Below are 458,875 nucleotides of genomic sequence, written 5' to 3' on the forward strand. Positions count from 1 at the left end.
GTTGAGGTAGAGTGAGTGTGAGCGTGTGTGGTTGTTTGTCTCGTTTGTCTCTGTGTGGCCCTGTGATGGACTGATGACCTGTCCAGGGTGTACCCCGCCTCTCGCCCAGTGAATGCTGGGATAGGTTTCAAACCACCGCAACCCTGAGTTTGAGTTTGTCTTTCAAAGAAACAAAAAATAAAGATAACTAAATACAAAAATACACAGGGCAGTCACTACTGACCTGTCTCAGTATCACAGTGGGAGGCCTAGACTAACTTCCCCTGCGGAGAACTGGTTTCTCCATGTGTCAAGTCTGCCTGACAGACACATAAGCAAAACATGTTCTGCTGCAGTGTCTGAATCAGTCCTGAGATCGCACCAGGTTTCAGGCTTGTATGACAGTGTATCTAGAACAAAACCTCACCTAATACCCAAAACAAGAATGAAGAATTGATGTCACTGGTGCTCCATGGTTTATTATTTGGATAGCACCTTACAGTCCTCACTGGAATCACAGTGTCCCTACAGAAATATTTGTTATTTAATGCTTTACCATGTTTGCAGTATTTTGATTTATTTTTGTATGGAGTAAACCTGCTTGTGCTTTTTGGACGAGGAAGAGTCTACCAGATCTATACTGACAATGTTGTGCTGTAAAATAAAAACTATTTTGTAATAATTTAAAACCAATATTTGATTTTAAAGTGGCACAAATACCACATAATGTCACACGGTGAGGTCAATTTGGGGTTTTTGTCTTATCTCCATGTTTTGTCATTTCCTGTTTTATTTTGAAAAGTAACTCTCCTCTTGTTTCAGGTCACTTGCCCTTCCTCATGTGTCACCTGTTGGAGTGTCTTCCCTGATTCCTGATTGTGTCCACCTGTTTCCCATTACCCTCATGTGTCTTAAGGGCGGATTATACTTCTGCGTCTATCGCCTTGACGTGTTGCTTTGCTCTGGTCGCGAACCACTTTTCATGTTATGGTTCTGCAACCTCGGTCTGGAATTTCTCGGGACGCACAGCAGTTTCCCCTCGCGAGAATTTCGGTCGGCGGTGACGAGAACTCTCGGCGGCTTCGGCGGAAGTGTTTATCTTTCAAAAAAAAAAAGTGTATGCAAGATATGGATCTGGAGTTGCTCGACATCGAAGAAGAACAGCTTCTTTTATTGGAGTTGGCGAAAATGCAAAGGAGGAAGCCACACAGACAACCGGAAAGGCACACCGAGGACCAATCACAGCCGCTTTTGTCTGCGCACTTCCGTTGGTGGTCTGCGTGCGTCCGACGTGTAGTCAGGATTTTTTGAGGTGCACGACAACGCGCGCAGAGCCTCTGCGTGGGGGAGTGGTCAAGATTTTGACGCTCGCAGAGGCTCTGCGTCCGAGCGTCAGAGGCTTTGCGTCTGAAGCATAAATCAGGCTTTAGGCTACGTTCAGACAGCACACTGAAGTGACTCAAATCCGATTTTTTTGGCCCTATGCGACCTGTATCTGATCTTTTCATGACAGTCTGAACAGCACAGATCGGATTTTTTCAAATCCGATCCAGGCCACTTGGATATGTGGTCCTAATTCCGATACGTATCTGATCTTTTGCCATGCGACTGCAGTCTGAACGGCCAGGGCGCATTTATCCGACCTACGCGTCTGAAAAGCCGCTCACATCACAGTACCACCACTCCTGGCTACGGCGACGCACCCAAACGTGTCTTTGGATAGACGATGCCACTGCCCCACAAAAGGCCAGGGCCAAAAGCCTAGCTCTTTTTCTTTTTAACATCCTCTTTAAAATTATGCCGTGATTAATGTGCTGGCTCCGGCTGGACAACAACTTTAAAATCGCTTTTAGGTGGCCAAGTCCTGCACCCAGCCACAGCAGAAAGTCTCGTAAGATTCTAAAGATTTGTGACTTTTAAACTCCTGCATCGTGTAGTAACTTACACCAAAGACAAGATAATTTACTATGTCCATATATGTGCACGGAGGTAAGTGGTCCAGGTCTCTGTGCCATTCTGCTGCAGGGAGCTCGTAAGGATCAATATTTTGGATGCTCGAGAGCTTCTCCAAATACCGCTGCTTTGCGGTTGTAATAAGCTTGTCCCTGTAAGGTCCCTTTTCTTTCTGCATTGCTTTGCTTTCTTTCTTTTTTTTTTTTTTTTTATTGTATTCGTCTCTGTCCTGCCAAAATGATAAATGCGGGAAATTTAAAGATATCTGGAATATATTGGCGCGCCTCCGTTAAAGGGGAACTCCGGTATTTTCTAGCCTAGAAATCTAGACGCCCCTAGCGGCCGCAAATGGAATTTGCTCCGGGGCTAGTCTAGTCACTTGTGGTCGTTTTGCGAGGTTCCAAATCAAAACTTAATCGAGCCAATCAAATCGTGAGGAGCGGGGTCGGAGGTCGGGCTACCTAGTGACGACAGAGGTGCTACGTTTCAGTGAGTAGTTCCAGAGAGAGGTTAAAAAAAAAAAGTTCCAGAGAGGTAAATAATGGCAGCGCCCGGCGAACAGGCTTTCCCCAGTCGATTGCGAGCATGATGTACCGAAGACGGCGGGCCGATCTTCGTCTCAGAGCTGACAAAACTCTCCGGTAAGGCATTTGAACGGTCAAATTACGTTAACGGGACGAGAGCAGTCAAAACGGCAAAACCGGAAGTGCGTTACTCCGTGCGGCTAGCTATAGTAGCGCTGAATTCGTGGGAACAAAATTGTAAACAGCCGGTATTTTGTAAGATTTTCAACACCTTAGGGGTCTAAACGACTACTTTCTCGCCTGAAAATGTTTCAAATGTTGCTAAAGTTTATAGAGTTTATAGCTTAAGAGAAATCAGCTTTTCAGGCCATAGACTACAAACCATTCCGTCGCGTTGACTACGTAAAACTTCTTCATCGCTCTGATTGGTTGTTGCGCCATCCTATTGCGTGGCGTTGAACTTGACAGACAGCCGTTTATCCCGCCCACACTGCTATCCAGCTTCACTAGACCCCTGTACAGCTTTTTGCTGTGTTCCCCTTTAAGTTCTGATGGCGTTGCCCCCGGCAACCAATAGCGTCTCCTGCCAACATGGCCGACCGGCTCACGTGACTCCTCATTCTCAATATGCATTCCTACTCTTACCATCCATGTTTACTTCCGCAAACACTGGGCACACTCATGACGTATGACGTCATCGTACGCTCTTCTGCGCATCAGTGTTAATTTCGTCAAACAGGACGATGACGAAAATATTTCGTTAACGCCCCTTTTTCCCGTGACGATGACGCACAAAATTGCTTCCAGAAAATAAAAATATGACGAGAATAAAAAATGATTTTCGTTAATGAGACTAAGACAAGACGAAATTTACAAGCCATGGACGAATGGGCATTAAAAAATGTAAATGTTTATAATTCATTTGTAATTTGTAATTGTTAATATAAGTGTTTCTTGATGTAGAAAAGGCTCCAAAGTTGAGATTTGTTACGTTTATAGATGTATTGTGTTGGTTAGTTCAAAGCGGAGCGGCCCCCTGCTGGTCATGTAGCGTAACTGTAGGTGCTCGGTTAGAACAGGTGTTTGCTCTGATGAGTCGACAGAGGGAATATCGAGCTGTTGATTAATGTCCCGGCAAGTGGTGTGTGCGTAAATGAAACGTGAGTATGGCTGTATGTATTGTTTATGTAATGTATTCAGGTTGCTGCAGCCGTACCTTCTGTTGCTTTGATGTGTAACTCGCCATGTGTATGCTAGTTGTAGCATTTAGCTCACCTGCCTCTGATTGAGTGTACGTCACGTCACGTGTTATGTCTGTCGTTACCGCTCCGACTCATTAGTGTGATGTTTACAGTGAGTGTTACGTAATGTTACCATGTGATGTTGTTTATGTGTTTAATAATAATAAGTCAGGTGAAGTATGTTTAGGACTGTGATAGTGGGAATTAGAGGCAAATGGAGATGTAGTAATTTCAGTACTCCTTTTTATTTATTAGAGAGAAAGAGCTTATTCTTTATTAATTTTGGGTATTTGTTATTGTTCTTTTGATAGGAAACCACACACATGACCTTATTGCCTGCAACAAAAGGGAAATAAATCACCTGAACCATCATTAACCTGCCTCTTCCTTTGGACCCTCTGGAAGTCTGATTGGCCTTAAGTTGGTGTTCTGGCCGGCACCCGGGTGTGAACTTTGTGTTAACCCCTGAACTAACGCCTGATATAATTTAGCCCAGTGTATTCACTACACTTGAACTTCATAGAAGATTACGCGCCGTTGCCCTGTTTGTCCCTGCACGGCGCCTGTCTCACAGTGCCTCGCGCGGCTCAATCAGTGGTAGTTCAGTGAGTCAAGTTCAGTTGAGTTTAGGCCCTTCCCATGTCAAGTAACGTAGCCAGTAGCTAGCTATAACTTAACCGTAGCTAGTTCAACTTTGCAGTCCAGTCATGGCGTCGGGCTCGGATACCGGTATACGGTTTGTTGGAGCTGGGTGAAAACAACGCCTGGATGTATGGAGCCATTTTGTTTCCAACGCGAAGGACAACAAAACCACCTGCATGACGGTGCGTTCACACCAGACGCGGTCGGGCGACGCGATTACATACAAAGTCAATGCAAAGACGCGATTAGACGCGGATTCGAGCCGGCGGCGCGATGAGGCGCGGTGGGGCGGCGCGGTGAGGCGCGGTGAGGCGGTGCGGTGATGCGGTGGCCGCCGCGCGAGTGAAAATATGCGATTCGCGCGAGTTCAAAAAATCCAACTTTGGCGAAATATTCGCGCCAGACAGCCTATCAGCGTTGAGATTCTGGACGACAGTGACGTGGAGACAGATGGACAGGCAGGTCATCTCTTTACTTTGTAATTAATGTACTTTGCACATGGTCCCTGACAAAATAAAATAAAAAAATTAAATCACCGCCTTCTCCAGGAGTTCCGTCTGGATGACGGCCGCCTCCAGCGGCACCCCAGGCCCACCAGGACCCAGCCCGACGACCCGCTCGGGAGGACCGGCGCCGCGATCTCTCGGCAGGACGCCGGCTGCAGGCGCTCCGCAGCTGGGCCGCGGCTCCGTTTCAGCTGCGGGGCGCCTGTGGCATGGTGTCCTGCCGAGAGATCGCGGCGCCGGTCCTCCCGAGCGGGTCGTCGGGCTGGGTCCTGGTGGGCCTGGGGTGCCGCTGGAGGCGGCCGTCATCCAGACGGAACTCATGGAGGACCGGCGCCGCGATCTCTCGGCCCAGCTGCGGAGCGCCTGCAGCCGGCGTCCCGCCGAGAGATCACGGCACCGATCCTCCCGTGGCGGCCGCTTCAAGCGGTGTTTCGGGCTCGCCGGGACCCAGTTTGGTGGCCTACTCAGGAGGATCGGTGCCGTGATCTCTCGGCGGGACGCCGGCTGCAGGCGCCGGTCCTCCCAAGCAGGTCGTCGGGCTGGGTCCTGGTGGGCCTGGGGTGCCGCTGGAGGCGGCCGTCATCCAGACGCAACTCCTGGAGAAGGCGATGAAATTATCCGAGCTGAATGCACCACCGGATGATGTCACTGACCCAGACACGACGGCGTGTGCGTTTCAGACGAATCTCGGACTGCCACAGCAGGTACAAGGACGCGATCAGCCATGGATAGCCTCTTGAGCTATTCACTCGTTTTTTACTCGCGCGAAAGAGGCGTTTGAGGCGATAGAATTTAATTTACACCTGCGGCAACGATCGCGCGATGAAGGCGGTGCGAATATTCGCATCGCGTTTGGTGTGAACGCACCGTGATAATGATTGATCATGCCGCTGTGTGTGGAGAAGTTCTATTATGTACAGTGTTGACTAAAATGACTAAAATTTGACTAAGACTAAAATTGATTTTCGACATTGTGACTAAGACTAAGACTAAATTGGGAAGGCAATGACTAAATATGACTGAGACTAAAATTGATTTTCGACATTGTGACTAAGACTAAGACTAAATGAAAAAAAGCTGACGAAATTAACACTGCTGCGCATGCGGGATAGTATGGGGCGGTAAGCCGTTCACACAGCAGGCCACATACAGGTCGCATTTAATTGCAATGTGAACGACGTCACCTCACAAAAAAATCCGATTTCACAAAAAAATCGGAATTGAGCATCAAGGCCTGCAGTCTGAACGTAGCCTTATAGTCTGCGTCTCCCTTTGTCTTGTGCCTGAGTGTTTTGTCTTTTCGTTCACCAAAGCCTGCCATAGCCACAGATATTCTTGCCTTGTTCGTGCGTTTTCCTAGCCTCGATTTCAAGCCTCCTTGCGAGTGATTTTTTTGTTCATACAGTTTGATAATCTAGTCAAAAACATAGCCTTTTGATAGCCTCATATAGGAGTGATTTTTTGTTATAGATTACATTTCTCGATTTTGTAGCGCCTCCGGTTTTGTAGGAGTGCATTTATCCATCCATCCATCCATCATCTTCCGCTGGTCCGAGGATCGGGTCGCGGGGGCAGCAGCTTGAGCAAAGAGACCCAGACGTCCCTGTCCCCGGCCACTTCCTCCAGCTCTTCTGGGGGGACCCCGAGGCGTTCCCAGGCCAGCCGAGAGACATAGTCTCTCCAACGTGTCCTGGGTCTTCCCCGGGGCCTCCTCCCAGTGGGACGGGCCCGGAACACCTCACCGGGGAGGCGTCCAGGAGGCATTCTCACTAGATGCCCGAGCCACCTCATCTGACTCCTCTCGATGCGGAGGAGCAGCGGTTCTACTCCGAGCCCCTCCCGGATGACCGAGCTTCTCACCCTATCTCTAAGGGAGAGCCCAGACACCCTGCGGAGGAAACTCATTTCGGCCGCTTGTATTCGCGATCTCGTTCTTTCGGTCACTACCCACAGCTCGTGACCATAGGTGAGGGTAGGAACATAGATTGACCGGTAAATCGAGAGCTTCGCCTTCTGGCTCAGCTCCTTCTTCACCACGACGGGCCGGTGCAGAGCCCGCATCACTGCAGATGCCGCACCGATCCGTCTGTCAATCTCCTGCTCCATTCGTCCCTCACTCGTGAACAAGACCCCGAGATACTTGAACTCCTCCACTTGGGGAAGGATCTCATTCCCGACCCGGAGAGGGCATTCCACCCTTTTCCGGCCGAGGACCATGGTCTCGGATTTGGAGGTGCTGATTCTCATCCCAGCCGCTTCACACTCGGCTGCGAACCGCTCCAGTGAGAGCTGAAGGTCACGGCCTGAGGACGCCAACAGAACCAAATCGTCTGCAAAAAGCAGAGACCCGATTCTGAGGTCGCCAAACCGGACCCCCTCAACGCCCTGGCTGCGCCTAGAAATTCTGTCCATAAAAATTATGAACAGAATCGGTGACAAAGGGCAGCCCTGACGGAGTCCAACCCTCACAGGAAACATGTCCGACTTACTGCCGGCAATGCGGACCAAACTCTGACACCGGTCATACAGGGACCGAACAGCCTGTATCAAAGAGTCCGGCACTCCATACTCCCGGAGCACCCCCCACAAGAGTCCCCGAGGGACACGGTCGAACGCCTTCTCCAAGTCCACAAAACACATGTAGACCGGTTGGGCGAACTCCCATGCACCCTCCAGGATCCTGCGGAGGGTATAGAGCTGGTCCACTGTTCCACGGCCAGGACGAAAACCACACTGCACCTCCTGAATCTGAGATTCGACTATCCGTCGGATCCTCCTCTCCAGTACCCCCGAATAGACCTTACCAGGGAGGCTGAGGAGTGTGATCCCCCTATAGTTGGAACACACCCTCCGGTCCCCCTTTTTAAAGAGGAGGACCACCACCCCAATCTGCCAGTCCAGAGGGACTGCCCCCGATGTCCACGCGATGCTGCAGAGGCGTGTCAACCAAGACAGCCCCACAACATCCAGAGCCTTGAGGAACTCAGGACGGACCTCATCCACCCCTGGGGCCTTGCCACCGAGGAGTTTTTTGACCACCTCGGCGACCTCAGCCCCAGAGATGGGAGGTCCCACGTCCGAGCTCCCCAACTCTGCTTCCTCATCGGAAGGCGTGTCGGTAGGATTGAGGAGGCCCTCGAAGTATTCCCCCCACCGACTCACGACGTCCCTAGTAGAAGTCAGCAGAGCCCCGCCCTCACCATACACGGTGTTGACGGTGCACCGATTCCCCCCCCCTGAGCCGCCGGATGGCGGACCAGAATCTCCTCGAGGCCGTCCAGAAGTCGTTCTCCATGGCCTCCCCGAACTCCTCCCAAGCCCGAGTTTTTGCCTCAGCAACCGCCGAGGCTGCGTTCCGCTTGGCCTGTCGGTACCCATCAGCTGCTTCCAGAGTCCCACTGGCCAAAAAGGCCCGATAGGACTCCTTCTTCAGCTTGACGGCTTCCCTCACCACTGGTGTCCACCAGCGGGTTCGGGGATTGCCGCCACGACAGGCACCGACCACCTTACGGCCACAGCTCCGGTCGGCCGCCTCAACAATGGAGGCACGGAACATGGCCCATTCGGGCTCAATGTCCCCCACCTCCCTCGGGACATGGTTGAAGCTCTGCCGGAGGTGGGAGTTGAAACTTCTCCTTACAGGGGATTCCGCCAGCCGTTCCCAACAGACCCTCACAATACGTTTGGGCCTGCCAGGTCTGACCGGCTTCCTCCCCCACCAGCGGAGCCAACTCACCACCAGGTGGTGATCAGTTGACAGCTCCGCCCCTCTCTTCACCCGAGTGTCCAGGACATGCGGCCGCAAGTCCGACGATACGACCACAAAGTCGATCATCGAGCTGCAGCCTAGGGTGTCCTGGTGCCAAGTGCACATATGGACACCCTTATGCCTGAACATGGTGTTCGTTATTGACAGTCCGTGACGAGCACAGAAGTCCAACAACAAAACACCACTCTGATTCAGATCGGGGGGGCCGTTCCTCCCAATCACGCCCCTCCAGGTCTCACTGTCATTGCCCACGTGAGCATTGAAGGCTCCCAGCAGGACGAGGGAGTCTCCCGGAGGAGCACTCTCCAGTGCCTCCTCCAGGGACTCCAAAAATTTCATTCAATAAATGATTTTTTTGTTCATACAGTTTGATAATCTAGTCAAAAACATAGCCTTTTGATAGCCTCATATAGAGTGATTTTTTGTTAGATTACATTTCTCGATTTTGTAGCGCCTCCGGTTTTGTAGGAGTGCATTTAGTTTAGCATTATTAAGTTTTATATATATTAGTGGTGGGCATAGATAAATTTTTTTAATCTAGATTAATCTCACTGAAATCTTGAAATTAATCTAGATTAATCTAGATTAAAATGGCTCATTCAGGGGTCCGGCAATCCGCGGGGTTCGCGGAAACAGACGTGTAAACTTTGGTTCCTATCCAAACAAAAGTCATTTAATCCTGAGACTGTTGCAATTGCCGTGTGGAGTGCTTCAATACAATAGTGTAGTAACCCCACGCATACCTTTCTCACTGCAATTAAGTTTTATTTCGGATTTATTTCGGATTTTATTTCGAATTTAGTTTCTTTTTCACAGCTGCCTCTGCTATTCCTGCTCTTCTCAGGTGTACCTAATGTAGTTTTACATCATTTGTAACGTGATGTATATCTTGAATAACAAATTGTAAATAACAACACGTTTATTCGTGTCCCTGCCCTCACTTTCCTCATGTTTTTTTCTCGCGGGGGTGCTGCACAGCCCTTTAAGAATTTAACATTCTAAATGTGACGTCACAAGCTACCAAAGCAAATTCTCAAGCGAAGCTTCTCCAGCGAGGTCGCTCTTGGTGTACACGCAGCAGGCAGACCAGCTTATTCACATGCATGGCTCCAGCAGTTTCTCTAGCTTCGCCAACTTCTCATATTCAGCACTTGTTGGGAGAGCCAAATGGTGCTGCTGTTGCGTTGTGTGCAGTCCGTCTCTGTTGCGCCACACGCGCTTGATCATCTCGAGGGTGGAATTCCACCGTGTTGGAACATCTTGCACGAGCGGCTCCTGAACTTGCCCATGGGAGGTTTGCTGGACTTTCAGCTCGTCTGCGTTGGCCGGACTGTGTTTGATATGGCCCACCATTTGTCGACACTTGGCAAGTGCAGCATCAAAACCCCTTCTCGCAGTGACATTACAATCGCTCTCTGTACAACATGTGCAACACACGGCAGATGCTCGAAGGGCAGTATCCTCCCTGCGGCCACCATATTAGGAGCGCTGTCTGTTCCAACAGAGCAGATTTTGTCAATTATCGCAGCAAGTTAACGCCGATAACGGCCCACCACTAATATATATATGTGTGTGTGTGTGTGTGTGTGTATATATATATATATATATATATATATATATATATATATATATATATGTGTGTGTGACCTGATCCAGCAAAATGAGTCACAGTTACCCAAATGTCAAAATTGAGATTTTGGTATCAAAAGAAAGGAATGGAAATAAGCTTTAAAATGATACCATAGTCAAAGTCATACGTTGGATCGTTTTCAAAATATGGCCATTTGATTTATGATCTTCCACCCTTTTTTTTACGATTGAAAACCTGAGAAAATCGCGTTTAAAGTTTTTAGCCCGTTTTTTTGTTGATAGCTTTCAAAATCCTGTGAATTTAAGGGGATAAACTCTTTATCTTAAAGCTTAATTTTACCAAAGGCATTTGTACACATATAAAATGGTATTAAACCAGACTGAAGCCCAAATGATTAGAAAATATTTATTTTTGTTCCCACACACACTGCTCCACAGCTCGACATAGCCCTCGTCACCTCATTAATATCAGTCACAGGTTGCTCAATGACTTCATCGTCATCTTCCACATGAGTGGCGAATTCTTGCTCCTTTTCCATATCCGAGTCTTCGACATCGCTGTCATTTTCTTCTTCAGAAGATATCACGTCAGTAAAAAAATCCGTAACTAGCGCTAGCAAGTCTTGCTGTCCGGCAGCAGAGCTAAAATTGGACGCCACGAGAGTTTAAAGCTTTCGCGACTCTACTTTCTTTAGCGAATGACATTTTAAAACAAAAACACAGATCAACACACTACACTATACTACAGTACTACACGATACTAATATTGTAATAAGACAATGACTTTTTTGACAATGACGAATATTGAGAGATTTTCTACGATTAGTTTAGGCTACACCAACACAGATAGCTAGTTTGACAGGAGTGATGGCTGGACCAATCGCCTGCACCAGTCACTCGAAACGTGACTTCCCGCCTATTGTGGGCCTTTGTGTCACTGTGTGTGTACATTTTTAAGCATTTTGATTGGTTTTATGAAGTGAGCAGAGATAGAGACGTTTCAGAGGTAAAGGGAAATCCTCAGAGGTATTAGGAACGGTAGACGTTAACGGGAGAGGAGTCGATGAATTTGTTCAACCTGTTCAATTTTAACGCATTTAATACAACTTGCAAGTCAACTTGAATTGTCATTTACATGCCTTTCCTCAATTATATGGACTATACAACTTTGGGAGATTGTTTTTTAATGTCTATTCTTTGAAATTAGCTAAAAAAAAAAATTTTTTTTAATCCATTGTTTTTTCACGTTATCTGCCCGTACCTCAAAATAGAACGTTGCGACTTCCGACTCATTTCGCCAGAGCGGGTCACATATATATATATACATATATATAAGTGTATTTTCATAGCTCTTTATTTTATCACGTCGCATTGGTGGTTGAAACATCCTAAATAAACCCTGCCTTATTTGGATTTTCTGCATCCTCCTTACCAGCCGCGTTCTGACACATAAATGTTGAATCATTTTGGTCATAAATACATTTGTTCTACCACCAGCGATAACAGTTTTGCAATTTCATTTAATCCAATTAAAGCTTTCTTATTAAAGGGGAACTCCGGGGCATTTGAAGCGCAATCCCATTGCTAGAGGTTGTCAAGTCCTGACAGTAGGACACAGACAGGTGCAAATCGGCGCTCCCTGTGCGGCGATTGCGCTGTTTGCGCAGCCGGTCATGCTAACCAAATACGTGGTGGCCAAGGGGCAAGTGCTAAACCTTCCATGTAAAACAACAACTTGCACACTGCAGAAACAACAATACATGCCCAGTAATATTGTTGTAATGTTTTAAATACTTGAACGCAGTTTTTCTAGAGAAGATAATTGTTTTGTATATGGGAGTATCGTCCATTGACTCTTTTGGGCTTTCACATGCGCAAGCATACCGACAACCGGTAAGTGACATGCTGTTTATAAAGTTGTTTTGTAACGTCCCCATGCCAGTAATGTGAGAACCATGCATATGGTTTTGATGGTAAGGCTTGTGACTTTATTGTCGGATGGTTTATAAAGTGGTGTGACGTTTCTGCAGTGTGCAAGTTGTTGTTTTACGTGGAAGGTTTAGCACTTGCCCCTTGGCCACCACGTATTTGGCTAGCATGACCGGCTGCGCAAACAGCGCAATCGCCGCACAGGGAGCGCCAATTTGCACCAGTCTGTGTCCTACTGTCAGTATTTGACAACCTCTAGCAATGAGATTGTGCTTCAAATGCCCCGGAGTTCCCCTTTAAAGCTAAATCATGTGTGACTGTATTAAAGTCATCATTTTAACGCATGCTTACTAATATTTTCCATTGATAATACCATACACATTTACATGTAGCCTACTATTATACATTAATAATCAGAGTGCATACTGTGACACTTAACTGCCAAGTTGATTGACTTTTAAACTCCTTCTTCTACCATTTATAATTACTATTTTTTTGTAGGCTGCTGTTGCACAATTTTCTTTTCCCCTAAAGGGATCATTAAAGTTTGCATCTCAGTGTGTGATAATGTGCTCCTCTTTTAAATGAATTGTGTGTTCATATATCTGTGTGTACATATCTTGCCACAAAGCAATATCAATTCACACACTAAAGATTGTATCACTCCAACCAGGGCAGCAATGGACAGTACCTTGCAGTTCCTATGAATGAGACTGTAAGCCTGCCTTTTAATGAAGAGGCAGATGTAAAAAAAATAGATTTATATATTAATGCATGTATACCAGATTCTAAACTGATAAGCTGCCTCTGACTTGAGGAAAGCTGTGGTACCTCCTGGCTGGCAGTCACAGAACAGTCTACAGTGCTCAACAGTGGGGTAATTGTGCCCTTTCTATGGCCTTTGATGCATTTGAAGCTCCTGCTTGTTCCTTGTGCTGTCTTGTAGATTGTCAGTACAGTTTATTGTTGTGATTTTGGAATGATGTAAAATAGGACATGTAAAACCCAACTAAGAAAAACATTGGGACACTGTGTAAAATGCAAATGAATGACGATAGTTTGCAAATTCTCATAGACCAATATTGTATTCATAATAAAACATGTATGCCAGGTTCATTGGTGACTCTTAATTGACCCGAGGTGTGAACATGAGCGTGAATGTTTTTTTGTCTCGCGCATCTCTGAATGTTACCTGAGTTAGGCCTGTTAATATATTCTTAAAAAGAGAGAGAAATGAGTTATGTTCATGTATTCTTAAAGGGACATTATGTAATTTCTTCCACCATCTAGTGGTGCAATTTTATTTTGCAAAGTCGAATGAATTTGCTCTCTAGCGCCTCGCGTTTTCAAATGTGCGTTGCAACTTCTTGAACTACGGCAGGCGGTATGTGTCGAGATTCAAGAAGCTATAGCTTTATACTCAAGATCCATACAAGCAAAAAGACATCAAGACACACGGTACAAAGGATTACATAACACACATACAATAACACTATAAATACAGATGACAGTTAACATGTCAGATAACATAAGTTGACATAGCCTTTGGTGTGCAAACAATGCAATTAGTCATATTCCGGGAGTTACCGGAAGTGACGTCGACGCAGCGGTAGCGTTAGCAGCAGTGTGTAGTTGCTATCTGGAAAGTGTTCTTTTAAATAAACTCCCGATAAACTTTCAAACTTTCTAATGCCTCGTTTTGTGAGTTAAGAGCCTATGTGTACTACGGCAGAAGTTTGGTAACAATCAATGCATCATTAGTGGGATAATTTACGAGATAAAATCTATTTACCATTAGCGCGAGTAATAAGCCATTCAGCGGACGTGACGTCAAATTGTCGTCATTTCCGCTTGCAGGCCTGGTGTTGGGGAAAACGCAAATCGAAGTGCTTTATGTCCCTCTCAGTACTTCGTCGTTTTTCATAGAGCGGAAGGACATGGCAGCCTCCATAGAGCTTGCCCGCTCTATGTAGATACAGACAAGTTATTCTTCACTCAGGAGGATAAGTGAGATTGTTGACAGAGATAATTTTACACCAATGAGGACTAATTTATGAATGAATATGTTGATTTGAGCTAATAAATTACTTAATTTATTACATAGCGTCCCTTTAAAAAAAAAGAGAAATGTTACTTGTTTAAGTTAGATAACAAAGGAAGATTATTTTGATTTAGTATTTATACTATTTTGGTTAATTATTTATATTTCAAGAAAATGTTTTTTATTCTTATGTTGAATTCAACTGAGGTTAAAAAAAAGAGAGAGAAAGCCTGAGAATTTTATGTTCAAGTTAAGGATATTAAATAAAATGATTTTCATGTAATAACCACTGTGTTGCTCTACTTTTGGAGAATCATCGCACGCGTTGTATGTGTGAGGGGGTACTCGTGGTGTGACAAGAAGGCTCAGGGGGTACTCAGGCCAAAAAAGGTTGGGAAACACTGTGCTAGACTATGCTAATGCAGTACAGTCACAGGCTCTTGTCCTTTTTCTAGACTTCTACAAGGCCTTTGACACTATTAAGTTATTTGGTTTCGGTGATTATTTTATTTACATTATTGAGATGCTTTATAAATACATAAATAGTTCTGTAGTAATTAACCAAAATACAACTAATAGATGTGGGATTTTCAACAAATGTTGAATTTCTTAGTTTTTCTGGTGACAGAACTGCTTGCATGATGTGTGGTCCATGATCATGGGTTAAAGGGTATAAATATTTTTGACAGAGAAATAGAAATTGCACAACTGACATGTGAGGCTGTTTTGTTTTTCCAAGACAAAGAGCAACTGTCTTGCGTTATTTAACTTCTCCAGAGGTCCGTTTCACAAAGCTGGTTTAGTGAAAACTCTGAGTTTATTAACCCTGAAATGAGGGAAACTGAGTTTTCCGTTTCACAAAGGGAGGTAACTCAAACCAGAGAAAGAGGGGTAATTTAAGCTCTCGGTTAGTTACCGTAGTAACCGACCCAATGAACCTAACCTGGTCGGGACCAGGTTTTACTCAATGAACCTCGAGTTTCTGTCACGACCTGAGACACAGTCCAGATCGACCCAGTTGCACGACTCAGAAGACGAGGTAATCCAACAAAAGGTATTTATTTTCCAAAAACAAAAGACGCTAATACGATAATAATTCAAACTAGACTTAAAACATGATCATTCCTGAAGACTGGAAGGTCACTCACGCTTGACATACACTTAACTTGGACTGAACAAGACAAACTGACAACAAGACAAGGGAGACAAAGGCTGTGTTCGAAACCGCATACTTCTCCTACTACTCCCACTACTCCTACTAACTTTAACTTTTTTTAAGTTCCCAGATGCATACTAGATTCGCCGAAATGTTAGGTATGCATCATAAGGTTACTACTCATACTCAAACTACCCAGGATGCAACGTAACATGACGTCGCAAGTATGTAGTATGTAGTAGGCGGTTTCGAACACAGCCAAAGACTATTTGAACATGAGGTAGGGGGACACAGGTGGAACCAATCAGGGGCGGGGTTGACAATCACAATGAGGGAAAGCACACAAAGGGAGGAAGTCAGGATCTGAAACGAGAGGGGAAAGGTGAGTACAAAATAAAACAGGAAGTGCATGACAGGACTGGACACGAGTGATTTGACTAAACTAAAACATACAGGACCCACACATGAAACTAAACAAGACATGACATAACATAAACATGATTAACAAATTTGACGAGACATAACAGTTTCTTTCTGTCTTCGCCCTCTTTCAGCCACACACGCCATTTGATTTCCTCATTCATTCAGTCAGCAGAGCGAGTTCTTCTACTTCTAGAACCAACATGTCCTTTTGACAATGATCCCGTGGATGAAGGTGCAGCATTATTATGCAGAGAATTAAATATTCCTTGGGAGATGGTTATCAGACAATATTTGTTTTAGCATTTCCAGACAATTATCTTTTTGAGCGGCACCATCAGAATTTTGTTGGGACAAAAGAAAAAAAGACAAATACATATTTGTATGAATAGGCTTAAAAAAGACATATATAGGCCTATAATATTTTATAAAGGCACTTGTGTCTTGGGGGTGGACTCCCTCCAGGGATTCCCTCAGCCACTGCATCTGCCTTCTTTCTGTTGGCTCAGTAGAAGTCTGTGTTAGTGTAAATAGGCTTAATTATTTAACAGAACATGATATAGATGAGAAGACATAGTTTATGTGTGTGAAAACAGCATTATGTTGGGAATAAAATAACTGCACAGTCAAATAGCCACTTAATATTTATTTTACAGTGTAAAACATGATCAAAATGAGGTACCTCCATGCCGAGGTCTTACCTGTTTGAACAATGGGCCTCATGCAAGAACATTTTCGTATTTTTATTCTAAATTTCTCTCACTTTTTTCGTAAGAAGGTCTCGTACGAACACGCCACGTCAGATTCAACAAGCGCTCTTAACATCGGAAAAAGTGTGTAAACGATCTGCGTAAATGATGAATCCCACCTGTGCGTATCTAAGTTCACGTGCACGAGGATAGTAGATTTGCATACTCCACGCCCTAAATTATACCATATAAGGGTACACTTCCTCTCTCCTGTGCCAGGAAGTGTTGAGTCATGAGCAGGGCTCTCAAGTCTCACGCAATGAGCGTGAGACACACGCATTTCAACAAGTTCACACGCTCACACGCCACACATGCCATTTTTCACGCTGAGAAATGATCAACTTCGTCGCACAGAAATTCTAATGGCCGATACTATAAACGAGTTGATGGCAGGTGCGCTCGTACAGCTCAGAACTATAGCTCTGGTACAGCTGTCTTGATTTAGCAACCCATCGGAAAATCACAAAATAGAATTTCTCAGCCAATCAGAAAACAGAATTTCTTGTTGCCGGGTGAGGACTGAAATAGCTTTAAGCTGCAAGCACGCGTCCCATGAATGCACAGCGGACATAGCCTATTATGCTCTGAATGCGTGCAGAAGTTGTAGACGAGCTGGAGGTGGAAGAGAACCGTCAGGATCTTCAGCAGGTCATATCTTCATTTATTTTAATCTTTTGTTAGTTACTATAGTTTTCCTAGTCCTTGTAAAAGACCAATACCTGCCGATTAAAGTGTTCGTTGGAGTAGTAGACCTAAATATTCAGCACACACCCTTTGACATGAGCAACTTAATGAAAAATGAAAAATATGTAGGAGTGTAATTAGGCTTCCGTGGTTAATTCTTTTTCTTTTCAAAGGTGACTGGTATGAGCAGGTTCCCAAGGCTATCTACAATTGCCAAACTGGTATTAGTTCTGCCGCACTGAAATGCTGATGCAGAGAGGGTTTTTTCCATGGTGGGGCTCAATAAAACCAAGACCAGGAACACTTTGGCTCTGAATGGAACTCTGTCATCCATCATGACTGTGAAAATGGCTGACATTGAGCCACAGTGCTTTAAATGGGAGCCCCCAATATCAGTCATCAAGCATCAAAATCTGCCACAAACACTTACAACAACACTCATAAAAAAATTTTGTTTGTTAAGACTTTGCATACCTAAAACTATTTATTTTAAAATATAGCAGAATTTAGTGTAAAAGTGAAGATTTGTGATTTTGGTATAAATAAAACAATTGTTCTTTAGCTAGTTTATGGCGATGGAATACTGCAAGGGACCCCCCCCCCCCCCCCCCAAAAAAAAAACGAAAGAACCCCACCCCCCCCACTCGCACACGGCCCAGCCCCTGCCCCGCCCGAATCTCACTCCAAGCAAACTTGAAAACTTGAGAGCCCTGGTCATGAGAATGGCATCAAGGCGCAAAAAGAGCAACTTTAGGGGCTCTGAGACTGAAGTTCTGCTTTCAGAGATCCAGAAAGGAAAATCTCATTTTAGCAGTGTCAGCAGTGGAATTACAGGACCTGCTAAACCGAAGAAATGGGAAGCAATTAGGAGTGCTGTTAATACCATGTCACCTGTAGTTCATAATGTCACCGAAATAAAAAAAGAAATGGTTTGATATAAAAATGACTTAAAAAAAAACGTCTCGCCATGGGCAGGCGATCGATGACTGTAACTAAAGCCGTGCGATCAGTTGTTGCCTCATCATGATGGCTCTTTGATGGGGTGGTCCATGAGGGGGGTCTTCTGGCACCACACCTTCTGGTCTGCCTGGGCTGGTTCAGGTGGAGACCCTCGTTCATGGCAATATTGCGCCATGAACGAGATATCGAGACACACCCACCTGGCCTTCAGCTGAGTGCGCTCCACAACAGCACGGGTGCTTTGATGCGTATTTGTGTCTCGTGCTCCAATTATGATTGGCAGTCGAGCCACGGCATGAAAGCCCCTCTTAGTTTGTACTTATTGGACAGCGGTGTATGGGAATCTGATGTACCATGGGTGATAAACTGATGAGAGCTTTGATGACCAAGGGGAGCACACGACTCACAGAGGACTGGGACACCCGCGATCTGTCTCCAATCTCCCTCTGAAAGGTTCCAGTGGCCAAAAATCCAAGGGTGGAGAGGACCTGGATGTGTGGTGGAATTGGGTTTGATCGGCGTGTTTTTCTCTGGAGTCGTGGCTCTAGCAAGCTGAATATTTGTAGCATTGGGAATCTAAATCGCGATTTCAGCCGATCAGAATAAACAGAAACAGAATAATGTCAGCATAATTATGGGGTATAATGTATATTTATTTATGTTTTCTTCAAAGTAATTAAATATACAATCCATTAGTCAAGCAAACTTGATTTGAATAACAGCGGACTATTTTACGAAACTCGTACGACAGGTCTGGATCACTCGTAAATTCTGTTCGTACCTGAAAGAAAACGTAAAATACGAAAAGATTGGTGAATGCGCAAATTCTCTTAAATCACTCGTGCGGACGATTTAAGAACAAATCTGTGCGTACGAACAGTTCTTGCATGAGGCCCAATGTTTTCATATTTCATCTTAAACTGCTGCCAAGTGCGCTTCTTGCCCTATTGCACCTAAATTAAATAAATGCCATTCAAGCAGTTTTCCCCTGTTATATTATTATGATTGTAAAGGCCTACATTTAAACTTTACACCTACTGCTGCAGAACGGTTTGCTGACAACTTGCCACTGCTAAATCCTGTAGAAGCAAATAACGCCTAATACTTTATTGTCACTTTCACGGTGGACAATAAGATATCAGAGAAAAGTGTCATAATCTGTAGTAACTAATTACAATGGCAAAAATGTAACGTGCCACAGCCTATATTAAAGACCAGAGGGCATTGCAGAGCTGCCAGTTAAGATTGGTTTTTAGTGCAGTTTAGGTGGCTCTGTCACCCAGCAGTCTCCTCTCAAGCAGTATGTTACGCCGCATAGTTCTCTTTTGCGGCCTGGGGTTATTTTGGGGGGGGGTATGCGTTTGTTTTTTGTCAATCTGCCAGCTGTTGTGTTTGTATATGTCAGTCTAAGTTCTCAACGATGCCTTTACTTAGATGCAGGATAGCGGTGCAGTGAGGTCAGGAAAGGGTCCTATCACTTTTGTGTCTTGGAACTGTAGAGGTCTTGGGGGAGCACTGAAACGAGGGAAGGTATTCTCACATCTTAAATCCATATCAGCAGACATTACTTTTCTGCAAGAGACCCACATTCCGCCAACTGAACAAGGGCGACTGCGGTCTCAGTGTATATCCCATGTATATCAGTCGTCTTTTTCGACAAATGCAAGGGGTGTTGCTATTCTTGTTAGAAAAACGGTTCCATTCATTTTTAAGTCTATGTCTACTGATCCATCTGGGCGATTCGTCCTCGTTACAGGTACAATTAATTCAATTCCATTAGCCCTCTTAAACATATATGCCCCTAATGTTGATTGCCCTGAATTTTTCTGCAAAATGTTTGACCTGTTAGCTAACCATAGCTCTCACAATATTATCATTGGTGGCGACTTCAACTGCTATTTAGATCCACAGGTTGACAGATCATCTTCTAAACCAGCCCCAAATTTAAAATCTGTACCAACACTTAATAGCCTGATGAAGACACTTGACTTAGTAGAGATATGGAGAGTGCAACAAACCTCTGACAGAAAATATTCTTTTTTTTCCCCAGTGCATGGAAGCTTCTCTAGAATAGATTATTTTTTAGTTGATGCTAGATTAATATCAAAACTAGACAATTCCACATATCATAGTATCTTGGTCTCAGACCATGCTCTCCTCTCAATGAACATAAACTTGTGTGCACGCCACTACAGCTGGAAACTCAACCCCACCTTACTCACAGATACATACTTCCGTGAATATGTATCTTTGAAGATTGCAGATTACCTGCAAAACAATGACTCAGGGGAGGTCTCAGACTCAATATTATGGGAAACTTTTAAGGTTGTTTTAAGAGGGGAAATCATATCTTACCAATCTTCCTGCAAAACTGCTAGGCTATATCGACTTTCAAATATCGAGTCAGAATTACCAGTATTAGAGGAATCCTATAGAAACTCAAATTCAGAGGACACCCTCAATGCTATCTTGAAACTAAAATATGAATATAGCCAAATTCTTGGTAGGCTGGTGAAGAATTATATCTGCAGACTGAAACAAAGACACTTTGAGCTGGGTGAGAAAGCACATAAACTGCTAGCTACACAGTTAAAAGGAGTGCAAGCAGATAGGGCAATACACAAAATCTACTCAGCTAATGGCGATCTGTTAACCGACCCCAAAGACATAAACAAAAGATTTTTTAAATTTTATAACAACTTATATAGACCAAAATCTACAGCCTCTGATGCAGAGATATTAAACTTTCTCATTGCGTTGGAAAACCATCCCTTGATGATGATGCTAGACGAACCTTAGATGCATGTTTCACATTAGATGAAATAAAAACTGCTATACGCTCCTTTTCCAGTGGAAAAGCGTGTAGCCATGATGGATATGGCATTGAATTTTACAACACGTATATTGACACCATTGCACCTCTTCTATTGCGCATGATAAACTGCTCTTTGGAGAATGGAGTGTTTCCCCGCACTCTCTATTATGCACACATCTGTTTGCTACTGAAAAAGGATAGGGATGAGACAGAAGTGACATCCTACCGCCCTTTAAGCTTGCTAAATTCTGACCAAAAGATTATAGCCAAAGTGTTAACTAATCATTTGAACAAGTATATTGGCACCCTGATCCACCCTGATCAAACAGGATTCATTCCCAATAGATTCGCTTTTTCTAACACTCGTCGACTGTTGAATGTAATGTATTCTACTGGATTGTCCCATGCTGCTGTTGTCTCTCTAGACGCGCAACAGGCTTTTGATACAATCGAAATAAGATATATGTTTGCCGTCCTGGAAAAGTTTGGCTTTGGTGAAAAATTTATGACATTGCTAAGAATGCTATATGCATGCCCTAGGTCCTCAGTTTTGACTAACCTTGACAGGTCTCCTCAGTTCTTGTTAGGGCGTGGTACAAGACAGGGATGCTGCCTGTCCCCCATGCTTTTTGCCTTAGCACTTGAGCCCCTGGTGATAGCAATTAGAGCTTGCCCTCAAATTAGTGGAATAACATGCGGGAACACTGATTGTACCATTGGTCTGTATGCTGACCATGTGATTTTGGCTTTGTCAGATGCAAAGGCGTCCCTGCGCCCCCTCCTTGATTTGATAAAACAATTTGGGCAATTTTCTGGGTTTACTATCAACTGGGACAAAAATTTGCTCATGCCCCTGTCGGACGAGCTAGACTCCACTTTTCTCAATGCCCATCCATTCAAGCTTGCAACAGATCACTTTAAATATTTAGGTATTAACATCACCAGAAATCCCAAACTTCTCTTCAAACATAACTACATGGAATTTATTGTTAAACTCAGAGGTATGATTGAAAAATGGAAACTTACCCTCTATCATCAATAGGACGTGTTAATGTTATCAAAATGATTGTGCTACCCAAATTTATCTATCTTTTCCAAAATGTGCCCATCTTCCTTACATCGTCTTTCTTTAAGAAACTAGACAGCATCATCATGCCCTTCATATGGGATAACAAGCCAGCACGCATAGCTAAGGCACATCTTCAAAAACCCACTGCAGAAGGTGGTCTGGGTCTCCCTGTAATGTGCCACTATTACCGGGCCTGTAATGCCAGAACATGGGTTTTTTGGTATCATGCAGCAACTGCTGGCGAACATGAGTCTAACCTCCTTCCTAGTTGGTCTTTCATGGAGTCTCATAAAGCAATACTATTAACAGGGGCATCCTTATCTGCAGCTCTATTCTCTGAGTCTAGCCTGCTATCCAAACTAAAATCTGACTTTATTTTATCAAATTCATTCAGAATTTTGAAACAAATAAAAAATGTGCTTAAGCTCCCAGATCTGTCCTGCTACGCCCCCTTGCGGCGCAATCCTACCTTCAAACCAGGTATGATAGATCCAACATTCACTTCTTGGGCAATAAAGGGTCTGTCTGAGGTGAGAGATTTCTATATAAACAATTGCTTTGCATCTTTTACTCAACTCCAAGAGAAATACCAAATCCCTACAGCTCACTTCTTTCGCTATCTACAAGCCAGAAGTTTGGTAGGGCAATCTTTACCTCTCAGAGTTACCGGAACAACACATTTTTTATAACCTCATGGTTAGAAGCCCTATAACCAAAGGTTTATTTTCTCAGTTTGTTTCTGTTTTCCCAGTGAGCATATCCTCCCTACACATTAGAGATGCCTGGGTTGAGGACACAGGCGAGGATATTTCAGATGAGCAATGGACAATGGCACTGGAAAGGACTAAAACATGTTCAATCAATGCTAGACTTCAACTTATTCAATATAAAGTCATTCATCGCTTACATTACTCAAAAACTAAACTCAATAAGATATTTCCATCTGTATCAGCTCTATGTGATAAGTGCAAATCAAGTGATGGGACATTGGCGCATCTGTTTTGGGGCTGTCCCAAGCTTAGCTCCTTCTGGGGTGACATTTTTTATTTGCATGGTGACATCTATAATACACCACTTCAACCAGATGGTATATTTGCTATACTGCACTGCTCTACCCATTTCATAACTCTCCCAAGGGCACTACAAAAGGCTCTCATGTTTGGTATGGTTATAGCAAAAAGAGTAATCCTTAGGGAATGGAAATCTAGCTCTCCACCATGTTTTAAACAATGGCTGAATGATATGGTGTCTTGTTTATATCTTGAAAAACTGCGATACACACTGTCTGACAATGGTGCTAAGTTTTCTGAGATTTGGGGCCCCTTCATTGAGCACATTAACAGAGACAAAGAAACAGTGACCAACTAGTCACACCTGGATACTTGATGATGTACCTTCTTATGTGTCTGTTCCCTCATCTTTTGGTTTTATTATTTTTTTGATGTGGGACGAAACTGGGACATCCAGACCGGGACCTCTGACCTCACTCATCGGACTGGCATATCACAATGTTTATTTTATCTTCTATGGACTGGCAGTAACGTTTTGTTTTGTTTTTTGTTTTTCTGTGTGTGTGTGTTAGTGTTGCCTTGTCTATATGTTTGCTGTGTTTAAATTTTGAAAAATGTGAAAATGCTTTAAAAAAACATAAAACGCTTATTTGGAACAAGATTAAGATCAGATTTATTCTCATGTACAGGGAAATACATGAAATTCCTCCTCTACATTTAACCCATCCAGGTTGGCACCTCTTGAACACGCACATGCACATGCACAGGGTCACACACTCATGTAGACAGATGCCATACACTAGAGAGGTGGGCAGCCATTCATAGCACCCAGGGAGCATAGGGGTACGGTGCCTTGCTCAAGGGGAGTGCCACCCCTCCAGCTGTCAGTTCACCAATCTTTGAGTGGCGAGAGTGGATATCGAGCCGCCAAACTTCCAGTTATTGGACAACCCACTCTGGGTCAGTAAAATAACTCTTCTTTTTCTCTAGATTGTTTAATAATTCATCATAAGTATAAATAAGTCATTTATAATGTAATTTCTTCACAATGCTGACATATGAATGGCAACATGGCATTCCATCCCTTTTAGGGAATTTAACTAACTTACTAAAGCTTCAACTTAAAGGGATACTCCACCCCCAAGGCCAAATTAAGTGTATCCCCGCATTCCCGAGACATAAATAAGTGTGTGGGAGCATTTTCCTGGCGACCCAGGCATTGTCCGAATCTCACAGCACTGACCACTGCTTGGTTGCGCGTAATACATACATGCTAGCGTCGCCAGCGTTGCCAATCGAAATATTTCGCCCAACGTGAATTAACTTACTTGATTTACCTTCTAATTACTGTGTGAGTGGTGTACTTTCACGTCGAGTGCAAATGACTGTGTAAATCAACACGGAAGGCTTGGTTTGCTCATGTCGGTTTGGGAACTAGTTTCCGGTGCGGAAAAAATACTCCCCGCCTCGTCATTGGGAATCCCCACCCCCGACTTCCTCAAACAAACCAGCGTGAAGCAGCCAGGGTGGTTGGGGGGGGATTCCCAATGACGTAGCGGGGAGTGTGCTTCGGTTGTGTTTTCCGCACCGGAAACTAGTTTCCAAACCGACATGAGCAAACCAAGCCTTCCGTGTTGATTTACACAGTCATTTGCACTCGATGTGAAAGTACACCACTCACACAGTAATTAGAAGGTAAATCAAGTAAATGAATTCACGTTGGGCGAAATATTTCGATTGGCGACGCTAGCATGTATGTATTACGCGCAACCAAGCAGTGGTCAGTGCTGTGAGATTCGGACAATGCCTGGGTCGCCAGGAAAATGCTCCCACACACTTATTTATGTCTCGGGAATGTGGGGATACACTTAATTTGGCCTGGGGGTGGCGTATCCCTTTAACAAAAGTGATCTTTATTTTGGTATGGACCATGTAACTGTCAGGTTCTGGAGGCTTGGTTTAGGGCTGGGCGATATATCGATATTTAAGATATATCGATAGATTTTTAAATAAGATATGGAATTAGACCATATCGCATATATCGATATAGTTCAAATTTACGCTGTAATACTTGCTTCAGGCAAGCCGTTGATCAGAGCTCTCTGCACTGCTTCCCTCGCTCCGGCTCCGCCCCTCCTCTCTCATGCACAGAGGGGGGAGGGGGAGGAACACTCCGGCACTCTTAAACAAACATGGAGAAGGCAACAACACCTGCGGAGCGTACAAAGGTGAGCCCCTTGGTTGGTAAAAGAAAAAGCAGTGGCTCAATCATTTGGAGATGGTTCGGATACAAATTGTCAGACGAGCAACAAAACCAAGCTATTTGTAGGGAGTGCCATAAGCACATTGCAGCCAGTGGTGGAAGCACTACGAATCTTTTTTTATCACTGAAAAACGTGGCACAAAGTGCAATACAAAGAGTGTGTGAAACTGCGTGCTGCAGCAGCCACAAGCCGTCCCCAACCTGACAAAGCTCCAGCCCCAAAACAAAGCTCACTGCAAGCTTCATTTTCCCGCTGTGTGCCGTATGAGAAGAAAAGCGACAAGTGTCCTTTCACATTGCCAAAGACATGGTCCCTGTTGCAACAGTGGAACAGGTCGGGTTCAAAGAGCTAATTAAAAAGCTGGGCCCGAGATACGAGCTTCCCAGTCGCAACTATTTTGCACGAGAAGCACTGCTGCAAATGTATAGTAAAGTAAAAAAGAACGTTGCGGGCTGGCTCGCTAACGTCACCCATTTTGCGTTGACCAGCGACATGTGGTCAAGCAGAACCTGTGCGAACCTTATATGAGCGTGACAGTTCACTTCATGCAAGACTGGGAGATGAAAACAGCTTGGCAACTGGTTGAGACTGTTCAGATGAGCTATTAAATTAACAAAAATAAACAGGTAATCTCAAGCTGATGTTTAAAAACGTTTTTCTTAAACTGAGCACTTTATTTTGTTATCTCTTTATATATAAATGCTGCCCTCAGAAAAAGATTTACCTATTTTATTTTATAGGCTAATTTTATTTAAGATATTTTTTTTATTTAAATGTGCACCTTACGGAGCTTTGTTATACAGTGTTTACATTTTACAGTGAGTTTTCAATAAAACTACTCGTATTTGGCTTTGACTTTGACTGAGCATTTCATTTCACAGCTCTCACTTTGCGGAAAAAAATATCGGGATATATATCGTATATCGATATTCAACCCAAATATATCGAGATATGACTTTTGGTCCATATCGCCCAGCCCTAGCTTGGTTGGGTTTGGCTGCTGCTTACAGTTCTGTTCCAGGAGGTGGCGTCTGACTTCAGGAGCCGCCAGCAACAGGTGTAACCTGTTATCCAGTCATCAGGAGAAGCTTAAAGGAACCACCTTGTCTGCAGTTCCTCGTCGGAGTGTTCACACGTATGGTACGTTCGTAACCACCCCGACCAAGTTGATTCTCGATCTTGCTCATGTATCTTGTCCTGTTTTTGACATCAGGTGTTTCCGGAACTTCTCGCTTTTTGGATCAAGCCAAGGAACTCAGCTGAGAGTATTACCCTCGTCCAGGAAACTTTCTGCCAACCCTCTGGAAAGCTTACCCTGACCAAACGCTGTTCACCCTGCAACGCAGCCCATCCCCGGATTCTCCAAGAACCTCACTAACTCCTCCCTGGCGGATTTCGTTCACTCACCAGTAAGCAGTTATCCTCTTCACCTTCTAGTATCCTTAAACAACTCTCAGCTATTCCCTCCTCTTGTACAGTGCTCATCCAGTTCCAGGATCTTCAGTTGCTGACCATCCATTCTTACTTGCAATAAACATTATTATTTATATTGGTCTTGTGTGTGTGTTCTGCATTTGGGCTGAGCCATGACAGTAACACAAACTACTTTTGAATGGGATTGATGTATAAGACAAAAAGTGTGACAATAAACATATTCACCAGATCATTCAATTCAGAAGAAAAATTACTTCTTAAATCTTAAAGTATATATGACAGTCACACACTTTCTTATGATAAAAAAAAAAAACAACTGAGGCAGGGATGCTGATGGTCTCTATCAGTGAAGCCACTGAAATAAAAAAATCCCTATATAGATCAGTGAGCAATGCTGACCAACATGTCATTGGGGTCATCAGGTGGGAACCTCCTTTCATCAGTGTTTCGTCTAGTTGGGCCCACGACACCTCCAGGAGGCTAGACAATGACCACTGAGGTCCCAGAGTCACCCCCCCAATGCCAGCCAACACTGCTCCTCACACCACAACAACCATCTTTTTGTCCACAGCCACAAGCTACCTCAGCCTCTCACCCAGCCAACTACACACCAGAAACAGCGGGGTGGGGATGCAAACCCTGGTTCGGGTAGGGGGTACTGAAAATATAGAGGGTGCCAGAGGTGGAGACAGGACAAGACACACTAGCAGATTCAGCAGACAAACTCATCTAAACAGTCCTACGATCACTAAAAATGCCAGCAAAAACAAAGCCATACAACTCACTCCAAGCCAACTCACCCAACTGCATCCTATATCCTGCATCATGTATAACCTGATGCCATAAATCCCCAAGCACAATACTTTACATAGCGAGGTTGTGATGAGTCCATATGGATGATGGAGTCACTCAGGGCTGTTTAGTGTATGGATGTGAAAGCAGCTTCTCACAAGTCTTCGGGGAGGTATTCAGAGATCCAAACAAACTGTTTTCCATCTGTACAACTAAAGCCTGGAGGAGCAATTATTTCATGTAGGTATTGATTATTTCCTTAACACAGAGATGAGATAATTTATTACCTAAACCAAGGGTAATTGTTTGTGGTAATCAAAGGAGCAGGAAAATAAGTTCTTATCAAAGCAGATCATCAAGGTTCCAGCTAGATGTAATGCTTTAAAACCTGATTTGAATGATTCCAGCTGTCTGAAAGGAGTTTAGATGTTACAACTAAAATCTTTTGATGTTCATTGATGAACAGTTACCTAAAGACTAAAATTGATGGGTTGTAATGAATAACTAATAGAGGCTGTTCATAGAATCATGGTTTTAACATTTTAGGAACATGTTTTGCATCACTTCGGGTAAAAATGAATCATCACCTCTTAGCAAGAGCAAAGAGAGCATCGCCAACAGAATTCAGTGTGTGTTACTTAAAACCAAATTAAAAGGCTGTGAAGCCATTGAAATGATCATAACTTGATCACTGAGTCATAATGCATTTTGCTGAGCTTTTAGTCTCATGTGCAGTGCATCTGCTGTCTGCTTTTGTACTAAACTGAACAGGAGTGAAGGTAGCATACAGTGTTTTCATTTGTATTTGAGTAATGCATTTGTTCATTGAATAAAAAAAAAGTTATTTGTTTTGAATCACAGTACGCAGACTCATTCATTCACATAAACTTTGTTGTTAAATGTGGGACCAGTACAGTATATCTGACTAAGATATTAAATGATTAAACAGATGAAATGCTTGCCTGGCTTTCGATGACAATGGAACAGCATCTCTGTGTGAGGCAGTTGGAGATTAGTTTGGACTGCTGATTGAAAGGCTAAAGACAGAGTACAATATACACAATATTCACTCAAACAATGCCTCTCATTGACTTGGGCTGATGTAAACATCATCTGATTTCCAGAGCCTGGCAGTGATCTCATGAAACACTGCCTTTATGGTTGTTTGCTTTGTCGTCTTTCCAGCCCTCAGTTGTGTTTTCTTTTACCTGCAAAACATTACTCCTTATGAGGACCAAAGCCTGGTCCTATTGAGGCATAATTTCTGGGGTCCTGGTCAATGTTAATTTCGTCAACTTTTTTAAATTTAGTCTTAGTCTTAGTCACAATGTCGAAAATCAATTTTAGTCTTAGTCAAATTTTAGTCAAATTTGCTCGCCGACTTTATTGTTGACCACAACCTAGACATTATATGCCTCACTGAGACCTGGCAACAAGCACATGACTTCTCCCATCTGAACGCCGCTGTCCCTGCTGGGTTTTTTTTTATTACTAAAGCCTGTGCTACTGGAAGGGGGGGTTTTGCTATAAAACTCACAGGCCCCAAACCCGCTATCATTGTGACTATCTACAGACCACCAAAACCCTCTGCTGCCTTCTTCACTGAATTCTCATCACTATTAACATCTGTATGTGCAATGTCCCCCACTGTTATCCTGTTATCATCCTCGGCGATTTCAATATCCACATTGACAACTCATCTAGTATCTTTGTTTAAGACTTCACATCACTCCTGGACTGTCTTGGTATCACACAACATCTCAACCTCCCAACCCATAACAAAGGTCATATACTGGACTTAATCTGCTGTACTGACATCACCCCCACCAACCTTAACTCATTGGCTGCCATTGACGTCTATAGACGTCAATTTAAATACAACCGTTGGCTGCCAAACACGTCTATAGACGTCAATTGCGTTTTAAAACGGAGCGGGCTGGGGAACAATCTAGCGGAGTTTGTCACTAAATCTTAGGCTTGTAAACACTAAACAGAGAATATACTGGCAAAATTACCACTTTGGATGGGAGATGAGTAAAGATCACATAGATTGTAGAAGAAGACTGAAGCGGCTTTGAAGCCAATGAGACTAATCAAAATGTTTGTAAACTATAATTGCCAAGATCGGAGAAGGAGAAAATGTCGCCGGCGAGACAAAACAAAAAATTTAGGCAGCCAACGCTCGAACAGAGCCTTCTGTGCAGCAGAAGTAGTGTACCACTACTATCCACCAACGAGATACCCGGGCCAAGCGGAGAGAGTCGTCGGCGTGCGCGTATTTCACCACAGCGGAGCGCACCACCAAACAGTTCTGATGACTCAGACAATGCTATGCTATCAAAATACCTTCTCAATGTTGTTTTTGCTGTTTTATGGAAGGAAACCACTTTTCAGATGTTTGAGGTGTCGCTAAAGCAAAAAATGTTAGCATCAAAGTCACTGTTCTGGTTGACAGGTTTCTTTGCACAAAACAGCTGTTTTTGGTGAAACCAACCTATGTTCTACTGTCTATTACTAAAGGACTGAAAATGGTAGAAACAAACTTTTTTTCCTGATGAAAGAAGAGAGTCTACTCTTTCTTTTGGTAATTTCGGTGTGTACATAGTCATAAGACACACTTTTCTGTGGGTCTTGGAAAATCAGTCAAAATACTGTAAAACACTTGGCAGTATGGGTCTCTGCACTGAAAATGGCTGGCAGCCAATGAGTTAATGTCACCGATTTCCCCATTTCCGACCACAAAGCTGTACTTTTTGACATTCACACCCAACTACACAAAGCCAAAGAACAACGGAGCATCTTCTTCAGAAACATCAAACACATCAACACCACAGATCTCTCCACCCTGATCAGCTCCTACCCCAGCCCTCACCCAGCATCCTCATCGGCTGACCTGGTGACTCACTATAACAACTGCCTCTCCTTTTCTCTCACCACCCTGCCCCCCCTGAAAAAACACTCAGTCTCATTTACCCACACTGCTCCCTGGTTCACCCCTGAGCTTCACCAGCTCAAAGCCACCGGCCGTCGAATGGACCGACTCTACAAAAAGACTGGACTCACTGCACACAGCCAAATGTACTCAGACCACCTCCATCACTACAAGGATGCCCTCACCACTGCCAAATCACAAACAACAGAGTCCTCTTCTCAACTGTCAGCCGCTTGCTCCTACTTCCTAACACCCTCCCTCCTGACATCTCCACCGATCAGTGTACTGCCTTGTTGGACTTCTTCAACTCCAAAATCAACACTATTCACCAACAACTGGCCTCATCCTGCACCTCCCCAAACGATCCACCCTGGATGTTCACCACTGGACAACTTTTCATCAGCTCCCTCTCTGACTTCACCCCAGCATCAGAACACACCATCTCGGAACACATCAATAAAGCCAAAACCACCACCTGTCAGCTTGATCCTCTTCCCACCTCGCTTGTCAAAGCCTGTCTGCCGACCATTTCTCCCATGATCACCAACATAATTAACTCCTCCCTCCCCACTGGTACTGTACCCCCCACTCTCAAACTGGCTGCCATCGCCAACCATCCTGAAAAAAAACGGTGCTGACCCAGCTGTCCTTAACCACTACCGGCCCATCTCCAACCTCCCCTTCATCTCCAAGACACTTGAAAGGGTGGTTGTAGCACAACTACAGTCCCACCTCGACACAAACAACCTTCACGAACCCTTCCAATCCGGCTTCCGTCCAAAACACAGCACTGAAACAGCCCTGGTCAAAATCACCAACGACCTCCTCCGTGCAGCTGACTCCGGACTACTCACCATTCTCATCCTCCTCGACCTCAGTGCAGCGTTCGACACCATCTCCCACCCTCTGCTCCTGGACCGCCTAGCTGGCATTGGGATCACTGGTGCTGCACTCTCCTGGTTTACATCATACCTCACTGACCGCCAACAATTCGTGCAACTAAGGAACCACAAGTCTGGGTGTTCCGGTGTTTCACTGGGTGTCCCCCAGATGTCAGCCTTGGGTCCACTTCTGTTCATCATCTACCTTCTCCCCCTGGGCACACTCCTCAGTCACCATGGAGTCCATTTTTACTGTTACGCTGATGACACACAGGTCTACATCTCCTCCAAACCCACCGCCGCCATCCCTCCCACCTCCATCATCCGATGCCTTGAAGACATCCGGAGCTGGATGAGCAGGAACTTCCTAAAACTAAACAGCAATAAAACCGAGGCCCTGCTCATCGGCTCCAAACCATCCTCACCAAATCACATCACAACCCAGTTCCACCCATCATCATCGACGGATTTCCTGTTCCCTTTTCACCTCAAGTCAAGAGCCTCGGCGTTATTCTGGACAGCACCCTTTCATTTGCACCCCACATTCAAAATATCACCCGGACTGCATTCTTCCACCTCTGCAACATCTCCAGACTCCGCCCATCACTGACCCAATCCAGCACTGAAATCCTGGTTCATTCATTTGTCACAACCCGCATTGACTATTGCAATGCCCTGCTTACTGGACTCCCCACCAAACTCATTAACAGAAATCATTCAGAATTTAGCCGCCCGGTACCAAATCTTCAGACCACATCACCTGTTCTCATTCAACTTCACTGGCTCCCAGTACAATACCGCATTCACTACAAAAATCTTCTCCTCACCTACAAAGCTCTCCACAACCTAGCCCCCACCTACTTCAGCGACCTCCTTCACCAACACACTCCCTCCCGAACCCTCCGCTCAACCTCTGCTGGACTCCTAACCATCCCCACATCACGCCTCAGCACCATGGGTCACCGAGCCTTCAGCTGCTCAGCACCCAGGCTCTGGAACTCCCTCCTCCCTCCATCACATCATTCAAATCTCAACTTAAAACTCACCTATTCATAACTGGACGCTGTGCACTTCTCTGTTTTATGTTGTCTCATATTTTTATGCTTTTATTATTTTCTATGCTCTTATTTCTAATATAAGATGACCTTGGGTGACCAGAAAGGCGCCTCCAAATAAAATGTATTATTATTATTATTATTATTATTATTTTGAGCCAAATTTGAGTGTTGACTTTTTAGGTCAATGCTTCGTCTTGTTTTTCTTTCCGCAAATTTGGCGCCATCTTAACAAGCACCAATTAAGACTGGAAATTGACTTTTTCTTATTTTAGACTCACCTAACGTCTTATTTTTAGCATTTATATTTATTTTATGTTGTTATGTTAGGCCGACTTAGGTTGGTATGAAGAACTGTTTATATTACAGTAAAAGGGAATTTGAAGATTTGAAGAATGTGCTAGATCCAATATGGCGAGACACCCAAGGGACCTTGTGTGAACTGTGTGTGAGCCAGGAGCGATACGCCCTCTGTTGGATGTTGCCTTGTTTACATCTGATCTGGTAGGATTTATCCACATTTTCCAACAAAAAAAACAGTGGATTCAGGATAAGAACAGGACTGCTAATTCTGTTGACTCAACAGAAAAAGACTTTTATTCTGTGGTTAACGGATTGTTCATTGAATTTGAAAAGAACTTGAAATAAGAGAATAGTTGAACTTAAACAACAAAAAACAAAAAGAGGAAGGCATTCTGAGATGGTGACCTTATAGAGGTGAACCTACTTAAAAGGGAGATTAAGAATGAAATAAAAAGGGCAAAATTATATTACAAGGAGAAGCTGGAAAGAGAACTTGAACAACAGATTGGGCCCTGTTTGGAACGGTTTAAAAACAATTGTTGGTTCAGAGATCAAGTGCAACAAAAAGGTGGCTCTTCCTGGTTTTAATTCTGATAACCTATTGGCACATGAGTTAACAAGTTTTACCTCAGGTTTGACTGCCTTGATTTTAGCAATGAGATTTTAAATCTGAAAAACAAGCTTTTCTGTTCTGGTCATACTCCTTTTGATGTTGTCTCTGTGGCCAAATCTTTTAAATATTCTAAAGTTGGAAAAAGCCCGGGTCCTGATAATATAAGTGGTCAACTGCTCTCTCCCTGTGTGGAACAGTTAGCTCCCATTTTTTATCATATCTTTCAGCTGTCATTTAACCAACAGAAGGTGCCAAGGTGCTGGAAGCAGTCCATAGTGATTCCCCGTGGCTAAGACCAGCCACCCTAAGTCAGACCAGCCACTGACTTCCCTTGTCATGAAATCTTTTGAAAAATTGATAAAAGAAAGATCTTCTTATTAAGACTGAACACCTACTGGACCCTTTACAGTTTGCCTACAGGGCCGGTCGTGGGGTTTAGGATGCTACTGCCACCTTATTAAACTGGGTTTTTAAACATCTTGAAAGTAACAAAAACCATGCTAAGCTGCTATATTTGCGGATTTTTAATCTGCTTTCAACACAATCCAGCCCCACATTCTGATCAATAAGCTTCTTAACATTTTTCATTTAATACCGTGGGCTGGATTCTTGACTTTTTAACATCCAGAACACAGAGAGTGAGGGTGAATGGATGCATGTCGGGAGAGATGACATTATCCACTGGGTCTCCCCAAGGCTTTATACAAAAACTATGTATAAATACATACATATGTTTTTTTTAAAGTTTTTTATTATTATTATATTATTATTAATTTATTTCTGGGAATGCTCATCTTTTTGTGTCTTTGATCGTAACATTGCAACACCTGCTTATACCCCATCCCCCTCCTTTTTTTTTATTCTCTCATGAGATGTGTGCTCATTACCATATTGGTGTTTGTATATGTTAATATGTGTCTAATAAAAAATGTTGATCACAAAAAAAATGGAGCTTCAGCACCACAGGAGACTCACAACTAAGATTGACATATACAGACATTATCCCACCCTTCCGTCTGTTTTCCATGCCCACTTCATCCTATTCAGGGTGGCATGGAAAAAAAACAATATTTGCAGCTTTACACAGGAATTTTAAATGGATATCCTCTTTGTTTGTTTTTTTTAAGTCGGGTTTTGTGAAGTACTTGTAGTCTGTGTTTTACCTGCAACAGATGTCTATAGTAAGAACAGTCAATGTTCTCTCAGTTTAGAGAAAACAAAATTAATTTCAATCGGCATGCAGAGCTTTAAAGCTACTCCGAACAGGTCCTCAATTAAAAGTGAATTTTTCATGATTTAACAACTGAAACGTTAGAAGTTTCATAGCAGCTTGACCAAACATTATTATTGTGAATTTTCATTTTGCATTACTTTTTCATCAGGCACAAATTTACTTTATCAGGATATTTTCTCTGTTCATGTGGCAATGTAGAACATCTTTTGAGAACATGTTTTCGAGTTCATTAAACTCTGGGAACTAGAAGTTAAAAATACACAATCTAGCATTTAACCAAAATAAAATTTCCTCTTATCATGGCCTCATTCTGAGTTGTCTTTTAGCTTAGCTGCCAATCAGGATTTCTTGACACTGATTACTTGTAAGTCCTTGAAATAATCCCTGTGCACTAATGAACAAAAAAAACCATCCCTTTAAAAATGAAAAAAGAATATAAATCCTTTGTGAAAGTACACTAATATTACTGGCATGAGTGTGTGATGGCGCCAGTTTGTTTGGCGATTCGTCTTCCTCGGGCGCTCTGTTTGACGTTTGCTGCAGCCCTGATCATCGCCTTTTTTTCGGATGTGTCTGCTCTACTCCATTACGACCATCAAGCCTTGCTTTACATCCGCGACCAAATTCTCCGTGAGGCTTCAACAGCAAGATCCGAACCAGGAAATTGGATTACACCACCCCCTCCAGTACTGGCAGGTATCCCAGCTTACCTGCGTCGTTCGCCCGCAAGCCCGACCACGGAAGAAGCGCCCCAGGAGACTTGGTAGGAGAGGAGGCCTGCTGGTGAAACTCAAGATCCATCTACTCCCAGGCCGAACTGCTGCCCGGCGTCTAGAGCGATGGCTCCGTCCTGTCTCGCCTGCTACTCCTGTTGAAGCCTTCCCTGACTGTGATGCTGGTATATTGCCTCGTCCGCTGTTGTTCCCTGCCCCGCAAGCCGTCCCGACAGCGCTGTCTGGACCACATCGTCCTCAAATCCCCACTCGCTGGCATTCCATGCGTAGGTGCAGCCGTGGCGCAGATCTCTCTAGCCTTCGCCCGCTGAAGCGCACTGGACCGTCGGCTAGCGGCGAGCTAACCCTCCAGATGGCCCTGTTAAACGTACGGTCCCTGGCGAACAAAACTTTCATGCTCAACGACTTTTTTATCTCTCGGGAACTGGACTTTCTGTTTCTGTGTGAGACCTGGGACTCTACCGGCGAAAACTTGCCGTTCTCTGAACTCTGTCCACCGGACTGCAACTTCTTCAATTCCCCCCGCACTACTGGACGAGGCGGAGGTGTGGCCTCTGTTTACAAACGGCCTTTTCACTGTCGGCAGATTCCTCACGCTGGCTTTGCTAGCTTTGAGCTGCAGCTGTTTGAAATAATTTTATCTTTCCCCATTTTGTGTGCAGTTGTATATCGCCCTCCTAAATTCAACAAAGACTTCATCCATGACTTTGCGGACTTTCTGTCTGGGCTTATGGTAAAATATGATCACATAACAATATGTGGTGATTTTAATGTTCATGTTTGTTGTGAGTCGCATCCTCTGTCCCGGGACTTTAGGAACCTCCTCGACTCTTTTAGTCTTAACCAAGCTGTCACCGGTCCAACACATGAAAAGGGTCACACTCTGGATCTTGTGCTATCCTATGGTGTTTCTGTCAACATAAGCGAAATCTGTGCAATGTCTTTCTCTGATCATTCCCCAATTCTGTTCACTGTGTCAGTCCCACATTCAGGTATTTCCCCTAGTAGTTCCAAACGGGTCTCGCGCATGCTAAACGCGTCCTCGGCTGGGCAATTTTCAGCCGCCTTTAATGACTCCCCCTTGTGTAGCCCGTCATTGGGCCTTAGAGCTGACCTTACTGCTGATGAGCTCCTCTCCATGTTCTCATCAGCCTGCACTGGCATTCTGGATTCCATCGCCCCTCTCAAGCCTAAACGCACAGAAGCACAGCCTACACCTTGGCTCAACGATGAAACACGTGACCTTAGACGCGCGTGTAGACAGGCTGAGCGCAAATGGAAAAAGGACCGCCTCCACGTGTCCCTCCAAATCCTCCGTAGCTGCTTGGCGGATTACCACCAATGCGTCAAAACCGCCAAATCCCAGTACTTCTCCACCCTGGTTTCCAACAGCAGTCACAAACCCCAGGTTCTTTTCAATACTTTAAATTCTCTCATTAATCCCCGTAATGCTTCCCCTGTTGTGCCCTCACCCGCCCTCTGTGATAGTTTTCAAAAATTCTTCATTGACAAGATTGCAGCACTGAGGCCTTCTGACACCTCTACCTCCCCATCAACCCCCCCCCCCACCCTCCGCCAGCTGTCCTCGAGCAGTTCGAGCCCTCTTCACTGTCCTCCCTCTCCGCTGCAGTCAGACAACTGAAGCCCTCCAACTGCCCCTCTGACTGTCTACCGCCCCACCTTTTCAAGGATGCCTCCGTTTTTGTCACAGTTGCCCCCTTCCTTCTACTGTTCCTCAACGTCATCCTGTCCTCTGGTTGCGTCCCAGCTGCCTTCAAACATGCCGTGGTGCAGCCATTACTAAAGAAGCCAAATCTCGACCCCTCTATTCTGCCAAATTTCAGGCCTATCTCAAAACTGCCTTTCCTGTCCAAAGTCCTCGAGCGTGTAGTTTATGTCCAGTTGCAAGCCTTCCTAACCACAAACTCCATCTTCGAGAAATTCCAGTCTGGTTTCAGAACAGCCCACAGCACAGAGACTGCTCTCCTGAGAGTGCTAAATGACCTGCTCCTACTGCTGACGCAGGTTGCCCTGTGATACTTGTGCTGCTAGACCTTACAGCCGCCTTTGACACGGTGGATCACAGGATCTTGCTGTCTCGGCTTGAGCACCGTATAGGCATCAAAGGTACAGCCCTGAAACTCTTCCAGTCGTACCTGGCCGACAGGACCTTTTCTGTCCAGCTCGGAGACTTTGTCTCTTCTGTTGCCCCCCTAACCTGCGGGGTCCCTCAAGGCTCCATACTAGGTCCCATCCTGTTTCTGCTATACATCCTACCCTTAGGGGAAATCCTGATCAGACATAACATCTCCTTCCACTGCTTTGCTGATGACGTTCAGCTATATCTCCCCCTAAAGGCTGATGGGCAGGCCGCGATCCATTCTTTAGTTGACTGTCTGGCAGACATTAAGTCATGGATGAGTGCCAACTTCCTCAACCTAAACGAGCAGAGGACTGAGATTATTGTCTTTGGCAATCCTCCCCCGGCTTTCTCCACCAATGCCCTGGGCCCTCTCGCCTCGAACATCAGGCCTTCTGTCAGAAATCTGGGCGTTATTTTCGACAGTGCCTTCAAATTCAATAAACAGGTTAGTGCAGTGGTTAGGAAAAGCTTTTTCCATCTAAGAACCATAGCAAAGATCAAAGCATACCTGCCCCAGAGTGCTCTTGAGAGAACTATCCATGCCTTCATCTCTTCCCAACTGGACTACTGCAATGCCCTTTACACTGGCATCGACAAATCCCAAATCCACCGTCTGCAGCTGGTTCAAAACTCTGCTGCCCAGTGGCGGTTGGTCAATAGAGGGCGCTAGAGCGCCGCCCCTCCCGTGAATCAACCATAACAAATATGAAATTAATTATACATTTGTACATTGCGTTTTTACTCGTGCAGTGGTGTGATAGACTCTGCTGTAGGCTACATGCCACTGCCAGCAACCATTAAATGCTTTCGACTTTAATCTAGGCTTGCTATTTGCTATTGGATATAAAGCCCTCCTCCAGGTGGTCGCCGGTAACACTGGAGTCTATGAGAGCTAGCAAACTTTTTTACCGCGAACAAGCAGAGGCAGCTTTTCATTGGCGCAAGAAAATTTGATTCTAGTTCGCAGCTCTGTGCGCCCAGACCAATGGCAGAGTTTTCCATATTTTTAATCTTAACGTGATTGGACAATTCATCGAATCAATCACGTCCATCAAGCAAGCATCCGAGGAAGCACCGGGCTCTCGGGGAAGAAGACCACAGACAGTAGGATTGCTGCAGAGGTGAGTCTCTGTTGTAGAAATTAGTTGTTGTCCATTTTTCAGTGCAGTCAAGTCAAGTCAGCTTAATTTATATAGCACATTTAAAAACATCAGAATTGATCCAGTCTTCTATATTAGTCCTCAAAACATTAGACACACCTACCTTTTAATGTGGTCTTTGTTTTTCCTGAATATTTGTACATTTTGCAATAGAATAGGAAATTCAGAACCATCATCCCTCCCTACCATTATGTTGTGGTTATGGTATAACATGTGATCTATTCTAATTACAGTAGCCTATATTTCTTTATCTATTCTGTCCCAAAACTCTTTATTTAATGTCAACAATATCCAAAGTATCTCTCTAATTGTATTAATACTTGAACAATGGTCTAGTTTAGGTGGTTTTTAGAATTTGTGTGTTGTGTTCTGATTGTGAGGTGCTATTTGACCCGTCACGCGCAACTGCGCCCCCCCAACAAATTGAATCACCAGCCGCCACTGCTGCTGCCCGTCTCCTCACCCGCACTAAAAAACGTGAACACATCACCCCGGTCCTTGCATCACTCCACTGGCTCCCTATTCACTTCCGTATCAATTTCAAACTGCTACTCATAGTCCACAAATCCCTCCATGGCTTGGCCCCCTCATATCTGTCCGACCTCCTCCACCGTCACATCCGGCTGAACGAAGTGCTCTAGTGGACTAGAGCACTTCGTTCAGCCGACCAACTGCTTCTGGAAGTGCCTAGGTCCAGGCTAAAATCAAAAGGAGACAGAGCCTTTGCCATAGTGGCCCCCACTCTCTGGAACCGTCTCCCCCTCCACATCCGCGCAGCCGATTCGGTAGATAGTTTTAAATCCCTGATAAAAACCCACCTTTTTAAACTGGCCTTTAGTTAGGGTCCTCCCTTGTTTTAAAACACTTGTATAAAGTGTCCCCTGGTTGCCTTATTAAATGTTTTTTCTTTTCCTTTTTCATATTTTAAATCTCCACCAGTCACTGTTCTCTAGCTCTTTTTATCTATTATTTGATATTTTCTTTTGTTTCTTTTTCTTTTCCTCCATGCATTTTTTAGCTCTTTTTTTGACTGTAAAGCACTTTGGTGCGGCTCTGCCACTTGTAAATGTGCTATAAAAATAAACATTTACTTTACTTTACTTTACTTTACATTACTAAGTACTAAGTGTATCTAATACAAATTTGTTTGTACAGACAAATCCTGTCTATAATAAATATGTCCCTTTCTCCTTCATTTTGGAATTTATACTGGCACGCATACTCACAAGACTTCCTGACGCTACACCGGGCAGCCTTCTATTCAAATATTACAGGCTTTGAAAAGGATTATATTATATAACCATAAAGATCTAAGCTTAAAGCTATGGTAGGTAATCCTAGAGAGCTAGCAAGAGAGCTAGCAAGATTCGAAAGTGTCCCCTCCTCTAAGCTCCACCCCCCCCTCCCCATTCCGTCAGTGCTTCATCCAAAGCCGGTAGAACCGCATGCGCACATGGAGCAGGGAGCCGGCAGAGGGGGGCGTAGGCAGAAAGCAGAGGCATCTGATTGGTTTTTTGTAGGCGACCAATCCGAGATCAGCGTCCCGCTGATCTCGGATTGGTCAGCTTTTTCTCAGTCCTGCAGCTGCCACAGAGGTCTGATTATTTTCGTCCCTTTTTCTAAATACATCTTGTATAGATTTCTCTCAGGATAGATGGACCATTTCACCCAGTATTACAAAATGTGTTTCTGAACAGGATTACCTACCATGTCTTTAACCTGGAAAAAGTCCCTAACAATATAAATGGTATTCCAGTTATTTTTGTATGCTCTCTCAGGTTAATCTCTTTACATACTCATGTTGCCTCCTGGAATCTCAGACTTGGATTCATCATTAAAAAGTGAAAATGAACCTGTTGCCCATCCATCCTGCTCCAGTTGCTCTTGCTTGTTTTCTGACTTTATTAAATGATCATGTTTTGAACTTTCATCTTTGACAAACTTGTTTAGAGTACTGCTTCTGACTTTTTGAGCTGTGCAACATGACAACATGCAACATCTACAGCTCCGTTTTAATACCATGTTATTACCTCTTTCATTCAGTGACCTTACCCAGATAGCAAACGGACTCCGGACCGGATCCGTTCCGGATTTAGGGTAGGCTCAGGAACGCATCCGCAAAACGGACCCGGATTGGAGTCCACTTGCACACCAGAACGGATCCGGAACAGATCCAGATCACGGATACGGGTCGGATCCGCCCCGAACCCTATCCGGATCCACACATTAAAGCTGCAGTCTGCAACTCTTTTTCAAGCATAATGCCTGGAACTGTCCGGGGATTCTGAAAGTAGTACATTAAATACCCCAATACAAAAAAAATGAGTTCTCTAGGTCCCCTATATGTCCCGCTAGGTCCCTCCATAGCCAGCAGGTTTGTTTACAAAATTGCAGACCGGACCGGTAAAAGGTAACCAATCAGGTTACGAGCTGGGCTCTGCTGCCTGTCAATCACCGATTGTGCACGCGCGATACAAGGTAGGCTCGTCCCCACGCTTATTTATCTGGACTATTGAACTTCATTACGGGCTAGTCTACTTACTGTGTCTTCCATGATCGCAAATGACAGGTGAGTTGATGAATGAGGAGTCGTGTACGCGAATCTGGCGTGCACGTAGACGTGCACGAGTTCTCATGTGTTTTGATGGGACGGGACAGGAAGTTGAATAACTTTTTATTTTTCAGTTAAAAAATAAGCATTTCTTGCATTTTGCGACTACGGAGGTCACCGTTTTCAACTTCAAGCGTTCTGATAGATCATGTAAACTCTTAAAATGCCAAAAATTAGGACTTTACGTATGACAACAACAAATCCTGCAGACTGCAGCTTTAAGTGCCACATCCGGCCCGGAGCCGTTTTGGATCCGTTCATAGAACACATCATCCGTTTCTGATACTTATAACGGAGGTGGACTCATTTGGTCCAGAACCTTTATTTATTATGAATTTATTAACAAAAGTAGATACAGATAAAAACTTGCTTACCAACTAGAAATGACTCCATAAAAACCCCACCAGTTTAGCCTTATACACCTGAAAATGATTTTTTGTGAAGCTGCAAAAGACCTAAAATTGGGTTATTATTACGAGTAAATTTACAGTTTTGAGGCTGCACAGTGGTGCAGTTGGTAGCACTGTTGCAGGTGTTAGAATCCAGCCAGGGGTCTTTCTGTATGTGGTTTGCATGTTCTCCCAGTACTGTACATGCATGGGTTCTCTCTGGGTACTTCATCCCATCTGCTATCCATTGTGCTGTACTGCTCTCCCTGCCTCCCTCATCCTCCATACCAGGACAGTAACCTCCACCAACCTCCCTGGAGATATATGGGACATTAGAGTATGATCCTTGTGATCATATGATTGGTTGGATACAAACAATTAGAGTACACATTGTTTTGGGGCGGGGCGTGTCGCTGCCCAACTCCGAATGCAGCTGAAGCCGAGGTTTGAAAAGAGCGCATACAATGTGCGGATCCGCCTAGAGTCCGCAACGGGTCCGCTGAACACTGTGGGGAGGCGGGGCGAGCGGTTGATCAGGACGGCGGACCTGCCCAGCTTAAGGGCGGATCTGCCCCGGAGTCCACTGCTATCTGGGTACTTTTGCAACTACATATAGTCTATATACTCAGACTCAGACTCAGCTGAGTCGCTGCCCATCTTTCGCCGCAGGCTGAAAACCCACCTCTTCAGGAAACACTACCCTGATCCGCCCTCTTAGGACATCACCTGCTCCGTCCTAGTTCCTTACGCACTTATTGTTTCCTAAATTGTCTTTGTTTTCTAAATTGTCTTCCCATGTGTCTAGGTACCTGACTTATCGCACTTACTCTAGCACTAGTTTGGTTTTGGAAGGAAATGCACTTATGATTTCTTGTGACCTGAAGTTCTTTTGCCTACCGATGTTGAACGCACTTATTGTAAGTCGCTTTGGTTAAAAGCGTCTGCAAAATGACCGTAATGTAATGTAATGTAATGTATATACTCACACACACACATATATATATTGTGTTATGTTTCGTAAAACTTAACAGGAAAAAAATGATCTCCTAACTGTGCAGCCTTTTTAGACCACATTTTTTCAAAGGTCCTTCTGTAATTTGGCCCCACTCATTTCACAGAACTTATTTAAGATTAAAGATGCTATATCTTTCTCAGACTGTTAATTTTCTTAATCATTAGTCAATGTTTCTGCCCAACAGATAAGACAAAAGTGTGACCGTCTTGACAATTTTTTTCAGCATTCCTTATCTTCTTTCCTTTGCATGTTTGAGTGGCACATCAAATGAGATGGAGTAAGAGCAGGTATTCCTTTAGCAGCAAAAATAAATAAATAAATAGTACTGCTAAAAGATTTCATTAGAATTAACAGGGTTACTTGATAGTCCAGAAAAAAAGCCGTTGCTATCAAACGACAGCACATACATTTGGTTTATCATCATTTGTGAAAATGGTATGACTTACCATGGAGACGGCGCCGCGGATGGCTGCCTCGGTACTTCGCTCTCTCGTGTTTTTTACGTTTTTGTGCATTTGTCGTGTTTTCTGTGCTCCTTCTCTGGTCACTTACTCCAGAGAAGAACTCCTAAACATTGGGATAACCACCAGCAAAGTTTTTTCTTCGGTTCTCATCGATCCGGAAAACTTAACAGAACTACTCATTGGAGGAGCAGCAGCTCTTTGTGGTCTCCGCTGGAGACGCCGGACACATCGGGGGAAGCGAGCCGGCGCACTTGTCAGATTGCGGCAGCGGGGGTTTCGCACTGCGCTCCCGTCTATTCACCTGGCCAACGTCCGCTCTCTGGCGAACAAGGTGGACGAACTGCAGCTCCTCAATACAACCAACACGGACTTCAACAGATCTGCTGCCTTGTGCTTCACCGAAACCTGGCTCGGTGAGCACATCCCGGACACTGCTCTCTACCTGCCTGGATTTCACCTGCACCGAGCGGACCGGATAACGGAGCTTACGGGGAAAACGAGGGGAGGCGGAATCTGCTTTTACATTAACGAAGGTTGGTGTACTGATGTCACGGTCCTAAACAAATCATGCAGTCCTCAACTAGAAACACTCTTCATCAACTGTAAACCGTTCTATTCGCCGCGGGAGTTTTCCTCGTTTGTTCTGGTCGGAGTCTACATCCCTCCTCAGGCCTGTGTTACTGAGGCGTTACAACACCTGGCCGACCAGATTAATAACGTGGAGAAAAAACACCCGGACTCTCTGCTCATTGTTTTGGGGGACTTTAACAGAGCAAACCTCAGCCACGAACTGCCAAAATATAAACAGCATATTAAGTGTCCCACCAGGGACACAAACACTCTGGACCACTGTTACACTGTTTTTAAGAACTCATATAACTCTGTCCCCCGTGCAGCCCTGGGACTCTCTGACCACTGCATGGTTCATCTTATCCCGACCTACAGGCAGAAGCTGAAATCTGCTAAGCCTGTGGTCAAGACGGTGAGGAGATGGACCAACAACGCCAAAGTGGAATTACAAGCCTGCTTTGACTGCACTGATTGGAGTGTTTTTGAGACTGCAGCCTCAGACCTGCATGAACTGACTGATACCGTGACACCTTCAGTTGATCCAAAATGCTGCAGCCAGAGTTTTGACGAGAACTAACAGCAGAGATCATATTTCTCCAGTTTTAGCTTCTCTTCATTGGCTCCCTGTTAAATTCAGAATAGAATTTAAGATTCTTCTCCTCACATATAAAGCTCTTAATGACCGAGCTCCATCATATCTTAAAGATCTCATTGTAAGATATTTTCCTAACAGAGCACTTCGTTCCCAAACTGCAGGTTTACTTGAGGTTCCCAGAGTTTCTAAAAGTAGAATGGGAGGCAGAGCCTTCAGTTATCAGGCCCCTCAATTGTGGAATAAGCTGCCAGTAAATGTCCGGGAAGCAGACACCCTTTCCACTTTTAAGACCAGGCTTAAAACTTTCCTTTTTGATAAAGCTTATAGTTAGGGATGGCTCAGGTGATCCTGAAACATCCCATAGTTAAGCTGCTATAGGCCTAGACTGCTGGGGGGCCTCATCTGACACACCTTTCCTCACTTTACTCTCTTTATGTATATGTGATATTATTGTGGTCATTAACTCGTGTTTCCCTGTTCCAACAGATATCCTTTGAATGGTGTTACAGTGCCGCCGTCGCGGTGGCCCCCTGCCCCCCTCCCCCCCCCTTTTTCTGTCTTCTCAAACCCCAGCTGGTCGAGGCGGATGGCCACCCTTCCTGAGTCTGGTTCTGCCAGAGGTTTCTTCCTGTTAAAAGGGAGTCGTTTCTCTCCACAGTCGCCTCAGGCACGCCGCTCAGGCCGGGAGATTGGACCGAAAAACAAAAAGTTTTCAGTGCAATCTGTTGGTTTTCTTAGCTAGGAAATTGTTTTTGAATTGGCTCTATATGAACGAATTGGATTATTTTATGAATTATGATTATTATTAATTAATTGAATTCCAATTGGCTTGAATTGGACTTACTATCTAAGTGCCTTGAGATGACATTTGTTGTATTTGGCGCTATATAAATAAAAATGAATTGAAAATGAATCTTACATCAGCTTTTGTGAGGACATGTGTGTGCCCACCAAAACCTTCCGCACATACAGCAACAACAAACCCTGGTTCACTGCAAAACTCAGGCAACTTCGTCAGGCCAAGGAGGAGGCCTACAGAAGTGGGGACAGAGTCCTGTACAACCAGGCCAGAAACACGCTGACAATGGAGGTGAAAGCAGCCAAGAGGAGCTACGCTGAAAAGATTAAAAACAGCCTTTCAGCCAACGATCCAGCGTCAGTGTGGAGAGGCCTGACCAACTGGCCCCCATCTTCACCCGGATCTTCAACAGATCCCTGGAGCTGTGCGAAGTCCCCTCATGCTTCAAACTCTCCACAATAATCCCGGTCCCCAAGAAACCCACCATCACAGGACTGAACGACTACCTCTGCAACAAACTCACCCAGCTCACTGTGCCCTCCTCCACCTGTCAGTGGATTACAAACTTCCTGACTGACAGGAAGCAGCAGGTGAGGCTGAGGAGCATCACATCCAGCACCCGGACCATCAGCACAGGTGCCCCCCAGGGGTGTGTACTCTCCCCACTGCTCTTCTCCCTTTACACCAACGACTGCACCTCAAGAGACCCGTCTGTTAAACTCCTGAAGTTTGCAGATGACACAACAGTCATCGGCCTCATCCGGGACGGTGATGAGTCTGCATACAGACGGGAGGTTGAACGGCTGGTCTGCTGGTGTGGTCAGAACAATCTGGAGCTGAACACGCTAAAAACAGTGGAGATGACAGTGGACTTTAGGAGAAGCCCCCCCACTCTGCCACCCATCACCATCACCAACAACGCAGTGTCTGCTGTGGAATCCTTCAGGTTTCTGGGCCCCACAATCTCTCAGGACCTGAAGTGGGAGACCAACACAGTCACTACCATCAAAAAGGCCCAGCAGAGGTTATACTTCCTGCGGCAGCTCAGGAAGCTCAACCTACCTAAGGAGCTGCTGATCCAGTTTTACACCGCCATTGTTCAGTCTGTTCTCTGTTCATCCATCACCGTTTGGTTCGGATCAACCACCAAACAGGAAAAAAACAGACTGCAACGGACAATAAGGTCTGCAGAGAAGATTATTGGTGTCAGCCTGCCCTCCATCCAGGATCTGTACCTGTCCAGAGTCAGGAAATGGGCAGGTTACATCTCTGCAGACCCATCACACCCTGGACACAAACTGTTTAAACTCCTCCCTTCTGCAAGGCGCTACAGAACTCTGTACGCCAAAACAACAAGACACAGGAACAGTTTCTTCCCTCAGGCTGTCTCTGTGTTAAACACTAAAACCGGACTTCAGTGTTTCATCCTTGCACCATGCACCAATTTGCACTTCTGATTTAATCTTGTTCTATGTCTATTTTTTTGTCTATTTTTTTGTAATTGTTGCACTAAAGAGAGTGAGGTGTAACCGGAGTCAAATTCCTCGTGTGTGTCCACATACCTGGCAATAAAAAGCGATTCTGATTCTGATTCTGATTCTGATTCTTAACCCACCCTCAAGAGTTTAGCATTTTTACCTTGCTCTATGTTGTGCTTGGTGACCACTGCTCATCATAGGAGAATAGCCCTCTGACAGTGTGTCTGCTGATTGAAGTCTTGAGCTCTGGCCATGATTTGGTGCCAAGAAAGCTCTTGTTAGCCTCGAACAACAGTCTCTCTTCTGTAACTTTCTCCTGGTTCTAATGACTTGTTCCCTATTGTAACGTAACTTAGCGGGCAATATTCTGCTCAAATTATACAGAAAACACATTTTCATCCTCCCTGACTCCCCTCCTATCCCTCTGCCTCAGTAATTTTCCACCCTACCTGCCAGCCACTCCTCCCTAATCAGCCCAACTACACTCACCTGCAGCTCCTTCCCTATCAGCCCTCCGTATAAGCCTCTCCAGCACTTTCACCCTTGCCAGATTGTTCTACTGCATCCATGCAAGACTTTCCAGTGTTCATTGCCTGTCTGATCTCTTGTTGCTAACCCTACCTGCCTCCAACCTGCCCTCCTGACCTGCCCTCTTCACCTGCCCTCCTCACCTGCCTCCCGGTGAACTTACCTGCCTTCTGTCTGCTTCTAAATTCAGACAAAATTGAAGTTGTTATTTTTGGACCTGAGTGCTCTAGGGAGAAATTGTCTAGCTTTATAGTTACTCTAGGCAAGGCAAGGCAATTTTATTTATAGAGCACAATTCATACACAGGGCAATTCAAAGTGCTTTACAGCTACATAAAATCACAAGAAGGCAATAAAATCATTAAAAAGAAATAAAAAATAAAATAAAGAAATTAAAAACCCATTAAAATAATCATTAATTAATTAAAAAGCAAAGAGTGCAGATAAAATACTTTCAGGTGTCATATGCACAGCTAAATAAAACTGTTTTCAGCCTGGATTTAAACATTGTCAGAGTTGAGGCCTGTCTCACATCTTCTGGAAGACTGTTCCAGATTTTAGGAGCATAAAACTGAAACGCAGCCTCACCTTGTTTAGTCCTGACTCTGGGCACCAGCAGGAGACCCCTCCCTGAGGCAGGAGACCCCTCCCTGAGGTTCTCAGAGCCAGAGTTGGTTCATATGGCTCTAACATGTCAGAGATGTACTTTGGCGCTTGACCATGAAGAGACTTGTACACAAGCAGAGCCATTTTAAAGTCTATTCTCTGAGCGACAGGAAGCCAGTGCAGAGACCTGAGCACTGGACTAATATGGTCGTATTTCCTGGTTCTGGTCAGGACTCGAGCAGCAGCGTTCTGGATGTACTGCAGCTGTCTTACAGCCCGTTTAGAGAGCCCAGTGAGCAGGCCGTTACAGTAGTCTAACCTGCTGGAGACAAACGCATAGATCAGTCTCTCTAAGTCTGCTTTAGACACTATTCCTTTGATTCTGGCAATGTTTTTTAGATGGTAAAAAGCTACTGATGTTACAGATTTAATGTGGCTGTTAAAGTTCAGGTCTGAGTCCAATATTACCCCGAGATTTCTAACTTGATAGTTAGGTTTTAGAGAGAGAGTCTCAAGGTGACTGATAACACTTTCTCTTTGTTTCTGTGGGCCACAGACAATGATTTCAGTTTTGTCTGAGTTTAGCTGGAGAAAATTGTTTTGCATCCACACACTGATCTGTTCGATGCAGTGACACAATGTATCTACAGGCCCGTGTTCTCCTGCTGTCAGTGACACGTAGATCTGAGTGTCATCTGCATAATTGTGGTAGGACACATTATAGCTGCGTATTAGCTGGCCTAGTGGAAGCATGTACAGATTGAACAATACGGGTCCCAGGATTGATCCCTGGGGAACCCCACAGGTCATAGCCATTTGGTCTGAGACACAGTTACCAATTTCAACAAAATATTTCCTGTCCTCCAGATAGGACTTGAACCAGTCTAAAGCACGACCAGAGATTCCCACCCAGTCTTCTAACCTCTGTAATAAGATCACATGGTCAACTGTGTCAAAGGCAGCACTCAGGTCCAGCAGAACTAAGACTGTGACTCTACTTGCATCTGTGTTCAGGCGGATGTCATTTGTCACCTTGATCAGAGCTGTCTCAGTGCTGTGGTGGGGCCTAAAGCCTGATTGGAAAGTATCAAAAGCATTGTTAGACAGGAGAAAGTCACTAAGCTGTTGGTATACAACTTTTTCTAGGACTTTGTCTAAGAATGGCAGGTTTGATATAGGCCGGTAGTTGTTCAGTACTGTGGCATCAAGATTGCTCTTCTTTAGAAGAGGCTTAATGACAGCAGTTTTTAAGGCCTTTGGAAATGTTCCAGCCTGGAGTGAGATGTTGACTAGATGAGCGAGTTGTGGTAACAAACTGCTCAGCACAGACTTTAGGAATCTAGTGGGCAACTCATCAAGGCAGCACGTTGATGAACTCAGACTGCAGATAGTCTCTTCGACTGTTTTGTCAGTAACAGGAGTGAAATGTGTCAGCTCTAGGTGTCTAGCTGGCTGCAGAGTAGTTATTTGTGTTGTGGAAATTATTGCATTTTTAATGCCTTGAACTTTTTCATTAAAGAATGTTGCAAACTCATTACACTTGGATGTAGAAATGAGTTCTAAAGGCAGTGAAACTGGAGGGTTTGTTAATCTGTTTACTGTAGCAAACAGGACACGAGAGTTGTTACTGCAGTTTTTGATGATTTCAGAACTCTAGATGGTATTTTCTTGGCTTCTAGTTCTACAGTGAGGAACCTTGGAGTTATTTTTGACCAGAATTTATCATTTGACTCGCATATAAAACAGGTTTCTAGGACTGCCTTCTTTCACCTTCGTAATACAGTGGAAACCGCTTATAGTGGTCACGGATATAGTAATCAACCGCTTATATAGATCAAAAGGCTTGGGACAGAATCATTTCTATACAAATGCTGTTTAAATAATTTGTTTATAGTAATCAAGAAATCCGCTTATAATGTTCATTTTTGGCCATTTTATGAATGTAAACATGTGCAAAAATAATTTTAAAACTACGTGTAGCTATTTTATTTTTTACTCCCTTGATTCTTTTCTGGATGTCTGCTTCTGCCCTATGCTTCTGCCTCGCTAGCTAACGTAACGAGTTGACACCGGGCAGCAAGCGCGCGAATCATGGCTGGAAAAAGGAAGTCATTTTCTCTCAATGAAAAACGTAGTCTCCTCGAGGCGTATGACAAATTACCAAAAACGAGCCAACGAGATGCTGCGGCGAAGCTTGGCATTCCTCAGGTGCTTTTTCCGGGCGCCATCGTTTTCTTTCTCCGTCGTTACCATTCATGACTGTCTCTCGTTGCTTAATTAGACTACACAAGGTAGCCTGAGGAATGCCAAGCTTCGCCGCAGCATCTCGGCTTGCTGCCCGGTGTCAACTCGTTACGTTAGCTAGCGAGGCAGAAGCAGACGTCCAGAAAGGAATCAAGGGAGTAAAAAATAAAATGGCAAAGAAAAAATAAAATAATACAAATTTGGTTTTAGTAATCAACCACTTATAGTGTTGAAATTGGCTCTGGACCAACGTGATCACTATAAGCGGTTTCCACTGTATTGTTAAAATCAGGAATATCTTGTCTCAGAGTGATGCAGAAAAACTGCTCCATGCAATTGTTATTTCAAGATTGGACTACTGTAATTCTTTATTATTGGGCTGTCCCACATATTCTCTGAAAAGCCTTCAGCTGATCCAAAATGCTGCAGCCAGAGTTCTGATGAGAACTAACAGCAGAGATCATATTTCTCCAGTTTTAGCTTCTCTTCATTGGCTCCCTGTTAAATTCAGAATAGAATTTAAGATTCTTCTCCTTACATATAAAGCTCTTAATGACCGAGCTCCATCATATCTTAAAGATCTCATTATAAGATATTTTCCTAACAGAGCACTTCGTTCCCAAACTGCAGGTTTACTTGAGGTTCCCAGAGTTTCTAAAAGTAGAATGGGAGGCAGAGCCTTCAGTTATCAGGCCCCTCTCTTGTGGAATAAGCTGCCAGTAAATGTCCGGGAAGCAGACACCCTTTCCACTTTTAAGACCAGGCTTAAAACTTTCCTTTTTGATAAAGCTTATAGTTAGGGATGGCTCAGGTGATCCTGAAACATCCCATAGTTAAGCTGCTATAGGCCTAGACTGCTGGGGGGCCTCATCTGTCACACCTTTACTCTCTTTTTCCCTCGTTTAATTTCTCAAATGATATTATGTACATGTTGAATTGGCTCTATATGAATGAATTGTATTATTTTATAAATAATTATTACTTAATTGAATTCCAATTAGCTTGAATTGGACTTTATTATTTAAGTGCCTTGAGATGACATTTGTTGTATTTGGCGCTATATAAATAAAAATGAATTGCATTGAATTGAATTCTATCCCCGACCACGTGCTCTGTCTCAGTGTTTGTATATTTTCCTGGCTTCGACTCGTCGGCACCTCTGCACCATCTTCTGGCTCTGGACACCTCGCCTCGACTACCTCATAAGGTCCTTCCCTTTACTCTGGGCTGCTAAAGAACTTAACTGTAACGGTCCAAGGGCTCATGTTCCCCCCCTTGGCCCCGCGGCCGGGTTTGGCTTAAACCATTCCTCTAGCCTGAGACCCAGAGACTGTGTGTGCAGCCAGGCCCGGCCCTAACCAATTTGGCACCCTAGGCAAGATTTTAGGTGGCGCCCCCTTGTATCGCATTACATTTCACTGCTAGTGTACATATGCTCACAACACACTGAATAGCTTTGTCTTGAACATTCTTTTATTTAAATAAAGCAATTGCACATTCAAAATATTCCAAGTATTAGATTTAAATATTCCCAAAATAAAAAGTGTAAACAAATTACATTAACTTAAGAATACAGTATAAATAAGACACTGTGCAAAATAAGATACGAACGAAACTAGTAGGCAAAAAAAATAACAAGGATTTAATTTTTTTTTTTTAAATGATCTTACAAAGACCTCTAGTGGTGTTTTTGGTACTACTGCCTTAACTTGAATGACTACTAAATAATGACTAAACTACACCACAACCTCCTCAATCTCACACAACCTTCTACAGGTTCACTCTCCTGGTTTTCCTTGCAGCAAAGTCATCCACAACATCATCATATGACAACTGCTTTGAGACCACATGGTTTATGCTTATGATGGCAAGTCCAGTGAGACGTTCTTGCATCATAGTAGATCTCAGGTACGTTTTAATCAGTTTGAGCTTAGAGAAGCTTCTTTCTGCTGCAGCCACTGTAACAGGAAGAGTGGCAGAGATTCTCAAAGCAACCCACATGTTGGGGTAAATTTCTGCCAGCTTCTTCTCATGCAGGAAGGTCAAAAGTTCCATGTTTGTCATATTCTTTGATGGCAATGGTGGAAAATTCTGCATTTCCTTTGCAAGTTCTATGCCATCAATGTCTGGCTGGCTGTCATGGGTCAGAGCAGTACTTGGGGTTTGACACTTCTGTAGCAGGTCCTCTTCTTCTAAGTTGGGGAAATCGAGGAGCACACCAAACATGTTATTTACCTCTCCAAGATTCTGAAATCTCTCATCAAGTGAAGAGATGGCAGTATCCACAACCACATTAAAAAAATGTGGTTTCCAGTTTTCGTAGTGCATCTTGTATGGGCTCATCTGGAGACTCATAGGCGAAGTGCCTTTTTGTGGTTCTCAAATGCTTTTGTTTGAGTTCAGCCTCCATGTTCATCTCTTCACACATCTCCTTTGCAGTTGTTTGTGCATCAGAAAATCCAGTGTTTCTGTAACTGGTGAAGGAATCTCTGGTTTTCTTCAGCAAGTCAACAGCCACATCAAGCTGCATGGAGGGTGACTGCATCAGTTTACTGACATGCTGGATCCTGCTGAGAATGTCATACCATATGGCTGTACAAATGCAAAAACGATAGGATCCAATCTCCTCAGCCAAAGACTGGGCTTCAACTCTCACCACAGGGTCTGCAGTGTTTTCCCTCACCTCCAAGAGAGCCTCTCTGACTTCCCCAGCCTGATACCTTACTGCCTCAACGCTTTTTATCCTGTTTTCCCATCGCGTCTCAGCCCATGATTTCAGAGTGATTTTGACATGTTTCAAGAGGACATCCCATCTATGGGTGGAGGCAGAGAAGAGCTTGTATAACTTTGTCAAATGCCCAAAGTAGCTAAGGGCATCTGGTGAACTTTTTGCAGCATCAGCTACTACTAGATTTAAAGTATGGGCACCACATGGGACAAAAAAAGCTCTTGAGTTCAGCTGAAGCAACTTTGCCTGAACACCTTTATTTTTTCCTTTCATATTGGCGCCGTTGTCATAAGACTGGCCTCTGCAGTCCTGAAATGGGATATTAAGTTCCTCTAGCCTTTTTAGGATTAGAGATGGCAAATTCTCTCCTGTTGACTGCTCTGCCACAAGAAAGCAACAATAAATGCTCTTTTACTTGAGGAATGTCTTCTTGTGACACTATCCTGACTATGACAGAGAGCTGTTCCTTATGACTCAAATCAGGGGTGCAGTCTAAAATGATGGAGAAATATTTGGACATCTTGATTTCTGTCACAATGTGTTCCAATATTTTAGAACTGATGGTGTCTATCAGTTCATTTTGGATTGTTTTACCAAGATAATGTACGTGACTGCCAGCTCCACTTTCCACCCTTCTGACATGCTGCTTCATCACTGGTTCAAATTTGGCCATAAGTTCCACCTCCTTCAGAAAATGTCCATTGTCTGTTTTATTTAATGTGTTTGTGGAACCCCTAAAAGCCAAGTTTCTTTCAGCTAAGGACTGACTTATTGCCACCAATCTATGTAGAACGTCACGCCACCTTCTTCTCTCAGCCTCAGCAAGTGCCATCTCTTGTTTATCTATTGTGAGCCCTTTTGCAAAACGAACCTCCAAGTCCTTCCATGTTGCCATGTGAGCATTATGCTCCTGGCTATCCTCATGGACCTTGAGCAAGTGACTTGCATTTTTCCAGTTCTTTAGTCCTTCCTTATTCAGTTTGTACTCTCTTTTAGAAAAAGGTTTGCAGCAGAAGCAGTGCAAGCTGTCATCTTTTTTAGAGTACATAAGCCAGCTTCTTCTGACTTTTTCTCCATTGACTAAGAGTCTGTTAAAAAAGTCATGTTGACACCTTCGTCCGTCCGTTACTTTAGAGAATGTGAAGCTGCTTTCTATTTGAAATGGACCACTGTGAACCAACTCTGTTCGTACCTTATCAGTTAGAGGAGATGGCCAGTTAGCCGGGTCTACTGGAGCAACAGAAGGTCCGCTTGATGCTGCTGCATCACTGCTGGGTTGCGCAGCTGAGGTGGAGGCGACAGGAGGAGCGTTTGATGCTGCTGCATCACTGCTGGGTTGCGCAGCTGAGGTGGAGGCGACAGGAGGAGCGTTTGATGCTGCTGCATCACTGCTGGGTTGCGCAGCTGAGGTGGAGGCGACAGGAGGATTTGCCAGGGTAGAGGTGAGAAACCTCAACAGCGCATCTGAAGAGAGAACAGGAGTATGTGACACCAGTCTAATAATAAACACATGATTTCAAGAATAAAATGAAATGATATTAATGAAAAACCTAGAGATAAGCATTATGTAGACTATACTGTATAATATACAATGTACTTTTTCTGATATGCAAATTATATTAGTAATTCATATTAGTAATCATTTCAATTTTATTGTCATTACAATGAAATGCTAATAGGCAGAATACAAAGAATCAGTAAACTGCAGTTTAATATAATGAACTGTAACACAACAAACAGCTTGCCTAGCTGAGCTAGGCTTACAACTATGGAAAATGAATAGCATTTTGATTGACAAGCTAGGAAAACGTGAGATGTCAATGCAATTAACCATGTCAGTGCATGACATTATAACACCAGTTGAATAGATCTAATATTTACACATTTGCCCGAGGAAGGTAAGATGGGGGTAGTTACATTACTATTTTCCATAACAAGTTAAGCCCTTCCATAACATTAACTGACCTTAAAACTAACAGATAGCGCTGGCTATTTGTTCATTAGCAAACCATGTTATGCTAACGATTAATGACGTTATCAATCATCGTTCTGCAACAGCAAAATAATATCATTGACATCATCTTTACTGTAACATTACCTTTGTCGCGTTTTTCCTCCTCTTCTTTTCTTTTTTTCCTCCCCTGGGCACCAGACATTTTATTTGGATGTTTCGACATGTTGACGTGTTCACAGTCTAGTTGCGTTTGACCCATCAAAAAACACAACCACGTAACAGGTAGGCGCCTAAAGTCTGAATAGTCGGGAGGGGTGAAATATAGGCGCCCACCTAGTATTATTACTACTATTACTTAGTAGGCTTTGCTATGCAGTTAAATTAATGTGGGCTTATTCTTTTCTTATTGAGACATAATTGTAATGACGAGACATACACACAGAGTATCAGTTAGAACCTTTACTCGTAACTGCGGATTTTTTTTCCCCTCCATTTGTTTCGCCCCCTGGAAGTGCGGCGCCCTTAGCATTTGCCTATACCACCTATGCCACGGGCCGGCCTTGTGTGCAGCCATGATTACAGCTGGATAAAGGTTACAAGCTCCTCTGATTGGATTAGTAATCTAAATACTGTTTTAATGGCAGGATAGAACTCTCTTTACAAAAATGGTGAACATGATCAATGCCCTTGTGTGTTATCAGTCAACTTGAGACTCTCTCTCTAAAACCTAATGATCAGGTTAGAAATCTCGGGGTAATATTGGACTCAGACCTGAACTTTAACAGCCACATTAAATCAGTAACATCAGCAGGTTTTTACCATCTAAAAAACATTGCCAGAATCAAAGGAATAGTGTCTAAACCAGACTTAGAGAGACTGATGCTGCGTGTACACCAAGGGTGACCTACGCTGCCTGGTAGCGGAGGTAGCTGGAGAAGCTTCGCTTGAGAATTCGCTTTGGTAGCTTTGTTTGCTCGTGACGTCACATTTAGAAAGTTCAATTTTTAAAGGCCCCGCGGCTGTGCAGCACCCCCGTGAAAAAGAACAAAGGAGGAAAGAGAGGGCAGGGACACGAATAAACGTGTTGAATGAATAAATCGTTTCATCAAAAACAAAAATAGCGCACAAACAAACTCACCACTCCACTCTCCAACCACCTCACTAACTCTCAACCATGCGTCGTGTCTTTTGTTATTATCCCGATATGCATATGTTGTGGGGTTGTACAATATCTGGTGGGTGGACACCGCGGCGATTAATTTTTCAGTAGCCATGTTTAAAGGATGTAGGAACTAGGAACCAAAGTTTACACGTCTGTTTCCGCGAACCCCGCGGATTGTCGGACCCCTACAATCTGTGGATTATCATTGGTTTTCGCCGAACCGCGTCATAGCTCATTACCATAATATTAGCTTGAGTTTAATCGCTGGAATCCGCTCTGGTCGCTCAGTTCGCTCACCCTCCATAGAGAAATAATGATTTCCGGCGCTCAGTTAGCGTAGGTCGCTCTTGCTGTATACAAGGCATAATCCATGCGTTTGTCTCCAGCAGGTTAGACTGCTGTAACGGCCTGCTCACTGGGCTCTAAACGGGCTATAAGACAGCTGCAGTACATCCAGAATGCTGCTGCTCGAGTCCTGACCAGAACCAGGAAATACGACCATATTAGTCCAGTGCTCAGGTAGGGTTAAAGGTAGGGTAGGAGATCCTGGATTTTGAGTCCAGCGAAGCTGCATTTTGAAAATACACAGGTCAAAAGCAGTGGCGGCTCCTGACATTTTTTTTAGGTAGAGCAATTTCCAGTCTGTGAAAGCTGCATCAGAGTGTGCTGTGCGAAGCTGAACCGATTGCATTGATGCAAACCTGTTATGTTCCCACACAGGAAATAAAATGTCCAATCGTCCAGAAACTCCTTGTCTTCCTTAAATAAACACAACGCAGAGTCGAGGGGTTATTTGGTCTGCCAAATAACCAAAGTGACTCTGCAATTTCCCCCCGTTATGTCCATAAGTACCATAAAAGTCCATAGGACTGAGGTATATTTGTCTAGGTAGCATAATTTATTGTAATAATTTTTAATAATTTTTTGTTATTTTTCGCATTATTTGCCAATCAGTTAATATTACACCTTAACCATTATTTATTTATTTTCCTCATATTGTTCCAGGATTCTATGAAATAAGTAAACACATAAGCTCTTAATGATAAGATTCATTCAATTTTCATTCTAAAGAATGTAATTAAAATGACAGCATATAAATCCAAGTCAAGTGTTTATTGAAGTTTTGGAAAATATGACTTAGAAAACCATAACCAGTTGTCAAACATGGTTAAGTGCAGCTTACTTATGTGAGATTTCTCTCTTTTTTTAAATATAATACTGCACCATTAACAATGAATGTGTCATTATACATTCTGCTATTATTGTCAACATTATATAAAAGATTTAAATCATTACAAGTCAATGACTGAGCACAAAAGGTTAAGTTATTTAGCTACATCAAATACTACCTGGAAAAATAGCAGGGTTGGTGGAGCCCTGGGTTTCATCTTTGCCTCGCAAGGCGAGCTCGAAAATCCCGCAAAATTCTTCCAAACTTCCTTCTCTGCATTAGTACGACGACTAAACGGTCCTTCTTTCAGAAACACTACCGTATTGTTGCACTCGACACTCGCCATCTTCTTCATAGAATGTTTTTTTTTTTTTTTCTTTATTGAAAACCACAATGTTACAACAACAAGTAGAAAGTTCATGGTCCCGCGCAACAGACATATGACGAAAGCACGTTGTGCGTCGTTTGTGCGAGCACATAAACCCTCATAGAAAATGCATTGGGAGCAGGATTTTTGAAAAAAACTGAGGTACCATTCATGTCAATGGGAGCTTCCTGGTGCAAATTCGACCCTGACAGAAATCGCACAAAATGGGCATAGCAACACCAGGCGCGACCTTAATCTGATTGGACAATGACATATACAACCAGTTTGCCTGCAGTAGATCAGTCCCGCCTTAGCAACTAGATTAAAAAAAAAAAAAAAACCTACGTGTTTGGTAGTGCGTCGCACAAATTGCCCCATGGAGGAGCCGCCACTGGTCAAAAGTCCCAACCCTTTTCTTCACTTTCCCCCCCGAAGCCACGCCTCTAGAGTACATGAACGCGCAATCCTTGTTCCCGAGCACGAAGGTGCACGAGCGCTGTTCTGACAGCAAGCATCGATTGGTTTGGCTAACTTTTGCTAAGTTTTTCTCATGGCAAATTCACAGGTAAGAAAATACCTATCAACATCAATATGAACCGTTTAATAATGCTAGGTGCTAGCCAAGCTGGCTCTAGTTTAGCTTCCTGCCAAGCTTCTGGGCGCGTAATTTGTTCACGAAGAAGGGTACGCGCACAGGGGGAAGGAGGGGGAGGGAGGAGCAGATTGCAGTTTGATAGACGCATCAGAATCCAATCATCGTTAACAGTCCGTTCAGTATGATTGGATAGTGTTTTTCCTGGATTGTTCGTTCAAGACGAGGCCACTAAAACTTTTCATTTTTGTGTCAAAACTTTTAATTGATTGGTTGCAATGGGGGTGTGAAGAGTATTTCAAGCAATATGTAAAAAAAATGCTCCAGAAAAAAAAACCCTACCCCACCTTTAAGAGAGAAACCATTTGTTTTAACAGTGTTTAAGTATCATTTGGGTTATTTATTAGGTTATTTTATTTATTTAAACTGATCATCTTCATTTGAATTCAAGAGTGGTCTTGTAGCCTGCAGCCTTAGCTATATTAGGCTACATAATGTTCTGATAAAGTATAATTTCATGTTAAAACATATACATAGTTTTACTAATCATTTCCCATTATACACATCACACACTGTTCTTGAAAAAATCTAGATTATAATGCCTATAATCTTAATCTATCTGGCCAATTCCTCTTTTAGCCAAAAGTTTTGTTTTATTGTCTTGGACCCCCCACCAATTTCCTAAGTTTGCTCCCTCATTTTGAAATATTACATAATGCCCATGGACCAGATGATGTGTGTTGGAAAAAATATATTGCCTACATCGGCAGTTACTCGTACAGCCAGACCAATCCCCACAATGCCGTGTCTGCACCAAGTGATCCAACTGCATTGCCTTATCATTCTGGTGTAGGGGATGCTAAGCTGCTAAACTGCTAAACAGTGTCAAAGAAGACTTGTTGTGTTGGAACTACTGGATGTCTAGAGATGTCCCTGTTAGATGAGTTGTTTTAAATATTTTCTTTGTTGCTCTAAAAAACCTTCTGCAAGAAACACCGAGCAGGCCTACATTCATGGACCATCCTAGTCTTGATGAAAACTTACCATTCTCAAGTTGTTGTGTTTCTAATTTCGATGCTGTGTTTTCCTGCTTTAAATGGCAGCTTTATATCCACAGGGAGCACCCAATGAGTCAGAATACCTCATACCTTATACGTCCCTCCAGGATAAGGATTTCTCAACACATTCTCCTTTCCAACTCATCATATACTGATGTCTGTTCAAGAACCCTTCATCTAGCCATTTATGCCTTTGTACTGACACAAAATACTGCTTCTTGACCCTTTGCAATTTGAAGATAGTTGTGTTTGGCCATAATGCTTATTTACATTGTTAAAATTGGCTTTGTTCTTAGACATTATGAATGAAATAGTCTCTGTACTTTTCCATGATGACCTAAAGTGATCCAGGAATGGGGAGACAAAACAATTAGCCTGGGAAAGCAAGTGCAGATTCACACACACACATTGTTTGGCTGATCCAGAGAACATGACGAAGCATGTTGAACCTACTCATGTCCAATCATACTCGGTCGAGTGTGAGTCCAACCTATGAGGCTATAAATGCAAATGAAATCGAGGCTCAATCTGACGGATTTCTGACGGACACTTTATTTAACTTGAGATTCCTCAGGCTTGTTCTTGAGCTTCCATTGAAAGAATCGATCTAACAACATTATTAGTTGTGCAACCAAATACTTGGACTCAGGAATGCCCAGCTTGGAAACTTTAAATGTCCAACATAAATCATCTGCACAGTGTGACACAGTCAGCAAATTTAAATTCAATGTGGTCTTTAGTTTTTATGAGCATCTGAGCATTTGATATTATCACATATTCTTACTCCTTCTCAGTGCTTAATTTGTAAATCATAAGGTGCCGGAACGCAAAGTACATATGACAGCTCACGGATGACGAGACGCGTACAGGTCCCGGAACGTATACAGAAAAGGTGCTGAAAACAACAAGAAAATGTCCACTTGAAACGCTGTGGGACTTACAAGCCTCAATTTCAAATAATATCCATGGTATAAATGTTATGACGATAATTTATAATTATTTTAGGCTAGTACGCGAAACATAGGCAAATGCCCACATCACCATAGGTGGGACTTCAGTATACAGCGAGCAATTAATTTCTCAACAGGTCTAACGTGTAAAAAAAATATTCATTATTCAAAGATTGGCACGGCGGCCTATTAACTCTTTCGGTGCCATTGACGTCTATAGACGTCAATTTAAAAAAAAACGTTCACTGCCAAAGACGTCTATAGACGTCAATTGCGTTTTTTAACAGAGCGGGCTGGGGGACAATCTAGCGGAGTTCGTCACTAAATCTTAGGCTTGTAAACACTAAACAGAGAATATACTGGCAAAATTACCCGCTAGGTGGCAGCAGTGCCACTATGCACAAAAAAAAAGAGCTCGTTTTCTAAATTTTTTGGGTCAAACAGCTGTTTTTGGTGAAACCAACCTATGTTCTACTGTCTATTACTAAAAGACTGAAACTGGTAGAAACAAACTTTTTTTTCCTGATCAAAGAAGAGAGTCTACTCTTTCTTTTGGTAATTTCGGTGTGTACATAGTCATAAGACACACTTTTCTGTGGGTCTTGGAAAATCAGTCAAAATACTGAAAAACACTTGGCAGTATGGGTGGCTCTGAACTGAAAATGGCTGGCAGCCAATGAGTTAATAGACAGTATGTTTGCTCACCATATTTAGTTGTTTAAAATACCCCACATCACGAGCATGTCCGGATTGTCCTCTACCTCTTGTTTTCTGATTTTACTGCGTGTGTCTGTGGCAGTTCTGTGTCCTTTGGCCACCCAGGACCTCACGTACGGGACTGGATTGAATTTAACCAGGGGGGGTCCAACAAGATTTAAGAAGAGTAAAGATGACATGGTGGATGTGAGCAAAGAGCTACGGTTGGGAGTGCAAATCAAGTTCATTAGTAAGTCTGCTTCACTTTGAGCTGAGCTTCTGTCCAAACAGTTGTGCATCCCATCCCTGACCTGTCGCTGGACGTCCCACACTCCTCTACGCTCAATGCACTCTCCTCTCCTTCTGAATCTTCCTGCTGTAAGCCAACTGATGTCGCAGTTCCGCTCGCCTCTTGCTCCGGCTGTTGTACCGGGCTAGCTGATGCCAGGGTACCCACCCGTTGCTGTTGGTGGTCCACCTGGCTGACGGTTGCTGGCTCCTGCTCCGGCTGGTGGTGAACCTGACCCGCTGCTGCCACGGTACCAGCCTCCTGCCCGGGCTTGGCTAGCTGTCGGTGAACCCGGCTAGCTGTTGCGGCGCTAACCTCCTCCTGCAGTTGGTTTTGACCATTAACATGACCGCTGCAGCTGCCCTCGTCGCTGCTTGTGGAGGCTTTTCTGAATCGTTTTGAAGTGTCATGCAACTCTTCCTTCTTTTTGAAAAAGACAGTAAATTTAACTGTCTTTTTGACATGTTTCCATTGAAATGGTTATCGTTTCTTCCTCTCTGCGACGTGCTCCTCGATGTGGCGAATTTAAAAAGGGAAAGCACTTTGTTCGTTGGCCCAGCTTTTCAGTGCGTCAACACAGATCTCCGACTCTTTCAAATCTTAATCTTAATAAACAACATGAAATTCTTGGGATTTGTTCTGTAAATTTATATCTGCATATTTTATTTCATTTTAACCATTTTAACCATTTTTTTTTTTTTTTTTTTTTTTTTTTTTGTGAGAGGTACCGGATCTGCCCAAATAGGTGCCGGAACACAGGGTGGCCAAAATGAAGAGGTGCCGGATCCTGTTCCGGCAGGATTAACCACTGTTCCTTCTGAAGCTGAACCTAAGTGTATGGAATTTCTTGTTCAAAGTTTTAATGTCAGTCCATGACCTTGTGGTGATTCGATGATTCTATTCTTAATTTCTATGATGGTAAATCTTATAAGATGTAATCAACTAGAGGAGGAACGAGACAAGTGTCATGGTCCCTTTGTCCTCTCAGGTGCTGACCCTTCTTCTACCTTGTTTATCTTACCCGCTCCATCTTTCCTCCCTCTGTCGTGTATGTGTGTGAGAGTGAATGTGAGCACCAACTCTGCTTATCCCTTCCAGAAGCAGGCTTGGCTGCCCCAGTTCCTTCGGCACACCTGACAATCATCACTCATCCTCAGCACTATTTCACCTGGACTCTCCTCCCACTCATCACCTGATTGTTAAACTACTCAGTACGGTGGCGTGATCAAGGCCTCCTTAGTCATAGTAACTTGCTTTTTGACTAATCTATCCCATGTTCTTACGTGCCCTTGTCAGGTTCAAACACCTAAAACAATACAAAAAGAAGAGAGAGAGAGACATCAAGGTTTTTTACTCATGAGGAGAGCAGGAGAGAGATTAAGATCCGATTGATTGGTCATGCATACATACGAAATTTGTCCTCCGCTTTTAACCCATCCAGGTTGGCACCTGTTGACATGCACATGCACTCAGAGACAGATGCCAACCTGGAGCGGTGGGCAGCCATGAAGCCCCTCCAGCTATCAGTTCCACCAATCTTTTTTGAGTGGCGAGAGTGGGAATCGAACTCCCAACCTTCCGGTTATTGGACAACCAACTCTAACCACTGAGCACCGGCCGCCCTTGAAGCTCCAGTTTATAACTCCCAAACCCGCTCTGAAACATCTCTTCACGCCTCCTCAATTTTATGCAAAATTGGGTGTGTCCTGCTTACGAAAAGGTCTCAACTGAAAAGGAAGGGGGATTCAGTTTCGAGCCGGACCAGACCACATTCCAAAACAGTGGAATTTACAACCTTCACACAGATAAGCTTTACACAGATAAGCGAGGCACAACTTCAACTCAAAACACTTAATCAATATAAGAAAACAGAGTATATATGGGATAACTATCATAAAATGTATTTACAACTCAACAGCCCTCTTCTCTTTTGCCACAGACCCAATTCCGGTGTGCCTGCATGCGAGCTCTCGGAGATATCCTGTTGTGCTCGGCCTTCAAGTAACTCTCAGTAACTACGACCTTGTGAATTCACGGATTCACACTCACCTGAACCCAAGATTGAAGATACCCTCACTACTTCCCCGGCCTAAACCCCCCAAAGACTTCAAGTAAAATGAAATACATTTATAACCGATTCCTTTGTTTAATTCTATTATTTAGATCAAATATACTGAATTCAAAATTTTAAAAATAACACATAATCCAGTCCTTAAAAATGTCCTTTAGCTCTCAGTTGGATGCTGAAGCAGGTGGATTAAAGGGTTTAACTTCCACTTGTGGGGATTTAAAAAGTAAATGATGATGGACTGTCCTTTAAACTCACTCTGTTTTACCAAGCTAAGCAGAACACACTGTGCCAAAAGTATTATATAACCCACAATGAAACCCTGCTCAAGGTCTTCATGGAGTTTGTGGCCTTGTGAATTCATGAATGATGATGGAGCAGCACAATAGAATGCTAATGAGTATTGAGAGACTGGAGCTTAATTAGTTTACTCTGCTTTCTGTTCAATGAGAGTATTGAATCTTTCCCCTCCTTCTCACTGAATTTATTGCTGCATGTTGAGATACGCAAAAAGCCACATTTTACATTCATGACAACGTTTCTATGTATGGTCAGGCTCCACAGGGAAGATCTTGGTATCATTAAGCCAGGAAGTGAGAAAATAGGCCCCAGAATGCAGATGTTTTTTCCACAGACAAGGAGGGGATATGTGTCCTCCTGTTAACCTTTGACTTTTGTAGTTGGCTATTTATGTCTGTTCATAAGAATTATGAAATAACATAACTGTTAGGTTTCAGATGAAGTGTCTTTTTTTTCTTTGCTGTAACCCCCTAAATGGCAGAAAAAAGAAAGTTGTGATCTTTTTTCTTGTATATAAATTTTTGGATAATAGAGTATTATGTTTGTAAGAAAATTTTAACTTTTTTCTTCACCTCTAAGAAGACTGTAGGTCTTCTTACTAATAGTGGCATCACTATTGAAGGAGGGTCATTGATTTGACACCAACATTTTTCTTTATAACTGCATTTTTTCTGCTTCAAAAATCATTTTTATGTACAAAATGTTACCATATATGATGAGTTAAACTCCTTTGTATGTATTTAATTTAACTTTTCAAAAACTATAAGTTATCAATAATTTTTTACATAATCATTTTTTTAAATCGTTAGCCAGAAAAAGTCAGACCTCACAATCGCTTGGCGCTATTTTTGCCTCCCTTCATATCAATGCGTTCAGCCACCTAGCGATAGCCGCATCTGTTACGGTGTTTCCTACTCGGAAGCAGGGGACTGCTCGGTCTGCACTTCGGTCTGCACGCTCTACACAGCAGGCAGTGATACGAAGGGAGAGAAAATAGCGCCAAGTGATGTGAGGTCTGACTTTTTCTGGATGAACGATTTTGTGATGCAAATGTATTACTCTTTTTGAACGCATATTGTTTTGAGAAGCAAAACGCTTTATTTTCGGGACCCTAGCAAACTAGCCGGACTACCTTCGTCAACGCCAAAACGAGGCTGGAACTCTGCTCACAGGAAGCAGCGGGGGGGTAAGTCAATGTTCATGCACGATATTGCTAATATGGGATGTCATACAGTTTCATGTCAAAAGAGGCGAACTATCCCTTTAAGAATTGGTAATTTGATGCAATATGTGCCTTATATGGCTATCTAAAATAAAGCACCTTCAATAGAAACATTGGTGACAGCCCACCACATCCACATCCAAAACTCAAGTTTCAGAAACCGATATTAAGCTTCAAACTAGAAACAACAGGCACCGGGCATCAAACTTGCCTGCACGCACGCACAGACAGACAGACACACACACACACACACACACACACACACACACAATCGTCCACTTGGTTTTGATGTCCACTTCGCTCCTGCACCTTGTGTTTAGAATGCAAAAGTCCCTTCTTTAGATCGCTGTCCACTCGAGAGAGACCCAGCTAATACTTCATGACAAGACAGTTATGGTAGTCCAACTTCTATGCTGCTAACCAGTCCAGCAACATGGAGATACTGTAAAATTGTCAGCAAGACAAGCCGTCAAATGGAGAACCCATTACCAAGTCCTGAAGTTAGGAATAGGAATAAGAACAACTACAACAGCCCTGCCATTGATTACCAGGCAGTTACCACAAGCTAAACAGGTTTACACATCGTGAAAAGTGTGCCTTGTATTACTCTTTAGGTTAGCCAGACTAGCCACAGACTAGCTTATGACAGTAGGCTACACACTGATTTAGAAAAGTGAGTGACAATACAGACAGACCCTACGTGAAGGAGATGAGATGAAATATAAAAAAAAATAGTGCCACGGCAGACACAATGATTAGTGGAAATCCTTCGGCCCCTACCTTGTCTTGTTCGTAGCGTCTGTGCAACACATCTTGTTAATATCCATATTTGTGTAGTTGCTATCCCGTTGTGAACGTATTTCTTGGCGATTGCAGAGACAAATCTGTTCAATTTGTCCCTCTTTTTCTCCGCTCCCCCCTTTTGTCGTTTAATACCTCCTCCTGGTCCTCGATTCATTTTTTTAAATTGTTGTAAGTAATCCATCCGCGACATCTACCGTCCCCGTTTATCTCTTACTTTGACCAACAAGCTACAGAATGTTGAATCTTCTACGTTCTATTTTTTTTTGGCGGGAGCCGGTACGGCAGTGCTTTACTCCAGTTGTCTCAAACACATACAAAATATAGATATTCATCCATTTCTTTTATTTTAAACTGTTTTTCATCGTACGAAGATATATTCAGATAAAATAAAATAATGTAATGTAAATGAACCATAATAAAACACATCATCAAGGTCCCACCGTCAGTGTGTAATTTATAGCAATTTCAGTGGTATAAATAGTGAAAAGGTGCCATTGAAAGGTCAGTAAGAAGGAACTTTTCAGGATGACGAGGGAGCGTGATGACCGACCGTGACTGCGGGCCCGCGATGGGTATTGTCGGGGCCGTGGCCCTTCGGGCATGTGCCCGAATGCCAGACCGCTCAGTCCGTGCCTGGCCGTACTGCCCATGAGCCATGACTTTATAGAACTCCATATAAATAGTACCATGTTGGAGAATTCAGAAGAGCTCCTAAAAGAAAAAAGAATAAATATAAGTTAGTTCAATTTTGCACTGTGATTTTGGTTCAGAATTTCAAAAATATGAAAGTGGACGGCATTATTTTTAATCTGTGAGCTGAGCTTTGAACTAGAGCTCTGTGAAGTTCAAATTCTGTGAAGTGTGAATTTGCACAAGGCTGTAAACGGCTTTTTATGCAGTGAGAGAACAGAAACTGTGCAGCTGCTGTTCTCCTGTGTGTTTGAGGGTTTCTCTACTGTGATCAATTGCAGCTCATTGCTGGATCAATATGGCTGCCTTAAAATCTAGTCAGTACTACAGATAAATAGTAGTGATACTACCAACAATGGAAAAAGAAAAAGTGAGCCATATCATACCGAACCCCACCTTACCATGTAATGGAAAAGGTGTGTGTGTGTGTGTGTGTGTGTGTGTGTGTGTGTGTGTGAGAGCTTGGATTAACTTGTATTAAAGGGATGAGTATCACTGCGTGCTGTGTAAACTGTGCAGACAGAAGTGCAGAGCGAGCAGTCCCCTGCTTCCGAGCAGCAAACACCGTAACAGGTGCGGCTATCGGCAGGCGGCAGCAGGCAGTGATACGAAGGGAGAGAAAATAGGGCCAAGCGATGTGAGGTCTGACGTTTTCTGGATGAACGATTTTGTGATGCAAATGTATTACTCTGTTGAACACATATTATTTTGAGAAGCAAAACGCTTTATTTTTGTGGTCCCAGCCAACTAGCCGGACTACCTTCATCAACACCAAAACGAGGCTGGAACTCTGCTCACAGGACGCAGCAGGGGGTAAGAAGATGTTCATAAATGATGTTGCTGATATGGGATGTCATACAGTTTCATGTCAAAAGAGGCGAACTATCCCTTTAAATTCTGACTGTCTTCAAACCTGATTCTGATAAGACAATAACAATCTGATTACAAAGTAAAGTAAAATTGTGCAATTCAAGGGTAGATGGTCCTGTTACTTTTATCTGGGCATCTCAAACACCCTCCTGAGAGGTTGTTGTTGAAGGTGAGTGTAACCCAGGTGGTTTTGATTATCTTAGTTGTCCCAATGCATATATTTCCAGTGGTGCAGTATTTATTGGACCATAATTGTTTTCTGCTTCTTGAGTTGTAGAAATTAATTTCTTCTTTTTTTTTCTTCTGTGATTCCAGTGTAGTTACACTGCTGAACTTGACCAATGGTCTTTCCCCGTTATTTGCTCTTTGTCTTCTGATGAGCAGGTGAGCAACATCTACTTTGCAGGATAGAGACCTGAAACTGCTGGCAAGAGCAGCCTGTTATGCATTTCCATTCGAAATTGATTGTATTACTTTGATTTGTGGTGATGCACAACTCATCAGAAGTCAAATGATCAGTATGTGTGTGTGTGCAGGGTGAAGCGGCCAGTGGGAGGTCAGGCTGGAGCGGGAAGTCTCTGCAGGAGCACAAGCAGAAAAGCTGAAAGCTAACTTCAGCTTTCCTTTGTGCTGCAACTGCATGTGGCCACCTTAACTGATAATCACAGCTTAAAAGCTTTAAACCCTAAACTATAGCATAACACAGAAGATGAGCATCCTACAATTGGAATTCGACGGATAGAAATTCAATCTCTGACAGGGCTCTCAAGTTTTCAAGTTTGCTTGGAGTGAGATTCGGGCGGGGCAGGGGCTGGGCCGTGTGCGGGGGGGGGGTGTTTCTTTCGTTTTTTTTGGGGGGTGGGGGGGGCTGGTCCCTTGCAGTATTCCATCGCCATAAACTAGCTAAAGAACAATTGTTTTATTTATACCAAAATCACAAATCTTCACTTTTACACTAAATTCTGCTATATTTTAAAATAAATTGTTTTAGGTATGCAAAGTCTTAACAAACAAAATTTTTTTATGAGTGTTGTTGTAAGTGTTTGTGGCAGATTTTGATGCTTGATGACTGATATTGGGGGCTCCCATTTAAAGCACTGTGGCTCAATGTCAGCCATTTTCACAGTCATGATGGATGACAGAGTTCCATTCAGAAACAAAGTGTTCCTGGTCTTGGTTTTATTGAGCCCCACCATGGAAAAAACCCTCTCTGCATCAGCATTTCAGTGTGGCAGAACTAATACCAGTTTGGCAATTGTAGATAGCCTTGGGAACCTGCTCATACCAGTCACCTTTGAAAAGAATTAACCACGGAAGCCTAATTACACTCCTACATATTTTTCATTTTTCATTAAGTTGCTCATGTCAAAGGGTGTGTGCTGAATATTTAGGTCTACTACTCCAACGAACACTTTAATCGGCAGGTATTGGTCTTTTACAAGGACTAGGAAAACTATAGTAACTAACAAAAGATTAAAATAAATGAAGATATGACCTGCTGATGATCCTGACGGTTCTCTTCCACCTCCAGCTCGTCTACAACTTCTGCACGCATTCAGAGCATAATAGGCTATGTCCGCTGTGCATTCATGGGACGCGTGCTTGCAGCTGAAAGCTATTTCAGACCTCACCCGGCAACAAGAAATTCTGTTTTCTGATTGGCTGAGAAATTCTATTTTGTGATTTTCCGATGGGTTGCTAAATCAAGACAGCTGTACCAGAGCTATAGTTCTGAGCTGTACGAGCGCACAGTAACCTGCCATTGACTCGTTTATAGAATAGGCCATTAGAATTTCTGTGCGACGAAGTTGATCATTTCTCAGCGTGAAAAATGGCATGTGTGGCGTGTGAGCGTGTGAACTTGTTGAAATGCGTGTCTCACGCTCATTGCGTGAGACTTGAGAGCCCTGATCTCTGATGTGATCACACTTTCAAAGGGGCCCTGCTGTTTTAGCCATTAGCTGTTTGCACATTGTGCCAAGCTTCAGTTTTACACCATTAAACAACATCACATTGATTGCTCGTGCAGACTGAGATTCTGTTCTATGTTGAGGCTCCAGTAATGAGTTAAATGAGACCCTGTGTGCCTGTGTGTTTGTGTTTTGGTGTTTCTTTCAGCTGCAGATGTAATGGCAAATCAGAACAACTCACATTTCTGCTCTCCCCTGCTGGCTCTCTATTGAGAGGCCACCTTTATCAGGTTACACAAACACTAATGGTGGTTTCCTATTGTGTGTCTGAGACTACTAATTGCTCCTCACCAGCAGATAATATCTGATTTTAATTTAATCTTTGTCGGCAGAGAGAGTAAGAACCACCTTCCATAAAGCAGCCATTATCAAGGTCTCGTCTCCAGATTAACAAAAAGAACAGTTCTTTGGTCCACGTAGGATGATTTAATTTAACTGGCTTGCCCACTTAAATGACTGGGTTTAATCATCTTAGAAACTGCACACAAGTGCACTAGTTGGTCCTTTACCTGGTAGTTCTAGAGCCATGAAGTCCTTTTGGGAGAAAGTCAGGGTGGATAGAAAGTTGAGACCACTGAAAAACTTTCAACTTATTTTCAAATCAAATCAAATCAAATTTATTTATATAGCACATTTCATGTACAACACAATTCAAAGTGCTTTACATAAAATAAAAGCATTGCAGCAGGGACTGGAAGAAGCATTAAAATACATAAAAGAATATAAAGAGAAACAAATAAAATAATTTAAATGAATTTAAAAACAAGCAACAGCCCAGATAAGTTAAAAGATAGCGTGGAGATTTCATGCATAGACACATGAGAACAGTTTTAAACAAATGGCCTTTGTAACAAAGGCCTTAACTGCATGTTTTGAATTCTAACCATTACTGTAACCAAGGGCCACAATTTAACCAAATGTTAGTTCACATTGAATCATTTTTAAGGATTTCTTGAGTTAATAAATATGGGTATTAACCAGCATGTAGTAAGTTTCCACTGGAAACCCTACCAGAACAAGCTGTAGAGGATGGATGGATGGATATTATTCATATACAGTACCATAGAAAAGCCTTGAGCCACTTCTCATTTCTTCAGACAATGACAGAAAAAAGGAAATGGGTGCAGTGATTTGTTGAAATGTGTAAAAATAGATGGAAACACTATGAAAGGCAAAAAACTGAGTTTGCACCATTCTCACAAGCTTGAAAGTCAGCATTTGGTATGAACCTTTTTTTTCCTCAATGCCGCCTGAACTCTCTTGGACAAGCTTTATTGACATTTTCGTAAGTAGTCTTCATGAATAGTTCTTCCTGAAAGACATTCCAAATTTCATTTTTGTTTGTTGGCATCCTTTTGTTCCCTTCTTTGTGAAGATGATCCCACACTGCTACTTTGTTGATGTCTGGGCTCTGGGGAGGATTCATCCCTCTATAAAACCTATTTTCTCTGATTTTCAGTCCATTTCTTGTGTCATTTGGTACACCCTCAGCCCTGTTCCTTGAGAACAGCGTATTCACAGCCACACTTCCATGGAGACCATTTCTGATGAGGCATCAGTGAAATGTAGATGGTCCAACAGAAGGTCCAGATGCATCTCTCAGATCCTGTGTCAGTTCATCTCTGGTTACGTTTCGACATCTGTTTCACATACTGTTCATCTGCTGTATATTTTTATATATATATATATATATATATATATATATATTCCTGCCTCTTCTTCTTTTATCCTCCACTTGTCCAGTTTCCTACATTTTTAAGGTCACAAGATGCTCAGATATGCCAGGTTTTTGGCTAATAGCACTTTGGAAATCATCCTTGTTGGTGTGAAAATACTATGTCTGTCAAACTGTCTTTTCTTTGATGCAACTAAATAGTTAGGAATGAATTATATTCATTTGGAACAATCTGCCTGCACAAATGTGCCAAAAGATATAATTTAGAATTGTTTTTTTGCTAGGTTGTCTATGTGTAGACACAACATTGATTCATTCCATGAGTTGGGTGCCTTTTTTATGCTTGAAATATCTTTAGATCAGTATCAAATAGCCTGGAAATATTCAGGTGCAAGGACTGGACTGAAAATGATTGCAATTGCAGCCAATGTCCAAAGAAATGCCTGGAGAACTATTCATTTAGAACATCTTATACACCAAACCGGCAATCAGCTGTTGGCCACATCTGAAGCCTTGGTGTCTGTCTTCTATCTTCGGTGTGTAATGCACTCCGTACTGTCAACAGGTTTTATTTTGAGGCAGCAGCAGCGACCGAAAGCAAAGGATTTTCTGAACATGTTGCACTCAAGCTACGTCATTTTTTGTGTATAAATAGAGCCCTACAAGATCAGAAGAAAGCTTGGTTCCTTTGAAGAAGAAGAAGAACTGAGTGGTTGCTCAAGACTTACCCAGTGCTGTAGAATCGATCAGCCGTTTTTTTTTTTTTCTTCTTTTGTTTTCCAACAATAAACCTGTAGAGTGTGCTCCCTACTTTAAGTGGAACTTGGCGTCAACCTTAAGTCCAAGCACAATGCTTTGACATTTGAGTTGGGATTAGTATGACAAGATGACAGACAAGAGCCTTCCTCCACACATCATTTGTCACAATGTCTTCACCATCATGAAGCTTTTTATCGTTATATGTTATATGTTATATGTATTATCGTTGATGTATCATTCAACACAAACCCTACAGGCAACAAAGAAGCACTTTGAAAGGAACAGTGGTTTAGCTGCGGCAAAATGTATTCAACAAGCTGCAGCAGCGGACATCTCCGTATGGTAATGCTTCCGTGCTGTTCCAGCCCCGAGGCAGTTATTCAAACATATTAAGGTAGTCTGTTGTTTTAGATCCTAAATCAGAAACCTTGTGATTTTTTTTATTAGAAAGAGTCTCATAGCATCAGTTAACTGCATGAGCCTTTCAATGAGCAAATACTGGAAGAATATGTTACATAAGATTATCGCAAGTAAAAAGTTTAACTACAATTCTGTACTGACGACAGCAAGAGTAAAAATGATATATATATATAACGTAAACCCTCTCTGTTAGTACACCAGCTCCTCATCCCTTTTTTCCTCTCTGTATTCCTATTCTTCTTTCCCAGGCTGCCTGAATATGTAAATCAGCATCAATAGAAGAGTTCTGCTCAAAATCGTGCAGCTTATCTAATTCTGTGCTCCTCCAGAGCAGCCTGACAAGGTGTTAAAATCTTGTCAGTGAGATTAATTAGACCCTTTTTCCGCACTTAAGGCTCTCTCAGAGTTTAAGTAGTGCTGTATGAGACTAATTCATTGCTCTTCTCAAAGTTTAATGGGAATTCTACATCTGAACTGATATTGGGAGCTGCAGGCATGCTTCATGGATCTCTGTATTGAAGAGCAAAATACGACAATTGGTGTCACAGATAGCTGCTGATACATTTTATTGCTATACTGCACAGTTTTGCTCATATGTGAGAAGTAGCAAATGGATTATTCCCTTTAAACCTGATGTATTATCATGTTAAATCATACTTTTGACAAGAGACAAAGTGTAGTAGCCAGTTCCTTAGAAATACTTATTCAGTTTCATCTGTAGGTCCTATATAAACGTAATTTAAAGCTTCAAACTCTCATACCCATATACCAACAGCCAGTTGTAAATGTGCAACATCAAATCGACAGCCATCAAATAAATTTTAAATTTTAAAAGCTTAAATTTTTTTAAATATTTACAATGATTGTATATTAGACAAAAAAACAACCACGATACTACTACTACTCCCAATAATAATAATAATAATGATAGATGACTAAATAAATGAATTTGAGAAGAACATGTCAGCAGTCCCTGTTAAAAAGCCTTCTGGCTGTGGGGACAAAGGACCTCCTGAAGCTCTCAGTCCTGCAGCCTCTCACTGCAGCTGCTCCTCTGTCCTGATGCTGTGGAGAGGATGTTTATTATTCTCCAAAACAAAGGGTTAAAGCGATGTATGTGATTCAGTGATGCAAGGTAAATAAGTGCTTTCGCTGAATCACAACAGAACAAGATGAACTTAACTTCAACGTAAAGTTTTAACAAAAAAACCAATGACATGCTGTGGATGTCAGATGTCAACCCAGTCACCAGGAGAATACGTTGCTATGGTACATTTTCAAGAAACGCCTCCAAGTTTTGAGTCAACATCGGCTTTATGGGGCGGCAAACAAGCATTTATTTTTGGCACGAGGGGTGACAGCAGGTCTAAAATATCCTGTTGTCATATTAAAGACCTGAGTTTGACTGCCACTGGAAACTTTTCTTGTCCTCTTCTTTTACCTTGGATATCACTCACAGGTACGTCCTGTCAGTGGCATTTTATATAATTCTTCAATACTTCAATAATGGCAGTGAGATTTCTTTGTTTTATCTTTTATTCTTTAACCTGTATTTTTCAATTGATTAAAAGGAAGAGATTTAAGAATGACGATTAATTGTGAGGTGTATAAGGGATGGTCGCCTTCAAACAGCCTATCTGTAGATGTTAAAGGAAGAACTCTGCTGACAGAGACTGAGTCGAACCAGAGGTGTGACCAGAATGGCATGTGTGGGTGGGCAGTTAGCTCATCTGGGGGGGCAGAAAACAATACCTGAAAAAAATCGGTGGAAAACCACTACTACAACTTCAAGCATAATAATAATAATAATTCAATTCGGTAATGAAAATATGGTCCCACTAGCATAAATCATGACCGTCAATTTTGTTAACAGTGTGGAATTTTTTTATGAAGTTTTTTTTTTCTTTTTTGTTCAAACGAACCAACTGGAAAGCAGTTTTGACGATTGTTCTGCCCCTTACCCCCTTTGCCATGTTGCAAATATGTCCTATTTTGGAGAGGTTTTTTAGAGCAGGACTTTAGGATGCATTAGCTTTTGTTTAACATGCTCCACATTCTCCATTGAGGGTTTAAATTCAAGTAGATACTCGGGGCAAGACATCCAGCCAACTCCAGCTTTTTATTACCTTCATTAAGTCTACATTTCAGATCATTATATACAACAAAAACATCCAAAAATGTGAAATTCGCCTTTTTTTTTCAGCAGCAAGGGGTTAAGGTTATGGAGGGGGGGAAACACGATAACAAAAAAATAAATAAAGCTATAAACTTTGCAGATATATGCTTTTTTAAAATCACCACCTGTATTTATTCTATCAATACAAGACACAAACAGAGATAATAAATCGTGGCCTTTTTTCTGGCCAGTTTTCTTTGGATGGACAGGGCATTTCTCAGGGGGGCAGGACTTGTTCCTGGGGGGGCAGTGCCCAGTGACCCTGTCCATGAAGCACGTATGCTCCAAATGTTTATGTGTGTCCTATTGTTCCTCTCCTATCTGGAGCCACTGACCCTCTGTTAAGTTAAGTCAGATGAGTCAAATGAATCAGACACTACAACTAAAAAGACAATCACCAGTTTTCAGGATTAGGAGCCCGGTGGAGATCAAACAATATCTTTTTCAGGGGGTTTCAAGAAAGCGTTCTCTCACTTTTCAAAGTGTGCCCTCGCTTTATTAAATCGTGCGCTCGTCTAAATAAAGCGTGCGCGCGTATACATAAACCGTGCGCTCGTCTTACTAAAACCGTGCGCTCACTGCCCCTCAGTCGTGCCCACATTATATACCTTGTGAGCACAAATGAATGGATTTAATGTTTTGAAAATGATAGCATCTCACCTTTTTAATCTATTTGGAAGTTGCTTGGAATGGAACAGTAAGTGCATTGTGCTATGGCGAATGTATGCTTAAGCAAGTATTATGGGACGAACAGTGTCCCTTAATGTAATGTATAATTCAAGTGCTTGGTCTGGACTGTTTGTCAACTGTAACCCTCGTTCTTGCATTATGCCTGTGCAAAAATTATATAGGTCTATAGGTAAACGTGCGCGCGTTGTATTTCAACGAGAGCACGTTTTGGTTAAATGAGAGCGCACTTTGCAAAGTGAAGACACGTTTCAGTAAATTGTGCTCACGAGGAATATAACGTGAGTACGACTGTATTACAGCGAGTACACGACATTAGTAATTCGAGCGCACGATTTAGGTAAACGTGCGCTTGCTATATTTTAAGGAGAGCACGGTTTGGTTAAATGAGAGCGCGCTTTTTAAAACGGGTGCACGCTTTCTCGGCACCCCAATATATTTCACCTTAAGGGGCTCCGTACAGGATTACACTTTCTTTTTTTTTTTTTTTTTACCACAAACCAACTGTCAGTTGGACCAACAGTTTTCTTGTTTTCTCAGTTTTCTTTTACATGATAAAGGTTTATTAAAGCTGCAGTCGGCAGGTTTTCAAAATTGCGAGTCTAAAGTCGGAAAATTCGAACTGATACAACTTTCAGGTCTCTCCCCCAACCTCTAACAAGCTCCGAATCGCCCCCCAAACCCCTCCCCCTCTGTGGACGAGGTTGTGCACGTGAGTTCACACCAGTGTGAGCGCACACAAGCTGGGGCAGACTCACGCTCAGCAGCGTGTGCACAAGCTGTGATTGACAGGTAGGATTCCTTCACCCTAACTTGATTGGTTAAAAACAGCCGGGAGCGCTCAGTTTTTGCAAGCATGATTACAGGCTTCAGAGGGAGCTACAGATTTTGTTATTTTTCCTAAACAGCCTATTTAATATTCTACTTCCAGAATCCCATGACAGTTCAAGCTAATATGACTAAAAAAAGTTGCCGACCACGGCTTTAATGCTATTATATAAATGTGAAGTAATTACTTCTGAATTAATTATATTGAAAGGGAAAAAAAACAGGGAACTTTTTTCTGGTGTTTAAATGTTTTTATAATTCACGGGTCAAAAATGACCCAAAAGACAATCTTTGTACCCTAGTGGTGTACAGCCCACATGGAAACATGAACAAAAATAAAGTATGACTTTTTCTAATGATGGGGTCCCTTTAGGAAAAGTCATAACATTTCAAGTTGGAAAAAGATAGTTTAAGGTATTTTTTCTACAGCTAAACATGGTAGTGGCTCACTTTTGACCTGCAAGACAACAGGAGGGTTAAAAAGTGTGTTTTTGGTTATCCGTTTGAAAGCACAGCTACGACTGTGTCTGATGGTGTCCAGCAATGTCAGGACGTGAATGCATTTTGACTATCACAACTACAATTAGGTTTCTGTCAACATTTGAAGCCTCAAAAATGCACTCTTCTATCATCTGCAGCAGAGTAGCCTAATGCAGTGCCCGATGCAACACTAATCCAGGTCACAAGGCCAAGCATCGCAATACAGGAAAATATTGTTCCCTGAGGCCATCAGAAAAGGTTTATAGGTGCGATATGAGGAATGAACGTTTTCAGGCAGGCGGGGTTCTTGAGAGCAGACTGGGCTCACACCTTCATCCATGCACACTTTGCACCACAGCTGTGGGCTTATCTCTCCTCCACTGATGCCAGGTCAGGGACGGGGCTGATTTATCACACACAGGGAAGGGTGTATACTTCCTCTGCTCTGAGAGATATCTAGCATACCTATGTTGACAGAGATGATGGAGCGAAGCAGCAATAGTTTCAAGGTGGTGCTTGTTTTTTAAGCATTGATAGTCCTCATTATGATGAGAATTCTTGAGAGCTGGATGGAGCTCAGTCACTGCCTTTCCTTAAATCAGATACCTGAAGCTTGTGGCTCAGCATCACATAATCGGTCTCCTGTTAGATGCATCCCCACCTCCTTTCTATTTTCCTACTGATAGTTTGTTTTGCACTTAACATCTGGCTGTAACCCTCACAACTATTTCAGTGTCCTTGATGAAAGAGACTCTCGATTTAATTAATTCTCAATATTATGCTACAAACAGATGTTTGTAAAGTGTGTTTGACTCACTTTTAGATGTTGCATTATTTTTTCATCTCATCATTTGAGTCTCAAAGCAGCAGAACATATGTTTGCTTTGAAAAACATGTCAAGTTCATCACTGGGATTGGCATCAGTGCGTTTTGTTCAGGATAACATTCATTAGGATTTAATCAGAAATTAAGTAATATTTCTCAGACTTTTTTTTATTCTATTTAAACTTTGATCCAGTACACCCCAGTCCTGTAATCTCCAGAAATACTCAGATGACTCTGCATTTCATGGGTGTATCAGTGATGGACAAGAGGCTGAATACAGAGAACTGGTCGAACCCCTTTGTGGCATGGAGAGGAAACAATCACCTAACCTTGAATATAAAGCAGAAGATTGCGTATTTTTGGAGGACCAGAAATAAGCCAAACATTATCTACATCCTGGGAGAAGAGGTGTAGTTGGTGGAATGGTAAATGGACTGTACTTGTAGAGCGCTTTTCTAGTCTAGCTGACCACTCAAAGCGCTTCTAACTACATGCCATTCATCCATTCACACACACTCGTACAGCACGTCTACGTCTATACACACTATGTGCTTTCTAATCATTCACACACCGATGGATGCATCGGCAGGCAATGTGGGGTTCAGTGTCTTGCCCAAGGACACTTGGACATGTAGCTCCAACCACCGAGCTTCCGATTGGTGGGCGACTCTTCCTCCTGAGCTACAGCCGCCCCTGAAGATCACAGATACCTGGGAGTTTACCTGGACAACAGACCAGACGAGAAATGTAGCACCCTCTTCATTCCTGCTCACAGTAATAACACCACACAATGTCTTTTTTACATTATTAATGACTGTTATTGAAAATTTTCTCTTGGATGTATTCATATACATTTGTTTCCATATAGTAGCTGAAAAAAGGCATTTCCAACGGACCTGAATTCTATGCAGACAAACTGTATGCTCCACATGAGATCTGAAGGCCAAATATTTGTTGTTGAACTGTTGCTGACTTATTTGTCTCTGACTCAGAAGCCAACCAATGCTTGGAGGTAAAATTATTAATTTATTAGTTAACTTGATGAATGACAAAAAAATTGACAAAATGACAATCTATTTAAGAAATTTGCCATAAATTCTTGTTGGTTATATCTTATTGGTTTTATATGATACAATGTATCTAGGGCATTTAATCATAAGAGCAAATGCAGTTTAAATATTGTATGAAAATTATAACTGGTTTCAGCTTTATACCATATACATCATAATACGTTAAACAGAATTACATTCATTACAAAAAATTTGCTTTGTAAAACAGTAAATCTTACTTGGCAATTTTAGTGGCAGCTTTAAATATCACCCATCCATTTTGTAAACCCACTCAATCCAATCCCAGCTGTCATTGGGCAAGAGGCAGGGCCACATGGACACTAATGAGGCTAACAACCATACATTCTCACACTCATTCCTAGGGACAATTTAGAGTCACAAATGAACCTCACATGCCTGTTTTTGGGTGGTGGGACGATGCTGGAGAATCCACGCATGCACAGAGAGAACATGCAAACTCAGAAAAGCCGAAGCTGGGATTTGAACCAGGAGCCCTCTTGCTTGAGGTGACTGTGCTAGCCACCACATCACTGTGCAGCCCAGCTTGAGATACCAAAAAAGCTAAAAGAATAATTGTTATAACTGAGGAATTTTGAACCATTCCTTGAAAACATTCCAATTCCATAATAGTTTTTTCGTTTAACAATTCTCCTCAAGTCACATCACAGCATCTGAAAAGGGTTTAGGTCAGGAGTCCAACTTCCAATAACCTCCACTTCCACTCTCCCTTCCTTAACCACAACACATGACTCCCAGCAGCTTTTGGAGAGCCCATTAGTACAGATTAATTTACCTTTTCCTGCCAAACTGTCAGTGGATTGTCAGTATGTTGAAAATAGCTATGAATAGTAGAGCTGATAGTGTGTTATTTGGCTAGGGATGTTTAATAATGTGACTTAGATAACTTCAGCTTATCAGGGCAGACAATGAGGAGTTGCTGATATCATACTTGGCAAAGAAAAGATAAATGTACTGTTTATGACCGACTGATAGCTCTTGGTCTTAAGTACCCAGGCATGCTGTTGAAATTCAAAACATTCTGCAAAGATAAGAAAGCATTTTACTCTCCACTCCAATACACCATCGTATATCTGAAGACAATGGATAGCTGTCGAAAAAAACAATATAACTTTGCATATTTTGCTACCATGGATTTTTTTTTTATGCTGAGTACAGCAGTTGCATGGGTATGTGATGCATACGCTTGCCACAATGTCCCAAAAGAAATGGTGTATAAAATGCAACTGAGCAAAGGATGTGGGAAGAAAAAAAAATCAGCTGTAGAATTCTCCAGCCTGTTTCAGCGAAATATGTAGTGGCTCATCTCTCATGAGATGCTGCTTACCCCAGTCAGTCAAAGTTCAACAAACAGTTCAGAGCAGCAACTGTGAAACCTTACTCAGTCTTCAGTTTACCCAACCTTCAATCTCAGACACCTGGTGGATAAAACAGAGGAGAGTCAGAAGGATGAGAAGTGATGGACTGTGCCAACCAGCTATAAATTCAAATGTGTCCATATATGGTTCCGCATGGAAGTGAGCATCTGTGACAGTAACAGCAATACTACGCTGGACTCCTTCTTTTAATCATGAAGAACTTTTTATGTTTTTGCAACAAAAAAACTATGAAGTGTACAAAAGTGTTGTCTTGGACAGCCTCAGAGCAAATCACCCATCTGTCATTCTGGAACAATTGGATAGAAAAAAGCCTTTCTGCATTAAGCTAGCATCAAAGAACTGTCAAACTGCTGACAAAGACAGACTGATCAAACACTTTACATCAGCGTTGCATTGTCCTTCGTTAGTTGCATTGGAATGTGGCACAGAAAGCGCACCTGACAGCTCAGTCCCATCATGCACGGCAGGGTCCAAAACTCTGGCACATCAGAAAAGTCTTTTAACTTTAGACGTGCTGAGAAATGATCTGTAAGTTTAAAGATTTGGAAACGTCCACATCCTTGAAGATTCCAGACTAAAACTATGTTTAGGCACAAAGGCAGATATGTGTACACATTCTTTTTGCTATTCTTGTCAAGCATACATTTGGTTCTCTTTTATCATATCAAATCAAATCAAATTTATTTGTATAGCACATTTCATGTACAAACAATTCAAAGTGCTTTACATAAAATAAAAGCATTGCAGCAGGGAGTGGAAGAAGCATTAAAAATACATAAAAGAATATAAAGAGAAACAAATAAAACAATTTAAATTAATTTAAAAACAAGCAACAGTCTAAATAAATTAAATGATATCGTGCAGATTTCATGCATGAGAACAGAAATGTTTTTAACCTGGATTTAAAAATGTCTCCATTTGGTGAAAGTTTAATCTCCACTGGCAGTTTGTTCCACTTGTTTGCAGCATAACAGCTAAATGCTGCTTCTCCATGTTTAGTCTGGACTCTGGACTGGACCAGCTGACCTGAGTCCTTGGATCTAAGAGCTCTGCTGGCTTTATATTCTCTGAACATATCACAGATGTATTTTGGGCCTAAACCGTTCTGGGATTTGTAAACCATCAGCAGGCTTTTAAAATCTATTCTGTGACTGACTGGAAGCCAGAGTAAAGATTTTAAAACTGGTGTGATGTGTTCAGATCTCTTAGTCCGGGTTAAAACTCCAGCAGCAGCGTTCTGGATGAGCTGCAGATGTTTAATGCTCTTTTTGGGAAGTCCAGTTAAAAGAGCATTACAGTGATGGAGTCTACTGGAGATGAATGCATGGATGAGTTTCTCCTGGTCTTTTTGGGAGAGGAAACCTTTAATTCTGCTGATGTTTCTGAGATGGTAAAAAGCTGCCTTCACATGCTGTGAAATTATACACGCCTGTGCAAAAGTGAGTTTCTCTCCCATAATTAGCCATGAATCGATGCAAATACTGTCTTTAATTAAGCATTTCCATAATAGAACACTGTTTGCACCACACATTAGACATGGCAATGAAAACAACAGCAGAGAAGAACTTTACTGAATATGAAACCGAGACACTCTTTGGTGAACTGGAGAAAATGAGATGGCTTTTATTAGGTAGTTCAGTAATGTAACATGAAAAGAAACTAATGGAGACTCAAATTCAGAACAAAGAACACAGGCAGGGAAAAAAAATCAAATATTGGTCTGACTACAAAATGCTTCACCACGATGCTCCAACAATGCATCCTTTATATCTGATCATTACACAGAAGCAATGTACCACGCAAATAGTTAACAAAAGATCAATGATAACGTTTTTTTAAAATCTAAAACTTAATCAATCATTGACAATACAGCTTGTGAATGTGAAAAAAATATTCATAAGGAATTCAAGCTGTCTGTGAAAGTTTTACATTATGTCTTACCTTCCTTTTCAGTCCAACCTCATGATATCAGCTTTGACTTGTTCTGATTAAATGTGTGCAGTTCTATGAAGTATCCGAGAGGTATATTCTTTCTTTATAAATAAGTTGGTTTTTTTGTGCATACACGTTAACTTTACACTGCACCCAAAGGAAGAACTGATATGTAAAATGAAGGGAAAAATATTTCCCACTCTGCACCGTTTTCAGGTCAGCAGCCAAACTGATTTCAGTTTAGTGACACTAACCAAGTAGTCTGCATAAAAGGTCAGATTCCCTTGAGTTGTAGCTTTTTCTTTAATCAGAATTCATATGACAAGCAGGTGGATTTGATCTGCTTCTTGGAGGCTTGTTGGGGTAAATCAATTTGCAGCCATTATTCATCTGTAATGAATATGGCAGTGCCTCAAGGGAACTGCAGAACATTGTTCACCAAGTGACTTTGTGTTGAAAGGAAACATTGGAAGCGAGTGAAAATGTGTCATTGGACAAACACTTATTCTGAGAAAGGAAGGGCGTACGACTAGACTGGAGGATTCTCATTGCAGGGCACTGTAAAATATCTCGTAGAAAGTGGAATAACTGCATCCGAAGTGCGATCTGGCAAACCAGAAAGGAAGGGGGGGTTTAACAAGCTTTTTTAACTGGGAGACAGAAAAAAGTTGTGTTAAAAGAGTCCTGTCTCTAAACTATTTCTTAGGAAAGTTAGTTGGATTCAGATTATGTCTTGAAATTTGTACTATTTTTTTTCTGCCATAAATTCCTGCCGATGACACCTGAGCTGCTTCTAAATCAGTTTCTGTCTCTTTTCCTTATATTGCTTTAAACTGTACTCTCATGAGCTTATACTTTCCCCATATATGGCACCAAAAAAGGGACATAATTAACAATTGACGACTAAAACCAATGGAAGCAAACAGGATTTATGGTCTTGCTGAAGCAGCGATGGTAACTGAAAGATTAGTGGTGGGAAATGGGGTTAACTCTTGTGTGTCCCACCCAGCAACAAGCTGCGTTGGCTAATGGCTTGGCTCAGCTGGTCACAAGCACTCCAAGTCCAGCAACGAGCACATCAAGGTTAACAATCCATTGAATGGAAAGCTAGCCAGTGTTTGCTTCTCTGTGGTCCAACCATCTGTCCCTAACATAGAGTATGCACATTTTCAGATTCGTTGTATTGTGCCACAGTGGTTGTTGAGGATAGAATGCATTTTTGCCTTCGAGCTAACTTAAAGGAGCATAAAGATTAAAAGAATGTTCAAGGAGCATTCTGTGTCCACTTAACTTCCAGTTATTTATAGTTTTGTATTAGTTTGAAAAATGTGCTCATGAGTCGCACATTCATGCAGATTTGACCTATAATTACATTCAAAGAATATGTGACACATGTTTGTGAAAGCAACTAAATGTGAAGTGTAAAAATGGCATCTCAGGAGGTCACAGTGGTATTACTATAAAGAAGAAGAAGAACGTGATTATACAGTGATGACATGTATAGTCGCATGTCGTCCTACAATCGCTGGTTGTCTAGATGGTGTCCAGCAAACAACGTGGGCTACATAGATAATTGGCAATCTTTCTGGAGAAAACCTGGTCTGATGAGGAGAGACGGCATCCATCCCACTTTGGAAGGAGCAGCTCTCATTTCTAGAAATATGGAAGAATTTATTTGCCACCCTAAAACATGACAACCCAGGGCTCAGAGCAGGATGCAGAGTTGTAGTCTTACACACTTCTCTGCAGCTTCCCACCTGCTGCTACCCACCCAATCAATTAACACAAAAGGAGCAAATCCTCTTGTGCAAAAAGAAATTATTAAAACAAAAACTTTAACTGAACAAAAACATCAAACTATTAAATGTGGTTTGCTGAATATCAGATCTCTCCTTTCGAAGTCTCTGTTAGTGAATGAGTTGATTTGTGATTATCATATTGATATATTTTGTCTTACAGAAACCTGGCTGCAGCAGGAGGATCATGTTAGCATTAATGAAGCAACTCCCTCTGACTGTTTAAATGTTCACGTTCCTGGAACCACAGGCAGAGGAGGAGGAGTGGCAGCTATTTTCAGATCAGGGTTACTCATCAGTCCCAGACCCAAGATTAGTTTGAGCTCTTTTGAATCTCTGATTGACACGCAAAGTGGAAATCACAGAAACCTCTTGTGTTTGTTGTTGTGTATCGTCCACCTGGCCCTTATTCTGAGTTCCTGTCTGAATTCTCAGAGTTTTTATCCCAGTTAGTGCTGAGTACAGATAAAGTCATTGTAGCGGGTGACTTTAATATTCATGTAGATGTTGAAAATGACAGTGTAGCGTTATCTGGGCGTTATTAATTAATATTTACCTCGAAAATGATCAGGGCACCACCTCTTTTATTTTAATTTGTTACGTTACAGTCCAAAGAGGAAGACTGTTTAAAATCTTGCAATCCTAGTATGTTATATTAATACTCAGTCTCATTCTGAGTCGTGCGTCCTGTTTGGAGTGGTAATCGGCTTAGTAACTGTCTGTGACGCTCTTAAATGGGTTAATACAAACATTTATTCAACATTGCACAGGTATATAGGTGTATAAACAATTGATAAAGAGACAGAAATTAGAATTATTGGGGACACTCAAAGGGGATAATAGGGAAGAAAGGAGCAGGCCACTAACAGGGTTACCTATCAAAAATGTGACTAAATCTGGTTCGTAACACGGATATTGTGCCAACGGTCTTCTGCCCGCGGAGGTCTGCTCATTCGTCGCTTTCAGAGAAAGTTTTCACTTTATCCACGGTTTCAAAAGATCTCAAACCAGCACCTTACTTTGTCGTAGCAGCGTAAGGGATTCCGTGGTTCTTTCCTTCTGATGAGTTGGTGTCGAAGCGGTGTTCCCGTGGTAACCAGCGGGATGACGTAGAATCGACTCCTTTATCCTTGGTCCTTGGATGAAGAGTGGCGGCTTGGCTGGGCTGTATGAGTTGGCACACACTCGCGTGTGTTGGACCAGACTTTTATATAAAAGAAAAGGGGAAGTCTAAAAAAATTGGGAATTAATAGTTACGGAGAAAAAGACAAGAGCTGAGATAAGAGGGCTGAGAGCAAGAGAAGAGATAAGAGCAAGCCAAGAGAACGATTTCCTGCGCGCCTCTCTTTTAAGCTGGAGATCACATGTCAGCTTTCGTCCAATCAGAGTTCAGCTGGCTTTTGACCCAAGGGAAAAAGGGGGGTTGACCACGCTGAATTCATGAGACAAAAAGGGGGGATTTCTGCTCCTTTCTTATACCGTATTTAACCCATATGACAGTGATTTTAGACAATATAATGTTCTTAACAGACAATAAGGTGTCTATCAGAGGATGCTGTAACCAGATTTAAAGAATTAATTCCATCATCCTTTTCTTCACTGCCATGTGCAGATATGACAGAGGACGACTTCCTAAACTTTACTCCTGCAACACTTGACTCTCTTGTTGACAGCACTATAGTTTCAATGCGTACAGCACTGGACAATGTTGCCCCTCTGAAAAGGAAGGTAATCAGTCAGAAGAGGTTGGCTCCTTGGTATAATTCACAGCTGCGTGCTTTAAAGCAGACTGCAAGAAAGCTGGAGAGACAGTGGCGTTCCTCTAATTTAGAAGAGTCTCAGTTAGTCTGGAAAGATAGTTTAATAACATATAAGAAAGCCCTTCGTAAAGCTAGAACTGCTTATTATTCATCATTGATAGAAGAGAATAAGAATAATCCCAGGTTTCTTTTCAGCACTGTAGCCAGTCTGACTAAGAGTCCGAGCTCTGCTGAGCCAGTTATTCCTTTAACTCTCAGCAGTGATGATTTCATGAGCTTCTTTATCAATAAAATTTTTCTATTAGAGAGAAGATTGATGGAGTCCTTCCCACTATTATCAGTGATGTATCATCAAGTACAGCAGCTTTAGAAGTATCTTTAGAACCTGATTTGTATTTAGACGGCTTCTGCCCAGTTGATCTCTCTGAACTAACAACAGCAATAGTCTCTTCTAAACCATCAACTTGTGTTTTAGACCCAATCCCAACCAGACTGTTCAAGGAGGTTTTCCCATTAATTGACACTTCCATATTGGATTTGATCAATCTGTCTTTGTTGACAGGATATGTACCTCAGACTTTTAAGGTTGCTGTAATTAAACCTTTACTTAGAAAAACCTACTCTTGATTCAGAGATGCTGGCTCATTATAGACCTATATCCAATCTCCCTTTTATGTCTAAAGTTCTTGAAAAAATAGTTGCAGCTCAGCTTTGTGATCACTTACACAGAAATAATCTGTTTGAAGAGTTTCAGTCAGGATTCAGAGTGCATCATAGCACAGAAACTGCACTGCTGAAAGTTACCAATGATCTCCTCTTAGCCTCTGATAGCGGACTTGTGTCTGTGCTTGTCCTGTTGGATCTCAGTGCTGCATTTGATACGGTCGATCACAGTATCTTATTACACAGACTTGAACATGTTATTGGGATTAAAGGAACTGCATTAGGCTGGTTTAAGTCATATTTATCTGATAGATTTCAGTTTGTTCTTGTAAATGAAGAATCTTCCTCACACACCAGAGTAAGTCATGGAGTTCCTCAGGGTTCTGTCCTTGGACCAATTCTTTTCACTTTATACATGCTTCCATTAGGTAACATTATTAGACAGCATGGCATACATTTCCATTGCTATGCTGATGATACTCAGTTGTACTTATCTATAAAACCAGATGAACCCAATAGGTTGGTCAGACTACAAGCATGTCTTAAAGACATAAAGACCTGGATGACTCAGAACTGTCTGCTTCTAAATTCAGACAAAACTGAAGTCGTTATCTTTGGACCTGAGCGTTTCAGGGAGAAATTGTCTAGCTATATAGTTACTCTAGATGGTATTTCCTTGGCTTCTAGTTCTACAGTGAGGAACCTTGGAGTTATTTTTGACCAGAACTTATCATTTGACTCGCATATAAAACAGGTTTCTAGGACTGCCTTCTTTCATCTGCGTAATATTGTTAAAATCAGGAACATCTTGTCTCAGAGTGATGCAGAAAAACTAATTCATGCATTTGTTACTTCAAGATTGGACTACTGTAATTCTTCATTATTGGGCTGTCCCACATATTCTCTGAAAAGCCTTCAGTTGATCCAAAATGCTGCAGCCAGAGTTCTGATGAGAACTAACAGGAGAGATCATATTTCTCCAGTTTTAGCTTCTCTTCATTGGCTCCCTGTTAAATTAAGAATAGAATTTAAGATTCTTCTCCTCACATATAAAGCTCTTAATGACCGAGCTCCATCATATCTTAAAGATCTCATTATAAGATATTTTCCTAACAGAGCACTTCGTTCCCAAACTGCAGGTTTACTTGAGGTTCCCAGAGTTTCTAAAAGTAGAATGGGAGGCAGAGCCTTCAGTTATCAGGCCCCTCTCTTGTGGAATAAGTTGCCAGTAAATGTCCGGGAAGCAGACACCCTTTCCACTTTTAAGACCAGGCTTAAAACTTTCCTTTTTGATAAAGCTTATAGTTAGGGATGGCTCAGGTGATCCTGAAACATCCCATAGTTAAGCTGCTATAGGCTTAGACTGCTGGGGGGCCTCATCTGTCACACCTTTCCTCACTTTACTCTCTTTATGTATATGTGATATTATTGTGGTCATTAACTCGTGTTTCCCTCTTCCAACAGATATCCTTTGAATGGTGTTACAGTGCCGCCGCCGCGGCAGCCCCCTCCCCCCCTTTCTGTCTTCTCAAACCCCAGCTGGTCGAGGCGGATGGCGACCCTTCCTGGTTCTTGTTCTGCCAGAGGTTTCTTCCTGTTAAAAGGGAGTCGTTCCTTTCCACAGTCGCCTCAGGCACGCTCAGGACGGGAGATTGGACCGAAAAAAAAAAAAAAAAGTTTCAGTGCAATCTGTTGGTTTCCTTAGTTAGGAAATTGTTTTTGAATTGGCTCTATATGAACAAATTGGATTATTTTTATGAATAATTATGATTAATTGAATTAATTGAATTCCAATTGGCTTGAATTGGACTTTATTATCTAAGTGCCTTGAGATGACATTTGTTGTATTTGGCGCTATATAAATAAAAATGAATTTAATTTAATTGAATTGATTGTTTTTTGATGCTAACATAAAGTAATGTTGCATCTAAACCCACCCAGAAAAGAATTTGTACTTTTTTAATGTTGTGTTAATGACACAAGATAACTCAGAATAAAAACTAAGTTGTCATATGTTGGTCTGGCCCTGAGATACTGCTATTACTTTTCTGAAAACTGTACGTTTGGGTAACATAACAAGATGACTGTGATGCAAAAGTCGTGGTTGAATGCATCGTTGTTCTAAACAAGCATGCACACCACAACACACCACTGACAGGAAAAGTGAGTAACGCTGCTCATCCTGTTACAGTGCAGCGCTCTGATGGGAAATTCTTGCTTTAACATGGATGGGTCTTTGATGCTTGCCATCACTGCTGCCCAGCTGGGGCCCTTAAAAAACTGCTTAGGAGGTGCTCAGAGAGCACAAAAAGAGTGAGGTGTTCACCCAGCCTCCGAACTTGTCGGATACCAAGCGGATGACTTGTGTTGACGTCCGGGAGAAGCAAATCTACTTCACAAAGACTCCACCCCACAACCCAGAGTTTCTAATGTCCCAGTACCAGACACTCCAGGACATCCTCAAATGTTTTTATGTCCACACCCTGAAATGATATTGAACAAAGTGAATGAATGAAATACATTATTTATCCCAAAGGGAAATTAGATTATATCATGGGGAGGACTTCAGTATTAGGAGAGCGGTCATATTGTTAAGACAATAGGTGTAATATACTATTAGACCTGGTACTATACTGAATATAGTGCACTCTCAAGCACAGCATTAGAAATATTTGTTCACCTCTTTATTCATGCCAGTATCTAGTAGGACTGTGTCATAAATGTAATCCTTGTATCCAGGAGATTCAGTTTATGGCCACATCAAACATCCGAATAGAAGAAAGGTGATCTCAGTGACGCCAACATGATTCATTCTGCTTGACGAGCTGGTCTGAGTAGATCTGAAGCACCTGATTTATGGTGATTTTCTTTACAACCCTCTCCAGTTTACTCAGGGTATGTGGAAAAACAACAAACACCAAAAACAGCCAGACGGCAGGTCGGAGAAAAACGTTTCTAATGCTGAATAAAAGTTTGAACTACCAGTGGATGGACTACAACGGCAGAGCAACAGTTTCTATCCTGTCAGCCAAAACCAAAAACACCGTGCTGGAGTGAGTAAGTTCAGTCCAGGTTGCTGCTGATCTAATGATGTGCGGAATGTTTTCTTGGCACATTTTAAGCCAATTAATAGGAATCTGTCATGGTCTGAAGGCTACAGCCTGCCGGAGTGTTGTTGCTGATCATGTGAATCCCTTTATGGTCACAGTGCACCATTTTCTAATGGATATTTTCAACAGGATAATGAGCTGTGTTACAAACCAAATATCATCTCGGTCAGGTTTAGAAGCATGGGTTCAGTAAATGCTACTGCCTTAAACGGTCATCAGATCACTTTTTGATGGTGGTAGACAGAATCCTCAAATAATAGAGAGATAACAGTGTCAACATGGAGCAGAATTTAAAAGAATGTTTCTAAACCTTGGTGATGTCGAGACTCAAAGTTGTGGTATTAGTAATTGTTCCTACATGATAAATCAGGATTTAATTATTAATTAATTTAATTGGATTTTGTTTTCTTCACATATTATGAAAATCTAATACAAATTACAGATTGGGAGAGCTCTTTATTTATTTTTTCCTTCTTCTTTTGCTGTTTCATGCCTTTTGATATAAGTGAAGGTCTTTTTTATTGCATGAATAGGACTTGTTTTCTGATTGCTTTGTTATTTTTCTGTGAATGTATTTCTGGACTGCTGGGATAGGCTCCAGCCCCCCCACGTCCCGACCGACGGATTCAGGGGCCTTTCTGTGTGGAGTTTGCATGTTCTCCCTGTGTATGCGTGGGTTCTCTCCAGGTACTCCGGCTTCCTCCCACTGTCCATAAACAGCATGTTAGGTTCATTGGTGTCTCTAAAAAAAGTCCTTAGGAGTGAGTGTGTGAGTGTGTGTGGTTGTTTGTCTCTGTGTGGCCCTGTGATGGACTGGCGGCCTGTCCTCTCGCCCGATGACCGCTGGTATAGGCTCCAGCCCCCCGCGACCCGACTGACGGATTCAGCGGGTATAGAAAATGGATGGATGGATGGATGTATTTCTGATTACTGTTAGATGTATACTACAGTATCTTTTAGGATTTGGTGTTTGTGTTTTGTGTGAGAGTGAGTGTTCCGGCTGCAGAGAGGATCTTTGCTGGAGAGTTGGCCAATTCTGGGTCCTTGCACACCTGGGGCCAATCTGACATCAAGTTGGCTGGTGCTTGTAAGGAGAAGAAGGATTAACCCTGATGGTACTTCCAGCCTGAACGTGAATGAAGTATTCAAATAAGAATCTGCCTTCTTGTGAACTTTTTCATGTGGATCCTGTCTTTGCCTCCCGATTTGATCCTCCTGGAAAGGCCTAACTTGTGTACAGCCGTCTTCAATCTCCTTCACCTACCTGCTCGCTCTCCAGCGCGACGCCTCCTGCAGAACCTATCCTCCCGGATCTCGCTCTCACCCTTACTGGATCACCAAGGGAACTTTTTGCAGACCCTCTGCATCAATTCTTTACCCGGTCCATGCTTCCCCCCTTCAACAATCAATGTAAGCGTGTTCATCAGTTATTCGCTAAGATCCAACTACACACCTCTAATCAGTCTGCTTCCCCACTCAGACTAAGCAGAAGGCTGGTTGTTACTTCACCACCGTGAACTGTCCCCTTTGTCCCGTTTTCCGGATCCCTGTTTGTCACTGTAAATCATTTAAATCTACTGGTTCTCCAAGTGATTCTGCATGTGGGTCAGAAAACTTCAAGGCAACATGACAGTATCATTTTGATTTAACCCACAGTCCAGGGTCCAATGGCTTCTTTTTTGTGCTTAGGAAGCTTCCTAAATCAATTAAATGTATCTCGGCAGCAGCTTTTCGAATTCTTAAAGTAAAAGAAAAGGAGCTTCAGTGCTTACTTTTTAAAGAAACACGAGACCATCCTTTACAAAAGAGAGGACATAACTCCTTACCACCACAACTTTCACACAGATGCTCAACTATTTTCATCCAGTTATATTAACAAGGATTTGTGTGGATAGATATGAGGACAGGAGAGTGAGCAACCTACAGCAACAATATCTTTAACTTTGGCCCATTTCTTCATTTCTTAAGATGACAAACCTTGAAAAACAAGTCGTCATTTTTATATCTCATCTTACCACTATAGTATTGCATCAGTATAACCGTGTAGTAAGATCACATTAGATGTAGAATATTTATTGAGTATTTGTAGTTTCAGTGCTGCAGACCCACATCGACAGTCAGTGTAAGTTCAGTCAACTTCTCAATGCAGCGTAGTTATATTTTCCTTTAGAATATGTCCTACCATCTCTCCTTAACTCCATGTTTTCCAATAAGGTCAAGGAGAGTAGTGTATGAAAATTTTTTTTTATTCCAGAGGTGATTGGAGATGTCCTCTAACTGGGGACCCAGCACCTGTACACCACAGCCACCTTTGTAATGAGGCAGAGAAACTGGAAGAGGAGAAACTGTGCCTTAAGTAAGACGAACAGAAGGGTGTGACAGCTAGGAGAAGAAGCTCTGATACAGAAATCGATCTTGAGAATTGCATTGGTGCATTTAGCATCTGACGTGCTCTACTTTCTTGCATGTAAATGAAGAGCAGGTAACTCTTTCATTTTGCTTCCATCATAATTTCTAAGACTTTGCTGAAACGTGTCTGCAGTATCACTTGCAAAATGGTCATTTTGTATACTGAATTGCCCTACGGGGATCAGAAAAGTACTTCTTATCTTATTAACTCGGAGGCCTTTTGAGTCTCTCCCAAATCTTTCTCAAAGACTGTAAGGTCCGTGTTGTTTTTCAGAGACGGTGGATGAAACAGCTTTTGCGGTGGAAATGAAATCCTAACATGTCACTTAAGGTTAGAAAATAAATGTGAGGGTGTAAAAACTTATCTCAATCAACCCTCGGGGACATAGAACGGCCTCGTCTCACTGACAACTACTTTGTTGTTGCAGGGAATGAGGGAAACTGTCCCCTGAGGTTTTCTAAAAAGGCCATCCTCATGTCTTAAGCCATGAAGAAGAAAAGGATCTCACAGCAGTCGACTGAATCACAAGCTGTGAGAAAGGAAGAATAACAAAGTCCCATGTGTGTTTTCCAGTTGGCCACCCATCCCAGGTCTGGCTTTATCGCTCTCTGTGGAGGAGTGTCAAGTGTCAAGCTTCAGCACTTCCGTCTGTGACTCTTTCATCATGTGGACATATGGGATCGAACATTATAGCTGCTGCTGTCACTGTTACTGTAGCAACCTTTCATGTGATGGCTTTTGTAAGATGAAGCAGATGATATGACGCGAGCGGAGTCCAAGAAAATCCTCTCCAGATCTGCAGGAAACTGCACACAGCAGGAAAACTGGACGGGATTCTTTTCTTTGACCATTCAGCTCTGTTAAATGATGGAACTATTTCATCATCAAAAGGCAAAAAAGCACCCTGAGTGTCTAAATATAACTTCTGATAAAGAAAGAAAAAAATTGCTCTCTCTGTTCCCTTTGATGCTTTGAAAATTTCTTCAAGCAAAGGCTCACAGAATCTTTTCTGTAAATTATTCACATTATAATTCTCCAATTTTTCTTTGTAGCAGTGTAATGAATCAAAAAAGCTCTGGCAGGTGATGGCAGTGGGGACATAGCCTGCTGTAGTTTATTCATTATTATTGTCAATTTTTCTGTGGGTTGATGAAATACCCAAAAATCACTTACTCGTCAGACACTAAGATGGAAAAATCCCTCCCAGTCAGCTAACATCTAAACTTTTGTTCTGAACCCAGAAAACCACTAGAGGGCAATCACTCTGTAAGGAAACCATTGAGCAGCTTCAGAATGAGTGTCAGGGATAATGACAGGCCCACATGCAGTCTGCCTTTCTGTGGACCAACACATAGCTGTGCAGCAAAAAGAAGCTCCCAAATCACCAAGCATCAGCCTGTACATGAGGAGCAGAATGTGTCCTGTGCCGGAATAAAATGAGAAACTACTGAAATGTAATCTTTTTGTGTACAAGCTGTTTACTTTAACCGACTTTTCTCCAAGCGAGTTGCATTGTACTCCAGCTGCATTCATTTGTTGTTTGAATGTCGCTATGATTTCAGTCAATGGATAAAGATATTTGAAAGAATTTAAAGGTCCAGTGTGTAGGATTAAGAAGCAGTGATGCAACAGCGAGGCTGCAGACTCCAAGCAACAGAGGCCCCCTCATCTTACCATCATTTCCAAGAATGCAGGAAGACCTACAGTGATTTTCTTCCTTTCAGCTGATTTTACTTCAATGGAAACCTAATTATTATGATGATTGTATTCCATTTCTACCAAAAGAGCCAACTAAATCATATAGATGGACCTTTAAAGCAACCTTTTATTAGCAGGTTGGTTCATACTTACAGTGAGGTGATAATGTTCCCAGTGGAATGTAATGTACCCAACTTTCATCAGACTTACAGGTGATGTAAATGTATGACATCGCTCTTTCAGTCATTTAGCACATTACATACTGGCAATGGTTTGAACCGTGTACATTTGAAATGATTAATTTTGGGAATAAAGATGGAGATGTGATATCATGTACTTTAAAGCTGCAACAAACATGAGCTGTTGGTAGGTGTTTTTAGTTGAACACCCAGTCCATAAAATGCCACGTCGTGTGGTGAATCTGAGAACCTCAGAGTTCCTCTTGAAGATGTTAATGTCATATCTAAATGATGATGGTGATGTGTCTTCTTCAAGAGCACCAGCTGCTTTCATGAAGAGCAGAGCAGGCGTACCACACCCTGAGGGCTGTTCTGCGTTCTTAAAAGGTAATGCTGGGCTCGCTAAGTGGTGCTGGCCATGCAACAGCATCCAGGAAAGCAATTACCAACCAAAGGTCAGGTGGGTTTGCACCAAGAGATGCTTAAGAGAAATGTAAAGCCAGCTGCTGCGAATGCATGTGATCAGCTGTAGGGTGAGAAGCCTCAGGAAAGAGGGGGAGCTTTACATGTAAGTAATATCATGCTTTTTTAAGCTTTTTTTTTTTTGGTCGCTCAATCACAGCATCAACACAGCTTAATTCAGTGAGCCCCAGCTTTCCCCATTCATACCCTGTTCCAAGATCATAGTTATCATCATCAAATAGATTCTATTGGGCTACTAATTCTCTCTACTTGTACATATAGCTTCTTAAATATTCTTAAAGGAAATCTAGACATGCTGATGTGATGGCTATAGCCCTCTTTTATCAAAAATGAATGTAGATATGGGTAACTGGGTAAAAAGGTTGGGCTTTCCCTTATTCCTGTTTATTGTGTAGTGTTTTTACTTATGGTAAAGGAACATTGCATTAGTAATGTACAAATTTTACTTCATTAGTGAAACTTCTGCAGAATGCCTTCAAAGGTTCACTGTTTAAGAGACATTGGATCTAAGTGAATAAGTGCTATATAATCATAACAGACGTCATCATGAAAAGAGTGCTTTTGTTTTGGTTGTCTCTGAGCAAGTCATTCATATCTACAGACACTGAGGCTCCTCTCACTTGGAGTCCATGTCAAAGAATAACCTCTGTGGCTATAGACTGGGTGCTTCAGGTTTCTTGCAGTCACCAAAGTTTCTCTTTAGCCTCTTTCACATATCTGTTGTGTTTTCTAGGCGTAAAAAAGATGTTGTCAGCTGTGTATGACAGCAAGGCTGGTTAGAGTGGAACATTCTGCGATGCCGGCTTGATGTGCGTAAGCACACACAAGGCGGGACCATTTCACTGTCACTACTTCCCTTGCCGGCTCAGTGGCCTATCTGCAATGACATGACATGATGCGTTATGCAGCTATAAGCCCAGACTTCTGGAGGACCTCACATGATGGACCTGTTCTCACTCTGCACGCTCAACTCTCCCTGTATATACAACATTATTTTCGCCATTAACTTGTGTTCCTCTCTCTCAGCAGGTATCCCTGGCCTGGTGTAATGGTGTTTGTTGTCCCCTCTTTCCCGTCCTCTCAACCCTCAGCAGGTCAAGGCAGACGGCCGCCCTTCCTGAGATTCTGCCAGAGGTTTCTTCCTGTTAATAAAAAGGAGTTTTTTTTTACTCAGGAATTGGGACTGAATCAACGAGAAGGGACGATGCAGTCTGATCCATTCCAAAGCAACGCAACTATTTGTTTTCTTAACTGGCTCTATGTGAATTGGACCACTTCGGAATTTAATGATTAATAATTTGACTGGACTAGGATTGTATTATAATGAATTGGCTTGAATTGGACTGTATCTTTGAAGAACCCGGGGTCCGTTTCACAAAGCAGGTTCAACAAACTCTGAGTCTATTCCTGAACTCTGAGGCCGATTTTACACGACAACGCTCCCGGGTGAAACCGACAAAATATTTTATCAGATGTGCCTTTCGTTTAGACGGCGACAGCGTTTTTGGGGCTTAAAAACGCAAAAAAAATGAACCCACCGTCCAGAGTGGAAATCTTAAAGACGCTCCACCGTCGCGTTCCCGTCTAAAGGGTTGAAAATGCAAATGTGTGCTCTGAGCTGCTCACGCTGGGTATCCTCGCATACGCGTTGATGTCATAACCATGTGCAGTACAGCCAAACAATAACAAACATGTCGGATTATTTCCATCAGTCAGACATTCAAGTTGTCTTAGCTGCTTTTATAGCTATTCGCTTCTTCGCCATGTTTTGGTTTTCGACTGTGGGCTATTTCCTATTTCGCGCTACTACGGAGAGAAGTAGAAGGAAGTTTCAACGTATGCGCGCGCTCTTGGTGTTGTTGTATGGCAGTGCTTCACAGTACCACCTAGCCACCTGGCATGCATACTACATCAAATTTCACACACTTTTGCGTCACCGTGTGCATGCAGAGTTCCACCCGAAGACGCTCGTCTTTGGGTGGAAGACGCGAAATAAAAAGTGGGAACGCAACGCCACTTTTGCGGATTGTGTTCAGAGCGTTGTCGTGTAAAGCTAGCCTGAGTTGATCTACTCTGAGATAGAAAACTGAGTTTTCGGTTCCAGAAACGCTGATATGAGTGAGTTTAGTCAACTCTGAGTAGTTTTACCTTGAGTTTTGCTCGTGCAGCACAACTTTAAAAAGCCAGCATTAATGGAGCCCCGATTCGACGAGTCACCATGGCAACGGGGCTATGTTTTTCATCAACGAAATCTTAATAAGCTCATACGGCGAGTTTCAACACGTTTTTAGAAAGAAGTGCAACACCGCTGCAGCAGCAAACGCGTAAGTTTAAATGTAGTCCTTTGCAATCACAATAATATTACAGGGAAACTGCTTGAATGGTAGCCCATTCATTTATTTCATTTAGGTGCAATCCCGCGGGGGAGAAGCGCACTTGGCACCAGTTTAAGATGAAATATAAAAACATTGGGCCTCATGCAAGAACATTTTCGTATTTTTATTCTAAATTTCTCTCACTTTTTTCGTACGAACACGCAACGTCAGATTCAACGAACGCTCTTAACTTCGGAAAAAGTGTGTAAACGACCTGCGTAAATGATGAATGCCACCCGTGCGTATTTAAATGCACGTGCACGAGGATAGTAGATTTGTATACTCTACGCCCAAAATGATACCATATTAGGAGCTGTGCTTCCTCGCTCCTGTGCCAGGAAAAGTTGAGCGTTGAGTCATGAGAATGGCATCAAGGCGCAAAAAGAACAACTTTAGGGGCTCTGAGATTGAAAGTGATGGTTCGGAGTAGATTCACCCTAGGGTCATTTGAACTGTGACATCCAGCCAAGTAGCCCACCCGAACTTTTTCCGATATTGGCTGAACATCAGCCGAGTTACTGAGTTATCCCGAATAGCTTAGTACAAGCGCTAATGGACCCTGGCAGTATCTCCAAAATTACCACACTAAAATCACATGCCATGACACCAAACTTCTACAGTAGTACAAATATGGTCTGTACTCACAAAACGATGCATTTGGAAGTTTGAAAATAGTCCAGGAGTTTATTATTATCAACACAAGCCTGATAGCTTCTCTGCTGCTAAAGCTGCGTCGACGTCACTTCAGGGAGCTGGGAGCTTCAAAGTAAGATGAGGGTTGATCTACTACTGTAGACAACAAAGCAAGGCTGCTCAATTTCTCCATTGATAAAATAAATTCACAACTCTACAACATAAAAATTCATAAAAATTCATGTAGAATATAGCATATACTTTGTTGTCTACAGTAGTAGATCAACCGTATCACAGTGTAATAAATTCCGGTTTATTACACTGGAATTTTTAAGTTCTGGGAGAGTTTTCTTTTCCACAAGGTTCAGCACTGAAGCAAATCACATTAAAAACATAATCAGAAAAAAATGGAATTTATTACATTGTGATACTTCTCTGACAAATGTTTTTCAAGAGCCTCCTATTTTCAGCTTTAAAAGGGCTCCTACACTAAATGACAAACTTGTCCATAGCTATTTACCACTAAAAACACTTGGCTGTCAAAGAGACCTCAAGGTAGCTTCAAATGTGGTCATTGCAATCACTGCCCTACTATAGTTCAAGGTAAAACTTTCGAAGATACACATAGTCAAAGAACATATGAGATACAGCATTTTATTAATTGTAAAACAACATTTGTGATTTATAAACTGGAATGTCCCCTCTGTAATGTTTTTTACATCGGCAGAACCAAACGCAGGTTACAAGATAGAGTCTCAGAACACAAGTATGCAATTAGAACAAAAAATGAGAACTATCCAATGGCTCGTCATTTCAAAGACCAGCACAATAGTAACACTGCTATTTTTAAAGCTATTGATCATATACCACAAACAATGGGCCTCATGCAAGAACATTTTCGTATTTTTATTCTAAATTTCTCTCACTTTTTTTGTACGAAGGTCTCGTACGAACACGCCACGTCAGATTCAACAAACGCTCTTAACTTCGGAAAAAGTGTGTAAACGACCTGCGTAAATGATGAATGCCACCCGTGCGTATTTAAGTGCACGTGCACGAGGATAGTAGATTTGCATACTCCACGCACAAAATTACACCATAAAAGGCTGTGCTTCCTCTCTCCTGTGCCAGGAAGTGTTGAGTGTTGAGTCATGAGAATGGCATCAAGGCGCAAAAAGAACAACTTTAGGGGCTCCGAGACTGAATTCTGCATTCAGAGATCCAAAAAGGAAAATCTGTCATTTTTAGCAGTGTCAGTAGTGGAATTACGGGACCTGCTAAAGCAAAGAAATGGGAAGCAGTTAGGAGTGCTGTTAATTCAATGTTACCTGTAGTTAGTAATGTCACCGAAAAAAAAAAAAAAAAAAAAAAGAAATAGTTTAATATGAAAATGGCTTAAAAAAAAAAAACGTCTCGCCATGGGCAGGAACTCGATAACTGCAACTAAAGCTGTGCAATCAGTTGTTGCTTCATCATGATGGCACTTTGATGTGGCGGTTAATGAGGGGGGTCTTCTGGCACCCAGGGGCGTAACTCCCATTAGGCAAACCTAGGCATTTGCCTAGGAACCCAACCAAATCTGTCTTTCATAGGGGCCCCCAAATCTGACCGTCCCAGCCAAAGTAAATACACAAAAAAACTAATGTTAATTTGTTATTTATGTAAAGTAAAAAAACACATTTCTATTAAAAAAAAAAACAGAAATATCAGTATATCACCGAACTAATGCCTAAATAATAATTGTCCAAGCACACATGCCCCCATCCATTGTGCATTGGACTAGTCCAGAATATGATGACGTAGCAATGTGCGACATAACGTGACTTCAAATCAAAGCAGAGGGAACTGTATGCGACTCGGTGAAAAATGAAGCGGAGTTATGATAGTGGTTATGCTAAAAGAAAGAAACGGACAGAGAACAAAAGAATTGCAGATGCACTGCCAAAATTAACATCATTTTTTACACCTGCTGCAGCCACAGCATCCGCTGTTGCTGCTCCTGAACTTGCGACATGCTCAGGCTCCGCTGTTGAGGAAAATGTTGAAGTGGAGGAGGAAGGAGAACTGGGTGCCGAAGGAGAAGAGGTGGCTATGGAAGCTGAAGCAGAGGTGACTCTGGATGATGCAGATGAAGACGAAGATGATTTGAGTGCTAGCCCATTTACCAGCAGCAGCAGTGGAGACAGTTTAATAATAGGCAACGACCCTGCACATTGGCCAGAAAAGTTGACAGACTCCGAGCGCTGTTCAATTGTACAGAAAGGACCAGTGCAATTACGAGGAGATTTCCCCCAGAACAAACAGGGCAGACGCTTTACAAGCACGCATTACTATTTGAATATGAAGAATGGCGAAAAAATCCAGAGGTCCTGGCTTGTGTACAGCAAGACGAAAGACCGCGCCGTTTGTTTCTGTTGTCGGCTGTTTGGCGACTGCAACAAGCAGCGGTTCAGCTCCGATGGCACAAACGACTGGAAAAATTTATCAGCCTTCCTAAAAGAGCACGAGAAGTCTACCGATCACCTCGCGAATATGGCTGCTTGGCGAACACTTAATCAACGGCTCCAAACAGGTAAAGCCATAGATAACGTGAATCAAGAGCTGTTTGTAAACGAAGTAAACAAATGGAGAGAGATCCTGAAACGTCTGATAGTCATTATTACACATATGGCCGAGCGCAACTTAGCTTTTCGAGGCCATTCAGAGAAGCTATATGAGCACGGCAATGGCAATTTCTTAGGCCAAGTTCAACTGATGGCTCAGTTTGACCCTGTAATGAGGGACCACGTGAAGAGGGTATCTGAGAAACCATTCTCTGAGAGGTACTTCAGCCCACTGATTCAAAATGAATTAATTTGCTTGGTCGGAAGCTGTGTGACAAAAGCAATAGTGGAGAGGGTGAAAAAGTCCAAATACTTCAGTGTCATCATGGACTGCACCCCGGATGTCAGTCATGATGAGCAGCTGTCCGTGGTGCTGAGGATTGTTGACTGCAAGCCTGGGGAAGGAGTGTCTATTCATGAGCACTTTGTTGGCTTTCTCGTGTCAGAGGACACAACTGGGAAAGGCCTATTCAAGTTGTTTTTGGAACACCTGCAGACACTGGATTTGGATCTTGTCGATTGTCGTGGGCAATCCTATGACAACGGCAGTAACATGCAGGGGAAGAAACAGGGGGTCCAGAGCAGAATACTGGAGCTTAACAGCAAAGCACTCTGTGTCCCATGTGCCAGCCACACATTGAACCTGGTGGTTGGTGATGCTGCCAAGTCCTCTGTGACAGCTTTAAGTTTTTTTGGACTATTACAGCGACTGTATGTTCTTTTCAGTGCTTCAGTTCACCGCTGGACAATCCTTCAAAAACATGTGACAGATTTTACCATTAAACCACTCAGTGCAACAAGATGGGAGGCTAGGGTGGAGTCCGTGAAACCCGTCCGATACCAGCTGCCTGAAATTTTGGATGCCCTGACCGCTCTGAGGGAGTATGCTGAGGAGAAGCAGGACTCCGAATGTGCCTCCAATGCCAACAGCATTCACAAAGAGATGAAGAAATGGCCTTTTCTGGTGAGTACAGTCGTCTGGTACAATGTCCTATTTCACATAAACAAAGTCAGCAAGCTATTGCAGAGCCCCAAAGTGTCAGTGGAAGTCATGAGGAGAGAGGTCCTTGCAGTGATAGCATTTCTGAAAGATTATCGAGAGGACGGATTCAACTCTGCTAAAACAGATGCCAGGGAGATAGCAGAGAAGATTGATTTGGAGATGGCCTGGCCAGAGATGCGCCAGAGAAAGGAAAAAAGGCAGTTTGAGTATGAGGGGAGAGAGGAGACAGTGTGTTGCACAGGAGCCCTCTTAGAGGACAAAGACCAAATTGAAATTGTTTTAACTGAGTCTTGCGGTAAATCTCTGTACAAAGCCTGTGTACTTGTTTTTAATATGCAAAAGCTCAATGTCAGAGTCGACACCCCGTTGCGTGATGTTCTGATGTTGGATGACAATGTAAAACCTGAATGGAGGGCACTCTATAAGCCACCGCTAAGGAAACAATTAGGCGACTTGCAGTGGAGGTTCTCCATGGCATCATAGCAACCAATGCTTTTGTCTCCATTATAAACCCGGGAATCAGTCAAGACTGCCCTTTCTGCTTCCATAGGGAAACTTTTTTTTCATTTCTTTGCGCATTGCCCAAGGTTATCTCCTCTGTTCAGTCTTTTGGCAACCATGTTTCTTTCTTGCGGTGAAGTTTTTTCGTTCTTTGGGTACAGGTATGTGCAGAAAAACAGGTCAAAATGCCAGTTAATTAATTGTCTTATCTTGGGCCAGGCAAAAATGGCCATATATATTAGCCGAAGAAACAAGATCGCTACAAACTTGAACTGTAACACCATAAGTGTGTTCTCAAAGTTAGTAAAGTCCAGAATTCTTATTGATTTTCTTTTCTATAAGTACATGAAAGACCTTGATGCATTTGTTGACAAATGGTGTTGTGGCGATGTTCTCTGCTCTGTTCATGAAGAGGAAATAACATTTAGTTCTACTTTGTTGTGAGATGTATGGACACAGTTTTTTGTTTCTTTGTTATTTATTATTTTATTTCGTTTTTTGTACCTTGGTATACTCAGTTGCTGACGTTCCTCTCTTGATCTGAAACAATTGTAAAATAAAGCGGTTTCAAAATTCAAATTTCTCTCTCTCTCTCTCTCTCTCTCTCTCTCTCTCTCCTGTTACTCACTCACCTACCCACTCACACACACTGAACCACTGCTTTGCCTGTCTCTCACTCACACACACAGCCACTGTTATTCCTGTCCACACACAACATTTTTTCATTGGTCCTTTCATTGGTAAATGTAAATGGTGGTTTTACTCATGTTCATTTTGTATTTTAGTTTGTATCTCTGGCAGTGAAAACATTATTTGATTTTCTCATGTAACTTACTTGTGTCATGGACATTCTAATCTCTCTCTCGCTCTCTCTCTCTTGTGCTGTCTCTCTCGTTTGATCTGAATAATAAACATATAATTTTGGCAAATGCTGGAGAAATCTGAAACTGATTTTACTGTGGAGAGTTGATACCATTGTTAGTGGCAGTGCAGTATTGGTTTATTGCGATTATTTAATCTCAATTTAAAGTAAGGGTATTGGGATGGTAATTTGTTTTATGTGTGTATTTAAAAAAGGGCCCCATGTCTATATTTTGCCTAGGGCCCCAAAATGGCTAGATACGCCCCTGCTGGCACCACACCTTCTGGTCTGCCTGGGCTGGTTCAGGTAGTGGGAGACCCTCGTTCATGGCAATATTGTGCAGATCTGGCATGCCTTCTCTGGGCTATAGAGCAGTTTCCCGCTGTATCGAGACACACCCACTTGACCTTCAGCTCAGTGCGCTCCACGACAGAGGCACGGGTGCTTTGATGCGTGTATGTGTGCAGTCTATTGCTCCAATTATGATTGGCAGTCCAGCCACGGCATGAAAGTCCCTCTTAATCTGTACTTGTTGCACAGCGGTGTATGGGAATCTGATGTACCATGGGTGATAAACTGATGAGAGCTTTGATGACCAAGGGGAGCGCACGACTCACAGAGGACTGGGACACCCCCGATCTGTCTCCAATCTCCCTCTGAAAGGTTCTTGTGGCCAAAATCCAAGGGTGGTGAGGACCTGGACGTGTGGTGGAATTGGGTTTGATCAGCGTGTTTCTCTCTGGAGTTGTGGCTCTAGCAAGCTGCATATTTGGAGCAGCACAGTCCTTGGCGGTCTTAATCGCGATGTCAGCCATTCGTCTGTCTCCGCAAGGATATCTACATGCTCTCTTCCAAGAGCCTGACGCGCTAAAGCATCCAAAAGTAACAAGTCAGAATATGATCTACTTACCTCACAATCTATATAATATCTACTATTAAAAAATAGAAGTAACATGTATGAACATGGCGATAAGGCCAGCGAGATACTGTCAAGACAATTAAAAGGTACCAGAGCTAAACAAGTTATTAAAGGTATCAAGTTGGGGCACGGCGAGATCATCACAGATCAGCAGGGGATAAATGAAGTCTTTAAACAGTACTATGAAGAATTATATAGTTCTACTAATCCCAACAGCGCCGATCTTATAAATACTTTTTTTAGGGACTTGCCTATTCCAACTTTGTCTTTTGATCAAGCTTCCGCCTTGGACACACCAATAACACAACAAGAGGTAGAGATGGCAGTTAAATCGCAACAAGCTCGAAAATCTCCTGGGTCTGATGGTTTGCCGAGTGAATTCTATGCTGCATTCTCCACATAGCTTTGTCCTGTACTGACGAAGGTGTATTTGGACTCCATTAGGAGGGGATCTCTCCCGACCACCATGAACCAGGCATGTATAACGCTATTACCAAAAAAAGGCAAAGACCTCATGGATTGTACTTCCTACCGACCAATATCCTTGTTAAATTGTGATTATAAGATATTAGCTAAGCTACTGGCCCGGCGATTGGAAAATATCTTGCCGGACATAATTTATCCAGACCAAACGGGATTTGTTAAGGATAGACGCTCATCTTTTAATATAAGGCGTTTATTTATTTAACATTATATATACAACAAGTCAGGGAGGCTCGGAGTGTGTCCTCTCTATGGATGCGGAGAAGGCCTTTGATAGGTTAGAGTGGCACTACCTTTTTGAGACATTGGAAAGATTTGGCTTTGGTGGTGCGTTTATCTCTTGGATTAAACTTTTATACACCGACCCTTCAGCCAGGGTCCTAACAAATGATTTATATTCCGAATCCTTTAGGCTAAATCGGGGGACCCGTCAGGGCTGCCCTCTTAGCCCGATTCTCTTTGTGCTAGAAATTGAGTCCCTGGCCATAGCCATAAGATCTAGTGACTCCTTTTGCGGTATCACTAGGAACGGCAGGGAACATAAACTAGCCTTGTATGCCGACGATCTCCTGCTGTTTGTCTCCAAAGCAGAGATAACCATCCCTTTTATTCTGGATCTTCTGACTCGGTTTGGGGAAATTTCGGGGTATAAATTAAATCTGCATAAAAGTGAGCTTCTGCCGATAAATTTGGATAATATTACTCTAGCCAACATTAAGGTGCCATTTAAGATTGCTATGCACGGTCTTTCATACCTGGGGTTTTCTGTAACCAAGGATTTTTTAGACCTAAAAAAAACTAACTTTGATAAGTTACTATCAGAAACCCAACATGATTTGGTTAAATGGTCTCCCCTCCCACTTTCTATGCTTGGGAGAGTTAATGTGATAAAAATGTCTGTGCTTCCTAAATATTTATACATGTTCCAATGTCTCCCAATTTTTCTTCCAAACGCCTACTTTAAAAAACTCGACTGAGCTATACTAACATATATTTGGAATGGGAAAAAGCCACGACAGCGGAAAGATTATCTTCAAAAACCCAAACAAGAAGGCGGAATGGCCCTTCCAAATCATAGATATTATTACTGGGCAACCAATTTGTGGTATCTTTCTTTCTGGACAGACTATTGGTCTGATAAGAGAAATCCTGTTTGGGTTGGAATGGAGAAGGGGTCTTGTGATGCTTTTTCTTTAGCATCAGTAATTGGAGCACCATCATTCTCAATTACGGAACGAACATTTACCAACCCTGTAGTTAGTAATTCCATTAAAATCTATTTGCAGTTCTGAAAAAAATTTGGCCTTCAGGACATAAACCTTTCCAATCCAATAGCCTCAAATGCCTTTTTCCTCCCGTCAATACAAGATGTCACTTTTAATACCTGGTCTAAGAAAGGTCTGAGGTGTTTTAAAGACCTTTATATTGAAAATAAATTTGCCTCTTTTGCACAGTTGTCTTCCAAATTCAACCTCCCCTCATCTGACTTTTTTAGATACCTACAGGTAAGACATTATGTTTCAGGTTTCATCCCCGGGTTCCCAGACCAACCAGCTGATAGTATAATTGACGAATTAATATCGTTGAATCCAACTAAAAAGGGAACGATTTCAATAATCATGAGGAAGATCCTTGGTTTACATACACCTCTGGCCTCTCCGGTTAAGGCAGCTTGGGAGCAAGATTTGCAAGTCACAATCAATGAGGCAACCTGGGCTGAAGTTCTTAAGAAAATTCACTCGTCCTCCATGTGTGCCAGACACTCCCTTATCCAATTTAAGGTTGTCCATCGGATGCACCTCCATAAATCTAAATTGGCCAAGATGTATCCAGAAGTAGATTCAACTTGTGATAGATGTGAATCTGAAGAAGCAAATTTGATTCACATGTTTTGGAGGTGTCCTAAAATACGAGAATTTTGGGGTGGAGTTTGTAGAACGCTTTCCAGTGTTCTGGCAGTAAAATTTACTTTAAATCCAATTATGATGCTTTTTGGAGTTGTTCCTGGGGGGCTAGGATTGCCGGTGGGGGGACACACGCCGTCTGATTCTTCTGGCGTGGAGGGATGCTGCCCCTCCCACAGTGCAGCATTGGATCAGGGATGTATTATCCACTTTGAAACTGGAGAAAATCAGATGTGTAATGAGAGGCTCTGAAAAGAAATTCTACCAGACTTGGAACACCTTTATTCTGTTTTTCAATCAACCCTCAACAAAGGTTCAGGAATAGTCAAATTTTAATAACAAGGTTGATCTGGTATAGTTAGTAATATATACTATTTATATTTTCTGTACAGTATTTGATTTGCATGACAGTGAGGACTGGTTTTGTTCATTTTAAGGGGTGTTTTTTTTTTTTGTTGTTTATGTTTTTTTTTAAATTATTTATTTATTTTTCTTCCTTTTTCTTTTTTCTTTGTTGTTGTTCATGGTTCTTGTTAATTCCTATTTCATATTTCTTGATTTGATGGAGAACTGTGAGTTTGTACTTCTGTAAAGAAAATGTTCAATAAATATATATTAAATACAAAAGTAATAAGTCAGCCGCTGGTTACGCTTCCCATTGACCTTGTTATATACAGATTCAAATTAACCATCGATTAGTGCATAATTTAGGTTAAACAGAATAATGTCAGCATCATTATGGGGTATAATGTATATATTTATTTATGTTTGCTTCAAAGTAATTAAATATACAATCAATTAGTCAAGCAAACTTGATTAGAATAACAGCGGACTATTTTACGAAACTCCTACGACAGGTCTGGATCACTCGTAAATTCTGTTCGTACCCGAAAGAAAACGTAAAATACGAAAAGATTGGTGAATGCGCAAATTCTCTTAAATCACTTGTACGGACGATTTAAGAACAAATCTGTGCGTACGAACGGTTCTTGCATGAGGCCCAATGAGAGGAGGCGATAGATTGAAACAATTAAACCAGCGAGAGAGCTACTGGATCTTCAAATTAAAAGCTACTTTATATCCGGGTTTAAATGATGATTTGGAATATTGTCATTTTCTGTAAGCACAAATGTTTATTTTTATATGTGCATTACATGTCTGTTTTTTGATGTTATCTAATACTTTGTTATATTTGTAGAGACTGCAGAATGAGGCCCCCCTGCTGACCACCATTGATATCTCTGTTTGTTTTTCTGTTTTTTGTGGGTTACCTTTGTTAATAAGTGGTTTGCCATTGGCTAATTGATCCCATCCACACACCTGAGAACACTCATGGAACGGATGTCTTTTAATTCAGTTTTGCCACACAAGAAAATGTTCACTTCCTGACGAAGGCTTCATGCCGAAACGCGTCGAAGTGTTTTAATCATATTTGCCCATAAAATAAAGGCATTTTAACTACAAAGAAGATGAGTGCCTTGGTATTCTACAACTTTTGGAATTAACACAGACTTCTACTGAGCCAACAGAAAGAAGGCAGATGCCCGTAAAACGGGTGGTGGCCCAGCACCGCCACCTCTGACGGAGGCAGAGGAGCTGGCCCTAAGCCAGAATATTGGAGGGCCAGTGGCTGAGGGAGTCCCCGGAGGGAGTCCACCCCCAAGACACAAGTGCCTTTATAAAATATAATAGGCCTATATATATATATATATATTTTTAAGCCTATTCATGCAAATATTTATTTGTCTTTTATGTCTTTTTTTCTTTTGTCCCAACAAAATTCTGAGGGTGCCGCTCAGAGATAATTGTCTGTAAATGCTAAATCACCACAGAAGCAAACTCGATAAAAATGGGCGGAGCAAGCACACATCCGGGAATGTGGAGCGTACTTGTCTGGATGCGTACTTTGAATTGGAACAGTACTTGGTCCTTCAGTGATGACGTTTCAGAAGTACATGAGTACGCAAGTACAGACAAGTACGCATATTGAGAAACGGCCATGGTCCCGACCAGGTTAGGTTCAGAGAGTCTGTTACTACGGTAACTGACCGTGAGCTTAAGTAACCTCTCTTTGTGAAACAGGCTAGAGTTACCCCTCTTTCTCGGGGTTGAGTTACCTCCCTTTGTGGAACGGAAAACTCAGTTTCCCTCATTTCAGGGTTAATAAACTCAGAGTTTTCACTAAACCTGCTTTGTGAAACGGACCTCTGGAGATGACGTTTGTTGTGATTTGGTTCTCTATAGATTAAACTGAATGGAATCGTATTGAACAAAGAAGCATCTGTCCCACCTTGACTAGAAATATGTGGAAGACCCTTTTGACACCTGGAAGGAAACGTTGAGATAAACTGAGAGGGGAGGGTTCAATTCATTGACTTTGCTGCATGATGTCACTAAACCCTACGGTCAAGGTTGCTGCTCCAAGAAATACACAACGGAGCAGGGTGCTTTATGTAGTTCAGCTTTTAGAGAGGTGTTACAGCAATTCAGAAAGCATAACATGAATGCCCAACAGCAGCTGGGAATTGACAGTAAATGACTGGACAGAAAAGAAATAGCACTGATACGGTAACAATTACATTTTTTGACACATGAAGTGTACATATGAAATGTACTTTGTATTTATGTTTCAGTGTAGAACTTTGTTGCTCCTGTTCTGGCCTACATGACAGCGTTGATTGTTTGAGGTATGGACTTCATTAATAAATGATATTCTTTACCAATCAGGTTCAACCTCTCTTGTACGACAGTTGACAGTTCAGCTTTGAAGGTTTGAGCTTTGTCATGGACCATCTTTTTCAATTTCCACCATAAATTAGAACTCTGATTTCCATCCAGACTGTTTGCCAGCCTCATCATTGAGTTGATGTCTATCCAGGAAAAAAGTTTGAAAGTAATTTGCTCCGATGCAAGATGCATTACCATCCTGAAAAAGGACCTCGGGATCACCAAACCTCATTTTTATTGATGGAAGGAGAAAAGTCTCCAACGTTTCCTTGTCCACCTGTGTGGCAGTCATTAGAGGTAATGACTGCCATCTCCCCTGGTTCTTTACATAACATCAACCACATATCATCAGGGAATGTGGAAGTTTGTTCCTTTTATTCAGGCTGCCATCTTTCTACGTTTCAATGGACCCGCACCAAAGTTCATGCTCCAGCATCATCTCCCTGTTCGATGCAGATGGGTGATCACTGAATATCACTTTCATACAATCATCCACGGTCCCTGACAGCTTCTCTTTAGCCCAGTGTAACCTTGTTTTCTTCTGTTTAGGTGTTAGAAATGATTTACCATTGGCTTTTCCAGATGGGAATTCCATTTCCTACACCCGGTTTCTTACAGTTTCTATACACATTGACTCCAGTTTCTGCTTACTTGTCTTTGTCTTGTCATTTATTTTGCTGTTCATTTCCCATTTTCAGTTCTATTTGAATTTTTTGACATCTTCCTTGGTCCACCAGCTAGTTTCCCTTTTACAACCGGCCCATTTTGTTTGTACTTGCTCTAAATTTTAGATCCTGCTTGCTGGGGACAACTGACATCTTTTGCCACAGGACTAATTGAATTGCCTTCTTGAGGAAGATTTATGATCCTTCGCATTGTTTCCAGTGACAGATCTGTTATTGTTGCCATGTTTCTTGCCAATCAGCCGGGTGCAGCTCAGCTCTGCATGTATTCACTATAATTGCAGTCTTATTTGCATATTTAGATCTGTGTGGGGATTTCTTTTAGAAATGCAAATTACAAGGCGATTCCATAATTATTTCATCTACTTGGTATATATATATATATATATATATATATATATATATATATATATATATATATATATATATATATATACTCTCATATATGATGGGGAATCCTAAAGTTGGGAGTTGTGCTTGTGTGGATGAGCTTCGTTAATACGCTTAAATATGCGCACCCTGTAACTCTGGGTTCACTTTGATCTTGTTGCATGGAGGTGGGCTGTGGAAGCAGGACTGGTTCTTATGTGAACTATCATGCAGCCATGCACGAATGACCACATGAGCATACACCTAGAATTCGGCACCCTGCAGAAAGTGCGACTACCTGTTGAGTTGGTACACCTGCAAGCTGCCATCCAATGTGTGCGTCACGCACAACCACACAAACAGGCCTAGAAATAGAATTCGTGAGAAATTATGGGGATAGACTGTGTTGGCAGTATGCAGTCGTTGTCATATCTGTTTATTTTATCTTTGATGTAAACACAACACTTCGGATATGCAAATAGTTCCCGTTACACACGATTTCAATATCAATAAAACACATTTTGCCAATATTTTAGAAACCCCCCAACATTTCCCAAATCATGTTTTCGGGGGATCTCGTGTCAGTTTCAGGGGGTCTCGGATCCCCCGAGTCCCCCCGTAGTTCGAATCCTGTGTGCGTGTTCCCTCCAGCTTCAGAGTGAGGCGGCTGAGTGTTCCGTGGCGCTAAGCCGCCGGCTCTGAAAGGGTTAAACGGCTCTCCCATGCACCGCGCGGCGGGCTCGGGGTTAGTTGGCTGTTGCGGCGCAGAGCGGATGGACGCGGCAGCAGCGACGTGCAGCGGCGCACCAGAACGGACCAACTTCCCAGCAGAACCGACACCGCCACACAGCACCCCGGTCATGTCAAAGCTCAGGGGGGTCTCTGGATTGGACCGCGCTCAGTCTTACTACTCCTGAGCGCGAGTGTGCGGGAGGAGGGGAGGGGAGGGGAGGGCAGCGCCGCCGCTGCTGTGGATTTCGCCTTCATGGACGAACAACGGGGCTTTTACGAGATGGAGAACCCGACGGAGAACCCCAGCAAGGCGGCGGAGTATCTGACAGAGCTAAATAAAATAATCGAGACCCAGCAGGGGCTCCTGGAGAAACAGAGGGTCCGGATTGAGGAGCTGGAGCTTCAGGTGACAGATCTGTGCAGGGAAAACGCCTGTCTGAAAGATCAGCAGCAGCGGCACCTGGCCACCTGCAGGCTCCAGCAGGGGAACCACAGCCCGCTGGGAGCCATCAAGGAGAACGTCATGCAAGAGAAGTAAGTTCCGCGTCGGACGGGTTTGACTGAGCTGGGTGCTGACAAAGTTCCATTCCATCCTTTGTGTCAGTAGATTGTTCCGTGGCAGCAGAGCCCAGGCTGTGTGGCGTTTCAAAGCTGCCCGCTTCTTTGCCACTTGGTCATGGGTCAGCTCTTAAACTGTCTGTGTGATTTGCACACTGAGGGATTATTTATTTCAAAGCTCATACACAGGCTATGAAAGCTTTACACGCGTATTGCGTAATGGATCCCGCTAGGCGCAGCGCACAGCGGGCACTACGGACTATGTAACACACACAAATGTTACTTGTAGAGTGAAAACTACATCAGAGTGAAACAGTGGTAAAAGTCTGTATCAGTGATTGTAATTTTGTTCCTTTAAGCCAGGAGGAAAATCACAATTTGTCTTGTTGTCACAAAACCAAGTTTACGCACATTTTGTCTTCGGACTTCCACGGAGAGTCTCCACTAACCTGTGTGCAACCTCAACTTGTTTGTGGAAGGTTTTGAATTTAAAACGACGTAGTTGTGCCGAGATTAGAAATGTTTCGGAACACTGAAACCGCTAAAGTAAAAATCAAATCAAATCAAATTTATTTGTATAGCACATTTCATGTACAAAACAATTCAAAGTGCTTTACATAAAATAAAAGCATTGCAGCAGGGAGTGGAAGAAGCATTAAAATAGCTATATAAAATAATATAAATCGAAACAAATAAAATAATTTAAATTAATTTAAAAACAAGCAACAGTCCAGATAAGTTCAAAGATATCGTGCAGATTTCATGCATAGACACATGAGAACAGAAATGTTTTTAACCTGGATTTAAAAATGTCTCCATTTGGTGAAAGTTTAATCTCCACTGGCAGTTTGTTCCACTTGTTTGCAGCATAATAGCTAAATGCTGCTTCTCCATGTTTAGTCTGGACTCTGGACTGGACCAGCTGACCTGAGTCCTTGGATCTAAGAGCTCTGCTGGGTTTATATTCTCTGAACATATCACAGATGTATTTTGGCCCTAAACCGTTCTGGGATTTGTAAACCATCAGCAGGCTTTTAAAATCTATTCTGTGATTAGCACATTAGCACAAAAGCACATTAATTTATTTATTTATTTGAATTATTGTTATTATTATTTAAGTGGGCTGGTACTTGGTCTAAAGCGGATCTACGTGTTATAGCATCTTGCTACCACTTGGGGACAGTCTCATAAATATGTGGAACATCTCTGCTTTGGGCTGCTCTTGGTTGTGTTAGCACCAGGGGCGTATCTAGCCATTTTGGGGCCCTAGGCAAAATATAGACATGGGGCCCTCATTTTTTAAATACACACATAAAACAAATTACCATCACAATACCCTTACTTTAAATTGAGATTAAATAATCGCAATAAACCAATACTGCACTACCACTAACAATGGTATCAACTCTCCACAGTAAAATCAGTTTCAGATTTCTCCAGCATTTGCCAAAATTATATGTTTATTATTCAGATCAAATGAGAGAGACAGCACGAGAGAGAGAGAGCGAGAGAGAGATTAGAATGTCCATGACACAAGTAAGTTACATGAGAAAATCAAATAATGTTTTCACTGCCAGAGATACAAACTAAAATACAAAATGAACATGAGTAAAACCACCATTTACATTTACCAATGAAAGGACCAATGAAAAAAATGTTGTGTGTGGACAGGAATAACAGTGGCTGTGTGTGTGAGTGAGAGACAGGCAAAGCAGTGGTTCAGTGTGTGTGAGTGGGTAGGTGAGTGAGTAACAGGAGAGAGAGAGAGAGAGGGAGAGAGAGAGAGAGAGAGAGAGAGAGAATTTGAATTTTGAAACCGCTTTATTTTACAATTGTTTCAGATCAAGAGAGGAACGTCAGCAACTGAGTATACCAAGGTACAAAAAACGAAATAAAATAATAAATAACAAAGAAACAAAAAACTGTGTCCATACATCTCACAACAAAGTAGAACTAAATGTTATTTCCTCTTCATGAACAGAGCAGAGAACATCGCCACAACACCATTTGTCAACAAATGCATCAAGGTCTTTCATGTACTTATAGAAAAGAAAATCAATAAGAATTCTGGACTTTACTAACTTTGAGAACACACTTATGGTGTTACAGTTCAAGTTTGTAGCGATCTTGTTTCTTCGGCTAATATATATGGCCATTTTTGCCTGGCCCAAGATAAGACAATTAATTAACTGGCATTTTGACCTGTTTTTCTGCACATACCTGTACCCAAAGAACGAAAAAACTTCACCGCAAGAAAGAAACATGGTTGCCAAAAGACTGAACAGAGGAGATAACCTTGGGCAATGCGCAAAGAAATGAAAAAAAAGTTTCCCTATGGAAGCAGAAAGGGCAGTCTTGACTGATTCCCGGGTTTATAATGGAGACAAAAGCATTGGTTGCTATGATGCCATGGAGAACCCTCCACTGCAAGTCGCCTAATTGTTTCCTTAGCGGTGGCTTATAGAGTGCCCTCCATTCAGGTTTTACATTGTCATCCAACATCAGAACATCACGCAACGGGGTGTCGACTCTGACATTGAGCTTTTGCATATTAAAAACAAGTACACAGGCTTTGTACAGAGATTTACCGCAAGACTCAGTTAAAACAATTTCAATTTGGTCTTTGTCCTCTAAGAGGGCTCCTGTGCAACACACTGTCTCCTCTCTCCCCTCATACTCAAACTGCCTTTTTTCCTTTCTCTGGCGCATCTCTGGCCAGGCCATCTCCAAATCAATCTTCTCTGCCATCTCCCTGGCATCTGTTTTAGCAGAGTTGAATCCGTCCTCTCGATAATCTTTCAGAAATGCTATCACTGCAAGGACCTCTCTCCTCATGACTTCCACTGACACTTTGGGGCTCTGCAATAACTTGCTGACTTTGTTTATGTGAAATAGGACATTGTACCAGACGACTGTACTCACCAGAAAAGGCCATTTCTTCATCTCTTTGTGAATGCTGTTGGCATTGGAGGCACATTCGGAGTCCTGCTTCTCCTCAGCATACTCCCTCAGAGCGGTCAGGGCATCCAAAATTTCAGGCAGCTGGTATCGGACGGGTTTCACGGACTCCACCCTAGCCTCCCATCTTGTTGCACTGAGTGGTTTAATGGTAAAATCTGTCACATGTTTTTGAAGGATTGTCCAGCGGTGAACTGAAGCACTGAAAAGAACATACAGTCGCTGTAATAGTCCAAAAAAACTTAAAGCTGTCACAGAGGACTTGGCAGCATCACCAACCACCAGGTTCAATGTGTGGCTGGCACATGGGACACAGAGTGCTTTGCTGGTAAGCGCCAGGATTCTGCTCTGGACCCCCTGTTTCTTCCCCTGCATGTTACTGCCGTTGTCATAGGATTGCCCACGACAATCGACAAGATCCAAATCCAGTGTCTGCAGGTGTTCCAAAAACAACTTGAATAGGCCTTTCCCAGTTGTGTCCTCTGACACGAGAAAGCCAACAAAGTGCTCATGAATAGACACTCCTTCCCCAGGCTTGCAGTCAACAATCCTCAGCACCACGGACAGCTGCTCATCATGACTGACATCCGGGGTGCAGTCCATGATGACACTGAAGTATTTGGACTTTTTCACCCTCTCCACTATTGCTTTTGTCACAGCTTCCGACCAAGCAAATTAATTCATTTTGAATCAGTGGGCTGAAGTACCTCTCAGAGAATGGTTTCTCAGATACCCTCTTCACGTGGTCCCTCATTACAGGGTCAAACTGAGCCATCAGTTGAACTTGGCCTAAGAAATTGCCATTGCCGTGCTCATATAGCTTCTCTGAATGGCCTCGAAAAGCTAAGTTGCGCTCGGCCATATGTGTAATAATGACTATCAGACGTTTCAGGATCTCTCTCCATTTGTTTACTTCGTTTACAAACAGCTCTTGATTCACGTTATCTATGGCTTTACCTGTTTGGAGCCGTTGATTAAGTGTTCGCCAAGCAGCCATATTCGCGAGGTGATCGGTAGACTTCTCGTGCTCTTTTAGGAAGGCTGATAAATTTTTCCAGTCGTTTGTGCCATCGGAGCTGAACCGCTGCTTGTTGCAGTCGCCAAACAGCCGACAACAGAAACAAACGGCGCGGTCTTTCGTCTTGCTGTACACAAGCCAGGACCTCTGGATTTTTTCGCCATTCTTCATATTCAAATAGTAATGCGTGCTTGTAAAGCGTCTGCCCTGTTTGTTCTGGGGGAAATCTCCTCGTAATTGCACTGGTCCTTTCTGTACAATTGAACAGCGCTCGGAGTCTGTCAACTTTTCTGGCCAATGTGCAGGGTCGTCGCCTATTATTAAACTGTCTCCACTGCTGCTGCTGGTAAATGGGCTAGCACTCAAATCATCTTCGTCTTCATCTGCATCATCCAGAGTCACCTCTGCTTCAGCTTCCATAGCCACCTCTTCTCCTTCGGCACCCAGTTCTCCTTCCTCCTCCACTTCAACATTTTCCTCAACAGCGGAGCCTGAGCATGTCGCAAGTTCAGGAGCAGCTACAGCGGATGCTGTGGCTGCAGCAGCAGGTGTAAAAAATGATGTTAATTTTGGCAGTGCATCTGCAATTCTTTTGTTCTCTGTCCGTTTCTTTCTTTTAGCATAACCACTATCATAACTCCGCTTCATTTTTCACCGAGTCGCATACAGTTCCCTCTGCTTTGATTTGAAGTCACGTTATGTCGCACATTGCTACTTCATAATATTCTGGACTAGTCCAATGCACAATAGATGGGGGCATGTGTGCTTGGACAATTATTATTTAGGCATTAGTTCGGTGTTATACTGATATTTCTGTTTTTTTTTTTTAATAGAAATGTGTTTTTTTACTTTACATAAGTAACAAATTAACATTAGTTTTTTTGTGTATTTACTTTGGCTGGGACGGTCAGATTTGGGGGCCCCTATGAAAGACAGATTTGGTTGGGTCCCTAGGCAAATGCCTAGGTTTGCCTAATGGGAGTTACGCCCCTGGTTAGCACTGCTGTTGTTCCTTTCAAATGTAGAAAGAGTCAAAGTGGAAAAATATCTGCTTTCCTGGAGTGAAACTACGTGTCACGATAGGTTGTGCAGAGCAGCTGTTGCTGTGCTTTTTACCTGCTTCCTTCCTGTTTGTGGTGTTTGATGCTTGCTTCCCTGTGCTCTGTGCGTGCTGATGCCTCCCAGCTCCTGCTGACTCAAGCCAACAACCAGGCAGCATTGGATCAATGCATAGCATCATTTCCGTAAGCTATGTGTTGTGTTAAGATGTTTTAAATGGTGAAAAATGTGTTCTTCTCATAGCACCCATCTGAGTAGCTCTTAGCTTGACTCATATGTCAGGATTGGGTTTAGATTCTCCATGCTGAGAGTTCTAATCACTGTATCTAAGACACTGGCTACTTAGAAGTACTTAACATTAAATAAAAAATAAAAGGATACTTTTTTGTAATCACTTTTAGGCTATATTTTGTCCATATGATTCAAGATTCAATTTTACATAATATATTTTTATATTCCATAATATATGGGCATGATTTGCCAAAAGACCAAAGTTTGCAATGCAAACCTTCTATAAGAATGTGATGTTTTAAACCAAGCTTGGATGTTGAAGTCACTATGACTTCACACAGGTTAATCAGTCGGTCTTTAGAAACCTCCCTTAAGGTGGGGTCTGTGATGTTTTCTGGAGCATTTTTTTATCATATTATCTGAAAACCTCCTCACGACCCCATTGCACCCACTAAAATAGAATGTTTGGAAAAAATAAAAAATATTTTAGTCCATTGTAGAGGGTGTAGCAAGAGGAAATGTCTGACCAATAGAAGTAATGATGAGAGTTACTTCTATTGGATTCTGACATGCCAATCAACCGTCAGCCCCCCTCCCCCCCCCCCTGCGCGTTCACAGACTCGTGATTCGTTCATGTGTGTTGAAGGCGTGGTTTCGAGGGGTGGGCTGAAGGGAGAGGCAAGGTTGTGTATTTTCAAAATATAGCTTGCAGGAACCGTTTTTCCAAGATTTCATACCCCACCTTTAAGAGCCACAAATAACACGACTTGGCAATTTCAACATGGCTACTCCTCCTCATGACAAAAAGGTCGTTAAATGTGTCAAATCTGTGGTGTTTTGGCTTTAACAATGAAAATATCCAATCTCATAAATCGAACATTAAAAAAAAAAGAAGAAAAGAATCATAAATGTGTATAGCTGTGAAACCATCCTGCTTTGCAAAATATGCCTGCTCCGATACTAGTACAGATATCACGGAATAAATGACAAAGCTACATTTTTGACATTTGACAAATTTCCATCATCATCTGTTTACCCGTGCAATGCTTGTGCTATCAGCATTTCCTTCACTCCCTCCATCCTCCTGTCTTCATGGCTGCCTCTGTGAAGATGAAACTGCAGTATTTCTCGTGGCACATGATTGGCTCAAACTGTCTAACAGGTAGTTTGGTAATCGCAGCACAAGTTCAGACGCTGCAGCTGCGACTGAAACGTCTTTCATCACAAAATAGCAGTGGTGGAATGTAACTGAGTATTTTTACTTTGTTACTGTACTTAAGTAAATTTTTCCGTATTTGTACTTTACTTAAGTAAAAATAAAAATGCATACTTTCGACTTTTACTCCATTACATTTTGCAGCTATTATCTATACTTTCTACTCCACTACATTTCTACAATATGTGTTGTTACTCGTTACATTTTATAAATGCAGTTTCGCCATAACGTTGCCTACACAAAAATATGTTTAAACCAATCAGGTGGCTCTGTCAGCTTCAATGTTGCTTATAGTTTTTACTAACATTGACTTCTGTAGAGGCTTAAGTATTACCAGTAGCTATACCTGCATTCTTCATCAAAATGGTCTAGACATTGAAAGACAACCAATAGCGCGAGTACTTTTACTTTTAATACTTAAAGTAAATTTAAAAGTCAGTACTTATGACTTTTACTTAAGTAGGATTTTTGATGCAGTACTTCTACTTTTACTTAAATATATATTTTGCTGGGTATTTATACTTTTACTTCCTCCACCACTGCAAAATAGCATTTGTATCTGGAAAGCTTGATTTCCAAAAATAACCTAGCTCTATTTATTTGTGTTGAGTGCAACACTCTCAGGCTCTTTTAGCCTGTGACATTATCATATTTGCCTGCTCATCATTTGTATGGAGCTATAAATAGTTTTCCAAGCCGGGTGGAGCACGTCTCTGGGGATTCTCCGTCCATGTGTAGTCGTGCTCCTCAGCACCTGAGTGGGAAAGATTTGCGTTTGAGTTTGAGTCCTCCTAAAGTGTGGTTACAAACACAAACTTTATGCATACATATTTTTCATCTTTTTAGTTTACTATGCTTAATTTGCACAGACACAGCTGAGAAGGAGGCCTGTCCCTTGTGGTCTGTCAACAGTTGGGCCACGTCAGCTGTTCTTTTTGTGCTGACCACAGTCAGCAAACAGCCCTAGCTTTGACTGGAGGGCTTGACGAGGAAAGCTGTGTTTCTCCCAAGCCTTCGAACGCACAAAAACACACGTACACAAACTTAGAGTAAAGTTAGTCTGTTACTTCACAAGACAGTCCACCCTGTTAGTCCAGGCTGGGAAGTGAGAGAAGGCTGCTCGGGTATCTGATGGCGTGTTTCCACAATGCAGTCCGGTACGGGTCGGTTCGGAACGGTTCGCTTATTTCAGTGTTTCCACCACCACCAAAGCGTACCGGTCCCATGGAACCTGTTACCATGTCTGTTATGCCTTGTGTACACCAAGAGCGACCTACGCTAACTGAGCGCCGGAAATCATTATTTCTCTATGGAGGGTGAGCGAACTGAGCGACCAGAGCGGATTCCAGCGATTAAACTCAAGCTAATATTATGGTAATGAGCTATGACGCGGTTTGGTGAAAACCAATGACAATCCACAGATTGTAGGGGTCCGACAATCCCCGGGGTTCGCGGAAACAGACGTGTAAACTTTGGTTCCTAGTTCCTACATCCTTTAAACATGGCTACTGAAAAATGAATCGCCGCGGTGTCCGCCCACCAGATATTGTACAACCCCACGCATACCTTTCTCACTGCAATTAAGTTTTATTTCGGATTTATTTCGGATTTTATTTCGAATTTATTTTATTTTTCACAGCTGCCTCTGCTATTATAGAAATGGAGAAATCTTAAGTTAAACAAAGTATATATTAGTGCTCGCAGGTAAAGGATTCAGAGTGACAGAGCTCTCTCAGGAAATCCGTCAGACCAAGCCCTGATATCCGGAAACATTTCATATTTATGTTCACCTTTATCTCACAGAGGTTGGACTTACACTTATAAGTATATAATATATAATTGCCCAGTTGTTAGTGACATGAGCAGGCCATCCACCGTCCTCGTCATGTTCTTTGGATGAGATAAACAACGTGTGTGTGTTGTTTTAGGCGCGTATCTACTGTCCCAGACCTATCTGACCTAATAGAGACGCTTTATCTGACTCAGTTATTTTATCCCGCTACGTCATCTTAAAGTCTTGGACCATTCAAGGACATACATTACGTAGTATGTGCAGAGTGGACAAGTCCTACAAAACAGGAACATAGATTGTTTCGTGAACTACAGATTATGAGTACATAATGTCTAAAAACAAAGCCAATTATAGCACACGGTTTTAGGGCTGCTTTTCTTTTTTGTAACATGTGTCTGATGTTGCCAAAGTTCACAAAGTTCAGGCAGCTCATATCAAGGTGAAATGCTTGCACGTACTGTATGTTAGGAGATATGTTACTGGGACCAGTGTAGAGAAAAAGATGCCTTTGGCTGTTGGATTTTTCAGAAGTACAGTGAACCCTCGTTTTTTGCGGGGGTTACGTTCCAAAAAGAACCCGTGATAGGCGAAATCCGTGAAGTAGTAACCTTTATTTTTTTTACAATTATTATACAATGAAATACTCCATAATACATTGAAACCAAAGAACAAAACCTTTTTACAGGCCCAAGCATTTGTTTAACAAATAAAAGTACTGTATAAACGTTTTTTTACAAATAATTACTGTACTGTAAAATAATCATTTTAATCATCAATACGAACTGAAGGCTTCAAGTTGCGGAGATCAGCACCGCCCCACCGCGACCTGAGTCATTGGATTAGAACGGGAGAAAATGAAAAATGATTGTGAAAAGAAATACAAAGTACAGTTGGACAAATAGTGACTCACATGTATTTCACTGCTCTTCTGACTGAGCCGCTGCATCCTGACTCCGCTCTGTAGCGTTTTTTTCTTCTAAAGCCCGCGGTGCAGGTGTGTTTTTTCGAGAGAAGAACATAGATCGGTAGTTGTTGTCGCTCTTTTTACTTCAGGGCAAAAAGATTTTTATATACCGACATGGCACCATCGATTATGTTTGGGAACTGTAATGAACGTGCACGTGTACATATTAAACCGCAACGTTATTGACACACAGGTAGAGAAGAAGCGGAGAGACTGTTTAGTCAATCAGAATGCAGAACACAATGCACGATGCAAATCCGTGAAGCAGCGAGACCGTGAAAGGTGAACCGCGTTATAGCGAGGGTTCACTGTACTGAACTACAGACTGACATCTGTACAGTTTAAAAGCATCATATCATGTATTTTGGCTATGGTTTTCAAAGCTGTTAGTTGTGCTCAGGGCAAAAGAAAGTTTGCTGCTGGGCTCAGCAGACCATACCCACATCCCACTATGGGCTGTGCAGCTACTTTGTTGACTTCAAGTTCAGATTTGTGAGCCAATCCCTTTAAAAGATAAAAATCCGTAAACATGTTTGTCCACTTCTGCCACTTCATCGTCTGTTACCCAAGCTCATTTGTTCCAAAAGTATGTGCATGATGTCTATCTTTAGTCGTAAAGATTGCTAAAGAAGGACATTAAAATAAATAAGTCTCCTTATTTGAACTACCTGTGATCAAACTGTTCCCATCAATTCTTTGGAAACTGTGAAAAAGAGGCACACAGAACCTGTGTCAGGCTTAAAATCTGCATGACTGGAAGACACGGATATATTCAGTGTAACTTTCAAACCTGACAGTGTTAACAACACATCTTACTTAGGATAATATTAAGAGACTCCTAGCTGCAGCTGGAGTTTCTGTTCTCTCCTGAAGTAATCTTCATTTTAAAGCTGTGTGAGATAACTTTGAATCAGACATGAACCTGTTTGAAATGAATAAACTAGGCTGTGTAGTGTTGGCAGAGGGTAGGATCACTGGCAATGTTGCTTGTAGTTTTGTAGTAATTCAGAAAAAGAATTACCAGAAAAAACCCAAAGGATGAAAACGCAACAACTGCGGTGGACTTGGAAATGCATTGGAAACGCAGACAGCTCTTTTTTTTTGGAAATTACTTCTGTCTCTAGGAATATCTGGGATCTTATATCATTTTGAGGAAGATTCTGGTCATTCATGAGAGTTTATTGTTTGACGGCTCAGGCTATAAACAGCTGGTGTGTTACGTCTTTTTAACCTTTGTCAAATCAGAAAAGATTCACAAAAATACTTTCTCTTTCCCTTGATATGTCTACTTCAGAACAGGCAAAATCACATTAATTAGGTCTGTAAATTGTTTTGCACGTTATTGGAATTTTTACGTCTTTTGTCAATTACACCTCCTCATGCAAATCAAAACCTGCAATGGAAACCTTGCTGGTGACTCATACAGTCCATCCGCCTTGCCAAGAAAGTTGATCGATTACAGCTTTTTTTTCACTCTGAAAGAGTCATATGCTGCTGTTGTCAGAAGCTTCGTAAATTTAAACCAAATTCTGAAAAATATTTTCCTAAATCTAACCAAGCAGTTCCTAAATCAATTAGGATTAGTTTTTTAGGCTTAAACCTCAACAAGGCCTATTTGCCGCATTAAACTAACCAAACAGCAAGGAACACCTCAAGTAACCAGTGGTTGAAAAAGAAACAGAAAAAAAAAATCATTGTGACAAACTGGTCTGGAACTTAGGACTCTTAATAAGTGCTGTGGCTTCCTTCCACCTGCCCTTCAGCTCACTTATGAGGAACCTGTCGTTGAAGTAAAAAGTCTACTCTAGAATGTTGTTGTTGTTGTTGAGTATTTGTGTACCATCTAATGCTGTTGAGGCAGGCTTTCCTGAAAATGTTTCAAATGTTGCTAAAGTTATATATTTACAGAGTTTATAGCCCGAGCCGAAATCAGCTTTTCAGGTCGGCTGATTTCGGCTCGGGCAGGAGCGAAGTGCACTGTGTGTAAACGCTCTGCATACTGTCTGATCGATGAGTATGCCGTTTGCAAGTATGTAGTATGTAGTAGGCGGTTTCGAACACAGCCCATGTTACTATCAGTGTTGCAGTTTTGTACTTAGTATAACAAAGATCACCTTCACTGTTTGCCCTTTTCGTCTGATTTATATTAACGGTTGCCTCTTTAGCTGCCATGCCTGTTAAGGTTGGCATTTCTAATTTGTCATAGGGATGTCACGATACCAGACATTTAGTGGTCGACACCAATACCAGTGAAATTCCACGATTCTCGATACCCAGTTTGATACTGCGGTAAAAAACAAAACAATAAATTCCATGTACTTCAACTTACTATTTATCAAAAACATTTCAACATTACAAAAAACAACAGTGGCACTGGCATGTAGGCTTCAAGTAATGAATAAAAACAATAAACTATTAACATTACAGAACATTAAAGAAAAAAGAACAGTGGCATGTAGCTTGGTGCCCATCGCGCATGTGCACTGTAGCTGTAGCTTACACAGGTGATCTGCGCATCTTTTGAACACAACTTTAGTCTTTGCAATGTAAGCAGATGCATTATTTGATCCATTTAAAAACCCGATAACTCGCGTTGTCACAGAGAAACGAGGAATACTTTCGGAAAGGGTCATTTCTGCTGTTTATTTTGATATACTGGTTATTGTGTAGTGACGGGGACTTGCAAAGACATAATAACTTTGTTCTGTTTGTTTTTGTTGTCTTCCTAACAGGATTATTTCGGTATGTACAGATACTCTTTGCAAAGCTCTGTTTCCGCTCTTTCTTGTGATATGTGTTTCATATCTATGCGACGGGGAGTTCGTTCAGAGCAGAACAATGGGTGTGAAGTTTAAGATTAAGATGTCTGCAAAGTGAACGTTAACATGACTTGAAAGTCACTCACCTTTAATTCTGTGAATAAGTCTGGATGTCTGTCTTTGAGCTGCTTCGCTAAATTGGAAGCGTAGCTCCTTTCGTCTGAAAAGCTCTTTGGCACCGTTTGCATATTGTTTTTAGCAAATCTATTATTAATCCCTGATCATCCGCCTCAAAGTACTTCCAGACACGACTCTTACTATTTTCCTTTTCCACGAGTCGAGGCGGAGCTGTCGCTGCAGCTGCCATCTTCCGTGTTCCTTTGGCATTTAACGGCAGAACACTTGTAGGTGTATATAGTGCACACGTTACGTCCGGAGGAATTTCATCCCCGGTACCAACGGTACTGTAGAAAAACGAGTATGTTTTTAGAATTGTGGCATCGACTTGGTACCGAAGTATCGGTTCTTGTGACATGCCTAATTTGTCCTCATCGTTGCGCTTCCAGACAAGTCCAACCTCTACTCTAATCTTTCAGCTTCTGAATAAAGGCCCCTAATCATACTTCTTGTGCTTCCAGATTGTATGTCGTTGTCTTTGGGAAAGATATTAAACCCCATATCTGCCCTTGATGTGTCATTGTTTGTGTCACAAAAATAGGGCTGTATTTGTAAGATAAAACCTGCTGTATAAAAGTGCAAGGGCGTCAGTTTGGTTTTAGAAGTGGTGGGGACAAAAAACGTAATGGATTCTATGCCCCCCACGGACCATCCACCATCCAACACATTAAAAAGTAACGCATTCTAGATCTATTCCAGCGTCATGTTTAATAAGTTGCCCTTTTTTTGATGAACACATACAGAGTTTATAAATAATATCCTTTAATTTCATGTTTCCATATCATTATGATCTGATTCGAAATGATGTATTTATGTATTCATGAATTAATTACAAAAGATTTAAAAAGTTAATTTTAACACCTGTCCGCCATAGCCCTTTTCATCTCGCGTACCCCCTAGAAGCAGCTTGCGTACCACCGGAGGTACGCGTACCACAGTTTGGGAATCCCTGCTCTACAGTGTATTGTCAGGTGTTGAAAATCCTATTCGAACAATAAAAGTTGAAAACCACAGATTGTGTTTTGGCTTGTTTTGCAAAACGGCGTTGGAAACAGCAGGGTATTGGCTCGGGATATGTAATCCTAATACACATAGGACAAAGAACAGTGTTGGCAATTTAACACTTCTCTTGACATCAACAAAGTTTACCAGACAAACAATGCCAGACTGTAAAGGGGGTATGAAATGAAACGAGGTACTGAGCATCAGCCTTTTGAAGACGAGCCAGGGCTGCTGGTAGCTTATGTTATGCTGCATTAAAAAACAGAAGAAAAAAAAAACAAGCGCCCAGAGAATTGCATCTGTCAAATCCTGACCACCAGTAAACACTCGCGAAGGACCAATGTAGACTTCACTCGTTACATCATAAGCAAATGGCCCGCAAATAAAATCCCCTACAGTTTAGGATAATCACACAGGTTATGCGAGAACATATTTATGTTAGGATAGGCCTACCAGGCTCCAAGTCTAACGTCACATATCTCAATCACACAAAACAACTATAAGGGTCCACATTGGTATAGCAATCCCACCGTGTGTAGCTGGTACTAGCTGACCACCAGCCAGAATCAGACCACAATCGTAGCTTAGGACCATGGGTAACCTTTGGCCAGGTCATCACGAGCAAACAAAACCAGCAGTAAAATTACGTAAACCAATTTCTTACCTTATGTGGCAGACAGTCCACAATCCACATGCAGGCTAGATGATGTATCCATATCGTTATCCAGTGTCACAAGCATGCTTTTTACAGGAAGCAAAAGCACCGGCTATTTTCTGAATAAAAATGTCAATTTTGTCTGTCTGTCTTGAAAATGATTTAAGCCACTTCCCCATTATAACGCTGTGTACAGACAGCACACGTTTACTCCCCCCCCCCCCCCCCCCCCCCCCCTTACGATGACATCAAATATTTCACAAATTATATAAACAAAAAAAGGCTTAAGTCGCAAAGCTATTTAACTGGATCCATAATGTCCAAGAGAAAAGCTGGAACGGATATCAGATCCTTTTTCAGGAAGCACAAATGTGCTGTAAGTGCAGAGAAACCTACAAATTACCTTGTTTTACGATGTTTGATATTTACTCCGTTAACTGCTAGTTCTCATCTATTGCTAACGTTAACGGTTAGCTAGCAGTAACACTGCAGTTAGCTACATACATACCGGCTTTAGCTTTGGCTACTACAAATTTCTGTCTTCCACTTTTAGTGGTCGAGTGGAATACCTTTTGTACAGTAGTAGCGATGGTTTCTAGTGTTCCATATACATCTCAAGTTAATTCCATGATATTGCGTTAGCCTTTGCTAGTACTAGAAGTCATAAAAGCTAGGCTAGGAAAGCTAGCCTTCCAAGTTAACGTTCTCTCAAGTCACAATGTTCAATCATGCGCCACCATTGGAATGCACCGAAAGTGGTGGAGGAAGTACTGAAGTGTAGTACTTAAGTAAAAGTATAAATACCCAGCAAAATATATACTTAAGTAAAAGTAGAAGTACTGCATCAAAAATCCTACTTAAATAAAAGTCATAAGTACTGACTTTTAAATTTACTTTAAGTATTAAAAGTACTCGCGCTATTGGTTGTCTTTCAATGTCTAGACCATTTTGATGAAGAATGCAGGTATAGCTACTGGTAATACTTAAGCCTCTACAGAAGTCAATGTTAGTAAAAACTATAAGCAACATTGAAGCTGACAGAGCCACCTGATTGGTTTAAACATATTTTTGTGTAGGCAACGTTATGGCGAAACTGCATTTATAAAATGTAACGAGTAACAACACATATTGTAGAAATGTAGTGGAGTAGAAAGTATAGATAATAGCTGCAAAATGTAATGGAGTAAAAGTCGAAAGTATGCATTTTTATTTTTACTTAAAGGGGAACTCCGGGGCATTTGAAGCGCAATCCCATTGCTAGAGGTTGTCAAATACTGATAGTAGGACACAGACAGGTGCAAATCGGCGCACCCTGTGCGAGGCTAATAAGTGGTGGCTAAGGGGCAAGTGCTAACCCTTCCACGTAAAACAACAACTTGCACACTGCAGAAACGTCACACCACTTTATAAACCATCCGACAATAAAGTCACAAGCCTTACCATCAAAACCATATGCATGGTTCTCACATTACTGGCATGGGGACGTTACAAAACAACTTTATAAACAGCATGTAACTCACCGGCTGGTTGTACGCTCGCGCATGTGAAAGCCCAAAAGAGTCAATGGACGATAATCCCATATACAAAACAATTATCTTCTCTAGAAAAACTGCATTCAAGTATTTAAAACATTACAACAATATTACTGGGCATGTATTGTTGTAATGTTTTAAATACTTGAACTGAATCGTCCATCGACTCTTTTGGGCTTTCACATGCGCGAGCATACAAACAACCGGTAAGTGACATGCTGTTTATAAAGTTGTTTTGTAAACGTCCCCATGCCAGTAATGTGAGAACCATGCATATGGTTTTGATGGTAAGGCTTGTGACTTTATTGTCGGATGGTTTATAAAGTGGTGTGACGTTTCTGCAGTGTGCAAGTTGTTGTTTTACGTGGAAGGGTTAGCACTTGCCCCTTAGCCACCACGTATTAGCCTCGCATGACAGGCTGCGCAAACAGCGCAATCTCCGCACAGGGAGCGCCGATTTGCACCAGTCTGTGTCCTACTGTCAGTATTTGACAACCTCTAGCAATGGGATTGCGCTTCAAATGCCCCGGAGTTCCCCTTTAAGTAAAGTACAAATACGGAAAAATTTACTTAAGTACAGTAACGAAGTAAAAATACTCAGTTACATTCCACCACTGTGCACCGACTCCGCTGTCATTTTACAATGTCATGTTTCTACAGTGGCTCAGAGTCGGCAAATCAAACGACTAGATACCAAATTGCGTTTTTCACATGTTCGTGCGCGCCTATCGCATGATTTAGACTCAACGATTTCGGTTGAGTATGTGGGGATTTTTTTTCGGTCGCAATTGGACATCAGAGCACATTTTTGAAAGTGGTGGGGACAAAATTCAAATCATAAATAGTGGTGGGGACATGTCCCCACCATCCCCCCCGTAATCTACGCCTATGTAAAAGTGTACGTGAATGGGTCATTGTAGCTTGCAGTCTAAAGGACTTCGAGTGGTTGAGTAGACTAGAAAATAGTTATAATCGTACTAATGATGTAGTGTTACTCGTATCACACTTTTCTTAGCGATGTTTAAAATGTTTCATAAGAAGAGATGGGGAAAGGTAAGTCAGATGCACGTGTTTGAGACTACAATAATAAAATGTGAGATTAATATACCACCCATCGCCAAAGGTTTTTCGAAAGAAGAAGGTTTTCTGAAACAATTTGAAAGAGGTCAAATCGTTCTGTAAGATGGGGGCCCTGATAAAAAAAGGTCCCAACCTCCCTTTGCCACAAACTGTGATCTGTGGATCTAAACAGTCATGAGGCAACATACTTTCAATAAGTTTGAGATGCATTTTGAAAGAAGGCCATGCAGGCTTTAAAGCTGAGCAGTAAGATTTAAAAGTCAATATGCTCTCTAAGAGGGAGCCGGTGCAGGGAGGTGAACAGAGGGCTGATGTGTTAATGCCTCTTTGTCCCGGTAATGAGTGGAGCTGCAGTGTTTTGAATCACCTGGAGATAACAGAGGGAGCCCTGACTGATACAGAGTAAAGTGATTACAGTAGTCAAGGTAAGAATAAACAAAAGGCTGCAGAAGCTATTTTTCAAAGTCAGCAGTTGAAAGAAAATACCTGATTTCCTAGATTGTCTTAAGCTGGAAAAAAATGACTGAAAGCATGGTGAAACTTAAGTGTTTCTCTTTTTTTCATTTGCAGTAGATTCAGGCTGTGGGTGCTGATGGCATGTTGGAAATATGAGATGCACCAAAGATCCCATCAGTTTGCTTTTTGTAAGCCATTGTTCTCTTCAGGAGGGACATTTTGGACATGTGCAGACTCACAACATTGTTCAGTTCATTTATTTATCTTAGACTAAAGCTCAGCTGACTAAGCAATATTATTTACCAAAAATGTAATAAACTACTGATTACTTGTGATAGAAACATCCCGAAGCTTGTTGTTTAATATGTATGTGTGTGTATACGATGTATACACCAACCAATCAGCCTCAACATTAAAACCACTTACAGGTCCTGCTAGGAGAACCTACATGGGACCAGAGTTCGCGTTAACCGACAATTGTCCGTCATTGACGGATTTTTTTCAGCTATGACGGAAAAATTTGAAGGCCGTCCGTCATTTTGACGGATTTGACCATTACCATTACCAATAATAAAAAAAATAACAATAAAACACACAATTGAAATCATAGGCAAGTTATGACATTTTTCTTACTCTACATAAGTTTCATTGCCGTCACCAACTTTCAATCTGAGCCGCAGCTTTGGTGTTCAGTGGGCCGATACATTGTAGCCAGCTGCACGGGGTGTTCTGATAGCCGCCTGTCTGTAACTTTGACAGATGATGAATCATAAAAGTAGCCTACCGGTAACCTCACACCCGACCTGGTGGTGGCGAGCTCGTGCATATTAATTAGCAATTTATTAGCGATTGATTAGCTGTCATCACGTTCAGAGGCTCTTGCCGGCTTCTTATCGTTTCATTGGGAGACATGTTTCCCGACTTCAGAGCTTTGGATGAAGTGGCGCTGGTCGTTCCAGTCTCCAGCGTCGCAGCTGAGCGTGGGTTCAGCCTTCAGAATAAAATTAAAACCTCAATGAGAAGTCGTCTGTCGGAGGCAAGGACGCAAAATTTAATGACAATCGCCTCGGCAGCAGTCTCAATTGATGCGTTCGATTACACACAAGCGAGCTCCCTATTCAAATCAATGCGGGCCGGAAGGAAGGTTTGAGCTACAACAGGTCAATTGCAGATTACCACTGCAACCATTCTAAGTGGACTGTTCATATTTCACTTCAATTGTTCTAAGTGGACTGTTCGTATTTTCACTACAATTTTCGTCGTTCGACTACGTTATAAAATAACATGTTCATATGCCCAACAGCCGCAATGTTTTTAGCAGCGAAAAAAACAAGTTCACAAGTGACCGAACGTTAATCTCTGAAGAAATGCATAAATAAAAAAAATATTAGATAATACACACTAGTTCTGTGAATTATTTTTTAAATGAAAATAAGTCAATAAAACACGAGTTATTATAAGCATTAGGATATAGCCTGTATATTAGCCTACCATTTAAAAGCCTGTATATTACCATTTAAAATAAAATGACGGATAATAATGGACAATGACGGAATTTTTACGACCCTGTCCGTCAAAATGACGGACAGTGAAAAAGTCTAGCGCAACCACTGCATGGGACTCACATGGATTTCACTTTGACACCTTCCTACAAGTACAACGAGCAGCTTTCCCCAGAGGAACAGCACTGAGCCTCACAAAAGCCGCATTCGGACTGTAGGAACCTTTGGCAGTTCCTATAACCTTTTAATTCACGGGGCCGTTTTCTCCCGCATTCGCACATACAGGAACTCGGGACCATGGCCCTCAGTTCCTATAACCATTTTAGCTCCTTCTCCTCAGCTGGGTCTGTTCTGGGTTCTATAGGAACACATCTGACAGAGGTGTTTGGAAGTTGGTAGCTCCGCCCCTTGGCGCGGTAGCTCCGCCCCTTGTCATGCTCTCAGGCTGAAATGTTTCCTCATACGACACGGACACAACCTTGGCGTGTTTAATAAGTTAAACTTACACGTGGTCTCCTTTGTCTGCGGCGCTCTGCTCTCCTTCCTTCATGAAACCAAGAAGTATGGCCTGCGCTCCATCCTTCATCTCCTGACTCTCTCTGTGAGCTCTTCCAGCCTCCATGTTAGACGCCCGATGTGATCGTCCATGATTAATATCACCATCATGCAGACCATGAACACGGTGGCCTCCCCGCTCTCCATGTTAGCTTCTTGGTGGTGTTTTTTCTTCTCTCCTTACTTTTACCGGGTTTTGTTTTGTTTTGTTGTTGAATGTGGCGCTAAAGTAAAGGCTCTAGCATGGTTGCCGCGTCTGCTAGCGCGAGCGGTGTTGATGATGTCACGATTTCGTGCCCGCAATATATAGTGGCGCAAATCGATTTGCCAGTATTTGCAATCTTCTCCGTCACAGAGGTGGCGCTGCAACGTAAAGGTTACCGCTAACTACTCGAAAGTGGAGAAGAAAACAATGAAGAGCAGGAATACTGTCATTAATGATACTGCTGCAGTATTCGGATCATTTTAATTTTTTAATTCAGTTAAAAGAGGTGAAGGTCTGAAGCCCCCGGCATCACCACTTGGAGTCTCTGCCCTCTTCTTTGCCTTCACGTATCTGTCCCGTAGCTTCTTCCACACATTCTTACAGAACTCTCCCTCTTTCCCCAAAGTTCTGCCCATCTCTGTGCACCAGTTTTGGGAGTTTACGTGCTCCCTGTGCTGTTTCACTGCAGTTTCGTACAGGTGCTGTACAAACGCACCTCCTGACTGAGCCTGGTCTCACAACGGTCCATCCGGTTCGTTGTTCTCGGCGCAGCCAAGTTACAAAAATCGACTGGTGCACGACACCGCGCTGCACCATTTTTTCAAGGCAAGCGCCAGGCCTGAAACATCATTTTGACGTCACGGGCAGCCAGCGCCGTGACAGACGTGTCAACTGTAACTCCAGCTTAACACGTCGCTGTCGCAGATGGCTGCGCCGCATCAGTCCCGACTCATGTGGGAATGCAGACTGAAACAGTTCCGCTGGGGAAGGACAATTATCAGAACAAAATTCAAGGAGGACCGTTCTTAGAACGGCTCTGTCCGAAAGCGGCTAAAAACAGCTTAGGAAGGGCTGAAAAACATGTCAAAGAGCCTGAGGTGTTCCCCTGACCTCTAAACTCTCCAGATACCAACCTGGTGGGATCTGATAGCATCCATGGGAAGCAAGCCCAAAACACAGACCCTCCCCACAACCCACAGGGCCCGATAGCTCCTTCACTAAGGTCCTGGTACGAGACACTCCAGGAATCCTAGATGAGCAGAACACGTTCTATATTAGGCAGCTGGTCATAATGTTATGGCTGATCAGTGTATTTATACATGTATGTATGAATATATATATGTACACACAGTAAATACTTTATTCAGCATCTTCCCTAGGTGTCCTCAAGTCTTAATCAAGATAAAGCCAAGCAGCTTTTCATTGCACTTCTTTTATAGTCGGAAGAAAAGTCTCGATGTCCTTCACGAATTACAAGAACTTGTTTTTATAGCCAAGGCCACAGCGGTTTCCATGAGTGTGTGCTATACTGCAGGACAGAACAGTTTGTTGGTTTAAACTGTGCAGCGAATCAGGAGTCAAAAGTGAACACTGCCAGAAGACATGTGAAAATGAGTCGGTAAAATGACAGTTTTGACTTTATGAGCAAGCACATATGCCACAGTTGCTGTGGGCGACTGTAGAAATATGCCCTGGATATTATGCATTTAAATCCAAAGGAGAAATACATTTTACGCAGAGAACAGACTACACTTTAAACCCAGAGGGTAGTCTTGACAGACTTCCATTCAAATGTAGAAGATGAGAAGAATAAATAAACTTTTAAAAGAAATAACGCTTTGCAATGAAATATTCATGAAGGTTACTTGTGAGGTAAAAGAGATCTGCTGATTTGTATGATTCTGTTATTATTTGTCCTCAGTATGTAACATAGTCTGTGCTAGAAGTTGGTTGTTGTCCCTTTTTGTTTTTAAATTGTAATTGGTTAAACTTCCATGAGGATTGATAAAAAACTGCACATAAGAAGAGGGAGAATCTGCTGATGTATCACACTTTCAATGTATGACCTCACCCAAAGTCAGGAAGTAAACTCTGATATTGAAAACAAACTACAGCACACACTCCATGACTCCATTACATGCTTTCCCGAGGTGATACTTCCAATTGGTCTCCTGGTATGAGATCAATCTAACAGATTGAAAAGTTAATTAACCTCCAAATTACCAGCAAGTTATTTTTCTACTCAGGTCACGTTATTGTTGGTGTGCATGCCAATCTGATACGATTTCCAATTAAAATCCTATTTTCTGAGGTGATGACAAAACTAAACTGCTTTAAGTCTGTTCTACTTTCATGTTGGTGAGCTTCTTTTTTCTTTCTTTCATAACTATCTGCCTGTGTTGTGAATGAAGACATTTTTGCACTTAAAATCTGCCTCACAATTGTAACTTGCATCCTGCAGCTTGAGCACCGTTTGTCATAAGTAGTGATTAATAGATGACAGACTTAGGCATTTTTTTCTTCAGAAAGAATAGCATTGTGCAGACAGATTTGAATTCAGTTAATCTTCACATAAGGTTCTGCGTAGTGATAGCCGGGCTATTTTAAGGCCCAAATTAAGGCCCGGGCAACATTCAAACAATAACAGAAGCTGCCATTTAGTCTTATAGTGTTTATTGACTCATTGCTAAAAGGTCCATTTAAAATTCCTTTTGTAGCTGGAGTTAGATTGAATGTTTTTGTTTTTATTGGTTTGTCAGATCTCACTTTGTCTTACTTTATTTTACAAGTAGACTTATTTTTTTGTTTGTCATTGATTCATAGAAGCAATTACTGTAATGTAGTCTAATGGCAGAATATGTTAAAAGTCAGAAATCCTAAAATGAACTGAATCTCTACATACCCAGGTTTTTCATTCTGTGGAACTGTCACGCATGCCCAAAGTAACAGCATAACAATAAAGTTTTTCAAGGCCCATGAGTTATTAACACATGAGTTATTAACATGAGTTATTAACACATGAGTTATTAACACCATGAGTTATTAACACATGAGTTATTAACATGAGTTATTAACACGAGTTATTAACACATGAGTTATTAACATGAGTTATTAACACCATGAGTTATTAACACATGAGTTATTAACACCATGAGTTATTAATGCCATGAGTTATTAACACATGAGTTATTAACACCATGAGTTATTAACACATGAGTTATTAACACATGAGTTATTAACGCCATGAGTTATTAACACATGAGTTAAAACACCATGTGTTAATAACTTATGTGTTATTATGTGTAAAAAGTTTTCAGTGTAATCTGTTGGTTTTCTTAGCTAGGAAATTGTTTTTGAATTGGCTCTATATGAACGAATTGGATTATTTTATGAATTATGATTATTATTAATTAATTGAATTCCAATTGGCTTGAATTGGACTTACTATCTAAGTGCCTTGAGATGACATTTGTTGTATTTGGCGCTATATAAATAAAAATGAATTGAATTGAATTGAATATATATATATATATATATATATATATATATATATATATATATATCCTAATTGCCATCTTACATTTAAGGCATAAGAGTGATCTCCAAATATATGCATTCTATATACGTGTAATAGATGTGTAATATTTTATTGGGAATTTTTAAATATTGTTTTCTGAGGAATGGACAATGAGATGTCTACATTCCTTTCCAACTTCTCTGGATGTGTTTTCTAAAATAAGATATTTCTGCTTCTTCTGCTCTGATTTGATCTCTTTCCCTCATCCTGAGTCACATAATATCAGCGGAGTACAGTACTTAACTGGGCCTTAATCCTTAATAGGCTGATGGAAAAGTGGTACCCTTGGGCCAAAACTACAAGCAATACGCTTTTATAAACTTTGTGAAACATGCTCTGAAAAAGTTTTTAGTTGTCTGGAATGTGTCACCGGCATCCGATGTGAGAGAGTTTATTGCGCACTAAGAAATCAAATACAACATTAAACCTGAGCATAGACCAGGATTTAAGTGCTTCGTTGTAGCCTGCATTGTTTTATTTTATACCTCTTAGAATTTATTCTACACATATGTTCAAAGAAAATAACCAAATTCCGTTTGCTGGTCTCAATCACTTTTTAAAAAAAAGAAGGTGATAAAACTGCGTGTTTTTGATCTCACTGATGCCTCTTGGAAATTGTGAGGAAGTAATTAGGGAAAAGGTGGTAATGTGAATGCAGCTGAGCTGTCCCCGATCACCATGTAAATAAGCTGGGACTACTTCTTTGAAATATTGCATTTGATTCCTCTGAGAGTTCCCGTGTCAAGTCGTTCTTATCAATAATCTCGTGGCAGGCACATGGTTCACTGGAGCAGAACAGAACAAATTAGATTATTTTCTTCTTGAAGCTTTGCCAAGAAATGGCTGATGTATGAGGAGCAAGTTTGAAGGTATCGTGACCATTCACTGCAGAGAGACTGTGCAGTTTACTACACAGCAGGCAGGTCTCGTACGAATCAGGCCCAACAAACAACCTGAAAGAATTTGTTTTACAAACATGTAGAATGAATTCTTTCTACACGTGTCATGTTATTTCTGAAGCTGTAGAAATTTGCTGTCAGCTTTATTCACTTTCTGCCTTTGACAGCACCAAAGATTCTACATGGTAATGCAGACAGCTTAACTGCTATTATCTTGTTGTGACAATATATTCACATTATTTTTCATTACATGCTCGGCTTTTCTGTACCACACTCTGCTGTGATGGAAATGAAATTAAATCCACACTGCCTCCATCTCTCCAGTCTTCTGTGGGTCCATATTTCTGTTCACTTTTTATATCCTTTTTCAAAATGGAGTTGTACAAAGTGGAGCTGTTGCTAATGGGTACTGTAATAGATAAAACTAGAGAATTACATCCATCAGTCACAAATGACTCATTCTTCTATAGAACATTGCATCAGAAAGAATATACATAGCCCTGAAATGTCTTCATTTTTTGAGAAAACTCAATTAATAATTGGCTATGGTATATATTTGGTTTAAATCCCCAAAATTGGACTTAAAAGACTTTTTTACCATGATTGAATGCAGCACTATTTACTTGTTTCCTTAGGTATTGCTCGTGGATACATTGTACAGAACAGTATTGATATTCAAAATACACCTGATAAAAAATACGTTTTTATCAGGTGTGCAAATGGAGGCAATCTATCACCGAGCTGAATTTCTCTGCCAGCTGCATAACCCCTTCCCTCTACTGACCCGACCTCTGCTCATCCATTATCACGGTGAATCTAAAGGGTCACAATGTAATGTCCTGCAGGTGTGATTTTCACCAAGCGGTTGGGGAGGAAGACGTGTACCAATTCAGATGTAGGACGGGCCTACGTTGTGTTGAGGGTGTCAGCCAACCACTGCAGAGGACACCATCTGGAGGATCAGATAAAGATATATGATGAAAAAACAAATGGGAAGGTACTTAGAGAAAGACATCTTTGGACACAAGACTGCATTGAGACCAGTTTACATTATCAGATCAGTGCCTTTTTAAAAAATGATGATACACTCTTCCTCTGGCACCAGCCCTGTCTTTCCTACTTTATATGCCAACATGTAGGTTAATAACTGAAGCTTTAATATATAGCCATATTTAAGAAAAACACATATGCACAGACACAAATAAATAAGTGAATCTCTGATCCTCGCCATTAGAAGCTTCTCGCAGCCACCTGAAGTTGGACATGTCCTCCTGTCTCACCAGTAACGAGCAGGTTCCGTGTTTTTTCCTGGCTGTAGTCGATGGACAGCTACTGCACCAGTCTCTATCTGGAAAAATGAATAGTATGCCCATTTTTATTGATCCTGTTTGCTTTTTGGGCACTCTGGGATCACTTTGACCCTTAAATGGAGCTGGTGCAGCTGTTCTGTCAGGGAGCCACAATGATTACAGAATTGCTTTGTTTTTGTCAATCCTGATTGCCAGTTTGGTATAAACCTCAACAATACTACAGTCTCGCATGAATGGGAGCTACTGCATATCACACAATCCTTCTCATAAAGTTGCATCAATAAATGACAAGCTTGCATTCTAACACATAAGGTTTTTATTAGCGGCAGTCTCTTTTCTTTATTGTGTCCACTATGTCTGACCTCCGGCCAATCATAGTTCATTCATAGAAATGCTTTTATAGAGTCAGAGTGGATTACAGAGCCTATATGTGATGTAGGCATTACAACTTGATTTTGTGACACTTAAGTCTTTTTATAGAAGGTTCCTATGCAAGCCATCACAGAGGTGGCTATGCAACCAGGGGACAGAAAGCAGTTTGGCATTTGATTTGTTTGGCAGTCAAGCTGTAGCCAGTTAATTCTACCAACTGGCAAAAAAGATGTACAGAAATTGCTCAGTATTCTGAAGAAATTACAGCCCTTACAGCGCTACAGGCCAGTTAAAGTCAGACAGGGGCCCCATGGGTCCCAAAAGCAGCAAAGTCTGTGCAGCACCCTTTGTGTCTCAAAAAGCAAAACTGATCCACTCTCATGAGACTTTTTCATTTTTTCAACTACACAGAGAACATAACTATCTGCATCTAAGGTTTGCATGCATAGTTCCCTCTGTATGAGGTCAAATGGGTGGCCTTGGCACAGTGGTTAGAGTGGGTCATAACCAGTGGGTCATTGCTTGTAAATTTACTGATACATTTGGTGGTATCAAAATGAACAATGTTGTCACCATCCCACTCTAAGCTGGTTTACACTCTTGTTGTCTTGTACATTACGTTTACCGTAGCTATAACTTTGCTTAAATGTGGCGGGTTCTAAGGTTGCGTTGTTGCTGATTTTTTTTTTTTCTTCCCTCATTGAGCTAAGTGACAGTAATGTTATAAATGTTTGGTCATTATAAAAACTATTAAACTAACTTTAACATTTCCTCCAAAACTTGGGCCTTCTTTCTCTTTCACTGGAAATCTAAAAAGTTCTTAACGTTACTGGAGGTAGTTACCTTACCCTAACCCCAACCAACAAAGCTGAATAACTGAAGCCTTATCCTTAAGATGGATCTCTAACAGCTTGAACTCGTGGCCTGGCTGGTCAAGCTTAAAATAATCTAACCCTCATCACTAGATCAACGATTGGCGTATCCTCCAAATTAAGCAATCCGAAACAATCCGAAAAGATTGTTTCTATAGAGAAAAGTTGATGCTTTTTTATTTGTTGTCAATTTAAGACTGGGCTGTTGGGCTGTTGGAAATGAACTTTCAAATACTTCTGTTCTCACTTCCACCTGAAGTGGTGTTTTGTCTACTGTTTGAATATATCTCAAGTGGCACCTATTACCTTATATAAATTACATAGTCATTGTTGGTGTGGCCATGTGGTTGCTATTTCCTTCACCTTGCAGGGACTTGTAGTTACTTTAAGCTGTCCCACTTTTTTCCAAACACATTTGTTTTGCCAAGTGAAGCTTTATGAATATAAAGCTTTATGAATATAAAGCTTCACTTGTTTATTTTTATTACAATACTTTACACGTAATAGTCCTGAACCTGACAGGGGGACAGGGAAAGAGGGAGAGCAAAGAAAAAAGAGAGAGAAATAGAAAGAAATGATCGTAGAAAACAGTGAAAAACAAGACAAAACCAGTCAAGTAGCTGCTACATCTGTAGAAACCAAACAGAAAATCCTACGGCCTCTATGGGTAATCCAGGCGGAGAACCATCTGAGGTCCGTTTCACGTAGCAGGTTTAGTGAAAACTCTGAGTAGGTTAACCCAGAAATGAGGGAAACCCTGAGTTTTCCGTTTCACAAAGGGAGGTAACTCAACCCCGAGAAAGAGGGGTAACTCTAGCCTGTTTCACAAAGAGAGGTAACTTAACCTCTCGGTCAGTTACCGTAGTAACAGACTCTCTGAACCTAACCTGGTCGGGACCAGGTTTTATTCAAGAAACCTCGAGTTTCTTTCTGTCTCCGCCCTCTTTCAGCCACACACGCCATTTGATTTCCTCATTCATTCAGTCAGCAGAGCGAGTTCTTCTACTTCTAGAAGCCCATTAGGCACAGTAGGAGGCGACTTTTTTCACGAACATGTCCTTTTGACAACGATCCCGTGGATGAAGGTGCAGCATTATTGCGCAGAGAAATAAATATTCGTCGGAGATGGTTATCAGACCGCGCATAGATTTTTGCATTTACAGACAATTATCTTTTTGAGCGGCACCATCAGAATGTGTTGGGACAAAAGAAAAAAAAAGACATAAAAGACAAATAAATATTTGTATGAATAGGCTTAAAAAAGACATATATAGGCCTATTATATTTTATAAAGGCACTCGTGTCTTGGGGGTGGATTCCCTCCGGGGATTCCCTCAGCCACTGGCCTCCCGTTAGAGGTGGCGGTGCTGGCCACCACCCGTTTTACGGGCATCTGCCTTCTTTCTGTTGGCTCTGTAGAAGTCTGTGTTAGTTTAAATAGGCTTAATTATTTAACAGAACATGATATAGATGATGACTCTAAATTGTCCTTCGGAGTGACTGTGAGTGTGTATGGTTGTTTGTCTCGTTTGTCTCTATGTGGCCCTGTGATGGACTGGCGGCCTGTCCACGGTGTACCCCGCCTCTTGCCCATTGACCGCTGGGATAGGCTCCAGCCCCCCCGCGACCCGACTGACGGATTCAGCGGTATAGATAATGGATGGATGGATGATATAGATGAGAAGACATAGTTTATGTGTGTGAAAACAGCATTATGTTGGGAATAAAATAACTGCACAGTCAAATAGCCACTTAATATTTACTTTACAGTGTAAAACATGATCAAAATGAGGTACCTCCATGCTGAGATCTCACCTGTTTGAACAATGTTTTTATATTTCATCTTAAACTGCTGCCAAGTGAGCTTCTCCCCTGCGGGATTGCACCTAAATGAAATAAATGAATGGGCTACCATTCAAGCAGTTTCCCTGTAATATTATTGTGATTGCAAAGGACTACATTTAAACTTACACTTTTGCTGCTGCAACGGTGTTGCACTTATTTCTAAAAACGTATTGAAACTCGCCGTATGAGCGCATTAAGATTTCCAATTCGAGGTTGGTGAAAAACGTAGCCCCTCCTCTTCCCCGTTGCCAAGGTGACTCGTCGAATCGGGGCTCCATTGATGCTGGCTTTTTAAAGTTGTGGTGCACGCGCTAAACTCAAGGTGAACCTACTCAGAGTTGATTAACCTCACTCAAAACAGCGTTTCTGGAACCGAAAACTCAGAGTTTTCTATCTCAGAGTAGATCAACTCAGAGATCAGGAATAGACTCAGAGTTGGTTGAACCTGCTACGTGAAACGGACCCCAGGAGCACCTACAAGTAGACAAACAGAGAGAGAAAAAAACAACAACAACAATACCAGCAGCAAGTGCATATAACATAACTGTGGATACAGATGGTTTGAAACCACAGGACGACACAGCAACTGTACAGCAAGCGATCAGAAGCAGGCAGAGTTTCAAATATTTTACAGTTCATGCTTGAGGCTGAAACTATCCATGAGACCACAGAGACATGATGGATGTAATGACAGCAGAGAGAGGTGAGTTCCATTTCACTTCACATCATCCAGGAGACAAAAAACTTGAGGCGAGGATTTCAGAAGTCAGATTCTGTGGTCTTTCTAATGTGCTGTCACAGGTTGAAGATGTGTTATTGGTCGATTGAAATGACTCCCTTTAGTCTCTGGGCATCAAACAAAAAATAAATAGTTTCAGATAGAGGACAGTTATGGATCCTGTGTGGTCTGCTCTGGGCACCTTTGCTTCAAACTTACAGAGCTGACAGCCTCTGTTACTTTTTTCTTTTGGCTATTTTTTGTTGTGGTTCTGTTTGTGATCCCAGAGCTTAAAACACAGAATTAAACACATTTGTGCAACTTTGATTCTCTAATAAGGGTCTCAATTTTGTATTCAGTGAAATGTTTCGCCCCTGTGGTTGTCACTGCCAGGTCTTACTGTGGACTAAACCTTGCTTTTTTAACACAAATTATTGATAAAAGGATATTTTAAATGCTACAATTTCAGTCAGTAGTCTACACAGAGTTTTGTGTTTCTTCAGAAATGGTTTCCACTTCTGCTAGATGAGAGGTCATTCTATCATATGAGCTAATATGAGCTATATACTGTGAAGGCTAACACTGAAGTATATTCATATCGTTCATGTGTTCACAGTAAATTACAGCGAATTAAAAGAAATAAAATAACTCAAGATTTACCTGAATTGCTTTACATTTATGACAATGAGCAGTATAGATGATTTACAGTAGGTTTTCTGGGAAATTAGTGATATATAATTGTAAAAGTTATAGTATTTAAATAGGTAAAGTAAATTAAAGTATTATCACTACTTGTATGTTCACAGTGACTTAATGCAAATTTTGAAAAATACAGTAACTTATGTTTGCTGACTCAAAGTTTAACTCCTATGATAGTGCTAGCTTTAACTAGCTATAAAGACAATTCATTTTACTGGTATTGTGTTATTTAACTATAAAGAACTATAAAGCTGTTGAAAAGCTTTTTTGTGAAATAGAATTCCAAAGTTAGTAAACCACTAAGAAACTCTTCTTTATACATTATAGTGCTTTATACAATCCAAATCCAAAGCCCGTCTTTAGTACATGAAAATATGAAAAGAGGCATAAATTGGATTGGTTTTCACCCATCCTTATACATTTTATGTACAGTAGAGGGATGAAATAACACTATAATGTTATGATTTTGAAAAGCAATTACCAACTCAACTCAACTCAACTTTATTTATTGAGCCCTTTAAAAACAGCCGTGGCTGAAACAAAGTACTCTACATGAATAACAACACGAAGTATAAGGCATAAAACATAAGAACAATGTAAAAACAATAAAAACAATAAAACAATAACAGAAACAAGGCAACAAGCTCACCATTTGTTTAAAATCTTGGTGACGCAGGGTGTCTGGTCACCTCAAAGCCCAAGTTGCACACGCCTTTTCTTCTTCTTCTTTCGGCCTCTCCTGTTATCAGGGGTCGCCACAGCGAGTCGATCTTGCATCATTGACTTGGCACATGTTTTACGCCGGATGCCCTTCCTGACGCAACCCTCACCATTTATTCGGGCTTGGGACCGGCACCAGAAATACACTGGCTCGTGCTCTCCAGTGGCAGTGCGCACACACTCACACCTGGGGAAAATTTTGCGTCACACTTTTTCTCCTCTACAATCATTTGAAAAAAAAAAAAAAAAAAGACAAAACTTTGAATTACAAGGACCTCTTTTAAAAGAAATAATTATGGTACATAATGCCTTTAAAGCCTATAACCCTGCCTGTCATTACATGATAATGATTATTATGAATCTCATGAAATCCAGGTTTAAAAGGCTGTAGATGATACTGTACAGAACTGGTGCTTGGACATTTAAACGGTTGTAAATAACATTCTCAACGATGTATTATTATTATGATCAAATATTGTATGCTCGATGGAACTGGGAGAGTAGGCTGCTTTGTGAATCCTCTGTGTACAGTGCCCTTATTATAACCTACATCGTCTGGTCTTTGCAGAAGGTGCAATTTGTGATAATTGTTGCTCACATTCCCATTAACCTGAGATAAATGGATAGATTAGCCTGGATGTGTTCAAAGATGCATGTTGTCACTTTTGTCTTTGCCACAGGGCAGTTTTGATGGTAACCTTGTCGCAAATGTGTCTGTGACATCCTCAGTAGAGTTGGTCACGGCCCTGCAATGTTGCAGAATTGCTCTGTAAACCCCACCCCCCCACACACCTGCTGTCTGCCAGGCTCATAGAAAGTCAGTAGACAAAAGCCCTCTGGGTCTGTGACTTGGTTGGTGTGGAACAGGAGATGCAGAGATGACTGCAGGCGGAAGAAGGCTCAGGTACCAGTCAGTGGGGTCACATGGCACTGAAAGAATCGGATTATTGGCTATATAACAATAAGACTGAGTTATTAAGTTCATGTAGACACCTTAGTTTGACTAAAAATTGGATCGGATCGGATTCAGACCTCGAGATAACTGGGTTGAAAGTCACTCTAAACCTGCTTGTAGACGCTGAAGCACGTGGTGAATCAGACTTTGCGTTCTGCGCATGCTCCAGATGTTTTCCCGGGGTCGTGAACCGGAAGTCAAAGGAGACGATATTCCTGTTGTTGTCGCCGTCAGAAAGAAACAAACAACGCGATGGAGAATGCTCCGTTGGGCATCGCGTTTGTGCAACAAGCAGCTCATCACAGACCAAATGTAGAGGGACGTAGCTTCATCTGGCTCTGCGTTCTCCATCTTTCTCCAATGCCTGAGTTTGTTGTTGTTGTTGGTGGTGAAGAGGTCAACAGGAAGTGGCTCTATTAGCAACAGTTGGAATGGGTACAGCGCCACCTATTGTATCGGAGTATAACACGCTTTGTGCCTCTGATCCCATTCATTCAGCCCCATATATCCAAGGAGAATTACCCTTGCTCAACTCATTCTTATTGTAATTTAGCCAATAATCCGGTCCTTTCAGTGCCATGTGACCCTGCTCAGTTACCAGTATGTTCCATTTTCTGCTTCATTGATAGAGCTGGAGGTCACATTTATGTCTGGAAGTTTCAAAGTAAATGTTGATCAAAATAATATTTGCAAAATATCACCAGAGAAAATGTGATATATTCTATCCATCCATCCATCCATTATCTATACCGCTGAATCCGTCGATCGGGTCGCGGGCGGGCTGGAGCCTATCCCAGCAGTCAATGGGCGAGAGGCGGGGTACACCCTGGACAGGCCGCCAGTCCATCGCAGGGCCACATAGAGACAAACGAGACAAACAACCATGCACGCTCACACTCGTGATATATTCTACTACCTCATAAAATACTATCTTTAATTGAGTGTCCACGAACCTCTGCTGCCTGGACATCATTATTGGAACTGAAACATGTTGGACTGCTGTTGAAAAGAAATGTTCAAAGTCGGCATCAAGTAATGGTCATCCTGAGTATTGGGTGTAAGCTCCTAGGGACAGAAAATTAATGAAATCCTGATATATGGCTTTAGGTTTCAGTGTATAACTTAAAAGTGTTTCACCACTTCTCTGTGTAACTACATTATATTTCAAAGGTAAAACAATGTGGACACAATTTTAATTTCAATTCGATTCAATTTCATACCTCATATGTTTACATTGAATATTTTATTAACATCTTTGTTTATTTATATTTCTTTTTCTTTTTGCAGAGATTGTGAAATCTAAAGTAATCACAGACATACTGACATTTATTGTGTGGTCTCTGAAGCATTGTACACCAAAAATGTGAATGTTGATAACCTGTTGATAACCTCAGAATAGGTTCAGAATAACCTGGTTGTACTAATGTGCTTTGCCTGTAGATTGAAAAGAAAACAACAATGTTGGTTTGGTTTTTTGTTCTTTTGCATTTTTAAATGGACACTTTTTTTTGTAAATGGTGCTGTGTGGATGTGTATTTTTTTACTTTTTATTTTTTTGAGTAACAGAGCATGGAAAAACATACCCATTTGTTTTAACTTAGCCTCAGTCTGTTTATGTCAACTCCATTTTGGAGTTGGTCTTTTGTTCCTAATGAACAACTTTAGACTTTTTATTTCTCCTCAATATGTCACGGTGGAGTTTTAAGACGGTGGGAGGAAGTCTGTGAACACGGAGAGAATGCCAACTCCACATAGTAATAAGGCCCCAGCTGAGAGAAAAAACCTTCTTGCTGTGAGGTGGAATTTTTCTCAAGAGCAAATACTGAGAGGAACACCATAGATGGCGGTAGGGTTTCCTTTCACCTCTCACACATGAACGGAAGAGTGTGTCTTTACATGTTGTACGCCGTTTTCCACACCCAGAATTTCACACTATTTAGCAAAACGGGGTCTAAAAATTAAAGTTTACGGCCTTTCTGATTTGGGCTTCGTATTCTTTAACACTGATGAGACAAACTTACCAGAGAATCCCTGCCTTTCTCTGGCTGTCTCCATCTCCTTGAGACGAGTTCTTTGTGTTGCTTTTTTACTAATTACACCATAATTAAAGCTTTTCATCAGCACTTCACTCCTTTCGAATGAAAACTTTATCAAAGTACCTTTGATAGTACTGGGGACATTCTACGAGTCTACAAAAAAGATCTGTGACTTTGTTTCTTTTTCCTGTCATTTCAACTGATGAGTCTGGCTAACAAATGTGCAGCAATGTTGAAAAAGTGAGATGTCGTGAAAACCCTCTTTACTGTGTGTAAGGAAACACAAATGCTCAATACATTCTTCATATTCCACCTTCATAGTTTACAATAATTTATTGGTTGAGACAACACATCGAAATTCTTTTTCGGATGTTACTCGTCAGCTTTGTCCTAAAGATCTTAAAGGGACACTGTGTAATTTCTTCCCCCATCTAGTGGTGCAATTTTATTTTGCAAAGTCGAATGAATTTGCTCTCTAGCGCCTCGCGTTTTCAAATGTGCGTTGCAACTTCTTGAACTACGGCAGGCGGTATGTGTCAAGATTCAAGAAGCTATAGCTTCAGACTCAAGGTCCACACAAACAAAAAGACATCAATACACACAGTACAAAGGATTACATAACACACATACAATAACACTATAAATACAAATGACAGATAACATGTCAGATAACATAAGTTGATATAGCCTTTGGTGTGCAAACAATGCAATTAGTCATATTCCGGGAGTTACCAGAAGTGACGTCGACGCAGCGGTAGCGTTAGCAGCAGTGTGTAGTTGCTATCTGGAAAGTGTTCTTTTAAATAAACTCTCGGTAAACTTACAAACTTTCTAATGCCTCGTTTTGTGAGTTAAGAGCCTATGTGTACTACGGCAGAAGTTTGGTAACAATCAATGCATTATTAGTGGGATCATTTACGAGATAAAATCTATTTACCATTAGCGCCAGTAATAAGCCATTCGGCGGACGTGACGTCAAAATGACGTAATTTCCGCTTGCAGGCCTGGTGTTGGGGAAAACGCGAATCGCGAAGTGCTTTATGTCCCTCTCGGCATGTCGTCGTTTTTCATAGAGCGGAAGGACATGGCAGCCTCCATAGAGCTTGCCGGCTCTATGTAGATACAGACAAGTTATTCTTCACTCAGGAGGATAATTGAGATTTTTGACAGAGATAATTTTACACCAATGAGGACTAATTTATCAATGAATATGTTGATTTGAGCAAATAAATGACTTAATTTATTACATAGTGTCCCTTTAAAGGAAACTTCTAGGACTTTTCAGCCAGTGCCTGTTGGGACATTTGTATTCAGTATGGATCAGACTGCTAAGTTTTTTGTTTTTATGCCTGTCAGTATTTTACTTGGCTAAGATTTAAATTTTCCTGAAAGAATAAACTAATTATGAGACAACTAGAGACAAGTTCAATTAGGCAAAGGTCTAATGTTATTATTCTAAATAGGGTGAACTTTAAACCATAAGGATCAGGGTAAGCAATGCATTTTCATGGCTAGTGTTTATCTGCTGAGCCTAATTTACATATCCCTGTATGACTGTGTACTCGAAATGTGTGTGTCATCCGATTGTTGTATTTGTCCTGGATATAAGTACATTATGAGTCATTGTTAGGCCTCACAGTGAAGTATGAGGAGGACATACTAATAGGACACACTCCTCTGCAAACTAATGAGGTAGAAACGTGCCCTGTTGTTGCCCTGAATGAAGGAAAGACATCCATACTACTAAAACATGCAGAGAGCTGGATGAACATTTCAAGCTCTATCTTATTCTATCATTTCAAGACTATCTTATTGATTAAAAATCTCTGGGCTGATGTTTTCCGTTTAAGACTCGTAACAACTGCTCTCACCATAGAATTATAAGATCAAGTAGTGTCTATTTTTTAACAAAGTTGCGCAGTTGGGGAAGGCATTTATAGGTTTTCCAAAAATTCTTCAGTCAAATGCTAAATAACAACTTTCAGTAGAATGCTTGTTTTCATCCTCTAAAGAGTTATAATTGGAATCGTCTGAAGCAGCCAGTGACAAAGACTTCATTTGATCAAACATCTGCAGCTTCAACTGCACCTATTTGCTCACTTCCGTGGTCCTGTATGTGCCAGCTGCACCCTTACCTCCCAAACATCAAGAGTGCAAAGCTCTTTTTCAGCGCCTTTGTAGGTGAAGAGGTCCTGAATGTGTTCTTAAGATAATGAATGCCATGCACTGGCAATGAGCTCTGAACAGTTTTCTGTGGCAGATGAGTCTGATTGTTTTATTCATAGGCTGCCAGATCGATGTGACTCATCTCCTCTTTGCTGTTCAACTGCTTCACTTCAAATTAAATCTCACTCATGAAAAGCTGTGGTTAACATCTTTACCTATAATAGGCACCACTTACATTATAATGACCCATAGTTACATGGAGTTGATGTAAATCCCAAGCAGAAACTTTTCATCTTTTGAGGGAAAACATTAACAGAAGCACACCCAGTGTAGATACATGTGGGAAAATTGTTGAGCTAATTGGATTTTTTTACATTTCTCAGTTATTATTGTAAACCCCATACCCAGAGTTATTATGTAACTCTGAAATTACTTGTATTTAATAACAGAGTTTGACCATATCATACTAGGTCCTGATGGGCCTAAAACATCCTAACATCCTCATGAAGCTGCCAAAAGTTCCTTTAAAGGACATCAAAAAATATAATGGAAAATATATTGTGATGAGACTTCCTCTGAAATATAACTCTGTGGGTAAAACAACCGGCAATTACATTTGAAGAACATGTGACCTCCAGTGGTTGGGAGAGCACCTTCTTGTAAAATGGCACCCATGAGAGTGACAGGCCATTACTAACCATAACTGTGTTCTAACCCTTGTCATGTGTTGACGTGAACACACGTCCCACAGTTGAAAACTAATTAATCGATTGAAAGTGCTGAACATACAGTCATAATGCCACCCAACCCCCCTCTTGATTGCAGGCTAGTTTAAGTGTCAGAGTTGGTTAGCTTGTAAATCTACAATAAACTAGTAAACAAGCTAGGCCTCAATCTCTAGCTCCCAGAGTAAAACAATTTCATGAGGACATGCATCACTGTAGAACTTTTCTATTTGGCAAATATCTTAGCCTGTCAACAACAACAACAACAAGGCTGGTTCTGTTCTGGGGACGACTGTGGAACCTCTGGAGACAATAATGCAAAGAAGGATTTTGCATAAAATCAAGAGAATTATGGACAACCCTGAACATCCTCTCCATGAGACTGTTATCGGAAAACAGAGTCTCTTCAGTCAAAGGCTTCTTCAGTTTGGATGCAAAACGGACCGCTACAGGAAATCATTCCTGCCCACAGCCATCAGCATCTATAATAACTCCTTGATTTAATTGAGTTACATCAACATTTAATTTCCCTCTGGGATAAATAAAGTATTTTTGAATTTTGAATTGAATTGAATTGAATTGAATTGAATTTGAATTTTGAATTGAATTGAACTGAGGTTGCAAAAAAAATGGGCTTAGTTTATGAGAATGTTGAGTGAGTTCTTGCTGAAATCATGATCTAAAATGCATACAAATGTATATACATTTATTATAGTTTATTGTAGTGCTGTGCGATATTACGATATATGTCGTAGTGCGATGTAAAAATGTGTACCGTACAATATAGCCCTCTATTGTTTATATCGTTTTTAAAAAAAAATTTAAATGACACGTTTTATGAACAATAATTGAAGGCTAAATGTAACTGCAGCAACGCTACTACTTTGCGGTAGCATTTTTACATCACCCGCAAAGACTCATTTACGGCAGTGCTAGGGGAGCATGCATGAATACAAACAACAACATGGCAGATGCAGAGAGTTTGGCAGGGAGTACGATGGAAAACACAATGGAAACAGAACCTGGAGAGGAATTAGTCCTGAAAAGAGGGAACCGGAATTCCATAGTGTGGTTTTGGTTTGAATTTAAAAAGTCAGACGCCAACCAGACAACGGTTATTTGCTAAACATGCCGTCAACAGGTCGTTACTAGCGACTCGAACACATCTAATCTGTTCTATCACTTCAAGACACGACATGAAGAACAGTACAGAGACAGCGTGAAGATGCGACAAACTACCTCACAACCACAAACGAAGAAAAAAAAATACACCAAACAAGCCTGAACGAATCGTTGACCAAAGGCATCCCCTATGACGAGCAGTCCCGCAGACATTGACATTCAAAAATTCAGAAATTGCCATTCATTTCACATATATAAAATTTTAAGAAAAAATACTATATTGGGATATATATTGTAATCGGGATATAAAATGTTGTCCATATCGCAGAGCACTAGTTTATGGGTGCAGTGGATAGGATTTGGTCAAAGCTAATCCACACAGATGAAACAGCCTCTTAATGTGTCTGTTTTTAGGAGCTATTTGGTATGCTTCAAGATGTTAGCTAAAGTAAATTGTTGAGCTGCAATTACATGTTACACACAATCATTGAGTAGAACATATTGTTGTGATAAGTGCTAATAACAATGGCTAATAATGAGCTAGTTTGTTTCACATTGTATCACTCAGCTGGTCTGAGAGCGGCACTGCATTTTTGAATTAGCTTGCAAGTTGACAGACTGATGTGCCACATGGGTTAAAATTTTATGTAGTGTGTTATTCAACATAATAGTTATTCAGAAAGATTGAGGGCCATTCAAATGACAGTTTATTGCAGGAAACAACATGGAGAGACAACCGTGAAAAATGGGAGCTTTCATGGGTCTAAGTGTTATAATCACTTTACTGTCTGGCATTACAGTGTGTTTATGCTGGGGATGTTTGAATGCATATCTAATGAGATTGACCAGAACAATTACCCCAACAAAGTCTAATCTGTTATGTTTAATTTTTCTTGGAAAATTATTAGAAAATTATATATATCTTTGCATTTTTGTAGAATATCCCCACTTGCAGTAACTCTTTGTGCAAGGAAGCTTTACAAATAAGAACCCAGAACTCACCATGCTACCACTACGCACAGGACCTCGGATGGTTTTGTCTGGAGGTGGTTTGTGGAGAGACAAAGAAATGTTAGTGTTTCCCCAAGTCTTACGAATACAGTGCAGCTCACATTGCCTTAAGTCCAGTTTGTGTGTAACCTGTATTTTGGACAGGGAAGATCTTTTTTACCGTGTCTCTCAAAATTGGATATTTGAGTTTGATGATATCTGGGAGTGTTTACTCCCTTCATTTTGTTTGATCTGGAGAAGATGATGTTTTTCTTTGTCAAACGGCAAAAATATCTCAACGGAAAGCAAACACAGAAAGCTGATGGGTAAAATGCATCAAAATATAACAACTCAGTTTCCATGTGTTTGTTTGAATCCATTTTCATTGGTTTCTACAGTTTCTATACAAAGTATAAATGAAAGAGTCTTCTGTACATATTAACACTGTGTTAACAAAAAACCACACTGTGTGACTGAATTCTCATTTGTTTCAAGTCATCTCAGGTTACCACTTCAGCTGATTAACTAGCTGACAGGGATGTACCAGTTACAGCCTTGTTAAGCCAAAGTAAAAGAAGCCAGAAAATCAAAGCTCGTCTTTAGGTGATCGCACCATTGGTCTGAGCTGACACTGTTTAAACTGTTTAAAACCTGGCCTCCTTACTTCTCGACATTCCCCATACTGAATGTCTTTGCAATTGTGCAATTACTCGTTGATGAATGAGTTTAATTTGGACGTAAGAGATCAGAGTGATAAAGATCTCCATAGGTGATTTGTTCACTGTGCTATCGAGAGAGATCTAATGACCTGGAATTGCAGAATTATCAGCTCTGTGTTGCTTGTTGACTATATATTTTTCATCCAAAAATTAGCACAGCAGTTAGAGGGTTGTCCAGGGTGTACCCTGCCCTGCGCTCAGTGATAGCTGAAATAGGTTCCATCCACCCCAGAATCCTGAATATGTTGAAGCAGGTATGGAAGATGAATGAATGAATAAGCACAAATTAAGCACAAAAAGCACAAAAGACACAGGTGTGTCTTGTGGTGATGATGGTATAAAAACGTCATTGCTATCAATCATTTGAATATGAATGATGTCACCTCCCTTGTTAATCAGCTCATCCCGTGCAGATAATATTGTAACCTTAGTGCACAGTGCATCGCTGTCAGATTGGCAGAGGAGGGTTTGCAAAGGTCATGCAAAAGTCTGCGTTTGACCCTTACTCAAGATGAAGTACGACATTTCACTCCATGACATATAACACTGACAATACAATCTATATTCATTTATAGACTCATTTGTTTTGATAATTCATTTCAAGCTGTCACAGATACCCCACCGCTGCTGTTGCTGTGAAAGTGCTATAATTGGCCAGTCAGGTGCACAGAACACAACTTAGACTAACCAGTCAAAATGAGTCACCGGCAGTCAGATGCTCAAATAGAAAATCCGGCACAAAGAGAGAACTAGAAAACGAAAAGAGCAGAAAGCCTTGCTCTATTTCTTGCCTTAAAAAAACCACATGGCAGCCATGACAAGGGGTGTTGATCTGTATGACAAGGTAAAAGAGCAAAGCAAAGCAGGAAATTCAATTCTTTTATACTGAGCGTATATATGTAATCCTGTTTCAAATGCCTTTCTGTGTGGGGTTTGCATGTTCCCTTGTGTATGTGTGGCTTCTCTCTGGGTACTCCGGCTTCCTCCGACCATCCAAAAAAATGCATGTTAGGTTCATAGGTGACTCTGAATTGTCCCTAGGAGTGAGTGTGAGCGTGCATGGTTGTGTCTCATTCGTCTCCGTGTGGCCCTGCGATGGACTGCGGACCTGTCCAGGGTGTACCCCCCCTCTTGCCCGATGAACGCTGGGATAGGCTCCGGCCTATTATTACATAGTCACAATGATAAAAACATACATTAAATTTGGATCGTTTAATTTGATGCATTTTGCAGCTTATACAAGAGTAGAGGAACAGACTTAAAAATAATTACCACACTAAAATGAAAGCCAATCCCTGTAATTAATTGCAGTAACGATAATAATTGTGAGTTTGAAAACACATAAGATAAAATAGATTTCCTTTAGGTTAATTTCATAATCCCAGCAATTATTAGAAGAATGACAATAATACATCACAAAATGTTTCTTGAAGGTTGGTGTAATAGCAGTTCTTTGATTTCCTTTAATGACTGTGCTTGTGTCACTGAGCAGACACTGCATGGCCAGACTGCGGAAGGATATCCGTGTGCTACAGAGGAAATGAAAGAACACTGAGGCCCTTCCTATGATCCCCTGTCATGTCCTGACGTCAGCGTGAAGAGGTTGATTATTCAACTCCGGCCTATGTGGTGACGTCTGGTCACAGATGTTCAGCCTGGGCTGTTATAGCTGCTGTGTTTTCTGGTGTCTTTAATCCCACAGGTTGCCTTGCAACACCACAGGCGGCTGCATCGGCCAGTCTGAACTGCAATGAACTTATAAGTACAGGCCACTGCTCTAATTTTGTCTCTCGTTGTCAGAGGGAGAGGATTATGGCAGCATCTACAGATACCATTACGTCATGCTTTATCGTTGGTGTTATGCCAAACCCAGCTCAAACACGTTATTTTACAATTACATATTACATTTTCTGCTTGCTTACAATGGGCCTTTTTCCTCATGCTGAATGAAAATTGCTTACTCACATTGCCTACTCTTGTCAGACTACAGTGCATCCAAAATTAAAACTTTGAATCATATTTTTACTGTATGTGATGTGAAAATTGTCACTCATGGGGATGACCTCAAAAGACGCTTCTCATCAGATTGCATTGAGGGAATTTTAGCCCTTTGTTTTGGTTTCACAACTTCATGGTTTTTGTTTCCTCTTGTAAAACCTTACGAGCCTCAGTTATCTCATTTGGGCAAGCAGCTCTTTTCAATAGTCCTAATTCAGGTGGTAGCTAGCTGGTCAACCTGTAAGGCATTAGCTGAAGAGTTAGACATCTCTTAGGAGTTAAAGGTGTGGGAGATCAGGGCCTTGACACTGCTCGAACCAGGTGTTGTTTAAGGTCAGAATGAACTCTGTCTACATGTGAGGGACCGAGCCGGTCAAACATGAGGACACAGAAATGATTTGCAAGAAAGAATGGGTTTATTTCCAAAAAATAACAAAACTTTAAACAATAGTTTACAGGGCCCTTAAAAGAGGTCAAATAAGGAAACTAAATTCAAAGACAGAAATCCAGATTTTAACATAACCTTAAGCTAACAGTTCAAAAACAAACAAAAGTGACCTGACACACAAGAAACAAAGGGGACTTAAATGTTGGCTGATCAGACCATGACACACTGAGGAAGAGGGAAGGGAAACTTCAACACAAATTTAACTAACGAAAGTAAATAAACACAGTTAGCTCAAGAATAAACTTAAATGCCTAATAACTAAACCAAGTCAACAAATAAACAAATCACCAAAGCAAAAAGAACTAATGGCAAAAATTAAAATGAAGACTCCATAGTCTTCCCCTCTAGTTGGTATCACCCAATCAATCTGGGATTGGAGTGGAGTGCTTCGTTTCAGCCCAGTCCAAGCAACTGTGTGGCTGCAGGTGTGGCCATCACACTACACAATGACGAAGATGCAGTAGCAGTCTCAGACAGCAGGTGCAGAATAGAGATTGGGTTTGGGCTAGGGATGCAAATTATCGATTAATTCTTTAATCATTAGTTGACTGATCTTATCGATCGACTTACGATTAATTGATAAGCAGCGTTTTTCACCTGAATTTCAGTGTTTCAATAGGGCCTTTAAAAATATCAGCTAGTTAAAACACTGAATTCAAAAAGTATACATTATATTATGATAATTATATTGTATTATATTATATTACATATTCCTCAAGTAATTATGCATTAGGAAAAGAAAGCAGACATGTTTTTTATGGTATAACAAAATTCATTCTTTAATAAAAAATGTTTTTAAAAAAAGAAATAAATTAAGGACTGGCTCAGTTCGTGCATTTGAAACATTAGACATTTAAAACAAAAAAACAATAAAAGGAATTAAATAGAGAGCCAAACAGAATATTATTGAGCCTATAGATTATGAAGAAACTGCATCTAGGCTATTAATTAAGGCTATTTTAGCTGTCAGTTCTCGTCGTTGTAGTGGCACGTCACGGTAATGTAGCTTTCTGTTGTTAGAGCCGTCCAACAGTCTTTTGTCAGAGCTACAGCAGTAGCAGTAGCTAGCATTGTTTTAAGCTCACTCTACCTTTTTTCGTAGCGAGCCTCGAGGCGGGAGGTTATTGATGGCCTCGAAGGGATATTGTAGCCTGGCTCTAGGATCGCAATGAGATCCTGAAATCCTGCACCGTCAACTGTGTTGATTGGCATCAAATCTCTCTCGATCATGCTGCATATGCTCTCTGTAATGCCCTCCGCCCTTCTCTCATCACACGCTCGCCTTCCCAGTGTAGCTTTGATTGTAGGTTGACCAGGTGCACGGGTGCCATGCAGGACAGCTCCGTGCATGGTGTTCAAATGATAACTGAGTGAGCTAGTTGAACTGTTGTATTTCAATACCGCATGACACAGCGAACATTTGACTTCTTTGCCTGCATTAATAATGTTGAAATGGTCCCACACAGCACTTCTTTTCGCCCGCTTCATTTCACATCTCGCGAGGGATCACTGTTCACCTCTCGTTCTCACGCTCTGTTCAAGTTACTACAGACAGTAGCGCCCTCTAGTGATTAATCGTGATTAATAAATTTTGTTCGAGCAACCTCTTGATCGACAATTAATCTAAAATCGATTAACCATTTGCATCCCTAGTTTGGGCCACATAAGCCGCTTTCGGACAGACCGTTCTAAGAAAGTAGTTATCAGAACTACCCTCCTCGAATTTCGTTCTGATAACTATCCTTCCCCAGCGGAACTGTTTCAGTCTGCATTCGCATATGAGTCGGGACCTGATAGGGACTGATGCAGCCGTCTGCTTCAGTGACGTGTTAGCCGTTAGCCATTTAGCGCTACATTCAAACACAAAACAAAACGGTAAAAGTAAGGAGAGTAGAAAAAACACCACCAAGAAGCTAATATGGAGAGCGGGGAGGCCACCGTGTTTATGGTCTGCATGATGGTGATATTAATCATGGACGATCACATGGGGCGTCTAACATGGAGGCTGGAAGAGCACACAGAGAGAGTCAGGAGACGATACTTTTTCATTTCATGAAGGAAGAAAGGAGAGCAGAGCGCTGCAGACAAAGGAGACCAGTGTAAGTTTAACTTATTAAACACCCGCCGGTTTTGTCCGTGTCTATGAGGAAACATTTCAGCCGTGATAGCATGACATGGGGCGTAGCTACCGACCACCACACACCTACGTCAGATTCGTTCTATAAGAACTATGAAAAGACCCGACCTCGGAGAAGGAGCTAAATAGTTATAGGAACTAAGGGAGAAAGCCCCGAGTTCCTGTATTTCCGAACATGGGAGAAAACGGCCCCGCGGATTAAAAGGTTATCAGAACTGCCAAAGGTTCCTACAGTCCGAAAGCGGCTATACACACAGAATGATATCAAAAGGTATAAGAGGTTTTCACAAACTGTGGTCATCGGGAATTTCTGTGCATGCTGAAATGTACATGTCTCTCTGACGGTCTGTTCAATAAATTCCCCATAAGAGGCTGACCACGACGAGTCCGACTCCTTTTTTTCACAACAAAGGCAAAACAAGAGGTAACAGGGATAATGATGAATGTTGGACCTACACACAACGTGATCGAAACTGGTCTCTAATGAATGCATACAATTCTTAGCCCCTGTGATTTTTGCCAAAATGTCCCCATTTCTAACTTCACATGGTTATGATTCCTTTGTCGAAAAAAGAAGAAAACCTTAAGCGATGTGTTTGAATTGTGACCAACAGTCCAGGCGTACCTAAATTCTTCTCGGCTTGCCTGTCAGGTGTGTGGTGGGAAATGCAAAATAAACGTGGAACTAAAAATCTTCAACCAACTGTTCAATTATTGAAACAACATCCAGCTGGTTGATGCAAACACAATAACGTTTATGACCTGTGTCTTGGGGCTGATTTCTAACCGTACACCCTCTTAAAACTGTTGTAGGGGAAGAAGGAGTTTGAATCTTAGAATTCAGTCCATCTCAAGGAAAAACACTCCTGCTGCTCCTCTTACATCTGCTCTGCTCTCGATGAGTAAGAAGCAGCAGCAGACAGCTCACACATTCGGATCTGTTGATTTCTTTCACTTCTAAGGCAAAAAAAACACAGATACTGAGAAAGATCTAATGTCTGAGGCAATTTTTTTGTTTAAGCCAATGTGTCCTGAACAAGTATAAACACACAAAATCTTGAATTCGACGTCTTTTATTTCAGACCCCACTTTGTTTCTTTATTTATTCTGTGACACTGACCTTTTCTTGCTTTTATCTCTGTTGGCTGGACACAGTATGGTTGCACAAGTCCAATCTGCCTGGGCAGCCCTGAGCTGAATAAAAGCGCTGCTTGGGTAATGATCTCTGAGCTCCGCTCTGAGGCGACTGTGCCATTCCTCTGTTCTCTTTGCTGTAGGCTTTGTGTGTGCGTGTGCGTGTGCATAGATACATATGTCAGTGATGGAGAAGCAAAGAGTGCGTGCGACACGTATACACAGTATACACAGAATACACAGAACCAGCTGCCCCCTGCCTGTGATTGATAATGTGGCTCATTATTTGTGCCATTTCATCTGAGGCTTCCAGGGAAAGCTTCAAACTGGGACTATCTGTCTGCTTGGAATACCTGCTAATGACAGAGCACGGGCCCCCAACCCCCACATCTCAGTGTCAGGCAGCCACACAGCAGCTAGAGCATCATCGAGCACAGCCTTCAGAAGCAGAATAAAAAAGCAGATATTCATTTGGACACATCAAGAATACTCTCTGTACAAATGTAAGCACATCCACCTGGGCTCCTTCAAAAACACTGCAAGTTTTCTCAGTATTCATGTGTCTTTAATACCCCCCATATATGTATATCTACGTATATGTGTAAGTAAAATTACTCAACAAAAAAACTATTTTTTTTAAACTATTAAGGGAAAAAAAAAAGCTGGTTTTCTATACCAACCCAGTCTTACAGCAAATTGTGTAATCTTGGTCCACACGTGTAAATGTGAACAGAGTAAAGCATATAAGAATGCATATAAGTATACAACAGAAGTTATGTTGAGTCATATGTAACTACACACACTAAAATCGTTGTTCCTTCACGTTAGCCTAAATTCCTTCGCATTGTCATAGTTGGGTTGCTGTGCCTCAGCCACTGGCGCATGCGCCATGCAGATACTTAAAGACGAATGAATGAATGAACGTGTACTATTGCACTGTTAGTTCATAGCTGCCGTGTTGTTGTTATCCTGGGCTATCGGGGGGCTTATGGGAGCTTTCTACACATATGTCTAGTGCAGGGCTCTAGAGTGGGACCAATTTGGTCGCACATGCGACCTATTTTCTCAATGGTGCAACTAAAAAACATCTGAGGTGCAACCCGTTCGAGGAAAAAAAAAAAAGTCTACGCGACTCTGAAAGTCTCCCTGTGGTTCAACAACAGACACACAGACTCATATCGTGGTCTAAACCGATATGTGAGGCAGCAGAGACACGTCTGCACTCTTCAGAAGCAGGAAGCAAGATCAGTAGAAAACAAGCCCTTTTTTTGTTTGGTTCAAACTGAAGAAATGAAAAACCATGGTAGGATTTCAAAGAAAAACCTAAATTAAATTGCCTGAACATATCAACACACCTTAATTCCCGTTCACTGCTGGAAACTAACTATGATCTTGATGAAGGCAGAAAGGAAGTTGTGTCCACCACACTATGAGACGAGCTCACAAATCACTGCTTTGCATTTGATGATATTTTCTGTGTTATTAAAACCTGATCACAACAGAGAGAACCTTTGCTTTTTATAAAGAGAGTAGTAATCTGCCATTTGAACTCAACAGCTACATATTGGCTTTCAAGCTAAAGCCCAAAATTAGTTACTGCCTTTTGTAATAAAACTGTCACAGTCACAGACTGTGCTCATGCCGTTTGGACCAATCAGAGCATGTTGTCCTCTTGCTGTTGCATTTAGTCCAGTGGATCTAAATCAAATTTGGCAAAATTAAAATACAATGAAATAAGATAAGACAAAAATAAGCCACACGGTCTCAGCACGAATCTCACACTGTCTCTCTGACATATCAAAATGGATGATAGCCCATCACCTCCAACTGAACCTCTCTAAAACTGAACTGCTCGTCTTCCCAGCCAAACCAACCACACACCACAGCATCTGCATCCAAACTGAATCCCTATGTCTTGCTCCATCAAAGGTAGCTAGAAATTTGGGTGTCATGATTGATGACCAACTAACCTTTAAAGATCATGTTACCTCCGTTGCTCGATCATGCCGCTTTGCATTGCTGAACATAAGAAAGACCAGGCCATACCTAACCCAACACGCCACCCAGCTCCTGGTGCAGTTTATGGTCATCTCCTGCCTTGACTACTGCAACGCTCTCCTAACTGGTCTCCCAGCCTGTGCCGTGAAACCGCCGCAGATGGTCCAGAACGTGGCGGCGCGTCTGGTCTTCGATCAGCCGAAAAGAGCACACGTCACCCCTCTGTTCATTGAGCTCCACTGGCTACCCTTAGCCGCCCGCATCAAATTCAAGTCACTGATGTTAGCCTACAGAGTCCTTAATGGAACGGCTCCCATCTACTTGAATGCTCTTGCAAAGGCTTATGTCACAACTCGATGACTCCGGTCATCACAGGATTGTCGTCTAGCAGTGCCTACACCACGCAATCCAGACTCTTTTCATGTGTCGTTCCACGGTGGTGGAATGACCTACCGGGCGCTACCAGAACAGGGCCGTCCCTGAATATCTTGAAGAAACTCTTGAAGACCCAGCTCTTCAGAGAGCATCTCCTATCCTAATACTGACCCTGTACTTCCCTCTATGCCTGCACTCTATCTCTACCCTGTCACCTCTGACACCTCTGACAGAGTCTGACTAGTGGTTTCCTTCTACGTAGCTTATTGTTAGCTTTGATATTAGCTGTAATGTTATATATTTTTTCAATTGTAAGTCGCTTTGGATAAAAGCATCTGCTAATTGCATAAACATAAACATAAACATAAGCCTACTAAAAGTTTCCCTTTATCCGCTCCAGACAGGAGAATGATGCATTCTGTATTACGTGTCTTTCAGTGAGGCCAGATAGAACCTTTTAATCGTTGCCACTTGTTACAGCGACCTTAAAAGTTGATATTTTCTTTTTTTTGTGATAAGCTGGAAAAGAAAGAAAGAAAAGAATTCATTCACAATCATTTGCACATAACTGTGATTTTTACTGTTATGTCCTTCATAGATGCTAGTTTTTGTACTTTAATGAATTAGCATGATTGGCCAAATTCTCCTTATTTTTTTTCTTTTCTTTTCTTGTAATTGGCCCCTGTTTTCTATTTGGGTCAAGTGAATTTGGCTACTGGGCAATGAAACCACATGAATTACTTCCTACCAGACTTGTTGTAGCTGGTGAATTTACAGAAGGAGTGGGACATTAAAATTGCATGCCAGAGTACAGCCTTTTTGTCATCTGTCCTGTTTCCATTATGTTTTTCTGTTTGTCTGATGACATCTGGAATTTTCCCGACACTGTCACAGATGTTCATATAGTTCCCATGTCTAAATTCTATAATTTGGAATCTTGCATATCTATAGTGTGAATCTACTACATTTGATTTTCTGCATTTAAGAGTTCTCTGTCTTCTGTTACTCTTCCTGCCTCTGATGATAATTGTATTGTGAATTCTCTATTTCCACAGCATTAGATGATTTAACTCATACAGCACAAAATATGCTAGTTAAATGCGTGGGAAACACATTTTTTTAATATCCTTTTTTTAATCTTGGTCTCAGTGGCATTCCAACTCAGCATAGACACATCTTCATAAGAGGAAAATGTTAAATACAATAAAACAAATAAGTCAGGTGGGGTTTCTACACAAGTATACTGTGTAAGCGTATCACTTCTGTTGGTGTAGATTCAGCAGGGACTCAGGAGAGAGCAGGAAATGGCAGAGGAAATGAGGCTGAGGCTGCATCATGGCTCTGGAAGGCCGTCTGAATGGCAGGAACAGAGAGGCCATGGTGATAAGGGAACAGGAAGATGCTGTTTTAAAAATTCTGACCCGACTCTGACTTGTGTCACCCCACATGCAGCGTCGGGGGAAAGAGACGATGGTGCCCAAATGACATTCTCCAAGTCATCAGACCCTTCATACATTATCAAACAGTCCTCTGCTTCCCAATAACAAGACTAGATTTACTGGTGGTCTTACAGAGCCTCAGGCTACCCGGAAGGGATCCAAACACACACACTTAGGAGGTGTAACTGCAAAAAGACAAATCCCATTGGATGAATTGTAAAAATGCTTGCATGTATGTATGTATTTCTCCTGGAAAAAGATAAGGCCCAAACACAGAAAAACATATAGAACCCCAACTGCAAAAAGCACACTGAAAAATGTAAATACAATCAGAATGCAATGATTTTCAAATTTCATAAAACAGTATTTTATTCACAATCCAACATATTGAATGTTCAGATGAGGACATTTTACTATTTCATAAAAAGCTCATATTTAATGGCAACAATAGATCTGAAAGAGTTGGGACAGGGACGTGTTGCTACCATTGTGTAGCATCTCCCCTTCTTTTATTAATAGTCTGTAAACATCTGGGGACTGAGATGATCAGTTGCTGGACATTTGGAAAATCATTTTTGTTCCATTCATGTCTAACATTAGTCAAGCAGTGATTTCTATGACAGCATCATGCTTGTCTTTAATGCAATGCCATCTGAGGGCCCTAAGATCATGAGCATTTAGTATTGATTTTTGGCCATATTCATGCATACAGAGATGTCTCCAGATGCTCTGAATGTTTTCATGATAATATGTACTGGAAATGATGGTATATATTCAAATTATTTGCAATTTTACATTGAGGAACATTATTCTGAAACAGTTGTTCTATTAATAAATGTTATTTCATGATCAGCTAATATAGTTTATGCGAAATTGAAAGCAGATGAAAAAGACTTAAAAAGACTTAAAAACAAACAGTGGTTTTAATGCCATGTCTTAAAGGGGAAGTTTTTTTATTTTTTAAACCTGGACCTTATATCTGGCATAAAATACGTTAATCTACTCACCGATAACAGTTTGGAGAAAGTCGCCGTCCTTCAGAAGATATTTAGATCGCTGGAGATCTGCGTATATCCATTTAACAGAGAGAACAGGGCATAGACACAGCCTCTAAATAAGGCATTATCTGTCTTTATTTCACCAATACTTTAAGACAAATGAATGAATGAACGCGATGATGGGATGACGTCATCGACGCGCACCGCACCAGTAGACGCTTGAAAGCCCCCGATAGCCATCAATAACAACAACACGGCAGCTCTGAGCTAACAGTGCAATAGTACGCATTCATTCAGTCATTGGTCTTAAAGTATTGGTGAAATAAATACAGATAATGCCTTATTTAGAGGCTGTATTGTCTCTGCCCTGTTCTCTCCCGTTATATGGATATACCAGTGGATCTCCAGTGATCTAAATATCTTCCGAAGGACGCCGACTTTCACCAAACTGTTATCGGTGAGTAGATGAACATATATTATGCCAGAAATAAGGTCCAGGTTTAAAAAAACTTCCCCTTTAAGTTGGCTCTACCACAGTTAATCTTTATCAGTTTTTTAATTTAATTAATTCTTTGAACAATAGGTTTGTTCACAGAAGTAATCAAACAACTTTCAAAATCTCAGTTTAAGGCGGGCTAAACTTTCTACACAAGGATTAGTGATTTCAGACACAGCCAAATGTTAAAGGACTTTATATCCCATGTTTAGATTTAAAGTGTTTTCATGTAGTATTATGTTATTTCAAATCAAACATGCCAAATGTAAACAGTCTGAATCCTACTGAACACAGTTCACAGTGATGTGTTGTTGAACATACTTCTGTCAAAAAATTGGTTCTCCTCCTGCATGTATACTGGAACAAGGACATAGGTTCACTTAAATGGCCACATAAATGGCCATAGCTTGTCTCAGCTATGCATGTAAGCATTTTGAGTTTGTGTTTCGTCTTACACAGATGAGCTAAAACATCTTGAGCATGCCAGCCTATTATGCTCTCGGTCCCTCATGCAGTGTCAAAACCCTTTCCAAGCCATCGAAACACTGTGAAAGTGGTATCTATCTGGCCCAAAGATGTTTCATTATTGGAATCCAGTATTTGTGAATTGGAGCAGCTTGAGATTTGACTTTTTCTAGCACATTCCCCCGCACATTTGTTGGTAGGTTCTTTCCCCTGTTTACTGCAAGTGCTCAACAAGCTTTTCCTTTGAAGTAGAGTAACCAAGGCAACAGGTTGTATCTTGAGTGTAGCATGGTAGGCCTCCAACCAAAAAGTCAGTGATTAGATCCTCATCATAATAAAGAGTAAACGTCCTTGTTCAAAACACTGCACCCCGCATGATCCCTGACATGTTCATTGGTCTGAACAGTATCTCTCAGATCTTTCTGATTTTCACACATTTGTCACTTTGACTTTGAGAACTGACCTCTCTACCCACAGTATGTCCAACATCTTGACATTAATATAGCTGTGATACTATCAATGGTCTTTGCTTGATCTGTGAGTGGTCATAATCTTTGGGCTTAGATTCAGTTTTAAATACAATTGAATCTTCTTAGGCTTCTGGTTTCGATCACACAACCAGGAAGAAAGCACCAACTCTTTACACTCTTTTGGTTCCTGTTAAAAATGAAACACCACCTTTTTCAGTCAAAGGTGTTCCTATTTTGTTTCTGACTGGGATAAACATGTTGGAAGTCGTTATTTTAATTTGCTTTTCACTCCTTCCACCATCTGCAGCTGGCAGAAGCTTTTGTTCTATCTGTACTGGCACAACAGCAGATCCTTGTTCTCCTTTCATGCTGCAAAGCAATGCACTAGATCTCCAGCCAAATCTGATGTGGTGGCACACTAAATTGTAACATGCCGAGCACAGCTGAGAGGCTGCCAGACCCTTTTTCAGTGGTGGGCTCATTTGTGTCTGCTAATTTTTTTAATTTTTCTAAATAACTTATTGATATGAAAATGCTTCTTGTAGCTTCTTTGAATGGTTTGTCTTAACTACACTGAATTGATTACAGACTGCAGCTGAACATTTCATTGATATTGAATTGGATTTTTCCATGTAGCACAAGCTCATTCTATACAGTTTACAGACATTAGACAAATGCAGTATCTATCTATTGGATGGCCCATTTACAGAATAGAATACTCTTATATACGCTATATTGCCAAACGTATTCACTCACTCATCCAAATAATTAAATTCAGGTGTTCCAGTCACTTCCATGGCCACAGCTGTATAAACTCCAGCCCCTCGGCATGCAGACTGCTTCTACAAACATCTGTGAAAGAATGGCTCGCTCTCAGGAGCTCGGTGAATTCCAGCGTGGTACCCTGATAGGATGCCAGCTGTGCAACAAGTCCAGTCGTGAAATTTCCTCGCTGCTAAATATTCCACAGTCAGCTGTCAGTGGTGTTATAACAAAGTGGAAGCGATTGGGAACGACAGCAGCTCAGCCAGGAAGTGGTGGGCCAGGTAAAATGACAGAGCGGGTCAGAGGATGCTGAGGCGCATAGTGCGCAGAGGTCGCCAATTTTCTGTAGAGTCAATCGCTACAGACCTCCAAACTTCATGTGGCCTTCAGATTAGCTCAGGAACAGTGCGCAGAGAGCTTCATGGAATGGGTTTCCATGGCAACTGCATCCAAGCCATACATCACCAAGTGCAATGCAAAGCGTCGGATGCAGCGGTGTAAAGCACGCCGCCACTGGACTCTAGAGCAGTGGAGACGCCTTCTCTGGAGGGATCAATCACGCTTCTCCATCTATCAATCTGATGGAGGAGTCTGGGTTTGGCGGTTGCCAGGGGAACGGTACTTGTCTGACTGCATTGTGCCAAGTATAAAGTTTAGTGGAGGGGGGATTATGGTGTGGGGTAGTTTTTCAGGAGCTGGGCTTGGCCCCTTAGCTTCAGTGAAAGGAATTCTGAATGCTTCAGCATACCAAGAGATTTTGGAGCATTTCATGCTCCCAACTTTGTGGAAACAGTTTGGAAATGACCCCTTCCTGAATTAGAGCGGAGACTGCGAGCCAGGCCTTCTCGTCCAATATCAGTGTCTGACCTCGCAAATACGCTTCCGGAAGAATGATCATAAATTCCCATAAACACACTCCCAAAGGGTGGGCCGACTTCATATTAAATCCTATGGATTAAAAATAGGATGTCACTTAAGTTCATATGCGTGTAAAGTTAGATGAGCGAATACTTTTGGCAATATGTATGTAGCATAGGAATTGTACAGTGTTGTAAGTGTCTCTCTGTCTGCTAGAAATAACTTTCTTTGTGTTAAGGCATCTTTGGTGTAAGAAATCCTTGGAATGCAGCTTAATGGGGTGGCCGTGGCTCAGTGGTTAGAGTTGGTCGTCCAATAACCGGAAGGTTGGCAGTTCAATTCCCACTCTTGCCACTCAAAAAATATTGGTGGAACTGATAGCTGGAGGGGTGTCAGTCCTCCTCCTTGTCATGGCTGAGGTGCCCTTGAGCAAGGCACCATACCCCCCATGCTCATCCTCACTTCATGGCTGCCCACCACTCCAGGTTGGTATCTGTCTCTGAGTGTGTGTGCATGTCAACAGGTGCCAACCTGGATGGGTTAAAAGCAGAGGACAAATTTTGTGTGTATGCATGACCAATAAATCAGATCTTAATCTTAAACATTTTATAATGGCCACTCTGAATGAATTCAGATATGTTTCCTCTCCTCTCAGAGGATTGTTTCTGTTGTGAATAACTGCCACTGACACATGCATTTGGGATGGAGAGGGGAAGCATGTGCAACAGGAACAAAATGTCAACAACAAAATTGAACAGCTGCAAACTGTAACATGTGGCACATCTTTGGCCTCCTTAAAAAAAAAAAAAAATGTTCCAAAAGATAATTGCACATTCATCCCTGTGAAGCTGTTGCCATCACACAGGCAGGCTGATGTTGATATGTTTGATGCTGTCATCTGTGGGCTACAGGGATGATAGATGTAGATCAGCGTCCTCTTTTTATAATCCATGTTCTTTAATGTAGCAGCCATTAGTGGCGTGCATCTTTTTTGCTTTTATGTTGTTCTGACTTCCCCATGGTCACAGATGTAATGAGCAGGAATCTGTGCAGTATGTTGGCACATATTAAATACTCTCCTGAGGGCTTGAAGGCATTAGTGTTCACTCCTCAAATCATGGGCATGATATACAGCCCAAGTACTGCCAGTGGCTCTTAATAACCGGCTGAAAGTTAAAATGTTATAGCAATTAATATCAGGCATTTAATTGACTTATCACCCCTGACAGTGTGCTCGCAGTACGGCACTATAGCTTGTCCTTGATCATGGAGAGAAACATCGTAGTGGAGCTACAGTAAATGTAGTTTATGTGATCAAATGCCTGACTTGGATATTCATGTATAATCAACAGTATGGCCATGAAATTGCTTCCCTGTTATTTCATTGACTTTTTCTCACCTAAAATGTTTGAAATTGAAAATAATAATAAATTTTCAAAAATACTTCCTTCTTAATAATAATAATAATAATAATCAATTACATTTGTAAAGCACTTTTCATTTCATACGGAATCTCAAAGTGCTATGCTGATGGTGGCAGACTACTGGATTGTAGCCACAGCTGCCCTGGGGCACACTGACGGAGGCGAGGCTGCCATGCACCGGCGCCATCGGCCCCTCCGACCACCACCAGCAGGTGGTCAACCTAACATGCATGATTTTTTGGACAGTGGGAGGAAGCCGGAGTACCCGGAGAGAACCCACGCATACACGGGGAGAACATGCAAACTCCACACAGAAAGGCCCCAGCTGGGTGTTGAACCTGGAACCTTCTTGCTGTGAGGCAACAGTGCTAACTTAAAATGAACAAAACCATATTTCTCAAGCAACTTTGAGAGATCTAGAGGAGAAAAAGGAAAAACAGTGTTCTAGTGTATACCTGGAACCTATTACTCACAATATAACTTAGCCAGCATCTCATCCATTGGGTGGTTCTCCAATATTAGCAGTAGCTCTTGGAGCCAGGAGTTATTCATTTCAAGGAGACCTAGAGGAGTCTGCTAATAGAAATGTAAAAAATGTAGTCTGATGGTGATACAAGTGACTATACTCGAGTCACCATCAGTTAGGAGGGCGTAGGCTTATGCTGCATTGATTCCATCACTGACTCAAAAGAAAATATCTTTAGTAGTATTAGTATCTTTATTAGTCTGATATCCCATTCGGGAGTTTAGGCAAGATTTGTCAGTTCCAACTTCCAACTTTTAAGTTATTCCCCAGAAACACAGTTTACCAAGTTTAGTTTGTTATTCTTAATCTAATAATAATAATAAAAAAAAATTGTGTTTCTAACTAATTTCTTTCTTCAGTAAACTGCATCACAGCTCATTATTCATGCAGCGGTCGATAATGACGTTATTCCAAGTTACCACTTATATAATATGCAGCGTAACCTTTTTCCATGTCGATCGGAACATGTAGACTTCACAAGAAGAAATACAAAGGCAATAAGATTCAAAATATACATAAGCCTCAAGAATAGGAAGGCCTTAGATACCATCTTAATCTTCCAGAGCAGCTGTAAAGAAGCCTTTTCTGAACAGCTGAAACTAATATCAACCTGACGGTCAAACCTGGATGTGAAAGAGGACTCAGATGCAGAGTATCCAATTAGGCAGACTTTATTTATATATCTCCAACCTCCAATACTAAGTGATAAAGTGTTTATCTATATATTCTATAAAACTTAATAAAGAAAAGAGGAAAAACAACAGAAACTCACTCTGCTAAGAGGAGGGCAATTAACTATTAACTATAAAACCAAAAATCCCTCCCTTAGGAGGAAAAACAACTTTGTACTTGAAACAAAACAACTAAATGCACTCCTAAAAACCGGAGGCTCTACAAAATCTATGAAACGTTACCTATAAAAAAAAAATCACTCCAAAAGGAGGCTATCAAAAATGGCTATGAAAACCTGAGACTAGTTTATGTAAATTACAAACAAAAAAAATCACTCGCAAGGAGGCAAAGAATTGTGGCTTAGGAATTAAACAGGCAAGGCAAGGACAACTATGACTGTGGCAGGCTTGGGTAATGGACAAAAGGAAACACAAGACAAAGGGAGACGCAGACTATAAGACACATGAGGGCAACGGGAAACAGGTGGACACAATCAGGAATCAGGGAAAGACGCTCCAACGGGTGACACATGAGGAAGGGCAAGTGACCTGAAACAAGAGGAGAGTTACTCTTCAAAATAAAACAGGAAATGACAAGACATGGAGACAGGACAAAATCCCAACTTGACCTCGCCGTGTGACACTGACAAGAAGAAATGAAACATTGAGAATGCTTGAAAGGAAAGAATGATTAAACATTCAGTCTGAAAGTAACATGCTCACTTACAAATAAGACATTTGAGGGAAAACCAAAATGAACACTGATATGAAAGAAGTAACATTAATGACTTTGATCTATGAAAGTGTCAGTACTCATTAGTCATGTTTATGGTGAGGGTCCTCACAGCTTGAGTCATGCATATCCCCCACAGTGATGCAGCGAGCCACAATGGGAGTGAGCTATTTGCCATTTGTGCAGGATTGGTCAGTACATTAAGGTATAACACCAAATTCCTTTATACATATTCATATTAACATGCCAAGCATGCCATGATCATGTACATTATACCTGCAGCGGATGGGAGCAGTTGAAAATAATGCTTTACTGAATTGTCTAATGTTAATGAAGAGTCGTTATTATAAAGAACTCGGACTGGCCTCTTACATGTGAGGGTTTAGTTGCACTTTTTATACTACATATACATATTACAGTAATAAGCATAGTTGGTATGAACTTTAGAAAACGTATTTCTGAGGCCTATTTCTAATACCGGTCCAGGTGCAAATGAGGCAGGATGTGATGCCAAAAGTTCTGTTGCACATGGGATGTCTGTTTTTATTAAGAGATTAAGACTAAGATTAGATTTATTGGTCAAACACACAAAATTTGTCGTCCGCTTTTAACCCATCCAGGTTGGCACCTGTTGACACACTCATGCACATGCCAACCTGGAGTGGTGGGCAGCCGTTCACAGCACCCGGGGAGAATGGGGGTATGCTGCCTTGCTCAAGGGCACCTCAGCCGTGACAAGGAGGTTGACTGTCAAACCTCCAGCTGTCAGTCACACCAATCTTTTTGGGTGGCGAGAGTGAGAATCGAAACGCCAACCTTCCAGTTATTGGACGACCGACTCTAACCACTGAGCCGCATGGATTTACATGGATTTGAACGTGTGCACAATAGTGACAGGCAAGTCAAAAGTAACATATATATGACCAGGGACAGTGAAGCAGCAACTCGTACCAGCATACATGTACATGTAAATGTTAAAGAATATCAACTACTACATTCACATATTATTACATTCAGCACTTATTGATCTTCCAGAGATTTTACTTCAGTCTGAAGTGAATGCTGCAGCTTTTGCATTCTCACATGCTTCAACTTTGGAAAATCTATAGACAATTTCTGGACTGAGCTTCTGTGTGACAACTGCGCTGATAAAATTGCCACCACAAGTAGTTACAGAAAAGCACCAGAGTGCTTCTCACAGAACTCCTTTTGAACCCCTATTTTTTCATCGAATGAATGGGAAGCAGAGAAAGTCTGAAATGGTATCAGAATGCCATCTGCTCATGACACGGACTTCGCATGACTTGAGTGGGGACGAACTAAATAAAGATTTTTTTATGAGTGCCACAAGAAGATATGCTTTTTATCAGTGACAAAATGTATGCATGTAGTTATTGTGCTTTTAGAAAAAAATTATAAAAAAATGATACAGGAACTGTCATGATCCGTGTTGTTTTGATGTTTTCTGTTTCTTGTTGGGGTTCTGTCACTTCCTGCCTTGTTTCCTCAGCCTCTCTTCACTCCCTTCACCCGTGTTCACTCATCCTCAGCCGCACTCATTCAATCAGCCTCCTCTGTATTTAAACTCCTGGTTTCCTTCACTCTTTGTCAGAACCTCACTGTTACTCTCTGGTGCGGCTCCTAGGTCCTTGTTTCTATTTTGGTCTGTCTGTCCGTCCTAGTTGTTCAGCGTTTTGTTTTCCATGTTTTACTTTGATGTATTTCTGGCTTTGTTTAGAATGAATAGTTTAGTTTTGATTTTTTTTCGTCTGTTCTGCACCTGAGTCCTCCTTCCTCGCCACCACCAACACGTGACAGGAACAAATCTTTAATCTTTAATAATGGATGTTGCTTAAGGCATTCATCAGCAGTCACACCACAGGGCAGCCCCGAGATTAACAATGAATATGAAGCAGATTTAACAACAGGTCCAAGTAAAAGAAAGGAATATTGAAATATTTACTGCATTTTAACTGATACCAGCACTTGCATAGGTATTGTGTTTGACAGTGAAAATGCTGCATCAACACTCCAACATTTGTAAACTGTCTTGTTACTGTGCCTATCCTTTCTATATGTTCAGGAGTATATTTGATAAAAGTTACAATAGGGCGCACTGTAAAATATGAGTTGGACAGATCGAATTAGCACTAACAGACAAGCCAGACATATCTCTCACAGACTGCCTCCAATGCTGATTCTCTAATTATACAGATGTGGTCATACAGCTGCTGTTCATCGACAGGCGGTGGGGGCTTTCAAAAAGTAAGGATGATGGTCAGTCATGGACCCACTATGTACCCTGTACAGCTGGAATGAGAGCTTGGATCACATTGTTGGCAGTAACTCAGACGGTATGTATTGGACTTCCAGTTTGTTTGGCTTAGGATGGCTTTGGTTTTGCGGATGATGTGGTTTTGTTGGCTTTATTAAGCAGAGACCTTCAACAGGCATTTGGGTGTTTGCAGCCGAGTGGGAAGCAGCTGAGATGAGAATTACCAACTCCAAGCTGCTGAATTGAATATATATTGATGCTGGTTTCCTTAGCTATGCTATGTTATGAATTAGCATTATATTAAGTGGTCGAAGTAAATTTTTATTTAATTACCGTAGATCTTATTGTAGAATAATTGTATTATAGGATTAAATGAGATTAGACATTGATTGAACTCGTCTGTATCTTTACATTACCTTTTGTTTTGAAGTGGTGCTATATACATAAACTGAATTGAAAAATTTAATTGAAATTTCTTCGAGCTCGCTGAGTGAACCACATACACTTACTAGTTACAGTAACAGTTGCTGTGTTGTCTTCCCACAATGCCCCTACTGGGTTGTGGAAAGTTCTTCAGCACTTGAAAAAACACTTATCCTTGGAGCACACAACTCTTAGGGAGAATAACTGATGACAGACACCGTATGGTTTTATCCCAATGAATTGATGAGCAGCTGGATAATGCTATTTGTCTAGGTATCCCACAATGCTAACTCCAGATGATAAACTAATATTTCTCCAGAGAAAACAATTTGCACAGTGTGCAGTGATGATGCCCTTATCCAGATATTATTGTTAATGGATCTGTATAAAGCATTGTAAAGGGGATATCCATCATTCCTGTTACTAGCTTGCAGATCTTCAGATGATACAGCATAAAACAGACTATGTGATCAGGTAGAGCAGGCAGAAAATTCAAAGTTAAATGTTGTGTGACTTTATAACCACAGTGCACAAAAAATGACAAAGGGGTACATATGTGTGTGTGCTGTACAAGGGGTCACATGGAACTACTGAAGCTTGTATAAAACCCTAACATGAAGGAGTTGACATGCTAAGGAGAAATTAGAAAACCTTTCAAGAAGCTTGGTCATTTGTAGAGGTGTGTGTGCTGTGGTTACTTGTAGATTTAAGTAGTTCTTCAGGTTGTATGGTCATATGTAAGAATCCCTAGAAATTCACTCTACGGTAAATGAAGGCTGCTGTGTCCTGGCGTCTCCCGTTGTGGCTCCTCGCACTTTAATTGGTTTAAAATCTAGTTTTACCATTCTGTTCAATGGCGTCTGCATATCTCTCTTGAATCTTTGCCTTCACCTCAGCCTGCAATATTGCTTGTGTCAAACGATTTGTGCTCTGGTACATACACACAGAGATATTGGACTAAAAGGGCCAACCAAGGTTGAGCACCTGACGGTCTTTACTCAGAGGGACAGGGGTGCATAAGTGCTCCACTCTGTGAACATATTTGCTTGGCCCAGGCTGACCTACAGAATTCAGTTTGAGTGCCACCACTCTCGTAACTGTCTTCACATCGCAGGCTTACACACTCCCTTCCTCTCTCTCTCCCACACACACCAACACTACCTGCTGATAGAGTGGTCTTATTACTGTTTGGTACTCTATTCACAGTGGGAATGATACCATCTCCCAGTAAGGCAGAGGGCTTAATGTCACACCATTATGTAGATAGCAAATTCAGGCCAGTGAAGGGCTAATATTGTACATTAGCTGCCATCAAATGCTCTGTTTACTTATCCTCTGTATCAATTTTCTTCCAACAGCAGTCATTGACTTTTACATGTAATGTAATGATTGGTTTATTTCATTAAGTGTGGAATTATAAACCACTGTTTTAGGAAAATTCTCCAGATGAGGCTCAGAGTCGCTGGAACAGTTAAAAAAGGTTTAATCTTGCAGCAAGGAGACAAGTCTGCGCAACATATCACAAAGCTGGCACAGGGTTGTCTGAGTTCTAAAATGATACTTCTGCTATTTAGGCTTTCTACTACCAAAACACCAAAACATTAGCCACACATGGTTGTACTTTCTACTACTGAAGCATTAGTCACATTAGACATTCCTGTCGTTCCCCCCTATCACTGTCTATGTTAGATGAGTACAGTGTAGTTAATATCACAACTAGGGATGCACCGATACCGATACTGGTATCGGGTATCGGGCCGATACTGTTCTAACATATTCGTACTCGTACTCGTTAAAGTTAACCGATACCATGAAGACCGCGATCAGAGGGTGTCCAAGTCCTGGTGTGCAATATACAACTACACAAAAATATTTTTATCTTATTTACTATATTAGTACTTTGTATGTACTCATTTCATAATACAGAGGAAAACTCTATTCCCTAAAAAATTATTTAAAAAAAGAATCCTCAGAGAACCCCATATTTCGCTGTAAACGCAGTTGCGCAGGTGGGAATTATGAGACTGTGACACAGAGGCTGAAGGACAACATGAAAACAGAGAAAGAGCGCTTTCTTGTGCGGAGCAAACCACCAACCACCAGTGCAGAGACTGCCGACAACCCACCACCGAAAGAAAAGAGGAAAAAAAACTGTCAGCTGACAGTATCGTGAAAGTTACCCGTCTTATGGCTTCAGTTGGACCGGGGGTGTCAGCAATCCTCAGCCCGAGTGCGTCCTGTCGGGAGAAGTTAGCTAATGCTAACTTAACTGCTAGTTAGCTATGCTAGCTTAACTGCTAGTTAGCTAATTCTACTGCATCGGACTACCTAAGCATCTCCCACCACGCGATTGAGCACCTTCTTCTTTTCCCCGCTACCTGCCTGTGTGAGCTGGTGTTCTCTGCTCTGGTTCACACGAAGAACAACAGGAGGGGAAAAAATACTATAGTTTATTACAGTATTTACTACAGTATACTATAGAATACTATAGTTTACTATAATATACTACAATATAGTGTGGAAAATACTATAGTAGTTTTCTAGACATTGTAGTATACTATGGTAAATACTATAGTAAGTCACTACATATTTTACTATACTACAGATTACTACAGATTATTACAGATTACTATAGTTTACTATAATATACTACATTGCTGTGTGGGATTTACTATAGTAGTTTTCTAGACATTGTAGTATACTATGGTAAATACTATAGTGAGCCACTACACATTTTAATATACTGCAGAATACTATAATTTACTATAATATAGTACAATACAGTGTAGTCGCCGTTGCCTATGACAAAAACCAGTCTTTTTTATTCGCTTATACCGGTTGCTTCTTGACATTTTTGTTGTTAGACTGTCAAGTGTACCCGCCGCGAGCGTACTATTCAACTGACAAGGAACAACTGCCGCAGCACGTGAGACTGACAAGGAACAATAACAAAATATGAATACAAAATATATACCTGAGACTTTTGTCTCAGTAACAACTGCCGCAGCGCGTGAGACTGAAAAGGAACAATAACAACTGCCGCAGCGCATGAGACGTCAGTTGAATAGTTGGTCGTCGTTGCTACTGCGGAGTACGTCTATACCGGTTAAGTTAGCATAGTAAAACAAAGAAAAGAATGGCTAAATACGCATTGTTTGACTTCGAAGACGAAGGGGCAGTAGAAATTGGGGAATTATCGTGGGTGGTTGGGCCAGTTAATTTAGGTGACCCGTTTGCATTACACAAAGTAAACTGGCCCAAAAAAGGAAAGAAAATAACATGCCAAGGACGGATATTAGGAGTGAGTGGTAAGTAACACGACTTCTCTTCTCCTTTCACTTTATTCAAAATATAACCATGTACATAAGACAACATTTCAAATATCACGTTAAACTGAAAAAAAGTTTAGTGTTCAGCTTAGCTAGCAAGCTAGACACTAGCTAGATGTTACTATAGAAACCGCAGATGTGCAGTTTTCTATATGTAGAGGATGTGTGTTGAAGAAGATCCTGAAGACATTGACATTAGCTGACATTGTTTTCAGACAATTTTAGTGATAACCTCGTATTCATATCTTTGGTATATGTGTTTGTGTGTTCCCACAGATGCCGCAAAGACGAAATTCTCATTCTTAACAGACACGAACATCAAATCATTCATCCGACAAAAATTGAACAATGCGGTCAAGCTCAACAAGTGAATGGATTTCCCCCAAAAAACTTTTTTTTTCTCTCTCAAACACATTCATTCACACACGCATCTACAACACTCATCAGGTCCAACAACACTACATTATTACCCTTCACGCATACAACACCACATTCCAAACCCTTGTGCAAACATAGCCTACGAACACAAACAAACACACTACATTGCTTCATCTCCCTCTCTTTCGCTTTCCCTTTTTTGAACTTTTGAACGTGCCAGTGTGCACAAACAATTATTATTTGACAATAAATGATCAACTGTTTAAAGAATGTTGATTTTTTTTTGTTCTCATTTCTCGTATTTTAGCAGTCTGTAGAAAAAATTGTGCTAATGGTAAGTGGTTGCAGTCTTAATTTGTATGCAGTTAATTATTGTTAGTGTTATGGTTAAAAACTGCATAATGTAATGGTAATGCAGTTAGTATTATATTACTAAAATTATAGTATTCTATACTAAAAAAGTATAGTAAACATTCTGTTATTTACTGAAGTACATTTTTGTGTTTTTGTGGTATACTGTAGTAATATGCATGTAGTATACAGTAGTAACAAAACTGTAGTTTTTTGTAGTATACTACAGTTTACTGTAGTAAAAAAACTATAGTAAGGTCCAAAAACACTATAGTATTTACTATAGTAAATATAGGGTATACTATAGTTTATTTACTATAGTAAACTATAGTTTTTTTTCATATGGGTGGCCCTCTGCTCAGTGTCACCGAGGATTAAAGAAACCTGCGCGCCCCGACTCACTAATTTGTAAGTAGGCAAAATATTTACAATAGCACATGTTTCACTGATTGCTGAAATGTTGCATTGATAAATTGTAGTTTAGGACCATGGACAATGCAGCTTCCTGACAATGACAGTTCTCTGTGCTGGATTTCTGCTGAGTTTCCTTTGCCTCACTTTTAATTTTGTGACCTGTCTGGTTTAAATTAATGTGTTGCTGCTTTGATGAAGCCTAATTTGATAAAGTTTTAAAATAAATTTTTTAAATATTTCATTAATAAATATTTCATGAGTAATAGTTGTCTTGTCACACTGTATTTGGCATTAGTAAATAATAATGCATATTTACAGATATTTTACAGGATCTGAGTGATAACACGTGTTATAAGGGCTATTTTGCACAATAGGTGGGCCTTGAGATTTTTACTTGTCCTTTGGTGTGCCTTGGGCACAAAAAGTTTGGGAACCACTGGGCTAGTGAGACCAAAACCTGTCTTCCAATTCATTACATTTTTTTGTGGTAGAAGTATCGGCATCGGTACTCGGTATCGGCAAGTACTCAGATCCAAGTATCAGTATCGTATCGGTTTGAAAAAAAGTGGTATCGCTGCATCCCTAATCACAACGTCATGTCAGACTTCTTTGTTCAGTAGATCAGATCAAGGTACATACAGAGGATAAAACTAGCAAAGATAGGAGGCCTCCCCGAGCACACAGTGTCCTTTAATCTTCCAACACAGTAACACATTCTTGCACATAGTACTTCTTTTCTTATAGTAAATCCTTATGATATTTTTCCAACAACCACTAATCAATGTCCTTATAGTTCAGACAATAGTGTGCCTTATCTCTTAACAGTTAATAATGCTGACTTTCAGTGAAGTGCATTAATCCCATTATTGTAATATAGATCTTCTGGTTTCCTCAAAGGAAGTTCAGTCAATTCATCTTCCATTTGGTGGCTCTCAAAACTAAACAAACAAAAAAATACAATAGTCAAAACAGTGTTTCCTGTTTAATTTCTAGTCTGGTGCTCTAAATTCAAAATGTTTCACAATTCAAGATCCATAAAAGATTTAAAAAGCTAGCATTTCATATTTGAGAAAAGGCCCAAGCTTTTGTAAAAGCACTCAAACATGTCTGGGGTCACAAAAAAATCTCCTGCAATGCATCAGACCCAGTGATTAGCCATCTGTATAAAAGCATAATTTACAGAACTATAGATATATACTATGAGCCTATTCTCAGTGCTGATGGCACCAAGGGGATCATCTTTGCAGGCTTCTCCAACTTGGCTAAGTGCATCATCAAGAGCAATTAGCAGCTGCTTTATGATGGGGAAGCCGGTGAGGATATATGTACTTTTGGCTGTCCAAGCAACTATCTAATGGATGATTGCAGGGTTGCAGGGTGTATGTTTGTTCTCATTTGAAAATGAAAAGAAGACGCTGGGGATATTGCACTTCTTATACGAGTGAGCTGGAGGAAAGGAAAGAAAAATTGCACAAAAAATGCAATGAAACTATGATTCATCATCCAGCCATCCATTTTCTATACCTGCTTAGTCCAACTCAGGGCCGGGGGGGGGGGGCTGGAGCCTATCCCAGCGGTCACTGGGTGAGAGGCGGGGTACACCCTGGACAGGTTGCCAGTCCATCACAGGGCCACACAGAGACAACCATTCACACTCACTCCTAGGGCCAATTTCGAATCACCAATTTCCTTGACATGCGTGTTTCTGGGCGGTGTGAGGAAGCCGGAGTACCCATAAAGAACCCACATATACACGGGGATGTGTGGTGGTGGGCCGGGGGGGGGTAAAAAATAAAAATTCTTCAAAATAATTCCTTCGTTAATAATTGGTCACACAAAACTTAACTGTATTAATCCTTAAGAACCCAGACCCATTTCTACTTAAATGAAAATTAAAGGGGTTATAACACAGACCACATAGAACCCATTTCAGAATTTTTTTCCAAAATACCACCCCCCACTGTCAGAGATCTGTAATGTGACATATATGTCACATTGGGAGTTAAGAACCTGGATAATTTCTCCATCAAGGAAAATTATGGGGGACGTAAGGATGTGTGACACCTGTGTCACGGTGGGTGACACAGGTGCGGCTTTTCTGCAGATATTCACATCTTCATTGTAAACAAATGAATAACATAGCTAATTACACTGGTCGGACTGTTCAGCTGTTTCAGACTGATACCTCCGGTTCAGGCTGCTCCTCATCCTCAACACGCACGTTTCTCTTTCAATCGCGGAAAATATTTTTCAACACTCATCTGGATTGAAGCAGCAAACATTCAGTGTAAGAGTTTAAAAAAAATACTTTATTTGATTCGCAGCTGCTAGTGTTTAGACCTCGACAACCCAACTACATTTATTTATTTTTTTTTTAACGGCAAACTTGCGACTAGTTAACTTTATAAAGAAGGCGTAATCGCTTGTTTGCTATGGGTCGGGACGGGACAACATTGTATTGAAAATATAAAATATTTTTATTGGACTTTTTAATGTGTGATTTTATAAAGGTGCACGTGATACCAACCTTTCGTGAATTCTTTCGGTTGAGCTAATCTAACGCGACGCTGAAGCTAGCAAGCTTCCACGCTTCCAGGGAAGCACGGAGGGGAGGGGCTGTGTGTGTGAGTAGGCTATGCGACAGAGACGCGAGGGACAGAGAGACGGAGGGAGAGCAGGGAAAGGAAATGCAGCTTAACGAATACGAGTATTTTTTAAATAGCGTTAAAAAAAATAATAATAACGAAACGCAATATGTGGCGGCCGGTGTTTAATCTGTGGCGCACCGCCACGAATTAGTCTATGTGTGGGAAACACTGGGGAGAAAATGCAAACTCCACACAGAAAGGCCCCAGCCAGGATTTCAACTAGGAATCCTCTTGCTGTGAGGCGATGGTGCTAACCACCACTGTGCAGCCCTATGATTAATCTTGAAGAACAAAATTCCACATTAATAATCACAACATTTCCACAACGGTTACTAGAGTTTCTAAAAGTAGAATGGGAGGCAGAGCCTTCAGTTATCAGGCCCCTCTCTGTGGAACCAGCTGCCGGTAAATGTCCAGGAAGCAGACACCCTCTCTACCTTTAAGATCAGACTTAAAACTTTCCTTTTTGATAAAGCTTATAGTTAGGGATGGCTCAGGTGATCCTGAAACATCCCATAGTTAAGCTGCTATAGGCCCAGACTGCTGGGGGAGCTCCCATGATGCACCTCTCCTCACTCTGCTCTCTTTACTCTCCATGTACATGCGACATTATTGTTGTCATCAATCACTTTATCAGCAGGTATCTCTGGTCTGGGATTATTGGACTTATTGTCCCCTCTTTTCTGGCGGATGGCCACCCTTCCTGAGTCTGGTTCTGCCAGAGGTTTCTTCCTGTTTAAAAGGAGTTATTTCTTTCCACCGTTGCCTCGTGCACGCTCAGGATGGGGAATTGGATCGAAGTGAAGTTTCGGTGCAATCTGTTGGTTTTCTGTGCTAGGCAACTTTTCTTGTAATTGACTCTGTATGCATTGGACCAATTTGGATTTGAATGACTTTGATTTGATTGGATTATGATTGTTTTAGGATTAATCGGATTCTAATTGGAATTAGATTGTATCTTATTGGGATTTGGCACAATATAAATAAAACTGAATTTGATTGAATTGAACATCATAAGTAAAGCGGTGGACTGTGATATAAGACGTCTCTGCCTCATAAGATTGTCAAATTGGTGTAATGTGACTTGAAATGGCAAATAAGCTTCATTTACAAAGAGCAAACCTGCATAGAAGTGCTGACCTTTCAACAAATAAAGAGCTCGGGAGCTCTGCATGAAGGAAGCTACCGAAGTGAGCTGAGATGGAAGTAGGTGATCGTTGCAGTTTATTCGTCCTTTTGGAGGTACATGCGTTAACAAAACTGCACAAAAACTATCCAGTTTTTACCCTTGAATCCAAGAGTTCAACATAATTTGTACCTAACCATTTGTTTTTTTATCCTTAAGCCTCACTGTCAAGATATTAATGTCTAAATACAGTCGTGTCTTTCTCATGTTTAGAAAAATCTTGAAAATGTAGTATTTTTATCATTTCTTTAACATGCGTGACAGTTTCACATGATGTCAACTTTTTTTTTTTTTTTGGGGGGGGGGTTTATGCCTTTAATGGACAGGACAGTTGAAGAGAGGGGGGCAGAGAGAGGGGGAATGACATGCAGCAATGGCCCGTCCGATGTGGGGCCAGTTGCAGCGAGGACTGTAGCCTCCCCACATTATGTCAACTTTGAAAGGCAGATGTACAAATCTGTTTGTTTTCTATTTTATAGCCCATAAAGGGAAGTAAATCTTGGTCTTGTTCACATTCTACATATAATGACGTAGATTTTATGAGAAATGATCTCACTGTTGTAACTGTTGGAAGTGGAGCTCAAGAAATTACAAGATACAACTTCTTATTTTCATCATTTGCTGATTTTCTTCTCATGTTATTGATTCAGAATAGGGGTGGGCGATATGGAAAAAATGTTGTATCACAATTTTTTTGCATAAAAATCACGATTTCGATTTTTTATCACGATCTTCCATCCAAAAAAAAAAAAAAAGACCAATTACAGTAGAGTTAAGTCGACATGCTGAACCACAGAAGAGCTAAGGAGTAAAAGAAAGAATTTGGCAATCAACACATTGTAATTCAACTGTAACCCAATTCAAGATGAAAAATAATGATCTAATTGATGACATCTGACACAGTGAGAGTGAAGCAACCGGAAATAGAAAAACGAACCACTGATGACGACTTGACTCCACCTCATGATGCCATTTAGCAACAGATAAGCAACGCTGCATGTTCATTTACTGCAGCCACAGTCACGCACTGCCATCACCAGAGCGCCCTAAAGGAATACTTTTCAACTGTGTAATGTTTGTCACGGTCGCGGTGCATCCCTTTTCTCTTGCACCGTAGTTAGCTTACGAGCTAACGGTTTCCTCATCCGACCCGAGAGTGCTGCTGCTGGCCGTGAGTTTCTCCCGTGCGCCGCTATGGATGTGCTGTGGATGGTGCCGCTGCTGCTGTTCCCATTCCTGATGTGGACCAGCAGCAGTGGGTTAGGGTAGAAGAAAACCCGAACCAATTCCAAATTACAGAGGTGGATTTCCTCTTCTTCACCAGCTCGTCGGCTTGGCTTTCAGCCATGGCTGTCCATGCGTTTTCTAAGTTTTTACAAACACAACATGGAGGCGTGTAAGAAAGTGTCACGACGCACAGTTCGCTATGATTGGTCGGTTAGGTTAAGGACGCCCTACGTCTGCCGCATCGGCGGGAACCAGCATTAAAAAAAAAAAATCATTGCGCTGATTGGCAAAGGCGATCTATACGGTTTCTTTAATTTGGTAGATCGCCTGCGATTCTCCACTCTTCCTCGCCAGTCACGATTTTATATCGTCAGATCGCACACCCCTAATTCAGAACCTCTAAGAAAATAATCTCTGAGCCAAGCGACCTCATCACAATGTTAACATTGTCCAAAACTGTTCCTCAATAGCTCAAATGACAAAAATGCTTGCAAGTTTACACATGTAAAAGGTGAGACTGTGAAATATTGGCATTATTTCAAGGAACATGGCTTTGACCAATTATAAGAGATTTTGTTTTTCTTTTTTAATGAATTCCTTATTTGGGTTTATACTTCTTACTCTGCTGTAACCTAACCACCGGGCACTGTTTTGTAAAGTTTGGCTTTTTTGACCTGAGATCTGTGGTGATTGATTTTGTTTTGGAGCCAGACCAAATTGGCCTTTCGAAGAACTGCATTTTCAAAATGAAAGTTTTAGTGAGGGCACCCTTTTAATAGAATAATTGTTGTGAGTATTTGTGCCAAAACAGGGGCATGTGTTGTAAAGTGAGTGCTATTGATCAGACATAACCTGAAGGTAATTTCACATCGATACATTGATCCATTAAATATGGGTGCGACTGTGGCCTTGCCGTGTCGTCCTATCTGTGGGTGCTCAGGGCTGCTGCAGAGTCAGCCCCTACTACGCCCACCACACTGCTTGTCATTTCTAACTTGGATGCAATACACTGTGTGTAAAAAGGTTCATTTCATTACCCTGTTTGGTTCAACAGCTACTGATATAATTGATCCAAAAACAGAGTAGAAAATAATAAATTGGCCAAAGATAATCTGTCATAAATAGGCCAATACTTCTCCTCACTCACATACCAACTGGGTGAGCAAAATCATATAAAAAGCTATATACATATATATGCATGTATATATAGATCTATAAAGATATCTCTCTATAGATCTATATCTATATAGATATAGGAATATATATATATATATATATTTATATGTATATCTATATAAATACATACACATAAGAAAAGTCATATCTAATGGTTTTCCTTTCTTTTTGATGTCAAAGTACACAAGACATAGATAGCTATTGAAACTGAGTTGGGGAATTTAGTTCTCAGACCTGCGTTCTTACACTGCGAGTTGAGTTTTGTAATGGGAATGATAATGCAATCTGGGTTTTTTTCTTTCGGAAAGGTGAAGGCATGGATGTCTCATGGAGACAGCACAGTGTAAGACTATTAAATTTGGATTTGTTGGTTTCATGAAGTCATGTGTTGAATATTGCTAGGCTCATATCATTTAATTGACTGGGCTGCAGCCCCCTTCAAGTTCATTATAACATTGTCCACATTGCTGTCCAGGATTCCTACCATTGCTTTGTAGCTACTGGGACTACTACGAGTAAATTTCCACACTGCTTCACATTTGACTTTCCTTGTGTGGCTCTGAGTCAATTCTTGCAAGTATTAATGTATTAAATTTAGTTATGTCGTAAGTTAGATTGTATTATAGCTGATTGACCTTGTATAAACTGTAGATCATTTTTGCCAATATAAATCATGTTTATATGTAACTTTATCAAGTGCAACATAGAATTCCCTGAAGTCCCATTCGTCTGTGGCTATTAAAACTTTATACTTGATCTTTCTACGCAGAATTTTCTAATCAAGTACAAAACTGGGCCTAGACAATGTTAATTATTATTACAGCTGCTTGGGTAACGTTTATTGTCGGAGTGGGTCATTTCATATGATACACTGGTAATCCAGCATTTCTAAAGGCTCATTAAGTCACTTGTCACTTCATTAGGACCAGATATATTGATGTGTGTGTTGAAGTAGAAAGCAGAAATGAATTCATGAAAGATTGTGGTGATATGTTTGTCATTGTGAAGGTAATTTAGCCTTCATGTTCTAAATATTACTCAAGCTGAAGTGGAAATGTGTCATTTTGATTACTTGTTCCTGTTTATGCTTTCAACAAGAAAAATATTGGAATGTAGATTTACTGTTGAATTGGCAGCTTCAACTTTTAGCTCAACTCTCCTTCACCACAACAGACCAATACGGCGGCTGCATTACAGTAGACACTTCCCTAATCCACCTGTTATATCTCCTGGTCCCTCATATTCCTTCCTTCCTGTGAGGACCCTGAGACACTTTAATTCCTCCACTTAAAGCAGTGTGCTTTATGCTATGCCTACAAATCTACAAAGTTCTGAACAAATTCAACAAGGAAGTGCTGGTCCAAGTCCTGGTGGAGTCCAACGCACTCTGGAAACAAGTCTGACATCTGTCAGCAATGCAAAACAAAAACTCTCACTTTGGGTGTGAGAGGGACCAAAGCACCCATAGAAAGGGCCCGAGTATACCCTACATCAGGGATACCCAGATCCGGTCCTGGAGGGCCGCTGTCCTGCAGGTTTTAGATGTTTCCCTGCTCCAACACACCTGATTCAGATCAACGCATCATTAGCAAGCTTGTGCAGAACTTAACAGTCTTTTGAAGAGATCCATTTCATCTGAGTCAGGTGTGTTGGAGCGGGGAAACATCTAAAACCTGCAGGACAGCAGCCCTCGAGGTCCGGATGTGGGTATCCCTACATGCTCAACACACCATACATCCTCCCCCTCTACCTGATTCTACTCACCACAATGTAGTGATCAGTTGACAGCTCAAATCCTCCCCTCACCCAAGCATCCAGGACATTTGTTCACAGACCTGGTGATACGATTAGATAATTGATCACTGCCCTGTGGGCTACTTTTAAGAGATAAGTCTGAAGAGACAGGATGAGAAATGTAGTATTTTGAGACACAAAGTGGACACTGTAGTCACTTAACTGTGTTTGGGTCTGTTTGCACCTTTACTGTCCGAGAACTCGTTTCATTATCTGCTCTTGGTGAAAGCTATCCACTTCTTGAACAATATCCATCAACCTTTTTAGCGACTGAGGTTAAGTGCTTTGTAATCTTTGAATTCATCTTTAGAACTTTGCTCTGCCAAAGTAACTGGCTTAAACACCACTTTCTGCTACTTTGTTAAGTATGCCTATATGACAGAAACCTGTCTTTGAGAAAGTCTGTGTTCAGCTGACAAACTATGAAATGCCAATTTGAGTTGATTGCTTTCACGCACACTGTCATTGTCTGTTGTCTGCACAACCTCTGCCCAAAGGTTTCAACATAAGTACATCTGAACACAGAAAAATGAGACGAAATAAAAGCATCAGGAAGTGTCTCTACAAAGAAATGCAACAACACACACTTCTGTTGGGTTTTATGGAATATGGATTTAATAATCTGTATTGATTGATTTATTTCATGATTTATCGATTTTGTAGCATTTAATGCTTTTGTCTCAAATCTTAGCAGTTTACTGAGATGGGTGCAAATTCATCCCAGAATGTAGATTTTTGAAAGCAGGAGTTCACCATTTATTATTTTTAAAATGACCAAGTATCCTCACCTCACATTTGACTCGTGGGAGAGAAGTTGAGACTTCTGAATGGGAGCCTATTGAACCCAGTGTGGTGTCAGCACTTAGATACAATTGTTCGGCGGTACTTTAAAGAAAGTTGTGGGTCAGATTTAAGACTGTAGTCTTACCATAGATCTTATGATCTTATGAATTGGCGTACTTGTTGGCAAAAGCTTTCCAAGAAAAAGCCCAAACCAGCTGACAGGTACAAAACCACTATTATTAATATTATTAGTAGTAGTACTAGTAGTAGTGGTACTATTGCTGTTGTAGGAAAATAGTTTAAGCTAAACCCCCACAAACCACAAGCTCAGAGGGCAATGCAAATACATTTTGATCACATACCAACTCTTTTAACCTTGTAGCACCCAAGCATATGAAGAATCATTGAAAAAAATCATTTTGGCTCTTCTTGCATCTTTTTGGGTGGGAATAAACCAATATTTTTGGAATTGGGCTATTTTTGATCATTTTAGGCAATGTTGCATATTTGCAACAGTGGGCTTTCCTGATTAATTTTGTTCACAAAACCAAGTCATTCTCTGCAGATCGTTTGGCAAAAAAGGTTTAGTGAAAGTTCACCAGTAACTGCTGCTACCACAATAAAATGTATATAATAGACCTTTATTGAACATTCTTAATAGAAAGTGCGGAACGCAACCATCATAAACTTTCCATTCAACAACAAATCAAACAGATTTCACAGATCTTTGTTGTGAAAAAGTGAAGCACATATAAAATGCAAAAAAATGTAATGTAAATAAAAATATAATGTAAATAAATAATGTGAACATGAAGCTAATAAAAAAAAATGCAAAAAAATAATCATAATAATACAATTTGGAGACCTGGGGTCCGTTTCACAAAGCAGGTTCAACCAACTCTGAGTCTATTCCTGATCTCTGAGTTGATCTACTCAGAGATAGAAAACTCTGAGTTTTCGGTTCCAGAAACGCTGATTTGAGTGAGGTTAATCAACTCTGAGTAGGTTCACCTTGAGTTTAGCGCGTGCACCACAACTTTAAAAAGCCAGCATCAATGGAGCCCCGATTCGACGAGTCACCATGGCAACGGGGAAGAGGAGGGGCTACGTTTTTCACCAACCTCGAATTGGAAATCTTAATGCGCTCATACGGCGAGTTTCAATACGTTTTTAGAAATAACTAAACAACACCGCTGCAGCAGCAAAAGTGTAAGTTTAAATGTAGTCCTTTGCAATCACAATAATATTACAGGGAAACTGCTTGAATGGTAGCCCATTCATTTATTTCATTTAGGTGCAATCTCGCGGGGGAGAAGCGCTCTTGGCAGCAGTTTAAGATGAAATATAAAAACATTGTTCAAACAGGTGAGATCTCAGCATGGAGGTACCTCATTTTGATCATGTTTTACACTGTAAAATAAATATTAAGTGGCTATTTGACTGTGCAGTTATTTTATTCCCAACATAATGCTGTTTTCACACACATAAACTATGTCTTCTCATCTATATCATCCATCCATCCATTATCTATACCGCTGAATCCGTCAGTCGGGTCGCGGGGGGGGCTGGAGCCTATCCCTGCGGTCAATGGGCAAGAGGCGGGGTACACCCTGGACAGGCCGCCAGTCCATCACAGGGCCACATAGAGACAAACGAGACAAACAACCATACACACTCACAGTCACTCCGAAGGACAATTTAGAGTCATCATCTATATCATGTTCTGTTAAATAATTAAGCCTATTTAAACTAACACAGACTTTTACTGAGCCAACAGAAAGAAGGCAGATGCCCGTAAAACGGGTGGTGCCCAGCACCACCACCTCTAACGGAAGGGAAGTGGCTGAGGGAATCCACCCCCAAGACACGAGTGTCTTTATAAAATATAATAGGCCTATATATGTCTTTTTTAAGCCTATTCATACAAATATTTATTTGTCTTTTATGTCTTTTTTTTTCTTTTGTCCCAACACATTCTGATGGTGCCGCTCAAAAAGATAATTGTCTGTAAATGCAAAAATCTATGCGCGGTCTGATAACCATCTCCGACGAATATTTATTTCTCTGCGCAATAATGCTGCACCTTCATCCACGGGATCGTTGTCAAAAGGACATGTTGGTGAAAAAAGTCGCCTCCTACTGTGCCTAATGGGCTTCTAGAAGTAGAAGAACTCGCTCTGCTGACTGAATGAATGAGGAAATCAAATGGCGGGTGTGGCTGAAAGAGGGCGGAGACAGAAAGAAACTCGAGGTTTCTTGAATAAAACCTGGTCCCGACCAGGTTAGGTTCAGAGAGTCTGTTACTACGGTAACTGACCGAGAGGTTAAGTTACCTCTCTTTGTGAAACAGGCTAGAGTTACCCCTCTTTCTCGGGGTTGAGTTACCTCCCTTTGTGAAACGGAAAACTCAGGGTTTCCCTCATTTCAGGGTTAACCAACTCAGAGTTTTCACTAAACCTGCTACGTGAAACGGACCTCTGAGCTCCCATTACCGCTGTGAAAGGTGGACAAAGCAGACCACACCAAACAAGAGCAGAACCAACTAGAACAGACCACCGCAAAACAGAGTGTAATTCACTGAGCCAAGAAAATGATGCTGTGACAACTGTCGGCACATAAAATGTAATGTAAAAAAATATTACACATGAATGTAAATAATGTTTTTAAAGTTAAAAAAATCAAATAATGTAATGTAAATAAAAATATAAATTAAAATATAATGTAAATAAATAAAAAGCTTGTTGCATATCTGCAACTGTGGGTGCTACAAGGTTAAAAGACTGAAAATATTCAGTGTTTCAGGTCAATGTAATAGCATATGCCCTTAGTCACAGAGGAAAGTAGGTTATCCAGCAGTGCTTCTATCAGTGACCTGCACTGATAACCCCGCCTCAGTACTTCATGTGGCCTGTTTTTAGCTGGAAGCAAATTTGCGGGGAAGCTTGGCTATCTTGCAGTCTCAGATGATTTTATAACAGGCTTTTATCGGGCCAGAGATCTTTGCCACTGTGCCTGCTACTATCTCATGTTTGCCCGTTGTCAGTTAGTTTGAAGGGGAGCGTCGTGCTGCAGCTGCTGACAGAGCCGCAGATTTACAGTCAGAGCTCTCACTGCCGAGTCTCCTTGTTTACAATAAGCCATTGATTTAGCTTTGACAAAGGACAGGTTCATCTTTTTTTTTTGGTTTCACACTGGCAGCTTATGATTTCCTTTGGGCATGTTGCTCCTCCTGATCCGCCTCACCGCCCCTCCCCTTCCAACATTTCCCTCAGTTCTTGCTCTGCATGTCATCTGAAAACAGTCGTGACAAAGTAGAACATCTGAAGTCCAGAAAAAGTCTACGCAAAGCAGCTTTGTACGAGTGGGTTACCATTATAACAGAGTAAAGGATTTGCTCTGCCTCAGCATGGATGAAGGTGTCAAAGCGCTGCTTCCTCTGCCAGCATTTGTTTCATCCTATGGAGCGGAATTCAATACAGCTGATAAATGACTCTCATCAGTGGAGTATTGACACTTTTCTGCTGAAAGGAGAGCAACGAAAGACAAGAGCCCTGTTAACTCATGTGTTGAGTTATGACAGACAACCTGGACATAATGAAGCAGTTCCTCAAACCAATTAAGATTGGCTGGTTTTACTCTTTCAAATAGCTCGACACCAGAGAAATTGAACATAGTCCAAATAGCTTCAGTTTGCTCCCTCATGCGTCTCACCGGTGCCCTCTTAAAATGCAATCATTTTTCATGTGAGTGTAAAGGATCATTGTTTGATGCTGCATTGAACTGCGGACCAGCTGGCATATGTCACATACTCCTGGCATCATATCTGCCCAGGTTTACAGAACTGGATAGGTCATTTTGCTTTGCTCATCTTATAATCTCATGTCTTTCTTGCTTTGATTAATACACAAGTGCCTACCTAAATGAGCTAACCTGAGACAAAATTGGAGAAAAAGGCTTTTCAGCTCTTTTTGATCTCACATCATAATCATTGTGCTAGATTAGGATTAGATGTAAACGTACAGCTGAAGAACAGTTCCTACAATGTGTTGGTTTAATGTGTTTAATGTATGCCAAAGTATTTCTAAGGTATCAAAGGAATATTCTGACAGTGCTGAGGTACGTGTCATTAAAAATTAAAAAAAATTAAAAAACAGCTATGTGGAAAAAGCAAGTGCACCTTCTTTCCATTGTAAGGTTTTATATGTCAGGACAAAAAAAACAGCTGGGTTACCTAACCTTTCATCCTGGGGTTGGTGTTGAAGATACCATCATATACCTGCTTCTCTGGGTCTGGTTCTCCTCACTCTGCACACCTCAGACTTCCAGTACAACTCAGAGTCCTGTCATCTCCAGGAATACTCACATGACTCTGCAGTTGTTGGGTGTATCAGTGATGGACAAGAGGCTGAGTACAGGGAACTGGTCAATCACTTTGTGACATGGTGTGAGAACAATCACCTCATCTTAAACGCAAACAAAACAAAAGAGATGATTGTGGCCAAATACTGTCGACTGGTTGAAGAATACAAGGATACCTGAGGGTTCACCTGAACAGCAGGCCGGACTGGAAATGCAACATTGAGGCTGTCTATAAGAAGGGACACAATAGACTGTAATTCTTGAGAAAGCTAAGCTCCAACACCAAAATGTTGTATATCTTCTACAAGTCTGTGGTGTAGAGCACAATCTGCTTTGCAGCATGCGGCAGTAGTACAGAACCAGTGACTCAAAGAAGCTGATAAGGAAGGCTGACTCTCTGCTGGTGACTGCTCTGGAGCTCCTGGAGCTGATTTTTAAAAGAAGAATGCTGCACAAGTTGGTCAATATCAAAAAATACACGGACCATCCTCTTCACAACATTTTTTTTCTGTTTTGAAACAACAGAGTCCAATCAGTCTGAGGTTTCTTCAGCTCCGATGCTAAACAGAAAGCTACAGGAGGTCCTTCCTGCCAGCAGCAACAGGTGTTTCTAACGAAAGCTCGTAATGATTGCTTTAAAAAAGAAAAACACTGCAACTATGCCAGTTCGTTTTGGGATAAATAAAGTATTTCTTTATTTATTTCAATTCTTATTTTATTTCTTACAAAGTCGTAAAATCGGGTAAATACAACTCAACACATTGTGTTATTATTTATATAACAACAACTGAGCCAAAATATAGAAGCAGTGTTTAAATGGCGGCCTGTCCAGGGTGTACCCCGCCTCTCGCCCATTGACTGCTGGGATAGGCTCCAGCCCGCCCGCGACCCGATCGACGGATTCAGCGGTATAGATAATGGATGGATGGATGTTTAAAAACGAATGACATGATTCGATAGCTTGTAGCCAACTTTTCACAGAATATGTTGAAGTTATCATTTTCTGTAAGATGGTTTCAGTCTCTCTTATTGCTATGGAGGAGTTTTAGCCCACTCTCCTTTACAACGTTGCTTTAGATCATTGAGGTTTGCAGGCATCCATTTAGGCACCACAGCACCTCGACCCGGTTTAGGTCTGGACCATTACAACACCATGATACTTCACTGGAGATTTGCTGCTTGTGCATTGGTATGTTGCATGACCCAGTTTTTTAGCTCTGCGACAGTTGGTCTCACATTTGACTCTAGAATACTTTGATATTCTAGGTTGGTTCCATGACTGCAATGTGCCCAGGACCTGTGGCTGTAAAACAAGCCCAAATCATCAACCCCTGGTGCTGATATGCTGTTTCTGATCTTTGCAAAGTGTAGTGCTGTGCATTATGAACAAACACACAAACACTTCATGGAACCCTAACAAACAACATTATTATATCATTTATCATACTTGTTTGGTCTTTTTGGAATAATACTGTCATAAACTTTAACATTGAACATGTAACTGAGTTTTTTGCAGTTCCTCTAAGCACTGCAGGGTCTGACCTTGGGGTGACCTCATTGGGACGTCCACTCCTGGGCAGATTGACAGCTGTCCTGAATGTTTTCCACTTGTGAATAATCTTTCTCTCTGTAGAACGATGGACTCCACATAGTTTGGAAATGGCCTTATAACCCTTCCCAGGTTGATGAGTAGCAACGAAAGCTGCTCTGAGATCATGGTAACACACACCTGAATGCTGCAGAGCAGCAAACTGACAAAACTAACAGATCAGTTCATTCGGAACATGTGATTAGCAACACCTGGCTGCTACTTACCCTCTTAGTTCCTGTGAAATCAGAAAGGACGGACGGACAAAATGTTTCTGCAAATTGGCTGTTTTTCTAAAACAAATAAACAGTGTAATATGTCATGAGTTCTTGGTTTATCAGAGGTTGTATTTACCTCATTTTTTGTCCCAAGAAAGAACCAGATGGATTGTGTCCTGATATGTGAGCCTCATAATCCAAAGAGGCTGCACTTTCTTTTTCACAGTTATTTTTCTGAAGCTAACGTTGTGCTGTTGATCATTTGTACAAACGTAGAAATGCAACATCAGGATTTTTAGATTCACATGTACTCTCCTTCCTGTCGTCGGGGCAGACTTTGTAGGAAACCAAACAAGCTTCAGCAGTTCCACTTTCAGCTTTTGAACTTTTCTGATTGATCTTCTTGTTATTTGCAGATCTGAGAGTGAAAGTCTGGGAGGTGTCAGGTATGTGCTGCCCAATTCTCTCTACATACAGTAGAGTGCTAGATATTCTGTCTGTAAACAGCACACAGATTTGATTATTGTTTCCCATCGAACAAAAACTCCTCACATTTCACTGCATCCTTTTGGACTTCTGCTGATATGCACCTTTGCATGTCAACACCACCCTACCTCCAGAACACAGCGTGGTCTTCTTGCAGTGTCTCTTCTCTGATTGGCAACCAGATGGCTGCTAAGCAGGGTGTTTGTCTTATTTTGTAGTTACGATGCTTTGACTTTGCCCGGTCATTGGTATAGATCCTCTCTTCCTACATCATCTATTGTGTAACCATATTTACTATGGTTACTAGGGATGGGAATTGATAAGATTTTTACGATTCCAATTCCATTTTCGATTCTGCTTAACAATTCGGTTCTTTATCGGTTCCCTTATCGATTCTCATTTGGAGAAAAAGGACAACAAACAGGTCGATTAGCATCAACTTTGTTTAGTTTAGAAGTAACACGAGTCATGACCTTACAAACCCTTACAAACATCTATCATGGCCTGGGTAATTGAACTCTTCCCTGCTCTGGTGAAAGGAGAAGCTGGAGGTAGAGGTGAACTGGGGGTAGTACCACCAGCCTCTGGCTCTGAGCCAGTCAGGCTCTGTCTCATGATTTCATCTAAATGTAATGCCTGAGAAGGCATTCATTTAACATAAACCGTTACTAACAGCAGCTTTTACAATCAGGCAAATGGTGCTAACATGATAGGCAGTGTTTGTTAGTTAGTTAGTTACCTGCAGTGTTAGCCGAGGACATGCTAACGTTGCTAACGTTGCTGAGTTCAGATTCACCAACGTCAGTCCGGAGCGGATCGAAAACGCGACATTCATTCATAGTTATTGCATGTTGGTAGTATTTCCTCCTTTTGGTGAAATATTCACTTTGCAAGTTGGCCTGTTGTCGTCTTTTTTAGGGATGTGTAATCAAACTTTTGAGCGTTTGTACCGCTTGGGAGCCATGTTTACTGTTGGCTGCTGGCTGCACTGGACTCGTCACGTAACGTTGCGTGGTGACGTCATTCGCGCCCACTGGAAACGATAAGGGAATCGTTTGCAAAATCGCCAAACGATTCCAAGGAATTGAAACACTGGGAACCGGTTCTCAACAAGAACCAGTTCTCAATTTCCATCCCTAATGGTTACTCCAACATCTGTGTATGTTTTACTATCTAATTTCAAAATGATACATCTTAAAGTGGCAGTGGAAGGCTTTCATCATTAAGCAAATTTTTTTTTACTGTGATTGTCCAACCAAAACAGGACTTGTTTATAAAGTCTTACGAAACTGCCCTTCTCAAAACAGGGTCAATACACCCTGATAGTGTTGAATCACTCAGCTTGACTTCAAAGGGCCAAAGCGCTATGCACATGCCCCAAAGTTCTATCTTTTTTTGCTGTACTTGTAAGTTTATAATAATAAGAGTGAATTAACAATAAAGCTGCTCTTATTCACATATTTTTCTGTTTCTTTTCTTTCTTAACCCATAAACTGCCGTCAGTTTATAGGTAACGTTTCTATGTTTTTGGCTTTTGCTGAAGTGAGCCCTAAGAGGACCAACTTAACGTAGCTCTGTTATTCTTTGCTTCTGTCAACCTGTTGTCCTTTTCTAGCTGTCGACATCACCATTTCTAGGAATAGTTAAAGTAGTCAGCCGTGGACAAATATCATCCTTGTTAGTTGTGTGAAGTTCTCCCGTTTTGTCAAACATGTTGGTTTATTTTCTACCATTTGTTATATTTGTGGTGATTTCATGGTGTTAGAATTTACTCCCGTTTTTATTTGGGGCGGACGTAGTGACTTGCCGGATCTTCTTTTTTATGAATGTCGTTTTTGACTGGTGAAGCTGAGCTGGTGAGTTAAGAGATTGAAACTGTAAAATATACCGTTAAATACCATAACTATGTTTATGTATGCGGATTATACAGTGAATAATATGTCCGTGTAATTAATGTTGTGGTTTTGTTTTATATTTGTTTCATTTTCAGTTGATTACCTGGCGAACGGCACGGTCAACTCTATGGTGCTAGCATGTAAAGCATAACTGCTTATACAAAATAAACCAAAGAAAATACAGTGATCGGAGGTTTGAGCTTGAGTGTGACACTGTCTCATCAGTCTGAACACCCTTTACGGTGGGAGTTATTAGGCTAAAGTAGATGGTCTAATAAAACCGTACATTAGTGGTTTCAGGTCATAAAAGCAGCAAAGAGGAGAGTACCCTTACATTTCTCAGCCTTTTCTTGCAGTGAGATAGTGAAGCATTTTTTTTTTTTTTAGAAATGTGTACCAGCAGGACTCATTTGTTAAGCTAGGCCATCTTAAAAAGTATATATATCAAAATAAGAATAGATTGACAAACCCGTTTTATTCTTGAATATTCTTTCAATTTCATGAGACGTAATAAAAAAAGTGGCTGATAGGTCTCTGACAGAAGAATCAACTCTGTAACTCTCAGCCCTTCTATGTTTGTACATGTTTTCATGTACTGTACTTTTCAAATTTCAGGTTTTCCCTCATCTTAAATCATCTCAAATTACCTCATTCATGTATTAACATCACCAAAATATAGTTTCAGGGGCGAATGCCCCGTGACTTTTACCCTGATTTTCTTTAATCTCCACTGGGGAAAAAGCTGAGGTTTAAGCATGTGATTATATATGTTTGTAACCAAGATAAAGCAAAAACTACCTAGATGAGTTTTTTAAAAGTTGGTGGATAGTTTGGAGTGTATAAAAGGAAGAAGAACTCATTACATTTCTGCTTAGATGAGTCATTTTTGTTAAAATGGTTGATGTTGCCCTTTTTCACTCTGATAGACGTCTGATATATCTGAGTGACAGTCATGTTCAAATACTCTGAATAGAAAGAAAATACTTGTTTTATTATCTGTACCTTATTATGGGATACTCTTGTAAATGACTTGGTAATTAAGGAATGTTTTCCCTGCGTTGTCCACATTTAGAAAGCTTTCATGCAAGAATACAGTAAACACGTGGTATTTAATGTGCTTTTTGGAGTTCACTATGGCAGTTTCACGATTACATACCCACATCTCAGAGCAAGTGTGCTCAGATTGCCCTTTGCGTTGCACAGTAGTTATCGTTTCCCTAGAATTCCCCTATCTTTCCTTGACCTCATGCCGTTTTTTCTCTGAAACAGGGAAGTGAAAAGTCTGAATTTATGCAGGTTTTTCCAAATTGTATTGACCACTCTCAGTGCTTTTATAGTAAAAGTCACGTTCACCCCTTCACACGCCAATGCATGTACATATAGTACCTCTTATTCAACACATGGATCATGATTCATGCACAGACTTACACACTAATGAGCACATCGGAGAGATTGAAATCTAAAGTGTTTTGGACGGTTATTTTATTACTGTTTCACTGTACACATTGTGCCTAACATTCAGATTATGATCCTGCTGCTCGCAAGCAAATGCATGTGACTGTAGGAACGGATCTTAACACCGTTAAGAGATTTAACATGTTTCTACTTTAAATATTACCCTGCTTTTCTCCTCCCTGTTTGGACCTGCCTTTAGATTTCTACATGTTTTTCTTTTGTATGAACATTCTGTATCTTCACTGGAGGTATAGTCCATAATTATGGACTATACCATAATTTAAAAAAAACCCAAAAAGTTTCAGTGCAATCTGTTGGTTTCCTTAGCTAGGAAATTGTTTTTGAATTGGCTCTATATGAACGAATTGGATTATTTTATGAATAATTATGATTACAATGAATTGAGTTCCAATTGGCTTGAATGGGACTTTATTATCTAAGTGCCTTGAGATGACATTTGTTGTATTTGGCGATATATAAATAAAAATTAATTGAATTGAATTGAATTGAATTGAATCACAGTAAATCTTTTACACATCACAGACACCTTGTTTTGACGGTATTTCTTGCTTTGGACTTGGATGAATCATCCAGGTGTTAACGTGAGATGGAAACTGTCCTCATAGTGAAATTCTAACCCATTTTCACTCTACAAAACCATCAATAAAGATTTTATAGTGAGTTAGACAAACAACGCATTAGCCTTCTGGTGGCAATGTTTGTCAGTGCTTCTGAGCACCTCACGTGGCAGGCACGCTGCACAGAGTCCTGAGACAAAAAGAGATGTCAGAGAACAGATAAACTGGAGGCATTTTCTCCAGAGAAACCAAAGCTGGACATCCTGCACACCTTGTTCTTTCCAAGTCAGTCCCAGGGCAGTACCACACTTACATCCCAGTGATAGATGTAGGTCCAGCTGTGAGCTCTTATAGCAGATGGATGTGGAGTTAAAGTGTGATAAATCAAACCATTCACAGTTTTGTCAGCTAATTAGCCAAACAGCCTTACCTTTGCTCAGGCAAAATGAAAAGTACAATGATGAAAATCTACTCACACAATTACATTGTTTTATTAGCTCTGACAAAGTTAGTGTGATCTCATTTAGCTACAGTTTAATACAACTGAAAGAGAAAGCAGATTGGAACCCTGATCCAGAACCCATTTCAGCTGAAGGTGGCCATGCGCTACAGCCTTGCTTGTCAGCTGTTAGCGGGAGAACATTTCTCTGTGCTCTTGTTATCACCGGATCCCTAAAAACTGATATGTCACGTAATGAGCTAAAAACTGACACATCAGATGACTTTTTTGAAGTAATTAGCAACCTGATGAATTAGTTTCTCAAATCATGTAATCAGTCACCCTTTACTTTGTCAAATAAGCAATCGCTGACATTTCATTGTATCAGCTTGTGTGTTTTGTTGTCCCAAACCAAACGAAGAACTGGCTCTGTCTGTTCGGTCAGTCATGTGTAGCTCCCTCAGCTGGTGAGATGGCAGCGACTACAGTGTTTACTTCATGGAACTTGTCACATTATTTTGAATTTGTGGTTGAAAATGACAAAAACAACATCACTGTGAAATCCAGGTCGGTCAGTCGGAAATAACTGAAATTCAGATTTGAAGAAGCACCTACAAATGAAGCTCAGCTCCACAACACTGGAGATGCCATCGCCCCAGCTTTCAGCTCGACTAAATCTGCCACTTTGAGGGAAATTGATTAACATGTTGCTGATTATGCAATGGATAAAATGTTACCAATATCAACTATAGAGTCTGTAAAGGCAATTGTACAGTTGTAAATAACTGCACATTTGGAAATTGTGTGCGCATACAGGACCAGTCAGGGGACAGAAACAGAAAGTTCTCATTCACAACTCAAGTTTTAAAAAGGTGTGATGTTTTGTAAACTGTAAATTAATCAGAATGCAATGACTTGCAAATCTCATAAACCAATTTTGAACTCTCAGTAGAACATAGAAAACGTATCAAATGTCAAAAGTGAGACATTTGACAATTTCACATGTGAAAAAGTAGGTACAGGGCCATGTTGTTTACCACTCTATGGCATCCCCTCTTATTTCAACAATAGTCTGTACACGTCAGGGAAGTGAAGAGACTATTTTTCTGGTCTTTTGGGAGAGGAATGTTCCATTCTTGTCTGACATTCTGACTTGTCTGTATTCTGGCAGCTAAACAGTCCTGGGGCTGGTTTATATGTTGCGTTTAATTAACGCCACAAATATTTTCTTGCTGAAATATATAAAGCCTTCTCTAAAAAAAAAAAAGCCATCGGGATGGGAGCAGGTCTAAAACCTGTATACCTTTTAGCATTGATGGTGCCTTTTCCCGATGTGTAAGTTACCAGTTCCATAGACACTAATGCATCCCCATTTCAACTGATCATTGATAACAAACTGGATTGTCATTCTCCTCTTTAGTCCAGAGGACATGTCATGATGTGCCTACAGAAGGGGAGACCTAACCAAGCCCTGCTTCAGCTCCTGATGTGACAACAGAAAAGTTTTTGTCCTTAGCATGCTTGCTCTTAGCCCATTGGTATAAACTCGGCCAATGATTGTTATTCAGCTGCATGTTTCTGAACCATCCCAGTACACTGGAAAAAATGCCCCTCCAAAAATAAGTGAGAAAAACAGCAAATAAAAGACGTTTTTGCTTGAAATAAGCAAAAACATCTGCCAATGGAACTAGTGAAAATCGGCTTGTGAAGATTTCTTGAAATAAGATGTGATATTTGGGACTTTTGAGATAAAAGTGATCTTGAAATTAGCTTAAAAACCTCTTCAAATGTAAAAAAAAAAGCTTGTTTCATATGATATGTTAGTGCTGGGCGGTATACCGGTTCACACCGAATACCGGTTTATAATTTCATTATGATATGAATTTTTAATATACCGCCACAACGGGGGGGAACGCTGCGTCGCGCGACATTGTTTGAGACGGGACCCTTTTCAGTGTTGCGCTTCTAAACACGCATGTTTACTGTCTATTTTTAACGCTATTTAAAAAATACCCGTATTCATTAAGCTGCATTTCCTTTCCCTGCTCTCCCTCCGTCTCTGTCAGTCACGCGTCTCTCTCACATAGCCTACACACACACACACACACACACACACACACACACACACACACACAGCCCCTCCCCTCCGTGCACACCGCGTGTGTCTCCATCAGCGAGATCATGCCTGGAAGCTTGGCAGCTTGCTAGCTTCAGCGTCGCGTTAGATTAGCTCAACCGAAAGAAGACAAAATTCACAAAAGGTTGGTATCACGTGCAACTTTATAAAATCACACATTAAAAAGTCCTATAAAAATATTTTTAATACAATGTTGTCCCGACCCATAGCAAACAAGCGATTATGCCTTCTTTATAAAGTTAACTAGTCGCAAGTTTGCCGTTTAAAAAAAAAAAAAAAAAAATGTAGTTGGGTTGTCGAGGTCTAAACACTAGCAGCTTTGAATCAAATAAAGTAGGTTTTTAAACTCTTACACTGAATGTTTGCTGCTTCAATCCAGATGAGTATTGAAAAATATTTTCCGCGATTGAAAAAGAGACGTGCGTGTTGAGGATGAGGAGCAGCCTGAACCGGAGGTATCAGTCTGAAACAGCTGAACAGTCCGACCAGTGTAATTAGCTATGTTATTCATTTGTTTACAATGAAGATGTGAATATTAATACAATAAAGTTATGTGTGACCAATTATTAACAAAGGAATTATTTTGAAGAATTTTTATTTTAATTTTTAATTCTGTTCTCAATCTGTAGAAAATGCTGTGAACACCTAATTATGCATGAAAAAAAACACCGTGATATAACGTGAAACCGTGATAACGTGAAAAAATACCGTGATATGTATTTTTGGTCATACCGCCCAGCACTATGATATGTGACTTAAAACAATTTGTTTTCAAGACTTTTTCACTTAACAAGATATTCAAGATGTATTGTCTTCAAACAAGTCCCTATATCTGGCTGAAATGGTACTTGTTAGGCAGTTGTGTCTTATATTACGTGTAATGAGAAAATTTTACTAGAAATGAGACAAATATACATGGTAAGACTTAGATTTTTTTTCCAGTGTATCCCCTCTCTGCTAAGAACCAGATTTACGCTTCTGGGATATCACCTCCATCCGAAAGGTGTATGTAAACGAGGTGTATAACGTGCCCTCTTCATGCTCACATTTAACCACATATGGTCAGTGCAAAGCCGCTTATGAGTGCTGACGCACTTTAACATGTCTGCTGGTCGGTGGATCCTATGGTGACAACAGTGAGGGAGGCAGAAAATAAAGGTTTTCATCTGAAATTATAGGACAGCACGCTGATGATGACTGCAGAGGGGAAATGTAACTTTACTCGACTGAAAGCAAAACGACTTTTTTGTCCACAAAAATGAGCATGTTACATAATATATCCACCTCTATGACAGTTATAGACCCAACCAGGTTTTGAATATACAGGAAGTGAAGGTATCTTGCCGAGGGCTCTACAATCAAATATTTACCAGCAGATGGGGGGTAGCAATCTTCTTCAGTCTATTGACTCGTTCAGCAAATTAGCTCTGGAGTGAAAATTAGTATATTTGCTTGATGATTATTTTTCTGATATAGCCACTGGTAAGTAAATATTTACTCCTTCACAAAGGATTTTACACTTTCATCTGAGATTTCTATTTCATTTGAGTTGGAGACATTCACATTAAGGGAGCTAACAATGTAAAGAAAATGTTTATGCAGATATTTGATCAGGCACAAAATAATATTCTCTGTTGAGCACTCATTGAATGAGTATTAGTCCCTTTTAGGGGGACTAATTCTTCCAAAACAAAAGAACATCATTTTCAAAAATGTGAGAAACTGCAAATCAATTTACCCCTTATTCAAAGAATCTGGTACAAAGACAGCATGATAGATGTTAAAACTGATAAGTGTTTTTTAAATGAACTTTTTGTTCAGAATTTGAAGCCAGTGATACATTTGACTGAATCTAGGATAACATTTGTCACGCTAAAATACACCTTGTGGAAGATAACACAGCAACTGAAGCAAACTTTGGGAAAGATGGCAAGGGGCAACAGAATTCATAGTAAAGGAAAGGAAAACTTGATTTATATTGCACCCTTTAAAATATATATCACAAAATTCTTCACATAAAAACAGAACATTAAAAAAAAGTTTAAAAAGATGAATTTTTAGCTGCTTTTTAAGTCCATAGATCTCAGGCTCAGCGGCCACTGTTGCAAAAGTCTCCTTCAGTTCTCAGCCTTATATGATGCACGGACAGCAGCCCCCAGAGAGAAGAACAAGGCTTAACATCAATATTGAATGCAGTGATCAGACCCTCAGGCTACACCACATTAAAGTCTTTCTCAGGCTATTTTTTGAATCCCCAAAATGCAATCTCCATTAATTTCCCACATTTAAACTTTACGCTTGAAAATTATTCCCTTTCGCCTTAAAATGCCTTAGAAATAACTCTATACCTGTGCCTCATTTTGGCCCAGATTCACTAAACCGGGCAATTTAGTGTGTGGTCACAAATAATAAACATTACAGATGAGTGTCCACTTCAGTGGGTAACTTTCTAAAACTGACCCACAAACACAGCTGCAGCCAAATCACTTTCACAAACATACAGGTGTGTGAATAACGGTTTTATTTTGCTGATCCTGTTCCATTGTCATTTCTGTTACTTGACTTCCTCTCCTGTGTTACACCTAGTTCTGTCAGAACCACTCTTGTCAAAACGAGACGAGAAACAGAGATGAATTTCAGAAGCTTATTCTGAATGCATACAATTTGTGTTTGGCGGTATGGCTCTGTTCGGAGGAAGTTCCCGACTTTTCCATGAGCTCCATGGAAGCCAGACAGGGAACAGCAGCATCCTCAGGTGGAGTGCCTTCCATTTGCTGTAAAGGCAACAAACCCAACAGACCATACCGGAACGCAGCCAGCCAATTGATAAGTTGGAACCAGGGTATCCTACCCCCCCAACGATTTATTAGCTACCAACGTGTGTCACCATTATGATTAGTAGTAGTAGTATTACAAAAATAATTATTAAACCGCGACTAGGCTTGACGTTAAAAAGGTGGAACTGCCGTAGGCCCACATTAACACAGACTGAAATGTGATGCGAGTATTTATTTGGGGCAGGCATTGAACTTAACCACTTAGGTACACCATAAAAATATATCCGGTCTCCACAGCAGCGACAGCGCTTTGCGGCAGGGCAAAGCAGAGCAAGATCCAAGCAAAGCAGCAAGATCCAAGCAGAGCAGAGCAAGATCCAAGCAAGCAGAACAGGATCCAAGCAAGCAGAACAGGATCCAAGCAGAGCAGAGCACATCCAAGCAAGCAGAGCAACATCCAAGCAAAGCAGAGCAAGATCCGATCCAAGACAGCAAAACGAGAGCCAAACAAAGCCGAACAAGATACAAGCAAAGCAGAGCACCATCCAAGCAAAGCAGAGCAAGATCCGATCCAAGACAGCAAAACGAGAGCCAAGCAAAGCCGAACAAGATCCAAGCAAAGCAGAGCACCATCCAAGCAAAGCAGAGCAAGATCCGATCCAAGACAGCAAAACGAGAGCCAAGCAAAGCCGAACAAGATCCAAGCAAAGCAGAGCACCATCCAAGCAAAGCAGAGCAAGATCCGATCCAAGAACAGCAAAACGAGATCCAAGCAAAGCAGAGCAACATCCAAGCCGAGCAGAGCAACATCCAAGCAAGCAGAGCCGTAACACACTTCATCTGACCACCTAGGAAGTTAAAGTCACCGTGAGCTTGCATATTTGCTATCCACACAATTAAAAGCCATAAAGCATAACACAAATGACCTCTGTCATTGCTGTTCGTGCCATCAATTCCAGGAGCGGTTTTAATGTTTTGACTTCATCCCAAATTTATTTCCGATCTTAATCGCATCTTTCATGCAAAGTTAAGCCCTACCAGTGGCTCTTGTTTTATTTAAACAGAGGCACAGCTGCACAATAAAACAATTTTTTTTTTTTTACACTCCAGTAGGCAGCTATTTTAAGTGGAAAAATCTTTCAGTGACCCATTGAAAACTACCTTCCCAACAGCATAAACTCCAGCTAGCTGAAACATCAGCTTATAGCAGGTTTAAGTAAAAAATAATACTGAAAATCTAGCTGTGCAAGATGACACGTAGCATGGCAACTTGGCATCAACAGGGCATCACAATGGCTGGAGTAAGCAGAGAAACAGGATGCCATTTATTTTCAAACTTCCAAGAAGACCAGCAGCCTCCAAAATGACACAAAATGAGAAGAGGCAAGTGCTTCCTAACACGAGCACATCACATGCATAAGTCGTATACGAATAGCCAGAAAGCAACACTCAGTATTTGCAAGCAAGAAACTAAAGGGAAGAAAGAAAAGCCTCCAGTGTTTCCTGCAACATGCGTTTCCTCAGAGGTTCATCCTGCACCAGTACTTAACTGGACAGTTTGCTCTTTTATCAGTTCACAGCTGAAATCAGCTTTTACAGGCTGCTTCTCAACAGAAGGAAAAAGGACAACGCTCCTCCTGAAGGGATTAGTTGTGACATCAACCGTGGGGACGATGGTTGAAATGTTTTGATGTCATGCAAATTAGCATGCCATTTGCTGTGCAAGAGCCAATCACAAACAGGCTGGTGTTACACGAAGTGGCCGGACGCTTGTCCACAAAGCATCACAACATATGCTGTAGAACTGCTACAGATGTCAGATCCTTTAAATCATCGAGTGCATCACTGATCTCAAGTGCCATCTTGTGTTTATGCTCAAGCCTTTAAACACAAAACTGTTGGACGCATTGTGCTTGAAATTGTCCCCTAAATGGCCCCAAAGAAACGAGTGAGGATGGCAGGGATTGTTTGGACGGGAAGCACAAAGCCAGTTGGCCAGTACGTATGATTCTCTTAGTATATGAGCATCGCAGCTCACACAGCAGTGCTCAGGAGAGCAGTATGTATCCTTATGATATGGTGTTATTTGTAGCTTAGAGGACTGGCTTAATAGAGCATAAGACTAGCTCTCTCTTTGTCAGTTATAGAGCGTTAAATAAAGGATTCCCGTTAGAGGCAATAGCTGTGTATTACTGGACAAGTCTCTTTAAATCGCTCTATATGAGCGTCTGTAGAGACCTCCACTGTTTAAAATTTATAATTCCCAGAGCTCATTTACCAGTTGAATAAATATTCAAAGGTAGTTCAGTCAGCCAAGTACACTTAGGCTCCGTAGTTTAACGATAGCCTAGCTAATCAGCCTCTTACTGTTGCTTTTGTTAAGCAAAAATGCAGCTAAGTAGTGAAGTTCACTGTAGGTCTGTGGAGGTTGTTATACGACGAAGTGCATTTCTATATCAAACAGGGTAGCATCCTGACGTTCTCTCTTCAGGATCAAACCGTTCAGGGCCTATCAACAATGAGCCGAATTAATACAAGCAGAACATACATGAGCAATAATAATCTTAGTGGATCTACATGATGAGATCAATTCGACCACAGCCACAGTTGGGCTTCATTCACAAAATGCTTTGTATTCATCCATTGAGCATGGGAGTCAGTTCATGACACCGTGGTCATTTTAGCAGCAGAACAGCTCTGACTTTGCATTCTCCATGCACAGAATTGATTCTCCCTCCACTGAGTTCACAGTGAAACCCTGAAAACTTGTCAATGAATCTCTGATTTTAATAAAATGGTGTTGCTGGGCAGAATTCAAGGGGCGCAAATAGAAGTGCCCCATCTCCCAATGTTAATTATGGGATGTATCATCACATTCACATGTTGTTTCCATGGCAACAGTCTTAAACTCACCAGAAGGGGAGGGACTATCGGAGAGCAGCGTCTCACAGAGCAAACACACAGAAACGAACACACACGTCACTCCAAAACAGAAATACAATGGTTGTGATTCACATTTATTCGTCCCTGCACCTCAGCACCGTCTAGATGTGGGTGGGGCAGTGCCCCATGTGCCCTTAATGTAGAAACGCCACTGGATTTTATTATAAAAAGCACTCACTTCACTATACCTGGCAGCTTTGCATTCAATACGGTGGGAAAAAATAAAAATAAAATAGACTTGTTTGCTGGTGGATAAACGAGCAATGCTGTAGCTAGCACTGAGAGGAGGAACTAGTCCAAACAATGTTTCCAACATTGACCGAGGAAAGGCAATAGTTGTTAATCCTCTGACTCACATCACCTCCCACTGTATCCACAGGCACAAGCACTCACAACCCGACATGACGGGTGGCGCCGCACCCATCAGACTGTAATGCAGACAATACCAACCAACAGCGTGTAGCGCCTGAGGCACGCGCTCCACCTTAGAGCATCACCGCGAGGATCCACAGACCAATAGTCACGCAAAATCATGTGAATCGGTGTAAAATAAGCCGCGTGTCTAACCGCGGCAAGCCCTGCCACGTACAGGAGCCCGCCGCGGCCTACCTTGACTCTGACCGCGGCGCGCTGTGACAGCTCGCCTGGTGTCGCGTCTTGGCTCGGCTGACGTCCTCCACGCGTCCATCTCAGCCGAATCTCCGACTCCGCCGGCAGCGGGGATCCATGCCGGACGACAGGGTAAGCAGCACAATTGACTACGTGGTCTGCCAGAACTACCGCGATGCTCCATTTGCTGTTACTGATGACTCTCACCTGTTATCAACCTGTCATTAACCCCTATGTGCAGGGCTTCATTTGGTTTTGGCCTGCCCGTGTTCCAGGTTATTTGGGCTGATCCGGTACCGCTCGTATAGAAAAAAATATCAATATTAAAAAAAAGTTAAAAAAATGTATAAAATAAAACAATAATATTCCGAACAAATCCCATGAATTTCATGTTGTTTATTAAGATAAAACAATGTCACTTGAAAGACTCTGAGATCTGCTGTTGATGCACTGAAAACTACTGGTCATCAAACCCTGCTTCGCAGACAAAAACTTTTGAAATTTGCGGCATCTGGAGAGCAAGCAGCAGAGAGGAACAAAGAGTTTCCATTTCAATGCAAACATGTCAAAAAGACAGTTGAATTTACTGTCTTTTTTCAAAAAGAAGGAAGAGTTGCATGACGCTTCAAAACGAGTCAGAAAAGCCTCGACAAGCGGTGACACGGGCAGCTGCAGCGGTCATGCTGACGAGCAAAACCGCAGCCGCTAGCCAAGCCGGGCAGGAGGCCTGCCAGCCTGTGCTGTGCAGCACAGCCTAAAATAATTGTAAATTACAGTATTGTCATAACATTAAAGGGATAGTTCGCCTCTTTTGACATGAAGCTGTATGACATCCCATATTAGCAACATCATTCATGAATTCGTATCACTGCGTGCTGTGTAGACCGTGCAGACCGAAGTACAGACCGAAGTACAGACCGAGCAGTCCCCTGCTTCCGAGCAGCAAACACCGTAACAGGCTCGGCTGTCGGCAGGCGGCAGCAGGCAGTGATACGAAGGGAGAGAAAATAGCACCAAGTGATTGTGAGGTCTGACTTTTTCCTGGAGAACGATTTTGTGATGCAAATGTATTACTCTTTTGAACGCATATTGTTTTGAGAAGCAAAACGCTTTATTTTTTAAACCCCAGCCAACTAGCCGGACTACCTTCGTCAGCACCAAAACTCGCCTGGAACTCGGTTCACAGGACGCAGCAGGGGGTAAGTCAATGTTCATAAATGATATTGCTAATATGGGATGTCATACAGCTTCACGTCAAAAGAGGCGAACTGTCCCTTTAATATCATGGACATTATTTGAAATGAAGGTTTGTAAGTCCCACAGCATTGTCAGTATACAGAAAACATACTGTTTTCTGTATGCGTTCCGGGACCTGTGCCCGTCTCCTCATCCCTGCGCTGTCATATGTACTTTGCGTTCCGGCACCTTGTGATTTACAAATTAAGCACTGCCTCTGTGTATATGAAGCAATCAGCCATAACATTAAAAGCACTGACAGGCAAAGTGAGCAACACTTCTCATCATTTTTTTCATCAGTGCAGTGTTCTGCTGGGAAAACCTGCATCATCTCCCATGGATTTCACTTTGACACCTCCCCAAACATTTTTGCAGGCCAATCACCCCCCACAGCCATACAGCATGGCAACACCACTGCCCTAATGTGCGGCTTTCCGCAGAGGGACAGCACTGAGCCTTTCAAATACAGCTTGGCAAGGGCTAAAAAACATGCCAAAGGGGTGTTCTCCTGACCTCTAAACTCTTGAGATACCAATCTGATCTGATAGCAACCCATTGGGCCTAAAACATCATTTGCTAAGGTTCTGGTATGAGACACTCCCGGACATCTTCAGATGTTCTTTGACCACCAGTCTTGACTGGCCATAACTCTTTTGGGAGGATGAGCAGAGCACACTATATTAGATAGGTGGTCATAGTGTTATGGCTGATCAGTGTATACTCCTGGGGTCCGTTTCACGTAGCAGGTTCAACCAACTCTGAGTCTGTTCCTGACCTCTGAGTTGATCTACTCTGAGATAGAAAACCCTGAGTTTTCGGTTCCAGAAACGCTGATTTGAGTGAGGTTAATCAACTCTGAGTAAGTTCACCTTGAGTTTAGCGTGGGCGCCAGCATCAATGGAGCCCCGATTCGACGAGTCACCATGGCAACGGGGAAGAGGAGGGGCTACGTTTTTCACCAACCTCGAATTGGAAATCTTAATGCGCTCATAAGGCGAGTTTCAATATGTTTTTAGAAATAAGTGCAACACCGCTGCAGCAGCAAAAGTGTAAGTTTAAATGTAGTCCTTTGCAATCCCAAAGGACTACATTTATTCATTTATTTAATTTAGGTGCAATCCCGCGGGGGAGAAGCGCTCTTGGCAGCAGTTTAAGATGAAATATAAAAACATTGCTCAAACAGGTGAGACCTCGGCATGGAGGTACCTCATTTTGATCATGTTTTACACTGTAAAGTAAATATTAAGTGGCTATTTGACTGTGCAGTTATTTTATTCCCAACATAATGCTGTTTTCACACACATAAACTATGTCTTCTCATCTATATCATGTTCTGTTAAATAATTAAGCCTATTTAAACTAACACAGACTTCTACTGAGCCAACAGAAAGAAGGCAGATGCCCGTAAAACCGGTGCTGCCCAGCACCACCACCTCTAACGGGAGGCCAGTGGCTGAGACACGAGTGCCTTTATAAAATATAATAGGCCTATATATGTCTTTTTTAAGCCTATTCATACAAATATTTATTTGTCTTTTATGTCTTTTTTTTCTTTTGTCCCAACAAAATTCTGATGGTGCCGCTCAAAAAGATAATTGTCTGTAAATGCTAAAACATCAATGTCTGATAACCAAATCTCGACAAATATTTATTTCTCTGCGCAATAGTGCTGCACCTTCATCCACGGGATCGTTGTCAAAAGGACATGTTCGTGAAAAAAGTCGCCTCCTACTGTGCCTAATGGGCTTCTAGAAGTAGAAGAACTCGCTCTGCTGACTGAATGAATGAGGAAATCAAATGGCGGGTGTGGCTGAAAGAGGGCGGAGACAGAAAGAAACTCGAGGTTTCTTGAATAAAACCTGGTCCCGACCAGGTTAGGTTCAGAGAGTCTGTTACTACGGTAACTGACCGTGAGGTTAAGTTACCTCTCTTTGTGAAACGGAAAACTCAGGGTTTCCCTCATTTCAGGGTTAATAAACTCAGTTTTCACTAAACCTGCTACGTGAAACGGACCTCTGGTTTTCAGTTGGTTATTTTCTTTTATGTTGTTGCTTTCTGGAAGTGGCTTCCTTGTGGTTCAGTAGATGCTTTGTTTGTTCCTCCTCAGTTAAAGTTTTGCTGTTGTTTATCCTGCTTGTGTTTTTAGTTCAGTTTCTATTCTAATTCTAATAGAATAGATTAGAAAAATAATGTATTCATCCCCCAGTGGGGGAAATTCAAATGAGTAAAGTAGCTAATTTTTTTTTTAAATATTTACAATGATTGTATAGTAGAAGAATGACAATGATAATAATAATAATAATAATAAAAATGTTCTAGAATGCGCCGCTGAGGGTGGCAGCTCGTTGGAGTAGCTCTGTACCTCACATTGAGATTTTTTCTTTTTTCTAAATTTCATTCCTGTTATTTCTTGGAAGAAATTGCATTTTTTGGACAACTGTTCCTTCCTGCCTTGGATGCTGTGCAGCTGGATTGATTTTTCCCAATACGTTTGTATATTTTGCTCTTTTGTTATGATGCATAACCATAGCAACAGGGTGGTTTACAACAGGGAGCAGCTGATTAACATTGGAAAAGCAGAAATAATTTGACAACTGAAGCCAGAAATCCCACTGGAATTGAAAAGGAGGCGTCGTGGATGCAGAGCAGGAGCAAAGAGGAGAGAAAGAAAGAAGAAGTTCAAACCATCTCTGCTACACTGCCAACTTTTCAACAGTTTGTCAGCTGCTCTACCAGAGAAAACAAGACATTGGATTTGTTTTACACAAATGTCAAGGATTCATACATTTCCAAATCCAGTCTGTTGTTCATGTGGACAACAGACTGGACTGGAGACACAACAGTGAAGCCATCTACAAGAAAGGACAGAGCAGACTGTACTTCTTGAGGAAGCTAAGGTCCTTCAAGGTTTGCAACAAGATGTTGCAGATATTCTACAAGTCTGTTGTTGAAAGCGTCATTTCCTCTTGCATCATCTGTTGGGGCAGCAGCATCAGAACCAGGGACCTAAAAAGACTCAACAACCTGATAAAGAAGGCTGGTTCTGTTCTGGGGACGACTGTGGAACCTCTGGAGACAATAATGCAAAGAAGGATTTTGCATAAAATCAAGAGAATTATGGACAACCCTGAACATCCTCTCCATGAGACTGTAATCGGAAAACAGAGTCTCTTCAGTCAAAGGCTTCTTCAGTTTGGATGCAAAACGGACCGCTACAGGAAATCATTCCTGCCCACAGCCATCAGCATCTATAATAACTCCTTGATTTAATTGAGCTACATCAACATTTGATTTCCCTCTGGGATAAATAAAGTATTTTTGAATTTGAATTGAATTGAATTTGAATAATAATAATAATAGATTAATTAATTAATGTGAGAAGAACATGTCAGCAGTCCCTGTTAAAAAGCCTTCTGGCTGTGGGGACAAAGGACCTCCTGAAGCTCTCAGTCCTGCAGCCTCTCACTGCAGCTGCTCCTCTGTCCTGCAGGATGCTGTGGAGAGGATGTTTATTGTTCTCCATCACAGAATCTAACTTCCTCCTCATCCGTTGCTCCACCACAGAACTGAGAGGGTCCAGCCTTCTGCCTACAACAGAACCAGCCTTTTTCACCAGTTTGTCCAGGCGACTACAGTTTCTGTCTGTAGTACAACTCCCCCAGCAGACAGCAGCATAGAACAGTGCACTCTCAGTGATAGTGTGATAAAACATGCACATCATATCACTGCAGACATTGAAGGACCTGAGCCGTCTCAGGAAAAAGAGACGGCTCTGGCCCCTCCTGTACACTGCTTCTATGTTGGCAGACCACTCCAGTTTATTATCCAGCACCACCCCCAGGTATTTGCAGGTCTAAACAGTCTCTATCTCCCCTCCATCAATGCAGACTGACTGGTATGGGGTTTTAGATCTGCTAAAGTCCATCACCAGCTCTTTGGTCTTGGTGGTGTTCAGGAGCAAAAAGTTATTTTTGCTCCAGCCATAGAAGGACTCCACAGGGTCCCTGTACTCCTTCTCCTGTCCACCACGCACACGTATGTGGCAGGCTGACTCCGAGATGTAAAAAAAAAAATAAAAGAAGAAAATTTTAGTTATAATTCCAGCAGCACAGTATCCAAACCAGCACAGAAAATGTTTCAGAAATCTGTGTTTTCACAGAAAAAAGCTCAGTAGAAAATCTCATGAAGATTCAAAGAAAGACACAGTTTGTCCAGAGCTGCTGCAGCAGGCTCCTGCCTCAATTTTGGAATTTTCAGTGGAATCCAACAGAATAACTGATAGTACTGTTCAGACCTTCCTAGCTGTAGTTTTACCTACACCAATCAGCTGCAGCAGCATATGAAGGAGAGACGGCTGTTTGAGCTGCAGCTGAAACGTCTGTTCTCTGCCGGATTCTATACAAGTATATTCCACTGCTTCCATCCGCTGCCATTTTGTTGAACACCTTGCTCTGTGTTTATTAGCTTGATATGAATTTTTATGGCCAAACAAGAAGTAATGAAAAAACTATAATTCAGGCAGGACTAACACAGTTTGGGTTTGGAGTGCAGAGGACAGAAGAGAGATGGTGTTTGAAACTGTCACAAGTATAGTAATGACTGTTTAAGAAGCATAGATGTGTGTAAAAGGGATATTTTTAGCATTCTCAGCTACTGAGAGATCAACATGCTAATCCGGATCGTTGTGCTGGCTCTATCGATCTTTGTCACAATAATCTTTGTGATTTTATCTGTGAGCATGGCCTTTTCCATGAGTAGTTTCTGATTAGCACAGCAACACCTTGTTGCTGTACCTCTCAGACTAATAGTTTCGCACCACATCTTTTCTGTAATGGAGTGTATGGAAATGAGGCTGCATCACATTCCTTCATTTTACTGTTAACACTGAGCTCCTTTCCACAGTGCTTTCACACGAGGCTCTCCAAAAATCCTGCTGCCTCTTCATGGCAATTTAATGAGAGCCCCAAGTGACAAAGTCTAATATCATATGTCGCCTTTGTTGGGAAGGAAAAATGGCAACACTCACTAATCATGCGTGTGAGTAGGACCTGCAGTCATACGGTTTAATATTCTGAAGACTTCAGTCTTTGTTGGTTTAGAAAAGGATTTAAATTCAAGGTGTTTAAGTTTTTTCTGTAACAATTATATTCAATACGACAGCTTTTCAGGCCCAACTTGTTATCTAATTGCTTCACCACAGCATCTTTTGTTTGCAACAGACAGTAACATCCATGAAATTAAAACTCCTCAGATAGTGTGCTGGGGCTCATTTCTTGAGCCCTTTAAAGTCTTTTGTGTTCTGTCTCTGATTTGAAATTGCTTATTGAAAATATTCAATCTTAAAGTAACAGTGTGTAACAATTACAGACCTCTAGCAATCAAACTGAACTGATAGCAATAATCTCCAAAGCCAACCACCCATGATGTAACGTTTTCTCTATGTTGGAAAGCAAAATGACCTGTGTGGAAAACAAGCAACTCTGGCATCAGGGATTTAACCTCCAGAAAAAGGTACACCTCATTTTCTATCATAGAACAGATTTACTTCTTTCTCGGCTGCTGATTCTCGGCTGCTGCCTTTTCTACCATTGCATAATCCTGATCCGCTATTTCTCCAATGTGTACCTTTTGAACTAATCAGTCAACAACATCTATGATTCTTCTTCTTTGCTGCCCGTGCCTTTTATGGCTGTAATATAGCCTGTCTCCCATTTAAAAGGACCCGCTGTGCAAATGCTTAGAAATGATCTACATCTACAGTGATACAAAAATAAATTTAAAAAAAGATTATTTTAGCAAAGTTATTAAATGCTTATAGAAATATAGTTTTTAATATATATATATATATATATATATACATACAATTCTATTTGTTTTTTATAGATCTTTGTACGGTGGCCGACACGTGCAAACGCCGAAACAAATCCAACAGTAAAACGCTGCAACAGAAAAATGCGGCAATCACAAAAACGACCGGAGCACACGCGCTTCAAACCCCAAAACACATGCAAGAGAGAAACGCTGCAAACATCAAAACACATGCAAGAGAGAAACGCTGCAAACCCCAAAACACATGCAAGAGAGAAACGCTGCAAACATCAAAACACATGCAAGAGAGAAACGCTGCAAACATCAAAACACATGCAAGAGAGAAACGCTGCAAACATCAAAACACATGCAAGAGAGAAACGCTGCAAACCCCAAAACACATGCAAGAGAGAAACACTGCAAACATCAAAACACATGCAAGAGAGAAACGCTGCAAACCCCAAAACACATGCAAGAGAGAAACGCTGCAAACATCAAAACACATGCAAGAGAGAAACGCTGCAAACATCAAAACACATGCAAGAGAGGAACGCTGCAAACCCCAAAACACATGCAAGAGAGAAACGCTGCAAACATCAAAACACATGCAAGAGAGAAACGCTGCAAACCCCAAAACACATGCAAGAGAGAAACGCTGCAAACCCCAAAACACATGCAAGAGAGGAACGCTGCAAACCCCAAAACACATGCAAGAGAGGAACGCTGCAAACCCCATAACACATGCAAGAGAGGAACGCTGCAAACATCAAAACACATGCAAGAGAGAAAAACGCTGCAAACATCAAAACACATGCAAGAGAAAAACGCTGCAAACATCAAAACACAACGGAAGTTCGCCAGGCCACTAGGGGGTCTCGACCTACCATATTAATGAAAGAGAAGAAAGTCAAAAGGTACGTTGTCATTTATGTCTTTTTTTAAACACTTGGCCGTAATCTTTTACCTTATTATAGCGACATAACTCCGCTGCTCTTCTATAATAAAGTAAAATATTACGGCCAAGTGTTTAAAAAAGACATAAATGACAACCTTAACTTTTGACTATCTTCTCTTTCATTAATATGGTAGATCTCCCATAGTCGATCCCCTATCGCACAGGTCGAGACCCCCTAGTGGCCTGCCGAACTTCCGTTGTGTTTTGATGTTTGCAGCATTTCTCTCTTGCATGTGTTTTGATGTTTGCAGCGTTTCTCTCTTGCATGTGTTTTGATGTTTGCAGCGTTTCTCTCTTGCATGTGTTTTGATGTTTGCAGCGTTTCTCTCTTGCATGTGTTTTGATGTTTGCAGCGTTTCTCTCTTGCATGTGTTTTGGGGTTTGCAGCGTTTCTCTCTTGCATGTGTTTTGATGTTTGCAGCGTTTCTCTCTTGCATGTGTTTTGATGTTTGCAGCGTTTCTCTCTTGCATGTGTTTTGATGTTTGCAGCGTTTCTCTCTTGCATGTGTTTTGATGTTTGCAGCGTTTCTCTCTTGCATGTGTTTTGATGTTTGCAGCGTTTCTCTCTTGCATGTGTTTTGATGTTTGCAGCGTTTCTCTCTTGCATGTGTTTTGGGGTTTGCAGCGTTTCTCTCTTGCATGTGTTTTGGGGTTTGCAGCGCGTGTGCTCCGGTCGTTTTTGTGATTGCCGCATTTTTCTCTTGCAGCGTTTTACTGTTGGATTTGTTTCGCCGTTTGCAACACGTTTGCACGTGTCGGCCACCGTATCTTTGTCACTGTTACACAGAGCAACTTTTCCAGTCCAGTGCTGTTTTTAGTGTCATTTCAGTATTATTCTCTTTTTAATATTCAAACCTAATTACCATTATGGTTGTCTGTTGGTCAAGAGCCAAATATTCTATCTGAGGGTGATGCAGTCGATCAGTGTCTATTCGCACTTACCCTGAATCCCCTTTAAGGTTTCATCTGACGTAGATGCCTTTTGTTTATCTGCTTTTCTGTTGGCAAGACGATCCAAACATTTTCCAAACCCAAATTCTTTAAACTTGGTGGTGTAGTGGGAAATGGGCAAAGGAAGAATCCATTCAATTATTATGGTGGTTATCGGACCACTGGCATTGTGTTGTCTGCTCTTCTGGTAGCCTGGCGACGCCATCCTACGTACTTCCGCCCAAAGATTTTGGCTCCGCACATAGTCTGGCCAAATCCCCCTACCTCGGTTCGCTCAGTGTTTTGCCAATCAGCAAACAGTTGCGAGTGGTGACGCAGAACTCACGCGCGGAGTCCATTGTAGTCCATATAATTGTAGTTCAACCGCAGCGGAAATAAACATGGCGACGGAAGAACGCTAGAAGCTATCCATGAAGTTGTCTCAACTCTGGAGAGCGTTACACAATTAAAACAAGAGCAAGAGGAATGCCTCGTCAATTTTGTTAGTGGCAAGGATGTCGTAGCTCTCCTTCCAACTGGCTTTGGGAAAAGTTTGATTTCTCAAATGGTACCAGTATAATGAAAGCGGATGTGGGAAGCGTGATTCGCGAGCTAGAGCCTCGCGAGAGTAAGCATGAACCTCGGCGCATAACCTACGTCCTTTCTAAACATTACTGATTGGTTAAGGGAACTCCAATGAATTTAAGTTGCTGAGTAAGGTCCCACCCTCCATGGAAACGGATTCCTCTTGGGTTTTTCCAGACTGTTTGACGGAGTCAACAGTCGGCTTTCGCCCAGGCTACTCTTCTGGTGCCCCTGGACTTGTATTTGTTTTGAATTTCTTTGCAGCCATTTTGTGGTTGCTAAATAGTCTTTATGGTCCTGACCCATCTCTCTGTAGTCTCTGCATCTTTATCTCAGTCACTTTGAAAAATAAGTTCAGTTGTTCTGATAGTAACATTTCTTTAAAAAACCTTGAATATAATAAATAGGCTGGTAGAAATTGCAAGCTCCCATGCAATTTCCGCACTGTAATAAAGTGTGGTAGTATTGCATTAACATTTTGCTCATTGATTGTTATAGTTGTAATAGTATTTGCAGTTGTTAAATAAAGATTGTGACCAAACTAACGCTATGAATGACAGCATAAGAGTTTTAGTATTAAGCATTAAAGGTTCAAAAGCATTTAGCTGCTGGTTGTCATACGTCTTGTAACAGGAAATATTTCTCTATTACCAACACAATCACTCCACTTTCTGTTTGACGACATAAATAACTATAACTCGACTGAAAAGGTTTTTATTGAGAGTGATTTTAATGATGCATAAAATGAGGAGTTACCAAGGACCAATCAGAGAAGGAGAAAGATCAAACACAGTCCCCACCTCCGAAGTCTCCACAGCGAGCATGTGCTGAGCATCTGCTCGTGAGTCGGAGGGTAGGAAAGCTCATCACAACCATGTGCTCGTTGAAGCCCATTTGTACACAGAGTACAGGTGTGCACCTTCGTGAGCATATTGCTCTGCTCAAAAATAATCTTCTGTGTGCTCGCAGGGAAGAAATACTCTCATAATGACAGCTTTCCTCTGGTGGATACTCTGGCTTTGCTCCAACAGAAAAGTGGACCCTCTGTCATGTGAACTCTATAACCTGGTTCAGGAACATTTTCTGCAGGGGAAGTTCAGAACGGCTGAGATGGTTCCAATAAAAACCCAACTTTTATAACATGATTGGGTCCTAGATACTTTTATGACATTGCAAAGAGTTACTGTTCCCCAAATATAATTCAAGCCAGTTTAAGACTCTAAACTGAGCCATTGTGTATGTATTGTAAATGCACTCAGGTTTATATCACTGTAAGACAGTCAACAGTACAACAAGACCCTCTTGTGTTCCACTGTGTCAAGTTAGCCGCTTTAATTGAACCTCCCACTCTTCTGCTGGCTTCTTGCCTTCACCTCATCCCTGTGGTTAAAGCTGGATCAGGCTTTGTTGGCAGCTGTAGAACTTGGGTCCACAATGAATTGATGTGTTGCATCCAGTTTGAAACCAGTCCAACTGTAATGTTGCTCCACCGGGAGAAATCCTGTGTTTGGTATGCAGGCTCTGTGTTGTGTGAGAAAGAGCATGCCAAGGTCAGCTGGGCTGGAGATGCAAGTGATTGTGTTCCTTTATATTGTGCACACTGACACACGTAAGCAGACATTTTCCAGGTACTATTTCTGCTATTCCATGTTCTATTCTGCCATGTTTCAGTTCTAACTGGGCTGATACAAGCAAGAACCACTCACATCAGAAACTTATTACGATTATAAAAATGTTGACCTTTCTTTAACCAGGTAAAAATATGGAAGATATTTTTCATCCTGGACAAACAGCACAGTTCTAACTCTACATATACAGACGTTTAAAAAGGATTTCAAACGTATAACTTGCACTAAAGGTTTTGACTATATAAGATTAGATACTAAGATTCCTGACTTGCATGCATTTGCATAGCTTTTTTTCATATTCATGTGGTGGACACAGAATTATGTGTTTGGTTGCTTCTTTGTTATAATGAAAGACAGTTAGGACTGTTAATTATGGTGTAAGTAGCTTTATTTGACCTTTTTTTTAAAAGAAATTTCAATGAAAGAAATTAACATTTTTATTCATTTACATGTGAAAATATGGACAAACTGCTGTTAAGCAAAAGTTTGACCTATTTTTAAAGAAAGGCCGAGGATTTATTTACTGCTGCTGCATTTTCTTTCTACAATGCCTTATTTTGATGTCCCAAAAGAAAATCTGGAACAGTGCACTCCAGCCTTGTTTCCACGTACGTGTGTATTCGTACATAAGTCAACATTCTATTCAAAAGTTTTAATTTTCGGATCATGTTTTTCTCATGCACTCAGATCAATCTCCTTCTTTTGTTAGTGCCATTCTGTTTGCTGCAATTCCATGTGCGCATTCCATAAATCCAGCTAAAACTGTCCATTTCCATTTTAGCAGTGACATTTAATCCATTTGAAAAGCATTCCCTTAGGGCATAGGCTCTTATGAACCTATGAAGAAATTAATCTGGCTGGTACAACACCTAACCAGCACCATGTCACTTTCAAATAGCCACTGAAAGAAGACATAATGTAATATTTTCCACAAATGAATTTGTCTTTTAAGTAAAAGACAAAAACACAGAGTACAGTTGCTCCATTTTCTTCCATTCATTTGCACCTCTATTCAAGCAGATCCTTTTCGGGGTGTGTAGTGACCCACTGGACTCAACTCCGCCCCTTTCTTCCTCAGGGTCCGCCTCTTTTGAGATCTACAGTACTAATGAGTCCTTAGAGCACATCATAATGGTATAAGAGAGAATCCAGTAAAGCCTGAGCTCAGACCAAACACCAAACTGAAAATGCTTGGCTTGGCAATTTCATTCTCAAATATTACATTCTTCTCGTCTGCAGTTGGACTATGAATAGCTGGTTGGCTACTGATCCCTCTTGTTGGCACAGCAGCCCAAGTTGTTAAACCAGGCACTTCAGAGTGTAACAGTTGCTGGCCGGTTAATACAATCATTGAAAAATGGGAACCTCTGACTGGGAATAAATTTAAAAAAGCCAATTCGGGGTCAGACGTCCTTTGGCAGGATTTAAAACTTTAGTGCGAGTACATTATTAGTTTAATTATTTCTTCAGTTTAGTGAACTATGTAACTGCTAATGAGATTTCATTTTTAAAAGCAAAGCAAAAAGTGAGAGCAAGAGTTTCAACTTTGGATGCAGCATCATCTAAAGTTGAAGTTATTCAGAGATCTAGAGAAAAGACACTGGGAAAGTTGGAAAGTGACACAAGTTTCTGAATGACTCACTGAATGACACATTATCAGATATCTGGGGACCAAAACAACATGTCTGCTTTGTGTCATTTTTTCGAGTTGGTAGTGACTTTAGACACTCAAATATATGCTATCAAGCCTATTGTTATTGGAAGATCTTATGAATTTAACCCATAAGAAAACTAGGTCATGTGTGACACGGTCTTTGTTTGTTTGCCATTCCTTCATCTGCTCCTGGGGGATAAGGAGACATAGTCCATGAGCACACTGTGAGGCCAGAGTGCGCCGCAGAGCGAGCGAGTTGAACACAAACCTTGTACAGCTCCAGCACTCAGCATTCAAAGGTGGGACAAACTGCAGTAAATGTTTGCTTAACTTTTTGGCAGCTTTCGTTGGATGATATGATGTTGTCTCTGAGCACCATGAATTATTAAATCTTATTCTTTGCTTTCCAAGCGTATAAATGTCTCAATGATGTGATGCTGATAAGAAACGGAGAAAGTGTGAAAAAAAAGAAGATTTTCTGAAGCTTTGTACGAAAGCAGCAAAGGTTAAATGAATTCTGTCAACGTGATGTCTCCGGCTCATGTTTCACCCTCTCAATTCAACACTTAGTTGCCATGTTTTCATTTTCTTTGGACACAATAAAGCTTTGATCTTGTCACAATTAACATACAACGACTTTATGAACTCATCAGGACACAAGAGTCCTCTAAGACAGCTGTGCAGGAGCAAAGCTCATCGACTCTTTATCCAATTACAAAACCAAACAATCGAAAAAAAGATATGAAAAGAATAGCTTTGGATATTCAACATTAATGAGCTGTGTCCATTTTTGTTGAGTAATATTGTTGGCAAGCCCGTTTATAGTCTATCCAGTGAAGAGAGAGACATTTGGATTTTCACATTATGTAAAGTAAACCTGCTTAGCCTGCTTTTTATGTAGCAGCGTACACAACAGACTGTTATATAACTGACGGAAATATATGCGTTGCATCCATCAAGAGGAAATAATAAGGTAGGATTTGTGGTTATACAAGTGCACAAAAAAAATCCATACTTTTAGTGCTGTGAAGCAGAATGGTTCATAAACAAGCTTTTTATTGTGTGGATGTCCTTGTAGCTGCATAGAACTGTGTTGCCAGGTGGACTGACCTTGTTCTACAGTGCCGATAGGAGCTTACAGTATTGACAGTATTGACACTTTCACCAACACCATCACCCCTGAAATCCAACACCTCACTTCCCCCACCCCTAGTCAGCAGAGCTGCACTTATACATGACTTTGAAAGTGAAATACAGTACTCATAAACATCGATGTCATTTTCAACGTGTTTTCTGTATCACAGCATGAACTACAGAACTACAATTCTTTCATGCTGTAAAGATGTGTATCTTCTCATGTTTGACTCTTTTATCTCAGGGAAATCCTAGGCCCTGTTCAGACTTTGTATTCTTGTCGGTCTCGGGGATCTGATCATATGTTACAAGCTCAAAAAACATTTTTTCACGCCAAGAATTAAAATGTGCCCCCACATGAGCAACTGCTTTTAGAGCTCAGTGGCCCGCTCTGTGTGCACATAAACACCTAGTCTGATTCAAACAGGTGTGAAATGAGCTGCAAACAAGACATCAGGAGGAGCACTTGTGTTTCTGTGGAGTCATGGACCTCAAACGTGTCATCATTTAGGCAAGGCAAGGCAAGGCAAGGCAAGGCAAGGCAAGGCAAGGCAAGGCAAGGCAAGGCAAGGCAAGGCAAGGCAAGGCAAGGCAATTTTATTTATAGAGCACAATTCGTACACAAGGTAATTCAAAGTGTTTTATAGCTACATAAAATCACAAGAAGGCAATAAAATAATAAAAAATAAATAAAAAATAAAAACCCCATTAAAAATAATCATTAATTAATTAATTAAAAAGTGAAGAGTGCAGATAAAATACTTTCAGGTGTCACATGCACAGCTAAATAGAACTGTTTTCAGCCTGGATTTAAACATTGTCAGAGTTGAGGCCTGTCTCACATCTTCTGGAAGACTGTTCCAGATGGCTCTAACATGTCAGAGATGTACTTTGGCGCCTGACCATGAAGAGACTTGTACACAAGCAGAGCTGTTTTAAAGTCTATTCTCTGAGCGACAGGAAGCCAGTGCTATTAAGAGTATTATCAAGTTTCAGATAAGCCTGAGTCAAATTTATTGCTCCATTTTTTTTTTTACACAAACGTTTCAAAAAGCTTTGTTATGATACAGATTGAATAGAAGAGAAGTAAAAGTTCTTGTTATGTATATTTTCAATAAAAATGTTTATTTTTTGACGTTTTTGAGCTCAGAGCCAGCAGACCAAAGACACAAAGTGAAGCTTTTAAACTCTGCAGGTTACATTCTGAGCCGCTCTGAAGAAAAACAAAAAAATCCCTGAAAATGTTATATCTCCATATGGGCTGTGTGTGCCCTGTAACACGCAGCACACCTTCACTTGCTCTGTTTTCCTACATCTGTTACATTAAAACACCAGTTTTGAGGAGCAGAAATATGTGTGGCCACTGACTCCCAAAAACAGCTTGATGGATGCGGAGCCTTGAAGCTGTATTCACAGTCGCTTTGTTCACTGTTACTGCAGAAATTCACATGCAATGTGTGGAAAATGTGTTGGAGAAAACTTTGCTCATTGGTAGGTGGTCCCTCAGTGTTGCCCACATTGGTGTTCACTGTTTCAGGAATGTGGACGTCATCCTCTGAGTTTTACCTTAATGCAAAATAAGGAATGCATTTACAGAGTGCTGTGCTGGCAGAGCCTTAGTTTTTATTGTAGCCTATGTATTCTATAGACTGGCATCACCTCGTACAATGTATCTTTATCACGCAGTAGCATCTATGCTGGAACAGGTTATGCAGAACAAGGGAAAAGGTGCAGATTTGTTCTGCATTAGTAACAGATGGGTGGGTATAAGTTGAACTTATGATATTTGACGAGATATTATGTCTATAATGTTTGAGGGAATTAATGAATAAATCAGAAGATGAAATAGTGAAAGTTTAAAAACCGCATGATGGCTATTCTTTAGAAATTGTCACCGACATTGTAAAATAATATGCCTTCTTGAGAAGAATGTGAGAGCGTCAGAGTATTTACTGATGCAATTTGAAATAAAAATGAACAATAACAGCTGATCCTTCTCTTTTTTTACACCATGTGTAACTGTAGGAGTGAGCGTTTCCTGAGAGCACGGCAGACTCGGTACGTCTGTCTGCACCGGTTATGACTCTGTGTTTTATGTGTTTCTGGCATGCGCTGCATTATTAAGCTCTCTCAGTCCTTGAGACCACTTTGCCAGTTTTCTGACAGTTTACAACTTTTAAAAGTGAGTGTGTTTAGCAACTGGCATTATGTAAGCAGAGAACCTGCACTCCAATGATAACACTAGGCTTATATGGCAGGCAGTGGGAAATCTCCATCTGAGACTTAGCCTCCATGGATGAGAGATTAATACTGGCAGCTCTGGGTCACAAAAGAGCACAACCCATTTGTCCTTCAGGGCAAGTTCATCCACATGGAATGCTGGTGGTAAAAGTGAAATTAAATTTGATGCTGGCTTGCTAAGCGTTCATACTCTTTTACTATTGAGCTATGCTACTTCAGGACATCGTATTTAAGAATGTGATTTGGCACTATTTTGCTGGCCTTGGAAAGTGTTGGAAAAAATAAAGACTCACACATGTGACATCCTGAAAGGTGTTACTCTGTTTCAGAAGGATCAAATTATTGCTCCATATCAAGCAAACTAAACATGGAAGGAAGTTGCTGAAATGACTAAAACAGGGTCAAGAACTTTGCAACATATTATTAAAAGTTGGAAAGACGGTGGTGAATGATAATCTATGGGGAAGAAATGGAGCTAGATGAATTAAATGATTGTGATTGGAGTAAAGAAAATCAACGGTAGAACTCAGAGCAATGTTTAATATTAAAAGTAAGAGCATTTTCACATGAAGAGAACTCAAAGTAAAAAGCTCAAAGTAAAAAGGACTAAACAGCTGTGTAGGCTCAAGAGTACCACTTAGCAGTGAGGCTAAATGAATAAAAAAGGGTTCAGTTTCAGGGGCGGTTTGTCCATAAGGGCGATCGGGCGATGCACCACCAAAGGGAAAAAAGAGGAATTTTTTTTCTGTCATATTTTCCCACAGCGTTATGGTGGTCGGGACAGTTCTAGACAGTTTCAGCTGCTCTGTTTGTCACTGTCCAATCAGCATGAGGCCGTGCTCCGTGAGGTACCGCCCATTTGGGGCAATTTCGGTCAGGTTGAAAAACGCCCCAACTGCTCCCATTGACTAATGTAAAATCAGTTTTTTTCAAATTTCTGGCGTTACAATACAATCTGTATGGGTTCCGGGAGGGCTCGCCCCAACATGCTTTAGATATCTCTCCATGTTCAAAGGTATTTGAAGGGAAGCTGATTACCTGCTTACTAGTATGTGGCAAATGTGGCTAAAGGAAAATCTTTATCTTGCAATCTAGTGCTTAAATGCAGTGTTGGTATTGTGAGTTGACCAGAAAAAAGACTAATTGTGACAGGAAGTGTTCAGTTTGCTTGGTAATATAAAGATTGGACTTTATAGCAATGAAAAAAGAATGAGTCCAGATTCTTTTTTCAGGCACAGCAGGAGCAGGGTAAGAGTAGCAGCGGACGAAGTGTTGCTCCCATCATGCTTTGTGCCTACTCTACAAGTTCAGGTTCAGCACCATCATTCATTCATTCATTGTGAGAATGCATTAAGCATTCTCACTATTAAGTTCCCTTTATTATTATTCCGCCAATTTTCGGCATTCAACTACTTGAGCATACTTTCAGCTATTTCAACAAATTTGGTATCAAAATGTTCAGCTCTTTCAGCACATTACTGCTATTATTTTTGGTATTTCAAACTTTTAAACTTTTTAAGATATTAAGCTTTTTGTTCAACTTTTTTCCCCATTAAAAGTAATGGTAAATCTTCAAATCCTTTCAAATCCTTCAAATCCTTTCAAATCCTTTCAAATCTTAACTAGTTCAGCATACTTTCAGCTAGAGACACCATTCAAATTTTAAAATGTTCATAAGATATTCAGCTATTACACAATGTTTCATCTTTTAAAAATATTCGGCCAATTTTGAAATATGACAGTTTCAAAAATATGAAAATTAAGTTCTTCAAATCCTTATCTTCAAATCCTTTCAAATCCTTCAAATCCTTTCAAATCCTTTCAAATCGTAACTAGTTTAGCATACTTTCAGCTAGAGACACCATTCAAATTTTAAAATGTTCATAAGACATTCAGCTATTACAAAATGTTTCATCTTTTAAAAATATTCAGCCAATTTTGAAATATGACAGTTTAAAAAATATGAAAATGAAGTTCCTTCTTGGATTTTAGAGTGAGACATTCAGCAGTGCTGATAAGTTTCAACTTTTCAAACAAATTACTGTAACTTTCATACAGTTTAACTGAGAGAAACAAATTATACCTTAAAATGTAGGAAAACTTGTCCTCTTTCAGCCAATGTAACTCCTAAAGAGCTCACATGGACAGATTTTGAACTATGAGCCTTTAAGCTTGAACTAATTCTCAAATTCTGACGAAATCTGCCATTTTTTAATCAGCTTGAAGTGTTTCAAACTGCTTCGATTTAAATATAGTTCACTCCACAGATGTAAAACTACTTTGCTAACTTTCTCTAAGCCTTCTGCTTCTAATGGTATTAAAATTATTTTTCTAGCTGCTCAACTTTTCTCACAAGATGTATTTGAAGTCAGTGTTCGGCGTCATTTCTCTCCCGCGATCGGCGGGCGGCCGTCTCATCTCTCCATATATGTTGTGTGTGTTCAAACTGCTTCGATTTAAATATAGTTGACTCCACAGATGTAAAACTACTTTGCTAAGTTCCTCTAAGCCTTCTGCTTCTAACGGTGTTAAAATTATTTTTCTAGCTGGTCAACTTTTGTCACAGGACGTGTTAGAAGACAGTCTGCGCCTCAGATTTGTCCTGCGGCTGCAGCAGCTGTGCTCTGTGTCTGTCTGTGTTGTCTTTAAATAGGTCATATGCACTTCCAGTTTGACATAACGAAATGGCCTAATTGCATCACTAGCGCCCTTTCGTGTGGGCGGCCCGGGTTCAATCCCCAGCATGTCAGATCAAATTTTAAATTTTTTTAAATTTTTTTTTTATAACTATTTAAGCATACTTTCAGCCATTTCAACTGTTTCTTGCTTAAGTTTATCTTCAAATCCTTTCAAATCCTTTCAAATCCTTCAAATCCTTTCAAATCCTTCAAATCCTTTCAAATCCTTCAAATCCTAACTTCTTCAGCATACTTTCAGCTCGAGACACCATTCAAATTTTAAAATGTTCAAATCTTTTAGCTTCTTAAGATTTTTTTTGCAAGGTAATTCAGCTCATGCATTCTCACAGCTGTTTCGCAGGAACAGCTCTTTCTAGTTTTCTATACCCGCTTATTCCAATTCAGGTCAGCTGTCATTGGGCGAAAGGCGGGGTACACCCAGTGCATCACAAGGCCACACAGAGACAAATGAGACACAACCGTGCACGCTCACCACAACCGTGCACGCTCACACTCACTCAGGGACAATTTAGAGACACTGACTGACCTGACATGCATGTTTTTGGGTGGTGGGAGGAGTACTCGGAGAGAAGCCATTCATACACGGGGAGAACATGCAGACTCCACATAGAAAGGCCCCAGCCGGGAGTTGAACCCAGCGAGATCGTTATTCAGAAAGCACGAGTCCAGACCTCATTGAGTATCTCTCTTCCATCATAAATACAAGAGCCCAAAAATATTGGCCCAAAAAAAAATGCAACTCTGGATGGAAATTAAATGTGTCATTTATCAAAATGAGGCCATGGCAAATGCATGCCATTAGCAAAACTAAAGATGGCAACCGTCACAATGTATAATTTAATATGCAGCGCACCGTAACAATCTCAAAATGCTGCTGTTACAATTAGACTTGAACGCCTGAATTATTCTAAGATGAATGTGATATTATTCTGGAATAACCCAGAGTGGATTTAGTTTTTCTCATCAAACGATGATTGATCTAGCTGATGTTCAGTCTTGCTCTGTAAGCAGTGGGGGCAAAAGTTTCAAAATCTGGTGGAATCAGGCTTCAGCAGGTAGGTTAGGGTGGATCACTGCACGCATTACCGGACAAAGATCTGATATTTGCAATGAGTTTCTCTCTAACAGTCAGTGCAGCTTTAAATCTGAATGGAATTATTTTTCCTTAAAACACTGCTTTTAGAAAATAATAATTGTAGCTATCTTGTCCTTTTTCCCAATTCTGAACTACAGTGATGGCAGTTCACAAAACAGTTATGTAAAGCATCTGTGATGGATTTCTGGAAATGTTTCAGGAGCCACTGAAAAAAGATGCGTTTAACAGCTAGGATGAGGGCTTCAAAAGTCTTAACCTCACTCCACAGTGCTGTAAAGATAATGTTTTCTTCTCAAAAGAAAACCCTTCCAAGTATTTTTGTTATTAAACTGAAGCATTAATGAGTTCAGCGTTTATGACATGAGTCAAACATGCTAGCTGGTTAGCCTAACTGCCTAATTAGAGCTTCCCTTTGACAGGTTTTGATTGGTCAGTTAATTGTGGGTTGGGAGAGATGTCAGTTATTTGCTATGGACTTATTGGAAATTCTTATATTTGCAGTTATTGTTATTATGTCATAAGCATCATATAATAGCGTATTTTTCCTCTCTCTCACTCACATTCACAGACTTATCAGCTGTCGTCTGGTTCATTGCATAAGCTACAGCACCCGTATGATCTTTATGTAATGTACAGAAACTAAGTCTCTGTCCTTGATGCATATGCACAGTGACTCTCCTACACAAAGTCATTTATGTTTGTTCAAAATGTTGCTACATTTTTCGGTAGGTACGTCTTTGAAAATAAAGAAAAATGCTTAAAGTCATAAAAAGTTAGTAAATCTAGTTAATGACAGTGAGATCTAATGTGTGTCTAGGTGTGTGTGTGTGTGTGTGTGTGTGTGTGTGTGTGCACTGGTTTTTCTGACTATTTGCTTGAAATTGTGACTGTTGGGCGACAGAAAGGTTTTGGTCGGGGGCAGCTCGATTGCCGATCTCCATCATCAGATTTCCATGGTTTTTAAGTAGAAACTAATGAGTTTGACACGTATACTCATCAGGATTTGGGAGGGATTTTTTATTTATCTGTAAAATATGACAACCACTACTGACAGTTAAGATTTGAGCTCCAACCTGGTGCTCATCTCTCTGTGCTGAGTCAGCCTGTTGTGATAATGCATATATGAGTGTTCCCATTCCTGATTTGAAGGCTTTAAAATGCTGCAGGCTGTGGATCGAAGTAATCTGTCTTTCTGCCAGGTGCGACGTTCCGCTAAGCGGGACTAAGCGCTGTTACCATTCATGGTATGAACTACGCTACAGTTCATGCTGCCCATGCATCATTTGGTGACTGATTCTGAATGAAAATATGATGCTGTGTCCCCTTGCACTTCATGAAATGTGTATGATGAACAACATCAACCTGCCTCTCTCTTTTTATCTTGCAGGCGACACGCCTCATTGCCGGTACAAGTCTCTGAGATCCCTCTAAACCTTATTGCCCCTCCATGTAGAAGGAGTTACCCCTGTCGCAAATGGAAGTCTGCATCTTTCGGGTAAACTAAAGGCTTTTATCTTCATTTATTAGACCACAGCGTCATAGATACATTTCCTGACAGCCATTACAGCAGTTTGTTTGCTGGTGGTGCTGGTTAGCTGTTTAAAAGGGCTTTTCTGATCAGTCCATTTCCCAAACTGTTCTTGAGTGCGTTTTTTTACAGCCTTTTCTTTTGAAGCCTTGAAGATTTCCACTGCCTATTGCACAAAAAGCTGGCAGGTGGCCTCAACCTAAAAAAATCCTCTCAGATAGAAAAATTAACAACAGCCATTACGACCAGAGCTGTGAAATTGAAACCCAGTGGGTTGCAGACTTTTAGAGAGAGAGAGGGCAAGCATCTCCTCCTTCCTTTTCTCTCCAACTTTCTGTAGTGTGAGGAAATATTCTTCGAAAACGAGTTACCAGCTTTGCTGTGGTGCTACAGCTTTACTGCCGGTCATTGCCATCAGAATGTTTGCATGAAGCATCCTTGGCCCTGCGGCACAGTAAAGCCTGGCTGTTGACTGCAGCCATCTTTTCTGCAGATGCTGCTTCCTTGGAGTTCATTACAGCTGCTCAGCAAGGCCCTGAGAACTGCTCTGCAAATGAGGAGAGATGGGAGGAGATGAAAACCCTGAGAGTGTTGAGCAGTAGGACATAGGCTTCAAAAGCTTCATGGCAATTTCAAAGGTTTTATTTTTATTCTTGACTTGCTATATCTATGCAGTATCCAGCGCTGAGCATGCTCTCCATGTTTATTGATTCTAATTAGCTGTAGAGATGAAGAGAGTACGAAGAATGTGTGCTGCATACTTGTGATTACAGTGAGGTCTCAAGCTGTCCTGCTCTATTAGCCAGTATTTGCCACAGAACACGAAGAACAACTGCACATCAATTGCAATTACCCAGGGAGCTCTGCTCTGGATAGAGTTGGGGTCAGTCTGGAACTTACAATAGGAGGCAGGTATGTAGATTGGATAATTAATGCAATTAATTTAAACCCCTCAGAGGCACAGATGAAGTGACATAATGATGGAGGTAAAAAATACACCGTGTATCGGGGTATTGTACAGTCAATAAGCTTAAGAAAGAAATGATCCTCAGGTATAGCATCAAAGGTGTCAGCGTCAGGAAAATGTAACAGCGAGCGATAAGAGTTGGGGTGCCTCTCTTTTTACGTTGCCTTTTTTTCTTTTCTTTTGCATTATTTACTTCATACTTCGATTGAACAACTTACTCAGATTCATTGCATTTCTGTAGGATACTCGCACATTTATAAACTGAATCGGAGAGAGTAAGAAAAGTGGTTGATTAGATGGTCAACGTAGTGTCTGTGCATCATGCACTTTAAGCAGTTATAAGCTGTTGTAACATACCGCTCAATTCTTTTTACATTGCACAGCATTCTAACTCATTACTGCATCCATGGTCTGTTATCTGTTTTTATATTTTATACACACCAAGTTTACTGTTTTTTCCTACTTTTTTTGCACATAATAGCATAGATTTTATATTTTATACTTCTTTTAATATTTTATTCTTTTAAGACTTTTTTTATTCAGTGTTTACTGTTTATTTTATTTTTTACTGTGTTGTTAAGGAGACCGAGAGTCTAAATCAGAGTCACGAAATTTCAATTCTGAATATGACGGAGTATGTCTTACAGAATTGACAATAAAGCTGACTTTGACTTTGACTCCACAATGTGTGATGGCTGCTTTGGCCCACAGCAGAAGACACAGCAGCATCACGATAAAAGCTCAAAAACCTCACTGCTGGGGCTCCAAAGTCATTAAAGTGTGAGTTAAGAATAAATAAATTGTTATCTCAGACATCTCAGAGAAATGTGTCACTAACACATCCATCAAGTAAATGGAATGAAATCTCAAAATTATTGGAAAATTAGTCGCTGGGAGCTATCCGCCGAAGACCCCCCTCAGATCAGCTTAAATGGACCTCACTACAGGGCAAAGAACAGAGTTCTTTTTAAGGAAAGTAAACTGCTTAGATGTGAACACAGTGTTTTCATAGCTAATGTGCTGCTGAGCTGTTGCCTTTTACACAAACAGCAGTTACAACGAATGATGCCATCATCTTGGACTAAAGAATGTGTTCCTTTTTAACTGTGTTCCGCTCCATTAAATTCAGCAGCCAGCTGCAACCTAACTGCCTTCTTATTGTTTAGCTACAAGACTGAACCAACACAATAAAGTATGAAAACAAAGAGTTCAAAGATGATCATGAAAGATTAGACAGTATGATATAAAACAATGGTATTTTCTTTTTAGAATGCAAATGAATGCTTTCAGTCTTGTGCATCTAGATCAGGGGTCTTCAACCTTTTTCAGCCCGAGGACCCCTTGGACGAGAGACAAACAGAACAGGGACCCCCCACATGTAATTCATTTTTTTAAATGTGTCACATTTTAAACCTGGCATATAATAACTATTATATTTACTTTATTGTTGTAACTTGGAACATTTTATTGAAACATTCTCCTTAATATGCACTTATTAACAGAAGTCAATTATTTTCTTCTAGTACAGGCTGCCAATAATCCTGAGCAGTTTTAAACTCCACAGAGCTACATGACTGTGGATAATATATACATTTTTCATTGTCAGCTATGTAATTTTTCCATTAATTTGAAGTTCTTTTTTAAAGGTTTTTGCTTTCTAATGAAAGATGACTTGGGGTAACTGCCGACTCAAAGCCTTTATTGTCTGATTGTGTTTGTCAGTGTTCTGTCTACCCAAGGGTGGGAAGTCTTGATTACTTCCACTTACAGCTCATTCAGATGGTATGAATTAGAGAGCAGGTAGTGATTTGTGTAAATGGCTTATCTGTTAACTTCAGCATTTGGTTAATTCTCTCCTTTGTAGTGACGGCACCATTTAGAATAGAACCTGATGTCACTTTATCCATCTCCAGGGTTTCATCCATGTGCACTCTGTCTACAATGACGCTTGTTTGCAAACCTGTGATGGTAATAGTGTTTCTTGGACAATAGAGACAAATGACAAATGTGCTTCAGCATGGAATAGTGTGATGGCAGAGTTTATTTTGTTCTGTAAAGCAACAAGGGACGGACTCTGCAGTCTACCTCACTGGTTTATAACTGAACTTTTGGAATTCCTGCCGTAAAAGCAAGCGATTTTCATCTGATATGTGTTCATCACGACAGAAAATCTAATCGAATATACTTTTGCATCGGTAGGCCTCGTAGTGCACCAACATAAAAAATGGAGCGCACCTCAGCCCCCTTACGTTGCACGAAAAGGCATTGGTCAAACTGAGACCTGGCCGCCGGCCCGGGAAATTTGATATTACGTCAGAGACGAACTATATTGTGAGACTTACGTGCCAGTCGGAGCTTCTGTCACTCACCAATGACTGACACTGAATAAAATTGAGAAGAGAATATAAAGGAGGCAGAAATGCCAAAAAGGAAGAGGCAGCAGAAAATTGAAAAATCAAGTCAAGTTGTTCAATGACCAAATAAAGTTTTTACAAATCATAAAATGTGTTTTAAAGACCCTCTTTAGAATAATTCCATCCAGATTTGAGCAGTGTAACAATTGTAGTTTCCATACAGGACCTAGTTTAGGGCAATCAAAATGCAGTGAAATGGCCCTTTATGCCCATCCATTTAATTTGCGAATCGGATGCCAACTTCAGCGTCGTATCTATGGGCTTGATGGGGCGCTCATGTGCCACCCCTGGAACACCCCCACATTTAAAATCACTGCTCCAACCCTGCCATACCCCCCTTAGCCCAACCAACCTAAACAAGTCTTTTGTTTAAAAGGTGGAATTTCTAAAAAAAATTAGCCAAAAAACTTTAAATAAAGTATTTGTCAAGTCTGACAGCATTTGAAGGGAAAGTTGTTATAGCTGCTATGAATGTCAGCAGGCAAGGTCAGGGCAAAAAGGAGAGCAGTGAGCCATGAACTTTACTAATGGGATTATAGGTGTATGCTGTTAGCATGCACACAGTTGGACAGTCTTTTGCCAAAGCCATCTCCTTCCACCAGTTTTGCTGATGAAAAGGATTTTTTCTGTTACCTGGATGAGTATTAAAATGGAAAATGTCTGGAAAACCATACAAATTAGCTTTGGGAAGGAGTGGGGTGATGGTGGGCTCCCCCATGCTGAATATGTCTTATTGGTAAATAATTGAAGGGGCTCTACAGTTTGTATCCGACCTGTGTGTGTTTAATCATATGTACTGCACCTCAACTGTCAGTTGAGAGAACTCTCACATGGGGGATTTACTGACATGAGATTTGTGTTAACATGACCGAGGTTATACACGTAGCGGTATTCTGAAGATATTTACAGAAAGATTTGTTAATAAATCATTCCTGGCCTGATTTATGTGACATTATAATAAAAAATATGGCAAAAATTGATGTTGTTTAAGCTATGGACAGTATATTTTGATTTCCTACCAACCTTAAATGCAGTTTTATGATTTGAATGATTAGTACATTTACAGTGAAATTCAAATACTTCTATCCAGTATTTCTACACTAGTGCTGCAAAAGAAAGCTCTGGGGTATATGTTGCACAATCTTACGGTGACCTTTAGCATGTTGACGGAGCCTCATTGACCTGGAGTGAACTTCTGTTCAACTTTTGAATTTAATCAGCTAAACCTTTAATGTCACCTGTAAGTGAGACATTTGAATAATTTCTCAGTAATCAGTAGCTTGATGAATTATTTGCCATGATGGAGTGTGTTTTTCAGACATGAATTCTTAATTTAGTGCATGAACGGATTGGTAGAAGAAAGTGTTCCATTTCTTTCGGCTCGTGATGTGCTGAGATGGATGGCGAATGACTGGTTTACCGAAAGCACAATAACCCTTGATGAGTGGCTGCGTTGCTTTGTCTCAGAAATGGGGAGGGTGAGGTTGTGTGTTTGAGTCTCCGTTTCACCTACGTACACTTTGATGTTCGCTGGCTCAGGGATGCATCCGTCGCCTCCCTAATCACAGCCTGATCATTAAACTTCTCGGTGCCTTATGGTGCCATCCTGTACCTTCTCTGTCTCTGCTGCACCACCGGTCGTCATCCAAAAAACTTGTAAATGTTTTTTAAAAAATGAACTAAATTCTTTCCCACTAACATTAGGGGATTTAAACAGCTCTGCAGCCGCAGTGCCTGATAGTAATGCTGCTGTTTCCGCTCAGTCTCGGAGGCGGCCATTGTTTTGTTTGTAATTAAAGTCATGTTCAATTTTCTGCATGCTGTCACAGCTATGGGGAAAATGAAGTTGCAGATTGCTCTTTGCATCTGTGTGATTGTTTGTGATGCAGCATTGAACGCATTCACTTGGAAGAGATTTAGTAATAACCACAATGCCTGTCACCAGAGCTTGGGGAATATTTATAGATTTCTGAGAGTTCTTTGCCCCAGTTGTATTCATTTAAACACAAGCAGACATTAGCAGAAATACTTTCTGTAGCCTTCACTGAACTAATCGTTTGCACTGTTAATTACTAATGAGTGTTCGGCTTCCCACTGTCTTTCTTTCTTTCTTTTATTCATTTAATGGCTTTCAGGGGCCTAAATGTAAAGTTAATTTTGGATAAAACTAAAGTTTTGTGTTTTTTTAGCATTTGTAAGAAACCAATTCAAAATTATTGATATCTAATTTAGAATTCAGTCTGTTGGGATGATTTTAATTGTGGATAAAAGCAAGCAAATATACATGTTTGGGAGACACAGACAGTTTGTATCTGCTTCGAGGTGAAGCACACCAAATGCTGCCTTAAGGCGAGACACGGCAGGCAAAAACAGTGATTTCATGCAGTGGTCAATTTTTAGATTTTGGGCCAGTCTACTCCTTCAATATGTGTTATTTCAAAACATAGATTAAAATGTTTATTTCATCACATTTTGCTTAAGTTTCGCCCAAATTTACCAAAATTAATTCCCCTATTTAAATCTTTAAAGCTGCTGTCGGCAGGTTTTCAAAATTCCGAGTCTAAAGTCGGAAAATTCGAACTGATACAACTTTCAGGTCCCTCCCCCTCTGTGGACGAGGTTGTGCACGTGAGTTCACACCAGTGTCCGCGCACACAAGCTGGGGCAGACTCACGCTCAGCATGGAAGACGTGGTTGGTGACTGTTCTGCTCAGATAATAGATAAATAATAAACCTAACGTGATTGGTTAAAAACAGCCGGGAGCGCTTGATTTTTGCAAGCACGATTACAGGCTTTAGAGGGAGCTACAGAATTCGGGATTTTTCCTAAACAGCCTATTTAATATTCTACTTCCAGAATCCCATGACAGTTCAAGCTAATATGACTAAAAAAAAGTTGCCGACGGCAGCTATAAATGCCGTTTTCTCAAAATCAGTTTTTGGTGTTTTTCCGGTATCAATATTTCAGCCTATGGAGCACCTACTAACACCAAACTTTCCAGTTATACACGTAGCGGTATTCTGAAGATATTTACAGAAGGATTTGTTAATAAATCATTCCTGGCCTGATTTATGTGACATTATAATGAAAAAATATGGCGAAAATTGATGTTGTTTAGGCTATGGACAGTATATTTTGATTTCCTAGGAAATGAAAGCAGATATCCTGAAATCCCTCTGTAATTTTCTTGTAATTTCGTGTGTAAACAAAATGAAAAAAATAATTTTGCACCTGGCTTTATCATATGTTCAGATCTATCTTCTGGAAATATATGCAAATGTGCGCATATTTAATGAGATAATGCCTGATTTGCATAATTAAACATACAAATTTCTAAAACTTGTAATACATTTTTTTTCATACTTGTATAAGTAATCAACTGAGGAAGTTTCATGGTGATATCTATTATTATAAAAATATTAACTTATTCACTTGTAGTGTCTCGCCTTAAATTGCAAATGTGTTTCACTTTATAAAGTGATGTGAAGTTATATGATGCAAGGGGTGCAATCATTGTTTCTCTGAAACACTGGGAGCTGCTGCTGTATCTAACTGACTGCAAGTAAAGACAATACCATTTCTGAGTCTGTAACTCAGTTAAGATTGAGATTTGTTAAGCATCGGTGTATAACTTCCAAGTCACATCAAATAAAGCATGACAGCCTTTCAGGCAGATTGAAAACTTTAAAAAAAAAAAAAAAAGCTTTTTAAAAGGCTAATGCCATGTTTTTCCATGTTTTCTGTCTCATCTTCATCTTCTTTTATCACCTCAAACGTCACCCAAAGTTAGAAAAAGAGATATACGCATGTTTTAGTATTTTTATGATTTCCTTGTTTGGTCGAATTCTTCAGGCTGTGCCCCCCAGATGGAGCATGCATGTTATCTACCATGACCATTTCAAAAGCATGAGTTTTTTGGTTCCACAAGAAACATGTTATGTACTGTACTTTTGTGAGCATGACACTTTATTTTTGGTTTGGAGATGTCTTCAAGAAAATATGTTTTTGATTGTCGAGAGCAAAAAATATTGGATTTGTTCAGTACCCTTCACAGATGACTTTTGTTTTATTTTTTGTTAAATTAACATGGTCCATTACGATGTTTCCTCCATGGGAAGACTGAAGTTGAAATTGGAGACTTTTCCAACAGTAAAAGGGCACAAGTCTGGACCTCCAGCTTTTAGGGGAAGAGGTTTCAAATGCATGTGTTGTGTTGGTATTAAGTGTATGAGCACATTTTTATACAAATATAATGGGTACACTCACTGAAAAGACAGCTAAGTGGGTTACTCACACAAGCAAGCATAGTTTGCATTTACCCCTGAACTTATTAACATGGGATTGTAGAAAAAAATATAAAGACGGTGAGGAACTTAAAGACTACATACTGTGCATTAGAGTTCTCAACGGGTCGGGTCGGCCCGAAAAACCCGACGGGACCCGCGGGTTCGGGCCGGGTTCGGGTCGAAAATATAAGCAGATGACTCGGGTCGGGTCGGTCCTCGGGCTTAATCTTTTCCGCCCAGTGAAAAAAAAAAAAAAAAAAAATGTATTAATCATCGCTCTATCTATCTATCTATCTATCTATCTATCTATCTATCTATCTATCTATCTATCTATCTACCGTAACGAAAGTCTGCATGGAGAGGGGACAGACATGACACCGCTGCGTGCACGCCTTTAGCGGAGAAGAAGATGGAGTTGGTGAAGAGCAAACTTGCTGCAGGTGAATTCACCGTCGCTACAGGAGTGGGAAAATCAGAGGTCTGGAAAGTGTATGGAGTGGTGCTGGATTCTGATGGAAATTCCACAGGTTATGTGCAATGCTCAAAATGCAAGGTGCTGTTAAAATATGACAGCAAAAAAACAGGGACGTCCAGCCTGAGCCGCCATACAGTAAGCTGTGGGCATTCGGCCACCGCCACTGCACATAAGTGCCGTAACGACCCACAGCCCGTCGGTCTCCATAGGATAACATGGGAAAACTCGACCCCCGGCGTCGGGCCGCGGGCCGGGTTCGGGTAGATAATTCATATTGATGTGTCGGGTTACATCGGGCTCGGGCTTTGAAAGCCACGGGCCGGGTCGGGTCGGGTTGTAATTTTCAGGCCTGTTAAGAACTCTACTGCGCATGATGCACAGTTAATGAGCATATTTACCAAACAGAGACATCTAGTTGTAATCTTTGTTTTGTCAGTTTGTCAAGTTGCTCAATTTCATAATCTGGATCTGATTTTGACTCAAACATGAAGGGCTGGAGTTGAGCGTTTTGCTCAAATTTTTACGTTTTTTTGCTCTAAAAGACATAGAAAAGCCTGTCAAAGTCTCTCCTGTGTTTACAAGTTGTAGCTTCTTGACAAGTGTTACAATGAGTAGTGCATAAGAGTCACCTGCATCCCCTCCCCTCCCCCTTTGGCAAGCCTCCAGGAATGCAACCAATCAGAAGACACTTCCCTAATCCTCATTCTCCATCAGACACTTCCCTCGGGAGAGAAAGTTCTTTCTCATTCTGATATATTTGCAGGCTACTGTTGAGTTATGTGTACAAAGCTCTTCTGGAGGTAACCCTCCAAGTTTTTTCAATGTCTGCTCTGACTCATTTTCTTATGTACTCACTGTTTTTGCTTGTAATATTCTGCGTGTTGTATTGATTTGAATAATTTAGTTATCATTTTATAGTCTGTTTTTAGTTTGACTGGAACTTGTGTCAGGGACTGCTGATTAAGAATACATGTTGTTTTTATTGTTTTATTTATTTTATTGTTCATTCATTTACACTGTCCCTGGCAAATCAAGTAATGAAACTGAATTCAAATATGACATGGACCATCAGAATAAGGACGTATGTGGTGTTGCACAGGCGCACACAGTTGCTCATGCTTAAAGTTGTCTGTTGTGAGCATATGTTTTGTTGTTTTTCAACCTATTTTCCAGAAACTGGTCCATAATGAGAACTGCAGAGCTTTAAAGCTACAGTTTGGGAGTTTTTAGCCAGCTGAGTTGTGCTGACTCCAAGCTCTGCAACATCACAAATCAAATATAGCTGCAAGCAGCGATATGGGGGCCTAGCAGAATGGCACAATAGGCAAGACTTGGGCTGCTCAGGAAGGGGTCATGAGTCCATGCACCAAGTTTGGCATCGATACATCAATGCATCGCAAAGATACGGCCAAATGTCCCGTTTGCGCGTCGGCGTAGACTTTGATTGGCTGCCACGGTTAAACGGAAGTGAAATAAAAAAATCCACATGATAACTTATGTGCGGCTTGGTCTGAAGATTCTATGTGCCAAGTCCCGTGGAGATTGGACAATCTCAGTGGCCTGACATGCTTTTTGAAGGTTTTCGATTCAATTCAAAATGGCGGACAATCCAAGATGGCGCAGATGACGTCATGGGGTACGTTGACCTCGTTTCTATTCAGGGATTCCAACGGTACCTCATTTGTGATATTTGGACCAAGGGGTCCAAAGATATGAGCAAAAATGCATTTTTGCTACATATAGCGCCACCTATTGGCCAAACGTCACCAAACTTCGTTGGCCTCTTTTCGTCCTGGTCTTGAGTCTGTGTTAGAACTTTGACGTCATAACATCTAATGGTTGCCAAGATATGGCCTCACTTCCGGTTTGACGGCGTCAACCTCGAGTTTGATTGGCTTCTATGGAAAATCGGAAGCCTAATTAAAAATTCCACACAATAACTTTTGTGCGGCTTGGTCTTAATAGTCTATGTGCCAAGTTTCGTGAAAATTAGACAATCTCTGTGGCCTGAAATGCTTTTTTAAGCTTTTTGATTAAATTCAAAATGGCGGAAAATCTAAGTATATGCAAATTGACGTCATAGGGTGCGTTGGACTCGTCATGATCCAAGGATTCCAACAATGCCTCATTTTTAAATTTGGACCAAGTAGTCCAAAGTTATTAGGCTGAATGCACTTTGAACTTTGACGTGTTGGTGGCGCTAGAGAGTAAGCTCTTGGGGCATGAAAATTCTTGAGTTTTAATTTGGCACTTGGCTGATTATGTGTGCCAAATTTCACAACTTTTTACCATAGCGTTCATGGGGCTGCCATAGACTTCAATTGCAGAAGAAAGTAGCCAAAATATAGCTGCAAGCAGCGATGTGGGGGTCCTAGCAGAATGGCCCAATAGGCAAGGCTTGGGCTGCTCAGGAAGGCGTCGTGATTCCATGCACCAAGTTTCGCATCGATACATCAATGCATCGCAGAGATACGGCCAAATGTCCTGTTCGCGTGTCGGCGTAGAGTTTGATTAGCTGCCGCGGTTAAACGGAAGTGAAATAAAAAAATCCACATGATAACTTATGTGCGGCTTGGTCTGAAGATTCTATGTGCCAAGTCCCGTGGAGATTGGACAATCTGCTTGGCCTAAAATGTGTTTTGAAGGTTTTTGATTAAATTCAAAATGGCGGATAATCCAAGATGGCGCAGATGACGACATGAGGTGCGTTATCCTCTTCTCTATCCAGTGATTCCATTGGTACCTCATTTATGAATTTTGGACCAAGGGGTCCAAAGATATGAGCAAAATTGCATTTTTGCTACATATAGCGCCACCTATTGGCCAAACGTCACCAATCTTCTTGGGCCTCTTACCTTAGCGGTCTTGAGTCTGTGTTAGAAGTTTGACGTCATAACATCAAATGGTTGCCAAGATATGGCCTCACTTCCGGTTTGACGGCGTCAACCTCGAGTTTGATTGGCTTCTATGGAAAATCGGAAGCCTAATTAAAAATTCCACACAATAACTTTTGTGCGGCTTGGTCTTAATAGTCTATGTGCCAAGTTTCGTGAAAATTAGACAATCTCTGTGGCCTGAAATGCTTTTTTAAGCTTTTTGATTAAATTCAAAATGGCGGAAAATCTAAGTATATGCAAATTGACGTCATAGGGTGCGTTGGACTCGTCATGATCCAAGGATTCCAACAATGCCTCATTTTTAAATTTGGACCAAGTAGTCCAAAGTTATTAGGCTGAATGCACTTTGAACTTTGACGTGTTGGTGGCGCTAGAGAGTAAGCTCTTGGGGCATGAAAATTCTTGAGTTTTAATTTGGCACTTGGCTGATTATGTGTGCCAAATTTCACAACTTTTTACCATAGCGTTCATGGGGCTGCCATAGACTTCAATTGCAGAAGAAAGTAGCCAAAATATAGCTGCAAGCAGCGATGTGGGGGTCCTAGCAGAATGGCCCAATAGGCAAGGCTTGGGCTGCTCAGGAAGGCGTCGTGATTCCATGCACCAAGTTTCGCATCGATACATCAATGCATCGCAGAGATACGGCCAAATGTCCTGTTCGCGTGTCGGCGTAGAGTTTGATTAGCTGCCGCGGTTAAACGGAAGTGAAATAAAAAATCCACATGATAACTTATGTGCGGCTTGGTCTGAAGATTCTATGTGCCAAGTCCCGTGGAGATTGGACAATCTGCTTGGCCTAAAATGTGTTTTGAAGGTTTTTGATTAAATTCAAAATGGCGGATAATCCAAGATGGCGCAGATGACGACATGAGGTGCGTTATCCTCTTCTCTATCCAGTGATTCCATTGGTACCTCATTTATGAATTTTGGACCAAGGGGTCCAAAGATATGAGCAAAATTGCATTTTTGCTACATATAGCGCCACCTATTGGCCAAACGTCACCAATCTTCTTGGGCCTCTTACCTTAGCGGTCTTGAGTCTGTGTTAGAAGTTTGACGTCATAACATCAAATGGTTGCCAAGATATGGCCTCACTTCCGGTTTGGCGGCATCAACCTCAAGTTTGATTGGCTTTTATGGTTAAACAGAAGCCTAATTAAAAACTCCACACGATAACTTTTGTGCGGCTTGGTCTTAAGAATCTATGTGCCAAGTTTCGTGAAAATTGGACAATCTCTGTGACCTGAAATGTTTTTTTAAGCTTTTTGATAAAATTCAAAATGGCGGAAAATCTAGGCCAACACAAATAGACGTCATGATCCAAGAATTCCAACGGTGCCTCATTTGTGAAATTTGGACCAAGTAGTCCAAAGTTATTAGGCTGAATGCACTTTGAACTTTGACGTGTTGGTGGCGCTAGAGAGTAAGCTCTTGGGTTATGAAAATTCTTGACTTTGGCTTTGGCACTTGGCTGATTACGTGTGCCAAATTTCACAACTTTTTACCATAGCGTTCATGGGGCTGCCATAGACTTCAATTGCAGCAGAAACGGATGAATAATAATAGGAAAAGCTACTAACACAATGGGTTCCTGCAGCTTCGCTGCTAGGACCCCCAATAATAATAATAAGAAAAGCTACTAACACAATGGGTGCCTTCGCAGCTTCGCTGCTAGGCCCCCAATTATTTTATGCTTGTTTTACACCTCTCTTATCATGTTTGTTACATAACTGAGCCTATTGAAATAAATGTGACTCGGGTAAATCTGATACATGTTAATGTGGGAATAATGATGTGATTCAGGCCACTTCATGTATTAATGGTTATACAGAAGCCGCAGTAGTTTGCTGCTCAGCTGCTGTGTGATGTAGGCTGTTTATTTGCATATAGAGCAGGTAACTGTGATCAGATCATAAGATGCTCGTGGGGACGCATTTTAATGTCAGGTGTGAACAGACATACTCAGACATAAACAACTGTTCTGCAGTCAGATCACTCAGGACAAATAACACTACCATGACCAACGTCAAACGTTCTTTGTCAAACCTGCCTTTCACAAGCCTCCCAGCTTAATGCTCAATGCAATCTAAATTCCTTCATTTCCCTTTAAGCTGTTTTTTGTGGGAATTAATATTCCAAAAGAATGGAGCAGTTTTATACAAATAAAATGCCCTGCAAATGGTTTTGCCATTGATAAAAGCACCACAAGGCAGAAATAAATCTGCATTCTAACTGATCGGATTTCCAGATCTCAGATCAGCTGAAATCAACATGGAGCTATTTTCAAACCAAAGTCCTGAGATTTGAAATCACTACACACACTGCAGATTTATGTGGTCACGTACCAGTTGTGGACTGTTACCAGCAATGTTAAACAGTCTCATGACAGATATGTCCTTCTGAGGAATTAGTCGAGAAAGGACAGTGGAAAAACAAGTGCCAGTCAAGATTTAAGCCAGAAGTCTCTCACTTTAAAAAGGAAAGGCTTTCAATTCTTTGCTCTAAAACCGATACTTCCATTTCAGCAATGGTGGTGCCTTTTCAGATCTACAAGTTGCCAGTTCCACAGGCACTAATGCGCCCCCAGACATCCATCATCACATCCTACATCAGAGATGCAGGTTTTGGAACTGAACTGAATTTTTTTTATACATTTGTTTTGTCATAGTTATGCATCTGATTATTCACCTCATTGAACATTACTAGGGGAAAATAAGATAAATGCTCTCTTGTTGCTGCATCATCATTATCTCACCACAACAGAAAAAAATGACTGGTTTATTTAATAAAAGTGTTTATTTGTGCTCTTAATGTAAGAGAAACTAACAAGCGTCCTTGGTTTACACTAATGGGTTTGTTTGTTTCACCTCAATTACTGGCTTTCATCAGTTTATTCCCTCCGCATTTCTAAAAAACTGTTGTTATGTGCCTGGCTCTGAGTTATCTGAGACACAATGTACGGAGCAACAGCGTTCATTCCCCTGGGCGAAAGTCAACCAGGACTGGAAGCTGGCAGCAGGGAAGGAGCGCTAATTCATCAACGTTAAAGGCTGGGTAATGGGGCCGTGTCAGTGGCCGGACTATCACAGACCCGACGCCTCAGAAATTGAGTTAATTAACTTTCCATCGGCTGCGTATAAGCTCTGCTGACAGGTCTGGATGCAGCCTGCGGAGTGTGGATATGTGAGGTCTGGACCTCAGTCCTGCTAGGAGGCTGGGCTCTTCTGACAGAATTGACACTTGGAGTTGCAGGAGGACTCAGTATCTCAGTTTAGAGCTGAAGGAGTCTCTGACTGAAGTTCCTTTGATTATCACCATGTTGTGTAGAGGGTATGTGGTGTTGTCCGTTATGTTTGGCAGCTTGTGCAACATTTTTTTTCCCCACAGTCAGCTTGAGGGGCTCCAGAGCAGAGCCAGTTTCTATATTATTTTGTTTGAGTCACCAGCTCTGATGCTGCTACACAAAAGATTACTGCAGGGAAATATAACAGTTCTCTGGCATCAAAATGTTCACAGCAGGTCATTTAATTCCTGTAAGTAGGAGGAACTTGTGGCAAACTCTGCAACACTTAGATTCGTGTTTGTTAAAAACACATCATCAGTTACTGAATTACAAATATTGCAGTCTGAAATAGCAGGTTCTGGGATGGTTTTATGAAAAGTAAACCAGTGGAACATGTTTACTTTTTTCAGGACTGATGAAAGAAATGTCAAATAAGAGATTCCATCGCACCAAAAAGAAGCAGTTAAAAAGCACTTAATGAAGTAGGAAAGACAAGTTCATTTGTAGAGCACAATTCATACACAAGGCAATTCAAAGTGCTTTACATCTACATAAAATCACAAGATGGCAAATAAAATCATTACAAAAAACATCAAAATACTCATGAATTAATTCATTTAAAAGCGAAGAGTGCAGATAAAATACTTCCAGGTGTCATATGCACAGCTAAATAGAACTGTTTTCAGCCTGGATTTAAACATTGTCAGAGTTGAGGCCTGTCTCACATCTTCTGGAAGACTGTTCCAGATTTTAGGAGCATAAAACTGAAACGCAGCCTCACATTGTTTAGTCCTGACTCTGGGCAGCCTGGGACCCGTGGCTCAGTGGTTAGAGTTGGTCGTCCAATATCCGGAAGGTTGGCGGTTCGATTCCCACTCTCGCCACTCAAAAAAGATTGGTGGAACTGATAGCTGGAGGGGTGTCAGTCCACCTCCTTGTCATGGCTGAGGTGCCCTTGAGCAAGGTACCGTAACTTCATGGACGGGTTCAGCTTCATGGCTGCCCACTGCTCCAGGTTGGCATCTGTCTCTGAGTCTGTGACCCTGTGCATGTGTTTGTCAACAGGTGCCAACCTGGATGGGTTAAAAGCAGAGGACAAATTGTGTGTGGATGCATGACCAATAAATCTGATCTTAATCATATGGCTCTAACATGTCAGAGATGTAATTTTGCGCTTGACCATGAAGAGACTTGTGCACAAGCAGAGCTGTTTTAAAGTCTATTCTCTGAGCGACAGGAAGCCAGTGCAGAGACCTGAGCACTGGACTAATATGGTCGTATTTCCTGGTTCTGGTCAGGACTCGAGCAGCAGCGTTCTGGATGTACTGCAGCTGTCTTACAGCCCGTTTAGAGCCCAGTGAGCAGGCCGTTACAGCAGTCTAACCTGCTGGAGACAAACGCATGGATCAGTCTCTCTAAGTCTGGTTTAGACACTATTCCTTTGATTCTGGCAATGTTTTTTAGATGGTAAAAAGCTGCTGATGTTACAGATTTAATGTGGCTGTTAAAGTTCAGGTCTGAGTCCAATATTACCCCGAGATTTCTAACTTGATAGTTAGGTTTTAGAGAGAGAGTCTCAAGGTGACTGATAACACTTTCTCTTTGTTTCTGTGGGCCACAGACAATGATTTCAGTTTTGTCTGAGTTTAGCTGGAGAAAATTGTTTTTCATCCACACACTGATCTGTTCGATGCAGTAAACTAATTCTACCAACTAAAACCCATCTGTTTCATGTTCCATGTTTCAATGAGGAACAACTTTTCGCACATAAAATAACTGATGGAAAAGCAGCATTTGAGCTAACCATTGCTGACCAACTAAAACCCATATGTATCTGTCTGTATAGGATGCTGATTCACTACGGTTTAGGTCGGTATTGATAGGACAGCCACAGCGAATGCAGTGTATCCGCATGCATTTTATTTTTTCATGATTCCATGTGCATGTACTGAAAGTTAAATAAATAATGAAAACAATAGTATTAAGTCTTTGCGTCTGACATCAAGCAGCAAATCTTGCTTGATGGACCCTGAATATGTCACGGATGGTCTGTAGCTGGTGGTGCATGGTGGTCTAGGTGGATGGTCAGTTTCCTGGCTCTGACTGCCCACCCTCTGTCACTCTCCTCAGGCAGGTATTTGCCTATGACTGGGTGGAATGCGGTGGTTGTGTGACAGACTTTCTGCACCCTGGCTATCCATCACATAACTCACTGGCATAATGGGCCCCAACAGCCTTGACGTTGGTCATGTGTTGAGGATGGACACAGGGTCCCATGGCTGCCAGTAACAGCCTGTGCTTCTGAACCTCAACCTCAACCCAATGCCTCTGTTTCACCCTGACTACACACCGAGTTATGCAACTGTCCTCCCTCCTGAAAGCTTGTTGAATTAGGAGTTAAAGGCCTATGGCATTCCATTTAAAGCTTCAATACTAATCATACTTGAATGGTGTGATAAGCATAACTATTGCGGTCTATTCTAAAAATAAATGTAGCAGGTTTGTTTGCCATCTGCCTTTTTGCTAAACAGTTCTCCTTTTCTATATCAGCAAAGCAACTTTTAAAGAGTAGGTTTGATTTTTATGTTCAATTAACTTCTTCTGGACCAAGAGCCTTTTAAGTTATTCTGTTTGGCTTAATAGTAAACTCTATATTTATTCCTGGTGATTCCAAACTTGTTCCGTTTCACAGCTATTGTGAAATTGAATGGAATGCAGCACCTTGGGACAATTCAAAGCTTAAGTAAATGCTTTTTTTTTTACAGTTGACATGCTCAGCGGTCTAGTTTGTTCCTCATTAACTTAGGTGTCTACAACGGCATTTTAAGAAGATGCAATGTGTGTATATACACAGACACACATATATATAAGTATATATGTTTTTCTGTTTAATATATACTAACCTGCACTCTGTTCTGCTCTTTTGTCTTTCTTCTTTATACACCCCATTATTTTAGTCAGTTCTATTGTGTAGCATAATAAAACCGCAAATCCCAACTGATGTCTTATTTTATAGTTGAAAGATGACACTCTCCAGATTGAGCTGATTTGTTGATAGCCATCACTCTACTTTAGAAGCACTCAGTGGAGATAAAAGTGAGTGGCGAATTGAGCGTGTCAGGGTTTTTTTTCATAAAAATGACCCTCCTGTCTGTACAGATATGTGCTATATGGGATGTCCTTTTCAATTTATCATTTTGATCATCTTTTTTTCAGTAAGCCCACCCAGTGGCTCCGACTTCACCTCCTCTCCCGTCTCATTTGTCCCTCTCTCTTTGTGGAGGTAATCGATTAGGAATTTGGCTCTGACAGATAGGTTTTCCATTCTACTCTTGGGAGTTTTCAGCACCAAAACAGACTCTTTGGGCTCTGACTTGACTCCAAGGAGAGAATGTGAGACAGTTTGCAGAGAGAGCTGCTCTGGTGGCCACCAAAAGCAACAACATTGATCCCCCAACGTTCAATTCATCATGCCCATGAAGACGACACAAAATCTTCTCCACATTTTCCACTTCAAAGGAACACTATGAAATCAAATACCACAAAGTGACGCTTAATTGACTTTTTACAAATCCCCAGCTGGTCTTACTGACACAATATGTTCACCACCCACGTTGAGATTGTTTCTGACAAGATAGTTTTTTCTTTCTGTCTAATCCTCAAATTAGAAAAAAATAGTTAACAAACAAAATCTGTAATGAAGAGAAAGAGCCTCATTTAACTGTTTAACCTATTTTTATTTTTTGCATTTCAGGCCTACATCACATTGACAAAAAAAGATTAGAGGCTAGTATATTTCTATATGTATATGTACATGTATATATATACATATATTACTTCAAACAGATGATGTCAACAAATTATTTAAATAATGATTGAATGATTTGTGTGCAAAGATGGGCAATGGATCTCCAGTTTGTCAACAAATGTCTGAGAAATCCACTGAACTGTTTAAATTGAATGTTCCTCAAAGAAAGATTGGAAGAAACTCATAAACTGGAAGAAACATATTTCTTCCTCTACACAGAACATCATAATATCAAGAGCGTAAGAACAAATTGAACAAGTAAGAAGAAGTTGGGGAAAACTGTGATCTCCTGCCCCTCAGATGGCAACGCATCAAGGACTGTCAAGAATACTCTCATCAAAATCTGATCTACACGGGCAAGGGATTACTGCGCAAAACCTTTGTCAAGCACTACAATACAGAGTTACATTCACAAATGCCACTTCGAAATTTACTGAGCCCAAAAAGGCCTTCTAGTATGTTAACCGTGGGATGGATCATCACGTGGTGGAAATGTGTATTGTGGCAGACCATTCAGTGCTCCAGATCTTTTCAAAGAAGAAGAAATGGGCGTTGTGTCCTCTAGGGAACAAAAAGAACCATCCAGACTGTTATTAGCAAGAACTCCAAAATCCAGGCTTGTAATCAACTGTAACCTTGTTAGGGGTGGGAATCTTTAGGCACTTCACATTCAATTAGCTTATGATTCAGAGGGCTGCGATGCTATTACTAAACAATTATCGATGCATCATGGTGCAAGACCTTTTATTTAAACAAGAACAGAAAATAAAATACCTCAGATAAAAAGATAAATAAAAGAATACTTACATTTCTTTTTGTTTTAAAGTCTAAGATCTTTCAAGTAAACAGAATTCTGACCAAATACCTCTGACAATTTTTTTTATATAAATAAAATAGAAAACTTACAAAAATAATGCTTGTGGACCTCTTCATACTCTTAACAACTGACAAAAAAAACCCAGCTGATTTCGATTACATTTGGATCAAAAACTTACATTTCAAATAATGTCAATGAAACATCTCAGAGATGGGATTTGTATCTTGGCTTCAAAGTTAGCGCCATAGCACAAAAGCCCTGGTTCTCAACAACTGAATATGGCCGCAAATCCTTCTAAATAAAAGTTGCAATGGACTTTGTAAGTCACTTCACCTTATCTGAGTTAAAACTTGCTCAATGGTCTTCTGGTACCATCAGCTGTTTTTCTTCTGCCTCTGGGTGGAAATGTGTAATATGTGGAAAAAGATTACCAGTCATCCTGGTAATTCTAATCATAAGAGCTTGAATAAGGGCAACTGGACTTCATCTTGAAGACATTTCATCTCTCATCGGAAAGGCTTCATCAGTTCTAAACTAGATGGTGGGGGGTGTCAGCTTATAAGCAGAGAGGGTCTGAACCCTGTCTCCTGACCAATATGCATGTCGTTGGAGTCATTATCACCTATGAATTGTCTACCTGTCTGAAATGGCCAGTTTTGGTCACATGATCCAAGGTATGAATGGTTGTGAAACTGCCTGGAGAAGAGAGACTGTGCTGCATTGTAGGTGTTGGGAAGGTGGTATCTGAGACCACCTCCTCTGTTCAAAGAGGGTTTCTCCACTTTAACATAGATGGCTTCCCTTACTCCTCTCTGAAACCATCTGTCTTCTCTGTCCAGAATGTGGACTTTACTGTCCTCGAAAGAGTGTCTCTTTTCCTTGAGATGTAGGTGCATTGATGAGTCTTGACCTGAAGAGGTGGCTCTCCTATGTTGTTCCTTGCACTCGTGGAGCTGTTGTTTGGTCTCTCCAAAAATATAGAGGTTTGCACACTCTACTGTGCTGGTCGTATTTTTCGCTCAGCCATGTTGTGTATTTGCCATAAACTGTCCGGGTGCTGTACTTATACACTTCCGTGTTCTGCCTTTTTTGCGTTCCTCAAAATTAGGTTATCAATAATCTAGAGTTTTGACAGAATCGTACCCCACCCCTAAACCTTGTACTTTTTTACACCTCAAGATGTGTTTGCAGGAAGAATGGGACAAAGTAAACTTCAATCATCTCACTGCTTAGTATCCCCAATTAAAAAATTTATTTAAAAAGTTGTGAAAATACATTTTAACATTGGAAGACATTGCAGGTCTGAATACACACCATGTTGGAACCATGTTTCATGTTTATTTTGTGAAGTTTTCCCCCTGACCACTTGGAGGGGGGGGTATTTCATTTCTATTCTGACTGAGCCTAAAGCTGGCCCGGGGTCATGCTGGGTTATTTAAGGTCAACTGTCATGTTACTCAGATGTTGCTAATTGGAAGGGGCAAACATTTATCAAATATTCTCGGTTTAAGTTTCTTTTGCTTTGTTTTATGGAAATGGCCATTGTAATTATGGTGTGCACACATAACAGTTGCTATGCGTGAATCCAATGCACTGGTAGCAAACTCGCATCTGCCTTGAATAAACTTTGTGTCACTCAAGTTGTGACGTTTGCGTGGATACAATGTATTCATTTTGTGCGACTCTTAAAATATCACAGACTTTCGGCCAGCATGGCAGAAGAGGAAAGAGCTGATGGCGATTTGGAGTGTGAGACTGACTTTATCGTGGGCGAGGAGGTAAAAGCGCACAGTGAGAATAAAGCCTGGTTTATAGTCGGTAATGCAAGAGGCAACGCAAGACGCAAGACGCAACACAAGCCCATGCGCGGTTGCAAGCCTCCCCTTGCGTGCTTGCGTGTGTCACCTAAATTTTCTAAACTTCACGCAAGACGCAAGCAGAGCTATAGAGTAGCCACTCAGGACGCGAGCACAAGCCACTATCTACATCACATCCGGCGGCGTGTTGATCTTCCGGTTTCAGTCTTGCCGAAGAGGTCCTGGCGGTGAATTTCCTTTCATTGTTGTAGGCTTGTCATTGAAAAAACCCACTACTCCACCTACTGTCCTGGCGGTGAATCGCCACGCAGCACACGCAAGCGCCGGCAAAGCTAAATGAAGCATAAACGTCTCGAGCCATTAACACAAGCGCAAGACGCAAGCGCAAGGGCAGTTAAAAGAGGTATAAATCAGCCTTAAGAAAAAAACATTGGGTGAAATGAACAGCCAAGGCTTTATTGGTAAAAAAATAATAATAAAGACTAAAATAAACTGTCTAAACTAAAACAAGCTGTTGCTGCATTGATATGGGATAGAGTGTGTAAGTAAGGTTAAAAGTGAATTTAAAAGGTTTTTGGGTCTGAAGAAACGCACCATGTACACAAGGTTTTGTTGGGTTTATTGCCCCTTGAAGAAGCACAGAAGCATGTGGTATCAAGCTAAAATGTTGAATGTCCATGATATTGTTGCTGATACTCAGAAGAGGTTGGCTGAAGCTCAAAGTTGCTCAGCTGCTGTGCTTAATGATACTGAATGGACTGATGCACAAGTTCACCGGGAATCTGTTATTGACAATAATAGAGAGAGGAGTGAAACTCTTGCTGCTCCTTTTGAGGAAAGGGGCAAAGCTGCAGCTCAGAAATCAAAGGGAAAATGAGAATAAAAGTGGAGAGGAAGCTCAAATTAAAGCAGCTGCCGGTGGCATGGACACAGAGAGGAGCCTCAGATTGAATCTCATGATAGTATTTCAAATGTTGCTTCAAGATCTTCCATGAAAAGTTCCAAGAGTTTCTGAACAAATTAGAGCAGAGGCAGAAAGGGCTGCATTCTTGGCTTTGCGCTGCTACTTCAAAGAATAAGCATCCTCTGGAGCATCAGGAATGTCTGTTAAAGAGGAAAAAGGAGCAGCTGGAGTTGGACACCAAGATAGCCGTCGGTAATGCTAAGCTAACAGTGCTAACAGGCAACATTGCATCTAAGCACTCTGATGGAATGGAGTCTTATGTCAGAAAAGAAGCTTAGACCAAGCCTGCTTTGCTCATTCATAAGAAATCAGGACTGGAGGTTTCAGCACTTTGTTGCAAACAGGATAGCTACAATCAAGGATAGCTCAGAAGTTGCACAATGGAGATGCATTACTTCATCTCTAACCCTGCTGATGATGCTTATAGCCTTTTGAAAGAAAGATGGATGGAAACCCTAAATTTCCATGGGAACCTTGAAGGAAATTGGTCAAAGTTAATGGATTTTAGTGTGACTGCTGACAACCCAGAGGTAAAACAGAATCTCATGATCAATGCAACAGTCATCAACACAAATGCCACTTCTCAGCTACCTTTCCGGCTACCCAGACTGGAGAAGATTCAAGGTCACAGTTGCAATAGTCTCTTCACAGCCAAGGGGAAGAAGTTGTGTTTAAGTCTGTTGGTGTGGGCTCACATGACTCTGAGTCTGCCAGAGGGAAGCCATGTTTCATTTTTATTTTGTGAAGTTTCCCATACAACCACTAGGGGGTTGTATTTAATTTCTTGTATTCTGCCTGAGCCTGAAACTGGCCTGGGGTCATGCTGGGATTTTGTAGGTAAAATGTCATGGGTTGCTAATTGAAGGGGTAAACAGCTCGGTTTAATTTTCTTTTGATTTGAGATTTTGATGAGATGTATATCACTATTAATTTAAGTTGATGAGACAAAAAATTGAATCTATCATTTCCATAGCATCACAACATTTCCTTGTTAGTTTTTTACAAAAGGAAAGAACAAGCTGATCGAAACATTTGGATGAGTGATGACTTCACGATGAACTTTAGTGTTGTACTCCCTGTAGTCAGTTTCTCAATTTGTAATTTGAGATAAAGGGACATCTGGAAGGGCAGAGGGTGAAAGTTAATCCCAGTGAATTCAGGTACTCTGTTTCGGCACAGCTTTCATAACAGAACAACATATTGGATTTTACTGCAGGCGTGTTGTTATTTTCTGTGATGCTTGGGGAGGGCCAGGGATGGTCATGAGATTTAGACGATGGGTGGTGGCATGTTGTTTTGGATGTGGTTAATGTCAACAACAGCTACAGTACGCAAAGTTCTAGCATCTAGCAGCATTTAGATGGCATAGATTAGCATTTAGATAAGATATCTTATCTTATCTTATTGTGCCCATGGTCACCTTCATCGAAAGGTTTATGTGCTTTTTAACCCCTTCTGTCCTCACAATGACCACGATAAACCTCAGAAAGAAGTAGCTTCCCTGGTTTAGCTGCCTGTTATGGCATTGGCTGCACCCCTGCTAACTTGCATCATGAGAGGAACTGGCTGTTATTCCAAAGATTCTGTATCCTGTAAGTTTGAACTAATTCAAATAGGGATGGTATTGTATTTTATTATAAACCTCTAAGCTATAAAAATGTCCCTATCCTAAAAATACAAACAGGTAAAGCAAGGATAATTGTTTACTTCGAGGAACCTACATGTATCTGACAACAGGTGCCAACATCCGAAGTAGCTGCTTAAAGCTGCGGTCGGCAACTTTTTTTTAGTCATATTAGCTTGAACTGTCATGGGATTCTGGAAGTAGAATATTGAATAGGCTGTTTAGGAAAAATAACGAAATCTGTAGCTCCCTCTGAAGCCTGTAATCATGCTTGCAAAAACCGAGCGCTCCCGGCTGTTTTTAACCAATCAAGTTAGGGTGGAGGAATCCTACCTGTCAATCACAGCTTGTGCACACGCTGCTGAGCGTGAGTCTGCCCCAGCTTGTGTGCGCTCACACTGGTGTGAACTCACGTGCACAACCTCGTCCACAGAGGGGGAGGGGTTTGGGGGGCGATTCGGAGCTTGTTAGAGGTTGGGGGAGGGACCTGAAAGTTGTGTCAGTTCGAATTTTCCGACTTTAGACTCGCAATTTTGAAAACCTGCCGACTGCAGCTTTAAGTATAAAACCTTCATTAAGGTGCGACATGTGGCATTTCACCATCAACAAATCATTACCTTGTTATTTAAACTCATTAGTTTAATTAGTGTAAATAAGCAAGACTGTTTTGTTTCTTTTTTTTTTCTCTAAAGGTAATTAACAACTCCCATAACTCCCTTTTCAGCTTCACATTAGTTCTGTTATAGTATGATAAGATTAAATTTGATATCTTTATTGACAGCCAGAGGGTGAACTTCTGTTGTAGGAACCTGTTCCGCCCTATGTCATGAAATGATGAAAAAAGTCTGTAAGGACTTAGAGAATTAAAAAAAAAAGAAGCATTTACAGTATTGCGTGCTTGCAGAAGACAGCGGTCAGAGCACTCTCAATTTTGACAATCAGTTCTGTCATCGAGCTAAGGAAACAGCTAATCACTGAGGGCCACAGAGGAACTCATGTTTTGCTATCTAAAGAAGACCAAAAAAAAAGAATTCATAGCCATATTCAGTCATGCAACATTTTGCATCAGACAGTTGTTTACTTTATTAGTATTTTGTCAAGCAAAACAATATCCAAGTTGCTCAACATCATTGCATGCACTGTGGCTGGGTTACATATCCTGCTACCCTTCGCTGCAGCTAATCCACGTCAAAACCACAGACAAGAAAAGTTTGGGCAGGGCTGGTATATGATGATATGATCAATTGGAGTCTTCTGACTGTATTCCTGTTAGGTAATGTTACCACAGCAGTTCAGATTTATGCCGTCCTGAAAGTGATTCATATACATGACAAGGTGTGACCTAGTCAGATAGTCAAGTGTTAAAGAAAAGCACCAGGATGCTTTTTCAGACATGTACCACCAGATTAAATGAAGGTAGGTAATGTATGAAAGTGGCTCTAGTTATGTACCTGAAAATATGGATGTAATGTAATATTAACAATAACAAAAGACTCCTAAATTATGAAATGCCACCTTATCCAGGCCAGTGACTCAGTGGTTCACTTGTTGCACTGCAAATGTCTGCAATTCTGTTTTCCACAAGTGTATCCAGATTAGTTTCCTCCTCAGGCAAGGTCAAAGAGAGTATGCACAACTGCTGGCAACCTTTACACATGAATGGGTCTGTAGAAAGAAATAAAACTGCTTTTCTTGACTTTCCAGATTATCAAACAAATTCTAGTCATATTAAGAATTCTTTTGATCGTTTTTTAGCTTCAGAAAAGAAGGTATTTATGTGACAATTTGACATTTTAAAGCTGCGGTGTGCAACTTTTTTTTAGTCATATTAGCTTGAACTGTCATGGGATTCTGGAAGTAGAATATTAAATAGGCTGTTTAGGAAAAATAACGAAATCTGTAGCTCCCTCTGAAGCCTGTAATCATGCTTGCAAAAACCGAGCGCTCCCGGCTGTTTTTAACCAATCAAGTTAGGGTGGAGGAATCCTACCTGTCAATCACAGCTTGTGCACACGCTGCTGAGCATGAGTCTGCCCCAGCTTGTGTGCGCTCACACTGGTGTGAACTCACGTGCACAACCTCGTCCACAGAGGGGGAGGGGTTTGGGGGGCGATTCGGAGCTTGTTAGAGGTTGGGGGAGGGACCTGAAAGTTGTATCAGTTTGAATTTTCCGACTTTAGACTCGCAATTTTGAAAACCTGCCGACTGCAGCTTTAAAGGAAAACTCCGGGGCATTTGAAGCGCAATCTCATTGCTAGAGGTTGTCAAATACTGATAGTAGGACACAGAGAGGTGCAAATCTGCGCTCCCTGTGTGGAGATCGCGCTGTTCGCACAGCGTGTCATGCGAGGCTAATACGTGGTGGCTAGGGGCAACTGCTAACCCTTCCACGTAAAACAACAACTTGCACACTGCAGAAACGTCACACCACTTTATAAACCAATATTACTGGGCATGTATTGTTGTAATGTTTTAAATACTTGAATGCAGTTTTTCTAGAGAAGATAATTGTTTTGTATATGGGAGTATCGTCCATTGACTCTTTTGGGCTTTCACATGCGCGAGCCTACAACCAGCCGGTGAGTTACATGCTGTTTATAAAGTTGTTTTGTAACGTCCCCATGCCAGTAATGTGAGAACCATGCATATGGTTTTGATGGTAAGGTGACTTTATTGTCGGATGGTTTATAAAGTGGTGTGACGTTTCTGCAGTGTGCAAGTTGTTGTTTTACGTGGAAGGGTTAGCGCTTGCCCCTTAGCCACCACGTATTAGCCTCGCATGACAGGCTGTGCGAACAGTGCGATCTTCACACAGGGAGCGCCGATTTGCACTGGTCTGTGTCCTACTGTCAGTATTTGACAACCTCTAGCAATGGAAACGCGCTTCAAATGCCCCGGAGTTCCCCTTTAAGCTCTTTTTACATTATGTTTGTGGTGGAAAAAATATTTTTGTGCCAGTGTACAATTTCACATTAAATGTGGAAGTTGTAGTAAAATGGCAGCATACTACAGGAACCACACAGTTCTTAGCTGATCCCAAGGAGCTTGCATCAGGAAAATCTTTTTTTTTTATTATTCAACTGTGCAAGAGTTATCTTTGTGGCTGTGCATACATCTAAGTACTGAGAGTTTCTCTAGTTCAGTTCAGAGTGTGCAAACTTCCAGATTTTCCTCCACTGAAGAAAGCAAAGGCTAAAAGGCCTCCCATTAAGAGAAGCAGGAGGCCAGAGTCCACATTGCCTCTGGTTGTCCAGGAGTCGATATATCAGTGAGCTGACTGAATGACTCAATCCAAATTAGATTTGGAATAAGATTCTGCTGATCCTGTGTGTTCAGTTTCCAAGTTGCACCTTTAATACGTCCATGACTAATTATGATTTTCAAAAGAATTCCAGGCATTTTAAACTGTTTTTTCACTATTACCAGTATCAGTTTTATCATTGATTTAACAGCTTCCCATTACATGACGGATTTACACCCACAATCCTGTTTTTAAAGAATGTAGATTACAGTGGAGAAAGGAGATGCTGATTCAGCTGGTTTAATGCAATTAAACTTGTTAGCATTCTAACATTTGCTAATTAGCACCAACAATGTACAAATTAGACTGAAATTGGCACTTCTTTTCTTGTTATGTAATGGTTTACTTTTTAATTCAATTCAATTTAATTAGATTTTTCAATTCAGACATACGAAGCAATCAAAATTACGTTTCTCACCATCCCACGGTGAAGACATATGGTGAAAAATTACACATAGATAAACATTAAATAGACATATAGTGAAAAACTAGGTATAGCTAAACATTAAATAGAAGTATCTAAACATAAAATAGGCATTTTAAGTAAGTAAAGTGCATTGTAGGAAGGAGGATTAAGAAGGCAGTGGAATGGTGCAAAACAGTTCTGTTTGGTAATGGCTAAGTCTGCAAGTTGCACAGTAGTACAAAGACAGTCGGGTAATTGCAGCCTAAGTTTTTGTGTTTTGTTCAAACTGTGCAAGTGGCATAATAATAGTGCAAAGACAGTCATGTCATCTTCCATCCAGCCTGGTGACTGAGGATGGTGAGGGGAGAGAGTTTAACATCCTAACAGCCTGGTGGATGAAGCTGTTGGTGAGTCTGGTGGTGAGGGAGGGGAGGCTTCTATACCTTTTCCCAGATGGCAGGAGGCTGAACAAATTGTGAACAGGGTGGCTTGCATCGCTCACAATTGCGCTTGCCTTGCGGATGAGGCGGGTGGTGTATATGTCTTTCAGGGAGGGGAGTGGGGCACCAATGAACCTTCCTGCTGTGTTCACTATGCACTGCAGGGCTTTTCTGTTGTATTCAGTGCAGCTCCCTCCCCACACAGTGATGCAGCTGGAAAGGATGCTCTCAATGAGAAGGTGCTCATGATGGGGGGTGGAGCACTTGCCCGCTTGAGTCTGCGCAGGAAGTAGAGACGCTGTTGGGCTTTCTTTGCCAGTGATGCGGTGATGGTGGTCCAGGAGAGGTCTTCAATGATGTGCACCCCCAGGAATTTGGTGCTGCTCACTCTCTCCACAGCAGCACCATCGATGGTCAGTGGCAGGTGTTGGGTGTGACCTCTCCTGAAGTCGACAACGATCTCCTTGCTCTTGCTGACATTCAGCAGGAGGTTGTTACTTCCACCACGTGGTCAGAAGGTCAACCTCCTTCCAGTAGTGAGTCTCATCGCCCTTGGTGGTGAAACCCACCAGAGTTGTGTCGTCCGCAAACTTGACAGTGATTTGTGCTGTGACTTGTTGTGCAGTCGTGTGTCAGCAGGGTGAAGAGCAGTGGACTGAGCACGCAGCCTTGAGGGGCTACTGTGCTCAGTGCGATGCTGCTTGAGATGTCGTTGCCAACACGTACTACTTGGGGTCTCTCACTCAGGAAGTCCAACAGCCAGTTGCAGAGTGAAGTTCTTAGTCCTAGTTTGTCGAGTTTGCAGATGAGTTGTTGCGGTATTATTGAGTTGAATGCAGAACTGAAGTCTAGGCCTAAAAAAAAATTTCTTTTGGTTCCAGTTTCCGACCGACCCTGTCAATTTACGTGCGACCCAAATTATTTTATGAGCTTGGGGAAGAAAAAAAAAAAAAGAACAAATACATTTTTTTTATGCAAACTATAATTACGTTTTTGTACAGCACCTCTTCATCCTGTACAAGGATGAGCGCATGCTCTCGTGAAAACAACGACTTCACGTGAGATCTGCATGCAGACTGGATCGGTAGCGCGTGTTATATGGTTGCGGGAGAAAGATGGATATGGTCTCCATTGTTTGTCTATGCAAAAGCGTAACAAACAAAATTGAAAGATTGGGTAGGAAATCCTTCGAAAATGTCCTTGAAGAAGTCAAGCAGTGCACTTGTTCATTTGTGTCAGCAGCCGGTGTTCAGTCGATTTCTCCTACTTGTTGAGAATTGCTACTTTGTGGTTTTGCGCATGCGTCGAGCCGATTTTCTAAGTTTCTTTTTCACGCCCATGTTTTGCAAAAAATAAGATATTTTTCATATCATATATCATACTATCATTATCATTTTTATGAATATATATAGGCTACATAATATATAAAAAAGATATTTCAATTGTTTTGTCTTAGGCAGAATAGTAGAAGCTACATGTTAGTCACAATGTTAACTTGAATAGCCATCAACCTTCTGCTCAACAGTCCCACAAACACAAACAAGCTGCGTGCATTGACTTCTTCTTGTCGGATGCACTGGAGAAGCAGCAGAAAGAGTCTGGGCTGTTTACTGCCCAACATGCACGGGCAGTGGTCGGCTGTATGGAATGCTCTAAACCCAGAGTGATCTACTCCATGCGCCTCCTCTCCTCTCGCCACCAGGCCACACTGGCAGAGGCCCTGTCAGATGATGGTATGGATTATACATGTGGGAGTTACATCCTGGAGCCCAAACATCAACTTTCATCTACTGTGCAGATCAGGCTGTCTCTCTCGTGTGGTGATCCCATAGAGCTGGCCTACTACCGGGCACCTTTTGGGAGGCAAGATCTTTGTGCACACTGTGGCGGGCCTCAAGGCAACACCTGCCCAGCCCTGTTATTGAAATTTAAAATGGTCTTGCCCTGCTGCCACATTTGTATTGGGGCTGGAAAAAAGCACATTGTGGCCAGACCCTATGGTAAGCAGAAATGAGCGGTGTTCATGTGGTTTAAAGAGGCCCGGTAGTTGTATTTTCCTTAATTTAACTTAAAGTGGAACTCCAGTGTTAATCAACCCATAGCCCTGTTGTTCGAGGTCACCATGTGCTGTCTGTAGAAAAAACAATGAGAAAATGTGGTACAATATAGAGCGAATAGTGACCTGGTAGCTAAAGCTTACCTAATGGGCCAGTTGGCTTTTGTTTCAGTTTAAATGTCCCATGAATAGGTTAGCTTTAGCTGCCAGACCTCTATTTGCTCTGAGTTGTACCAAATGTTCTCATTGTTTTTCCTACTAATAGCAGGCAGTAATGTTGGACAACAGGGCTATGAGTCGCAGAACACCAGAGTGACACTTTAACTAAACTATTAAATTTATTTATGAAATATTGCTTGAGATGTCTTCAATGCCAATGGTCCAGGTTGTATCGACTACATATTTTGTTCATATAAAAATGTGTGTGTGTGTGTGTGTAACATGCTGGGAGTATCCATTGCTGCTGTAATAAAAAAAAAAAAATCTACCTATCACTCGCTGCCACTGGAAAAAAATAAATAAATAAAAAATAAAATAAATTCCCTACCTACCCATGACATCAACTGACAACCAACAGGAACCAAACTTTTTTTTTTGTTTAGGCCCTATGAACAGCATTCTCACATATGTGTCTTTATTGTCCAGATGGGTGAGAGCTGGATGGAGGGCAGAGCAGATTGCATCCTCTGTAGATCGTTTGGCTCGGTATGCAAACTGGAAGGGGTCCAGGGGGGAGGGGAGGATGGATTTGATATGAGACATAACAAGGCGTTCGAAGCACTTCATGATGATTAGATTTCTTCGGCAAAGGTATGATGGTGGCAGCTTTGAAGCATGATGGGACTATGGCTGGCTTCAGGGAAGTGTTGAAGATGTCTGTGAAGACATCCTTGAGCGACCAGGAATGTTGTCTGGACCTGTTGCCTTGCGGGTGTTGATAGTGGCGAGTGTCCTCTTTACGCTGGCAGCAGAGAGGCACAGGGTCTGATCGTGGGGGGGTGGAGGGGTCCTCTGTGGGCGTGTGTTGTTTTGTTCTTCAAAGCATGCAAAGAAATTATTTAGGTTGTTGAGCAGAGAGGTGTTGCTCTGGCAGCTCTGTGGCGTGGGCCTGTGGTCTGTGATGGCCTGAATGCCCTACCATAGGCTCTGTGCATCTCTGCTGTCTTTGAAGTGGGCGGTTATCTTTTGTGTGTAATCCTGTTTTGCTTTCCTGATGCCATGGGACAGGTTGGCTCTCGATGTTCTCAATTCGGATTCATCCCCGGCCCTGAAGGCTTTGTCTCTGGCCCTCAGCAGCATGAGGACATCGCCTGTCAGCCATGGCTTCTGGTTAGCCCGAGTGATGATGTTTTTGGTGTGGGTCACATCAATAATACACTTGGTGATGTAAGACGTCACAGTGTCTGTCTGGTTATTGTAGGTGGCTGATTATTTAAACATCCTCCAGTCTGTTGTATCGAAGCAGTCTTGAGGGGCAGAGGAGGCCCCCTCTGGCCACACTCTAAAGCTCAATTTATGGTCCGTGACGCAAGACGCAACGCAAGACGCAACGCAAGCCCTTGCGCGGTTGCAAGCCTCCCCTTGCGTGCTTGCGTGTGTCACCTCAATTTTCTAAACTTCATGCAAGACGCAAGACGCGAGCGCAAGCCACTATCTACATCACATCCGGCGGCGTGTTCATCTTCCGGTTTCATCCCCTAATAAAAGACCGCTGTTTTCAAACTTCAAGGTAGAAAGCGAAGGAGAAGAAGCATGAATCCACTCGAAGAGAGACTTGCCGAAGAGGTCCTGGCGGTGAATTTCCTTTCATCGTAGTAGGCTTCTCTAAGGTCGTCATTGAAAAAACCCGCTGCTCCACCTACTGTCCTGGCGGTGAATCGCCACGCAGCACACGCAACCGCCGACAAAGCAAAATGAAGCATAAACGTCTCGAGCCATTAACACAACCGCAAGACGCAAGCGCAAGGGCAGTTAAAAGAAGTATAAATTGAGCTTTACCTGTTTCCGAACAGGTTTGGTGACTTTCACTCCCCGTCTGTATGCTGGCATTAGCATAACAGTGATGTGGTCAGAGAGTCCAATGTGGGGGAGGGGGGTGGCTTTGTATGCTCCTTTGTGAGAAGTGTAGACCAGGTCTAAGATGTTATTTCCCCTTGTTGGAAAATCAACATGCTGGTGTAGAACAGTCTTGAGGTCAGCATGATTAAAATCCCCGGCGAGGATGGTGAAACCGTCTGGGTGTGCTGTCTGTTGTTCGCTGATGGCCTGGTACAGTTCATTAAGTGCCTCATTCCTATCACTGTTGTTGTTAGTGGAAGGTAAATAGACCGCAGCTAGCAAAATTGCGCTGAACTCCATGGGCAGGTAGAATGGACGGCACTTTATGATCATAAACTCTACCAGTGGTGACCAGTGCTTGCATACCACCACAGCGTCCCGGCACCACTCATCACAGATGTAAACACAGACTCCTCTCATCTGAAACTTGTGTTTCAGATGAGACAAACACGTAAAACTTTCGGACAAACACTTTTTAAACGAACATAACACCGCATGGTTGGGACAGAGAGAGGTCGCTGCGTCACGCGCCGCCATCTTGTTTTATTTATAAAAACTCTGGGAACCATAAGTAAACCTGCAGTCTGAGAATGAAGTGCTTTGTGGGGAAAGTATCTTATCATGAGATCTTCAAACGACGATGGAGCTCGACCATTAAGAATTTAACAGGGAGCCAATGAAGAGAAGCTAAAACTGGAGAAATATGATCTCTGCTGTTAGTTCTCATCAGAACTCTGGCTGCAGCATTTTGGATCAGCTGGAGGCTTTTCAGAGAATTAATCCATTTATTCAATTAATTAATTCATAAAAAATTACAGTAGTCGGGGCATCTGCATAAATATGTACAAGTACATATTTAAGTAAACTTCTGACCAGGTACAGGCACTTGATAAGTTAAGGATTTCTGAGAAGCAAAGCTCCTGTTCCTGTTGATAGGAGTGTGTGAACAATGTCTCCCAAAACATGAAAAACTGACTTGTCAAGATATCATTATCACTCATTTTGATTTTGGTGAACCACGGTTCATTTGCTAAATATACGCACACAAAGTTAATTAACAATCCCTCAAATAGCTGTTGACTTGTTTACCAAATCAGTGCACTAATCAGTGTCAGTCACATCAGGGCAACATGAGATAAAACCTTTGATAGTATGTAGGAATCAACTTTTCTATCAGAAAACAAGCAACTCTTCTGTATGATTCAAGTGTAAGAGGCTGTATGCATCATTGATTTTTTTTTCTGTGGAGAGCATCCTTAATTGGTCACACTTTCTGCTTTCTACTTATCTGGTAGCTTGTCAAACAACAAATATTTGTCTGAACTCTGGTTCAATCCTCGAGATCATTTTGCTCACAAAATAGAACCCAGCCTTCTGAGGAAAATATTTTTTGAGTGTTAACATTTTCTCTTAATGATAACATTTATGATTCATTAACATTTAACAGTTTGATTGAGGAAGCTATTTGAAACTAGTTGTTTATTGAAGGACAATAACTAGCTCCTAACTATACTATACTATGATTCGGGTTACTTATACCAGTGGTTCCCAAACTGTGGTACGCATACCCCTAGTGGTACGCAGAGGTACTGCAGGGGGTACGCGGCGCACGGGGAGTTTTTATTTATTTATTTTTATTTATTTATTTAAGGCGTCACACTTTTATAGAGGACTGTTTATGAAGGAGACTCCAGTTTTGTGATGAATGTTACATGAGTTAGGCCTGTTAATGTATTCTTAAAAAAAAGAGAAATGTTACTTGTCTAAGTTAGATAACAAAGGAAGATTATTTTGATTTAGTACTTATGCTATTTTGGTTAGTTATTTATATTTCAAGAAAATGTTTTTTATTCTTATGTTAGGTTAAAAAAAAAGACAGAGAAAGCCTGAGAATTTTATGTTCAAGTTAAGGATATTAAATAAAATGATTTTCATGTAATAACCACTGTGTTGCTCTACTTTTGGAGAATCATCGCACGCGTTGTATGTGTGAGGGGTACTCGTGGTGTGACAAGAAGGCTCAGAGGGTACTCAGGCCAAAAAAGGTTGGGAAACACTGACTTATGCTATAACTAATATATCAGTGCTACATGAAGAGATTAATCAGAAAACCAAAGACCTCTGGAGATACCTAAATTTAGCATTGTAAAAGCAGAATAAAAGGGGTGATGCAACCATTCCCTTGGGAGCAGCTGTGTTAGAAAAATGCATGTCCCTTACATAAGTAGTTGTTATGGTTAAAATGCATTGCTCTTCACAAGGAGGGTGAAGTGTCCTTTAAGATAATCTCCTAAAAAGAAAAGACAAGAACATCTATTAAAAAAGGGTGTTTGGCAGGGGACTGCGATGTCCTGTTTGTTCGTGATTGTAATTTAAGAAAAAAACAGCCTTTTTTTTCAATTTTCCAGCATGTTTTGTTAAATTAAATTGCAGATTCATTGCTTAATTCAAGTTGATTTCATCTGACTATCCATGCAAGAAAGTTCGAGTGAGGTATAATTTATAATGGAATATGAAAGAATGAATACATAAATACTGTATACAGGTTTTTTCCAGACTCGATGCTCAGTGTTTGTGGTGATTTTTGATGAGAATATCAAATCAAATCAAATCTAATTTATTTATATAGCACATTTCATGTACAAAACAATTCAAAGTGCTTTACATAAAATAAAAGCATTGCAGCAGGGAGTGGAATAAGCATTAAAAAATACATAAAAGAATATAAAGAGAAACAAATAAAATAATTTAAATGAATTTAAAAACAAGCAACAGTCCAGATAAATTCAAAGATATCGTGCAGATTTCATGCATAGACACATGAGAACAGAAATGTCTTTAACCTTGATTTAAAAATGTCTCCATTTGGTGAAAGTTTAATCTCCAGTGGCAGTTTGTTCCACTTGTTTGCAGCATAATAGCTAAATGCTGCTTCTCCATGTTTAGTCTGGACTCTGGACTGGACCAGCTGACCTGAGTCCTTGGATCTAAGAGCTCTGCTGGCTTTATATTCTCTGAACATATCACAGATGTATTTTGGGCCTAAACCGTTCTGGGATTTGTAAACCATCAGCAGGCTTTTAAAATCTATTCTGTGACTGACTGGAAGCCAGAGTAAAGATTTTAAAGCTGCTGTGATGTGTTCAGATCTCTTAGTCTGGGTTAAAACTCCAGCAGCAGCGTTCTGGATTCAATTCATTTTCAATTCATTTTTATTTATATAGCGCCAAATACAACAAATGTCATCTCAAGGCACTTAGATAGTAAGTCCAATTCAAGCCAATTGGAATTCAATTAATTAATAATAATCATAATTCATAAAATAATCCAATTCGTTCATATAGAGCCAATTCAAAAACAATTTCCTAGCTAAGAAAACCAACAGATTGTACTGAAAACTTTTTGTTTTTCGGTCCAATCTCCCGGCCTGAGCGTGCCTGAGGCGACTGTGGAGAAAAACGACTCCCTTTTAACAGGAAGAAACCTCTGGCAGAACCAGACTCAGGAAGGGTGGCCATCCGCCTCCACCAGTTGGGGTTTGAGAAGACAGAAAGGGGGGGAGGGGGCCGCCGCGGCGGCGGCACTGTAACACCATTCAAAGGATATCTGTTGGAACAGGGAAACACGAGTTAATGACCACAATAATATCACATATACATAAAGAGAGTAAAGTGAGGAAAGGTGTGACAGATGAGGCCCCCCAGCAGTCTAGGCCTATAGCAGCTTAACTATGGGATGTTTCAGGATCACCTGAGCCATCCCTAACTATAAGCTTTATCAAAAAGGAAAGTTTTAAGCCTGGTCTTAAAAGTGGAAAGGGTGTCTGCTTCCCGGACATTTACTGGCAGCTTATTCCACAATAGAGGGGCCTGATAACTGAAGGCTCTGCCTCCCATTCTACTTTTAGAAACTCTGGGAACCTCAAGTAAACCTGCAGTTTGGGAACGAAGTGCTCTGTTAGGAAAATATCTTATAATGAGATCTTTAAGATATGATGGAGCTCGGTCATTAAGAGCTTTATATGTAAGGAGAAGAATCTTAAATTCTATTCTGAATTTAACAGGGAGCCAATGAAGAGAAGCTAAAACTGGAGAAATATGATCTCTCCTGTTAGTTCTCATCAAAACTCTGGCTGCAGCATTTTGGATCAACTGAAGGCTTTTCAGAGAATATGTGGGACAGCCCAATAATAAAGAATTACAGTAGTCCAATCTTGAAGTAACAAATGCATGGACTAGTTTTTCTGCATCACTCTGAGACAAGATGTTCCTGATTTTAACAATATTACGAAGGTGAAAGAAGGCAGTCCTAGAAACCTGTTTTATAGCCCTCAACCCAGCGTTCTGGATGAGCTGCAGCTGTTTAATGCTCTTTTTGGGAAGTCCAGTTAAAAGAGCATTACAGTAATCGAGTCTACTGGAGATGAATGCATGGATGAGTTTCTCCTGGTCTGTTTGGGAGAGGAAACCTTTAATTCTGTTGATGTTTCTGAGATGGTAAAAAGCTGCCTTGGTGACAGCTTTGATGTGGCTGCTGAAAGTCAGATCTGAGTCTATCAACACTCCGAGGTTACCAACTTGGTCAGTGATTGTAAGGTCCCGAGTCTCAAGATATGTACCAACGCTGACCCTCTTCTCTTTGCTCCCAAACAGAATGATCTCAGTTTTGTCTTCATTTAATTGTAGAAGATTCTCTCTCATCCAGGTGTTTACTTCCTCCAGACACTGACACAGTACGTCTGCTGGACTGCAGTCGCCATGGTGACAGAAACACATAAAGTTGTGTATCGTCTGCATAACTGTAATAATTGATGTTAAAGTTCTGTAATATCTGACCCAAAGGGAGCATATACAAGTTAAACAGAAGAGGTCCAAGAATTGACCCCTGGGGAACTCCACAAGTCATGGCCACTCGCTCAGATTCATAGCTGCCAATTGTAACAAAATAATAGTGGCTTAATGGCAGCTGTCTTTAGTGACTTGGGAAAAATGCCTGATGCCAGTGAACTGTTAACTATTCGTGGGAGATCACTTTGTACTGAGGTAAAAACAGTTTTTAAAAAGTCGGACGGTATTATGTCCAGAGTGCAAGTTGTTGATTTCAGATGCCGAACTGTTTCCTCTAGGATTTTTAAATCAACAATATTAAATCGTGACATAACGTCAGAGTTATTTCTAGGTTTTAGACACAGATTAGTTTTCTTGTTTGTCTGTGTTACGTGAATGTTTTGGCTAATTGTTTTGATTTTTTGGCTAAAAAAGTTGGTAAGTTCGTTGCATTTCTCAGTGGAGAGGAGGTCTGGGTTTGACTGTTTAGGAGGATTTGTGAGGTTTTCAACCATAGCAAACAGAGTTGGAGGATTGTTGACATTCTTATTAATGATTTCAGATAAATGCAGCTGTCTGGCCTTGCACAGCTCATTGTTATAACTACGCAGGCTTTCTTTGTACAGCTCATAGTGAATCTGAAGCTTTGTTTTCCTCCATTTACGTTCAGCTTTCCTGCATTCTCTTTTCAGGTTTTTTTACCGTAGTGCTGTTTCTCCATGGGGTTTTCTGTTTGCCCAAGGTGCTAATTCTTATCGGTGCAACAGCTTCCATTACATTTAAAAATTTTCAAGTTGAAATGATCCAGCAGTCCTTCAAAAGACTCTGCGCTCATTGTTGGTAACATAGCTATGGCCTCCCTAAACTGAGCACTTGTTTTCTCATTAATGTGTCCTAAATGTTTTGAAAGTGTCCTGTTAAAAATTCTTCCTAGGTTTAGAGCTGCTCAAGACAGCTACGACTGCTTAAAATACAAACCTATCAGAGCTTTTTTTCGCTGTACTAAACTTACAATGTCATTGCCGTGCAGTGAAGCCACTCGAGCACTGACACACAGCTTTGTGGGGACCACCTTAACTCTGTTATCGTGTGTGTTTGTCCCTGTGTGTCTGTGGCAACAGAGACAAAGATTATATTTGTTCCAAGATACTAAGTTGTTATCACAAAGACCTCGGGGTTTGTACTCTGTACAAAAAAGACACTATATTTGATTGAGAAAGCTTCAGACACTGAGCTGTAAAGAAACTACACCTTTCTCTTTTTGTATTTCGACTGTCACAGAGGAAATCATTTATTGGTAATTTAGCTTATTCTTTTATATTATTAACATGTCCTGTATTTTATCATTATCATATCTTAAATGGAAAAGCTTGATGATATTGTGGAATATGATACTGCACAAGGTTGGAATACTATCTTAAAGGCTTGCAATTTTGTTGTACATACGTTAATAATTGAGTTCAGTCTACACTAGAGCAGATGTTTAATGTTGTATGTTTATGCATTTGGCAGACACTTTTTTCCAAAGCAACTTACACTGGTAGGGTGAGGGGGTCTTGCCTAAGGACCCCTACTGGACCACTACTTACCTTGAGGTGCAGGGGATTTGAACCCAGGTTACCCACATGAAAGGAGGCAATCTTACCACTACACTACGGTCCAAATCTGCATTCATTAGTGCATTTTCAGTGAAAACCTCATAAGTTTAGTGCTGTTTATACTTGATGAAAATATTCCTTAAACGTGAAGTGTGTTTGTTTTGTTTGTGCCCAAAAGCAATGTATTGACCATTTATCTGGTCTTGGGACAAAAACAGTATGCTACTGAAAAGATGTTTCCAATGAAATGTAACGGTCCACTAAAAAAAACGTTAGGTGATGTTATATGCTAAATAGCATGGCAATCCAATACAACTTTACAATAAAGGTTTATGAATTGTACAAGCTACATTTTCCTTCATCAGTTCTCTACTGCCCCCGTACTGATAATGTTTGACAACGTTAATAATATGTCAACGTTGGCACTCGTAGCCTAATGACTTGCCATTCTTGGCCAAAAGTCACTTTTCTATTTCCATGATTTGATACTTTTGTACTTTGCACCCAACTGCTCATGATTATTTTTAGAAGTTAAAAGTATATATTTGGAGTTAGAATTGATGTACATGACACGAGGCAATGCTATCCGCCACAACAAACAACTGCGGGCATGTGGCAGGCAAACCTTGCTATTTAAAAATATCTGCTGAGATCTCAGTACATTTGCATTCTGCTTTATGCCATCCCTTTTATATCAGTTTGCTTCTCTCCTGCTCTTTCTGCAAACACAAGCTGTATCTTGATACAGCCGAATTCCCAGTATACTACTCTCATTGACATATTTTTCTCTCTGTAATCAGCCTGTGAAATTGTTTCTCCGAGGCATTAATAGAATATTGACTTAATTCACACAGCTTCATCTGACAAAACCACCGTTCATTTTAGTTAGATATTGTCACGAATAATACACAAAATTTCTCCTCTGCATTTAACCCATCCAGGGAGGCACCTGATGAACACACACTTGCACAGGGTCACACACTCATGGAGACAGATGCCATACACTGGAGCAGTGGCAGCTATTCGCAGGAGCTCATTCACACCTAGGGAGCATGGGGGTACGGTGCCTTGCTCACCTCGGCTGTCACCCTTCCAGCTGTCAGTTCACCAATCTTTGAGCAGTGAGAGTGGGATTCAAACTGGTTATCAGTCGACCAACGGCCGCCCTAATGATCTGTGGCCCATACGGGGATTGAACCCGCGACCTTGGCGTTATTAGCACCTCTAACCAACGGAGCTAACCGGCCATAAAAGGTGTGCCCAGTGTGGGGCTCATACCCACAACCCTCAGATCAAGAGTCTCATGCTCTACTGACAGAGCAAGCCGGGCAAAGACATTCTTCTTGTGACTTTGGCTAAATTCAACTGATTGATGCTGCTCTGAGAGAACAGTTAAAGGGATAGTTCGCCTCTTTTGACATGAAGCTGTATGACATCCCATATTAGCAATATCATTTATGAACATTTTCTTACCCAATGCTGCGTCCTGTGAGCCGAGTTCCAGCCTTGTTTTGGCGTTGACGAAGGTAGTCCGGCTAGTTGGCTGGGGCTTAAAAAATAAAGCGTTTTGCTTCTCAAAACAATATGCGTTCAAAAGAGTAATACATTTGCATCACAAGATCGTTAATCCAGAAAAAGTCAGACCTCCCAATCGCTTGGCGCTATTTCTCTCTACCTTCGTATCACTACGGGCTGTGTTAACCATGTAGACCGAAGTGCAGACCGAGCAGTCCCCTGCTTCCGAGCAGTAAACACCGTAACAGGTGCGGCTATCGCTAGGTGGCTGGACGCATTGATATGAAGGGAGAGAAAATAGCACCAAGTGATTGTGAGGTCTGACTTTTTCTGGATGAACGATTTTGTGATGCAAACGTATTACTCTTTTGAACGCATATTGTTTTGAGAAGCAAAACGCTTTATTTTTTAAGCCCCAGCCAACTAGCCGGACTACCTTCGTCAACGCCAAAACTCGGCTGGAACTCGGCTCACAGGACGCAGCAGGGGGTAAGTCAGTGTTCATAAATGATATTGCTAATATGGGATGTTATACAGCTTCATGTCAAAAGAGGCGAACTATCCCTTTAAGGTGGCAGAGTGTCTTGAACAAGATTCAAGATATAATTACTAGTAACGCTGTACTAACTATTCAAATGTTGGCAGTAAGGTCACCAGCAACACTGCACCAAATGTCTTACTGGCATTTCATGGTGTGTAATCTAAAAGAGCAAGAAAGTTTTTCCGTTTCATCCCTTTTTTTCTGGAGACCACCTGTTTCATAAATTGTGCTATAAAATGTGATGTTACACTGTAGCATTTTCTGTTAACCTGCACCAGCCTTCATATTTACTTTCTGCTGGCGGCATACTTTGTTTTACCTTAAGTCTGAACGCAGACAATTGTTGAACGTCCCTCAGAGGGAGGTTGTCATTCCCAGTGGAGAAAGCAGCTGTGCTCCTCTGGGCAGCTGTGCAAGCAAAGGGAGGACACGTTGCCCTGAAATACTGCCAGGGTTTTTGGCTGAGATCCAGCTAAATAGAACTCAAATGACTGATCTCCACAGTGCATTTGCAGTAAGAGAGTAATACTGACAGATTGTTCAAGTTAAAGCGGAAAAAAAATATATTGCAACCAAGAAGAATTGGGGGAAAGTTCATTTTCTGCATGTCTGCACTCCCACAGCTCCGGGCCAGGACCTCATCCGTTCAACCAGGACCTGCCTAAAGCATCTGAAGAATGGCAGAAATTGACAAGAGAAGATAAAGAGTGCAAACATTATTGTTGCTGTTTATATTTTGATATTTCCCTTGCCAATCCAGTTAGCTGCTTAGAAAACTGAATTGAAAGATCTCTTGATTCATTATGTAGGTGTGAAGATAATAGAAGATAATTAACACTGCACACCAACGGGTTGTCAGACCAGATTTCAGTTGCTAAATTCTTTGATGCCAATGGTTTTATAAACTAAACTATAAATATATCTAATTTTTAATATTCTCTTGTTAATACTGTTAATATATTCAGTGAATTTTGAACTGAATGAGGCTGTTTTTAGCTGACAAACGTTAAGTGAATGCAGCCTTCTGTCAAGGCATTGAACAACGTTCTTGTCATAGGTGATCGTATGATGCTGAATTGCGCCTGCGGCGTGCAAAACTGAAGCCACAGGTACTGCAATCATTTCTGCAGCAGTCATAGGCATAAATCCCTTATTTACAACTAATGGAACTGCATTAGGATGATTACAGACGTGTAGCTATAAATGTGTAGAACTATGACACTGACAAAAAGTGACATACCAAACAAAAGGATCCATATAATCTGAACTGTAAACTTGTACAACACTGGTAATATTTCAGAAAATGGTGAGAAATACCCAAACTTCTTCCTAGAAACGATAGCACTCCAAAAGTATTACTTTGGACGTACAAGGTTTCCAAATCTGGTAATGGCGGTGAAAAGTGATGAATCCCCATAGTCGTGGGAACCTTTATTTAACTTTTCATACCTAACTTTAGCCACTTAATGCTTAGCAAAGTAATCCAGTGGCAGAATGAAGGAAGTCAATAAAAAGACTAAAATAAATGATAACGAAAGGAAAAAACTACCGTTTCAAGTTTGGACTCGTACATGGGTAGCATGCTGGGAGTCATTGTCTGTCTCCCCCCACACTACCACCCTCCCACCCTCTGGACACCGTTCATTTTGAATGCCACAGGAAGATACACTATATTGCTTAAAGTATTCTCTCATCTAACTTTACACACATATGAACTGAAGTGACATCCCATTCTTAATCCAGAGGGTTTGTTATGACGTCGGCCCACCCTTTGCAGCTATGACTGCTTTAACTCTTCTGGACAAGCTTTACACAAGGTTTAGGAGTGTGTTTATGGATATTTTTTACCATTCTTTAAGGGTTTGTGAGGTCAGACGCTGATGTTGGACAGAAGGCCTGGCTCGCAGTCTCCGCTCTAATTCATCCCAAAGGTGTTCTATCGGGTTGAGGTCAGGACTCTGTGCAGGCAGGTCAAGTTCTTCCACACCAAACTTGCTCATCCATGTCTTTATGGACCTTGCTTTGTGCACTGGTGCGCAGTCATGTTGGAACAGGAAGGGGCCATCCCCAAACTGCTTCCACAAAGTTGGGAGCATGAAATGGTCCAAAATCTCTTGGTATGCTGAAGCATTCAGAGTTCCTTTCACTGGAACTAAGGGGCCAAGCCCAGCTCCTGGAGAACTACCCCACACCATAATCCCCCCTCCACCAAACTTTACACTTGGCACAATGCAGTCAGACAAGTACCGTTCCCCTGGCAACCGCCAAACCCAGACTCCTCCATCAGGTTGCCAGATGGAGAAGCCTGATTGGTCCCTCCAGAGAAGGCGTCTCCACTGCTCTAGAGTCCAGTGGCGGCGTGCTTTACACCGCTGCATCCGACGCTTTGCATTGCACTTGGTGATGTACGGCTTGGATGCAGTTGCCATGGAAACCCATTCCATGAAGCTCTCTGTGCACTGTTACTGAGCTAATCTGAAGGCCACATGAAGGTTGGAGGTCTGTAGCGGTTGACTCTGCAGAAAGTTGTTCACTATGCACCTCAGCATCCTCTGACCCCGCTCTGTCATTTTACCTGGCCCACCACTTCCTGGCTGAGCTGCTGTCGTTCCCAATCGCTTCCACTCAGGGGTGCAGATCCAATGTCAGGATTGGGGGGGACACAAAAGTCTTTTTTTTTTTTGCACATATGCAACTCATACCATGCCACCATAAATCACAACTTCGTAGAGGCTTGCCATATCATTCAAAAAGTACTGCACAGGGAATCATTTATTGTGCTTACCTTTCTTGTTTATTTGTCCTAAAGAGCCAACAGCACGTATCACTGCTTGCTTAACTGTCATATTAGTAAATCATAAGTCTAAGGGTCTCGGGTATGTAATGTCTACTCACATTCTTGTCTTTCGCCTCCCTCCAACCCTCCCAGATCCCAAATTCTTCTCACCATCTTCCTTTTCTCCCAGTGTATGGGACTACTTTATGCATGATTAATTGATATGGATGAATATCAAAATATGAAGCCCTAACCAAGTTGTGTAAACTAAATGATCATGTTTTTACAATGCCAGTTATGCTGGTAAACAGTATAAATATAGTGTAACATTTCTCAGAAATTAAAGGGGAACTCCGGGGCATTTGAAGCGCAATCCCATTGCTAGAGGTTGTCAAATACTGACAGTAGGACACAGACAGGTGCAAATCGGCGCTCCCTGTGCGGAGATTGCGCTGTTTGCGCAGCCTGTCATGCGAGGCTAATACGTGGTGGCTAAGGGGCAAGCGCTAACCCTTCCACGTAAAACAACAACTTGCACACTGCAGAAACGTCACACCACTTTATAAACCATCCGACAATAAAGTCACAAGCCTTACCATCAAAACCATATGCATGGTTCTCACATTACTGGCATGGGGACGTTACAAAACAACTTTATAAACAGCATGTCACTTACCTCTTGTCGGTATGCTTGCGCATGTGAAAGCCCAAAACAGTCAATGGACGATAATCCCATATACAAAGCAATTATCTTCTCTAGAAAAACTGCGTTCAAGTATTTAAAACATTACAATCATATTACTGGGCATGTATTGTTGTAATGTTTTAAATACTTGAACGCAGTTTTTCTAGAGAATATAATTGTTTTGTATATGGGAGTATCGTCCATTGACTCTTTTGGGCTTTCACATGCGCGCGCCTACCGACAACCGGTAAGTGACATGCTGTTTATAAAGTTGCTTTGTAACGTCCCCATGCCAGTAATGTGAGAACCATGCATATGGTTTTGATGGTAAGGCTTGTGACTTTATTGTCGGATGGTTTATAAAGTGGTGTGACGTTTCTGCAGTGTGCAAGTTGTTGTTTTACGTGGAAGGATTAGCACTTGCCCCTTAGCCACCACGTATTAGCCTCGCATGACAGGCTGCGCCAACAGCGCAATCGCCGCACAGGGAGCGCCGATTTGCACCAGTCTGTGTCCTACTGTCAGTATTTGACAACCTCTAGCAATGAGATTGCGCTTCAAATGCCCCGGAGTTCACCTTTAAAGCTAGAAGAGTGAGTTGGGGATAAGAATGAATTGGGAATCAGAATGTACTTGAATAAAGACCATAACAACAATAAAGTATTTATTAGTAAACAGAACACCCAGTATCCAACAGCTGCTGTTCATTTTTCTACTCACGAGCGTTATAATTCATTTTGAGTAGAACTACAGAGAACATAGTGGAGTCTTTTGAGAGTATCTTGAAAGAAAAAGCAAAATACACTCACTCACCTTTCTTTGCTTTTCCTGTTAATAAAAAAAATGCTAAACTATTAGTCAAGTTTCTTTCATCTCTTAAGAAGCAGCTCTGAATCAGTCTCATACTACAAATCATGGATTTGCCAATGATACTCCCCCTTAGTGAGAGGGATAAGAGCTACTTAAATCAGTCAGACCTACACACCGTGCTTCTGTCTGCTCTTCTGGTACCTGAGGTTGCAGCAGCTTCTATTGAAGCCTTTATTTGCAGAAATAAAAGCTTGATTGGTGCCCTGGAGCAGCATGAAGGAAACAGAGGGCATGAATAAAAAATCAGCAGGGATGTGTTCATTAGTTAATGCTCCTCTGCTGTCTGCCCTTTATGGTATAAAGGTCAGGCCAACCTGTTAAAACACATCCAGGTTACACTTGATTGGTTGCAGCAGTGTGCAGGCTGTACTGCATTGGAGCCATCTGCACATGTGACTTTATAGCTCCTGTCTGTGATCATGTCAGTGCTGCTGCCGTTGTCTGCTTTGTGTCAAAAGTGATTAGTGATCGGTTATCAGAGGGAGGGACGGGTGTTGCTGAAACTATTCAGCTCCCAGCCCCAACATGCACACACACAAATGTCCCTCCTGTGCTGCCCCCCCCCCCCCCCCCCCCCGATGACAAGGGCGTGTGTTGCACTGTGAAGGGCTGTTATTTTCTGACACAGTAGCAATTTAACACATCACAGCACAATGTGAATTAAAGTGAAATTCTTTTTCTTCCTCTGAACAAGATTCTGAATATGAAATGTGACATTAGACCCAACTGCTGCCAAAATGACCTTTTCCACATGGTCACACAGTTTCACCAGCCTCGGTCTTTGGCTGTACTTTCAGGCTTCCAGGTATTTTTTAAGCAGAGGCTCATATCATGCTTTCCTTCTTTCTGTCCCTGTGGCAGTCTCTTCCATTGGATCCATCATAGTCCCTTTTGTTACACTACATAGGTGAAAATGTACCATTTGGCCCATGCTCAACAGTTGTCATTATGAAATAACCTTACTGTGGCACTCTTGTTATACATACAAGAGACAACCCTCCTTATAACATGTGGCAAGAAGGGATTTCCTTGCAAATATGAGCTGAAAATCCTGTTCTACTTCATTCAAATGAAAGTGATTACTGTGAGCAGGGATTTGCCTGTTACGTTGTATAATAACAAATCTATTTCTTTGGTCGTTATGCAACTTCCTAGGCCTGGAAGAATGGCACTTGTCCCCTGCTCATTCTCGATAAAACTGCAGTTTCCCTTGGGATTAAAAAAGCAATCCATCTCTCTGCAGCCACTTCATTTGATGGCTGCATTTTTACCCGTGCTCCCTCACAAGGTGAAGACTATTACAGAGCTCAGTGTGTTGCTCCTTCCCCCTCAGTAGAGCCAGCAGGTGAAGGAACAGTGCGTCTTCCCTTAGCCGTGTACGTTTAATGGATGATGAGAGATGAGGGACAGCTGGCAAGTGACTGGGAGGCAGCAAACACATCACTCACATGGATGTCCACACCTAACTGGCCCCCAGGTTGTCCCAGCCATGGCACCCAAGAGTTACATTCCAACATAATGAAAGAGCATGATCAATCCCTGCTAACGATTAAAGGGACACTGTGTAATTTCTTCCCCCATCTAGTGGTGCAATTTTATTTTGCAAAGTCGAATGAATTTGCTCTCTAGCGCCTCGCGCTTTCAAATGTGCGTTGCAACTTCTTGAACTACGGCAGGCGGTATGTGTCAAGATTCAAGAAGCTATAGCTTTATACTCAAGGTCCATACAAACAAAAAGACATCAAGACACACAGTACAAAGGATTACATAACACACATACAGTAACACTATAAATACAAATGACAGATAACATGTCAGATAACATAAGTTGACATAGCCTTTGGTGTGCAAGCAATGCAATTAGTCATATTCCGGGAGTTACCGGAAGTGACGTCGACGCAGCGGTAGCGTTAGCAGCAGTGTGTAGTTGCTATCTGGAAAGTGTTCTTTTAAATAAACTCCCGATAAACTTTCAAACTTTCTAATGCCTCGTTTTGTGAGTTAAGAGCCTATGTGTACTACGGCAGAAGTTTGGTAACAATCAATGCATTATTAGTGGGATAATTTACGAGATAAAATCTATTTACCATTAGCGCCAGTAATAAGCCATTCGGCGGACGTGACGTCAAAATGTCGTCATTTCCGCTTGCAGGCCTGGTGTTGGCGAAAACGTGATTCGAAGTGCTTTATGTCCCTCTCAGCACTTCGTCGTTTTTCATAGAGCGGAAGGACATGGCAGCCTCCATAGAGCTCGCCCGCTCTATGTAGATACAGACAAGTTATTCTTCACTCAGGTGGATAATTGAGATTTTTGACAGAGATAATTTTACACCAATGAGGACTAATTTATGAATGAATATGTTGATTTGAGCTAATAAATAACTTCATTTATTACATAGTGTCCCTTTAAGGAGCTACTGAATTGGCCTTTTTTTTTTCATTTTGTTCTAAAACATTTTAGTATTTTACAGGGTTGGGAGAATGAGGTAAGCGTTACATGTTGCTTTCATGGCTATTTCTTTCTAAAGGGTGTCAAACAGCTGCGGGCTTTACATATTGATGTGCACATTGATGTCGTGGGAGGCGCTCTGCTCACCTCCCCATTTGCAGAAGACGTTTCAAGGCAGCAGTCCCGTGCGCTGTCCCCCTAAGATCCCAGGGAGAAGGGTGTTGATATCATTAAAGTGTGCCTCGCCGTGCCCTCCGGGAGGACAGGAGGGCCTGCACCATACTGTAATTGATAGATTGATGGTGCACCCCTCTAGCGCCTACGCAACACCCTCCCCCCTTCCTGTGTACAGACTGATTTTACACAGCCACACACACACACACACACACACCAACACGATACTGGTCCTGCTGGACCCTGACGGACACCAGTGATGCGATTTGAAACAGGATTTACAGTGTTGCACATCATGGCTTTTCTTTTAGTGTTTCTTTGTAGTCTGTGTGATTGTGTGTGCAAGTGCATATTGATCTAATACACTGTCATCACTCTGGTTAGTTCATGCCAAAGGGGGTGGTGGCCTAGCATGGCATCAGTCAGATTATCTGGTGGAGCTGTAATCAGCTAATCACTGACCACCACTATGCAATATCACATGTTTGCTGCACCCCGCTTCATCAGCTGTGTTGCTTTTCAGCCAGCTGAAAATAAATGATTGGGATTGGTCCTCTCAGGTCACCACTGTCTAACATGCTCCATTATTGACTGTGTCATTAAACTATGGAAACAACTTGTAAAAATGTATGTGTGTCACTGAGGATGGACTTTAAGTTCCTCATATGTGTGAGAAGCTGATGCTAATCTGAAGACATGGCCTCCACCAGACAGCAGTAATTAGGTGGCATGAGAATCTCATGCTACAATAATGCTCTCAGATAACATCACTGTTTCATGGTATTACAGTAGACAATATGATTTGATAGTTGTTTTGTCAGTTATGACTTGGAAAACGATGAAGTATTATTCTGGTTGAACGAAAGCTTTCACTTGAATTGAGACTTGAAGCCACTTTTTAAATGGAATGAGTTGACAGGCAGTCAAAAAGGAAAGATGTGCACATCAGGCTTTCTTTCAAATCTCATTAGAGAAGCAAATGTACAAGAGCTGATAATGGTATACCATGCTAGAGTATGATATATGCTACAGACAGTTGTTTTGCACCTCTTTGTCAATAAGTGGAAATTTCCTAATGTGGAAAGACCATCACAGTAATGAGGCTGTTTCCCATCTCTGAAGGCAGAAGATTTAACTGATACGTTTTGCATGGATTTCAAGACTGTTATTATTTGAAAATTGCCTCCATCTGGGAATGTCCCAAATTGTTGAATAGGCTGCCTCAAAAGCTGTTTTGTTTCTTTACTTTCTGTTTTAAGCAAAATCCACAGAGGCTTGACTTCCTACTTTTCTCTTCCTTAAGTTAGATGTCATACTGTACGTTCTTAGCTTAAAAATCTAGACGCCCCTAGCAACCGCAAATTGAATTTGCTCCCGGGCGCAGTCTAGTCAGTTCTGGTTGTTTTGCGAGGCTGAAAATCGAAACTTAATCAGGCCAATCAAATCGTGAGGAGCGGGGTCGGAGGCTGGGCTACCTAGTGACGACAGAGGTGCGACGTTTCAGTGTGTAGTTCCAGAGAGAGGTAAACAATGGCTGCGCCCAGCCAACAGTCTTTCGAGTTGGCTTTGGCAGCGACTCTAGAAGATTTAAATTTACATTTTTCATTGCGAGACGAACAGATAACTGCACTTAAGTTTTTCTTGAAAAAAAGGACGTTTTCGGAGTTTTGCGCTGACTACGTAATCCTTCTTCATCGCTCTGATTGGTTGTTGCGCCATCCTATTGCGTGGCGTTGAGTGCAGAGGCAACTTAACAGACAACCGTTTATCCCGCCAACACTGCTATCCAGCTTCACTAGACCCCTGTACAGCTTTTTGCTGTAGGGGTCTGGCTTGCTAGGCTAGTACGTTCTGGGACAACAGCAAGAGCTGGAAGAAAATGGTCTTTTGATGATAAACCATCCATCCATCGCCTAATACAATTCAGGGTGGTGGTGGGGACTGGAGTCTGTCCCAGCTACATGTTTTTGGATGTGGTAAGAGAAGCCGAAGTACCCAGAGAGAAGAACATACAAACTCCACACAGATGGACCCCAGCTGGGATCAAACCAGCAACCTTCTTGCTGTGAGGCGACGGTGCTAACCACCACACCACCGTGCACTTCCATTGTTATAACCTAATATGTAAAACCTTAAAATTCCAAGAGGTTGGACTTTCTTTTTCACATGACTCCCCTTTTGTCATTTTTCTCTTTACTTTTCTGTTTCCTCAACTGCTTTGAGCAAACAGTATATTACAAAAAATAGACCATTTTTCACTGCCTTATTAGAGCCTAACCTTCAAAGCGCAGTAAATTTAACTTGGACTGCGTTTTGACTGTGTTTTGCTGTATTTTTGCGTGTATGTTGAAATGTCACCCTTGGTTAGTCAGTAAGCAATAGATGTGCGTCAGAAGGTGCATGGGTGTGTTAGCACACAGCACATCCAAGCTGCATAGAGCAAATACAATATAATCCCACTGTTACTGTGAAAAAAAACTATTTCAGACAAATACTACCTTATATAAGCCTTTGGGCTTATAACATGACAGAGGAACATCTTCATTGGCTTCCAAATCAGACCAAAATGCCTCAAGCACTGCTGAGGGTGATTTAGGCTTATCTCACAACCCTTTTGGGATATTTGATCAGTTGTAGCCATGGTTACAGAGTAGACAGTAGACATGTTTAAGGCAGTTTGAGAGCGCAGGGTTGGAGACAGAAAATAAAGTCAAGTAAAAACAGAGGCATTGTGATGGATGTCCTTCAATAAAGCATGATAAAATGAATTGATGAGAAATGGAAGTGAGATTGTCCTGTTGAAGTAAATCAGATATTTTGAACTATGGAATGCAGTTCCATAGCTGTGGATCATTCCCACTTGCAGCCAGAGGTCAGCTCAGATTAAGCAGACTGGTAAACCCTAAGAACCTACTCTTTATTTTACATTCTGCCATCCACTCTGAGCAAATAGACGTCTATCTCTATGACATGTTTTTTCTTGGCCCAGGTTAGTCACAGATTTGTCTCACACCTGCAGCTGTAATTCTCTGAAGCCTGTCCCTTTTTTAGTGCTTTAATTCCCTTTTTTCTATAATCAGTACCATTACTCTGGAACTCGATGTCCCCCTTACACTTTTGTGACTCTGTCAGAGTCTAGGTGCAAACAGTAAGGACGTGTCTGCCCCAATGTTGTGTGATGTTGATTTGTCCCTGATCCTGTGTTATTAAAAGGAAACTTTTATTCATAAGTTTCCAACTCCAGAAAAGTTAGAAATTCCTTCATCCATTGTGAAACATGGATGTATTAAACTTACATAAGTCACCATGTCGGAGTAATGTAGACTGTTCAATGATAACTTCTGAATTGTAGACTTTTTACTCAGGGCTTCTGTACTCCCTTTTTCCCGTAATATAGTCAGCTAAAGAACATATCATTTCAACATTTCCCTGACTGCCACAACTTAAATCTTTTCCACGTTGGAAAACATTTTCCGTCGTTTCGCTTTCTTCCATTTCACTCAGGCTATTGTGTTCTTTTACATAAAGGTATCAGTGTCATTTCATGGAACATTCCTGTTGGTTATCTGTGAGGCTAGGTCTTGGCAGCTATCACATTGTGAGTGTTTTTTTTTTCATTACACTGTTACACAGTATTTAGTTGGACCACCGTTAGCTCTTCATTATGTTTCATGTTCCCTGAACCACTCCCTCATTAATCCTAACACTGTAACGTTGGAATTTGTCCGTGCGAGAACAGAAAAAAGAAACTTTTGATATAAAAATCTGGCTCTGCAGTGTTTATCAGCTGAACTCGTAATATTGTAAAACCTCAAACCGTCCAACTAAAGCAACCCCATAAAATAGCGCTGCACCCAGAGGTTTGTTCAGTACACACTAAGAAATTCTAAGAGCAACTCCTCATCCGTTGCTCCTCTTACTCTGACGCACCCATCACTCAGGGAAAGGATAAACCTGGACTCATCACATGACATATTTCCATTGACTCAAAGGCCAATCTTTATGCTCTCTTGCAAATAAAATCTGCAGCAGATTCTTTCTTAGCAAGAGGGACTGGATTATGTTGAAGGTGCTGGAGAAATCCCAGAAAACGATTGTCACAGCGCCACTCCTGCTGTCCAGGGGCCTCATGTACAAAGACTTGTGTGGATTTCCTACTGAAACATGGCGTACGCTCAAACCCAAATGCCCTCCAACGTCGGCTGTACGAATCTGTGCGCACGCATTAATCCAAGCACATTTCGTTTGTACATCCCAATCAACGTGGAATTGAGCGCACATGTCGGAGGACCTGACTCCTCCCTGTCCACGCCCCTACTTAAATATGCAAATCATATTTAAATGAGCCCTGCACCTGTGATTCCCCTCTCTGTACGGTCAGAAAATAAAGAAAAAAGAATGAATAAGACGGGAAAAAAGAAGAACTTCACGGAAAGCGAGATGTTGGTGCTACTTTCTGAAGTGAAGGCCCGCAAAAATGTGTTCTTTGGCACGCTGTCCTCCGGCAGACACAAGAAGAGTGTGTGGGAGAGCCTGAGGCTGTCAATGCTGGGGGGTCTGAGAAGCCTCACAAGCAGAGGTGAAGAAGAAGTGGTCCCACATTAAGGTGGATGTGAAGCGGAGACTGGCTGCCCACCGCCGCAGTGTGGCAAAAACAGGCGGGTGGGGGGGTGACCGACTCTGTTTGAACAGAGAGTCGGGGCAACAATGGGTGACACTGCTCTCTCTGGGGTGGTGGGAGCTCATGTGGGTGACTCTGATTACCCCCAAGGTAAATACCGATGTTTTTGTGGAACTCACAACAACGTGTTCATACAGTAACGTGCAGAAGTGCGCCGGGGAAAAGGTGAGGCTGATGAAGACATTTCACACTTTACGCACGGGGTTATTAACATTTGCCCACAGAGATGATCAGGGGCTTGTTAGAAAGATCTTAAACTGAAGTTTAACCAGCAAAAAACAGCAAGAAACTAACTTTAACCACCGACTAATAAATATAATATAATAATGATGCTGTGAAGATGGGATAGAAATTGGGGGCGCACATACTCAATGTGCGCCCCCTCGTGTCACGGGGAATAATATTAGGACAATTACAAGAATAAAGTAACTCACTAAGAAGCCAGCCATCACGCACAGTGCCAGCTTGTAGTCTGTTCCCAACGATGCTGTTACTCAGAATGTATGAATCGTGCGTTGAACCAGGGCACCTCGCCACAATGTTGGTTAATTGCATTTACGCATCACATATGATCTGTACATCGATCGAATGAAAATGTTCCCTGTTAACATACAAATTCATCATGTGATGGCGCTTTTATAGCAATGTGTGTGCAGTGGATAGCTCCGATTACAAAACCGGCTCTCGCTTCAAATTGAGCTTTAATGTTGGCCTGTTGGGAATGATATACCTGGCTGAGATGTGGATAATTCTGTCCCACACGGCTGGCATGGCTCGGCTCAGGGTAGACTGGCACAGTCCCAATCGGTTGGCCAGCTCCCTCTGGAATGCCCCGGTTGCTATAGGAACCCCAGTGTGCACATCACCTGTGGGCACAGGCAGCGCATGGCTCCTCGCTGTGTTGCGCTCCAACGCCGGCCGCAGCTCTGCACACAGTTCCAGGAGGATTTCCCTCAAAACGGCTAATGAGTAATCAGTCGCCATCATGTGCCAGCTAATCCTCTCTGTTGTAGTGAACACACGCTCTCTTCGAATTGCACCATTTGCAAAGTCTTCTAATACTTTTAAAGCAGCCATTGTTTTTAATGGTATGCATTGCACCACTTTGCGCTGCTTTTATATCCACTCGTGTAAATGGAGACACATGGGTGTATTAATTGTTCATCTATCTCAAATGTGCACATCACTGTCTGAGGACTAATTGTTTTCACATTTATTTATTATAACAGTTTCCCAACATCACCTTAGGTGTCGCCAAAGAATCAACAGCTGCAGAAACGTGCGTACGCCAGCCCTGAAGCTGCCGTGAGGCACCGCACATTTCCACGATCATTTCGTTCTTGATACATCTGATCGTTGACGTGAAAAGGTGCGTACGCCACTATTTTGTGCGTACGTACCTTTGTACATGAGGCCCCAGGTGAGAGTATGCCCTGTGTAGCAGATGGAGAACGCCATCTTCCACGCCCACATTCTCCTTTTAGGTGAACAGTGGGTCAAGTGCATGGCGGGGTCTTAGAAGATAATATTGCAGTGTTACTGTTGATTTTCTTTTATTAGATTCACTAAACATTTAAGTGATCCCAATCCTGATCATTCAAAAGTTTCTTCTGACCTCATTTCCTCCTTGAAGACGATGGTTCACCATTATCCTTCCAGTTTTTGATAATGCATCGGACAGCTCTGAACCCAGTTTTAGCAGTTTCAGTAAACTCCTTTACTAGTTTTGGTTTCTTGATGCAATAATAATAATTTCATCTTTCTGAAACAGAGAGAACATATTCTGACATGGTTGTTGAAGAGATGAGAAGCTACTCAGTGCATCAGTTTGGATCAGATACATTTCTTCTCATTTTTGTGCAAACATTTTTTAAACAACCTTTCTTTCGACGTCCATCCAAAATACTACGTCACATTAAAAAAATAGGGTTCAAATGAAGGTCATATTGCTATACTTTCTTGCAATGTGAAAATATGTTGTTGACATGACTGCACATGTACGATTTATTTGCATGATCATTATTAAGGAAAACGGTTAGTATGTGACTGTTGGTCTTTATTTTTGTTGAGAAAACAACGAACCGTTTTTGCCCCAACGAGGATCTATTCTCATTCTCTACCCTGCCAATGCTGGATCTAGGCTATGAGCTAACTGACCACCATTAAAACCACTAATTCATTACAGTGTTATGTTGATTAAAGTGAAAAGACAATTCTGAAGGCACACACAACAGATCTAATGCACACGTAGACTCATAAAAGGCATTAATCCATTTTTCATGAACAAAAATGAGCAATCATTGTTTATGTAATTGTCATTGTGTTGAAAAACAAAAGCAGTGTTTATAGGGTTGTTATAGGACCTATATTAGAGTGACTTTGACAATGTGGTTGGTGTGATGACGACTAACGTCCCTTATTGTAAGCCAAGTATTAAACTTCATAATGCCTAACCAGGTTTTATATTCTTATTTCTTTTTGTTTACACCAAACTCATCTTAGGAACACTTTCATTTGTTATACTAAATGGGTGGGGATGAATAATTCACTAGGTTATGAGGGTAACTTCAAACTATCTGCATACAAAATAGATATAATAGTTTAAATGATCAACACATCATAGAACATAACAGAATTAGATTCTCACCATGTGAGCATGACCTTCTTACATCTGCATTACATGGTGATGGTAATGTACTGAAAAAGGTAGGAAGGAATGGTGAAAGAGCAGCTCTAACTCAAGCAATTGTTGCTTGCGTTTAATTCCTGTTTGGTTACATTTAGGCACTGAAGCAACTTAATTAGTTTCAGCAAAGGATTATGTTTGCGTAGCCTGATTCCATTAGATTTTTGCCCCTAGAATATCTCCCCTTTCCATGTCACTGTGGCCTGAAAATCATGTCAACGGAGCATGTAATCCCAACCTATCACATAGTGTAGGCATAGTGTGACAGCGTATTGCATGTTCTTCTGACACCAAGTTGATTAAGTGGTCTCTAAAATGTGTCGGTGTAAAACCAGACCTGGGTTGTTGGAACCTGACATCTACTGTTTTACTGTATCTTGTCACTATGATATCATATTTTCATTCTTTATGTCCCATTTCTTAACATGACATCTTGTATAAATTGGAAGTGTCACAGCTTGGTGTGGAGCTCAGACATAAAAATGTAAAAAAATAACCCGCTGGCAGTTTGACAGCTGGTTTCCATGTTCACTACGAATGAAATGGAGAAGGAAAGTGATCAGTTTGCTTTGATGCTGTGCTGCAGCTGCACACTCTCCTTATCAGCCTCCTTCTTTTTTCCAGCTCAGCTCTCATTTGCTGTACTTATACACATTGAATGCAGAGAATGTTGTGATTGATTTTCTTATGTACTGCACTTAGTCATCTGCACAGTGAGAGCATAAAGTAGATCCATTCATTGCTAGAACCAGAGACTGGATTGCCACGTCAGTTTAATTCATTAACATATGTAATCCGGCCTTGGAATTCCAAATGAGAGAATGTCTGCATTAAGATGTTGTCAGGTCTCTGGATTATCTTCCTCCTGAAAAGAAAAAAAAATCACTGCAAGTTCACTTAACCAGTTTCTGACAGGCTGTTAGCTTGATTGTGGATTTGGTTCAGTAGCTTTAAGCAGGAGACGTCCAGCGGGGAGAGAAGCAGGGATGTGGGATGTGTCCATGTGTGAGAGCTAAACCCACCTATCAGCCACAACATTCAAACCACTGGCAGGTGAAATGAAGAACCCGGCATGTATCATCAGATTACAGCGCAGTGTTATACTGGGCAGACTTGGGTGCTTGAAACCCACACACTATTAGGCAAGTGGATTCACTATTATGGCTGTTGTTATTAATATGTTTGTACCTATCAGAAGATGCATGCACATGTCAGGCTTCCAGACAAACACAGTCCTGTGAAAAAAAGAAAGTAAATCCTCTCTCTTTTTTAACATTTTATATATCAGGACATAATAAAAAAAAAACCAACTATCTGGCTCTCTCCAGGTCTTATATTTAAGTAAATGCAGTCTCAGATGATCGACACATGACACATGACATATTACATAATATCATTATTCATCTAATGAACACAAAGACAAAAAGTCCACCCATACTGCTTCCACAGGAAGAAGGAGGGTAAGTAGCAGCCAGGTACTGCTAGTCAAATATACTGGAGTAATTGATCACCATCCAGTGTGAGCACCTCTATAAAAGCAAAAGTGTTGTCACTTTGCTGCTCTGCAGCATTCAGGTGTGTTTTAACACGATGCCATGGATGAAAGACATCAGCTGTGATTTGAGAGAAGCAATTGTTTGGTGGAAGGGTTATAAGGCCATTTCCAGACTATCTGGAGTCCATCATCCTACAGTGAGAAAGACTGTTCACGAGTGGAAAACATTCAAGACCGCCGTCAATCTGTCCAGGAGTGGCCATACCAACAAGTTCACCCCAAGGTCAGACAAATGGCCAAAAAACCTGAGAGCTGCATCTCAGACTCTACAGGCCTCAGTTAGCATGTCAAGTGTTCAGGTTAATGACAGCACAATTAGAAAAAGACTGAACATAAAACACAACACCACCTGTACTGAAAAACAAGCACAGCATGCCAGGACAAAGACTTTTCAATTGAAAAAGGGTGCACTGTCTTTTATGCCCCTAAAATCTGGAACAGTCTTCCAGAAGATGTGAGACAGGCCTCAACTCTGACAATGTTTAAATCCAGGCTGAAAACAGTTCTATTTAGCTGTGCATATGACACCTGAAAGTATTTTATCTGCACTCTTCACTTTTAAATTAATTAATTAATGATTATTATTTTTATTTTTTTTAAATTTGTATTGTTATTTTTAATTTAATTTAATTTATTTATTTATTTATTTATTTATTTATTTTTTATTATTATTTATTTATTTCTATTTTTTTTAATGATTTTATTGCCTTCTTGTGATTTTATGTAGCTGTGAAGCACTTTGAATTGCCTTGTGTACGAATTGTGCTCTATAAATAAAATTGCCTTGCCTTGCCTTACTCAAAACTGTATCAGGACGCAGTCAGGAGGCCTCTCAAACTCCACTGCAGCTGCTCCACTGTAAGACTTAAATATGCAAACTCTATCATTGTTATTCAGATCATCTCTTTCACAGAATTCAACAGCTATAAATATTTTAGCCTGATATCAGAGCCACTCCAAACTCAGAGTTTTTAGTTATTCAAGTAGGTGTGGTGTGTGATTACTGAGCAGAATTGGAAAAAGAACTCAGAACATCGTGGGCTTTAAGCGTACTGTACAGATTCAGCATAACACTCCTGTGACACTGTCACTATCCAGGCTGACAGGTTGTTTTTCTAATTAATGCGAAAGAGTTAGTCTTTTTTAATTCAATGCATTTACTTCCTTGTCAGACGTTCGGGTCTACTTTGGAGTCATCACAAGTCATGGTAAAACAGGGCAAGACAATGACAAGTAGATTGTAGTAGGGAGAGCTGAGCCTGTGGGCAAAACTTTCAATTTAAAAGTTCTGACTACCACATATGGTCACAGTGAGCACCATAAGTGAGCATTGTAGGGTGCCTGGGCTCACCCTTTGAGAGTAAGGACGAGAAGGTTAGATATTCATTGATGGAATTTGATTTAAAGAGTAGCTGCTGTACTGCAAGTTGTTTTCTTTAAAGCTGTGAAGCACCTTGAAAGACCGAAGGGTCCTTCTAGCCCAACCCCCCCTAATATACTATTCACTCCAGGCCACTTCTATCTGGCTTATTCTTAAAGTTAAATTAAGAGAATAGTTGGTGATCTCTTACTCAAAATGTTAGACCACTAAACACTACTATTGATTTTTGTTCCAATATTTTCATCTTTCTTCCTCTCTAAACTTTCACGTCCTGTGGCCTTGCTCAGGTAATGAGGTTCTCACTTTTTGCGGAGATGGCCATATATGAAAAGATATATATATATATACATATAGTACCTTGTCTTTGTTCAGAGTTGGATATTAGTGGTGGTTGTGAATGTCACTGATCTTTCTAAAGCCTTGCTTTGCCCATGGTCCCCAGACAACTGATAAGAATCCGTTCAGTAAGGATCTATGGACAGTTTGGTTTGGAATAACAATGACTTGATGTTGCAGTACAGAAATAAGGACTTTCCACTCTTCACAAATTTGTAAACTCTGCAATGCAGGTGTATGTCTGTATACCCTGCTCCGTCCTAGTTCCTTACGCACTTATTGTTTCCTCCACCACTGGCACCCTCTATATTTTCATTACCCCCTACCCGAACCAGGGTTTGCATCCCCACCCCGCTGTGACTGGTGTGCAGTTGGTGAGAGGCTGAGGTATCTGACTTATCGCACTTACTCTAGCACTAGTTTTGCTCTTAGCTGTTTGGTATTGGAAGGAAATGCACTTATGATTTCTTGTGACCTGAAGTTCTTTTGCCTACCGATGTTGAACGCACTTATTGTAAGTCGCTTTGGTTAAAAGCGTCTGCAAAATGACCGTAATGTAATGTAATGTAATGTAATGTAATGTCTTAACTACAAGGTTCCACTTGTAGTGAATGGTTGGTCAAATTGAGTAGTCTGGTTTTATTGTATGAAATGTCTACATTTTCATAAAAATGCATAGTTAGAAGTCTCTCCTCAAGGTTCTCTATGGCCTCACTGTCTCCTTCCTGTGAGTTTTACAGGAGCTAGTTCACATGATTACTCTGAGATGTAGCGGAATGTTGTGGAAAGGCTGGGAAGGTGTGAAATTATCCAAAGCTATATAACGTTGTGTAGTGTCATGTTAAGCAGTGCATAAAATTAATAAAGAGTCAGAGCAGATTAATCATTGAGATTGTTTCTGTCTGAGCGGTGAGGACGAAACTAAAACAATTTTGTGTTTTAATTCACTCTGAGCAGAGCTGTGACGTGCAGAAGAACAGAGAAAAAAATATTTTTTTAGCTTTTTTTTCCCCATGAGCCCACATTCAAATCACTTGGATCAACCAAACTGAAATGTTATTCATGCACAGTGGCCTTTTTGTTTGAGTAAAGATTCAGCCAGATTGGTAAAAGATAATGTTTCTGTAGAATTGGCTTCTGTAGAATCTTCATCGTGTTCCAAGGACAATGAAAATACTCATGATACTAATGTGTGTGTGGGTGTTCTAGTTTGTTTGTGATGATTGTCTGCTTACTATTACAAATGTTCACAAAAGACTGTTAGCTAAGCTAAGCTAATTTCTGTTACTGTTACTAAACAGTAGCTACATACAGCTCTCTGTCTGAGCTCTGTTCAGATAGGCTAACAAAACACAATTTTATCAGACTTCAGCACTTGAAATTCCTTGATGTTCATCACACCAGTACCTCATTTAAAGGTGATAGAGAATGGTTGAATGGGGCATTAATCCTTGTTCTGTGATGTGATATGTAGCCCAAAAAAATTGGTTGGGTCTGTAATGGCTCAGAACCTCCCTAAAAGGCTCTCTGAAACAGCTGTTACTATGCTGGGTTTAGAATGCGTCGTTTGCCCTTATTGGCGTCGTTTCAGAGCTTATCTGGCAACCTCATTATGAAATGCAGGTAGGTGTTGGCGCTATTCGGTTGCCGTTGCTTGATTGGCTGCCCTTGCTCTCACTGAAAACAGAGCTATAGAGTAATACACTGACTGAAAAGAAAGCTCATCAGAATCAGAATTCGTTTTATTGCCATTGTTAGTGAACAGTGTTCACTAACTAGGAATTTGCTGCGGTGTAAGGTGCAAACATGTAACATAGGATATAATAATACAAAATAAAGAATAAAAATATATGAATATAAAATGTACAAGGTGTGTACAACAATACACAGTATCCAATATACAGAGCAACAACAGTGCAGCTTCATTAGTGCAATTTTAATGATGGTAAAGTGACTGGGGCAGGTTATGAGGTGATTATGAAGTGTTCATAAGTCCAACTGCAAGGGGGGAAAAAACTGTTTTTGTGACGGGAGGTTCTGGTCCGAATGGACCGAAGCCTCCTGCCCGAGGGGAGCGGTGCAAATAGAGAAGGGTCAGCCGTGATCCGACCTGCTCGCCCCATAGTCCTGGAGATGTGCAGCCGATCACCTTCTCAGCGGAGCGCACAGCTGGCTCCAGTCTGTGTCTGTCCCTGCCGGAACTGACCTACTGAGCATTAAATTCCGACTGAAGCCTGCTCGGAATCGTGCAAGCTTTGTGAAACTGTACTCCGTGAAATGCGCAGAGCAAAGGAAGTATATGTAACGATCGTAGTCCGCTTTCACAGCCTTGGAAGGCACACCAGTTCCTGTTTCTCGCCGAAGGGGCGTGTCTGAAACGGGGTGGATTTGGGTGTGGGGGGGGGTGGTGACATCACTTTTTCACAAAAACGGATTGGCACTTTTTCTGGGGGATATTCAAAAAAGGGGAATACTTGAAACAGAGGTTCTGACACTTGCTGGCACTTCGTGTGTACTCCCCACAGCGGGGAGACTCAGAACTAACACCAAAAACATGAAAAAGATGATTTTGATTCTCTATCCCCTTTAAAATGGAGGTAACAAAGCTAAGCTGAAGTCTAGTCAACAACTATAGAGTTCTTACTTGTGGCAAAAACTGTCACCAACAGCTAGCTTGTGCAAGCTAAAAGTAAAGTTAAAACCCTATGACCAGAAATTCTAATAACATGACAAACATTGGATGGTATGCAGTCCTACTAAACCAAAAAGTAACAGAAACAACATATTCAATTTATCAAGTGAAATAGCAAATGAACCTACATTTAACATCATATGCTGTATCAGATTGTGTATAGCCTATGGCTTTCTGTGCAACCTCATCACAGAGGTACATTTGCAACATTTGTGACCATATTTTGATGATGAATTAATTAATAGAATCTGTATAGTCGAAGCTAACAAAATAATCAGTTTCAGTAAGTGTCTCAGAGTAAGACAGCTGGCACATTTACAGTAGGTGTTGTTTGAATGTGGCAGGGTAGCCTTGTCATAAACATTTGTACTAATGGAGCCCAGTGAAAATAATACACCAAAAGCTGCTGATAATGATAAATAATTACAACAGAAATGCACAGCTAACATCAAAAGCCAGGCTCGATCATTTAGAAATACCGTCAGCTTCCATTTTCCACAAGTCTATATTTAAACTATGAAATAAAGTTTGATGAATAAGTTATTTCATTATTGAACCTACAAGAATTTACAGATGAACAAATTATATGCTTATCGAATATATTTATTATTATATCATTACTACCAACTTCAGATTTGCCCTCTGGATTCAAATGCATTCAGTAATACTTGCTTCGCTTCAAGATGTTCCAGTCTATAATTCAAATTGTATCAGTGTTAGCTGGGTTTTAGACGCTAGGGGATCAGTCAATCAGTATGCTGAGTATAAGAGAAACGAGCAGGAGTAATGACCTTAGCAAATGTGTCATTAGCAAAAGCATTGTGCCATTGCAATGTTTACGCTAGTCAACCTCTTCATTCCATCAACATCTTTCAAAACACAGCGTTATTCGGGTTTCTCCCGATCATATTCCGTACTGACTAGAGGAGCCTGGAGCATGTGTTGTGAGCAGCAATGTGTGTAACACAACGCTGGACAAACTCCACTTTAAGATCTACGTAAATCCATAATGTGACTAAGATCAGAACACACTTTGGTCTTTGCTTACTCAAAATATGACCTTATTGGAACTAAGGGGGATCAGAGTAAGGTCTTATTGGGGTTAATGTTGGAATATTGCTGTTCATGTAAATGTACCCAGTGACAGAAAAGACTTCTCTTTGTTTCGTGTCTGTGCCCTGCCGTGTGTCTTTGACTGAGGAACACAAAAGGGCTGTGGTCATCCAGTTTAAATATCTGGATTGATAGTTCGGCCAGGTTACTGGGGGAAGCAATGGTGTTAATCATCTTTCAGTAAGACTCAATAGCCGCTTTCGGACTGTAGGAACCTTTGGCAGATCCTATAACCTTTTAATCCACGGGGCCGTTTTTTCTCACCTTCGCACATACAGGAACTCAGGACCACGACCCTCAGTTCCTGGAACCATTTCAGCTCCTCCTCCTCAGCTGGGTCTGTTCTGGGTTCCATAGGAACACATCTGACGGAGGTGTTTGATGGTCGGTAACTCCGCCCCTTGGTGGCTGGTAGCTCCGCCCCTTGTCATGCTGTCAGGCTGAAATGTTTCCTCATACGACACGGACACAACCTTGGCGTGTTTAATAAGTTAAACTTACACGTGGTCTCCTTTGTCTGCGGCGCTCTGCTCTCCTTCCTTCATGAAACCAAGAAGTATGGCCTGCGCTCCATCCTGCGTCTCCTGACTCTCTGTGATCTCTTCCAGGCTCCATGTTAGACGCCCGATGTGATCGTCCATGATTAATATCACCATCATGCAGACCATGAATACGGTGGCCTCCCCGCTCTCCATGTTAGCTTCTTGGTGGTGTTTTTTCTTCTCTGCTTACTTTTCCCGGGTTTTGTTTTGTTCTGTTTTGTTGTTGAATGTGGCGCTAAAGTAACACGTCACTGTTTTTGCCCCTTGACCTTGGAAATTGCTTAATTATGATTCAGTTTGAAGCCCATAGAGTCTGTTGATGGATCACTGTAAATGCAGCCAGATTTTAATGTTGATTTTAATGTTGATTGTTGTTGATATTGATGTTGCTCATGTTGGGGGTGGTGGGGGGGTGGGGGGGTTGGTATGTGTGCAGTGTGGTTGTCGGTGTGATGTTGTGTGTGAGTTTATGCATGAATTGATTTGATTATTGATTTTATTATGTAAAGCACTGTGCTGCTTTTTAGTATGAAAGGTGCTATATAAATAAAGTTTGATTTGATTTGATTTGATTTACATTAACATGTCTTATTTCCTCTTGTCACAACAATAATTAATATAACTCCCCTGCGACACCATTTTACATTGTGGATATTATCCCACTCCTAATCTGATTATCAGATTGAATCATTTTCATTTTGCAAAATCTTAATCCTTCGAATCTCATTGTGGCTGTGAGTAATTCAGCTTGAAATAATTTAAAGAGAACCTGAGTGGAATCACTGTAAAGCCCCTGCGATGAGAATCAAAAGGAAATATCCAGGTTTCCCTCCTGTGGAGCTGTGGCGACCAAGGTGATTGCTCTGCTCTTTGTTCACTTTTCTGAGACAGCTCTCTGTCACACTTGGCATGTAGTGGAGTGGGAGATAATTAACTGTAATGATAATGGCCACCATTTGCTATTTCGATTAGTATCATTTTAATCACCATTACATTGTTTTTCAGCTGTGACATGGCATTAATAGGATATGGTGATAGCAGTGTGACAATGGCTTGCTAAGACTAAAAGGAACAGCTTCATGTTCTGCCTGTTGGAGACAGGGAAAGGGCACCAGGTCTACTCATCACTATCAAATTATTCGTAAGGAAGTCGTGGGTCATTATTTTTGCAGGTCAAATAGAACTGCCCCTGATTTCAGGTCCTAGACTTTTTGTACATGTTTCTTTGTTGGTAAATGCTCCACATGTGTTGTGTTAATCCAGCATACATTACAATCAGACATTACTCTGCTGATTTGATGATTCACTGAAGGTTTGTGACTTATCTGTAAGCGATGATTAAATAAACAAGCAAGGTTGTTTTTATCTGCATGCATTTTATAGTGCATCCGAAGCAGTCATTGAATTAAATCATACTTTATGAAACCCCAAAATAAATGAGCTGTCGTGTAAATTATTGTGAAAAAATAACTAAATAAATAACAAAAATAAGATTTAAAAAAAGAAATCTGTCGACAAATGTAAAGTAAAAATGTATCAGATAATTAATTGGGGGTGTTTGTAGCTAGGCAACAACTATCTTAAGACATCACATGTAGCATTGAGAGGTAACATGCGTGAACTCTCAGTATACAGCGTGGATGAAAATTCACAGCTTGCAGTTCAACATTCTCTGCAATCTTTGTTTCCGTTATCATCACACAGCCGGGGTGAAAGGCATTGGTGTTTGGAATATGCTTGTGCAGCCATATCTCTGTGAAAGACGCAATGTTCCCGATATTCTTACTGTGACCATGTCAGAGTCCCAAGCTTGTTCAATTCATGATGATTTATTAGCGATCTCAAATTACCGTTGACGATCAAGAGAGGAAATTCTTTTAACTTCCTCTTCCTCGCACTCCCCTTTTCTCCTGCCCTGCACCCTACACATCTTCTCTTCAATTTGTCTGGGTATCCAGGTATTACTTGGGCTTTGTGAAAGCTATATCATGCATACCGTGCAGATTTCATGCATAGACACATGGGAAAAGAAATGTTTAAACCTGGATTTAAAAATGTCTCCATTTGGTGAAAGTTTAATCTCCACTGGCAGTTTGTTCCACTTGTTTGCAGCATAACAGCTAAATGCTGCTTCTCCATGTTTAGTCTGGACTCTGGACTGGACCAGCTGACCTCAGGATCTAAGATCAGCAGAACAGGGGTTAGCAGGAATGAACAGCTTTGGTAATTACCAGCCAACTTAAATGACAACACCATCTTTACTCTCATCCGCTCCTAAATTCAACTGTTATACATATGACCCAGTCTTAAACAATATTAAGCTGCTGTTTTACATATCTGAGAGTTAACATGATGACTTGAGGTCTGTGAAGGCTGTTACTTTTAATGCTTGTGAAACAAATGAAATGGTGCCTCTGCTGATTTTCCACATGTCAAAGTTCCATCCCCCTCTGGTTAAAGAGGTATTTCTTAGCTGGAGAATGACTGCAACAAACTTTTAGTGGCCTCCAATCTAACAAATGGCTTACACTGCACATGCTATCACTCTGCTGCCACATGCTCTCATACTGCCATGCATGAAACAAAAAATTCAATACATTATCAACCAAATATTTGATGAATGGAGTAAGATTGCAGCAATCTGTAGACAGAGTTGTGTCCATGGGTAGTGGCTGAAAAGGAATTATTCAGGTGTGATGAAAGTAGGTTTTAGATTAAAAACTGTACTTCTGCTCTGAAGCCGACGCCAACAGGACGTGTGTGAACTTCAGTGAGCCCTCCGTTGGGCCAGACACTTTTGCTGGCTTCAGATTATTACCATACACAATTCAATCTTGTTCATATCTCTATTTATGTGATTCAGCCGTTTTCTCAGATGATCAAGAGGATCATCTGTAATGTTTCAGAAATAGAGATATGGAATCTGTTTCCATTGTCACTTGTGGATATATACAAATGTAGAAAACTGCTTAACTGAGCTGTCTGGGAAGTTAATGAGATGTTTGCAATTTGAGTTTACACTTCCCCAAATACCACCAAAGAAGAAGCCGTAACATAACTTGAATGTCTTCTTTGGCAAGAAAATCTTTTCAGCTAGGTTCAGAAATAGATGTTTGCTTACTTTTTAAACGTAAATTTTCAACCATAAAATAATTCTAAACTTTTTTTCTGAAGAAGCTTTCCAAGGGGTTGATTTAAGTCATTGTTTGACATCAGTAATTGATACTCGCTGATATTAGATGCCAAATGTAGATCAAACACTTCCATGCATGTCAAATACATTGGTGACCCAAGATTTTAGAACTCTTTGGATTGTCCACTCATTCACGTATTCACTCAACCACGGGGGCCAGAGGTGGCCAAATGCTGATGCATTTCAGACATTACTTCATTCAGCTATGCTTCATAATTATGTGCCGGACACCCATAGTAATCTGCTGCATAAACAAAGCCCAGCGGGAGAGGTATACACCAAATCTGAGGAAATAAACGGCACAAGTTTGCTGTTTTCAGTTGAGAACAAACCATAATTGACCTCTATTCATCAATCTGGCATAAAGCTTTATGGCACAAATGTGGACTAAGTGGACACATAACTTTTCTTTTAGCAGATAGGGACTGAGTGGGCGGGCGGGCGAGTCACTGGGGAGACTAGAAGTCCACAAAAACAAGAGCAACAACCTCAAGAAAAAACACAACGGCAGCTTAGTTATTGAGAGCTTCAGTCAGCGTGCCAATAACTCAAAGTGGGCCTTGATTACCACAGGTAACTGTGAGACAACCTTAAAAAGCAGCCAGTAATGGAGGCAGATGGACAACAGGTGTGCAGACAGGAGCAGGCCAGACTCCGCCTGGACTTCCTGGACCTGCCTAGAATTCAGCACACACCACAACCTAGTGACTCATGACAGTACTGTCTCTACCTACACACGCACGGGCGATAGTTTTAACTATGTAAACGAAGCTACATAAAAAAAAAAATTAATTTTAGTATGTTTTTAAAGTCAGTAGTAGATAACTAAGAATTTCTTGTCACAAGCAGTTGTTGTGTATGATTTTCACTGTTTTCAGGAATGACCTCCTATATTGCTCTTTCTTGCAGCTGAGCTGAAGAAGCCTCTGCCTGAAGATACTCCGTTGTTTAATCACTTTGTTGTGTTAAAGGCGTGCAGTATGTTTATTAAGTTCAGCAACTTGTGCAAAAGTCTCTGAGCTGGGAACTGGTTGCAATATGTAACATCTTGCTGCAATTTGTGAAGGACCAAAGCTTCCTCAATAAGTACATTTTCCTCTTTCAGCCTCAGTGTTGAATTTCCAGTTCAGCTGTCCAGGTAAACTCCGAGATATCTGTATTCCTCCACCACTTGTACCTCTTATAGCTTATTGTTAGCTTTGATGTTAGCTGTAATGTTATATCCTCATTAGTAAGTCGCTTTGGATAAAAGTGTTCTGCCAAATGCATAAACATAAGCCTCTTATCACAGGATATGTGTAGTGTAGTCCTTCTAAAATCCACAATCATTTATTATGTTTTGTTTGTGTTTAAAATGTGCAAATCGCTCCCACACCATGCCATCAGGTGGCCAGCTAGTTTCCTGTACTCAGCCTCTTGTCCATTACTGATACACCCAACAACTGTAGTCATCGGACTTTGAGTGGCATTGAAAGTGTGAGGTGTACAGCGTGAGAGTACAGTTAGTGGTGCTGCTGATCACCTTCTAATAGAAGAAGACCTGTCAGTGGTTAGAGATGGTTTATAAAAGCCCTGGAAAAAAGCTCAATTATTAAAAATCCTGGCTGTATAACATTGTAAAGCAGAGGGCGCCTGCAGAGATGGCTGATAATTCTCTCATGACAGTGATGAGACTGCCCCGCCCTATCCCTGCAGCTGTAAGATCCACGAAGCTGTACGGGACAATCTCTGGCAGTCTAAGACCTGAGGGAAGCTGAACCTGTAAGTTTGGTACAATGAGAGGAATAGTTTATAGTTCAAGTGAAAGTTCTTGTAGAAATGATGAATGTATAACATTTGTTATTTGAATTCTGAGACTAAACTAAACACCAAACTCGGATGTAATGCACTTTACATGAAAGCATCATTTGAACCTGGCTGAAGGATACTTTTTCTCTCTCTTTTTAAGCCCTATAGCAGATGTGAGGCAGGACAACCGGAGGAGGGAGACACTGACCACAGAGAGTGGGAGTGGCTCTTAAACAACTCTCCTTTTAATCATACACTCTCAGCCAAACACACTCAGGCACACACACATTTCTGCTGACCATTCACACCTGTTCTTACTGCTGCTGGGTAAAAGCGATTAGTAAGCCAATGAGACAATCTGTAAAATGGCTTTCATCACACAAATCTCACTCTCAATAAGCTGCCATATCATGGCCTGCTTTGAACTATCTTGTGATTGAATTGTCTCCTCACCCTCTCACTTTATGTTCCTTTTGTTTTTCTGCCTACCAGCTGGGTAGCGCAGTAAGAAGAGCCTCCACTTCTGCGCCCTAATGCCTGCCTTTCAGCTGATGCCATGGCAACATGACAACATAAACCCATGACACACCACATCCCGTCCTCACGCCCTTCATCAGCTTCCTCTCTAACTGAAGAGATTGCGGACATATCTCATAGCTCTAAAACACTAAATGCTGCACAGTAAACTTGGTTTGAGGATCTTTTCTTTGAGGAGACTTCAGGAGAAACAAAGAATATTTTTTTTTCTTTCAAGTCATTATAGTTTGTCTTTGCAGATCATAAAGGCATCCATTATTGTTCACTTACTGACTGGAAGTAAACTTCACTGACCTTAACAAGGGAAACATGCTCAGCAGTACTCATCACACACTCTGTAAGCCTCTTACATAATGGACCATTGGGCTCACTCTGCCCAAGGATTAGATTCATTGGGGAAATTTTTCATTAAGAGACAGAAGAACTGGGAGACATCTCAGGCCATCGTCTGGCCATGTGTGGCTCCACTCTTTCTTCTCTTTTCACTCGTTAGAGCATTCAAAATGCAGGATAACAGAGAGGGCAAATGGTGCTGATGAACATCCAAAATGCTCGCTGACCCTGTGGTACACCACTGATGAGTAGTCCTGAAAGACTAGTTTACCTAATAGTGTGGAAATACATCTGGCATCTCCATGTTAATGAAGCAAATGCTTTCTGACAGCATAAAAGATAGCCATAACCAAGAACAAACGCACACCGGAAATAATGAAATGCAACCGGAACCCATCTGAAAATAAATCCACCAAATCCCAAAAAAAGAATTTTAACTGGCTCTTAAACCTTGCCTCTGCCATGGCACAGGCTACCGTAGGCAAGCAACCCTCACGAATGCGGAAAGATCCAAACAAAACCAAAACCCACCAAGGATTCCTGTGGCCAACATATTACTGTAGAAAAGATATGAGAACGGCACACCAGCATGAACAAGGAGGCCATGACTCTACAATGCCCCCCTCCCACACACACACACACACATACACCTTACGTCCTTTTTCTCCATAACACTATCTTCCTTTCTAAAAACCTTTCCCACCTCATTTTTTCTAACCCTTAGGATTTTCACCTATACAGCCTCAACCTGAAGTTCTAACCTGACTTTACCTGCTCCCCACTAACTCTCTCTCTCTGCACACGGGGAGCTTCAGAAACCCATTGCACCTCTGCAACACATTACACTTCCAAAAACATACCAACCACCCCTTTAACAGCACATGACATAGACAAAGAAAGGACTATGCACCCACGGACTCTATTGGTAATGCTGGAGAGGCCAAGCGCCTTAGAAAGCACACTTCCAATCACATGGAGTGTTCCCACAGCCTCCTGAGTCACCCCAAGCAGATGACAATACATACCACGAGCGCTATTTACTCAAGGTCAGCCGGATCTCGAGTGAGCGTGGCCCCACTTGTTCTCTACGCCAAACTCTGCGGCAGCTATCCAGCAATGGAGGGAGATCATTGAGAAAATTCTCACACAGAAGACAATATTAGACAACCATGCGCACTTAGTGCACACATCATGTCCCATCAAAGCAAGTTCCTGAATACATTCCAATTCAGATGTGGCTGTCAGCATTTCCAATATGTGCTGCTCTAAAGATGCATGGTGTCTGTACGACAGAAAGCTTTAGTCAGCCCCTGCTGTTGAAAGAGGGGTTTACTACATGCTACGAGCGATCCATCGTTATTCATCAAACTGACTAATTTAAGACCACCTATACATTTTCCTCCTCATGTACACAGGCTAAAAATATCTCACATTTGGAAATTCTCAGTTCACCAATCAAAGAAGGGCTGTAAGACCTGTAGCCATGGCAGTGATCTTTCCAGTTTGTGTACAAGTGGAGGAGGGCTGAATGTCAGCAAGTCTCTGGAGAGGGGAAAGAGAGAATCTTTGCTTTCACTCATTGCTATTGTCATGACAACTGCAGCAATGGCCTCATGTGTGATTGATGTTTCAGTGCTTCCTTTTCCTTGCCTCTTGTCATGTCAGATACGTTTCTGCACATTGTGTTGTCTTGTGAGGAATATGTCGCCAGTTGAATGTAGTATGTGATACAAGAAAAGCAATTTTAACAGTCATGTATCTGCTTAAAGATTTGTATTGTTGTAATGTTGTTTAGCAATTTGTTCCCCCACCAGCCTCCAAGCCTTCCTCTTGGCTTCTTTGTAGAGCACAACAGTGTAATCGGCCCCAACCTCCTTTTCCTCTTACTGTTGAGAGGACAAATCTTTCAGAAGACAAAACAATTTCTGATTCTGCAGCTAATGCACTAGTCACTGAAATCTGTCAGCATATTCAGTTTTGGCTAAACTGCTGGAATTACAAACCTACTTCATAGTGTCTGTGGAATAGCTTTGCTTTAGAAACCTTGTTTTTAACAGGTGACGAGGGGCCACCAGCTACTTTCTCCTTAGATGGGACCATTAAGATCTGCATAAACACTTTCACCACTCAGTATAAGACTGTTGGTTTGTGGCTACTAATTCATGTGGCATGCTGTATGCAATGCAATGCACAGTCAGCTGATGGTATTTAGCACTTGTGTTTTTCAAAACATCTGTCCCTTGTTGACGGTTTCTACTACTAGCTTCTACAAATCAGTAACCAATGATGAAATTAGGAATATGTATACAGCACATGGAAAGTTCTTGAATGTATTTGTAGCCAGCAGTGTTTATGTTTAGAATTCACTTAGGGATCACGTTCATGTTTCTGCCTTAACATACTGATAGCCATCAGCATCTGTGGTTTTAAGGTCATAAACTCCCAAAGGGTAAAAAGAAGATTGCATGCATGTGAAAGATTGGTCAATATAATAATCCTGCTTTTAATTACACATTGTGTGTCCTACATTTGTTTTGAGCATCAGCTGTGCACTTCCTCAAACATTAATGTTACATGAACATGTATGAAATGGGTACCACTAGAAGCAATATAAGAGTAAATGTGCCCAGATGTTGGACATAATTGATTTAGGTGCCATTAATGCCTCAGCTAAGGTTAAGATCCAATTTATTGGTCATGCTTACGGATCAACCCATCCAGGTTGGCACCTGTTGACACGCACATGTTGACACCAACCTGGAGCGGTGGGCAGCCATTCAGCGCTCGGGGAGCATGGGGGTACGGTGCCTTGCTCAAGGGCACCTCAGCCGTGACAAGGAGGTGGACTGACACCCCTCCAGCTGTCAGTTCCACCAATCTTTTTTGAGTGGCGAGAGTGGGAATCGAACCGGTTATTGGACGACCGACTCTAACCACTGTGCCACGGCCGCCCGTGTTATTGCTTTTTAAACTATGATCTTAACATCAATCAAATGTTAATTCCCTCTCTTGTTTCCATGTTCATTGTTTACATCCTGCAAATCCAAAAGTTCTCTGAGTTTGTTGGTGTGCCCCCTTTTGAAATCCTCTGATGACAGATGTTGTATCAACAATTAAGCCAGCCATAGATGGTTTTCTCTTTGTGAGCACAAGGCTAGAAATAAAGAAAATTTGTGGGCTTCCTCTCCATATAGGCACTTTCTCACTTTCACTGTCTCTTGTCTTATTATTTCAGTTCAGACATTCATATGCACGGCTGTCTGAAGGTCCCACCACAGCATCTCAGGTCTGGACTTTGACTGGACCACTGCAACACCATGATTATTTTCTTTTTCACACATTCTGTTGTAGATCTGCTGCTGTGTTTGGGATCAGTGTCCTGTTCCATGACTCAAATTTAGCCAAGAGGAGTTTGTGGTGGACTCTGACTGCAAGGTGCCCTGTAGCTGTAAAGCAAGCCCATATCCCACATTGGGATTTTTAGCTCCATTTCTGAGCATTGCACAGTCTGACCTTGGGGTGAGCTTGCTAGGACACCCACCACTGGGAAGACTGACAATGTTTTCCACTTACTCGTGAATAATCTTTCTCACAGTATGAACAGATAGAATGATGGACTCCAAATAGTTTGTAAAAGATCTCATAACCCTCCCCAGATTGATGGGCAGCAACAATTGGCCCCTTAAGATAATTTCTGATGGCTTTTGTCCTTGGTTACCACACAGCTGAATGCTCCACAACAACTGGGAAAACTCATGTTTTTCTTTCTAGAGGTTCACACACTTGTTGATGATCAGTTAATTAATGAAAATTGTATTTGATTAGAATTCAATGTCAGCAGCAACGGTGGACAATTTTACCAAATTCTTGTTAATCACACAGAGTAACATGTTATGTGTTTTCGTTCATTTTAGGATGAATTGGCCTAAATTTAGGATTATGTCCTAATATGTAAAACCTGAGAACTGAAAGAGAGTATCTTTTCTCTTTTACATGACTGGATATTAGCCTCAAGGCTATAAAAATGGGAATTCTTCAAACTTGTTGAGAATATCAGTCTGGATCAAAGTGATGTACCAACTAGGGGACAAATCTTGCTACTTAATATTTGTTTGGATGAATAACTGCATTTTTTTTCTTTCATGTCTTCATGCCACTTAATGCATCATGTGCAAATCAAGACCTGAGGCCATGCTGTAGTTGAAATGCTTGCAGCTGCAAAATGGGGCCTGTGGTGTGGAACAACATAATGTAACATGTCTTAAATGCAATATTTAGAAACATGCTAACAATGGCGTAGATGTCAGTTCTGAATGAGAAATACAGAAAGTATTGATTCCCTGAATCCTTCCCTTCTGTAGACCTGCTCTCAACGCTGGCAGCCGTTTCCATAGAGACCAGCGGACTAATCCCCTTTCCTCCCTCAGTTCAGTATTATAGTGATCTGTAGCATAGTATGTTTTACAGCTCATATTACAGGGAGCCAATCCTTTCTTTGTCAAAGTACTTTATGTGACAAACAAACATGCTCAATGATTAAAGACATGACATATGGAGATGTTTTAGATATTGTTGCACATATTGACAATAACTGGATGTAAGGAAAACATCAATATGATTACACTGTGTGTGTATTGGTGGTAACCTCTTTGGTTAAACATAATAAAATATCAGAATTCTTGTGAATTCAGATAAAAACAGATATTACAGAGATTGGCTATACAGGAAGGCTCACGAGGACATTGTGTAAACAGGGTGCAAGTTTTGTAGATTTGCAAATGAAGCGGTTGAAATAGTTTGTTGCGTTAATGAGATGTTTGGTAGCAGTTACATCATGAGACTTCTGTGCGCCAGCCATCATTCCTACTGTGACTAAGCTTGAATGAGCAGCGTGCCAAGCTCGTGCACATGTGTTTGTGTGTGAGAATAGCTGGGGGATTAAAGTGCATGCGGTCAGAGTGTGCCTAAGCATGCTGCTCTCCTCTTTCCCCAGGCCAGACACAGAAGACCCCGGCTCTGCCATGACTCACAGACGCCACCATCACTCGTGAGTACCTGTGTTAATGTTGCACACATGAGGGGATGTTGGACTGATGTTGTGGAGTGGTAGGGGAGAAACGCTAAGACTTTGCAAGCACAAACTTCATTTTAAAGTTGAAAAGTCTCTTTGATATAGTAAGTAAAGATTTTCTTCTGTTTAGAATGCAGAAAATAACCCGCTGAGTTTGTTTCATTTCTTATATCCTTCACATTCTGAGAGGAAAGTGTTTTCCAAACCAGACACAACACACCGTGTGTGCATGTGTGTGTCAGTGTGTGTGAGTCTGAGCACGTGGATGTCAAAATGAGATGCTAAAGTAGGCTGAAACCGACTCTTTTCTGCTGCACCAACAGAAGGTGGATTGTACTTGCGTAGTACTGTGATGATGTCACACAAGCAGAGCTATTTTTAGGAGGGGTTCTGATGAGGGCTGTTTTTCTTTTTTTCTCTTCACCCCTCCTTTTCAGATTCTTTCACCCATCCATGTCTTTTCTCGCCCAGTTTCGTATCACAGCTTTGGTCAATTTGGAGCTTCTTCTGGTGCATACACAAAGCCAGCGTTATACATAAACACACATAGTCAAACTTCTACAAAACTGTAACTGCAGAAGACATGCAAAGGCTGTGATACAGGAGGAAATAAGATATTTAACATCTGTTTTACAGAAAAGACCGCACCTCTGCCACATGCTGACATCTATCGGGCTGAAGAATAATAATGGAGACTTTAAAAAGAGAGAAAGAAATTGAGCTAAAACTATTCATGCGTGCAGGATAGACTCTACATTTACGAATATTTGATTCATTAGACTCACACGACACATGTTACTATGAGTTCAAATGATTATAGTTCATATTGGAGCAGCTTAAAATGTGGTGTTTCAGTCAGTCTCAGTGACTGTGATGGCTGATCATGTGACCTCGTCAAGCTTACTGGTGGGGCTGTGAGTGGATTTCCTAAACTTTCCCAGCTAATGGTTTCCTTCACGTGGTCGGCTGAAAAAGGTTAGAATGACTTTTTTTTCTTGGAGAATGGAGACCTCCCTCCAGTGAGCTTTAATTCATGCAGCAGTTCTAGGTGTTGAAAGTTGCTAAAAGTTGATGTCTCTGTTCCGGTTAGAATTAAAATTAGAATTAGAAAGCTTTATTGTCATTGTGCAACAGACAAACTGTACACAACGAAATTACAGGGGGCTCCACGAGATGCTGGTCCTAATATAAATAAAAAAAAAAAAATAAATAAAAATAAAAAAAAAAAAACACGATATAAATACAAGTGCAAAAATACAAAATGAAATACAAATGGAAAAATACTATCTTACATTCTTACACATTATTGCACAAAAGATTATTGCACAGGGGGTTCTGTGAGGGTGGGGTTATTGCACATGAGGTTTTGCATGTTGGGGGCGCTGGTGCATGTGTGCATTCAGGACGGTGATGGCTTTTGGAAAGAAACTGTTCTTGAGTCTGTTTGTCTTGGCTCTGGTGCACCTGTAGCGTCTGCCAGAGGGAAGCAGGTCAAACAGGTGGTGGGCGGGATGGGTGATGTCTTTGATAATGTTTTGCGCTCTGCTGAGGCAGCGAGATGTGTATATGTCATTGATGGAAGGAAGGGGGCAGCCCACGATCCTCTGCGCTGTCTTTATCACTCTCTGGAGCTTCAACCGGTCTGCCCCGGTACAGAGGGAGAACCACACCGAGGTGCAGTAGGTCAGGATGCTCTCGATAGAGGAACGGTAGAAGCTTCTGGTTGATGTTGTTCTTCCTGAGCACTCTCAGAAAGTGCAGACGCTGTTGAGCCTTCTTGACGACAGCCTTGGTGTTGGCGGACCAGGACAGGTCAGCAGAGATGGTGGTGCCCAGGAAGGTGAAGGTGCGCACTCTCTCCACTGCGTTGCCCTTGATGGTGAGGGGAGGCGGATCTGCTCTGTGCTTCCTGAAGTCCAGGATGATCTCCTTAGTCTTTGTGGTGTTCAGAGCCAGGTTGTTTGCTGCACACCAGCTAGACAGCTGCACAATCTCCTCTCTGTAGGCTGACTCATCTCCTCCTGAGATCAGCCTCACTACAGTCATGTCATCAGCAAACTTCACGATTGTGTTGCTGCTGTGGGCCGGTCTGCAGTCGGAGGTGTAGAGGTTGTAGAGGAGGGGGCTCAGCACACACCCCTGTGGGGAGCCCGTACTGAGTGTTCGGGTGGAGGAGAGGTAGGGACCAAGTTGAACTGTTTGGGCCTGGTTCGTGAGGAAGACCTTTATCCAGCTGCGGGTGAGTGGGGGAAGTCCGAGGTCAGACAGCTTGCTATCCAGGATGTCAGGGATGATGGTATTAAAAGCTGAGCTGAAGTCTATGAAGAGCATCCTGACGTAGCTCTCTCGGTGTTCCAGGTGGTTTAGGTGGTGTGAAGAGCAATAGCTATGGCATCCTCAGTTGATCGGTTCGCACTGTAGGCAAACTGGTAGGGGTCAAAGGAGGGGGGGAGGTAGGCTTGAATGTGTGTGAGGACCAGCCGTTCCAGGCACTTAGTGATGATGGGTGTCAGTGGTATGGGGCGGTAATTATTAAGGCTGGTCGTTGGTGTTTTCTTGGAGACGGGGATGATGATGGCAGACTTCAGGCAGGCTGGGATGGAGCCCTGTGCAAGGGAGAGATTGAAGATAGTGGTGAAGACCTGTGTGAGCTGATCCGCTCAGGCTCTAAGTACTTTCCCAGGAACCCCATCAGGACCGGTGGCTTTCCTGGGATTGACTTTGCGGAGCTCCAGTTTCACATCCTGTGCCTGCACAGTGTATGTGTGGGAGCTGGGGGTGGGTGGGTGGGGTTGGGGTTGTAGAGGTGTGGCTGCAGATTTATGGGTTGGGATCTCGAGGCGTGCGAAGAAGGTGCTCAGCTCCTCCGCTAGTAGATCACTTGAGTCCACAGCCATGTTGCTTCGCCCTCTGAAGTTAGTAATCTCCTGGATGCCCTGCCACATCTGCCGTGGATTGTGGTTAGCGAGATGATCCTCTATTTTGCATTTGTAGTCCTGTTTGGCTTTTGTAATTCCTTTTTTCAGGTTGGCTCTGGCAGCACTGTACAGTCCTGTATTGCCCGACCTGAACGCGGTGTCGCAGTCCTTGAGGAGCATCCTAACTTGGCTGGTCATCCAGGGCTTCTGGTTGGGGAAAATCCGGATGCGTTTATCCACTGTGACATTCCCCATGCAGAACTTGATGTAGGATAGCACAGCCTCTGTGTGTGCAGCCAGGTCCTGGTGTTCAAAGATACTCCACTCAGTGTTGGCAAAGCAGTCCTGGAGCTGGAAAAGTGCATCCTCAGGCCATGTAGTCAGAGGAGTGGAGCTTCTTCTGAGGGGGATATATGCTGGGGTGAGGAGCAGAGAGAGGTGGTCTGACTGACCTAAGTGTGGGAGTGGTATGGCTCTGTATGCTTGTTTAATGTTAGTGTAGACATGATCTAATGTATTTCTCCCTCTGGTCGGACACTTAACATGCTGGTAGAATTTAGGCATGGCAGACTTCAGGTTAGCCTGGTTAAAGTCGCCTGCAATAATGTGGACGCCGTCGGGGTGGACCTGCTGGAGTTTGTTAATAGTGTCTGATAGGACCGAGAGAGCTATGCTAACGTTAGCATTTGGTGGTATGTATACAGCTGTGATTAGCACGACTGTTAGCTCTCTTGGTAGGTAAATTTGATTTTTTTGATTTGATTTATTTAATTGTATCAGAAAAGTCTTACGGTGCGTTCACACCAGACGCGGTCGGGCGACGCGATTACATACAAAGTCAATGCAAAGACGCGATTAGACGCGGATTCGAGCTGGCGGCGCGATGAGGAGCGGTCGGGCGGCGCGGTGAGGAGCGGTGAGGCGGTGCGGTGATGCGGTGGCCGCCGCGCGAGTGAAAATATGCGATTCGCGCGAGTTCAAAAAATCCAACTTTGGCGAAATATTCGCGCCAGACAGCCTATCAGCGTTGAGATTCTGGACGACAGTGACGTGGAGACAGATGGACAGGCGCTGTCTGTGACATGCAGATGGGACTGCAGATGGAAATTAGCTTCTAAGCTACAATCTGGTGCAGGTCATCTATTTACTTTGTAATTAATGTACTTTGCACATGGTCCCTGACTAAATAAAATAAAACAAATTAAATCACCGCCTTCTCCAGGAGTTCCGTCTGGATGACGGCCGCCTCCGAGCAGGCCACCAAACTGGGTCCCGGCGAGCCCGAAACACCGCTGGAAGCGGCCGCCACGGGAGGATCGGAGCCGCGATCTCTCGGCGGGACGCCGGCTGCAGGCGCTCCGCAGCTGGGCCGCGGCTCCGTTTCAGCTGCGGGGCGCCTGTGGCATGGTGTCCTGCCGAGAGATCGCGGCTCCGGTCCTCCCGAGTGGGTCGTCGGGCAGGGTCCTGGTGGGCCTGGGGTGCCGCTCGAGGCGGCCGTCATCCAGAAGCAACTCCTGGAGAAGGCGATGAAATTATCCGAGCTGAATGCACCACCGGACGATGTCACTGATCCAGACACGACGGCGTGTGCGTTTCAGACGAATCTCGGACTGCCACAGCAGGTACAAGGACGCGATCAGCCATGGATAGCCCCTTGAGCTATTCACTCGTTTTTTACTCGCGCGAAAGAGGCGTTTGAGGCGATGGAATTTAATTTACACCTGCGGCAACGATCGCGCGATGAAGGCGGTGCGAATATTCGCATCGCGTTTGGTGTGAACGCACCGTTACACACATTCAAAGACTCAAAACACAATTGAGGATAAAAACACAATAAAGTCCAGGACTTATTTCCATTGTGGTCCTCACATAAAACATTAAGACAAGACAAGCCACAACAAGACACTCACAAAGTGTATGACAAACACACCTTAAACACATTAAAAGACATCATCACACAATTGAGGATAGGAACACAATAAAGTCCAGGACTTATTTCCATTCTGGTCCTCACAAAAAACATTAAGACAAGACAAGCTACGACAAGACACTCACAGAGTGTATGACAAACAGTAATAAATAACATAGAATGCAAACCACATTTTTCTTAAATAAAAATAAACGACAGTAGCTGACCCCCTGCTCTATTCAGCTACCCTCTCTAGTAACCAGGCCTTGATTCTCTTTTTAAAAGTATTCAGACACGATGTGACTTTAATTTCCCTATCTAACTTGTTCCACTGCATTGCCCCTATATAGGCAAAGGTTCCTTTCCCTACAGATGTTTTAAAAGAATATGGACGCAGATCTGATATGCTGCCACGAGTGCAAATATTGTGTTTGTCCTTTACCTTAGTGATAAGACATGATAAAAACATTTGGGCGCTACCAAATATAATTTTATGGATCATAATCATCCTTGACATAATAATACGAGACTCAACAGGGAGCCAGTTCAGCTCCGCAAAATTTGACCTACCTATATGAGACCTATGGCCCACGTTCAAAACCACTCTCACTAATTTATTCTGTGCTGTTTGCAGCCTCCTATTAAGTCTGCTTGTTAGGCCTTCGAACCAGGAAGTACTTGCAAATTCAAAATGATTTAAAATTAAGGAGTTAGCTAAAATGATCATTGTTGCCCTATCTAAGAATTTCGCATTTCTGGCTAAGAACTTTGTGAGCCCGGTAAAAGGGACGGCATCTGATGGTTATGTACTCTATGTCCGGTGAACAGTGTTTATGTATGATAGAAATGTCACTGGCCCAGTTATTGTGTGTATAGATGCACGACCGCCACCTCTGCTCTTACCGGAGTCTTTATTGCGGTCCCAGCGATGAGCGGTGCGGTCTGCTAGCTGAACGGCTGCGTCGGGAATCAGCGGGTGAAGCCAGGTTTCAGTTATGATAGAAACACAGCAGTTTTGTATTTGGCGGTTTCCCTTAATGAGTAGTTCCAGCTCGTCCATCTTGTGGATCAGCGATCTTGCATTGCTGACAAACATACTCGGGAGAGGAGGCTTGTGGGGGTCTTTCCTGAGTCGCAATAGCAGGCCGGAGCGGCAGCCTCGCTTCTGCTTCCTTTCTCTCCTTCGTCTCCGCCTCTTGCCGATAACAATCCACGGAGCTCCCGGTGGCCTCGCTATCTCTGTTGGGATGTTGTATGTGCGGCGGGATTCGTCTGTTATGGCGATCTTCGTATTAAAACCAATGTCCAATACTTCTTGCCGACTGTAGTAATGTGTAGCAGACGCATAGACGAACATAAAAACAAAAGTACCAGCGTAACCGCGGAACCGTGAACCGCTGCGTCTGTGCGCGCCGCCATAGTCCAGCTATATGACCTTCCTCGCTGATGGTGTCCGAACTGCTTGAAGCTTAAGGTTAAGTGCATCTGTGGGATATTCTGCTCTTCTGGGCTGCTTCAAAGGTACACTTTTACCAAAAAAAATCATTAAAAGTAAAATAAAAGTCATTGGTCCCACATGTCTTAGCTCAATGTTTATTTCATCCAGCTGCTTCTGATGCATATCTTTGATACAGACAAAAACAGCTGTCATGAATAACTTGACATGAAAACAAATAAAAGTTTTAAGAGAAGTTTGCTAAGAGGTTATTTCTCTGATTGAGGATCAAGGGCCTCAGAGAAGGGTGGATTGCTTTTTTCGGGTTGGGAATAAGTTGCCGTCTCAAGCAGATGACTTTAAGTGTCTCGGGGTCTTGTTCATGAGCAGGTGGCAGAATGGACCATGACTTTTTCAGATGTATTGCAGTGAAGCGGATGTTAGACCAGTCTGTGAAGGGAGAGCTGAAACGAAAGGCAAAGCTGTCAAGTTACCAGTCAGTCTACTTTCACCTCACCCTCACCTCATGTGGATAGTGAGAAAAAATGAGGTCACAAATACAAGCAGCTGAAATTAGCTTCCTTCCAGGGATGGCTGGGCTCACCTGTAAGGATTGCGTGAGGAGCTCAGTCATCTGGGACGGGTAGGTGTAGAGTGGCTGTCAAAAGTAACCAGTTCAAGAGGTTTGGGTATCTGAAGCCCGGACACTTCTAAGGAGAGATAATGGCCCTCATTTATCAAACTTGCGTAAGACGAAAAACATGCATAGGTCGTGTGTACGTTCTTTTCTGCGCAAAGGTTGGCATTTATCAAATGCATCGTGAGCGCAGGAAAGATGAAATCGCCACGACAGGTCTGAAGCAGTGTACGCACTTTTCCATTTTGACTTGCGGTGACTGCAATAGCATACATAAACAGCAGCGTCACTAGTGCGTGCCTCATGAGTCGCAACAAATCCCTAGGTTAAAATTACAGACTTATCACTTCAAAGAAGGCCCATGTTTTATTTGACTTCAACATAAATATAAACATAAACGCAAATTAAATAAATAAAAAAATTAAACAAGTACAACTCCGTAATTGGAGTTGTACTTGTTTAATTTTAGATTTCATTTAATCTGGAGTTTATCACATTTTATTGACCATCACAGTAGGGGAAAATACATAACTCGTCCGGTCTGCGATTTACAGCGTTGACAGCGTTTCTTTGCCGCCTTTCGTCTTTCCATGTCGCAAAGTCTAGAGGTGCGGCCTTTTGTAGAAGGCGTGGTTAGGATCATTACGATGGATTTCAGCCGCCGGATTTATCAACAGCCGCTCGGTCTTACGATGGGATTGGTGTGGTACGCATGTTCTGTAAATCTCACTTGAGCCTCTGCGTACGACGAGTTCTCCGCTCATATCAACGATGCTTTCTACGACGGCTTGATAAATGAGGGCCACTGTCTTTTGACTGGCTGTGACCTCCCTGAATAGCTAGATGTGGCTTCAGGGAGGGATACCTGGGGACCACCGCTCGTGCTGAAGCGCATGTTTCTTCATAGGTGGCAGAAGATTGGGTCTAGGGACAATTTAGAGTCACTAATTAACCTAACATGCGTGTTTTTGGATGGTGGGAGGAAGGCGCAATCCCCGGAGAGAACCCATGCAAACACAGCGAGAACATGAAACACACACTGACTTAGAGTTAAGACATCAATAAACACCTGCCGGGAATGGAACGGGGAGCCAGCGGCGCTAACCACGACACCACCGTGCAGCCACCAGTAGACATGCACAGCAAATCATTGATGAGACACAGAAATCCCGAATTCACACAGGGCTGTTAGAACTTTTCAAAAGATCATACGTACTTAGCTGTTCAAAAGTGTCAATTTCTATTGTCCATTGTGTTGTCCATAGGCTCTTCTTCATGTTCATTTATTAACATGTTGCATTATTTTGTTCGAGGTGTTATTGGTGCACCACTTGCTTTATTTGTTCTTATTACATCCTCTTTTACCGTTCTGGCTGAGTAATTGCTTTCCCCTTTATTTTAATGAACCAACCTTTAAGAATTGCATTAAAGTAGTGGATTTTTCATTGAACCTTTTTCCCAAAATCTCCATTTAAATGAAGGGCAGCAATCTTCCCACAACAGTATCCAGTCAGGATGTTTTGGGGATTTGTGTTGATGGGTTTGGACGGATTTACCCGAGTACATTTTTATTACTCTGCATTTACCTAGAGTTAAGACATCAATAAATGCCAGTTTGTCACTTTTTCTTGCAGCCATACAATACAGTGCTGAAACAGAAGTATTGCTTTGCTTTAAACGAGAGGTGCTGCTTTGGTTTATGAACGTTTCCTTTTTTTTCCCTCACCTTATTCTATCTGTCATCTTGAATAAAGGTCTCTTTCTGTTCAATCAGTCCAAACTCTAACCCCTTGCTTTCAACTAACCTTTTAAATCTATCTGTACACTGTTGCTGTTTGTGCAACAGTGTAGATAGGATAACCGTTATTGGTAATGTGTGTTTTGCCGTCTCTCATGAAAAGACGTGTGGCTAACATATCTACACATATCTAGCGTTCATGTGTTTATCAGCCATGTGGATGAAAATAGATCCATGGTTTCCAGGAATGTTTCAAGCCTCGCTTTCAGAGACTTTTAGCCCCAGTTCTTCATTTGAAAGTTTGACAGAACAAGTAAAGCTTTGAATGGCTGAAATCAGTTTCTCATCAATTTAGCACTTTCTTGGCACAGCAATCCAGAACTAATCCAATCTGCAGTGAAACAGGGAAGTGTGGAAATGAGATTGGGACAAGCTTACTCTGTCTCCACAATCTGGCTGTTTTTATGGTCTCTATGAAATGGAAACAAGTGCTGAAAAATGCACTCCACACAGTTTGCAAGACTTTGATATCAGAGTAGAGAAATTTCAGAGATTTTCATTGTATTGTTGTTATTAAGCCAGCTACAATGCATTAGCCTCAAACCTTCATCCCTAAAATTCAACTTTATACTCCAGGTTTAAGAATTGATAGAACTTCAGCTGCTCGCTGAAACTGCAGAGGAATTTTGAGGTGAAGAAGAAAGCGGTTAATGTGAAGACTGAAGCTGAAAGGTGGCACCACGGCAGTTCAGTTTAGGCACACTAGTTTAAAACATCGGATTTGTGCTGGCTGTGCCCCAGTTGTTACATTGCTGCATGTGCACATACTTGAGTTCTATACCATGGATCAGTTCTGAGAAGATCCAGCATGGGACCACAGAGGTCAGAGTGCTGTGCACCTACACAGATGATCAAAGTCTCAGGAGTAACTACTGTCAGTGGATGCTCCGTGGATTGATTTGAAGGATTACTGCCAACACCCACTTCATATTTCCCACAGTGGTTTTATAAACTTTTAATTGAGACAGAAGGGATTAATAGACACACCAATACACTGCTGCAACCATCAGATTGAGCCTCTCTCTCCCTCACACTGCATCAACATCTTAGGGCATACCCGCCATGAGAATGTGAGTTGCATAGCTGGATGGTGACTGAAATATCTGATATCTACACTGTGAGTTTGTCATTTTATATCTATCTGTCTATCTTTGGTGTGGTTGAAACAAAACTGCTCTGTTTGTCCTGTTAGTACAGCTCATTTTAGACATCTTCAGTCAGGGTCAGCAGACATGCCCCCAGCAGAGAGTCCTGCTCATTTTCTCTGTCGTCGGGGGGCTTTGGAGGTGCAGCTGAATCACAGCAGAGAGGGACTGCCACTTGTGTTCTTTCAGTTTCTCAGGCAAAGTCAACCAGTAACTAGGCCCTCAAACGCAGTAGCTAACAAGATTTCCTTCTGAAGCTTACTTGTATTAGCGGTAGGCCATCATTTCCCTTTCTCAAAGTTAAAGCATAAATGTATACTGTTGATACAAGCTCGCTGCTTCTTGCACTCATTTTAAAACTAAAAACCCTCCAACATTTCTTCACAAGGCCTCCAACGGGATGACAGCATATTGCTGGTGCAGCTTTATAAAAAGCAAAGGAAAAATGTTTCCTTGCATTCTTTTAATCATAATTAATAGTTTTGGTAAAAAAGAAATTGATCTCAAATAAATCTTTTTTTTCCCAAATGTTTGGATCGATGTTTAATGGTGAAAGTATCTACATTTAAAACATATACTTTGTTTTAGGATTACATAGCTAAACTAAGTGATACAGTTTAGTCACTGTAAAATGCATTCTTCAGCTGAAAGTGGTACAGCTGTACATTAAGGGGTTAAGGAAACGCTGGAAATCTAAATGCTGTTCACTTCGGATTTTTGAGGCAGTTTGGTGTTTAGGTGTAATCCTGATTGTGGTGGTGCAGATACATGTACAGACTGTTTGAATCTTTAGATTCCATCTGAGCCAGCCAGTAATAATATAGCAACAAGTTTCCAAACAAAGTGATGAAGTAATTAGTGTGAAGAGCCTCTTCAGCGAAGAGCTTAAACATTGAATTTAAGTAGCTGTTAATTACTGAATCTCTATGTCAGAGTGTGAGCACTTGAGATATGGTTGATAGTCTCTCATTTATCTTTGTGTATGTAAAAACTGTGTGTCCATGCACAGTAACTTAGTAAGGCCACATACAGTCTCTGGCCCTCCTTCTGACAGCTACATCAAATACAGCAGCGGGAGCTGCACTGTTGAGTTGCAGATTGATTGACTCGACTTTATTGGAAAATTCTTTTTGAGCATTTTTCCACAGAGAAAACTTGACTTCAACCTCGTTTCCCATCAGCTGTTATCACAAAGGTAAATCTACCCCACATGTGTCTCCGCACGTCTATAATGAATGGGCCCCTTAAATATTTAGGGAGACCTGGTTAAAATTTAATGCTTGACTCAGTGTGCACCTTTACATCTTGAAGAATGACTTAGCTGGTGTCAGGCGGCCTTTGCGCAATGCTTTAAACTGTCTAGAAAATGAGAAAATGTTTTTGTGTGTGTTTTTGGTGTTGATGTCATCTTAAATCCTGGTAAATCCGGGGTAAAGAGCCATAAAGGGAACTAAATCGTTTTAAAATCAGCCTCTGTGTTTAAAGCTAAGTGTGCAGTAGATCTGTTCATTTAATATGCATCAACAAGCAGTTTTCTGATGGCCACAGGGATCCGAGTGCTCTGTAACACATGGGGCACAGCTGCTTTGGGTAGTCAGTAATATATACACCTGGAAACTGTCAGATGGTCCGTGCCAAAAGACACTCCAGCTAATTAATAATAACCTGTATAAGCTTTGTCATCATGCGTGGAGGAGCAATAAATGGATCAGGCTTTTTATTTGCTCTCCTGCACTCCCATGTTTGTTATGATCTAATTGTAAAGTCTCTTTCATGGCAGCACTGTGTAGCACAGCACATAGTACAAGAGATCAAAGCAGCCTCACTTTCCGATAAATCTGCATGGAAGCAAATTTTGCCCTGCCACATTAAATGCACAAGCTGTACCTGCACAAAAGCCATTTGATGAACACAGAGACCCGACTTGTTGTTGGTGCTGCTGTCAGGCTGTAGCTGTCATTTATTGGTTGGGTTCGCATACAAGGGAATAATGTTGTTGTTTACTGCAGTTCTGTGTCAAATACAGACGTGACTGCTTGGTTCATATCATGTATAATTGTTGCTCTCCTCTTTAGTAGAGAAACACTGATGCTAAAACTAGACTAAATATTAATAAATCTGAATTATGTAGGTCATAAGTCACAAAAAGAAAAACTTTCAGAGGTTCCTCTGTCTTTAATGCTAATATTAATAATTCATTTTCTTTTCCTTTGGTTACAATTGATAAGGCAAAGGACGCAGTACGGAGATGGCAGAAACAGAGGGTTATTAGACAGGATTTAAGGAGATGATTAATTGGTAAGAAAAGGCGCTGAAAATGTCCTAAAAAACATGGAATGATATGCTAATGAGGATTTGTTTGGATATAATGTGAGTTACACAACCATGGAAAGAGAGTCAGATCCTCTCATCAGCATTTTATGGGATTTACTAATCAGAGGGTTAACAATGCTTTGAAGCCTCTCTGTTCAATTTTAAAGGCAGCCATAACTTTAGTGCATTTAGCCTTTTCACCAGCAAAAAGCTATATTTGCATAGCTATATTTGGGCCTTCCAGTGTTAAACAATATGCGTCTTCAGGCCTGAGCATCCGGGGCTGCAGTGCCAAATGTTTTCTGAACAGCACCAATCTCAAGACTGAATATTAAGACAAAAAGAATAATAAGTCCCACAAAATCATGTCATTTTATTAAAAAACACAAGAGGTTTGTGTTTCAGATTCAGTGTGTTTCCAGTGACTGCTCACTATAGACTGTCTGCAGTCCTTAAAGAACAAATTCATGGTTTGTCTCAAACCTCTGATGTGACTTATAGGAGTACAAAAAGGATGGAGGATTATTTTTGGATACTATAGAGGATAAACTGGTTATCACCAATTTTTTTTTTAACTTCTCATTTTCCATAGTTAAAATCCTCTGACTGCTCGATTTCTGTTCTCAAGCCACCTGTTCATTGATCTAGTAGTGAAATAATATGTGACCAGGAGTTTGCACAGAAGTGTGAAAATTGCTTGGATTACTATTCCTGTTTCTGACGTTCTATTCGACATCTCTGCTCTGTGCCAGTTGATGCAGCTTCTGCCAAAAGTAGATTAGGTGGGGATTTTATCACAGCATCGGGTCGCTTTTAAAACCTGCTGCAGCATGTCCAGAGGACTCATAAGAATTGTGTAGATTGATAGTTGCAGCCAGAGCACAATGCCAGTGTATCTAGTGAAATTGAGGAGTTAATCACCCACCTATCACCTCACTGCACTCTTTGCTCCTGTCGTATTTGCTCCAACCTTTAGAGGGCGCTGTGACAAAAAAAATGTTTCTTTCTCCTCCCTCATTTTCTGTCACCTTGCTATATCTCATCCTCAAATAAACAAGCGTTCACTCGATATAGTCAGGTAGCTATTCTGAAGTATTCATTGTCTTTATTCACATTCAAACCATATAAACTTGAAAACGTGTACATTTTTTACATGATAGATGTTAATATGAGAAAAAGTGGATCAAAGGGAAAATAATAGGCTTCATTACCTCATTTAATGAGGACAAGGAAAAAGACACAAGGGCTATTTCTTTTAGTTTAAAAACTTTTTAAATGAAGCACTATCACAATAAATGAAATCTTGGACAAAAGCTGCGTATTAAGTGCTAAATTCTCAAGTATAATTAAATGTGAGGCTGCGATGAAATCATTACCCTCCAGTGCCAGTATGCAGACCTACAGCCTGACTGGACTGTCCAGAAGTATAAAGTGTCAAATGCTCAGAGATACAAGATATAAAACGGTGGAAAATGACCAGCAATAAAAAAAAAAAAAATTCAAAAATCACTATTATCGTAAGGTTGAAGTTTCATCCAAGTAGTAAAGATTGCTTAAAGGTTTATAGACAGCTGAAAGAGGGACTCTAATGGGAATTTCTTTGTCTAATCATTGTGAATACAAAGGTTTGCCAATAGTTGTCCAAGAAAATGTCCCCTGAGGAAATAAAGAAAATCCCCTTTGTTACCCTCTGAGGTTTAAGATTCAACAACATTTTGGATTAAGTGAGAATATTGTTTGCTCAATAATGGAAATAAATCCAGAGGAATTTGCCATATACATGTGCACATACTGTAAATGCATAAAATGTCCTAAAATACAAGATGGGGCATATGAATAATCAATGCAATGATCATATGACATGTGACCGGGCCAAATAACAACTCTATTTGGGTTGCACGTGAGTCAGAAAACAGCTGTTAATGAATCAGGAAGTTGAGGCTTCCCTTTGCATAAAGTCACTCAGATGAATAAGGTGAGGTCCATCACTTCCACCTTTTCTGACAACGACTCGTATCATGGGTGATGAAGCACAAGAAAGACGTCTATAATCTGAAAAGAACAAAACATATTCACTTGGTGGGCAAATATTGGATTAAAACATGAACAGAGTGAAACTGTTGGTAAAGCTCAATGTTATCTGACATTTTATAGGCTTCCCAATCAAATAGTAAAGATAATCTTCTGTTGAAGATTTTACTACTTAGTAAAGATAATCTAAGTAGATTATCTTTACTACATACGTGTGCACACTGAACAGTGTTGAGTATGCACACTACTTCTTGGCCATCGTCCAAACGTTCAGATTCTCCTTTGTAATTACTTGAAACAGTTCTTGTCCTGTGCCTTTTTTTCCTTTTCCCCCTCTTTTTAATCGCTAAACCTTATGGACAGATTTAGCTGAAATTTGGCAGGAAGATGGCCCTCTGCTAGATAAGATTTTGCCACTAATCTGGATCCTAGTTTTCCACCATCTGATGATTGGAAGCGATTGTGATGCTGCTTCTGGCTTTGAACAAAAAAAAGAAAAGAAAACCTGACATCTGGTTCAGGCATTGATAAAGTACATTGATATGAACTTTGCTTTGCTTTTTAGGGCTTATTTCTTTGTCTCCATAGTAATGATTAAATATTACTCAAGTTAGCATGCAATGTCATTCATTCACTACAAGCATTTCAACATATATCATTATGACCCTTATCAAAATGTCAATTTAAAAAATGAAGGCAACATGATACAGTCTCAGCCGTGACACATGACTGATTAAACTGCAGTGTATTAGAAATAAACTGCATCCAATGCCCTTTCAACCTGCATATGCTTAATGGTTTGCACAATGTCAAATGAATCCATACTGAAAAAATATGCCTTCATTCAGCAGTTACTGTAATAAGCCTGGCCTGATTAATTTTCCTTTTCCATATTCAAGCTAATCCTTAAAGGCTGCACCAAAGACGGAACTGCTGAGAGGCTGGAAAGAGGCTTCGTTGACATTTTGCTTCACTTTTCATCTTGCTTGAGGTACCGTGTCTGACTGCCAATCAAAAGTGCTTCAAAGTCAGCATCAGACCATTGAGGCTCCAGTCGTACCTGCCGGAGGCAACAACAGGGAGGCAGGCTCCGAGGTTTCTGCCTCTCTGCTGAGAACACAATTTGCAACCACTTCTAATCTTTAAACATAAAATTGCAACTGGGAAATTGACTTTTTATTTTTTTTGTTTTGTTTTGTTTTAATGTACTTTCTATCTTATTTTGAGGCCAGCAACATTGTAAAGCTTGTAACAGGGGATTTTTCTCTCTGTTACATAATCTCTTCTTACAACAGCATTCTGTAAGGGAGCTGATGAGGCCAGTTGCTGCTGTTTTTCTTCACAAGAAAATGTGATACAATTGATACCAATTGATGCAGGATTTCAGCTGCACAACAGTTTGTGTGTGCGGTTCAGTTGTGTCGATGCACCAAAACTAAATATGAGTATGAAATGCTCAAAGGGACCAGGTGTGACAGCAAGCATGACATAACATGACACCAGAAGAAAATGAAATATTATGTTAATCCTTCCAAAATTAGATTCCTGAAATGCATCTAAATATGTTCCTCTGAGCTTAGTGATACAAAATGGCTCTTCTTATGGCATCTTTATGTAAAAACAACCAAGTAAAATATAAATATAAAGTTTTAAAGTTTCACTGGTCACTTTATATTTTTATATTTTATATTTTTAAACAGTTTTTTTTATTTTTTTTGTTTATTATTGTATAAACATTTTTCATTGCTTTATTATGTCTGCTACTGGATGCTTGAATTTCCTTCGGGATCAATAAAGTATCTATCTATCTAAGTATAGGTTGATTCAATTCCCCTTCTGTTTATACTCGGAGAAGCACAGCAAGTTAGCTGGCCAGGTTGGAGCTCAACTCAGTTGACATGTAACTGAGTTTCAGTCTGACAGAACTGACAAAACAGCAACATGTGGCTTTTTCCTTCGTAATGCTAGCCTGATAAACCAGCCTAAATGGATTGGATGTCTAATTTAGTCTGGCTCCGATGAATGGATACAGCGGAACATTGTTGATGAGCACAACCCGTTGTCTTTCAAACCGTGTCTGTGCCTATAGGCCAACGCTCTGACCCTCTGCCCCGCCCGCGTTGATTCAAAACACATCTCTGCGTTGTGATTGGTTTAGTTGCCATCTGCCAGATTCAGGGCAGTATTTTCAAAATGAAAAGTGGTTCGAAGCCAGACCCAACCGCAGGCAAAACATTTTGCCGTCCAGCAGTTGGCGCTGGTTTTCCAGGCTATCGTAATGCACTAAAATGATTACATGTCTAAACTGTAGGCAGGCCCGTTTGCATCTGGACCTCATTATTATGGAGCTATGTTGCTGTAATATGATGCGATTTGACAGTGTTTCAGTTTGATAAGAAAGACCTTCGCTGAAAAAGACATTGGATGGCAACATTTGCTGCTTCAAAAGCAGTGCGACCCATTCTATGTGCACTTATGTAGCCACACTGAAGCTGGTTTTGAAACTTATGTGCTGATATCGGGCCAGGTACGAGCCTTTTTTATTTAGATTATAGTCTGTTTTTCAAAAGGAATCCAACTCTTGTTTGGTCAGACCAAAAGACAACCCATTTAGCCAAGATGGTTCAGGCCCAGAGTTGGCATTTTCTGAATGTTGTTCGAATAGGATGCTGAAACAAAGTTTTTCTTGCCAGAGGGTTTTGGGAGGTGCTTCCTGAGTCTGATTTTAAGGCTCGTGCTGCCTGAGAGCCTTAAGATCACAGACATTCAGCTCCAGTTTTCAGCCTCAAAGCATTCTTTTTTGAGAAGACTTTCATTTATTTGAAGTCAAATCATTTAAATGAATTTAAGCCAGTAAAAGAAACAACATGTGTTAAAGCTGCAGTCTGCAGGATTTGTTGTTGTCATACGTAAAGTCCTAATTTTTGGCATTTTAAGAGTTTACATGATCTATCAGAACGCTTGAAGTTGAAAACGGTGACCTCCGTAGTCGCAAAATGCAAGAAATGCTTATTTTTTAACCGAAAAATAAAAAGTTATTCAACTTCCTGTCCCGCCCCATCGACACGACTCCTCATTCATCAACTCACCTGTCATTTGCGATCATGGAAGACACAGTAAGTAGACTAGCCCGTAATGAAGTTCAATAGTCCAGATAAATAAGCGTGGGGACGAGCCTACCTTGTATCGCGCGTGCACAATCGTTGATTGACAGGCAGCAGAGCCCAGCTCGTAACCTGTCCGGTCCGGTCTGCAATTTTGTTAACAAACCTGCTGGCTTTGGAGGGACCTAGCGGGACATATAGGGGACCTAGAGAACTCTTTTTTTTTGGTATTGGGGTATTTAATGTACTACTTTCAGAATCCCCAGACAGTTCCAGGCATTATGCTTGAAAAAGAGTTGCAGACTGCAACTTTAACTGTTGGCATTAATGTCCACCGATCAACACCCATCCAGAACACCTTCAGAACAGCTTGTACTTGCTGGTGTATTAATGGCATTCACAATATTATTATTATTTTTTCATGCCACCTAATTGAGAAGAGATTACTTCTGAAGAATTACTAAACAGTTTGTCACTGAGGTTCAGCAGCAGCATCTCAGTGAGCTCACATCTGTCAGGCCACACCTTTGCTGGGCTTTAGGACAGAGATCCACTAGAGGGAGCACATTTCTAAGGCTTGGCAGTCGCTTCATTGTAATTCCTGTGTTCTCTGTATGCTCCCTCTAATCCTGAGGACTCAGGGGCAGCAGCGGCTGATGGAGATAATGTCTGAGAAGAAGCTGCACTCAGCCTCTGGCATCAGCAGTGTCATTGTGGTCTAGATAACAGTTAGATGACTCTACTCCAGTTGCTGATTAAAGTGAGTCTTGGGGGAATACAGTCTGGCAGATTTTCATGCTTTACCTATATCTTCAGGCTTTATGTTTTTATATATTTGTAATGTTGGTGGGGGGGGGCAGAGAGATCTGGCTGAGGTCTTCTTCCATGTTCATAAAAATGGAATCTTTAATGCCATGTTTTATTATTTCTTTCTTATTCTTGTTTTTTTTATACTCCAGAATTTCTGAGCCATTTGAGTTGCAATGATGAACAGAAAGGTGAAATTGTAAGGTTTTACTGTTTATCTTTGCAAAGTATAATCAGAATTCAGAACCATCTGAATGTGTTTGGGTGTTGGACTATCGATAAGATAGGGGCAGGGTTAGGGTTGCAGTAAAGGGTCGCAATGTTATTTATAATGACATCTTTGATACTGGATAACTTTTGTGGTTTTATTACAATTCATTAGTTAACGAAATAAATATTCCATGAATGAATTGGAAATGGAGTGTTAAATGCAGCATTAATATGCACACAGTTCATTGTTCTCTGGTTCAGCCTCCTGATGCGTGTTGTTTCTTCTATGAATAACTGCATATCTTGGGTTTGGACTTTAAGGCATCACAGCAGACTGTACCTTTACATGTTTTATCTTTCAATGAACAGAAAAAATAATCAGTAGAGTAACATGATGTCAGTTTTGTTTTAAAAGTTGATGTACCCTGATGTTTCTGCTCTACCTCTCAGTGCGAGTCAGTGAGATAAAACACTGTTTTCAGTGTTCAGTGTTTTGGATTACAAAGTGGTGGCAGATCCCCACGAACAAGCGGTTTGGGGTGATGCATGGTTTCATCCTAAACTTTTGACATCTGATGTATTGCCACACCCTGGAGTCATAACTGAACTTCCCTGGGGATCCTGGCCCACAGGACAGTCAGCTGGCTTCACATTTACACCCTGAGCCTTTTCATCAGGTTTCCAGATTTTGATATTCCTGTGGTGGCTTATCTGAGAGTTCTCTGCTTCATTAATGGAAATTCTTCCCCTTTCTATTTTTCCCAAACAAAAACACTGTCTTAAAGTAGCTGCTCATAAGATCAGCTTCGTACAAATGAGATGGCAGCAACCTTTAGCAGGAGTTTAACTGTTCTCCATTATGAACTGATATACCTGCAAACTTATGAATACAATTTTCTAAAAAGTCCAAACTAAAGCTCTTTCCTGTCCTCTGGAGGTGGCTGGCCGCCCTTCCTGGTTGTGTTCTGTCAGAGGTTTCTTCCTGTTCAAAGGGAGTTTTTTCTGTCCACCCTCACCTTGTGCACGCATAGGACAGGGTTTCCGTGCAAGCTGTTGGTTTCCTTAGCTAGACAACTTTTTTTTATTGGCTCTGTATGAATTGGACTAATTTGGAAATAAATTAATTGGATTTGACTCAATTATGATTTTATTACAGTTAATTGGATTGAATTGAAGTGAATTAAACTTCGGCCTAGTCTATGTGTACAAGGTTTTCAAAAAACAAAAATCCTTTCTGTATTGCCAAAGAATTTGTTTTTAGTGGCTGAAAACTGCTTTTGCATGCAGATGAAAAGCCACAATAAGGGTGTGTATTCCTTTAAAGATGAATTTGATAAATATCTAGATATTTGGGGTAAGATATGATTAATGGGTGATTCATACACAACAATTTGATTTGATTCGATCTGATGCACTCTCATACAGTACTGAAATAGATTTTTATTTTCCTTTGCAAATGACAAGAGGCCATTTAATATCATTGTGGCCAGTAATAACTTAATAGCTAGTGATATTTGGAATTTGATTATAGGTACTTTTTTCCATTCATAGCACAAATATTTGATAGTCCTTATTTCACCTCACTCTTTACTTTATTACACAAGGCTGGCACAAATGTTGGTGAAAACTTTCTACTTGGTATGTTTGACCACAGCTCTGATGTATGTACAGCATCGTGTCACCAAAGCTGTCATTCACAAAAAAAAGACTGAATTAGAATAGTTATAAATCTGTAGGAATAAACTGGGTTAATAAATGCTGTGATTACCTTTGACCTGACAGAGTTGCAGGTTAGTTGTTGTTTGTGTCTTTATCTTGTGTTTTGTAGTTGTTACTGTGGATACTAACACAGCTACCACAGGCATAAAGTCTCACCAGATGAGTGTTCAGGTCTGTCTGCTGCTGCTGAACTTAATCAATGCTCTACAAACATTCTAACACCATTCCGTGCTGCATTGAAAACTTTGTCAGCATTGGTTGTCCGAAATGTTCTGTACTGATGTATTTACATCTTTGAATGCTAATTCAGGGTTCCTATTTGTATCAGTTTATCTTTACACTGCTAGCAATTATGCATTTAAAATCCTATGTTTGTAAAAAAATACCTTTGTAAACGCCTTGGCCTCACTTCACATTAACTAGTTCGGCCTTCTTAGCAACTAGTCTCTGCTTGAGCAAGACTAGTCAGAGGGCAATAGCAGGTATATAGCAAATTATAGAAGCTACACAGATGTAATCCATTTTGTAGTTCAAATTCAACAAATGAGTAAGAGAGACATCAAAAAGTGACGCGTAGGTAACAACCTCCATCACTAAATTTTGACTGAATGTGTCTTTCGGCTGCGTAGGACAGGGTTGAGATGTTGTATCAAAACATCTGAAATATTATTTAGATGATGTGGGGAGTTAGTTTTGATTGTTGCTTCCTATATTACATAAAAACTGTAATGTACACAGTTTGTGTAAGACAGTTTCAATGCGTCCAGTATGAGACGACTTTTTCTTGAATGAGTGCTATTAGAAAGCCTCTCTCAGAAAGGTCTTCAATAAGAGCCGAATCGTCTGGGCACAACCCTGAGCTGGGGCCAAAGCAGAGGTATATAGCCATCAATCAGTAGCCCCTTTCACACTGACGAATAACCCGCGTTTAATCCGCGAATTTAGCGTGTCCGCTGTTGCGTTCACACTGCCGACCCGGGCTGCCGCGTCAACTCGACTCGCCTTTCGACCCGCGTCGGACCCTAGTCTTTTTGCCGAGCCGAGTTTGATGTGAACGCAATCGACGCGGGTCGGACGTGGGCGTGACGTGAGGAGTTTAAAAGACAGAATGGACAACTGACTCAGAACAACAGCGACAGGTGAGGACAAGTTTTACTCTGTTTTAGCCTACATCAAGTTGGAGACATTTTTGAAGATGGCCAACTGGGGAGACAAGGAGGTCCGCGAGCTCCTCAGCCTCCGAGCAGAGGACGTTATTTTCCGCCACATTTCGGGGACGGTGAAAGATGGACCTCTGCTGGAAGGGCTGGTGAGAAAGATGGGAGAGCGCGGTTTCCCACGCACCGTAAAGTAACATCTCCATGAACTGCATACACAATTGCATAAACAATATCTCAAGGTGTCCCGCCATCGTTTGTTTGAAAAATTTGATGCAGACAGGTGTATTTAACCCTACCACCGACGCATGGCTTGTGCCTACATCATTGTACACGCCCAGCATTTTATGTGTTTCGTGTGACGCTCTGTCACTAGGCAACGCCCCCTGAACTCGGCTTCAGGTGACACGGGTCACCAACACGCCAAGCGTTCACATTGCTCGACGCGGGTCGAAGGTGCAATTTGGACCCGCTAAGGTAGCGGGTCGCAGTGTGAAAGGGGCTAATGTCTAATGTGAGCCACGTTACAACATAATGTACAGGATCTTCTCTTCTTCCCACTCATCACTTCTGCTCAGACCTCAGCTGGCTCCTCTTGGCCTCACAAAAGCTGCAATTACATGGGCGGCGGTCCCTTGGGTTGGGGACATACTCAAGGGGGCTATTAGGGCAAAACACTGGGGCTGCTGGCTAGTTTTATTTGTTTCCTGAGCTCATAATGTAAAGGTGACGGTAACACCAACTGTGGCTGTTTATCACTCTGCAGAAAGTGTAGAATATTTGCAGTGAGAAATACACCCAGCCTCGGCAGATGAGCAGGGAAGCCCGTATCTGACAGAGAACACGATATATTACACGAGCCTTTAATGAACTCCATAGAGGGCAGATCAGGGTTTAGGTGTACCCCATCAAATATTGGATACACACCATCTCCCTCAGTCTCACACTATCTTAAGTCATGCCTTCAAATCTACGCTTCACATCCAAGGGGAACAAGGCATCATCTTATCTTGATCATATCATGCAAATTTCTGATTCCTCTAAGCTGAACAACAACACTTCTCCCTGCTTGCCTAAATCTGATGAGAAATTTGGGTCATGCGGTAAACTATTAAAAATTCCACGAGGATAAACAGCATAACAGGATCTGTTTGAGCGCATGAATCTGCAGAACTTGTGTGATGGCTGGCGGATGTTGATTGCCTTTGGTGGTTTTCTAGAAGAAATACAAACTGCTCTATTTTTCTTAATAAATTGTTCTTGCTCGAGTTGGAAGGAAACCTATTCTACTAACAGTCCTGAAATCAGTCCATAATGTCTTGGAAATATAATATGTATGTTTAGCTAGTATTGTTCAAGATTTCTGATCAAACGAGTCCAGCTGGTCCAGTGGTTTTTCCTCGTAAACTGATCCTGTCTCATATTGATGTGCCCTCCATCGTGTTCTGTTGGGAGAGGATATGAAAACTGTCAGTAGCTGCATCCTAATGAATGTTTCATCGGGTTCAAATGAAGCATTAGTGTCCGACCCTTTTTTTGTATGGTTTCTCCATCAGCCTCCTGTGATTTTCTGAGGTTTACAGCTTTAGCTCTTCTTCATGCTTGAGACTTTTGAGAATGGCATAAACTTACTGAACAGCTTTGTTTTGTTAAAATCTCAAAGCTCCAAAATTCAGTTTGTAACATTCAGTGAGTGATCAGAAAACTATCTTCCAAAAATACACATGTTTCTATTAATAGCAATGTGGCAGCAGAAGGATGAATAGCCAACCCAGGTGGCACTGACGTATTTTGGAAAAATACACTTCATCGGTCCTGCGAACAGATCCAGGGATCTCCAGAGCTAAACACGACTAGGAAATTACTTAAAGGGACACTGTGTAATTTCTTCCACCATCTAGTGGTGCAATTTTATTTTGCAAAGTCGAATGAATTTGCTCTCTAGCGCCTCGCGTTTTCAAATGTGCGTTGCAAGTTGTTGAACTACGGCAGGCGGTATGTGTCAAGATTCGCTTTTTCGCTTTTTTGGCGACGAGGATCCCTTCTCCTGTGGCGTGGCATAACTATGGTCTTCCATTGCGAACAAAAGTGCAGGCCGTTCAGGCTGGTTTATACCAGAGAATGTTTAATGGCGTAGACTGGCTCTGTTTATACCTGCGTGCAAATGTGACGTCAAAATGTCGTCATTTCCGCTTGCAGGCCTGGCGTTGGGGAAAACGCGATTCGAAGTGCTTTATGTCCCTCTCTGCACTTTGTCGTTTTTCATAGACCGGAAGGACATGGCAGCCTCCATAGAGCTTGCCCGCTCTATGTAGATACAGACAAGTTATTCTTCACTCAGGAGGATAAGTGAGATTGTTGACAGAGATAATTTTACACCAATGAGGACTAATTTATGAATGAATATGTTGATTTGAGCTAATAAATGACTTAATATATTACATAGTGTCCCTTTAAGTGTTTGCATGAATATTTTCTTATCCTATTTTTAGCCCAAACCAAGTGACTCAACCAAGAAGTTACAAAAACTTGCATGGAAGTGTTGCCATGTCAAACGTAACCTGAAAGTGAAAAAAAGCTGTCGAACCGGCACCCTGTAGTTGAGAGCGCTGCGTCCAAAGGCTGCAGCTCCCTGCTGCCTTCTCAGGAGGACTCTGTGACCTGTTAAAGTAAACTTCAGGTTGGCATTTGCTCAAATATGGAAACATTGAGTTGAGTTGTATTTAAGGATCAGAGATGTGCAATAACTCATTTGGCCGATAAGGTTGTATTGATGTGAGGACTTGTTGGTTTGGATCAATAGGCAACACTTGATTTTGCTGGTGTGAGACAAAGCAAAAAGTCAAAGCTTTTCAAATTCTATGTGTATGGTTTGTTTGTGTTAAGTGGTTTTCTTTTTTTCAAAATGTTATTGAAATGTTTGTTACATGACTGGCGGCCTGTCCAGGGTGTACCCCGCCTCTCGCCCATTGACCGCTGGGATAGGCTCCAGCCCCCCCGCGACCCGACTGACGGATTCAGCGGGTATAGAAAATGGATGGATGGATGGATGTTTGTTACATATTTCACCATGCACTCTGTTTCAACACCATCTCAGGACAGATAGGACAATACTTATGTTGGTCCATGAACACATAGAAAGGAAATTGACAATAAAAGCTCAAAAACTAAAATTCCTAGGTTTAGCTGTCATAGTTATCTGCTGTCATACAGCTAATGACATGCTTGTGATGACTTTTCCATACATTCTTAATTTGATGATGTAAGCAGTTGTCACTCTTGACTTTGACATAAAGTCCTCTTAAGTAAAAGATTGACACTTCAAATCCAGATTTCACAATCAAATCTAAATCTAATCCCTTCGCTTTTCTTCTTCAGCGATGAGCTACTTTTTTAATTTGCTCCCACCCACTAAATATTATGGCTAGAAGCTAAAACATGGTTAGAGTTAGAGTTAATGAACAAGATTAGGTTTCGATTGTCAAAAGGGTTTGAAAATTCTACATTGTCCATGACTGTGATGTTTTGTACTCACTGGTTCCATTACAGGACCCGATGTTATCCAGCACAAAACAGTTGACTGAAAAACACCATTGTCATCTCACAATTTTGCAGCTGGGTTTGGATGTGTGGACAAATGTTCATACTTTACCATTTCTGGTGAGACTGGATTGTCTGTTGCTCAAATCCACGCTTGAGGTTTGCATGAAAAGCCTGCTGTCAGAGAGAGAAAAAGGATGCCGTGATGATTATAATGCCTCAGACATGCTGACACAACTTCCCTGGAGACAGTTTGAATTTGATTATCAAGAAAGTTAGGAACATACTAGAGGAAGATTTATTTTTTTTCCCAGTGCTAACATGAGTTTTTACTGATACTGACAGTCAACAGAATAGTCCAATGTAAAAGTACATTTAGGCAAAAGAGTGGGATCTGTTTTTACCTTCTAGGGAATACTGCTAAAACCATGCCTGTTGTATCCCTAATGGAGATGGACGATTGTCCGTGCTCTTGTTTCATCTTGCCTGGATTACTGTAATTCCCTTTTCACTTGCCTGAGCAACTCATCTCTGCCTACAAATGGTACAGAACACAGTTGTCGGACTGCTGACAAAGGCATCCAGAGGTTGTAACACCGTTCTTGATATTTTTACATTGGCTCCCCATCAGGCTCAGAATCCAGTTTATACTTTCAGAGCTGTGCATGGTCAAGCCTCGATTCATTTGTTGGAATTACTGAAGCCCTACAACAATAGGGTCCTGAGGTTGTTTGAGGGGCTGTTGGTTTTCTCTTAGTTTCAACTCAGAACAAAAGGAGACTGTACTTTTGAGATTGTTTCCCCAAAACATTGGAAGTCTCTTGGCCTGAGATCTGTGGACACCTTTAAAATGCAGCTTCAGACCCAATTGTTTAATTTTTCATTTATCTGGTGTTATTGCCTTTTATTTCTACTCTTTGTTTTTATCCTTTTTCAATCATGATGAGGCACTTTGTTTTTATCTCTATCTCTCTTTTTATTTTTATTTTTGCACAGCTCTTTGGGACATTTGTTTATTAAAAGTACTAGATGAATACGTTTTACTTTATTACACATGATTACCCTCTAACCTTCCAGGTGTTAACTCTTGAACATGCATGTCACCAGAACCCTAAAGTCCTGGTTAAAAGACGAATGCTTTTCAAATGAAGGTTTTTGAAACTCGTGATTTCGGAACAAAAGACCTAGTTAATGCTGGAGTCTGTAATTACTAACATAAGTCACGAAAAACTTACTGAAAATCTGATCTGAGCAGACAGATACCAGAATTTATCTAAAACAGAAGGACAGTTTCACACCCTGCAGTGTACCATGGGAGGCTTTATGTTAAAAACATAATTAAAGGGAAGCTCACGGTGCTGCTCGTCGCTCCCGGACCTGCTGGAGATACTACATGTTGTTCCACAGTGTGTGTTGATTCTCAAGCCAAAGCCAGTTAAAAAGCCTGTGAATTACAGCAAAGCTCAGCAGGAGTGAAGGGCTCTTCCTTCCCCAGGTGCCAAATGGATTCTGCAGTTATTACCATAATGCTTTCCCCCAGCTCAATTCTCTCAGCCCACAGCTGGGTGCAGAAAGAGCTGCACCCAGCAGAACCGACAAACCTCCTTTCCATCCTGTAATAATGAAGCGTACAGTAACAGCTGCTGGAAGATGTCAGTCGTGATGTTAGTGTGGCATGTGGAAATGTATTCAGTTCCATTTTTTTATTTATTTCATCTTTTTTTTTCGATCAAACCAATGATGAGTTCATGATTGAACACAGAATCAACCAATATCATACAATAAGGATAATTAATAATTCTAAAAAGATTTCCTTTGTCTTTTCCCTGTAAATAGCTGATCAGCCACGGGTGACGACTCACCCTGCTTTGGGTGCATCATCTGCTCATGGATGTGCTGATTGCCCCCCTGAGTGGGACACCCCCCTCAGACGGTCACTGACACAATAGAATGGTCGTTGATAAACCGGGAGGAACATGTGGCCCAGTCCATAACGTGTCCTCATGGGGCACTAAATGAATGAAAAGGAAATTACATTAACTGCAATTCCTTTTAATATTGCTTAACATTAAACCATAGGACTCCTCTGGATAAGGTAGGGATGGTACACGTATAAAAATGTTCTAAGCTTTATCTATCGTATTGATGTTCGGGGACATGATCTCAATAGTGCGTTAGCCATGACCCTTGGCTGATTGTGCAGACTGTGTTTCCATTTTTCTCTTACTCTAGTCTAAAGCTTGCCCAACCTTCAGCAGAGCGCCTAAAAGAGTTCCAAGCTATGTTATTGAATTTCTTGCCAAAATGCACCTTGGGGAGTCATGATTAGCGAAAGAGTTTGTACATGAAAAAGCTTGAACTTTCAACTTGTAAACAATGAACTGGAATTTATCATTTTTAGGCTAGTGATGATCCAACCAATAGTGTTTTATGTCCATCCAAGATGGAGAGGAGCTCCAGTTTGTGAGTCAGCTAATATTCTACATCCAAGAAACGTCCCATTGAATTTTATGTAGAGTGTTCCCAAAATCTAAAGATTTATTTCAACTTTTTCATAGCTTTGAGTTAAAAAGTAAAAAAAGTTAAAAATTTGAAAAGTTACAAATTAGGGACATGGAGTAAAAGCCATGGAATTACCCAGGTAGAGTGGTTCAAACAGAAGTACCGAGCAGCATTCTGGGAAATGTAGGATCGAATGTTTTCAGGTTATGCTCATACACTAGCCTGGCTGACGCGTCCACATCTCGATGAGATGGTGGTCTGGGAACTAGGTGTGCATTTTGTTGTATTTGAGCCGTGGTTTACGAATGCCTAGAGCCGTTTATTGGGCGCTACGAATGTCTATCAAATGGCGTCTGGTTCTTCCCATGCTGCTTTGCGCGCGATTCATAGCCAATTGTATCACTTATACAAGATGACGTATGTAGAGCGACAGAAATTCGACGAAGAAGAAGACGCTTTACTGTGTATGAGAAGACGATGGCGTTTAACGATTATTGTCGTTTGTACAAAGTTAATATGAGGGTAGAAGGCATATACGGTCACTCTGCAGACTCTGTTGGATTAACACTCTACAAGCTTAGGTGTCGCGCATAGACGTCGTCATCGTCTTGCTGCCCCCCCCCCCATTCTGTGATTGGTTCCCTCACTCAGGCAAAAATAAGGGCGGTGGTTTCCAGGCTGCCTTTGCAGTGTGAATGAAATCGCGCGCAAAGCAGCATGGGAATTCCCAGGCTACTTATACACAAGGGAGTTATACAGATAGTCAATGATACCCTCCAGCAAATGAAGAGATGCTGTGTGAATCTGGAAGCTACTCTGTGTCTCAATACTAATTTAGACACCAAATAATTAGTTTGCTTCCTGCTTCTGAAGAGTGCAGACGTGTCTCTGCTTCCTCCTGCTGCTTATCGCTTTATTTGCTTTTAAATCATTTTACTTCTTTCCACAAGTCTTGGATATAATTTTAATCTTTTTCTTTTAAGTGAACCAAGACTTTTTAAAATCATTTTTATTCTTTTTACATCTTATCTGACGAGCCAGCGACTACAATCCTTTCAACATGCCCTGTGAAAGCTGTCGGATATATCAACAAGAAATTTGGGCGCTACAAGTAAGGATTTTTGCCTTAGAAACTGAAATGGGACTTCATGAAACGCTCCCAATGGAATCCAGTGGTAAGAAGTCCACATTTACTTCCAAAGGAAAGGGTGAAAAAACTGCTACCTCCAACTTAAAGCTAAATGATACTGTGTCTTTTCCAAGACTCTGTAAAGGCACGTATGATGGACTTGGTGCAAAGCCGAAGAATCGTCAAACTGTTGGTATCAACAGAGAATATGTAACATCACCCGGAATAAAGTTAACAAACAGATTTTTACCACTGTCAGAGCCAAATGTGACTGAGTGTAACAGACAGAGAGACGGTACAAAGAAGCAGATGGACAGAGAAACTGTGCCGAGTGTCAAGGTCAAAGATACTCTTGTGCTTGGAGACGGAGCCATATCTAATATAAACATAAACAGAATGGTTACATGCAGCTATCCAAGTGCCACTGTCTCTGACATCACAAGATTACTACCTGAGGTACTGGCAAAACACCAAGGGGTGAAACAGCTGATTGTGCACGTGGGTGCAGTGGACATCAGAGAGAATCAGTCTGAAATCTTAAAAAAAGACTTTGAGAAACTGTTTGAGAGTCTTGATAAAGTGACAATACCAACATTCATAAGTGGACCTCTCCCAAACATCGACAGGAGGATCAACAAATTCAGCCGGCTGCTTCAGTTGAACACATGGCTGTCCAAAGTCTGTGAGTCCAGAGGACCTCATTTCATCGAGAACTTTAATCTTTTCTGGCAAAGAGATGATCTCTTTCAAAGAAAAGGCCCACACCTGAACAGAGGTGGAGTGAGACGACTGACGGATAATCTTCTCCACGCTCTGAGGCATCAGAAGGGGCCAGGGCCAGGACCAGGACCAGGACCGGGTCCTGTGCTGCCGCAGAGAGAGAAGACGAGCCAGAGAAGAGCTCCTGCCTCGCCACCCAAGGACCCAGCAAAGGATTCAGCCACAGCAGCCACAGCAGCCACAGCAGCACCTCCAGCATCCCGAACACAGGATTCAGCAGCTCCACCATCGCCTTCACCACGGCCCCCACCACAGGCCTGGGACCCACCTGCTGCATCTACACCCTCCAGAGATGTTTCACCATCGTTCTCTTCTCCACCGTCACCCAGGAGATTTCCTGATCACCTTGAAAGCTTGGTGAAATCGGGGATTAAAATGGTTCCTCTCACGCCAAACATGGCAAGATCAAGAATTCTATCCTCAAAGAAGCATCGAGCCCCTCTCCCTCCCCAGCCTACTCCACCGACCTAAGCCCCCCCAGCTTGGCCCCCACCACCGGTGCCCACAGCTGTCATTTCCAACAGCGTCAATGCTGTTGTCTAGGACGCTAAGGGCCTCTGTGTTGGTAAACACCATCTCAATTGTGTGCACTGCTTTTGACTGTTTAGTCATAACAGGGGACTTGAATGTGCATGTGGACGTAGCCCATAACAAGGAAGCTAAAGAGCTCACTGCTGTCCTTGAAATGTTTGGTCTAACTCAGCATGTGACTGAGCCCACCCACAACAGAGGGCACACTCTAGATGTGCTCATTTCAAGGGGTGTTGTTATTTCAAACGTGAATGTCGTTGATGTTGCTTTATCTGATCATTTCTGTGTTTTCTTCGACCTATCTACTTTACCCAAAACACCAGCTGGGTCTGCAGTTGTTCGGGGAAGACTCATAAATGACAGAACAGGGACACAGTTTATGGAAATGATTAGGTTTGAGAACACCCTGTGTTCTGATGTTGATGATCTGTTGAACTCTTACACATCAAGTCTCTTAAATGTTTTGGATACCATTGCTCCTGTCAAGGTTAGAATGGTTAAAAGTAGGCAAAGGGCGCCATGGAGGAAAGAAGAGTCGGTCAGGGCACAGAAAAGGGAGTGCCGGAGAGCCGAACGGAAATGGCGCAAGTCAAAGCTCCAGGTTCATTATGAGACTTACAAAGAAAAGCTATGTGTGTTCAACCAGACTTTGCGTAGAACAAGGGAGAGTTATTTTTCTGAAATCATCAAAAACTGCAGTAACAACTCTCATGTCCTGTTTGCTACAGTAAACAGATTAACAAACCCTCCAGTTTCACTGCCTTTAGAACTCATTTCTACATCCAAGTGTAATGAGTTTGCAATATTCTTTAATGACAAAGTTCAAGGCATTAAAAATGCAATAATTTCCACAACACAAATAACTACTCTGCAGCCAGCTAGACACCTAGAGCTGACACATTTCACACCTGTTACTGACAAAACAGTCGAAGAGACCATCTGCAGTCTGAGTTCATCAACGTGCTGCCTTGATGAGTTGCCCACTAGATTCCTAAAGTCTGTGCTGAGCAGTTTGTTACCACAACTCGCTCATCTAGTCAACATCTCACTCCAGACTGGAACATTTCCAAAGGCCTTAAAAACTGCTGTCATTAAGCCCCTTCTAAAGAAGAGCAATCTTGATGCCACAGTACTGAACAACTACCGGCCCATATCAAACCTGCCATTCTTAGGCAAAGTCCTACAAAAAGTTGTATACCAACAGCTTAGTGACTTTCTCCTGTCTAACAATGCTTTTGATACTTTCCAATCAGGCTTTAGGCCCCACCACAGCACTGAGACAGCTCTGATCAAGGTGACAAATGACATCCGCCTGAACACAGATGCAAGTAGAGTCACAGTCTTAGTTCTGCTGGACCTGAGTGCTGCCTTTGACACAGTTGACCATGCAATCTTATTACGGAGGTTAGAAGACTGGGTGGGAATCTCTGGTCGTGCTTTAAACTGGTTCAAGTCCTATCTGGAGGACAGGAAATATTTTGTTGAAATTGGTAACTGTGTCTCAGACCAAATGGCTATGACCTGTGGGGTTCCCCAGGGATCAATCCTGGGACCCGTATTGTTCAATCTGTACATGCTTCCACTAGGCCAGCTAATACGCAGCTATAATGTGTCCTACCACAATTATGCAGATGACACTCAGATCTACGTGTCACTGACGGCAGGAGAACACGGGCCTGTAGATACACTGTGTCGCTGCATCGAACAGATCAGTGTGTGGATGCAAAACAATTTCCTCCAGCCAAACTCAGACAAAACTGAAATCATTGTCTGTGGCCCACAGAAACAAAGAGAAAGTGTTATCAGTCACCTTGAGACTCTCTCTCTAAAACCTAATAATCAGGTTAGAAATCTCGGGGTAATATTGGACTCAGACCTGAACTTTAACAGCCACATTAAATCTGTAACATCAGCAGCTTTTTACCATCTAAAAAACATTGCCAGAATCAAAGGAATAGTGTCTAAACCAGACTTAGAGAGACTGATCCATGCGTTTGTCTCCAGCAGGTTAGACTACTGTAACGGCCTGCTCACTGGGCTCTAAACGGGCTGTAAGACAGCTGCAGTACATCCAGAACGCTGCTGCTCGAGTCCTGACTAGAACCAGGAAATACGACCATATTAGTCCAGTGCTCAGGTCTCTGCACTGGCTTCCTGTCGCTAAGAGAATAGACTTTAAAACAGCTCTGCTTGTGTACAAGTCTCTTCATGGTCAAGCGCCAAAGTACATCTCTGACATGTTAGAGCCATATGAACCACCTCGGGCTCTGAGAACCTCAGGGAGGGGTCTCCTGCTGGTGCCCAGAGTCAGGACTAAACAAGGTGAGGCTGCGTTTCAGTTTTATGCCCCTAAAATCTTCCAGAAGATGTGAGACAGGCCTCAACTCTGACAATGTTTAAATCCAGGCTGAAAACAGTTCTGTTTAGCTGTGCATATGGCACCTGAAAGTATTTTATCTGCACTCTTCACTTTTTAATTAATTAATGATTATTTTAATGGGTTTTAAATTTCTTTCTTTTTTAATTTCTTTCTTTTATTTTTTTTATTCCTTTTTAATGGTTTTATTGCCTTGTGATTTTATGTAGCTGTAAAGCACTTTGAATTGCCCTGTGTATGAATTGTGCTCTATAAATAAAATTGCCTTGCCCTTGCCTAATTAAGAAATATACTTTAGAGGTGGGGGACGACTTTTTTTTCTTATATTCTTTGGAAGTGATGTTGTATGAAGCATAGAGTAGTCAGTGTCTTTCCTGCAGTAGATAGCAGTCAGAGCACTCTCAGTTTGGAGAATCAGAAATTAATCCTGTCAGTCAAGAGCTGCTCAGAATGAAAAGAGAGGCAATCTATCATCATCTAGAACAACACAAACTACACTACACTTACTCAAACATCTGTGTGGCAACACGGGCCAACTCTAACTCTAACGGAGGGTGAAACCCTGCGGCAACGCGGTTGCATGGACCCAGTCTGTGCAACTGATGCAGAAGTTAGTGGAAGAATTTACAGTACAGCATTCACTCCAAACATTAGAAAGTGTTTGAGGTTTTAGATGAAAAAAATGTGCTCTTCTTATGGCCCCTGTTCAGGGTTCCTCCCTGCTTCTCTACACTGTGAGGGCTCTGACTGTTGTCCACCCCAGGTGTGACAGAACAATGTACACATGCCTTTAAAACACCACTTCTCTGTTTAGAAAGCATCAAAAAGATGGTGACGTAAAAGCAGAATTCAGTGATGGAAGCGGTTTCTTAGATGGTGTTTATACAGGTTTACAAGATGCTGCTGCAGTAATGGCAGTCTGGCACCTACAACTCAACTTTACCTGGATGTCTTTCAAGTTCATGTGTACATCCCTCAACTTTACACACGTGAGATACTAAATCATAAGAGAGCTCCCTTAAAATTTCACATTCTGTATTCATTAACTGAAAGATTCTGGTACGTTCACTTCAATTACCAGAACACTGCCTGAATTTCAGCCATACAATGACTTTGATGGGGCGGGACGTTGCGCATTGGTCTGCAGCCTCACCCCTCAGTGTACTGCTCAGTACTGTAAACTGTACTCTGTTGTTTTTTTTTACAAAACGCTCTGTTCTCACTTCAGAGCTGCGTGGCAGGCTGAATAATTGCGGTATCGCTTCATGCAGCTTCTCAGCCGACCTGCTCTGCTGCTCTCTGAGCTAAAAAGCTGCTTTCAGTATCTCTGCCAGGATTTTGCTGACAGCTGAATCATCACGGCAGAGGGCCACATCACCCATGCAGCAGTGACACCATATTAAACAAAGAGTGACCATGGCCCAATGACAGTGCTTATTTAGCATTGGTAAAAAAGAAACTTTAAAAAGAAAAAGAAAACTTTGGATTTCTGTGGAATAAAGAAGCCTCTTTGAATGACACACTCTGCATATTGAAGCATTCTGCTCTTGCACTGTGCTGAAAAGAACTCAGGAATAGTTTTGTTGTGAAACTAGGACTGCCCTCTTATCAAATTGAGGTTCTCACCAAAATTGTATCAGGAACCCCAAATATATACACACAGACAAGACAACAAAAGAAAATCACTGCCTGACAAAATGGCACGAGACAAATAGCTTTTATTAATAGGACAGTTTTACTTTGACAACATACTCACCTTGGAGTGGGACTGAAGCAGCTTCTTCTTTTGTTTTCACTTTCTTATTGCTTGTGTCAGATTCAAAATGTATTTTGGTGAATATATCCTCACCTCCGGTGGTCCTGTGGGCAGATGGACCTGACAAACTTCCTCTCTCTTCCCTCTTCTCGGGCTCACTCAGCTTGGGACTTCTCTCTGAAGCTTGCACCTGTGACACTGTTGTGTTCTGAAATTGTGAAAACACCGTCTGATGTGGTTGTACACACAGGGTGGGATCGCCATAGAGTGATGGGTGGCCCTGTTTGAAAATGCTTTTTTTTTTTTTTCTTATCACATAAAACACAAGGATTTCTTGTAGGTTGTGAATTTCTACATTGAAAAACATGCTATCATAAACTATTGATGACCCGGGTTACTATATTCATCATTAATTCATGAATGCATCTGCCCCCCGTCGGTAGGCAGCATTATTTTGACAGTTTCTGTTGATGGAACATGCTTTTGTCTGAGCTTAGGCTTCTGATTAAAATGTGACGTTGGATGGATATCAACGATTGATCTAGAACAGAGGTCTTCAACAGGGGGTCCGCGGAGGTACAGCAGGGGCGTCGCGAAATCTTTGGTTGTTTAGACAATTTTTAATATTTCTTTTTTCTTTTTTTTTTCAAACAGTTTTTTCTCACAAATTGTGTGCAAACATGTGCCATCCACAGATAGTTTGAGGATTCATTGTCCCATCTACATGCATGTTTAAATTTAAAATCTGTGGATTATTTGAATAGCTCAGTGTTGTATCCAAGATGTTTGTTTATAAATGGCAGTGGCACGGCTACCCTGTACCTTGCACATGTTTAAAATAAAAACATGAATATATTAACCTGTGTATTATTTGAATAGCTTAGTGTTGAATGTACAATAACAGAGTAGCTATGTTTATACACGGCACTAGGCCCCGTTAAATATAAAACACAATTGCATGCCATATAAATAGTAGGGGGGTCCCTGCTCCAACTCTCCATCAGTTTGGGGGTCACTGGCCTGAAAAACGTTGAAGACCCCTGTTCTAGAATAAGATATTCAGATCACTGACGCTACTGGTTCTCCTCACCCAAACCCTCACCTTTCTGAAGCCTTTCGGTCCCATTCAGGGTCAATCAGCATCTCTGACTGTTGTGTTTTAGGTTGTCCCGGCAACCAGCCGAGGCTTGTGCAAATGAATGTGTGTGAGCTTTGGCCCTCGTGGGTGCCGGCTTCGCCCCTCTGCGCACCATGTGCTGCCGCTGATTAGCTCGTCTCGGAGCAGGCTGGGCTGGCAGAGGCTGTACGGCATCTGATAAAGCCTAATTGATTCAGCCACCGAGGGAGGCCTTTGTGTGCTTTGTTGGCCTGGCGAGGCGCAGCAGAGTCAGACCTAGTCAGTGGGGCTCTTGAGACAATGAGAGCAGCTGTAACTCAACTCTGAGGTGCAGAGACGATGGAGACAGGAACCTCTACTGCTGCTGCCTTACTTGGGAAAAAGTGAGCTTGGACTAAATGACTAGGACCATTACTTGATTCTTTTTTATCATTATTTATTTATTTATGTTTTTTTTTCACAACAGAAGTCTTAGTTGGAACAAAGCTTTCCTCCAGCAGTCCCAGCAGAAAATATGATGAGCTCTAATGGCTGATATCCTTATCAAGGCACCAGAAAGTTAGACCTGGAAAGCCACACCAGAACCCAGGACTACTCAGCGTCAGTGCAGCCAGCAGAGGGATGCCGGTTCAGCCCCCCTCCATGTGGCCCAGATACACGCAGACAGATGCTGAGATGGGACTGCACCATGTGGGACGTCAGTGTTGTTAGCAGACAGTCTAATCTGTGATTTTCTTTGTTCTTCAAAATTCTTGTAAAGCAAAGTGGTTTTTTTGTATGGACCCTGTTCAGACTGACATTTTTAATGCAAGCCTTTGCAACTGGCTGTCACAATGTTGAAGTTCAAAGCTTTTTGTTTGGATTACTGGCAGTTCCTCTGTCTCCAGCCTCTGCATGTTTTCTATAGAAGGTAAGATGCTTTATACAGTATGCAGTATGATGATAAAACTCATTCTTTGCCATCCTTTCATTGGTGCCGAAACACTTTTTAACATCATGTCAGTTTGTTTGTTGTGCTAATTTAAACGACTCCGGTCTTTTGTCCCCTATAAACACGAGTGTAAAGTGTCATGTTGACAACAGCTACCACTGTCCAGCCCCCAGTGTTTTTCTTTTGAGCTGAGAGGGGCTGAAATGGGGACAAAGAGCCCACGTGTCAGCAGGTCAGCCTGTTTCAATGGAAGAGCTATTGTTGTGGTTTACCCATGACAAGCTCCGCCGCAGCATTCCCTCCATTGTGCGTGGGATGCCACTCGTGGTCATTGGCTCGGCAGCGCGAGGCGCCACGTGCTCTGCTGTCCACTGTTCCGGACACTCGTGTTCCAGCCGGCACCGGTGCAGCCGCAGTTTCCAAGTTCTTGAGATGTGATCACATGACTTTGAGTCACATGAGTTCCAGGCCTGCAGCAGTAACTGTGATGTTTGCCCCTTGCACATGTGAGACGCCTTGTTTGTCAACATAAACTTATATAAATATATGAGCTGCATCAGGTAATACTGTATTCCGTTTGCAGGCAGAAAACATTGCCTCATTTACCTACGTGACCTATGGTTACTCGTTGTTTTGAAGAATCAGCATTTAATGAAGAAATAGTCTTTTGAAAAGTTAGATTCAAATCATTTTTCAGTTTAAAGTCATCTGAGACTGAGCCTGAGATTTGTTGAAAGCCTTGATCTGCAATTCCAGTTCGTCAAAATACATGTTTCACCACTTTCAGTGCAATAAGTGAAAGTGATTCTACGTGCCTAGAAAAGTTTCATCTCCTTCAACCTCATTGCCTGTATAGCGAATAGCTCTGCATTCTTTATTATTGAGCAGTATGCAGTTAGCCAGAAAACGTGGACATTTTCAGACGGTAATCTTGTACAATAAAGAGAGTTCAGGCAAAACAGGAAGTTGTACTACTAAGAAATGCTTCTTGATGATGTGATGAGAGATAAATACTTCTCAGTCAAAACATCAAATCTTCAGTAAATGGTCCTAAACAGTTTTTAAAATAACTGACAAACGCTGCATGTAAGTTAACTTTAGCAGTTTGTCTTGTCATATGTCTGGTCTCAGAAATTCTTCTGTGGGATCACATGAAGTGAGCAAACTCTTGGTCTGGTCCAGAGAGCGGACAGTCAAAAAGAAGAAATATGTAATTATGTGACGTGGCGTGAAGCATCCTCACAGAGGATGAATTGTCGCCCAACTGCAGGCCCTATTTTTAACTGACTCCACCCATCCCCCCACCCTGTCTCCCACGTGTCTCAGGGTGGGGGTATTGCTCCACGACACGGCTTAACGCTCGACTGTTTTCCATTTAAACACCATTCAGAGATTGGATTGTGGGTGGAGACCCATTTCGTTAAGCTTGAGGATGAGCCAAACGACTGTATTGTTTTTGGTAAAAACCCGGCCATGTCCATGTGCTTTGGGGTTCTGGACTCTGGGAGCCAGACCTTAATCAGCTGCAGTTCTGCGCTCGGTTGAGGCTGTACACAAAGGACAAACTGGCTCTGGATAGTGTTTAAGCTGAAAAATGAGAGAAAGTAACTTTCTCTAACACTTTGCTGTTCTTGCTCTGTTACTCCTAAACTCTGCAGAGAGCTTCAGAGATGTATTGCAAGGAAAATACAAAAGAAAGACATACAAAAAGGCTTTGATATTAGATTTGTATCACATTTATCATTTTAACTCTTCCTCACCTGTTTTAATGATAGTAGTTTTGAGTTGCAGGGTCACCTTTCACTAGTCCAATTAGTGACAGAAATAACTCCATCATTCATCCAATATATCCCAGTGTAGCACGTTTAATTTCTCACTGTTTAAACCTTTTGCTTCATTTCCAGTATTCAGAATTTCCAACACAAGTAAATTCCCAAGTTTTATTAAAACTTTTCTTTTTCTTTTCTGACTGAGATTTGTCTCTAATTTAACTGTGTGTTTTGCAGACAGTTTAATTTGTACTATATGTATATATATATATATAAAGTATATATATATATAAAGTATATATATATATATATATTAGGACTGGACAAGTTAACTCGTTATTATCGCGTTAACCCGTTAATTTTTTAACGCGATGAATATTTTATTGCGCATTAACACAAGTTTAAAAAAAAAAAAAAATTATTTTTATTATTTTTTGGGCCTTTTGTGCCTTTAATGGATGGGGAGGTTCAGAGAGACAGGAATCAGGGGGCAGAGAGAGGGGGAACGACATGCAGCACAGGGCCGTCTGATGTGGGACTTGAACCGGGGCCAGCTGCAGCTAGGACTGTAGCCTCTGTACATGGGGCGTCTGCTCAGCCCACTTCGCCACAGACCACCCCTGTTATATTTATTTTATTATTGTAAAAGTATGTTGCTCAGAGGCTTTTATTTTGTAAAAGTCTGTTGCTGTCTGCTGTGGAACAGGAAAAGAAAGTAATCGGCGGATCCACCAAACATGGAGAACCAAAGTCATCTGTAAACTCTGCCAAGTTGAATTGTCTTCTCAGCGTAGTAGTTCCAGTCTAAAATATCACTTAAAGGCAAAACACACAACTGATAGCAGGAAGTCATTCAAGGAAACAGACAGTGGAGCGAGGCTTCTACATAAAAACTACAGAAAGATGCTGATGTTAAAAGTGTGTTTGCACAACAAATGTTATGGCACTTTCATTCATATGGCAGCACATTTAAAATAAAACTAAATGCTAAAGGCTATACACTACTTTTGAATTCATTTTTGGATTTTGCGTACAAATGCGATTAATCGTGATTAATCAGGGAAATCATGTGATTAATTAGATTAAACATTTTAATCGTTGCCCAGCCCTAATATATATATATATATATATATATATATATACATACACACACAGTATATATATAGATATATACAGTATATATACATATATATACTGTATATACACTCTTAACCCGAACTAGTTGAGTTTACTAGAAAATCGCGTGGAAACCCGTTGCCTTATCCCGTTTAAGTTTTTACAAAACATGAAACTAAACCTTTTAAGTTGTATTGGCATAGATAACTTAGACATATTCAAGTTTACATTAGTAACCTTTACTCAAAACCATTAGTTCACATAACTTATCTCTTTTCTGAGGTCTAGCCAACCATTTTAGGTCAAATGCACATAAATATATATAAAAGCATTACTTAACATCATTTGTTGATATAAGTAATGTATTGTATTCAAATTTTAATTAATGACTTATACTGTTTTGATTTAGAGTTTGTATATACCATTGTAATAATGGTAGAGGTGGAGGCAAGAAAAGGCTTAGTCCAGACTTCCTCCTGCAGTAAGCACTTTTATCTTGACAGACAATTCACAGGAACGATAGTGAATTTCAACCAACCCACATGTATTCGAACAAGTGGTGGTAACTTTCTATCTCACCACTTTCAGTTATGGTGCAGATTTAGTTAAAATGCAACACGAACAAAAACCTTGTACTACACCGTCACTGCGTACAGAACATAAACATAAAACACATACAAACTCTACCACAGCACTAAATACAGCACATAAACGGGAAACAGAGAGCACCCATAATGCAATGCGGCAACACACCCAAAGCACGCCACAATATATTGTTTAAAAAGAAATTTGTATGGGAAGGAAGAAATTAAAAAATACTTTTAAATTGTTCAAGTTATTTTATTTCAGAAAACATTGAAATTAACAAATAAAAATTAACACAAATAATTCACTGCAGCAATAATGAATTAAGACTGGTGCAGTCCTAAGCTAACCTTTAGCAAACGTTTAGCAACCAGACCGATCTTAATAATTGCTTTACACACTCTTCCGTCTACTTAGTGTCGTTAAAACTACTTTAAAACATCCACAGTTTATTTTTAAATACACAATTCAGTTTTCTCCAAAAATCGAGCTGGTCACGCTCTCACACAGGACGGGTCTTGACTCTCAGTTGAACTTCAAATAGGCTCCGCCCCTCCCTCACAGAACATAACTTTATATGTAATCTCTGCTTAACATGATCATTGCAGTGTATATTTTCACATTTCTAATCCAAAGAACTAATTTGATTTAGTAATTACATAGATTTTTACAAAACATAATAGAATAAGTAATGAACACTAAAACGTTTAATTGAAAACAAATTCCGGGTTTACAGTGTATCTATAGATATATACTGTATATATCTATATATATACTGTTTATATAGAAGAGCAGATTAAGGACACAAATAAACTCTGCAATTTTTTCTAACTTTCCTATCACTATGTAAAGCCAGTTAAAACATATAAGAGAGTTAGTGCTAAATTGTGTTAAAGATATGACTGGATTTGTTTGAATTTAAGGATTTGCAGAGTTGTGGCATTGGTTACGCTGCTTTTGATGACCTCTGTTAACTTAAAACATTTTATAGCACAGAGAGTTTTGGGTTTTTTTCTCATTGGCTTCTCCTGCTTAACTTTTACTCTTTTGGAGATTTGTACTCTGTTCTGTAAATACTCGCTGCCACGATTTGATTTATCTTCTACTGGCTTCTGCCTTTATTACATTTTTTTTTAGAAGAAATGATTGGATAGATTAACCTTAAGTTAGAAATAACTCAAGTATATGTACCCTATATGGAGCAGTATATCCCCTCCACTTGATTTTGGGCTGTTCCAACCTCAAGTGAGCTGCCACCCCTTCATCAGAATTGATTTTCCCCACATCTTTTTTGGCCTTTCGACTGGGCCACTTGGCATTTACCTGCCTTAGCCTGTATATATGCATAATTAGTATAAATTGCACTGGAGAACACAGATTTTTACTTCTTTCAGTAAGTACGTTCTTACTGTGTCCACTTTCCATTGACTCCTAAGCCAAATAGACTTGTTATACAAACAGAAGCAAGACATAACCTCTGCTCTGATGAGGAAACACTCAGCAGACATCATTCTCAAGTCTTTCCTTCAGGAAGCCTCATCAGCAGGGAGAGGATGGAGCTGATACTTGCAGGGCAATGAACCATTGTGCGACACAACAGAGACCAAAATATAACATATGCTTTATGACTTTTTGACTTTTGATTAGCCAATAATGCAACAGAAACCTTTTTCACTCCCTGATATTATTTGGTTCCAAAACAATCGTAGTTTGGGCAGAAGTCAAACTTTTTTACAAAGCAACTGTCACCTTCATGGATGCCATTTTGTGGTTTTCCTTTCTGACATGCATACGCAACACATTTCAAAGAAAGTTTGTCGCCCCCTGGTTGGTTAGAGTTTGCAGAATTAGAAAGTTATCATGGTTAAGGCTTAAAACACTCTTAGAAAGCCATCACCCTCATAGGTGCCATTTTTAAACTTACCATACAGTTGATCTCACAATCACTGGAGGTAGCTCATTTGGCAAATGTAATTGTAGGTTATATCAGCCTGCATGAACGTGTGATACGTGGGCTGGTTTAAAAGAGGAGGGCAGTCTCGTATTTAGCCATAGACACGACATGTTGTTTGTATTAACGGTGTGCATTAAACATTTAAGGCACATTGGTTATCCTAAAATAGCCATGAAAACAGCACGCAGACTTACAGCTCAAAGAAAACAATAAACACATTGCTTAAGGTCCTCATTAGTTCAAATTCAACGATATTTCAGCGAGTCGGCAGCTTGCAGAATACAAAAACTTCAATGGAATGTAAAGATGCAAGACATGCTGAGGGCAGAACATTCTTAAGCTTAAGAAGAGCAAACTGTTAAATCGATTCTTTCAATGGCAGCTCAAGAACAAGCCGGAGGAATCTCAAGTTAAATAAAGTGTTTATTGGTAGTCACACGTCAAAGCATATCAGCGCTGGGCTCAGTGGAACAGAGCTCCCGCAGGAAATCCGTCAGACTGAGCCTCGATTTCCGGGTATCATTTGCATTTATAGTCTCATAGGTTGGACTCACACTCGACCGAGTATGATTGGACATGAGTAGGTTCATGCTTCGTCATATTCTCTGGATCAGCCAAACAATGTGTGTGTGTGAATCTGCCCTTGCTTTCCCAGGCTTTCCCAATTGTTTTGTCTTCCCATTCCTGGATCACTTTAGGCCATCATGGAAAAGTACTGAGACTATTTAATTTATAATGTCTAAGTACAAAGCCACTTTTTACAAAACCTAACCTGGGATACTCTGTCATGACAGCTGACAGTAGGTGACATTGGCTGTGTTCGAAACCACCTACTACATACTACATACTTGAAAACGGCATACTAATCGATCTGACAGTATGCAGAGCGTTTACACACAGTGCACTTCACTCCTGCCCGAGCCCAAATCAGCCGGCCTGAAAAGCTGATTTCGCTTAAGCTATAAACTCTGTAAATATATAACTTTAGCAACATTTGAAACATTTTCAGGCGAGAAAGTAGTCATTTAGACCCCCAATGTGTTGAAAATCTGACAAAATACCGGCTGTTTACAATTTTGTTCCCACAAATTCGGCGCTACTAAAGCTAGCCGCAGTGAGCAACGCACTTCCGGTTATGCCGTTTTGACTGCTGTCGTCCCGTTAACGGAATTTGACCGTTCAAATGGTGATGGGCGACGTCACGTTACGTTGCATCTTGGGTAGTTTGAGTGTGACAAGTAACCTCATGATGAATACTCAACATTTCGGCGAATCTAGTATGCATCTAGTGTACATCCGGGAACTTAAAAAAGTATGACAAGTAGGAATAGTAGGAGAAGTAGGCGGTTTCGAACACAGCCATTGTCTTTACTCGCTGATTTATGTTTTAGGGTTTCAGGATTTTGTTGGAACATCTCTTTTCTTGTTGTCCCCACGTGATCGTTGACCCCAGTGGTAATCTGTCTACCCCCGCTGTTTGTCTGCTAATGGATTTACCTGTGTGTTAATGGCTGTAGCTGACAGTGAATGCTACTGTGTTGATGGGGCATGATAGACTGTGCCACACACATAGCTGGAGTTAAGGCAGTCAAGTAAAAAAAAATCTTCGACAGAGCTCCAACCTCTTCGTAGTTGTGGGTCACTGGCTCACATCAAACTGTCCAAACACAGTAGTTCATCGGTGCTCAAGAGTTTCACACCCACTGCCTGCATTCAGCCTAATGTCCGCTCCTCGTGCACTTTCCAGCAGGCAGACATGAGCTCAGCCTCTCTGAATAAGGCTGCTAACTTCCTGCAGACTGATTGTACATAAAAGTGGATCCTTCATCACATACTCCAGCACAAAACAGAGGCTTTGCATTTTTTTCCCCAAAGATTCATCTGATTACAGCATTCAATTTTTCACGCTCATTATAAACCAAAAGGAGTAGGTTATTTTTCCCGCTAAAATCAGGCATCTAAACCCTTCCAAATATTACCGGCCGTGTGTGCTCTATCCCGTGAAATATATACCAGCAGCCGCTTGTTCACCCATGCTAAACTACCCAATAGCAGACATGGTTTGAAGCGGACAGTTTCATTTCAATCGCTCTGTCTGGGATTTGTTTCGTGGTGTGCAATGGAAACATCAAAGTTTGATGCTGCTGTCAAATCGATGTGATGTTTGAAAGTGAACGAGTGTGTCGATGCAGCCTGGGAGCTACCGTCACTGTCATTCATAGGTTTGTGGCCTGTGGCGACTCATACTTCCTTTATTGATTCTTTTTGTATTATGTATTACGCTGATTGTATTTGCCTTGTTTTTTCATTGAATTTAGATGATATGGGAAGGGCCACACCATAATCCTTTTCAAACATAGGCCTTGGAGGTTTTCACATTGTTATTTCCAATGGTTAACGCTGTCATGAGAGTGATGGTCAGGAACAGACGGATGGATGGAGATATGTGAGGCAGCTGCAGAGGAAGGCAGCAAGGAATGAAAATACTCAGCTATTCTTAAAGCTTCTAAAATAACAAAGGCAAACTTCTCACTTGGTTGCTGTGAGCATTTGCATTACTGCATGTCAGCATATCATTTTACATGCCACTGAAGTTTGTGTGGGACTTTTGGTTCACCCTCCTGTTACCTCTTACTTACGATTGAGTAAGTCCATTTGATGTTCATTTTTGGCAACTTGCAGTAAAATATTAATGGAAGAAAAGTGTTAGCTTATCCTTGTTGACATACAATCTAACCATAAATTTAAACATCTGGACAACATGTATTCTGTAGTCTAAATGTTATATGTTAAGACTAAACTTTAAAGCTGCCTGGTGACAGCTATTTGAGGGTAAAATGTCACCAAACCTTAGTTCAGCTGGAGGGGAAAGGTGTATCTCTAAAGGCAATCGTGTGCTTTTCTTGAACATATAAATGCATCTTAGTAATTCAGTGCTTTGAGAAAAAGGAAAACACTGTTTTTGTTCTCTTTTTCTGCCATACCAACTCTTCTATTTCTATCTCCGTGGGGTATGGACAGTACAGTAGCTCCGTATCACTGAGGTCAGAATGGGTCCAGCATACTCCCTTTCTTGACAACATCGATATACATATATGTGTATATATATATATATATATATATATATATATATATATACATACATATATATAGCTATATAGGGGCGCAAATGGGACTTTTGAACTGGGGGGGACCAAGCTGTCAACAAATGATTTCAACTCAATAAGTTATTTTTGAGTAAAATGGGCATTAACCGGCGCTCAAGTACTTATTTTTGTAATACCCTATGGACCAATAGTTTGCACTTCACCAAAAGCCTAAAAAGGCTTTTATTTTACATTTAGCCTACTCCAGGTAACAGCAAATGCCATTTATCAATACCAGACTAGCTAGGCTACTCAACATTACAAAGGATTTTTTTCCACGTGTGGGAAAGTCAACAGGCAACAGGCATAGGATAGCCTACTTACATTGTTTGTTTTTAGATGTACGTATGTGTACGTACGTGCACGTCCTCATCACCCCGGGGCATGATGGGAGGCCCCAAAGTACACGTTCATTCATTGATTTGTCTTAAAGTATTGGTGAAATATAGACAGATAATGCCTTATTTAGAGGCTGTATTGTCTCTGCCCTGTTCTCTCTGTTATATGGCTATACACCAATCTCAAGTGATCTAAATATCTTCTGAAGGACGCCGACTTTCACCAAACTGTTATCGGTGAGTAGATGAACGCATTTTATGGCAGAAATAAGGTCCAGGTTTAAAAAAAATTAACTTCCCCTTTTACGGGATGGGGGACACAGGGGTCAATATGAATCTGGGGGGGGGGGTCATGCACCCCCCGTCCCCAGTCCCCATATATATCAATAAATGCAGAAGCTACAGTATATTAAAGTGGAAATCTGACAACAAAACCCCTGAATTTAACATAATATAAATACATGCAGAGTGAAACTATGTAATGATACTGGATGATTTGTGAATGCATAAAGGTCAAAATAGAGGGCCTTTCATCTTGTGACCTTCATGAGGGTAATTGAAAAATGTTCTACAGCCAACATTTAAACCGTGCTCATACAAAACAGAAAAAAATACAAAACAACCAATCAAATATATCTTCACCGATATGTCAACCAATGGGCACTTAAGGTAGTGTGGTATAAAACTACATAATTAGGAGATTTAGGAGCGCCGTAAAAACTCATTGATTAAGAAGTTCACATTCATAAAAAGAACAAGTTCTGTGTAGTATCAATACAGTTCTATCGTATCTCCGTTTTATAATTATTTGGTTATGCTCAAATAACTTTATTCCAGGGATAGCTTCACATTTTTCTCAAGTCTATTGTAAAGCAATTGTGGCATGCTCTTAGCTGAAACCATGAACTGTAAATAACAGATGGATGCCACTGTGACGTCACTGGTTGGTTCATAAATTGCTATTTTGAAAACTCGTGTTGTGCATTTTGGGATTGCCATCTTTGACATCCAGAGTCATTATTTAATTATTTTTGTACAGTCTGTGGCTGAGACTGGTTTCAGGCTTTAGCGCTCTGTCTTAATAGGGGGATTTATCTGCGGCGAGCACAAACAGAAAGAACTATAGTGACCAAACAGTCGCATAGCGGTAATTTGTTAAGCTCATCCTTTGAGTTCTCTTTATCCTTAATCATTCTCCATCCATTAAAGGTAGGGTAGGAGATCCTGGATTTTGAGTCCAGCGAAGCTGCATTTTGAAAATACACAGGTAAAAAGTCCCAACCCTTTTCTTCACTTTCCCCCCGAAGGCACGCCTCTAGAGTACATGAACGCGCACGAGCACGAGGGTGCACGAGCGCTGTTCTGACAGCAAGCATCGATCGTTGCCGTATTTAGTATTTAGTATTTAGTATATGCTAACTATACGTTTAATAATGCTAGGTGCTAGCCAAGCTGGCTCTAGTTTAGCTTCCTGCCAAGCTTCGTTCACGGAGCAGGGTACGCGCACAGGGGGAGGGAGGGGGAGGGAGGAGCAGATTGCAGTTTGATAGACGGCATCAGAATCCAATCATTGTGAACGGATACTGTTTCCTAGATTGTACGTTCTAGAGGCCACTAAAACTTTTCATATTTGTGTCAAAACTTTTAATTAATTGGTTGCAATGGGGGTGTGAAGAGTATTTCAAGCAATATGTAAAAAAATGTTCCAGAAAAAGATCCCCTACCCTGCCTTTAAGTACACATTTCCTTTGGCAAACGACTGTTTCTTACTTTTTTTTTAATCATCTGATTGCATTTGAATGTCTTGATCTGGATAAGCTGCTTCTTGTTTTATGAAAGACACAGAGCTTAAGCTAACCCTTCAACATGTTAATCTTAATGAGTGCTCAGAATTAGAAAATAGGCTTGCTCCAGATTTACAGGTGGATGTTTGTATATACTGTAGGGTTGTGACGGTTTGCTTTGGTCATGATTCGATTGTATCACGATTCTTGATAATTGCGATTCTACAAGTATTGCGATTTGATATAATCAGTAATTGCAATTTTCTTCCTCCTTAAACAACAAACAAGTTGAATCATACACTTCTAGAATGAATGTCGTTCCCATAAACAACGCACATCAGTCTGTGTCAGTCAGTCCAGCAGCTGACATTTATTTCAACTGAGACAAAAAGAGGTCCTTAACATGTAGAGCATTTTTTAAAGTTTACTGTTACAAAATTAATTGAAATGTCCACACAGCACAAATGTGGGCTAATCTTAACATAACTTAATGTAATGAATTGATGAAGTTTTTCTGGACACGGATATGACGTAATATAATCGATTCAGGGGAGAAAAATCGATTTTTAAAATCATCCCATAAAAAATATCGCGATATGTACATGAATCGATTTTTTCGCCCACCCCTAATATACTGTATGTGTACCTGTAATGACAGTATAGCAAATGAAAACACTAACACTGTTTGTGGGTGTTATCACTAAAGAGGAGTCCTGCATAAAAAGTCTTTGCAGGACTGAACAAAAGCAACTTCACTGTATCACCCGATTCATTTGAACTTTGCTCAGTATCAAATGAAAAGATAGGGGAGATGTTGGCATCATTATCCACCAACAAGGCCACTGGCATGGATCAAATACCAGCCAGATTCATTAAGGACAGTGCTAATATGACAGGGGGAGTCATTGCACACATAGTTAATCTGTCTATACAACTTGGTAAAGTTCCAACTGAAATGAAATGGGCCAGGGTACTGCCTCTATTCAAGAAAAATAGTAGGACAGATGTTAAAAACTATCGACCAGTGTCAATTCTACAAAAGTTGTCTAAAATTTTGGAAAGAGTGGTCTTTGATCAGATGGAGAGGTACTTAACCCAGAACAACTTGTTATATGACCTCCAATCTGGTTTTAGATCTGCATGCTCCACTGACACATGCCTCACTCACCTATGTGATTAAATCAGACATGAAGGTGAAAAAGGAAATTATACTGGTATGGTTTTATTGGATTTGCAGAAAGCGTTTGACACAGTGGACCATTCAATTCTTTTATCTAAGTTGCAATGCATGGGGTTTGGCCAGGCATCATTACAGTGGTTCAAATCATATCTATCAAATAGAAATCAAATCTGTGATTATGATGGAGTATTGTCAGAACCTTTGCCAATATCTTGTGGGGTGCCCCAAGGTTCAATTTTAGGCCCTTTGTTATTTCTTATTTATGTAAATGATATGCCAGCAGCTGTTAAATGTAAAGTAATTCTCTACGCTGATGATTCCTCACTACTCGTATCTGGTAGAAACATCTCTCAGATTCAAGACACCCTTACTGATGAGTTGAGTAATGTAAGACAGTGGCTGCTAGACAATAGACTGTCACTACATGTGGGGAAATCTGAATGCATTTTATTTGGTACTAAACTCAAGCTAAAAAAGGCTCCTGATTTAGAAGTCACATGTAATGGTAATAAAATTCAGACAAAGACAACAGTTACATACTTAGGTTTAACACTGGACCAGACTTTGACAGGTCAGACAGTTGCGGAGAAGCTATTAAATAAAAGTGCTTCCAAATTGAAATTTTTGTACCGTAGCACGAGGCAATTAGATTTTAAAGTAAAAAAACTTCTTGTGTCAGCGCTTGTGCAGTGCCATTTTGACTATGCCTGTTCAGCATGGTACAGTGGACTGACAGTGAAAATTAAAAATAAAATGCAGGTTATGCAGAACAACATGATCCGTTTTATATTAGGAAAACCATCTAGGTATCATGTCATTTTTGATGATTTTAAGAAAGTGGTCTTTCTGCCTGTAAAGCTAAGGGTGGAACAGCTAAAATTGAATCATATGTTCAACATCATCAATGGGTTAGCCCCTAAGTATTTGGGATCCCAAATTGTAATGGTGCATACTCAACATGCCCATGAAACAAGAGCCAGTGTCCGCTCCTGTAAGGTACCATCTGCAAAGAGCGTGGCACGTAGCTCTTTCTTTTATACAGGGATTATGCTATGGAATAGCCTTCCTCTAAATATTAAAGAGTCAGAAACAAAAAGGGTTTTTAAACAAAGAGTTAGAGTTTTTTTGTGGAATAAAGTAGAGAATTAGGTGACTTAGGAATGTGATTGTATACGAGTATATGTGATATCTGTTGCATGTGTTTGTATGTCTTGTCATTTCCCATCAGGGATCATGTTGGAAATAAGTGTTTTACGCTTTTACATGTAATCCCTTGGATACCCATTGTCTTCCTATATCCATAAATAAACCAAACCAAACCAAAAACCAAAACTGATGTCTGACTGACATAAAACTTTAACGCTTTTATGAAGCTGCAGAGATGCCAGTTTAATGTCAGAAAGGGGTTTAATAACATACCACAGCATTTTCCAGATACACCACATACTTTATGTCTCCGAACCTAAGTTTTATATCACATTCCACTCTGCTGACTGAGCACTTTGACTGTAGTGTTTGGCCTGTGATGTTTTATTCCACTCCACTTTGTTTTGCAGATGGCTGATAAATGACGCATCAAACACACTCTAGCGTGTCTCCAACGTACTGGCCCAATTAAGAAGCAGTGGGTTTTACTCCCCTTAGGTCAGATACCATCTATTGAGAGTCTGATAAAAAGAGTGAGACTTGACACTACAGGATTGGGACAATGCGAGCGAGCAACACTCGCACCCTGCATATACCTCTGCAGATCTGGAGAGATGATTTAAGCTGGAATTACATGGTAAGCGATAGGCTTGTGAGGAAAGGGCTGCAGCCGGCTGGTGGAATGTGAACACACACTTGTGGAGGGATTTCACTCTGTCTGGTCCACTTAGCAGCTGGCCTTACTTGGTAATACTGGATAAGTCTCTGCTCTGCTCTCCTCCGACACAAACAACTCGCTGTGATTACTTTTACAAAGGCAGAGTAAAAGAAGAAAAAAGGGGATCTCTGGAGCATGACTTCAGAAACCTGACCTCAAGGAGGAAAAATTAGTCATTTTTTTTCTCAGGAGCAAGCGAGGACTAGTGCATGTTTTGTGGTTGAATGTGGAGAGAAAGAAGGAGTGGCATGGGTGGAGTGCTGCTCTTCTCTCATGCAGACTGTCTTTCAGCTTCCAGTTCCCTAAAAAACACTTGGGTGTCTCATCAGAGAACTTAACCAAGCCACATCTCAAGTTTCTCACCTGACCATGTCAGGGGCATGTGGAATCTAATGTGGAAATACTGCATTTCAGTGCGAACGATAAGGTAGGAGGATCTTGTTACTCCAAGCCATGTACCCCCCCATGGGGGTGCATTCTCTGTTTCTGATATGTTGGTTTGGACACCTGTGGATCTGGGTTGGGATGTGTTGCTTAGAATGATAATATCTGAGAGAAAATGTCAAGCTTTTGTTGTAGTTTGACCTCATAAAGTTTGTAAAACATTTCCCAGCTGAGACATATTGTAGATAATCTCAGCAGTTAGCTTAAAAGTTGTTTTGTTTTAGTATGTTTTGAAGGCAGTTCTTACTTCCTTAATTATCTTCCAAATAAGCAAAAATGCCCAATGGCCACCTAAAATGTGCTCAATTTGCAAACATTAAAGCTTTTTGTGGATCCAGCTAATGTCTGGCATTTTAAATGAACCCCTTTAAACAAGGAGTGCCTTCCAACGTTATAGTATGTTCCCATTCTTGTGTCCTTTCTACCATTTGTAAACATTTATTTCTTCTTTTTTTTGCTTCGACTGGAAGTTTAGACCACTAAATATTTACAGTTCTGCGAAAAAGTATCCAGACACTTTTTGGGAGAGGTGATCTAAAATGATCTAGGATAGAATAGAATAGAATATACTTTATTGTCATCGGGTACAACACTGGTGCTCCACAGAAGCTTGTGCACTGTATTCAAATAAGTAAAAAAGAGTCAAGCATAAAAGAGTTATACGAATGGTCCAAATATTCATATTTCATTGTAAAGAAACACAGTATATAAAAACATTTTTAAGTGCTGAATACTTTTTAAAGGCCTTATAAAGAGAGATCCAAAGGATGCTTCAAGAACAGCTGGGCCCAACCTTCAACAAACCCAAGGGTAATAAAACCTGATCCAAAATGTACTCAAGCTGAAAGACTATTACAAATAACAGATTATTATACTCTGCATGCTCTGGTCCATTTGGAACCTCTTGAATGTGAAGCATTTCAGCCGACCCAGGACTGGAGGCACAATAAAAATAAAAAAGTGGAAAAATTGGAAAGAAAATGTGCTTAAAGCTGCCGTCGGCAGGTTTTCAAAATTGCGAGTCTAAAGTCGGAAAATTCGAAATGATACAACTTTCAGGTCCCTCCCCCAACCTCTACCAAGCTCCGAATCGCCCCCCAAACCCCTCCCCCTCTGTGGACGAGGTTGTGCACGTGAGTTCAGACCAGTGTGAGCGCACACAAGCTGGGGCAGACTCACGCTCAGCAGCGTGTGCACAAGCTGTGATTGACAGGTAGGATTCCTCCACCCTAACTTGATTGGTTAAAAACAGCCGGGAGCGCTCGATTTTTGCAAGCATGATTACAGGCTTCAGAGGGAGCTACAGATTTCGTTATTTTTCCTAAACAGCCTATTTAATATTCTACTTCCAGAATCCCATGACAGTTCAAGCTAATATGACTAAAAAAAAGTTGCCGACCGCAGCTTTAACTTATTTGGACTGATTTGGACCTCATCTGGCTTGGGTTGGGTCCGGTTTACTCTGAACTCAGAAACATGGAGACCTTTATTGAGAACCATTATCTTATACTACCCATTAGTTCAATGTCTCCATAATCTGATGAAAGTTCTGTTGATCATCTTGTCAGTTAATGAACAATGATCAGAGGAAACAGGGAGTTCTGGGTGATTCAATGTTCAGTAGATGACAGGGAGATGATTTAATACACTTCTTATTCATGTGGTGTCCTCTAGCTGTTTATAGTAAGCCAAGAGATTTTGTAGAGGATGGGTTAAAGCATTAATGGCTCCATGCCGGGATTTCACCAGAGCTAAGCTAGAATTTGTGGCCACTGTGGTCGGAGCAGCTTGAGTAAGCAGTAGCCATTCACCATTCATAAACTGCTATGACCTGTAATTCCAGTCTCCATGGGTCGGCCTGCCACAGCTTGGAGTTCATGCTTTAATGCAGAAGTATTGCTCCTTGGACTCTCAGTCAGTCAAGGCGTTTTATTGAATATTTAATCCCTGTCTGGTACAGCGCACGCACACTGTCTCGTGTAACTTGGCAATCAGACATTTTCCATCCCTGCTGATTTCTTACATGATTTTTCCTCTTGGCTTTGAGCCTCCTCTGTATGCTATAAATGACCACAGTTACTCACACATGCACATGGGATCTCGCATCTGAAGTCAAATTTTCTGTATTTTTTAAGACAGTTCATTTAAAGTACCCATGTCCACATTTTTTCCGTTTTGTGTCAATATCTTATTAGCCATTGTTTTGCAAGCAGAGGAAACTGGACATAGTTCAACTACTCTGGGGTCTAGTTAAAACTGTACTCTTGAAGGGAAAAAATTTAAGTAATGAAGTATTTCCTCCACTAACTTTGTTCACTGAGTGAGAAGTCCTGCCCCAGATGGGGAAAAGAGTGGAGGTTTTACTTCAACATCCATCCCAGACTATTAGCCTGGCTGACGCGTCCACATCTGGATGAGATGGTGGTCTGGGAACTAGGTGTGCATTTTCTCCTATTTGAGGCGTGGTTTACAAATGCCTAGAGCCGCTTATTGGGCGCTACGAATGTCTATCAAATGGCGTCTGGTTCTTCCCATGCTGCTTTGCGCGCGATTCATAGCCAATTGTATCACTTATACCAGATGACGTATGTAGAGCCACAGAAATTTGACGAGGAAGAAGGCAATGAAATCTTTCAACGCCAAACGTTGCTCTTTTTAAACTTGCGTTCTAAGCTACTTAAAACACTTTCTAAGGCTGCATCGAACGGTAACGTTGTGTCCGCAAAAATTGCTTTTCAGTTTTTTAATAGCCAAGCCGCTATGACTAATCTTTCACATATTCTTTCTCATAAGTCTGGTTTGCATGTTAAAATTCTTGATATGGTAATTTCAAATGTCAGCCAGCCTTCTTACTTTGGATTGACATCTCATTGGAAGCGTGGAGCTTCCATGTTGCATCAAAAGGCAACATAGCCAAAAAGAATCTGTGTTGCAAAGAGGGGCGAGGCTATGGTATTTTTAGTGGTGCCAAGGCACCACCGTGAGATAGTTCGGCACCCCCTGGCTCAGCACATTTTTAAAATATTATATTATGCAAAAACACATTTTTTTTTGCTCAAAAATGCATTATTTTAGTGATCATTTTATTTATTTTCTAGTATTTGTTTTTGTTTTAACTCTTTACTCCCAAAATAAATGTTGAGTTATCTTCAATATTTGTCTCAGGCTCTCTGTTATCCCTGTTGAGCCACAGTCTTTTGAAATGAAGAGGTCAAAATTGAATGTTGTAGGGGAAAGCACTACTCAAAGCAAAACTAATACGGCTCCAAAATTTATAAATGTACTAGTTCGCCTCAATTAGTGAGAAATAATGTGCCTCTGTGAGCACTGGGGGCTGGGCACCCCTAAAGACCAGATCCTAAAATCGCCCCTCGTTGCAAACAAGTGCAACATTCCCATCTTCTGCCATGTGTGCTCTGGGCCAGGTATAAATAAGCTTGTTAAAGACTGATGCATCAAACTGCATATTAAAATTCTGAAAACATAGGTATGCTAGTTGCATATCTTACTTTAGGTGTTCATTGAGAAAATCGTTTCGTAAAGCAAAACGGTTTCCGTGAGTCCTTGGATGCACCTAGCATACATATTAAATGCACATGTGCACGTGAGTAAGTAAGTTTCCGTATTTTGATAAACAGCACAACACCCTGTATACAGCACATGTGAGCACAAAGAGAAGAAGAAATGCAAACAAATGCCCTCACCCCCTAAAATCTGTCACCAAACTGAAGTCAAAGGCTTCTGAGCCCTGTTTGAGAACACTAAACCTAAACTTAACCAAAGACGGAAGCCAATTATGAACAAAAATTGAATGAAAACAAGGAAGTTTTAAACTGGAGTCACATGTTTAGGGGTCCTGTAACTTTCCTCCACCGCCCTCCAGCCATCTTAAGTGGACCATGTCACTTGAAAGAAAATAATCCAGAAAGGCATCTGCAGCATTTGTTCTCAGCCTCTCAGGACGTCTTGGGTGTATCTCAGAAACACCAGCGGCTTGACAAAACAGAAATATGTGTTGCCCAATAAGTGACTCATTATTTTTTACTCAAATCTCTATTAGTGTTTTGACTGGTGAGCACTGTGTGACATCACTTTTTCCATTCAGCCTCATCGTGTTCAGAGCAATTGGGTTTAGCAAACTTTGAAGATTATGTTGTGTTAGCACGTAACATCAGTGGTGTGTGGAGGGTCCCGTGCACATGTCCCACCTCTGACAGTGTTGTAGTTTAGAGTGACAGGCTGACCCTCTGGTAACACTCCTTTGAGCAGTGAGGCTGGATGCCAGTGTTGTCTGTCTGCAGAACATTCCTGAAGACAGGAGTCATAGCTCAATAACTCTACTCTGCTCACATGCACATCTTGCTTTTTCTCTTAGCTTATGCCTGACTACATAGCAACCCCATCTCTGTGTGTGTGTGTGTGTGTGTGTGTGTGTGTGTGTGTGTGTGTGTGTGTGTGGATCCCCCTACTATTCATTTTCTGCTGGGAATTTTAAAGCATTTTTGTTTTGTAAGGAAAAAACATCCTTTTAAAGAAACCTGGCTGGACAGCAGAGTTCAGCTTCAGGCCCTGTTTGGACTCATAGCAGACTGCATCTTTGCTCAAAGGCTGTGTGCATGTAGAACTTCTTCCTTTGAAGAAGTTAGCCGGTGAAACAGTAGAAGCTAGCAAACCTGATCTGGGTCATTCAACTGCAAACCGATGCAGCACAGCGTATTATTTATTTATCTGTGGACTCCAGTTTGAGGCGACCTACAGTCAGGTTCGTGTCTGGCTGTCTTTATGACTTGCTTCTGGTCAACCTGCCGTACAGTTTTCCTGCTAAACTCAACAAAATATGTCAGTTCATCCATCAACAGATGTCTGGTGAGGTGAAGAAGGACCCACCTTGGCTTCCTCAAAGGCTGCACTCAAATGACTAAAGTCATTCCTACACTGCAAAAAATAGGGGTCTTCAAACAAGATAAAAAACACTAAAACTAAGGGAAAAGGTACTCAAAACAAGTGAAAAATCTGTCCATGCAGCAAGATAATTTGACTTGGCAAGATTTCTTAAATTAAGATTGTAGGAGTCTTGTTTCTAGATTTAACAAAGGCAGTTTTGTGAACAAACATTTGTCATATGCTTAAAATCCAAGGAATAAAGTGTGTTTTCAGATATTTTCTGTGTGACTCTTGAATCAAGCATGTTGAGTTTGTTATTGAATCTTAAAACAAGATTTATTTTAATGAGACTTTGGAGGAGAAACGCAATACATCTTATTTTAAGTTTTAATTGTCTCATTTTATGATTCCCTGCCTGTTTGAGACAAAAAAGTAAAGTTTTGCTTGATATAAGATTATACTGTTAAGTTGAAGACTTAAAATAAGAAATTAATTCTTAAAACAAGAAAAAAATCTAGCACTTCTAAATGTAAGGTTTTTTTTCTTGGTAAGAACCAAATAATTTGCAGTGCACTTGTGACGTTCAGCAGAGGGAAGTTACAGAGGGCCTCAGAGCACTCAGTCAGCTGACTGCACGCTCTGACAGCACCTCCCTCTGAAGTGTGGCTGCAGGAGAGCAGCTCTCAGGAGTTTGCTGTGACACACCTGAGGAAGGCAGACAGGAGGCAAGAGGATTCTTCAGACGGCACCGCAAGGGCAGTAAGGGAGGCCCACTCAGTAAGGACGGTGAGTGTGGCTCTGATTCACTGGTCATCTGGAGAAGTTGTGTTGGGAAAGTTCTTATAAGACCTTTCCCAACACAACTTCTCCAGATGACCACATTATCAAGCGTACAAATAGCAAAGTTCTTATAAGACCTTTGCTATTTGTACGCTTGATAATCATGTGGAAGTCTTGCTGAGAAAACTGCATGCTGCGTTATCTCTTGGCCTGGGCTGGTTGGGGGTGTCTGCTGATGAACCCAGCATCTGAGTTCAGTCAATGACAAGCTAGCTTAACTTCAGCTGTGGTTTTCTAAGCAATTTCACACCAGTTGTATTGCGTGTGGAAGGAATTCTTTTCATTCCGATTTGGCTGGTCAGATCTGGTCTTCTACGTAAATGCTTATTTCTCTTGACTACATGTTTCTGTAGTGATGCAAACAATGACATTGAAGAAAACCTGTTCACTTGCTTCAACTACCTGACTGGGGGGATTTTTCCTTACTTCCAAAGAACTTGAACTCTTCAGGGATATCATATTAGTGCTTGTAAATTGCTGTTGTCAATATTTCAGCATTACTGTGTTTTTTACCTTCAGTAACTTAGTTCAAGTCTTATTTTGTGGAACCCTGGTATGTTTTTTTTCATGTATCTGAGTCTCATAATGAATGAATGAATTCACAGAAATTGTCTTTATTTAAAGGTACGAGAGTTTATAGGAACATCTTTTGTTGTCTTTAGAGGCTGGAGAAACCTAAAACTGGCATCTATTTCTCAACTAACACAAACTCATTTACATATTTGCTCAAAAGTCACATTTGGTCACAACAATCTTGTTCTTAATATTGAGTTGGCTTTTAAAAGGATTCATTTATCAGAAATATGTCTTTTTTGAGGGGCTGCACGGTGGTGTGGTGGTTAGCACCGTCACCTCACAGTAAGAGGGTTCCAGGTTCAACTCCCAGCTGGTTCTTTCTGTGTGCAGTCTGCATGTTCTCCCCATGTATGCGTGGGTTCTCTCCAGGTACTCTGGCTTCCTCACACCGTCCAAAAACATGCATGTTACATTGGTGACTCTGAAATTGTCCCTAGGAGTGAGTGTGTGTGTGGTTGTTTGTCTCTGTGTGTCCCTGTGATGGACTGGCAACCTGTCAGGGGTGGAGCAGTGGTTTTTAAATGTGGAGGTGTTCCCCACATCAAGCCCATAGATACGATGCTGAAGTTGGCATCCGATTCGCGAATTAAATGGATGGGCATAAAGGGCCATTTCACTGCATTTTTGCATTTTGATCGCCCTAAACTTGGTCCTGTATGGAAACTACAATTGTTACACTGCTCAAATCTGGATAAAATTATTCTAAAGAGGCTATAGATTCATTAAAACCTTGTTTGGGATTTGTGAAGCCTTTTTATGATTTGTGAAAATGCAGAACAGGGCCATTGTACAGCTTTTTTTTTATATTCTCATCACCCTAAACTAGGTCCTGTATGGAAACTACAATAGTTACACTGCTCAAATCTGGATGGAATTATTCTAAAGAGGGTACAGGGTCTTTAAAACACATTGAATGTTGGTGCGCTATGAGGGTGGGCAAACCGTTAATATAATACATCCATGGGTCAAACGGGTTTACCTTTGGACTATGTGGGGGGGATGAAATCATCTTGCTGTAAAAGTGGGGGTGTCGAAACACCCCCATCCCCCACGGGTGCGACGCCCATGCCAGGGCTCCCCCCGCCTCTCACCCAATGACCACTGGGATAGGCTCCAACCCCTCCGTGACCTGACCAACGGATTCAGCATGTATAGGAAATGGATGGATGTCATTTTTGAGACAATGTGAGCAACAATTGTTCTCTCAGTGCTAGTTTTTGTTTGGGGGGTGGCTTTTATGCCTTTAATGGATAGGACAGTTAAGAGAGACAGGAAGCAGGGTGCAGAGAGAGGGGGAACTACATGCAGCAAAGGGCCATCTGATGCGAGACTCGAACCAGGGCCAGCTGCAGCGAGGACTGTAGCCTCTGTACATGGGGCGCCTGCTCAACCCACTACACCACGGACCACCCCGAGTCATGGCTGCTAATTTATCAACTTTCTAAAACTTATTTTCTGAAATGTAAAAGTTTGTTTTGCTTGTCAAACATATCCAGACATAGAAATGGATTTGATAATTCAGGGACAGTTCGCCTCTTTTGACATGAAGCTGTATGACATCCCATACTAGCAACAGCATTTATGAACATCTTCTTACCCCCTGCTGCGTCCTTTGAGCAGAGTTCCAGCCTAGTTTTGGCGTTGATGAAGGTAGTCCGGCTAGTTGCCTGGGGCCACAAAAATAAAGCGTTTTGCTTCTCAAAACAATATGTACGGCCAGTGGTGTCAAAAGTACACACGTTTGTTACTTAAGTAGAAGTATAGATACTGCAGTTTAAAAACACTCTGGTAAAAGTTGAAGTATCAACTTGACCTTTTTACTCAAGTAAGAGTGAAAAAGTATGTGCTCCAAAACCTACTTAAAGTATAAAAGTATAAAGTAACCTTTAAATTAAAAAAAAAACCACACACAAAAAGGTAGATGCCACTATATGAATTGCAAGCTTAATTTGAAAACTGATTAGTTCTAGGTGTGCCCCAAGACAACAATCATAAAACCATTACTGTCAAAGACAAAGGAGCATGTTCTTTCTCAAACTTTATTGGAATTCAATTGCACGTGAGGTAGTATTCAAGTGGTAGGTCGTGAGGTATTCATGTTCGTGCCATCAAAAAAACAAAAAAAGATCTTACTGCCTGAACAATTCAAAGAAAAAAGATATACACACGCATGTTCCCCCCTTTGTCATAGCTGACAGTCAAGACAAAAACTGAAACAAAAATGAGCTCTTTATCACTACATACAGAGCACCTAAAACGGTCTGAAAATGGCACGGAGTAGGAGAGTGCAACAATTTTGCATACACACTAAGATTATGTTAGTCCCATCAAAAAAAAAATCCTACTGTATAAAAATTAGCTTTCCCCGTTGTCATAACTGACGATCAAGACCAAAATTGAAACTTAAAATTACACTTCGCGCAGCTTTGCGTTTGCAGTTTGTAGAACACCTGCTTGCTCCTGACGAATGACGATTTCCTTGTGTGTCAGCACAAATTTGACGAATAGCCTAACCGATGAGTGTTTGCTTTATATGATTCATCCAATTACACTCGTTCTCACTAGGTGTGGATGGCGCCACTGATCTGTATTGGATGGCGCACATTACGTGAAATACATAAACATTAAACTGAAGCAAAGAGTTACAAAAAAAAACTGAAGCGAAAGATACAGATACCTAAAAAGTGTACTTAAGTACAGTAATGAAGTATTTGTACTTCGTTACTTGACACCTCTGTGTACGGCTCAATCATACAGCTTCATGTCAAAAGACGCGAACTATCCCTTTAAATAAACCGAAATGTCTCTTATTTGAGAAATATAACTCTGATATGTCTTGCTAAAACCTAAATAGTTCTGCTTTTATCTTTTAGCCATCCATGGCATATTTTCTTTCTAAACTTGATGTTCATAGAAAAGCACTGCAAAATCTGATCAGCAGCTATTTCTTTTCTTAATTAACAATCTTCCTAAAATGTTGCCCTTGTTTACAGTTTAGGCTTACATTTTACAATCCAACCTTTCAAATATCTCTACATCATTTAAGTAGTTTGGCTAAAAGTGGTTTACAGGTCTACCCACAACTGGATAGTATTTTATATCCATATCCACCCGACAAGATACGAGAGCATTTTTGCCATGGCCAGCTCGCAAAAATACCACCTTAAAGGTTATTTCTGTTTATTTTTTCCTTTCTTTCTTATGTAGGGTTGTGTGACGCATGACGCTTGCACAGCACCGTGGAAAGCTGTGCTAACTCTCTATGGTCATTTCACACTGACACAAGCTGCACTTTTGCCATTAGATATCATTCAATCTTACAGCAAATCCTTATTTTCTTTTATTAACTGCATTTGCCTGCACTCTTTTAAATGCTCCAAATAGAAAACAGCATCTGTTTTCTCTTAATCCTTCTTCATTTTTCAGATATAACTGAGATCCATGATGTATTTGCAAAAATAAGTTTTGCATAAGTTGCACTTTTCATTCAAGCATGTTCACCAAAATGCATATCATACATAGTGTCATTATGCATTAGGCAACACCATGATGAGTCAATATTTTCTTTTCTGTGTCATGAAATGAAGCTATCATGTGGATAGAAATGTGTGCCTAATGCTTGGATTGCTTGTTTTTGTAGCTTAGACTAAGTCGCTTTGTAATCATTATGCGGTGCAATCACTGGTGACCCGTGACTCAGTCAATAATGACCTGAGAGTGGTCAGAGACACTGCTGCCACCTGGGGTCCTCTTCTTCTTGTGTGCATTTATATGAGGCAAAGCTCATCCAACATTTATGGCCTGAGCCTGGATCACTTTATTAAAGCAAGTGAAGCTCTTACTCAGTGCTGTCATTGGGCCAGGAGAGGTACATCCAACCCAGCCCTGGTTGCTTTGTGAAGAATGCTAAGACCCTGACTCTGTTAACAGCAATATTCCACCTAATGGCACTCTGGCACATCAGAGGGAAAATGGTGCTCTCACAGGATCCTGCAACCACTTAGGTGCTAAGCTATTGGCCATATTCACCAGGACCATTCTCTCTAAAGTGCTTTTTTCCAATACGGGATGAGACGATGTATTATTTTCTCCCAAGGATGATTTCAGTCTCTGTATTTGTACATTCAGAAAGTATTGCATTCACATAATGGCTAATAGGTCACACTCACACTGTATTAGCGTGTTTGCATAACTAACCAAAGACACAGCATGTGTGGATTTCCTCATTATCTCAGCACGGAGCAGAGCTTACACTGGCTGGTCACATATTTTGGAGTTCCTTATAAACATCTCTAATGTAGAACAATTAAGGATCATTCTCAATATCACTGAATAGCAAAGCAAATTTGTAACAATTAGCAATGTAGCAATTACAATGAAAAGACAGTGTTTTTGCCAGGCGTTACCTGAGAAACAGCTCTTTTAATTTTACAACATGGAGGGTCATATTATGCATCCTTGCAGCTAATCAATAGGGGGTTAATGGTTCTTGGAGCACCTTCTGCTACGCGTCCACGCCCTATTCTGGCAAAACAATCCATCACCGGCAACTTTTACTGTGTTTTTTTCTTTTTTTCCTCTATTGTACAAGCCAGGAGCAACAGAAAACAGGCAGTAGATGGAGTTAGATGCATATTCTTCCATCTTATTTGGGTTTGAAACATTTCATCTTCAGGCTGTTGGAAAGAGTGAGTTGAGATTTATTTGGAATGCATGGTGGCATCGCATGTGATTTGTATCAAGCAAAATGATTTTACACATTGTACAAGCAGGCCTGGTAGAAGCCTTCTCAGAAGTTATCAGTGCAACAGTTACAGACTGATCATTATTTCAGCCTTTCTTTATCAGCTCTTGCAGGAAGAATCTACCAAGTTATTACCCCCTTTGACCTCTTCACTCCGGGTTTCATCCTGGTGTATCACTTCCATTTAGCTGGGCAGCCTTTTCACACCCTCTCCCCAACTTTAATTCTCTTCCTCTCTCCCTCACCACCTCCTTTTCCCTGCAGTTATATGATTCCTGGCTTAAGTCTACAAGCAATTAGTGTGAGAAGAGGCCCAATCAATTCCTGCTCATTTGCAATTCCTCCCTGCTAAACACTTTCCTTCATTACCAATGTCATATTTAATGTGAAGGAGACAGGGGAATGGAAGGACTCAGAGGAGGGAGTATGAAGTTGGCAGAGAAGAACAGCCTGTGTGTGAGTTGTCATATATTTGCTCCCTGTCTCAACACCTGCTGCTCATTCACTGTATGTCTCTGAAGTGATAAACTTGGAAACTTTCAAATGGGCTTAGAAGTTATGTCAAATATGACAGTCACTAATTGTTTAGACAGAAGCAAATAATATGTTGTTTTTGCCCTCCATACTCAGATTATTCTTCTCCAAGGAGCAACCACACATCATTCACAATGTCGTTATAGGTTGCTCCAGTGGATCACACATTATTTTGCTTTTTCTTTTAATGTTTTCTGCGTTATTGCACTGGTCAAACAGTCTGAAGTCAGAGTCAAGTTGCTTTTTACCACTTGGTAGGCATTCCCTCCCTATAGTGATTGTCAAGTTGACGTCGCATGTTGTAGTTTTTTTTGGTTTTTTAGACATAATTATCGGAGTAGTCCTTACAAGATAGCATTCCCACCCTGTCCTGAGGTGATGCACCTTCACTTAAAATGACCACAAATCAATGCAAGATAACCACAAAGACTGCAAACTACTCTCCTGCTCTCCATTTGGATCCCTTGTACTGTGTTGGGGGGCCTCCACACATCTGTGCCCAGGGAGCCGGTAGATGCAGGCAGCAGAGACGCTGTGTAGAAGCGGGTTTCATGAGAAGATGGCAGTATTATTGGGGGCAGGTGGTGGACCGCTTGTAATTACTGGGCAGCTCTGCTGCTCAGTCAGTGGTCTCCACACACCACTCTGTCTTTTTCTCGTCCTAATGAAAAGCCTTTTAACATCTGATTAGCTTTTGATGTCCCTCTGTGGCCGTGGGTGTGGTTTAGGGACTGGGAAAAGCAGGCTGTGTGCACATGTATCAACACTTCTGATTGAAGCCTCAAATTATCAAGATGGAGATATGTGCTGGAGGTCAATGATGCTTTGAAACGGGTGTGTTTTCATGTTTATATGCACACAGATATGGTTTCATTTCTATCTAATCTCCATTCCAACCCACAGAGGTGTCTGTTTGATTGATGGCACAGATAAAGTATAATGACACAGGAGAGATCAGGCCTATTATAAATTCATAGCAGATTATCCACACAACTCAAATCATAATGGACATCGGGGACATGATGGCTGTCACTGGCATTTTCTACCACCTCCTGTGATACCTCTTCTTTTATTTTAACATGACTTTACCCTGCTCATTTGCCCCTTCTCTGGCTTGGAAAGAACGATCCCTCTGCTGAGCGGCTCACAGTCACATTGTTAGGGACCGAGCAGTGAAACTGCAAGGACCCTATTGTATCTGTAAGGTTTATTAGGGACCGAGCAGTGAAACTGCAAGGACCCTATTGTATCTGTAAGGTTTATTATTATTAGGGACCGAGCAGTGAAACTGCAAGGACCCTATTGTATCTGTAAGGTTTATTATTATTATTATTATTCTTATTCTTTGCAAAAGGTATGCGAAAACTCAGGAAATTTTGCGAGCGCCACGTGCTAGTCGACGACATGAAAGAATCTAAACATTATATCTTTGGGAGTTGCTCATTGGCTCTGTAGCGCCCCCTATGATGCTTAAAAATGGTGCCCGCAATGGGGTTAGTTTCGCGTAGGACAATGAAATTCGGTACAGTCATTCACCATGCCCAGACGCACAAAAAAGTCTCTTGCCGCCATGGTCCCACGTACACAGGAAGGCGGCCATTTTGGATGGAAAGTGCGTTTTCGTGCCATTTTTGGCCGATTCCACGCCTTGCTTAAGATCAAACTTGTCCTACAGATTTAATGCTACAGACTTCAAACTTGGCCAGGTTACTCTTAAGACATGGGGGGGGGAATTCATGAAGAAACTTTTTCAAAACTTAAAGGGCGTGGGCGTGGCAACTCCTCAAAGTTCGATGACTCGCCATCACTCGCCACAAAAAATGAAGTCGCTTATAACTCCCACATACATTATCCAATCTGTCCCAAACTTCATACGGTGAATGCTGGACCCAGCCTGAACGCGTACATATTATCATAACGACATCCACCTATAGCGCCACCTGCTGGGGGTTGGAAACATCTCTTTTTTTCCACATCTCGCATTTGATCGAACTCGTCCTACAGATTTAATGCTACAAGCTTCAAACTTGGCCAGATTACTCTTAAGACAAGGGGGAAAAGAGTCATGGAGAAACTTTTTCAAACCTCAAAGGGCGTGGCCGTGGCGACGCCTCAAAGTTATGACTCGCCATGAAGAATTAAGTCGCTTATAACTTCCACACTCATTATCCAATCTGTCCCAAACTTCATACGGTGAATGCTGGACCAAGCCTGAACGCGTACATATTATCATAGTGACATCCTCCTATAGCGCCACCTGCTGGTGGTCGGAAATGTCATTTTTTGCCACACCTCACATTTTATAAAACTCCTCCTACAGATTTAATGCTACAAGCTTCAAACTTAACCAGGTTACTCTTAAGACATGGGGGCAAAAATTCATGGAGAAACTTTTCCAAACTCTGAACAATTCGGGCGTGGTCAGGCGGTGAAAATCGTGTGATGGTGTTTGTGATTTGAAAGCCTTATCATCATCACAACGTCATGAAACTTGGCACACACGTCCATCCTGAACACCTCGTACGTATGTGAAGGGTATCGTGTGTGGAAGGAGCAAAGTGGCTCAGTGGCGCCCCCTAGGGTACTTAAAAATGGTCCACACATTGGGGTTAGTTTTGCGTGGGACGACGAAATTCGGTACACTCATTCATCATGCCCAGACGCACAAAAAAGTCTCATGCCGCCATGGTCCCACGTCCACAGGAAGTCGGCCATTTTGGATGGAAAGTGCGTTTTCGTGCCATTTTTGACCGATTCTACACCTTGTATAAGATCGAACTTGTCCTACAGATTTAATGCTACAGACTTCAAACTTGGCCAGGTTACTCTTAATACATGGGGGGAAAAATTCATGGAGAAACTTTTTCAAACCTCAAAGGGCGTGGGCGTGGCGACGCCTCAAAGTTTGATGACTCGCCATCACTCGCCACAACAAATTAAGTTGCTTATAACTCCCACATACATTATCCAATCTGTCCCAAACTTCATACGGTGAATGCTGGACCCAGCCTGAACGCGTACATATTATCATAGTGACATCCACCCATAGCGCCACCTGCTGGTGGTTGGAAACATCTTTTATTTTCACACCTCGCATTTGATCAAACTCCTCCTACATATTTAATGCTAAAATCTTCAAACTTGGCCAGGTTACTCTTAAGCTAGGGGGGAAGAAAACTCTTGAGAAGCTTTTCCAAACTCTGAACGGTGTGGGCGTGGCCAGGCGGTGACAATCGTGTGATGGCGTTTGTGATTTGAAAGCCTTATCATCATCGCAACTTAATGAAACTTGGCACACAAGTCCACCCTGATGACCTCGTTCGTATGTGAAGGGTATCGTGTGTGGGCTGAGCAAAATGGCTCAGTGGCGCCCCCTAGAAATTTTCAAAAACCTCTCCGCATTGGAGTTATTATGTGCTCGTACGTACGCAGAGGGTATCGTGTGTGTGGGCAGAGCTGCGGCTCCAGCGTCCAGCGCATGCCCCAACGTGCGCACATCCCAACGTACGCACACCTCGGTCCCGCTCACAGCTGCTTGCAGCTTTCTAGTTCTTCTTATTCTTTGCAAAAGGTATGCGAAAACTCAGGAAATTTTGCAAGCGCCACGTGCCAGTCGACGACATGAAAGAATCTAAACATTATATCTTTGGGAGTTGCTCATTGGCTCTGTAGCGCCCCCTACGGTGCATAAAAATGGTCCCCTTAATAGGATTAGTTTCGCGTGGGACGACGAAATTCGGTACACTCATTCATCATGCCCAGACGCACCAAAAAGTCTCTTGCCATCACGGTGCCACGTACACAGGAAGGCGGCCATTTTGGATGGAAAGTGCGTTTTCGTGCCATTTTTGGCCGATTCCACGCCTTGCATAAGATCGAACTTGTCCTACAGATTTCATGCTACAGACTTCAAACTTGGCCAGGTTACTCTCAAGACATGGGGGGAGAAATTCATGGAGAAACTTTTTCAAAACTTAAAGGGCGTGGGCGTGGCAACTCCTCAAAGTTCGATGACTCGCCATCACTCGCCACAACAAATGAAGTCGCTTATAACTCCCACATACATTATCCAATCTGTCCCAAACTTCATACGGTGAATGCTGGACCCAGCCTGAACGCGTACATATTATCATAACGACATCCACCTATAGCGCCACCTGCTGGTGGTCGGAAACATCTCTTTTTTTCCACATCTCGCATTTGATCGAACTCGTCCTACAGATTTAATGCTACAAGCTTCAAACTTGGCCAGGTTACTCTTAAGACATGGGGGGAAAGAGTCATGGAGAAACTTTTTCAAACCTCAAAGGGCGTGGCCGTGGCGACGCCTCAAAGTTATGACTCACCATGAAAAATTAAGTCGCTTATAACTTCCACATACATTATCCAATCTGTCCCAAACTTCATACGGTGAATGCTGGACCCAGCCTGAACGCGTACATATTATCATAGTGACATCCTCCTATAGTGCCACCTGCTGGTGGTTGGAAACATCTTTTTTTTTCCACACCTCTTATTTGATCAAACTCCTCCTACATATTTAATGCAAAAACCTTCAAACTTGGCCAGGTTACTCTTAAGACATGGGGGCAAAAATTCATGGAGAAACTTTTCCAAATTCTGGACGGTGTGGGCGTGGCCAGGCGGTGAAAATCTTGTGATCGCGTTTGTGATTTCAAAGCCTTATAATCATCTCAAAGTCATAAAACTTGGTACACACGTCCACCCTGACGACCTCGTACGTATGTAAAGGGTATTTTGTGTGGGCGGAGCAAAATGGCTCAGTGGCGCCCCCTAGAAATTTTCAAAAATCCCTATGCATTGGGGTTATTGTGTGCTCGTACGTACGCAATGGGAATCGTGCGTGTGCGCAGAGCTGCGCGACTACGGCGTCCAGCGCATGCCCAACGTGCGCACATCCCAACGTACGCACACTCGGTCCCGCTCACAGCTGCTTGCAGCTTTCTAGTTATTATTATTCTTTCTTTCTTATTCTTTGCAAAAGGTATACGAAAACTCAGGAAATTTTGCGAGCGCCACCTGCCAGTCGACGACATGAAAGAATCTAAACTTTATATTTTTGGGAGTCGCTCATTGACTCTGTAGCGCCCCCTACGGTGCTTAAAAATGGTCCCCTTAATAGGATTAGTTTTGCGTAGGACAACGAAATTCGGTACACTTATTCATCTTGCCCAGACGCACAAAAAAGTCTCTCGCCGCCATGGTCCCACGTACACAGGAAGGCGGCCATTTTGGATGGAAAGTGCGTTTTCGTGCCATTTTTGACCGATTCCACGCCTTGCATAAGATCGAACTTGTCCCACAGATTTCATGCTACAGACTTGAAACTTGGCCAGGTTACTCTTAAGACATGGGGGGAGAGATTCATGGGGAAAATTTTTCAAAACTTAAAGGGCGTGGCCGTAGCGACGCCTCAAAGTTCGATGACTCGCCATCACTCGCCACAAAAATTGAAGTCGCTTATAACTTCCACATACATTATCCAATCTGTCCCAAACTTCATACGGTGAATGCTGGACCCAGCCTGAACGCGTACATATTATCATAGTGACATCTACCTATAGCGCCACCTGTTGGTGGTCGGAAACATCTCTTTTTTTCCACATCTCGCATTTGATCAAACTCGTCCTACAGATTTAATACTACAAGCTTCAAACTTGGCCAGATTACTCTTAAGACATGGGGGGAAAGAGTCATGGAGAAACTTTTTCAAACCTCAAAGGGCGTGGCCGTGGCGACGCCTTGAAGTTATGACTCGCCATGAAAAATTAAGTCGCTTATAACTTCCACATACATTATCCAATCTGTCCCAAACTTCATACGGTGATATCTGGACCCAGCCTGAACGCGCATAGATAAAATAGTGACATCCACCAACAGCGCCACCTGCTGGTGGTCAGAAACGTCTTTTTTTTCCATACCTCACATTTTATCAAACTCCTCCCACAGATTTAATGCTACAAACTTCAAACTTAGCCAAGTTACTCTTAAGACATGGAGGCAACAATTCATGGAGAAACTTTTCCAAACTCTGAACGGTGTGGGCGTGGCCATGCGGTGAAAATCGTGTGATGACGTTTGTGATTTGAAAGCCTTATCATCATCACCAGGTAATGAAACTTGGTACACACGTCCACCCTGACGACCTCGTATGTATGTAAAGGGTATCGTGTGTGGGCGGAGAAAAATGGCTCAGTGGCGCCCCCTAGAAATTTTCAAAAACCACTCCGCATTGGGGTTATGCTGTGCTCGTAAGTACACAGCGGGTATCGTGCGTGTGGGAAGAGCTGCGGCTCCAGCGTCCAGCGCATGCCCAACGTACGCACATCCCAACGTACGCACACTCGGTCCCGCTCACAGCTGCTTGCAGCTTTCTAGTTCTGTTTGTATTTTGTGCCAGTAGCTTTCATCTGATCCTCTCTATCAAGTCACAGAGGCAAGGGCTCCTTTGTAGAAAAGAGCTCTCTTACTGTATCACTGTGGGATTCCTTTGAAGAAAGTCTTTCTCCATCCAAACATCGTGTTGACAGTTTTTGGCAGTTTCTCACAGATTCTGACTGTATAACTCTGACAGTCCATGCAGTTTTTACTCAAGACATATTGAGATGATGGAAGAGGCGTTGCACTAACAAACGCCGTTGAAGTCATCATGAAGTGGTCAGAAGCTAACTTTGTTGCTGTTTTCTATGATAAAGGTCTCTTAAGTATGTGGCAGCACGTGCTTGTCATGTTGTCAGCGTGTAAAGAAAGGGAGCAGCTCAGTTCTCCCTGGCTTTAACTGAACAGAGGCGCTTTCTTTGGTGTTTATGTTTAAATGACAGCTGAACTGACAGTGGGAATTCTTGTCTTTTGCCACTTTGGTCTCAGTTGTACAACCCTAACTCTAATAAAGATGGGATGCTGCGTAAATTGGTCTGCTAATCTTTTTATCACAGTAGAACACAGAAAACATATCAAATGTTGAAAGTAAGATATGTTATTATTTTGTGAAAAATGTTATTTTAAATTTGGAATTTGACACGTCTCAAAAAAGTTGGGAAGGGGGGAACGGAGGCCTGAACAGTAAGTGGTACTAAAAAGAAACCGCTGGGAGAAACATGTTGCAAATAATTCTGTGCATTTGTATCAGCTCAGTGATTGAATTTAAAATGAGCACCTTAGAGGGCAGAGTCTTTCAGAAGTAAAGATAGGCTCAGAAGGTTCAGAAACTGGAAAAAAAATGTCAGAATAACATTCCTTAGCACAAAATTCTGTAGAATTGGGATTTTCAGTCATTTACTGTATATAATACCATCAAAAGATTCAGAGAATCTGGAGATATCCCTGTTTGAAAGGGACGTGACCAACCAGTATTGGATGGCAGGATTGGATTTACGTTTTCCACAGCATCCCAATGTTGTTTGGAAGTGGGGTTGTAGTATTTTGTGGACATGTAAGCAGTTTCTTCACACGCATCTGTCTTCTGAACTCTTAAATGTGTAAATGTGGGGTTAGGGTCAGCACATTACCAGATAGCGCAGTGTTGAGCAGGGAGGTTGAACTTCCTCATTGCAGCCAGCCCATGCTCAGGTCCTTTTCTGTGTAGAACCACTCTCCTTGCTCTCTACATTTGATTCTTAAGGGCCACAAGAATCCCCAGGAAATCTTAAAAAGGAAAAATAAAAACGTCCTCAGGTGCCCGGGTACATTTTCAAAACTGTTAGCTGTAAAAAAATATAGAAAAAAATAAAGAGCTGTTTTTGAATAAATCTGTAACCCAGCTGCAGCATGATCATGTAACTTTGCCAAGAACCTAATTAAAGCAATATAATCTTCATTACTTACAACAGTTAGCCACAACATTTTAAAACCTGACTTGTATTGTTTAGGTTCTGCCAAATATGCTCCAACTCGGTTCTGTGTGGACAAAGAACATGTGAGGTTCTAAATCCTTTGGGCCCTGTGGAATCAGAGCCCATGAGATTGGTATCTGGGGAGTTTGGAGGGCAGGTGAACACCTCATACTCTTTGTCAGGTTCTGTGAGCCTAATCAATGCTGGGTCGCTGCCATATGGGGCCCTGCAAAGATGTTTAGGCCGGTGGGAGGTACCAAAGCAACGTCCATATGAATGTCAGTGGTTTTATTAATGTGGCCGATTGGTGTATTATGCAGAATTCTATTAAAAACAAGATCCTGGTTGCAGCAACCCAGCTACACCCAGGTGTCAGGTGACGCATGGTTTCTGGCCTGTGAGGTTCCACTCAGCAGCAGGATGTGGCTGACATCTCTGTGTTTCTGCCCGTTTCTACCTGTGTTTCTGCCTGTTTCTGCCTGTGTTTCTGCCTGTTTCTACCTGTGTTTCTGCCTGTGTTTCTGCCTGTTTCTGCCTGTGTTTCTGCCTGTTTCTACCTGTGTTTCTGCCTGTGTTTCTGCCTGTTTCTACCTGTGTTTCTGCCTGTGTTTCTGCCTGTTTCTGCCTGTGTTTCTGCCTGTTTCTACCTGTGTTTCTGCCTGTTTCTGCCTGTGTTTCTGCCTGTTTCTGCCTGTGTTTCTGCCTGTGTTTCTGCCTGTTTTGCCTGTGTTTCTGCCTGAGTTACTGCCTGTTTTGCCTGTGTTTCTGCCTGTGTTTCTGCCTGTTTTGCCTGTGTTTCTGCCTGAGTTACTGCCTGTTTTGCCTGTGTTTCTGTCTGTGTTTCTGCCTGTTTTGCCTGTGTTTCTGCCTGAGTTACTGACTGTTTTGCCTGTGTTTCTGCATGTGTTTCTGCCTGTGTTTCTGCCTGTTTTGCCTGTGTTTCTGCCTGTGTTTCTGCCTGAGTTACTGCCTGTTTTGCCTGTGTTTTTGCCTGTGTTTCTGCCTGAGTTACTGCCTGTTTTGCCTGTGTTTCTGCCTGTGTTTCTGCCTGTTTTGCCTGTGTTTCTGCCTGAGTTTCTGCCTGTTTTGCCTGTGTTTCTGCCTGAGTTTCTGCCTGTTTTGCCTGTGTTTCTGCCTGAGTTTCTGCCTGTTTTGCCTGTGTTTCTGCCTGTTTTGCCTGTGTTTCTGCCTGTTTTGCCTGTGTTTCTGCCTGAGTTACTGCCTGTTTTGCCTGTGTTTCTGCCTGTTTTGCCTGTGTTTCTGCCTGTGTTTCTGCCTGTTTTGCCTGTGTTTCTGCCTGTTTTGCCTGTGTTGCCTGTGTTTCTGCCTGTTTTGCCTGTGTTTCTGCCTGAGTTACTGCCTGTTTTGCCTGTGTTTCTGCCTGTTTTGCCTGTGTTTCTGCCTGTTTTGCCTGTGTTTCTGCCTGTTTTGCCTGTGTTGCCTGTGTTTCTGCCTGTTTTGCCTGTGTTTCTGCCTGTGTTTCTGCCTGTTTTGCCTGTGTTTCTGCCTGTGTTTCTGCCTGTTTTGCCTGTGTTGCCTGTGTTTCTGCCTGTTTTGCCTGTGTTTCTGCCTGTGTTTCTGCCTGTTTTGCCTGTGTTGCCTGTGTTTCTGCCTGTGTTTCTGCCTGTTTTGCCTGTGTTTCTGCCTGTGTTTCTGCCTGTGTCTCTGCCTGTGTCTCTGCCTGTGTGTCTGCCTGTGTTTCTGCCTGTGTCTCTGCCTGTTTCTGCCTGTGTTTCTGCCTGTTTTGCCTGTGTTTCTGCCTGTGTTTCTGCCTGTGTTTCTGCCTGTGTTTCTGCCTGTGTCTCTGCCTGTTTCTGCCTGTGTTTCTGCCTGTGTTTCTGCCTGTGTCTCTGCCTGTGTCTCTGCCTGTGTGTCTGCCTGTGTTTCTGCCTGTGTCTCTGCCTGTTTCTGCCTGTGTTTCTGCCTGTGTTTCTGCCTGTGTCTCTGCCTGTGTTTCTGCCTGTGTTTCTGCCTGTGTCTCTGCCTGTGTCTCTGCCTGTGTTTCTGCCTGTGTCTCTGCCTGTTTTTCTGCCTGTGTTTCTGCCTGTGTTTCTGCCTGAGTTTCTGCCTGTGTCTCTGCCTGTTTCTGCCTGTGTTTCTGCCTGTGTCTCTGCCTGTTTTTGCCTGTGTTTCTGCCTGTGTTTCTGCCTGTGTTTCTGCCTGTGTTTCTGCCTTTCTTGTCATTTCCCTGTGGACGTTTCTGGTCTGACATCTCTTGCTTTTGAGGAAGGCGGGATTTAATTCTCAAGGATTCTCTCCAGGTTCTTACTGCTGTAGAGCTGCTGCCTGAAACTGCACAGTGCACACAGAGGTGTTCTTCTGAGGAAAAGCTGTATCATTTCTATCAGCACAGGACTGATAACATCAGCCTGATGCGTGTGGAGTGTCTGCTTCAATTTACGCGGCCGCTATCAGCTTGAGCAGCTTTATTCTTTCTACCAAAAGCCTTGATTCAATCATTGAATCCAGGAAAGCTAAGAAAGCTGGCAGGAGTTCTTTTTATAGAGCAGTAGTAGCTTTTTACATCTGGACACCTTACTGTTGTGATGAGCTGTCAGGAGATGCAGTTGAAAGCTTCTCTCGCTTTTTTCACCGTAGCTCTTTCTGCAGTGTTGAGGCTGATGGTGCTGATGTGGTGTCAGAAGCAGTGCCAAGACAACACCAAGCCTCTGGGCTGCAGGCCACTCTAATGAGCTCCCCTGAGTGCTTAGCAGGCTGATGGAGATGGCCCATCTCCTCTCCTCCCCCTCACTGAGTGTGCCCAACTTTAATTGGTGGGATAAAAAAAAGTCTTCAGAATTACAGAAGACAATGCTTTGGTCAAAAGTGTGTGAGAGGAAAATAAAAATCTACTTCATCAGAATGTAGTATCTTCCCTGGCTTCGGCGTGATGACTGCACATCTGCATGCGCTACAGCTGTGGAGAGTCAGGTGGGCTCATGTGCTGACGCTTTGCTTCTTTCTCACTTTGTTTTGGTCTTCATTTTGGCTCTGAATATCACACGTTCATCCGTTCCTTGAGCTGTAGGATTTATTAAATGGAATAATGACGCCCTCTACTGGTCATTTAGCAACACAGCTGGAAACAGAAGGACAGCGTTTCCCTCACAAGGAGTATGCCAGAGGTGAGAAGCAGGGGCGATTTTAGGATCTGGTCTTTAGGGGTGCCCAGCCCCCAGTGCTCACAGAGGCACATTATTTCTCACTAATTGAGGCGAACTAGTACATTTATAAATTTTGGAGCCGTATTAGTTTTGCTTTGAGTAGTGTTTTCCCCTACAACATTAAATTTTGACCTCTTCATTTCAAAAGACTGTGTGGCTCGACAGGGATAACAAGAGAGCCTGAGACATATATTGAAGATAACTCAACATTTATTTTGGGAGTAAAGAGTTAAAACAAAAACAAATGCTAGAAAATAAATAAAATGGTCACTAAAATAATTAGGGATGCACCGATACCGATACTGGTATCGGGTATCGGCCGATACTGTTCTAACATACTCCTACTCGTACTCGTTAAAATTAGCCGATACCATGAACCGATACCATGAAGACCGCGATCAGAGGGTGTCCAAGTCCTGGTGTGCAATATACAACTACACAAAAATATTTTTATCTTATTTACTATATTAGTACTTTGTATGTACTCATTTCATAATACAGAGGAAAACTCTATTCCCTAAAAAATTATATAAAAAAAAAAAATCCTCAGAGAACCCCATATTTCGCTGTAAACACAGTTGCGCAGGTGGGAATTATGAGACTGTGACACAGAGGCTGAAGGACAACATGAAAACAGAGAAAGAGCGCTTTCTTGTGCGGAGCAAACCACCAACCACCAGTGCAGAGACTGCCGACAACCCACCACCGAAAGAAAAGAGGAAAAAAAACTGTCAGCTGACAGTATCATGAAAGTTACCCGTCTTATGGCTTCAGTTGGACCGGGGGTGTCAGCAATCCTCAGCCCGAGTCCGAGTGCGTCCTGTCGGGAGAAGTTAGCTAATGCTAACTTAACTGCTAGTTAGCTATGCTAGCTTAACTGCTAGTTAGCTAATTCTTCTGCATCGGACTACCTAAGCATCTCCCACCACGCGATTGAGCACCTTCTTCTTTTCCCCGCTACCTGCCTGTGTGAGCTGGTGTTCTCTGCTCTGGTTCACACGAAGAACAACAGGAGGTCACGGCTCTCTGTTGAACAGGAGGTGCGAGTGGCCCTCTGCTCAGTACCACCGAGGATTAAAGAAACCTGCGCGCCCCGACTCACTAATTTGTAAGTAGGCAAAATATTTACAATAGCACATGTTTCACTGATTGCTGAAATGTTGCATTGATAAATTGTAGTTTAGGACCATGGACAATGCAGCTTCCTGACAATGACAGTTCTCTGTGCTGGATTTCTGCTGAGTTTCCTTTGCCTCACTTTTAATTTTGTGACCTGTCTGGTTTAAATTAATGTGTTGCTGCTTTGATGAAGCCTAATTTGATAAAGTTTTAAAATAAATTTTTTAAATATTTCATTAATAAATATTTCATGAGTAATAGTTGTCTTGCCACACTGTATTTGGCATTAGTAAATAATAATGCATATTTACAGATATTTTACAGGATCTGAGTGATAACACGTGTTATAAGGGCTATTTTGCACAATAGGTGGGCCTTGAGATTTTTACTTGTCCTTTGGTGTGCCTTGGGCACAAAAAGTTTGGGAACCACTGGGCTAGTGAGACCGAAACCTGTCTTCCAATTCATTACATTTTTTTGTGGTAGAAGTATCGGCATCGGTACTCGGTATCGGCAAGTACTCAGATCCAAGTATCAGTATCGTATCGGTTTGAAAAAAAAGTGGTATCGCTGCATCCCTAAAAATAATGCATCCTTGAGCAAAAAAAATGTGTTTTTGCATAATATAATATTTTAAAAATGTGCTGAGCCAGGGGGTGCCGAGCTATCTCACGGTGGTGCCTTGGCACCACTAAAAATACCCTAGCCTTGCCCCTGGTGAGAAGTGAAACTAACAAATCTAATATATGAACACCATATAGTTCAACCTGTCCAGCCGGTGGATTCTGTTGATCATTCGCCGTTGAGTCCATCAGTTAGAGGGCCAAATTAAAGTGCTGCTTTGGGGCCTTTTTTGATTCAATTTTCTATTAATTCCATCCAAAGTAAGTCTTTTAGAACATAAATCATGTCCAGTACAACTCGTACTTATGCTTTGCTTCCAAAAGCAGTATATATTGGTATTCAGTGTCCAAGGTAACGTGTTGATTTGAAACTAAGTGGAACTATACCATATCACCATCTTCCCAAACACTGTTACGATGAATCAAACTGACATCACAGTAGTATGTAACTCTGGCATCTCACAGGCCTCTTTATAAACACCCCTGTACTGTTTCTACCCAAGGGTTCACTTCATCCTCCACATACACATTCATATGATGCATTCAAAGTAAGCTAGTAACTATCAAAAGGAGTTGACTTTCACTGTCAATGAACATGCCTCTTATCTTTCCATTCTATAATTGATGACTATTATATCCCAGAGCCTAACATGACACTTCATATTTGTTGTTTTCATCTACTAACAGTTCAATGCTCCCAAAATTCTGATTAAACTATGAGGTATGACAAAGAAATGAATGAAATGATGACATCTAATACATTTTGAAAGTGTGTGAACAAATGACTTCAGAACAGTTTTCAGTAAGTCAAATAATCAATTAAACAAAGATAAAAGAATTGTAATTGTACCTCATGCCCCATTTTATGCTAACTCTGCTGCACGTACACATCACTCCTGCCTAAAATGAAAGCTGCTCTTCGGTGTTTACAACAAAGCTGAGTGGGAGCTTCCTTCTTACAAAAAGAGACTTTGAAAGTTGAGTATGTTAGCAAGATGATGTCTGTTTTGGTACGGATTATGGGGTGCCATACTGGAGGGGTCACTGTGAAAAGAATAAAAACTTTTCTGGTGAAAGGTTAGAGCTACCGTCTGCCCATATTTCTGCTCAGCTGCTTTTTGCAAACATAGAATAAGATCTATGGGGCAAAAAAGTTGACTCACTCTTTCTTGTTACAACAAATGGTGCCGCTGATCCCTGTGATGTCACAAGCTGCCCTGCTTTCAGAGGCTTATGGAGAAAAGGTTCGAAGCTTCTTTATCCTCATTAGCATCATTACATTATGACGTGGCCTCCAGCTCTTCTTGTCTTTCTCTGTTTCCAGCCCTCACTCCCTCTGTCTCCCTCGTTTTGCTGCCTTTTCTTCCCTTGACTCAGCATCAATAGAAATATGGAGAAGTGTATTTTGGTTGAAGTAGCATCTGGGAGAAGCGAGTGAGAACGCCCCAAACACAAATATGTGACAGCAAAGATGTGTTCTAATCACCAGGCAGCACTGATATCAGCTCAGTGTCTGCACCGCTGTCAGCTTCCTACTGTTTTATTGAAGGCATCATTTACACTATTTCATGTGGTTTACATTATACGGATCGAAGGCCATTTTAAAAACATATTTTCTAACGGTTAATTTGATAAAGTTGATGGTTCGAGTTGGTTCAAGAAAAAATAGGAGCACATTATATTTGTAGTTAACTGCTGATTGGACTTCTCCTTTCGATTGTTCAAATGTTGTGAATATTAAAGGTCTATAAATGAGTGTTTCTAAGTTCCATGTCATGTTTTTACTGCCATCATTATAAAAAAGACATTTACAGCTGGTATAGCTTGTATAGCACAGGTCAGCTAAGAGCCTTTAAAGCCTTCAGAGCCCCTCCTCTGCAGTTATTGCTCATTTTGATTTGGTGAGGCAACTTTTTCTGGCATGTGTGACGAGCGCTGTAATGTCTTATGGGCTGCAGCTATGTTGAGCATATTGCAAACATCACCTACACTGAAGTTATTTTGGCCTTCAGGCAGCATGAAACTGTCACGATTCAGGCACAGAAGGACACTAGGACTGAGCGACAGATTCAGAATCAAAGAGTCTTTTATTTTAGACTGCAAGGTCCGGGGCCTTCTGCCTGAGAGCGTGTCTCAGGCTGGAGGCCTTCTGCCTGAGAGCGTGTCTCAGGCTGGAGGCCTTCTGCCTGAGAGCGTGTCTCAGACTGGAGGCCTTCTGCCTGAGAGCGTGTCTCAGACTGGAGGCCTTCTGCCTGAGAGCGTGTCTCAGACTGGAGGCCTTCTGCCTGAGAGCGTGTCTCAGGCTGGAGGCCTTCTGCCTGAGAGCGTGTCTCAGGCTGGAGGCCTTCTGCCTGAGAGCGTGTCTCAGGCTGGAGGCCTTCTGCCTGAGAGCGTGTCTCAGGCTGGAGGCCTTCTGCCTGAGAGCGTGTCTCAGGCTGGAGGCCTTCTGCCTGAGAGCGTGTCTCAGGCAGAAGGCCTTCTGCCGACAGAGATGATCTGACAAAGAGAGGCTGTGAACTGCATTGTGGAGAATCAGAGATTAGGTGTTTTGAGTCTTGATTTTTTTCAATAAAGTCAAGATATTTTGAAACGTTCTTTTCTTTCACGTCCTTCCCTTTAATCAACATTCCGAAGGCTTTCCTTCTTAATTACATGGCAGGTTTTCCAGGTTGGTGCTTCTACAAGAAATAAAAAGAAAAAAAAGTTTTCTTTACATTCAGAAAACTTGCTAAAATTCAACGTACCTGCACTTGTCATCATAAAACTGTTACTTTTCCCATTCTTTTCATTAAGTTGGACAATACATGATGAATAGATATGGTCAATATACAGCTGATTGAATGCCTTGAATCTTGTTATGTTGTCTAAACTCACTTGTAAAATGAAAAGATCATTTCTTGGGAAAATTATGTCATCTACTTTCAGGCATTATCACTCATTGACAGGAAACAAAGGATCTGAACTACTTCTTTTTGTTCTTGTGAAATGAGAAGCAGGCTTTTCATGCCAAACCTTTGGGTATGCACTGACCCCAGATATATTCTGCAGCTTGCTGATGAGAAAGCTCTGAACCTCAGAGATATTTTTATAGCCAACTCAGAAGTTGAGCTAAACATGGATGCCACCTGTCCGAGGGAGCCATTAGTGGGAAATCCCATTACCAATAATCCCGTAGGCTCAGTGGGAAGAGTACAACAGTCATTCTCCACTCTCTGTTTGTCGCTCCTGGCACCGCCGACAGTTCTGCTGCTGCAACAGTCGTCGTGGCGACAGACCTCTTAGTGCAAGTGTCAGAAAGGGGCACGACCCCTGGCAAACTTCCTCCCAGGTGGATAGAGAGGCTCACAAAATATATTAATGCTGCTCCATGCCATCCGGGGTTTACAGTCGCAACAGTAAGTCTTATTCACTGATTTGCTTTTCAGAGAATGCTGTCCTGTTGGTTGTACTGATGGATTCAGAACTGTGGGATTTCAGATAGTTTTGACAGTTTCAGAAACTGGTATGTGGTCACGGCTTTTTCTGTAACGGGGAGTAGATCTGCATATTAAAGCTGTGCTGCTGTGTTGTTGTGGCAGTGAGTCCAAGTTGATTGGAGGAACTGGACGGATTACAATCAATCAATACAACCTCAGTAGTTATGTGACGGTCCAGCATCCAGGATGTGTTCTTATCCAGAGTAATGAAAAGTCAAACAACCGGTTTGGAATGTTTAAAGCCGGATTTCATAATGCGTCTGGATGTGTGTTAAAACTTAAACTAAATCTAACGTGTTCATTTGAACTTTTATGGCATCCAATCAACAGCAGCTCTTTTAAACCTTCTGTGCAGCAGTGATTTGACCTTTTGGTTCTTGCATGCTCCCCATCGTCTGTTAGCATGCAAGCATTTGTGAATCATGTGAATCATCACCACACAAAAACTATCGCTCAGGGCGATGGGGATGGGGACGTTATCAGCTGCATGGGAATCGGATTTTACTGTGTCAGATGAAACAGAAAAGATATAGTGGCAGGCAAAAACTACATGTGTCATGAAACTTGCAGCATGAGAGAGACACAAACTAAATCTTTTGTTGAAAGCACAGTTGACTTTTTCCCAGATTTGAATCATTTCTTCCATTGCAGACTCTCATTCCTCATAGCTAATACGACATCATTCCAGAGTTTATTCTCTTACTGAATACCATACTCCGTCAATGTAAATAGTTGGATTTCAACGTCACTGATCTCCTATCATCTAAAACGGTTTAAACCGTAATCCCAACCTGACAGATTATATGAGTTGCCTATGAAATGGTAAAGCTGGAAGAAAATGAAAAACATCTATTTCTTCCTTACATGAGAGCACTGAATGAATGTCTTATAAAAGGTAGATAACTCCTCATATTAGCTGTAATTTTTCAAATTTTCTTTTTGGAAAAATGGCATCATAGACTGCAGCTTGCTGCTAAAACAGCTTCCCTGATGCATGGACTCTTAGAGGAATTAAGGGCTGTCCGGTGCCTTGATAACAGCAGCAGATATTTTCCATCCTACAAAGACAGCCAACATTTACCAACACATGGCTCCTGAGTGCAATGTGAGAATGCTTATCGACGTTCAGTCCTGCAGCAAATGACTGTGCAGCAGGCGGAGCTGTTCATTGGCTCCAGCTCGGCATCAATAGGAACACACATCTGAGTGTACATGTTCACTTTCACTGAGAAGGCTGCGGTTGCAGCAAAAACGTATTCTTTTACAGAAATATGTAGTAAACTGGCCTGGCTCTCTCAGAGCCATGATTATGGGAGGCACAGCCTGCTGCCATGTTGTTTTAGTGACAGGCCTGTCTGCTGGGAGCCAGAGACATACAGAACCAGGATTTTAACAATAAAGCTACTACACACAAGTAAAGTAAATTACATCCACCCTCTATAATCTAGCATCTGGCCCAAAAACCCACACTGTAAAGAATTTCCCTGTAAAATAACAACAATACTGCCTTTTGGATTACAGTATATGACCGTAGAATAATGGTAGGTGTTGCAGTTATTTTACAGTGCAACTACTGTTATTTATCAAACAGAATAATACTGTTTTTTGGATTACAGTACATGACGGTAGGATAACTGTGTTTTAGTTATTTTACAGCGCATCTACTGTAATTTATTTAACAGTATAATAACGTATTTTGGATTTGGACAGCAATTCATTACAAATACTGATTTAACTCTTAATTTACATGTGAGGGATGAATATTCAACAGTATTTTACAATTATTGTAAAATACAGTCGGATACTGTTGTAAATCCACCGTAAATATACAGCAATTTGTTACAGTGCAGCAATATCAACGATAAGGTATAATAATGATAATAACTCAATGTGTTTCTCTTTACAAGCCTCAAAGTCCTCTTAAGGAAGAAGGGGCTTGAGGAGTTGATGGTGGTAGAATAACATGCAGCGCTTTTAACAGTCACACACCCGGATTAGAAAGGTTTTTTTTCACCTTTTTTCAACTGTTTACTAAAACAATTCAATCGCTTCCTGGTTGGTTTCAGACATCAGCCTTACTTTGTTAGGGTTGCAAAAGGGTTAGGGCTAAAATACAATCTTTTTACCATGTGACGGTATCTTAATGGATGCCATTTTGCTGGTTGCCATGACGACACATCAACACGACCTATTTTACCTGAAAAGCAGAACTGACATCATTTATGCCCGAATCTGTAAGATATTGTGACTCATCTTGTTCAGTGGAATCCAGTCAACCAGTTGTGGCAGAGAAGAGGACAGTGAAGCCCTTTCTCTGCGGGATGATTGAGTTTTGTTCGTCACTGCTATAATCTGCACTCCTGATTATTTTTCTCTCTGCAATCCGAGTCAGAGAAGCTCATCTCATTTATGACCACAGGAAAAAGCTGAATCCTGAAATGCAAACACTGGGTCTCGGTGCTGTGTCACTCTGGGTGCAGAGACGAACCGTGACCTTGCAGTGCTGCCAGCAGGCGGGAAGGACTCGTCAGTCTGCATCAGGCTGGACACACGACTCCACTGAGAGGGAGGGAGGGGAGGGGCTCAGAGAGTCATGTGGAGAGAGTGTCATGGAGTTAGGGGGATGAGGCTGGGGGGGGTGCAGAGTATGGGAGGCGAGGTGCCCGACCCGTCTCTCTCTGAAGCTGGAGGTGGATGTGTGAGGATGTCCGCTCGCTGCCTCTCTCTGCCGGTAGGGTTGCCGCTCCCAGCCTTCATGCTTCTGCTGTTTCCATCTTTCTTTTTGTCATGTCATCTCTGCATTCCGGTTCTGTGGGGAGAACTTTTCTCCTGGCATGTGTGCGGGGGGGGGGGGGGGGGGGCAGAGAGGGCTTTGGGCTGCATGTTTACTCCTGCTGACCGGCAGGTGTCTGGCAGAGATGACTGCAGCAGCTGCACTGGCATTGCCCCCCCACCTTCTTAACTGTCCCCCACCCCCCTTGACATCCCCTCTCACCCAGCCCCTCTTCCCGTCTTATCCTGTAGTCTGATGTCATGACAGCTGATGTTTGTGCCCTCAGCTCGCTGCAAACCAGGGCTGAAGCCATCTTTCAACTTCTGAGACAGTGCCTGTTGTTGTTGTCCTTTCTCTCTGTCCCCTCTCCTCCTGCACTGCTTGTTGTGTCCTCCAAGCAGCAGGACGAGGACACTTCCTGTTGTTGTCCTTTCTCTCTGTCCCCTCTCCTCCTGCACTGCTTGTTGTGTCCTCTAAGCAGCAGGACGTGGACACTTACTGTTGCTGTCCTTTCTCTCTGTCCCCTCTCCTCGTGCACTGCTTATTGTGTCCTCCAAGCAGCAGGACGTGGACACTTCCTGTTATTGTTTTATTCTTGTTGTCGTCTCTTTTTCTCGTCTCTTCGCTGCTGCGTGTCTAAATGTTTCTCTTTTGCTGAGCGCAGAGCAGCTGGGTGATGAATCCTTATTGATCCCTTAAACAGACCCAAGAATAGTTCATTACAGCAGGCTTCTCTCTGCTGACCTCGACAGCATTCAGTTTATAAAGTGGACGGGCTCTTCTGCCATGCTCCCCATTACTGCAAATGAAATGGTGGGTCACTATCAGTCACTGCTCTGCCTTACAGCATTCCTCTTCAAGTGCATATCTTAATACAGTTTAATAGGTTTTAGGAAAGCTCACATTAATTCATCAATGATGAGTTTGGGGTTGTGGCCCACGGCGCAGGATTATGTGTGACTTCTGTGATCTTGGTGGATATAATTCCATCTCAGAGCCTGGATATGTTTTTTTCGGCACTTGGTTTATGTCCTCGGGGGCAGGATTTTCCGGTTGGGTAGATTATGCAGCATTAAGCTGCCTCGTATCTGATAATTCTATGATTCTGAAATCCTCTGTGGTTATAAATTAAAATGGGTGAGGTCTGATGTTGTTTCACACTTACCAGACCATATGAATTGAACATTTTCAGGAGTTAGATTCTGTTTATTCCAGCATTAAAGGATATTTGTTTCCTTTCCAGCTTTTTTGTGAATGTTTCCTGCCTGCTCTGAATATGCAGCTCAGCTGCAAAACAAAACTGATGATGCAAGAAGTTTTCTGAGTAGATAACGCAACCAAATCACTTCAGGAGGTGGATTTTCCATCAAGCATTTAGGCTGTTTTAATGTAAAAGACATCAGCTTGTGTTAAATAAATCATGGGCTCGTCTAAGGATTTTTCAGGAGATGGATTCAAAGCGGGCGAGAGGGAGCCAGGAAGCTGTGACAAGCTTCTGATGACTCATCTAAAGTTTCAATTCAAAGACATTAGGTAAGGGCCCGGTTGTCTGGAGACAGACTCGCTCCACTGCTTTGTTATTCATTAAGACGGCAAGGAGATTCTACTCCATGACAATGACTCTGACTGGAGTTTGTTCAAAATCCAAGACACTGAGTCATCGATGGCACAGCATGACATCTAGAGATGGGAATTGATAAGATTTTTACGATTCCAATTCCATTTTCGATTCTGCTTAATGATTCGGTTCTTTATCGGTTCCCTTATCGATTCTCATTTGGAGAAAAAGGACAACAAACCGGTCGATTAGCATCTTAGCATTAGCATCAACTTTGTTTAGTTTAGAAGTAATACGAGTCATGACCTTACAAACCCTTACAAACATCTATCCTGGCCTGGGTAATTGAACTCTTCCCTGCTCTGGTGAAAGGAGAAGCTGGAGGTAGAGGTGAACTGGGGGTAGTACCACCAGCCTCTGGCTCTGAGCCAGTCAGGCTCTGTCTCTCATGATTTCATCTAAATGTAATGCCTGAGAAGGCATTCATTTAACCTTAACCGTTACTAACAGCAGGTTATACAATGAGGCAAATGGAGCTAACATGATAGGCAGTGTTTGTTAGTTAGTTAGTTACCTGCAGTGTTAGCCGAGGACATGCTAATGTTGCTGGGTTCAGATTCACCAACGTTAGTCCGGAGCAGATCGAAAACGCGACATTCATTCATAGTTATTGCATGTTGGTAGTATTTCCTCCCTTTGGTGAAATATTCACTTTGCAAGTTGCCCTGTTGTCGTCTTTTTTAGGGATGTGTAACCAAACTTTTGAGCGTTTGTACCGCTTGGGCGCCATGTTTACTGTTTACTGCTTGCTGCACTGGACTCGCCACGCAACGTTGCGTGGTGACGTCATTCGCGCCCACTGGAATCGATAAGGGAATCGTTTGCAACATCGCCAAACGATTCCAAGGAATTGAAACACTGGGAACCGGTTCTCAACAAGAACCAGTTCTCGATTCCCATCCCTAATGACATCTGTCTTCATCTTCACATGTTTGTCCTCCCTGATACTTCAACTGCTGGAATGATGTCTTACTTCACACACAGTATGCAGCTCGTTGCTGCTGGATGATTTGAGAATGAGGAACGAGTTTGAGAAATTAGCCCACCTTGTCATAAACTTAGTAAGTGTGAGGAGTGCCTGTGTTAGAATGTAGAAATCAGTCTCAACTTGGTGTGACCTGAGTTAACATTTTACATGTCATTACTACTTGATATAGATGGATACACGTGTAATGTTGACAAGAAGCTAATTAAAATAGTGCAGTCCTCACGGATAACATTCTGACCAGCACAACATCTGGGGGTCCTTGTTGTCAGACACGTGGGGTGGGGTCTTTGTGGATTTGGCTTGCTTCCAATAGATCCCATCAGATTTCAGGATGGATAACTCTTTGTAGTGGTCTTTGAGTCCTTCCTAAGCAATTTTAACTGGGCCCCAAACTGTCCTTTCTGGGGAGACTGCTACTGTGAGGAAGTGCCATTGGCATGTGCGGGAGTGTGACCCGTCTCCAAAAACATTTCGATAGGCTACGTGGCAACCGTCAAAGTAACTTTTCCAAGCAGAACATTGCCTTTAAGTGATTTTAATACAGTTTCTGATAGGTGTGAATAATGGAAATAAAGAGAATGTCTCCATTAGCAAAAAAATGAGTACAGTCATGAATATAACAGGCGACTGTTTTCTACCAAGATAGGACAACTTCTACCTTACACCAGATCTATTGGACTGATTTCTGTGCCAAAGCTCTTGTAATTCTTAATTTGTGCAAAAATATGGTGCTGTTCCAAGTCAGGAGCTCCACTGAGGGAAGTGATTCTATTGTAATACATTGATTATGGTCCAGAAATGTTGCTGCTATAATTACTGTGACAAGGTCCCAAGAGAAAAAAACAAAAAATGTCAGGATGGACTTTTGGTTGTACTTAGCATCTAATTTCGAACCTACAGACTGCTAGAAGTTACTGATCCCAGCTGTCAGTGTTGTGTTTTTAACCATTCTGGTTTTCTTTTCCCAAACTCGACCAATCGGAAGGGCTCTCTAACAGTTTGAAATGAGGACTGTCAGGAGTGTGTGTCTGGTATATATTCAGTGGAATATGTTCAAGTGATAATGTCCACAAGTGATTCAAAATTTAAAACTAGGAAATATAGCAGATAGCTTACGCCCTCTTTTAGGTTGTTTGCTGAACAAATTACATTTTCAGACATCTGAAAAGCTTGAACTGCATCTTTCTAACACGCTGGATGTTCGCATTAATTGTTCAGTCAGAATTTTTTCCCAGTGATAGGATATTTGTTTCATCCCAGGAGTTCTTGTGTCCACCATGTCAAAGCCACTAACTGACCACATGGTCAGTGTTTTCCTGCTATTCGTGCCACCACCATGTGTTACAGAGGTTGTGAGATCAGATTAATTTCGGCCTGTGTGTGATGGAGATTGCACAAAATTTATGCATGCCCAGTATTGACCCACTGGGTTTCTGGAACTGGTGTCAACAGATTGCCGTAAGGCCCAGTAACATGTGGCAGCGAAAAGCTGCAGGGGATTACGCTGCTGGTGCTCGCTCCGTCTCTTCCAATTATTATCTCAGTTGCTGTCAGCAGACATAACAGGCATTCCATAGTCATGTTTGATAGTCTTAGTTTCACTATTACTCCAGTGTCGCGGTTAGTCATGAACTGCTGCAAGTCAACAGAGGCACTACATGAGAGAATATTCTGCATGTTGCTACAGGTTTAACTGTTGCAGTGGTTTAAACAGACTGCTGGGAATGAATCAGGCTTCAATAGTAACAACAAGGCAATTTAAAAGAGCAATGAAAATCAGTAATTAGTGTTTTTTGTTAACCTCAGAAAATACATCAAAACACACGTAACACAATGCACAAAGACACAAGAAAGCATGTTTTTGTGACTGATTGGCATCTTCCAGTGGGATGGATTTGGATAAATGCACAGAGCGCCTCTATGTTTTTATTCACACAATCTGAATGGCGCTTTCATAGTGGCACACTTTTCCCCAAGCGTTGCCAAGGAAAATGGAGACTCAGGGCTGTGCTTTTTTTCTCTACATTGGTGGAAAGTCTCACCTCCTCTCATGAAGCCTTGGTGGTGCATAAAATGTTGAGTCTCTGTTTTCCAAGGTGAACCTTGTGGTTTTATCTGAGTTCATTTGTGCACATAAAAGAACAAGGACTGTGAAAGCCAGCCCTTCAACATGTGTGTGCATGAGTTGAGGTGCCTCACTGGCAAATAGTGGATTAAGGCCCTGACCATGAATGGCAACATCCTCTGTTCAACTTGGGTCACTTTCCACTCTTACGTCTCAGAGTTGGTTCAAAGTTTCTAATTGCAAGTGGAAAAACTAAAATATGCAACTTATCAGAGATGTGGAGCATATGGTAGTATTATAAAGGCGGCGTTGCATTTTTTCATTTGTGGCAAAGCCCCACTCTTTGCCAGTCCAGATGGTCGGTGATGATTGCCAAAGGAAAACAGTTCAAGAGGTGGAGCTATTCAGCTCAGAAGAGCTGGAATGTGACAAGAGATGACACACTGCTGAATGTAAACCCCGAGTTAAAAGAAACACTGATTAGAGCTGTTAACATTTAAGAGTTTGCTCATTTCCAAAGTCATTTCTGGCATTTCTCACAGATTTGGATTTTATTCTCACAGAAGACTGGGCTTATACGGACAAATAATGACACTGCATGCCAACAAGCAGTAGAGATTGTTTTACAAATGTCGAACATCCGGTCAGCTTTGAATTGACAAAGTTATTGTTTTTAAAAAATGGGGGGGGGGGGCTTTTTAACTTTCCAACAGCAATAATTGCCCACCCAACTGACTGTGCAGCTTGACCAACCACAACAAATAGTTACAAGTTCTTTTGGGTCTAAGAACTTTGATTTATGTCTTCAAATTTGCAAAGGATCTAAATAACTAATGGATATTAATAGCAAATTGTAATAAGAAGCTATTTTATTTTAGACAAAATTTACTTTTAAGTTACTTAAAAACCTTTAACTCACAAATCTCATTAAAAAGTCGCCCAGACGACATGCACATTTTTGGAGCTAGCTATCAGTCGGCTTGTATTGATTTCAGTCGGATTGGTTTGTGTGCAGTTGCTTGCCGACTTTGTAAACTGCCATGAGATGGCCAGTGTTGGATATGAATGTGTTTAAAAGGACTATGTCTCACTCTTGCACCAGAAAAAGGTGTAACTACCATTCATTCAACAAATGCAGATGCATTAGGACGATACAGGTGTTTGCAGTTCCAGATGTGGGTCGAACTGTGCTGTACCAGGTGCTAAAAGGAAGTTAGAGAGGTCTGCCAGCACATCTTTAGGATTTATTAGATGACTTTGTTTATAAGAAAGCGAGCGGAGAGCAGCTGTGATATAAGATGTATTTTTGTTCGTTTTGACCTTGGCGCATACAGATGTGCTGTCAAAACTATGCAGCAGAGTTTAAAAGAGAATAAAGCTGATGAGGAAATTATTTCTTGAATTCCTTATTAGATGCATAGCAAATTTCAGCAGCCCCAATTCTGTACAGTTTGTGAAAATGTAATGTGGCTGAAAGGAAGACGTCATTGTTTTTGGTGAATAGGTAACCTCAGGATAGGAAGGGAGACACAGTGGGAAGGAATGGTCCAACTTAGCAGTTTAAGTTGAAATCAGCAGGGTCTGCCAGGCCATTGGGTTGCCTGCACGGCAGATATTCAGAAGCAGTTTTTATCACCTCAGCAGACATTACTGTGTTGGAGGAGTTATTGCTGTTGGAGTCAGGCTGACACACTAGTTGACATCCTCAGAAAATAGCTTTGGCACTGCAGTCGCCACTTTTTAAACTGGGATTCACAAATAGTTGGTAAGAACATGCAGTGCTCACATGGCTTGAGAGATGTTGATGTGTAAAGGCTTAAAAATATGACCTTAAAATGTAGTTTCTTAAAAAAAGAATGCCTGAAACAATGCTCAAAAATGTTCCCTCCCGTTCTTTTTTTACATGTAGTAGCCTAGTGTTCACCCTTTCCTCCTTAGAAACAATTACAAATACTTCCTCTTCATGACAACCATATCTTTTTTAGCTTAGGGAAATAACTGCTGCTGACTGTCCAAATCATATTTCACTGGAATGGAAAATTGCTGAGATCTGAGTATTCATCCAAGACATAAAACTAATCTTTTTAACCGTGCTGAGACTTTATATTAGAGGTCTTTTAGGTTTTTTTTTTTTTTGCCACACTGACACATGAATGATTTAAGTTAACACCGCTACATTAATACAGATCAGGAACATACTGCACAGATCTGTCACCAGTTCAGTCATCATAAAAATCATCGTCAGATGAATTAAACTAAAGCACTTAGCAGCAGCTTTCACACATTAGACCTCTCACACCCTATTACACCAGTGCATTTACTGTTCTTTCTTGGTAACGCTTATGCTGAATCACACCAGCGTGCCTTGCATGTTTGAACACCACCCTGGATGTCTGCTCGTCTTTTAGATATTTCGAAGACATTTATTTTTAAACATCATAGCGTAGCAGGCTGAGACAAGTTGTCTGCTTTACGGACGGTGAAGCAGGAGGGCCCCTCAGTCTCAGGATCTGTCAAGGAAGTGCTGATTCAAAGGGTCTGCAGAGGTCATATGTGAAGAGGAAGTGTTCAAGATGAGGAAAATTGATCTCCAGGGGACAGAAGAGTCAACCAAAGGTCTTTTCATCTCAAGCTCTAACTGCAAAGGATACAATGAGGCAGACAGTTTGTATTTTTAGTGGGCCCTGTTTGACCACTGCTTGGCCGAGCCTTGGAACAGGGCTCAAATATACCTTTTCAGCATTTGTTATCTTGAATAGCTTTAACAGTCACTGCCCCAGTTACCATAGCTTGCAGTGTATTGTGTTGATATGCATGAGTTGTACTTTGGACCTGCTTTGGCTGCTAATAAAGACTAATATTGACAGATTTGCCAGATAGGGCTCACAATTAGTCTAATTACAAATGTTACACGAACCTACAGGACCGAGTGCGCTTGGCAAGATACATTTGAAATGGAAATGTTGCCTTTACTGGCTAAACAACTGTTTGATGTGGCCATGCATGATTTAAAGTGGCCATTTCTTAGCCTGCATCAGCAAATGTATCTGCAGTAAATAGTACAGATTGATTTAACATATGGTAGAGAACTATTTTTGTATTGAGTCGTGTGACTGGGGTGTAGCATTAGTTTTATGTGTAACTATGGAGATTATGTGATGGTTTCCAAACTCATTTATTACAATGTTTCTGGGCAGAAGGGTTTTGTAGTGATATACTATTAGAGTTTATTATTTTCTTCCACTTTACTCTTCAGAACAAGCAACATCACACATATACTAGATAATCTCCTAACATCTGTATCAAACGTTTAAGCTAAGCATTTATATGGTCACTTTATATTTTATATTTTTAAACAGTTTTTTTAATTCTTAGATTGTTTTTAAAGTGTTTATTGTTGTATAAACATTTTTATTGCTTTATTATGTCTGCTACTGGATGCTTGAATTTCCTTCGGGATCAATAAAGTATCTATCTATCTATCTATCTATCTATCTATCTATCTATCTATCTATCTATCTATCTATCTATCTATCTATCTATCTATCTATCTATCTATCTATCTATCTATCTATCTATCTATCTATCTATCTATCTATCTATCTATCTATCTATCTATCTATCTATCTATCTATCTATCTATCTATCTATCTATCTATCTATCTATCTATCTATCTATCTATCTATCTATCTATCTATCTATCTATCTATCTATCTATCTATCTATCTATCTATCTATCTATCTATCTATCTATCTATCTATCTATCTATCTATCTATCTATCTATCTATCTATCTATCTATCTATCTATCTATCTATCTATCTATCTATCTATCTATCTATCTATCTATCTATCTATCTATCTATCTATCTATCTATCTATCTATCTATCTATCTATCTATCTATCTATCTATCTATCTATCTATCTATCTATCTATCTATCTATCTATCTATCTATCTATCTATCTATCTATCTATCTATCTATCTATCTATCTATCTATCTATCTATCTATCTATCTATCTATCTATCTATCTATCTATCTATCTATCTATCTATCTATCTATCTATCTATCTATCTATCTATCTATCTATCATTTACCTGTAGTCATTTTCTGTCCAAAGAATCAGCTTTTGGGAGAAATGCCTGTCACTTTATCTGTTCTTTAGTTCTTTAGTTACTCCCCACCATTCCTCATTTGCCATTTTGTGCTGGGCAAGTGTTGATTGTTTTTTAGCCACTTCAACTGAACATAGCTGCTCGTCTTTTGTTGGATTTCATGTTGAAGGTTTACCTGAGTCCTCCTCATCATTGCTGCTTCTTCCTCTGAACACTTAAGACATGATATATGGTATCAGCTAGGCTACCGACTCGTACTTATTCCTTTCAGGCTCTTGGATGCAGTTGGAGTTATTTTCTCTCGGACAGGTCATAGTTTGTTACAGGAACCATGCTGTTTATCACTATGAAATTGCTTATTTGTCGTCATGAATTTATTTCAACCTTGGAAAAACACAAACGGCTTACAAAATAATTTGAGGTTTAACTGGATGAAGCATTTTTTTGCTGGACAGACAGTCCAGACAACAGATCAGCTCTTGGCATTCAGTTCTGTTATTACCACTGTGTGGTAGAGGTTAGGAGCCACTACAGCTGTCGCCATGGTTCCTGGAGGGTCCTGCACAGTCACAGAGGCTAAGCTAGCTGCTGCTGAATGCTCAATAAATCCCTTCAAACTGTTGAGCTGCCCATCTGTTAATCTTAAGCTTCAGTGGTTTTCTTTTACAACACGTGTTAAAGATGTGCGTTGAAGTTGTGGAGGATTTACAGACACCTAAGGGGAGTGGAAGTAAAGTAGCTATCAACAAAACACACTGGCCATCTAAAGTGAAAAAGTAGTATATTTCATTCTTTAATAAATGAGAATTTGTTTTAGTTCATTCTTACTATATCACTACTGTATAAACAGACCTGTCCAGTAAAGTTAAGGCCACAAATAAGCCCTAAAATAAAAAATAAATGTCATACTGGGTAGAAGTCAGTGGGAAGAAAACAATAATCATCACTTTAAGGAAACCACCCTATTTAAAAATGAGTACAGTACAGATTAAGAAAGGATAACAAACTCTTGGTAATGTAAGGATCACGTGCCTGTCATAGCACAGAAGGCAAAGAATGTTTGACCCAAACACAGCCCACACACCTGTCTGGCCCACATTTGGCCTTGACTGACAGCAGTGACTCAGACTGAGTGTGGCTGCCTGAACTCAGCCTAAGACTGCATATTATTGTTATTGATATCATTATTAGAACCCAAGTTCGAGCCTTCTTTCTGATTCACACAAAACTCGCCAGCACCATAACAGAGCAATAAGTGCCAAAAGTAGCCCCAATTAGGCCCAAATCTGCCTCTTATCTGGCTTGTAAACCAGCCTTGTTGAAAATGAGAAAGAGTACTCGTCTCTCTTGTTCATTTGCAGTTCAGTTTATTCTGAGCTATATTTGTTTCCTCAGTGGGAGTGCCCTGCGCTATCTACTACCTCATTTCTTTTGGTTCATCCATGGTGTCAAATGACATGAAGAGACCTTGGAGGCCCTAGGTGTCATGTGCTGCTTTTAAGACTGGTTATGTAATAGCATGTTTTCCACTAAATAAAAGAGAGGGCTACCTGGTGTCGGATGAGTGAAAGCAAAACCAATGTACAACTGGAAGGGATGATTATAGAAGAGAACGCAGCGTAATGTTTTTTATCAGCATGGAAGCAAAAAAATGATCTGAAATCAGTCAGGGTAATCAAGTGTGTCACACCAGGCTGCCGCTCCTTTCCCCTGACAGGCAGGCGCACACAGCCGCCACACAACCTTTCTTCCATTGCAGCCTTGCAGCTCTCCTTGACAGAGGTGAAAAATCCAGCAGGAAGGGAAGGGATCGTGCAGGACAGAGAAAGGCAGCCTTTATTGCAGATGCCAACATCAACAGTGCCCAGAGCGTACAGACAGAGCTTCTGTGTGTGTGCGTGTGTGTGCGTGTGTGTGTGTGTGCGTGTGTGCGTGTGTGTGTGTGTGTGTGTGTGTGTGTGTGTGTGTGTGCGTGTGTGTGCGTGTGCGTGCGTGCGTGTGTGTGTGTGTGTGTGTGTGTGTGTGTGTGCGTGCGTGTGTGTGTGTGTGTGTGCGTGCGTGTGTGTGTGTGTGTGCGTGCGTGTGTGTGTGTGTGTGTGTGCGTGTGTGTGTGTGTGTGTTCTCTAACACAGAGAGAGGGGCGGGACAGGAGCTGGCGGGGGGAGAATCAGGCAGGGTGGTGCCTACTAGTCATTCTAACCAGAACCAGCGCTGTGCTTCTCTGGGAGTCCATCAGTGTGAAAGCGAAGGCTCATGCCGTCAATACCTCTGGAAATCTGCCTGGAAATGTCCATGAACAGCTGTAGTCAGGTTGTGCGAGGTTGAGACAGGTCTGGAGCTACTTCACTTGCATTTCTTTTCAATGCAGGTAAGTTCCTTATCTTCCTGCGGCTCGACTTGGTTTGTTTTGAAACCTTGGCATCTTCTTTGTCCTTCCTTTTAACAGCTTGCAAGTACTACTACATGTGTTTCAAACAGAATCTCAGTCCTCTGTATGTCCTGTACATATGGCAGAATTGACATTAAAACTGACTTTGACTTCATAGAAAAAGTATTTTCTGGTTGTAAAAGGAAAGCTTATTTATTGTTCTTTGTTCATCTAAAGAGTTTCCTTTTTTGTGACATTTGAGGGGCCCTCCTGTTCGACCTGAACCAGACAGGTTTCATTCCTTCCTTTTCTTAGATGACATACACCTTACATTTTCAGTCCTATACTTTGGAGCACATGATGTACAGCTGCTGCTCCTGAGCTCCTGAACCGACTCTCACATGTGGAGAAAATGCCCTTGAAAGCAGCAGGCGAAGCCATGCTTAGAGCGGACGACACAGGCCTTTGCCCATCAGTCACTTTGGCAATTGCACTGCCCACTTGGTGCCAGTGATGAGCAATGGATGGCAGAGAGGGGACATACAGAAGGGAAGGGAAGCGGAGGCCCTCTGGGGGCCTTAGTTTGGTTTCTCCCTTCCCTCCCCGGTTTGCCTTTGGCCTGGTCAGTCTATAAGTCGGTGAACTGTGTTGTTGTTGGTGATATAAGCTGGGACATCACACTCAGGTCATCATATAGGACAAAACTAAGTTTCTTGATTAGATGTAAGTTAAACAACCTCCTACTTTTGAAAATTGAATTGAGTGATTTAGGTGTATTCATTTGTGATGTGTTTGCTAACTGAGATATAATTGGCCCCTAGAGGGTGTACGTTTGCCGAGTTGAACAGCAAAAAGATGGAAAAAAAAATAGAGGAGGCAGTTGTTCACAGACATGTGTGGATCATTAAGGGAAATTAAAATGTGGAAGAATCGACTCCACCTCACTCCTCCTGGAATTTAATTTAATTTCACACAGGTAGTTCGATGTACCTATAGTGCCGGGAGGTTTGTCAGAGGGGCCAACAGACCTGGTGCTGTACCAGCTATTTTTGCAGATGTTAGCTCATCTATCCAATATATGAAAGAATAGAAATAAGGAAAATTCTATCAAAGCAATATATCCAAGTGCCTATAAAGATGCTTTCTGGTAAAATGCCTCACCAATCAAACTCGTTGATCGTTTAAATGTAGCTCCTTTAACTGTGCAACTGTAAAATCATCACTGCAACCCCACAAAATGCACAGTTGTATTGGTATGTGAAGGCAGCTGTTGAAATTTAATACAGAAGGGCAGCTTATGCCTGGAAAGTGGAGCGCAGTAAAAAAGCAGGGATAAAGTGACAGTATGGCCTGTCACACTCAGCTGTTTCCCTCTGAGATAATGGCTTGTTTTAAAATGACACAATTTTGCTGATTTTCAACAAGAACTTTATTGTAAGTATTCAAAAATGTTGAGGATGATACACAATAAATATTTTCTGTAGTTAGGATTACGAAGCCAACTCCCGGCTGGGGCCTTTCTGTGTGGAGTCTGCATGTTCTCCCCGTGTATGCGTGGCTTCTCTCCGGGTACTCCGGCTTCCTCCCACTGTCCAAAAACATGCGTGTTAGGTTTGTTGGTGTCTCTAGAATTGTCCTGAGGAGTGAGTGTGTGTGGTTGTCTGTCTCTGTGTGGCCCTGTGATGGACTGGCGGCCTGTCCAGGGTGTACCCCGCCTCTCACCCGCTGGGATAGGCTCCAGCCCCCCCGCAACCCGACCGACGGATTAAGCGGGTATAGAAAATGGATGGATGGATGGATAGAAGATTACAAAGCTAATTTGATCTGGGCGAACCAACACAGAGGAGGTTGTGTATTTTTATGGCCATACCATAGACTGTGTGTTCCTCACAGATTCAGTAACCTGTGTTGTCTGCTTGCTTGTCTTTTCCATTCTCTTCTTTATTTTTTTTTTTTGCCTTCTCTTCACACATAGCCTGTGTCCAGGGCACACTCAGCCAGAGCTCCTCCTCCTTGAACAGCAAAATGCTTATTAACACTAATGAAGCAGTAGCTCGACCAGCAGCGCCTCAGCTCTAAATGACTGTGAATTTCATTTGTATTCGCTGCAAACCGAACACGTCTGGATCTGCCGCTGGTGTGAAGCACAGGCACATCTGGCACATCTGGACTTGTTGAACTTTATGGAAAAAGTCCCAGATACTGCATCAGATGACGTAGCATCACGCTGCATCTATGGAGGAAATCTGAAAAATGCTTCCTGTCACGAGTCATCAGATAGCATCAGAGTGTGAGGACCGTCTGCATGCTGCTCAGACCAAAAAATAACATGCACTGGAGATAGGCATCAGCCCTGCTGTGGAAGCTAAATACAGAGAGTAAAAGCAAACAGCACAAAGGCATTTCTGTCAGGGAGGGACTCTTGAGTCTGGCCCACAGCTCTACCTTGTTTACTCTTAACTGAGATTAAATCTACCAGGATTACCTAAAGGATACATCTGATTCATTAGGACTTGAGTTTTGTTTGTAGTCATTTTGGACAACATTCCTAACACCGTATTTAGTGAGTATACAGGAGCATGACCCAGTCAGACAGGCTCATGTCAAACTTCCAGGTTGCAAAGACAAATAGTGAAGTTAGTATTAAGTTATTAACCCTGGGTAATCAGAGTTGTTTAAAAAAATCTATTCCAGATCAACCTTTTGGAAATGTCCAACATGCCTTGCCGTTTTGTTGAACACTGCCTGCCTGTTCTTCACCATCCTGCCCAGTGTTTGCTTCTCACTAGAATACTGCGGGTTTGGAACTGGAGCTGATGGGCAGATCAGAATCAGGATGGAAGAAGCTGCACAGAAGGAGGATTATCACAGATGGAATAAATAATTGCACCGTGGTCAGAGGAGTAGCAACAGCTCTGCATAAACATTGAACAGATTCTGTGCCATATGTTCATCAACAAAGCATCCACTGTGTTTTCGTCTGCCAGCTCTGACTCCACAGCTTGCAGGCTTTATGTCGCGTGGATGTATGATTTCATTTAGTGGACTCATAAAATGTGCAGATGCTTGCATATGGATGGTTTTTGTCTTTAAGTAAGTGATTTGTGCTACGTGTTCTATGTCCAGAGCAAGGAGCATGTGCATTATGAGAGCCACTGCTGCTCTAAGTTAATCCTCCCTCTTTCTGCTTCTCTGGTGTGGAGGCTTGAGGCTGAGAGGGCAGGGCCACCGCGTCCCTCTGAAGGCCACACGTGGGTGGGTTCTGAGCCTAGGGATTAAAGGGCCGAATGGCAGCCAAACAGCTTTAGAGACCCAGCCTGCCTGCTGGACCCTGCCTTTGCCACACTCAGTTTGGAGTGTGTGTGATGCAACGGGGGCTTAGTCAACGCATAAGAGCAGTTTGTTTCCCTGTCACTATAAACTTATTTCACCGGTGTCCATAAACAGGACATGACACTTGCTCAAGAGATAATTATAAATGTGCTAGCACTTGTAAAAACATGTTTCAGTTTCAGTCTCTGTTTCAAGTTACTGTAAGGTGATGGAAAAAAGCCTTTAGGAATCCACCTAAATACGCAGCGTGTCTGTTTGTGTACGCTTAGCACTAGCTCGTAATTAAAGTTAAGTGGATTGCAGAAGGAATTAGGACCATTATAACATCATATTTCAAGCGACAGCAAATGCTGTAAAACTAGCCCAAAATCCCATTCACTAACGTATTTCTCCTGAAACATTTGCATTGTGCACAGCATGTACACTCAGGTTAGGATCTGTCTTAACTGTCGTGAATGGTCACATTGGAAGGTGACCACTGTAATACTGTGCTACACTACATAGAGTATAAAGAGTTGATTATACTCTTTGTAGTTTTTGTAAAAAAAAAAATATGTATATATTTATATATAAACTCGATGTGGGGATGAGCTGGTTAGAATTCCAGTGAAATCAGATTTGATGTTTAGATGTTATGTGAGGGTGTAAAGATTAACCAATGAGAACAGGAAACCCTGTTTTAACACTGAAGATGGAATTACACCAGTACACGGATCCCTGGATCTAATAAAATGTGTCCTAAACTTATTGAGAACCAGATTCTACTGTTAAAGTCCAGTTGAAAGATTTCGCTGCAGATCCTAAAAAGTGTCAAAGCGACTTTGGTGCCGACATCAGAGTAAAACTTAAATGTGGGTCCGCACCAACATGAGCACACATTAGCCAAAGGTGTGTTGTTCTGTTCCTTTAAAGGGATATGCCACCCCCAGGCCAAATTAAGTGTATCCCCGCATTTCCGAGACATAAATAAGTGTGTGGGAGCGTTTTCCTGGCGTGCAACCAAGCAGTGGTCAGTGCTGTGAGATTCGGACAATGCCTGGGTCGCCAGGAAAATGCTCCCACACACTTATTTATGTCTCGGGAATGCGGGGATACACTTAATTTGGCCTGGGGGTGGCATATCCCTTTAAGACGGTTGTACCACGACAGAACACTCGGATCTCTGAACTCTGAGCACTCGTCCAGAAACATGTCAATACGATGAAACGAAGAGCACTCTGCTTCCCATTTCTTCTGAACTTTAGGATTGTTGTCTGATTATATTACGGTTAGAGATGTTTATTCTAATTCAAAGTATAGCCACAATTAAAGGCAGAGCAAGTCTTACTGTTTCATTGTTAACATGAGAATTTACGCAAATAGTTGTGAATCAAATAAAAGGGAAAAACGAGCAGTTCTGAATAGGGAATCACTGGTTCTGGAAGAAGTACAGAAATGGTCAGACAGAGCCCCCTCCACCAATCCAAAGGCAGGAAAGAGTATGGGAGAAGTGGTTTTGGAATCTATCAGACTAGTTCAAAATAAAGTCAGAATAGAGTCTTCTCCAGGGTCCGTAGGTCCGAGGAGCTGCATTTTATCACAGTCTCGCACCACAAAAGAAAAATTATCTGCTTCCCAAATAGGCCCAAAGAGGGAAACCTCTTAAGTGCATTTGCTGTCAGGCACATGGATACAAATCCAGAACTTGGAAAAATATTTGTGGTTTACTTCTAGGTTTGTATTCAAGTGATCAGGCACCGTTTTATACCCTGTTTTGAAATCTTAACTTATACATTCATGAAAAACTAAATTTGGACTACTAGGATTTAGGATTAGGGTTACAATTCAAATATGTCTGGACAGCATTTGATGTAAATGATTATGCAGCACTGCAGGACTCCCAGCATGCACAGAGATCCATATGGTCCAGAACATGGCAGCATGACTGGTGTTCAATCAGCTAAAAAGGGCCTAAGTCAATTTACTACTCATTGAACTTCACTGGGTGCCCAATCAAATCAAGTCACTAATTCTCACCTACAGAGGGACATCAGGGTCAATACCCAGCTATTCCAACACAATCCTTCAAACGTGTGCTTCTTCTCCACTACTGTGTCCCTCACAGGGAAGTAATCTGCCACTGGCCTCCGTTTGCTATCACAGGAGGAGCATCTCTATATACTTTCAAGAACCTCAAGACTTTTCTCTTCTGAGAAAACCTTAACACCATAACAGGCCTAACTCACACTTACTTTGCACATGTTCATTCATTCATTCATAGTTATTGCATGTTGGTAGTATTTCCTCCCTTTGGTGAAATATTCACTTTGCAAGTTGCCCTGTTGTCGTCTTTTTTAGGGATGTGTAACCAAACTTTCGAGCGTTTGTACCGCTTGCGCGCCATGTTTACTGTTGACTGCTGGCTGCACTGGACTCGTCACGCAACGCTGCGTGGTGACGTCATTCGCGCCCACTGGAATCGATTGTTTTGCTCTTATCTCATCGTAAAGCTTTTCATATCTGCATACTTATCAGAGCGCCTTGTTAAAAATGTCTCTCCTCCAAGTGTTTCCGTTTTGAATTCCTGCAGTCTCCCTGTGTTTCCAATCAGTGCTGTTGTTTTCAGTCACAAACTCTAGCACCTGGAGGACTGGACGTGCAGACACATTTGTCTCCAGCTCCCCGACTCACACAGATTGCTCAATTTACTTACCAAGCGAAGCAGAAAAAGCAGTGTCTATCAATGACTCTATTTTTGGCCCCTCCAAATGAGAGCCCCTCTCATGGTGTCCTTCGTGTAGAACCTGCATGCAGAAAGATGTGGGCAGTGGAGGGTCACATGGTTTGTTCATTGTGGAAGGAGTTTAAAGGGTTTGAAGAATTGGATTGAGATCTCAACTTGTGGTTAGTTGGAGTTGGACCAGAGCTATGACACCCTTTATGGGGATTAGTATGACAGTTGCTGCTGTTTCCACTTCAGAGTCCAGAGTGTGACAGGTGTGTCTGTAACACAAGCCCCTAAAAGAGAGACTCAGTGTAAAGCTGTCTCGCAGCAAACTCACTTTGAAGACACTTGCTCAGAATTGTTCAGCTATTCTCGAAGCAGCAGTGTGTTTTATGAATTCTGTTGTGGCTTTTTGAGTCGGACTGAAAGCTAATAACCAGCAGGGAAGCATCAGTGCAGTAACATGCATACAGACATGTCATTTGGTTAATTCAAGATTCAAAGGTTTATTACCATATGTGCAGTTAGAAACGTGTTTCCCTGTACAATGAAATTCTTTGCTTTGTTGCCCGCCCTGGATGTCCAAATATAATAGAAGATAAGATAAAATAAGCATGCAAAAACAATATTATAACAGGATTCTTAAATAATATAGAGATATAAAAATATAGAAATATAGCCTGTGTACATAAATGTGCAGTAGTGCGCTACATTAGCTGTCTTTGTGCAGTAGTCAGCAGTAAGTTGGTTGTGATTGTGGATGCAGCCTTATTCAAAGAAAGGCTGCATTTAGCTAATGACGTCACATCCTCACATCAACTGTTTGACTCGCATTAATGTCGGTTGAAACATAGCTCAAAAATATTTGAGTTACTCCAGTCACACAGAGAACAGCCTGTCTTTTTCAGGTGTTGTGATTCTGCGCACATATCTCAAAGGTGAAACTGGGAACTTGATGCAAAGTGATGTGGTGTGGCAAAGCCAGCAGCCAGTTGTGTTGGATTGACAATAGCCTGTATGACAAATGCATTGAGTGATGAAGATTATGATAAAAATGTAGCTTTTGTAGATGTAAAGCACTGATTCTTTACCCAAGATGTAGCTGCGCTATCGCCGGAGCTGAATGTAAAGATAATACAACCAAACAAATAAGACTGGTGACCGGAATCGTTTGTAGGATATCACTTTCAGGAGTGTGACCACGTTATTAAAACTTCTTCTAAATACAAGGCCAACAATCCAATTTTCCCAGGACTACCAAGTCAGCGGTTCCATAAAGGTTTAGGTAGCTTCATTGAAGCAGCTGGACTCTGCACCCGCAGTCGCCTGGAATGTGCTCAGCTTTCCTTCAACTAGCTACAGGCTACACTAATGATAAGGTTGCCACAGCTCTTAAAGAAGTTGCATTTCGATTGGTGAAAAAGTGATAAAACGATACAGTGATAGAGTTAAAGACAGGCAAAGCAGTTTTTGGTATTTTAGGCTTTTCTTGGTGGTTCATCATCATCAGTAATCATCAGCTGTATGATGCCTGTCAATGACCGGAGTCAAAACAAAAAGTCAGGCCGCCAGTCCATCACAGGGCCACACAGAGACAAACCAGACAAACAACCACACACACTCACTCCTAAGGACAATTTTAGAATCACCAATGGACCTAACATGCATGTTTTTGGACAGAGTACCCGGAGAGAACCCACACATACCCAGGGAGAACATGCAGACTGCACACAGAAAGGCCCCAGCTGGGAGTTGAATCTGGAACCTTTTTGCTGTGAGGCAACGGTGCTAACCACCACACCACCGTGCAGCCCGCCAAAGAGCACATGTCGGATAAACCATTATCAGACATCCTGGAATGGGAACGATTTGCTCAACTTGTTGGGAGAAATTGGGTAGCTATTCGAGCAAACAAAGATGTTAAAACACTGCTTAAAATACTGGAAAAATGAGAACAGTTGCTTAGCTTGACGTTTAAAATAAAAACGTTTGCATTAGCTTGAATAGATGTTAAGCTTATAGGATAGTTAATAGTAGTCAGTGGAGTGGTAGTCCACATTTGAGATACTTGGAGCAAGGTAGGGTTGAACTGACTGGAGAAAATACTGTATCGTCAAACACTTTATTCATCAACAGTTAACTCTGTTAGGCAGATGTGTCCAACAGGGAGGTTAACCTTTTCTAGTATAGTGTCACACACTGGCAATAACAAAACCATAATGAATCATTTTCTAATAGTTTCAGAGCATATGGCACAGTTTTCAGCTCTGAGGTAAATGTGGAGGATGTCTCTTCGAACTACGGCACTGTTTGACTGATCCCTCTCAAGACAGAGATAAGAAAGAGAACAGAGTCCGATAAAAAGCAGCTGTCTCGAACTGTTCCTCTGCATCCTAACAGATGTAGTGTTCACTGCTGCTGCTTTACCTTCAGCTTAAATGCTTAAGGCTGGCTCTTATACTGTTGGGCTTAGCTGAACACTTACGTTAGGCAAGGCAATTTTATTTATAGAGCACAATTCATACACAAGGCAATTCAAAGTGCTTCACAGCTACATAAAATCACAAGAAGAAAATAAAATGATTAAAAAGAAATAAATAAATAAAAAATAAAAGAAATAAAAATCTACAGGGTGTCTATTAGTGTCTATTGAACAAGCTAATGATGGAGACTTTGCAGGATTGTCAGGTTGTTTGCAGGTTTGTTTTCTCTGTAAAGCTTTTTTTTAAGGCTTTCAACTTTCGATTCTCCGGTGCTCATCGAGCTTTCTTTCAGCACCACAGGTAGTATTGTTCAGATTTACTCCTCCCAAACAGGAGGTCATATGTTTTTTTGTCCTCTGAGAGATCATCATAACTCTCTATACCGTTGCTATGATGAACTCCACGTCGTCAGTGTGTCTCTCTGTTGCACTCCAGATGAACCTTCACCATATGGGAAACATTTTGCTCCTTTTTCTTAAACTCTGTGGTTGCTCATTCAGTTTTAACTCCCTCTTTATTTGTACCTATTATATACTATAATCAGGATTATTTTCCACATTACACTGAGCCATTAAGAAGTTTTTTGAGGCACATTTGAGCAAAACATGTATATGCAGAAGGCCCTGTAGATTCCTACCCAAACTACTGCTATTAGCTCTGTTCTCACAGTGCTTTACTGGGTCGATAAAATCTTTAGTCCACTTGATACACGCCCATTGTTTGGGCAATGATGTCAGAATACAGAAATGGAGCACCCACTCATTGCTTTGCTTTTTGGGACGAGGCAGGGGTGGGAACAGGAGCGGAATCATCAGCACAATGATGGGAGCAGGCGGGAGTCAAACATTCCCTTTTAACTTGGATGTTTCTTTAAAGGACAGTTTGGCGGGTCAGCTGGCCATCCAGCTGTTGCTTGTTATGCAGTGCCATTTGGAAGACCACAGTCATGATAGCATCATGTTATGCGTGCCTCTTAGGCCTTTGATCAGCACTGGTGAAGCTGTGATAATCAGATGCAGCATATGTCTTCCATATGAAGCTGAAGACTGACATCTGAAGGCATTCATACAGAGGTAAAGCTCACATTACTGCAGCTGTAGCTCCACATCCACAGCAGCTAAATCAGTACATCCAGGGGTTTCCCCAGGCCCCATCCTTTTACGCCATTCTCTTTCTATTAATAAGGCTTGCGCTCTCCCTTCAAATTTTTTCTTCGTATTTAATGTCCCATCCTGTTTGAGACCCTTCAGCTCTGTGGGACAACAGTACTCCCACAGCCACACGACCCAGTTTCCTCTGGAGGAATTCCCTCCCTCTTCCTCTGAATGCCCCTCCTCAAAACTCTCTGCAGGAAGGCCAGAGCTAGAGAGGTGTCCAAGGAGAGGGGAGCGTTTCCCTGTCAGGATACAGCGCCAGCAGCCAGGGAACACCACATTCATCCCAGGAATGGAGTAACAGAGATCACAGGGGTTAAGGGTATGGTGTAGGGGCTCAGAGGGCAACATGTGGTGTCTAAAGTGTACCTCAGACAGGACACAGTCTTTGCTGGAGCTGGATTTTGACGGCTAGTAAGTGTACATGTGCTGGTACTGTAGACATGTTCTTAGTCTCTGATTTGGCACTGAATTATCTTGTGCTGCAAGTTTAACATTTCACTAATGCTTGGTCCTTTATTGGAGGACAGCTGCCAAGCTCGGTTGAGAAAGCATTTATTCATGTCCAACAGAACTGCTGTTACTGCTTATTGGATTAATTGCCTTTAATGTAGTGGATTTTGTGCCAAGATACAGAAGTTGATGAAGGGACCCACTTTGTGTAAGTGGTGATTTTGCTATTCCCCCTCAACTCATTCAGTAATTAACAGTCAGTTTGCATAGGGAGCAAAACTTAAGAACCAGAGGAAACCGACTGTTTGTGGGGGGCAGTTCAATGAATTCATCACTGCACCAGAACACAGTGAGAACAGGCAACTTGCAGAGGCCACTGAGCAGCAGAGGCAGGACCTTTTCATGGGAGGTGTTGATACTGGAGCTGTCCTCACATCACCTGCACCGCCAGCTAGCAATTCATGCACTGTCATGGTGGTGCCTCAGCATTTTGTGGGTTTATTTAATTGAAAACCTTTAATGACACGGGCAGGAAGGGTGAGGCGCAGACCTTACAATATATGTGTGTGTAATTGTTAGAAACATTTGGTAAAACCAGTGTAAAGTGTTCACTCCTAAAACAATGGCATGCATGTTTCCTCTATAGCAGAGGTCTTCAACAGGGGGTCCGCGGAGGTACAGCAGGGGGGTCGCGAAATCTTTGGTTGTTTAGACATTTTTTAATATTTCTTTTTTCTTTTTTTTTTCAAACAGTTTTTTCTCACAAATTGTGTGCAAACATGTGCCATCCACAGATGGTTTGAGGATTCATTGTCCCATCTACATGCATGTTTAAATTTAAAATCTGTGGATTATTTGAATAGCTCAGTGTTGTATGCAAGATGTTTGTTTATAAATGGCAGTGGCACGGCTACCCTGTACCTTGCACATGTTTAAAATAAAAACATGAATATATTAACCTGTGTATTATTTGAATAGCTTAGTGTTGAATGTACAATAACAGAGTAGCTATGTTTATACACGGCACTAGGCCCCGTTAAATATAAAACACAATTGCATGCCATATAAATAGTAGGGGGGTCCCTGGTCCAACTCTCCATCAGTTTGGGGGTCCCTGGCCTGAAAAACGTTGAAGACCCCTGTTCTATAGCAACCTTCAAATACCAAACTGAAGTGAAACTGTGAAAGTGGTTTTGAGATGATTCTAACTGCGAAAGTGTTAAGTCTAAGGAAAATGACTTGTGCCACATCATTCAGGTGATGTCAACTTGGTTCAGGGGATGACAGTTTTAGAGTGGAAGAATTGAAGTGCCTGTTAGCAATACTGAGAGGGTCTAATGAACAAAGTGCTATGGTTTTGCTGCCAGGGTTTGTCTTATTCAGTCTAATAACTTCTTAATCTTTAATGTCTTTAATGCTTCATTACAAAACAAAACTGGAACTACTCGAAAACCCTTCATGGCTGGTGCAGTAAAAGAGCACCATCCATGATATAGGCTACTTGTAGTAGGGGGACAGCTACTAACGAAGCCAGCTATCGATTTGACCAATGACAAGCCAGCAGTGGTAACTGAACAATGGCAAATGAAAAGGTAAATATTCATTTTATCTGGGTGGTAACTCGTGCATCCAACACAGCTATTCATCAGATCATCTGTTGTCTCAGTTGTGCATTAGTATGGCGAGAGCAATTACTAGCATCTCTAAACATGAGAGCCCCCCCGGATTAGTAGTCCTTCGGCTGGGCATCAACATTTCTAATCTGGTAACAATCATACCAATGCTGACCACCTGATAAATAGCCTACTGCTTTGATAACTGACCTTCCAAAGCTGGCTGGATCAGCTGCTAAAATGGTTCATCTTCCTCTTTTCTACTTAGCAGCAAATCATAGGGTACACTTCCGCCACCTACTGTTGACTTGGCTGTCACTGCAGTCTGTGGCTGCTACGATATACTGGATATTAAAATTGCAACAAGGGCACTCTTGCAGTAGACATACTTGATAATGGAAGTTCCTGTTGAAATAAACAAACCCAAATTATATGATTCTTTTACTTTGTGTTGAGTGTCTATACAAAAGCATGAAAAGCTAGTGCCTGTCAACCACCAGCCTCTACCGAGTGCTCTGCAGTCTTAAATGTGACCCTTTTACAATGTACACATACATATTCATGTACATTGCTTGCTTTGTCACATCGTTAAAACAATGACAGTATAATCACGGTGTCTGTTATCATTTATTTTGAGGATGCATCCTGTTTTAATTAGACATTCCAGAAAAATATCTGCTAAACCCTCATCATCAGTTTCACCAACCCCACACATATCAAATCAAATCAAATCAAATCAAATCAAACTTATTTACATAGCACATTTCATGTACAAACAATTCAAAGTGCTTTACATAAAATAAAAGCATTGCAGCAGGGAGTGGAAGAAGCATTAAATTAGATAAAAGAATATAAAGAGAAACAAATAAAATAATTTAAATGAATTTAAAAACAAGCAACAGTCCAGATAAATTCAAAGATATCATGCAGATTTCATGCATAGACACATGAGAACAGAAATGTCTTTAACCTGGATTTAAAAATGTCTCCATTTGGTGAAAGTTTAATCTCCACTGGCAGTTTGTTCCACTTGTTTGCAGCATAACAGCTAAATGCTGCTTCTCCATGTTTAGTCTGGACTCTGGACTGGACATATCAATTTAACCTCTGTAAAACAGCTCGTAAATAAACAGTTACATTAATGAGAATGTACAGCTTCACTACATTTGGTGAGCACATCTCTCTTAACATGCCACCATGGAGTATCAGTCAAAGGTTTGGACACACCAACTCATTCCAGTAAGGATGTGTATCACTGCCTTCGAAGACATTACAGTAAGCATCTAGATATGTGGGATACAATCCAGTTGGGGTGGGATGCATTTTTGCACAGAAGGATTCGGTGTATGGATGCTGGTATTACCATTGATCTTGCTGAGTTGTAACTAAGTTGTAATTGGATAAGGTCTTAATCTTGTTGTTGTTGTTTCTCTGTTGTGCTAGCTGTCTTAGCATCCACAGATTCAGTGAGTGTGCAGATGGCTACTGCTGTACTTTATCCTTACCCCACAGACTTTTCAACAATGTTTCTTCCTTTTCATGAAAGCTGCATTGAAGCTGTGTCAGTTTGTTTTTACATCTTAAACAACAATCTACTACTTTCACCTCTCAATCTGGGCAAGATCGGGGCAAGAGGGCAACGCTCTACTCACTCTGCGTAGTTGGGTGATGGTGTTGACCCACTTTGATATTTCACTCCTGTTTTCAAGCAGAAATCTCACATTGACTTTTTGCAGGATATGCAGTTAAACATTTGATAAACCATCTTTAAACAGTGGAATGAATGCATTTTATACAACCCAGGGGTCTATGTTCCAATAGAAGTATATAATTGACATCAAAATGAACATTCAGTTTGTTCTGGTTTAACTTTACACACATTTTCACTCAGAGTGTGTATAAAAAAGAAACATTAGAACTAAGAAATAACGTGTGAGATTATATACCAAAAGAAAAAGTCTTAACCAAATGGTGACTTATACTTCTCCCTCTGATATAATAACAGCACTCCTTTATAGCAGTGGATATAACCCTATACTCTATCTATGAAATAATGACTCAGCTTCAGAGTGACGTTCCCAGTGTTGACATATCTGTGACATATCTGTGACCTTCGGACTTTCACTTCTCCAGCCCTGCCCTGCCCTTTTTGTACGTCTACCTCTGCTTTAAAATGGGATTTCCTGGTGAGGGTTTGGGTATTCATTTTAATGAGGCTGGATGACATGCTGGTTGACATTTAAAATGTCTTTTGTATTTTGGAACAAATGAGCTTGTCCTTAACCACCTCTCAGTGGGAGAATCAGGCTGACTTTCTTTTTTGATTGCCTGTTCATTTGTTTCATTGCACTTTTTCATTTTGTTTGATTGTGGATTTTAGGGTTTATTCAGCAACTCTAATGCAACATAACAAGCTAATTAATGGCACAAACATGCTTGAAGGACTTTCATGCTTTCGTAATGATTTCCTGGAGGCTGCTGCCTGCTTGCTTCAGGAAGAGTGCCACATTTCTAGCACGCTAAGCTTCTTCCTCATCCAAACAAATAGATATTTCCAGTCAAACATACTCCACTAGGATGCACTCTTAGTGGCCCAACCTTCTGTCTAATTCAAGAGCTGTCTCTCTCTGTCTGATGAGATTAGTTCCTTTTGAAATTAAAAATATGATGAGGCTGCACAGGGAGGAGAAGGAATGAAGGCAATATTGAACATTGAGCGTCCAGCTGGGTAAGCGAGGACATTTTCTCTCATGAGAGATTTTATCCCAGGACAGCCTTTAGCTTACGTCACTGTGACTTGGCTGAAAGGCAGCAAATCTTTCAAGAGTCACTGTATTGCAAAGTAATCCATAGAAACTCGAGGCCTGTCAGTACCAGCTAAATCTACAAAAAAGGACCGTAAGAAAAATGTTATTTTTTTCTTGGTCTTTGCTCTGCTACTGATGTGGCAAGTTCAGAAAACTAGTTATGGTTAGAGAAAGGACATTTTCTGATGGAAAGACTAATCTAAATCCAAATCACACACACTTTATGTTGTTGACTCCATCTCTGTGTTTAGCTTGGCCTAAAGATTCGACCCAATGTGTAAAATATACATTACTTTGGTTTGTTACACAAAATGTTGCATTTTCAGAGGACAGGTTTAAAAAAATAAAAAAGTACAATGACTACAACAGATCTTGTGTTTGCTCCTGTTATGATGTAAAGCTTTGGTTCTTCACTGTCCTTTCATTTTTCTGCTTTGCTCTTACTCCTTAAAGGTTAGGGTTAGGAATGAAATAATACAAAGAAAAGAATGAACATTCCGTAATATTCATTCACACTTCTAAGTGAAGGCTAAAAAGAGGAGGTTTATGGATGATTTCTCCCAAACAAATGGAGAAGAAGACACTGTAAGACTTCAACCAGAGCGCTGCAGTTTGAGACAGAAGAGATTCGTGATTGTCACCAGTTCATGTTCAACTATTCATGTCAGAAACTTGCCCCTGTCATTCCTTCTGTAGTCAGTCCACATGGAACTTTTCCTACTTTCACTGATTTGAGCATCTTGAAGCTACTTTGGAACAGAAAGAGCTTACCTTATATGTTCTGACCTTCTGTGTCCAAAACATGGATGGAAAGTGCATCATAAGGAAGTCCATGCCATATTACCAGCAGAACTTTTCATTTGTAGCATTTGATTTGTCAGTGCTGGACTTTTGCTTGTGTGGCAGGTGTCTGTATATTCTGAATCTGGGCAGTAACCAAGCTATTGTTTAGTTACCAACTTTTCTGGCTGATAATACTTCAACAAGAAACTTAGGTTTTTCAATGCGTTAATAAAAAGTCTCCTTCTCAAGTTGTCATCTCACCTTAGATCATTTTATACAGAGAAACGGTACAATTCCCATAGAGCAAGCAGTTAGTGACATTGGACCCTAAGGAAATCTCCACATAGGACATTTTTGCTCTAAATCTTTTCAGATTTTCTGCTTGGCCCTTTAAAATATGATATGTAGCTTCCTTTGACTTTGATATTCTTTGTTACTTGTTTGTCTGGATTCTCTGGAACACATACATCACAGCTAGCCTACAGACTGAAAATAAACTGCTGCTCTCTGACTCTCTCCGTACAGGACAATGACAGGCTTCATTGGTTTCCTGCTATGAGCTTGTTCTGGGTTTCAAATCTCTTTCCCATTGAGGCTTTTATTTCAGCTTTATTATCTTACCTTGACACATTCTCCCAAAGAGGTCTGAGTATTTGACAAGGTTATGCACAATGATTGATGATCTTGAGATAAATGTCCTTCCTGATCCTTTTTGCTTCGTCTATCATATAAATGATAAGCTAAATGAAATCATATTGATTGTGTTTATTTAAAAAATAAAAAAGATAGACAAGCTCATATTATCACCAAAGATTGTGAGGTTGAGGAATTGTTGGCGTGGTTTTTAAAGCCTGCTCCCATCACGGTGTGATAGTGTCACCTCACCTCTCTGCTGGCTTTGGTGTTGATGAATTGGAGACATTCTTCTCTCTGACTGATTGCTTATGTTGTTGATTCAGGGTCAGATGGTTCAGAGGAAACAACATGCCACACCTTGCAACAGGGTAGTACTGCTGTGTGAAAAGAATCTGTGAAGAAGACAGAACAGTAGGGCTTTGTGTATCTTCAGCAGGTGATCCAGTTTTACTCTCATTTTGGACTTGTTTCCTGATGTAAATGGACTTTTTATTTTATCATAAGTTCTATTTGTGGAGCTGCCTTCCAGTTTCTAGATTAAAAGACATTCAGTTGAAATGTCTACATGCAATATAATCTGCTACATATCAGCTTATAGCGGTGTGCAGTTGTGTTTCTGCTGCTGTCCCAGAGAGGGACAGCTTGGTAAGGAACACATCGAAAACAGCGGTCAGATCAGGGCCTCTCTTTCTATTCTAGTAAAACAGTCTTAATTATGTTCACTAACACGTATCTGTCAAAGGACAGGCTATCTTAAGCCTTTCAGCACATCCCATCCGTGTAAGAGGTGATGGAGGAAGTGAACAGATGACAGATGACAGTACTCACCACTTAACACTGCTGATTATCTAATGAGCTGTTCATGTTCATATCTGTCCTGAGCACACAAGCATCTGCATGGATCCTAATATTCAGTCCTGACACTGAGTCGCTCTGTTTCAGCTTGAACTGCTGATAATGTGGTGATTTTCGTGATTGTTGAGCTTTTTTTTGTGGCTCTTGACGAGTTTTGATTTATTCACCAGCAATTCATCTCTTCTAATTAAGATGTAGTGCTTGAGTTGTGTGGCTGTTCGGGAAGGACTGAGGTTGTTTCTGCATTGTAAAAAGAGTGTGTAAAGTTGAGCGGCAGCACACAGACTGCTGCTATAAATTCTCTCAGGCGCATTTATACCCTGCCAGCAGTATCAAAGTTCACTTTTTCCATCTGTCACATGGTCCTTGCTGACACACAAAGCAGTGTGTACTCTCAGCCAATGACTCCGAGCACTAAGTGAGCGTGCTCTGTGTGTGTCTGTGTGCCGCAGTGTGGAAGGTGATGCCCCGGGCAGCGAGGCGGGCACCTCTGTGGATCCCAGCGGCGGCTACAGTTGCATCCCAGTGACCCACAGCGGCGGGCTCGGCCCCGACCACCTGGACAGCCAGCTCTACGGACATATTTTTCTGCCGGGCCACCCACGACCTCGCAGGCCCAAGCTCCAGCACTCTCAGTCCATCCTCCGCAAGCAGGCAGAGGAAGAGGCCATCAAGCGCTCCCGCTCACTGTCAGAGAGCTATGAGCTCTCATCTGACCTACAGGACAAGCAGGTGAGAGGGGGGGGCACACAGACTTCACTTTGTGTTGTTATGATGCACATATTATGTCTGCTTTTTGTTTTGTTTATCCATACCACCCATATTGAGGTTTGCACACTGAATCTGTTCAATTTCAAACTCTTATTCAGACAGTGTAAAGTCACCTGCAAGCATGTTGAAACTGATGTAGGCATCACATGATGTTGTTTGTTGGGCCTGTATAAAGTCCAGTGTGAAAGCAAACCTAACTGGATCAAATTAGCACAAAGTAAGAAAAGCGTGGACCTGAGTTTGGACCACAGCTCTGATGCAAAGGTCGGGAGGGAACTGAGAAAAACTGGACGACTCAATGTAGCCGTGTTAGTTCCACTGCATGGTCCCAGCTTATTTTAAAGTCTGCTTGCATTGGTTTAGGGTTTGCACGTTTCGAAACGCATAGCAGAGAAGGAAACGAATGGAACCCTGCAAGACACCAACTCCTTCGATCGGAGGATTACTGATAATGCAGCAAAATACTCTCTGAATTATTTATTAGATATGACATCAAACTGAAACCAGTAAATTCTGTTCAGATTATATTCATTATATGACACACATTTTTTTTTTCAATATATTTATTGTTAAATAAATATATATATTTATTTATCTAGTTTTGCATATAAGAAACATACAAACATTTATAAACATACACCCCCAACCCACAATCAAACACTCAGGGTAGAGTGGGGTGGTAGTGGGTTGTGCAGGCGCCCCATGCATCGGACGGCCCTGTGCTGCACGTTATTCCCCCTTTCTCTGCTTCCTGTCCATTAAAAGCATAACCCCCCCCAAAAAAAGAATAAATTAAAGTTAATTAATTTCAGTCAATCAAATAACACTCTATTATTAATAACATTAGTTATAACAATTAATACTCCATTACACACATTTAGTAATCTGAAGGTCGTTATATAGCATCTCACTACAAGCTGCTGTTGAATCTAGCCTGGCCTTGTGGTCATACAACTCCATCTATGTGGGAAGGACGCTGAAACCTCCTGGAAGGCAGTGACAGCTGTTGCCTGTTATAATGACACTGGCTGTCATGTTACTGGTGGCACTTTTGTGTTCACTTGCCTCCTCACATGAAACAGGGAAACATGATAAGTGTCATTTTACACCGTGAGTCCATAGGTGGAAAACTAAAAAGTAAAAGGCTGAGAGAGGGGGACAGTGTTAATCAGCACCATCATAATAATGGGTTTATCACATCAGTCAGTTTACAGCCATTTGCAGAATGCAGTTTATACTGGACTCATTCCTTAAGTTGATTATTTCTAAGTGATTCTTCGACATATTTGAGCCACTACAGTCGTAGCTTTGCCATATGGCGGCCTGTCTGATCTGAAATAGGCAGCAGCATCATTCTTTGCTCGATTTGAGTAGTTTTTTTTAAAGGTAATAACACTTGTTTTTGACTGGATAATACTGGTTATATAGTCGATGACACCTTAAGCTGCCGTTAGGTTTCATCTTGAATGTGAACAAGACAAAAGAGAGGGAGGAGAGGGAATAAGCTGAACACTCCTTCCATCCTGGGAGAAGAGGTGGCGGACTATACCTGGGTGTTCACCAGGACAGCAGAGGCTCTCTACAGGAGGGGACAGAACAGACAGTTTGTTGCGGAAGCTTGAGTCCTTCAGTGTATGCAGCATGGTGAGTTGAGGCTGCTTTGCAGCCATCTGTAGGGGCAGCAGCGTCAGAGCCAGCGCCTCAGAGAAGCTGAACAAACTGATAGTAAATGAAGATGACTGTGCTGGAGCCCCTGGTGCTGATTGTGCAAACAAAAATGCAGCACATGTTGCTCAACATAATGGGCAACAGTCCTCACCCTCTACACAACAGATTGTGTTCACTGAGGCTTCCTCAGCTCCTCTGCAACAAAGAATGGTGGAAGAGGTCGTTCCTGTCCACAGCTTCAGCTGTTTCCGTCACATCTTACAGTCTTATTCAGTGGATACAGTTTACTGAGTCGTTGAGTCACTACATGTCCTAAGTATGACAAAACATGAGTGAAACCTTTCCTTAAGTGGTGACATGACAGCTAAAAATTTCAATGAACATTCCCGTAGATTCTTGATCCAGATATTCAGTATCTAGCTTAATATGTGAGCATGCCACTGATCATTTGCCATCACCAACTGTTGATATTTACAACAACTTTCCCTTCTGTTCTTGCAGGTTGAGATGCTAGAGCGTAAATATGGTGGGCGTTTCATAACCCGGCATGCTGCCCGCACCATCCAGACAGCCTTTCGCCAGTACCAGATGAACAAGAACTTTGAACGTCTTAGAAGTTCTATGTCTGAGAACCGTATGTCCAGACGGATTGTTTTATCCAATATGAGAATGCAGTTTTCCTTTGAAGGACCTGAAAAAGTCAACAGCTCTTACTTTGAGGGAAAGCAGGTTTCGCTAACAGATGATGGCACCAAAATCAGTGCTCTGGTTCAGTCAGAACATGGTGGGGAGAGGGGTGTACAGGCCAAGACCCCAACGACTCAGAGCGACTTCACAGATGCTATCACGGAACTAGAAGATGCCTTCTCTCGACAGGTCAAATCTCTAGCTGAGTCCATAGATGATGCATTAAACTGTCGCAGCCTGCACAGCGAAGATAGCCAGTCAGAGCCTGGGAGAGGCCACCAGGAGATGGACAGGGAGCTCAGCCGCCAGGTTAAACCCTCCCACGGCCCCTCAGAACACCGCAAACTGGACGAGATGACCGCATCTTACAGTGACGTGACCCTTTACATTGACGAGGAAGAGTTATCCCCCCCCCTGCCTCTTTCTCAGTCTGTAGACCGGCCTTCAAGCACAGAGTCCGACCTGCGTCAGCGTTCTCTTAACTCCTCCCAGGACTACTGGTCCCTGGCTCATAAGGATGAAAAAGGGGACACGGACACCAGCTGTCGCAGCACACCCTCCTTAGAATGCCAAGAGCAGCGTCTGCGGGTAGACCACCTACCCTTACTGACCATAGAGCCTCCCAGCGACAGCTCAGTGGAGCTGAGCGATCGCTCTGACCGCAGCTCTTTGAAGAGACAGAACGCATACGAAAGGAGCCTTAGCAAGCAGCAGAGCAGCCCTAAACACATCAGCCACGGGCTGCCGCCTCGGGGGCCTTCCAGAGAAGACGACGCATCCCGCCGCCGTCCCCGCCAATTGGAGGCCCACCTGGCTATCAACGGCACAGCAAACCGGCAGAGCAAATCAGAGTCTGATTTCTCTGACGGTGACAACGACAGCATCAACAGCACATCCAACTCCAATGACACCATCAACTGCAGTTCTGAGTCCTCATCCAGGGACAGCCTGAGGGAGCAGACGCTCAGCAAACAGACGTACCACAAAGAAACCCGCAACAGCTGGGACTCACCCGCGTTCAGCAACGACATCATTCGCAAGAGACACTACCGCATTGGCCTAAACCTCTTCAACAAGTATGTACACCCAAGAAGATTTACAACTTTTGGTGTCCAAATAATGTGACCCCTCATTCTATGATTACAGATTTTTGTTGTTGAAAAGCCAAACGTGAAAATCTTATCTAAGTCCCAGTGATGCTGACTGAAACATGGCTGTCTGCTGGTTCTACTTAAGGGAGCATTTGAGCATGAGTTCGTTTTGCCTCACTTCATCCATGCCGGGGTGACTCCATTTAATCAGAGATGATGGTGGATTTGGTTTCTTTCAGAGCCAGCCATTAACTTCAATTTAATCATGTGTGATCAACACCACAGAGAGAAGTAGCTCCCACTTCATCCCATCCCCCTCCTCCCTCCCTCCTGGCTCCCCTAAATCTCAGCCCTCATGTGACACACATTTGGCCAGAAACATAAGTGCAGTGGGATAATCACAGATTTGGATTGTGTCCTCACTCCTTTCTTCTTTGCTTCTCTTGATCTCACTCTCTTCACTCTTTCCTGTGTCTCCAGGAAACCAGAAAAAGGCATCCAGTATCTGATAGAGCGAAACTTTGTTCCAGACACTCCTGTGGGTGTGGCCCACTTCCTGCTCCAGAGGAAAGGCTTGAGTAGGCAGATGATTGGCGAGTTCCTGGGCAACAGACAGAAACAGTTCAACAGGGATGTTCTTGAGTGAGTGATTCATTTTGGTCTGTGGCATATCAGTGTGTCCAGACGGATCATTTCAGGCTTTTGATTTGATTTCCCACGTATGCCCATACAGAGAATCGTGTCTTTGCCTCCAAGCAATATGAATATAGATCATCACTTAGTTGTCAATAGGGTGGGCAGTTTTCAATCTACCCTCATTCAAAGTCTTTGGAGTAACTGAGGACTACATAATGAAATAAACAGAAATAGATTTCACTCCGGAAATTGCCGTGATGCTCAGATAAACATACAGTTTCTATTTATATTCCCCACTTCTTATAGTATGGATGGGAAAAGGTAAAGATATTCCTTAAGGAATCCTTTGCATTGCATTTTGCATTGCAGAGACATATGTGATTCGGTCTTGGTTGTACATAAAACTCTATCACAGCCCATTGAAATTCGGAGGAGGATAAGGCCAGGAAATGTCTATTGGTGTCAGTTTGACGGACATATCTAAAGGGCTCCTTTGGAAAATATCTATAAACCCTGACATGCAGGGGTTCAGGGTATAAGTGTGCTGAATGAGTGAGCTACAATCCTCCTGTAAGCAGGGACAGTAGCCCTTCCTTTCATTTTAATAAGAGTCAAGAGAATAACAAAAATGACTTCATAACACACCATCAATGATTGTATATGAGCAGAGAACTATCTGTCCAACTCAGCAGCAATCTGCAGCTCTGTGGAGCTGAAAGATTAGCATCTTTGGGGTTATTGTTTTGGTTGTATGGCCCATAACCTAACTGTGTTACAGGCAATTTTACTGAATGCAGTAGGATATCAAAAAATCAGCAAAAGCTATCGCCATACAGCTACGGACAAAATTCTTGCATCTCTTTTAGATAATATGTAAAAGTCCTTGAAAAGCGACCCAAGGTCGTGTTTGTTCAAGGTTCAGCTTTTGAAGAGTCCTTTCTTGCACCAGAATACATATTGTGCTTGTGCTGAATGCACTTGCAAATAGTGATTATGAGTAATATGTTGTTTTTGTTGGGTTTTTTTCAGTTGTGTGGTGGATGAAATGGACTTCTCCGCGATGGAGCTGGATGAAGCGCTCAGGAAATTCCAGGCCCACATCAGAGTGCAGGGAGAAGCACAGAAGGTTGAGCGGCTGATAGAGGCCTACAGGTAACTGTGACAGCAGGGGACGTCACATGGCTTTCCACACAAACCACCTTAGATGTCTTGGACAGATAGTTTCCATATTGAACTACGTATGTGACAAAATGATAATTTAGATGTTCATTAACACAAGTCTACCACCAGCATTGTGTATGATTAATGGATAGCACAAGCAAGCTTTAAGCTTTGTCCCAAAATAACATTATCCTCTAAAACAAAGGTGACATCAAAGTCACCATCTTGATTTGACATTCATGATCAGAGGTCATTAGAGCAGTGCAAAGCTATTTCAAATCCAGACTTCATTCAGCCAGAACATTGCAGAAAGTGCTTTAGAGAAAAAGAATTCAAAGGCTGAGGAAAACGTCCTCCGGGGCTGCTGATGGATGTCGTTTGTGCCTCATTTACTTTCCCAAAAACATAGACTGGAAAGGTGCTCTCATGTCCACAGAGAATTTGCTTGTATCAGCTCTGAGCAAGGACATTTCAGCCTTGCTAAACACTGCAGTCACTGTTACACTGGGGAGATGATGATGAATGATAACCGGTCATCTGGAGCTTGCCCGAAGCTCAGTCCAGATATGATCACACACTCACTTCATGGTGACTCAGAAATGACCTGTCTGATGGCTGCAGGCTGTATTGATGGACTTCGCTGCTGCTGGCTAGTGGTCCTAGCTGCTATGAAACAGTGGCACTTTTTACATACAGATCCCTCTATAAACAGCTCTTTTTTTTTGTTTAAAGAAATGGTTGTTTCAGATATAGGTTGTATCTGATGGTACAGTCAAATGACCTACATGGTCACATACAATATCATTGTGTAATGGAGCTTGTCCCACCATGCCAGCTGCCATGCCAGAACAGAGAGAGCAGAGTGTGAATTGGCTTAATGCTGTTAAAACTGATAACTGAAATTATGCCCATACGGAAGTGGAACTAATTGCTTGCCATTTTATTTTACCTTGAAATGAAGTATATGTTTACTGTTTTTTCTCTCACGTTCAGATAGAGCATTGCATTACAGCGTGCTTAAATATATGGCAAATGTAATGGAAAATGGATTATTTAGTGTGTTTTCTCCTTATTTTCTTCCTCTGCCTCTTTGCATCTTCTTCACAACCAACAGGCCGAGTGCCGCAAATGCCGCTTTCACAACAAAGTCCTCGCTATCCATTTCCTGATATTACACACAACTTTCACATGGTGATCAAGTAACAGTGGTGTGACAACAAGTCTCTCGGTTTCACTTGTTAAAAACCCAGAGTAAACTACCGCCCACTTCTGCACAAGAAAGTTGTGTCCAGTACAAGGAAAGATAATTACTGATAGTTTTCTATTAATCTTGAACAAAAATCTGCCTAAATTCCAAGTCTGAGCTGGTTAGCCAAGCCCACTAATGTCAGCCATGCCTCTCGCTCGCTGTTACTGGGACATCTGTGGTGCTGTTATGGAGTAGGATGTGTAGCTAATTCTAGCTTTTTCTTCACTCTTGCATTCAGATCTGGTTAATGAATCGTGTAAAGTCAAGGCATGCAACAAACAATGCTGTTCTGGCAGCAAACAAAGGTCTAACAGAGTTTGAAGCAGTTTTTCCTTTTCCACACACACTCAATGGACGCAGCGGTAGGCAATGTGGGGCTCAGCGTCTTGCCCAAGGATCCTTTAACATGTGTCCCAGGCAAGCCGAGAGTTGAACCACAGACCTCCCTTCTGAGCTACAGCCGCCCCATAAGTTGCATCTTATTATCTCCTTTCTTTTCATGTTTTTATAAAAACACCAATATTCATACAGCTGAACGCACAATGAAACTGCTTTCATTCCCATCAAAGACGCCGTCTGTTCAGTGGATTCCGGTTTGTCACATGACAGAATGCTTGAACATTGTCTCACGCTCCACAGCTTTGTGGCATCGGACATACTTTTGTCACCAACTTGATTCTTCCATCATGCATGTGAACTGCGAAGAGGACAGTGGTCCAATTTAAGGGCCACGTCCCAACCATGAGCATAACCATAGCTCCACTCAAGAGTGCATGTGAACGTGTTGATTGTTTTCTCAGAAAAAATAAGGAATGGCTCCCGTTTAGTGTGACCTTAAAGTTTTCATGTCTGATGTGTCTTTGCAGCCAGCGCTACTGCATCTGCAACCCTGGTGTGGTGCGGCAGTTCAGGAACCCCGACACCATCTTCATCCTGGCCTTTGCCATCATCCTCCTCAACACTGACATGTACAGCCCAAATGTCAAGCCTGAGAGGAAGATGAAACTGGAGGACTTTGTTAAAAACCTTCGAGGTACTTACTCTCCCCTTCAACACTTAATGTGGCAAAATCAGTATTTTTCACACTTTTCAGTGTTTCTTCAGCCATTGATATTCACCTCAAATAGAGTTTTGATGGGGTATTTTGCCTCGATCAATGGCCATGCCAATAGGGTATTTAATTTTTTCATGAATAATAGCCAAGAAAGCTTTGCGGTTCAATCAAAGCACTTAAGTCACCCTGAACAGATTTTGCGGGGATTAGCAAAGGGCTGTTTGGCATGACTAACTCATTTCTGAGCGAATTGGAGAGTCTGTAATTAAAGTACAGTATTAAGGGTTGGAGAAATACTCAAACTCACAACCCTAAAGGACATTTCTGCCCGCTCTGTGAGATGTGCATGCAGCACGGCAGCATAGAAGTAAATTGAAGGGCTCGTCCGTATTCATAAATCTGTAAATGAATCATAAATCTTCCTTTTTCTCTCTCCTTCTCTTTTCCACCCATCCTCTGACAGGAGTTGATGATGGGGAGGACATTCCCCGAGAGATGCTGGTGGGGATATATGAGCGGATTCGCAAACGAGAGCTCAAGACTAATGAAGACCACGTGTCCCAGGTTCAGAAAGTGGAAAAACTGATTGTTGGAAAAAAGCCGGTAAGTTTGAGTTCACCCTGTGGCCGCTGCATGTAGAGTGTGACCACTTTTATCTCGCCCTCCATACAACAGCCATATCGAGCCACAGCGTTCAAAACCAAATTACCCAGCATACTTTTGTGCCGCCACAGAGAGTGCTGGCTCATTCCTGACCAACATTCTCAAAGAATGTGCAGAAATGAAAGCGCATTCTTTATCTGAATGTTCTTTCTTCACTGTGTGACACATCCATTCTTCAGGGCTGGGGAAACTCCATCTCTTTCTCTGAAAGTCTGAAAGATGAGCAAAAGAAGCTCAGCCTCAGTGATGCAGTGACAGTGTTCATTTAGAATGTAACTCTTAGCTTCGGCCGTTTGATGGCTGTTTCCTTAAACTAACTGCTTTCCTGAGACACAAATCTGCCGAAGGATCCTGACAGCATCATCCTCATTCAGGTTGACACATACTGGAAACAATAAAAGGACTGTGAAGGACAGTCAGATGCATGCTCTGTCACCATAAATTTTTTTTTAAATCTGTTATCTTTTCTCTGTGGTATTATAGAAGCTCCCATAAGTGTTCACTAATCTGTAAAATGTCTTTTGAATGTGCTTCTCACTGTGCAGATTGGCTCCTTACATCAAGGTCTTGGCTGTGTGAGTATTCCTCTTATAGTTGTTTGCTTTGTAGGCATATATGTTGCAAGGCGTTCTGGAGCAGATGTAAACATGATGAACATGAACGTGCATGTGTGAGGCAGATTAACTCAGAGATGATGCTGGATCGTGTGTGCAGGTACTGTCATTACCCCACCGGAGACTGGTTTGTTACTGTCGACTCTTTGAAGTACCCGATCCCAACAAACCACAAAAGCTGGGCCTGCACCAGAGGGAGATCTTCCTCTTCAATGACCTGCTGGTGGTATGGCAGACTTTACTCCTCCAGAACACTGACAGCACACCTGACATGCAATTTGAAGAAGTCTACACCACTGTATATGCTGTGCTTCTTTGTAGGTTACAAAGATTTTCCAGAAGAAGAAGAACTCTGTGACGTACAGCTTTCGGCAGTCGTTCTCACTCTACGGCATGCAAGTGCTGCTCTTTGAGAATCAGTGTAAGTGCCAATTGTTTTTCATTATTTCCAACTTTCAGCTGCACGATCGAACTTTTCAAGAAACTGAAGGTTCCATTGGTCCTCTGCTATTAGTCAGCTAACATTTTAAGAAGCAGTTTCACGTCATTTTCATGAGGTTTGTCTCTTCATTTGGAATGGAATTCCCTCTTGAAGTCCTTTTGATTTGCATGAAAGCTTAACACTGTCAGTTCTAGATTTCCTCAGTGGGTCCATCATATTGCGTGAAAGCACAGTAAAATTAAAATTAAATAAGTGTGTTTTCAGGTTTGAACACATGTAAGCAATTTAGACTTCCTACACATTCAAAAAGTACTTTTGAAAAGTAGATTCACTCATGCGTACATGCTAATCTTTTATTTTATGTAAAGCATTTTGAATTGTTTGTACATGAAATGTGCTATATAAATAAATTTGATTTGATTTGATAATGATGCACGTGTGAAAGTGGCTCAGTCGTCCCAGTGTTTCGTACTGACATAGGCTAAGGCTTTGCTTTTGTATTTTTCTAGATTATCCCAATGGAGTCCGCCTGACCTCAGCCATACCTGGAGCAGACATCAAAGTCCTCATCAATTTCAACGCCCCCAATCCTCAGGATCGCAAAAAGTTTACTGACGATCTGCGAGAATCTATTGCAGAAGTCCAAGAGATGGAGAAGTACAGGATAGAATGTGAGCGCAAGTTTTCGATTTTCTTTCCATATATTCAATATAGATATATCTATATAATTCTATTTCTTGTTTAGCAAGTAGATCCCATAGTAAATGACGAAAGAGAAAAGTCTAAACTGTTATAAATGTTGCTTTTGTTTGACCGGCACAGCCGAGCTAGAGAAACAGAAAGGTGTGGTGAGGCCCAGCCTGTCCCAGAGTTCGGGGTTGAAGAAGGACACTGGAAACGGCAACCTGAGCCGAGCCAGCCTCGACGACAGCTATGCCATCGGTGAAGGTCTGAAGAGGAGCGCCCTCAGCAGTTCCCTGCGGGACCTCTCAGATGCAGGTAAAGTCTGAGACTGCAACGGTAACACCGCATCTCACGTGTCCTTCTTGTGCTAGTTGGAGCAGAGTGTATACCCGAGCAGGATGCTGGCATGATACTGTTCACTCCGATTGTTTTCCAAACTTAGAGGAAGGCAGGTTCCTCTCCCCATGGAGTCCTGATTTGGGTGATAGCCATAGCAAGTGGTTGTGTACAGAGTCTCAGAGCCAGTGAAGCAGAGAGCTTGAGATGAGCGTGTTTGCTAATGGGCCGAGGTATAATTTACTCGTGGCTATCAATTTATAATCCTACATCACCAGCGGCGGGTGGAGCAGCGTTATGTAGGTCACTGGGACCAATCTGAGCATCTTAGCAGTAAGAGGAATTAATGTTGCGCTGTTGATTCAGGCAGGGTGTGCAGAGTTGATGCCTCGCTGCACAGACACACTTGCTTACTTACTAAGTGTGAATTAGCAAAACAACATCCTTTTTTTTTTTTTTTCTTCAACCATTGCAGTAGTTCCTCATGGAATGGTTGCAGGGGTTTGCTGAACATTTCCTGTAGAAGTCAGCGGGACAGCTGGGGCTTTTTCAGATAGTTGGTGCTGGGGATAACATCAGGATCATTTCAGTTCTTCAAACCTATCTGTCTGTAGTTAACTGGAAGCACTAAAAGCACAAAAAGACATTTTCTGGGCAGATAAGACTCAAGAATCAATTTGAATCAGCTGTATTTTGGGAAATGTAGGATTTAGGATGTTATTGGGTCACATTCATGATATTTTGACCTGTGAAGGTAAAATGCTAAATTTTGGTTAATCCAACCAGATTACAGTCCAGTTGCTGTAGGGATGGTCTCCTGCCAGCAGTGCTTTGGGTAGCTGTTAGAAATGGAAAGAAATGTGGAGTTGCTTGAGAAGCTGACATCATTTTGGAGCAGTGACTTGTTTCTTCCCTTCCCTGTAGTGCTTATTCACATACCCCTGCCACAGCTGCTGGTTAGTCATGTGTCGCCTTAGCGCCTTAGCATCCTCCCATAATAGACATAAAGGATATGTGCACTTCCACATTTTAACCAGGCGTGCCTAATCTGTCATGTTACATGTTCTGGCCAGGCAAGCGTGGGAGACGCAGCAGTGCAGGATCACTAGACAGCAATCTGGAAGTAAGTAGGAAGCCACTGACGCTGAGCTGCCCTTCGCCTTTATGTTGTTCCCTCTGAGCACGCACTTTTCTGTTTGATTTTTGATGTGTGGTGTTCTGTTTTCTTTTTTTAGTGGTCTTTATGTTGTGAGCACCTTGCATGCACAGGGCTGAACAGTGATGATGCTGTGGCTGTTCCTTAACCCCTCATGTACAAAGCATGACACATGACTAACACTACCTCTGACTTCCATTAGGGCTTCTCTGTTCATGTTAAGACTCCCACCTTTAAATCATCCTCTCTTGGGTCTCTTGTGTAGATTTGAAGCCATTTCCTGAATTTTGGCCCTATTTTGGTCAAGCAGAGTGAACTCGACTCGACTGTGAATGAAACAAAATACAATCAGGAAAACATATATTTGGACTTTGATAATTTGGTGGAAGTTTGAAAGGAAACCAGTTTTGTATAAAGTGATGGAAATTGGTATTGCTTCTTCCAGTTGTGGTATTGAAAACAATGTCACCAGGATCACTTTGTATGTGGCTGAATGCACTTCAGTGCTTGACTTTCTTTCTTTAAAAGAGGCTGAAATGAGTTGATACTGTATTTTTATTTTTGCCAAGAAATAGCGCCAAAAAAGGCACCATCTCTCAAGCCTTTTGACATGGTCTGTGGGACTCAGCTGCAGCTGCACTACATGAACACCAGGGGCTGAAGCTGTCTGTGAGCCAGTGTGTGCTTGCAGCCCCGGGGCATGAAGCTCCGAGCTGAAAACTTCGAAACATTTCAGTTGAGGATATATAAGCATGCATGACTCAGAGTGGGGAACCCTTCCCATTACGTGATCACCGGTGTGGACAGGTGTTAGGAGGATGAAAGCCACTAACTAACCCGACTCAGCACACAATCATGAAAAAAGGGACTGATAATAAGTGCGAGTATCACAAAGCCCGCTTGAGCTGTTGCTGTTGCATGTTTTGCATGGCTCTTTAAGGACCTGCTTCACTCTGTGTTCATCTTGTCAGTCTGTGTTGCTCTGCTTTGAGATCTCAGAATATTTTTGTAAAGTTTTTTTGTTTGTTTGTTTGCTGAGTGGAAATTCAGAAACACCAAAATGAGGTATATCATCACAGTCGGTCCACATCTTGTGCTATACAGACTCAGAAATAAAGAAAATTTAAGGACAGTGTGAAAACACAAGGTGCTCCAAACCAGATATAACAGTGAGCCAAACTCACAGCAGCATTCTCCTCGTGACAGTATGCACCGCTGGCTCTGGCAGAGCTGAGCCCCCAGACCATCCAGAGAGAGTCGAGCGTGAGACGTTAACATGGACGGACAAACAAAGGCAGTGAACTGAAAGAGGAAATAGGGATACTTTATCACAAGGCAGCACCAGCGATCACGGCTGGTTTGAGATCAGCTGTGATTGAGCTGGTCTTACAGTGGGTGCTGCTGGGAAACGTCTACATCCACAGACGTGTCTTTTATGTGGAAAATGATGCGCTGTGTCACCTCGGTGTTTCTGGGATCTGAACATCTTCTCTCTTGCAGGGCTCCATAATTAGCAGCCCCCACATGCGGCGGAGAACCCCCTCCAGTCGAGACTGCCCATCCCGACACAGCGGCCAGTCCCTGCCCAACTCCTCCTCGCTGCTCGGATCTTTGTTTGGCACCAGGCGGGCGAAATCCCCAAGCCCCACCCCTCAGGGCTCGCACCCCACCCTCATCTCCCATACCCCGCATCCTGCCAACCTGCACCACACAGCCCGCGTGGAGACAGAAACGCCCGTGCCCCCGCACCATGCCCAGTTCTGCCACGTGACCCAGAACCCCCCACCTTATCACCACCACCACCACTACCACCCACCGGCCCACCTGCAGCACCCTCCGCACCAGTATCACCCACCTCCCTCTCACAGCCCGCAGCCGCCCTACCCTTCCCACCCGCAGCACTCTCAGCACGGCCACGGGAGCCACCCACCACACTCCCCCCACCCCACTCACGGCCCCCACGTCCATGGCCCGCCGCCACCGCCTCAAGGCCCCAGCAGCACCAAGCCCAAGCACAGTGGCATCAGTACAGTGGTGTGAGGGGAGCAGGCGGCCCCCCTGGGCCTTCTGACTGAACCTTTGATATTTCTCTGCTGACACGACGGTCACACTGTGCATCTCTGACCTGGAGACGTGAAGCCAGACCAGATCCTGCGCCTCCTTCAGCATTTCTTCTCTGTGTGTGTGTGTGTGTGTGTGTGTGTGTGTGTGTGTGTGTGTGCGATCGGTTTCATCACTGAGACAGATCAGTCAATATTTTCTCGGGTCAGTCCTTTCTTTACATTTCGAGTCACAAGTCCTGTCTGCCCGTTTCAAGAGCAACAGACTTCAGCGCAAGAGCATGCACAAAGACCACAACTACTCTTTAGTTAATGAAAAGGAGCAGCATCGAATATCTTACAAGGGTTTCACAGAAGTGACACAAAGGGATTCAGTGTGGGTGAGGGTCGTTTGGCTGAACACACAGAGTCAGCCTCAGCGGTCGCTGATTATCTAGTGTAGCAGTAGCTCACAGGGCACTGTGATTTCTCTGGTAGCAGTGGTAAATGTGCCAATTATAGAAGCAATTATTGATTTAGTCTCAAAAACTGCTTAATGTATGTTGTGCATAATATTTAGTAAAATAACGATATCAGCTGTTACTGTTCTGATTATTACCGAACAAATAACATCAGTTAAAACTTTCAGTGTTATACTCACACGTTGAGGGCATACAGTAGTTAGGAAAACAATCAAAGCTTTGACGAGCGAGACGGTCGCAGGCTGGAATACTTCTGAAAATGGTTGCCTTTGAGTTCCACCTCAGTGTAAGATTGTTGAGGGCTGTCGCACACCCGTCTGCCTACAGTCTTTCCCGCTGCACTTTGTCTTTGACGTGGACTCGTTCCTCCCGCTTTGGAAAATGGAAGCCACAGCAAGCAGCTGAGCAAACACCTTTTTCCTGAATGTCTTTCCTTCAGTACCGGCCGCTAGTCTGCCCTCATTTTATTTTTTTAACTATTTTTTTAAAAGTCCAAGAAACTATATGAATATAAGGTATGTGCTGCACTCCGACCTGGTCGGGATTCTTCAAGTCCGTTTTACAGGAGAAGGAAGGAGGTTTTTGCTGTTTTCGTGTGAAAGAAGCGAGGCAGGGACACAGCACCATGACTGTCCCAGTGTGGAAGCTCTCAGCTGGCTGAGTGTTCAGCCTCACTGGGCCTGCAGGCCACTCATGCAGGACTGCTCCCGCTCTGGAGCCACTGCGGTGGAAAAACTAAACAATAGTGTTTATCATTCTGTATGCTTTTCTCACCACAAAGAGCAGTTTTATATCAATCATCTTTCTGACATATTATGGGATGGCCATCCCGCACACAGGATCTGTGGCGTGTGCAGAACGGAGGCAGGAGGCTGGTGAATGTGAGCATATTTTCTGTTGAGGTGTTGGACACAGCACTTCTTGAACTAAGTTGATATCAATGGCAGAAGTTACCTGTATCTGCTTTAATACCCTGAGATGTTTTTTTTTTTTTTATATACGTGCAATATGTATTTACTTTTTGTCTAAGCAATCCGATGGATGTTTCTTTGGTTTGATTTTCTGTTAGTTTTTCTCCTTATTGTCCTTTCTCAGTGTTTCAGTGAAGTGCAAGTATCCACATGGGTTCGGAGGTCCTGGACCCTCCACACTGATACAGAATGCACAAGAAATAACTGCATGTAACAGTGTATCTCTAGGCTGTTTTCAAACTAGCATATTCCCAAACTATATCAGTGTAGCAGTTGGTAGTCTTTGAAGAAAATGCTAGAATAGTTCTGACTTCCTAAATTACAGCTGACTGTCGTAATTAACGTGTTTGTGTCATTCCAGACAATGACTCAATCGTGTCCTGATTCACATGCAGTGCAGTACAGTAGTTTACTGAATCTTAGTGTAGAACCATAGTTAAACCTGGATCTTATCAGAGCTTCAAAAGGAAGGAATGGGTTATTTTTAGAAGGGGCATGGTGAGATGGAACTCCATCATCTGAAAATCAAAATGAGGAGTCAGTGTTTGAAGTGGAACTCCTTCCTTTGCATTGTTTCTGCCAGTGACAGGCTTTGCTGCTTTTAAATTCTTCTCTCCTCTGTCTTCAGCTTTTGTCATAAGCCACACATCCTACAGGCTTCAGAAGGTATGAGTAATTTGAATAATTATTAAGGGTAACAGACTGTTGCTAATTCTCTCCATAGATTTAGGAGTGCTTTTTACATCAGTAATAAGCCATTTATGAAACAAGTTTAGGGTTGCCAAATTTGATGAGTGGACTGGTGTTAATTCTCCGTCAGCAGTCGTTCTTTGCTATTGCTGAAGTTGATTCCCAGCTGAGAGCGTATTATTCAATAGAATCTGTGCTAGAATCTACTTCAGGTTTGGCTGTTTTGCTGGAGATGGAGATTTTGACTGCAAGTTGCAAGCTAGTTACCGGAAAAGTGTGTTGCTATGTTACGTTTTCAGAGAACCACAATTACAAATCGAACCACATCAGCTTTGTCAAGCTCCAAAATCCCAAACTGCAAGACCAAAGTCTGACATCTTCAGGAAAAACTCTTCTCCAGTTGTTTTAGCTCAGATATTGCTCTTTCACTTCATGGCATGCCCTGTAACCTGTAACCTTAAGACTTGATGCACATGGAATCAACTATGGGATTAAAATGATGCGACTTAATAACGGTTTTTCGTGTGATCCAGAACACATTTCACTCGCGTGAAATCTAATATCTCAGATATTCCCAGATACTTAAATAAATTCCTGATGGAGAGCTTTCTCCATTTTCCTCTTGTGGACGTCCAGTCCAGTATTTGTTGTTTTGTTTCTCCTTGAGGTTGATCTTTTCTCTCCTGAGTTACAGCCACTTGAAACTCGTCTTGTTCCGCCACCCTCTGGTTACACTACATGGCCTAATTTATCCACTTTAAACCACTTAATGGAATTGTGTCTAACTAATACCAGTGAATGGTAACTGTGCTAATGTTTCACACAGTGTCAATGAAAAAAAAATTCTTGTTTTAAGGAACATAACATGGTATCATAATTCTCAGGAGACTGGAGTTGCTACGAAGTCATTTCAATTTGAGTGGCTCCTTGTTTGCTTGTGTTGTGCATGTACCGGCTAACATCCCGTCACCCCACCTTTTGACCAGTGGCTGCTGGGATAGATAGGCTCCAGCCCTCCCCACAGCCCTGAATTGGATCAAGCTGGTATCGGAAATGGATGGCTGTGCCGGCTAAAACACAACCTGTATACAAGCACAGGCACATAGAGGGTGTGGTTCACATTCTGCTTTACCACACCAGTGATTGAGAGTTGTTGGTAACACCAAAGGATGCAGCATCAGAAAGTCCTACACAAACAACACTGCATCGTGTAAATCTACTTGGCCAACTTTTCTCAGACTGAATACAAACGGTGCACTTTGGTGAGAATTGGTGAATCGAACAGCTTGCGTTTGGTTACACGTAAACTCCACAGACTGCACTGTTAATACGCTACACGTCAAAGCAGGTTTGTGTTTTACAGCTGACATCGACCACTTCACCTTGAAGAAAAACCCTCCAATGATAATGGTCACTCTGGGTAAATGCCTGAAAAGCAAGATAAATGCCTGACCAACCAAATGTTGTTCATCTTAACCGCTTATTATTGGTTTTAAAAAGTATCATTGAAGAATTTTAAAACCTAACTCATCACAACCTCTACGAATCCTTAGAGTATTGCTGTTTGCTAAATATATGTGGAAACTTTGAATCCGTGCAGCTGTACTTAATGCACCGTGCTGTAGGCTAATGTCTTTACAATATGATATGTGGGATCTGTATTGCACTTTCTCTGCATTTTCTTTTTGTGCATTTTATGTTCTGTGGAGTCGTGAAAGTGCCAATACAGTGTTATTACAGTTTGAATTAGTTTAATAACAAACAAATTAGGGACCAAATTTAATCAGCCCACCACAACGGCACAGTTGTTATGGAATTATGGTGCAGACAGCAGCTTAGAGCAAGCCTCACTACATATGGGTTACATCTAGTCCGTGTTTTAAATCCCAGCTTCGCAGCCCCCACAGAACAGACGTAGTGTAAAACCTGTCCAGATTCCATGTGAGGTGCTTTGTTGCATGCCATTGATGCCTACCTTTTCTTTCATCTTCCCTTTTCTGTTCTTTTTTCTTTTTCGTATTGATTTTTTTTTTGTTTTTGTTTTTTATCAAGCAGTGTGCTTGATAAGACCCCAAAATTTCGACATGACGTTATTTCTCTGACTGTTGCTTGTTTACATTTCGATGATTTGGGCCTGCAGGTGTGTCTTTTCTTTTGAAACGTGTGTCATTCTACTCTGTCATGCAGCTCTGTTTCCGTTGCACAGTACAACGACGCGGCTGTATACTGAGTGTAAATAGCAAATCCTCCCGGGGGGAATCTGATGGAACTTTGGTTGGAAATGGAGGACACATTTTCAGGGCGGGTCAGTAGTAGAGAATAATAAACATATGTAAATAGTCTGTAAATTATTATTATTATTAGTTATAATTATTCTTAATACTCAGTGTCTGCAGTTACAATGAAAGTGCATTCCTGCGCCCCTCTGATATTTACATAATCATCTGACTGCTTCTCTCTGCCTCTGACGGGACTGAATTATCATAGGATGTAGAAATGAGCAGCTGTGGTTAACATGGTTAACAGGCTTGTGACGTTTCTCACACTCACGGTCCACTTTTGAAGTCAAAGGGAAGAGAGGAGTGTTTTTGTTTTGTTATGCATTCTGTTTTTGAGTAGACAAAACCCTATTGATGTAAAACTAGTACTGTGACAATGTTGAGAACGCAAAATAAAATAATATACTGTAAAACCTGAACTGCATGAGTCTCTCTACTTCATGGTGTCTGGTGTGGCATTTCCTGGTGTCAGCTTAGTGACTGAGCGGGTCGAGGACCCGCACTTTCTTCTGTTCTCAAATCTCTTGTCATGTTATTCACCAAAAAACAGCCAAAAGTAAAGTGGTGACAGGGGATATATATGTTTGAACACATTATACTGTACATACAATTTTATATAACTGAACAGTATGAGCACTTTGTTAAAAGGGTTAAATAAGATAGTGTCTAAGTTACAATCTATTTTATTTTTCACTGTCTCATACATTACAGACCACTTGAGTAAAGTGAGGTTTTAAAAAACAAAGATGCTTAAGCTGAGGAAAACATGATGTTTATTCAAACAAACCATATCGCATGAACATTTCCAGAATCTTCCTGGATTTTCCGCCTCTGACTTCCAGCCCTTCACAAAACACAAAAGGTTTTGACACACTAATCAAACTCCCTGGTGAAAAATGTCAATTTGAAACACCTTTAGCGTTAATGCAAGTTTTAGCTACCTGACCATGTCTTGTTTTGCCATCAGACCGTGCTGCACAATGAAAGAGGGGTGGCTCCAACTTACAGTAGACATAAGTAAGTAAATGTAGGAGTAAATAGATATGAATTCAGGGCTCTTCTCATTTTCTTTAAGATTAATATTTTAATATTAATTGATGTCTGTGAGCATTGCCCAATGCATTGCTTACACTGCGGCTCTGAAGTTTTCAACTTTTTCAACAACATGTATAAGAACGTGTAATAATGTTACCCCTGAAACAATGGGCTTCATGCAAGAACATTTTCGTATTTTCATTCTAAATTTCTTAAATTTTATAAGACCTGCTCATCCAGTTAAGTTCAATATTAATGTGTAATATACTTAAAGGGGAAGTTTGTTTCTTTGTTTTTTTTAAACCTGGACCTTATATCTGGCATAACATACGTTAATCTACTCATCAATAACAGTTTGGTGAAAGTCGGCATCCTTCGGACGCTATTTAGGTCACTCGAGATCCGCGTATATCCAAATAACATGAGGGAAATGCCTCCAAATAAGGCATTATCTGTCTTTATTTCACCGATACTTTAAGACAAATGAATGAACGCGTACATAACACTGTTAGTTCATAGCTGCCGTGTTGTTGTTATTGGGTTATCGGGTATATCGCTTCTAGTGGGATGATGTCATCGACACGCGCTGCTGCACAGCTCATTCACTCCATCATAATCAAAGTCGTCATCAAAATCTGATAAATATCCTGCCATGTTGCACAAAACTAGCAGTAGCAAACTCCGTGTGAAGATAGCCGACCGTCACAGAGCACGGAGTGAATAAGCTGTGCTGCAGCGGCGCGGCGCGGCGATGTTGTCATCCCAGTATACGCGTGTGTAAAAACATGTGTACTCCAAAAAAACTGGATGGCTACTGAAGGGATAGAAAATGTGGAAAACTTGTTTTAAAGCAAAAGGGGATCTAGGTGACAATGTTTAATATTTGTTTCAACAGAATGATATTAAAATATTTAGTGTCAGCAGGACACGGATGCGGACTCCAGAGATAAGAAGCAAACTTGGTTTATTCACAAAACAACAAAAGTCAAAACAATGGCGCTTCTGAGCCGGATGACGTCACTTAACTATGGAAACAAAACATGAGACTTGACATGGCATGGCATGAAAAACACTTAACTTGGATTGGCGTGGCGTGAAAAGGGAGTGGTGAAATCAGGGTAAGGAAATCACAAACTGAAAGGGGAAACCTGGAAACTAAATACTGGACTGGGTGATTGGTGAATGAGTAAGGATAAAACAACTATTGGTCAGTTCAGCTGTTCTAGAGTTACCAGATTATTCAAAACCCTTTGTCCAAACAGAAGATTGTACGGAGGGATATATGACATCAGTGTTAACTCAAGCACATGGGGGAAAGTCCAGACCAATAGCCTACTACTCCTCCAGATTAGTTGCAGGGGCCAGAGCCATAGCAGTAGTAGAAGCATCAATGGCAGTGGAGGCATCAGCAACTATAGTGTTATTTCACCCATTAACACTTAAGGTACCTCATGCAGTGGCTGTGATATTGTTACTTAACAAAATAGTAACAAAAATATCTGTCTCCCTCAAGACTGTTCTCCTTTCACAGCCACACCCCGCTGTAGAGAGATGTATGACACTTAAACCATCCGCACTGCTGCCTACCCCACGAGATGGAGAGCATCATGATTTCATGGCAGAAATAACTATCAGTGTTTTTCCGACACCAGACTTGACTCACACACCTTATGAAAACGCTAAAATAACTTTTTGACGGGTCAAGCAGGAAAAACCCTGATGGCACAAATGCTGCAGGATTTGCTGAACTTCTCTTAAAACGACCACTACCAAAAAATGACTCTGTTCAAGCAGCTGAAATTGGCAGCTTTAACTGAAGGTTGTAAATTACAGAAACAAAAAGGTTGTTAACATTTACACTGACAGTCAGTGTGCTTTCTCAACTGTACATGTGTTTACTTTGCACAGCAATGGAAAAACAGAGGTATGTTGACATCCACAGGCAAATCAATAAACCATTATTATTATTATTCAATACAACTTATTGTTGTATTGAACTTTGCATTTGTATTTTGTATTATTTACTTTAAAATGAGTGAGATATCTTTGACTTTTTAATTTTACAATTGTGTGCAATACTTGTTTTTTATTTCTTTTTTAAGGAACATCAAACCTGTCAAAGGACTAAAGATGGAAATTAGCCTTATGGCTACAATCTTGTATATTTTGCATTTTGTTTTAAATACTAGTAATATATGCTGTCCCTTTGTTAAATAAATAAACTTGTAAACTTGATTTTAGCATTATTAGATGCTATTCAACTTCAGCAATTTGTACATGTGCTGCACATTCGCAAAATACTGATCCTGTCTCAGAAGGTAATGGAAAAACAGATGAAGAAGCAAAAAAAAAACTGCTTTGTTACCAGAAGAAAACCTACTTTTCAAGGAAGAAACTCACACAGAAATAGACATCAAGTGTTATGTGATATTTAAAAAGCAGCTCCACAAACAGAGTGACGTATATGGCAGAATAAAGGTGCCACTTACAATGCACAGTCAGACTTGTATGAATGAAGAGAGAGGAAAACCCATATTGTCAAAAAGCTAAAATAGCTTAGGAGATAGAATAGAATAGAAAAATACTTTATTCATCCCCCGTGGGGGAAATTCAAATTGTCATGTAGCTCAATTTAAATATTTACAGTGATTGTATATTAGAACAAAAAATGTCAGCAGTCCCTGTTAAAAAGCCTTCTGGCTGTGGGGACAAAGGACCTCCTGAAGCTCTCAGTCCTGCAGCCTCTCACTGCAGCTGCTCCTCTGTCCTGCAGGATGCTGTGGAGAGGATGTTTATTGTTCTCCATCACAGAATCTAACTTCCTCCTCACACTGGAAATAAATCTAAATTACCAAGTATATTTGTCTCATTTCTAGTCAAATATCTCATTACACTTAATATAAGACACAACTGCCTAACAAGTACCATTTCAGCCAGATATAGGGACTTGTTTTAAGAAAATACATCTGGAATATCTTGTTAAGTGAAATCTTGACAAGCCGATTTTCACTAGTTCCATTGGCAGATTTTACTGCTTATTTCAAGCAAAAACGTCTCGTATTTGTTGTGTTTTTACTTATTTTTGGAGGGGCATTTTTTCCAGTGCATCCGTTGCTCCACCACAGCACTGAGAGGGTCCAGCCTTCTGCCTACAACAGAACCAGCCTTTTTCACCAGTTTGTCCAGGCGCCTACAGTTTGTGTCTGTAGTGCAACTCCCCCAGCACACAGCAGCATAGAACAGTGCACTCTCAGTGATGGTGTGATAAAACATGCACATCATATCACCGCAGACATTGAAGGACCTGAGCCGTCTCAGGAAAAAGAGACGGCTCCGTTCTTCTGGTGTTTTAGATTAAATTCAATTCAATTCATTTTTATTTATATAGCGCCAAATACAACAAATGTCATCTCAAGGCACTTAGATAATAAAGTCCAATTCAAGCCAATTGGAATTCAATTAATTGTAATCATAATTATTCATAAAATAATCCAATTTTTTCATATAGAGCCAATTCAAAAACAATTTCCAAGCTAAGAAACCAACAGATTGCACTGAAACTTTGTTTTGTTTTTTGTTTTTTTTCCGGTCCAATCTCTCTGGAAGTCCACCACCAGCTCCTTGGTCTTGGTGGTGTTCAGGAGAAGAAAGTTATTTTTGGTCCAGTCAGCGAAAATATATAAAGATATAGGAGAAGAAGAACATTTTCTCAACCTTCTCCTTTATGACGACTGCACTGACCTTCCTGTATGATATATGTGGAGTTTCCCTTTAAAATCCCCCTAATTCTAAAAACAATTCTGAGGACAGGACGCCCGTGTCCTCTGTAGTAGCTTTCAGTTTCCAGCCCAGTCTATATGTGATGCTTACATGTTTGTGTTTTACCCTTCGCCCCACAGAGGCCAGCAGGGACACCGAGGTACTTAGCTATCAACATCAAAACAAAATTCTCTGGAACGTGTCACTGCTAAAGAAGGTCAGCACAGCAGTGCACAACCAGCATGCCTTGGCCGCCTGCCTGACTGTGGCAGGTGGTCCGAGTGACAGTTAGCCCTGTTTGTCTGTCTGGCCCTTGAGGTTGGAACTAAATATAGATTCAAGCTCTCAGGGTCACATCCTCAGTGTCAGCAGGATGACGTCAGCGTGTGGCTGGGAGGGACCGTAGAGGGGTTCATTCGCTCTGCCAGCAAAGACTGGTTTGCTTTATGTACATATACATTTAGTTCAGGAATACAGACCAGCAGTTTGTTTACTTTTTTGTTTTTGTAATATTACCATTGGTAGAAAGCATGGCGAGTTTTTCCTTTCTTTTACTGTTAGATATATTTCATGAGAGCTGAAATCGGCCCACTTGTTGATTGACACCTTTAAAAGAGAGAGAGTTATAAAAGAAGAAGTTCCCATACGTTTGGCTTGTTTAGCCAGCTTGGAAGCTGTTGCCTTTGCATATTGTGCCACCTAGTGGCGATCTGCTGCTAGTATCTAGTGGTTAAAAGTATAGTTGTGCTGCGTTCCAGTACTGCAGCAAATACGCCTTACACAGGGGAGAGACAAACATACACGAGCACCTTTTTATCCTTAAATTCTTTGTTCTGTTTGGATTAAACTATTGAAGTCAAGTTTATTATTGACTACGTGGAGGCCAACTTAGAATTACCATTGTAGACCGACTCAAGTCCTTTTTAAACTTTTGTTTCTGTGATCAAGGTCATCATACATCGGTGAGAAGACATGAAATTAATCTCAATAATTCGGTAAAGTATTCATTTTTTTTCAATTTGTACTTTTACATCTTTAACTATGCCGCCCAAATCATCTAAATAATTGTTCAACCGTATTTATATATGCGAAAGTTACTGTTTACGAGGCACCCCGAATGCATTTCGAAGCAATCTGTGTACGTCATCAACATGAGCCAGAAACGGGTGAAAGGTACGCTGGCAGTGTTTGGTAATAGGTCTCTGGACGTTATGAAGTAGAGGCTCTTGGCGGAGGAAGGAAAGATGAACGTGAACAGGTTTTTTGTCTTGTCCAGAACTTTGCCCATCGGTAAGCAGCTGCTTCCCTGCCATCTGAGGCATGCCAGAAAAGAAGCGCTTCATCTCCAGCAGCAGAGGGGTATCAAAACTCATTCAAGAAACCTCGCGTATGCCAAGGATCTGTTCCTAGGTCAGGTGAACAAGGTAACGTCACTGAATCCCGCTGAATAACAGTCAACTAATTCTTAATTCTGTTTTTTTTCCCTATCACTGATTGCTTCCTGTCAAATAAAAGCTTAATTTAAACTAAACTTAACACATCACTGCTTATGTTTGCTTCCGCTTTTGCCAACTAGTGCGGAGAAAACTATGGTGCTACACCTGGAAAACATATCAGAAACTTTTTGTCTTTAATGCAGGAAGAACAGTGAAATTACTGCACTTAAAAAGCTTTAATTAGCTCTACGCTACGGGGCCGACTGTGTCCAATAAACTGTTGCAGTAATGTAAGTAAGTAAGTAAGTAAGGTATTCTTCCTCCGTAAAATATGGAGCATCACAGACTACACCTAGTCAGAGAAATGTATATTATGCTGGGTGCAGCCCCCATTTACTCTCAAAGGCTCAGGCCAGCTGTCATGTATTCAGCCAGATGTTGTGATTCTGCTGCAGGTTGATTCATCACATCATTTCTGCCATTGTGTCACCTCATAATCTCATGTTCTGCCACATCACAATGGTGTTCTTGTAGAATAAGATTAATTGACTGTGGAGGCCACCTAAGAACACTGGACTCATTAACAGCAGCAGTTTGGTTTGTGCTCGATTGCTTCCCATTTCCGTGATGGCAGCATGTCTCCGTGCTTCCCTCTCTGGCTTCTCCTGACATCTTTAAGCAGGGAAGCGAGAGAGATGCAAGGACAGAGAAAGCTCGACACTGAGGAAAAACTTTTGTTTTATAGTGCATTAGCGTAATATATATATAAATATATTGATAGATAGCTAGATGGATACTTTGTTTATCCCACAAGGGGAATAGTTTTGTCCTCGCAGTAATTGGGTAGTCCCAATGCAAAAGATGAAAATATTATATGCAAAATAATATTATAATAAAATAATTAATAATAGAACTGTATCTACAGATGGTCCCAAGATTAGTCAGTTAAACACTGCCCATGTTGGACCCCCTTTAGCTCTGATTACGGCACACGTTCCCTGTCGCATCGTTTCAATAAGTTTTGTAAAGTCACAATATTTATTTCTGTCCAGAGTTGCATGCATTTATCGCCAAGATCTTGTAATGATGACGGGAGAGTTGGACCGCTGCGGAAAGATGCTCAATGGGGTAAAGGTCTGGACTCTGGTGGACTAATCCATGTGGGAAAAACATGTCTCCTGCTCCCTGAAGCGCTCTTTCACAGCTGAATCCGGGCATTTTTATCTTGGAATATGCCCGTGCCATCGGGGAAGTAAAAATCTGCTGATGGAATGACTTGGCCATTCAGTATATTCAGGTGGTCAGCTGACCTCGTTCTTTTGGCACATAACGTTGCTGAACCTCGACCCTCGACCTGCAGAAACCCCAGATCACAGCACTGCCCCCACAGGCGTGTACGGTGGGCACCAGGCAGGATGGGTGCACGACTTCCTCCGCCTCTCTTCTTCCACTGACGCTCCCATCACTCTGGAACAGGGAAAATCTGGACTCATCAGACCACATGACCATCTTCCATAATTCTTTATGCTCCTTTGCAAATTGAAGCCTTTTATTTTCCCATTAGCGTCACTGATAGGTCTTTTTCTAAAGTCCACACAGCTGTTTTGTCCCAATCCCTTGAATTTCCTTTGCCAATCCTGATCATTCAAGGTTTATTTCCGATCACATTGCTTCCACGAAGATGATGGTTCCCCACTATCTTTCCAGTTTCAAATAATGTGTTGGACAGTTCTTAACCCAATTTTAGTACTTTCAGCCGTCTCCTTTGCTGTTTTCTTTGCTTGATGCATGCCAACGGGCCGAGATCTTGACACGCCACTGCAGAGTCATCAGAGAACTTCTGCAGAGTGAAAATCTGAGGTGTACAAAGTGAACAGGAATGGAGACAGGACAGTTCCGTGTGTTGTACCTATGTTACTGACCACCACATCAGACAGGGTGTTCCCCCGGCCAATCAAATTGAGGTGTCTGACACCCACCCCGAGCAGCTTCTCACTCTACAGAACGGGTTGAAGGCACTGGAGAAATCAAGTGGCAGGATTCTCACAGTGCCACCTCGACCCTGCAGGTGGGAGTGAGCACGCTGAGGCAGGTAGATGGCAGCATCACGTGAGGCTGGATCTGTTCCAGCTTGTGATGGGACTTTAATGGGTTCAGACAATGCATTAGCCAAGGTACAGAAACGATCTTTGTGACCATCCATTCCTTCAGAACTCTGTCATTGGCACCATGAGATAGTAAATGGACAGGTTAGTGCTGCGTTACGTAGCACAGAGCCAACTTCTAAGCTTTAGACCAAGTAATACCACCAGCAGAAGCCTGGGTGGGTCATGTTAATACCAAGTTGTGAGCCCACCATCGGCACCTGTAGCAGAGACGGGATTCCTCAGAGCAGGCTACATTTGTTGAGTACTGTGGAAGCCACGAAGCACCCTTAGAAGTCACTATATTGCGAAAATACCCTAACCATTCCCAATGTTGAACGCGGTTAACTATTTTGTCTGAAGATACCCTGTTCTGTCCTCCAGGCTGAGGTCTTCCCTTACCCAGAAATTGGAAATGAAGAGCTGGAGGAGATCAAGCAGTTTGTTGCACCAGTGGAGAAGTTCTTCAGCGAGGAAGGTGAGAGAAGACGCAGTGTAGCTGCATATTCATTCTGATTTTAATTTAATTTAATTACATTTTTTAATTTAATTTTAATCTGATTTTTAACTTTTAACTTATCTTGACTGTTGCTTGTTTTTAAATTAATTTAAATGATTTCATTTGTTTGTCTTTATATTCTTTTATGTATTTTAATGCTTCTTCCACTCCCAGCTGCAATGCTTTTATTTTATGTAAAGCACTTTGAATTGTTTGTACATGAAATGTGCTATATAAATAAATTTGATTTGATTTTGGGATCCGATGCCTCTTGGTTACTTAATTAAATCTACTTTTTGTTTTTTTGTTTTTTACAGTCGACTCAGCAAAGATTGATCAAGAAGCCAAAATCCCTCCAGAGACTCTGAATGGGTTGAAAGAGCTCGGGCTGTTTGGAATCATGGTTCCTGAGGAGTATGGTGAGATGAATGTTTGTTCGTAGTGTCCTGCCTCCGGCTACTTGCTCGTTTCGGGATAATTAAGGTTCATATAAGACATACATGCAACAAAACGTACAGACCCGTACACTTGTATACTTCCCAGATTGATGGGCAGCAACAGCTGCTTCTCTGAGATCATTGCTGATGTCTTTCCTCCTTGGCATCGTGTTAACACACACCTAGAAACTGACAGAACTTCTGCCCACCTTTGATCTATTAATCGTGTGTATTTGATTATGAGCATCTGGCTGCTACTTCCCCTAAGAAAACAATAAATATTGACTTAGTTTTTCACACACTGCTTCTGCGTTTTGGCTCAGTTTTTATCAGTAAATAATAACAGTGTAATGTGTCCCGTGTTGCTGTTCGTCTCAGATTGAACCAGGTGGTTTTCTGTTCCGTCTGATATGTAAGAACTTCAATCTGAAAGAGTTCCTACTTTCTTTTTCCCACCACTATAAATCCAGTAATGCAGTGATGCTGTCATGACTTTAAGCACGAAACTAATCGAATCTCTTCCGTGGAACTCGTGTCTGTCTTTGGCTGGCGTTCAGAATGGTTCGTATAAAAATTCAGTTGTTTTTTTTTTTTTGGAAGGCAGCAGAGTTTTGCATGAAAGGTCCAAACTCATCTTTACTGAATCAACACCTGAGCTGAAGAGTGACTGCAGATAGCATGACCCATAGAGCCACAAACGTGGTGTTCATGTCTCAGATGGCTGGGATAAATCCAGTCCAGAGTCCCGACTAAACATGGAGAAGCAGCATTTAGCTGTTATGCTGCAAACAAGTGGAACAAACTGCCAGTGGAGATTAAACTTTCACCAAATGGAGACATTTTTAAATCCAGGTTAAAGACATTTCTGTTCTCATGTGTCTATGCATGAAATCTGCACGATATCTTTGAACTTATCTGGACTGTTGCTTGTTTTTAAATTCATTTAAATGATTTTATTTGTTTCTCTTTATATTCTTTTATGTATTTTAATGCTTCTTCCACTCCGTGCTGCAATGCTTTTATTTTATGTAAAGCACTTTGAATTGTTTGTACATGAAATGTGCTATATAAATAAATTTTATTTTCCATCCATCCATCCATCCATCATCTTCCACTTGTCCGGGGATCGGGTCGCGGGGGCAGCAGCTTGAGCAGAGAAACCCAGACGTCCCTGTCCTGGGAATTTTATTTTATTTTATTTTATTTGATAATGTTGCTTAGGAAAAGTATGCATATACCATAAGGCGGTTTCTCTTGTCTTTGTTTTCAAATACCAGGTGGTCTTGGACTGTCCAACACCATGTATGCACGTCTGAATGAGATCATTGCGTTAGACGGCTCTATTGCTGTAACTCTGGCTGCACATCAAGCTATTGGACTCAAGGTAATAGTTGAAAATACATGAAACCACTGCATGTCTGTGAGGGGAAAAGTGAGGGCAATTTGTTGAACTTTTACTCTTTGAAGACATTAGAAGTATAGCAGATTGAGCGGCTTTTTGAGGCATTGTGTTGATGGCTTTGTGGGGTTTCAGGGGATTCTGCTGGCAGGTAATGAAGCTCAGAAGCAGAAGTATCTGCCCAAGCTGTCTTCAGGAGAACATGTGGCGGCCTTCTGTCTGACAGAGCCTGGAAGGTAAAGACACTAACACCTCACTCATATCTCACTTTTAAGGTTTTTCTGAGTCTGATACACAACACAGGGTTCAGAGATAAACAAACAGCAGTTCTGTTTTATATCAGGACACCTTGGAGTGTGACATCACTGTCATACACTTAACTTCTGTTAAAAATCTGCAAAAAAGTGCATGATCTCAAAGCAAAAAGTGCACTGAAAATCAGTGGCAACAGGTCTGATGGAGGGATGAATCCTCCCCAGAGCCCGGAGCTCAACATTATTCAAGCAGTCAATCATGTTGGCAGAGAACGGAACAAAAAGCAGCCGAAGAAGAGCTTTGGGATTAGAGATGGGAATTGCTAAGATTTTTACGATTCCAATTCCATTTTCGATTCTGCTTAATGATTCGGTTCTTTATCGGTTCCCTTATCGATTCTCATTTGGAAAAAAAGGACAACAAACCGGTCGATTAGCATCAACTTTGTTTAGTTTAGAAGTAACACGAGTCATGACCTTACAAACCCAACAACGGTGAGGTCCACATTGGTCTATCATGGCCTGGGTAATTGAACTCTTCCCTGCTCTGGTGAAAGGAGAAGCTGGAGGTAGAGGAGAACTGGGGGTAGTACCACCAGCCTCTGGCTCTGAGCCAGTCAGGCTCTGTCTCATGATTTCATCTAAATGTAATGCCTGAGAAGGCATTAATTTAACCTTAACCGTTACTAACAGCAGCTTTTACAATCAGGCAAATGGTGCTAACATGATAGGCAGTGTTAGTTAGTTAGTTAGTTACCTGCAGTGTTAGCCGAGGACATGCTAACGTTGCTAACGTTGCTGGGTTCAGATTCACCAACGTTAGTCCGGAGCAGATCGAAAACGCGACATTCATTCATAGTTATTGCATGTTGGCAGTATTTCCTCCCTTTGGTGAAATATTCACTTTGCAAGTTGCCCTGTTGTCGTCTTTTTTAGGGATGTGTAACCAAACTTTCGAGCGTTTGTACCGCTTGGGCGCCATGTTTACTGTTGGCTGCTGGCTGCACTGGACTCGCCACGCAACGTTGCGTGGTGACGTCATTCGCGCCCACTGGAATCGATAAGGGAATCGTTTGCTAAATCGCCAAACGATTCCAAGGAATTGAAACACTGGGAACCGGTTCTCAACAAGAACCGGTTTTCGATTCCCATCACTATTTGGGATTTCCTTCAAGAAGCCTGGAGAACTGTTCCTGAAGACGACTTCTGTACTCTGTCTGCTCTACGTGCCTCCTTTTAATTACCCCCCGAGGATAACTGTAAATGTACCTTATTTCTACAGCCCTTTATAGACAATCATTACGATGTACCAAAGTGCTGTTAGATTCGGTTCTTTTAGTAGGAAGCTCAAGAACGGACCGCAGTAATTCAAGTGAAAATGAAGTGTTTATTGGTAGTCACACATCAAAGCATATCAGCGCTGGGCTCAGTGGAACAGAGCTCCCGCAGGAAGTCTGTCAGACTGGCCCTGATTTCCGGTTATCATCTGTACTTATTGCACAGGTTGGACTCGCATTCGACCGAGTATGATTGGACATGAGTAGGTTCAACATGCTTCGTCATATTCTCTGGATCAGCCAAACAATGTGTGTGTGTGAATCTGCCCTTGCTTTCCCAGGCTTTCCTAACTGTTTTGTCTTTCTACTCCTGGATCACTTTAGGTCAAATGGAAAAGTACTGAGCCCTATTTCATTCATAATGTCTAAGAACAAAGCCAATTTTAACAGTGCTTTACAGCAGGTAATAAATAGAGAAGAATAAGTATAAACAAATAAAACCAATAAAAGAACAGTGAAAGCAATAAAATACAACAAAATCAAATAAGATAAAAGTGTCATCATACTACTGGGTATTAAAAGCAATCCTAAATAAGTAGTTTTTTTAGCCTAGATTTGAAGAGGCCCAGGTCAGAAATAAGACGCAGCTGGACGGGGGGCTTATTCCAGAGCCTGGGGGCAGCGACGGAAAAATGCTCGGTCACCCCAGGGTTTGTATTCTGACCTCCAGCAAAAATTTATTTATTTTTTTTTAATTTTTTTTAATTTTTTTTTTTTTTTTACAAATATCTTTATTGATTTTTTTTCTTTTAATTAACAAACAACCACATACAAAAACAAAAGAAGGCACATTAACAGACATATTCATCAAGCACAACAGTAAGTAGATACAAAATCCGGAAATTAACATTAATGAAGAAAGTAAAAAGAATAACATGAGCAGAAGAAGAAGAAAAAAGAAAATAAGTTATACAATCTCCGACAAACCCCCTCCCTCCAAAAACTCCATAAACGAATCCCAGATCTTAACAAATCTATTATATTTCCCCTTGATCAAGTATGTCAATTTGTCCATGGCTATACAAAAATTGATTTGTTGACCTCAGAGCTCTACCAGGACTGTTAAAAGCTCAGATAAATACGATGGGGCGAGGCCGTTAAGAGCTTTAAAAACAAACATTAAAAGTTTAAAATCAGCTCTATAAAGGACAGGAAGCCGATGGAGGGAGTTAAGAACAGGAGTGATGTGCACACGTCTGTTGGTGTTGGTTAAAAGACGGGCAGCAGCGTTCTGCACCAGCTGAAGGGGGCTGAGAGAAGACTGGGAGACGCCCACATAAAGTGCATTTGATAATAAAATAAAGTTTTTTTTTAATTTGAATGTCTGAGAGGGTTCAGAGTGTGTTAAAGAATAAGGGTGGACACACCAAATCTAGATTTTCAAGCTTGTTTGAACTGTTTAAATTCAGATTTTGTCTCATATATTGTATTTCCATTTCTGTCTGCACGAGTTTGAATTGATTGCTGTACCCATTTCTCGTTTCCCAAGCAGTAAATGCAGAAATGAGGAGTGACTCGAGTTTTGAACGGTACTTTAAGTTAAATCCCACGTCTTTCTATTTTGCTGTCATGTGGCATTATCGGGAGCTGGATGTTAACAAACTCTTCCCAGAATTCTGATCATGACAACCTGATATTTCAGAAATCTACACAGGAATGGGGCATCTTTGCAAAGTTTTTGTTATGTCTTTGTTAAATGGTCACTTTATAATTTTCTGTAACTCACATAGGCTTCTCAGCTCTGCCTGAACTTAATCTGCTGAGCAAAAAATGACAGATCGACAACTTCTAGAGGTCATTGTTCGCTCTCTAAGACACACAAAAAAATGTGATCATCCCAGAGACGTCCAGCTCTGAACACACTCCGTGTCTGCAGTAAAAGCCCCGATCGTGACGTTACCAGAAATCTTCTGACCGCGATTTGTAAGCTTGATGTTTGAAAGCTTTCGGTGTCAGAACAGCTGGATTAACCTGACCTGCGCTCTACTGTTTCAGTGGAAGTGATGCAGCTTCCATTCAGACCCGTGCCACCCTGTCTGAAGATGGAAAACATTACCTGATCAGTGGGTCAAAGGTAGGAGGAACCACGCTCAGAAAGTGTTGAAGCCAAATTCTCTTTACCTGGGACTAACCGGAGGTCCGCTGTCTTGATGTGTCTTTGTCAGATTTGGATCTCAAACGGAGGGTTTGCAGATGTTATGACAGTGTTTGCCAGGACTGAGGTGGAAGTGGATGGCGTGAAGAAAGACAAGATTTCTGCTTTCATTGTTGAGAGGGCTTTTGGGGGCATCAGCAGTGGCAAGCCTGAGGACAAATTGGGCATCAGGGGTTCCAATAGTAAGCCTGCCATTTCCACCCGGGGCAGCTGAGGTTATTTGTGGGTTTTTTCTCGCCAGTTCCAGTTACATTTTTTTGTCTTGTTTTCCAAGCTTGCGAGGTGTCATTTGACAGCGTTCCTGTGCCTGTGGAAAATGTAATAGGAGAAGTAGGAAGTGGATTCAAGGTAAGCTTTATCCCATCATGGAGCAAACTGTTGTGCGTGACTGTATCTGCAAGGTGTGGGTGACCTTCTGCTTGGTGTTGGACAGATCGCCATGAACATCCTGAACTCGGGGAGGTTCAGCATGGGCAGTTCATCTGCGGGAATGATAAAAAAACTGATGGGTAAACAAATTCTTTCTTTTTGAGGTGAGTTCAGCTCTTGTTTGCACGCTTTCTTCACCCCATTGTTCGCTCTCTGGCTCTCTGTAGAACTGACCTCTGAGTATGCTGCAACCAGAAAGCAGTTTAACAAGAACCTGAGCGAGTTTGGCATGATCCAGGTACGGTGGAGTTGTCCCTCAGTGCGATCCAGAGCCGCCCTTCTCTGTGGTCAGACGTGATTGAACACTCTGTGCATCCTGTTACTGCAGGAGAAGTTTGCCATGATGGCTCTGAACGCCTTTGTGATGGAGAGCATGGCGTACCTGACAGCGGGCATGATGGACAGACCAGGAGTTCCAGATTGTTCTCTTGAGGCTGCCATGGTCAAGGTTGGGAAAGTTTGTCACCTTTTTCTGTTGATGTGAACCAGTCTGAGGAACACGTGATGATGCGTTGTATCTGCCTTCTGTGAAGGTGTTCAGCTCAGAGGGAGGCTGGATTTGTGTCAGCGAGGCTCTGCAGGTCCTCGGAGGTCTGGGCTACACGAAGAACTATCCCTTCGAGCGCTACGTGAGGGACTGTCGCATCTTGCCTATCTTTGAGGTACTCTGATAATTATACATGTGTTGAATTCTTGTCCCTTTCAACAGAGCACACATCTGAACTTCTGCTGTCACATCAGTAGGGATGGGAATTGCTAAGATTTTTACGATTCCAATTCCATTTTCGATTCTGCTTAACGATTCGGTTCTTTATCGGTTCCCTTATCGATTCTCATTTGGAGAAAAAGGACAACAAACCGGTCGATTAGCATCAACTTTGTTTAGTTTAGAAGTAACACGAGTCATGACCTTACAAACCCTTACAAATGTCTATCATGGCCTGGGTAATTTAACTCTTCCCTGCTCTGGTGAAAGGAGAAGCTGGAGGTAGAGGTGAACTGGGGGTAGTACCACCAGCCTCTGGCTCTGAGCCAGTCAGGCTCTGTCTCTCATGATTTCATCTAAATGTAATGCCTGAGAAGGCATTCATTTAACCTTAACCGTTACTAACAGCAGCTTTTACAATCAGGCAAATGGCGCTAACATGATAGGCAGTGTTAGTTAGTTAGTTACCTGCAGTGTTAGCCGAGGACATGCTAATGTTGCTGGGTTCAGATTCACCAACGTTAGTCCGGAGCAGATCGAAAACGCGACATTCATTCATAGTTATTGCATGTTGGTAGTATTTCCTCCCTTTGGTGAAATATTCACTTTGCAAGTTGCCCTGTTGTCGTCTTTTTTAGGGATGTGTAACCAAACTTTCGAGCGTTTGTACCGCTTGGGCGCCATGTTTACTGTTGACTGCTGGCTGCACTGGACTCGCCACGCAACGCTGCGTGGTGACGTCATTCGCGCCCACTGGGATCGATAAGGGAATCGTTTGCAAAATCGCCAAACGATTCCAAGGAATTGAAACACTGGGAACCAGTTCTCAACAAGAACCGGCTTTCGATTCCCATCCCTAACCATCAGTGGACAGCTGTACAGCAGCAAAGTGTCAAAATGTTGCGTTATCGCTGAAAACTTTCCAGTCCTTCTCAGTGGTTCCTCATGTGTGGAAGCAAACTCTGCTGCTCCCTGTTCTCCCTAACTGCAGAGACACACACAGGTTTTCAGTGTGTTGTTCACCCAATGACTTGCCTCGTAGATTTGGTGAAATGAGTGTAAACCTTTTCCTGTTTGTCTGCTCTGTCCAGGGGACAAATGAAATCCTGAGGATGTATGTTGCCCTCACCGGAATGCAGTACGCTGGCAAAGTGCTCACAGGGAAAATCAAGTATGTATCTGATATTATGAAGAATGTGGAAAGAACCCAATCAAAATGGATTTCAGTGTAATGCTGTAACATAACATGACAGGAGATGGCTAGAGAACAAAAAGGGAGCCTGTAACATGTAATCTTTGTAATTCTAAAGTGCTAATCACTCAGCGGTCTATCTCAACCTTTTAGTTTCTGTGTGGTCTTACATCCACATGACACTTTCAGTTGGATAGCGAGCAGAGCCTCTTCTCTCAGCCTTTCCTTTCCTCTGCCTCCAGGGAGATGAAGAAAGGGAATATAGGCCTTGCCATGAGCATGGTCGGCAAGAAACTGAAGACGTCCCTGGGAGGTTCAGTGGACCTCGGCCTGACAGGAAAGGACGGCGTGGTGCATCCCAGCTTGGAAGTAAGAGCTGTAATTTAAGCCAAACAGATTCTGCACGGTGGTGTGGTGGTTAGCACCGCCGCCTCACAGCGGGAGGGTTCCAGGTTCAACTCCCAGCTGTGTGCAGTCTGCATGTTCTCCCCGTGTATGGGTGAGTTCTCTCCGGGTACTCCGGCTTCCTCCCGCTGTCCAAAAGCATGCATGTTAGGTTCTCTAAAATTGTCCTTAGGAGTGAGTGTGGTTGTCTGTCTCTGTGTGGCCCTGTGATGGACTGGCGGCCTGTCCAGGGTGTACCCCGCCTCTCGCCCCATGACCGCTGGGATAGGCTCCAGCCCCCCCGCGGCCCGACTGACAGATTAAGTGGGTATAGAAAATGGATGGATGGAGATTCTGTAACTTTTCTCTGTTTCTGTTTAAAGGAAAGTGCAAAGAAGTTTGAGCAGAATGCCAGCCTTTTCGGGTCGACTGTGGAGAGCCTGCTGTACAGATATGGAAAGGTAACATTTGATCGACTGAAGAATGTTTTTTGGCCTTTGGAAGTTCCAGTTCTGCTGAACAGATTTAGTCTGAACAGTTCAGGTTCTTTCACAGCGGGTGACGCCTGCTCCAGTGTTGTTTTCCTTCCTTCTTTCTTTTTGACATCACACTTTTCCCAAAGAAGCTATTTGAACTTTTTTTTTCTGACACTTATTCTGATCCATTATAAGTGTCCTCAAAGGACTCATCATTTTGGCGTGAACATTTGCTTTAAAGTAAATCCACATGAGAGGTGGGCATTTGATCATCGGGACAATTAACGATCAATTTTGGATTAATCATTAAAAAATTTTAATGAATTAAAATGCGTTACTTAACTTTTTATATATTAAAAATGCAATGAAAATACAAAATGGCAAGGCAAGGCAATTTTATTTATAGAGCACAATTCGTACACAAGGTAATTCAAAGTGCTTTACAGCTACATGAAATCACAAGAAGGCAATAAAACCATTAAAAAGAAATAAAAAAATAAATAAAAAAAACAATAAAAAATAATCATCAATTCATTCATTAAAAAGTGAAGAGTGCAGATAAAATACTTTCAGGTGTCATATGCACAGCTAAACAGAACTGTTTTCAGCCTGGATTTAAACATTGTCAGAGTTGAGGCCTGTCTCACATCTTGCAAAAAAATGCAGCGTGTTTTTCCCCGATCAGATCTGTATTGGGAGAAGAACAGCTCTTGTGGCGGTTAAACTGCCGTTCGGTGGTTAAACCTGAAGATGTGCATGGCAGCGCTCTAAAGCAGAGGAGCCTGCAGCTGCGAGCCGGCACTCTTAAACACAGTTGACCCGCGTTTGTTCCAAAATAATAATTATTAGGGCTGGGCAACAATTAAAATGTTTAATCTAATTAATCACGATTAATCGCTTTGGACGAAAAATCCAAAAATGAATTCAAAAGTAGTGTATAGCCTTTAGCATTTAGCTTTATTTTAAATGTGCTGCCATATGAATGAAAGTGCCATAACATTTGTTGTGCAAACACACTTTTAACATCAGCATCTTTCTGTAGTTTTTATGTAGAAGCCTCGCTCCACTGTCTGTTTCCTTGAATGACTTGCTGCTATCAGTTGTGTGTTTTGCCTTTAAGTGATTGTTGGGTCTAAAAGTTAACCCAGCTGGAACACAGTTCACTCAAGACAACCCCAGTGATCAACAAAACATACAGTGCACAAGATTGTATTTTTACTTGCAAGGGGAGCCGGACGGAGTGACAGAACTTCCTCCTTCACCTGTGCTCAAACGACTCCATCCTACTTTCCCCGTGTAGTTCTTTTTATCACACAGCTTAGTTACAATCAGCATACGTAAAACAATCTTGTCCTGGTGAAACATTTGTTGCATCTTGCTCACATCTAGTTCCTCACGTGTTGAGTGGTTGCACATCCTCCTACATGGGAAGACCAGAGCACCCTGTTCCTCACAGTTCCCTTTAATTACTTTGTATCACACTAAGCAGAGTTCACACAATACATGTCTGTCTATAAAATGTTGTTTACTCAAAATGAAAATCTATATACATTTTTCCAACATTTCCTTCCTGTTTTTCATTTTTAGTTCCCACGAGTCAACATCAACCTAGTACCATTCACATAATGTGTTTTCAGTAGTGGTGTCACTTGGACTGTAGTATCCTTGCTGAGTCATGTTGGACAAGAAAGACATAGTTTGAAAACAGCCCTGCCATCATATTGTTAATCCCTGATTTAAGACAAGGAATAATGCACATTGTAAATAGGCAAAGTAGAAGCATGACACAGAGAATAGGTATTGTAATTCGCATTAGGATGTGCCACCATGGTCCTGAAGTCAGCCAGGACATCAAGTCGAGACCTTGAGCATTATTATCTTGACCTATGGCCTTTTGAAGGTTACGGAGGCCTTGCATAGCTACGGATACATTAGTTCCAATTTCGTGCGGAATGTAGGTACAACATGTAGTATTTATCGTCACACAAACGCCACCAGAAGCTGCAGTTAGAAGATCTAAAGCCATTCTGTTCTGAAGAACCATTGTCCGCAAAGCATTTATTTCTCTGTTTTGACCTTCATGCACTATTGATGTAAGATTAAAGGGACAGTTCGCCTCTTTTGACATGAAGCTGTATGACATCCCATATTAGCAATATCATTTATGAACACTGACTTACCCCCTGCTGCGTCCTGTGAGCAGAGTTCCAGCCGAGTTTTGGCGTTGATGAAGGTAGTCCAGCTAGTTGGCTGGGGTCCCGAAAAATAAAGCGTTTTGCTTCTCAAAACAATATGCGTTCAAAAGAGTAATACATTTGCATCACAAGATCGTCCGTCCAGAAAAAGTCCGACCTCACAATCGCTTGACGCTATTTTTGCCTCCCTGCTGCAGCCTTTTTCTTTTTGCTTGTTATTACATTTTGCGCATGTTGTGCCCAATTCATGCACTCTGTGACTGTGTCTGTTGAGTGATTCACATTGTGTTTTCTGATCAAATCTGAAATTGGGTGAGTAAAGCCAGCCATCAGGGCTTGCTTTAATTGTTGTTGGTAGGGGGTTTCTGGATCCCCTCCTTCTTGCAGTCCACTGTGCTGCCTGAATACAGTTTCCAGACGGCAAATACATCCTCTGCTTCCTTTTGCTTACACTAAGTGATTTTGGTGTAGTTTGGTCGCACTCTAAAACAGATTGTAAAGAGATTTTAGATTTTAAAAGCCTACTGATGGTTTACAAATCCCAGAACGGTTTAGGGCCAAAATCCATCTGTGATATGTTCAGAGAATATAAACCCAGCAGAGCTCTTAGATCCAAGGACTCAGGTCAGCTGGTCCAGTCCAGAGTCCAGACTAAACATGGAGAAGCAGCATTTAGCTGTTATGCTGCAAACAAGTGGAACAAACTGCCAGTGGAGATTAAACTTTCACCAAATGGAGACATTTTTAAATCCAGGTTAAAAACATTTCTGTTCTCATGTGTTCGCTATCTTTTAACTTATCTAGACCGTTGCTTGTTTTTAAATTCATTTAAATGATTTTATTTGTTTCTCTTTATATTCTTTTATGTATTTTTAATGCTTCTTCCACTCCCTGCTGCAATGCTTTTATTTTATGTAAAGCACTTTGAATTGTGACTTCCATTTCTGAGTCTGTATGAATTACAGAGCTGCCTGTGCTTGTTTATGAAATCTTCCACGTTAACCCTTGCATCGGGTGTTAAGATGTTTTTAACTCTCTGTGACTTCTACATAAATATTGTAACTTGTGACATTCACAAAGCATGATGGGAATCTCAACCCTCGAATATTAAAAGTTCCAACCGTGTAGATCTGTCAACCCATCACCATGTCCATGACAAGTGGACATTACTATAACTCGTTTTCTGGTGAGACTGGACTGCGAATTCACAACAAAAGTCCATTTTACAGAAAAAATAAACGAGTTAAAATCAAGTCGAATTTAATAAAATTATAATCCAATCCTTACTGAATACTCTCTCTTCTTCTTCTGCCTTTCGTATTCTATGTGCTAGTATATTCTATTCTGAAGTGGCTCCAGTTTCATCATCAGGTTTAGTTGCTACCACTGCTTGCAACGCAGTCTCATCTCTCCTTTTTTTTTTTCCTTCTCTGAGCTTGCTGGAGCCACACTATTGCCATTTGAAGCTGCAACTTTTCTCTCTTTCTGCTTTCCTCTCTTACTTGCTACACTCACACAGAGTTTGTCCACCAGCGCCTTACAATCGGCTTCTATCAACTTGCCCTTGAAACCAGATTTCTTTTCCCATTTGTCCAAACACAGCACACTGTTATCACAGTATTGTTCCATATATACATTTAATATTCAAAATATTAATATGATCATTTTAATATAACATTTTAATATACAATATACATTTTCTTTTATTATTTTATATTTTTTATTCATATTTAATTTTAATTATCTTTTTATTGGTACCAGGACAAGGAAGAATTTCACTGCACATTGTACTGTGTATGATTGTGTATGTGACAAATAAAACTCTTGAATCTTGAATATATTTACAATCCCCTTCTAGGGCAGGTTTGCTTGTGCCGCCCCCCATTATGTCAAATTGTCGTCTCGTACAGGCAACTTGCCTTTTTAGAGACCTAAAACATTTACTCCACTACTTTGTGTACTTCAACAGACCACGGATGCTTTTATGTTGAAACAAGTAAAACAGGAAGTGGCGCCGGTTAGCTCCGTGAGCTTCACAGAGAGACCGAGGAGCACCTGCTAGTTTGTTTTTATTTTATTACTCCATGCTTCGTGGTGTTTGCTGTAACTGAATGTGATGCATTCAACAGACTTTTACAATAATAAAACCTGCGCGATAAAATATTTATCAGCATTTAATAATTAACAAGTTAACGCGATAATAACGAGTTAACTCGCCCAGCCCTAATAATAATACAAAAAAAAAAAATCATGTTAAACAATAACCAAAAACATAATAGGTCTGACAGGATTTGTCAAAATGTAACTCAAAAACTATCCAACAGGCACAGAGTAAAAAGAGGGTGAGAGAGAGATGGCCTACCTAACAATTAATTAGGCAACTTAACGAAGCCTCAGAAAAAGAACCAGTAGGCCTGTGGTGCATCATTTGAGTGGTAGACGTGTTGGACTTCTACACAACTCTGCAGTGTTTGCAGTGAACTGAGTCATTTTTAAAAACAGAAATTCTTCACGATCAATTATCAATTCGTTTGTTAATCGTGCCCATCCCTAATCCCCACTTTGATCAGGAGAAAGAAATCAGGATCCTGTTTGAGGCACATTTTAGGTGTTACACAAATCTTTCTTTTCAGTTTTTTGTGTTGAGGTACGCACTAAAATGAATGAATCCCGTTTAGTGTTTTTCACACAGTCGTGAAGAAACAGAAGGAGAGGCGTGACTGCTGCGTCTGCACGGGATTAAGCAGATGCATTGAGTGTTTTCTTGTTTGTTTCCTGATGGTGTCAGACCATAGTGGACGAGCAGCTCATCCTGAAGAGAGTAGCAGACGTTCTGATCAACCTGTACGCCATGACTGCTGTCCTGTCCAGAGCCAGCCGCTCCATCAGCATCGGCCTCAGGAATCACGACCATGAGGTGTGTATACCACACACACACTGTTTAACAAAGATCAGATGAGTGAGAGGCTAAATGTGACGCAGTGAAAGGAAGGCACAGTCGGTCTGAATCCCGTGTTAGGCCCACAGCAGCATGTACAGTGCACTGCATCAGCTCCAAAGCCTCCGATGCACCTGGGATTGATGTTCATCTTCAACTCCATTCACTTTTTTACAGGAGGCAGTCTTTCAGTCACCTGACCACACTGACACACCCATCACTTCCTCCATACGCACGCTATTTAATCCCAGACATACTGTATAAGTCTGTGTTTGTACTGAGCGTGAGCGTGTGTGGTTGTTCGTCTCGTCGGTCTCTGTGTGGCCCTGTGATGGACTGGCGGCCTGTCCAGGGTGTACCCCGCCTCTCGCCCGATGACCGCTGGGATAGGCTCCAGCCCCCCTGCGACCCCACCAGTTTTGGCATCCACGAAGGTAGTCCGGCTAGTTGGCTGGGGTCCAAAAAATAAAGCGTCTTGCTTCTCAAAACAATATGCGTTCAACAGAGTAATACATTTGCATCACAAAATTGTTCATCCAGAAAACGTCAGACCTCAGAATCGTCAGCTTTCAGTCAGTCTGGAGGATCTGGCTGGGGGGAGTGATGGGAGAGAGTTCAGTTTCCTGACAGCTTCATGTATGAAGCTGTTCCTGAGTCTGGCAGTGCGGCAACGGAGGCTTCTGTATCTTCTTCCAGAGGGAAGGAGGCTGAACAGACCGTGTGCAGGGTGACTGGTGTCGTTCGCAATTGAGATTGCTTTCCGGGTGAGACGGGTGGTGTCTGTGTCTTGCAGGGAGGGGAGTGGGAGTGGGGCACCAATGATCTTTCCAGCTGTGTTCACAATGCGTTGCAGTGTTTTCATGCTGTATGCAGTGCAGCTACCGCCCCACACAGTGATGCTGCTGGTCAGGATGCTTTCAATGGTGCCCCGGTAGAAGGTGTTCAGAATAGGTGTGGGAATTTTCGCTCTCTTGAGTTTGCGGAGGAAGTAGAGGCGCTGCTGGGCTTTCTTCGCCAGTGATGCAGAGTTGGTGCCCCAGGAGAGGTTGGCTGAAGGTGGCGTGTGCAAATGTGCTGTGTTTTGTGGAGCAAATTAGAAACGACAAACATTTGCTGTTGGTTTCATTCGCTGTCTGTCGTGTTCCTCAGATGGACTCGCACTCTCGCACATTTCTCATGAACACTCCCGGGTTGTTGATTATTTTTCAGGTGCTGCTCGCAAACACATTCTGCAATGACGTCTTCTTCAAGAACAATTACTTGATGGTTCAGCTGCAAAAGCGTAAGTGAAACACCAAACTGTAATTGAGAACAGGCCCGTGCCTTATTTTTTGCCTTTATTTTACAACATCTTATTACAAAAGACACACATGTGTTGTGGAATTTCCCCCAACAAGCCCCACATTCCAACACTCACACCCCCACTGCTTTTCATCTTCACACTGTACAGGTTCTTGGGTTTTTTTAATGACCCACATTTAATCCAGAGTTCACGCATGAGAAATGTGTGTTTAACAAATGAAAGTAATTGTTTGTAATTGTCATCTCAATGTGTTCCAGATGCTCCAGAGAACAATGATGCCAACATCAAGAAAATCGCCCAGGCGGTCTTAGAGAACAGAGCCTACATCTGCTCCCACCCTCTGGAGAGAACGTACTGAGCGCCTCCATGTAACCAGAGCTGGCTCTTTAACTTGGACTAGACCACGTGTGCCAGCAAATTTACATTCTGAATGATTTGTCTGTACTTGTGTACTTTACTCACTTTTGTGATTTATTTTAATTTTTTTTCTTTATTTATGAAATGAATTAATTCATTACAAGATCGATAGAAGTAGCTGAGCTGTGTTTCATGAAGCTTGGCTTTAGGGATAACAGGTTTCTGCTCTGACGAATCTACCCGAAGTGCTCTTTAACTTTTGTAGCTGTAAGGAACTGTCCCACAAGATAATGCTGTTTAATGAGCCAGTTTGATATATAAGGTAATATGAGGTACAGTTTCCTTGCGATCTGGCTACTGTAGTGGTCTTGAAAGGACGGACAGCTGATGTGCGTGACTTTATGTCGGATGCCTACTTTTGAGAAGTGAAGGCAGCCGTCTCCTCGTCAGTCAGAGGCAAGGCAGGACGCTTGTACAGGAACAAATGCTGCTTACCGAATTCACCCAAAGTTAGCAGGAATATAGTGCATTGGCATGAAACACCTTTCATTATTTTCCGTTGTATCTTTCCAGTGTTGATCTGTTGCAAATAAAATTTCTAACTTGGACTCCCACGCGGTGGTGTTTGCTTGAGATGTGTCTGGGAACGGCATCGTTTGTGCTGCTGAGTCTGCAGGGGCTGCTCCCTCCTCTTCCTCTGCTTTGTCTTTCCCCAGGTTCATCGCAGATAGTTGAGGGAAAGGCTGCAACCACCAAACAAAAGGGGTCCCGGCCCTCACCTGCTCTGAGTGGCAGCGATGCAGAAAATCATTCACAATGGAACACAAGCTCTAACGTTTCCCCCTGCTGTTTCTTTTTAGTACCGCTTGCTTTTCCAGCCTTTTGTTGACCCGTCCCAACTTTTTAAAAATAAATTTAAGATGAATAGAATGTCTCACAACAGTGTGTCCAAACTTTTAATTTAATTTAAAGATTTGCGTCAACCACCAGCAGACTGTCAGTAAAATTGGGTACCTACAGTATCATGCCTGGTTTCCTTAGTGAGTACTTCTTTGGCTCATCTGTCAGTAAATCCTGAGTTCTGTCTGACTTTCCACTCACGTGGCACTCGGGTGTTTCGGATGTTCTGTTACCAGGAAGCAGCTTCGTCAGCCAGCGACTGTACAGACCTCCGGATGCTTGGAGCTGCTCCTGCTGCTCCTGCTGCTCTGGCTGCTCCTGCTGCTCTGACTGCTCCTGCTGCTCTGGCTGCTCCTGCTGCTCTTGCTGCTCCTGCTGCTCTGGCTGCTCCTGCTGCTCTGACTGCTCCTGCTGCTCTGACTGCTCCTGCTGCTCCTGCTGCTCTGGCTGCTCCTGCTGCTCTGGCTGCTCCTGCTGCTCTGGCTGCTCCTGCTGCTCCTGCTGCTCTGACTGCTCCTGCTGCTCTAACTGCTCCTGCTGCTCCTGCTGCTCTGACTGCTCCTGCTGCTCTGACTGCTCCTGCTGCTCCTGCTGCTCCTGCTGCTTGGAGCTGCTCTTCAGTGTCAGTGACTCAAAGAAACTAAACAAACTAATAAAGCGGGCTGGGGACTGCTCTGGAGCCCCTGAAACTAGTATTTTTTTCATTTTATTGACTTTTGAATTTAGTTAATTCAATTTGATTGAATCTAATTTAGTTTCATGTTGCTCTAGTTGCCTCATTTTAAGACTTGGTAAGGTGCAGGTGATTCTTTTTAAAAAATTTCTTTATACATAAACCCTCAGAAATTAAAGAGGGTGTCACATGACAGTATGTGTGGTATAAAAATCAAGAAACAGTAACACTGAACATCAAGTCTGCTTGAATGCTTGTCAAATTCAAAGTAGTGTATCATACTGTAGAATAGACTAATCATAAGGTCATAATAAGGGTAATCGTCGTATTTACTTTCGTATTATGAGATCAAACTCAAACTTAACCACATAGGAAAAAGACCATTGGAAATATTTAAGTAATCCATATTTTCATAGCCAAAGCACCAAAAGACTGAATAACAGAAGCAGCCATTCACAGGGACTGACCCACAGAGACTTTTCACCAATCTAAATGTTGATTTTCCTGTTGTTCAACTCACTGTTTCGTTTGCCACCTGCCAAGCACCAAACAGCAGGGGAACAAAGACAGCAACGAGCAAATGAAGGTAGAGGAGCATGTAGCTGCTGAAGGGCCCAAAGCTATAGGAGATCACGCACAATTATAAAGAGTGTAAATATTAATGCAAAGAGAAACACAACTTCTACTGAGAAGTAAAATCTTGCTGCATTTCTGCTGGATATGGATATTGTCTCCCTACAGGGACATTATACACTCAATTTGTGTTTTTAGAACTTGCCCTGCTGCTTCCAACTGTCCAAAAGTCATGCTGCACAAACAACACAATAGCTTGCTACCTGGTTGTCATTAAGAAGGTTATAAGATGAAAAATCTGAGGTCTATTGTCTTCACAATTCTCTTTTGTGACTACCTTGACAAAGCTTGGAAGCACAGGTGGGGGACCATTCCTCTGACGTAGATCTGAGGCTTTCTCCTGATGGTCTCCAGTGACTGATGGAGACGGATTGGACTCAGGCACACATGGAGTGAGTCATAGATGCGTTTGAAGAGACCCAGGTTTGAATTGTAGAGGACTATCACCTGTTCATCAATTTAATTCAATTCAATTCAGTTTTATTTATATAGCGCCAAATACAATAAATGTCATCTCAAGGCACTCAAATAATAAAGTCCAATTCAAGCCAATTGGAATCCAATTCATTGTAATCATAATTATTTATAAAATAATCCAATTCATTCATATATCAAATCAAATCAAATTTATTTGTATAGCACATTTCATGTACAAACAGTTCAAAGTGCTTTACATAAAATAAAAGCATTGCAGCAGGGAGTGGAAGAAGCATTAAAAATACATAAAAGAATATAAAGAGAAACAAATAAAATCATTTAAATGAATTTAAAAACAGGCAACAGTCTAGATAAGTTAAAAGATATTTCATGCATAAACACATGAGAAAAGAAATGTATTTAACCTGGATTTAAAAATGTCTCCATTTGGTGAAAGTTTAATCTCCACTGGCAGTTTGTTCCACTTGTTTGCAGCATAACAGCTAAATGCTGCTTCTCCATGTTTAGTCTGGACTCTGGACTGGACCAGCTGACCTGAGTCCAATTCAAAAACAATTTCCTACACTGTAAGATCCGATTAGTTAACCTTACTTGAAAAAAGCATGCAAACCGGTTGCACTTAAAAAAATAAGTACACTGGAAGAGGGTATCGTGTGTTCAAGCAACTAACGCTTAGAGAGTAAAAAACACTTACATCCAGGTCCCTTGAACAAAGAAAAAAACAGTACTAGGTACTTACAAATTTGCTTAATGTATACTATTGATTAAGTAAAGACAACTAAGGACTACCAGTTAAGAACACTAACTTGCATGATGTAAACTTTACTGTTGTGTGTTCCAAATAACACAATCATTTGAGTCAAGTTAACTACAGCAAAATTTTCAATAAATTACATTTCTGAGTTTTATTTACTTGTCGTAATTCAACTCTACATAAAGGTCTTGTTATAGCTATCAAATAATACCATTCAGGGAAACATCCATGAATCAATGATTAGACGTAGTTATGGTCGCCTTTGTAAGAAATTTCTCAATTTAAAACATCAAAAATGCCAGCCAACTCTCGATAATTGTTACAAAACAGAAGTGGAGTTTAAGCGTAAAATAAAAGTATGTAACACACAGTCACATTAATATTTTAACAGGTTTATTTCAAAATCCTTCAGTTATAATATTTCAAACATCTGTTTAAAACATTTGAATACAACTTTAACACATTTTCAGTTTAAAACTGTTGGGAATGTGGCCAATAAAAGTAAAAAACGTATTTTAAAGAGATGCCATATTTACTGAGACAATAGCAACTGACACCCTTTTTATAGTCATAAGCAACAACCAGCAGCCATAACCATCAGGCGGTCAGTCAAATGCATTTAGCTTTACACTTCCAACTGAATCAAACCAAACAAGAGGCAAAGTGCTTGTGGCAGGTTTGTGAGATTTTCCATCTCAATACCTCCTTCGAGAATGATAGCATTTGATCGGGGGTTTAAGTGGAGACTTGAAGACACAGGAACATCTTCTCCAATAATAGTCAGCAACCCAACAGTCACATGTGCCCAGTCCTCATTGTCATTTGAAGCCTGTATAACATGAAATCACCATTACACCAGTGAAACATGACAATCATGCCTACACAGCTTTCAAGTCATCAATTTTCTCTTACAATCTTCCAACGATAAGCTCCAGGAACATTAAAGAAGATCTAAAGTTACTTGTGAGCACTGTAACAAGTGCTCACAAGTGGCTTCCTGCTTCTGAAGAGTGCAGACGTGTCTCTGCTTCCTCCTGCTGCTTATCGCTTTATTTGCTTTTAAATCATTTTACTTCTTTCCACAAGTCTTGGATATAATTTTATTCTTTTTCTTTTAAGTGAACCAAGACTTTTTAAAATCATTTTTATTCTTTTTACATCTTATTTGACGAGCCAGCGACTACAATCCTTTCAACATGCCCTGTGAAAGCTGTCGGATATATCAACAAGAAATTTGGGCGCAACAAGTAAGGATTTTTGCCTTAGAAACTGAAATGGGACTTCATGAAACGCTCCCAATGGAATCCAGTGGTAAGAAGTCCACATTTACTTCCAAAGGAAAGGGTGAAAAAACTGCTACCTCCAACTTAAAGCTAAATGATACTGTGTCTTTTCCAAGACTCTGTAAAGGCACGTATGATGGACTTGGTGCAAAGCCGAAGAATCGTCAAACTGTTGGTATCAACAGAGAATATGTAACATCACCCGGAATAAAGTTAACAAACAGATTTTTACCACTGTCAGAGCCAAATGTGACTGAGTGTAACAGACAGAGAGACGGTACAAAGAAGCAGATGGACAGAGAAACTGTGCCGAGTGTCAAGGTCAAAGATACTCTTGTGCTTGGAGACGGAGCCATATCTAATATAAACATAAACAGAATGGTTACATGCAGCTATCCAAGTGCCACTGTCTCTGACATCACAAGATTACTACCAGAGGTACTGGCAAAACACCAAGGGGTGAAACAGCTGATTGTGCACGTGGGTGCAGTGGACATCAGAGAGAATCAGTCTGAAATCTTAAAAAAAGACTTTGAGAAACTGTTTGAGAGTCTTGATAAAGTGACAATACCAACATTCATAAGTGGACCTCTCCCAAACATCGACAGGAGGATCAACAAATTCAGCCGGCTGCTTCAGTTGAACACATGGCTGTCCAAAGTCTGTGAGTCCAGAGGACCTCATTTCATCGAGAACTTTAATCTTTTCTGGCAAAGAGATGATCTCTTTCAAAGAAAAGGCCCACACCTGAACAGAGGTGGAGTGAGACGACTGACGGATAATCTTCTCCACGCTCTGAGGCATCAGAAGGGGCCAGGGCCAGGACCAGGACCTGGGCCAGGACCGGGTCCTGTGCTGCCGCAGAGAGAGAAGAGTTCCTGCCTCGCCACCCAAGGACCCAGCAAAGGATTCAGCCACAGCAGCCACAGCAGCACCTCCAGCATCCCAAACACAGGATTCAGCAGCTCCACCATCACCTTCACCACGGCCCCCACCACAGGCCTGGGACCCACCTGCTGCATCTACACCCTCCAGAGATGTTTCACCATTGTTCTCTTCTCCACCGTCACCCAGGAGATTTCCTGATCACCTTGAAAGCTTGGTGAAATCGGGGATTAAAATGGTTCCTCTCACGCCAAACATAGCAAGATCAAGAATTCTATCCTCAAAGAAGCATCAAGCCCCTCTCCCTCCCCAGCCTACTCCATCGACCAAAGCCCCCCCAGCTTGGCCCCCACCATCGGTGCCCACAGCTGTCATTTCCAACAGCGTCAATGCTGTTGTCTAGGACACTAAGGGCCTCTGTGTTAGTAAACACCATTTCAATTAAATTCAATTCATTTTTATTTATATAGCGCCAAATACAACAAATGTCATCTCAAGGCACTTAGATAGTAAGTCCAATTCAAGCCAATTGGAATTCAATTAATTAATAATAATCATAATTCATAAAATAATCCAATTCGTTCATATAGAGCCAATTATCCATCTCAACCAGAGGTCCAAGGATGGAGTGAAGAGAGGGACAATCAGACTGTCCAATCAGAGAAATCTTATCCATATCCCTTGCAAGAACACAGCATCCAGTTCAACTATAACTAATCTCAAACACGCAGTACTCAATGTCAGATCTTTAAGTAACAAATCATTCTTAATTAATAGTTTTATTTCCTCTCACAATCTTGATTTTATGTTTTTAACTGAGACGTGGCTCGACAAAAACACAGCAAATGCAGTCCTGATTGAGTCTAGTCCACCTCACTTCAATTTTGTGTCTGAAACACGAGAAAACCAGAGGGGTGGGGGTGTTTGTGCCATGTTCAGGGACAATATACCCACCCACAAGTTGTCATTTGGGGTTTTTTCATCATTTGAGTATGTGTCATTCAAAATGGAGATAAAACAATCTTCCATACTTTATATCACCATTTATAAACCTCCACAGAATTGTTTTATTGATGATTTTACTGAACTACTTTCAATTGTGTGCACTGCTTTTGACTGTTTAGTCATAACAGGGGACTTGAATGTGCATGTGGACGTAACGCATAACAAGGAAGCTAAAGAGCTCACTGCTGTCCTTGAAATGTTTGGTCTAACTCAGCATGTGACTGAGCCCACCCACAACAGAGGGCACACTCTAGATGTGCTCATTTCAAGGGGTGTTGTTATTTCAAACGTGAATGTCGTTGATGTTGCTTTATCTGATCATTTCTGTGTTTTCTTCGACCTATCTACTTTACCCAAAACACCAGCTGGGTCTGCAGTTGTTCGGGGAAGACTCATAAATGACAGAACAGGGACACAGTTTATGGAAATGATTAGGTTTGAGAACACCCTGTGTTCTGATGTTGATGATCTGTTGAACTCTTACACATCAAGTCTCTTAAATGCTTTGGATACCATTGCTCCTGTCAAGGTTAGAATGGTTAAAAGTAGGCAAAGGGCGCCATGGAGGAAAGAAGAGTCGGTCAGGGCACAGAAAAGGGAGTGCCGGAGAGCCGAACGGAAATGGCGCAAGTCAAAGCTCCAGGTTCATTATGAGACTTACAAAGAAAAGCTATGTGTGTTCAACCAGACTTTGCGTAGAACAAGGGAGAGTTATTTTTCTGAAATCATCAAAAACTGCAGTAACAACTCTCGTGTCCTGTTTGCTACAGTAAACAGATTAACAAACCCTCCAGTTTCCCTGCCTTTAGAACTCATTTCTACATCCAAGTGTAATGAGTTTGCAACATTCTTTAATGACAAAGTTCAAGGCATTAAAAATGCAATAATTTCCACAACACAAATAACTACTCTGCAGCCAGCTAGACACCTAGAGCTGACACATTTCACACCTGTTACTGACAAAACAGTCGAAGAGACCATCTGCAGTCTGAGTTCATCAACGTGCTGCCTTGATGAGTTGCCCACTAGATTCCTAAAGTCTGTGCTGAGCAGTTTGTTACCACAACTCGCTCATCTAGTCAACATCTCACTCCAGACTGGAACATTTCCAAAGGCCTTAAAAACCGCTGTCATTAAGCCTCTTCTAAAGAAGAGCAGTCTTGATACCACGATACTGAACAACTACCGGCCCATATCAAACCTGCCATTCTTAGGCAAAGTCCTACAAAAAGTTGTATACCAACAGCTTAGTGACTTTCTCCTGTCTAACAATGCTTTTGATTCTTTCCAATCAGGCTTTAGGCCCCACCACAGCACTGAGACAACTCTGATCAAGGTGACAAATGACATCCGCCTGAACACAGATGCAAGTAGAGTCACAGTCTTAGTTCTGCTGGACCTGAGTGCTGCCTTTGACACAGTTGACCATGCGATCTTATTACAGAGGTTAGAAGACTGGGTGGGAATCTCTGGTCGTGCTTTAAACTGGTTCAAGTCCTATCTGGAGGACAGGAAATATTTTGTTGAAATTGGTAACTGTGTCTCAGACCAAATGGCTATGACCTGTGGGGTTCCCCAGGGATCAATCCTGGGACCCGTATTGTTCAATCTGTACATGATTCCACTAGGCCAGCTAATACGCAGCTATAATGTGTCCTACCACAATTATGCAGATGACACTCAGATCTACGTGTCACTGACGGCAGGAGAACACGGGCCTGTAGATACATTGTGTCGCTGCATCGAACAGATCAGTGTGTGGATGCAAAACAATTTCCTCCAGCTAAACTCAGACAAAACTGAAATCATTGTCTGTGGCCCACAGAAACAAAGAGAAAGTGTTATCAGTCACCTTGAGACTCTCTCTCTAAAACCTAACTATCAAGTTAGAAATCTCGGGGTAATATTGGACTCAGACCTGAACTTTAACAGCCACATTAAATCTGTAACATCAGCAGCTTTTTACCATCTAAAAAACATTGCCAGAATCAAAGGAATAGTGTCTAAACCAGACTTAGAGAGACTGATCTATGCGTTTGTCTCCAGCAGGTTAGACTACTGTAACGGCCTGCTCACTGGGCTCTAAACGGGCTATAAGACAGCTGCAGTACATCCAGAACGCTGCTGCTCGAGTCCTGACTAGAACCAGGAAATACGACCATATTAGTCCAGTGCTCAGGTCTCTGCACTGGCTTCCTGTCGCTCAGAGAATAGACTTTAAAACAGCTCTGCTTGTGTACAAGTCTCTTCATGGTCAAGCGCCAAAGTACATCTCTGACATGTTAGAGCCATATGAACCAACTCGGGCTCTGAGAACCTCAGGGAGGGGTCTCCTGCCTCAGGGAGGGGTCTCCTGCTGGTGCCCAGAGTCAGGACTAAACAAGGTGAGGCTGCGTTTCAGTTTTATGCTCCTAAAATCTGGAACAGTCTTCCAGAAGATGTGAGACAGGCCTCAACTCTGACAATGTTTAAATCCAGGCTGAAAACAGTTCTATTTAGCTGTGCATATGACACCTGGAAGTATTTTATCTGCACTCTTCACTTTTTAATTAATTAATGATTATTTTAATGGGTTTTAAATTTCTTTCTTTTTTCATTCCTTTTTAATGGTTTTATTGCCTTCTTGTGATTTTATGTAGCTGTAAAGCACTTTGAATTGCCCTGTGTATGAATTGTGCTCTATAAATAAAATTGCCTTGCCTTGCCTTGCCTAGAAGATGTCTATGTGAAGACAATATAGCTGCAACAAAAAGAGAAATGGTGCAACATTTATGGACTGATGAGGGCAAGATTATTCTTTTTGGGTCAAAGGTCCACAGATGGTTTGTCAGATGACCCCCAAAGAGTCATTTCAAGACACAGAACACTGAAGACAGTGAAGCACGGTGGAGAAAGTATCATGATATGGTTATATTTTTATATTAGGGTGTCAGGTCTGTTCATCGCATGCTAGGATCATGGAATAGTTTGAATGCATCATAATACTTGAAAGAGTTCATGTTGGCTATAATGAAGAGACAATGCCCTTTAAATGGGCAATTCGACAGGACAATGATCCTGAAACACACCAGTATGCTGGAGTATCTTTTTACTGACCAACCCTGGACCTGAATCCAATAGAAAACTGAGGGTTAACTGCAGAGGAATTGTGGAATGTAGTCCAATCATCCTGAACTCGAATATGTGTTCACAGGTGCCATAAGTGGTCGACTCCATGAACACAGATGTGAAAGAAATTCTCAGTAACAGTGATTATGCAGCAACATATTAATTCACTGATTCACAGGAAAGATAAATGTTTGAGCATTAAAGGCGGGGTAGGGGATCTTTTTCTGGAACATTTTTTTACATATTGCTTGAAATACTCTTCACACCCCCATTGCAACCAATTAATTAAAAGTATTGACACAAATATGAAAAGTTTTAGTCGCCTCCAGAACGTACAATCTAGGAAAAACAGTATCCAATCATTGTGAACGGACCGTTAACAATGATTGGATACTGATGCCGTCTATCAAACTGCAATCTGCTCCTCCCTCCCCCTCCTTCCCCCTGTCCGCGTACCCTGCTCCGTGAACGAATACGCGTCCAGAAGCTTGGCAGGAAGCTAAACTAGAGCCAGCTTGGCTAGCACCTAGCATTATTAAACGTATAGTTATCATATACTAAATACTAAATACTAAATACTAAATACGGCAACGATCGATGCTTGCTGTCAGAACAGCGCTCGTGCACCTTCGTGCTCGTGCGCGTTCATGTACTCTAGAGGCGTGCCTTCGGGGGGAAAGTGAAGAAAAGGCTTGGGACTTTTTACCTGTGTATTTTCAAAATGCAGCTTCGCTGGACTCAAAATCCAGGATCTCCTACCCTACCTTTAATTCATGAAAAAAATGAGAAAATGCAGACATATTTTTTTTTGAGCCCTCAGATTTCCTGTTTCCTGCATTTTATGTAAAATAAACAATAACATGAAACAATTTGATTATTTCTACTTCATGTTTTAATTTGGAATAGAATATCCAGTGTTCCAAAATACATGTACGTCTTCAAAAATTCTGAGAATTTTTAAGTTTACACACTTCAAGCACATTTCTACTGATGATTCCTAAAAACAATTTTGCATGTTCCAAATATACTTTTTACTGTACACAAAAGATTCCTGCTGACAATCTTCCACCCCTGACAGCCAGCTGAATTCTTGCTGTAATAGAGCACAACTACCCAACTTACCACTGTGTTCCCTTCTAGTACTGAGCTCTTAGGGACATAATTCATATTCTTATTTTTCTGTAACTGCGTGAGAACTTACAATGGTAGTGTTGTAGAAGTTACTCGGATCATCCCCAAGTAGTACTGGGAGGCCTCTGAAAACAAGGGTACGTAGGGCTGTGACATCTGGCTTCTGGTGGAAAGAACAAATTTAGTTCAAGATGAAATAACATTCAACATTACAATACAAAAACAAACTATTTATGAAATTAGTTTTATCTAAATGTTTTTATTTTATAATGCAGCTAAGTCATCTCCATATATAGTACACAGTTTATCATGAGCATCAGTACCACTGTGTTAACAGTACTACTAGTTGGCAATTAAAACAATACAGTATCACAATAAAATACAGTTTTTGTACTCAACATAATATTTAACTAAGAGTGCTTTAGTAAACTTACGTCTGAATCGATGTGCTGCACAATTTCAGCCAGTTTTTCTCCAACACTTCCTTTCCTCACGTGGTGTGAAGCGGTCCAAAGCATCAGAAAAGTAATTTTCCAGATTTTTGGTGGCAATCCTGTTGAATTCTGCATATACCTACAAAGGACAGCAACAACACAAAAAAAACTTATGACTACACTGGCAGTTATTAGACTGTAAACAAAAAAGCAAGCTAGAGTCGGTTCAAGATGATTTTTTTGTGTATATAATAGGTATAATACCCTCCATTCTTTTGGCTATTGGTATCTTACCTTCAGTTTCTTGATGTAATGGATGACCACATTGATGGAGTAGTTGTTTTGAGCATCCAAGACAGTTGCCTTAAGCTTTTCTGACAACAAGAAGGAAATTTCTCAGTTAAAAGGACCCTCTATTTCAAATTTTCCACACTTACAAAATAATTTGCATGTTCAAAAATCCATATTCATTAATCCAAAATCCATATTCACTCAATGTTATTTTATCATGCCATTGTTGCTTTTTATTCGACTATTATTTTATCATATTATTACTATTATCATCATCATCAGTATTATAGCAATATTTACATTATGAAAAACATCTTTAAACATCTTTAGCTCTCCTAGGGCCCAGCACTTTTTAGTTCTTATGTCCACAATTGTGTAAACTGCTTAGTTAGGGGATGTTTTGGATACTACATAGGTATCTACACTGCTATCTTGTGGTGTTGGAAGAGTCTAACACATTACGGTAAAAATCCAAAATGGCGGCAAACACAAGGGACAATGCAGGTGGCAGCTCCATGCACAAACGTCGACCTGGTAAGAACTTTTAACACATTTTATGACTTATTCTGATTTAGACATTGATAAAAGCATTGTACTTTTGTCGTGCCATTCAAATTTGAAAAAAAATAATTGAAAAATAAGTAATTTC

At 41.6% G+C, this 458,875-nt stretch overlaps 2 protein-coding genes across 5 annotated transcripts; both read left to right on the forward strand.

Annotated features, from left to right (window-relative positions):
* The first annotated feature begins 109,155 nt into the window (after positions 1-109,155).
* Positions 109,156-422,669, forward strand: iqsec1b (IQ motif and Sec7 domain ArfGEF 1b). 3 transcript variants are annotated; one of them, XM_075461869.1, is made up of 16 exons: positions 109,156-109,447; positions 221,895-222,002; positions 294,914-294,967; positions 404,036-404,315; positions 406,524-407,785; positions 408,281-408,442; positions 409,466-409,588; positions 411,713-411,879; positions 412,364-412,503; positions 413,109-413,138; positions 413,278-413,403; positions 413,499-413,598; positions 414,129-414,290; positions 414,442-414,618; positions 415,713-415,762; positions 417,296-422,669. In XM_075461869.1, the coding sequence occupies exons 1-16, from the start codon at positions 109,167-109,169 to the stop codon at positions 417,833-417,835; spliced, it is 3,762 nt and encodes a 1,253-aa protein (XP_075317984.1). In that variant the 5' UTR covers positions 109,156-109,166; the 3' UTR covers positions 417,836-422,669. The 3 variants fall into 3 exon arrangements, with proteins under 3 accessions (XP_075317984.1, XP_075317987.1, XP_075317985.1); XM_075461872.1 differs by lacking the exons at positions 109,156-109,447; positions 221,895-222,002; positions 294,914-294,967 and adding an exon at positions 344,562-345,000; XM_075461870.1 differs by lacking the exons at positions 109,156-109,447; positions 221,895-222,002; positions 294,914-294,967 and adding an exon at positions 396,647-396,850.
* A 5,168-nt stretch (positions 422,670-427,837) lies between these two features.
* Positions 427,838-447,299, forward strand: acad9 (acyl-CoA dehydrogenase family, member 9). 2 transcript variants are annotated; one of them, XM_075461874.1, is made up of 19 exons: positions 427,838-428,045; positions 428,327-428,474; positions 431,015-431,108; positions 431,447-431,548; positions 432,844-432,950; positions 433,101-433,201; positions 436,552-436,630; positions 436,722-436,893; positions 436,986-437,059; positions 437,145-437,220; positions 437,308-437,378; positions 437,469-437,588; positions 437,674-437,802; positions 438,938-439,017; positions 439,281-439,407; positions 439,806-439,883; positions 444,882-445,010; positions 446,241-446,313; positions 446,592-447,299. In XM_075461874.1, exons 1-19 carry the CDS (start codon positions 428,023-428,025, stop codon positions 446,690-446,692), a joined length of 1,884 nt encoding a protein of 627 aa, XP_075317989.1. In that variant the 5' UTR covers positions 427,838-428,022; the 3' UTR covers positions 446,693-447,299. The 2 variants fall into 2 exon arrangements, with proteins under 2 accessions (XP_075317989.1, XP_075317988.1); XM_075461873.1 differs by lacking the exon at positions 427,838-428,045 and having other exon boundaries at positions 428,230-428,474.
* The last annotated feature ends 11,576 nt before the right edge of the window (positions 447,300-458,875 follow it).

This window comes from Odontesthes bonariensis, chromosome 3 (genome assembly GCF_027942865.1).
Source record: "Odontesthes bonariensis isolate fOdoBon6 chromosome 3, fOdoBon6.hap1, whole genome shotgun sequence".
Taxonomy (NCBI): Eukaryota; Metazoa; Chordata; class Actinopteri; order Atheriniformes; family Atherinopsidae; genus Odontesthes; species Odontesthes bonariensis.

Coding starts and splice junctions, on each gene's coding strand:
- acad9 (XM_075461873.1), top strand. CDS start 428,295: ATGAACGTGAACAGGTTTTTTGTCTTGTCCAGAACTTTGCCCATCGGT. Junction 428,475..431,014: donor TCCTAGGTCAGGTGAACAAG/GTAACGTCACTG, acceptor TCTGTCCTCCAG/GCTGAGGTCTTCCCTTACCC. Junction 437,379..437,468: donor GCGAGTTTGGCATGATCCAG/GTACGGTGGAGT, acceptor CTGTTACTGCAG/GAGAAGTTTGCCATGATGGC.
- iqsec1b (XM_075461869.1), top strand. CDS start 109,167: ATGGACGAACAACGGGGCTTTTACGAGATGGAGAACCCGACGGAGAAC. Junction 404,316..406,523: donor CTGACCTACAGGACAAGCAG/GTGAGAGGGGGG, acceptor CTGTTCTTGCAG/GTTGAGATGCTAGAGCGTAA. Junction 409,589..411,712: donor CGGCTGATAGAGGCCTACAG/GTAACTGTGACA, acceptor GTGTCTTTGCAG/CCAGCGCTACTGCATCTGCA.